General features: G+C 40.6%; 8 protein-coding genes and 2 pseudogenes across 30 annotated transcripts; 4 read left to right on the forward strand and 6 right to left on the reverse strand.

The window, feature by feature from the left end:
- The first annotated feature begins 156783 nt into the window (after positions 1-156783).
- LOC125166900 (uncharacterized) lies at positions 156784-156871 on the forward strand (annotated as a pseudogene).
- A 3946-nt stretch (positions 156872-160817) lies between these two features.
- FAXC (failed axon connections homolog, metaxin like GST domain containing) lies at positions 160818-262007 on the reverse strand. 8 transcript variants are annotated; one of them, XR_007152106.1, is made up of 7 exons: positions 240389-240727; positions 234506-234641; positions 220069-220265; positions 211311-211534; positions 178276-178392; positions 168070-169613; positions 160818-164315 (listed from the first exon to the last, which is right to left on the reverse strand). XR_007152106.1 is itself a non-coding variant. In XM_047858358.1 (7 exons), the coding sequence occupies exons 2-7, from the start codon at positions 259409-259411 to the stop codon at positions 169324-169326; spliced, it is 1026 nt and encodes a 341-aa protein (XP_047714314.1). In that variant the 5' UTR covers positions 259412-259445; positions 261912-262007; the 3' UTR covers positions 160818-169323. The 8 variants fall into 8 exon arrangements, 5 of the variants coding, with proteins under 5 accessions (XP_047714314.1, XP_047714311.1, XP_047714313.1 ...); XR_007152105.1 differs by having other exon boundaries at positions 167552-169613; XR_007152104.1 differs by having other exon boundaries at positions 167276-169613.
- A 34-nt stretch (positions 262008-262041) lies between these two features.
- On the reverse strand, positions 262042-288412 carry COQ3 (coenzyme Q3, methyltransferase). 2 transcript variants are annotated; one of them, XM_047858360.1, is made up of 7 exons: positions 288193-288412; positions 282242-282368; positions 279829-279981; positions 275567-275666; positions 274343-274585; positions 264190-264349; positions 262042-262992 (listed from the first exon to the last, which is right to left on the reverse strand). In XM_047858360.1, exons 1-7 carry the CDS (start codon positions 288299-288301, stop codon positions 262772-262774), a joined length of 1113 nt encoding a protein of 370 aa, XP_047714316.1. In that variant the 5' UTR covers positions 288302-288412; the 3' UTR covers positions 262042-262771. The 2 variants fall into 2 exon arrangements, with proteins under 2 accessions (XP_047714316.1, XP_047714317.1); XM_047858361.1 differs by lacking the exon at positions 288193-288412 and adding an exon at positions 287992-288102.
- Positions 288413-290556: 2144 nt separating this feature from the next.
- Positions 290557-317304, reverse strand: PNISR (PNN interacting serine and arginine rich protein). 6 transcript variants are annotated; one of them, XM_047858338.1, is made up of 13 exons: positions 317209-317302; positions 310121-310200; positions 307919-308038; positions 306250-306438; positions 304641-304864; positions 302982-303153; positions 301249-301439; positions 298688-298825; positions 297410-297509; positions 296611-296664; positions 295379-295549; positions 293049-294135; positions 290557-292807 (listed from the first exon to the last, which is right to left on the reverse strand). In XM_047858338.1, the coding sequence occupies exons 3-13, from the start codon at positions 308004-308006 to the stop codon at positions 292777-292779; spliced, it is 2445 nt and encodes an 814-aa protein (XP_047714294.1). In that variant the 5' UTR covers positions 308007-308038; positions 310121-310200; positions 317209-317302; the 3' UTR covers positions 290557-292776. The 6 variants fall into 6 exon arrangements, with proteins under 6 accessions (XP_047714294.1, XP_047714296.1, XP_047714295.1 ...); XM_047858340.1 differs by having other exon boundaries at positions 307919-308034; positions 317209-317294; XM_047858339.1 differs by lacking the exon at positions 310121-310200 and having other exon boundaries at positions 317209-317304.
- Positions 317305-321985: 4681 nt separating this feature from the next.
- On the reverse strand, positions 321986-399931 carry USP45 (ubiquitin specific peptidase 45). Of its 9 annotated transcripts, none has more exons than XM_047858348.1 (18): positions 399895-399931; positions 394887-394996; positions 389740-389909; positions 387757-387860; positions 383717-383817; positions 368374-368516; positions 367915-368010; positions 363676-363806; positions 354908-354995; positions 339327-339408; positions 336840-336931; positions 335557-335613; positions 334950-335093; positions 331814-332474; positions 330083-330180; positions 328359-328445; positions 326228-326381; positions 321986-325631 (listed from the first exon to the last, which is right to left on the reverse strand). In XM_047858348.1, the coding sequence occupies exons 2-18, from the start codon at positions 394984-394986 to the stop codon at positions 325501-325503; spliced, it is 2439 nt and encodes an 812-aa protein (XP_047714304.1). In that variant the 5' UTR covers positions 394987-394996; positions 399895-399931; the 3' UTR covers positions 321986-325500. The 9 variants fall into 9 exon arrangements, with proteins under 9 accessions (XP_047714304.1, XP_047714301.1, XP_047714302.1 ...); XM_047858345.1 differs by having other exon boundaries at positions 389740-389912; XM_047858346.1 differs by lacking the exon at positions 399895-399931 and adding an exon at positions 399173-399849.
- Positions 399932-402861: 2930 nt separating this feature from the next.
- On the forward strand, positions 402862-412501 carry TSTD3 (thiosulfate sulfurtransferase like domain containing 3). The gene is made up of 5 exons (XM_047860372.1): positions 402862-402945; positions 403643-403874; positions 411399-411572; positions 411682-411841; positions 412126-412501. Exons 1-5 carry the CDS (start codon positions 402862-402864, stop codon positions 412196-412198), a joined length of 723 nt encoding a protein of 240 aa, XP_047716328.1. The 3' UTR covers positions 412199-412501.
- A 5526-nt stretch (positions 412502-418027) lies between these two features.
- On the reverse strand, positions 418028-447385 carry CCNC (cyclin C). Of its 2 annotated transcripts, XM_047858239.1 has the most exons (13): positions 447078-447385; positions 439686-439792; positions 438469-438553; positions 438017-438086; positions 434155-434206; positions 427728-427783; positions 426806-426841; positions 426040-426131; positions 425376-425443; positions 421721-421800; positions 420699-420817; positions 419810-419904; positions 418028-419267 (listed from the first exon to the last, which is right to left on the reverse strand). In XM_047858239.1, the coding sequence occupies exons 1-12, from the start codon at positions 447107-447109 to the stop codon at positions 419853-419855; spliced, it is 849 nt and encodes a 282-aa protein (XP_047714195.1). In that variant the 5' UTR covers positions 447110-447385; the 3' UTR covers positions 418028-419267; positions 419810-419852. The 2 variants fall into 2 exon arrangements, with proteins under 2 accessions (XP_047714195.1, XP_047714194.1); XM_047858238.1 differs by lacking the exon at positions 419810-419904.
- Positions 447386-485300: 37915 nt separating this feature from the next.
- Positions 485301-492654, forward strand: PRDM13 (PR/SET domain 13). Its single transcript, XM_047860790.1, has 4 exons — positions 485301-485444; positions 486958-487089; positions 487391-487511; positions 490904-492654. The coding sequence occupies exons 1-4, from the start codon at positions 485301-485303 to the stop codon at positions 492652-492654; spliced, it is 2148 nt and encodes a 715-aa protein (XP_047716746.1).
- A 44571-nt stretch (positions 492655-537225) lies between these two features.
- On the reverse strand, positions 537226-537712 carry LOC125166634 (ATP synthase subunit f, mitochondrial-like). Its single transcript, XM_047860572.1, has 2 exons — positions 537549-537712; positions 537226-537331 (listed from the first exon to the last, which is right to left on the reverse strand). Exons 1-2 carry the CDS (start codon positions 537710-537712, stop codon positions 537226-537228), a joined length of 270 nt encoding a protein of 89 aa, XP_047716528.1.
- A 16916-nt stretch (positions 537713-554628) lies between these two features.
- Positions 554629-554918, forward strand: LOC125166543 (60S ribosomal protein L37-like; annotated as a pseudogene).
- Positions 554919-576716: the final 21798 nt, after the last annotated feature.

Below are 576716 nucleotides of genomic sequence, written 5' to 3' on the forward strand. Positions count from 1 at the left end.
GATGGCTCAGAGCCTGGAGCCTGCTTCCGATGCTTCCGATTCTGTGTCTCCCTCTCTCTCTGCTCCTTCCCCACTCGTGCTCTGTCTCTCTCTCTCTCTCTCTCTCTCTCTCTCTCAAATAATAAAAATAAACATTAAAAAAATTTTTTTTAAAAAGAATCTTCCCTATGCCAACCCTTCTCCTCTTTCCCTACTAATACCCTAAAAGAGAAAGCAAAACTGCACATTACTACTGAAAACAACTTTGAGAACACAAAGGACTGGTTAGTTTCAACCACATTTGATGTGCCATCCAGACTGTTCTGAATCAGGAACTTGGAATTGATCAAGTGTGGGGAGGTCAGGGTGGGTCAATGTCCGGATGGGGCCTTGCGTAAGAGACTATAGGATAAGGACAAGGGAGGCTGACAGCCCCTGGGCTGCATGACCAGCACTAGTGAGGAAAGGAGAGAGAAGAATGGTAAAGGTGATTCATGGTAACTTTTGCTGTGTTAACAAATTACTCCAGAACTTAGTGGCTGAAAATAACCATTTTATTTTGCTTGTGATACTGTGGGTCATAAAATTAGTGAGGGCTCAGTTGTGCAGGTCTTCCTACAGCTAGAAGTATAGATATAGGAGTCACGGACATAAAGCTTGCGGTTGAGATCATGGTGGAGTTTTGGATTTTTCAGAGAGAATGTGCAGAGAAAAGAAAAGGACCAAGGACAGCCCTCTGAGGACACTAGCCTTTTCAGAGTCAGCCAAGGAAGGTTTGTCTTAATCACTGACTTATACACATTCCTTTCATATAAAATACTCCTTGGAAAAGGATGTCCATGGCTACTGAGAAAATAGATGACCAAAAATTCTACTTTCCTTCTTAGTTCTTCCTTAGAGTCCCTCTTGTGGTTGCCATCAGATGTTACCCGGGGCTGTGTCATCAGAAGGCTCAACTGGACTGGTTATCGATACACGATTTTGAAGTGAAATGGATAACAAAAGACATCAGCATTTTGTATCCATACTACCAGTCAGAATAAGCTAGTTTTGCTGCAGTAACAAATAACCTCACTGTCTCAATGGTCTGAACAACAGAAGTTTATTTCTTCCTCCTATAATATGTCTATGGCAGACTGCTGTGGGCTCAATTCCACATTATCATGATTTCCGTCTATGATCCAGCTGATGGAGCAGTCCCTACCTGGAATATCACCAGTCGCCGTGGCAGAGGGAAAAGAGAACAAGGCAAAGCACCCAGTGACTCTTAAAGCTGCTACATGGAGGTAACATATATTACTTCCATTCACATTTTGTTGGCTGAAAATGTACCTCAACCATGCTTGCGCTCAAGGCCAGGGAGGAACAATCTTACAACATGCCCCAAATGAGAGGGAGAACCAAATACAGGCAGTCACCACATAAATAAAATGGGCACTCGCCACAAAAAAAAAAAAAAAAGTTTGATTTTAGATGGAAGATCAAGGGAGTGATGAATCACTGGGTTCCACTGCACAATCCAATACTACACTGTATGTGAACTAACTTGAATTTAAATAAATGAATTAATTTTTTTTTTTTAAAGACGATCAGGGGAGACTTCCTGGAGTAACCAGGAAAGGTAGCATTTGTGTTATACATAAAAGGTGGGAAGGATTTAAATAAATGAAGATGGAGCAAAGAGGGAAGAGAGAAAAAAACACTAAGCAATAATGTAGGAGAGAGTCTCACTTAGCCAGAATACAGGGTGTTAGCTCATTCTAAAAAACTTTACATGGGAGAAAAAGATGAATTTGCTTACACCAAACATGTAAGATCAATAAGCTTGAGAGTAAAATGATATGCTAAGTTATAGAATGGATAATAGGGTAGCATGATAGACCATGAAACTAGGTTCACTGAGTAAATGAAAGAATAATCCCTGAGGATGAGATTTAAGAAATAACTTTTTGCTCAAATCACAGAGACAGGAAGTTTCCTATAGGAATTAGAAGATAAAAAAGGGTACCTGGCAAGAGCAGGCACAAGGTGCCTATTCAGAAATAAAAAGGGTGCATATTCACAAGTAAATTTTCAGTCTTCTGTCATGAAAAAAAAAAAGAACAGACTGTATGGGTTTTGGGTTTAGATGCTGCTAATATCCTCTTGATTACTTGGGTAGGAAAAGTTATTAACATTAGAAATATCTTCCTTTGTCAGGATCGTCACGTAGCAGGTAACTGATAGTTTCATTGCTATGCTGAAAACCAATTTGGATTTAAAGCTATCAATGCTTAACTCTCAAATACCAGTTAATATTCTCATTTCTGTAAGCCCCTGGAAGGCAGGGCCTGCATCCAACTTAAACTGATGTCTTCACTGTAAGCATAGTAAAGGTGTTCGATAAAATGTGTTGAGTTACATCATCTATAGGAAAGAATAGAATATTATAGAGAATTGCTTCATTTGGGTGGTTCACACTTTTGTATCAAGGCAAATATTTTGCTTAGGTAAGATTTTTGCCCACATTAAAGCTTTCATGAGCAGAAATGTGTGGTTTGAATACTGATGTGGTAAATCACAATTTTCTTTAAAACCTTATTCTACGCCAGGCTCCCTTCTTCTCCCTGTGTTTTTGTAGTATTGTCAACTTCCCACCCTGGTGAGCTGAAAGGAACAACTTAGTAAGGAACACCAACTACCTTCTAAAAGTGTCCGGCCAAGGGGCGCCTGGGTGGCTCAGTCGGTTGGGCGGCCGACTTCAGCTCAGGTCATGATCTTGCGGTCCGTGAGTTCGAGCCCCGCGTCGGGCTCTGTGCTGACAGCTCGGAGCCTGGAGCCTGTTTCAGATTCTGTGTCTCCCTCTCTCTGACCCTCCCCCGTTCATGCTCTGTCTCTCTCTGTCTCAAAAATAAATAAACATTAAAAAAAATTAAAAAAAAAAAAAGTGTCCGGCCAAGAGCACTCCTGAAACAATGAGCTTCTGGCTTTTTCTCTCAGCCTCAGCGAACTCCCTGAGTTTGAGCTTTTTCTCTCAGCCTCAGCAAACTCAATATACTCCTCCAAAACTAAGAAGGGAAAAAGGAGGAAAATACAAAGGAAGAAAGCTCTTTAGGTGTTGACTACTAATATAGCTCCTCCAAGCGTTCCCTAGATTATAATCCTTTTGTACCGTATACCTTAGTTCCTTCCAGAAGTCTAGGTTGCCAAATATCAGTATGTCTCAGATCACCAGAGACGCCTTCAGCTCCTGCCTACTGGGTGGCCAGGCTGGGATCAAGTTTACCTTTCTAAACATGTGTACGGTAGCTTTTGGTGATCTAGCAATTGTATTTACGTCCCTGACGTTTGGCAAGATCCCTTCCTGAGGAGGTTAAATTATGTATAAAGGCTGTCAGGCCAGTAGGCTATGAAATTATTTCTTGGTGAGTTATAGATTGAATATAGTGTATAAAGGGAAAATAGCTATTGCCCTTTCACAGCAACAGACACTTATAAAGCCCCTCCATCTTTTGAGGGACTGGGCATGGGTGCCTACAATCAACTAGGGAATGAATGAGAGGTAGTGAATACCCATGTTCTGACTAGAGCCTGCTGAATAGGGAGCATGTGTCTCTGCACTAGAGGGACCAGGTAGCTAGGTGTTGGGTAAAAGGACCTTAGTGCAGATCGATGCACTCCACACAATCTAGTTGAGTATGAGCTGTACCATAGCTGGGACAGATCAGGGTTCAGTGAAGGATTTTTACCAGATAGATCATATTAAGAAAACAAAAATCATTGACCCACTAGACGTTTTATTAAGTTAGTTTTGTCTCCTAGAAAAATCTCCATATTATTCTATTTCATTGATGTATCACAATGGCAAAATGGCGTTCCTTGGGCCTCAGTTTTGACTGAGGCACTAACGCAACAGGCCCTAACGTGAGTATGAGAGAGTCACCATACACAGGGACATAAAAGAGCCAGGGCTGGAAAGAAGGGGGAAGAGAACTCTGTGAAGAGGTTTATTTGGAGCAAACTGTTATCTGTGACCTGCGAGTAGTGCGAGGATCCTCAGTGGGGGTATGACTCCTTCATCTCCTGCCCGGTGAGGGCGTTCTCTGCAATGGAGCCAGTGAAAGCCATGCCCAACACACCTAAGAACACTACAGGTGGAGGGAACAGCTCCCTGGGTCGGTATGTACCTACAGTATCAGTGTTTCCTCTGACCAGAAGGAGGCCACAAGGGAGCAAGATTATTCTGGGTGCTAGACTCCAACAGGGAGAAACAGGAGATGATCCACCACTGTCCAGGAGCCCGGGAAGAGGCACATGCATTAAGAGAACCTACATTACATTAAGAGGACTGTAGGTGAGAGGCCCCCAGTGATGCGACCCTCTGAAGAACCAGGAAACCACCTCAAAGGAAGAACCCTATTCCTTCACTTCACCTTCCCCCAGTTTTGAGCCTAATAGAGATGAAAATCAGCTAGCAAGGGGGAAATGAAATAAATCAACTAGCATCTTAGCATGGGGATGGTGGTTTAGGGCAGAACTCTACCTTTAAGTTTGTGTATGTATGTATGTATGTATGTATGTATGTATTTAGAGAGGGGAGAGGGCAGGGAGGGGTAGAGAAAGACAGAGAGACAGAATCCCAAGCAAACTCTGCGCTGTCAGTGCAGAGCCTGATGCAAGGATCAAACTCACGAAATCGTGAGATCATGACCTGCACTGAAACCAAGTCAGACACTTAACTGACTGAGCCACCCAGGAACCCCAGAAGTCTACCTTTTAAAGCAATGGTTTAACATTTGGGGAGAAAGTCTAATTTCTGAATTGAGACTATTTTTAGCTTAAAACGATCAGATACCCATCTTTTACCTAAGAATAATCATAAAAGGGGGCGCCTGGGTGGCTCAGTCGGTTGAGCATCATACTTCCGCTCAGGTCACAATCTCACAGCTCATGAGTTGGAACCCCACATCGGGCTCTGTGCTGACAGCTCAGAGCCTGGAGCCTGCTTCTGCTTCTGTGTCTCCCTCTCTCTCTGCCCCTAACCCACTCGCATTCTGTCTCTGTCTCTCTCAAAAATAAATAAACATTAAAAAAAATTTTTTTTAAAGAATAATCATAAAAGTCACAGGATCTTCCATCCAGGGGCAGAGAAAGATTCTCCTCACTGCCTAAATTTCAAAGGAGCAGGAGAAGCAGACCCAGAATAGTGTTTTATCATATCCTGGGAGCCCTGTACTCAACAGCATAGCACTCACATTTATAATCACCTTCTGAGCCCTGACCTTGACATCACTATGTCTAGTTACAAATGTATAAAAACTGCCTCCAAGGACACCTGGGTGGCTCAGTTGGTTGAGCCTTGGATTCCTCCTGATTTCAGCTTAGGTCATGATCTCACAGTTCATGAGTTCAAGCCCTGCATCACACTGAGCACTGGTGACAGTGCAGAGCTTGTTTAGGATTCTCTCTCTCTCCCTCTCCCTTTCCCTCTCTCTCTCTCTCTCTCTCTCTCTCTCTCTCTCTCTCTCTGCCCCTCCCGGACTCTCCCCCCACCCTCTCTTTCTCTTTCTCTCAAAATAAATAAAACAAAATAAAAAAAACCCTGCCACCATCTTTCTTGTGATGTGAAAATCTACAATTTTCTAAGAGAGAAGATTCAATCTACCCGTCTCAATCCTTTGAAATGTTTGCAAGTAATAAGGGAAGGGGTACTTTCCAGAGATCTTATTTCCTCATCAGTGACTCCAAGTGCAGCCAACTCTTTCTCCCATGTTACTGGTCACGGAGGCTTAGGATTTTAAACTATGCTCCCTTAAAATAAAAAATACAGTATTCTGACCCATCCATAAAATTTGCTAGCTACTCTATTCTACCATAGCTATTAGCTGCCATCTCTTCAGATGTCAGGCTCCTAAAATTTCCTAGACAACCAAATTTCCTAGATTCTCATTCCCCTGTGAACAGGAACCTTCAGAAAGTAAGTGGCAGGGGTGTGAACGTGGGCTATTATTCTGGCAGAGCTGAAGATGAGAGGGGGACGATGGCCCTGATTGCAATGTTACCTGAAGTGGGCTGCACCATGCTAACGGGCAATGGGATCTTGGACTGTCAAAGTGACTTTTTTATTAACAACAAAAAAAATGATTAAATATAATTCTTTATCTTCAAAGTGGTCCTTTTGAAAAATCGTGATATTTCTACAAAAGATGACAATCTGCCAACACAGAATAACTTGTGAATGCAAATATTGCTTCACTTCATTGTTCCTGGTTTTCTTCAGAAGCTACATAATCTTACTTTCTAAAAAATGGAGGCTGCAAAGTTAATAGAATTCAAAAGGACTACCTTTCAATCTGAAAAGTTATAAAGATGTGAGTTCTCCAAGTCTTTAAGGAAATCCAATTATAGGTCTCTTTTTATTATTATTATTATTCAAGCAAAGACCAAAAGAGGAGCTTTTCTTTCCCGGTGTCATTTGCTCAGCAGGAACTCACCTTGACGTTGGAGCTGATTTCCCTGCATTTCTCATTAAGAAGTTACTACCAGATATCCAAACTGAGACAGAAACAATGTTTAAGCTGTCCCAGGCTGCTCTGCACACATGCAGTATGTACTTTTCACGCTTGTTTCTCTGTGGCTTTCAGGGATGGGACTAGGGTGAAGCCAGTGAAGAGCCTAGGACACAAAATTTACAGAGGAACTCAATCTCAGGGTCCTGCAAGCATAGGGTAAGAACAAGCGCGTCCTTAAATTTTACACCCTAGGCATCTCACTCCTTCACCCTGGTCCTGGCCCTTATGAACCTTTCATTTCTAAGTAATCCCCGATCATTAAATAAGAAAATGAAAATAAATTTTTAAGTCTACTTAAATGTGTACTGAGTTGCTTTGGAGACTTAAAAAGAACACTGATTTAATATTTAATCTTCATACAAACAGGGAGCTGAGTGAAGTAGGCATTGACTGATAAAGCCTTTCTGTGAATTACACACACACACACACACACACACACACACACACACACACACACAGCCATCCCAGAGAGAGAGCAGGATTCTTTGAGGTATTCAAAACACAAAGGTATCTGAAAACATTCATCTCTGTGCTAGGAGAGAGGTTCTTATTAGTTCTGTCCAAACTATCTAGTATATTTAATATATTGACATGACCATGATAATCCTGACTATAATTGACCTTTTCTCCTTCATCTTATCATCCTACTAATTAAACTGTTTTACCACACAACATTTTTCTATAGTGATCCATTTTCCCTTGCCCAGGTTTTGGTTATGATCTGCTTCTATCAATTTTTACAATGGGGTTATTTCTATAAATTTATGAGAATACAAAGTTCTGCCTTTAAGCCTACATGAGACTGTTTATCTAACTCTTGGTTTTGCTTCAACTCAGTGCTTAAAGACCGTACCGGCTGCAAGCAGCTGTAAAGACCAGTGAGCACCAATCAAAAGGGGGAAGAACAGGTCCTAGGAAATTTTCCTTGACCAGCAGAAACATCTATTGCATGTGTTATTTGATCCCTTGTGGGTTTTTTAACGTTAGCAGTAACAGCAATGTAACGTGACCATTGACAGTTGAAGACTGTGGGGCTCATGGAGTAAGTATAAAAATGACTGGCATTTTCTGCTATTTATCCCAAGAGTCTTAACCGTCTCCCCCCACCCCCGCCCCATTCATACCGATCATATTTGTCCCCTTCCATCAAGTGGGGCTAAAGTCATGAACTTGTGTCTCTCTGAAATCAAATTCCCAATGATCAAGAAGCCACTCTGTGACACCTCTGAATGGCTAAAGCAAACTATCCCACTTGACTTGGACAAGAAGAAAGCCAGAGCACTCCAATTGTTGTACAAGAATTTAACATCACACACACAAAAAAAGGATTGCTGATTTCCCTTTTCTCATGGCTTCAGATCACAGGACATACCCGGGTTTCCAACAGGCCCCATCACCCATAAATCAAAATGTGTGTATTTCTCTCTAATGAGCTAATTTAACATCCTATACACGATCAAGAAATTTGGTGCCTATGTCTATCAGGTAATTGCGAAAACAAACAAACCCCAAAAGCTCAATAGCAGTTGATTTCTTGTTCATTTAATAGCTCCATGTAGAGTTTCTGATGGATGGGCAGGTTTCTTCATGCGGTGCATCAGGGATCTGGGTTTCATCCATCCTAGGTTTCTGCCATTCTCTAGGACTGTGTGGTCTTTTGCATCCAATCATAAGGGCAGACAGAGACTGTGGTGAAGGCACACTCTGTGCTTAATATTTTGGGCCAAGAAATGATGTACCTCACTTCCACTAGTATTTCACCAACGTGAATAGACAGATGATCCCACCAAGAGGCTAGGCAATGGGCAAAGATGTCCACGATTGAGCAACCACTTTCCAGTAACAACTCCATGATTGGGGACCAAGCATTTTGGTGAACATCTCTCTTTTCCAGAGTGTTCAACCAAACAGAAATTTTCAGGCACCATGACATGCACTGATCATATTTTTCAAATTGAAGCAGATTCTCTCAATACCAAAGCTATGCCATGACTATGAGTTACTGAAGGAAGCTTCCTAAAATTCCCCACTCTTTGAAGTTTTGAGGATACTCTTTAAAAATTTTTTTTCAACGTTTTTTATTTATTTTTGGGACAGAGAGAGACAGAGCATGAACGGGGGAGGGGCAGAGAGAGAGGGAGACACAGAATCGGAAACAGGCTCCAGGCTCCGAGCCATCAGCCCAGAGCCCGACGCGGGGCTCGAACTTCACGGACCGCGAGATCCTGACCTGGCTGAAGTCGGACGCTTAACCGACTGCGCCACCCAGGCGCCCCGAGGATACTCTTTAACACAACAAAGAAATTGTGCACTAAATGTTACTCAATATCTCAAAGAGTTAAAGAGCTTTTCAAATATCTCACGCACAGAGAAAATAAAATGTGCATCGAAGCATCAATTTGATAGCGACACTTTTTTCATTTGTGGTCTATAACTTTTGCCTGTATTGTGTCCTATTCTCATTTTTATCTTTAAAAATGCCTGTATTTGATCATTGTGTATAGAAGCTTCCATTCTTGAGAAGAAAAGCATACCAGGTTTCAATTAATAAGTCAGTCAGTTCCCTCTACTGCCTGTCTGCTCCTTATTGGATCCATAGGTCCATGATGTGTCAAGGATAGCAAGAACCTTGGACTCAATCCAGCCCCAAACTCCTCATTTTACAGATGAGCGAACATGCTAGCTAACATTATTGATTCTCCCTCTTTGAATAAGTTTTCCCTTCATTTTCCAACCCTCCGTCATTTCTTTTTGCCATTGCAGATGCCAGGCCATTACCTGAACTAGCTTCCCTGTGACTCATATACCCTTGTCTGTGTTTACTCATGAAGTTAAAGGGCTTTTGTTATCCAAACAATTCCTTAAGTAATGTGGCAGGCACTATGTGACCCATCTCAATGTTATTAATAAAAGCGATCTACTGATATTTCTTTTTAACTCTTGGCATTGCTCTTCTTTGATGGATACTAGTCAGTCAATATAAAATAAGGCTTACTCATTCTCTTTCTTCAGAGACAAAAACTTTGAGAGAAATACTCTACACAACACCCTTCCCTTCTTTTGTTACGTCTTGCCACTGACAGGAATTATACTTTAGTTAGTCATAAAAGAGTCACTTTTCGGGGCGCTTGGGTGGCGCAGTCGGTTAAGCGTCCGACTTCAGCCAGGTCAGGATCTCGCGGTCCGTGAAGTTCGAGCCCCGCGTCGGGCTCTGGGCTGATGGCTCGGAGCCTGGAGCCTGTTTCCGATTCTGTGTCTCCCTCTCTCTCTGCCCCTCCCCCGTTCATGCTCTGTCTCTCTCTGTCCCCCCAAAAATAAATAAACGTTGAAAAAAAATTAAAAAAAAAAGAGTCACTTTTCCTCATCAGTCTGCTCCCCCAAGTTCTCACTGACCTTCCTGTACAATAACCGCAGAACCAAATTGCTATTCAAAGTTAAAGATGGCAAGTATATCTCAGTGAGGCCGGAAAATAAATAAACAAATGAGCAAATGAATGAATGAATGCTAAAGAGACTCACACTAGTTAAGTTCAGCCAGGATATTTCTTAGTTGTATGTTTTGCAGGGCTGGACATAGAGAGCCACACCTCCACATCCTAGGGTTTTTATCTCCTTGTAGCAGACTATATTTCATGAAATGTCTATTTGGCCTACAAATACTTTTTTCGATCATGGTATCCAGTTATTCACAGAAATGTGACACATCATCATCAGAATATTAGACGCCACCATCTCTAGAAACCCTTGCTGAGCTCCATTTCCACGTGCACATACAGTCACCAAGTAAGTAAAGCTCTCTTCCTTTGCATTTCCTTAGCAGCTCCTATTGATATCTGTTTAATACCTTGCACAGTGTATCGTTCTAATCTATTTTGTTCTCTTTTTGGTTTGGAGAGTAGACACTAAACCATTGGACGTAGTGAAATATGGAAATTCTCAATAAGTATTAGTTAAGTGAATACATAGGAAACACTTAACATGGTTTCGGTTAACCTGGTCACGCAAATCAACGCAGGCTCCTATGCCTCAGACCTGAAAATGATAAAATAGACAACAGGAAGATGTCTTTTTAAGTGAAACGAACAGTAAAATTGTAACCAGATCAGTGGAGCCAATGGTGACTATTTTCAGGCTGTTGATGATCCCTGGGCTCAAAGGTATAAATATAAGATGGTATTCATTCATTCACCAAATACTGGCTGCATGCCTACTGCTTCCTAGGGACTGCAAATAGGAGGAAGAAGGGGACCAGTTTGCTGAGAGATTAAAAAAAAAAACCAACAACATGGGTGAATTTTAAGTTCCTCATTAACCGGCCATTTAAAGATCCCTTTTTCATGGTTTTCTCATTGTGTTGCCAAAGTAACACAACTCCTGAGGAACTCCTTCCGCTCCGTTCTTCTTTATACCAGCCCGTTACTAACATTAACCTGAGCCTTACTATGTACAAATCTCTGCATGAAGCACTTTATCGTCACATTCAATTCTAGGAACAACCCAGTTTGAATATGAGGCTGGAGACTGAGGTGAAGTCACTTTCCTTCCCCGTGGCCATCCCCATGCAGAACTGAGCTCCAACCCCAGGCAGTGAACCAAATCACTATACCCCCACATGTGGTTTCCACACAGCCTTCCTCCGCCTTCCTTTCACAGAAGACATTCACTCTCCACAGCATGTCTTTGACAAAGCCTGGTTCAGGGTCAAGATTTGGTCCTCATGTCTTCCCACTGGCACCTCCCTGACCACTCTCTTCGGTCTCCCACAGCTCTACCTTCGAATGTCCCGACGTGCTCTGCACGGCGCCAGTCTCCTGCTCTACGTCTGAAAAGGGACACAAACAATTTAAGAAGAACCGGACAGTTCTGTGGAGCGTGCCACAGTGAGGGTGACGGGCTGGGCACACTGGGCCCACAGAAAGCCCATGAGATTGCAGTGCCCTTCGAGGCCTTCGGGGCATTGGCAGTAAGACCCATAATTCTGAAGGAATTAAACTCCCCCAGTGAAGAGATGGATACTTCACTTGACCCGCAGTCTTCCCTTTGACCACAGACCATTGACTCTGACAGGCTTCAGAAGAAACTTTCTCCAGCCTGTCTCATCAAAGGGAAGCCTGCTACTGTGCAGAGAGGCTTTGAGGTTTGAAGAGGAGAAAGAATATAAAGTGAGGAACTGAGGGGTCTCAAAGGACATCTCTCCCAACAAAAAGCAAAAGAACGCGAGTATAAAAGACCCATGATTTCTCTAACAGTACGTAAAAAATACAGGTTGCTAGTTTGTCATATCGTAAACGTTTTCCCCACTGACTCTGAAGCCATCGTGAGCTGAACCAAATCTGAATTAAAAGAGGCTTCAAAGGAAGCTTAACAGTTGGTCACAAGGGGTAAATTTCCCTGTACTGCAAAAGAGAAGGCTCCCCGGAGGGTGCTAAGTGGTAGGGTCCCTTCAGTAGCTTAATACAGTAGAAAATCATAACTCTTCACAGACCAGGGCTGGATGCCACGGCCACCTTCACCAACTTGCTCAAAGTCGCAGTAAAACAAGAATGCAAACCCACAGCTGTCATCTCTGATGACGGATTTACTGACTTCGGATGGCCGCTTCTCTTTTTAATACTTTCCTCCCTCAGCCAGGATGCGGATGACAGAGACACACGCTGCCGAGGCTCAGAAAACTTCCCACAACTGCTGCACTTCTGAATAAAGAGTCACCTTCTCAGAGAATGGGACACCTTTGAACAAGTGCACATTTGCAGACAAAGCAAGAGGAGAATGTTCAGGCTCCCCTGGGGGGTTGCTCATCCCCCCCCCCCCCCGGCACCCCCAGCTACCTGTCTGCTCTGGAGACCTGGCAGGAGGGTGAGTTACTTCCCCGGAAGGGAAGAGGAAATCCAATGCCCACACTGTCCCCATTCACTGGGACTTCTGACTCCCCATCAGGGAAATTGTATGTGTGTATTTAATAAACACTTCAAAAGTGCCATGTGCCAGGCACTATCCTAAATGCCTTACAACTATCGATTCCCCTGCTCATGACAACCATCCCATTATCCCAACAGGCAAGTTTGATAACTTGCCCCAAATCACATGAATGGCAAGCAGATGGTACCCAACCCAGGCTCCGGCCCCAGAGCCCAAGCGCTTCCCCACCTTGCCCTGCTGCTTCACCACGAACTCTCTTTTTCCTACGCAAACAAACTTCACGTCCCTGCTCCGTAAGATCTTCCTCTAGGTTTGATATTCCCAGCAGGGTTCATAAGTTACCAGTGCTTCAAGGTGCAATTTTACAGCCTAGCCTGAGATGACTGGGGAAAGGGAGAAAGGACAGGAGGCAGGGGACCACTGCGATTATACTCCCATGGGTAGTTAACTGGGCAGCTTTGTTTTCCTTTGCTATTTTTCCAGTTGCTATCAGAAAACCAGGAGCTTCCGATTCATCTGCCGCTTGAGGCGGTGTCTGCTACCCTCTCCATTTGCAGGCTCCCCCCCCAGCTCTTTTACGTCCCCCCACTGGTTGTTACTTGGTTCCTCTGCTTCTGGAATGTCTCTGGACGCTGTTTCATTATGTAGAGTCAGGCAAAAGACAGGCGGATGTGTGTGAAGCCGCGATGAAGCTGGCACCAGGGCTGCGGTGTCTGTGGTAGTTTATTACCGCTGCCAGCAGAAGAGAAATCTGATCCTGGCAGATGCAGCCTGCTGTGAATCAATATTTTACAGGTAGTATACTTTGAAGAGATGACATCAAGACAGAATCAAAAGAGAGGAGGGGGCGAGAGAGAGAGAAAGAAAGAAAAGGCGCAAGTAGGAGCAGGGAATTTATCCTGACATCCTTTGACAGTCTTTCCCACAAGGAGTGAGAAGAACAAGCGCCAGCAAGGGGAGCCGACACGGACGTGGGGGAAGACGGACTCCTTGACAAAAGCCATTACTCCCCACTTGCCTTCACCGCACACGCTATCACAAAAGGGGAAATGCAGCTGTGATACCCTTTGGACCAAAGGAAGCCTGTTCTTAAGCACAGGCTGAGAAACACCCAAAGGCACAACAGGAAACAGACCTCTTCCCTAGTGCAGTGACGGGGGGGACTCAGAAAACACTAAGTGGAGAGGGGAACGTGCCCTCCGCGTGCCTGTCTTGGTCTGTGTGTTCCAGATGTCCTTGGGGATCTCTGGAAAGCATTCTAGAGCCTTGATGAGGGGGATAAAAATATGAGGTGGGTGACAGGAGCCTGCCAGGCCTTTAAGGATCCCAGGGATCTAAGCCAGAGAGAGAGAGAGAGAGAGAGCACTCCCCCTCCAGAGCCCCTGAAGGCAGAGGCACTGACAGGCACCCAGACAGCATTGGGAGGGATGCAGTTCTGCTGAGGATACAGAAGCACTGTGTCTACCTGTGGCCTAGAAGAGTGGGAGGGTGGCTTCTCAAGGGGGAAGAATTCACAAAATAACAATCGAGCTCCTTTTCTGGACAAGACATTGGGAGTGTAAGAGAGACTCAGAAACTAACAACCCTCAGCCCCAGCCCTCAAAGGGGAATTAGACATATACATATTCTGCTCTACTACAAAGTCAACCGATGAGTGCCCAAGAAATAGATCAATGATGTGCTGTAAGACTTCAGAAAAAAAAGGAGATTTCTGATAGCCTAGACCTGTAGCCTTTTAAGATCCAAAGAGATCGGGCACCTGGGCGGCTCAGTCGGTTGAGTGTCCGACTTCGGCTCAGGTCATGCTCTCATAGCTCGTGAGTTCAAGCCCTCGTTGGGCTCTGTGCTGACAGCTCGGATCCTGGAGCCTGCTTCTGATTCTGTGTCTCCCTCTGTCTCTGCCCCTAACCCACTCGCATTCTGTCTCTGTCTCTCTCAAAAATAAATAAACATTAAAAAAAAATGTTTTTAAGATACGAAGAGAGCCTTGGCTTCAGGGATGAGGAATGCTGACTTTAGACCTGACAGTGGGATCAGGGAGAGGTCCAGACGGTCGTGGCAGAACTGGCAGGGTGAGCAGGATCTGAGTGAGATGGTTGGATTTCAACAGGGCAAGGATGCATCCCCGGCACAGGAAATTATTTAGGCCAGCATTTCCCAAATTATGTCCCAAAGAACACAGGGCATGCATGAGAGATATTATATGAAATAGCTTCTTTGAGAAACAAGTTTTGGAATTCCCAGCTTACATGAGATAAAAGGTAACACAGGGTTAAAATGTTAGAGGCAGTTTTAGGGGGAAGAAGGAGGTGACCAGTAGTTAAAATCTACAGCAGTTAGACTGAACTTTTTTCCCCCTGTTCCTCAAAATTTTATTGTGAAAACTTTCAAAGACACCTAAAAGTTCTAAGAATTTTACAGTGAAAACACACTATCTCCACCACTGAGATTCTTCCGTTAATGAACTTTTTAAAAGACAGATTTGATCATTTCACATTCCTGCTCGAAATCCTTCCATGGGTTCCCACTGCCCTTGGGATTAAGGCCCATGTTCTCCAGATAGTTATCTTATGCCCCTCTGTGGCATTACTTTAAGCTTGTCCTTGCCCTCTGTGGATTCATCCATGGGCTTTTATTCTAGGCCCTTAAATGAACCACGTTTTTTCTAGTGTCTAGGCCTTCTTATGTATGTATGGTTTCTTCTTCTTAGCTAATTCCTAAAAATTCTTTAGGGCTCAGCTTAATGAGAACCCTGAGCAGGTGACCATGTGCTCCCAGTGAAACTTGCTCCCTCCACAACCCTCATGTGCCATTAGGGCTGACCTTCAGGATCTATCACAGTGTCTCACACGCAGAGAGCTCAGTAACATGGGGTTGAAGATGAAGGAGCCAGGTCATGGAGGGCCTTGAATTCCCAGGGAGAGAGACTAGACATCATCAGTAGGCAATGAGTGGACATGGGGAACTTGGGGGAGGGAAGACAGGCTTGAAGCTGTTTCTCAAGATTACTCGGCAGGGACATGAGGTGGTTTGGAGCACGAAGAGTCTGGTAATATGAAAACACATTAGGAGAACATTGCAAGAGCCTGGCTAGAAATAATGAGTTCACTCCAGCTGGTTTTTAAGGAATATGGATAGAAATGAGAGGCTGGAAGAGAGAGAGTCTATGGAAATAGACTTTCTAGGACTCCACAAGAGATGCGACATAAAAGGAGAAGGGAAGCAAAGGTGACTCCAGGTTCAGAACCCACATGACTGGAAGGATGGTGATACTTTCACAGAATGGGATCAGGAGAAGGAGCTGAGGGTGAGGGGAAGAGACAGAGAGGTGAAAGAAACTTTGACTTTAACTTTCAGATACTTTGACTTTAACTTTTAAGTGCTGTGGAAACATCCAGGTGGATTTGGACCTTCCTGGAATCCCACTAGCCAAGGCCTGGGAATCACATTCAGCCATCATCCCCCTCCTAACAGTCTCTCAGGCTGGTCCTCTCCTCCCTCTCCACCACTTGACTGCTGGCTTTATGCAGGCCCTATCACCCCTCATCTGAATTCCATGCATGCTGGTGGTTAATTTCTGTGTCAACCTGACTGGACCACAGGGTGGCCAGATTTTGGCCAAACATTATTCTGGGTGTGTCTGTGAGGGTGTTTCTCAATGAGATTAACATTTGAATCAGTAGACTGAGTAAAGCAGACACTCTCTCCAATGTGGGTGGGCCTCATCCAATCAGTTGAAGGCTTGAAAGGAACAAAACATTTGACCTCCCCAACAATAAATGGAAACTCCTCCTGCCTAACTGCTGTGAGCATGGAAATTCGTCTTATCTGGCCTTTTCAGGCTAGAAAGCCAAACTAACGTTGACTCTTCTCGGGTCTCGACCTTGCAGGTTTTTTGAATTAGAACTTAAACCATTGGTTCTTCTAGCTCTTGGGCCTTCAGACTCAGACTGGAACTACACATTGGCTCTCCTGAATATCCAACTTGTATACTGCTTATCTTGGGATTTCTCAGCCTTCACAATCACAGGAGCCAATTTCTTATAATTTCTCTCTCAGATAGATAGATAGACAGACAGAGATATATCTATACATAGATATATATCCCATTGGTTCTTTTTCTCTGGAGAATTCTAAGACATGCACTCTTCCTCTCCCTGGTGACCCATCTCTTAGCCTTCCGCTCCTACTATACTACGCTTCCTGGACAAATTACTCTTCTTAAATTAGCTCACTTCCAACTATGCTATTCCTTGGTGAGCTTGGATTTAAAAGGTAAGAGGATGCTGAAGAAATCAATTAAGAGTACCAACAATATTAGAGAGAGAGAGTTATAAGAAAAAAAGAGGTGATGAGTAGTTAAGTATCATGAAGCATTGAGGAGAATAAGAACTACAATGCAGCCAGAGTTCCACAATGAACCATACTAGTGACTTTTGAAGGATGCATTTCTACACATTGCTGGGTTAATCTGGCCAAGAAGTGTAGGGCAAGGAAGGTAGAAGGTCTAGAACAGAGCCTCTCAAGCTCTCCGTGGGGAAGATTCAGATTGGTCCCCCACTCTGACCCCCAATCAATTGCAGCCTAATATTCTGAAAAATACAATAAAAACCAATTACTTAAAAATGATTATATGCTTGGACATCATGGCAATGTCAGACTGCTATCAAAATTTTTAAATACTTCTTTTCAGTTTCTAAATGTAGCCCATTGTGGACGTGTACCAACAGCTCACACAGAGTGGCATCTGTCCACATACCACGTTTTGAGTAGCAATAGTCTACAGCTGTACTGTCCTATCCAATACAGTAGCCATTAGCCACATGTGGCTACTGAGCATGTGAAATGTGGCTAGTCTGGATGGAAACATGCCCCAGATTTCAAAGGCTTAGCAGGAAAAAAAAAATGTAAAATATCTCCTTAATACTTTTGATATTGATTACATGTTGAGATACTATCTTGTTCCTATTGGGTTAAATATAATGAATTATTAGATTTAATTTCACCTGTTTTTTTATGTGACTACCAGAGAATTTTACATTACTTATATGGCTTATATTGCATTTTTTGGACACTGGTCTAGATGGCAAACACTTCTACGATCAAGTTTCCTTAAATGTGCATCCATGGGAAATACACCAGGTAACTTATTTTTCCACAGAATCGAACCACAACGCATCCCTGTTTTACCTATTAGTTATATGGTTGTATCTTAGTTGTTCCTTACAAATATTTGCTTCCAGGATGAGCTGCACTGAACTGAGGACACAGACAGAGGCTTGAGGGGACAGCTGTCCCAATACAGGATAAGGCTCATTTTTTGCATGCATGAAAAATAACAACGGCAAAGGGTAGGAAACAACAGTGGGCAGAGGGGAGAGGAGGAGATGGGTCATTGGAGGATTAGGTGAGCTTCCCTGTAAATGTCAACAACATCTCAGCATGTTGACATGGCTTACTAAAACCCTAGTGGGGAATTGTGGTATAAGATACTTTGTTAGTCTAAATCATGGAACTAAATATTCTCTTCACAGCAGCCCTCAGCTCTCATATGAAAGAAGAAAAGGAGCCCTTGGAAAAAGTGAACAATGAGATCCCATTTAGGAATAATTTGCATCTTTGAGAATACCATCCCAATTGAAAGACTCTCTTCTTGACAGATTCACTGGGTTTCCGTATCTGAAGAACACTTTGACTTGACTGATAGACTTTGGCTTCACTATGGGTTGAGGAGGGAGGACAGGATACAATGTTAAATTTATCCAACAGTAGTTTTGTGCTCCTTAAGCAAATAAGCAAACAAACATTCGGCCACAACTCTTTTTAAAGATTTTCTAATAAATTAAAGAATAATAAAAAGTCATTCTTTTTTTTTTTTTTTTTTTTAAATTTTTTTTTTTCAACGTTTATTTATTTTTGGGACAGAGAGAGAGACAGAGCATGAACGGGGGAGGGGCAGAGAGAGAGGGAGACACAGAATCGGAAACAGGCTCCAGGCTCTGAGCCATCAGCCCAGAGCCCGACGCGGGGCTCGAACTCACGGACCGCGAGATCGTGACCTGGCTGAAGTCGGACGCTTAACCGACTGCGCCACCCAGGCGCCCCGAATAAAAAGTCATTCTTGCCAATTAAAGCTATTCAGGGTCACATATTTTTCTTTCCTGTAATGCCAAGAGTAATCAGTTGGTTTCACCCTGTTCATCCCTTTCTCTTTCCGTTTCCGTTTTCTGTTATTAACACATACAGCAGGTTTTCACTACGGCAAACTATTTGCTGTCTTGAGAATAACTCCTTTTCCACCCTCATCATGACTAGCAGGTGGTTTGACTAGAGATCATCAGGCAAATTATCTCCATGCCACCACGTCAACCTCTCCCCTTTCAGAGGTACTTTCCTCACTCAGGCAGGGGGGTGAACATGGAGTGAGGGAAGCAAACAGCTTTAAGAACTCTCTGCCAGGGGCGCCTGGGTGGCTCAGTCGGTTAAGCGTCCGACTTCAGCTCAGGTCATGATCTCACAGTCTGTGAGTTAGAGCCCCGCATCGGGCTCTGCGCTGACAGCTCAGAGCCTGGAGCCTGCTTCTGCTTCTGTGTCTCCCTCTCTCTCTGCCCCTCCCCCTCTCTCTGTCAAAAATAAATAAACATTAAAAAAAAAAAAAAAAAGAACTCTCTGCCAGTTTCCTAACCGCCTAAGGCCAGTACTGCGGTCACAATCTTTGGCTTACCCATTTAATTCTTAAACTTGGCATACAATGCCAGCAAAAGGTACATTGGGAAGGTCATTTTATGATGTTCTCTTTAGACCCACAGAATGGATGGACTTAACCTACTTGATTGTAACAGAAAGGGCAGGACGGATTGAATGTCTCTCATGTTATCTGGGAAAAAACTAGAAAATATGATAACAGTGTGTGATACCCAAATACTGGAAACCTAGGGTGACCACCCACCCCAGTTTATGTCTGTTTCCATAGTATAATTGTTCACAGAGCCCCCCTTCATTCTCAAAAGTGCCCCTATTTGGAAAATAAAGTATATGGCCACCCTACATAACCTGCAGAAAAGATGAGCAAAGCAACTGGGCATGAGACCCACTCGGTCCCATGCCTCACTTCCATCCATCATACTCATAAAAGCTGTGTATGCTAACCGAATGCTGCATAACCATAATTATGATTTCCATCGGGAAGTGACCATTGATTAGGAAATGGAGTTCTTTTTATTGGAGTAGTGTAGGGCTAGCCAGAGGTTAATGGGGACAAAAACAGGCTGGCCTAGAATCCTTGATAGATTAATACTAATTTGCATGGTGAAGGTTAAGTGCTGTGTGGGCTGCCAAAGGAAATGCAAGTGTCTCAGAATAATTGTGGATAAACAGGAAGGTCGGAACAGGAACAGGGGCAACCTGTGTTCCCCTCCAGCTCATGTCCTCAGGGGTGAAATGGTCGCCTCTCTGGGGGCAGAGCTCCTCAGTCCTTGATAGCTCACCTAATGTTGATAGCCTAGGAGGATTCACAGGAAATCGTGAAACACTTGTTTTTATAGTACAATCATCCTTGCCATGGCCCACGACCAGGATGGGAGTTTAAATATCTAACACAAGACATAGACGAGTCAAATGGATGCTCACTGGCAACGGCCAGTACGACTGTGCCATTGTGTACCAGCCGAGAATCACTGCTGCCAACGAAGCCCAACAAGGTCTGACCCGACCCTTTGCTTACCACACTCCCTCGCTCGCTGTGCTTCAGCTACGTTGGCCCCTTTCCAACTTCTCAGATAAGTCAAACTCTTGCCCACCTCTGAGCATTTTCCTATTTTCACTGCCTGGTATATTCTTTCTCCAGATCCTGAAAGGGCTGAGTTCTTCCCTTCTGCCATGTGCAAGTGCAGACGGCAATTCCTTAAAATGGTCTTCCAGACACCTCTATTTATTTACGATTTTTTTAATGTTTACTTATTTACTTTTGAGAGAGAGAGAGAGAGAGAGCACAAGCGGGGGAGGGACAGACAGAGAGAAAGGGAGACACAGAATCCGAAGCAGACTCCAGGCTCTGACCTGTCAGCACAGAGCCGGACGCGGGGCTCCAACTCACAAACCGTGAGGTCATGACCTGAGCCGAAGTCAGATGCTTAACCGACTGAGCCACCCAGGCATCTCCAGACAACACTATTTAAAGAACCATTCTCCTGGGATATTCTCTGCCAAGTCTCTCATTTACTTCCCTCACTATGAGTCATAAGGTGAAATTATCCTGTTCACTTGTTTTCTTGGTCATTGTTTGTCTCCACCACAAGAACAGTAGCTCTTATTGTTGGCCATTATATCATTGTGGCAGTGTTTGGCACATAATATTTGTTGAATGAGGAAAAAAGAAATGAATGAATGAATGAATGAATGATGTCTATGGAAGAATAAGCACAATGATAGCCAATGGGGGACAGTTGCCTGAAAGCTACCTTATCAATCTGAACCTCACGGAGCCAAAAAGCCCTGAGCAAAGAAGAAATAGCATGGCTGAAGGACCTCCTTACTGGATTACCCAGCATAAGTCCAGGGTTGAGAAGTGAAAGAGGGGCCAACTTCTTCCCAAGATGCTCTGACCATGGATTATGAAGTACACAAAGTCCAGCAAAATGTGGCTACTGTCCCCAGCTATCTAACGTTCACTCCACTCCCACAAGCAGAGTAAAATGTTGGGAAGGAGAGGGTCGAGTCAATTACCAGGGAATTCATGGGAAAAAAACTTGTGGAAGAAAGGAGGGGAAGGGTGGGGTTTGAAGGAGGCTGAGAGCAATGAAGAGGGCAATACTCTGAAGAAATCAGAGTTGTGGTCCATTCTAACACATTTCCTGCCCCACCCCACCTCCACTCAACACTGCATTGTCTAAAACCTGAGGAAGTCACTTGATTCCTCAAGTCTTAGTTTTCTCATATGGAGAATGATGATGGGGGTTACTTCTCCAGATCCTATGAAGAATAAGCGCTTTGCAGGTGAAAAGGCCTGGGAACCCTAACCAACAAGCGGGGCAATGTGGTGGCCTCGAGTAGCACAAGCGATAACACAGAAAACTTCCATCATCGTCATCATCATCATTTCTATGACACAGCGACAAATGCTCCAAGGTCCAGGGTAGCATGACAATCACCATTATTACAAATAGCACATGACTTCTGTGATGTAGTTGTGCTCAGGTACAAAAGGTATTATTTGATTTGATCATAGAATTATAAACTGAATTATTTCTCATATAGGAGATATTATTAGTGAACCAATGGCTTTCCCAACACATTTAACATTTAGCTTTTTTTAAAATTTGTGTAATGAAGGGGCGCCTGGGTGGCGCAGTCGGTTAAGCGTCCGACTTCAGCCAGGTCACGATCTCGCGGTCCGTGAGTTCGAGCCCCGCATCGGGCTCTGGGCTGATGGCTCAGAGCCTGGAGCCTGTTTCCGATTCTGTGTCTCCCTCTCTCTCTGCCCCTCCCCCGTTCATGCTCTGTCTCTCTCTGTCCCAAAAATAAATAAACGTTGAAAAAAATAAAATTAAATTAAAAAAAATTTGTGTAATGAAAAATAAAACAATATCTTTTCCCCCAAATGTTACACATCCTTCATCTACTTATGTGCCCCTAGAAGAATTCTTGATGTGCCTTCAGATGTGCTTGTTCGTGAATTAACATGTAATAGAGCAAATAAAATTTCCAATATCTTGACCTGGAATCTTAATTGTTTGGGACCCAAGGCCTACTTACATGCTAAAGTCACCATATGACAGTTATAAACTTGTGAGTGACAAACAGTTGTCACTGATACCCTGGAGTAAACATAAACCATTGACAGTTTGGCTGTGGTCCAAGTGCTCTGGTGTGGGTTTGATCAGTGAATTCACATTGTGCACATAAGCATGGCCCCATGGCCGAGCACCCCCAAACCCTCTTAGTGGGTGCCCGTAAGCTTGCCTCTGCAGGTTCACACAGCTTACACTAGATCTTGATCAGAATCGCCAGTACCTTCCCTCTTAGGGATTTTCCTCATTGTGCTACATTTATGCTCAGCCTGCAAGGCTTTGCATTTGAGTATTTTGTTGCAGGGCTCTCTGTAGGTAACTTTAACCACGGGTTGGCCCACTCCTTGTCTATTGCACTGGGTTGTTTCCACTCCCAAGCCCTGCGGGTGATAGCTGGGTCTACCAGCACTGGAACATACAACCTTTGCCTGAGTGAGTAGCGGATGCTTTCCCTGAGTCTGTATGACAACTTTTTCCCCTTCTGCTCATAGGAAACTTTGCATTTGCAGTCCTTCTATAGGACACAGGGGACCTGTTAATAAGGACAATTCTCAAAAACTGTTCATCTGTGCTCACTGGGATAAACAAGCAAAAAGCAGGCAGAACATGGGACCCCTCTTGACTTAACCCAGGGCCAAACCAAAGCTTGTAATACCACATATTTATTCTAACTATCTTAACACTTCAACATCATTATATAGCTTTCTCAGATTAAACTGAGGTTGTTTTTGTTTCCTGTCTGTTGATATTTTATTTTAAAATTTAAACCTAGCTAACATGCTTGTTTAAAAGTTTTCATTTTATAATAAATAGTAAGTAATCCATTTGATATCTCACTCCAGTTATTTTATTTTGTAACTATTATTAATGCCTATTTTTCTACTTGTAAAACTAAAAATATATACCCATATAGAAAGTTTAGAGAACACTGAAAATCTAAAATAAAAATCATGCAGAAACCCACGCACTGAAATTGCATTTCGATGTATTTTCTTCCCTTTTTTTCTCTCTCCATTCATTTTAATGTACATAAACAAACTGGATCAGAATCAAATGAATTGGATTCTGCATTGTAGAATCCACCCACTGCATTGTAATTCTTTTATTGGAAAAGGGGCCACAAGAAAGCGTAGCTCCATTCACAAGGCCCTGCCTCTGGACCATGTAAAGGATGTCACCTCTCATAATAAACACACTTGGAGCACCTTCTGTGTGCTTAGCACTCCGCTGTGTGCAGGGAACAGAGATAAATGGCACAGTGCCTGCGCGGTCACCTGTGGGAGGCAGAGAAGTAAATGGAAACAACATGGTATGTAGAGCCCATGACAGAGGGAAGTTCAGAAGGCAGGGATAAGAAAAACTTTCTGGAGGGGACGGCACTGGACTTGAGTCTCAAAGGACTAGGAGAATGATGAGTGCAGAAGCGTAGCATTAGACAGATGGGCAGATTCAGGAAACTGCCAGTGCTTCTAAGCAGCTGGGGCAACTGGATGATCAACTGGAGACGGTCAACTCAGTAACTCCCTTTTAAGGTTTAGAGAAGCCAAATTTCTTTTGCGTGCATTACTCTGTGTCAAATGCAAGATATTTGCATCAAGACAACATTGATCTTCTGTACATGAAGCTATGACCTATGGACTTTCTCCAAGTCCCCCCATGGACTTGAATCAATCAGTTTTAAGATGGCCAATGTCCAGTTTGATTGAAGACGTTTACGAAACGCCAGCTTAGAAAGAAAGCAATCCTGATCAGGCTTCTTTTTCTTCTCTCTCTCTTTTTTTCCATTGAAATCTATTGGTCTAATCATCTACAGAGCTAATACCTACCTAGTGAAAAAGCACAGATTTCTAAATTATCCACTTTAATACAAAGTCATGTAGCAGGAAGAGAATGAATAGTGTGCACATCCTCTAGCATACGTGTGGATATATTCTCTTATTTATGTCTGTTCAGTTCTCTTATCCACCAGCCTTCTGGTCAGAGACCAGAATGTTGAATGCTAAAACCGCTAACAAAAGCAGTAATGGATGACTAACAGGACGTGTTAGACCAGGGATGCCAAACAGGTTTCACTTCACCTGCCAGATCCTGCTGATTGGTAGTGACTCTCTACCAGTCAAGGGTCAGAAAACTTTTTCCACAAAGGGCAAGATAGTAGCTGTTTTAGGTTTTACATGCCATATGGTCTTTATGGCAACTATTCAACTCTGCAGTTATAGTACAAAAGCAATCACACATAATACATACACAAATGTGCATCGCTGAGTCCCAATAAAACTTTATTTACAAAAACAAGTAGGGGGCCAGATTTGGTCTGATGATTCCTGGCCTAGAGCACTGAATGGAAAAGGATCTAAGGTTGCATCTCAGCTATGGGATAAGGGTGGGGACATAAACTTGTAATCTCCATGTTTTATTAACTCCACCTAGGAGCTGAAACTTGGAAATGAGACAGCTGAGTCCTAATTCTGGCTCTTTCTCTAATTCACCAGATAATTTCAAGGCAATTGTTTAACCTCTTACATTGGTTAGTGTTCTTGGCTGCAAACAACAGAATCCAGTCTGACTAGTTTGAGGCTCAAGTCATAAACCACACAGCAGGATAAACATGGTAACTAAGGATCTAGGGGCGCCAGCCCAGGCCCCTAGAGAACCAAATGCCTTCACCGTGGTGTTGGCCAAGGGATCCGCTCTCCCGGACAACACCTCATGTTGCTCACATCTGTGTCCAAGCCTCAGTGTCCTGTGCATTTGAATAACAAGTCTAAGTCATATATCTGCTCCTCAGCTGAAGAGAACAGTTGGAAATACAGGGATTCTGTCTTGAGAGAACAATACTCACGGGATGGGAAACCATCCAAACTTAGAAAGGGTGCATAGAAGGTGGTCAGCCATGGCCGACAGAAGTCCACTCTATCTCCCAATCTGGATTTCTTCCCCCACAAAATTGGCAAGCCTGTTGTAACAAACTGCTAAATATGGTCATTTATAGGTCATTTATGTTTATAGTTAAACATTTAACAATGTTTAACTCCTGATGTAAGAGAAAGTACTTTGCTTTGACATAATTGGTTATTCTTAAACTTCCCAGGGTTCCAACCTGATGTGCAAGCCGCTGTTGAAATACATAGTAAATATATGGCTTAACATCTACATTTACCCCTGATTTTGACTTGTGCTTCATTACTTTCTTTTCACCCCACTTCTAAAGTAGCTTCCCCATACACTAAGGGGTACAGGACATCAGGGAAAACACAACTACTCTTCCTAACGACAACACAAATAACAAGGACCTTCCCAGTCATACTTTTACTAGATCAGAAAAACAACCAGTGGCATTTTGCAATTTTTTAAATCTCTCTTTCTCTTTCTTTCCTTTCCTTTCCTTTTTTTCTTAACGTGAAGTGGGCCAGAGGCCCTGGCACCATGTGTGTCCCCTCTGCAGTCCTGGCAAGTGTCCTTTATACCTTGACAGCTTTATCACCTACAGTCAGCCTTTTCCGTAAGCCAGGCAGGCACATTATTGGAAGCCGGTGTGTCGGCTCCTTCTGTGCCTTTATTGCTGTTCTCATCTTTGTCTACAAAGGAGGAGGCTCTTTTATGGTTGTAGGGATAATTGATTCACTAGACTTTCCTCGGGTCTTTCAAAAAGCTTCTCACCTTATAACTTACTACGATTGTAGGCTTCTCTTGCAATTCAAGCAGTCAGGTAATTGTCCAGACTTGGTAAAAAGCGCCCCTTCTCTCACTTCTTAACGTGGGGCTTCTCTGAACTGTTCCCTGCGCTGAGGAATCGCCGCTCCTACCATCAGTTGTTATAATTTCTGTAATTAAAATCCTTCTTCTAGTCTCACCAAACTTTCATGTAGAACACATTTCCTCTAATTCAGATCTCAGCTGCTGACACTTTTTTATTTTGAAAAAACCTTTTTTTTTTTTTACATTTATTTATTTTTGAGAGACAGAGACAGAGCGCAAGTCGGGGAGGGTCAGAGGAGAGGGAGACACAGAATCCGAAGCAGGCTCCAGGCTCTGAGCTGTCAGCACAGAGCCCGAAGCAGGGCTTGAACTCACAAACTGTGAGATCATGACCTGAGCCGAAGTCCGACACTTAACCGACGGAGCCACCCAGGTGCCCTGACACTTTTTTATTTTATAGAGAGAGAGAGACAGACAAAGCATGAGCAGGGGACAGGGACAGAGGGAGAAAGAGAGAGAGAAAGCAAATCCCAAGTGGGCTCCATGCTCAACACAGAGCCCAACATGGGGCTCGATCCCACGACCCTGGGATCATGAACCCAGCCATAATCAAAAGTCAGACACTCAGTTGACTGAGCCACCCAGGCATGCCTGCTAACACTTTTTAAGTAAAGAAATATGCAAAATACTTATTTGCTCCATACAATCAACTTTCCTTACCAAATTACAGAATTATAGAGAAATCGCTCCACTTATTTTAAGACATAGCAAAATTTATTCCAAATCATAGGTGTCTTGTTGTACCTCCAGCAACAAGCCAGGCCTGTCACATAGGGCTCAATAAATACTTGTTGAAATGAGAAATAATGGAAATGCTAAATTCTAAATGGCTATATACATCGTCCCAGATTGTTCTTCTGATATTTTATATTCTATGGCACAAATACCCATGGTGTCCAATATTAGATAAAATACCAGTCACAGTAATGGAAGCAGAAATTGCCATGAATCCTTTTCTTAAAACAAGAGAAACCGTTAATTGTTTGGTCAGAATATTTGTAGATTCGGTAAGTATACCATATACATTTTATTTGCTATAAAGGACTGAAACCAAGAGAGGGTCAGGAATCCTTTGGCCTGTCTTTACCACCCTGCCTCAAGCTAAGGCAGGTAGATAGTAAATCACTCTCTTGGCATGGTTTTTGAGTCACGGAATACAGGATATGGATTGTTCTTTTCATTTTACATTTTGCAGAACAATATCTATAATACCTGAGTTATTAGTGGAAGTTTATAAATGGTTTCAGAGGTTCATAGATAAGCTAATGCACAACGTGTTGTTTATACCTGCAACATATGCCATCAGGGAAAGAGTCCATAGTGTGAATCATGTTCTCAAATAAGTTAGTGACCAAAAAAGCTCTGACCTAAATGTAATGAAATATAGCTCTACTAGGGTTTCTGTCTGTTTGAAGCGACCCAGCCTAAGGTAGTTTGAAAGGAACTGGTAGTGGATGGCATTTCCAGCTTTTCTGGGATTTCTATTAATTTGGTAGCTTACAAGCATCATAGACTCAAGATGCGAACTGACTGGAACTTTCACCAAAAAATGTGCTCCTGAAGGCAAGATGCAAGAAATTATGAATCCAGGTCAGCCGGACCAAAATGACCGGTCTAAGATGAGATTTCATCTATACCTAAAAACTCTGCCAAAAATGCCAACGTTTCCCAGGCGGTCCCTGCACTACCCAAGCGGTGGGATTTTAAAAATAGAAAGCATCAAGAAAGTCAACAGCTGAAGGCATAGTTTGGCATGTACGAAGCCTGGGTTTCAGTCCACACTGATGGTGCCGACTGGATTTGTTACAGGATCTGCTGGAAATCAGTGGATTCTCCAAGGACAGAGGAAAAAGGACATGCTAATGTAAAAAGCCAAGTAATACAGGAGAGTGGAATGTCCGGGGAGAAAAAAAAAAGCCAATATATCCATACTTAGAAATGGTAGTCCTTTTTGAGTAAATATAAATAAAGGCTCCTCTCATCTTACAGGCACACTGAACTCTTTCCTGTTTCCAGACGGTGAAAGTTTGTCTCTGCAACCCATGTGTGTTGCAGACATGAACTTCATCTTACTCTTTTCAGCTTGGATCACTGTACTCTCTCCCCCGAGGCAGAGAAAATGTGTATAGGACTTTTTTCCCCTGTCCCTCGCTGACATACGGCTTCCAAAGAAGGCGCTAGCTTTGGCTGCGATTGAAACATATCTTTTCCATGTCCATGATCCCAGCCAAGATGGACTCCTTATGAAATATCTTATCTATAAAGGTTGGGGGAGCTCAGAACCAGCTTTCCAAACTTTTGTTTTAATCTAAAATAGCACGGAGGAAATAGCCCATGGTTTTTTTTACCACCTATCAGGATAGAGGTACAACATGGTTTCCTCAAATAGAGTACATTTTTTTTTTTTTAAATAAAAGGAGGGAAAGACTTGTCTCTTCCCAAACAAACACAGGCAGCTAAGCACAAAATCAGTGTCTCTTTTAGCAAAAAACCTAGTGGTCACACTGGAAGGTGGAGAGCAAGTTCTGAAGAGAGTGAGATACAGAACAGGAATTTTTTGATTTGTAAAGTGGAAGGCAAGTGTGAAGAAAATTTGGGAATGTAGACCAGTAGGGTCTTAACCAGAAAAATGAAAACTGAAGTAACTACTATTTGGAAAATTAGCCCAAACAAAGTATTTCCTGACTAAAATGAGGTTTTATACTTTCAATTGCCCAGAAAATTGCCTTGAATTTCCGTCTCGTGCTACAAGTATAGATATGGGCAAAGCTATTTACTGATGAGGGATAAGGGAACAAATGAATCGAGAGCGATATGAGGGTGGGAAAGTTTCTAGCAGCTTTAAACAATCATTCTGCATAACTTAACACCGAGAGTATAATTTTATAAGTGGACTATTTCTATAGCATCCATAAAACTCAGGGAAAAAAAAAATAACGGTGAGTATTAAAAAATAAAGCTAACCAGGTATCATTTCATTTTACATAAAATAGAGATTGCATTCCCAGCTGGCCTGAAGTTAAGACAGCTATTTCCATTTACTATGCCCCTTAAAGCAGTTTTAAAAGTATCAGCCTCTCTGCTCAATTGTAAAATGCCTGCTAGTTTTTGAAGGAGTGCTTTGGAGGGTGAGAAAGATTCAACTCTAAAATGGCTAAGAGACAGTTTTATGAATCTCACTGTGTCTACAAGATGAAGTATTCAGGCCATTATCATGTGCTTATATTTCCAGGATGTGAACAGACAGCTCCTGACTCGGTATTGATGACTGCTTACTATGCTGGCACCTTTTGTGCCGCACAATAGGTAACACGTCTGCAAAACCGCTCTCAGAAGCAGGAAAGGCAGCTGTTAAAATTACACTCTTCCTGCATGAAAACCACCCCCCAGTTGTGAGCCTTGTAAGTACTGCTAAGGAGTCATCTTACCTGATCTCTGTTGATGAGCTTCATATATATGTGTGGTCTTCTGAAAATATCATCGAGGCGTGTTGCCGGTCTTATATTATTAGCAAGAAATTCTACCTCTTGTGAAGCAACATTATGGCTTAGAGGCCCCCTAATTCCTACCTATTAGGCAACCAGTCTCCCATTGGGTTGGAAAAGGCTGAAATTTGCATGCATATAGAGTTTAACCAGAAACATTCATCTCAGGAGAAGAGGACATCTCAAGGTGGCAAAAATCCAAAGTTTCCCATTGTTACTTAGTTTGCCTCTTCTTGTACAAAGCCCTTCTGTCTCCCTAGCCCCCTACCCAGCAGCCCACCAGAACCATGAGGATCAGCCCTGATTGTGCTAAACATTCCCCTGCAGGAACCGAACACCACTCATTTCACCGAAGGAAGAACAGTCAGAGCAGGTTTTCTGTAATGACAGCAAGGCCCTTGGTTAAACGCAAGGGTCCAGCGGAAACCGTCATGGAAATTTCTGCCTGTTACCTAGGAGGCTGGGTGCTCAGACAGCAACATTCATGAAATGGTGGCCCAGTCTCTCACATTTGTTCATTAGAAATCTGTATTTGTTTTCTGGGGCTGCTGTAACACATTGTCACAAATTGGGTAGCTTCTAACAACAGAAATTTATTCTCTCACAGTTTCAGAGGCCGGAAGTCAGAAACCAAGGCTCTAGCGGAGAATCCATTCTTAGCCGATTCCAGTTTCTGCTGGCTATCTTCTACCGCTTCTTGCCTTCCGGCCACACCTTTCCAACCTCTGCCTCTGTGATCATAGCGCCTCTTCTGTCCTTTTTAGCCCCCATTGCCTCTCTCTTCTAAGGACATTTGTGGTGGCATTGTAGGACTCACTCAGATAATCCAAGATAATCTCCTCGTCTCAAGATTTCTTAACAATGACATCTGCAAGAACCAATTTTCCAAATAAGGTAATGTTCACAAATTCTAGGGATTTGGATTTGGTAACAGTACCGAGGACCCTAATTCTCGAGTAGCCAAAGATTTTGAGAATCGGTGCAATTGCTGACTGATGCAAGGTTTTTGGTCTATTTCACAATTTTTTCTAATCTAGGCCAAGAACTTTGGCCTTTCTGGGTGCACTGGTCCCAGAGGACTTGAATAAGTCTGGTTCTGCCTTGCCTTCCCTTTAGTCCTGCCACTTCCCTTCACCCTCTCTCCCATGTCCTTCTCTTTACCCAACACACCAACATTGCTGCTGTTACAAAGAAGCGGGCCCTGTAAAATGTTTCATCTCTATTGTACGTGTCTCGTCTTAAAGTGAGTAGGCAAGAAAACGAAGCATCGTCTACAGAATCCTTATGCTACAGTGACTTACTTTTGCTATCAATCGGGCTACCTTTAGGACCAAAAACTTCTCCTGCATGTCATATCTGTCTCCTATTTGTTTATCTTCTTCCTTCTTTATTCTCAGATAGACCAGGCTAAGAGAATGCGGTCGCCCTGCTGTTGGAGCCCATTGCTCTGCCAAATCCCAGCAAAGGTGAGGATTGATAGATATTGGGGTTGGGGAAAAATGTAAGGCTACATCTCCTCTCACCCCAAAAAATTCCCTGGCAAGGAGTAAACACAAAAGGATATTGTCCAAATTTGGCAGTGTCTCTACAGCTGGGTCCACCTTAAATATGAATTCAGGGTTGAGCCTTGCTTTTCAACACTCGCACTACAATAAAGAAAAAAGGAAATGCAGCTCAACAGCACTGCATTAGAAACGTGCATAGCTTAGGTGAATTTAACTTAATGCACCAGGCTGCCCGGAGAGAAAAGGAGAGAATATTTAGATCATGGGGATGTTTCCATCTGCTTCCACTCAGTGAGCCTATGCCCCAATTAGCATGATATGGGAGACACTAATTTCTATTTCCTCAGTCAGTTTCATCTCAGTATCCTAGTCCCTCTCAAAGCACGAGTACTTGCTACAGTGTGCATAATTCTAGAATTGAAAGATATATATCGTCATGCCACATGACCCTTAAAGACAATCCAGCAACTTCATCATAAATGTATATATAATATTTGCACGATTACATACATACTGTTGTATTTTTTGCTGTGTAGGGATGTTTTTAATTATTTTCAAGAGTAATTTTGACAACTCGTGATTTTTTACTGACTTGATAAACTCTGCTCATTACAACTCAACTATGACAAAAGAAGTAAAGCCATTAAATAGCTAGAAGCAGAAGATACCATAGATAGTATCACACATTTAAGTGCTTTTTATGAAAATATTTGTAACTCCGGCTATAGAAGTAGTTTTGGAGTTTGCTCTATCCAGAATATGGCCTGTATCAATCAGAATAACAGGCTGTTATGCTGCAGTAATATACAACCCCAAAGTCCCTTGGAAAACGTTTGTCTCTGCACACGCTACACGTCTATTGTGGATCAGCTATGGTCCTTCTCTGTGCCATGTTCATCAGGGGCCTAGGCCGACCACACATTGACAGTAGTTGTGGCAAAGAGAAAAGAGACAGCAAACAGTGCCCTTTCTTTTAAAATTTCTGCCCGGAAGTGGCAGACGTCACTTCCACTCACACTGCATTGGGCAGAGCAAGTCATATGATCACTCTTGAGTTCAATAGGTCAGGGATGTGTAACTCTCCTGCAGAGAGAGGAGAATGGAATACTTAGCAAACTTCCAAATATTACCTTCCATATTTCTCCCAATGACCACCCAACCAACAGTTAAAACCTTAACACCTCTCGAAGAAGCCCATTCTACTTTCAATCAGTTCTAAGTACTAGAGAGTTCTTCCTTAGGTTGGTTACAAATCTGTCTCCTTGGAGCTGTCACCCATTGGTCCTCTTTTTGTGCTTTGTCGATGAGGACAAATTTAGTTATTTTCCATGGGACAGCTCCTCAAAGATCAGAAACATCCAGGCCCTTCAACAATCTCTCATGCAATATGACATTCCATCTTTTCTCAATCATTTTATTTTTTCAACTCTCTATTCTGATAATAAATCTCCTTAGTATTCCTTTGTCTTGTAGAACTTTTGACACATTTTGGCTAGGAGCGATGTGTTTTTGACATCAAATTCACTTCACTGGGTTCATTCAAATGCCTATCACAAAGCCTGTGGTCTCTCTCTCAATGTCCAATGAACAAGATTCAGCAGGAAGATACACGGTTATGGCACCCTAGGTATCCGTGTTCCCTGGCACTGTTTGTACCTCATTAGTAAACATTTTCTTGAAATTATCTTGGATACTCATTAAATATTATCAGCTACTTAGAACAAAGGATAATTATGAGTTTAATGAAGCGTGCACCAGCTTGCTCAAGTCTAACGTTTGTTTCTCTGCTGGGACCCCATTTTACTTTGCACTTATCCTTCAGCAAAGCTACTCTACAAAGTCACTTTGGCAATAAGAAGTATTTAATTAGATTAATGAATTTTTATCGCCTCTCCTAGGGATTAGGCTTGTTAAATCCTGGCGACCAAAGAACAACAGATTTTTTATTACTGAATGTTTAGGGATGCACTGGTTGTGCTGCCGTGGCGGTCCTCATAAGTCAGCCTGCTCTGGGCAGTTGTACCTGGCATCCCTTGGTAGGCCAGGGATATTTGGCAGACAACCTACGCCTTCAGTTAAATCACAGAAATCAAAATGCAAATGAAATCATGTGCACCCCAAAGAGGGCTTTCGGCAGCTGTCTATCTGTCAGAGGCTGCTGACTTATCGTACCCTGACAAAATGTGCCCCTCTTCCTCACTTTGCAGGTGTTTGAGAGGAAAGCGAAGACCCTATAACCAGTACGTCGTCTTCATGAGAGCATGGGTATCCACTGATATTTTTCCTAAGTCGTTGGTGTCATGTTTAATAAGAAGGCAGGAAGGGTGAAGTTTTTTTCAGAAGAGTTGTGTTCTAAAGCCGTTAAGCAATATACATATGTAAAACAATTTGGTGTCTTTCATAACGAATCCTTTGAATGACGGTAACATCATTCATCTAGAAACTTCAAAGCACTTTTTTTTTAAAAAAAAGATCAACCGTGTTTCTCCCCGATCGCATTCCTATGAGGCACTTTTCAAGCATTGGCACCCCCACTTAATGAATGGAAAAACTGAGGCACAAGAGTACAGAATTGGCCAAAGTTGTAAAATAAGTCAGTATCACAGCAAAAGAGCAGTCTCGTGATGACAAGAATGATGGTCTTTCAGAAGTATGTAAATCCAAATGCAATCATAGGATTCTCTCTCACAGTCTTACAGTGACGCCTTGAGAAAAGAGAAAAGAATCCAAAAGGGGCCTAAAAGGAGATCAGAGACTTCGGGGGGGTGACAATTTTTGATCAGCGTGGAGAGGGGAGAACAGAGACATGGAATGTCGAAAGTAGGCTTCATGGAAGTTCAGAGGGAAATTCAACCAAAATGTAAACAAGGAGCACATGACTACATTTAGCCAATTTGTAAACATTTAGTGTTTATTACACAACAGATGCTGTGACCATATAATTTAGCACACAAATTGGGACAGTTTTGAGAGAGAAGAAGGTGCCATTAATAATACACTAATTGTGCCTTTCTCAGTGCTTTGCGGTTAGCCTAGAAATCAAAGTTTTACAGTCTTTTCAATAAGTATTCTCATTTAAACACTGTCCAAGTGTTACACAAACCTCACGTCTCGATGAAGGAACTGGCAGAGGAGTAAAACAAGGAGCAGAAGAAACGGTTTTCAGTAACTACAAAAATGTGAACCAGGTTTACATTACAGCCTGTTCTCTCCTAAGATCAGCCTTCTTTCCTAACACATCAGGTAGAAGAAACACTGCCTGTGAATAGATTGTACAAGGCTCATTTATAATCTAATTTTTCTTTCCGATTATTTTTTTTAAGCCCGTACTCTCTCTCTGCTGCCCATGTGCAGCTGGCCTGACTAAAGCAGTCACAAAGAAGGCAGCATTTAGGGACTATACGTACCTGCAGACACAGACATTTATCACCACATTGTCGGGAGTTTCCTTCCTCACAGGGAGAGTTGGACTGGATGCCCCTATGAAGGAGAAGTCCCCTTCCACCACTCACCCTAGTAAGGTGACTGATGGAAACGGTAGCATGGAGGGGGAATCTTCTGGAATGTTTCCAGAATAAGGGCCCACACCTGCCTCTAGACAAGTTGTGTTCGATAGAATTTTCTGAGATGATGGAAATGTTCTATATCTGCATAGTTCGATACAGCAGCTACTCACTCACCACAGGTGGCTATTGAGCATCGGAATGCATCTGGTGTGACCGAGAAGCTGAGTGTTTAATGTTATGACATTTTAATGAACCTTAGAGTCACGTGTGGCTAGTGGCTATCGTGTTCAACAACACAAATGTAGACACTCAGGTTTGTATGCAGACCACTTTGTTTTCTGGGAATCAACAGACATGGCACTTGTTCAAGTTTCTAACACCTAAGCACAGTTTTGCCCATTGGAAACCATCTTGTCTTTAACTAGAATAAGGGCCAAATCTTATTTGGAGTTCAGCCTGCCAAGAAGGGAGCCCAAGTGGGGAACCTTCCCATCGTTATGATGACACCTGATCAGAACAATGATCTAGCAGTGGAGACTCTGGGGCCAACATCACAACCTTAAAGGACGGCCTCCAAAGAGGGGAAATAATGCAGCGCACACAGACCTGCAAAGTACAACTGTGTGGATCTGCCAAAGCATGGAATGCTCATGCAGGAGACTAAATGCTATCGTTCCATTCTTTTATCTGCAGTTAAGACACAGTTTAAAATAGCTGAGTGGTTGCCTTTGTGCTAATATCATTTAATGTTATGTTTGAATGGCAGGTCTGATTCATCAAGGAAGCAAGATCTGTCCTGGTTTGGATGGCTCCTCTTCCAGTGAAGACAGCTAAGTGACTACAGATTGAGAGCTCTTTTTTGCTCCTTCTATAAACAACTCTGGTGTCAGACTACCCCCTGCTGGACAGATAAGGAAGGAAAGTTAGGCACCATAAAAAAGGACCACCACCCTCCTACTTCCTCCATGAATGTTCTATTTCACTCACGGTTCAGGAAACTATGAGTTTGGATAAAATCGCAAGGCATTTGCCTTGGTCACACCCTTTCATATCTTCTAGATCTCGATGGGGCATGACACTGAAGAGGTGACCCCACCAAAGGTAAACATGGACTTGTTTCTGAACCTTTTTATAGAAGGCTTACCATTCATTACAGGGTCTACGGCTTTGGAAAGGAATAGCACGTGTTTTATGAAAAATCAAAGCTGGATAAATTGTAGAGAAGTTCAAATTAAAGCAGTTCACACACCCATACACACACAAAAATCAATTCAACACATGGACATCAGTTGGTTAGCCATCTGACATAACCTCCTCCAGTCACCAAACCATGCAATGAATACAGTTCTTGGGACTTTCTGGCACTAACCCATATTTGCAACGTCAATACAAATACTTTGCCATTAGGGCATATTAAAAGGACAAATGTTCTTTGCTGTGAAGGTGCTTCCTAAAGTCCACAGTAAAACCGACTGAATTTCAGCACACCTCTGACCTACAGAGTCATGATAGGCACTAGATCCATTACAAATTCAGAAATAAGCATTGAATTTGACTTTTGAAACTATTTAAATCTTATTTGACTCTTCTATCTTTGAGAATTACGGTATTTTCTTTTTTTTTTTTATTTTTTTTTCAACGTTTATTTATTTTTGGGACAGAGAGAGACAGAGCATGAACAGGGGAGGGGCAGAGAGAGAGGGAGACACAGAATCGGAAACAGGCTCCAGGCTCTGAGCCATCCACCCAGAGCCCGACGCGGGGCTCGAACTCACGGACCGCGAGATCGTGACCTGGCTGAAGTCGGACGCTCAACAGACTGCGCCACCCAGGCGCCCCAGAGAATTACGGTATTTTCTTATCTGTTTTCCCCATTTCCAAAATGGAATAAGATATGAAATTAAATATAAACTCACGTAAGTTAGAAATAATTCATCTTATTACATCCTTCCCGCAGTGAAGCCACAGCTAGGATTTCATCAAAATAATCAAATAGCACGTAACAGCACAGATGTGCCTGATGCCACTCAGCTTCATTTAAATAGATCCTGCCCCTGGCCCTTAGTGATAACTCAGACGGCACTGACCCTAGGGGTAAGGACAGGTTACTCTGAGAGAGAGCAGTGGTCTGGATACTGTTACAGTGAATCTATCACTAATTAATAAAAATGGGATGAACTTCCCCTTTTATTATTTTCCTTGACTTCATGACAATGATACTTTGACAAGATCCTGGACCACAACTACTGAAACCTTAGCCTCATTTACACCAAATGCAGTTTCTGAGAAAATGACACATTGCTAACGCCATGGCAGCCCAGTCATTAAATCTGCCACAGGGTCTGGACAGGACGAACCAGAAATGAAGTAATGCTATTACGCGTAATACTGGCCATGTGCTAATGGGCACCCACCAGTGATGACTAAACCTGATCTTCGCAGAACAGTGCAGCCACGGACGGTACTGTTACGGAGGTGATTTATCTCATCTCAGGGCCCTGCACTCATCGAAGCAGGGAGCAGGAGAGAGTCAAAGGAAAACAGATTGTAACAGGAAGGCAAGCGAGGAAACCAGCGCTAACTTCACAGCCCGTCCTTCTCCGAAGACTAAAAGTCACCATAGATGAATAATCATGTTCTAACACTAACAAACTTGGGAAATTCAGAACTTCACCAAGGGTGGCTCTCTCCAAGTTGTTCTGGCCCCTCTCAGCTCTCGTCTTGTTTGGACCTCCATAGATGGGTCCTGTTGCCCGACCGGAGGACCACTCACACACACTTAGCACGCACACACACCCATGTGTGTCAAGTGCTTTTGTGATCCTGTTCATCTGACAGAGTCCCATAGGAGATTTTGAAACTATAAGCGAGAAGATTCCTTAAGCATGTAAAAGTAATTTTTGGACACAGTCATTTTGTCCCTTGGTTATAAACTCACTAACAGGTAAGAAACTAAGAAAGCCTACAGCAACTGGGTGGGGAAAATGCAGAAAGCAACCTCTCCTGCATTCAGAAATGGGGTCCTCTGCCAATGTCAGCACAGGGAGATGGGGGGGGGGGGATGAAGTGAATGAGGTGAATCTTTTCCTTTCTTCCACCTGGATCTCCTTCTGCATGAAGCGGGAACAGGAATATCTGCTTTCCTGACAAAAGGATTTTGCTAATGCTTGAAAACGGCCTTGCTGGTACAAAGTGATAGGTGGCCCAGGAGTGCACTGTGGGAGAATGGGAGAAGCATCCAGAAGAAAAAATATGGCATTAATCTCTTTAAGATCTAGGGGTGATAGCAAAAAGAGATAAATTTTTAAGGTATTTCAGTAGAAGTTCTCAAGATAGATTTAAATTCATGAAATGAATAGATCACAAGCTAACCAATCTATTATCCCAGCTACCTTGATGATTGATGGAGATCAATCAGGTTTTAGCCAGAGCACTTAATTGTTTTTTGTTGTTGTTGTTTTTTTTTTTCCAAGACTGGTTTCAAATCACGATCCTCGGAGCCCCAGCTCAATTCACCCACTCTTTACTAAACTGCCTCTCTGGCAATGACAACTAGCATATCTTGCACATTTAGTGTGTGCCAGTCACCACGCTAGCACTTTCCATGCATTAACACATTCAGTGCCTGGGACAGCCTTGCAAGGTAGGGTTTGTCATTATTCTGTTTGTAGATGGGGAAATGAGGAATTGGGCCAAGGTCACACAGCAAATAGAGGCAGAGCCAGGACTGACACTCAGCGAAATCCAGTTATCAATAACGTACAGATAGTGTATGTTCTGACATTCAGAGCCGTGGTACTTAAGAAATAGGCGTGTCCATTTCCAAACCCCCAAAAGGAATGGGCAGTCAGTCTACACATGTGAACCATCCTAACAGCCAACGTAAATCTGATCCGTTTGCTTTTACTCACCTATATCTGGAATAACAACAAATTAACAAGCTGAATATCCTTGCTCCTACCCGTAGCTGAATGTGTCTGCATGCTGTATGATACCATGTACATTAACAAAGGTGTCTTAATGTCTCATACCCATCCATGACAAAGTCTGTCCTTGAAGTTTGATTTAGTATTGCTGGTTTCTGATTTAATACCAAAAATAATTTCAACTCAATAAATCTGTTTAGAGAGGAAGACTGAGAAAAAGAGACAGGTTATGAGGGTGTCTTCATGTTCTGATGTTATAGATACAAGTTTAATCAGACCAAGTTTTCACTCAATTCACTGAAATGTACCCACTGTCAATGGGTTCATCTTTTTCTCTGTGACAGGGATGATGTTAATTTCTCCTGAGTCACGTGTGAAGTGACCAGGGGAAGAAATACAATAAATCCACCCAGAAATTGGATCTGCAAAGGTACCTGGTAATGGAATGGAAATACCACAGAATCTGCTTAGAGCTAAGGTTTGGGCAACATCTATTCTGCTTGGCACTGAGAAGAATTTTTTTTAAAGAGAGGAAAGGGGAGAAGGATAAAGTGGAATCTAATTTTGAGAAATAAGGATTAAAGGTTCCATTATTCATGCTGTTTTCACTGTATATATTGAGTTAACAACGTGTGATTTTACTGGATGAAAATGTGGGCCACATGCAAGGAGAGTGTGGTACAGATCAATCCCCACAGTGACAGTAATGAGTGAGGGTTAGTGTCTTGTCGGCGTGGGGCTATAAACAGTCCTGGGTTTTGAGCTGGTATAATAAGTGGAATTGTTCCTAGACTTACTGGGGAGCACAGATAGTTTCTGCCACAGGAAAAGCAACCCCTCCTCCAGAGGCAGAGAGGCTCAGTACTGCTATCTCCCTGCTTATCTTGCGGTAATGTGCGGATTGCAAGCCCCAAGTGCAAGCTCCTGGCAGGGGGCGGGGCTGCAAGCTCCTTGGGGTTGGCTGCCTGCCTTCCTTCAGTTATTTACTCTTTCTACACACTGTTTTGTCAATACTTGAGAGGTAGATGTTTCACCGCCCCAACCCCCCACCACAGACCCCTTCCTTTCCCAAGGGTTAAGGGTCAAGGGAAAAAAAAAAACAAAAACAGTTAACAAGTAAAGGAAACCCTGAGAGGCTCAAATGTGGATCAATCCATTGTGATGGGACAAGGAGTAGACAAAAACAGGCAATAAACTTACTTCTGAGTTCTGTAATGAGTCACAATCTAAGATACCCCCACCAAGCCCAAGGTGAGGCTGCTAGAGACTGGCCGAGGACAAGGGAAGAGAGGTAGAGCATTTGTCTAAAGGTCCTAACGTGCCAACTGGCCAGGAAAAATGGGGGCTTCACCTCAACGCGATTTGGTGTCCTGGATTAAAAAACAGAGCAAGAAAGGGACTTTTCACTTTCAAAGCTATTATTGGCTATTAACTACACACATGCTAAAATTTAATGACCTTTTAAGCGCCTATTATTTACCATTAGAAAGCCTGCACATCACCATTAGGATGGAGATCAGATCAGGCAAGAATCAGGTATGGATCCTAAATCTAGGGGAAATGTCCACACAGAGCAAGGCATTTGGCATGGTTTTAAAGGGCTCAACCACAGACTGCTTATTAGTTGCAAGGGGAGATTCAGTAGTTATATAAAGGGACAGACCAGAAGCTATTTTGACTGGATGGTCAAAATTAACATCACCAATCAATGGGAGGTATTGTTTGACTGTGGATGTGCCACAACATCACCTATGGAGCATTCCAGCGAAGAATGCATAGCCTTCATCAACAAACTATGAGGTAACATCTGGCAAAATGAGAAATGTCCTCTTTTTTTAAAAAAAAAAAATTTTTTTCGACGTTTATTTATTTTTGGGACAGAGAGAGACAGAGCATGAACGGGGGAGGGGCAGAGAGAGAGGGAGACACAGAATCGGAAACAGGCTCCAGGCTCTGAGCCATCAGCCCAGAGCCTGATGTGGGGCTCGAACTCACGGACCGCGAGATCGTGACCCGGCTGAAGTCGGACACTTAACCGACTGCGCCACCCAGGCGCCCTGAGAAATGTCCTCTTAAGAAAAGATATAGAGGCCTACCTGCATTCTTTAAAAATTTCAATGTCAGAAAAGGAAAAAAAAAAAAAAAACCTGTGGAAATGTTCTAGATTAAAAGAGGCTAAAGAGATACGACAACCAATTGCAATACACGACCCTATACTGGATTCTGTATTGAGGGAGGAAACGCTCTAAAGGCCACTATTGAGCCAATTAACAAAATTAAAATATGGGCACTAGCTTAGACAAAAGGATCGTGTCAACATTAAATTTCCTGAAGCTGATAGGTGTGCTGTGGTTATTTAAGAAAACATCCTTGTGCTAGGAATGCACGCAGAAGTATTTAGGGATAAAGGACCATAATATATGTAAATTACCTTTAAATGGTTCAGAAAAAAAAAATAGTCTGAGTATATATACATTTACATATATCCTATTACAGGGTATAAATATATGTACATGTAAAGAGAGAGCACAAATAATGCAGCAACGGGGGTAAAATGTTAACAATGAGTAAATACGAGTGAAGACTTCATGGTGTTTTTTGTACTATTCTAATTCTTGCAAGTTTTTTGTAGGTTTGAAATTATTTCCAGATAAAAAGGGTTGTGTGTGTGTGTGTGTGTTTAGAAATGTTTAAGCCTTCAAGTCAGTCCTGCAACTTCCTGACTTATTTCATTTGAATAGATGCTCAAACGGGAGGATGTGACACAGCGATGCATTTTACCCAATTGCCTCGGTCTCTGTTCTACCGAAAGCAACATATCCAGTACTCAAAATCTTACCCAATCTCACACCAATAAAAGGAGTATTGATGGCAGTCATGCACTATACTGACAAATTTTCATGCATAAAAGAAAATCAATAAAACAAAACTGCATGCTATCTTAAGCTATATACACTTCAACACTGGGATTCTCAAGCAATTTTACATTTGGAAATTTCCAATTATGGTCACATATGTCTTACTCTAGTATCCCAACACAGAAATAAAGTAGAGAAGGGAAGTATTATCCCTGAAAAGCACCCCCTTGTCACCAACATGGTAGCTTTTTCCAGCTCTGTATCTAATGTTTACAATGGTGGAATTTGGTTAATCTGTTGCAGGCACCCATTCACTAGCAATTCGAACTGTGAAGAAAGGGCACCAGGAAGAAAGAAGATGAGCTTTAAGGGACCCAGCTGAAGCTCCCCCCACCCCGAGAGTTTACCAGAGTTCCTCCTCCTCCTCCTCCTCCTCATGGGTCTTGAACCCCAGCCGTCCACACCTGCATGAGACTGCTGTGTGTTTTGCTCAGCCTCTAGTCTCCTAGTCACCACTTTGCAGTAAGCAAATACCTGACATTCAATGTCAGGTCCACCTCTCTGGACTTGCTCTCTCCACAGGATCTTGGTCCCTCAAGACCTTGCTGCCTCCATGGTTCTGCAGTACCTTCAAATGAATGATTATTAACATTTGTCCACCTCTCCTAATTATTCTTACCAGAAGAGTTAGGCTAAAATAAGACATGCTGCCATTGCTGGATGCCATTGCTTAGCCAGAGAGAAATTTGAATCTTGTTAGAGCAGTTGTGAACAACAACAAAAAAAAAGCAAAAAAAAAAAAAAAAAAAAAAATACAAAAAACAAAAAACCCAAAGATGGGAAAGCTGTGACTTTTATAGACATGGAAGAAAACTTGGCCTTAACAGCAACAACAACAAACTTGGTGGAATGTAGTCCATTATTCAAAGTGTGACCACAGAGCTTTCTTCCTCACACTTTTCCTCCTCTAAACACTGGGATGATGCTTTTTGCCCCTATTTAACGGTGCACCCCCAGGGAGAGGAAGAGCATCCTAGTGAGTTAAGGCAGTTTTTCCAACCACACAATGTAAATAATAAAAATAGACATTTCATAGTATAGGAGGGTAGGAAATAGCATTTATTGAGCACTCACTACATGGTAGGCCCTGTGGCAGCACTTCACTTTTAATCCTTATAGAAGGCACCATTATTATCTCCATTTTTACAGAGGAAGAAGTTGAGAAAGTAACTTATCCCAAAGCATACAACTAAAGAGTGGCAGAGCTAAGATATGAACCTGAGCAGTCAGCTGGGGGTTTGATCAAGCAAAGCACTCTTTAAACATCGCACTGCTCGGCTGGGTAGCTGGAGCCAAAAAAGCTGAGATGAGTACTCATATCTTGTAAAGGTGAAATCCTTACACTTCAGTCTCTGTCAGCTGGTCCCCTTCACAGTGGCCCTACCTGTGTGTTGGCATTTGGCCTCAACTTCCACTTGCTGCAGGATGACAGCACCTGGCCATTGCCTCTCTCTTCTACCTCCCCGCAAAAAAGGGAAGGAAGTGACATCTGACTCTTCCCGTGCACCAGATGCTGGGATTGGCCCTTCACACCCTTTATCTCATTTAATCGGCACCACATCCCCGTGAGGTTGGTTTTATTATCACTCACTATTTAATGGTTGAGGAAATAAGGGGCCAAATAGTGCAACAGCTTGCTTCTGTCTCCCTCCACAGCCTATAATCTTTTCACTGAATTGTGCTGATTGCACTTTGGGTCTGAAAGAAAGGGTTAGGTTTCACTAAGGAGTATCACCGAGGTACTCTAAAATCAGTCACTCAAAAAATAAGAGGCCAGGTCTTTTACTGGCAATGGATTCTCATGGGAAAACCCTTTTCAATGAAAGCTTTTCTTTTGTAAATTACCATCTCCCGAAAAATAATGAATTCTGCCAAACCTACCACAGAATAGTTAGACCTAAAATTCATCAAAGAAAAGGCTTCATTTCGAGTTTTCAGCAAACGATTGAAAACCAAAGATTGGTATGAGACATACTACATCAGATTGGCTACAAGAATAACACATTTAAGGAGTCTGAACTCCAGCTAACGACCGGGCGTGAATTATTCCTTTCCCCCAAGCTTCCCGAGTAGCCCCAATGAAAAGGTAGGTGTGAGGGGCAGCCTGGATTTGTTCGGCAGCTGGCAGATGTCAGGACTTCCCTCTCAGGAGGTTGAGAGGAGCCTGAACAAATGTAAAGAAACGGGAATTAAACTCTTTTCATGCCTGGTTATAATGAGCGATGTCTAGGGACTCTTTGACAAGGAAATTAAAAATCTTCTACGTTTCATGGCTTAGCGAAAAGAACACTAACTTTCAAATCAAGGGCTGGCTCAACCTCTTACCAGCTGTGTGACCTTGAACAATTGACTTAACCTCTCTGTTTCCATACCTTCCGTGGTATTACTGTCACTATGAGGACGCAGGTAAAAGGGCCAGGCACCCTCACCTGACACACAGAAGTCACGGAGTAAATGTTGGACTGCACCTTCCCTTTCTTGAGCTAACCTAGCAGAACAGCAGCCCTGGAGTCCTTAAAGCAGGAACTCCCAAACTTTAGCGTGCAGAGAATCACCCAGGACACTCTCTGAGACGAACATTCCCTCCCTCTGGTGCAGGAGGTCAGAGGTGAGACTGGGACACCCACAGACCCACTACTAGCTGGGTTCCTGAGACCCTCACTTTGAGGAACACTGCCCAAGGCCTTTCTCACATTGCCCTGCTGGGGACAAAACCACACTTGAACTGTACCTCTTTAAGTTAAACACACGAACCAACACGTTCTCCTTTCCTTGTGTATCTGTCTGCACTGGTCAGGTTGCCCAGCGGTGCCCGCTTGCTTCATCCCGGAGTGTTTCCTATGACATTCGGGCACACCGGCTGGCAGAGCGTACTGCCAGTTCCATAGCACCCTCCCTGTCCGGCCAGATTTATGCCATCAGCTGCTTCCAAAAACCTAAATCATGCCTTAGACGCGCTGTGTAAAAGGGACCTTGAGGCAGAAAAAGTTAAGTAGGAAGTGGAATCACTCTGTGGCAATTAAAGCCTTTTGAAATGACTTTCATTTCTCTCCAGTATTTTAAAGAACTACTCTTACCCACCTCAATGCCTGTGATGCTTTTCTGATATTGCTATTTAGGAAATACACATATAGGTATCAATGAATGCCTAGGGTTATCTGGTCATCAAGTTCTATAAAAAAAAAAAAATCTGTACTTCATTCTGGCCAAAGAGTTTTGTTTATTTGCTTTACAAAAACAGCTGGTAAATTAACATAGTCAACCTCCTTTACTTGCTCTGTCTTCCACTCCCTGCTAAGTGGTAAGAATGAAAATAAACAGTAGTGAGTCCACAACACGCACAGGAAGACAGGACGAGGAAGTGGGGAGTCAGGGAGAGAATGTCAGAGTATAGATTCCTCCTTATTACAGAGGCAACACGTAGGGTGTTTCTGTGTGTGTGCAACTGCTGAACAGTTACGGATCCTACTTATATTTCCAGATCTTCATCTTGACTGGGGATTAAATCAATACGTTGAAGCCAGAAGCACAAACCGAAAGTGACCATGTAAAACCTTGGCCGTGGATGCAATCGCTCCAACCGTTCACTTGTCAGCAATCGAGCAATGCACTAACATTGTTGGTTGTTCTTAAGTTAATTCCACCTGATCAATTGGTTAAGTGGGTCAGCTGCTACTTGATGACTAACCCAGGACTCTAATCAGCTCGATGACAAGGAAATGCAGTGACCCTGACAAGATCCAAACAAAATGAAACCGCCCTTGTAAGACTCACCTAAGTCACATAGAGAGGGTCCATCTCATAATAACTGAGAATTTTTCTTCCTCTTTCTCCTCCTCCCCCTCCCTCCCCTCCCTCTCATATTCACACATGCTACATTTCCAACCGCAATCCCTCTCGTTCCCAAATGCCAAAATCGACGCCAACTACTTCTCTTTTGTTCAGCCCCAGTGCCTTCTCATATCCATCCCTGAAATAATACCCTAAAGCGATCACTTGTTGCTGCAGGACAAAGGCAAGCATGGAAAAGAATATAAAATGAGGGCTGTGAGTTCTCTGAAAATCTCAGATGCCTGCTGAACTAAGCCATCTATGTATTTTAGTCAAGCAGAGAGCTCCCCCTAATGACCGGCTCAGGAAGGGAAAAACAAGGAGAGCCTGAGGTTTCATACCGTCCTGCATTTCCGTAGATGGAAAACAGAACAGGCCATTTGTCAAATGCTAATCTTGTTCAAAAAAGTCTTGCCCATCTTATACCCCTTCAGCCCTCACCCACAAGTTTCCCTACCATTGCCAGCAGCCTCTATGTTAGAGTCCCACCTGTCAAGGCCACCTGGTGGGGTGCCCCGTCCCCCAGTAAAGCACATGCCTGTGGCACAGTGAAGGTCTTTCACACGGAACCTGGCTTAGATAGCGTCCCCTCGTCGTGAGTGCCAGGCTGTCATGGTGCACTCTTGGGAGCTGTTTGAAAAATTATATTTCTGGTCCTGAATTAAAGGATTGCATTTCTCCTGAAGGCCAGCTGTTGGCTGACTTCGGTGCCAAGAAGACACTCTTCGAAGTGTCCTCCTGTGTTTCTTTAAATCGTTACTCATCCTCTGGCTGAGAGGCAGCCAGCAAGTCTCACTGGGGATTTGTCTGCTCACTGATAGGGCAGGACCCTGATATCTGCTCTGCTCAGGAGCACCTTGAGAACCAAAGAACACACAGAGTCCTCTGAACAGCAAACGACAGCAGCTTCCACATCAAAGGAAAATGAGTGTCATTTTACTGAAGCTAACAGAAGACTCCAAGACATTCAGGGTCTCATCCCAGCTAGAATAAATGAGGATGTGGCCCCCAGCCAACATTCTTCTGCCCCTCATCCTCCTTCAGACCTGATTCCAGTCGGGTCTGTAAGACCCAAGTTCTGCCCCAGGGCCCCCATACCCCATGCCCCAAATATTGGGTATTAGCCGTAGACCTCTTCTCCACTCCAGCCCTCAGTCAGAACATTCAGATCAGCCACCTGCTCCCAGAACTGCCATTAGGACACAACGTGACTAATGCGCTAATCTGGAGGTGGCAAACTGGAGGCTGGTGAGCCTGGCCAAATCAGGGTGGTCAGAGAGTCTTTATAAAGACCATGCAGTGTTTTCAAAAATTCAGAATTAATGATCAGCCCTTAAAAATCAAGATACTCTGGGGACACCTGCGTGGCTCAGTTGATAAGGTGTTTGACTCTTGGTTTCGGCTCAGGTCATGGTCTCATAGTTCATGAGATCGAACCCCCACATCGGGCTCTGCACTGACAGCACGGAGACTATTTGGGATTCATTCTCTCTCTCTCTCTCTCTTTCTCTCTCTGCCTCTCCCCAGTGCTCGCTCTCTCTCTCTCTCTCTCTCAAAATAAATAAATAAACTTAAAAAAAAATCAGGATACTCATATATTAATTCTTCTACAAATAAGGCAAACCAGCTGCCTAGACTCTGTCTCTAGATACACACTTACAGGGTCTGAGCCGCAGCTGGCCCAAAGAGGAGCCTGAATCTTACCACTCCTGTCCAACTCCCTACTCACCTCCCCCCCACGCCCACCCCCACCCCACAGGCAGCCACCCTCCCTCCCTCCCTCTGAGCTACTGGCCTGGCCCCTGAGGCACTGTGTTTGCAACCATGAATTAATCAGATATATAACACATTAACACAGATTAGTTTATTTGGCACCTCTCCCAGGTAACATCTTAACCCAGTTAAAATGCCTGTCTACAGAAGATTCCTAAGAAGTGATTCTAATGAAATCTGATAATGGGAAGGTCAATGGGGGAAAATATTCTAGCTTCAGAAAGCTTTTCAGCACCTTCTAATTTCTCAGTGACAGTTGGGTGCTTGCCACATTTTCAGCATAGGACCCACTCTGATTTGTCCAAATTAGTTCCGTGTAGAAATAAAAATAGAGATCATGCAGTAACCTTAAATCCTTTTTAAAACAGACGGCATAAATAGATCTAAAATTTTGAGATGGGCCTGAAATTAGGATAATTTATTTGTGTTTTTTCTGTGTTTTCTTTTCTTTCTGATTGCTTTGTAAAGGAATCTGTGCCCATAAGTCAAAGATTTTGTCTTCACACAAATGTGTTGTTTTCAGCTAAGAAAAAAAAAAAAAAAAAAAAAAATCCAGGCAGGCCTGGAGTCATTACAATGACAATCACAAGGTTCAAATGCAGACAGTCAATGCAAATTTTTCAAAGTAGAACTTTGAAAATCATTTTGGAAAAGAAACCGCAAGCTTACTGCTTTATGTTGAGCTTTTTAAAGTAAGAGTTTGGTTGGATGGGTTTACCTAGTCGATAGAGACAGAAGTAAGTAAATAGAAGTATAGGTAGTATAATACTATATAGAAAAAACAAGACCTACGTCAAAATGTAAATGCTCTGAGGATAGAGTCTACCAAATTTTCATTGTCTCCCTATAAGTCTCTAGCCCAGAACTCAACACCCCAGAGCCCAGAACTCAACACCCCAGGAGCACTCTTAAATATTTGATGCCTGACTGTGTCCACGAAGCCACACTTCTCAGCCTATTATACTACAGCATGCTCTATTTTACCTGAAGGACTTTTCCAATTAGAATGTTGTAATCAGAAGTTAATCAGGCAGAACATTCATAATACTGTCTATAATTTTACCAGAAAAAAAATATATTTATTCTAGATATTAGATTCTTTTTTAGCCTCTCTACGTTTTACAGCTTTATAGCACTGGGTTTTTTAAATTTAAGACAAAATTTTAAAACATAATTATAAAAATGCTATAAAATAATTTTCATAGAAATTACCAGAAAGGTATTCTTGATTTTTAAAAAATACCATTTTTGAATCCTCAACTTTGGTAAGACCTTCATTGACCTAAGCACTCAATTTATCAGATAATATTTTTGTAATTTTATCAAAAATAAGCAACAATAAAAATTGTTCATCGGAAATGTAATTTTTAAACAGGATGAATAATTCAACCTCTACATCTTTCAAGACAGCTATGGGACTACATAATAAGCAATCATGATTAAAACAGAAACAGTGACAGATAATAAAATCCCAGACAATACCAGAAACTTTGAGTTTATCTATTCTAACACCCTTCATTTCATAGGTGAGGAAATGGAGGCAGTGAGTGCTGAGGTGAATTGTCTAAAAAGTTCCACTTTTTCTTACAAGCAAAACCAGGTAACTTCTGGTCTGGCGTGCTCTCCATCATTCCAGACATTAGCAGGTGAAGATCCAGCCACATGGAATATTCTGCATTTAAATTAAGGCGACCAGGAGAATTCATAAACACACCCCTCCCAGTAGTGGATTCTAGACTTTTTAAGTCTTTCTGATAAGAATTCACTGACTATAGGGGCCTCTGGGCAGCTCAGTCGGTTAAGCGTCCGACTTCGGCTCAGGTCATGATCTCTCGGTTTACGAGTTTGAGCCCCGCACTGGGCTCGGTGCTGACAGCCTGGAGCCTGCTTCAGCTTCTGTGTCTCCCTCTCTCTCTCTCTGCCCCTTCCCCACTCACACTCTGTTTCTCTCTCTCTCAAAAATAAACATTAAAGAAAAAAAAAAAGAATTGACTGCCTATACTAAATGGCCTTTTAGAAACCTGAGCGCTTGTTTATACAACCAGCATTTATTGCACACTTACCAGCAAGCAGAGGGCCCCAGGCTAGGCTCAGAAAGAAAGACAAAGAAATGGAAATTCTTCCCTGCCTTCCAGAAGCTTCCAATCTCTTAGAGGAGACAAGAAAGAAATGAGTGAAATAGTTAAAGAAAATGCAGAGTCACAACGAATCACTGGTAGGGCTAAGCGTCACAGGATTAGCCAAAAAGCAAGACCAGATATGGGTAGGAAGCACCAACAGATACCCTTCGTGGAAGCTGATGCTTGAACTAAGCTTTGTTAAACCATTAAGGGAAAGGAGAGCAGAGGAGGGAAGACAAGGAGAGGGGAGGGAAAAGCAGGCCTTCAAAAGACAGCCCCACTACAGTAAAGTACTTTGACTAATCTGCTTTTCTCCTTAGTCATGGCTATAAGCAATTGCAGGTTCTGAAAAGCACAAAATCACCTTCTAACCTTGACCCCTAGAAGTTTCTGATTTCTGGCATTCATGACTCTCCTTCCCCCTGTGCATGCCCAAAAAAGAAGCACCTTCTGATCAGCCTTTTGCACCATGCCTCTGTATTACCCCTTGGCAGGGCATGGAACTAAGAAAAGACTAGTATGTTTCTGTAGTCACAGATCCATATTCGTGTTCCTGGTAACGGAGATAACTATCCAGTTATCCCTGGGGGGAGAGGGGAGGGTTGATTTGCAGAGAATCGCCTCCCTAGAAAGTAGAGTCGGTCACTCTGCACTGACACAAGATCTGGAACTTCCACCCTGGCATCAGGAAAACTTGGAGCCAGCTCTACAGACCCTGGCAAAGGGAAAAAAACCATGTAGCTAACCATGCCACGGGCACTGTGCATATACAGCTCACTTAATCCCCAAAGCAACACGGCAAAGTGGATGTATGATCATGCTTGGTTATCACTTATAGAAACAAAGGGGGCTGCAATGACCTGCAGAAGTTAGTGTTAAGGCTGGAATGTGAAGTCAGGTGGGCCCGAGCACTTTGCACAGGCATCTCTGCCTCCCTAGAGGTCACTAAGTGGAAAAGGGAAGCAAGACCCAGACATATTCCTTTTTTTCAGAGTTGGACCCAAGGGAATCCTGGCAAATTGCGAACTCTTGAAGGTGAGGGCCAAGTCCCTGCTCTATCCCCTGCGGCAACTCGGGACAGTGCCTTCTTGACCATCTGCCAATCTCAGTAGTTATTTAAAATACTGAATCAGCTCCAAAACTTTGCTTTGCAGTATACTTATCTTATCTATACTAACCTGCCAGCTTGTCTTTCTCTCTCTCTTTCTCTCTCTCTCTCTCTCTCTTTTTTTTTTTACTGGAATGACACAATGGTGGTAACTTGCTAAAATTTGACTTCAAGACCATTGTCAGAAAGGGTCATATCTGGTGTCGTGTATGCTGTAAGTAAGTGACGCCCAGCAGTTTCTGGTGTGGTAAAGGTCAGTGGTAGAATGAGGGGCACTTTGGCCATTGGTAGAGTCTGTTCTGATTGAAATTCTTTCCTTGGAATGGATCACTGTATTCAATATGGATTCCAGTTCAAGCTTTCTCGCCCTGCCCAATAATCATCAGGCAGGTCAACAGGCACCAACGTGTGCCCTGAGATTAAATCAATACCCTAGAAATGTGGGCACTGACGTTAGGACAAGCTTGTCCTGCTTACTTTTAGATTATCTTTTTCCTTTCTCCCAAATTTATCACAAAGGAAATGAAATCCAAGTACCATGAAAGAGATAATAATATTGTACCAGATTAAAAAATGATGACAAACTAGTTACAGCTTAACTTTCCACATGGATAGTAGTACATGCAACAACTTATTAAAGCCATAATGCTGAAGTTTGGCCCGAAGTTGCGCTCCCTTTAACGTTTCTTATATTCTGCTCATAAAATCTCTGAAGACTGAGAGACCCCATGTAGGTACAGTTACTGCTATTTCAGATAAACCTGTAATAAAGTTAATCAGGCACACATTTAACAACATACATGTGGTAATTGTTATGGCCGTGCATAGTAATTGGATATTAAGACTAAATGGTTCACATGAATTATAGAAAAATGGAAAAGTCACATTACCCCCTCCTCGATACCCCTGGTTCCCAAATGCCTGTACAGACTACCTATTTCCAAGTCCTCTGGATGACTTTTTGAAATTATAAATTCCTGACCTCCGTCCCCCCCAGAGAGTCAGATTCAATACTTTTGTTATAGAAGGAAGCTTTGCACCACAGCCAGGGTCTCAAGTTCAAATGCTTTCCCAAGCAAGGCAAGTAAATTTGTGTATCGGATAACACAAACGTCTTTAACAGAAGTAAGTATGTATATAAGGAAAAAAAATGTTTTATACAAATGCATTTACTTTGAGAATTTTTTAATACCGTTAACTGCTTCTGTCATCCCTTCCCTACCTGGAACCCCTGGAAAACACATCTGTGTACTAAACTGAGGCTGACAGTTTGCAACCTCTGTAGACTATACCGTACTTCCCATATCTTAAGGGTTTACTTGTGCTGTCACAACGAAGCAGAAATGGTAGACAGAAGTATACCTTCCTACATTACAGTTAATCCTAAGTCACTGTTTACTACACGCATCCATTCATTTCATTCACTAAATCCTTACCGGGCATCTAGCATGTTTCAACTGCTTATCTCAGCCCTGGAAATACAAAACTGAATAAGACAAGTAGCTCGCAGTGTGGAGGGATATGTTTCAAAATGATTCTGATGGTCAGACTGCATGAAAATACTCCTTTAAATCCAGGTGTAAAACTGATTTCTCCCTGTCCAAGTGCTGGGGGAACAGATCTCTAGCAGAATCTGTTTTGAAGTATTCCTCCCCCCATCTCCCACATCCCAATATCAGCCTAGAGGACAGGCCCTCATCAGAAGCTCTGCAACTCTCTGAAGCAGACGTTACCTCATGCTACATGGCTTCCTTGTTCACAGTGGCTCCGAGAGAAATGAGGCTTCCAGGACATTCCATCCTGCAGGCCGTTTGGTGATGTATTTGAAATGATCCATTTCTGGGGCTCTCTAATGAGTGACATTTATAGGGTGTCCTTCCCCTCCTTGAATCAAAAGACACTGAGATTTCTTTTTACCTCACACTCCCCCAGCCCGTGCTTAGTGTTTCTATGGCCAAAATGTTGAGCAAGTCGTTCAATTCCATTTCTGCACTCACTCTTTCGCTACTGAAATGCAAACTCCCCTGGGTAATTCCAGGCAGTTTCTTTACCCAGAGATCATCTCTGGCCACAGAACAGCTCAGCTGCAACCCGCGTTGTGTGCGCTGCATAATACTGTAACATTTTCAGAGTCAGGGAAGATTTATTCAGTGATCAACAGCTTCAGCATCCTGAATCACTCCAGAGACAGTCTGTTAAAGAGGGGACCTTGAGGGAGCTGAAAATGTAAGCAAGAAGTGAAATAATCCTCTCTTTCCCTCTTAACCCTTTAAGCCCTGATAAGGAAATCGCATTGGTTGTTTATATACATAGGGGAAAATTCTAGAAGTAAATCCCTCAAAATATTCAGAGTACTTATGTGTAGAAGGTGGAATTAAAGGTGATTGTTATCATTTTCTTGTTGCTAATCTATATTTTCTACAACAAACCTTAACTTTATAGTAAGAAAAATATTTTAAGACACATATTTATATACTATTCTTCAAAAAGGCCGGGGCGCCTGGGTGGCGCAGTCGGTTAAGCGTCCGACTTCAGCCAGGTCACGATCTCGCAGTCCGTGAGTTCGAGCCCCGCGTCAGGCTCTGGGCTGATGGCTCGGAGCCTGGAGCCTGTTTCCGATTCTGTGTCTCCCTCTCTCTCTGCCCCTCCCCCGTTCATGCTCTGTCTCTCTCTGTCCCAAAAATAAATAAAAACGTTAAAAAAAAAAAATTAAAAAAAAAAAAAAAAAAAAAAGATCTTTCAAGGGGAAACAAAAAAGACATCATTAGCTATCTCAGGAACTAGGTCAGAACTGGGAAGACTAGCACACTATTCACCAAAAAAGCCAGAGTGGTTAAACATAACCAGAAAGCAAAGGCTTACCAAGCTTTTAATATTTGAAGTCAATACAAGTCAGGAGTTGCTAATCATTTTTATTTAACACTACCCACTAGACCAAAGCTGTTCAACTTATCCCAGTTTTCTTAGAAATTCAGAATTGAAGATATCCTGAGAGTGAGAAAAACTAGAGTGTCATGTACACAACTCTCTAAAACCCTTCAAAGTGAATATTCAGTCTTCCATGCGAACTCTACAGGAGAAATGGGCAAAATGGCCTTGTTGCTAATTGAATGAAAACCAAAGAGGCAGATCGTGGAATGCTCTACCTATCCTACCTAGTCTCTCCACTTTTAGAATACCAATGGTTTCATGGCTGAAGGAGAAATCAAGTTACGACTTGAATGATCTTTGAACTCAAGATCAAGGTGAGATATCTCTCTTAGAAGTGCAGACACATCTTCCGTCCCATTCTTGCCGTCATGCTGTATCCGTGTGTACGACTAGTTGGATAGAATTCAGTTTGTTAAGGAAAACAAATTTATTTGGTAAGCCAGCTTGGGGCATTTGCTTACCTGATGGTAGGGCTTTTAACTTGCCATTTGACCCCACATACACACAGCCAAAACCAAAATGCCTCACATACACACAGCCAAAACCAAAATACACACCAGGGGAAACACTAATAGACCGGGTAGGCAGACAGCAAGCAGAAGACATTCTGAACAAAGATCACCCATTTGACTAAAAGGAGAGGGCTGGATTTCAGATGGTAACAAACCCTCTGAGCAAACAGATACCATCACACAACCTGCATATGTAAAACCACTAGATAAAAGCACCCATGTCAGGAAACAATCTCTCACAAATTATGGATTTTGCTCAACCTTTTAATATGAAGAATGATATTTGTTACTTTAAGTTAAAAAAAAAAGTCTCACTATGTCAATTATACTTCAGTTAAAAAAAAAAAAAAGAAGCTTACTATAAGAAAACACTGAGCCTGGATCCCTATCAGTAAACACAGTAAGAACTAAATTTAAACCTATTTATGAAAATTCAAATTAATTGTTTTCACTGAAGTAATAACTAACTTTAATTATATAGAATAAAAAGCACTCTGTTTAATTAACTCGCTATTCGGTTCTTACCAGGCGGACATTAGCCAGTGTTTGGTCCTTAATTATGATATATACAATCAACTCACCCAGACAGTTTAAAACAGGGAAGTCAAAGTTTTTTTTTTTTCTGTCAGTAATTGTGAGAAAGAAAAATAAAAGTAAGAGTTGAAAATTTTTAAAAATCAGGCAAGGCAAGACAAAGGGAGAGACACCCATTTCCATAGAATTATTGTGCTTTGACAGAATATACAATTTTCTCGGGGCAATTTTCTCTTTAACCATCCCATGAACCCTCCTTCCTGTGATGGACGAACAATGCAGTATCTCCTGATCTCAACAGCTGCACCAAGGACGATGCTCAGAATCAATGTGCCCTCTGAAATAGGATGAAATGAAGATTTTAAAGCTAGATACTTACATGTACATGGTTTTAGATTTTTTAAATACCTTTAAAGGTATGTTTCACCAATGTTATCAGATTCAATGTTATTTTCTGTTTTTCTAATCATATCCCATAATGAATATGAGCACCAATTCAGGATTAATTTAAAATAAAGAAAAAAGAAAGAAAGAAAAGGGAAAAAAAAAAAACCAGAAAGAGGGAATAGAGGTGTTGCTTAAGAAAAATGCACACAGAGACCAGGCTTTCCCCTGGACAGTAGGAGACAATCACTGATGAGAATGAGCTCTCCTCTTTCTCCGTCTCCATCTCCCTGTCTCTGTCTCTCCCTCCATGCACATGTACACAAAACAACTGAGAGATGTCACCATGAACAATCCCAAGGATATGCATTCATTCATTTCTAAATGCTATATAATTTCATCTTAAGGACAATTAAGTATGTATTCGCACTAATGAATATATGCTTTTGTTTGAAGTGTACAAGCCAGTGAAGCTCTGCAGAGGTTTGCCACCGAATGTACTTCAAATTCTATCAGATCAGATCAAATTTATCCCTGGAAAGACACTCTTGATTTTCTAGATCTTCCTGACAAATTTCCTACTTAATCAGGATGTTAATGAGCCATTTTTCTTGTTTGTTTCTTAATTCCTGATCCAAACAAGTTATTTTGGACACACGTATTTCATACATACACTAAGCTGTGATTCTAACTTGTGTATAAGCATGTTAATAAATAATGCATTGTCTTGTCAACTTTAGCAAATATGTGTTAGGTTACAATATTTCCTCTTCTTTCCATCAGTCCATTTGGCAACCATTTCATCTAGCAGCAACACACAGCAGTGTGAAACTACTCCAAGCATTGTCCTTAACCAAGATGCACCGCGGCATTTCACTGCTAGGGTGGCAGCATTGGGTGACCTGTGGCATAGCCCTCAGTGAAGTGAAAACCATTTCACTAGCTGTCTTTTCAACTGTGACAGGCCTTAGTCAAAAAACCAGAGAGTGTGACCTGCCAATCACAGGAGCGAGAGGCCCGGGGGCCATATGTCACACGATTCTACAGCCCCTTCTGACTTTCGATGTAAGAAATTCCCAATCAGCAGGCTCCTGTCACCCATGAGCTGCAAACACAAGAGTTTTTCCATCTACCCTTGTAACTTGTTTGGTCATGGACTTGGGTGACTTCAATGTGAAAATTATTTCCCTGGTGGTATCTGTCATTGGTTGAGGTATGTGATTGTTGGTCTGCTAGATCCACAATTCCCCAGAAAAGGTCATTGATCCAAATCTTGGAGAGTAACAGAATCCGTGTGTGGCCCTGGTGGAGTTTTGCCCATCACCGCACCCTAGGAAATGTGGCCCTGGAGCAGGGACCATATTTCTCCTTGAATGGAAACTACTCTGTTGAGTTGCTAAGCCCCCACACAGAGCACCAGTGTCTCATCCTCACCACACTAGCTGCCAGCTCCAAGCCTCAAATGGGAAAATGAGGTAAATAAAATAGCACTGTACACATGTTACACACGTTGTCATTGCTTTTATGATCAGACTCTACTTTTGCAAACTCGAACCTGGTATCCATTTTGCGAACTGGCCTACAGGATGAAGGGGCTTGGGTTTAGAGATAACTATGGTCTTGGTAGCCAAAGGGATTTGGAAATAGGTCCTCCCACACCTATCATCCCATTCCTCATATTCACCCCTCAATCTGATTCAACACAGTCTGTTAGGACTGCCTGGGAGGCTTGTCAAAGCACAGATTGTTGGGCCCCGCCTAAGGAGTTTCTGATTCAGGGCATCCAGAGTCAGGCCTGAGAGCTGCATTTCTAATAAGTTCCTAAGTGATGCCAGCATTGTTTGTCCAGATTCTTTGCGAATCATGGTTATAAAGAACACTTCATTTAGAGTATCAAAAAGGTATAGGAGAAGTAAAAATAAATGAGTTCTAAGGAGAAAATGTGGGAAAAGAGGGGATCCCAAATGGTTGTATTAAAGACGTACCAGCCTGTCCTATATACAGATCATCTGGTTTTCCTCTCATTTACAGGTGAGTTAACTTCGGCTCTTGGTGATTAGGTCATTTACCCAGTACCATGGGGCTGGTCCATCAATAACACAACTAGAGGTAAAATCCAGGTCTCTTCTAGTCCAGCTCTGTGCTTTCTGGTGCAATATATTGCCAGCAGTTAGGGTCCCCACTATTTTTGACAAGGAAGGACGGTTCGCACTTCATCTCTTCAAGGAAAAGTGCTCAGGTAACCCACTCTAGCCACAGGAATCAAAATGGGAGGGCAGGAGAGGAAGCATCGGGAAATAAAACACCATCCGGCCGCACACAAACAGGTTTTCAAGGAACAGCAAATTTACTCACCAGGTTGGGTGACTTAGTAGTTGACCTGGCATTGATTTTGAACTTTCTGTTTAGGATCTTGACTTCACTATCCAGGAGGTTCTGGAGTAGCCCCATTCCCTGCTTGATTTTTGACAGTAGCGGCTTTCAGCACATTCCAGTTTCGCTTGTATCTGGCAGAGACTATGCCTGTACTTGCCCTAGAAGCATGGGCCAGCTCCCAGGACAAAATGGAAAATGTCCACTCTCTTTTTAGGAACATCTCCACATTAGAACTGTCTGGTAACTGACCAGCTGCCACCCAGTGCGGTTTAATCCTCTCTATTCTGGCCAGAGAGCATAGACTCTTTCCTCTTGGGTATGTGGTGAAGATTCTGAAGAGGAAGGAGCTTCAGTTTCAGTGTAACCAAAAGCATGTGAACGGATAGCCAGCATCTTCAGCCCTCGCTGTGGGAGAAAGAAATGTACACGACTTTGTTTTGAATCTGAAAACCCTCAGAAGACATGAGGCTATTCCCCATATTGTTAATCCTAGTCCCGTGCCTTAGACATCATAGGCCCTTGATAAGTGTATGTTGACTTGGTTGAATTTTAATGACACATCCTTTTGGGAGAGCTAACATAACCCAGGGCCATCTGAAAGAGGAGAGAGCAAGAGCCCACAGACATTACATGAAGATGTAGTGAATTCAGACTACTGAGTAAATTCCTTTCTGGTACCATACATGGCAACGTTTCAAGTATTATAAAATAATATCCATTCCATATTAGTAGGGAGGCAATTCTAGAAAGATCTAGAAATAAGGTTTCCTACCCATCTCCAATTTCGTCACAACTCTTAGGCCCAGTAATGAAAACAATAATGCTGTCGTACTTTTGTTTGGTTAGCATAGATTTGGTTAGTACAGATTTGTCTCACTGGGCATTCCCCAGCAGAAGTACTGAACTCTAACCTTTCTTTCAATTCACCTATTGGTCTTAGGAAAGACAGGAAGATAAGAATAGGAGCAGAGATGTGCTGGTAAATGTTGAACAACCAGCCCTCTGGGGAAGGATTGCCCTGATTTGCAATGTTTGCCAATTTCTGTGGTGTAAATACTTCACCGCAGTCGATTTCAACCTGACAGCAACTGAACAACTGACTTGCAAAATTCCTGACAAAAATGAGCTCTCATGAGCTGCTACAGGCCAGCACCCGCACACCATTAGATAGGGAAGAAATTACATGTGGCAAAATTATCTCATACTAAATTAAACTGACAGGATCTTCCCCATCCTGTAGGAAAAAGAAAGACAGACTAGCCAGATAGGTAAATAGATCAATAACATGCAGAATCAATTAAAATGATACGATCTTGGAGTGACTGGAGACATAAGTGCCTGGCAATTAGTTCACAAAAACTAAAGAGAATCCTCAGTTTTCTGCTGTAGGAGCATAATATTGGAACGTATGTCTAAAGGTCGGGGTTTCAGACTGCTGATCCCATGATCCTACAAATTCCTTGAGTACACTACCTTAAATTACCAAGCACAGCATGATTCCATGACCTATGCTACCAAATGCTAAAGGAACAGTGGGGTGTGACAAAAAGCACTCACTTAGGCTTGCAAAGCCCCAAATATAGTCCTTGTTCCTCTGCTGAATGACTTTGGGAAAATCATGTAACTTTTTATGTTTCAGTTTGCTTCATCTATAAAAAATAATCCCCTAAAGTCCCTTATGACTCTGAAATGCTAGGCCTCTAAGTGGAATTGTTAAAAATCACTGCAGCTATTTTGAGTTTAAAACTATGCTTACTGCGGAGCACCTGGGTGGCTCAGTCAATTAAGGGGTTAAGCGTCAGATGCTTGGTTTCGGCTCAGGTCATGATTTCACGGTTCCGTTCATTCGTGGGTTTGAGCCCCATATTGGGCTCCATGCAGAAATGGCAGAGCCTGCTTGGGATTCTCTCTCCCGCCCCCCCCCCCCCCGCCCCTCCCCAGCTCACTCTCTGTCTCTCTCAAAATAAATAAACTTAAAAAAAAAAAAAAAAACTATGCAAGCTGCAAAATACTGGTAGAAATAAAAGCACAAACACAATCGTCATTAGGGTTTTAGCACGGGAGCTAAGCAGACCACTCTGGCAGAATTGTTGGTGAGAACCAATGTCAGGGGCAGTACCAGAAAAGCACCCGGTGTCAGCTCCTTGTCTTTTAATAATTTCAGTAATGGAGGACTGGAATTTGCCTCTGACCTTCTCCACACCCACCCCACCGCAGCTTCTGTTAACCACCTGAGCCGCAGACCACAAAAACACCACCTCCCCGGAGCCCACGGGGTGCACCTAGGATGGCCTTGCCATTGAAGGTCCACACAGGCTCCTTATCAATGCAGGTGAGTGTCTTCCTTGGCATGAAGCACCAATTTTACAAGATGATCTGAAACATCCCTTCTATCGCTCCAACTGGAAATTAAAATGATTAAGGATTCAGTTCTGTGCCTATTGAAAAGAACACTGTTCTACTCATTCCTGAACCTAATGTGAAGTCTTGCAGAGACTTCTGACTAATAAATTGTGTGTGTGTGTGTGTGTGTGTGTGTGTGTGTGTGTGAGAGAGAGAGAGAGAGAGGGATTGAATAAGCCTGTGAGCTGATGTGTATGTGGATATAATTCACAGAAAAGTGACCAACAAATGATTTTAAAAGAGGATTTGGTTTTGTCGGAATTCTAGCTTGCTCCAAACATTCAAAATAGCAGCTTTAATCTAGAGCTCCTCGGGTATTACTAATTTGTGAATTAAAACTATAATTATTGAAGACGGATGTAATATCTTCGCCCCCTGATTCAACATCAAACAATCAAATCTCAAATTTATACTTTGAAAACAATGAGAATAAACACCATATCAAGCATAATTACCAAGATTATGCTCTAACAGGCTCCGTCAAACCCCAAAATGAGACTGTATACAAAAACACATGACTGAGGGCATAGGGAGGGAGGAGACATAGCCTCTGAATAAAAGGGAAGATCGCAAACTAAAAAGTCAACTTTTGGAACTATTTGCAGTTGTTTGATTTGCCTGGAACCGAGGGGGGAAAAAAATCTAGCTTTGAGTCTTTGTGATTATTAATTCTTCGAAGCAAAAAGAACTTTATTTAAATCAGGCCCTTAGGTTGGCCGAGTGTGCGGAAGCCTCGCTCAGCCTGCAGATGTCTGTCTGAGCTGCCACATGGCAAGAACTGGCTCTGGGGGTCTCGGGAGCCCAGCACAAGACCCAGAACTTCTGATTTGGGTGCAGGTTCCAAAACTCGCCGTCCCTTTCCAGTTCATTACAAACGCCTATTGTTTGCCATATTTATCTGCCATCACTGCTGTTTGTTAGCAAATGGAAAGAGAACTGCCAGGACTAAATTTCAGCCTGCCCGCAGAATAGTGCAAAGGCGCTACCGGAATTGCACGACAGATGGTCTTTGAATGATATACAGAACCTCTGCCCTTGGGCCCGCTTTGGAGGAGCTGTTTTGGATTGTTGCTCGCAAGAGTGGGAGGTTGTTGTGTGATATGTGATTATTCCATAATAATTTTAATTATTTTGCCTGTTTTCAAACAATAGTCTCAGCCTTTTTTAATTTTTACACTCACTGAGTTGTGACACGAGCATTCTTTTCTCTATGTTAGCAGGGATTAAAATCAAGCCCTGTATCCCTTCCCGTTTTTCAAATAATCCATGTTTAAATAAATTACCTCGGTCTGGAAAACCAAGTTACGTGGCGTCCTCCTGGCGCGCACACGGGCAAGGAAAAAAATTCCTCATCGTGGTGTCTGGTTTGCGATTGTCTCGGAAACAAGTTTCAAGAAAAGCCTGCTCTTTGCCTCTTTGGAGCGGGGCTCAGGCGAAGGGAGCTTCATTTACATGCATGTGGGGATCCCATCGGATCTGCTCAAAGGTACAGTCCGAGGCAGTCAGACGGCATCCGATGTGCATGTAAATGAAGCTCCCCAAGTGGGGTGTAGGCTTCTGGAGATGCGGAAAACATGCCATCTCGGCCTCATCCAAATCCAATAGAAACTTCCGAATGTTTTTCTAAAGCAGCAGGAGCCAACGAGAAGCAGATGCTAAACTTTCAAGGCATCCGAATACATTTCTCTTTCCCAGATAGATGCATTGGCTGAGCACTGCCGGCCGAGGTGTGGGGTTAGAACCCAGCGTTTTCGTTTCTCGGCCCAGCAGGCCAGCAGATACCAACCTGCATGTCCCAGGGGTCCCAGCAGCGGCCCCCAGCTTTCACCTAAAGGAGAACACCACTCTGGCAAATGCCAAGCCTGCCAGAGACTGTATAAAAGGATAAAATCTACAGTGAGTCTGAACCACGGGAGAATCTGGGAGTGAGTTAATATTCATAAGATGGCCTTTTTGCCGCACATAAGAACGTGTACCTCTGCCTGGAGTTTGTTGCCTATGATATTCTCCCCTACAGCTAAATTCTGTGTCCCCAGTGAAGCTGTGGTTCCAGTCCCACAACTGAGAGCCAAATCAGGCTCTGGATAATTTCCAAGCCGACTAGTCTGGCACCTTGGTAATAAGAAAGAAATCCTGCCTCTCCTTGGTCTCCAGCTAAGTGATATAGTTACCTTGAAAACAGGCATCTCTGGTGAGTGGGGTTACTAGAAAAGCGAAGAAACAAAACTCTGACCCTGCTATTTGATAGAGAAATCCCCCATGGAGTCTTAAGTGCTTCCCAACAACTGTGGTTTTAATCCAATAACAGCCGCTCCTCTAACAGAGAGAAACCCAACTCACACAGCAGTTAATACCCAAATGAAATTCAGATAACTCCCACTGTGTTGACAAAAAGGATTGGAGAAACGTCCTCTGCTCCTTCCCAAGAAAGACGTGCCTGTGGTGAGATTCAGCCAGCCCACCCTCCCGGGGAAGAGCCACGGCCGCTTTCTCCCCAGCAAGGCTGGTGTGCAGAGATTTCTGGTTCTTCAGAGCACAGATTCGCAGAGAAAACATATAAATTAATGTTTGGCTCCTCAAGGAGCCACCACTACTCGTCTTGCAAGGCAAAGAGGATCACGTAAGGAGGACTTGTCCAGCTTGCCAAGGTGTGGGTGCTTTTGTAAGAATGCCGTGGCTGAAATTTTCACTGAGGCGTGTGATCAAAACTAACAGCTCTAATGATATCCTGCACAATGTAGATCTATGCTCTCCGTCTATTTGATGTAGTGAAAGCCCACTTTAAACATATTTATATGTTATTAGAATCAGTCACTGAGTTCCCATATAGGTCAGGCCCTGTGCAAGGAAACTTAATGCATGATCTCTAACCCTTACAACAACCAGGTAGGTATTCATTATCCTCATTAAATAATGCAAAATGAGGAAAAAGAGTCCCGTGTTGATTAAATGACTTAGCAGAGGTAACATAATAAGTAGCCAAGTCAGGATTTGAATCCCTGTTTGTTTAATTCCAAGGACCATATTCTTTTCATTGATGTATGCATGTATGGGGAGGGGGTTACATTCACATATGGCATATAGCCTTGTAAAAATGAATGCAAATTTCAGCATATTTTGGATTACTGATGGAGGAAACTATGTATGTGCTTGGTATCTGGTGTGAATTCTCAAAAAATACTTGTTAACTGGAGTATTCCTTTATAGACATACAATTGGCAAGGAAGCTTTAGTCTTAAGCATATAGACTTTACCTGCTACCTCCTTTGGTCATTTCACATGATGTTTACCTTGACTGGACCTAAATTCTGGAAAGTTTCCCTGGTCCGGTCAAAAGGATTCAGCCAACCCAGGTTCCAGGTGAGAGCAACTACCGGTACCTATTCCTGAGATGAATTCAACAACTATCTAATAAGCACCCACAACCAACTCAATTCTTCTGACAAAGACATATGGTAAATAAATAAATAAAATAAAAATAACCTCCCTTAAGCATGGAAAGTTCTGATAATCTCACTGACAAAAATATACTTTATGTACTGAGTATACAACAGCAAATGGAGCAAATGATTCTATATTTTGTAGAATTCCACATTCAACCAACTACATTTTGTGTTTTGTAAATAAATGTTCCTGTGTTTTGGTATCTTAATTCACATGGTTTAGAAAACAATGTCATTTTATTTATTTATTTTTTTAACATTTTTATTTTTTTTTTCAACGTTTTTTATTTACCTTTGGGACAGAGAGAGACAGAGCATGAACGGGGGAGGGGCAGAGAGAGAGGGAGACACAGAATCGGAAACAGGCTCCAGGCTCTGAGCCATCAGCCCAGAGCCTGACGCGGGGCTCGAACTCACGGACCGCAAGATCGTGACCTGGCTGAAGTCGGACGCTTAACCGACTGTGCCACCCAGGCGCCCCAACAATGTCATTTTAATACAAACATGCATAAGAAATAACAGTTATTTGCTGCTTCAAGACGACCACTGGAAGTTTCCACTCAAGATAAAAAAATAAATGGCCTGGGTCAATAGCAAGACGACTATCACTGAAATAAATATATATTTAAAAGAACAGCTATATTCAAATGTAAGCCATTTTGCCACATTTCCTAAGAGCTCCTTTTTTAGCATTAGCAGTCAAAAGAGTGGCATCCTATCGGGACCCTAAGACCTCGATGGATGGCAAACTTAACAGTGAAAAGATTGCACAAAGTGCTTTTATTCTGATCCACACGTGAATTAGGCTCAAGCATAAAGGAAAAATAAATGGGAATTAGAGGGCAACTCACAGAGGCATTCCAATTGGGGAGAAAATACCACCATTAAGTCTCAAATGCAATTTACAAATACAGCATTTGAATTTTCTAATTGTTTCTACAAAAATGAGGCTAATGGAATTACATTGGAACCAACCATTTAATCATACACAATTTTGCTGACCAATGTCTCTGTACATCCAGTCCTGAACTCCTGCTCACATCTGTAACCTTGCCAAACCTTGAGTCCAAAAAGAGAAATCTCTTTTTATTTTGTATTTTGTTTTCCACCACGGGTAGGAATGGAAGAGGTTGGTGATTCCAAGTCCTCCATGTTTCATGGTCAAATAGGATCAATTTGATACAGCTGCCAGGGACATAAGAAGCAGAAAGGGGGCCCTAGAGATTATCTGTGCCAGCAGTTTTCCAATCAACCAGAACCACTTAGAATCTACTCACTAGATTGTCTACCGCTCTCACCTCCAAGGACCTGATAATGCCCTCTGCAGGGAACAGGACAAAGGAAGTCTCCACAGAATAAGCTGCCAGCCAAGTGATGTTAAGTATCCCTGAAACAGGTATAAATTATTATTTTCTACCAGGTACCCATGAATACACACTTTTATATGGTAATTTAAAAATTTTGCAATAGGTGATGCAATAGACCTCCCAAAGGCTTTTACCTAAGACTAAATACGTGTGTCCTGTCTGTTTTCAAAGTTCTATACATACAACGCTCCTAAGAGTGAAGCGTTCAGTTCAGTCTGATGAAGTGAGTCATTCATTCATTCACTCATTCATCCATTCCAGTATTTGTTAAATTTCAGGTATGCCAAGCGGTGGTTATTCAGTCAAAAAAGCATACTGTCTATTGAAGAGACAAACACGATAACAATTACAGGGCAAAATGAGAATCGGTATGTAACAATATTTCCCCCAGTTTGACTACACTACAGCCTCTTTCAGCATTTTCTTTTTCTTTTTCTTAATTTTTTTATGATTTATTTTTGAGACAGAGAGAGAAAGAGAGACAGATTGCGAGCAGGAGAGAGGCAGAGAGAGAGGGAGACACAGAATCCAAAGCAGGCTCCGGGCTCTGAGCTGCCAGCACAGAGCCTGACGCGGGGCTCAAACTCATGAACCGTGAGATCATGACCTGAGCTGTGAGATCATGACGTGAACGGAAGTCAGATGCTTAACCAATTGAACCACCCAGGTGCCCCAGGCAATTCCTCTTTTGTCAGGCACAGCTGACAGCACCACTCTTCTTCTGGGAACCAGAGTCCCCCTGTGGCTCTCTACCAGAACTCTCCTGTGGCCGTGGCAGGGCACGCTGCTCTGCCATACCTCTATCACCCTCACGCCTTCTTCCTCTTCCAAAATCTTCTTCAGAGCAAGACCAGCCTACACCCTATGGCAGAGTAGAAGGATACAACCCTCTCTTATCTGTGCTTTACCACGTCACGGATCCTAAAGAAATGTTACAGAATGTAGTGCGGTGGCACTTGTAGTCCTTCCTTACATACCCATGGGACTCAGACCCATTGGAATGAGACCAGGAGACAAATCCAAGCCTCCCAAGAGACCCCTTGAACTACTTGGAAATGCCTTGAGCCGGGCACCCTGTGGGCTCTGCAAAATCACCAGAGCTTCTTGAAAATTGAGAGAAGACAGAACTTGGGATTTCCTTTCCCAGGTTTCTTAGCCTTAACGTTAACACACTTTTTGTGGGGTCTCTCCGACCACATCACAGACATGTCTTGACACACGTGACTCCTTCTTCAGCTCCAGTGAGGGCAGCACCAGTAGAGATGCATAGGAAGTGTTGTTGGAGCCCAGAAAAGGCGGCTGGGTCTGTGAAATGTCACTGAGGCGATAAGATTTGGAAAATGAGTTGGGCTTTATTAGGTTGTCATTGTGCATGGAGGAGGAGAAAATGTCAAGGACACAGAGAAATGGCCAATTCAAAGGCTTTGAGGAGTGAAGACAGTACTGTGTTTAGGCAAATACAGATTTGCTTGCTGAAGCACAATATCCGGTGCGGGGAGGGGAGAGGCAAAGGATGACACTGGAAGGTAATAAGGGGTTTGATCATAAGAGGTCTTACATATAAAGTGAAATAAAAGAATAAATAAAAGAATTTGTTTTATCCTGGTTTTGTTTTGTTTTTGAGAGCGGTTGTTTTGTTTGATTTGCAAACCCCCGAGGAACGGAGCTGTTTGATTATTCGATCATATTTATCCATTGGAAAGATCACCATGCTAATAGTATAGAGGATGGATTTGAGGCTAGACAGACCAGAACAAGAAGAGACAAGAAGATCTCTATGGAAGAGGCTGTAACATTCAGGAGGCGGTAATGAGATGTTGTGGAGGCAGAATACTGAGTAAACTCCTCCTCCTAGATGTGGGTGGGGCCTGAAGATTTAATGGATTTCAGTTTTATGGAATGGCAAAGGGGAAGGAACTGTGTAGATGTGAATAATGTCCCTAATCAGTTGTGAATTAATCAAAAGGGAGATCCTGGATGGACCAAACCTAATCAGGTGAGCCCTTAAAAGAGTATTTAGAAGTCAGAGACTAAAACTGGCAGGGAGGGTCTCCTGCTGGCCTTGAAGAAACAAGCTACTCTGTCTGGGGGCGCCTGGGTGGCTCAGTCGGTTAAGCATCCAACTTCGACTTTGGCTCAGGTTATGATCTCGCAGTTCATGAGTTTGAGCCCCAAGTCGAGCTCTGTGCTGACAGCTCAGAGCCTGGAGCCTGCTTTGGATTCTGTGTCTCCCTCTCTCTCTGCCCCTCCCCTGCTCACACTCTCTCTTAAAAATAAATAAAAATTTAAAAAAGAAAAGAAAAGAAACAGACTACTCTATTATGAGTGGGTCTACAAGAGGGTCACATGGTGAGGACCTGCAGGGGTGTGCCTGGAATCCTGACCTATATAAACCATGAGATAATAAATGTGAGTTGTCTTAAGCATCTAAATTTGAGGTAATTTGTTATGCAGCAATATAAAAAGTACAGGTATAGCTAGCAGGGGACAAATGAGTAGTATATTCAGGAGAGAGAACTGACAGAAAGTGGAGTTTGCATAGATGGGGATGAAAGCAGGACTCTAAAGTGGCCTGGGACGGTAGATAAACAGATTCGTTGTGAACATGGTGGGCTTGCTATGTCTGCGGGGCATTCAGGTGGCCATGTGTAAAATGCAGTAGGATATAAGGGCCTAATGCCAAAGTTAAGCCAAGGTTCAATCCCTGCTAAACAAGCCAAACTCCAGTGCCCAAATCTGAGGGTCCAAACAGAAAGCAGAAGCCAAGGGCTGGAGCCAAAGTGGGCAGAGTAACCAAGGCAGCCACATTCTAACGAGCATGCAGGCTGGAAGCAGGCAGATGGGAAAGGGGCCTGAGGAAGTTGCCTGCAGGTCTCACAGGGACTCCACATGCTTACATAACCGCTCCAGAGGATTTTGTTCTGTGTTGTTGTTGTTGTTGCTGCTGCTGCTGGTGCTGTTGTTGTTGTATTTAAGAAGCAAATCAAATCAGGCAGGCCCATGGTTAGCGTGTGATCACCAGGGAAAATGCAAGGAGAAAGGAAAAAAGACGACTAAGGACAAAGCTCTAGGATGTATGCATGTTCAGAGAACAGGAAGGGGACGAGGAGTTTGCTGTGGACCAACAAAGAAAGGCCTGACAGGTAGAAGAATGAGAACCGGGTTGCTTCTGTAAACCCCTGGAAACATGAACTTTCTAGTGGACATGCTCACTAGGCTTGAATGCCAACATACACAAGGCAGGCTGAGAACACCCAGGAGATAAGGCAGTTACAAGATGAGTGGAATTTATGTTAGCAAAACTTTCAAGTTGAGTCCCAGTGGCTACTCTATAGCAACTGCTTTACTTTTCTCATCAGGAAAAGGAGAGATCAATGAGGGTGAAATACCTGCCTTGCTTTTCTTACGGGGTGAGGAATTCTCTCCTTCCTTCCATTCTGCTTTCTAGAGGCTTGAATGTACAGAGGTCAATGCTTTTCACTTTCATGGGCATTGGGAGACTGGATATCAACCTCAGTTAGGACACCAAATTTGCCCTGAACTGCTTTGTTGGGTCCCCATTACTGCAAGCTAATTCCTTTCCGAAAGGAGGAGTTTGGAAACAGCAATGCTTGCTGATCATCTCTAATCCCCAAGAGGTACAGGAAATTGAAATGCAGAAGAAGGGGAACCTCTCTTCTCTTTAAAGACACATTGTCACTTTGTGCATTTGGCATTTGCTTTATCAGAACACAGCTGAGAACTAAGAAAGAAACATAAGAGACCTCTGAGCAGCCACCATCTACACTACAGAGCCCACCATCATTAATGAACTCTACCGAAAGGGATTTCCTGGGGCCCTTACTCAGGGTCTCACCTTCCTCTTCAGAAATTCTAACAGACTTGGTGATATGGTTTCTTTAATTTTTTTATGTTTATTCATTTTTGAAAGACAGAGAGAGACACGGCACAAGCAGGGGCGGGGAGGAGAGAGAGGGGGACACAGAATCTGAAGCAGGCTCCAGGCTCTGAGCTGTCAGTGCAGAGCCTGTCGCGGGGCTCGAACTCACGAACCACGAGATCATGACCTGAGCCGAAGTCGGAAGCTCAACCGACTGAGCCACCCAGGCATCCCTGCGATGTGGTTTCTAAATGCACAGCCCAATAAGAGCAGCAAATTGAAAGAAGAGGAGAACTAGAAGAGACACATCAATAACAGTAACGAGTGACAGCTGATGGCTTAACAGCATGGATGGAAACAGGGGAAAAATAACTAGAGAAGGCAAACGAAAGAAGTAAAAATCACAGCAGTTTAGGATCATTTAGTGTGGAATAAAAACATTCTACATACTACAACAGACCCCTGAGGGCACTAGAGCTCAGCATGATGGCCTAAGCCATCATTAGAAAAAAGTTAAATTACATTTGGTATAGTCTAAAAAGGCAGAGACATTCGTAATATACAATAAGAGGAGACTTATGGCTCGATCCATTTATTCTTTAAAAAGCAGGTCTTCAGGGGCAGCTATGTGCCAGGCAGTGAGCCAGGCACAGAGACATAAGGGAGAAAGAATGAGATGATGCCAGTCTTGAGTCATCTGGGAGTCTCAGTTATCTGGGAGGCTCAGCTACTCAGAGAGACACATTCCCTGAAGGTATCTTTGGGAGAGCACTTAGAGAGAGCATTTATTAAAATATCAGGGCTCTTGGAAAACCTAAATGATTCACACTTCTCTCATTGGCAAAAGCAGGTCTATGATTGATTACCTTCATTGAAAAACAAGAAGAAAGGTTAACTGTAATTCTCCCAGCAATGGCAACCTACTCACTGGTTGTATATTTTTAAAAAACAAAACAAAACATAACAAGTTTAGGAGATGTGACCATTTTTAAAGTAGCTTTTGTGCACTTAGAGTATATAAAATTTGTTTTGAGGCATCAGTGGAAGCCCCAAAAGTGTTAAAGTTAAAATGAAGAGGTAGCTTAGATCCAGGGGGAAAGCGTGGCTCTTCGTGATCAATATCTTATACCATTTTGACAATACCCCAGAATGAATTCTAAACCGGTGTTTCCAAACTGTAGGTAGACCAGTTGTGCCAGAATCCCAGATTTCTGGGCCTTAACACAGATCTGTTGGGATGGAATCTCTGGGATGGCATCCATAGTTTTCAAGGGGTGCCTGGGTGGCTCAATCAGTTAAGTGACCGAGTCTTGGTTTTGGCTCAGGTCACGATCTCATGGTTTGTGAGTTCGAGCCCCACATCGGGCTCCATGCTGACAGTGTGGAGCCTGCTTGGGACTCTCTCACTCCCTCTCTCTCTCTGCCCCTCCCCCACTTGTTCTCTGTCTCTCTCTCTCTCTAAAAAATAAATAATAAAAAAAAATGTTTTGATAAATAAATAGATGAAAACCTCTCTAGGTGATGCTAACAATCAGAACCACTTAGAGCTCTAAAATCCCATCATTTTCCATGCATTTTATGTCAAATAAGTGAAAGATTAATTTGCCCATAAATACTATAGCCCAAATTTAGTGAAAAGAAAACCCCAAATTTTCCATTTCAAAATTTAATCTTATAATGAAAGAGGAAAAACATTAGCAAGAGAAATTAAAACCCTTGGTGTTTTTTCATAATTTTGAGGTCTACAGATTAGAAAAACGAGGAATTAAGCTAAAAAATTTTCAAACACACTTCTATTTTGGCTACATCATCTTTATGTCATCATGCATGAGCCCTCAGGGTATTAATAATAAAGGCGCAGGAAATCTGAAACTTTTGTTGTAAAAAAAAGAATATCAAATAAACTTGTCAGTCTTTAGAAATAATGCCAAGTCTCTCTCCTCTCTCTCTCCCATGTGGTGTTTAAGTTTCTGCTTATGCAAACCCAAATATAACGTAAGGATGAAAGAGGAAAATTGTTGAAGCCACAAATAGTCTCATTAAATGGGGTTTAGGGACCCTGTGGAATGTAATAGGTTAGGGAGAGTGACATTATATGTAATTAAGATGTTTAGGATTTATTTCAGCCCCCAGGGGACAGATGCAAAATATATAGCTATGAGTAACAATGGTTAAACAACAATTATCCAACTTCTTGGAACCCAAGAAGTTTGGTGGGTTTTCATTTTGTTTTGTTTCGTTTTTAACGCTAAGTGACTGTTCCTTGGAAAACTTTAAGAATAAGTTAAGCAAAAGGAAGGTTACTTGACTTAGAACCAAAGCTTAACCTCCCAGCTGGAAGGCCAGGTGATTCCAAGTATGCTTTCTGCCTCTCTCACTAAGAGGAAGTCTTTGTGCTCTCCTTTCTCATCAGGAACAAACTGAAAGACTTTCAGACCTAGGAAGTTGTGGTGACCAGGGAGTGCACACAGATTTTTGGCAGGCCTGAGAATCTTGTCTGTCCTTTCCTTGTTCGGTATAAATTCAGTGTAAGATATCCCTGGGCATTTGGCGTGAGGAACAAATTGGCAAACCAGCGTGTACCCTCTATACGCAGGGCATTGTGTTAGGAGCCGCGGGGAATGGTTATTTTAACACTATACAAGCAAGGCTTCTGTCCTCAAGGAAATTAAAATATAGCTGGGGAAAAAAATCCACAAACATCAATTAGGGAATTGTATGCCATAATTCATGATTAAGTAATAAATTAATGTCATAGCTGTTTAGAGAAGGGAAATTAAAATGAGAATAATTGGGAACGACTTCATGGAATTCATGCACATGGGCTTTGAAGGATGCTACCAGACCTAGCCTCAAATGGATACACAAGGGGAAGAACTGGCACTCATACGTGAATTGCACGTGAGAAAAATGACCTGACTGTATTTTCCTTTCTTTTTATATTTCCTTATTAATAAGGAAAAGGAGTATCTTTGCCCATGTCCATGACTTAGAAATGTTTCTAAAATGAGGTTGCCGATTTAACACATTTGGTGTTCGTATTCTCTAGACAATCTTCAGTTCTTTCTAAGTTTCAGGAAGGAGCAAATTTGAAATAGTAAGTAGGAGAAACATGAGGGGGGCAGGGGGGTGCTGCTGTAATTAAACAAGCTGGAAACAGAGAGGAGTATCTACTAATAATGATGGACAAGGAACACTGAAGCCTCAGCAAGCTAGGCCCCTCTAAAGTTGAGAAAATACAACTGTACTCTTCCCATTCACCCACTCCTATAGCTCCAGAATGCCTCAAAGCTCCTGGGCGTGTATCTTCTCTTCTTATCCCAGTCTCTTTTTAAGAAAGAAAAGAAAAAGAAAGAAAAGAAAGAAAAGGAGGAAAAAGGAAAGGAAGGGAAAGGAAAGAGGGAAGGAAGGAAGGAAGGAAGGAAGGAAGGAAGGAAGGAAGGAAGAAGGGAAAAGGAAAGAAGGGAAGAAGAGAAGCAAAGAGAAATTAAATGGGGAAAATAAAAGGATAAGGGTGGTCATTTTTTCATTCATTCATTCATTTTTTCAAGAAAAAAATTTTTGAAGACCTGTTACTTTAGGTATTAGACAGTGGTGAACAGAAGAGACAAAGTTGCTACAATTTTGGAGCTCTGTGCATATGGAAAAAAAAATTCTTGACCTAATGATTTTGGAAAAAAACGAGGTAAACAAAGCTTTGGATGTACCTCAGCTCCAGCTCTCCATGAGTCAGGGAAAGTCAACCTGGATTAAAAAAATTCCTACCCCACAGGAAAAATTCACCTGTTGGACACTGAGTCTAGATGCATAGCCTATCTCTGCTGTTTCCTTCAGGATCTGGCCTCTTTTCCTTTGGTTAGCAATCTACTTCTCTTCTGCTTTAGGGAGCTGGCCTTCCTTGCCTCTTTCTCTTACCTTGGCAAGGCTCTCTCGTCCTTGATTCTCCCATTTTGTTTGTTTTCCCCAAACTCCAAAAGGTCACGCACCTAGGCAATTGTGACATCCAAATGTGAATTATGTGATTCCTTCCTCCAGACCAAGGGCTGAGGAGTTAAGAACAAAGGTTCTTGTTTGCCTCTCAGGGGCTGACACTGCTCACTCCTGGCCCCGGGCCCTTTAGGGGCCAAAAACATGTCTTCTGGTTTTCAAGCTTGTTCTTTTAAAAGGGAAACCTAAAACCCTTTTCTTTCCTGTAATGAATTATTCTAGTTTTGCTCTGAGACCACGGCTCCTGTTTTATTTTCAGTTGTCTTTTTCCATAACTCCTTTTAGAAATAAAAATGGGAAACGTTATCTAGCCCCCAGGAAGAAATATGTACATACATTCAAAAAGCAGTTTCATGCAACCTTAATAACCTGAATTCTATTTCCCTTTCTGTACATGATGGATGAAATTACTTTGATTATGCTGGCTTTCCAATTACTCATTCATGCCAAGAAAGCTAGCCCTTGAAACCTAGTCACCTTGTTTATTTCTTTCCCACCTTGCCCTTCACAATCAGAAAATCAAAGAGCACTGGAGCCGAAAGGAGCTTCCGTGATCCCCAAAGGAAGGATTAAACTTAAAAGTCATACATATTGATTGACCTGAGTTTTCTAAAATTACACCTAAGTAACTATTTCAATACCAATTTTTAAGCTGTAAAAACTGATTTAGAGTTACAGGGTTTTGAGTCATATGAAAGGCTTGGTAAATATATAACTTGGTTGCCAAAGGGTTTCTATTTTATAAGTCAGGAAAAGATTTATTCCCTTGTAGTCACTTGATTCCTTAATCCAAATCAGTGGTTTTCAAATTGTGCTCCTTGGAGTCCTAGAGTCTACCACCCCAAAAAGTGAAAGAGGACCGATTTTGGAGCCTCCACACCCCCTTCCCCAGGTTTGGCCAGAGACCCTCATTTTTCTCTCTTGGGGCTGGGTTCTCAACCACAAAGTTATGTGAATAAAGCTTCCTGCTACTATCCATAAGGGGGGGGGGGGGGGGGGAGGGGAGTTTAAGAAAAAAATGACCTTAAAGAAAATGGTACACAAATAAAATACAAAACGTCAACCAAATCATCGTTTTCTCACAAACACAGACTGGGGCAAACAACTGTTCCCAGAATCAGGCTGACCTTCTGGAATATAATTCCCACAGACTGCATCTTCTCCATCCAGCACCAGGGTTCACCAGGAGCCAACTCAAAAGCCATAAGCACTTCTGGCAACTTTGATGGAACTCTTTTAACCTGCTTGTCGTTTATAGTTGCCAGCTGACTTACTCATTCAACACTTAATGAAGGACTCAACGATGAGCACGTGATGCCTGGAAGCAACAAATTTTAGTCTAGCGGGGAGGCAGACAAGCAAACAAATTATACTATGTAAAAACAGGATGACCATTATTTTAATGGAGGACGTACAAAGTGTAGTGGGAGCCTGGAAGAGCCACACCCTAGAAGATTCAAGGAAGGGCTTACCAAGAAGCCTCAGCATGTTCCAGGTCAAAGCACAAAGTGTGAAGGGTGACGGAGGGAAGTCTTGGCTGGACGGACAAGCAAGTTCCACATCATGAAGTATCCTGCCCTATGGAGGACTTCGAAGTCTATCCCGTAGGAAACGCGGAACCAACAATCCATTCACCTAGCATTATTGAACAATGGATAAGGTCCTCATTTGCTCAGTAGTTTGGTTTTCTTCCTTTAGCCCATTCATATATTTAACAAGTATTTCTTCAGTACCAATTCTGGGCCAATCACTGCTCCCGCCACAAAGAAACCTTGACGTCATCTAAATCCTCTGAGGCTCCAGATCCGATACCCACCACCCCGGCTCAGCTTTTCAGGGTAAGCAACCCTTGGATATTGGCTCCAAATGCCCAGGCATTCCCTGAACAAATACTGCTGCCCATGATTGCAACTGGCATCTGGTATGGGAATTTTCCACCAAGAATCAGCAATGGAATCTTTTTTAAACTGCAGAAATAGATAACACAAGTAAGGAAAAGAGTTAAAAAGGAGGCTCTTAAAAACATTTAAAATAGCTGCTCAGCATTGAAAATCAGCTTAAGGGATGGCAAATGCAAATGTGAGCCCAGACAGGCCCAGCTCAGTTTTGCAAATCCTTTGGTAATGAAAATAGATCCGCACTTTAATTTTTCAAACCATAAACCTCCCCGAAGCAAGTAAGAAAAGAGAAGAAACAGAAGGGAAATGTTCTACAAAGAAAGTGGATTTTGGATCTGACGATTTGAGGGAACTCAGTCAGGACGAGACTCCCAACAACTGTGAAGTAGTCTCAGCCCGTGCTGGTACCTGAGGTCCCATTCTGCACTGTCTGGTAAGGTTGGAAGCGTCCCTTTCCAAAGTCCCTGGCTGTCCAGGGTAATGTCATCTCCCTCCCACCCCCAACCACCACATCAAGCCCTGCTGTCTGGAAAGGAGACCGTACCTTCATGCACACTAAGGTATCAATGATTGATAGCAGCTTTCAAATGCCATTTCTCCTATAGGGTATTTGCATTTTAGCAGGGTACAAAACCTCACGCTGAAGGGGAACTCCCATGAATGTGAATACACACAAACAGTTTGCAGTGATGTTTTGCTACTTCTCCACAGACTCGAACGTTACCTGGCAGGAACGTGGTAGCTGCTTGATTATTTAACAAGGAAGAAATTGAGACTTACAAACCAAGGATTTCATACCTAGAGTACTTTCTTGGTGGAAAATAAAATGAGGGGCAGGACACATGGCTCCTCCAGTATTAGACTCCTGCAGACTTCCCCAGCATGCCCTCAGGTGGCTTCATAGTAAGTGCTGACATGCTGCCTGTGGACCCTTCTCCCTGCATTCCAAAGGGTCAAGGACATGCTCTGCTGGCACAGCATCTCAGCAGCCACTCTGCCGTCCACTGAGCCCTCTCTGACAACGTCTTGAACTCAGCCTCGGGGCAATGGCAGGGTAAGGGGGTGGGTTCTTCCTCAGGTGCTCTACCTCCACCCCGGAAGAGGAATGAAAGCTGTTCCTTAAATCTGCTATTCCTGTGTTTTTTAGGCTGCTTTAACATCTCATGAGCGAATCCTTTATTGCTTCCATCCTTTATTAAAATTAGTAATTCTTTAGGTGCACCTGGGTGGCTGGGTCAGTTGAGCGTGCAACTCTTGGTTTCAGCTCAGGTCATGATCCCAGGGTCATGAGATCAAGCCCCACATCGATCCATGCTCAGCGTGGACCCTGCCAGGTATTCTCTCTCTCCCCTTCTCCTCTTCCCTTCTTGCTCTCTCTCTCTCCAAATAAAAATAATTTTTTAAATTAAATTAAATTAAATTAATAATTCTTTATATTAAGCTTTCCCTGTTCAAATTAAGTAAATAAAGCAAAGTGTTTTTTCTTTTGCTGTGACCTTGGTAAGTTACCAAATTCTTCTCCCCTCCCCCAGCTCCCCTTCCATATTCAACCTACAGAAAACATTATTGCTTCTGCCAAATGATTCAGATAAAGCCAGATCACCTACTTTTGAAGCCCTTGTATAATTTTCCGACATAGAAGATCACCAAAAGGCACTGCTTCAAGGTAATATTTCTGAGTGTGTTACCTTTCTGGTGGCTTATGTATATACCTAAGTGGATTCAAATATCTTAAATTTCCAGGAGTGGTGGGGAGGGTATAAATTTACTCACTGGCTCAGTTCTTGGCCTATCTTATATTGTAGAAAATCTAGGGAAACAGTCCATGGAGTAGGAAAAGAAAATAAAACAAAAAGCCTACATTTATCCACCTAATACCTGCTGAAGAACTCAGGAAATGAAGACAGAAAAACAAAGTGTCCTGAGTGATGGAGAAAAGCATGATGAAAAGGCTTATATAGAAATTTAGAGATTTAGAAACTTTCAAGGAGATCCTAATAAGGAGTACTGTAAATGATAAATTTAATCTCTCTTTAATCCTTCAAGAGATACAAGCGAAGATTGACATTACTTTTTGTCATGGTTGCCAGAGGATTTCTTAAAATTCAAGGCAAGCCACATGGGTTCCTGTCATACTCAACAGTCTATCCAAGGTTGTTCTAACACTTTAAAATGCTTATTCTTTCAAATAACCCTACAAAAGCACCCTGAAATTCTGTTTCTGAATCTGCAAATTAAATTTCCTAATGGTGATCATATTCAGCCCTCATAAACTGAGCACAAATACCCATAATCCCTCTGAAGATGAAGCCTGCTTTCCACCAATGTATCTCTGCACACAGTCAAGGATTGGTGTTTACCATTCTTATGTATCAGCCCACAAACCCATCTCTAGAGTGCTGATGGGGTTCCTTCAACATGGCAAATGCTTTCTCAACTAATTAGTTTTCTAAACTAATGCTTTCTCAACTAAAGATTACAACCATACAACAAAAACCACCCTATGTGTAAACACTAGTGAATCATCCCTGCATGGCAGATCCTGCCATTGACCCAGGTTTACTTCAAACTAGTTCAATGAAAATGCAGTGAACCAGTATACATCAACTCTACCAAAAACAGTAATGGAGGGGTGCCTGGGTGGCTCAGTCAGTTGAGCATGCGACTCTTGATTTCAGCTCAGGTCACGGCCCCAGGATCCCAGGGTCATGGGATCAAGCCTCACACTGGTCTCCACACTGAGCATGGAGCCTACTTGGGATTCTCCCTCTCTCTCACCCTCTGCCCCTCTCCCCTGCTCACACTCTCTCTATATATAAAATAATTAAAAAGAACAATAATGGAATTTGTCCTACTTAGGTTGTCTCTAAAACCAGATGGGGAGTGAAACACACACCTTTTACTTTTTGTCTTTCCATATTTGTTTCCTAGCCTGATACCCAAGTAGGTGTTCTGCCCATGACCTCCAAAAGGGACCATCCACTCCCGCTTTACTTCCATTAACTCTCAATCTCCACATGGCCTTAGCTTTGATCTAATTAGAACTCTTTCACCCTGGTTCCCCCAATATTGGTTTCTCTAGTCCATATCACATCTTTATGGATCATCTACAGCCTGTTTTCATTGAGCCACCTCTACTGTATCATATTTGGACTAGCTTTAGAAGTAGATCATCCCTCCTACCATTCTACCTATCAATGACTAGTAATTTGTTTTGTTTCTTATAATCCCATTAACCCATGTTTTGTTTTGTTTTGTTTTGTTCCATTTTCCACCCCTAGCATATAGCCAGGCCATTATTGTCAATTCCCTGCTATGTTTATCATTTTAAACCAAAAGCTCTTATTTTATGCTACCATTATGATTCATTCATTTCTTCAAAGCTCCTTCACCAAATAATATTTGAGATTATTTCTCTGATAATATCTGAGATTATTTCTACCAAACGTCTGCCTTTCTTCAAATCAGAGGAAACCACAGTAGCAGTTAAGGATGGAATGCAGGGAAAGCTTTGAGAATAAGTCAATGCATTTTATGACCCTAAGTCAGAGATCCCTGTGGTAACCGCTACTGATTGGCTGATGCAACATCTATACCCAGTTTCCTACTCTTTTGGTCTTTTTCACTATAGAACATGGAATGATTAAGTATGCCCATTCCTAGGCTCCCGTACAAGTAGGGATAGGCAGGTATGTCCAGTAAGATATAGCAGAAGTCTGCTGAGGTGAGAAAAGCTTTTGGTTTCCCAATAAAAGAGGCAAATATGGCTGTCCTTGCCCCATCCACCCATCTTTCTGCTTTGAAGGTGAGTGCAATACCTGATGCTGGAGCAGCCATTTTGTGACTGTGAGACAAGGAGTATAGTGGAAAGTTTGCCCTGACATTGTTAAGACGCTGAGCCAGCGCTAGCAGCTGCCTGTCTCTCTGGCCCTTTGTTAAATGAGCCACTATAAACTGGGTTTTCTGTCACACACAGACGAAAGCAGTCCTACTTAACATACCAGGGCCACCAAGCATCTTTGCCGAGCTACCTTTAGAAATATCTTCATCTCGGGGCGCCTGGGTGGCGCAGTCGGTTAAGCGTCCGACTTCAGCCAGGTCACGATCTCGCGGTCCATGAGTTCGAGCCCCGCGTTGGGCTCTGGGCTGATGGCTCAGAGCCTGGAGCCTGTTTCCGATTCTGTGTCTCCCTCTCTCTCTGCCCCTCCCCCGTTCATGCTCTGTCTCTCTCTGTCCCAAAAATAAATAAACGTTGAAAAAAAAAAAATTTAGAAATATCTTCATCTCTAGCAACCCAAGTATCCAACAATATATGAATGGATAAAAAAGATGTGGTATATATATATATATATATATATATATATATACACATACATACACAACAGCATATTACTCAGCCATAAAAATAAATTAAATCTTGCCATTTGCACCAATGTGGATGCATCTAGAGGGTATAATGCTAAGTGAAACAAGTCAGTGAGAGAAAGACAAATACCAAACGATTTAACTCATATGTGGAATTTAAGAAACAAAACAAATGAGCAAAGAAAAAAAGAGACAAAAAAAGACTCTTAAATACAGAGAACAAATTGGTGGTTACCAGAGGGGGGGGGGTGAAAACAGGTAAAAAGGATTAAGAATACACTTACCATGATGAGCACTGAGTAATGTATAGAATTGTTGAATCACTGCATTATACACCTGAAACTAATATAACACTGAACATTAATTATATTGGAAATAAGTAAACAGATAAATAAATAAACAAATAAATAAATAAAAATTTTTTCATCCCTTTCCCACTTTGTGAAAGAGCCTTTATTTAATCATCTTTGTTTTTCTGAAAAGTAAATTATCCTTTGTTTCTTTTCAGCATAATACCACAAAGGAATAAATTTTTAGATTTTGTATGCTTATGAACTTAGTAATATCTGTCACAATCTGATATTATGTTACATAATTACTATTATTATAATATATTTATTATTAATAAACACACCAAAATTGTTGCCAATATGTTGATTAATTTTACTATGCCACAAACATCTTTTACTCAATAAGAGTAATATCATATTGCACATGTTGCTTATATTTTATTAATAATACATCATTATGTTATCATAGTATATATTATATTGTCCATTTGTTGTCTTCCTTCCTCACTACAGTGAAGACAGTGCCTAGAACAGCCCCTGGTGCCAAGTAGCTATGTAGTAAGTATATGTCTAATAAATAAAGGAATCTTACCAAAAAAAAGTCCTTACTTAAAATTAGCCTGTTTCAAGCAAAAAAATTTCCAATGAGTGTGTTATTAAGAGGTCAGTTTAAATGAAGAGTTCATCCTGACATCCTACAGAGGCATCCTTTTAAATGCTGGTAATTGGTTTTAAAAATAAATTACATTATTTTGTTATTTAAATTCCCCATCGGCAATTAGACTTCTGTCTTTAAAATGGGAGTCTGGGAAGATAAGTCACTTTAGTAGACTCCTGTCTTGGCCATGGTCCTTCTTAAACACCCTGTCTGGGGCACAGAGTCAAAACACAAGGAATTCTCCTCAGCCTGAGGGATCAGGAGCAAGATGCTGACCCACACTTTTGCCCAAAGTTAGTTTCCAAACCCCATTCAGAGCTCGTTTTACGACTAGCATCATCTTAAAATGTGTACCCTCTGTTTTACTCTATGCTGCATAATTTAAAGAAACAAAATCTTCATGAAAAAAAAAAAGTTTAATCCTCTCTGCTGAAAAACAAAAAAGAGTATCTGGTAGCATGTGATCTGAGAACATGTCAGTTAACATTAAAAATGACCCATGCTTCTCTTAAAAGTCCTTCCCACCTCTGGAAACTGAGCTGATCTTTCGACATGAATTCTGCCCCATTCTAGAAGCTATGTACACAGGAAGGATTATGGCTCTTTCATAAGAGAAGAATTCTTCACAGCCAATACTGGATCAGTGACTGGGATCTGCCTGCTACATTCACATCAGCTATCACTCTTATCCAGATTTGCCCAATAGGGCACTGCTGACTACTTTCCAGAAGCCTGAAGTCTTCACTCAGTGCGCACAGGAAAAGCAGAGTGAAGCATGACAAGCTCTGAGCTACTCACCTGTCACCCAGAAGGACAAGCCCACCCCTGCAGGCTCCACTGTGGAACTCTGCTCAGTGGACTTAAAAGCCAGGGTCCAGCCAATTCGACCTGAATGCAGAAAGGTGCTCCCAAAGGGCTTAGTTAAAGGCCTGGAATTTGTTATCTATTGCTGTAGAACAAATTACAACAAACTGAGCAACTCAAAACACCACACATTTATTATCTCATGGTTTTGGTGGGTGGGGAATTGGGGTACAGCTTAGCTGGGTCCTCTACTTCAACATTTCCTGGGAGACTGCAATCAAGGTATCAGCCAGAGATGCAGGCCTATCTGAAGGCTTGACTGGGGAAGGATCTGCTTCTAAGCTCACACCATTGTTGGCAAGCTTTAGCGCCTTCTGGGCTGTTGGACTGAGGGCCTCAGTTCCTCACTGGCTATCAGCCAGAAGCCACCCTCAGTTCCTTGCCATGTGGCTTTTCCATAGGGCAGGTCACAATATGACAGCATGCCTCATCAAAGACAGCAAGGGAGAGCTCCTCAAGCCATTTATCTCCTTTTCAGGCTTCAGTTTTCATCTTCTCTTCCCCCACGTTCAATCAGAAAGTACATCCCACTAATTCTGTCAATAAAGCATCTCTCAAATCTGTCTTCTCTCCACTCCAAATGCGAAGATTCAAGCACTCTTCTTCTCTCCACAGAACTGCTTCAATCGCTTTCTAATTGGTCTCTCTGGCCCAGTGGTGTGCTACTAAAGGTTTAACAACTGACTCTCTAGGGGGTGAATAAAGCCCTGATTTGTGGAATCTGCTGATTTCCCTGGTAGACATCCTCCCATCCTGGCTCATTTCAAGCTACTCAAGAGACATCATTGATGGCAGTGTGGGAATAGATGCTCTGTAGCACACGACTCTGTTTCCACCACACAGATACAGCAGATGTAAACGACCCCAAGAGCATCAATATTAGTAAAAGGTAGTAAAATAAGCTCTATGTACTTATTGGTTTTGTTTTTAATATAATTTAATTGTAACTTTATATAATTTAATATGTAATAACGTCCGCATTCAACAACCTACTCAGAAAATTCCTGAGAACCTAACAATTGACTCTCACAACATATCAACGTACCCATTCCAGCACATCATGGCCCTCTCCCTACTGTTTGCACTCAGCTTGTCTCTCAAAGCACAGTAGACTGACAATTCAACACAAATTTGACCATGTAGTGACCTGCTCTTCTTGGTGGTTTCTCATCACCTGACCACACCTAAGGCTCTGATGGTCATATTCTGACCACACCTATGGCTTCAACTACATTTTAGGTCAAATGATAATAATAACAGTAACAGAACCTAACAGTCATTGGTCCTTACTCGGTGCTAAGTACTTGGGATACATGCACTGTGTCGTTTAATCTGTGTAAAAATCATATGAGTTAGCTACGCTTAGTGTCCTCATTTTACAGATGAAAAAACTCAGTGACTTAAAAAGTTGTAATAGAGTTGGTCTAATAATAAAGCCCAGACTCTTAGGACTAAGATAGTCGCATCAAGAATTCAACACTCTCCATATGCACTATGTTCTTCGCATCCCCTTCCCTTTGCACATGTGTTTTTCCCTTCTGTCTAGAGTGCCACATCAACACTCACCCCAGTGCCACATCACTCTGCCCTTATCTACCTAAGGAGCTGATACTCTATGTAGCACTTTAAACTGGGTAGTAAGTAAAACTAAGAGACTCAAGAGGATACAGCCAATGATGAAATTCAAATCAGTGCCGATTTGAGGCAATAAAACTTTACCAGTGGGGGATAAAACTTATTTTATCCAAGTGCCAAGTCATAAAGGAAATAGCTAAGGTGTCTTAGAATTGAAACAGCCCACATCCATTTAGTTAAAATGGGATCTAGCTAACTGCCACTTCTTAAGCTACCATGAAGTTAGCTAGAATTAAAAAAAAAAAACAGAAAGAGGGGGGGAAGAAAGAAAGAAAGAAAGAAAGAAAGAAAGAAAGAAAGAGAGAAAGAAAGAAAGAAAGAGAAAGAGAGACAAAACTCATAATACCAACCAAAGATAGACACATAAGCTATAGAGAGCTTATTGCCAGGATCTGTGTGGCATGGAGAAGTCTAGAGTAGTATTGCCCAAGCCCATTCCTCCCAAATCTTTTTCTCCCATTCTGAGATAGCAAATTACAGAAAACAAGGCAGGAAGGAATTGGAGAGAAAAAAAGGGCAGAGAGCCTGTTGGTCCTGCAAAGCATCCTGGGAAGCTTATTCCATATATGTAAATGAGGTAGGTTGGGCCAGAGAGAGATTTCTGAGTGAGGTGATGTTGGAGAGGTTGGATGTTTTTGTTTATTTCTTCCTTTCAGTTCATGAAGGAAAACAGAAATGGAAAGTGAAAATGGCCCCACTACTGTATATTAGAGCTGCCTAAGATAAGAATTTGGAGAAACTGGGAACTAGGCTAGAAAAGGAGCATATCAACTTTCCCCATAGCTATGACTTTTAAAAGGCTGTTAGCAGTACACATGGGAATAACAAAATCCATGTGTCTGTTAATAAACACTGAGGCTGGATTATTCTCTCCTCATCAAAGCATGAGTAAGGAGAAACACAAGTGGTTGACAATTAGATCCACCCTAAAAATTGTAAGTTTCCCCAACAAAATACTATAACAATTCAGTTAGAAGCAACAAAGAGCAAAAATGTAATTTTTTAAAAATCTGAGCTGAAAAAACCTAAATGTACAAATTAAAAAGGATCAAAACATATTATTCAAAATAAATGATTACACCTCAACACATCCCTGCAATCTTTAAAGTACGGGAGACAAGGAAAATGAATCCTTTAAAAAGGAAGATACGGAATATCTCTAGTATGACACCATTTATACAAATGAGGAAAACACACACATTCACAGCAATACTGTATATTATTCATGGAGGTATAAGTATGTATATACAATTACAAAGAAATGGCTTGAAAATTATATTTCAAATTCTTAATAGTGGCTGTCCTTGAGTGGCCGTGGAGGGGGCTAGTGAATGGGCTGGGAAGTGGGGTGCTGGTTCAAGGCCACTTTGGCTTTATCTCCAATGTTTTGTTAAAAAGGGGGAGGGAGGAAAGACAGAAAAGAAGCAAGTGAGACAGAATACAAATAGTTGTTCATTCTGGGTATTGAGAGCATTAACGTTTGTTTTATCCTTTGTACTTTTTGGCATCTTTTAAACTTCTCTAAATAGAAGAAGGAGGGGGAGGAGAAATCCTACAAGCAACCAAACTGGGAAGGGGGAATTCCTACAAAGAAAAAAATAAAATCAATCGGAGCTCAGATGTCTCCTCCATACACTAAATCCAAAAAAAATAGTTTTGACAAAAACAGAAACAACAACAAAAAAAAAAACCCTAAAATTGTATACCCAGCCAAGTTGTCATTCAAGTGTGAAGAGAATAGAAAAATATCCTCGGGCATACTGGGCCCAGAAAACATACCAAATTCTTCCCCTTCTTGAAAAAATAGTTGAATACTTACTCTACTAGAGTGATAAATCAGAAGAAAGACCTGGGAGCTGAAGTATAAAAAGATTATCAGTAAATATTGTAAACAGCCAAGGGCAAAAATAATATATATATATGGACACAAAATCAAATACGTATCTCTAGAAAATTTATTTAAGGAGGAGATGTGAAAAGCAAAAGAGCCATGATTTAACAACAGTAATCTGGATCCCCAAAGAAACAAGAGGGTGGGAAGCTGGAAGCAGCACAGAGTGGAGAAACAGTAACAGCGTGCTAAAGAGCCCATCTTACGTGGTAGTGGAGCAAGACAAAAGGTAACTTGAATTCTTGGATCCTGAATGAAATGTGGACTGAGGGAAGTTTTTGAAAAACAAAGAGGCATAATACCCTCCAGTTCCATCCACGTTGCTGCAAATGGCCAGATTTCATTCTTTCTCATTGTCAAGTAGTATTCCATTGTATGTAAACCACATCTTCTTTATCCATTCGTCAGTTGATGGACATTTAGGCTCTTTCCATAATTTGGCTATTGTTGAAAGTGCAACGTGGATGGAACTGGAGGGTATAATGCTAAGTAAAATAAGTCAGGCAGAGAAAGACAGATACCATATGTTTTAACTCATATGTGGATCCTGAGGAACTTAACAGAAGACCATGGGGGAGAGAAAAGGGGGGAAAAAAGTTACAGAGGGAGGGAGGCAAACCTTAAGAGACTCTTAAATCCTGAGGGTTGATGGGCGGTGGGGGAGAGGGGAAAGTGGGTGACGGGCATTGAGGAGGGCACATGTTGGGATGAGCATTGGGTATTGTATGGAAACGAATTTGACAATGAATTATATTTAATATAAAAAAAGAAAGAAAAACAAAGAGGCATGCAATATGAAATTTCAAGTAGGATGTGAGCCATACACATCACTGAAGAAGGAGGAAACAAACAAGATTTTGTCCCCCACACAGCAAACTCCTGAAAACAAAGTAATAATAATAATGACCTAAAAGCTATAAGCCCAGACCAAGATGATACAAGCAAGGACAAACATATTAGTAATTGGGAACATAAAAATTAAAGCAATGAATTATCATTTTTAATGGTCACATTGGCCAAATTTTAAGAGCTTATTAATATCCCATATGGACAAGTTTGTGGGGAAGTGGGCACTCAAGACTGATAGAAGGAATATCAGCTGGAACAGATTCAATGGAGACTCATTGCCAGTGTATATCAAATGTTGACGTGAGTATATATACTGCAGAAATGATACATCGTGACAATAGCATATATGCCAAACTCATAGTGACAATGATCTATATGTATACTTTCTAGGATGGCACTGTTTATGGTAGCATTAAAAGAATGGAACTAACTTAAATGGCCATCGGTAGCATGATGGGAAATAAATTGTGTTATAACCATTTAATCAGTTAGTACCCAACAGTTAAAACAATGAAATGGACCTATATGATACGACACAGAAAAATCTCTAAGACATTATCAATAAGTGGCTGGAGGAGATAATGTACAGAACAGTATTACAAGATATAAAGATGTACGCATTTTATTTTGTTCCTAACTCCGTATTAGTGTATATGTATGTTTATGTAAATATATAGAAAAATATCTGGAAAACATAGATAAGACTTTTTTAATAGACACCTCTGAGAGGAAGGTAGCCTTTCCCTCCTTATTCTATACACTCCATACAGTTTACATTTTTATGCAGCAAATGTATCTCGCGAGTAACTGTTTTTGTTCTGTTTTGTTCTCTTCCTAGGCCTTACTCCAATGTCAACTCTGTAATCTTCCCCTGATTTCCTGTGCCTTTCTTCCATGATTTAAATGTAGGCTACATTAATCACCACATTCACACGTGTACTGTTATTTAGTAAATAATTGTAAACATATGTCTTCTCCCACATAGAAGGGCCCCCTGTCTTACTTGTCTCTGAATTCCCTGCAGCCAGTACAGCATCTAGCACAGAGAGGGCTCTCTTTGTTTAATCAAATGAATAGTGATTTTAACCGATCAATCAAAACAATACAGGAGTGAGACGGTTAAGCTCTCCAAACTCTATGGCTAGGTGATCTATGCCATATCTGATTCCATGGCCTGTAGTTTAATCAAGGTAAGCTCAGAACTCTTCTTGAAGAAGTAGTAATTAAGAGTAAGGATTCAAATCTCTTCTCCTCCACTTACCAACTGGCAACCCTGGACCCGTCACTTACCTCTCTGCAATTTAGTTTCCTCTTCCGTGACATGGGACTAATAACAGCTCCTTCTTTATAGAGCTGTTGTAAACATAAATGACTTAACACTGTATTAATTATGACTGTTGCTATTATTAACAAAAGACATGTCTAAAGAACAGCAGGGAAGGAAATAAAAATTATTAACAAAATTGTTAAGGCATTGGCGTTAACAGATGCTATCCCATGGGGTACAAGAGAAGGGAGAAACACTCACCATATCTTTATACACTCGCCTCATATTAGCATGAGCCAAGGATCAGCCACCCCTAAATGCTGAAGAGACCTCCAGCCCAACCTCCACCTGCCCAGCCCCCATCCTGTCTCCCTGCCTCCTTTCCCTAGCCCCACCTCTTGAACCCCAACTGTATATTCCACCCTTCCTAGCCCTGGAGTTAATTCTGTACCAACTGATGGGGGAAATTCAATAAGCCCTTGGCCAATTCTGCACTACTGAAATTTTGAAATCCTGGCGGGAAAAGTATAAGCACTTCTCTATTATAAAAGATACAAATGTTTGAAGGAAACACTTAATAACTACCTTGCACCAAATGAAACTTTCTTGAAAGCTGATCTTAGAGGATGGGGGTGATTCAGAGAAGTGAAAGATACGGGGTCTTTTTTACAAATGACTATAGTAAGGACAGAATCATTGTGGAAGCATCACATCACGGCAGGTCCATCTGATCCTGTGCCCACCCCCTGAATTGCTTCCATATTCTGTCTGTGCCATACTTCCTCTCCTCCCCTCTGCAGCCTGAAGAAATTAATGAAATCTAAATGTGGTTCTATGGTAAAAAAAAAAAAAAAAAAAAAAAAGTACATTGATCAATCTTGGAATCTCACAGAGGCTCAGAAGCAAAATAATAATAACAATTCCTTGGATTTCTAAAGCAAGCCACAGAGAGGGGAAGCTGAGACAGGACTAAGCAGAAGAGAGGCAGCTGCAGGTGTCTTTGTGGCTGGAGAGGGCTGGGATGCTGCCCCCTGCCAGGTAGACGGAGGCCTGGCTGCTCTGAGGGAGGTAGGCTGCCCCCATCACAAGGGTCACTCCTCGCTCAGAAGAAAACTGTTCAATATTTGGGCAGTGGGGCAGGGAGCCCGTTCTATAAATTGTGGGAAGCCCTATTTCTGAGCTCATGTCTCTGGCCAGAGAGATATCTGCAGGATTTCCTCTCCTGAGGAAACCGAGCTGAAGAACTCATTTGGAAAGCCTATTCCCTGTGTTTTAGAAATGCTCTCCACAGATCTGAACTAATGGGGGTTTCCACCTCAACCTGCCACAAGCCACATTTCTAAGGGCGACAGTTTTTATAATACCCTTTTCTTTCACTGGTTCCTGGTAAGGTTTTTATCACAAGGCTGAGGCAAAATCTGAGGCCATATAGTACAGGTGCCAGCAAAGGCTCTTCTGGGAGAAATGGACGAACCAACTGGCCCCTAGGATTGCTATCGGGGGCTTTAGGTCTAGATCATGATTTAGGGTGACATAATCTGACCATCTGAATCTCTATAATAAGGGGTCTCGTTTCATACAATTTAAGCAGACTCTTATCAAGAGAAACAAGCCTGAGCAACAAAGAGAGGAGGAGGAGGCAGACAGGCCACAGGACCCAAGGCGAGTGCATTCAGGTGCTTGTGAAGCTGACAACCCATGTGAATGTGTGTGACCATGAAAACTTTGAATTAGCTGCCAGACAGAGTAAGTGCCCTAAAACCAAGATAAATTTTCAAATGCTTTTATTCTGAATATTTATTCATAGGTCAAGCCTCATTTTTCATTCCATTAATGCATTCATATTGCACCTGTTTTCCTCTCCCTTAGGTGCTTTACATATCCAAATGAACAAATATCGATTCACTCCAGGTTCCTTCGCTGTCTCCTAACTCTCGGCCTCTGACACTCCCTTTCCCTCCCTCCTACGCTGCTCTGAATCTAGTTGCATCCTGCTGTCTTGGTCCTTCTGGATCTCCGATCCCCGGTCCCACGCTCCCCAGCCTCAGCCTCCCCCGCGTGTCCCCTTTTGTTTATCCCAAAAGATGCAGGGCTGAAAGTAATTTTTCTTTGATTTAAAATCTGAGCATAAGAAAAGCTTTATTAATTGTCAGCCCCTGGTTCTAAAGAGAAGGCAGTGAAAAGAGTTCATTAATGCCAAGTATGGTTTTTATATCAAGATTCTTTAAACAACCTTATGTCATTGAACCAGAGTCCACCGCTCAGCCTTACTGGTTTAAAAAAAAAAAAAAAATTCTCCCCTTGTATTTAGCATAACAAGCTAATCACCAGATAAATTCCACCGAACAAGGGATCAGAGGGACTTGAGGACAATCTTCCCTTTTAAAAGGCTGCAGTTGGAAACCTGACATGATTCAGCTCCACCGAAAGCTTCTCCACTACCCTGGAAAAGCAACCCACAACCTGTCTCCAGATTATTGCATGGTATTTATTTCTATTAACTTTTGATTGATATGTAAATACATCAATGTACACAAATTGTAAGCGTATACGTAGTGAGTTTTAAAAAACCGAAACCCCTGTGTTTTTAGCACCGAGATCAAGATAGAAGATGTTACTAATATCTCAGAAGCCTCCTGCATGGCTCTTTCCAGTCATTAACTGTCAAATATAACTATAATTCTGACTTCTATCACTGCAGATAATTCACTATAGGTGATATTCACTGTAGATAATATCACTTCTAATTCACTGTAGGTGAATTTTACCTTGTTTTGTTCATATAAATGGAATCATACCATATGTGCTCTTTATTGTCTGGCTTCTTCTGCTAAGATATTTATGTCCATGAGATGCTTCTATGTTGTAGTGAGTATCATTAATTCATTCTTTTTCATTGAGGCTAGTATTCCATTATATGACTATAACTATATTTATCCATTCCACTGATGGTGGACATCTGGGTGTTTCTAGTTTGGGTGATTACGACTAATGCTGCTATAAACATTCTTGTATATGCCTTTTGGTACATACATTTATGAATTTCTGTTGGATTTATATCCAGGAATGGAATTGCTGCATCATAGGATATGTATATATTCAACTTTAGAAGTTAGTGCCAGTTTTCCAAACTGATTTTACCAATTTACACTCCACCAACAATACCTAAGACTTCTAGTCCTCCACATTGTCTAGACACTTAATATTTTGCTAATTTGTAAAATTGTAAGCATGGTTGATAATAGCTCGTTGTGGTATTAATTTGCATTTCTTTACTGGCTATCAATGTTGAACATCTTTTTGTATGTTTATTAGCTCTTGAAAAGTGCTGGTTTGAGCCTTTTGTCCACATGTAATAGGATTTTCTCCTCTTACTGATTTGTAAGATTTGTTTTATAAATTCTAGATGCTTCCCCTTTGTCTGATATTTGTGATGTAAATATCCTCTTCTGTTGCTTGCCATTTCACTCTCCTTAATGGTATGAAAAAAGATTCTTGATTTTGATGAAGTAGGCTAATCAAACTTTTATTTTATGGTTAGTTTTTTGTGTGTCCTATTTAAGAAATCTTTACATATTCCCAGGTCTTAAATACATTCTCTAAGGTTATCTTCTAGAATATTTGTTTTGTGGTAAAGTTTATGATTCACCAAGAATTGATATTTGTGTATAGTCTGTGATAGGGACAAAGTCCATTTTTTCCATATTTCTATCCAATTAATCCAGCAGCCTTTCACTCTGTACGGCTGTGGTAACTTTGTCATAAATCAGGTGGCCCGGAATATATGTAGGTCTGTTTCTGGACTTTCCATTCTATTCCTTTAGTCAATTTGTCTATCCTTAAGCCAACAAAATAGTGCTGATTACTGTGGCTTTATAAGAAGTCTTGATATCTGAAGTCTATATCCTCCAACTTTGTTCTTCAAGATTTTCTTCATTATTCTTAACTCTTTGCATTTACATATAAATTTTAGAATCTGTCAATTTCCATTAAAAAACTGCTAGAATTTTTATTGAGATGGCCTTGGATCTATAGACCAGTTTGGCATCTTTTCTTTTTTTTTTCTTTTTTTTTAAACTTTTTTTTTTTTTTTAACGTTTATGTATTTTGGAGACAGAGAGAGACAGAGCATGAACGGGGGAGGGTCAGAGAGAGAGGGAGACACAGAATCTGAAACAGGCTCCAGGCTGTGAGCAGTCAGCACAGAGCCTGATGCGGGGCTTGAACTCACGGACCACGAGATCATGACCTGAGCCGAAGTCGGATGCTTAACCGACTGAGCCACCCAGGCGCCCCTGGCATCTCTTCAATATTGAGCCTTGAACATGTTGTAGTCCTCCATTTATTTAGGTTTTTAATTTGTCAGTAATATTTTATAGTTTTCTGTGTAGAGCCTTGCATTTATTACAGTCTTCCTGACTATTTAATTTTTGGTGCTAGTACAAATGGCATCTTTTTGAAAATTTATTTTAGAATTTGGTGTGGTTGATATATGTATATATAGTTGCAATCGATTTATATATGGACTTTGCTATCTACAGTGGACTTGCTGTATCAACCATTATTAATTCTAATAGTTCATCTGTAGATTCTTTTGGAACTTCTACATGCACAATCCTGTCATTTGTGGGGAAAAAAAAGTTTATTTATTCCTGTAAAATACTTCTGTCTTTTGTTTTATTTTCTTATCTCATTGCGCTGGCTAGAATTCCAATACAATGATGAATAAAGTGTCAATAGAAGACATCCTTGCTTCATTCCTGGCATCGGAGGAAATATTTTCATTATTTAACCATTAAGAGTAATGTTTGCTGTTGGTTTGGGGTTTGGGTCTTTTTTTTTTTAATACTTTTTCATAATTAAGAAAGTTACCTTTTATTCCTAGTTTGCTAAGGATGCTGTCCTAAGTTGGTCGTAAATTTTATCAAATCAGTTTTTTTAATTTCTTGAATTGATCATATTTTTTCTCCTCACTCTGTAAAATTTCTACTTAACTCCATTACGATCAGAGAACACACTCAGTATGATTGTGATTTTTTTTTTGGAATTTGTTGAGACATGCATTCTGGCCCAGTACCTACACTATTTTGGCAAACATTGCACATCTACTTGAGAAGAAAGTGTGTATTTTCAGGTTCAGTCCTGTGGTTCTATATATACAGCTAGGGAAATTTTGTGGATCGTGCTATTCACATTTTCTATATGCTTACTAATCTTTGTTGTCTGGAAACCAATTACAAAAAAATAATTACAAAATCACCAAATGTTTGGAAATTAAGCAATACAATATTAATCAACCCACAGTATTTGACTCAGCCCAGCCTAATGAATACACTTGCTACAAGGTTTCTGTTTAGACTCTATGGCTTGCTCTGCAATTGGCAAATGCCCCATGTGAGGAAGTTAATAGTATATATAGGGCTCACCTCAATGCATATTCTTTCTCTTTGGAATTTTGACCTACCAAGTCCTGACTACCTTGATTTCCCTTTTTTGCCTTCAAACAAGTGTTTTACAGTAGCCCTTATCAGGATGGTTAGTCTGATACTAGCTACTCAATCTTAATCGAAGCAGGAGTGGTAATTACTTTTTAATAGGCTATAAGGAATACAAAGAACTAATTGGATTCATTAAATTATTTGGTTAATTAGACTAATAACTACCTTGAACTTCCATAGCACCATTCTTCCAAGGATTTCAAAGCATTTCTACGTATTAAGAAAGGACTATTACTAGTTCCCTCCAGCTCTGATTTGTAAATTTAAAATTAAAGTAATGGAATAAAATAATGTAAGTTCCTAGGTAGGTAGGTATCCAATGAAATTAGATAAAAACAAGTATTAAACATGCTGATTGCCAGAACCATTGAAGTGGTTTTAAATCTCAGGAAATAGACTTCCCATAACTGCAACATAATTCATATTAAGTATGTCACCCCCCCCATAACCTCTGCTCTAAAGAGATATGGAAAATACGAAGTATATGCAAAGAGTTGGTTTGGACACTTCATCAAACTGAGTAAATAAATTGGTATCAAGGCCACTCAAATTATGTTTTAAAAAACATAATTACAGTAAAATAATTTTCTATAAGATTTACAAGACAAGAAATACTGAAGTGTAATTCAGCATTTGGTTTCTCATGTAAGTGGAACCATAACAATATTACAATATCACAAACCATATTCTGGTTTTTCTTTCAGGCTTACTGTAACAGTAGCCTTTGAAGTAGTATTTTGTTCTATACAGTTGGAGTTTTTTTCTGTGCCTTCTCTCCAGAATTGGTATTAAAACTGGATTTCTTACAGATTCTTTCCAGAGAAGCATATTCAGCATATAAAAGACATTCAAAGATTAGGAGGAAAAAGTGAATGAGGAGACAAGTTACTAAATTAGCGAGTAAGAGCCTGTAGACCTGAACTCTAAATCATAGTAAATAGTTACAAATGAATCATGAAGCACCCAATAGATACCCAATAAATATTTGATGACATTGATTTCTTGCATCCTACAATGAGCTTGTTGCGGGGCTTTGATAGTAATTGGGTACCTCATCTTAATACCTCGACACAATGGAGTTTAGGATAATCCATCATTGTGCTTCTCTAAGGCTCCAAATAACAAGCACAAGCGGGATGAGAACAGGTTGACCTCACAAGGCCCCTTGAAGCCCTGTGATTTGAGAGTTAATAAGAAATGGAGCCTGGCATTTTTGTAGCTAATTTCTGTCCAGAATTAAAAGTATCTCAGATAGAATGGCTGGACTTACTACTTTTTCTTGGAAGACAAGAAAGAAACAAATATGGCGATGCCTATTTTACAAATCAGCAAGCACAGAGAAGTCAAATAATGACAAAGGTCACATAACATGCCCACCCTGGCTAGGAACAATGCCTGGGTATCCCCTACCAATCTAAGGAGGTTTGGGTTAGTATTGACTTCCGGTTTATTGTTACTCCCTACGCTGCTTACTTCATAGACCAAGTCCTAACTAGACTTTCTAATGGCAGTACCATTCTTATGTTTGTAAATTAACCACATCCAGTGTAATTCTTTTTTTTAATTTACTGGGGTATAATTGATATAAAATATTATATGAGTTTCAACTGTTCAACATAGTGATTTGACATTTATATACATTGCAAAATGCTCACCACAACAAGTCTAGTTACCATCTGTCACCTTACAGAGTTAATACAATGGTTTTGACTATTATCCCAATGCTGTACATTATATCCCCATGATTTACTGATAACTAGAAGACCAATGTATTTATTTTGAGAAAGAAAAAGAAAGCGCACACGCACGCACGAGTTGGGGAGGGGGAGAGAGTGGGAGAGACAGAATTCCACGCTCACAGTGTGTGGGATCCATCTCACAAACCATGAGATTATGACCTGAGCCAAAATCAAGAGTCAGACGTTTAACTGACTGAGCCACCGAGGTGCCCCTAGAAAATTCTATTTCTTAATCCTCTTCACCCATTTCTTCCCCCCAACCTTCTTTCCCTCTGGCAACCACGAATTTGTTCTCTGTATCTATGGTTTTTTGTTTGCTTTGATTTTTAGATTCCACATGTAAATGAAATCATGTGATATTTGTCTTTCTGTGAGTTATTCCCTTAGCCTAATAAACTCAAGATCCATCCACGTTGTCACAAATGGCAAGATTTCACTCTTTTATGGTTGAATAGTATTCCACATCTTTATTCATTCAACCATCTATGGACAGTTAGGTTGTTTTCATATCTTGGCTTTGTAAACAATGCTGCAGTGAACATAAGGTTGCATATATCCTTTCAAATTAGTTTTTATTTTCTTTGGATAGATTCCCACTACCCAGTAGTGGAATTTGCTGGATCATATGAGAGCTCTGTTTTAGGGGCTTTTTTGTTTTTTTGGTTTTTTGGGTTTTTTTGTGTTTTTTTTTTAAGGAAACTCCATACTGTTTTTCACAATGGCTGTACCAGTTTACATTCTCACCAACAGTACACAAGGGTTTCCTTTTCTCCGCATCCTCACCAACACTTGTTATGTCTTATCTTTTTGATAATAGCCATTCTAACTGGTATCATTATAGTTTTGATTTGCATTTTCCTGATGATGAGTGATGTTGAGCATCTTTTCATATGTTTCTTAGCCATTTGTATGTCTTCTGTGGGGAAAAAAATGTCTATACATACCCTTTGCCTATTTTTTAACTGTATGTTTGGATTTTTGCTATTGAGTTGTGTGAGTTGTTTATATATTTTGTATATTAACCCCTTGTTGGAGATATGTTTTGCAAATATCTTCTCCCATTTAGTAGGTTGCCTTTGTATTTTGTGGATTTTTTTTTTCATTGTGCAGAAGCTTTTTAGTTTGGTGTAATCCCATTTTTTAATTTTTGCTTTTGTTTCCCTCGCCTTTGGAGTCAGATCCAAAAAAACATAAGCAAGACCAATGTCAAGGAGCTTACTGCCTGTTTTCTTCTAGGAGTTTTATGGTTTTAGATCTTACTGGCAAGTCTTTAATCCATTACAGGGTGATTTTTATATATAATGTGAGATAGTGGTCCAGTTTTATTCTTTTGCATGTAGCTGTCAGTTTTCCCAACACCGTTTACTGAAGAGATTGTCCTTTCTCCACTGTGTATTCTTGCTTCCTTTGTCATAAGTTGACCATATATGCATGTTTTTGTATCTGAGCTCTCTATTCTGTGATTTATGTGTCTGCATTTATGTCAATATCATACCGTTTTGATTACTGTAGCTTTGTAGTATGGTTTGAGATCAGAGAGCATGATATCTCTGGCTTTGTTCTACTTTCTCAACATTGTTTTGTCTATTTGAGGTCTTTGTGTTCCCATACACATTTTAAAATTATTTGTTCTAGTTCTGTGAGTAATGTCATTGGAATTTTGATAGGGATGACATGGAGTCTGTAGATTGCTTTGGGGAATATGGACATTTCAACAATATTAATTCTTCCAAATCATGACCACAGAATATCTTTCCATTTATTTGTGTCTTCTTCAATTTCTCTCACCAGTATCTTACAGTTTTCAGGATATATGTCTTTCACCTCCTTGGTTAAAGTTATTATTAGGTATTTTATCCTTTTTGATATAATCATAAATGGGTTTGTTTTCTTAATTTCTTGTCATAGTTTATTAGTATATAGAAATGCAACAGATTTTTGTATATTAATTTTTTACCCTGCAAATTTAGTGAATTCATTTATTGGTTCTAACAGTTTTTTAGTGAAGTCTTTAGGGTCTTGTATATATAGTATCATGTCATCTGCAAATAGTGAGCACTTCTTTGTTTCCAGTTTGTTTTGTTTCAAATTGGAAACAGTTCACCTAATTGCTGTGGCTAGGACTTCCAATACTATGTTAAATAAAACTGAGGATAGCAGGCATCCTTATCTTGTTTTTGAAAAGCTGCAAGCTTTTCACCATAATGTATGATATTAGCTGTGGGTTTGTCATACATGGCCTTTATTATGATGAGGTACATTCACTCTATACCCACTTTGTTAAGAGCTTTTATCACAAATGGATGTTGAATTTTGTCAAATGATTTTTCTGCATCTATTGAGATGATCATATTGTTAATGTGGTTTTACTGATTTGCTGATGTTGAACCGTCCTTGCATCCCTAGAATAAATCCCACTTGATCATGGAGTATGATCCTTTAAATGTATTGTTGAATTTGGTTTGCTAATATTTTGTTGAGGATTTTTATCTGTATGTTCATCAGGGATATTGGCTTGTAATTGTGTGTGTGTGTGTGTGTGTGTGTGTGTGTGTGTGTGTGTGTGGTGTCCTGGTCTGGCTTTCATATAATTCTAGCCTTGTAAAATGAGGGGTAGGTTCAATTTTTTGGAATAGTTTGAGTAGGCTAGGTTTTGACTCCTCTTTGAACATTTGGTAGAATTCACCAGCAAAGCTGGTTAGTCCCAGACTTTTATTTGTTGGGAAGTTTTTCACTGCTGATTCAATCAGCCTACTCAGGTTTTTAATTTTTTCAGTCTTGGATTCAATCTTGGAAGATTGTAAATTTCTAGGAATTTATCCATATTTTCTAGGTTGTCCAATTTATTAGTGTATAGATGTTCATAGTAGTCTCGTATGATCCTTTGTATTTCTTGGATATCAGATGTACCTTCTCTTTCATTTCTTATTTATTTATTTGAGACCCTCTTTTTTTTTTTGATGACTCTAGCTAAAGATTTGTCAATTTTATCTGTTCAAAGTAACAGTTCTTAGTTTCATTGTCTTTTTAGTCTCTATTTCATTTATTTCCACTCTGATTTTTATTCTTTCCTTCTACTAACCTTGGGTTTCATTTGTTTTTCTTTTTTTAGTTCCTTTAGATATAAGGTTAATTGTTTGAGATTTCTTTTATTTCTTGAAGTAGGCCTATATCGTTCTAAACTTCCCCTTTAAAACTGCTTTTGCTGCATCCGACAAATTTTGGTGCCATATTTCTGTTTTCATTTGTCTTTAGAGGTTTTTAAAATGTGTTTATTTACTTTTAAGAGAGAAAGACAGAGCGTGAGTGGGGGAGGGCAGAGAGAGAGGGAGATACAGAATCCAATGCAGGCTCCAGGCTCTGAGCTGTCCGCACAGAGCCCGACGCCAGGCTGCAACTCACAAACCGTGAGATCATGACCTGAGTCGAAGTCAGATGTTTAACTGACTAAGCCACCCAGAGGCCCCTAGGGTTTTCTTTCTTTTTCTTTTTTTTTTAATTTCTCTTTTGATTTCTTCTATGACCCAGTTGTTCAGTAGCATGTTGTGTAAGCTCCACATATTTGTAGCTCTTCCAGTTTTATTCTTGTAATTAATTTCTATTTACATACTATTGTGGTTGGGAAAGATGTTTGATATGATTTTAATCTTCTTGAATTTATTGAAACTTTTTTTATGGCCTAACATATGATCTATCCTGGACAATGTTCCATGTTCACTTGAGAAGAGTGTGTATCCTGTTGCTTTGGATGGAATGTTCTGTATATATCTATTAAGTTCACCTGGTCTAATGTGTTATTAAGGCCAATGCTTCCTTATTGGTTCTAATAGGATATCTATTTATTGATATAAATGGAGTGTTAAGGTTTCCTACCATCATTGTATTGCTGTCAATTTCTCCTGTTAGGTCTGTTAATATTTGCTTTATATATCCTAGTGCTCCTATGTTGAATGCATATTTATTTATAAATATTATATATTTTTGCTGGATTGACTCTTATCATTATGTAGTGCATAATGTCATTATCTTTTATTACAGTCTTTGTTTTAAAGTCTATTTTGTCTGACATGAGTATAGCTACACCAGCTTTCTTTTTGTTTCCATTTACATGGAATATCTTTTTCCATCCCTTCACTTTCAATCTGTGAGGGGATTCTGAGTGAGTCTCTTGTAGGCAGTGCATAGATGGGTCTTGTTTTTTTATCCATTCAGCTACTCTGTGTCTTTTGATTGGAGAATTTGGTCCACATATATTTAAAGTAATTATTGATAGGTATATATTTATTACCATTTTGTTCACTGTTTTCTGGTTGCTTTTGTCATTCCTCTCTGTTTTTTTCCTCTTCTCTTTTTCTCTTCCATTGTGGTTTGATGATTTTCTTTAGTGTTATGTATAGATTTCTTCTTCATTTTCTTTTGTTTATTTACCATAAGCTTTTGCTTTGTGGTTACTGTGAGGTTCACATTGATCATCCTGTGTATATAACAGTCTCTTTTAAATTCATATTAAACACATACCCAAACTCTAAATTTTTAGTGTCCCTCCACATTTTATGTATTTGATGTCACTTTTTATATCTTTTTATTTCATGTGTCCCTTAATTATTATACTTTTAATTCATTTTATTAGTATTTTTTAACTTCTTAGTAGCATTGTAAGTAATTAATCCACTAACTTTATTATACTTACCTTTTCACTGAGATTTTTACTCACATTTATTTTCTTGTTATTGATTAGTGCCAGTTCTTTTCAGTTTAAAAAAGTCCCTTTAATATTTTTTGTAAAGCTAGTTAGTAGTGATGAACTTCTTTAGCTATTGCTTGTCTAGAAAACTCTATCTCTCCTTCATATCTGAATGATAACTTTGCCAGGTAAACTTTTCTTGGTTACAAGTGTTTTCCTTTCAGCACTTCGAATATGTCATGCCACTACCTTCAGACTTGTAATATTTCTACCGAGAAATGTGCTGATAGCCTTATGGGATTTCTCTTCTATGTAACAATTTGTTGTCCTCTTGCTGCCTTTTAAGATTTTCTCTTTATCTTTAACTTTTGACATTTTAATTATAGTTAAATGCTTAGCTGTCTTTTGTTTCATATTCTTTGGAACTCTCTGTGCCTCCTGGGCCAGGATGTCTATTTCCTTCCCCAAGTTAGGGAAGTTTGCAGCCATTATTTCTGCAGATGTGTTTTCTGGCCCTTTCTCTCTCTCTTCTTCTGGGCCCCCTATAATGTGAATGTTATTCTTTTTTTTTTTTTAATTTTTTAATGTTTTATTATTTATTTTTGAGAGAGAGAGTGTGAGTGGGGGAGGGGCAGAGAGAGGGGGAGACATAGAATCCAAAACAGGCTCCAGACTCTGAGCTGTCAACACAGAGCCTGATGCGGGTCTCAAACTCACAAGCTGTGAGATCATGACCTGAGCTGAAATTGGACACTTAACCGACAAAGCCACCCAGGTGCCCTGTGAATGTTATTCCACTTGATGTTGTCCCAAAGGTCCCTTAAGTTACTGTATTTCTTAAAATTCTTTTTTCATTTTGCTACTCTGTCTGGGTAAACTTAATTGCTTTATCTTCCAGGTTACAAATCTATTTTTCTGCTTCATACAGGCTGCTGTTGAACCTTCCTAGTTTATTTTTCAGTTGTTATTGTATCCTTTGGCTCTGTAATTTTTGTTTTTACTTTCTTATGTTTTCTACTTTTGGTTGAAATTCTCACTGTGCTTATCCATTCTTCTCCCAAGTTCAGTGAGCATCTTTAGGACCATTACTTTGAATTCTTTATGAGGTAGATTACTTATCTCTGTATCCTTAATGTCTTTTTCTGAGGCTTTGTCTTATTTTTGAATTTGGGATGTATTTCCCTATTTTCTCATTTTGCTTGACCCTCTGTATTTGCCTCTACATATCAGGCAAAATAGCTACACTACCTCTCTCAGTCTTGAAAAAGTGGCCTGTGTACATGATGATCCTTCTCATTTAACCCATCCCTAGCTCTCAGTTGTCTCTCAAACCTTTGCAATTGTCTAAACTGCTTGATTTATTCTTGTTGAATGTGTTCCAAGACTTCTCAGTGATCCAAGATGAGGAATCTCATTTAGCACCTACTTTCAGGCTATGTGGAAGCCAGACCGACAGGCAGCAGCTTTTAAAGTATGCAAATATGTATAATCCTGTGGGATCACAATTGTAATCCCTCATGGCATCCAGACCAGGAGATCTGGAGATGTCTCCTGAGCAAGTAGCAAAAATTGGGGCTCCAGACGAGTGTATAAGCTCCTTTCTGGGAAATCTTCAACCTGTAGCAAGGCCAAGGGCGTGCACACGAATGGTGTCTCCCTGTTTACATTCCCTAGGAGTGCCTTCTTAGTCTCTAGATATGTAGGAAACCTGAAATATGTCCCTCAAACTGAAGTTCCAGGCTAAATAAATAGGTCCTTTTCACAAGAACACTAGGGCTGGGTTTTAGTGCCCTGGGATGGTGGCCTGCCAAGAGCTTCTTTCTGATTATTAAAGTCCCATGGAATTCTGGTACACTAGCCTTCTTGGCCATGGGGACAGGAGATCAAGAGGTGTCCCCTGTGTGGATCACATGCCTCCACTGGCTTTAACGAGGCAGCTGGAGAGTGTAGGGGGCAGGGCACTCTTGCCAACTTCAGACAAGCAGTGGAAAAATGTCTTGTCCTGTGCATGCCCACAGGCGTCAGCAATGCAGCAAGAGAATGCCTTGTCTGTGCACGTGCCCCAGCTTTAGGCTAAGAGCAGGAGAATGCTGTGACAGCTTGTAGTCACCAGCCCCAGCCAGGGCATGGGGGAGCACTTGCAAGAGCCTGTGCTCTCTGGTCTCAGCCAGTGCTGCAGCTGCTGGCTCCACCCATCCCAGCAAGGTGGTGGGAAGATGCCACATTGGAGCCTGCCCGCCTGCCCATCCCAGCCCGTTATATGGAAAGTGCAACGATGGTGTCTACCCGCCTCTCTGATTACCCTCCCTAGCTCCTCTAGCCAATCCCCCCAGATTGGTAAAGGTACGTCCCTCACGAACAATACAGGCACTTTTCAAACTGCTGTTTCCTCACCGGATCCTGGGTCAAGCAGGACCAAATGTGAGCCCTTCAAGAGGGGTCTCTGTTTCTCTTAGCACCTGGGGACACCCAGATGTCAGCCCCACTGGTTTTCCAAGCCAGGTGTTCTGGCGGCTCAGCTTTCCGGTGCAGATCCCCAGGGCTGGGGTGCTCCATGTGGAGCAGCAATCCCTTGCTCCTCTGGGAGAAGCACTTGTCTGATAAGATCCCTCCCTATTGTACGTTGCTGTGCTGGGGGGTGAGGTTTTCTGCCTCTTCTTGTCTCCACATTGTCCTTTTATCCTTTGTTGTGGAGAGCAGTTTATCGAGTTTTCAGATCTTTTTCAGAGGGAAATGATCCCTGGGTAGCTGTGGATTCAGTGTGTCTGTGAGAAGAGGTGAGTTCAGGATCTTCCTGCACCACCGTCTTGGAGCCCCCCTGACACATCTAGTATAACGCTTCTAACACAGCTCACCTGTTCGGTCCCATTTAGGAATGAGCAATACAGCAAAATTATCTAAGTGAGGAAGAGGGGGAGAATTGGAGACTCAATTCATTCTCACGTGTACAAAGAAAGGTTCCCACCTTGCTGAATGCTTCTGGCAGGTTATCATCCTTCATGATGAAAGCACAAGAGAAGACAGGTAAGGAGGGCATTTAGCACAATAGTAAGATTAGAAAAATAGTAGTTGAGACCCTAAACAACCTCATACTTCATGAAGCTTAAAAAACCCAAAAGGAGAAGTTTCAGAAATAATATGAACATCACTTGAGTGTTTACAATGAATAAGTCAAATATTTACCATTTCTTCACCCACAACCATGATGAAAAGGTCTATGGAAGATGTTGTAAACAAACTCCTACTTTTTAGCTAAAGACAGATAAGTCTCTAAATTTATTAACTCTGTTTCTGCCTTTGGCTGGCTGTATGCAATATGCTCAACTTCCTTTAAAACCTTGAGACCTATTCACCAGCCTTGGGGTAAAAGGGAAATTGAGGTAGCAGCAACCAAGCTGCCAGAAGGAACAGTTCAAATGTTTCCCAATATCCAGTCAACACCTGGCAAGCATCTAGTGGTTGGAAGAGTTAAGTGTGCCCCCCAGGAATAGATGTGAAAAAATGGATAAGGTGAACAAACACATCCAGTATTCAAATGTTTCTTGCTTTATTTTGGTTTGCTGATGTGAACAGACTGCCGCCTCTTTCTGATTCTCCAGCCCTTTCCGATCAGAAGGGTGTCAGAAAGCACAGTGGCGACTGCCCCCCAAGAGGGCCGGTGGGTGAGGCTGGGAAGGAAAGGAGACCTGCTCACTCCAGCTACTGCCTCAAGCTGTTCAGACCACCCCCCCCCAAGTCCCTCCCCCCAACCCCTGGAGAATTTCCGACCTCCTCCTACAGCCCCCTGCTGAGAGTTAGACTTCTAGGTACCTCTTCCTGTTTTTGTGTTCAACTTGCTCATTCCCTCCAAAAACGACTTTGCTCTAGATTAAACTGCTCACCTCCCTCTACCATTTCTCAGGTTGCATTCAGAATCAGAAAATCCAAGAAATATATTCACAGATGTTCCCTTGTTTATTTGTTGACTCTGTGTAATTTGTTTGCCCTAATTTGTTTTTGTCTACCTTGGGACTTCCCTTTTTAATTTCCCTTTCTCTGTTTACCCCTCTTTGTGGAGCAGCGGTCTGTTAAGCTGTGAGAGGCACACGCCAAATTAAAAAAAAAAAATGCACTGCAGATTGTTTTAAGCATGGGCTGCCCCTTTGGGCCTGAAGGCCTTGCTTGAAGCCTGCACCTGCTCCTCCTCCTGAGACACAGGGCTCCTGATCTTTATCCCTTGCCTTTAAGCTGCCTGATTCCTATTATCCAAAGTCAAACAGCGTTCTCTACATTCACGCCTCCAGCACTTGGCATGAAATTAATAAGCCTGGCTGATATATTTCCCTGGAAGCCTGCCACTCTTTAACAGTGGTGTTAGATTAAAAATTTTGGCATGGTTAATGAACAGGGGAAAGCTGAAGCCAAAAGTTTCATGCAGCAATGCAAAGATTTGGGGGTTATGAAAAGAATACCAACTTTCCTCATATTTTCTGAATGCCATCCTAATTACAGGGTTAGATAACAAACACAACTAGACAGTCAGCACTAGAAGAAAGAGTGCATTCTCAGGCTGTACTCATATTTAGATTTTATCATCTGTCCTTTCAATCACATGGCCTTGTGTTAGACTGGGTTATCTAAAATTGTAATAATAGCTATTTGTGCTCTAAACAGGCTTCTCTCATGCCAGGTCACTATTTTCCTCATTAAAGGAGCACTGTGAATGATTTCAGGCCACAGACTGATCTTCCTGAAGTGAAAGTCAATCCAGTGAAAGGAGATTATTTGGAGTTTACTGAAGACCAGTGTCTCGTTGTTGGAATTCCAGTACTCATTGTTTAAGTCTGTAGCCACAGTCCCTGAGTCGTAAAAACACTGCCTCCCCATTGCAGAAAAGGTGGATACTTGCTACCCACCCCTTTGTTCCCCACCCTTCTCTCAGCGCAGCACCCATCCATAAAGGTTAGCCTCACTCAGAATATTTAAGACCGAGTGGGACTCATGACTCATCCCACTGGCTAAGGATTTCGCAAAAGGGTTACAAGGGTTTGGCAAAACCCAGGCAAAGTCTTGTATCCAACACAGGGTCATCTCAGTGCAGAAAGGAGCATGAACACAGAGACATGAGTACTCTGCTCCTGGTTACCCACCTCTACTTCTGAGATGGGAATACCATGCAACCAGAAGCCTGGAAGCATGAAAGGAAAAGGAAAGGAAAGGAAGCACAAAGTGGTGGGAGGCAGGAAAGGAAGAAGGAGAAAGAGGAAAATTATCTCTGCTTCGTGAAAGCACAAATATGCTCCACAACTCTGTTCTATCCCCTGAAGAATGGCTAGCACAGGTACATGCCATCCCCCTTTGGAAAGCCTTGGCTTTGAATTCCATGGTCCAGCAAAGGCAAGATCTCGGGTGCTATAGAGCTCCTAATTCTTTGGTCCAATTTGGAAAACCTGAGCAAAGAACTCAGAAAGGGATACTCGGCTGATCAACACAAGATTTGTTTTTTATGTACTCAAAAGTGTCAGATAAAATCAAACTAAACCTGTCTATGATCCATGGGTAATATAAATCCAAGAGACTGTTATTTTTAGGTTTTACATTAGTTTTCCTGGTCGCTGGAACAGTTGTAAGAAAAAGCATCATGTCAAAGTCACCAGTATCACTCAAAACATTTATTTACAACTGAAAAAAAAACCACCCAAAGATAGATGAATGGAAATCATGTCACCTCCACTTGTATTGGCCAATGTGACAGCCATTTTGGCACAGATACCCTGTCTAATCAATGACTTGAAGGAGAAACTTAAATGGAATAAATACCCCTCCCTAGACTAAAAATAGAAGTATGACTAACACTCTTCCCTTAGGTTACTGAGAGGCAAAAGGCTTTTACAGCACGTGAGGGTTTCATCAGGAGACAAGAGTTGGTTGACCCTTGGTAGAGTCAAATCAATTTCATAGCAACCCATTACAACAGGAGTCTACTGTATTCATTATTGCAGGATACTTCAAAGCTTTTTTTCAATATAAAGAAAGCATAAAGAGATCAAAGCTCCTGGACCACACATAATGCAGTTGAAAGTTGTCCCAACATGTTCTCTGCCTGCGAGACAAATAAGTTAAATATATTTGCAAATGTCAACTTCGTCCCTTTTAATGCCTCTTAAATCAGGTCAGTGAGTCTGTTTTGGAAACAGAAGTAGGATGACTCACATATACTTGCTTGGCTCATTACTTGAGCTTAGACAACAAAGCAACTCAATTTTAAGCACTCTGGAGTTGCCCCCCTATGGTCCACATCCTTAGGACATTGTTATACTCAGACCATTTATATTTACAGCCCTGTGCCTTTGTTTGAGGACAGTTTGCCACTATTGTACACACACATCATTTTCAAGAAACCTGGGAGAAGTAAACTCATTTTAAAAAATATATTTAGATTTTCTGGCCCTAAGACTAAATGCTGGTTTGTTCCTGTGGCTGTGCTGAGAGTTGGGTCTCTCAAACTAAACTTGTCCTAAATACTAGATTCCTTTCAAAGTAGGATGGACTTTTGCAGTAGGTGATCTTCCGTCTGATTTTGGTTTTGTTTTTTTTTTTAACACTTATTCATTTTTGAGAGTGAGAGAGATGGATCATGAGTGGAGGAGGGGCAGGGAGAGTGGGAGACACAGAATCCGAAGCAGGTTCCTGGCTCTGAGCTGTCAGCACAGGCCCCGACGCAGAGCTCGAACTCACGGACTGCGAGATCATAACCTGAGCTGAAGTTGGACGCTCAATCAACTGAGCCACCCAGGCGCCTCATCTTCTGTCTGATTTTAAAGACACGTTCCAGTTCCAGTGTCCCAACATATTCATTTTATCTTTGACCCTCTGAACTCACATTGCCCCCTGCTAATACCTCTCTTGGGAAACAGCCTAATCTCCCTTGTAATAAAATCAGGGCCTGGTACTTGTCTCAGTTCCTCGGCTCAAGGGTAAGTACTTCAAGGCAGATCTCATGTCCTTCTCTCAACCCTCCTGAGCATATGTATCCTCATGCTCGCTTATATAGAGGAGATATGTATCCTCATACTGGTTTATATAAAAAAAAAAAAAAAAAAAAACCCTAAAGTTAATTTGCATTAGATAAACAAATGAGTACATGTTTATAATCAGCCCAGTGCTATGAAGACAAAACCTCTTTTTATGATTCTTCATGTTCAGAACAGCAAAAACCTCCAGAAACAACTGCTTTGGCTGAACAAGAACATGAAGATTCCAAGTGGACAGTAGATTAAAAGAGGGACCACAAGGGGCACCTGGGTGGCGCAGTCGGTTAAGCGTCCGTCTTCAGCCAGGTCACGATCTCACGGTCCGTGAGTTCGAGCCCCGCATCAGGCTCTGGGCTGATGGCTCAGAGCCTGGAGCCTGTTTCCGATTCTGTGTCTCCCTCTCTCTCTGCCCCTCCCCCGTTCATGCTCTGTCTCTCTCTGTCCCAAAAATAAATAAAAACGTTGAGAAAAAAATTAAAAAAAAAAAAAAGAGGGACCACAAAAGAACTACATGTAAGTAGAAAATTGCTTCAAGTCTCCAAGTATCATTCCTGTGTCTTTCTTATCTCCTCATCATCCCAGTTGGCCCAGTTCAGAAATATCCTGCAGCATCTTCACAGGTGCCTCATGCCTGGCAACGATAGGTTTCCACCAGATAATCAGCATATACCAACCAAGAGAAAAACACAACATTGAGCTCGGTGGGAGCTCAGCCAATATTCCTACTGGCTTCCAGGTTGAGGGACAGACATCTTGGGCATTGTATTAGTTTCCTGTTGCTGTTGTAACAAATTACCACAAATTTTAGAGGCTTAAGATGACACACATTTATTATCTTACGGTTCTGGATTTCAGGGCTTTCAAAAGGGTCTCGTTGGGCTAAAGTCAAGGTGTCAGCAGGGATGCATTCCTTCGGGAGACCCCAAGGGAGAATTCGCTTCTTTGTTTTTCCCAGCTTCTAGAGGTCACCTGCAATCCTTGACTCATGGTCCCATTTCTTCATCTTCAAAGCCAACAACATCAGGCTGACTCCTCACATTCTTCTCGGTTCTCTCCCTTCTGCCTCCCTCTTCCATGTATAAGGGTTTCTTATGCCTATACTGAGTCCACCTGGATAAGTCAGTATACTCTTCCCAATCTCAAAGTCAGCTCATCAGCAATCTTAACTCCACCTTCAACCTTAATTCCCTTGGCCATGTAACCTAACATACTCACACGTTCCAGGGATTGGGACTTGGACAGCTTTTTGGGCCATTATCTTGCCCACCACAGGCTTGCATAGCAGGAAAAGCAAAGCCCCAAAGTTCTGAGAGATGCTGGCCCAGAATGGAGCAGGAAAGGATCACATGCTAGAGAACATTCCCTATAGAGCCCTATCAAAGGGCCAGCACCACGCTCCATCCCCGGAAGCCCACTAGAGCACCCTGCCTCAAGTGTGGCCTCATTTCTCCTTTCAGGAAAGAGTGGGAAGTGATGGACTAATCTAGGCTAAAGGACTTCCCATGTCTTACCATGACATAGGAGCTCCCTGAGAAAGGGCAACACTTGACACAGGCTAAAGCTTCAGACTTTATTTGGGAAGCCATTTGGATGATTTCTCAAAACGCATCATGTACTCACTCCTCTAGCCACCTTTGCAATTAGGCTGACCTTATACCAAGGCAACTACAGATTATCCCACGTAAGGATGAGAATGAGACAAACCACAAGATCCAACATCCATATGTGCTCACACACATGTGCATACACACACACACACACACACACACACACACACACACACACACACAACTTTCTTATATTGTTCTTAGACATCCAAAGGATCTTTTTCTCAATTTGAAAGTCCCATAGGAAAAGAGTAACTTTTCCATTATAATTTGCTGCTGCCACCCCCTTAGGGGTGTCTGCACGGGTCGCTTAATGCCCTGAGATGAGCAGGGGTGAGATTTTTTATAGGGTAGTGTTTATCTTCACCATATGTTTTCTACTATTGACTGAGAGTGTTAATTGGTGTTTCAGGAATCAGGAGGGGGAAGATCAAGGGCATCTAGGGAGAACGCATCATCTAGTGTCCCCCTACCCTCAATTAGTAGGTTAACACATGTCTAAATGCTCATAATTTGTGCTGATCTACTGCTTAGCCAGCAAGTGGGTCCCACTTGGAATGTGCTGTATGTCAGCCTCACAATTTCCCTGTCTACGACTTTACTTAGGAAAAAGGAGGGAGATTTTCTTTACGAATATGCTTCCCCTGCAAAACAAAAGTGAGCGTGACCACCCCAAGCTTCATAAGGAGTTGAAGGTTTAGGTGGCTCCTGGATGTCCTGACTCCATCCCCTCCTCCCAGGAAGATCCCCCACCATCCTGCCCGAGCCTCATTTCCCCTCCTTGCCTCATATTCCCACCTGCCTTCCTGGGCACACGGACAGTAATCCCTTGCCACGTCTACCACTGCCCTTCCCCCTCTTCCCTTATAGACCCAGTCCCATGTCTCCAGAAAGCCCCCAGAATGCTTTCGGAGTATTCAACCTCACTACAAATAAAGACATTCAACTTAAAACTGCACAGAAAGATGGACTCTCAAAATGAAAAAGATTCTACAGCTGATGGCGCTCAGTGTAATCAGGTTGCTGACAGCGTGAGTAAGCAGGCAGCGCTGTTTGGAGTATTTGGAACAACTTAGCTGGAGGGCAACTTGGACACAATTGTGATGAGTCCTTTAACTGTTCATGTGCTTTGACTCAGTAATTCCTCTTTGGGAACCCCTATTAAGGACATGGAAAAACTTATGTACAATGTTTTTATCACTAAGTTACTTGAAATTGAAAAAAGATCTTGGAAACGATGTGCTACAACCTGAGTGTTCGTGTCTTCCCAAAATTTGTATGTTGAAATCCTAACCCGTAAAAGTGACAGTATTAGGTGGGGCCTGAGCTAATGGGATTGGTGCCCTTATAAGAGGCTCCAGACAGATCCCTAACCACCTTCTACCAGGTGAAGCTACAGCAAGAAGTCTGAAGCCCAGAAGAGGACCCTTCCCTGCCCAGCAGGCATCCTGATCTCAGAGTCCATCCTCCAGGACTGTGGCAATAAAACTCTGCTGCTTATAGGCCACCCATTCTGTAGCATTTTGTTAGAGCAGCACTAATAGCCTAAGACACAATGAATCCTAACGATAGAAAGGTAGTTGTATAGGGGTGCCTGGGTGCCTCAGTCATTTAAGCATCCAACTTCAGCTCAGTCATGATCTCACAGTTCATGAGTTCGAGCCCCATGCCGGGCTCTGTGCTGACAGCATGGAGCCGGAGACTGCTTGGGATTCTATGTCTCCCTCTCTCCCTGCTCCTCCCCCCTCATGCTCTGTCTCTCGCTCTCTCCCAGTCTCTCTCTCAAAAATAAATAAACATAAAATTTCAAAAAGAAAGGTAGTTGTATAAATGATGCACTCATTAAAAATCATGTTTTGGCAAAATATTTAGAGACAGAAAATGGTGGAAATACAATTTTAAATAAAACAGCAGGAGACACTATCATCCCCAAATTTGCTTTATACATTGAATTATTTGCCTGAATGTCGCCCTAATATTCCTTATTACTCCTTCTCTTCTTGATGTGGCATTAATTACCTCAGGGAGAGATGACACAGTATAAAGTAGAAAACATGGGAGTCAGTTGTTGACTCAAATGCCTCAGCATTTACACAAAGTAGTTGGAAAGATGTAATGTGAAGAAGAGCAGAGCCTCCCCCACACATCCTATCCCAAGATTGGATAAAGATCCCCTTGCCTGGATAGAGGAAGGGTTGGAGGAGATGTCACGAAGTAAAGTGCCTATTCATAGTGTGTGTGTATATGTGTGTGTGTGTGTGTGTGTGTGTGTGTGTGTGTGTGTGTATGCTGGGGGAAGGCGTGAAGTATGATGCTAGGCTGGAAAAACTGAAAGCAAAGAGAACCTAGCCCCTTCCTGACCAGAGCCCTGGGATAAGAGCAGACTGATGCAGAGTCCCCTGTGCCCAGAGAAGAAATGGCCACGAGCCAGGTCTAGGCTGATAGGTCCTTCAACACACAGCCAGTTCCTGGGAAAGTGTGGGAGCCTCAGAACGAACCAGCAAATTAACGTTCAGGAGTAGCACAGAAGAGGCAGGCCCCCTGATGGCCATGTGAAATCTCTGACAGCACGGGTGGCACCGAAACAGCCAAACAATCCCTAGGTGATCATGAAGGGAGGGAAGTGGCCGAGAGACAGAGGCCCAGCCTCAGAGGACCAGTGCACACCCTCCCTCAAAGCTCTAGCATTGCACCGGCCCTTTCATTCCTTCACCAAAGACCAGAAACAGAGTTCCCTCCCATTTTGCACGCCATGGTCAATGACTCCACCAGACAGTCGTGTTTTAAACTTCTGACCTATATGCAATTAGTTATCAAAACCCGTGTCCAGCCAAGCCTGTCCACTGTGACTGCCCTCCTCAGACAAATCCCTCCTCCAGCACCATGACTGGACCCCTGGGCACGGGCGAAGGATCTCCCTCCATCCAGGCTCTTTCCTCATCATTTTGTCCCCCATGATGCCAGTGGAGTCATCCTCTTGGAAGAGTCATCCCACCAGCCCTGCTTGGAAGCCTCCAGCAGATCCTCAGCCTAGAATCCAGGCTTCCCGTGGCCCCGACACCCATGATAAGCAGACCTGCCCAACGAATCCCCCGTACCTTCCCATTCTCTGCAACAGAAATCCCACTTCAGGTTCTATTTTCTTGCCTGATTCATTTTTATGTTCCAAACTAGCCCCTCTTCAAATCCCATGTCAAGTCCTATTTCCTCTAGCAGCACTTCCCCATCCTTTTCGTTGCCATAGATCTGTCCTTTCTTCGATTCCTATAGCACTTATTATATACACCATCCCTTCAAACTCCTGACTACTCATGGCCTCATTATTGTGTAACTGAAGCACATTGTGTCTCTATGGCTCAACCACCCAACTAGGCCAAGCTCCTGGGGGGACTAGAGCAGGTCTTCTCCACAAGCTGCCCAGTGATGAGAGCAAAGTGCTCTTTAATGCATTTGTCGAACATCAATTTCTTTTCTAGTCCTTCATTACCAGCTTTGTGCAGCAGAGGGGAAAACAGAGCAGACTGCAGAGAGGGGCAATGGGCAGTGTGAGGACCTAGGAAAGGATTCCAAACAGAGGCGGGAGTGTTCACTCTGGAGCACCACATTTGAAGGAATTCATTTAGCCCGTATTTGAGACTACATTGGTAGGACTTAAATGCCTAGACAATGTCAACACCACCAATGTGCATTTTAGATCTGAGATGAAGAGAGAAGCAAGGTTTTAAAGGAAAGAATATGAGAGTAGGACTTCTTTATTGAAGTGATTTACACACAATTTACCAAATGATGACACAAAGCCAAGGCCACAGAGTAGCTGTGTGTGTGTGTGTGTGTGTGTGTGTGTGTGTGTGTGTGTGCGCGCGCACGCATACACATTCATGGCCAAGAGAGCTAAGAACTGGCCCATCATATTTTATATGAAAGTGTTTAAATAGTATATGCTAAGACCAAGAAAGAAAGGTATATCTGCCATATCAGAAAAATAGATGAGGGATAGAAACAGGAAATTCACGCACGCACACACACACACACACACACACACACACACACACACAAGTTCAGTAAACATAAGGAAAAAAAATTCCACCTCATTAGTAATCAATCAAAAGCCTTTCTCCTTGACTCTGTCCTTACAGTCCAGGGCCATCACAAGTACGAATTTCAACAAACAAATCCGAATGAAGTTTGCTTTGCATCTACTATGTCAGATGCCGAGCGGCAATGGAAAACCATCTATAAGTTCAAGAAAGAGATTGGAGGGGGCGGCGGGGAGAGGGGAAAATGGGTGATGGACGCTGAGGAGGGCCCTTTTGGGGTGAGCACTCGGTGTTGTATGTAAGCGATGAACCATGGGAATCTACCCCAAAAACCAAGAGCACACTTTACACACTGTATGTTAGCCAATTTGACAATTATACTAAAAAATAAAATAACAATTTAATACAAAAAAGTTCAAGCAAGAGGCGACATGATCCTCTCCATCAACCCATTACTGTGGATGGTGACTGTGGAAGGGGACACGGGACAAGCCATCCTAATCGTCTGTGCTAAGAAACGAGGAGAGCCAGGATTAGGACAGTGGTAGTGGAGGGGACAAGATTTGCTTCAAACCCGAATCATTCTCTTTTCCCCTCTAACCTATTTTTTCTTTTTCTCATTTGAATTCGCCATATCTCCCAATATTACAAGTATGGCAGAAAGGGTGTTCTCAGGAAAATCTAAAAGCGGGCTTTTCCTTTTCACCAAAGTGTTGACTTCTAAACCTTGGAGGTTGTGTACAAATGTGCTCAGATTCAGGAGTGAAAACGAGCCATTTACTTTTGCTGCCTAAGTTAAGTGAACCGGAGATCAGAAGACAAATACTCCCCAGATGAAAAGTCAATTCGCTTCAAAGAATTATTTTCTTTTTAATAAATCATAAAGCCTGACTGTAAGTCACATCGCACATAGCCAGTGCTCTGTGACTGATATTTGATAATGATGGTGACGGTGGTCATCTGATCAACAGCAAGTTGCTATTCGTTACACAAATGAAGAGAAAGACATCCAGGGCAGGGGGCCGATCTCAGATCTTCAACTACAAAGACACTGCATTTTAAGATATTCTGTTTTACTTGGTTTTTCTTTCTTTCTCTCTCCCCATCAAGTAAAACAAATGCTAGGTGTTATTTTATGAGAAGCCTTAAATCTTCTCATAAGGAAATAAGGAGCAGAAGTTCAGCTCCCGAGAGCTCCCGCTCACCTTAAATGCTTTCTTCCGCTGCTGGAGAACATGACTGGAATCAAAAGGCCCGATTGACGTCTGTGGAGATGGGCTCTCGGCTCCTGGCGATTTCCAAAAGGACAATGTCAACCTCCTAAGGTGGGATTTGGCTGTGAAAGAGCAATGTATTCTGTTAAAGACGCACATATTCGTGCCTTGGCTGGAAGTGAATCCCAGCCTGTTGTTTTCATTTGGAAAGGGTATATTTGGTGATATAGAATAATGCAGCACACGGAATCAACTCAGCTGGGAAATATTCTGGAGACCTGCTCAGGCCTCAGTTTATGGAATTGAAGAGAACCTGGAACGTTCTGCAATCCACTCCTCATGAACAGCACACACCTGGCCAATTCGGGGAAAGCCGAAATCAGCTGACTCAATTGTTCAGCATCAGGGAGACGTAACCGAGGTGTTGGAAGGTAGATACACTCCAGGGCCCTGGGTTGACCAGGAGTTTGCTATTGTTTGCTATTTTTCAGCAGTATGTGAGGCTAGAGAAGCTCCGTTAGAGCTTTCAAAACTGTTTTTTGGTCCTCGTGTTCCAAAGGGCATTCACTACGGCTCTAATGTTATCCTGTTCGATTTCAACAACTCAGGTATGAGCCCTCACAGGTGCCGGGTACTGCACTAGGCACAGCAGCGATGAAGATCACCAGGACAGGAGTCCTCCTCCATGGAGCTCAGCACAAAGAGACCACAGTTTTACTCTTGGGGGCCACCTTCCAGTCTAGACATCTGTTTATGATTCTTTTGTTCAGAGAGGGAGACAAAAAAAAAAGTCCTAAATCTCCCCCAAATCGTATTTTATAACTGAGAGCATAAAGTGAAGGTTTCTTTTTTAAAGTCCACTCCCCTCTAGCAAAGGCAACACTCAAGGCATTTGCAAGTGAGGAGGGAGATAAATTTATCATGAAAAGCATAAGATTGGGGCACCTGGGTGTTTCATTCGGTTAAGCGTCCGACTTTGGCTCAGATAATGATCTTGCGGTTCGTGAGTTTGAGCCCCACGTTGGGCTTTGTGCTGACAGCTCAGAGCTGATTCTGTGTCTCCCTCTTTCTCTGCCCCTCCCCTGCTTGTTCTCTATCTCTGTCTCTCAAAAATAAATAAATGTAAAAAAAAATTTTTTTTAATTAAAAAAAAAAGGATAAGATTAACCAGGGGAAAGTTATTCGAAAATATGTTAAAAGATCTTATGACAAAGGCCTGATTGGCTTCAGGTGCCTGTTTGCCAGACTATAGAGTTAGCTGCAACCATTTGTAACATTTGGTGAGGTGGAGCTTCCGGGACCCACTGTAAGATCTCAGCAGCAGAAGGTTTCTGTACAGGGGTGCCTGGGTGGCTCAGTTGGTTGAGTGTCTGACCTTGGCTCAGGTCGTGATCTCACAGTTTGTGGGTTCGAGCCCTGTATCAGGCTCTGTGTTGACAGCTCGGAGCCTGGAGCCTGCTTTGGATTCTGTGTCTCCCTCTCTCTCTGCCCCTTCCCTGCTGGCTCTCTCTCTCTCTCTCTCAAAAATAAATAAACATTAAAAAGAAAAAAAAAAGAACGTCTCTGCACAAACGTGTCCAAGTTTTTTGGGTGACTTTTTGAGTTTCAAGAATTGTCCTATTGAACCTTCCCTTCCCTGAACCCTCATCCAGGGAAATGAAATCATGAGAAAAATGACTCTTCCTGCCAAGAGTAGCTAGAGAAAGAGACCACATGCAAAGGTCATAAATGTCCAATGTAATCCCTGACACATCCTTCCTCAAGACTCCCAGAACATCTGCCTTCCTACTTGTAGCTCTGGCCATATCAATCTGTAGTCACTTGTGTATGTACAAGCGACTTATCTCCACCTTCTAGAATGTGAACTTCTCTGAGGCATAGGCTTTGTGGAATTCACCTTTGTAAATGCCCTCAGAAGAGGACCAGAGGAGCTAATGGCTGGAGGGGTTCTGCCCAGTCTTGACACTGTCCCAGGAACCTTGAGGGGTCTATAGAAAGAGATTCCAGGGGCGCCTGGGTGGCTCAGTCGGTTAAACGTCCGACTTCGACTCAGGTCATGATCTCACAGTCCATGAGTTCTAGCCCCGCGTCTGGCTCTGTGCTGACAGCTCAGAGCCTGGAGCCCATTTCAGATTCTGTGTCTCCCTCTCTCTCTGACCCTCCCCTGTTCATGCTCTGTCTCTCTCTGTCTCAAAAATAAATAAACGTTAAAAAAAAGAAAAAAAAAGAGATTCCACACCCTTCCCTGAGGAAGAACCTCAAGAAGGGGTGTGAGCCATGGTCCCTGAGCAAGAGAAGTGTATGGCCTATAAGGGACAGGCCTCCTGTGAGACAACCCCATCACTAAGAGCAGGTACGTAACTCTCAGAGTCTAGTGCAAAATGAAAAGGCACTTGTTCAAAAATTCAAAAATTATTAGGAATTTCAAGACAGTGACAGTTGAAACCAAATGTAGGGCCCTGTGCAACTATACAGGTCCCATGCCCATGAAGCCAGCCCTGCTTGTCACCTTCTCTGCTTCACCCCACAAATTCCATCTGGTTGTACTACCGCTCATGCCTGATCGACTCTGACTCCAGTGTCTTTGGCTAAAGAGAGGAAATGGGGTCAATATTCATGACACATTAATGACCTAGACAGAATTGTAGTAATAGAAAGAGCTGTCCTTGGGTTCTTGGAGGACCATATTTAGCCAGTGACAAAAATACTAAGTACTATTTTCTACCAGATGTCTAGAGACATACAAAGCATTAGCTCATTTAATCCTCAGAACAGCTTGATAAGATAGGCACTATTCATATCTCCATTTTATAGGAAAGGAATCTAAGGCTTTAGAGGATTAAGTAATTGTTTAGAGGTCACACAGGAAGTTGGTGGCATGACTCACATGCAGGTCTTCTGGAGACAAAGTCCATAGTCAATATACTTACAACCCCTTAGCCCCCAGTCTGCCCTGAAGGGCTCCGATTCAACAGTGGGAGAGAATGCACCTGGAGAGTTGCTTGAGACACCAATAAAGACATCATCACCTCCTCCAGGAAGCCTTCCTGGATGTCCTGCCTCCTTGATTAATCCCTTCCTTCTCTACTCCCTCTACACTATGTATTTACCCCTATTGTACTATTATTAACCCCTCAACTGATAATCATTTGCATGTTTTTCCCTATTCAACAGTGAGTCCTTTGAAGGTAAAAATTATGTCTTCTTGATTTGTTCTCTCAGCTCTTGATACAATGCCTGACTGATAATAGGTGCTTTATAAACATGATTTAATTAGTGGAAGGGGGGGGGGGGGGAAGAGTGGAATGGTGTGTCTTAGATTTATCATCTTTTCCATACATTCCAGAATCCTTTAGGTTAAAAGGGCTCTAGGGAATAGTGGTTTGAAAAAAAATTTTTGCAGGGGCACCTGGGTGGTCGGTTAAGTGTCTGACTTTGGCTCAGGCCATGATCTCATGGTTTGTGAGTTCGAGTCCCGTGTCCAGCTTTCCGCTGTCACCTGGAACTTGCTTCAGATCCCCTGTCTCCTTCGTTGTCTGCCCCTTCACCACTTGTGCTCTCTCTCTCCCCCTCAAAAATAAACAAACATTTAAAAAGAAAAAAAAGAAAAAAAATGTGATTCAGAGGCTGTGACCCTCTTACCTGTTGAAAAGTGGAAATTTAACTCATTTCTGTCCTTGAAAAGTGGATGCTTCTCCATCTCTGCACCTTCTGTTTCTTTCTGAGCTGCAAAACAGGGCGAGCAAGGGTACTCCCAGAAAGAATAAGATAGATCCAATGACCTTTTCAACAGTCTTTTAGTCTTTCGAGTATAAATGTTCATTTTAATCCTCAAAAGCAATCATTTTAGGATGTTTGCCTAACGACTGCTTTTAAGGGGCAGCTCCTTCATACAGCAGCCCTGTGCAGTTTGCAGTACGGAGAGACCTGGGTCAATATGACTCCCTGCTCTGTGATCCCTGAGTTCTTACCTCCCAGTAACTAATTCTCAGAATCAGTGTTGTCCTGAGCCCTCTTCTGCCAGGACTGGCTTGCTCTGGTAGCATCTTGGTACATTTTCATGTAAGCTTTAATTAAACCTTGTCTGTTAAGGTGTCAGTGACCCTTGGTAGCTAAAAGGTAACACGTAAAAGTTAATTTCCTAAGGTCCTAGGGCACAAAACCCTGACAATGTGCAGGAGATACACATGTGAACTCATTTCAAAAGAAGCATGTCTGAGGGGTGCCTGGGTGGCTCAGTGGGTTAAGCGTCTGATTTCGGCTCAGGTTATGATCTCACGGTTTGTGAGTTTGAGCCCCCGCGTCTGTCTCTGTGCTGAGAGGTCAGAGCCTGGAGCCTGCTTCAGATTCTGTCTCCCTCTCTCCTGCTCCTCCTCCACTTATTCTCTCTCTGTCTCTCTCTCTCTCAAAAATAAAGACTAAGAAGTTTTTTGAAAAGTGTGTTTGAAATGGACTGTTGGGAGTGAATAGAGTTTGTTTTTTTTTAATGTCTTTAATCAATGAGAAAATGTTTATAAAAGTTAAGATAAACCAACTCAAGTCTTGACTTACTGTTACATTGGGAATATGTGAGGCTTCTGGGGAAAGCAGTCATACGGGAGGGGGTGCCAAACAAGCCAGTTTGGACTATGGAATCCTAGAACTGGACACCGGCTAAGAGGCCTATAGTTATTAACACAATCCCCACAGCTGCTCTAGTCTCCTGCTGTTGCTGTAACGAACTGTTGCAAATTGGGTGACTTAAAACAACACAAGTATATTACCTTACTGTTATGCCCAGAATTCGTGATCCCCAAAGACCACCAGGGAGCCGAGTACGATGCAAAAGCAAAAGAGCCTTTATTCGAGCTAGCTCGAGCTCAGTCCCCTACCTGCACCGACGCAGCAGTGAGATACCGGCGAGAGAGAGCGAGTTTCAAAAGCACAAAGGTTTTATAGGGGTCTAGGGGCAGCCGATTGGCTGGGGAAGGGTCGTGGCCTCGGCCGATTGGCTGGAGAAGGGTCAGAGTCCTGTTATGCAGGTCGCTGGGCGTGTTTTGATCAGGAAGTTACTCAAGGGGAGGAGGCGTGGTCTAGGTGAAGGACACAGAACAAGATGGAGTGGGCCGGTGTAGGCCCGCCCTTTCACTTACAACTCTGTAGGTCAGAAGTCAGACCCGGGTCTCTGTGAGTTAAAACCAAAGTGCCTGAGGGGCGCCTGGGTGGCTCAGTCGGTTGAGCGCCTTCAGTTGAGCGTCCTTCAGCTCAGGTCATGACCTCATGGTTCATGAGTTCGAGCCCCGCGTCAGGCTCTGTACTGACAGCTCAGAGCCTGCAACCTGCTTCAGATTCTGTGTCTCCCTCTCTCTGCCCCTCCCCCACTTGTGCTCTGTCTCTGTCTCTCTGTCAAGTTAATAAACATTAAAAAATGTATATTAAAAAAAAAAAAACCAAGATGTCTGTAAGGCTGCATTGCTTCCTGGAGCTCTAGGGGAGAATCCATCTCCCTGCCTTTTCCAGCTTCTAGAGGCCACCTGCGTTCCTTAGCTTGACGCCCCCTTTCTCCGTCTTCCAGGCAGCAATGTTGCATCTTTCTGACCATTTTTCTGTAGTCACATCACCCTCTGACCATAGTATGGAAAGCTTCTTCACTCTTAAGAATCCATGTATGTTGATTGGACGCACCCAGTCTCCCCATACCTCCTCCTACATAAGGCTGCACTGACCTTTGGTTCTATACATCAGTGGAGACATAAGCTTCCCTCAGCTTGACCGTCTAATGACCTTCCAGTGGAAATGGTTCCTGTGCCCCTGCCCATCTGCATGGCCACCTCAACTTCTTGTGCCAACACCAACCGAAGCCCCACGGCAACCACAGGTACATACATCCACCTCCAACTCAAGGTGGTCAATGGCATTAAGCAACAACTAAGTTTACATGCATGAGCCTGGAAGAGATGGAATGTTTTTTTCTGGTTGCCTCATTTTTTTATGTATATATAAGCCTTTTAAGTTCATTCCACTGTCCAAAATAAGAAACAGTATTTAGAATGTCAACATCGTTATTTTCACTGGAACTTTGTGGTAGTAAAATATACAAATGTAACCCATAATATTTGATTAATGGACATGTATACCAAGAGAGAACTGTAACACTATCTTTACATCAAAATGCATTTCCCTCAGCATAATAGACAGGTTACAGAAACACACATAGTCCTTTGTTGCTCTGCTGAAATATGAGTCTTTTAAAAAGGATATGTAGACAAATTAATTAATAAAGTAATAGAAAGTGTAGCTGTCAATGTTATAAACACAGCTATAACAGAAGAGAGTTCTCACTTATGTGTAATAAAAATTGTAAAAATTTATTTTCTCTCCTGAACAAAGCATATTTGGCTTTCAAATGTTTGCCTTCCCCTCATGGTTCCCAACCTCCCAACGAAAATAAAAGTGTTAAAGGTCCCTGTGTATGCAGAATTCCTTTTTGTCTGTTATCAAGCATACTACATTTAAATTACAGGCTTTTTAACACTGAAAACTGCAGTCTTTAATGCCTTTTCTGAGGTGTGTGGGATGCTCCCCAGAGACTCTCTCTCTCTCTCTCTCTCTCTCTCTCTCTCTCTCTTTTTAAAGTTTATTTGTTTATTTTGAAAGAGAGAGCGTGCACGAGTGCATGGGGAGGGGCAGAGAGAGAATATCCCAAGCAGGCTCTGTGCTGTCAGCACGGAGACTGGTGTGGGGCTCCATCTCACAAACCATGAGGTCACGACCTGAGCCAAAACCAAGAGTTGGACACGTAACTGACGGAGCCACGCAGGCGCCCCTCCTTTTTTTTTTTTTTTTTAAACTAGGTATTCCTCTCTGCTTCCTTTCGGCAGGGAGGAATGTACAAGACCTTCTCTGTCCAATAGATTACTTCTGAGTTTTTCCACTTTGGGACACTCCCAGGTCCAATCAGAGGGACTGCCTCAGGTGACAGAGATGGACTTGGAGCATCGGCTTTCTCAGAGAGCCCGAGTCAAGGTGGGGGGGGGGGGGATGGCAGGGGGGTGCGCTGCACCCAAAGCCTGGCACCTCGAAAGGCCGGGAGAAGAATCTCAGTAAGGGCTCCCGGCCTGGAGCCACTTGTGACAAGTGACTGGAACCTGTGTGCTCCCACTGTGTCTCTGCAGTGTTCAAAACACAGGCCCATCAAGTCATAGTTTATTAGCGATGAGGGTAAAATACTAGAGACTTTAAGAATACTGTCTAGCTTACTAGCCTTTCAGGGTGTAATGGAAATGAGAAAGAAATGGAAAAGGAAGAGAAAGGAGAGGAGGGCAGGAATAGAGTGGACATGTTTTGAGCATCTCCTGTGAACCAGGGGCCTTCCATACCTTGTCTCTTATAATCCTAATAGTCCGCAGCCATCATTATTGTCCCTGATAGCAGGGAAAGGGGACTGCAGCTGGGCATGTTTATCAACTTGCATGTGGTCCAGGACTAATAAGCATCAGAGAAGGTCTGTCTTTTCCTGCCATCCCTCTATGATTCCAGCTCCCAAGTCCACTCCTTGCAAGTGGTTACACTGGGAGGTCACTTAATGCATATTAGGGCCCTTGCCCTCACCCCTCCTTTTGGGTGAGGTCTTGTCCTAGCACACCAAGCAATTCCCTTGACATGGCACATGGGTGTCACTTCTTCTGCCACCAGACCCTGGGTATCAACACAGTCCACCAGCATGAAAACACTTCAAGCAGCAGAGAGCCTGAATCGGGGCCTCATTGTCTCCTCAACACTCCCACAACCCAAAGAATTTTCTGGGCTCCCCCCTCCCATCCATCCCAGTGGAGTCCAGCCAAGCCCCAGGCCCCCAGGGGTTTCTCCAGGCTGAGATCAGGCCCTAGGGCACTATCTGAGGGGTTTTAAGGCTTCCCCTCAGTGGTTCAGAGTAGTCTGAATTTTATAGGCTGCAACTTGAGTTGGTTTCCTACCATCCATGGGCAGCTGACAGCTGTCAGGGAGGCAGGTCTCCCTCTTGCCGCCGGCCAGTCCTGAGGCTCATTCACTGAGACAGGGACAGAGCCCAGACTGACAGACCGCTTTGGCTGTTTCAGTGAGGCCCCAGCAAACTGGGTTTGGCTGCCAACAGCAGAACACGCAGGTTTCTCGAACACCCCTGGATCAGGTTACCATGAAATGGACATGAATCTGGTAAAAGACATTGGCCCCTACTGCCGATTGCTTTGTTTCAGCCAAACACGCTTTTCTCTCATTCTAGTAACGTCTTTTGAGCTCCTCCCATGTGCAAAGTCTGGGGATACAGAGCATCTGGAATGTGTTCTGCCCACACCTGCGCTGATAAAGCATAACGTGCCGTTTGTACATTCATTCGTTCATCATTTACTTATTCACTTATTCAGTGGATAGATACTCTGAAAAATACTGTTAGGGAATGTGGAAAATGAAAGAAGCACTTGCCAGGTATCCTGCCCTCAAAAAGGTTATACTTTAACAGAGGAGATAAATCACAGATACAACTCTCTAAGATGAGGTAAAATACAACAGATGCAACGTAAAAAGGACAAGTGGAGTGGGCATGTGTCTCAGGAATAGAAAGAAATTACTGGCATTTGGAGTATCAGGGAAGTTGTCTGGAGTTTGTTTCCCCAAAGGCAGATCCTGAGACAAGGATCTGAGTGCAAGTAGCTTATTTGGGAGAAAGAGGATTTCGGGAGGCACAAGTCAGCGAAGGGAGGAAAACCAAAAAGAGGTACTTTACTGAGTAGGCTACAGCTATGAGCTCCCCATGGGGAAGCCCTGGGAGAACACTGAACATGCCTCAGAATCACCATGGTGAGGGATGAGGTGTGTTCATCCCCCAACTTGCATCTCTACTTTGGGCTCACTCCTGGATGTTAACTTCTTTTGCCTGGCACTCTAAACCCAAATATGTGACCAGAGAGTACTCTCCAGAGTTGGGGGGTGGGGGGTGGGGGCAGGGAGTCCCAGTGTTTACAGTACCTGCCTGTGGATCCTCCAGGTGGGGTAAGAGAATGTGGGTGGGTACCCAGCATATGCTATGCAAGTCTTCATGGAGAGTCAGTACTTGAGCCGGTCTGTCTTAGTCCATTTGAGCCGCTATAACAGTTATACCACAAACTGAGTGCCTTATAAACAACAAACATTTATTTATCACAATTCTGCAGGCTGAGAAGTCCAAGATCAAGGTTGTCTGTAGATTTGATGTCTGGTGAGAGTCCACTTCCTGGCTCATTGGCAGCCATCTTTTTGCTGTGTCCTCACATGGGAAGGACAAGGGAGCTCCATCAGACCTCTTTCAGGAGGGCACTAATTCCATTCATGAGGGCTCCACCCTTGACCTATTCATCTCCCAAAGATCCCACCTCACAATACTGTCATGTTGAGCATTATGTTTCCACGTATGCAGTTGGGGATGACACAAATATTCAGCCCATAGCAGAGTCTTGAAAGAAAGATAGGATTTGGCTTGTGGAGATGCTATAAGATCAATATGCAGGATGGATGGTTTGAAATAATTTTTTAAATATGGATGACATTTTAAAGATTCAATCCCTGCTTGAAGAACCTTATTCTATCTCAGTGACGAACTACTTGACTTGACCAAGAGACCAGCTCAAATGGAATCTACTTGGTCTTTGTGTCTGTGGGTGGCCTCCAATATTGGTTGTGAAATGCTCCTGCTCCTCAGCTACAGTTATCTTTATGATCCACAAAAAATGCTTCAACTACGTCAGTGGCATGGCTCTCAGCATTGGTAAATAAGTACTTCAAAGCAATGAAAAGAGGTTGAATTTTATAGCCGAACAGTAAATAACCTGCCTCATCTCTTATATTTTAGAAATTCTCTTCCCTGGGTGTATCACCTTTCTACTGAGGACTTGCCTCTGCCTCTTGACTGCTCTGGAAGCAGATCATCTCCCAACAGCCCAAGCACACACAGGGACATTCAGCTCTCTGTAGAGGAGAACGCTCGCACTGAGAATCACCAGGGCCTGAAAGCCAAGGACTCAGATACAGCACCACCTGCTGTCCAGGAACTGCCTGTCCCCACGACTGCTGTTCCGCTGCATGACCCAAGACACAGAGACAAGTGGGTGAGTCCGAGAAATGCTTCGAATTCTGGTCTTAGGAATTTAGGTTTTAGGTCCACAGCAAAATTAGGCAAGTTCTTCTCCTTCGGGGTCAGAGCACCACACATTTTCTGACACCTTAAGGAAAATCAAACTTTTTTTTTTAATGGCTTTACTAGAAACAGAAGTATCTGAGTTCCTTAGTTCATGAAACTAACATGTCCTTAAAAGAAACGTGAAGATGAATTTCCCAAAGTTAAATCTTATTTTTAATTCAACATGGGAGCTTCCTCTTTAAACACATTTTTACTATGTAAGTAAGAAACCATTCGTAGTCCGAATTTTAACTTCCCTCACATCCAAACCAGCCCCACCATCTTATATATCTGCTTCCTAAACCTCGATGGTCTTGGGCTCTCTTAATTTGCAGCACATTCAATTAAAACTGTTGTTTTTCAGGAAACTTTTGAAGGTGATGGGTGTGTTTATTACCTTGATTTGTGCTGAGGGCAACAAGTTGTATACATTAGATACGTGCAGTTTTTTGTATATCAATTATACCTCAATAAAGCTGTAAAATAAAATAAATATAAATAAGTGAAATTTAGTTAATTAAAATAGAATAAAATAAAAGAATGTTGTTTGTCACTTGGCTCAGCTCCACAACTCTTTACTGAAGGCCTGCTGGGAGGAGGGAAGCCCTAGGCTGAGACAGAGAGGCAGAGGGGAATATGGTTCACTTCCTGTAGGCTGCCATCAGTAGTTGGCATCATTCTTTTATTTTCACTGAATGTCACAGTGGGCATTATCTCAGGACTATAGAAAAGCTAGATATTTTTTTTACTAAAAAAATTTTAAAAAATTTTTTTAATGTTTATTTATTTTTGAAAGAGAGAGAGAGTTGGGGGGGGGGTGGGTTGGGCAGAGAGAGAGGGAGACATAGAATCTGAAGCAGGTTCCAGGCTCTGAGCTGTCAGCACAGAGCCCAATGCGGGGCTCGAACCCACAAACCGCGAGATCATGACCTGAGCCAAAGTCGGACGCTCAACCAACTGAGCCACCCAGGCGCCCCTTTAAAAAAATTTTTTTAATGTTTATTTATTTTTGAGAGAGAGAGAGTGTGAGCAGGGGAGGGGTAGAGAGAGAGGGAGACAGAATCTGAAGCAGACTCCAGGCTCCGAGCTGTCAGCACAGAGCCCCATGCAGAGCTCGAACCCCACAAACCATGAGATCATGACCTAAGCTGAAGTCCAGTGTTTAACCGACTGAGCCACCCAGATGCCCCGAAAAGCTGGAATTTTTTAATGCAGTGCTGAAAGGGTTACAATGATAGTAATTCTACAAACTAATGAAAAAAATATTGACCTCAATAAATCTTTTTAGATTATTTGCAAAGTGTCTAAAACCATAAGAATAGGCCCCTACTCATTTTCCTTAACTGAAATTAGAAGGCAATGTGTCAGATGAACAATAATCTTTACATTTTTATTGTCTCTCTCTATAGACATTTATAATTTTATTTATTTGCAAGAATTCCTGCCACATCTTGGAATTCTTTCCACAAGTCCAACTTCTGTTGGACAATCCTCATTCTTTTCTAATCATCTCAGACATAATCAGTCTTATCAAAGTCCTTGACCTCACACAGGGAAGTCATTAGAAAAGAATTTAGGAAACCCAGCAGGAACGCTTTCCTCAAACCCCTTCAACAGTGTGAGACCCAGGCTGGCTCTGGGCCTCAGCACAACAGGTCACCCCAGTTGGGCTACTTGTTCTCCATTTGCAAGCCCAGCCCCATTCCTGGTTCTAATTCCCAGATGGGCCAAAAGAGATCTAAGAAAGTCCCTTTGCACGTCTACTCTGTTCTGAATGCATTATACAATTTATTCAACGTATTTAATTGTTGCACCTCCCCCCCCTCCCCCGCCGAGCTAGGTGGTGTTAGCTCTACTTGAAGGTAGAACAGACCTGGAGGCTTTTACCAACAGCACAAGCCAGTCAGCAGTGAGGCCAGGATCGAACTGAGGCCTGTCTAGCTCCAAAGCCTATGCCCCTCCAGCTGTACCACATGGCCAGTGCTAGACCCCTTCCATGCTCTTGTGCTGCATGTTCTAAGCATCCGGCATCTCTAAACCCTCACCCTCTGACACCCTGCTACCCACTGACTGGCTACTCACTGGAAATTCAGAACACTGAATAACTCTTTCTGCTGGGATCTGCCTCTCCGTTGGGGCCCCCAGCTACCTTTGTCTTGGATCCCCATTGCTGACTGCATGGCTGGGCTGGGCCAGGCCATGTCCCTGTTCCTTGGACTCTGTGCTGCTCTGGCCCGACCAGTCCTCTCGTGGCCTCTGCCGCTGACCGGGAGCTATTCCCAGCCTCTATCCAGTTCCCCTCAGTCTGCCCCATCTGCATGTGAGCGTGTGACCCTGGGCGGTATGAGTCTCAAACAAGGACAGGAGGGGCGCCTGGGTGGCTCAGTGGGTTAAGCGTCTGACTTCGGCTCAGGTCATGATCTCACGGTTTGTGAGTTCGAGCCCTGTATCAGGTTTTGTGCTGACAGCTAGGAGCCTGGGAACTGCTTCAGATTCCGTGTCTCCCTCTTGCTCTGCACCTCCCCCCCTCAAATAAATAAACACTTTAAAAAATTAAAAAAAAAAAAAAAAAGGACAGGAAACACTAGGGCACCAGAGATGTCAGGTTAACAGCCTCTGTGATAGCACCATGTCAAAAGGCTAAGCAAAAGCCAACCTCCAAAAAAGTGAACAGGCTTTTGCCCAGAGCTTTCTGGATTTCTAGCCTCAGACTCAAGTATTCAACTTTGTTCCAACTTTGCTTAGAATTTCACTGACCACAGACAGCCAGGGCCAGACTGGCAGTGAGGAGAACTAGAGAACGAAAGCAATTTTCTTGAGTAGCAGCCAGCAGGCTTTGCAAGTGAGGCCCCACACCAGGCTGCTCCCTGCTGACACTCAGGCATGGGCCAGGGGGGTGGGGAAGCGCACCGACTCTCAATGGAAACCACATGCTGCAGGTCCTACCCCAATTTAGAAGATGCTTCTGTTCAAAGCTGACTCATTCCGTCTCAGAAGCACTCTGGCCTCGGCTTGTCTCAAGCCGTGGCTATAGAATAAAGCGATCTGTTGAACTGAGGCAATTCTCTAAATACCTCAGAGCATCCCACAGTCTTGTCTTTAAGACCCAGATAAGGAAGACCAAAGCAGGATGTTCCTTTTCGAGCATGATCAGAAATCACACATTTTCTCGTGTATCAAGGACAGCAAAGCCCATGATTCACACAAAAAGTGGTTCAGAATGATTTTCTCCAAGTTGAAGAAGATAATGAGGACGATCATATGGTCCCTACTATAGCCGTGAGCACCCTCTAAGTACAATGTTTCCTCAGTCCTAATGTGCTTAATTTTCTTTTCTTATTGCTAATAATATATATTTATAGTAAAGAATTTAAAAAGTACAGAAAAGCACAAAAACCTGAAATCAATCATTATCCAGTAATTCGGAGATAACTGCTATTAGCATTTTAGTGAATATATTCCAGTCTTTTATATTATACGCATACACATTTCTCTCTTCTGTTTTTGTGTTTTTACAAAAATGGAAACATATTATATATGCTATTTGTATCCTGTTTATTTCTCTTAATGATCTATCTGAAATATTTTCCTATGACATTAATTTTTCTTCTATAAAATAATTATAAGGGTTACATAGTATTTACTGTCACATATTTAAGTTGTTTCTAATTTTCTCTGTTACGAATAACATCAGTAGTAAAAGTTCTTCTGGGTAATTCTCCTTGTGCATCTCTACTTATTAGTTTCTTAAGATAAATTCCTTAAAGTAGACAAAGTCAGGAAATATGAATGTTTTTAAGCTTTCGATTTATATTCACAAGTTGCCAAACAAAAGTTGTACACATTTGTAGAATACACCCTATTCCTTTTTTTTTTTTTTTTAATATGCCCTGTCCCATATATCTTTGTCAATTGTGGACATTTCCCTTTTTTTGGCCAATTTAATATATGAAATTGAGAGCACTCTGTTTTGTTTTAATGTTTGTTTATTTTTGAGAGGGAGAGAGCCCGCTCATGGGGGAGGGACAGAGAAAGGAAGACAGAGGATCTGAAGCCACCTCTGCCCTGACAGCAGAAAGCCTGTCACAGGGCTCGAACTCATGAGCCATGAGCTCATGACCCGAGCCAAAGTTGGTTGCTTAACCGACTGAGCCACCCAGGCTCCCCAAAGAGCCTGCTGTTCTAATTGGCATTTGTTTACTAGTGAGATTGAATATTTTATTATATGCTCTTTGGACATTCACTTAAGTATGTATAACTTTTATCTATTTTTTTATATTGTAGTATTTATTTTTATTTATTTTGAAGAGCTCTTTATGCACTAAAAATATCCATCTTTGGTCTAGCATATTGTCACCAGTATTTCCCAGAGGCTATCTATCATTTGCTTCTTAATATCACTTAGGGAATTTTTTGTATTAGTTACAATTTATTTATTAGTTACAATTTAATTTGGAAAGTGTTCCAAGAAGGAGGTAAGAACCCTAACATCCACTGGTGGGGACAACTCCACCATGTCATCCATGCTGAAAGCTATCTGAACAACACTCCCGGTATGCACAGGGGCATGCAGTCATCCTGGGTTGTCTGTAGAGATTGCAAACAAACAAACGAAAAGGAGCTGAGACTTAGACTGAGATCCTACCTGAGTTGATTTCTGACCAACGATACAGGACATGGTGCAGCAAACTTTTTCTGTAAAAGGCCAGACAGTAAATATTTTAGGCTTTGCAGGCCATACAGTCTCTGTCACCACCATTCTTTTCTGCCACTGGAGCATGAAAGCAGCCGTAGACAATAAACAAATGAGTGCTTTTGTCCAAGTGAAACTTTATTTACAAAAACACGACAATCTGACTTTCATGTAATTTTCACGTATCACAGATATTTTTCTTTCAAGTTTTTTCAACCTTTTGCAAATCTAAACACCATTCTTAGCTTACAAGCCATGCAAAAACAAGCAGTGGCCCGTGAGCATTCGTCTGCCAACCCCTAATGCGGGATGAATATCTGGTTCATACGGATCTTCTAGAGAAGCCTGAGATAAAGGACATGTTTTGATTTGTGAGAAGAGATGTGTAGCACTTCCAAGTAGGATCTTTAAAACGCATCACATGACTGCACCATATTATCTTTTTCTCACTCCTAGCAATGTCCCTGCGGTGAGTCTGGATCCCAGAGGGAAAATATATGGAGCAGGACCATAGTCAACATGCAATGAACATGGAACGTGATTGAGAAATAAACCTTTGCTGATACAAGCCACCAAGATTTGGGGATCGCTTTATTACTGCAAATACCTTAGTGTGTGCTGACTGATACATACCTGAAAAGATTAATTTGTATTTGTATTTACAGGCATTTGAGTTTAAAAGTCTGTTTTAAGCTATTTGAGCTTAAGTTTCTTCATCTATAAATTTGCAGTACTATTTACACTAGCAGGTTGTCGGGAGATAAGATATGTGAAAAATGCTTTATAAATCACAAAGCACTATGGGAAGGTTGTTATTATTTTTATTATCAAAAAGCCACAAAATAAGGGGCGCCTGGAAGGCTCAGTCGGTTAAGCATCTGATTTTGGCTCAGGTCATGAACTCACAGTTTGTGAGTTTGAGTCCCGCATCAGGCTCTGTGCTGACAGCTCAGAGCCTGGAGCCTGCTTCAGATTCTGTGTCTACCTCTCTCTCTGCCTCTCTCTCTACCTCTCCCCCACTCACACTCTGTCTCTCTCCCTCTCTCTCAAAAATAAATAAACACTTTTTAAAAAGCTATAAAATAAGACAGATTTTACAGAGTTCTACTACAGAAGTAAAAGGGACTCTACCATAGAATCAGGGAGGGACTCAAGGTAATTCCAATCACAGAATTTTTTTTTAAGAGAAAGTGACATTTGAATAAGACGTTGAAAGATCAGCAAGATTCTAGTGGAAACGTGCACATAGACAGGCGGGGACAGCTCTACCTTAGCACAGTCTTGAATTCACTGTGTCTCTACCCTTGTTCTAGGTCCTAAGACTGGTCTCTGTTCATTAAATTTTGAGAAGGAAAAAAAGAAGTTACATGACAGGTAAACAGTGTGTAATAGAAGAATGTTCATTCTGAATGCTAGACTTTGGGGTTCAGAAGCCAATCTAGGTGTGAACGGCTAGTATGATCTTCTGCTTGGGTCTATAACAGAGATTAGTGGTTAAGACCTCAGCCTCAGTTTCTTAGCCTCTGAAATGGGGATAATAACAGTACCTACTTCATAGTATTGTTCCAAAACTAAAATGGATATGTATGTTTGTTTAGCTATATAAGCTCTCTCTCACATATGTATGAATATGTATACATATATATACTATATATATTCATTAGAACAGGGAACCTGGCAAATAATAAATTCTAGGTATGTGTCCGGTATTATTTTATTTGGGGGGGGGGGGTAATATTTCAGCATCCCTGTTGAAGAGTTTCATGTCCTTTGGATATGGCTAAACAGTCATATTTAATTCATTCTTTGGATTTTATAGACTAAAAATAAGAATGATTCTCATTTCCCCCAACAGCTAGAGACCTGTTTCCTAACTGTATCCCAAACAGAAAGAAGGCATCGGGTGGAATAAAAGGTCCACAATCTGGGCTCCAGTAAGCACCTCCTCAAGAACGAAGCTTGTTTCTTCCATGGCCTTCCCCTGGCATCCAGGAACTGAGAATCTTGCCCATTAGAGCACCAGAAACAGTGATTAAGATGGACATCCTCTGAAACAAATCGGAAACTTTTTCTAAAGGGGAAAAAGGCTGAACTTCCACAGTATAAATATTACTAGATGGCCTCGGGCTCAGATGCCATTCACAAACTCCTCAAGCTGCGCTCTCGCAATTTCTGACATTTAACAGAGCCCCTGGAGAGAGCTTCAGTCCTGCCTTCGCTCTAGAGCCAAATATTAGCCTCCTTGTGTTAATGAGGCTGAGTCAGGGAAGAGTAAGAAGGGAGATCATTTGAGTGATTTTGCTTGTTAACTTTCAGGCCTGTCCTCTCTCCCGTGCTCCAGAGAGAATGCTGAAAGCTTTCAGGATGAGGACTCAGTGTCCCCCTTCACCAGGCACCAATGCTCAGCCATAACAAAACTCATCGCCCCAAGTGTCCTGGGCTGCCGGAACCCCAAACCCCAGGTCACAGCTGGGAGGGGAAGAGGACAGGATGACACGCAGGGAAGAGGCAGGCACAGTGGATGGCACAGGGCCACTGGCCTAACCAAGGCCTGCCCCCTCTAGCCCCTCTCGTGCGAGCACCTAAACAGGTGTGGCTCTGATATAAGCATGCAGGCCTCCAGCAAAGGGAGGCTTTGTACTGTTATACAATGTAGGCGGCCAAGGTCCATTTCTGGGTGGGAGGCTATTCATTCGAATCAGCCCCATACCTCCTTCTACACCACAGCAGCCCTGACCTCCTCTTGAGTAGAGCAGCTATGCTCCCTAGGCCTAAGGTTGTCAGATTCAGTAAAGGTGAATAATATTTTTTTAAATTTATTGTAATGTTTATTTCTAAGAGAGATGGAGAAAGAGTGCAAGCGGGGAAGAGGCAGACACAGAATCCGAAGAAGGCTCCAGGCTCTGAGCTGTCAGCACAGGGCCTGATGCGGGGCTTGAACTCACAAACCGTGAGATCATGACCTGAGCCGGAAGTCAGACACCCAACCGACTGAGCCACCTAGGCACCCCAAAAGTAAATAATTTTTAACATAAATATGTGCCGTGCAATATTTGAGATACACTAAAAAAAAATTCTTCTTTGTTCATTTGAAATTCAAATTTGAGGGGCGCCTGGGTGGCGCAGTTGGTTAAGCGTCCGACTTCAGCCAGGTCACGATCTCACGGTCCGTGAGTTCGAGCCCCGCGTCAGGCTCTGGGCTGATGGCTCAGAGCCTGGAGCCTGTTTCCGATTCCGTGTTTCCCTTTCTCTCTGCCCCTCCCCCGTTCATGCTCTGTCTCTCTCTGTCCCAAAAAGAAAAAAAAAGAAAAAAAGAAAAAAAGAAATTCAAATTTGACTGGGTATCCTACATTTTATCTGGCAACCCTATCAAGGCCTCAGTTTCCCCATCTAAATGGACTATTAAGCCAGATCACTGATTTTCAAGCTTCTTTAAGGACAAAGTTCTTCTGTCAAAAGAACCCTTCCCCAGATGCACAATAAGAGAAATAGGTAAGAACAGAGCTGCCGTGGTTGGTGTGGAGGTGGGCAGCCAGAGCCCTCCTCCCACCTGTCCCTGAACTCAGATCTGCACTGGCTTCTGTTTCAAAACCAAGAGAGTCTGTCATCTTCCCCCTCCCCTCTCTGACCCTCTGTTTCCACCAGCCCGGGTTTCCAGGGGCCTTCACAAACAAAGATCTTGCAAAATTTCGGGCCACTAGTGTCTGTTTGCCCCGGCACTAGAATCCTTCACATGTTCACGGTGGTGGGAGGTAAGAGGCTCATCTTCAGATCTTTAGGTCATAATTCCAGGCTCACACACCCATGAGACACGGGCTCAGCCCCTGCTCTTAGACTCATGCCATGGCGACATAGCACTTCAGAGACTGTGCGTGCTGTGAGGGTGTCCCAGCCAGGCTGTGCACGGCAATGGGGAAAGCTGGGCTCCGACACCTGTACTGCCACTGTTCAGCTGGGTGACCTTGAGACTTAGCCTCTCTGAATATCAGTTTCATGGTAATAGAGTTATCCACATAATAATTAGGTAAGATAATGTATATAAAAGAGCTTCGTGAATGAAGACCTATTTCCTCCACAAAAGAATACAATATTGTATGATTCCATAGACATAAAACTAAAAAATACAAGCTGGTCCATAGGAACAAAAAGCAGATGAGAGGTTGCCCAGGGAGGAGGTGCCAGAGAGGGACTCCCAAGAAGCATAAGAGGACATTTGGGGGTGATGGATATGTTCAGTATCTTGATTGTTGTGGTGTCGTGGTTGGATATACAGGTCAAAGCTTATGAAATGTATAGTCTTTAAATATATGCAGTTTACTGAATGTAATTTATATATTAATAAAGCTATGTCAAAATAAATAAGCACTAAATATTGAAAAAGTAATATACGAATGTTATTATCATCATTGTCATGCTTACTTTTCTGCTGGCTTTGAGATTCCTCCAGGGTTGGAGGAATGTCATTTTCTCCCTACAGCCAAGGGCATTTCTAACAAAAAGTTTTCAAGTTTGTGTGACCTTGTATATGCCCAAGGCTTATGGAATGTTATCACTTCAGAGGAGCAACGGACTCTGAATGTCATCTAGGCCAACCTTGTTTCAAACGTACCCGTTACTCTTCTTGCACCCCCGCATCCAAGTCCTGTTGGTTCTCTCTCCTGCCCATCTCCCGTGTCTCTCCCCATTTCTCTACCTCCACTGTGCTCACCTGGTCCAGACACTACCCTGCCTTGCTAGACCATGGCAACAGCCTCCTGCTAAATTACACACTCTAGTCTTGCTCATTTCCTACCCATTACCTACACTTCAGCTGGAGGGGTCTTTTAAAATGCAAATATAGGGGCGCCTGGATGGCTCAGTGGGGTAAGCATCCAACTCTTGGTTTCAGCTCAAGTCACGACCTCACGGGTTCGTGAGTTAGAGCCCCGCTTCGGGCTTGCACTGACAATGCGGAGCCTGCTTAGGATTCTTTCTCTCCCTCATTCTCTTCCCACTGCCCCCCCCCCCACCTCATGCTGTCTCTGTCTCTCTCAAAATAAATAAATAAACTTAAAAAATAATAATACATAAAAATAAATAAATAAAATGCATTATAATCGTGTCACTTTGCTGCTTAAAACCTTTCCCCGTGCCTTTAGAAAAAGACTCAAACTGTCTACATGGCCCACAAGGCCTACAGGATCTGGCCCCTGCCTAAATGTCTGGCCACAACCTGTACCACTCTTGTTTTGTCTGTGCCAGCCAAACTGGGTTTCTTTAAATGGGTCCTTCTCAGTTCAAGTCCTCCCCATGTTTCCCATAAGCTACTTCTCCTGCCTGGAATATTCTCTGTCTTTGCTCCTATAGCCAACTTATCCTTTGGGTTTCAATAGGAATGTCACTTTCTCAAACAAGCTTAATTAATTCTCCAGACAAGCCCTGGTCCCCCTATTTTAAATACCAATGCATCCTATTTTCCTTTTGGTAATCAATTGTTCAATATCCATTGTCCTTCCTGAAGGAAAAGGACAGGAATCATATCTACCTTAATCACTTGTACATCTTTACTACTGAACATAGTGGCTTACACATTGTAGGTTCTCAACAAATTGTTTCTGAATGAATTAACAAATGCAGAAATGTCTGCTACAGTCATGTACTATTCTGTTGTGACTCATGTGCAAACCTTCAAAATCCTTAAAATGTTACCATATTAGGGGCGCCTGGGTGGCGCAGTCGGTTAAGCGTCCAACTTCAGCCAGGTCATGATCTCGCGGTCCGTGAGTTCGAGCCCCGCGTCAGGCTCTGGGCTGATGGCTCAGAGCCTGGAGCCTGTTTCCAGTTCTTTGTCTCCCTCTCTCTCTGCCCCTCCCCCGTTCATGCTCTGTCTCTCTCTGTCCCAAAAATAAATAAACGTTGAAAAAAAAATTTTTTTTAAATGTTACCATATTAACCCAAATTTGCGTGAAATTATAGAAGTGATCATTGGCCCTATAAGCCAGGATCACCTTGTGGCAAGACTTGAAGAAAAATTGAAGAACTTGGTCAATAGTGATTATGATTATAACACGAAAATATATTTTATCTCTTGGATTGGCAGAAATTAAGAAAACAGACACGCCTCTTGTTGATGAAGTTGTAGGGAAGCAAGCCCTCTCAATCACTGTCAGAGGGAATATAAACTCATACAACTTTTTGATGAGTCACTTGACATCATATATTTATATTTGAAATGAATATACCCCTTGTTATGGACTGAATGCTTGTGTTCTCCCAAAAGTCCTATTTTGAAATCCTAACCTCTAATGTGACTGTATTAGGAGGAGGGGCTTTGAGGTGATTACAGTAGGTGATTAGGTCATAAGGATGGAGCCCTTATGAATGGGATTAGTGCTTTTTACATAAAGGAGGCTCCAGAAAGATCCCTAGATCCCTTCCACCATATGAGGATACAATGAAAAATCTGCAACCCAGAAGAGGGCCCTCCCCAGACCATGCTGACACCTGATCTTGGACTTCCAGCCCCCCAGAACTATAAGCAGTAAATTTCTGTTCTTTATATTATTTCATTATAACAGCTCAACAGTAGATAGAATTTTACAAAACAAATATTGGGGAAGAAAGCCTAGAAGATATCTACTAAATTGGAGATTATGTAAAACCTTCCCTCTTTTACATCATAAATTTGTGTATTGTTTTAATTTTTACACCAACATATATTACTTTGGGAATCAGGTAAGTCAATACAGTTTTGTTTTGTTTGTTTGTTTGTTTGTTTGTTTGTTTGTTTGTTTGTGTTCTTTTTTAAATATTTATTTATTCTTGAAAGAGAGAGAGAGAGTACCCAAGTTGGGGAGGGACAGAGAGAGGGGACAGAGGACCCAAAGCAAGTTCTGTGCTAACAGTAGAAAGCCCAACGTGGGACTTGAACTCACAAACCATGAGATCATGACCTGAGCTGAAGTCAGACTCTTAACAGACTGAGCCACCCAGGTGTGTCCCCAGTTTTATTTTTTTTATTTAGAGATTTCTTTCATCCAATTTCTTTGTCTTACTATTGAAGAAACTGGAGCCCAGAGAGGCAAGGAATGATTTCTGTCTTCCACATTTACTTTTTTGTCTGTCCAGCTTTTTCTTTGGGTAGCTTCCCTTCTGTCTGATGGAATTTTCAAACCCAGAAATGGGCACATGGTTCTGGCTGGCCAATCAGAATATACATCGCCCAGGACATGGAGTTTGACTCATGGGTGGAAATATGACATAAACACAATCAATTAGAATCATTTTCAGGAATTGGTGTGGATATGGAGGGAAGAAGATTTCACGTCTTTCACCCTAGATTATTATTCATGAAAAATATTAAACAGTAATTTTAAAAATCTGTTGCATGTTTATGGTTTTTAATGACAGGAAAAATACCAAGATTGAGTGCAAAGGTAATGTTTATTTTACCTCTTCCATTTTACTACATCTAACATAGCTCAGAAATGTTTCACTAAAACTATCTCTAATTTGGGAAGGAAACTGACACAAGATAGCCAAGAGTTAGATTTGTGGAAGAGAACTACAGTGGCAAATTATTATTATTTAGTTGAAATAATATCAGTACATGCAATATACATCATTGAACACATTTTCAGTCATATCAAATATCCCTCACATCCTAGCTACTAGAGTCCCCATGAATTGTTTACACAAAATCTTCGAACAAGTAGCCCCAGAATGATGCCCTTGAGGCAAACAACTGAGCGAGATGACAAGAGTGTATGTCGAATTACGTGAAGCGACCCCACAGGCAATTTTGGTTCTTCCAGACCAGTTACCCGAAGTCAGGCACACAGGAGCTCCCACATAACTAACTGAGGATATTTCCTCTTTAAAATGAATATTCAGTGTGTCCCTTGAGATGCACTCATAACCAACGGGGAATATTTCTGTCCTGCTTCCTGCCTTCTGCATCAGTGACTGACATACAACTCATCACCTTACTATGTTTCTCTGGCAAGAACTCCATGTTTCACCAGGCAATCTTAACCTTTAATTCTGCTCTTGAGAAGTAGATTAAAGATGTCATTAGTAAGGTAAAGATTTAGGAAGTATTGTTTACTTGGTTTACTGTAGAAACTCTCCAAGAGTTATACTTAGAAGCAGTTCGGTGCAGTGGGAAAAGCTTGTGTTTTAGAGTAACAGAAACCAGAGTTCAAATCCTAGCTGAGCCTCTTTTGAGATATTTAGCCTGACCACACCTCAGTTTCCTCACAATATAATGCTCAAATACCCCTTTGCTGGGTGGTGATGAATTTGAGCCCTGTGCAGTGCCTGGCACACTATGGAAGTAATCAATTGTGAATGAATCACCTTACAATGCTTCGTCAAGTGCCTTTCCGTGCCATTCAGTGCTTCCCAAATTTTAAAGTTCACGGTGAAGTATTTTGGGATCTTGATAAAATGCAGATCAAGTCTGGAATGGGGCCCAAGGGTTCTGCCTGGCTCCCAGGTGATACCAATACTGCTGGGATGCAGACCAAGACCTGAGTAGATTTTACACCACGGGCTCCCAAAGCTGACCCTGGAACCTTGCCAAGACACTTTTAAAAATACTAATGACTGGGTCCCACTCCCAGAGATTCTCACTTAATTGGTCTAGGGTGTGGCCTGGGCATTGGGATTTGTAAAAGCTCCCTTGGTAATTCTGAGGAGCACCCAAGTTTGAAAACCACTCTATGACCAATGGTAATTGTAAATTTGACAATTGTAAGTATTTGTAATTGTAAGTATGACCAATGGTAATTGTAAATTTGCTGAGGATCCAGATGATGGTGGTCACATTTAGGTAACATGTACTATAACACTTTTCTATAACAAATAATGTATATCATGGTGTAATAAAGAGCAGAGCGAGCCATATAACTTAGCAGGTAGGTCTTAGCTAAACAAGTTGCCAAAAGAGCAGAAGAGGGTAAACCATTCAGAGTCTATGCGGACTTCAGAGTTTTCTAGACTTGAAATTAAACTACTTTAAATGAATTATATGCAATGCTCTAAAGAAGAGGGATTTTTTTAAGGGTGCCTCATCAGATGAATTCCAGTGCGTGGCACAAATAGGGAGGTTTCTGTCCTGTCTTATTAACTAAAATGTTTGGGTTTCTTTTCACTGTGCATTCTCCTTTCCAACAGAGAGCGGGAGCATAAGACACATGATACAATAGGGAAAATGTCGAGGCCACGTTTTCAAACATAATCATCCAAATGTGAAGGGACACGCAGTTCAGAGGAAACAGAGTAAGTTGATATAGCAAGGAGAGAAGAGAGCAGGTGACGCAATCTGATGTGACGCTGACATGCCAGATCAAAGACTCTGACGGGTGAGAAACATTTCATTTGGGAATCAAGTGAATTGTTATCAAGTTAACAGAGAGAAGGAGGACTGTGGAGATAATAGAACTGGCTTTCAGCCACCACATCTAAGGACTTTGCCCAGAGGAACTATTCAAGTACTTGTTCAGAACACACGGTCTGGAAGCTTAAATGAAAGTGCCCAGGATTCCAGTGGGGTCTGCTTGCTTTAAATGTCTCCACCCTAATCCCCGGGACCTCCGACCTGCCAGAAAATGTCACCCATCGTCCAACAATCTTCCTCAGAAAGGACCAATCTCCTCACCTGAGATCTTTATGTATTCTACCAGTTCACTGAGTTTAGCACTTAATTTGCATGTTAGCACTTGCTATTGGACTAATTTGTTATACACGCCACTAATTTTTGTAACTTAAAAAAAAAAATTCCTTCACCACGTTTTCAGACTGTTAAGTGTCTTTTCCTGCTCCTTCAAACCAACTAATTTTGTTATGTCTCCTTAATTTCTTAACTCTTTTCTACCATTTGACTGTTTTGCAGAACAAATCTACCACTTCAAAGAAAATAATGTTAAACGATTGATTTGCAAAGCTGAACAATAATTACCTTTGAGGAGTCTGAAGAGAGAGCAGTGAATGGCTTTCTCTCTGATCTTGCTCTCTGAGGTTGCCTGAGTTAGGCAAGACACTCCTTTTCACCTTGTTTTTTTTCTGTGTTTTCCACAACTTTTTCCATAAGTGTCTTTAAAATATGAGAGATTTTGACAAAACGGTATAAAATTTCTCAGAAGGACACATTAAAATTTATCAAGGTGAACGTAGGAGTGGAATTAATATGAACTAATTGCACAACTTAGAAGGAGTTTGAACATACCTGAAATAAGAGAATCATGTTTACATTGACCAGAGTCTGACTCTTAGTAAACTTCAAGGAATTCCACAGAGTTAGTAATAATTGAATTCAAAATGTTAAACTAAATATGTTTATACGGTGATCAGAATCATAAAGAAAGAATGAAAAAGCTGAATTGAAGACCCTGTCATGAATGGTCAAATAAGAAATCTCACTAAAGTGGGGCACCTGGGTGGTTCAGTCAGGTTGAGCGTCCAGCTTCGACTCAGGTCATGATCTCACAGTTTATGAGTTCAAGCCCCACGTCAGTCTCTATGCTGACAGCTCGGAGCCTGGATGGAGCCTGCTTCACATTCTGTGTCTCCCCATCTCTCAGCCCCTCCCCTGCTCATGCTCTGTCTCTGTCTCTCAATAATAAATAAATTTAAAAAAACTTTTTTTAAGAAATCTCAATAAAGTATAACTAGACAGAGCAGCTGGAGGGGCCTGACATCAGGGAAGAATGTCCCATGACTGAATCCCTATAATGGAATTGAAGGATAGACCTAGTTATAAGCACTGGAAGGAAATATGGCCCGCTGGGTGCAATGTGTTCTTTAAAGAGTATAGTTACAGAAGATGAGGGGCACATGGGTGGTTCAGTCAGTTAAGCATCTGACTTCAGCTCAGGTCATGATCTCACGGTTCATAAGTTCAAGCCCCACATCGGGCTCTCTGCTGTTAACTCAGAGCCCACTTCAGATCCTCTGTCCTCCTCTCCCTCTGCCCCTCTCCTCTCTCTCTCTCTCTCTCTCTCATCCTCTCTCTCTCTCTTTCTCTTGCATGATCACAGAAAATGAGGCCTGGCACACAGTAGACACTCAGTAACTCCTAGATGGATGGAGGAAGGAATGAGTGGATGGATGGATGGATGAGTGAGTGCATGGGTGGTTGGGTGGGTGGGTGGAAGGATGGATGGATGGGCATTTAGTCAGAGTCTGTAAAGAGATAGTATGCTACCAATAAAGGTACCCAATTAGGGGACATGAGGAACACAAAAGAAACTCAGCAGCTCCAACAGGCAGGCAGCACCAGAGCTATCCATCAGCAGGTAGAAGGTATTTAGGGAGAAAGAACAGGGAGGCATCTAATAAGAGAAGAGCTCACATCCTGGAGAAACCAAAACAAATGGCAGATTGTCGACACAATAATTTGTAAGAGGCAAATAACACAAAAACTAAACTCTCCAATGAAAAAGCAACAACTACCAGACAGAAGATCAATTCTCAGACCTAGGGCACAGAGTGACACGTTGTCTCTGGACCAGCATACAACTTCAGGTTATCAGAATTGGTCATGGCTGCACTCGCACCAAAGGCCACTCATGCTGAAACATGAAACTCATTAAATCTCTCCTACCTGGAAATGGGATTCGTCCTAGGGCCCAGGGCAGAGCTGAGACTACAGATGTGTTCAGGAAGATCCAGCCTGGGGGAGAGGAGCCAACAGAGGCTGGAAATTAAACAACCTGGGAAGCAAACAGGACCCTAATGACTCCAGTAAGAAGAAAGGAGAACTGAGATCAGGTTCCAGAAAAACGCGAACACCAACATCTCATGGGCAATTCCAACAAGCACCACAACCATCTGGAAACATATCCACCAGACAAATAGCTCTATAGTTGAGAAGCTTGAACCCTCATGTGGTCCCACTTCTATGTGCTCCAATTACGTCAGTAACCTAGTGACATTAGTAACCTAATAACACAAGTGCCACCAGCCATCAACATTCCCTGACTCCCTTCCATGCAAAAAGGCCCTGTCCCAGGCCTCTGTCAGAAAAGAGAATTCCTGTGATTTAGAATAAACTGCTGACAGGAATGCTAAGACTGAGCAAGGATTATGTGAAAGGTATCCAAGGATTTCTCTTTTCCAAACTCGAGACATAGGCCATTCACTCAAGTAGCAGGGATTTCTGCCATCCATTGAAAGCAATGGGAAATGGTCCATTGGGCTCACAGGAATTCGGCTTGCTGAAATCAAGAAGCCAGAATGTACAGAAGGCATTTGCCTTTCCACTCAATAGTCCTCTTATACCCTCATCCAAGTTGGTCTCAGAGCCTGGGCCTCTCTCCAGCCACAAAGACAGAGCAGAAAAGCTGAAAGTCTGAGTCGGCGCCCCAGGATGTGAGCAATTTGCTCAGAGGGAAAGGAACGCCTTCTCCTACTCCTCCAGCCTGCGGTTTCAAGACACCTTCCCCACATCAGTATTCTAAAGGGGTCCTCCAGACGCAGTGGCATTGAGGCTGAGCGGTTGTTTTGGTTTTAGTCCATTCCATATTTTTAGCCCTCAGCATTGCCTCCAGCCACTTGCACTTGCTTAAGAGGATCATTTGCTACTGATGTTTGCTCGGAGCATCAGCAAGATGTGATGGTGCTGCCTTTGCTTAGCAAATAATCCCAGTTTCAAAGGAGGGAGACAAGCTGCCTTGCAAACCCAGAGCCGCTATGGAGAATTCCAGAAGGAAGACTCGACTTTTCAGAACCAGGGTCTGTGGTGCCTCACCTCACGGCTCCGTGAGGCACCGTGCAGCAGCACACTGCCCCCCCCCCCCGGGGCACACTGTAGATGTGACAAAGGAAAGGAAGGGCCTCCCCCAAAGTCTGGATCCCTGTATTGAAAACAAAGTGAAAAAACTTTCTGAATTCTGAATGCTAATGAGATAGAAGCCACTGACCCAGAATTCAAGAATAGGAGAGTGCCCCTTACACTTATGCAAGATTCTTGTATCTTCCACCCCATAGCATCCTTGGTGCTGGCAATGATGCCAAAGACAGCTGGCCCCAGGCTGTCTCCTCCATTCCTGCCCTCCTGCCATTCACCAAGCAAAGAAGACTGGGTCTTCTTTGGATGGGCCATTCGTGTCTCCTTCCTGTGAAAAAATGGGCCTAGAGGATCCAGATGGGGCAACTCTATTCCATGCATCTCCACTCTCATTCTGTGCGGTCTTTTCTTAGCTTAAACCACTAACATCATTCTCTTTCTCTGCTCCTTCCCCCTCTTCAAATCTTGCCCTCCTTGCATTCCCCCAGGGGAAAAGCAGGGTTGGGTGGGTGGCGGGGAAGGCTCCCAGGCAGGACAAAGAAGCTGAAAGGATAGAGGAGGCTGGAGGTGGAGACCAATCCAATTGCTATTTTGTCACTGTTAAAGCTAGCCATATTGACAAGACCTTCCGTTGTCGTCCTGGCAGAAAGTTGAAGATCTCTCTTCTCCAGGCTGTAGCTTTCTCTGTTGGGAAATGGGGATGATCATGCCTATCTTGCAGGGCTACTGAAGAAATGAAATGAGATGATGAGTACACGGAGCCCAGCCAGTAAGCGTACAATAAATAGTAGCAGTTACCATTGATTTTCTCCCCAACAGGGCATGCACATCGGCGCTGTGTACGCCATTCTCCGTAACTGGCTACCACAACCACCCCACGCAGTTCAACTCAGCCAGATGAGGCAGATGTAGCATTACTTCAACCTGACTGCCTTCAGCTGTGGCCCCTGGAGCTGTGGCCCTGTTTCTTATCACGGCCGGGTGAGCCCCAGAGGACAAACTAAGCTTTGCCTTTGGAGAGGACTAACTTGAAGCTGAAATGAAAATTAAAGTTCCTTTTAGAGTTCAGAACATCCAGATATCTGTCCTTTCCATCTTATAACGCTGCTCAGTATTTGCAATTACAGGCTGGCTTCAAGGAGCCACGCTGTAATTTGAAGGACAGGCTGTATCAATATTTTTGATCCACCTGAACCCATGTAAGTGCCTAAGAAGCTCCCGAACCCTGTAAGATTTACAGACCAATTTTCTCAACCAAAGTGGTTTGCATAGGCTTTGGATAAGAATCTGAAATCGTGTTTCCTTATCTAAACTGGACCACTTTAAAAGAAGAAGATACAGGATCAGCTTTCTAGGGAGTGGTTTGTGGCAATACAAGACCAAGGAAAACAATTATCTGGAAAATGAATGTCACAAATCAACAGTTCCTATACAGGAAAGACACGAGACCACATTTCACAGAGCTTGGGAGAGTACACGTGAAATAACTACTATGACAGAAAAATCACTAATTGAACTCAAGTGGTATTATTTATCTGGACCCAGGTCACTATCTCCCACGTTATAACAGAAGAGATGTGATAAGAAGAGATATTGTCTACCTGAACAGTAACTTGGGGTGGTTGGAGGTCATAAATCGGCACAGGTATTAACCTCCCATTACAGTCTATAACAGCCCGCACCATGGAAGTGATAATGGTGGCCATACACCCATCCATCTCAGATAGAATAGAGACACGGAACTCCATGTAGCTACAGTGGAGGCCAGTGGTTTCTCGGGTATAATATCCCCTGTAGTCCATCAGTATTGAGTGCCCCTATGACCAACAGCGTTTTATTGGGAGCCTAAAAGCATATTCTTAGAAGTAGAAGTATGGTAACTTCAAATGGTTACCATACTGAACTGAAAAAAGTTAAAGTCTTGCCATGCAGGAAAAATGAAAACAAATAATAACCTTAAATAGGAAATGGTCTTTCAATAGATTTTTCAAGCATTTCTCATCTTTTTGACCATCTGAGGTCTTGATATCTTCAAATGGATTTGGGGCTATCATAGCATCTGTCCATAATCTCTCAGCAGTACCAAAATTAGCAAATTCCCTATTGCCCCCCAGGAATGAATCCCTGAGGCCATTTGACAGGTAATACGAGAAAAATCGAATCCCAATATACTGGGGAGTGCGGAGCAAGGAATATTTAAGACAATATCTGAATTCGGGGCGCCTGGGTGGCGCAGTCGGTTAAGCATCCGACTTCAGCCAGGTCACGATCTCGCGGTCCGTGAGTTCGAGCCCCGCGTCAGGCTCTGGGCTGATGGCTCGGAGCCTGGAGCCTGTTTCCGATTCTGTGTCTCCCTCTCTCTCTGCCCCTCCCCCGTTCATGCTCTGTCTCTCTCTGTCCCAAAAATAAATAAACGTTGAAAAAAAAATTTTTTTTTAAATAAAAGAAAAGAAAAGAAAAGAAAATATCTGAATTCAACTTGCTGGTGTTATACGAAATAAAAAGACAAAACCCGAGACAGTGCTCTCCCATTCACTCCCACACAGCTTTCTTCCAGAAGGGCGTTGCCTCATGATGTCTCACAGTCCTGCTACAGAAGTGTTCCTAAGGTTAGAGCTGTCCACAGAAAAGTGATTCCATTAGCAGGATCCTCTAGCAACACCTCCAAACTTCACCTCCTTTTCTCCATCCTGAAAACTTTTCTGATTTTTCTTCTCTGCATCGATCCTTCTTGGCAGCATCAGCAAGAGCTGGGAACTTGTTCGAAATGCAGACTTTCGGACCCCACCCCACACGACTAAATAAGAATTTGCTTTTTACCAGGGCTTCCTCCCCATTTCCCTGCACACACAACTTGGAGAAGGCTGAGCCACGCTACATCCTCCCTATTCCTACACTCACTTGGCCCTCCTGAGTTCTCTCCCTTTTTACGAGCATCCCTGAAGATTTTCTTAGTGATCCTGTCCTGATTTCAGTCTCAAGTATTTCCCTTGGGGCTATTTTGTCCTCTCATAGAATATGAAGCTGTGTGTAGGAAGACATTACGTTTTCTTTTGTCTCTTGTGCTTGTCATTATCCATGCTTGCCCAGGTTTGCCCTGTCTCATTCCTTATACTGGTGGCTCGGTGAAAACCAATTAACCGCTTGTCTACTCAGGAAGAGCCTGTGTCCGGTGCTATGGTTACAAGGGTAGGTGAGAGGCCCTGTCCTCTAGGAGATGCAGTCTAAATGGGGACAGCTAGACTCTCTCTTCTCATTCACCCCAGTGGAGGCTCTGCTGTGAGCTCTCCGAGGGCACCAACATTTGAGAAAAGGGCTTCACCAGCCAAAACACAGCAAAAATGACAAAAAAAAAAAAAAAAGATAGCTATTAGAGGTAAGATCTCATTGTCAATTAGGAAAGGTGCCTAAGTTTCCTTTCTGTACTTAGATTAGATGGTCAATGCCCGAAGCAAAGAGACACCAAATACCCTTTTCACCCACTACACTTTCCTATTTCTTCTTAATAAAACATTTGCCAGTGGACACAGACCCATTTGGCATCTTTATCAAAGCAAGAATAGAGAAGCCATTCACACCCTAAAATCCTTGGGGTCAGATGTATCTCTTAGTCTATGTTCACCCATATCACTACACAAAGTGTGAACATATGTGGTAGACTAAAGACAGCAGAAAGTGCTTTGTAACTCCCTCCATAAAAGTGTCATTTATTAACCACCCCTTGCATCTATACTGGCCCTCTAACTAACATTTCTAATGATTAGATATGACACTAGGCCAGTTCCAGGCCTAAGCCTTGAGAAAGCCAGAAACTTCCATCTTTGTTCTTTTGGGATCCCTGAGTAACCATGTAGCTAATCTGTCTACCCTGGTGGAGAATCTCCATGAACAGGTGAGGCTCTGAGACTATGGAGAGAGAGGGAGGCTCAGTCCTACCAGCTCCCAAGTCTGGCTTCAGATGACTCCAGTTCCATTTACCATCTGGCGACAGTCACATGAGAGACTCCAAGTGACACATGCAGAACTGCTCAGCTGAGTCCAGTCAACCTACAGAACCAAATGAGAGCTAATAAATTGGCCTTTGTCTCAAGCTCCTAAATTTGGGGGGAGGGGGGTTGTTATACAACAATAAATAACCAAAACAATGTATTTCTGGTAAATCAGGAATGATCTTGGGATCTCAAGATGCTAGCCCTGCCTATTAGTAATCTACTTCCTGTGAAAAAAAATAAGCAACACGTCCACGCGCCCCACCAACAGTTGAATGATGTCTCAGTTGTGGTCCCAGTGCATGTGGGAAACTCCTGTAATACCCAGACCAACAGATGAGGATTGATAAAGGACAGGGAGGTCGGGGTCCAGCTATACTTACTTCAGAGTGAGGTACTGACTGTTTTCAGGTATGGCCAACCAGACCCTCAAGCAGCTGAGATAACCTGCCACCTTCCCCCCCTAAACTATAAACTTTGCCACTTTCATTAACATCTGAACTCCCAGGCTTCAGAAGAGAAGGAAAGGCTCTACCAGAAACTGGTCAGGCTTCTTGTAGAAGTGCCAAGATCTGATCAGGGATCATGCATGAGGAACGTCTACAGATGTTTGCAGTGAAAACACTTGGCTCTGTCAGAATCAAAAAGCCCCAGCAACTGTTTCCTGATCATCAAGTGCGCCCAGCCTTCAGGTCACAACCATCCACTCACTTTCCAATGCTCGATGGGAAGCAATGCACCCGAGACCTGAATCACTATGCAACCAGTAGTCATTAGTCCCAGAGAGCGGCCGAGTGAGTGCAGAGCGGAGGACCATCCGAGGCCGGCCAACCTGAGACCTGAGAGGCTGGACAAAGAAAGCAGCCATGTGCAGCCGATCGGCTGCACCGTCCACAGAGTTCATCATGAAGTGGTGAAATTCGAAAGCTCTACAAGAGGCCTGTGAGGTCCCAGCCTCAATCTCACACCGGACACATGAGAACCAGTGGGGGTGGTTTAACGGAATCACTGGCTGTAAAATAGTCAGCACCTAATGTATGGTTGGCAGTGCCCTGGGAAAAGACACATATAAAAACCTGCATCAAGATATAATCAACTAAAATTAGGGGAGTAATTAAAGTAATTAGGGCATATTTATATGAAACTTAATCTTGCCATTACAAATTACATTGAGGCAGAATATTGACGGTACGGTAAACGCTCATGCGCCTGCCTGCCTGGATGATCTTGGACACTCACCTTCCCTCGCCTCCATTTCCTCATCTATTAAGGGAAATAACAACACCATGCTTCATTAATTTCGAGATGCATGTTTTCTCACATTTTAACATCTCTGAAAAAAAAACCCATCATTTAAAGGGACGTACAACTAGTTGGTAGTGTTTTTTTTTCTTTCTTTCTTAGTGTACATAAAATGATGGTGCATCTTAGAACCCACAGCATCTTAGACTGGATGAAGAGGTAGGGCCCTACTGCATTAGCTTGTTGCAAGGATTAAAAGCGTTAATAATGGTCAAAATGTAAAACTGCCTTACGAGGGGCCAGTGCTTGAAAAAAATGTTATTGTCACTGTTACCAAAGGGGAGCTTTTTTCGCATGTAAGTACCCACCTCCACAGGAACAGTCAACTGTCTGCTGGAGAGGGGTGTGCAACACCCCTGATCCCTACCTAAACAAGTGTACCCTTCTCTTCATTTGGCTGCCTGGACTTCACATCACCTATCCCTTCCTGTCCACAAGGGCTGGGCTTCTCAACTCTGGCTGCACACAGGACTCACCTGGGGAGCTTTTTTAAATGTCAGTGCCTATGACATCACCCCCGTCCACACACCTACACACACACACACACACACACACACACACACACACACACCTTTAACTGGCCTGGGATAGGACCCTGGCCATTGGGATTTTTAAAAGCTCTCCAGGGGCGCCTGGGTGGCTCAGTCGGTTGAGCGTCCGACTTCGGCTCAGGTCACGATCTCGCGGTTCATGGATTCGACCCCCACATCGGACTCTGTGCTGATGGCTCAGAGCCTGGTTTCGGATTCTGTGTCTCCCTCTCACTCTGCCCCTCCCCTGCTCACACCCTGTCTCTCTCTCTCTCTCTCTCTCAAAAATAAATAAACATTAAAAAAAAAAAAACCTTTAAAAGCCCTCCAGATGATTCTGATGTGCACTCAAGTGGAAAACCACCACATTAAATTACAAGGTCTTTGAGACTAAAGGCCTTTCTAGGAAGAAAACCAATGGGCACCCCAGTTAGGGTACTGGAGTCAGTCACATGTAGGTTCGAATTCCTGTTCCTCCCCTGGGCTAGCTAAGTGACAAACTGCTTAACTTCTCACAGCCTCGATTCCTTTATCTATAAACTTGGAATAATACCTACCTCATAGGGTTGTTTAGGGGATTCATTAAACATCATAATATCAGCTGGGCATACACAAATGTGTATAAATAAATAAGTTGTTGTTATTAGCGTCATTTGAGCACCTACCCAGTGGAGGTGCTTAATAAATATTTGTTGGTTTGGACCCGGAGACCACAGAAAGCCCCTCTCATGAGAAAGAAGGGCAGAGAGAAGGAGGTGATCAAAGGATGCCGGGTTAGGCCATCTCACAACTGAACCGAGGCCTGTCTGAGTCTCACCCTGCGGGCACACGGGAATAATCACACTCCATTCACCAACAGGGCAGTATTCCTCATGATGAACAATGAGGGAAAGTCCTCTGGCCTGGAGACATCTCTACCTGTTCAGTCTCCTGTTTGGGCACATTGGCAACTGACCAGCATCTGATAATTTGGGCCGAAGCACAAACTGAGGAATCTTTCACAACAAGGAGGTTGAAACAAGAAAAATACCAAATGCAGGTCTGTGTTGTTCCTTTCCTCAGGAACAAATCCTGACCTTGAATGCTGAGCAGAGAGGAAGGCCAGGTCCCACAGGCCTCCCCATCCTGCCTGCTCAGGCCAGGAGACCACCAGCCGGGACTTGCCACACTCCAGCAATAAGCCGTACTAACAAGGGTACATGAGAATTGTGCAAAAGCTGCACAGGGAAATGAACCCCGGGCCCCATTCCTCCCGTCAGCATCAAATTTTTATTTCTTGACTAAATAGAAGCTCTGTGGCACAGAAACAAAACTGGAATGGAAATCATTTGCTGCCCTCTTGTGGGTGACTTGGTATCCTTTCCGCCTGGTTTCTGAGATTAGAGACCTGTAAAAGCAGGGGGTGGGGGGATAAATATGATGTCCTAAAGCCCTGCTCACCTCTTCAAAGGACTGGAAAAACTGCACGTCTGCCTGGTCCCCAACCATCCTGCATGCCCAGAAATCGGCCTAGTTCTGGATGGGGCCTTGGGTACCCATAGGAAGTCTGGGTATATCCTTAGCTTTGGAGGAAAAGGGGAAGGAAGAGAAACAAAAACAAAACAAAACAAACAAACAGAAAAGCTCTGATTCGTCATGGTGTATAATTTTCCTATGGTACCGATCTGGATCTGGACTCTTGGCCTAACCCTAGGCCAGTCAAGGCGGCTAGGGGTTGGGACAGATAGCAGAATGAGGTATTCCACGACCGATTTCTGAGGGTTACATCTTCTCTAGAGTAGCTGAGATCAGAGGCTTAGGCCTGTCATGAAATCCTGAACTAGATCAACCAAACCAGGCTCCAGGGAACAGGAGGGGAGGTGAATTCACACTGTAGTCTGGGTGGGAAGTAGACACCATGCCCCCGCCGCAGCCCAAGTCCCACCCCAAGTGGGCCAAACAAGACCTTAGCCCTTCAGGAGCTAAAAGGATTTCTTTGTTTTGTTTTTAGGAATGTTGAAAGATATCTTCCCTAGCTTGGAATATATCCAAAATGTGTGTTGAAGTCACAGTCTCTCTGGAGACTATCCTGTGCTAATGAAAGATTTAAGATTTCCCTGTTAGCCACCACGTAATTTGCAACTTAACTAGTGACAGATAAATGAACTAGGATGGATTTTTTTTAATTATTACCTTCTTAATATATACATGAAATTTCAGAAACCTTACAGAAATGCAGCATTCTAACAATCTAAGGAAAGAAGGGGACCTTAATAAAACAGTGTTTATGGGCTAGCTGGCTGCCTCAGTCAGTAGAGCTTGCAATTCTTGATCTCAGGGTCATGAGTTCAAGCCCCAGGTTGGACACGCAGCTTACTTTAGAAAAAAAATAATAACGTAAGTTTTAACAGTATTTTATGTGCCATTATCTTTTTATTGATATGTCACAATACAATGGCTACTAACACTATTACTGGAGCATTCCTTCTGATCCCAGGAGTATACGCATTAGAAGAGCCTATTTTTTGAGCTTCCTCCAAACCAAAATCATCATTGTTTTCATTTTAAGGCTAGTTGATACAAAAATCAATGAATTTATTTTTTCCTTATTTGATTGTCATAGAATTGCATAAATATAGCTTCATAGTAATAATTCCTCCGTTGGAGGAATCATTAAACACATATCTAATTGTATCACTCACCTACCTAGAACTGCTTACGGCCCCACACGTTCTAAAGTTGCACTGTCTAATATGATGGCCACTAACTGTGTGTGTCTATTAAAATTTACATTTTGGGGCGCCTGGGTGGCACAGCCGGTTAAGCGTCTGACTTCAGCCAGGTCACAATCTCGCAGTCTGTGAGTTTGAGCCCCGCGTCGGGCTCTGGGCTGATGGCTCAGAGCCTGGAGCCTGTTTCCGATTCTGAGTCTCCCTCTCTCTCTGCCCCTCCCCCATTCATGCTCTGTCTCTCTCTGTCCCAAAAATAAATAAACGTTGAAAAAAAAATTTTTAAAAAAAATTTACATTTTAATTCACTAAAATCAAAATCCCTCCATTGCACTGGTCACATTTCAAGCGCTCAATAGCTAAAAAGAAAAAAAAAAACAACTCGAGGGCTCAGGAGCTACATGTGGCTGCCATATTGGACAGCATAAATATCAGACGTGTCCAAAATCACAGACAGTGATCAGTAGTTTTGAACAGCATTTTTCTATAGGATGGCTAAAAGCCTTTGGCAAGACAAACAAAGCTCTTAACACCCTAGTCCTATCTGCCTTCCTACTCTCCTGTCTGGCTTCTTTCTCCAAACTTCCCTAATACGTAGTCCCCTAACCCATCGCTTACACTAGTCTCTCCAGGATGGCTCTCCTGTCCTTCCCACCTCCACTACATCAGTGAATTACTACTTTTCCTTTAAGACGCAAGTTAATCATGAGCTCCTCCCTGCAGTTTCCCATGATCCACTTTGCAACTCCCCACCACTATAAAGTCAATTGGCCCTTTGAGTAATTCCGTAACTGTTTAATAGTTTTATAACATATTCGTCACTTATTAATTGTTCTCAATAATATATTTTACTGACCTATACAATATTTGATTATAAAACAGTTTCTTATCTAATACTAATTTCATCTTTAGAAGTTTTATGAAATAATTATTTTTAACACTAAATGTGAACCTGGATCCCACCCTAGTTTGAAATGCAGTTCTCAAAAAACACCCCTGTAGCTTCAGGGCCAGGGTGATCTGAAAGAATGAGGATTGAACCAGGAAACAGAAAACCTGAGTCAAATCCGCAGAGGAAGCCCTAAGTACCTGTGTGATCTTAGACAAGGCAACTAACCTCTCAGTTTTCTCATTTATCAAATGCAGATTTTGGCATGCTGATCTCTGAGAACTCTCTGAGTCCTTCCAGGACCTGTGTCTAAGGAGGGAGCCAATGGGAAAATGGAGGACAAAGCAGAGCAGTGCAATTGGGGGGGTGGGGGGGGGGCGCCGGATCAGAACTTCCCACTCTTCATTATGAAGCTATGGGAAACTAAATCTAAATTTCTGCCTATTCTTCATACATCCATACCAAGATGGGTAACTCCAAGGACTACTGCCTCATTCACACCACCAAAGCCACCATGTTCTCAGAGCCACATCAAGAGTCATCACCTGATAGCGACATACCTACAGCTGGGCCCTCAGACGTGCTGTGTTTATGATTCACTTTCAAATACTAGAATTACTGGGGAGGACTCAACACTAAACAAGTCAGATACCACTATTCCCCCCAAATGAATACATGGCAGTCTCCTGAGATGTTCAGACCTCGGCTCAACCGTCATCTTCTTAGAACGGCTTTCCCAGACCACGCGCCAGGCCAGTTGTCCTTCTTAACACTACCCCATTTTGTGTTCTTTATAACATTTACTGTTATCCTGTTTCCTTGTCTATTACATGCCCATACACACACTAAATGATAAGCCCCACCAGAGCAAGACTATATCTGCCTTATTCACCATGGTTTTCCTAACCCTGTAGTAATGACTCACACATGGTAAACACATAATAAGCATTTGATGACCATTTGCTGAGCGAATGAGGTCAGCAAAATTATGGCACAATCACCCCTACAGTAAGACTCCATTTGGTAGCGTCTTTAAACCTGCCACTATTCCCACGTTTGCCCTCCAGCACTACAGAGCTGTTTGTAAAAGTCTTTTTACTGTCCTGACCTTGCTGTGTTATACACTAATGAAGCTCCATTCTCATATATTCCAGTGAGCACACTCTCTTCCTTTGGCACTCTCTTTATACTTTGCTGTCCCCTTAGTAGGCCTCAGTGGGGCTTACCAGCCTATACTGTTCCCTCTTTGCTAGGAAGTCAAGGGCACAGGAGCTGGGTCCTGATGGCTCTGTGTATATGGAACAAAATTTTGTACCTCTGACTCCATGACTCAGAGCATAGTGAGTCAACCAAGAGTGGGGGGGTCCAGGGACCAAGACAGCTCCAGGGACCTCAATGGTACCCAAGTGGGATCAATTAGATGTTTTTCATGAAGACTTTTGAAAGATAGAATGAAAAAACCCAGAGACCAGGAGTCACCAATCTCTAGAAGACATCGCGAACACTTACCTGTAGAATTGCCCATTCTGAGATTTGGTTGTCCCATTCTTCCTTTAACTCTGTGAGATATAATGGTTTTTCTAGTTGATTTCCATTGCTTATAATCAAATGAACCTTAACTGATACAGGCAAAGGAGTACTCCATTCCACTCTGTATCAAGTGACTCTGTCACCAACATCCTATCTGGCAGATATCACTGTCGTTAGAAATAAATTAATTGTAGTTACAAATAAACTTACACCTTGATTGAAGTTGGCTGTTCAGCAGGAAGCTGCCGGCACACTGTAAAACGTGGGAATGTGGATGAAGTCTACCAATCCAGAAAGAACCGAGGTTGCTGGGGAAAATTGTACAAAACCAAAATGATCAAATTTGATGGGAATAGCGACTAAGACTTAATGTTATAATCATCTACATAATCAGATATGAGGAGCTGGAAAGATCTGGCTTGTTGGCTGTGTAAATGGAGAAGACATGAGGGTTTCAGCTGAGTCTAATCTCCCAATAAGCTAACATGATGAGCACTAATAAACTGATCAAATTTCCAGATCTTGATAGGTAATGATGACACTGCAGTCTGTGTGGATTAAATATTGTTTGAAGTATTGTGTCTAAATCTGTTGCCATTCTCTAAGGGTGACATTGACTAGAGATCACCAAGGGGAGGGCTCTAAAGCGGTAAGAGATAAAGCATAACCCATGTGAGAGGAGGAACCATTAACACAATCAGGGGTGTTTGGTTTACAGAAGATAAGGCTTAAAAGTGCAGTTCCTTCATCACAAATTTAAAGACCAAACACAGGAAAGGAAACCTTCATTGAAACTCAGTAGACAGAAGTAGGAACAGTGGAAGAAAATGGAAGGGAATCAGAATTTAATCTAAAGTATAGCTTTCTATCAGAATGTTCCAACAACAGAATAACACGTCTAACCAAGAAGTAGGCTACCTTCCCTGGAAATATTCTCCACCAGGCTAACTCTAGATATTTTAGAATGTGCTCCTGCATTGGTTAGATGAGTGGCACGGATGACATCCCAGGCCCTTTCGATACTGAAATGTGATGCTTCCCAGGCAGATGCTATCACTCACTGGCTGGCTTGAGAGAGGAAGTTAATTCCTCTTGGGCTTTTTAGCCTCATCTATGAGAAGGAGGAGACTAAATTAGATGGTCTCAAGGTCCCTCAAATTGCAAAACTCTGTAACTTACAACAGAGAGGGAATAGAACGGCTGAGGAGGGAAGGTAGGCTCGCAGGGTAGGAAAGATGAGAGAGAGGAGAGAGGACAGGCTGATGTTTACAACAGGAGAGAAAAGAAGGAATCAAAAATTGGAAGGAGAAGGAGGAAAAGAAAATGGAGAGTTTCTGCCTTTCCCCAGCCCCTCTTCAGTCTATTTAATAGCTCCAGCTCCACCTTCGTCATTGTTCAGCTATCTTGATAAATTTCAGCTGGCGTTAACATAAAGCATGTGGTTAATATCATAGTTTTAACTTCCAATTCAATTTTATTACTGAAAGAGTCTTTTTTTCCAAACAAGGATTTCTCTGAGACCCACTGCATTTTCCTTTTATATTCATCACATATTAAAGGTTTCCAGGAGCCCCTAAATTTCCCATTTATGCTGATGCTCCCATTTGGTATGCTGAGGGTACTTCATCGCCATTCGTTATGAATGAGCTACAACAGTATTGCAACAGCGCTCAGCAAACAGCTCCTGACTTTCAGGTGTCATTACATGCAAGTTAAACTAAATGGATGAATTTTTAGCAGGAATAATGTAGTTCATGTTGACATTATTCACAGCTTTCCCAAGAAGACAGGTATTAATCAGACAACACTCGTGTAGGTCTCAGTATATAAATATTTGGGCGTCTGGCTAAACAGTGCCCTAACCTTTAAAAGGCATATAGACCTTATGCTTTAAATAGGATCATCAGTATAAAGGGCAATTTAGGACAAATAAAAGGAAGAATTTCTTTGCACAGGAGTATGGATGTATATGGAACCCATTATCTCAAGAGTTTAAACAGCATACAAATAAAAATAGGCCCCCAAGAAGGATCTCAATAACTCAGTAATCACAAAGTTCTGTGAATTCTTCCTTCAAAATCATTCATGCATCTGTATCTTCCCCTCTACTTCCACTGTCTTTACCTTGGACAACATACATTTACTGAGGCCTAGAGGAAAATTTTTTAAATATGGAAACTCAGGTGTCATCTCTGGAAGTTTATAATCTAGAATGTAAGATGTGGTATCCAACACGAGATAAATAGAAAAGCATATAGGCACATGCTAGGTGTGCTCAATGGACCGACAAACAGTGATTACTTCAGAAATTTAAAAGAAGGAACCATTTCTCAAAGCAGGAAGACTTCCTGGAGAAGGATGAATCTGATATGGCCATAAGGCATGGAATAGAAACACACAAGCCATTAAAGATGAAAACTCTATAGACCAAGACATGAAGGTAGCCAAGGATATGACACAATTTTGAATAATGCAGCTTTTTAGGTGGAGAATACAGTTCATATCAAAAAGCTTCACATAGAGGAGCACAAAAATAATAATTTAGGAACCAGATATTGGAAGCCTTTGACAATCAAGCTACTGAGTTGAGATTATTCTGTAGGGGGGTAAGGAATCATCAGAGCAAGAAATTCTGACAAGAAGCAATAAGGACCCAAGTTGAGAAGTTGAGAGCAACAATGTGAATAAAAAGGAAGGAACACTCTGTTCTATAAGACACTCTATTCTTCCCTTCTAAAACCCAATGCTGCTGGATTAATCTTCCTTTATCGTTTTGCTGATCTTCCTTCCACTTGAAAGTCCCCGTTGCATCCCACACCAAGTCCAAACTCCTCCTTTTGGCATCCACCATGCTCTAGTGTCTTTCATAGACCTGGTTACAAACCCATTTGCCACTTACTCTCACCAGGACCCCTCCACCGCATTCAACTAGTCAGGGGCACCACTATGGCACCCAGCACATAACACCCAGACTTTAAAAGCATCGATTTCTACTATTTTTATAAGTCTTAGATTAACCTTCATCTAATACATAGGCATAATTAAAACACAAATCATTTCAACTTCCCCAAATCACAATTTGGGAATAAACCTCTATGAAAAATTTATCCTTCATTCCTGGCTTTAGATGAGAAATTTTAATAACTAATCTTTCCCATCAAATTCCACCAGCTTTCCATAGGCCAAGGGCTCCTACTAGTCACCAACCCAGGCCCCCTGACAGCCCCCCTTGCCCACTTGCCAGATACTTTTCACATATACATAATTTATATTCTCATATATATTTAGCCCCTCCAAATCACTAGCACAGAACAAAGCACAAGGTGAGCAATAGATACCCATAGATTGATTATATGATTAATTTTTATATATGGATGTTAATTTCATTCTAAGTTACTGAAAGAAAAGGACACTTGGAAATATTCCTGTATACCAAGGGGATAGATCGCTTCAGAGTTCCTCAGGATCTGAGAGCAAGATCAACCAGTTCACTGGACTAACAGAGAATATTTCATTCTCTTATTTTGCAGTGATTCTCTTATTTTGCAGGAGCCCATGAGAAGGAACAGGAAAGGTGCAGCTGCTTGGAGCACAGCCATTGTGATAAAAGCCTCCTACATCCAGCCTGAGGAGAGACACCAAAGTCCTGCCCATTTAGGTGAGGACATCGGTGGCTTATGACTAGCAAGCCCACATAAAAATTATTTGATTCTCTTTCACAGGTATATGCCATGTTTTACAGGACGTAAAATTGGGAGCATACCCTCACTTTCTACTGAGGCCCCAGGACAGTAGGCTCCAACGAATCCCACTCTGCAGTGGAGTCTCAAACCACGTAAGCAGGTCTAGCAGAGGTGGGGGAAGGGTGGGAGTAGTTTCCAATCACCCTTGGGGTTTGGTAGAGAGCTCAACATTTTAGTGGAGAGGTCTACATTTTAGCATGAAGAGAGACAGAGATAATGGCACCATCTTCAAGGCACTCTGCTCAAGACACTTTTGGCAAAGCGGTAGAGTTCCAACCAAGGGGAGATGAATTTGCCTGTCATGGGAACTGCCAGATGAAAGATTCCCAGTACCAGGGAGGTCTCCAAAATTTCTGTGAAAGTGCCCACCACAGAGGCATCTTTACACATCTACAAATATCTGCAACCATTTTGGTGGCAGTCAAGTTAGACATGTTTTCCTCTGCGTTCCTCTGCTCTAACCCTAGAATGGTCAGAAGTTATGGCTAGCTTATGGGGTGGGAAAGGGGTCAGGAGGTACAGGTCGACAGAAGACACAAAATAAAAGTACCATGCTCTCTTCTGGTGGAGATTCGAGCAAAGCAAGGGAGCAGCTTCAGTGTTGAATGCAATTCAGAGTTTTGATTATTACACAACTACACACATCCATAACAGAACTGCACCTGTTTTGAGAGACTAAAGAGACCCCCAACTTTTCACCATGCAAGAGTAAGCAGATAAACAATGACACTTGCCTAAAATTTCACCCAGTGTTAGGGGGGCAACTAGTCCTACTGTGGCTAACTTTGCAAAGCCAGTTAAAAAAAAAAAACAATAAGCTGCTTTATAACTGTACCTGACATGTCTGCTTTTAAAGTACTAGCTGCATATGTATAAGACCATCTATAGGAAAGAGAGCTAACAACAATAGCTATTCAATTACAATGAATTCAAATTCCTCATATCAGGGAAGGCTTGAAGCAGGAGAGGAAAAAAGTAAAGAAGAAGGCTTATCTCCTACCTACCAGGGATTTTTTTCCCTCTATTTTTGTGTGCAGAGATCAGGTTAAGTCCATACGTGCTAATACTTGAGCAAAGAAAGCACCACTAACATCACTCTGCTTCCTATAGGATTCAAAAGCTGGTAGCTAAAAGGAATAAACTTCCACGACCCCATAAGAAAGCCAGTTTTATTGGATGTAGTCTCATTAATAAGTTAAATACATTATAATACAGAAAAACAACATAAGACAAAGAGGAGGTGAATGTACCTCACACTCGAGAGGTGCATACAAAAGATTTTGTTGGGCAGCATAAGACTGCAAGGGTGGAGAAAAACGCAGTATACCAACCATGGGCAGGATTTGGGATTCAGATCCATGGTCTGTGTGTCAAGGAAATGGGAGCTATTTGAATTACGGGGCTATAATTCCATCGAGAGATCCTGAGGACTGCATAAACCACTTGAGCTTACAAAAATTACTACCCCATATTTCAGTCACTTGTGGTTTGTTCTATGAGTAATTTACTGGCTGCCTCTGCACAGTATGTCATTGCAAACTTCAAACTTTGGATATTTCTTAGCAATTTGATTTGTCTTTTACCCGAGGATGTGTCCATTCCTGTAACCAGTCTTTATTGAGCATTTACTATGTGTATCATGCTGTGGAAGAGGTGGAACGTGCGGTTCCCTTTGGGCCTCCACCTACTGCACACGAATCTTAAAGTTATCCAACACCCGAAATTGGACACTCTACAACCACTGGAGAGCCCTGCCTGGGGAATAAATACCCAGCAACAGCAAGTAAAGCAAATGTTTGCTAAGGATGGAACCGCAAGCGTTTGTGGGCGGTGCTCCATCCTAAGAGTGTCCCAAAGCTGATATGCACTCATAGGAAAAGCTTCGGGACAGTGACTTGCAAAAGCTGCTTTTAAGGAGAAGGGGTTGATCTAGCTGATGCTAAGACATAGGGCACATCCACCCAGTCAGCCCACACCACCTGCCTCTGAGCAGCTGGTGTAATGCCCTGTCCTTCCCTGCCACAGATGTGTTCCACGTCCACTTTAACTCTTTAAAGACACCTCTCTGCCTCCTTTATCCCTTCAGCACTAATGTCATCTACCTGTCTGAGATGCTAATGGTGGAGAGAGGGTCCTTGACAGTGGGGGTTGTCTCAGAAAGATGAGGATCCAGCCGTACTGGTGCTCCTTACGCCTATTACAACTCAGATCACACGGTCTGTGGACCACCATTTTTAAACCTCCAGATTCCTGAAAGCCTTGTTAGCCAAAGAAAGACACTGTTTCCTCCTTTCTGTGCTGGGAAGAGGGCCCCTCGGGAAGTGTCATGACTTGGAAAAGTGTGTTACCTTCAGGACTGCGAGAGCAGGGGAACAGTGGAGAGAGGCACAGTGGGCTCCATCTCTTGCATTCCTGGGCCGGAAGGACTCTCCCCACCACAGGGTCCAAGCCATCTTATTTGTCCCTCTCTTGGGGTATTTATCAGCATTTATCTTTTGCCAGAGTTTTTATGTGTTCATGTCTCACCTACCGCTGAGGGTAGCGTCAGTGTCTGATTTATCATTCTATCCCCCACCACGTCAGGAGATGAAAGAGAACACCTTTCTCCTTGGCTGTCTCTCCTTGGGGAAAGTCTGGCAAAAGGAAGCACTCAGCAGAGAAAACAAAAAAATCAACTACAGTCAACCATTTATTATCAGTGTAAAGAGACACAAGATGCCAGTAAAAAATTTTTTTGACACAGCATCATTCCTTCAGTGGTGGAATGACAGGTAAAACAAAGTGGCAATTTCATATCTTGGTAGATCTGGAGTTTGGTGTGTGAAGATGGGAAGGGCAGCGGTGGGAAATACGGCGGGTGAGGGAGGCGGGTTCCAGGTCACGGAGAGCCATTTGTGCCCGTACTTCGTCCTGAACGCTACAGAAGCAACACGGACAGTTTCCCTTTTTGAGTAGCTTGACGGCATTGGCTTCGGCGGCACACGTACTAAAATTGGAAGGATACAGAGAAGACAAGCACGGCCCCTGCACAAGGATGATGCCCAAATTCTCGACTCGCCTGGCAGCAAGGTGGAGAATGGGTACGGGGGAAGCAGACCAGAAGGAAGGAACCTAGTGCGAGGCCGCAGCCCCAGAAGTTCAGGCCGAGCTGAGGAAGGAGATGCATTTAAACTGTTTTCAGGAAGCAGAAGCCACAGGACTGGGTGAACTACAGGGGTCTTGCTTAGACATTCGGTGGCTTGGAAACACTGAGAAATGGTAGACTGGGAGAAAGAGAGTTGACAGCTCACATCTGGACACGTGGAGACACCCACAGGCAGCATCCCACGGGCATATGTGTACGTGGGTCTGGAGAATGAGGAGCAAGGTCTGGGGTGAGAGGTGGAGACGTGTGCAGCATCTGCTTATAGGCAGTGGAGAACAATGTGCGCGGTGAGCTCCTCTGGACAGCAGGCAGTAGGCACCCTAAGAATCCTGCCTTTTTCAGTCATTCGCCCAGGAATCCCCTCTGTGAGGAGTCAAGGTGAATGAGGTGTGTGGGGCCAATGGCCGTGACCACCAGAAGCAAAGCGAATTGACCAGGGAAACCAGACAGCTCCCCACAGAGAACCAAAGTCTGTCTGAACATGGATCAGGGACCTGATGACAGGGTCTGTGTGTGTTCTGTAAGAAGGCAAACCCTGCAGGGCTGGCTGGGAATGATTCAGGAGAAGTGAGTTAAGTCAAGCCATTTCTGGTTCAACACAAGCACCCTGCATCTTCACAGCCTTGTACTCGAGAGGTTGTGTGGTCTGGGGGTGCAAATGCTAGAATGGTGTAGAGCTAGTGGGGCACAGCGGTGTCACAGCCAGGCTCTTAAACACAGACCGTGCACTTGAACCCCAGCTCCGCTGTTCACTTGGCAGAGATCCGGGGTTAAGTTACTTAAACCCCTCTTTGCTTCAGTTCCTCGTCTATAAACTACAGATGGTGATGATGGTGACGCCGAGGAGGAAGGTGGTGGTGATAATGATGGTAGTGGTGGTGGCGGTCATTATGATGGCGGCAGTGGTGACAGTGACAGTACCTATCTCACCGGGCTGCTGTGAAGGTTAAATGAGTTGCTGCACATAGGTTGCCAAGAACACAGTGCTTGGCACATAGTAAGTGATCTGTAAATGTCAGCTATTGCTGGCTGATTTGGTCACTAAATTCCTCTTTCCAACACTATGAGAATCAACAAAGCAGGAGGTGGAATCGGTGTTTATTGGTATTAAGTGGTATTCAGCCATCGGGAACAATGAAAGGAGGCTTGAGCGAGGAGGGGCTTGAAGATTAAACTCAAGACCCCTCATCTTATATACGAGGACACCAGGGGACATGGTCAAGGAGTTACTGAGAGACTAACCCTAGAGACAGTGGAACATTCAAATGCAGGGTGCTAAAGACTTTTGTTTCAAGTTACTTATTTTGAGAGAGAAACAGAGCACACAGCAGGAGAGGGGCAGAGGGAGAGGGAGAGAGAGAATCCCAAGCAGGCTTCATGCTGTCAGCTCAAAGCCCAAGGCGGGGCTCAAATTCACAAACCGCGAGATCATGACCTAAGCCCAAATCGAGAGTCCAACACTTAACTGACTGAACCGCCCGGGCGCCCCAGGTGCTAAAGATTTTTACTCTCTCTCTCCAGCCCATTTGCTTCCACTTTTACCCCCTTCACAAGTTCCAGCCCTGCACCCCCTACTGGTTCCTCACATTCAGCGAGGCTAAAATCAAACACAGCTTTTCCCCAGACCCGTGTCCCTTTTCCGCATTTCCTACACCTGGCAGCCCCCAGCTCCCAGCAAGACCTCATTACCTTGGCCCTCTCCTTCCCTGCATCCAAGACTCGGCATGTCCTTGTGCTCTGTGGCTGGCATCTCCCCCTCCCCACTCACCCTGCGCCCCCTGCCCCACTTCTGACTTCTCTGGGAACCACTGAGATTGCCCAGCTGCTCTGTTGCGGCCTCCTCTCTGAGGTGTCCTGTGTCCAGGTTGTCATCAGATAAACCTGAATTAAATATCCTCTCTTCATGTGAGTCCCCTGCTCAGAAAACCTCCTCACCCTTATAGGGATGACTTCCACACAGTGTGGCCCAGGCTGCCTGCCCACTTACCTCCCATCTTACACTTGTACCACTGGTGAATCTGGACTATTTGACATCCCTGAGCAGCCCTAAGATTTCCACTATTTGCCTTTAAATGCACCAGCTAGTTGGAGGGAGATCTGTGAGGGTGGAGAAGGAAGCAGCAGCACACAATAAACGTGTGGATACAGTAGGGCTGGGGAAGGGGTCCGGGGCTGCTCCCTGCCACCCACAGCCCTTCCCTCAACTCTCCTCCTCCCTTTCGAGGCTCCCTGTGATGCTGTTTCAATCAGGGTTTACCTGGATACATGTTGAGCATGAGTCACTTAGGGTGTCCGCCCATCCTGGGTAAGGTGAACCTTCCAACTCTAACAGGCCCTCAACTGGAGAGGACCCCTAAGCCTTCACAATGAGTGCACCACCATGAAAACAGACCAGGTACCTCTTGGACACACAAGGCAGCCACACTGTGAGGGAAGACGCTGGTTCTCTTCCCTTCGTTTTCCAGAGTTTGCTTTCATCCACAGCATAAGCGACTTTAACCTTGGTAGGTTTCAAAAGAAAAGTCTGTTGCTAATGGGAACGAGCCCAGCTGGGAAGTGTTTAATGGGTGCTGACAGTGGCATCCTGTGCAAACAAAATAGGCGGCCCCTGAGAGAGCCAGGACACCAACTGCTCTGCCTCTCCTCTAAAAGGAAAGGACAAAAATATGAAAAATCAAGTCATGGAATATTCAGGACAACTGGCAACGAGATACTTCTCTTAACACTTCTGAGCACAGCATGTTGGAAAGGCAAACACCCCCCTTCCTTCTGATGCCTCTGAAAGCAAGGAGAGCAAGCTTCCCTAGTGGGACAGACACCAGGCTTGAGTCCAAAGCCCCCATACAAGTTCTAGAAGGGTCCGGAGCTCATTTAAGTTGAAGTGGATACACATTGTCTCAAAGCATTTTCAATTATGGGCCTATGTAATAAGGGTCTATGTTAATAAGCAGTGCTAAATGGTTGGGATTTATTAGTCAAGAGAGAATGGGGGTCTGAAAGCCAAACTGTTACCTCTAGAATGTGGGATTAGGGGGTTCTCTCATCTTCCACTTAATAGATAGTCCCATGGTTTGGGAAGTTTGGGATTTTAGATGTTACCTTATTGCAATCTGCCCTAAATGCTAAGAAGCTAATATTTGGATAATAGTTGCTCAAATTTCTAGATAGGATTTCAAACACCCTAAATGTCTCCATCAATCCTGACATGCCTTTAGATCCAGCTGTCTTTCATGGTTCATCGCCAGGCACATATGGACAGAACACTAGGAAGTAAGATTTGTATTTCTAAAACCTCACTGCAAATCAATGACTTGAGCATGTCTTAGCCACTGTACCCTAATTTACCCCCCAAGCCTCTTTCCTCATCTACAAAACGGACATCACAATTACTTCACTGGAGAGGTACAAAAACTAATTTAGACACTATTAACAGAAGGGGAAGAAGTTGCTCTATCATCAGGCCTCATACCCACAGCAAAGGTCTTAGCGTGTGTCCTGCTCCCCTCCCCCTTTTCTCCTATTAGTGGGTATCACTCCCCAAAAGCTCTGAGGGGCACACTGGGCAAGAACTAAAAGGCAGGAGAGGGTAGGAGAGCATATTCAAAGACCTGTTTTCTACTTAAAAAACATTCCGTTGAATTTCTATCTGAAAATTATATGCCTAAAAAATTAATTACCTCTGCTTTAATTATACAAGAACCTTACAAGAAAAATATCTTCCCGATCATCTAAGAGACTACCACTTAACAGTATGTTCGATGCAAAGATTTCAGATTTTCCTCATGAGTGTAAAGTTAAAACATTCAAATCTGCAAAGAGAGAAGCAAATTGGAATAAAGACATTCACAGCAAGCTATTTCATAACCATTAGTTATCATTTACACATCAAATACATACAGCATGAAGACCAAATGTACAGAATTTCCACATTTATATACAGTAATCAACATAGTGCACAATTCAAATCTATCTTACAATCAAGTATACAAGTTTAAATATGGCTTTATAAACTACTAACAATAACTGTGCTAAAGTAACTCATAGGTCCAGAAATAAACACTGGAATGCCACCTCGACATTGAGGCCCTTGTTCAGCAAGATGCTATTCATTGTGTTTGCAAAACAGGTGGTGCAGGTAAATGCTTCCGGGCAGTGTCCATCCATCAGCCCCCAAGCAGCTGAAATGTGGGTTCAAATTATACCAACATTGGTCCTTCCCATCTCGGATCTCTGAAAATAAATCTGTGCACCTTCCACACATTTGGTGACATTGGATTATAAACAAACAGAAGAGAGATTTATAATCAGTGAGATGTTGGTTACCAGGAATTATCAAAACATGCTTTTCCGATTGGTATTGAAATTCTGAAGCAATGCATCCCGTATTTGCATTATTTGCTTTTTCCCCTCCTATCTTTTCTTATTTTGCTTAAGTCCATGTACTGTGAAATCTTTCAGAAATTTTCAAAACATTCTAGATCATGTGGTCCCAAAAACAGAATTAAAATAGCTCTTGTAAAGGGGACATCTATTTATTCACCATTCTCTTCCCCAACCCCAAATGCCCATTTTAAGTAAAAATACATACATACCTACATACATACATACATACATACATACATACATACATACATTCGTTGACCTAAAATCATGCGCCCATGCCTATTTTACATCCACTTTGCCACAAATGTTACATACACATTCTTTAATCAGTTGCAGCTTTCTAGGTGCTGCCTGTAAGTACTCCTTGCCCCATTCCCTAAACTCTACTGAATCCAGAACAACAGCCTTTGAAAATTTCTATGTTTGCCATGGTTTTTAATGTACACATCAGTACTGCAGTATGAGCACTCTGTGTGTGTGTGTGTGTGTGTGTGTGTGTGTTTATAAATAAATATGCTAAAGGGCATGCTCAGAAAGTTTTACTGATGAGGTGAATGAGCACAAAGGTTTGGAGACCACTACCTAAATACGAATGATTTGGGGTGTCTCCACTTAAAGGGCATCTATAAAACAAATATACATTACTTTGTACATTTTATATTCATGAGATGGAAACCATATGCCACGAACCCTTTTGAGAGAATAGAAGGAAGTTTCAGAATCAAAGGAACTGAGCAGAGGCCATCGCTATCAGCTGCTCTCCCATTTCCCAGGCTTGGCTTCAGATGGCACAATCCCAGCACTTGAGCATATAAATTAAGACAAAGATCAACATTATTTCAGTGCTTCCTGCACCAGTCTTTCATACATCCACAAACAATCCTTCCCTACAAATTGCATTTGTTTTTGATTTGTAAACCTGGATTTTGTATTATGTTACTGACGCCACCCCTTAGACAACTTGCGAGGTGCCTGACACGTCTCCAACACAGCCGTACCACGTGCTGCCTGAAGAGGCCACCTTTGTCACCCTTTCCTTCTCTCCTCCCACTCAGTGAAATCTTAGCATCACCAAATGAAGGATTCAGACCTTCCTCTTCCCAGCCATCATTACCCTTTGAGTCGTGAGACACACTGCCTGATGCACATTCCTGGGGAAAACACATGTTTACAATAAGCATGATCCCATGAGACTGATCACATGAGGTAATCATTTTGACAGGAGTAACACAAACATGTCACCCCTACTGAAGCAGAGATTCCTTGAAAATTTGATACTGTTTTTAATCTTATTGCTGCAAAAGAATTCAGATACAATTTGTTTAAGGTAAAAATACAATCATCTGGACATGGTTTGTGTTTGAATAAGCCAAATGCGATCTCTTGTGGAGAGACAGAAGCAAATATAACAGAACACTTTCAATTCTGAACAACTGTTAAAGGGAAAAGTCCACAGATTGTTGTTTGGGGTTTGTTTTGTTTTTTAAGAGGAGGGGGATGGTAAATATCCAAAGCAGTTCTCTTTCCTAGCCCTCCACTGAACAACTGTACTCCCTCTGCTACCTGTTCAGTCACAGCTAATTAACATGGCAATTCAGCAGCTGACTCCTATTGGTTTTAAAGACATAGGTAGGTGTATAAAATACTAAAGAAAGACCAAAGGTTTAAATATTATTGATAAATGAAAGTTACTCTATTCCAGAGCCATAAAGTAAAAAAAAAAAAAAAAAAAAATTGCTTGCTATGGGGAGGGAGGGAGGTGAATGGTCATATGTAGCAATACTACTTTTTATAAAATTAACCAGTATCATAAATATGTATTGCTCTACAATTAGTGGATTGTTTCAAAATATAAAGTTGTAATTAGGGACAACCAGAATTTTTTAAACTTCATGAAGGCCATCACGTTCATTGATGTCATTATTTAATTGTGTACAGAACACCAAAGTACTGTATCAATCTTTTACTCTAACTTGTTTCTTCCACTAAAATGATCAGGAGTGTGGGTGCTGGCTAGACCACATTCATAAGTTACTTTATTACTGCGATGGGACCCTTTATCTATCTACACGTTTTACAATTTGGGGCAATAATCTTCTTGAAATTTGAGCATCACCACTTTGTCATAATCTAGCCAACAACAGAAACTTCAGAGAGCCTTGCTGTGGGGACAGGTTCCCTGCCTTAGCAGGAGCCAGCATGGTTAAGGAGGTCCCATTGTCAGCCCCAAAAGAGCTGAGTCACTTTCCTTTAAGCAGTTTTTTAGTTTCCTCTGTAACCATCTCTAAGGAGCAAGGCCAGTAAGTTATCCATTCCAGTTATCTTATCCTAAACATTAAGGAACTGTAAATATCTTTTTTTTTTAATGTATATTTTTGAGAAACAGAGAGTGAGCAGGGGAGGGGCATAGAGTGAGGGAGACACAGACTCCAAAGCAGGCTCCAGGCTCTGAGCAGTCAGCACAGAGCCTGACCCAGGGCTTGAACTCAGGAACAGCGAAATCATGACCTGAGCTGACATTGGATGCTTAACCGACTGAGCCACACAGGCACCGCCGGAACTTTAAATGTCTTTAGGATATCCTTTAAATTCAGGGACTAAAAACTCAAGTTTCTGGTAAGGAATTCAAATGAAGAAACTATTCATCATCTGTTGACATTTACTCCTGGTACTAGCAAAAGAACTCTGGGAAAGAGGGACCTCCTGCCCCACCCACCAAGGGGATCCTTTCAAACTTCACCCAGTTTCACCACTGGAAGCAATTGAAAAAGGGTCAAGCACTCCACAATCACACATTAATTGATGGCTGGACCTATTAAAGATGTGTTGCCAGAGTTCAGCATTCAGACTTGGAAGTATTTGTCATCGAATGTATTTTCACTGGTTCTTGTTCAACTTAAACAGCACTGCACATAAAGGAGAACAAAGGATCCTGGATCATAGTCAGGAGCAATAAAAATAACTTCACCCTGTAAAAAAACAAAAAGAAGAAGAAGAAGACGACGACGACAAAGAAGAACCTGAGTAGTTACCTATCAACAAAGGCACCATCCTTTTATTGAAAATACACTCAACAGTTACCCTACGAACGAATTAATGAATGATGAATACAGGAAAACTTGACTGTGCCGATCTTTTTCCTATAAGGAAAAATCCAGCCTCTTCTCTCCTACCTTAATAACCCTAGGCCAAAGCCTACTCATGCAGAAGTGGTGGGTTTGAGGCCTGAAATGAAGCTTACCTGGCCCTGAATTAATTTTGATAAACCAACTTTTTGGATGGTTAACAGATAACCAAGAACAATAACAATAAAACCTTGTCAGTTTCAAAATGCCAAGCCTGTCAAAACAAAGATATTCTCTCAATTAACGTAAGACAGCTCTTCTTCCTTCCTTCCCTGTCACTCAACACACACCCAACACGGATAATAACAGAGATTGCTTTTGCATGCACATCCCATACCAATTTTCTACTCTCTGCATATGTCAAAGGCAAGAAAGAATGAACACTAACAACAGTAGCTTTTAAAGACTCTTTAGAAGGCTTCTTCCACTGGGGTCCATGAGCCCCCTAAAGAATCCATGGATGATTTCAGGTCTCTAAACCCGAAGTTACATGTAAAATTTTGTATATTTGCATATATGTATTTTTCTGGTAATAAGGTATAGGACTTTCATTAGATTATCAAAGGAATCCCTGACACAGCACTACTTTCTAGTGTGTGACCTGCTTTCTAGGCATACCTTTCCCATGCAGCCAGCAGGGAAGCCAACGATGTGTGCTGTTTCTAGAGGAAGGGGAGATTATAATGAGCTGGGAAGTCTTCTTGCAGAACTGATGAAGTTGGGCCTTGGGAGGTGGGCATGAGTTGGGCCAGTGGAGAGGAAGGGCAGGGCTTTCAGGAGGGAGGCTAGCAGAAGCAGAAGCAGAGTGGGGACATGAGGCATGTTTAGGCAATGGCAAGGAGACCAACCAGGATGCACTGGATGGCTCATATGGAGAAGCCCTGGGAGACGTCCCAGGAAACAGATGAAGGAAGAGCTGAGAATACCAGGGCCCAGAGAGTGACCCTCATCCTGAGGCAATATGGCACCCCATCAGGGCCAGAAATTCTTTTAAAAATTAATGGTGTAGGGTGGAATGGATCAGGGAAGTGACCAAGCATTTAGAAGAAGCCATTGCATTAGTCTGGGCAAAAGCGGATGCCCTAAAATCAGGGTGCCATGTCTGTTCTGTTCACCCTCTAGATCTCCTGTGGATCTCAGGGCCAGGAACAGGATAGGTGCTCAGTAAATACGCAAGGAGTGATAATATGGCATGGATTCTTTAAAAGATAAAAAACAAAGAATATGGACTCTTGGTGACTTGGTATCATTCAGAGTCTAGCAGTGCCTTGCACAGAGTAAATTCTTGAATTGGTCTGGACTGGGCTGAACAGACATGGAGAGCAAGAGAGGAAGATTCCAAGCACTCTTTGAGAGAGGCTGGGGATGTGCTGATGGATACATGGACTGATTTCTCAGGGAATGTGGGTTTTAAAAAGAAACAAAGTCAAAGTAACATAACGGCAAGAACCATCTAAGGCAAGGTGAAAGACTTCAGTTCAGGTCTTGCCTACAAATGAATATGCATGTGATATAGAGCCAATAAGAACCTCAGAGGCTCTCTTGTAAGGGGCTTTCTACAACTAATCCATTACCCAGCTATATACATTCTTATGATTTTATGTTTTCTCTTAAATAACCTAGGCAAGACCCATGAAGTTAAAATTCCTAGCTCTTCCCTTCCTTGAACTCTAACTATTTCAAGCAAACGTATCCTAATACCTAATGCCACAGTATACACAGGTCGGGCTCACTGGAGAGCCAGACTACAGCTATGATTCAAGTTCTTGGGTCTGTGGTCAGTCACCAGGGTAGCTAGCTCATGGCCTCAACAATAGCATCACTGTTCACAATTCATTATGCCACAACAACAAAATGGTCAACTCTGACAATATAGCTTACCTCTGCCTAGCTGACATAGGCAGATTAAATCACACTGCTGCTGCTCCTTAATCCTGATGAGTGGGGACGAGGGGCAAAGGGAAGTGGATAGAGGGGCAGAATTTATTTTTACACTGAGAGGTAAAAAATAAAACAAACACACAAACAAAAAAACCGGACAGCTAGTGGGGCTTCTGTCCAACCAAAAAACATCTGTTAACATTAAAGATCACACCTCCTTAAGTCACTTTCCAAGAAAAAAAGAAACACAACTTGAATAAGTAAGCCAGATGACCAAAATGTCCCCTAATTTCTTGTTATATTTTCTTTTAAGTAGCACCTGTTCACCATATTGGAGAACACTTCAAATCTAGGGAACTTAGGAACAAACCAGGTAAAATTAAAGCCCTTCCAATAAAGACTACCTAGGTCATCCACCCGACAGTGATTTTGTCTTGGTCATTTTGTTTCCATAACCCACATTGGGAAGGTAAAACCTGGGTATATTTCAGTGTTCCAAATCAAGTTACACCTTCGGAATGTTGAGTGCCCGGTCATTAGCTGGCAGGCTAGTACCCAAGACTCCAAGTGGTAATGTCCATTTAAGCCTCTGTGAGAGGCACCTGGAAAGAATGACTTATTTTACAACTTCACGATGAACACTGGCTCTCTATGTACTTGCCCTGCAAGCAATGCACAGTAAAACGATATGTGACTCTGCACAGCCATAACTTAAATCATTCTTGACGCGAGGACACAACACCCTTTGTGCTATACAGTGAGAATAAATTGCAGGCAAGATTGCAAACACAACTTTTTCCAGCTATGGATGGGGATAGGTCAACTTGGTCTTTGTGTGGCCGGGTCCACAGCCTAGCTGGTTATGACATTCACATTTGCAAGCCAGAAGTTTCCCTAGTCACACAGAACTACCACCAGCTGACCTTGGAACACACGTGTTAGAGACAGGCGAGGTGAAGAGTCCTCCCAAGTGTCGCTGGAGATACGACACGCTCATCCATTCATATCTTCTCCCCAACATTTTCATTAGGCACCAAACGGTCCTCTCAAAGATGAATGCTTTTAATAAGAAACTAACGACTGAGTTTCCTGTGCAATGAGAATCTCTAACTGAGGGTATCTCAGCATCTGTCCCCAGTTACACAGGTCCTACACTGTGGCTCCAATGGTAAACAGCCTCAGCAATTCTCCCCCTTTACCTCTTTGTGAATCCGCAGCATTTTAGGATTGTTTTGCAAAAGCCATATTCAAAGAGAGTCTTTTTCAAGCAAATACACGAACTTCTCAGCAGAAATTGCTGTCTCTTTTGAAAAATGCCTCTTTGGCCCCACCATGAATAACCATTACCCAGTGAGTCCGTTGAGATCAGAAGCAAAGCAGCTCTGCTTGCGGTTGTAAATCGTAACACCAACTCTCCTAGCCCAAATCCATGGCCGTCACCCCAGCATCTTCACCCCGTATTTCACTGGAAAATGTTCTAAGTCAACAAAAAGGATGTCTTCAGAGATAGAGCGCTTTAGTAAATACAGTAACCCCAAGGGTCCATGTGCTCTACAGGGACAGAGAGGGAGCACAGGGCAGCTACGGGAGATCCTTAAGAAACATTAAGATTTGTCCCCAGCATTGCCTTCCTCTCATGGGGCAATGGCTGAGAACGCCAGAAAAGTTGCATTAGTAAAACTGCATAGAGTCTACACTGCACAAAGTGCTTTGATACCTGTCACGTGATCCTCTTCAGACTTCATCTTTTCGATACGTCTTGCAAGATTTGTTTTCAAAAAGACATTACACGTTGGCAAGCATCTGCTTAGAAACATCAGTCAAATCCTTTCCCCTTCACCTCTACGAAACCCATCATATTCCTGAGCTTTATTCCCTTCAAATAAATCAAACACAGGCAACTTAACACTCGGGAGTCTACAAAGGACAACATTCCAGCGTGCGGTCAGGCAACGGAAGAAAGACGTCTGCAAATACACAGAACTGAAGACTGTGTGTAGCTGTCGATGCTCTGTGAAAGCATTTTCAACGGTCTTTCAGTAAAAGATTTCCATTCAGGCAAGATCACAAAGAAGAATGGTGACAGAATCCTAACTGCGCCTTTGCGTGTGTTTTCGTCTGCTCGGCTTTGGCGAGTGACTGTGGCTGCTGTTGGCTGGATATGGAATTCCTCTGCCCTCAAATGTTCATACGCAGGAAGCACAATAAAGAATAAAATGTTGTGTTTATGTCACACCTCTTCCAAGAGGTGCTACCACATGAATCCTCACAACACCCCTGTGAGGTAGGTAGGTGGAGAGTATCGTTATCCCCACCTTACAGGTGGGGGAAATGAGGCACACAAGAATTAAGGGACTCGCCCGAAATCACACAGCTAGTCACTGGCAGGACTGAGAATAAATCTTATACTGATTAGCACCTAGCACAGTGCTTTGCACATAGTAGGTGTTCACTGAATATCTATGGATTTTTATTTGAATTATCTCAACATACAATATACACACATAAAATACAAGCAGCCACCATAGGATATTTGTCTCTTGGGCATTTCCCCCGATGATTTCTCTCATTACTTGGAACCCCGGTGGGTAAAGGACGTTCGAGAATCCGTCTCACAAATAAGCCCTCGGGTTGAAGACGATCTACATAGACACAATCCGCAGACAATCTGCTCTTGCCCCTGCTCTGCCACACAGTGTTAGTTTTCTAATGAAAACAAAAATGGATTTCAGGAACCATGCTGACTTTTTTTTTTTTTTCCTTTTTGCCTGTTTGTTTTAAACGGAGCCATCCGAATGGTTCTGTGTCTCGTCTGTACAAAAAGAAATAAGGCTGCTATCGTCCAGTTAGCTCGTGAGAACTGTGTCGAGCACGAAGATCTCCTCCCAGCTCAGATGGATTTCCACCTGGGAAATAGGACCAACCCCAGGGAGTGGCCGCTCCGGCAGAAGAGGGTCAGCAAGGCTGAATGTCACTTGCACTGTTCGTGGTCTGTGTAGTCCTCCATGTCCACGTCAGAATCAAAGAGCGAGTGTCCGGTGAAATCCGTGTCTGGGGTTCTGGAAAAACTATTCTCTGCTCCCTCATCTTCAAAGGTCTCTGTCCTTGAGTAAAAGCTGAAATCCAGCAGGGGCGTGTGGGTTTTGCTCCCTTCGCTGCTCTCCTCGGACTCATAGATGGTGTTGTCATCATCATGGTGCCACTCAGGCCAGAATTTCCTCCTTATCCTCTCACAGTACATGGCAAGGTTGATGAGCTCACCTGCGGGGTGGTAAGGAAAGCCAGGGTTAATTCTCAAAGGCAGCAATCTGCCAGCAGCTTGGCCTTCTGCGGGGTTGGGAAGAACGCGGTGGGGTAGACCTTAACAGTGTTTTTCCAAAGACGGACTATCAGATATTTAGATTTTCACGCACAGAAGAAGAAAGGCGAGTGGAAAAAGTTAAGTGTGAGTGGGCTGGGTGAATGAAGTGTGAGTGGGCAGGGAGTCGTAGGGTGATGGTGGGGGTGGGGGTGGCGGTGGTAATTTATCCAGAATGGCAGCTCAACTACCATCATTGGGCGTTGTTAAGCATTTTAGTATTTTGTGTTTGCTTATCAAGAGAACTGGAACTTCCACTGGTTCATATTTAAATTAAGTTATGCCCCATGTAAATCCACCAACTGTCAGCGAGGTCAGCCAGCCAGAAGTAATTCCTCATTCCACAAATATTGGTGGTGCTATTAAGGGCTGGGTTCTATGCCACGTCGTTGAAGAAAGTTATGTTAAGATGCAAATTTTGCCCTAAATGATCCTAAATAAAATGGATAATTCAGAATTGTATACGGATGAGTGTGCCCCCCCCCCCAGGCACATTTAGTAAAACAGATTTTTTTTTTTAAATAAAATTGAACGACTATACTTATAATTAGGTTCCCAACTCAGTTACTGGGCTACTTCTTTTTCCTGTGAATCAAAGGAACACTTCTGTTAAGTTGCTAAAATTGTCCCAGCATTTGTCTGAAACGTGACACAGAACTGACTTTCATTTCCAAATTCCAAATGAAAAATAAAGAGGGTGAGTTTTTGCCTTTGATCCACCAGATGGCACTATTGCTTACGAATACATGATCTGGCACTCCCTTACCGGACTTCATTGCCCTAAGAATATTCCTTGGATTTTTTTTTTTTTAAGTTATATAAATATCTACTTATTATAGAGGTAACCCAGGTTTTATTGAAGAATATTAGAAAATACCAACACACAGAAAACAAAAGAATTACCAATAATCACATTCATCATATTAACATTTCCGTTTATATCCTTGGATATACATTTACATATATTTACATTTGCTATTTAGCATTTTACTATATATTGTCCCTTATGCTACTTTTTTCCACTTAACAACATATAATGAAAAACTGTCAATTTCACACTATCACCTTGATAACTGCACAGCAGTTCATTATTCAGATGTACCATAGTTTCATTTTGTTTTTACCACACCCCCTTCAAGGCCATTTAGGTTGTTTCTACATTAACAGGTCTACTGACTATAGTCTTTAACTACTCTATTTTATTTTCTATCAAAGAAGATAATACATTCTCATTTTGGAAGATTAGAAGTCTGTATATAGAAACGCCATAAAGAAGAAAACAAAAGCCCCCTATAATCTCGTCAATCCAAGGTAATCACAGTAGCGTTTTGATGTAATTTCTTTCAGTATGTTTTCTATTTATTGTCATTATTAATGTTTCCTGTTACTTCGTATGATGTTGTTATATGCATTTTCCCATGAAAATTTTTCAAAACTTGATCGCTGTTCTGCTTACATAAGCACATCTCCTGTAAAATATAACGAAGCAAATCCCCCTACTTCACAGATCCTATCAAGCAGCGAGCCAGTACTGGTTGCAGGTCACCATTTTCAGTTGTCTCAGATCATAACAGTTCAACTCATATCATATATGCGCCCATTCTGATTGCCCCTTCCTCGAAGAGTTTACACACACGCCCCGGAGCCAGAAGCCAAGGAGCCACAGGATTGCTCCTTAAAAAGATGCATGCCAAACCTTCACTTAGATCCTCCCTCAGGAAAGCAGTCATGAAACACCTCAGCAGGTATGGCTCCCAGTCACTGGTAACCAAGAATCGGATAAAGATGTGGAGGCGGCACCAAGGTTTGGTGGGAGGTGGTAATCAGAGATGGATTATGGTCACTTCATAGCAGGGTCTGGGGCCAGCCGTGTTTGCCTCAATCATGTCCATTCCCTATGAGCTGTTTAGGGAGCAGCTAGAAAGTCAGAATCTATTCCCAATAGCCACAGGATCTACACCATATATGATTCTATCCACTTCTTTTGTGGCTGTTTTTTCTACTACCTGTTTCTTCACTTTTCTTCCAGGAGAGCCGCCCTGCCTTTGTACTATGTGACATTAATACCACTTCAGTGTGCAATAATAAAAAGTAATAATAGCAAACATACAAATAGCCCTTACTGTGTACCGGGCACTGTTTGAAGTGCTTTTATGCATCTGTTGAATTAGTCCTCGCAACAATCCTATGAGGCAGGAACTATTATGATCCCCATCTGTCATGAGAACACTGAAGCAACAGAGAGGTTAATTAACTTGCCTAAGGTCACACAGTAAGAAAGTGGCAGAGCCAAGATTTAAATACCAGCAGTCTCCAGACTCCATGCCCTTCACCACCAACCACCTCTCTCTCTCTCTCTCTCTCCCTCTCTCTCTCTCTCTCTCTCTCTCCCCCTCTCCCCCGCCCCCCCCCCCCCACTGGTGATCTCACAGCCTGACTTGAGAATTCATAGATGCACACTCCCTGTCACAGATTATTTTTCTCAAATTCTCTCCGGGGTACTAAGAATTATGAGGGGATAGGTGCTGCCCCTCAAAGATAATGAGTTGTCAAGAAGTGATCATTATATCATGCAGCCCAGAAAGAGTTTGCTTTGATAAGCAAAAACTAGGAGCTCACATACCCATCCTCATTTCCTGCCACTGATAAAAAAGAGTAGAACGAAGAATGAAATTTTATGTTTGACTTTGCCAATTCTGTCTGGCTTTGCCAATTCCTTCTGTGCCTAGATCCTCCATCAGCGGACTCAACATGTCCCAGCCAAAAGAACAGAAAAAAGTTGGCAGTAGAAAATGGCTTTGTGTGTGTGTGCGAGATATTCCTTTGTCAACACAAATGCCTATGCTGAGGATGTAAACTTTGTGAAATAATGGAAAAACTGACTTTTTTAAAGTGTACTCAATAATCAGGTAACAATTTCATCCACCAAACTGGTAAAAATTAAGATTTGATAACATCCAATGTGAAGGGTCAGGCATTGTAAGCACATGTCTGGTGGAATTATAAGATTGCTATAACCTTTTTTGGAAAGTAATCTGATGTCATCTATTGAAATTTTAAATGTACCTGTTGGCCCAAAACTCCACTTTTAGTTCTCTATTCTACTAAAATAAAAGCACTAGTATTATAAACATATATGTATACCAACGTCGACAGCATTATGTCAGTAAAAAAGAAAGAAAAGAAATATGGAAACAGCCTGAATGTCCATCAATAGGGACTGATTGAATAAATCATGGTGTATCAATTCTATATAATATTTTGCAGATGTTAAAAAGACACGATATTCTATTAAGTGAAAAAAGCAGGGCGCACCTGGGTGGCTCAGTCGGTTAAACACCTGACTTTGGCTCAGGTCATGATCTCACAGTTCACGGGTTTGAGCCCTGCATTGGGCTCTATGCTGACAGCTCAGAGCCTGGAGCCTGCTTCAGATTCTGTGTGTCCCTCTTTCTCTACCCCTCCCGTGCTTGCATTCTCTCTCTCTCTCTCCCTTTCTCTCTCAAAAATAAATAAACATTAAAAAACAATTTAAAAAAAAAAAAAAAGCAAGTTACAAAGTAATGTGTATAATGAAATTCTACTGTTTGGTTTAAAAGTACTGGGGTGCCTGGGTGGCGCAGTCGGTTAAGCGTCCGACTTCAGCCAGGTCACGATCTTGCGGTCCGTGAGTTCGAGCCCCGCGTCAGGCTCTGGGCTGATGGCTCAGAGCCTGGAGCCTGTTTCCGATTCTGTGTCTCCCTCTCTCTCTGCCCCTCCCCCGTTCATGCTCTGTCTCTCTCTCTCAAAGATAAACATTTAAAAATATTTAGGGGCGCCTGGGTGGGCAGTCGGTTAAGCGTCCGACTTCAGCCAGGTCACGATCTCGCGGTCTGTGAGTTCCAGCCCCGCGTCAGGCTCTGGGCTGATGGCTCAGAGCCTGGAGCCTGTTTCCGATTCTGTGTCTCCCTCTCTCTCTGCCCCTCCCCCATTCATGCTCTGTCTCTCTCTGTCCCAAAAATAAAATAAACGTTGAAAAAAAAATTTAAAAAAAATATTTAATAAAAAAAATTTTTTTAAGTTCAAAACAAACTTGAATGCTGTGATGAGGACACCACCTTCCCCTCATCTCCTTGAAGCTAAAGGATACAAATTCGTAGATCTCAAAGTACAAATACCCACAAAAGTCATCTGAGCCATCCCCTTCCTGAGACCAAACCTCTTGCTGAACACTTCCAGACGGAGAACAGTAAGTGTGTGTGTGTGTGGGGGGGGGGGGGGGGGGGGGGGATAGACTCAGCTATTTCTCAAGGATATCCAGCATTTCTTCCATCTTTCAATTAATCAAATAAGAAGCAAAAAGTCACCCAACAGTAACAAATGACTGCTGGTAAAAGAGCTAATGAATAAAGTGTTTCTCAGCACAAGAAGGTTGTGGTTCTCACACATCCAGAAAAATAGCATCGTGCTGTGGGCCTGCTACATGCTACAAGGCAGGCAGACAGGTCGCAGAACTCCTTCCCTTCTGGCACTTCTGTCCACTTTTCCAGCCTCTGTAGTGCTCCATGTCTGTTTCAAAGAGTGCCCAGATCCAAGTGCAATTCCCTAATAAGGACACTCTGAACAAAATGTCAAATGGGACTCTACAGGAGGAATTTGCTGAGAGTAAAACTGAGATTCTTTACTGGAAAAATGGCAAAAATTTCAAAATAAATTCTACACAATCTTAATTGGGGAACAAAATTCGAGGTATTTTCAGACGGTACTCACAGGAATATAAACTGCTACAGTCTTTCTAGAAAGCAGTTTAGCCATACAGACCAAGGGCTTATACCTTTTGAGACAGAAGTTCCCCAACTACAAATTTAGCTTAAAGAAATAACCAGAGGGGCGCCTGGGTGGCGCAGTCGGTTAAGCGTCCGACTTCAGCCAGGTCACGATCTCGCGGTCCGGGAGTTCGAGCCCCGCGTCGGGCTCTGGGCTGATGGCTCAGAGCCTGGAGCCTGTTTCCGATTCTGTGTCTCCCTCTCTCTCTGCCCCTCCCCCGTTCATGCTCTGTCTCTCTCTGTCCCAAAAATAAATAAACGTTGAAAAAAAATTTTTTTTAATTAAAAAAATAAAAATAAAAAAATAAAAAATAAAAAGCAATAACCAGAGATAAGCAAGAATATATATTCATACAATAGTCACTTTGGATTATTGGTAAACAAGTATGTGAAATAACCCATGAGACCAGAAAAAGATTAATCACATAAATTACAGTGTAGCCATAGGATACAGGATATTATGCAACTACTAAACATATTGTTTTAAGGTACATTGAATGACAAGAGAAATGAAGACACAGCTAATTAAAATTTATAGGTTTATAACTGTATCAATACCGTGATCCTGATTTTGAAAAATACATACATACATGTATTTGATGAAAGATGAGGATACATACCACAATATTAACAGTTGTCTGTGGGTGACAGGGACACAAGTTATTTTTTTTTTAACTTTTCTATTTATTCTAGATTCTCTCCAGCAAGGAAATAATATTTCATATATCTACATCTATATATATGCAAACACATACTTATGTATATTTTGAGAACTGTTGAATATTCAAAGTCTGTCCTCCTACTCACCTAAATTAAGGCAAGTTTCTCCCTACTTTAGATGGCTCCAGAAGCAGCCTCTGTGGCTCCCTACTGTAATTAATATCTAGGACCAAAAGCTAATATTTATGCATATATACACTCACACATTCACACATGTAGCAAGGCCAAAAGTGCCCTGGCTGTTCCAAAGCTAGGCAGAAAACTGCCTGATCTAAGCCATTCACGTTCCTGGATTTGAGCCAGTTCTAAATCATACAGGTTCTTAGTTGTTTCTGCTTCTCCTTCCTCTTGTTACTTCTTGGGAAAGTCTCCACCACAGAAAGAACAAAGGCAGAGAAAGAAGTTGAGACCAAAATATTAGTCTATTAGCAGCTCCAATCAGAAGATTTAGAAGGGCATGAAATCAATGACCAAAATGAGATTTAAAGACCCTCTGTGGACTTTTTTTTAATGTTTATTCATTTTTGAGAGAGACAGACACCGAGCATGAGCAGAGTAGGGGCAGAGAGAGAGGGAGACACAGAATTTGAAGCAGGCTCTAGGCTCTGAGCTGTCAGCACAGAGCCGGATGCAGGGCTCGAACCCACAAACTATGAGATCATGACCTGAGCTGAAGTTGAATGCTTAACCAGACTCCCAGGTGCCCCTAGAGACCCTCTGTGGACTTTAATGACTCATGCTATACCAGTCCCCAGGGAGAATTGGAAGCTGCTACCTTGTTTAAGAATCAAAGTACATGAAACTGTGTGCCAAAGTCCCTCACAGACGATGGTGTCAGATTCCCCCAAATGTGTGGGTCTTGGGTGGGACTCAAAATCAATCCTCTAATCTTCCAATCCTCCAAAAAGGCTGGCCATTTCTTTAAAAATAACATTAAATGTTTCAAGTCCTTCCAGGAAGTAAAAGAGAAAAGGGCCAAGTCATAAATAATTCAACATAAAGATGCTTCATTCCTACAAGAAGGGATTCTATAGAATTTGAGAGTTCTACTGATAGTGAATACCTAAATGCTCTGACTAAATACCAGATGACCTCAGTCGTGTGCGCGCGCGCGCGTGTGTGTGTGTGTGTGTGTGCGCGCGTGCACGCTTGGGTACAAATGTAAGTCTATGTGTACAAGTGTATGGGATGTGTGTGTATAAAAGTATGTGAGCAGAGGTGGTGATGTGTGTACATAGGTGTGTAAGAGTGGTGTGCTAGGGAAATGGAGAGAGGGAGCAGGAAGTAATAGGAACAGAAAGTAGATATAAAACAAACCTCTAAATTAACTAAAGGGAACCAATATATTTTAGGTGACCTTGGAAAATCTGATTAAAATAAAGGGAAACTATTTAAATACTATAAGTATCATAAGTTCCAACACATCACAAGACAAGGAATATCTCCATGTTGATCATTTAGGAAATTAAGTATCAGTCCATACTATTCCTACCCTCACTCAGCTGAAGTTCTGGAAAACCTTCAGTCAATGCTTCCTCCATTTCAACCACGTTTGGTAATGTATCTAAAGCCTCACCACCACCAATATGAGGATCTGGAGAATGACTCCTGCTGTCCATGCCCTGGTCTGGGCTTCTGGGCCTCACATGAATAGACACACACACACACACACACACACACACACACACACACACACACGCACACACAGAACTTCAGCCTTCACCAACCTTCCTATCCACTCACCTATGACCACCACACACGAGTGTTTACCTGCCTTAGTTTCTTATATGATTCTGCCTTGCTTGGTTCCAACCATCCATCCACCCAACATTAAAAGCATTCTATATACTATTCACTGGTGATCTCATCTATACCCCCAACCTACTCAGTTGGGGTATAAATACCTTGGTCAACTCTGTCACACCCTTTCCCAAACCCAAATATCGGACTTTGATCCCCACATCCCCGGGCCCGAGGCACTTAAGTGGAGATGACGCCAAACAGCTCCCATCTACCAACATAGGGGAAGACTCCCAGATGGCCCAGCTGCCATGTGCATCCCCCCACTTCAGTCTGCACCGCCCTCCCCACATACACATCAAGATCTGGTCCCTTGACATCAAACCACGTTGAGCTCACTTTCCCTGCTCCCTTGCTAAAGTGAATTTTACTCCTGGCTTAACACCCCTACCTTCACCTCCACACATATATTCATCCTCTAGGCTGGTCCCATTCATCCTCACTTCCAACTCCAACTATAAGTTAACTCTGGTAGGCCTTACAGCCAAGATCACACAACAGAGACACAAGGCTGTGTTTCTCTGGCTAAAATGTACTACTACTAGGGCTGTGGCTACTACTAACTACTACTATTAATAATAATAACAATATTTTGCATAGAACCAAGCTTACAAAACATTGGTTAACATTGCCTCCATTTTTACCGCTTGAACTTACTAGCTCTACTGTTCTCAATGGATCATCTACAGACACCCACTGGAAGGGGAGAAAAGAATGTTTTGAAGTCAAATGACACAGAAACATATGTTCCTATACCTACATGTGAAATATGTGAGACCAGTTCAGACTCAAAAGGAGCCTCGAGATGGGCAGTGAGCCCCATCAGCCCCACCCCACCATGGTTACTGCAGCACTGGATATACCAGAAAGTGGTGAGCCACCACTGTCCAAAGGAAATTAAGGAAGACCAACAAGACAAGTGCATGAGGTGGAATGCAAGCCCTGTTTCAACAAGTGTTAAGTCCACTATGTAAGGAGCTGAAAGAAAAGCCCTGGTGTAAAACACGGTACGATTTGTATCAACCTTGTTGACGCAAGATGGCAGGTAAGAAGCCCAGCGTCTCCTCAACCCCTACATATCCTAAGCACAATAAACTGACCCTGGCCCTGGACACGACAGCCTGATGTCTCCATCAAGCACAGTCAAGTTCACAGGCAATGGCCTAGAATTCTCTGTTGTGTTACCCCTGCCTTCACCCCACAGCGACTCCCAAGACCTGAAGAGGTTTGTAGGGCTTGCCTTTGATCAGCCGCTCAGGTCTTGTCCCAGGTAAGGTCCACATTGCCTGTGCCAAGTGTCCAAAGACAGTGGCATCGAGAGTAGAAAGCTTGGGCCCCATGATGTACTTCTTATCACCTGCAACAGACAGAGCACAGAGGTCACTGGGCTGGCCCACACTGCCCTACACAGTCACCATGGCATTCAGCACATATGAATTATAGGTTCATTTAACTGCGTGTCAAAAGCTTTGCAGAGTCAAAATGCATGCACCCCCTTTCTCTTAAAAAAATTAGAAACAAAACAAATTGAATAATTTTATATGTCAACCCATACAATAGCAAAACAGGGAAGTAACTGGGAACATATCAAGAGAAGCAGATGAGGGAGGAGGTTCATGGGCAAAAGGGAGATCTGATCACCCCCAGCCCTCTGGAGCCACCTTCTTGTCTCAAACGCTAGAACTGAAAGCCTGAGATGCTTGAGAACACCTGGAAGTTTGCTTACATGGTCTCAAAAGTAACTCAAACCAAGAACACCAACCTCAGCACTTGCTTTTTTAGATTAATACATTTCCTCAGGAAAAACAAGAAGCCTAAAATAAGTTACTTAGGAAGTTTGGAGGCGAGGTTGTCCATGCTGCCCCACGGTCTCAGCAACGCTCTCGCCACTGAGCACCAGCCTCCGCGGGAAACGCTACATAAACAGAAGCCATGAAGTTACAGGTCCAGCCCTGGGATCAGGCTCACATACGATGGTGTTTCGCACTGCTGCTCCCATCTCTCCTTTTCCATCACTACTGAACTAGTTCAGTCCTCGCCACATGGACTATCACACATGACCTGTTAAAATGGCCCCCGGACGTCTCCTCAGGTGCTGTGGCATACAGAGGCAGCACAGGTGGTTTATATCCTGGCAACATCATTATTCACTGTGGTAGGCTGGTCAGTACTTAACCTCTCAATGCCTCAGTTTGCCCACCTGGAAAATGGGGATATTACCAGTGCCCATCCCTTAGGGGTATTGTGAGGCTGAATGGCATCATGCACTGTATCTATGTACCTCACACATTAGCTTCCATGACAGCAGCCCCTCTGTTTCTCCAGCCCATTCCATATCCCACCTGAACTTAAGTCACCATGACAAGACTTTTCACCATGTCACTCCCTTTCACAAATACCTTCAATAGGCTGTAAAATGGGTTATGAAATAAAGCCCGAACTCAGAATTCCAGGCTCAGGATGCTCTGCCTCCAACCCATGTTCCAGCTTTGTCTGTCACTCCTCCCTTATTCTAGCACACCTGGGGAACACCTGCCATTCCCAAGCACGCTTCGTGCTTCCCAAGGCTACACTTTTGCCCATGCTGTGCCCACCCCTTTCCCTGCCCCCTACAACCTGTATGTGCCCCCTACTTCTCTCCATTTGGTAAATTCTATCCATCCTTCAAGGTCCAGCACCAGCCTCCTTTCAAAGCTTTCTCTATTCTTTCTGGTGGTAATGGGAGCTTTCAGTTCACACAGCTCTGTGTTCAAATCTCGCTATTACACACATGACCTTATAGGACTTTAAGGCCTTTTGCGCCTATTGACTTCAATTTATGAACCACAAAATGGGAGGAATTGCTGGTTGTTTAGACGAATAAATGAGGTGACCTGAGGAGAGCACACAGAAGATAGTTCTTCGGGCGCTTGGGTGGCTCAGTCAGTTAAGTGTCTCTCTTTTTTTTCTTTTTTTTTTTCTTGAATGTTTATTTTGAGAGAGAGCACACATGTGCCAGCAGGAGAGGGGCAGACAGAGAGGGAGAGAGAGAGTCCCAAGCTGGCTTGTGCTGTCAGCGCAGAGCCTGAAGCAGGGCTCCATTTCATGAACCGTGAGATCATGACCTGAGCCAAATCAAGTTGGATGTTTAACCAACTGAGACACCCAGGCACCCCTAGCATCCTACTCTTGATTTTGGTTCAAGTCATGATCCGAAGTCGTGAGATGGAGCCCCACATTGGGTTCTGTGCTGAGTGTGCAGCCTGCTTAAGATTCTGCTTCTGGGGCGCCTGGGTGGCTCAGTCGGTTGAGCGTCCGACTTCAGCTCAGGTCACAATCCCATGGTTTGTGAGTTCGAACCCCATGTCAGGCTCTGTGCTGACAACTCAGAGCCTGGAGCCTGCTCTGGATTCTCTCTCTCTCTCTCTCTCTCTCTCTCTCTCTCTCTATCTCTGCCCCTTCCCCACTAGTGCTCTGTCTCTCAAAAATAAATAAATGTAAAAAAAAATTTTTTTAAGATTCTCTCTCTCTCCTTCTGCCCCTCTCCCCCACTCACATGCTTGCTCTCTAAAATAAAAAAAAAAAAAAATTAAAAAAAGAAGATAGGGTCTTGCCTCTTCTCGCCCTGCCTCTTGAGTAGCATTTTTTTTCCATACTGTGCTCTGTGCTGGTGGGTTTTTATCTTTCCAACTATATGGTAAGTTCTTTGAAAGTAGGAAAAACTTCTTATTTTTATGAAACAAACTCAAATACAATGTTTACTACATGCCAGCATGGTTCTAGATGCTATACTCCAAAAATATCCACCCACTTCACTGTTCTTGAGCAGCAAGCTGACAACACTAAGTATCCAATGACAGTAAACAAATTGGGAAGAGAAATGGCTGGAGGTGCGAATGTGACTTAACAGGCCAACATGGCATAAGTAAAGCTGGAGGCTAATGCTACTGAGCTACCGTGATATGTAAATGTATCCAATCCAACACTTTGTACACCTGACACAATGTTTCATGTCAATTACATCTCAATTTTAAAAGGAAGTTAAGGGGCGCCTGGGTGGCGCAGTCAGTTAAGCGTCCGACTTCAGCCAGGTCACGATCTCGCGGTCCGTGAGTTCGAGCCCCGCGTCAGGCTCTGGACTGATGGCTCAGAGCCTGGAGCCTGTTTCCGATTCTGTGTCTCCCTCTCTCTCTGCCCCTCCCCCGTTCATGCTCTGTCTCTCTCTGTCCCAAAAATGAATAAACGTTGAAAAAAAAAATTTAAAAATAAAAGGAAGTTAAAAACAACAACACAAGGACCAAGGAAAGCCCTACAATTTGCTGAACATGCCCAAATTGTCTTTTCTGGTGACAACGAGCAAGCTGTTCAGGCCAGAGCCCTCAGGGGTTTCCATTGCCAACCAACGTCTCCCTTATTTGGGTCTTACCCTGGGATCTAAAAGCCCACTACCTGTATGCTGGGAACACACGGAAAAAATATTGTCTGGGCAAAAATAACAAAGCAAACCTGGGTAAATCATTTGTTCTCAAGAGTGTCAGTTATTTCTTAAATGGCGCTCCCTGCTGGCTCCATGCCTTGGCATTAGTGCTGGCATGAGAGACGCAGGTTGGCCAAAGCACCCTGCCCCAGAGCTCTCATGCCACTGTGCAGGGGCAAGAGAGGTGTGCCAGCCAATGGTCCCTCCAGGATTGTGCCAGGGCTCAGCCCATTCAAGGCCCTAACATAAGAAAACTTTTCTTCCCTCCAGAAAGAAGAAAAACAAGATAGAGGACAACTACAGTAGCTTCCTGATCAAAAGAAAGAAAAGAAACTGTGGATCCCCTCAGTTTGATTAAAAAAGAGAGAGAGAGAGTCTAAGGGAAATGCCAGAATGAAGTCAGTAAATTGTGATGGCTGTTGTAAAATCCAAACACTCTGGGGGCAAGAGGCAAAAATGCAGATAAATAAACAAAAAAAACTGGGGGGGCACCTGGGTGGCTCAGTCAGTTAGGCATCCAAGTCTTGATCTCAGCTCGTCATGATCTCATGGTTCGTGAGTTCAAGCCCCTCATCAGGCTCTGTGGTGACAGTGTGGAGCCTGGAGCCTGGTTGGAATTGTCTCTGTCCTTCTCTCCACCCCTCACCTGTTTGTGCTCTCTCTCTCTCTCAAAATAGATAAATAAACTTAAAAAAAAAAAAAAAAAAAAAAAAAACCTTGGGAAACCTAAAAACAGAGCACATGGGACCTTGATAAAAACAAAAAATTAATAAAAAAAATATAATCATTTGAGGGCGCCTGGGTGGCTCAGTTAAGCATCTGACTTCAGCTCAGGTCATGATCTCATGGTTTGTGTGTTCAAACCCTGTGTCAGGCTCTGTGCTAACAGCTCAGAGCCTGGAGCCTGCTTCTGATTCTGTGTCTCTGTCTCTCTCTGCCCCTCTCCTGTTTGTTCTCTGTTTCTCTCTCTCAAAAATAAACATTAAAAATTAAAAGAGTTTATATACATATAAAATCATTTGAATCCGTACATCAAGTTGTACATATAGTATTCAGCCCAAATTTCCCATTTAGTGTCAGAGCATTAAAACTAAAAGTTCACAGAGTTAGTAATAGAACCAGACTAATAAGGCTGGCATCAGATCTTTTTTTTTTTTTTTTAACATTTATTCACTTTTGAGAGACAGAGCATGAGTGAGGGAGGAGCAGAGAGAGAGGGAGACACAGAATCCGAAGCAGGCTCCAGGCTCTAAGCTGTCAGCACAGAGCCCAACGCGGGGCCCAAACTCACTGACGGCGAGATCATGACCTGAGCTGAAGTCAGACATCCAACCGACTGAGCCACCCAGGTGCCCCTGACATTCAGATCTTCTGATCTCTGGCCTCATACTCTTTGCTCCCTGCAACATGCCTCATATACACAGATCATAGTCTCAGGGATGTTCCTTCTGGAACAGAAGGAGGGTTGAGCTGTGATCATTTACAAAAAAAAAAAAAAGGCTTTAGTTAGGAATACAGAATATAGAAAAACCAAAAAAGGAAAGAAAAGAAGTCTAGGATTTTTAAAGGTGCCTCCAAAAAAAATGGATGGAGTTTAGCATTTGTGGAAAATGCTGACTGACAGATACAACATTACAAGTGTATGCACACACACACACGTTATAAATTTAGAGAATATTAAAATATACTCTGCTATTAAAAAGTCCTCAAGTACCAAATGGCAGGAAGCTTTTTAAAACCTTTTTATTTTGAGGGGCACCTGGGTGGCTCAATCGGTTAAGCATCCAACCTTGGCTCAGGTCATGATCTTGTGGTTTGTGAGTTCAAGCCCCATGTCGGGCTCTGTACTCACAGTACGGAGCCTGCCTGGGATTCTCTCTCTCCTTCTCTATGCCCCTCGCCCATTTGCTCTTTCTCTAAAAATAAATAAATAAACTTTTAAAAAAAATACTTAAACACGTTTTTATTTTGAAATGATTTTAGACTTACGGAAAAGTTACAAAAACAGAGTTCCTGTTTACCTCTTAATCAGCTTCTGCTTATATCAACATCTTATATAACCACAGCACATTTATCAAAACTAAGAAATTGGGGCGCCTGGGTGGCGCAGTCGGTTAAGCGTCCGACTTCAGCCAGGTCACGATCTCGCGGTCCGTGAGTTCGAGCCCCGAGTCGGGCTCTGGGCTGATGGCTCGGAGCCTGGAGCCTGTTTCCGATTCTGTGTCTCCCTCTCTCTCTGCCCCTCCCCCGTTCATGCTCTGTCTCTCTCTGTCCCAAAAAAATAAAAAACGTTGAAAAAAATTAAAAAAAAAAAAAAGAGGGGCGCCTGGGTGGCGCAGTCGGTTAAGCGTCCGACTTCAGCCAGGTCACGATCTCGCGGTCTGTGAGTTCGAGCCCCGCGTCGGGCTCTGGGCTGATGGCTCGGAGCCTGGAGCCTGTTTCCGATTCTGTGTCTCCCTCTCTCTCTGCCCCTCCCCCGTTCATGCTCTGTCTCTCTCTGTCCCAAAAATAAATAAAAAACATTGAAAAAAAATTAAAAAAAAAAAACTAAGAAATTAACACGAATACAGAACGATTAACTGCACTATAGACTCCATTCAAATTTTATTAGTTTTCCAACTAACGTCGCCTTGTGTTCCAGGAGCCAGTCTAGGATCCCACACTACATTTAGGTGTCCTGTATCCTTAACTCCTCCAAACTGAAACTTCCTCACTCTCCTTGTCTTTCGTAACCTCAACATTTTTAAAGAATACTCGTCAGTTATTTTGCACCATGTTCATCAATTTGAGTTTGTCTAAGGTTTTTTATGATTAGACTGGGTCATGCAGGGATGCCTGGGTGACTCAGTCAGTTAAGCATCTGACTTAGTTTCCGTTCGGGTCATGATCTCACAGTTGATGGCTGCAAGCCCCATGTCAGCACAGAGACTGCTTGGGATTCTCTCTCTGCCTCTCTTTCTTCCTTTCTTTCTCTCTCTCTCACCATCTCTCTTAAAAATAAATAAACAAATTTTAAAAAGCAGGTTAGGTCATACATTTTTGGCGAGAATTCCATGGAAGTAATAATGTACCCTTCTGTGATAGGTAATTTTATGTGTCAACATGACTAGGCCACGGAGTGCTAAATTATTTGGTCAAACATTATTTTGGACATTTTTGTGGGGGTGTTTTGGATGAGGTTAATATTTAAGTGGAGACTGAGTATAGCAAATTACCTTCTCAAATATGGGTGGGCCTCATCCAATCAGTTGAAGAATAAACAAAAGTTCTGACTCTCCCCAGAGTAAGAGAGAATTCCTTCTGCCTGACTGCCTTCAAATGGGGATGTGGGCTTTTTTCCTGACTTTGGACTCAAATTGAAACATTGGCTTATCCTGGGTCTTGAGACTGCTGACGTTTGGATTGGAACCACTCCAACAGCAATCCCGGGTCTCTAGCTTGCCGACTCACCCAGCTTATCTTGTGACATCAGCCTCTATAACTGCATGAGCCAATGCCTTATGCTAAAACCTTACACTAAATACACATATACCAAATATATTTATTTATTTACATACAGCTTATTGGTCTGTTTCTCTGAAGAACCCTCGACTAATATGCCTTCTCAGGGCATCATAATAGAGGGTCCATAATGTCTGTGTGTCTTATCATTGGTAAGGTTAACCTTGACTATGTGGCAAAGATGGCACCTGTGAGATTTCTTCACTGTAGTGGTACTATTTTTCCTTTTGCAATTAAGAATCTTGGGAGAGCTATTTTGAAACTATATAAATAGCATGTTTCTCTGCAAACTTTGGCCCACTGATTTCAGCATTACTACTATGACGTTTGCCTCATCAGGATTTTCTGTTTCTCTCACTCCTTCTACCTGTATTGATTAGTATTTTACTATTCCCTACATCCCCCATCTACTAATGTATTCAATTATTTATTTATGTAAGTATGTATTCATCAATACTTATCTTATTCTATGGCTTATAATCCAGTACTTTCATTATATATTTTATTGCTCAAATTGCTCTAGTTGTGGCCTTTTGGACGTTGGCAGGAAGTAATTTTAAGAGGGAAATTGAATTTAGATTTGACTCTGCTTAGAGACAAAGAGGCCGAGCTAAGGTCTCAAGACTTCAGCACTACCAGCTTTCACCAAGCAGTTCCAGATCTTGCAGCCAGACATTGCAAAAACAAAACACTAAGGGCAGTTTTGAAGGGTACTAAAGGAACAGGCTTGGGGGATGAGGCAACTCGAGCTTTATCTTCAGTAGGTAAACTACCCCCACCAGCTTCTGTAGGGAGGGACAGAAGCAGCTAAGAGATATCTGAGCACCCACAACTCCCTGCCAGCCTCCAGGCTGGGAGCATGGACCAGAACCACTGGTGAGGGCAAATGAAGGCTGAACATATCAGAAACCCTGGGAGGTGAGGGGTATCAGACTCCCTGAGGGATACTCTACCAGAGGCCAGTCTCCAAGCACCTGGAACACCTCTCCCTTGCAGAGCACTCCTGACTATAAGGGTGAGCCCCCGTCACAAAAGAGTGTGGAGTATATCCAGCAAATGACAGCAGGGTGACTTCAGGTGCTCAGGGTGATTTCACAGAACTCCATGCCCTGATCTTCCAGTGGTCTTCTTGAGAGACCAGTGAAGAAATACAAGTACAGGGACCAAACAGCCAGAGGGGAGGAGCCATGGAGAAGAAAAGCCCACAGCAGGGGCAAAAGGAATTGGCTCCACTGAGGGCTAGGGAATGCTAGCTGGTCCTGGGTGTTTCTAGAATCTGATCTTACCTTTCTTGAGTGGTTTGGGCAGCTCCTCCCCATGACAAACACCATGATGCAGATGCAGTAACCATTGGGGCACCCAAGGATGACCAGAAATTGAGTGGGGGTGCTAAGTTAAGAATAACAAAAATATTCTGGGACCCTAGAGGATATTTGCTCTTTGTACCTCAGACTTGAGCTGTGATTGGACTTTATCAAGATCACTGGTCAAAATCTTGCGATCCCATTAATATAAGGCTGCTTATCCTGACGTCTAAGCCTGACCTCTGGCTCTTTCCACAGTATCTTCCACTTCTCCTGTCATAGACAGCAACACAGGGCTGACCAGGAGACACCAGAACACAACAAAGATGAGAATATATGGAAGAAGACTGAGCATGTTGGCCAGGTCCCGCACCCCCATTAGGACGGACTGAGATGATGGGTAGAAATGAGGGGGAAGGGTGAATATGGAGAAAAAAGCCACAGAGTTGTCCAGGGAGAACTAAACCAACATGGAGTCTGAGAAGAATGGTCAGAATCCAAGCCTGAAGATTCAGACCAAACTGAGAGAACAAGCTGTAGAGCTGAAGCAAGCTAGGTTTGGTGAGCAGGGGAATCAAGGGAAGAGGAGAAAAGCAGAGAACTTTTCTAAGTGGGTCTTAAAAGTCTCACTTAGAGGTAGGACCACATAATGGCGCAACTAAGAAACAACTCCGGGTCCTAGGCTGTTTGCCTGCTGCCTGGCTCTCAGCCTCCACCTTGGGGAGAACGGGTGAGAGCTGACAGCTGCTAACTTTCCTGAGTCCCCAGCTGGGCACACCAAGGTCTAGCTAGTATGCATGCTCTACTTCAGTCAAACATGCTGAGTGTTCATCCTATTCCCCCAGCCTCAAACAACTTCTTATCTGACCTAAGTCTTCCCATCAGACTCAGATCAGGTCCTCCCTCTTCTACTCGGTGAAGACCACCCTCACTGTTGTGGTCCCACAGAGTACCTCTCATTTCCCACTCTTTTGCTAAATCCCAGAGGTATAACGGCTTAGAGCAAAGCTACACAAAGAATAATCTGAGACCATGAGCATCACAAATTCTCACATCCCATCTACTGAATTAGAATGTCTGGGAGTGAGACTAGAAAAATCTGTGCTTCAATAAGCTTTCAGGTCAGCCAAAATCACCTGGAGGGCCTGCAGAGCTTGGGCCACACTTTGAATGACACTGTTCTAGGTGATTCTTATCATGCTAGAGTTTGAGAAGTATTGGTCTGGACGAGATCAGTGATCTTCAACTCAAGTACACATCATAATCACCTGGAGGCCTTTTAAAAAACACTCATTGATGCCCTTACCCCCACACCAGGAGTTTCTGATTCAGTAGGTATGGACTGGGACTCAAGAATCCGCATTTCTAACAGATCTCAGGTAATGCTGATGTTGCTGCTCCAGGGACCACACTTCGAGAACCACTGATCTAGCTCTCTCATCAGGTAATTCATACATGCCATCTCATAGTCTTATTTACGTGCATGTCCTGTCTCCTCACGTAGTTGTTAAGCTGTTTGAGGACATATAACCCTCTGGTTTACTTTTCTGTCCACCAGGTACCTATCACAATAGAAACTGTCAATTAGATGATAATAGCTGTAATTATGTTTGATCTCTGCCCTTTCTTAGAATGGAGAGCTATTGTAAGGATTAAAAGATAAAATAATGTGAAAGTACTTTGCAAACTAGAAGTGCTATTTTTTTTTAATGTTTATTCATTTTTGAGAGACAGAGTGTGAGTGGGGGAGGGGCAAAGAGAGAGGGGGACATAGAATCCAAAGTAGGCTCCAGGCTCTGAGCTGTCAGCACAGGGCCCAACGTGGGGCTCGAACTCACAAACCGTGAGATCATGACCTGAGCCGGAGTTGGACACCCAACTGACTGAGCCACCCAAGCGCCCCTAGAAGTGCTATTTTTTTATTTAAATTTTTGTTAATGTTTATTCATTTTTTTTTTATAATTTTTTTTTTCTCAACGTTTTTATTTATTTTTGGGACAGAGAGAGACAGAGCATGAACGGGGGAGGGGCAGAGAGAGAGGGAGACACAGAATCGGAAACAGGCTCCAGGCTCCGAGCCATCAGCCCAGAGCCTGACGCAGGGCTCGAACTCACGGACCGCGAGATCGTGACCTGGCTGAAGTCGGACGCTTAACCGACTGCGCCACCCAGGCGCCCCAATATTTATTCATTTTTGAGAGACAGAGGGAAACAGAGCATGAGTGGGAGGAGGGGCAGAGAGAGATGGAGAAGCAGGCTCCAGGCTCTGAGCTGTCAGCACAGAGACCGACACAGGGCTTGAACTCACAGACCGCAAGATCATGACCGGAGGTGAAGCCAGACACTTAACTGACTGAGGTACCCAGGCACCCCTAGAACTGCTATTTTAACCCCAGTAGTCACAACAAGTCCTGCCTGTGGACAGAACCAGTCCAACATCTATCCCAGTGTAGAAATCCCTTCTCCCACTTTCCCACCACCTATTTCCCAACCCAATCCTGCTGGGGACTTCTCCATCACTTCTCGGGCAGGACAGACTATTCTATGGTTAGACAGTTCCAAACACTGGACAAAAATATGACTCCTTAGAACTTCCATCATTCATCCCAGCTCTTTCCTTTGGAATCACAACAGAAATTATGGCCATATTTACTCTACCCATTCCTAGGAAAATAAATCTCCACTAACATATTTCCAAGTAAAAGCTGACCACCTGCACATGTATCAGTATGGAATAGTGGGTAGTAAGTTTACTTCAGGGCATTGGAAACAGCTACAGAAATGAACCTCTGACTCATGCCTGTTCCCTCCCTTACTAATTTTGCTCCCGTTTTCCACTGGTCATGACCAACTCTGCTTCTGCCATTTAGCTTAAGACAAAGAGCTCTGCGGGGCACCTGCGGGGCTCAGTCAGTTAAGCGTCTGACTTCGACTCAGGTCATGGTCTTGCCATTCCCAAGTTCGAGCCCCGTGTCAGGCTCTGTGCTGACAGCTCAGAGCCTGGAGCCTGTTTCAGATACTGTCTCTCCCTCTCTCTCTGCCCCTCCCCTGCTTGCACTCTTTCTCTCTCTTAAAAATAAACATTAAAAAAGTTAAAAAGAGAGAGAGAGAAAGGGCTTTGCTAGAAAATATAAGTTCAAGAGAGAAATTAAAGTCAAAAAAATTTCAAGCATGCATTTTTCTGTTAGTCTAAGAAATAAAGAGAAATTGTGAATTTCCTTCTACTTGAGCACTGATATGACTTATAAGCAGATAATTCCAGTGAAGTCAATGTGGACACCACCAACATCTCTATTGTCCTTCTCTCACCTTTAATTAGGAATTTGAGGAAAATTGAGAAATAAAAATTACTGAATACTTTCCCCAAAGATAGCACATGTCACAGAATCTTGCCAGCCAACTTTCCAGAAGACACATTAAGCTCTTTTTCCGCATATGAATCGCCAACAGAGCAAAGCTACAAGGAAAAATAAAATCTACTTTCTGTTCTCTCTTACACTCCTGACCAGACCCTCTTTGTTGGGCTACTTCCTTTAAAGAGCTCTTGTCCATATTCCCAGCATGCTCTAAAACTGCTGTGTATGTGATTCTTTCCATTGCGGAGGAGAAAGGAGTTGCTATCTTATATGTGAAGTTATTAATCAAGGAGAACACCAGAGGAAGCACCTAAATTTAACGCCTCCTCAGATTTAATTCTAGAAAGCAACTAGCTAGCCCTGCAATTTTCTGTAAGATTCTCTGAAAGAACACCCAAAAAGAATTTTTCTCAGCTTGTATGAACTGTCTTGACCGAGTCCCCACTGACCAAAACCAATCATCTCGCCTCTCCCTCCCCATCGCCTCTTTGATGATGTCCCTCCCGGCTCTTCAGATTCTCTATGGATGAGACCAGGAAGTATATACCATCCCCACTATAAGGAACGAGTTGCATTTGTTCTTCTATACTTCAGTCCTCATGATGTGTCCTCATAATGTGTTCATAATGTGTCCGACCTTATGAACGTCACACACCCAAAGCCTCCATGGGCATATAACTGTAACTTTAGAAAACTTGGAGAAAGGATTTGCACCAAGTGGAAAAACTTCACACATGGGAAATCTAGATTAGGAAAGTACTCCTCAGAATGAGGCAAATGCCTGCTAAGACTCACGTATTATTATAATTTAATATCATTAAACAGTAGCTCCTGGAAATCACAAAGAACTACAACTAACCTCTCAAATGATGACATAATGTTACTGACTCACTGATGATTGGCCTTATTCATCTCTCTTCTTCTTCTTTTTTTTTTTTAATTTTAGAGATGGGGAGACAGAGAGCGAGAGGGAGAGACAGGCAGAGGGAGGGAGGGAGGGAGGGAGAGGGAGAGAGGGAGGGAGAGAGAGAGAGAGAGAGAGAGAGAGAGAGAGAGAGAGAGAGAGAGAATGCTAAGCAGGCTCCATGCTCAGCACAGAGCCCAAGGTGGGGCTCGATCCCACGACCCTGGGATTATGACCTCAGCTGAAATCAAAAGTTGGATACTCAACCAACTAAGCCACCCACGTACCCCTATTCATCTCTCTTCTTAAAGTTGCTACAATACTGTTGCTTCTGAGTCTGACTACACATTGGACTGAAATCTGAAGGGTTTAAAAATCACATGGGTCTCCCCAATCTCACCTCACCATCCCAAGTACACCACCTTTTTTTTTCTTTTTTAAGTTTTTTTATTTATTTTGAGAGAAAAAGAGAGAGAGAGCACAATCAGAGAAGGGGCAGAGAAAGATGGAGAGAGAATCCCAAGCAGGCTCTGCACTGTCACCACAGAGCCCAATGCAGGGCTTGAACTCATAAACCGTAAGATCATGACCTGAGCTAAAACCAAGCGTGAGACGCTTAACCAACTGAGACACCCAGGCTCCCCCACCAAGTACACCTTCTGAGGGTAAAGAATACATATCACTCAACTCAAACTACATCCCAGGAGAGGCTTTCCCCTTAATTTCATTTCTGTCTCGGCTGCCCTGTATTCGGGCAAAGGAACCTGCTGTTCCATCTCTGTATTCAATAAGGACTATCTGGTAGCCCCCACATTCTGGTTTGGTTAGTGAAACAACACATCAGACAGAACTCAATGTCACACTGAATTTAAGTTCAAATCCTTTTATAAGGAACTTACCCTTTTAAGAAGACTGACTAGTAGTGGATTCCCATGGGAGGTTTTGTGTTTGGCCATCAAGGCCATGCAAGCAGTCTCCAGAGCCCTCAAGGACTTTTATTCATTTTATAGATCTCAGGTTTCACCTTAGTCAGAACCCAGGATCCTCAACCACTTTCGAACATTGAAGCAAGCACCAAAAACTGGTAAAGATCTTTCACCACCAGAACTGTTTAGGGCCTGCCCAGAGTGATGGATCTTACTCAGATTCACTCAATGGGCACAGGTCCCTTAGGATAAAATCAAAGCTATCGATTTTATCTTTAAACATGGAAATCCTATATGTTCTTAAATGCTATGCCCATGACCATGCTAAATATCACGTCAGAGTTCTGTGTGAAGCTTCTTCTTAAGTGCAGGACGGAATTCTTATCCTACTTTATAGGAAACCTTATTACTCCTGTACTGAATGCTTTTGTCCATGTATCCTGACCATTACACGGTTTAAAACACACCACATTACTCTCTCCCCAGTGCAGACTGCTTTCTCCAAGATCGCTGAATCCTGAGACAGAAACCTCCCACGTGCCAAGCTCTATTGCTTTGGAAAAGATACAGATTTCTTCAGAGCCAAGATAAAAATAACCTTTAAGAATCAGAATGGGTAATCATAATAGTATCTTGAGAGACGAGAAGATAAGATTCTACTTCTGAAAGATGTAAAACCTTTTACTGAAAAACTTGAGGCAAATGAGATCTGATGCCTGCCACCCACCACAGCAGGATAAGCACTCTTCGGTCTGCTGACAGCCTGGCATCACTCTTCACAACTCAGCAGTCACTAAGTCTCCTGCCGGGATTAACAGGACAGGAGCCATGTAGGTGTATTTCTTATTGCCGAATAACAAAGCACCCAAAACTCAGCAGCTTAAAACAACAAACATTTATTGCCTCACGGTTTCTGCAGGTCCAGAATCCAGGCAGCCTTAGCTGGGTGCCTCAGGCTCAGGGTTTCTCACAGGCTATAATGAAGAAGTTGGCCAGGGTTGCAGTTAACTCAAGACTTGACTCAGGGAGGCTGTTTCCAAACTCATTCACAGGCCTCGGGTACTTGCTGGCTCTTGGCCAGAGATATGCATTCCCTGCCACATGGACGTCTCCATAGAGCAGCTCACAACAGTGCTGGCTTCCGTCAAAGCAAGCAAGTGACAGCAAGAACAAGAGAGAGGAGATGCCCAAAATGGAAGCCACAGTCTTTTTATAACCTCACCTTGGAAAGGATATCCCATTGCTTCTGCCATATTCTATTTGTTGGAACCAAATCAATAAATCTAGCTTACACTCAAGGGGAGGGGATTATACAAAAGGATGAACACCAGGAGGCAGGAATCACTGGGGGCCATCTTGGAGGCTGCCTACTACAGGAGGAATCTATCAGGGCTACATTCAAAAGCATTTGGAAGTTTAATGTCATGATATCTGTAGTTTACTCTAAAATACTAGCACACACACACACACACACACACACACACACACACACACACAAATAGTGAAAACAAATATAGCAAAATGTTAACAATCATTAAATCAAGATGGTGATTATAAAGCTATTCATTGGACTGCTATTCTACTTTTCTGTGTCTGGAAAATTTCCTAATTAAAAAAAATCAAAACCACCTGACCTTGTTCAGTACTAATGGATCAAGGAGGAAAATTGTATCAACTAGACTAAATCTTACAACATTATAACATTTGGCAGAAAACCTCAATGTTTAAACAGACTATACTAAACCACCCTCATCTAACAGGTTACTGAACTGAACTACTTGGGGTTTATTTGGTACCCAGATGCTCTGACAGTCTCATCAGAATGGTTCCTTGTGACTCTGTCTAGATTGTGAAATCAATGAAGAAAGAAATCACACTAGATGATGAGCACTACTTGAGTGCTAACACGGTACCCCCAGTACCCAGCCCCATGCCTCACACCTAGTAGGTACTCAGTAAACATATCAAATCTTTTAGACCAAAGTTATCCCTCCCATACGTGATGGCATAGAACTCTTGGATCTAGAACTCCGGGGCACAACCAAAGGCTTGTATAGGTGCTTGAGCTAATAGTTCATGAAGAACTATTTGGCCCTGTCCTAGACAGCTACAGCTCACTGTTCCATGGAGGCAAGATGGCCTTCTAACCAGGTAACACAATGAGTCAGGACCTTAAGTTCTCATGAGAGAACATCAAAGCCTGGGCCACCTGGTTTCTAATGCAAGGAGAACTGTCTTAAACCAATAACATGGAAGAGCTCTACCTCTGGTAGTCACCAAAAGAATTAAATATAAAAGAGCTGACTCAGGGCTAGCTAAAACTTTCCCTCAACTTCTGCCCCCAAAACTATCTTATATTAAACGGTGGGTCTATGAGGTGCCTGTGCTATGGCTATAGGGTAAGTTATAAAAACCTTTAGGCTCTCTAACCTCCAAGTCTATAATACCTTATATCAGAAAAAAATATATAGGAACTACATTAAAGTAGGTCTCCAGAAATTCAATGCTAGACCTAGAGCTTTCGCTAAGGAAAACTTTTATAAATGTTTACATTCAAAAACACTATCTAGGGGTGCCTGGGTGGCTCAGTCGGTTGAGCATCCAACTTCGGCCCAGGTCATGATCCCACGCTTTGTGGGTTCAAGTCCCGTGTCGGGCTCTGTGCTGACAGCTCGGAGACTGGAGCCTGCTTCGATTCTGTGTTTCCTTCTCTCTCTGCCCCTCCCCCACTCTGTCTCTCTGTCTCCCCAAAATAAGTAAACATTAAAAAAAAATTAAAAAACAAAACAAAACACTGTCTATAAGGGCCACCTGACTGGTTCAGTCCATAGAGCATGTGACTCTGGATCTCAGATCTTATTTATTTGGAGAGAAAGAGAGCAGGGGAGAGGAAGAGAGAGAAGGAGACAGAAAGAATCCCAAGCAGGGTCTACACTGTCAGCACTGTGAACTCACAAACTGTGAGATCATAACCTGAGCCAAGACCAAGAGTCAGAAGCTTAACCAACTGAGCCACCCAGGTACCCCTCAAGTTTCCCTTCTTACCTTGGTGGCCAAAAAAACTTAAACTGTGCCCGATTCCAGGAATACACTCATTCCAAGTACATGATTTTTTCACTCAGTTTCTGAAAGTTTTGTATTATGGTTCCATATGTTATATTCCCCTCCCTTACATGTGGATTGCCTCAAATTCCTTTTGGAAGTTAGTATTCATTCAGCACACAGTTACTGAGTGCCTACTATTTTCCAGACCTTCTGTTAGGTATGAGGGTTAGAGGGAAGCCAGTCAGTCAATTCCTTCAAAATAATAAATAATGTTCTCAGGCAAGGTTTGGGGAAAGTTGGGGTAGGGGGGTGGGAGGCACAGAAAGAGGCCAGACAAGTACAATATGGTACTCCATGATGGAAGTCATTACAAAATGAAACAGGAAAGAAGAGCAACATACAATGTAGGCAGCCCCATGGGGCTGGAGGAGGTTGAGAACATCAAGAAAGTATCCAAGTAGAAATAAAACTTACACACCTGTGGAATTAAGCAAGGCAAGGGAGACCGCCTATGTGAAGACATGAAACTGCCCAACAGCACAGTGTGCTTCAGGAATCCAAGGGTAATTTGCTGTGGTAGAAAGCAATGTGCATGAGAGGGAGAAGTAGGAAATGAGGATTGAGATATGAGCAGAATTCAAGTTGTAAAGAAAAGGAGTTTGGATGTTAGTCTAAAAGACTGAGAGCCTACAGTTCAGATTTACATCTTAAACAGTTAGATTAAACATGCTAAGAGCCTACATCTTAAACACGCTAAGAGCCTACATCTTAGATTAAACACGCTAGCAGAATTAAAAAGCAGACCTGGAGATTGGGACATCAGCTAAGAAGCTGTGGCAAAATCTAAGCAAGAGACATTGGGTGCCCCTCCTATAGCGATGGGGCGGAAAGGAAGTCGGAGATGAAGGCATTTGGTGAGCACCCTGGTGATGAGGTAGGTGTATCCATTCCTTCGGAGAGCAAGCACTGATAGAGCCCTCAGCTCTAGAGACCAACTCCTGGGTCCAAGCCTGACCCCACCCCACCACTTATTAGCTATGTGCTCTTAGGTCAGTTAGTAAACCACTCCATACCTCAGTTTCCTCACTTACAAACCAGGCATAATACTACTGATAATAATAACAATGTACCTACCCTCATATACCTTTGGTGAGGATGAATGAGAATAGTTCCTGTCTCATTTAATTCTCACCAAAATCATATGAGAATAGGTATTGTTATTATATTACTGTGAGGATACACACACACACATATACATACACCTATATGTACGTGTCATATATTTATAGTAGATATTTCATATCATATATGATAAGTATAATGTTAAAGATTATTATATAATCAATGTATAATATGCATTATGTATGTTATTATGAAAGTAGGGGTTACCATATGAGGGTATTATATATTGTATTACTATTTGCTTACACACACTGGCAATGCTCCACAAATATCAGCTCTTGTCAATATTATTTTGGTTATATGCAAGACAGCTCTGGAGACTTGGGAAACAGGGACTAACAGAACAGACAAGGTCACTGGTCTTGTGGAGTTTACATCACATGGAGTGACGATAAACAAGCCAATCAATAAGTGATAAGTGCCACGCAGAGAATAAAAGTAAGGTGACATGACAGCGGGTGGCTGACAGCTACACTAAACAGTTCTGTGAGTCAGGGAAGGCCTCTCTGTGGAGGTGATATTTACCCAGAGATATGAATGTCCAGGAGGATCTAGCAATGCAAAGATCTTGAGGGCAAGAATTTTAGGCACAAGGAACAGCTAAGACAAATGCCCTAGATGGGAAACAAGCTTGGTGGGTTTATGAAGCAGAGAGAAGACCAGTGCAGCTGGCATATAACGGACAAGTAGGATTAAGAAGTGAGACTGGAGGGGCACCTGGGTGGCTCAGTCGGTTAAGTGGCCGACTTTGGCTCAGGTCATGATCTCGCGGTCCGTGAGTTCGAGCCCCGCGTCGGGCTCTGTGCTGACCGCTCAGAGCCTGGAGCCTGTTTCAGATTCTGTGTCTCCCTCTCTCTGACCCTCCCCTGTTCATGCTCTGTCTCTCCCTGTCTCAAAAATAAAAATAAAATGTTAAAAAAAAATTAAAAAAAAAAAAAAAAAGAAGTGAGACTGGAAAGCAGGCAGGGCTCTGGCAATATAGGGATTTGAAAGCCAGGTAGAAGATAATGGAAAAGGAGAAATCTAGAATGACTTTTTAGCATCTGACCTGAATAACTGAATGGATGCTGATCCCATTCTCAGAGAAGTCACAGGTTTGGTGGGAGGGTAAGGAGTTCTTTGGGGATGTGAATTTCAGATGGCTGTGGGACACCTACGTGAAGATAACAGCTGGACTCAGGAGATGACCAGAATGAGGGGAAGGGAATCTGAGGAACCACTGTAGGGGCCAATGGCAGGCTGTCCCCAAAATGTGCCACTTTGGCATATTATTTTACATAAAAGTTACTTAAGAGAAGCCTGTGCAAGGACACTCAGACCATCTTCCACCCCCTGAAAGCAGGAAATAAATCTCCCATGTGAAAGGTGTCCTCCCTGTACCAGGAGACAAGGGACAATCTTACCACCAGAAACTGGAAATTTAGAGCCGAGAAGGCCATATAAACAACCTGTGTTACCTTTACTAATTTATTACTGCAGCCCAAATACTGTTTAGAATTCCCTACTAACTGAAGCTCCCAAAGTTTTCTTTTTTCTATCAATTCCTCATAGATCTATTGTCTCTTTGTCCAAAAAATATATAATCTGCCTGCCTTGGTCATTTCTTTAGGTCTCAATCTCATTATGGGGCCTCTGCATGTGTGTGATAAAACTGTTTTTTTTCCTCCTGTTAATATATCTCAAGTAAATTTAATTTTTAGTCCAGCTGGAAGACCTTAAAAGATAGAAAAGAATTTTTCACTCCCTTCACCATCAGTATTTAAGGAACTTGCAAAGCAAAAGTAGAAAAGAAAGGTCAGACAGATCCAGTAAGTAAGATAAAGGCTAAAAAGTGTTCTGCAAAGACTTCTGGCTTCTCCCAGACCATTTGGGTTCAAATCTAAGCTCTGCCATTTACTAACTGGGTGTCCCTGGGCAGGGGACTTCTTTGTGCCTAAATTTCTTCATGGGAAGGATCACTGTGAGCACTAAGGAGTTCATACAAAGTAAGTGCCCGCATTGGGTTGGTAGGTTATAGCCAATTAGGACACGGCCTGAAACAGCAAGATACTAATGCCTCCTCAGGGGATGCCCAGAAATCTGTGACTTGAAAATGGAGGATGAAGCCTCCAGAGAAAGAGAAAGCCTGAATCCTTTGTTCTTCAACACATCCAAGAAACCTCATTTCCATTAGCCTTACAGCAGGAGACACTCCTCAGAGTCTCTCCCTCAGGTAGACATTTCCTACTTCCAAATGAAGCCTGAAATAAGGCTTTTATGCAGATCTGGTGAACAGGCAGGTTGCCATTTATCCTTCCAAGAGCACCTGAGGGCAGGGTAGGGCAGGGGGCTAGGAGTCTGGATACAGTGGTGCAAAGAGTGAATGGGAGGTGAGTATGACAATCGCTGCTTTTCGGATAAGCTTTGTGAAGGGAAGTCAAGGGATCGGACAGAAGGGAGAGACTTCTATGTAAGTAGGAGGAGACTGTAAAGAAACACAGGGTGAAGAGAGGAAAGAGAGAATTTGAACTCAGACTCCTAAAGAGGGAAGGATGGGAGGGGGCGGGACTCCTCAGAATGACGAGGCTGAAGCTGACCAGGCTGACTGGGGCACTGCAGGATGGGAAAGGCAGAAGAGAGCTGGGCGAGGGGATGAGAACAGCGTCCATCATGGATCTTGGGCTAGGCTGAGTGACAGTGAAGTGAATAGGGGAAGGGGGGGCTAACAAAATGCAGGGGTGGGGGGGAGAAGGTAAAGGAGAAAGGAGCCTGAGGCTGAGAGACAGTCAGTGATCAAGTGTGGAAGTGAGGTGGCTACTCAGGGTGCGCCGACAGGCTCTGAGGCCCTGGTCAGAAGTCAACAGCGCCAGGTGCCCTCTGAGTCCGGAGCTGGCCCAGGGGAGAAGGCAGGCAGCTCTGTGGAAGGAGGAGAGATTGCTGCAGGGTTCGGGGTGGAGGCTGGGAGGTGTTGGACAAAGGCCCACACAAGCGCTGTGGATGCCTACGGTGGGGTCAGGACTGAAACCTTGGTCAGGATAACCTTGGGTCTGGCCGTCCATCTGCATAAATCTTTAAGATTCCAAGTGAGATGGAGAAAATACTTGCCTCAAACATCACTGAGCATAGATCTGTGAGATATAAATAGATCAGTTACATTTTAAAGGAAACCTCAAGTTCGATAGAAAAATGGACAAAGGATTGGAACAGCGAATTCACGTAAGAAACAAGAAAATTAAAAGGAATAAAAGATTCTTGGAGGTGATTAAAGAATCAGAGCACAAAGTAACCTTAAGGTAACAGTCTATAATGAATAAAGTGGTCAGCTTTTTTTTTTTTTTTTTTTTTTAGTCATCAGACCTGTTACTCATAAGCCTTCAGTGAAACTGGTACCTCTATCTTTTATTGGTTACTTTGCAAATCTGTGCTTGTCTTTTGGAAAACACCATGGCAATGCCTAGGAACAGACCTAATGATGTTCATAACCTTTCACCCAGTAATTTCACACCTCTGAGTCTACTACTCCAAAGTAAAGTATATTTAATTTTAGCATTTGCTTTAAAAAATTAACAGAATACAGGGGCGCCTGGGTGGCGCAGTCAGTTAAGCGTCCGACTTCAGCCAGGTCACGATCTCGCAGTCCATGAGTTCGAGCCCCGCGTCGGGCTCTGGGCTGATGGCTCAGAGCCTGGAGCCTGTTTCCGATTCTGTGTCTCCCTCTCTCTCTGCCCCTCCCCCGTTCATGCTCTGTCTCTCTCTGTGCCAAAAATAAAATAAAACGTTGAAAAAAAAATAAAAAATTAACAGAATACAAAGATATGTGTACATCACATAGATTTCCTAAGAATTTGCATGTGGAAGATAGAGGAAGATAGAAAATTGTTACTGAGTTATGTAACAGAATGATGGTATCTAAAATTTTTTCCATTGTTTTAAATGTTGTTTAGTCTTTTTTTTTATTTATTTTTGAGAGAGAGAGAGAGAGAGAGAGAGAGAGAGAGAGAGAGAGGGAATCCCAAGCAGACCCCACACTGTCAGCACAGAACCTGATGCAGGGACTGATCTCAGGATCGATCAGTCATGACCTGAGCCAAAATCAAGAGTCAAATGCTCAGCCGACTGAGCCACCCAGGCAACCCTACTGATTAGTCTTTTTAATACAAACTGAAAATTTTAAATAAAAATGATGTATTACCATATATCAGGTCATCATTTATCTATAATTCCTCCCCGGGTTAGGCAGTCTACCCAGTGAATTTTATCCAGGCAACTCACCCCACCAGAACACAAATGCAGAGGGGCTTCCATATCTGGCAACAGGAAAGGATGCATACTGGCAAAGACTTTAAAAGTGTATTATCTACACGGTGCTATCTTGTGAATTTTTCATTCTTTTATTCTAATCATTCAGGAATTGGAATCCTGAAATTTTAAACATAAAGTCAAAGACACACTTCTCTCAGAGGAAGAAATAGCTAGAACGTTCCCAGGGTAAAGTAGAGACCAGATCACTTCTGTCAGAATTATACCAACCAATCTGTGTTGCTAAATAAGCCGCAAAGATTTCTAAAAACTCGGTACTCATTAGCATTTGATTTTAGTCTGCTAAAAGTCATTTTTTTGGTTGTTTTCATGAATAGCCAATATATTTGGACCCACTGAGTTAGCAACAATGAAAATGCAAAAGAAACAAGCCACAGTCTGGCCCCAACTGCCTACTCCCCATGAGGGCACAAACACCTTGAGCAGGGCCTGGCCCCACCAGCCCCTATTTAAGGATACCCCAGCCCCCTGGCCATGCATTCCTTCCTCCTCCCTCTGGAAGTCCAGACATCCTGAAAACAAGCATTGATGCCCATTAGTGGCCTGCAAGCAATTTAGAGTTATTGAAGAATATGTATAGACCTGTCAGAGTAAATCACTTCCACTTCAGGAGGTGAGTACAGGACTCCAGCAGGAACTTGCAAAAAAGCTTAGGCACTCCCTGGAACCCAATCAATAGAGGTAAAAACAGAATTTATGATTTTCAACTCAAATTATTACTATCCCTGCATGTGATTTTAACAAGCCACCAATGCAAACATACGGAAGTTGTACTAGAGCCAAAGAAAAGCGTTACTGTTATCTGAGCAGCCTGAGACCTACTCCTTCGCCTCTCTGACCCTCACTGGGCTTTCTCATCTGTAAAATAAGTAGCTCCCAGGGGTGTGGTAAGATACTACATCTTGAAGATGCTGTTAAAAATTTTAAATGTATCTATGGGGCACCTGGGAGGCTGAGTCAGTTAAGCATCCAACTCTCGACTTTGGCTCAGGTCATGATCTCAGTTTGTAGGTTCGAGCCCACCTTCAGGCTCTGCGCTGACAGAGCAGAGCCTGCTTGGGATTCTCTCTCTCTGCCCCTACCCCACTCTCACACAAGTGCATGTGCACACTCTCTCAAAAATAAATAAACATTTAAAAATATTTTTAATGTATCTAAATGTCTAAAATTTATCCACACAAAAAATCAGCCTACTAGATTTTCGGCATGGAAAGAAGGAAAGACTGTGCGAGGCACCATACGCACACCCTACTGAATGAAGTAGGCTCAGTTTGTTCTGAATTTCCTCCCTTTTGATAGCTGCCCAAAGCAAGGCCCAGGCCCCTCTTGGGGCCTCTACCCACCCAGTCCCTCCTCCCAGCACCCAGGTCGGCCTTTCTAACCTCCCTGGCTGCCCAAGATTAGATTACAGACACATTTTAGTCACTTGCTGAGTTTAAAAAACACCTTTCCCCAGACCCCCTCCCAGAGATCTGAATTATTTGGCCTGTGCAGCTGTGTTTTATAAGGTCCTGACGTGATTCTAATGCATAATCAGTGCTGAGAACCACTATCATGCTGAGTAGGCGACAGTAATTTGGAAAGGGTTTGGAAACTGCATTAGGAAACACTAATGCTTTGAGGTTCCAAAACATTCCCTTTAGTGTCTATTATTTTCTTCTTTTATCTGTGTTTCATCTTTCTAGCTAGATTGACAGACATAATTACTTTTTTCTTTTTAAAGCTTTTATTTAACTTTATTTATTTCAGGAGACAGAGCACGCAAGGGAGGGGTAGAGGAAGAGGGAGAATCCCTCTTAGCATGGAGCCCAGTGTGGGCCTCAAACCTACAAACAGTGAGATCATGACCTGAGCCAAAAACAAGAGTCGGACTAACCAACTGAGCCACCCAGGCACCCCAGGCATAATTACTTCTATGTCTTTATTCCTCTGGCCTCAACATATGCTACATGTGTTTGTGTGTGATATATAACCTAATGCTTCTCATCTTTTTCTCATACCTGGTCCAGAAGGCTTCTCCAACCCATCACCTTCACTGGGAGGTATCATGTGTGGCTGCTGTGTCGCAGGTGGCTCCCAGCCTAGGCCTAAATGCCTAATGTGAATGGAGTATTGTTTGCATAATATAATTAAACAGGGTAGGAAGAGCAGCTATTAAAATAGCCTATTCCCAAGCTCACTTAAAAACAAAATTTCCCTGTTCATAAACCTTTGAGTAAAAATAACTTCCAAAGAAGTGGAGGTTTATTGAAAACCAACCACTGTTTATAAAGTAGATTTAATAGCAAGACATATAAACACAGATCATTTAAGGGACCAGACCTTCAGAAGGCAGGAGAGACAGCCAACCATAAATCACACACAGTCCAAGAGATCAACCAAAACTTGAGTGATCTCTATTTTGGCCTCTGCCTTGTTTTGTAGCTTGGAAAGTCACCTCTGCTCTCCCTTGTTTTGTAGCTTGGAAAGTCACCTCTGTTCTCCTCTCTAGAGAACCAATATAAAATCATGAAACCATCAGAACCAGAAGGACCCCCCCCCCCCCCCCCCAGAGACCATCTCTAGTTAGAGATCTCACCGCCTATAAAAAGACTCCTCAGCTATCCTGATGGTGGTCAGCAAGCTCACCTTGGAATAATTCCAAAGAACAGCCCTACCACATCACAAGACAAGCCCTTCCAATTCAGGACAGGTCGTTTTAAAGAGCCGCCTCACCCTGACTTGTAATCTGTGGTCGTTCCCCCACGTACACACTCCACCTTCTCCTCTGTCCTCCTCCCCTCTCCCCAAACATGTCCATCATCTGCTGCAACACCTAAGTCACTACCCATTTCCAATATTTGAAAAAAGCTGCTATATGACCCGTACATCTTGGCTTCTGCAGACCATCCTTCCCCAGGATCCTCAAATTCCTTGCCTGAAATTATTTTGAGACTAACCACCTTCCTAACCACCCTTCTCTGGATACACCCTAGTTTGACCAAGTTCCTTTAAAAGATGGATCCCAGGGGCACCTAGGTGGTTCAGTCGGTGAAGCGTCAGACTCTTGATTTCGGCTCAGGTCATGATCTCACAGTTCGTGAGCTGGAGCCCTGCAGACAAGACCTGCTTGGGATTCGGAAAAAAAAAAAAAAAAAGATGGATCCCAGAACTTAACATTGAAACTCTCTGTTCAACGAACACTTGTTGAATGCCTAGTGGGTGCCAGGCACTCAGGCCCTAGAAACAGAAATAAAAACACCAGTGAAGCTGAGGAGACAGTCAAACCAAATCATTAAAACATTAAAAGAAGGTGCAGGGAGTGCTCTGAGGAGGAAAGCACCAAGTGCCTGGAAGCAAGGAACAGATGTGCCCGACACACTGAGAGAAAGACCCAGAAAGGTTTCCTTAAGGAAACAACTTTTAAGCTGAAACACTGGGTGGCATTTAAAAGGCTAGGTTTTTATTGGCTTCTTTGACAGTCCATCATACCTGCGGCATACTGAGAATGAAATCCACAAAAATCCTGAAGTCTCTTTTTCACACGTTTCTCTCCACCCTATATTTGTGGAATTCAATTTGGTGACCTAAGTACAGAATTTGACATTTATCCCTATTAGACTTCCCGTTAAGGTTCAAAGCTTTGATTCCTGGGGTTTTTTTTTATTATTATTTAATAAATAAATATGTGAAATGGTATGACTTTTGAAACTGTGGGACTCAACTCCAGAAAGTAGGTACTAGTTTTTATTTCTATCAGAATATGTCAGCGCCTCCTTCCCACCCCTGCCAACATGCCACATTAAAAAACAAAACAAAACAAAACAAAACAGGGGCGCCTGGGTGGCTCAGTCGGTTAAGCGTCTGACTTCAGCTCACCTCATGATCTCACATTTCCTGAGTTTGAGCCCCATGTCAGGCTCTGTGCTGCTAACAGCTTGAAGCCCGGAGCCTGCTTCGGATTCTTGGGCTCCCTCTCTCTCTGCCCCTCCCCTGCTCATTCTCTGTCTCTCGAAAATAAACAAACATTAAAAAAAACTAACAGAAAAAATAAAAACTTTGCCAATTTGATTGACAGGGCGGTGCCTCATTTGTTAACTTAAATTGTTCTGATTACCAGAGGTTGAATGCTCTTCATGTATTCATCATTTGTATTGTTTTTACAAATTCTCTTTTTATGTCTTCTACCCAGTTTTCTCCTTCAAATATTCACTTTTCTTACTGATTTGTACAACTTCTTCAAATAGTAACATTAATTCCTTGTCACATGTTGCAAACATTTTTCCAGGTTTTCATTTCAATTTTAACTTTGTTTATTGACATCCAAGAGGTTTTATTTTGCTCAAGAAACCTAGCGATTCAACTTTTCTTTTGTTACTTTTCCCTTTGGTACCATATTTAGAAATACTTTCCCAAGTTCAAGATTATATTAAAGTTTCCCATATTTTATCCTGACGCCTTGATGGTTTCACTTTTTGCATTTAAATGCTTAATCTCTTTGGAATTTATTCAGGTGCATGAAATAAAGGCAGGGGTACCGTGCTTATTTTGTTCCACATGGTTAGCCAGCTGTCCCAACACCATTTACTGAATTAATTTGTGTTTTTTTACCAATTCAAAAGGGCGCCTTTATTATATGCTTTGTCTCCACTTGTGTCCACCTCACACGCATCTGAGACTCAGCATACCCACACCTGAAATTCACGACCTTTCCCTTTTCTCCAGCGTTCTCCAACTCTGAATGGTTATTTGTTCACTAAGTTTTCACGTCAAGAACATGGTTACTCCTTACCCCTGCCCTCTCCATCACCATCTCTCTCCCCTCCCACACACATATCAAGTCCCCAAATTGTAGTCAACCCTGTCTCTAGAATATAGCTCTAATCCATCATTTTATGTCCAACTCTACACCATAGCTGTAATCCACAATGCCATCTTATTTTTCCTGGACCTCAACAGCCTCCTCACTGGGCCCCCAAATAAATCCACTCTTGGTTCCTCTGGCACATTAAATATAAATAAGGTCAAGCCACCTCCCTACTTTCAACTTGTGTTAGAACACAACCCAAGATTATGTAAGTGATATGAGGACCATGTGATCTAGCTCCTTCCTACCTCTACCTCATGCCACACTTTGGTTCTCACACAGTTTCTAACACACCAGCCATCTTTTCACTCCTTGAAGGCTCCCAGCTGCTCTTCGTGTCAGAGCCTTCACATGTGAAGTCCCTTCTGTATTCCATGCTAGCCTCCCATCCCACCCCGTTCCTGCTCCTCACACACATGCCTGCCTAACTCTGGCTTATCTTTCAGAGTCCAGCTGAAGTATCACCTCCTCAAAGAATCCTTGAGGAGGGGCGCCCTGGTGGCTCAGTTAAGCATCCAGCTTTGGCTCAGGTCATTATCTTGGGGTTTGCGGGTTTGAGTCCCACATCAGGTCCTGTGCTGACAGTACAGAGCCTGTTTGGGATTCTCTCTCTCTGTTCCTCCTCTGCTCATGCTCTCGCTCTCCCTCTCAAAATAAATTTTTTAAAACTTACAAAAAAAAAAAGAAATATAAAAGAGGCAGAAGGTGGGGTTTTGATGAGTTTTATGTCATTTTTATAACATCAAGTGCAATACCAGGCACATAGAATTGTACGATAGAGAAAAAAATACTTGCAATATATTAGGTGAGGAAAAGACGGTTGGAAAATTATGTGCGTGTATGTGTGTGTTTTCAAAAATACATATACGTGACTCAAAATTACACACATATATACTGGAAAGACATGCACCAAAATGACAACTGTGGTTAGCAGTAAGTATGAAGATTACAGTGACGTAGTTTCCTTCTCAGTGTTCTTCTGAACCTTCCCAACTTTCTACAATTACTACTAAATTTAAAACTCAGAGGAAAGGTTTTTTTAGACTTGTTTCCCCAAAAACAGTGCTTTTTTTTAATATATGAAATTTATTATCAAATTGGTTTCCATACAACATCCAGTGCTCATCCCAAAAGATGCCCTCTTCAATGCCTATCACCTACCCTTCCCTCCCTCCCACCCAACCCTCAGTTTGTTCTCAGTTTTTAAGAGTCTCCTATGCTTTGGCTCTCTCCCACTCTAACCTCATTTTTTTTTCCTTCCCCTCCCCCATGGGTTTCTGTTAAGTTTATCAGGATCCACATAAGAGTGAAAACATATGATATCTGTCTTTCTCCAAAACCAGTGCTCTTAATGGAGTTGTGTTACATACAAAATCTGTGGCAGTGATAATGATAATAGCTAATACTTATTTAGCATTTTTATGTGCCAAACGCTATAGAAAGTACATTACATAAATGCTTATTGAGTCCTTGTACTCTATGATGAAGGCATTGTCCTGACCCCCCTTCTGTAGATGAAAAAGTTCAAGTTGTTCATGGGAAGTCACACAGCTGCTAAGTGTGTGGAGTCCAAGATGCAAACCCCGGGGATCTGACTCCAGAAATCCTTCTCTCATAAACTACTTCCCAAAAACCTAACCTTTCTGCTCTTGATTTTTACATCTTCCATGCTTTGTTAATTCTCACCCTTTGGGGAGGGGATAGAAACAGACAATATATGCACTTCTTGCATGAGATGAAAATCAGGCATCCACTACATGTGGCATCTCTGCTTCAAACACACCCACCTTCCCAAAGGGAACATGGGAACAAGCAGAACCGAATGGAGATTAGCACTGACCACTAGGCAATCCTCCCCCCATTACTGGCTCTCACAGCACCACAAGCCTCTCTTTCCAGCCCTCATCACAGTTGCGTTTTACGCTTGCTTGTTACTTGACTGCTTACTATGTGCCAGCTGCAATTCTGAGCATTTACATGTGCTTCTTTTCACCATTATGGTCCCCATTTTATACATAAGGAAACTAAAGCCTAGAGAAGTTAAGAAACTGGCCCAAGGTCACAAAGCTAAGAGGCGATGGAGGTAAGGTTTGACCTCTGGCTCTAGAGGCATTGCTCTCAAATGAATGAATGAAGGTATGTTCTCCATTTTCTAAAAAACCCTCTATCTCTTATTAGGATGGCTTAATTTTATTTCTGTAGGTCCTGAATATTTCTCATATATCATATTTCTAGTATTTTCATTTTTTATTATTGTAAATGGAAATTTTAAATATTTTCTAATTGGTTATTTGAGATATCAAAATGTTTATATGCTTATTACTTTGTAAACGTTTTACCATTTTATTTTATTTCATCGTGGTAAGTGTACTCTTTAATCCCTATTCCCTATTTCCCCCATACCCCTACCCACTTCCCCTCTGATAACCATCAGTTTGTTCTCTTCAATTAAGAGTATGTTTCTTGGTCTGTCTCTCTCTCTTTTTATTTCTTTTGCTCGTTTGTTTTGTTTCTTAAATTCCACATGAGTGAGATCATATGGTATTCATCTTTTTCTGACTGACATTTCACTTAACACAATACTCTCTAGCTCTATCTATGTTGTTGCAAATGGCAAGATTTCATTCTTTTTGTGGCTGAATAATGTTCCATTATATTATGGAACCTTCTTTATCCATTCATCTACTGATGGACACTTGGGCTGCTTCCATAGTTTAGTTATTATAAATAATGCTGCAATAAACATAGGGGTGCATGTATCCCTTTGAATTAGTGCTTTTGCATATTTTGGATAAATACCCAGCAGTGCAGTTCCTAGATCACAGGCTAGTTCTATTTTAATTTTTTTGAGGAACCTCCATACCGATTTCCACTATGGCTACACCAATTTGCATTCCCACCGACAGTGCAAGAGTTCCCCTTTCTCCACATCCTCACCAATGCTTATTGTTTCCTGTGTTGCTAATTTTAGCCATTCCGACAGGTGTGAGGTGATATCTCATTATAGTTTTCATTTGTATTTCCCTGATGATGAGTGATGTGGAGCATCTTTTCATGTGTCTGTTAGCCATCTGTATACCTGTAACTTTGTAAACTTGTCGAACTCTTTCCATTAACTGTAATTTTAATTGATTCTCCATTATTTTAGCTATATAATCTCTTCATTTCTATAAATAAAAATTGTCTCCTCCTTCCCAACATGAAGACATCATCTTTTCTCAACTAATTTTTATTGTTTAAATTTAATTTTTTATTTTTATTTGAATTTAATCAATTTTTAAAATTACATCCATAGATATGTACTGACTATATTTTAGTCTCTCTCTACCACCTACCCCCTCAGGCCCAAGCCATTCACTATGACACCAACAGAGCCACTTTTCTAAATCACAAATATGGCTCTTTCTCTCTTATACTCGGAAGTCTGTACCACCTCCATGTTTTCTGTATGATAAAGTCTCTCAGCATCATTATTACTTTTTATAAGATGACCCCAAACTACTTTTTAATCTTCATTTAGACCATGATTCCAAAATCCCCCTCATTCATGATCCCTTTTCTCATGATTTCCCCAAATGGTCCTTCCTTATTTTCTTCCTTGGGACAACCATTTACTTTCTGGGGCCAACATGACTGCCACCTCTACTCTGGCATCCCAAGCTTCCCTGTCATTTCATCCCTGCTCTTGCCATGTCTTCAGAGCACCACACACAGACCTCTGTCATGGGACTTGTCACAGCCTAACTTGAACATGGGTACTTATTTAGAGCAGAGGTCAGCAAATTTTCATGGAGCATCAGATGGTAAATATTTTATGCCTTCTGGGCCATATTTGATCTCTGTTGCATTTTTTCCTCCCTCACATTTTAATAGTAAAAACGAGTCTTAGCTCAGAGACGATTAAATAAATAAATAAACAGGCCACCAGCTATGGGCCGTAATTTGCTTATTTCTAGTTATAAGTTCATCTCTCCTAGTTATAAGTTCATCTCTCCCACTGAACAGGTATCAGCTATCTGAGAGACGGGACAATCTCTTACTCATTTTTGTATTCCCCACATAGAAGGAACTCCTGCCACATAGAAGGCGTTCAATCCTTGAAGTCAATTGAACTGAAACATCAATAATTAATTTCTCCTGATGAGTCAAATACATCCCTGGACAATTTCCCCAAATCTTGAACTACCTTAACAAAAGTCATTATGCATTTTCAGTCTCTTAGGCATCTTAAAAGTCAGCTATATCCTCAGGGGAGGGGGGAGGTAATGCTTTTTGCCTCGTTTAGTAAGAAAAACTCTGATGTTCAGCCAAAGAGCCTCTCCCTCCCCAAAGGCAGCAAAAGTGCTTCTCCTATAGAGACTAGGCTGCTCCCGGGGCCCCCACACAGAACAGAACTCCAGCAAACTCCTTCTTTTCAAGTAACTGAATCAATTTCTCATTTCAGGAAATCATCTAGACTTGATGCTGTCTGGAGTACTTGCCAGGTACCCACCCTAGCCATCAACAATAGATCTACCTCCCATCTCACCATAATTGGGGAAGAAGGATTTTGCTAACTCATTAAGTGCCAGAGAAACGTAGATAGTTACCATTACTCTTTTTATTTTATTTTTGAAAGAGAGAGAAAGAGACAGAGCATGAACAGGGGAGGGGCAGAGACAGGGGGAGACACAGAATCCAAAGCAGGCTCCAGGCTCTGAGCTGTCAGCACAGAGCCCAACGAGGGGCTCGAACCCTTGAACTGTGAGATCATGACCTAAGCCAAAGTCGGACACTTAACCGACTGAGCCACCCAGGTGCCCCTGATTATTATTCTTATTGCTATCACCTGCTCCCCTGGTTCTCCCAACCAGACAAAGTTCTCCAGAAACTGATGATCACCACCTCCCTGGTTAAGAAACCAACACTGTTAAGTTTTTCTTGAAGAGCAGCACTTTATTGGCATAATCTCTGTCTTAACTTTGAGAGCTCAATGCCTGGCTTGCTGGGGCTCCCACAGCATGAGCTAGAAAGGAAGCTGAGAACAGGGAGAGCCATTACTAAGGAGAAAATGGCCCACTGCATGTCTGCTCTGTGAGGCTGAGAGTCCAGTACTGTTTCCACGGGAACAAGGCAAACTTGAGGCTAATCGCTTCATACCTACAACAGGCAAGCCCCTCTGGGCCCAGAAAAGCAAAGAACCAGAAGATACAGGCAGCGTCAGTCTTCAACCCAGGCAGTGCTTTTGAACGTCTGTGTAGAGCAGGAGCCAACAGCAACCCCCCCACAAGACAAAGGTGGCAGAGAGCTGGCCGTGCTGTTGGGATTCTCCCCCTGCAGGCCAGGGTTCAAGGGAGGACTCCAGGTCTTATGAACATCTGGAGTGCAGAGCAGGGAAGGAGCCAGAGTGAGTCACCCTGTAGGGGGCAGGTTATACCCAGCAAAGGCCCCAGTTCCTGAAGCACCAGATGGGTTTCAACAAAACAAGCCCCAAACCCCACCTCCTAGAGGAGATGAGGAACCCAATGTGCTCTAGAATGGAGGGGGCCAAAAGACAGTTAATAAAAACCCACGTCCCCCAGGCAAAATAAGCAGTCGCATAAGACTAGGTCCCATGACTAGTCACACAGAGGGCTTGGCTCCCGATATGCACTAGTTGTCTCCAGGAGAAACCATCATTTCACACACAGGAGCTTCTGAATTCAAATGACCGTGTTTACTAGCTGACATAGTTAAGACTCAAGCTCTGCCCAGTACAGAATCGCATCGGCCCAGCCACCTCCAGTGTCCAGCGAGGTGACAAAGGACACATAACTCCACTCTCGGTAGCCTCAGCTGCCCAGACCTACGCTGCTCCGGGCTTCTCTCTGAGGGGCTTCCCCAGCACAGTTCAATCCACTGTGCGCAGTGAACGCAAACTCAGAAGAGTTACCACATGCTGGTAAGAGGAGGCCTGAGATTACAAACGCGAAACGTGAAAAAGGACTCGGGGCACGTGCACGAACCTGCGCCACCGGCCTTTCTAGTAGCTTGAGGTCCCCCGGATACACAGTCGACGCTTCAAGCACGCGTGCTTACAAGCAGCCCTTTCACCCTGGCCTGTGTACACGTGAACGAGCTTCCCTGCCCAGAACCGCCCACCGCTCACAACACGCGCTGAGACGCCAGCGGCGTTTCCGGCCAGGCAGCCATGCCGCGCCACGTGCTACGTTCTCTGCTCGCGGGGGTCCCCCGGGGTCCCCCCACCCCCCGCACGAGACTGTCTCGCCCTAGCGACTGGGAAGAGAGACACTCGCTCCTGGAAATGAGGCGATCTGGTTAAATGGGGGGGGGGGGGGGGGTACTGCAGCCTCCAGGTGGAAGCAAAGAAACCAACCAACCAAAATAAAACTTTAAATCAGTACGCTAACAGTGCTTTACTAATCATGCAAAAAGCAAGGATAGAAAACATAGAATATAGAAGGTATGGTACGTTACCCAAGAGCCCTGCCAAGGACCGCATGTCCTTCTCCATCAGCATGTAAATCTCCTCCTCCGAGAAGCGGCCAATGCCGTGGCCGTGCATCTCGCGCTTCACAATTCCTTTCGTTATGTGGCACACGACCCACCTCAGCAGGTTACTGAAGGGACCGCCACCACTAAGAGAGAGCATCTTCCGGGTCTCATTGAGATTGTCCACCCACTGGCAATAAGCTAACGTCCTGGAATTGTGTGGAAACAGGTTACTACCGGGCATTAGATACATGTCAGCTCCACAGAGTCCATTTCCAGGGAGTGCGTCAGAAGTTCGCACGCTCCGGAGGAAATGAGTCAGCGCAGCTTTTACAAAGAGCAGCGTGCATGGCAGATATTACCACAGTTTCTGGTCAGGGCCTAGACCTCGGGTCTGGAAGAGAAACTAAAACAAACCCAGGTAACGATGCCATGCTACAATGCCACCAAACCTCTCTTGGCACCCGCCCTCAGATCCACGCCCCTCACCCCCCCCCCCCCCCCCGGCCCCCAACACCTCCCAAGGCAGCTTCTGCTTCCTCTGAGGCAACCCCTCAGAAAATACTAGAAACCCACTACAACAGGCTTTTAGGTGCGTACCTACGGGGACCCCAGGAAGGAGGCACAGTGACTGCGGTGCTGGCTTCACTCTCTTTCTTGATCTAAGTAATGGATATGCAGGTATATGCTCTGTGGTAATTAATTAAGCTGCACTTTTGTAATTTGGTGCAATTTGGGAGTGCATTTTATATTCTACAGAGTCAAAGAGTTTTTTTAAAAAGGAAAACTTTTGCCTTTTTGACAGAGGGTTAGGGAGTAGGTAGACCTGTCCATGTTTATTATAAACTATATAAGTTATAAATATTACGTATAGGATTTGCTCTGCAGAAAGTCAACTCTGCTTCAGTTTGTTTCTCCAGGGCTCTTAAAGCGAATACAAACACCAAAGGAACTTAGTTGAGTTGTTTTTCCCATCTGGGTGATGCTCGTGGCCAAACGCTCCCGTCCAGGAGTTCCCATGTTCTGTGCCCAGACAGCTAAGCAGCTACCCGCTGTCGGTGCGGTGTGCTGGCTGCAATACTCAGGCCGACACTGATTTTGTTCTTGGAACTTGTGCAATTGCAGGACTGTTTCTACGGCTAATAAAGCTGGTAGATAGAAATTAAAACGGTTTCCTGCTGAAGGCTGAGAAAAGTATAGCTGTGAGAATAGAGACATAAGATACTTTAGTTTTTCCCCATAATGAGCAATAAAAGATGTACTGGTAGTCATCTCTACTCCTAGTGTTAGTTGACAGAGCAATGATGGCCACTTTGGAAAAATATGTTTGCAGGGAGAACACAAGGAATCGTAATAAATTATAGCTACTTTTCTACCTCGTCTTTTTAAAAGAAAAACAGAGTCCCTGAAATGTTGATCATTTTATATAATTCTATTCTTTCCCATCTTCTTTTCTCTACAAAAGGAAGAAAGATTTCTGTAAAAAACTTTAAGCATTCCTGATTTTTACTGGAAAAGTCCTACAGCCAATTTCAACATACCCTTTGTACTGTAACCGTAACTCTTCTTTAGTACCTTTTTAAAAGTGCTTAGAAATCTTGTTAGAAAGCTTTGGGTACTTCTTTTTGTAAATTTCTCAAAATAAAGTATTGAGTCAGGGAATGGATTTTGCTGAAAACAGGAAAAAGTACATTGCAATGGTAAGTAACGAATATGTACAGTCAGAGCAGTCAATGGATCCTTTGACATAAAAGAATCTCACATTTACTCTAGTACACTCTTTATAAAACATGAAAACTAAATGCTTTCCTATTTGTTCTTCTTTTTACACCTGCAGTTATTAAGGTATACATTCTCACATTCCATTAGAATAACTCAGCACTTCAATTCTAATTGTACAAATTGAAATGCAATAAAAGGGCTATGGCATCCTTGATTATTTTGCAAGTCCGTGATCTGAGAATAAAACTAAATTATCCCAATAAGTGTGACCAGGTAATAGCATCCAGGAAGCATCTAAACAGTAAAAATGAGGAATATGGTGGCTCTACACTGACGGGTTGATCTGGAAAAAAAAAAAGTACCTTCTTTGTAGACAAATTACACAGGTTTTATGATAAGCATAACTGGTCCTGAAGGATGAGCAGAAGCTCACCAGGCAGAGCAGAGGGAGAGGGAGAGAAGGAGTGTGTGTGAAGAGCACTGGCCAGGGGATACAGGAGGCCTGGGGAAGCCTGTAAGAGTAGAGGCTGGAAGGGTGGGCCAGGACCAGATATGGACAGGCCTGAGACAAAGGGTGCTGAACTTTATTTTGGAAGCAAAGTTTATCCACCGAAAATTTTAAGCAGACAAGAAACGTAATCGATGTGTTGATGGAAGTGGAGAAACCACCGGCAGGAAGGCTGCTTAGAAGACTATGGCAAGACCCAAGAACTAGACCAATGGCAGGGGTGGTGGGCAGGTGTGGGGGGTGTACAGGGAATGCAGAGGAGAAACCCTGAGACATGAGAAAAAGAGTCTGTTGACCAATGGATTAGGTAAAAGGAGAGATTAGGTATTTTCTTTCAGGCTGATGGTTTGAGAGGATGATAATGCCATTAACCTTTATAGGCAGGCACACATCAGGTACAGATTTAGGTGATGAAAGATGCATTAAGCTGTTGCATTTGAAGGTCCCATGGAACCCCCAAGTGAGAATATCCAGAGGTTGAGAACTCAGGAGACAGGTTTGGATTCAAGATAGAGAATTTGTGGGTGAGGGGTTATCAGTGAGAGTTCTAAAGCCGTCAGAGGAAAAGGGGTCACCTAAGGAAGTTTCTAGGGTAAGGAGTGGTAATAGGGCATCCACAGTTCAAGGACCGAGATAGAAGGTGAAAACGCCAGGCTGGAAAAACGCCAGCTTGGTGAGAAGTAGAGACACTGCTTTCTTGGAGATGGAGAGAAGGGAAGTGTCGCAAGACGTGAGGGGCTGCAGAGAGGTTCAGAGTTCCTGCCTAGTGACTTCACTTTCCTCCATAGAGCAGGAAATGGGGGCATGGGCACAGGATGAGGATGCAGCGATGGAGAGAGAGCTTTGGATGACTACTGGGTTCGAGTAGCAGATGGGGTTGGAAGAGGCAGCCGTTCTAGGTCACACAGCTAAGCTGGTAGGAAACCCTACCAATGCAATGGTGTAAGGTTCTCTTCCTGCCTTAGCGTGTTGAATGCAGGGCACAGTAAAATGAACAATGGGTTGATCTGGAAGTCTATAGCTAGAGGTAACCCGAGAAACTGGTCTTCCTCTGTTCTCTTTCCCACCCTGCTCTTGGTTTCTTTCCTCATTCACTCCCTGTGCTCAATACTGTAGGCCAGTGTCAGGGAAGAGAAGCAGAGGGCCAGGCAGGCTCTATAAGGGTCAACCCCTGTGAAGTGGGTACAAACTTTGAATACCAAAGAAAATGGGTAACTCATGGATTCCTGAATCAATCACTGCAGGCAACAGACCTCATTTACACATGCTTCCATGTTATTACAACCAAGAATCCACCTCCTCCCATAACCAAGCTTCTGGCAAACTATTGACACTTGATGGAAACCACTCTCCTCCAAATCAACGATACCTCCTTCTTGCAAAATCCAAATAAAGACTCTTTCTATATTTATCTTTCTTGAGCTTTCTGCAACATCTGGCACTATCGGTGTCTTTCATAGAAGAGCCCTCCCTCAGCTTATGTCGGTCTCTACTGCGTTTCCTGCCCCCTCGTGCATATTCCTGAGATTTTCATCGCTATTCCTCCTACCTCTTACTCCACACTTGTGGAGTGATCTAATTCACACCCCGATTTCAAACTGATGACTCCCAAACCCATACCCAGCCCAGACCTTTGTCCTGACACCCAGGGATCCATGTGAGGCGTCCTCAGGAGCTGCAAACCCACATTTCCAAAATCAGACTCATCAGCTTCCTTCCCTTCAAATCTGCTTCTCCTCGCCCAAACCTGAAAGAATCCCAGGTGTTGTTCCTCACTGCTCTCTGTCCCTCACTCCTGACAGCCAGTCCCCCCTGTGAATTTGCCCTTTTCTCCAACTCAATTAGCACATCATTCAGCACAGGTCTCCTGACGTCCCTTCAAGGCCCTTCAGAAACCCAATTGCCCCAAGGCAGCCACAGTGAGCTCCTAAAACACAAATCTAGTCATATCAGGCTGCTTCTCAGAGTCCTTCATGAACTCCCCATTCCTGAGCTTGCACACCAGCCCTGCTCCCACAGTCTGACCCAGGCCTGGTCTGGCCATTCTCTGGCCTCATCCTGTTGCAGATGCTGCTACTCTGCCTGGATATCCTAATCTTCCCCTGCCACCCAGCCCCTTCACCCACCACTCTGACTGTCCCTAGCTTCTGTTGTGACACCGTGTCCTCTGGGAAGCCTTCCCCTCATCACTCCAGCAGGTGCTGGCTGCCTTTCCTCAGTTCTTCAAATTCTACCCCAGCACCAACCATTAGGATGGCTCAACATCTCCCCCAGCCTAAGAGTCACCTGAGGACAGAGATAGCATCTGATCACCTTGCTTCCCCACCACCCCCTCCAGCATGGAGCCCGGCCACAAGTAGTCATTCATTAAGTTTACTGAAAGAATTCACTATTGATTGAAATGTAAAAAAACTTCACTTCTGAGCCAGCTACTGCCAAGTAGTGTTTCTATGGGGTGACAATATTTAAACAGAAAGATGGAAAAAGAGAAATGCCTTTGAAGAATGAAGAGGGGGCTGACATGTTTCCTTCTGAGCTCTGCGTCACTCTCTACTGGGAAGAAGCCCACTGCACAAGGATTCATGAATCATTAGCTGGAGAGGGCAGGGAGGGCCAATGTGGAAACTAGACTAGGCTGAACAATTAAAATAATTCATCATTCTGAGAACCTCTTTCAGGAAGTTGATACTCATTTTCTTTATCACAACTGATATATCTGATCTCTTCTGCAAAATGGGGTCAAGGTTTTTTTTGAAGATTGATTAGCTTAGTTGGAACAGAAGAATAAACACTGTTCAACACTTTTTAAAGGAGCTCAAGAGGCCAGGAAAGAAGAACTGACCCTGCTGTTTCCATGAAGATATCTCTCGTTATAACCTAACATGAGGCCTTGCCCATAGCAGAAACGATATTAACCTGTGGGAAACTACACACCATGGCAAACTACCGTTTGATGAGTGAGTCTTTGCATGTGCCCTTCCTGACCATGAGGATGCCTTTCTCCATGTCCTGCTACATCCCTGTCATCTTTTGCTTGTCTTCTGCATGCATGAGGGTGCAGGAGCATACGACTGGCTTCTGTGGTTTCATCGAGTTGCATAGGCACTAGACTCTAAGCCCCTCCAAACAGGACCTCTCGCTACATCTAAAATGGGGGTAAGGGGAACAGGGAAGAGGGGGACACATCAACCCAGTTGTAATCAGAGAGAGAGACTCCTGGCTTTTAGACAAGATCTCGGGTAAGTCATTTTCGTAAGGATCCTACCTCCCCCAATCAGTGAAACTATACCAAAAGCCAAACTCAGAATTTAAAAATCATGGCCAACCTAGAAGAAAAACTGAAATCCCTGTTCTAATGCCTCTATTTTAATGGGTCAAAGTGGGATGACTAGATGGCTTGACCACAGTGCCCTGCACACTTCCCTGTGGGTCTGGAAGACTCTTAACACACTAGTGTCTCATACAAAAGCAGCTGCAGTGTCTGTTACCAAAACTCAATGCCATTCCACTGATTTGACCACGTGTCTCTCATACTTCCCTTTATACCAACTTCCTTGCGTTGGATCTAACGTAAGCATCCAGTGGAACGAAGAGGATAAAAACCTGTCTTCTTCATGTCCAGTAATAGTTTTATAATGCAAGTTGGACATGCTTGTATGGATTTCAAGTGCAAGAAAGCCCACTTTTATAGCAGAGTGTGCTTACTTGAGCAACACTGAAGCAGAGCCTCAGAATTATGTGATGGTATTTACATAACAATGCCAGCTTGCCATTGTCTTTGCTTTTCAGAACATCATACCTGGAGTACTTTTATAGTTTCAGACCAAAATAAACGTATCTGAAAACTTCAGATAGTTTGAATCAATTGGGTCAAACAATTGATTTCCTCCCCTCCACCGCTGTAAATACAGACACAGCCTTGGAGCTTGCTGAGTGTCAGGATTTATCAAGTTCTCATGAAAAGCTCATACTTGCAGTATTGTCCTACATTCTATGGGCCATTCCTTAGGCCGGCCCTGGTTTCTACGGGTGCACATCTTGTGTGTGGCCCTCAGACAAGACAGGGGAAGGAGAGGAGCCTGAGGAAGAATGTCCACAGACTCTCTGCCTCAGGCATGTTCTTACCGGAGCGACAGGGGTCTCTTCTCCATTGGGATTTAGAGCTCATAGGAAAGCCCGTTTGAGGTCTCCTCAAGGCGAGAACATGGCTAAAGATTAAGAGACCTTATGAAACAGAGGAAGGCTTGTTTTTCCTTCTGCTGCTAGGGACCAAAGGGGATTGAAGGAATTAGGCATTTGTCTTTGCAAGTTCACTGGATATTTGTATCTCAGTCAAGACCTGACCTTCCACCTTCACTATTTCTTCCTCAAATTAACCTTTGAGGAGGCACACAGGAGAAATAGTAGCTAACCTCCTCCCTCCCCCCCCAAAAAAACATACACTGTAATTAAAGAGTGGATTAGAAAAGCAAAAGTATCCTTAGAAGAGTCTACGTATGACCTAAGCAACTCCCCAAGCACTTGGGTGTTTATGGTCCATAAAATTCAGATTCGTCCCCACCAGGGTACCACCTCCCAGCCCACACCCAACCCTCCCCTACAGGGAGAGAGCTGCCTCCCGTCAAGTATTAGCTGGCACCTGTGCAGGGAGAGAAGGGGAGGGAAGAGCAGAAGGTGAACTTCTACCGGGGAGCAAACATATAAAACATCTGCACACCCAGAGCAAAAAGCAGTGACAGGTGGTACTTGGGAATCTTGCTGGATCAAAGGCTTTCTAACTGGAATATACACTTTATGAACCACTACAAAAATCAAACGGTTGTAGCAAAAGTACCAATAAAAATGTAAGGTGACTTTCAGCCTCTTTTCAGGCAGCTCACAAAGCGACAGCTCTCCGCATTAATGGGACGTCAATCAAATGAGATGCTCTGGGGGCTGCATCAAAAGAGGGCACAGAGGGTCAGGGTGGCCCTGTGCTGTTTCTTCATTTCCCTCAACTGCTGCAAAGTGGGGACCAGAACCTGGCAAGCAAGTGACACGGGCTCTGTGCCACAGGCTTTTCCCTGAGGCTAAGCACATCTCGTGGAGTCATCCATTTGGCCCATCCTGCAACCCCTGCACTCTTTAAGAGGGGAAGCCCAACGGTTCTTCACAGGTTTCAAAAGGAAAACACCTGGGTTCATTCCGGGAGAGGAGTCTATGATGACTTCCATGCTAATCGGCACCCCTGCCTCCACTCTCTGCCTGGTTCCCCCTTGCTCCCACCCCTTTCACCTCCGCAGGAGAGGGGAAGAGAAGTGGTTGTTTCGGGTCTGCCCTGGAATCAACCGGGCAGGAACTGCAAGCAGAAAGAGGAAAAGAGAAGTAGAGAGTCACTTAAAATCCAAGCCAGGGGACAGCAAGTTTCCATTTAGAAGGAGAGCTGAATTGATGAAATAGGAAGGTAATGGGGAAGAACTTCTCTAATCAGCTCCACGCTGAGTGTATCTCTCAGTGGAGGACGTAAAAACTACTGCGTGAGCAAGTGACCCAGGAGTAACAATTAATGCCAAAAAAAAAGTGGGCTTCATGATTCTTAATTAAACCTTTGGAACAAGGTAAGTTTACAGAAATCAGAGAGAAAACTTCTCTTATCCACTGGAGTGTACAGAAAGGTACAAAAACTCCAGAAAATGGATGAAGGGAAAAGAAAAAAAAAACCCGCATGACCATGACTTTGTAAACCAAGAGGAACCGCATCTATTTCACTCACGTGTCATAGCCAGCACAATGCCACATGCAGAACACAGACAACTCATCAACACAGACAAGGAAGACAACCTAGGAGCCAGCCAGTCGGGGCAAAGACACCCAGAGAGCAGTACTGCAGTTTATTTCTGGAACACGAGAGAAGCTCTTGTCGTCTCAGGAAAACTGGCAATAATTTTACAAAGCTTGAATAATTTACTTCACCTGAGACTTCTATCCTGACTTAGTCTTCTGTTCCCTCCTCTGGGTATCTAATGTAACTTTGTTTTAATTCGGCAGTTTGTGGTAGTAAAGGGCAGAATCCATTGAAATCCCTTCCTCACCTCAGTGAGATCAGGGGGCAGCAAACCACAGCTAGGAAGATTTTACGTTTTTAAATGGGGGGGGGGGGGTCCAAAAGAATAACATTTCGTATTAAATGAAATTTCAAATGTCAGTGTTTTCACTGCTTTAGCGAAACAGAGTCACGTTAGTCATTTCCACGTCGTCCATGACTTGCATTATAGTGACAGAGTTTAAGCAGCTGCAATAGAGCCACGGCCTGCTCAGCCTAAAAGAGGTGCTAGCTGGGCCTCTACAGAAAATGTCTACCCCTGGTCTAGAGACCTAGACACTTAATGGTCACAGCTTTGACCCCAAGTCAGTCAGAATGTAGAGAACTTTGAAAAGGCTGGGGAGTATCTGAGAAGTGCAACAGAACCTGGGCTTCCTCCAAAGGCTGGGGACAGGCCCTGGGCTCTCACCCAGCACGCCCGGGGGACTCACCAGTAGAAGTGCTCCTCCACCATCTTGGTCACTGCTCTGGAGATGGCTCTTTCATGAGGGCCAAGGTTTTTGTTTAAATTCACTCCAAGTTTCTCTTCCAGAAAGTCAATTATGAATTCTGTGCCAGAAACTTTCTCATGATTATATTCAATCCAAGGCATTTTCCCTTGAGCAGAGAGTTTTCCACCAAAATAATTCTGGGCAGAGTAAATTTGAAAAAGAGAAAAGCAATGTTTTGTTTAAATTTCACTGTATGATTAACAGAAACAAACATTCCAACCCTATATTGGTTGGAATATATATTGGTCTAGTGATTAGACCGTTTAAGTAAATGAACTCAGCACATAAACTCTTTAAGGCAATAAATAGTTACTCTTGGAGGAAAAAAAAAAAAAAAAAGGATTTACCTCACATGAAGATACTACTTTACTCCCACAGATTTTATCCAGGGCATATATTGTTACAAAAAAGACCAGAGAGCAGAGGTAGTGTTGAAATGATCCTGGTAACAGTTGTCCAGTTACAATGCATGAACAATCCACAAATGCCAAAACAAGTAAATAAACCATAATGAAGCTGGCACTGACCAGGCTGGTAACCAAAGACCTCATCTGAAACCCAGCAGCTCAGGCCTGAAGAATGCTTAATACCACTACACTGCAAACAAGTGGTCCCAGAAATTATAACACTTGGGTATAACAATGTGTATCCAATTTACTCGACTCAACTCCTGTGCGGGTGAAAATGTAGATTCCTGGGTCCCAGCCCAGACCTCTGCAGCAGAATCCTGGGAAGGGGGCCCAGAAATCTGTGTTTGTGATAAGCTCCCCTTTGATTCACACCCATGCTAGAATCTTACAGCATCTGGCAGGATGTAGTCCCAGATAGGGGTGACGTGGGCAGGGGGGGAGGCAGAGGGAGTCATACACTTTATGAACACTGGGAATTACAGTGACATTTGCTGCCCGCCATATAAAAAGTCAAGATCTTAACCATGCTGGTGGAGAGGATTCTGTGGTAATGATTGCATTTATTCTATCAGTTTTGTCAGTAAATCTGATCTGGGTCATTTAAGACCTCAAAGTTAATTTTTAAATCTGAATCAATTTTTTGGTTGTCTACACAGCCTAAATTAATCAGATTATTACAAACTCTTCCTCATACTTCATGCAAGTCGATAGTTCAGATACTATTGGCTAATAGCAATGTTAGCTCCTGCAGAGGAACAGAACTCTCAAAACACTGTGCGTGGGAAAGTAAAGTGCTATAACCACTTTGAAACCATTTGACAATTTCTTTAGAAGTTAAATATACACCGGCCATATGATCTAGCCATGTCACTCCTAGGTAGTTACCCAAAAGAAAAGAAAGCATATACCCATGCAAATGGGTGTACGTAAATGTTCATAGAAGATTGATTTGTACTTCAAAACAAAAACAAAAACCAGAAATGCCCTTGAGAAGTACATGAATAAACAAATTCTGGTATGTTCTTACAATGGAACATCACTCAGCAATGAAGAGGAATGAACTATTGATACACTCAATAACACAGATGAATCTCAAAACAATGTTGCTACGTGAGATAAGCCAGACAAAGAAAGAGTACTTGCTGTAGGATTCCACTCATATACAACAAACCCCAAATAAAACAAACTCATCTATAGTGACAGAAAGCCAACCCATATTTGCTAGGGATGATGGGAGACAGGCAGGGACAGGATTACAAAGGAGCACAGAAATCTGAGGGGTAAGGGATACTTGCTATCCTGACTATAGTGATGTTCACTTGAGTATTTACATGTCAAGATTTACCAAGTTATACATTTTAAACATGGGCAACTTATTATGTGTCCATTATATCTCAATAAAGCTTTTTCTTCAAAAAGATAGCATGAGACAAATTTTAAATGTATCAACCCTCTACATCTTTAAACTTTTCTCTGAAATAGAGGTCAGCAAACGTTTTCTGTGAAAGACCAGCCAGTACATTTCAGGCAGGCCATGGGGGCCTCTGTCACAACTCAACTTCACAGTTGTAGCATAAAAGCAGCCACAAACAATATAGAAACAAACGAGTGTGGCAGTAAAGGGTTGTTTGGGGGCAATGAAGTTTTCATTTCCTTTTTGACTTTTTTCAACTACTTAAAAATATAAAAGTCCTTCCTAGCTCACAGGCCCGATTTGATCCACAAACCTATAACCTGCTGACCTCTGCTCAAGGGGTATCCAGTAACCCTCATCGCATCCTCGAGAAACAAAATAATCTTAAATTACCATTTGCATCAAGCCCTGGACAAGTAGATACCTCCTTGCAAAGATGACAGAAAACTCTGCCAGGGCCCCACTCAAGAAGACACCTGGTCAAATCCTCCTTTTGGGCTCAAAACCAAAATTTACTGAGAAATGAAAAAACTACCATTTTTTGTGGGAAACCATTGGGTTTAACAATGGTAACTATCATTCTAGTTCTCACCCAAATCACAGCAAGGTTTGCGCATGAATTTCCCCAAAAACCAAACCATATATCTCACCACAAGGGACAAAAACATAGAATGTTGCCAGTTTTCTAAGTCAAGACTCTCTGTGTCTAGAAATTTCGCTTGCCAATTGCACATGGTGTATACTAAGCATACCTGAAGACTATGTTGGCCTCCAGCAAGATAACAGGGTTACAGCTGGATATCATGGCCCGTAAAGGCAATTATCTATTTAAGCCCACAGAACTGAGCTTAGACTATGCTTGAAGGTCCTGGGCTTCTCAAACCTTTGAGGTAATATCACTTTTCTGCAGAGTTGAGCAGGTACTAGTTAAATGTTGCCACTCTTGTCTTTGGTAGAGAATAATGGGGACTTTAACTGGTCCCTGTCTCTTGGTATGCTGTATCTCATAGCTTATTCTAAAGAAATTCATTCTGTGCCTAACCTAGAAAAGGGAGTTATTGGGGCTGCTGTTAGCCATATGTTTTTGTTGTGATTTGGAAAACAGAACATCCTTGGGTAAATAGAGTCTACGCCAGGGTTCACAGCTTGGCAAGCAGAAGTGGGTCCAGATGTCGCCCCTACTCCCTAGCCAGGCTCTGTTGTGCAGCGAACAACCTGCACAACAATACATGGCAACCCTAGACATTTCCCTTGATGTTGACCAGGAGAAATGTCACATACCTCTAAAAGTTGCTATTACATCAGACATACTCATGTGTACACTAAAGATCTAGATTTACCATATAACATAGCACCTCTTTCAGATCACCCTTGATAGCACCCATATCCTCCTAACACAGCCCCTTCAGGATTCTTGTCATTTGCAGATGGATTCTATCCTGCACACTGACACCAGAGGAAACTGCAATGCAAACAGCAGAGAGAGAAATTTCTGTGCTGCTCAAAATTATCCAGTGGTTTTACATGGGGCTATTCTAACCCTTTCCACATAGCAGTCTAGGCCTATGCCCTCTAGCTGCTGCCCACCTGCCCAGCCCCCTTGCTATCAACCCCTCCGGTTTCCTGAATTTCAAACTGCCCACACCCGTGTCAAGGTCTTTGCCACCCCTCTGACTCTGCACACTCTTTACCTTTTACAGGGATCCTTTTCCCCAACCTCTGCCAAGTCGTATCTATCCTAAAATATTTAGTTCAAATTTCACCTTGTTGGTGAACTATTTCTCCCAGGTGCAACCATCATCTCCTTTCCTCCATGCTTCTGTCATGCAGCGTACGTTCCCCTCTTCTTATAATATTACTGCTTGTACCTCTGCCTTTCCTTCTGAACCAGCCCCTCTCTGAGTATTTGGTACATTTTTATCTAGATCGCTTTTAAAAACTGGATTAGCAAAAATTAGTGGCTGACTCTTACGGAAATGAAAGTTCTAGTAGGTCATTATCATCAAAAATTTTATTTTTAGAAACAGAAAAAGCATTTGACAAAATTTAACATCGATTCATGGTAAAAAGTCTCAACAAAGTGGGTATAGAGGGAACACACCTCAACAGAATAAAGACCATATATGAAAAACACACAGCTAACATCATAGTCAATGGTGAAAAGCTGAAAGCTTTTCCTCTAAGATCAGGAACAAGGCAAGGATGCCCACTCTTGTCACTTTTATCCAACATAGTACTGGAAATCCTAGCTGTAGCAATCAGCCAAGGAAAATAAATCAAAGGCATCCAAATTGTTAAGAAATAAACTGTCACTATTTGTGGATGACATGATACTAAATATGGAAAACCCTAAAGACTCCATCAAAAATCTATTCAAATAAATTCAGTAAAGTTGCAGAATACAAAATTAATATACAGAAATCTGTTGCATCTCTATACATTAACAATGAACTAGCAGAAAGAGAAATTAAGAAAACAATCCCATTTACAATTGCATCAAAAAGAAAAAAATACCTAGGAATAAATTTAACCAAGGAGGTAAAAGACCAATACTCTGAAAACTAGAAGACACTGAGGAAAGAAACTGAAAGGCAACACAAATGAATAGAAAGATATCATCTTGCTCATTGATTAGAAGAATTAATACTGTTAAAATGTCCACTCTACCCATAGCAATCTACAGATTCAATGCAATTCCTATCAAAATACCATTAATATTTATCAAAGAACTAGAATGAATAATCCTAAAATTTGCGTAGAACCACAGAAGACCCTGAATACCAAAGCAATCTTGAGAAAGAAGAACAAAGGCATCACACTCCCTGATTTCAAACTATACTACAAAGCTACAGTAATCAAAACACTATGGGTACTGGCACAAAAACAGACACATAGATCAAGATCAACAGAACAGAATAGAGAGCCCGGAAATAAAACCCATGCTTATACCGTTAATTACATGAGAAAGGAGGCAAGAATATATGAAGGAAAAAAGACAGTCTCTTCAATAAATGGCACTGGAAACCTAGAGACCTACATGCAAAAGAATGAAACTGGACAGCTTTCTTACATGATACACAAAAACAAACTCAAAATAGATTAAATATCTAAATGTAAGACCTGAGACTATAAGACTTCTAAAAGAAAACACAGGCAGTAATCTCTTGGACATCAGCCTTAGCAATATTTTTCTGGATCTGTTTCCTCAGGCAAGGGAAACAAAGGCAAAAATAAGCAACTGAGAGTACATCAAACTAAGAAGCTTTTGCACAGCAAAGGAAACCATCAACAAAACAAAAGGGCAACCTACCGAATGGGAAAAAATACTTGCAAATGATATATCCAATAAGGAGTCATATATAAATATATAAAGAACTCCTACAATTCAACACTAAAAAAATTTTTAAAAACTGATTTTAAAAAGGTCAGAGGACCTGTACAGGCATTTTTCCAAAGAAGACGCTTACATGGCCAACAGATGCATGAAAAGATGCACAACATCACTAATCATCAGGAAAATACGAATCAAAACCACAATGAGACATGACCAGTCAGAATGGCTAGTATCAAAAAGTCAAGAAACAACAGATGTTGGCGAGAACATAGAAAAAAGGAAACCTTCATGTACCGTGGGCAGGAATGTCAATTTGTGCAACCACTATGCCAAACAGTTTGGAGGTTCCTCCAAATTAAAGACAGAACATACAATCCAGTGATTCCACTACTAGGTATTTACCCGTAGAAAACAAAAACACTAATTTGAAAAGACATAGGCTCCTCTAGGTTTACTGCAGCATTATTTACAATAGCCAAGGTATGGAAGCAACCTAAGGGTCCATCAATAGGTAAATGGATAAAGAAGATGTGGGATAGATACACCAATAGATAGATAGATACATAGAGAGACAGACTGAGAGACAGTGGAATATTACTCAGCCATAAAAAAGAATGAAATTTGCCCTTTGAACAATATTGATGGACCTACAGGGTATTATGCCAAGTGAAATAAGTCAGACAGAAAAGACAAATACCATATCATTTCACTTATCGGTGGAATCTAAAAAACTAACCCAAACACACAAATCAGAAACAGACTCATAAAAACAGAAAACAAACTGGTGATTGCCAGGGGGAAGGGATGTAGGGGTCAGGCAAAGTAGGTAAAGGGGATTAAGAAGCACAAACTTCCAGTTCTAAAATAAATAAATCATAGTGATGAAAAAGTACAGCATGGGGAATATAGTCAATAGTATTGTAGTAACTTTGTATGGTAACAGACAGTAACTACACCTGCTGTGGGATTTTATGACGTGTAGAATTGTCAATCACTAGGCTGTACGCCTGAAACTAACGTAACGTTGTATGTCAACTATACTCCAATAAAAATAAAAATAACAAAATACCAGCTAAGAAGAAATGTATTTTGCTTACTAGATAAAAAAGCAGAAAATAATACTTTAGAAACACTATGATCATATCTAATTAAAAATGAGATGAATTCTATTTTTTCAAAAAACATTTAAAAGAGAAACACAAAAATGTCTAAAGTAACCGGCAAGACTATGAGATGCAGATGATCTTTCCATGAATTTCAATTCTTCAGAATGTGGTTTTGTTACTTTTACAATAAAAGTGTTTATTTTAAAAAGAATACTTAACTTTCTTTAACTTCCTTAAATATATTAAAGAACTCCTGGTCTGTTTTATTCAAGCAATTGGAGTCTGACTGGGCCCATTGAGGGGAGTTTCTGAAAGTAATTCTGAGAAGAAAAATGAAGAGGTAAAACCTCTGTATTATTTCTGAGCTGAAGTTTCCCCCTGTAAGTCTGCCCGGGGTGAGATTAATCTATACTTACACTACATTATTAGCAAAGCAGTGAAAACCATAGGCTTTGGGTTTAAAAGTCTGGTTCCATCATTTATTCAGTGTGACCCTGGTCCCTCTCTGAGTCTCCCTTAATCATCCCTGGGCCTCAATTTCCTCAACTACACAATGGGGATATCAAGAATCATAGGAGTAAATGAGAAAATGCACAATGAAGTGTTTGACAAGTGCCTTCATCAGACATATTAACATCACCATCACCATTTGGAAATGCAGAATGTGAAACCTTAAAAGAAATCCCAAAGTCTTGGGACACTGACTTGCTGCATTAGCCATGGTACCCCAACTTTTCAGCTAAATATATATCCATTACATTCACTGCACCCCTGGAGCCATCTTGAAAGGTCTCCCACTGGCTAAATTTCAGATATTTGAGAAATTCTGTGGATTATACCACATTGGAAAAAAAAAGTCCATGCATCCACTGTTATGAAATAATAAGAAATATATACGTTGGTCTCTGCTCCCAGTTCTCAGAACTGAGCTCCTAAAAGCCTTATAAAAATTCATAAATGATAAAAGCACTAGGACAAGAGCTCCTAGAAGCATCTTTCGTGTTAATGAGGTGACTCTGGGTGGGCTCCTTGGATGGCTTTTAGATGGTGGCAGGTCACCAAAAAGACCAAACCTTTTGATTAGAAGCCAGGAATTTTCAGCCCCACCCCCTCCTCCATCCTCTCTGGGACTGGAAATAGAGTTAATAATTGATCACGTCTATGTGAGGAAGCCATAAAATCCCAAAAGCATGGGGTTCAGAGAGCTTCCAGTGGGCAAAAACACCCATAGAGGGAGGGTGACCCACCCCAACTCCACAAGGACAGAAGCTTCTACACTGGGACCCTCCCACACCTCACCCTAAGTATGACTTCATCTGGCTGTTCATTTGTTGTTGTTGCTGTTGTTTTTAATGTTTGTTTATTTATTTATTTCTGAGAGAGGGAGACAGAGAATCCCACGCTGCTGGCACAGAGCCCAATGTGGGGCTTGATCTCACGAAACCCGGGATCATGATCCAAGACGAAATCAAGAGTCAGACACTAATCAGACTTAGCCACCCAGGCACCTCAATTCACTCGTATCTTTTACCGTATTCTTTAATAAACTGATAAACAGAAGTGTTTCCCTGAGTTCTGTAGAAGGGGAGGGATACAGTCTGTGAGACTGAGCCTTTAAAGTGTGGGATCTGACAGTGCATCCAGGTAGAGTATCAGAATTGAATTAGATTGTAGGACACCCAGAGGGTGTCACAGAGAGTTGCCTGGTGTGGGGGAAGAACCTCCTCACATCTGTCAGAAGTGTCAGAAATGAAGGGTTTTATGTTAGTAGTAAAGGAGACTCACAAGAAACACACGATAGGGAAAAACTGGGTTTTCCCCTGTGTAAGAAGGAAAAAACTTGAGTACTTCTCCTTACAACTATGTATTGTAGCTTTGTAAACAAAATATCCTTTTTTTTTATGTTTTTCTTTATTTTGAGAGAGAGAGCATGCAAGCAGGGGAGGGGCAGAGAGAGAGGGAGGAAGAGAATCCCAAGCAGGCTCTACGCTGTTTCACAGAGCCTGATGCGGGCATGACCTGAGCTGACATTGAGGTCAGATGCTTAACCAACTGAGCCACCCAGGTGTCCCAATGTCCTTATTTTTTGGAGATGCCTACTGAAGTACTGAAGAGCGAAGTGTCATGATGCCTGCAGCTTACTTTCAAATGGTTCATAAAAAATTGTTCACAAAGGTATACATAAAGAGAAATAAAGCAAAAATAGGCAGTAACTGGTGAATCTAGGTGAAGGTCATATGGGTATTATAGTACTATTCTTTTAGCTTGTCTTTAGAAAATTTCAAAACAAAAAGATGGTGGGGGAAAACAGACAGGATCAGCAAGTAAACAGAACCATCAAAAGTTATGGGGCGCCTGGGTGGCGCAGTCGGTTAAGCGTCCGACTTCAGCCAGGTCACGATCTCGCGGTCCGTGAGTTCGAGCCCCGCGTCGGGCTCTGGGCTGATGGCTCAGAGCCTGGAGCCTGCTTCCGATTCTGTGTCTCCCTCTCTCTCTGCCCCTCCCCCGTTCATGCTATGTCCCTCTCTGTCTCAAAAATAAATAAATGTTAAAAAATAAAAATAAATAAAAAATAAAAAGTTAGGGCTGAAAGCCAAAGCAGAGAGTTCCTAAGGAGCCATTTTCTTTCTTTTTCTTTCTCCTATTTAAAAAGAAGCATTGTGTGAAATACATGCTTCCTCTACGACCAGTTATGGCAAATGATGTAGGTGTCCTTATCCATGTCCCGAGAAATGTACGGAAGGGAGACCAAAGTATCAGTGATGGTAACCTCCAACCTCCAGGATGGCAGGTGACTTTCATTTTCCACTTACACTTTTGTGTAAGTATTGTTTGAAATTCTTATCAGGACTATATGGCATCTACGTGTAATCAGAACAACACCGGTAAAGCTATTTTCATTTTGAAAAAAAAATTAACCATATCTGCAGGACCCCAATATGAATCTGTAATTATTACAAAATGAAAAGTTTTTGAAATTGACCTACCAATATTTATAACCTGATTTTTAGAAGATAATAACTGTGGCCAATAGATCAGGCTTTAAAAAAAAAAAAAGGCCTTGTGAGTTCCTACTAATGGTCATCAAATATTTATTCCAGTCCCTCTTAGGTTACAAAATAAAGAAGCTTCAACTATAAAGTCGTGCTCTTAGGAATATGGCATCTTAACCTTTTTTTTCTTTTTTTTAAGGCACAGAGCAAAGAAGGGGCAGAGAGTAGAGCTCTCTGGATCTCTGACAAAAAGCCTCTGCACAGACGAGTCCAGGTGCTGAGCCCTCCAGCACCTCCCAGGTACCACTTACATGAGCACAAACCCTCACTGATGGCACACAGGTCCCCAGGCGCCTGGGACAGGCACGGAGCATCCCTTTCTAAACCACAGAACCATTTTTCTGTTACCTAAATCTCCGCCCGAACCGACCATCCCCTCCATTTATTTTCCATAGAGACCTCACAGAAGAAACAGCACACCTACACCTTTCTTTAAAAGAAAAAAAAAAAAAATACACACACACACACACACACACACACACACACACACACACAGGAAATAATAATTTTGCAAGGGGGCAAGCTGTCACCTCCTCAAAGGCCTCTGTAACAGCTTCAGGCTTCATGGTGAGATGTGTGCCTGCTGCTCCAGACACACTAACTAAAAGCAGCTGCAACACGAACAAAGGTAGTTAGGCTACTGGTAAGGACAGGGCCACAGCAGTCAGTACCTGCAGGTGTGAAGACAAGAAGGGAAAGGGGAGCACGCCCTGGCAGCTGCCACAGCCCTGCAAACAGCAGAACCGCTTCATCAATAGCGGGGGCGGGGGCGAGGTGGGGGGGGGGGGGGGCGGCGCGCAAGAGACCCAGGAGCCACGAGAGGCTACCGAGCACAACGTTTGGTATTGGCACCCTGACTGCCCCAAAGCTGCCAAGGCTGATGGATATGATTTAGTCAAGAGTGATGATGGGACAGAGACAGGCAGCTGCTGGGTAGCAGTTCCTTCCTTCAGTGTGAGCCCCTCAGTGACATATGCTTTCCAGTGCCAACTGCCAACACCAAGCTGAACAGTGATCTTTGAACTCTGATCCACCGCCTTTAGATGGTTCAAGATTTGTCTGTCTTCAGTGCTATTTTATCCTCTATTCCTGCTTTGAAAGTCCTGAATGATCTCTCTGTTCCTCTCTCCAGACTCAGCCCTTGCATTCCAGTTCCCAGTCATAAAGAACTTCCTTCTGTCCCCCAAATACCACATGCCCTCCCAGGGCCCCTCACCCGAAGCCCAGGTCAGGTGCCGCTCCGACACACCCCCAGTGGGGCCGCCAAGCCAAGAGGATGCCACACCTCTCATCCCAGCCCCGCCTTAGGAGAATCACTACCACCCCACCCCTTCTCTTCTGTAGAGAAACTGGCTCAGAAAGCAGAGGCCTGGGGGCGTCAGCAGTTGGAGGGGTAACGTCACTATCAGGGAAGCCAAAAGCTTGGCTCCCTCTGTTACCGGCTAAGGAGACCACCTCCTCCCAATGCTGCTACTTTGTAAGACCAGTAGGAGGCATCTGGAGGAGTGGTTTGGGGATGCCTGGGGCTCACCTCCTTACTTTTCCTACATCCCCTCAGAGGCTAAGCTTTCGCCCTTGCCCCCTACAAATTCCCAGGCAGGGAAGCTGACATCTCTGGTAAAAGGAAATCGCAAACAAAAATAGACACCTGAGGCATACAACCACTATAACAGAAGAACAACAGACTGAATAAATACAACATGACGCAGGATTCTGGGGACAGACCAAACAGTTTTAATTGGCATAATAAATGTCATCTAAGGTATAAGAGAAGAAGTTGTAATACAAACACAGGGGAAGTATTACGAAGAAAAATAAAAGTGGGCTTCAATAGATAAATAGTATGACAGATACAAGAAGAGAACAGAGTGGTACAATGGCTCAGAAAGGTGAATTCACCCAGAAGGAAGAAGAATGAAGGAGTATGTTCAAAAATACAGAAAATAAAGGCAGAGATTTCAGTATCTGGATAATAAGGCACAAGAAAGAAGGGTAGAGGTGCCTGGGTGGCTCATTCGGTGAAGCATCTGACTCCTGATCAGCTCAGGTCATGATCTCACCATTCGTGAGATCGAGCCTCGTGTTACGCTCTGTGCAGACAGCATGGAACCTGCTTGGGATTCTCTCTCCTTCTCTCTCTGCCCCTCCCTTGCTCTCTCTCACACTCTCACTTTCTCTCTCTCAAATAAACTTAAAAGAAAAAAACTTACAAAAAAGAAGGATAAAACCAATTAAAAAAGGAAGAAGAATTTGAAGAAGATTAGTAATTCCCCAGAATTAAAAAAAAAGATTAAGGACTTCAGACTAAAAGAGTTTAGAAAGGACCAAACAAGATGCATAAAGACCCACACCAAGGCACATCATAGTGAAATTTAAGTATGTCAAGATTAAATGCAAATTCTAAAAGCTTCCAGAGAGAAAGAGAAAAAGAATCAGACTGACATCATATTTTTCAATAGCAATATCAATGCAGAAAGACAAAGGAATAATACTTCTACAGCCCTGAAGGAAAAGAACTTTGAACGTATCTGTGTCAAATGTGAGGGCATAATGAAGACGTCGTCAGGCACACAGAGCCACTAGAAGTTCACTGCATAATAAGCCTCACGGGAGGCTCAATTTGAAAATATCAAGGACTTGCTCTAATAAAAAGAAATAATCCTGGCAGAGAAGATATATGGGAAATAAGGCTGGTCAGAAACTTAGTAAGGTTTATTGCTGAAAAAGAGCCAGGATTTCCAAAATCCCAGAATTAAAACATTAGACAACAACACACTTGGGATCAGGGCTGGGAAAAGAGAGACCCAAGAGTCATGTGAACCTGTAACACACTCGTATCATCAGAGGACCAACACAGCATTTGAGAAATGGGGAGAAATAAGTACTCAAATTTGGATCTTCAGAGAAACCACCAGAACGACATAAATAGAATTTGCTTTAAATGACAAAGTTTTTCTTTTATCTATCCGTTACAAAGCAGGAAATGAGAAAAAAAAAAGTATGATAAGGAGAAAAATACTAAATAATATGTTAGAGGGGTACCTGGGTGGCTCAATTGGTTACATGTCCAACTCCTGATTTTGGCTCAAGTCACGACCCTATGGCTCATGAGTTTGAACCCTGCGTTGGGCTCTGCTCTAACTGCACAGAACCTGCTTAGGATTCTCTCTCTCTCCCTCTCTCTCTGCCTCTCTTTCTCTCTCTCCCTCTCTCTCTCAAAATAAATAAATAAACTTTAAGTAAGATGTTAGAAATAAATCATAGTAAGAGAATAATTACAAGCATAAATGGAAAAACTCACCGGTTAAGGAGTCTTAGATGGGCTATAAGTAATACATTGCCCATGAAAGACAATACACAAAAAATAAAGAAGATGGGGAAGGATATCCCAAGCAATTATGAACAAAAAGAAAGCTAGAGAATCAATCTCAATATCTGATAATAAAAAATTCAAGATTACAAAAAGAGGGGAAGGGCGCCTGGGTGGCTCAGTCGGTTAAGCGACCGACTTCAGCTCAGGTTATGATCTCACGGTTCGTGAGTTTGAGCCCCACATCAGGCTCTGTGCTGACAGCTCAGAGCCTGGAGCCTGCTTCAGATTCTGTGTCTCGCTCTCTCTCTGCCCCTCCCCTGCTCATGCTCTGTCTCTCTCTGTCTCAAAAATAAATAAAAACATTAAAAAAAAAGTTTTTTTTAAAGGGGGGACTCAGCTGAGTGCTACATACTGGGAAAAGAAACAAGAGAGTATAAATGTGTTCTTTCATATGATGTGTACCTAAACATATAACCTCTTGCATAAAGCAAGAAGTGAGAGAATGGCAGGAAGAAAAGATAAATCAACAAATACCGTTGGATATTTTAACCCACTCCTTTTGGAAACTGCTAGAACAGGCTAAAAAAAATAAGCAGAGATATACAAGATCTAAAAAATACACTAAACACACTCAAGCAAGTAAATCTAGGGAGCTCTTCACCCAAACAGAGAATATGTAATTATTTTCAACATTTATAAAAACCAGCCACACATTAGGCTACAGCCTCAGCAAATTCCAAAGAATCACGATCACAGAGACTATCTGCTCTGATCATAAAGTTAAAAAACAATAACAAAAACCAAAGCATTAAAATATTGTATGTGGCTAGATCTTAGCTGAAAAAGAAAAAGGGAAAATTTTTCTTAAAATATATAGAATTGAATGACAACAAAAATACAACCTGTAAAATTTGTGAGACACAACTCACAGAAAAATGTAAACCTTTAACTGCGTTCCTCTGTTCATTCTTTAACGCTGAAATGAGCAAATGTTTCGCTGAAAGTCATCTGAACACAACATGGAGCCCATGGAAAAGCTCTCACAAAATCCACAACTATCTCCCTGGTGGCCTGCTGAGTGCTCTGCCCCCCAGGATTCATGAGAGACAAAATATAATGCCGTCAAACAGAAATCTAAAGGAAAAAACCACGTGGGGAAAAGGTGGGCACCCACCTTTATTAGTAGCTGCCCAGGAGGCCTATCTAAGCTTAACCAAAGCCTACTCTATGTCAGAAAAGCAATACAATGACCCTGAACCCTACAAAAGTCCATACCCTTTGGATCCCTCATTAAATTGAATGTAAAAATCAACTGACGCTAGAATCAAGTCTCTCCTAAGTATCTAGTAAGGACTGGGCCCTGCTAATTTCACACCCACCCTTTCAGCACCAAGAGCAAGTCCTTCCCACGGTGTGAGATTAGGAACTCCCCCTCTGACATGACAGTCATGAACATAAAACATGTTTAGGGGCTGCTGGGTGGCTCAGTCAGTGGAGTGCCCGACTTCTGCTCAGGTCATGATCTCACGGTTCGTGGGTTCGAGCCCTGCATTGGGCTCTGTGTTGACAGCTCGGAGCCTGGAGCCTGCTTTGGATTCTGCGTCTCCCTCTCTCTCTGCCCCTCCCCCGCTCATTCTTGCTCTCTCTCTCTCTCTCTCTCTCTCTCTCTCTCTCAAAAAAAAAAAAAAAAAAAATTAAAGTAAACTTAAAAAAATTTAAAAAAAAAGATACATTTGTTCACAAGTACCTGATAGGGTAAGTCAGCCATCCTTAAGTAAGTTTCCATTTTCAAACAGAAAGGAGACAAACTGGGGACACCATTGTTAGGTCTTGCAAACTGATGCAAAATAATAGCATCTTTGGAGTCAATCTCTTGCTGTTTCCTGCCAAAACCAAAACAGAAATAAAGAACAATCCACATGTTATACATACAATTCCCTTAGTTCCTCAGAGGTCCCTGGTGGGTTGTAGCTCCTCAATGAACAAGCAGATCTCTTTGTCATAGGGGCTTACCTCACCCAGAAGCATTTAAGTAGAAGCTTAGCCAAAACACGAGAGAACCTTACAAACTATCACCATGATCCCAAGGACTTAGTTAGTAACTATATATCAACCTCCTTCTGATGATAACTATACCCTATGAGCAGGAAGAGTGCTTTCTATAACAGGCCCACCTCTTCTCCAGCTGGCTATGTTTACCTGCCAGGGACAAACAAGTTGGATTGGTAAAAATGATTCTGTGTGCTTACTAGGTGTCAAGCATTGTTCTAAGGGGTTCACAGGTATTATTTCACTTAATTTTCACAATAACTTTATGAGGGAGGTACTACTATTATCCGTGTTTTATAGATGAGGACACTGAGGCAGAAAGGATTAACTTGCCCAAGGTCACATTGCTAGATGCCAGAACCTGGACTGAACCAGGCAATCAGAGTCTATGTTCTTGACCCCTAGACTATATGATGAAACTGTCCATAGAACCCAAGAATAACAGCACAGATTTACTCTGCTATGAACCAGTCTGTAGGGAATCCGAGACCTTGAATATTCTGGTCCCTCCTCCAAACTATGTGTGCCCTCACCTGGCCTCTCACCTGTGTGATACCAAGGAACCTGGCCTCTGAGCTCTCTTTCACCTTCTCCAGTTCCCCAGGGTCCCCACTCTCACCACAGGCATAGATCTTAATACACCTGCCTCTTCCCTTCCTCCAGCCTCAGCCACATGTCTATCTTTTCCTTGGCTACTTTTTTCAGTGGGAGGATTTCCCTGGTACAGCTTTTCAACAGACACAGTATATTAGAGAAAACGTTAGATTCCAAGGGTGGACACCTGGGTACAAATCCAAGCCCTGCTTCCTACTGGCCATGTTACCCTAGGCCTCTCTTCCTCTCACACATGGAAAGTGCACACAGTATCAGTTCTGCACCAATTATCATGAGGATTACATTTAAAAAATCTGTAAACATTGGTCAAGCTCTCAAACACTGTAGAGGAGTCATAGAATCTATTCTCATTCAGAGTTTTAATCCCCTTGAACTACAATATCTCCTTAAACTACAACATCTTCCACACAGCTTCCCTCTTACGCCACCCTCAGGAACCTTTTGCAATTCCCTCCCTTCTTTCCCTCCACCCATGCACTTCCCAGTCAGATAAGCCTGTTCCTTCTCCTTGGCCTTCCCTGGGCCTCTGCTTCCCTCACATCACTCCCAGTCTAATCCCACACCCACTTCCACCCAAGCAAGAGACAAGCTCTTTGTATCATCATCCATGGATGCTCACTTAACTATAGTATCTGCGTTCAGCGAAACAAACTCTTTTGGAGAAGTTTACTGGCAAAGCGTCCATTCCACTTAAAGAGTTGAGAATGACTCAGTTTGAAAATCCTGGTCAGGTCAAAAGAATAAAAATATTTGCTGTTTTCTGGCAATATTTGCTGTATAAAACAAAGATTTTCATCTAGATGAAAGGCAGGGGAGGTCAGATACTAAAATCAAGGAGCCACTTAGACTATTCCTAGAGAGCGTGAACTAGATTTGACAATTAGCTGATTTTGTCCAGGCGAATAATTCAAGTCACAGGGTGGTATTTTCATGTAAATTAGCCAGGCAAAATTTAAGAATTGTTAAGAGGGGAGATAAATATAAAATCTTCTGGTCCACTGGCCAGAAACATCTAATTCTAATGGTTAACTTGGGCCATCTCATAATAAGAATGGATGTGACAAGCATATGGCGATGACTTTGTATACATCATGCATATTATTTTATTTCATGTTGACAGTAACACCACCGAGTGGATATTGTTAGGGTTTAAATTTAGTGTATCATACAGTAGGTAAAGAAACTGAAGCTTAACAGAGGTTAAATAACTTGTCCAAGGAATATCATTTTAAGATCAGGTCATTAATAGCTCCAGATCCCAAGGTCTTAGTTTTTTTTTTTAATGTTTATTTTTGAGAGAGAGACATAGAGCGTGAGCAGGGGAAGGACAGAGAAAGGGAGACACAGAATCTGAAGCAGGCTCCAGGCTCTGAACTGTCAGCACAGAGCCCAACATGGGGTTCGAACTCACGAACCACAAGATCATGACCTGGGCTGAAAGTGGAAGCCGAACCGACTGAGCCACCCAGGCACCCCTCCAGATCCCAAGGTCTTAAGCAGTACACTGAAATGGGCAATTTCTTAGTTAATTTGACCAAAACAGCCAGTTTGACTCAGGTCGCTCAAGCCTGGAACTTTCTAATAAAAGTTATAATAGCTAATGATGGCCAACTTTTACAGAATGCTTTCTGACATGTCAAACTCTGTTCTAAGCATTTCACATTCAACTCAATTAACTCTATAAGAAAGGCTACTGTTATTATCCCCATTTTACAGATGAGAAAACCATGTAGCCCAGAAGCTTACTCTCATATTCAAGGTTACATGGTTAAAAGCAAAGTTAGTTTGAACCCACTCTGGCTCCAGAGCCCTTCTTCCACACAGCAGGAACTACTCTCTAACTTAGGATCAGAGGAGCAGGTATTTTATAAAACACCTACATAGCTGTATTTTCTAAAGTGGCCTTATAATGAGACCTGTATAAGAGGTCATCTACAGGAGCCTGGGTGGCTCAGTCGGTTAAGCATCCGACTCTTGACTGTGGCTCAGGTCATGATCTCACAGTTTCGTGAGTTAGAGCCCTGTGTGGGGAGTTTGTCTCTCTCTCTCTCCGCTCCTCTCCACTGCTTGCGCTCACAAATAAATAAACAAACAAGCTTTAAAAAATAGATAAAATACAATATCTTAAAAAAGAAAGAATACCCACAGAGCAGCAAAACTAGCCCCTCCTCCCAACATGAAGGCTGTCACAGATGACAATGCCTCTGTGTACAGCTGATGAGCGGTTTGTGTATGGAGGTCAGGTGTTGGTGGACCTGTGGGCTGCTGTCATTCCCTAAGTTCTCTAGGGCAGGCTGAGCCCAAGTGCCCAACGTGCAAATGAGCTACCAACAACGAAATCATCACTTAGTCATTCACTTTACACACAACACATTTCCAAATGGATTGAATTTAAGATAACTGCTAGGCTATCCCCACTCAAGGAAATAAAGTAGAGGGTTGAGGCAATATTTGTTTTAAAATACTGCAGCGGGAAAAGCATGCACAAAATCCAAACTACTCCTTTGGTTTTATACTCATGAATTTAACTCCCTAAATAATTCTCACTGGCCAGCTTTCCTTTAGACACTGGAGACCTGGCCATACACTGGGGTTAAGTCCATGCAGCAGAAAATTCAAGTGGTCACGACTTTACCGTTGCCCATGACCTCAGACATTGTGATCTTTTCCAGGTGTATTTTCCATCCTGCATATTCCGGATTGTTTGGTTTTGCTTAAACTGAGACAACTGAAACTTAAAGTTCATCCTAAATGGAAGTTTCTGTCTTGTGACCTCCGATGGTCAGTTCCAGACCTTGCTCGGTCTTTCCCCCCTATCTTTTTGTGCCACTAGAGGCTGTCAAAAACTCTGGTCCCCGCCACAGGCCTCGCTTGCCTGAGCAATGCCCCAGTTCTCTACATTTCTCCTCCTCTTCCTCCATCCAAGTTTATTTCACATCGGTACTTTCTAGGAGCCAGTGGTAAAAAAGTACAGACTCCACAGACACACATTCCCAGGTCTGGATTCTACTACTCTTACTGTGTGATCTTGGGCAAGTGTTTTAACCTCCCTCAGCTGTACTCTCCTTATCTACGAAATGGGAATCAAACATCCAACGAGAGCTGTGAGGGATAAATAAGTGCAAGGAAAGCACTTCTATGAAGAGTCCCTACTAAGGGATCAAAAACAGGCAGCCATTTTTATTATGTGCATAATAACAGGGTTGTCTACCCCGTTATAACATATTTCCTACCCAGGGTTTAAACATTTGTCAAGAAACAAAAGTGAATCAACCAAGGATTAAACACGCCTCAATCTAAGTAAGTATCCAAGTAGTCCACTAAGTGGGGAAGGACACTTCTGTGGGCAGAAAGTCTTCCTTGTCCAGCAACCACACCAGCGTGGCCTGCTCTCAGGATGAGCTCTGGGCTACTCCCTATTTCTGCAAGGTCATTAAAGCAAGGTTTAGAGCTGGTTCTATGAAGCTATGCCTTCACCCCCTCCACAAAGTGTTAAACAGGTGAGAAGTCACACAGTTCTGGATCCCGAAAAGGCTTTGGGCTGGAAGATAACTGAGAAACAACTGGGTTACTGTTTAAAGTACTGCACAAATGTTTTAGTTGTTCATACAGCTTGCCTCCTAACTTGGAATAGAGTTCTAAAACTAGTAGGAAATGATCTAGAGAAATAATCCACTTACAATTTTTTTACTTGGTTCAACTAGATGATTCAAGGCACTGTACTGAGAGAATTCAATGTATATAATACGTTCAAGATAAAACTTCGCAATTATAGCTAAATAATAGTGAAAGCCAGTACTTCCCTCAGACCTAAATGATTTCCCACCCTCTCAAAGACTAGAAATATTCAAAATACCCACGTTAGCCTGTCACCATGCCCAGGAATCCCCACAGGCCTGTTAAAGGTCACCTGTCACTGTCTTTGTTTATAGCCTATTGTGTAGGATTCCCCCGCTGGAAAAGGGCAGTGTGAACACATTTCTCGCTATTTAAAAAATACTGGCCGAAGGATTTTCTGAGCTACTGAGAACCGCTTGCTTCTGGCCTTCTCCCGGGGACAGAGGGCTCAAACGCATGGAAATTTTAACCATAAATCGATGTATCCACAAGCCAAAGGACCATCCCAGGAGCCTATATTATTACCCTACTCAAAGATCTCATGTCGTTCTGGATGTACCAACAGTAGGGGCCTCCATTTCCTGGTATTTCCGAGTCAGTCCTGTAAACATTCTGCGGCAGGAGATGAAACTGTTTACGGCACTGGGTGACTCCCGTGTTCCTGTCAAACACGCCCATGTGCTAGTGCTGTCCTCGGATCTTCTACTGTTCACACAACAATGGCACTGAAACCGGAATATGGTGCTTAGCGTTAAATACCTGATCAGCAGATAACCAGGTTAAGGCTGCATCAAACCTGCACACCACTACAATTGACCATGCCTCTTTAACAGGGACCCGGAGGTCTCTGGAAGCTTTTGCAATTTCAGCCTTTTGATGATGTTGACAGATGGGGAAGTATAGTGGAGAACTAGTAAAAGATAAGGTTAGTGGTTAACATTCCAGCATTATTACCTATAAACAAATAAGGCATTTCATAAAAGTGTAACTTAATATTTCTACAAGGCCTAGTTCTATTGTTGCAAACATTGCACTTAGGATCTTACTAAGGGCATTTCATAACAGACTATTTTGCTCCACAACAACCCAGAGAATTTTTGCTTTTAGCGCCGAAGGATTGGGAGACCAATGTTTTTCCCTCCCAGTACCGGGTTAATTCTCCCGTTAACTCCGAACTGCCCCTCAGGGCAGGTGACCACGGACTGCCTCTAGGGAAAGGTAAGGGCAGGATTCTTGGGCATTTTGGGCGGCGTGACCGAGAGGCTGGCACGGTCCCCCCTCGCGTCAGCCCTGCCCTGGCCAGGTGCCCCTCTCGGCGCCCCTGCGCGGGGCCCTCTCTACGGCTCACCTAATGACCAGGAGTTCGTGGAGCAGATACGCAGCTGCGGCCAGCAAAGCTCCCCCGGTCAAGTAAAGTGTTTTCTTCCACCAGGGATCGGAGCCCAGCCCTGCCATGATCCCACCGTAATCCTGCAAAGGGAAAGCGATGATGTCCCCATAAAAGGAGAAGGGCTCCTCGGACCCGGCCCACCAGCCGAAGAAGGAGACGCTCTGGTTCCAGCTCAGATCCACCACGCACGGCCTGGACGAGGCAAAGCCAACCCCCCAGTGCATGCTGCGCGGCTGGCTGCGGGCGCCCCTCCCAGGGCCCGCGCCGCCCGCATGGGAAGAGGCCGGCGCGGCCCGGCGCGGGCTCAGCGGCGCGCTGGGGGCGCGGGCGGCGCGGGCGGAGGCGACCGAGGCGGCGGCGGCGGTGGCGGCGGCGGCGGCGGCGAAGGAGCAGGAAGGACGAGGGCCGCGGGCGGCGGGCCTGGCCGGCGGGGCCCCGGGGCCCTAGGCGGCAGCGGCGGCCGCCGGCTCCCCCCGCAGCGGCCTCTCCGCGCCGCTCTTTGTGTCGGCGCCTGGAGAAGGCCGCATGATGTCATTGCTCCCCGGGGCAGGGAAACAGAGGCGGGATAAAGTCACCTACCCCGCGCCCTGCCCCCGCCCCGCATCTCCGCGGTCCGGCGGCCTCCGCCCCGGCCGGAGCTGCAGGGCTGGGCGCGCCCGGCGGGCTCCGCGCCTCCAGGCGGCACGGCCGGGAACGGCTCGGCGTTCGAGGGTAGGGCTGCGGAGGTGCCTGGAAATGCGGCTCCGCCGGGAGGAAGCTGCAGTCAGGGACCGGATCTCGGTCCCCCCCAAGCCCCGGCCCGCCCTCCGCCGTCGCTCCAGCCCCTCCCGCAGGCCGGAGAGCCGGGAGCGCGCGGGACTCACCTGAGGCCGCGCCGAGTGGCAGGCAGGAGACGCCACCCGGCGGGGGCTGGGAACGAGCGCCCGGATTAAGGTCGGGAATTAAGATTGTTCTGGCCATCAGGAAGGCGCTGTGTATTTGCATAATTTATAAAAACACTCTTATTACAGGGCACAGTTACCTAGGCTTTGGCCATGTGCTCACGGAGAGGAGAGCTTGTCTGGTTTGACAAGTAACAGCAACAATGCACCCTAGAGAGATTTCCCCTCTGGCAGACCCAGCTCAAGTCTTTCCCCCTTTGAAGTCATTATGGGGAGAACCCGCAGAGGTGGGGTGTTTTGGTTTGTTTTCCTTTTCTTTTCGGTGCAGAAAATCTCGCAAACTCTGTGTGTGTGTGTGTGTGTGTGTGTGTGTGTGTGTGTGTGTGTGTGTCTGTGTGTGTGTTTTCAATTTTCTTCCATTAACTTCATGGTTAATTTCATTTTTAAAAGTTCGTAAATCTAGGGGCACCTGGGTGGCTCAGTCAATGCAGCGTGGGACTCTTGGGCTCAGGTCAAGATCTCACAGTTTGCGGGTTTGAGCCCTGCATCAGGCTCTGAGTTGACAGGGTGGAGCCTGCTTGGGATTCTCTCTCTCCCTGTCTCTGTGCGCTTCCTCTCTCTCTCTCTCTCTCTCTCTCTCTCTCTCTCTCTCTCCCTTTCAAAATAAATAAACTTAAAAAGATCATAAGTCCAAACAATAGGGTCATGTTTCATGGTTTTATGATATACACATGAATTTTAGCAAGAGCATGGATAGCTTAAAATTGTTTGGAGGAACTGAAAAAGAAATTCAAGTCGGGGATTTATCTATCACTCCCAAGGTGAAAGGATGGATGTGGGAATCCTCCAAGCTTTTTCCTGAGAGGGCGGACACTGGAGTGAAGGAAAGCTCCCCCTTCCCTTCTACTTCCGCTGCCACATCAGCCCTTTAGAAGAGCAGGGAATGCTGTCATATTCCTAAAACATGGACTTTTTGCCAGCCTGAAGGAGATATGGGAGGTACTAAACAGGATTGGGGAGGGGTCCCATACAGCAGTGTGTAGGTACCCCTGACCTCTCCGGAAGAAGGAGTGTGTGTACTCAGAAGTGGAACTCCTTTGAGCAGGTTGTGGGAGTGAAACCCAAGGGCCTGCTGGAGTGACACAGGTGGTCACCAGATTCCTCCAGGGAGAAGGACCAGAAGGCTTCGGGGCCTCGTTCACAAGAAGCAGAGTGGGTAGGTTCGGGATCAGAGCAGAAATGCTCTGTGCCCAGATGAGACAAGGAGCTGACACCAGCCATTCTTCATTCTTCTTCTGTGACCTTCCACAGAGCACTCAGCCTTTGCTCCCATTAAATGTTGACCCAATATTTAAAAAGTAACCGTTTGTTTTTCGGTACTGAGCTCTATGACTGAGTGTCTAGGTTCAGTCATGGGGATGAGCATAAGTTACCTTCAGTGAAGCCTTCATGGAAGGCAAAAGAGAGAATCAATACTGGCAAAATCTGTGTCTGGGAAACAAGTTAGAAACCAGACTAAGCTGAATGGTCTGATCCCAAGAGCCACTTACTGCATTTTACTGTCACAGCTCTTCTGGTAGGCCAACCTACCCCACTCACTCTTGGTGGCCTGTGGACATTCCTGGACTTGTCAGATCCTCTTTGAACATTATGTGGCCTTTGGTTCAAGTGTGGTTTACATTTTCAGAGACACCATGAGGTGAACTATTTTTAGATGCATGTGTAAATAAATTCTGTGAGAAAAACTAGAATATAATCTTAATCTGATGCAGATTAAAAGTTAGCTTTTAGACCTGTGACAGAGAAGAAAGATTATTAAAACTCAGCTTGTATAAAAGTGAAAGGAGGCAGGGGCGCCTGGGTGGCACAAAGTGGTGGGCTCTTGATCTTGGCTCAGGTCGTGATATCACAGTTCTTGAGTTCGAGCCCTGAATCAGGCTCTCCCATGATGGCGACTCAGAGCTTGCCTTGGATTCTATCTCTCCTTCTCTCTGCCCCTGCCCCACGTGTGCGTGTCTGTTTGTCTGTGGGGGTGTGTGCAAGCACACACGCATACACACGCACATGCTCTCTCTTTCTGTCTCAAAATAAATAAACTTTAAAAAAATTTTAAGGGGCGCCTGGGTGGCTCCGTCGGTTAAGCGTCCGACTTCGGCTCAGGTCATGATCTCAAGGCTTGTGGGTTTAAGCCCTGCATCGGGCTCTGTGCTGACAACTCGGAGCCTGGAGCCTGCTTCGGATTCTGTGTCTCCACTCTCTCTGCCCCTCCCCCATTCATGCTCTGTCCCTCTTTGTCTCTCAAAAATGAATAAACGTTAAAAAAAATTTTTTAACGTTAATTTATATTTGAGAGAGCATAAGCGGGGGAAGAGACAGACAGAGGGAGACACAATCTGAAGCAGGCTCCAGGCTCCAAGCTGTCAGCACGGAGCCTGACTCGGGGCTCAACGCGGGGCTCGAACTTGTGAACTGTGAGATATGACCTGAGCCGAAGTTGGACACTAAAACGACTGAGCCAGCCAGGTACCCCTAAAAAAATTTTTTTTTTTAATTCTCTAAGGTGAAAGGAGGCAGGAATCTCTGAGGAGTCAATAGATACAAGAGGTGGACAGAAGTTTGGTATGAGAACGTGAGAACAAGGCTCTGAGGAAAAGGAAAGCATCTATAGCTGTGAAGGCACAGCAGCCATGCAAGCCTTAGCCAAACTTTGTGCAAGATCAGACTGAGTCCTACATGGAAAAGCTGCTCCACAAAGGGGTGCAATCCAGCCACAAAGAGAAGGAAGGGAGGCAGGGACTCAGCCCCAGAGCAGTGGTGGTGGTGTAACTAACAGCCAGAGGGGAACTGAACAGGACTGGGTTAACAGAGGAGCTGAGGAGATGGACTCTTCAAAGAATGGCCCCTCAGAACCCCCTGTGTAGAGCCAGATCCCAGGCTGAATCCCCAGGGGCTGTGTAGGAACCGTGCCCTACAGGGTGAAGGTATAGGGAACTAAATATGTCTGCCTTCCAGCTCCCCTCCTAGGACTCCTTCAGCTACAGAAATGGTATGAAGACCGTGGGAGCCAGATGGACATCTTCACTCCACCCCTTCCGCAACCGCCATCAATTCTGACTGCCTTGGTGTCATAACCATGGATATAAGCTCCACGCTAGAGGGATCTTATTATTTTTCTTTCTCAAGGGCTTTGTTTCACTAATTCTAATTGAGGTTTTACAAGACAGGAAAAGGGAAGGGACTAATACTTATTGAACACCCGTCTGTCGATATTTTTTTCAGTAACTTTTCAAAACAACCTGTATTAGATAAGTATTGCCAATCCATTTACAAATGAGAAAAGTGAGGCAAAGAGACATAAATTAACAAGTTCAATTCCCACAGCTAGGTAATGATACAGCCAAGATTCAAACCCAGTGTCTCACACCAGGAGCTCTTTGAGCTTCCTACCACTTGGGGTATTTCTCAAGTGCCAGGGCTGGTGCCCTGTCCATGGCAATCCTTCTTTACACCATTCTGTTCTGAACTATGTCTAAATCCGATGGTTCTAAAGCCTCAATGCCTACCAGTTATACTGTCACCTTTTGAGAAAGGTGGATTCAGACAGCTCCTTATGCCAATATTGCTATGCCTATGTTATGCTTCGCCATGACAATATGACAAGGGACAAGTAAATCAGTGCTTCCCGAACTTGTATATGTATCAGCTGGAGCTCTGCCATTATGATCAAATAAGAAACAATTGATCGGTTCTTCTCCAACATTAGTGTGCAAACATTAGCTTGCATATGAAATACATGGCATCTTTTTAACATACAAATTATTTTTTTAATGTTTATTTTATTTATTTTGAGAGAGAGAGAGGAAGCAGGGGAGGGGCAGATAAAAAGAGAGACTCCCAAGCAGGCTCCACACTTCATCAAAGAGCCCAACGGGGTCTCAATCTTATGAACCATGAAATCATGACCTGAGCTGAAATCAAGCGTCTGCCACTTAACCAACTAAGCCACCCAGGTGTCCCTTAACATACAAATTCTAACTCAGTAGTTCTGGTGTGAGGTCTGAAATTCTGTATTTTTAACAATCTTCCTGGTAAGACTAAACCATACTTTGATTAACAGTGGTCTAGACCAGGGGCGCTTGGGTGGCTCAGTGGGTTAAGCGTCAGACTTCAGCTCAGGTCATGATCTTGGACTCCGTGAGTTCAAGTCCCGTGTCCGGCTTGGTGCTGACAGTTCAGAGCCTGGGGCCTGCTTTGGATTCTGTGTCTCCCCCTCTCTCTCTCTGCCCCTCCCCCACTCACGCTTTGTCTCTCTCACTCTCAAAAATGAATAAATGTTAAAAAAAAAAAAAATAGCGGTCTAGACCACTGGCTTATGAGGAGGATCCAAGAGTCTGCCCAAAAGGGACCACCCCAACCCATGTTCTTTTTTTTTTTCAATTGGCAAGTGTTTATTTTTGGTTTTAATATTAGTTTAATAGGACTTCCAAAGCAGTTTAATAGGACTTCCAAAGCAAAAATATTGAATTTTATATCATTCCTTTGGATTTCATATCTTTTACATGTTCTTTTTTTTTTTCTGTGATTGGCTTTATTTCACTTTGCATAATGTCCTCAAGGTTCATCCATGTTGTAGCATGTGACAGGGTTTCTTTCTTTTTTTTTTTAATATGTAATTTATTGTCAAATTGGTTAAAAACCGAGAACAAACTGAGGGTTGATGGAGGGTGGTGGGAGGGAGTGGAGGGTGGGTGATGGGTATTGAGGAGGGCACCTGTTGGGATGATGCATGTTCTTAATCAACTCAATCAAGCCACAGTTCACGATGAGTTTGGACACCAGACATACATATAAAAGGGTGTATGCAGCAGAATCAGACATGGGGAGAAAATGAATCAAGACTCAAGAAGAGCAATTAGAAGAGAAAGTAATACACATTCCTTGTGAGAGGTCCTAGCCTAAGTGCTATAAGGTGACAGAAGAAGTCACGGGGCAGGAGAGTTGGGGGTGGGGGGAAGTGGTAGGGGAGAAAAGGGGGAGAACACAGGATCCTAGGAGATTAGTGTTAGCAGAGCACCTTTTTCAGGTGCCAACACAAAGAGCACAAACAAATGAATACAATGTTTTTATAAATTTCATTGACACTTGAAAAAATTTTCATGTAAGTATGATACTTTATGTTTCAAAATATAGTTTAAAAGATTTAAGGCCTTGCTGCTGGGGTAATAAGTGGATGTGATGTTGGTACTATTGCTGGTCTTACATAATAAAGTTTAAGATGCCACTTTATTAAAATATCTCTAAAATATTAAAAATTAAAATGTTATTCAAAAAATAAACAATTGAATTGATAATGTTTCCCTAGATTTTATTGTAAAGCTTCTGCTTTCTTGGCTTGACTTGTGGAGAAGAGATCTAATACCACCCTACCCAGATACCCTGAATCTTCACCAACATTAAAGCTGAAAGCCAGTATATCACCATAAGGTGACTTTGCCTGTCTACTTTCTGATTGGCTGGATGTGAGCATCTTCTAAATCTTTATGTAACTATTAGAAAACATTTTCTGCAAAATGGAGTTGATGCTGAGAAAAGATATGCAAATAATAACTAGGCTCAGATGAGTGATGGGCAATTGAGAAGGTGGGTCACAAGAAGGGTTTGGAGGGCCCCTGGGCGGCTCAGTTGGTTAAGCATCTGACTTTGGCTCAGGTCATGATCTCACAGTTCATTAGTTCAAGTCCCCCATCAGCTGAGCTCGAGCCCTGTTTCAGGCAAACACAAGCCCCACTTCAGATGAGCTCCACTTCTCTCTCTCTCTCTCTCTCTCTCTGTCTGCCTCTTGTGGGATTCTCTCTCTCTCTCCCTCTCTCTCTGCCCTTTACTCACTTCCAGCACTTTCTCTCTCTTTCTCAAAAAAGATGAAAGAAAGAAGAAAGAAAAAAAGAAAGAAAAGAAAAGAAAAAAGAAACAAAGGAGGAAACAAGGAAAGAAAGAAGGAAAGAGTTTAGAGATTTTGAGCTGGGGCAGTGCATTCGTTTGCTAGGTCTGTCATTACAAAGTACCATACCCTGGGTGGCTTAAACAACAGAAATTTATTTCCTCATAGTTCTAAAGGCTAGAAGTCCATGATCATGGTGCTGGTGGGGTTGATTTCTTCTGATGGCCATATTCTCCCTGTGTCTTTATATGGTCTTTCCTCTGTATGTCTGTGTCCTAATTTCCTCTTCTTATAAAAACACTAGGCATATTGGATTAGGTCTACCCTAATGACCTCACGTTACTTTAATTACCTCTTTGAAGATCTATCTCCAAATACAGCCGCATTTTGAGGTACTTCAACATATGGATTTTAAGGGAACAGAATTCAGCCCATAACAGCCCGTAGAATGCTCAAATGGAGATGTCTCCAACTGTGAGGTTTAGAAAAGAGATTTGGGCCCAAGATCGAAATGTCTGGGGGTCATTAAAGGCAAAAAGAGTAGATATGAGAATGTGAAGTTCAATGCTGTGTGAGAGGAGAGAGGGCCAAGGATAGAACCCTGAAAACAACACATCTAGTGATGGCCTAAGGAAGACAGACCCATCCAGGACATTGAGAAGGAGAAAGGGCCAGGAAGGAAGCCAGATGGGTGTTGGGGCTGCAAAAACCAAGGTGTCTCAAGAAAGTATGAAGTGGGATCAGTAGTGTTACATGTTCCCAAAAAGTAGAGTAAAATAAATTTAGCCAGAAGCACTAACATTACTGATCTTGGTGGCCAAGCACATTCAAGTGTCAAGGGAATAGAAGCTAGGTTTGAAAAATGAAGGAATGATGGGGCACCTGCGTGGCTCAGTCAGTTAAGCGTCCAACTTTGGTTCAGGTCATGATCTCACGGTTCATGGGTTTGAGCCCTGCACTGGGCTTGGTGCTGACAGCTCAGAGCCTGGAGCCTGCTTCAGATGCTGTGTCTCCCTCTCTCTCTGTGCCCCTCCCCCACTCACACTTGGTCTCCCTCTGTCTCTCAAAAATGAATAAATGTTAAAAAAATTAAAAAGAAAAAAAAAGGAAAAATGAAGGGAAGCAGGTAAGTGTAGGTAACACCTGTCATGAATTTGGCTGTGAAAGCGGAAAGCAAAGGTGATCGTTGGAGGGGGAAATAAATATTTCTCCATTCTTTAAGAGATTATGTAATTTATTTTTAATATAAATACGCAAACAGTGCAAAATTCAACAGCTATAAAGAAGAATGCAATGAAAGGTAGATCTCTCTGCCAGGACTCTCCCCTTGCCTCCAGATGTGCTCTCTTCTCCACCCTGCTCCTCGCCCCAGAGGCTGGACTTCATGAAGGACATCAATGATTTCCTTGCACTGTGGCTTTTGGTTGTATGCACAGAAACGTCCTTCATACGGTTTGCCCCATGACAGAGGTTGGAAGGCAGGAGGAGAGTAGGGAAGCTGTGAGTAAGCCATAGTGTCTTCTCCTGTAGTCACCATAGGGCCGTGGTTCCTATCACGCAGGTCCCTCTACACTGCCACCTTCTGTGGGTTTCAGGAAAGTCCACACACCTTCAGCAGGAGCCATGGTAATGACTTCTGCTGCTGCCTTCCCTGGGGTGCAGTTTTGTAAATAGTCCTTTTTTTGCCCCTCTTCAAAATACCCACTTTAAGTGTGCTTTCAGTTGTTTGCTAGGATTCTTTTCTCTTTTTTTAATGTTTATTTATTTTTGAGAGAGAGAGAGAGAGTGAGGCAGAGCAAGGGCAGAGAGAGAGAGAGACAGAGGATCCCGAAGTGTGCTGGGGCTTGAACTGAGAGATGATGGAACTGAGAGATCATGAGCCGAAGTCAGACGCTTAATCAGCTGAGCCACTCAGGGGCCCCTCTTGCTGGGATTCTAAGACACACAGTCGCCCTCCTAACTTTGTTCTTGTTACCCAGTTCCCCTCCCCAGACACAAATATAGCCATCACCTTCTGTGTTTATTCCTAGAGACATTCCATGCATTACAAAAGCATTTTCTATACATACATGTACCTATATATATGCATATATTGTTTTAAATTATTTTTACACAAATTTGTATCATTAACTGCCTCTCCTGCACATTACTTTCTTTTCCTTTTTATCTTAAATATGGAACTTCTAAGCTTCCTGATTCTTTTTTTCTATAGTTGCACAGAATATAGTGGTTATACATGCACATACACACACACTTCTGCATACGTTTATATTTCTAGAAGTGGAATTTCTGGGTCAAAGGAGCCATGCATTATAATTATGATATATATTGCCATATTGCCCTGCATAGAGGGCAATTTAAACTCTCAATAGTTTTGAAACTGTTTCCTCATATGTCCCCTTACCACACATTTTCTTAAATCCTTCGATCATTCCTAATTTGGTAGGTGAGAAAAGTGTCTCATTTGGTTTAAAAAAATTATTTTAATGTTTATTTATTTTTGAGAGAGACAGAGTGTGAGCAGGGGAGGGACAGAGACAGAGGGAGACACAGAATCCAAAGCAGCTCCAGGCTCTGAGCTGTCAGCGCAGAGCCCAACGCAGGGCTTGAACTCACGAACCGTGAGATCATGATCTGAGCTGGAGTCAGATGCCTAACCGAGCCACCCAGGTGCCCCTCATTTTGGCTTTAAATTTACGTTTCTCTTGTTATGTGTGAGGTTGGGTGCATTTCTTTAAAATACATTTGTACTGACTTTTCAGTGAACTCTTCATTTTTTACTGGGTTATAAGAACTTTTTAATTGGTTTATATGAGCTTCTAATTGGAAAAAAAAAACTATGAATTGATTTGCAAATATTTTCCCAGCTTGTTATTTTTCCTTTTTTTTTTTTTTTTCTTCTATGGCTTCTTGGTTTTCTATCATAGTTTTAGACAGGCTTCCTCCTCAGACTGGGATGTTTCAGTCCACAATTTCAGATACTATTAGGTGACTTCAAGTGCTGGGGGTGTCCATGAAGGTAGAAGCCTCTAGAGACAAGGTTCTGTTGCTGCTGAGGTAGGACACAAACCATCCACATAAACATTGAAGTTTCTCAGAAAAATGGGAGAACATGGGAAGGGGAAGGAAAAAAAAAAGATGCTGTGATTGAAGGGAGTGACCAGAAGTGGGGAATGGCAGCAGAGTAGTGAGGACAGGACAGCTAGACTTGAGGCTTGGAGACACAAGAGCTTTGTGACACAGAGTAATAAGCCATGAGTAAAGAGGACACAAACTCCCATCTCTCAACTCTGAGAACGGGAAACTTCCTCTCAAAATGGCTCCAGATGAAATCAAGTCCTCAGAGGTCAAAGTAGGAGGTAAAGAAAACTTCGATGAAGGCTTGAGAAATAGGGCAATTGGTAAATCATGAAAGGTGGCTTAGAGGTTGCAGCAGGAAGTGTAGAAGAGGGGAGGTTGAGTCAGACAAGAAGAACTCAAGAAACAGTCTTGAGTAGAGATTATAGAAAAGATTCGGTATGGGGTGTCTAAATCCTGGGCAGTGACTGTGGTTAGCAGGGACCCTTACTGGGCTACAAGAATGAATGTTAAAAATGTCTGTCCCCAGCAGGTCCCTGGAGCAGTAACACCTGGGCTGGAACGGGTCAGTTTGTCATCTCGGGAGCACAGAGAGATTTGCCTCTAGAAGGGTTAAGTTTCAGCCTCCTTTGGTTGGTTCTCAGGGAAAGTTCTGGATCCTAAACTGATGGGTCTGTGGGTGCTCAAGTAAATAAACAGTGGCCTGCAAGGGTAAAGGCCTGTCACTAGGAGGTGGGTCTGCGTGCCTCCTTGTGGTACGTGTGAGGGTGGGGTGGCTGAGGGCAGAGAGGTGAGCTGCTTGGGGGTCACACTGCATCGAAGCCCTTCCCTTAAGCTCTTTGATAATGTAGTTGAGTGTTTCTCATCCATTCATCCATCCACCTAGCCATCTACCTATTAATCTATTTATCTCTATTAAAAATCAGCAATCTTTTTTATGAGTCGGAATTCTTTAAATATTGCAGAAATCTGATTGTTCATTAATTCAGACTGGCCCTCCATCATGCCATCCGGACAAACTAAGTCTAAAAAACAGAATCCCAGAACATCTCTTTGATTCAATATCAAAGAATGACCAAAAATGGGGCACCTGGCTGGCTCAGTCAGTAGAGCACACGACTCTTGATCTAGGAGTTGTGAGCTCCAGCCCCACATTGGGCATACAGCCTACTAAACAAACAAACAAACAAAAAGAGGCAATTTAAATATCCCAGTTTTTGCCTTTCACAACTTTTGACAGTCTTCATGTTCACTTTTACAGGTACAGGCAAAAGATGGAGTGACCATATTTTTCTTTTCCTGACATACTCTGCCAAGTAAAGACTATGTTTCCCACTGCAGTATTTTACTACAGTAAATTTTAACCTTTTTGTGTGGCCATAAATTCTTTTGAGACTCTGATGAGGGCTATAGAAATATCCTCGGCAGAAAATTCCATGCACACAAACACAAATGTTTGTCTGTTTTTTAAGTAGGCTCCATGCCCAACTGGGGTCGAACTCATGACCCAAAGATCTAAACTTGTATGATCTACCAACTGAGCCAACCAGGTGCCACCCCCCTGCCCTCGTCACACACACAATTTTGTGCCCTATTTCAAGTGGTTCCTGGAACCTCAGAAGCCTGACTGTAGGCCTCAGACACCACAGGGACTGTCTTAGAGTTAGGAAAATAAATGGAGATCTCACATGATATCAGTGAGCTCTATGTCCATTAGGTTCTGTCAACAAGAAACGAAAACTCAAATCTAACAAAATGGAAACATCTGGTATCCATATTTACCTTGTAACTCTTCACCCGCACCCCCCCCCCCCCCCACCCCCTCAGCTCTGCCGCATCATCTTGAGAACATATTTTCTTTCTTTGGGTCCAACTGGTGCCTTTTAGCTCCTAAACAGTGGCTCATTTATAAGTGCTCATCCTTTTCTTGCTGGGACACAAAGGCTTTATTGATCTCACAATAAATTCTTTGCTTGATTTTCATGCAAATCTTCAGTGTCAGGATTTTTTTTTTTTTTTTTTTGATACAGAGAAGGCTTGCACGGCATTTCCATCTCATTAATTATAATCAACTAAGAATCTCCTTTCTAATAAAGTCACATTGTTAAGTTAATAAAAGCAATTACGTGTTGGTTGTACTTCCTTCCATTTGGTCTTATTTCCATCTTTATTTCTACATCCATATTTTCTTAGGATTCTCAGATTTTGGACTTATTTCTGTAAGCCTATAATGATACAAATATGTTTTATGGAATTGCAGGGACCGCACCAGTCCAAGTTTGAAAAGTATTTCCAGTAAGCATAACTTGCCCCTGTGCCTGGTTACCAGCAGTCTCCCTTAATCTCTACCTGATGCCTCTCAATGTTGTTCCAGGTCAACAGTAGCATGGAAACCCTCTCGAGTGTCCCTAGTATACATCATAAAGACATTCCAAACAGTGTCCAACACTGTGACTTTTTGCTTGACTAAGATATTTTTGATATGTAGTATTTTAATACTTTTCTTCCATTTATCATTAATACAGTAGCAAAACCTGTAGCTATAATATAGAAAGTAAGGATATAATTTTATTCTGGGTCTTTAAAGCATTTTATCAAGTTGCAATTAGTAGCATTTTGTAGTTATAGTCACAGAAATGTAACAAAGCTCTAAGAGAACTAAGGCAAATAGCCCAGACTACAGACCTTGTGAAGCTCTGTTTGACTGAAATGCTTGAAGATGTTACCTTGCCTACAGACAATTCAGATATGTGATAATAAGCCAGTTGTGTGTGGTCATACTACTACTATGACCATAGAATGTCACAGATATCAGGGACAAGTATAAAAGTAGTGAAGGTCACAGGCTCAGGAATCAGACTGCCTGGGTTCAGATCCTAGTTGCATCTTGATAGTTGTGTAATGCTGAACACAGTTTAATAGCCCTGTGAAACTGGAGTGGACAGCAGTCCCTACCTCACGGGACTGCTGTGAAGTTTAAATGAGGTAATACACAAAGAGGCCTTCACACAAGGTCTGGTGTTCCATAAAAGCAAAAGATTACAATAAGTGGCCAATATTACTTATGGATCCTTTTTTTTTGGGGGGGAGGACAGAGAGAGACAGAGCATGAACGGGGGAGGGGCAGAGAGAGAGGGAGACACAGAATCGGAAACAGGCTCCAGGCTCCGAGCCATCAGCCCAGAGCCTGACGCGGGGCTCGAACTCACGGACCGCGAGATCGTGACCTGGCTGAAGTCGGAAGCTTAACCGACTGCGCCACCCAGGCGCCCCTGGATCCTTTTTAAAAAACAGTATGAGCTGGGGCGCCTGGGTGGCGCAGTCGGTTAAGCGTCTGACTTCAGCCAGGTCACGATCTCGCGGTCCGTGAGTTCGAGCCCCGCGTCAGGCTCTGGGCTGATGGCTCGGAGCCTGGAGCCTGTTTCCGATTCTGTGTCTCCCTCTCTCTCTGCCCCTCCCCCGTTCATGCTCTGTCTCTCTCTGTCCCAAAAATAAATAAACGTTGAAAAAAAAAAATTAAAAAAAAAAAAAAAAACCAGTATGAGACAGGATTCACATTAGTTGATGAAGAATTTCTTTGCTAGACCAATTCAGTATCACAATATTCATTAACATTTTCTCTATTTTGAAACTTCCAAAATGACAGAAAAATTGATGGACTAGTACAATGACTATATGTACACCCTTCATCAAAATTCACCATTTGGTAACGTTACTACATATACTTTCTCTGTGTTTATATACAAGCACATACACACTCCCAGAAACCTAAATAAATATAGCTTTTCCCAAACTCCTGAAAGGTACTTAACCTGTCTTTATTCACTGTTCTCATTTTCTCCTTATCCTTTTCTAACAATATGGCCTGTTTTCATTTTTAAACCCTTTGGGTTTTTAAAAATTTTTTTAATGTTTATTTATTTTTGAGAGAGAGAGAGAGAGAGAGATTGTGAGTGGGGGAGGGGCAGAGACAGAGGGAGACACAGAATCTGAAGAGGCTCCAGGCTCTGAGCTGTCAGCGTAGAGCCCAACATGGGGCTCAAACTCATGGGTTGTGAGATCACGACCTGAGCCAAAGTCAGACACTTAACTGACTGAGCCACCCAAGCACCCCTTCATTTTTAAATCCTTTGGATGAGAGTTGCAGATATCTTGTTTTTCAGAACCTATATATCCAACTACTATACGCAGTTCCTAAGAATAAGGACACTGTCTTTCAAAAACACAATGTTATCACACATAAGAAAGTTCATAATGGGGGCACCTGGGTGGTTCAGTCGGTGTCCGACTGTTGATTTTGGCTCAGGTCATGATCCTAGGGTCCAGGGTCACGGGATCAAGCCCTGCATCAGGCTCCACACTGAGCATGGAGCCTACTTAAGATTATCTCTCTCTCTCTCTCTCTCTCTCTGTCTCTCTCTCTCTCTCCCCCTCTGCCCCTTCCCCTGTCCGCACATGCTCTCTCTCTAAAAAAAAAAAAAAAAGGAAGAAAAAAAAAAACAGTTCATAGTAATTCCATAAAGTTATCTCAGATCTAGTCTATGTTCAAATTTATGCAATTGTCTCAAAAATATTTTATAGGTGATTTGTGATTGCTGTTCTATTCAAAATCCAATCAAAGTTCTTGCATTGCACTGATCACTTTCAATCTACACCCCAGCACGGGTCAGGTAACTTGTAGAATGTCTCACATTTTGGATTTGACTTTTCCCTTATGGACAGTTTCTTTTAGCTTGTTCCCAGTGCCCCTGTAGTCCTGACTCCCTGTGCCTAAAGTCGGCCACTCTTGTAAGGATCCCTAAATCACTGCTTTCCTTTGCAAGGGATCTTCCCTTCAATAAATATTTGTTTAGGTTATTTACTCCCACCCACTAAATGGTAATACTGACTCTAGGTTCGGATGTTATGGTAAGGCAAACTATAATAAACTAAGATTTGATTTAGCTGTGATAGAAAACGCAAGCAGCGGTAGTTTTGTTTTTTTTTTTTTAACGTTTATTTATTTTTGAGACAGAGAGAGACAGAGCATGAACGGGGGAGGGTCAGAGAGAGAGAGGGAGACACAGAATCTGAAACAGGCTCCAGGTTCTGAGCTGTCAGCACAGAGCCCGACACGGGGCTTGAACTCAAGAACTGCGAGATCATGACCTGAGCCATCGGACGCTTAACCGACTGAGCCACCCAGGTGCCCCTTGCAGGCGTAGTTTAAACAAGCTGATATTCATTCATTCTCTCTCTCCCCTTTCCTCTCTTGTTCCCTTCCTCCCTACCTCCACTCTCTCTTTTCATCAAAGTCTGGAGGAGGACAGCCTCAGGCTGATACAGTAATGCACTTATCAGGCTCCTCTGACTTGGTGCTCCAGCTCTGGGTCTGAGCTGATTGTTCCAACTCAAGCCACCATGTCTCCTTTCAGCCAGCTGGAGGGAGGAAAGGCAAGAAAAAGTGCACTCTCTCTACTGACACTTCGTGGAAGTTCACATACCATTTCCACTAACATCTCATTGGCCATAATTAAGTTATATGGCCACATCTAGCTTCAGGGAAGGTCAAGAAATGTAGCTAAAATAAGGGGTCCTGTTGCTACAGAGGGAAGAAGAGATTTAGGGGACACTCACTAGCCTTGGCCAACTCTATTAACAGAGGCAGGTGGTCAAGAGGCAGGTGGTCAAGAGGCACCACTGAGAGGGGTGCCTGGTGGCTCAGTCGGTTAAGCATCCAACTTCAGATCAGGTCGTGATCTCACAGTTCATGGGTTCAAGCCCCATATCGGGCTCTGTGCTGACAGCTCAGATCCCGGATCCTGCTTCAGATTCTGTGTCTCCCTCTCTCTCTGCTCCTCTCCTGTTCGTGCTCTGTCTCTCTCTCTCTCTCTCTCAAAAATAAATAAACATCAAAAAAATTAAAATAAAAAAGAGGGTCACTGAGAAATCATCACAGGGAAGAAAAAAGGGAGACTCTTCAGGCATTGGAAATGAAAACAGACCATATTCTTAGAAAAAGATAAGGGAAATTGAGACTAAAAAGAGAGGCAGATTAAATACAGAACCTCAAGAAAAACTGTATTTATTTATTTGGGTTTTTGTGAAGGTAGTAGCAGCCCCAAGGTAAAGTAAATGTGCATAGCTTATCATTTAAAAATAACCAGTAATAACCTGTTAGATTATCCAAATTATTTGACTTCATTGAAATTTCACTGAAATATATTACCAGCATTTCATTCACTCATTTTCCCATTCAACAAACAAATATCAAGGTCCAGGCACTGAGCTAGGTCAGGGCATATAACAGTGAAACAAGACAATGGTCCAGCCCACATAGTGTGTATATGAAACAGAATTTAATCAACTATTTACACAAATAAATCTAAGTCTATAATTATGTTAAGTGCTACAAAAAAAAGGGAAAATGGTATAATGTTAAAAGAGGTATCTGCCCTAGTCAGGAATGTTCCCAGAGGAGGTGATGCTTCCAAGAGGAGGTGATGCTTGGGCTGAGGCCTGAAGAAGTACAATGAACTAAGGTGGGGGAGGCAGGACGCTGGTTAGGGAGTTTGAATGTGCTTGAGCGGAGGGAGAACTGAGCGGAATGTAACCACACCGAGACTTGAGACAAAGAGTGAAACGCTACTCTGGCTGGCTACCTTTCTTATAAGCAAGACAGGAAGTAAGAAAATATGCATGTATCTGTTTATTTGTGTAAAACATGTATGTACACGCATATGTGACAAACCAAAAAATAATGCACTTGGGTACCTGCCGTAAGTGGGACTGAAGTGGAAAGAATGAGATGTATGAGGTATGGGAGTAGAAAGGACAGGGGGGAGTAACAGTTCTCGGAGTAGAACTGCTTGTATAGTTCTGACTTTTAGAGACATGTTAATGGCACATACCCTAAAAGTAAATAATTTAAGTCAGCCAGGATGTTGGGGAGGGAGAACCCAAAAAGTAATACAAATAGCAACACATGAACCTAACTGAATACATATGATTAGAAACTGATTACAATGAACAACATAACCAGACCGAGGTGGATGGGGAAGAAAAGAACTAACTCAATGTAACTTTAGAAAATAGTATTTTAACTATATATACTAAGGTTAAATTAAATTTGTTTCTTGGGGTGCCTGGGTGGCTCAGTTGGTTGAGCAGCCAACTCGATTTTGGCTCAGGTCATGATTCCAGGGTCATGGGATCAAGCCCTGTGTCAGACTCTGTGCTGAGATTCTCTCTCTCTTCCTCTACTTGAGATTCTTTCTGTCTTCCTCTACCTCTCTCCCCCACTTACGAGTACTCTCACTGTCTAAAATTAAAATAATAATAAATTGTTCTCATAGGAGTATGAGTTAGCAATTGTGAAATGATGAGTAATTCTAGGATTGAGAAAATAAGTAAAATAAAGAAAGAAGAAATTCTAGAATAAATCCTGTGATGTTGGACTGACATCAGAGGTATCAGAATGAATTCACAGTCATACACACACGGGGGGCTCCTGGGAGTGGGGAGAGAAACAAGTATAGATGTGTGCAGGAATATATATTCATATACCTAGCTCTGTCTGCCGAGGGGATCTAGAAGCAATGACACCCAGTAATATAAGGACACTTAGTGCTCAGATCTTGGTTTCTAAATACTATTCTCCAGGAAAAGGAATTGGGACTCCTTGAATGCCAGGGCTAGATCAGGACAAATACAAGTTGAGCCTGGAGTACCTGTGACACCAGACATGGAAAGTGCTTGAAAAATTGCAGGGACATGAAAGGATATGAGAAGGGTTTCCAATGGCCAAATCTGGGACAATTTAAGTAATGACAATGATAGCAATAGGTTATAACCCATATAAGACAATGTCCATGAGTCCATACTAATAAAAACAAATAATTAAATCAATGAGGAAATGGGGGAGAAGGGACAGTTCTTTCTTTCAGAATTCCATTAATAAGTGTAGATGATGAAAATTACCACTAAACAAACACCACAGTCATAAGTGTTTCAAGAATCATCAATGGATCATAAAACTAGTGGGCAGAAGCATGAAAAATAGAGTATGTACATATTCTCAAAGTATCTCACAATAAGGTGAGATACATCATACAGGGAAAAAATATAACTTATGGTGAAGAAATCTGCTAGACACCACCTTAGCTGAATGATCAAGCTTAACATCACCAGTAACAAGACATATTGACATCATGTGTCTCCTGACAGGATGCCCTGAGAAAGGCACATCATTTCGGTGATGTTCTTGCCAAAAACACATTACCTGAATTTAATTGTGAAGAAAAATCAGAAAAACAAACAAGTTGAGGTACATTTTAAACAAATGTCCAGTGCTATGTCAGTCTCAAAGTCATGAATGACAAAGACAGAAAGAGGAACTGTCCCAAATTAAAGAAGACTCAGACATGACAATTTAATGCAATGTGGGATCTTGTTTCCCCCTAAAAAAGACACTAATGGGACAATTAATAAAACTTCAATAAGATTTGTAGATTAGGTTGTAATCTACAAATTAGAAATGTGTCAAAGTTAATTTTCTGGGTTTATTGTATTTTGGTCAAAGATAACATTTGGGAAGCTGAATGAAGGGTATATCGGAACACTTTGAATTATTTTTGGAAATTTTTTTGTAAGTCTCAAATTATAATTATTTTTAAACTTTTTAAAAAAGTTTTATTTATTAAGAAAGAGAGAGAAAGAGAAAGCAGGGGAGGGACAGGGAGAGAGAGAGAGAATCCCAAGCAGGCTCTGCACTGTCAGCACAGAGCCTGATGCAGGGCTCAAACTCATGAACCGTGAGATCATGACCTGAGCTGAAGATGCCTAACCGGCTCAACCACCCAGGCGCCCCTTTAATTATTTTTAAATGCAAAGTTTAAGATAATTCGAAAGAACTATAACGGACTCTTCTGTTACTGAAATCCAGCATATACTTGTCAAAAAATAAACAATGAAGCTTGAGAGGCAGGCAGGGCCAGATCATGTCTGGACTTGGTAGCCATGTTGAGGGATTTAGGTCTTTTACCTTAGGAGCAATGAAAAACCACTGAAGGGTTTTAAGAAGAGGCTGGCATTGAGTTCGTTCATCAGTGAGGGCCCAAACAGGAAACAGATGGCACATCTGAAATAAGATAATTTGAGGAAGATTTATTTACAGAAGACTATAAAAGTGTGGGTATAGGGAGCCATCCAACTAAAGCCAACAGGTGGGTAGAGCAAAAAGAGGGAACTCAAGCTGATAAGGAGCAGTTAGTCAAAGAGGGTGAAGTCCTGAAAATAAAGGAGAAAGGTAAAAGAAGGGAGGTAATCAACAAAGTCAATGAGTAAAAGCTGAAACGTGGTCTCTAGGTATAGTCACCTGGTCAATTTGTGACTGTGGTGAGAACAGTTTCAATTAAACAATAATGGAGGAAGGCAGACCAGAGTAAACTGAGAAGTTACAGAATGAGGAAATGGAGACAACTCTTTTGATATGTGTGGCTGTGTTGGGGAGGGGAAGGAAACATAGGACAGACATCATTCCGTAAGCTTTCCAATTATCCATTGTGAAATCAACTGGAACAGTGGGAACACCTTGAACAAATTTTCTAAAGCAAGATACCTACAAAGAATGGCTCTCTGTGGAGTCTGAAGCTTATCTACAAAATGACTCTGTTAACAAATCATAATCAAACAAAATGTTCAACCTTAGTACCCAAATGGCATCCCTCCCGTTTTCCAAATCCAAACACGTTCATCAAAAAATAGAAAGTCTCTTAAGATCACAGGTTGCAACGATATTGATGTTTTCATTTGAGAGCACTCAGGCATGATTTAGGGGACAAAGTGATAGCATTTCTAGCGCCGCAAGCAAACGTCCAGACATAAATTAAAAGATTTAAAGAAGATTCTTTTGTTATGTTTTGTCCTCAGGAAAAATATAGACCACACAAATACAGCAATGTTTTATATCCCTGCATAGTACCTATTTTCCCCAGAACATAGTAACTTTGGGAAAAATCAAAGCTTTAGTAACAACTGCCATTGCTTTTTATTCTAGTCTCTTAACCACGTTAGTTTCTAGAATCCTGACTCTAGAAGGCTCTTTCAGGTTCCAAAGGGGTTTAGCATGTATGTGCTGGGTGCTGGATCCCACTGCTCCTTGTGCAAGTTTTGGGAAAAGCGACACTACTAGACCTCTCTTTTGTCACCACCTGTCTTGCCATGTTCCTGCCATCGTTCGTAGCTACTTCTAAGTGCTGAAAGTTTCGTTCTCCTAGTGCTTGTAGCATTTTGAGCCAACCTTAAATGGTCTAATAGTTTTGATCATTGTAGTCTCACTGAGCAATCTGACTCCCTCCAGGACCACAGGTGGTCCATGGTCCAGGTGACTTCCTAGCTTCCCACAGTTGTTCCCTTCACCCCAAACTAAGACTGCCTGCCAATTCACCTTCTTACTCTCTCAGCCTTGTTCTTTTTCATTCTAAGACAGGGTTACAGTCTCTTTTGCTGGACTCTGAGTCATAAAGTCTCCATCATTTTTTCTTGCAAGACATTCTCATGAACCCAGAGTTCCTCAGGGAAGGTTTGCAGATTAAACTCCCCAGCATAGCCTAATTGCTAGATTACTGCTTTTCAAAAGGTGGTAGTTCTCAAAATTAAAAATTTGCAGCTGGGCAATCCTCACTCTACAAATATACATTTTAAAAAACTGTAGTATCTTTTTGAGCCCATTTCTCCTGAAATTTGGTTGAAATTGGCCTGAAAGATCAAATTAGGTTATACACGGAGGGCATGAAATTTTCATCGCTTCATTCCACTGGAAGTCAAGTGAAACACCGAAGTAGCTGATACTGAATCATCCTGAATTTCTAGCACTTAACAGTGTATTTTTAATAACTGAAAGTTAGTGTTTTCTTTCCTCTAAAATAAATATATTTGTTTGGGGGACTGCTTTTTAATCAATTTCAGTGCATGGTTCTTAGATTAATCTTTTATACCAACACTTTTTTTTTTCTAAGAGAAAGAACAAGGAAGCTTTGTTTTTGTAATAAAACTACTAGAATTCAGACTAAGAATCTAACTTTACATGGAGGTCAATGGAAGCTCCTAATTTTTAGCACCCTAGTTACACAATAGCATTTGTGTGGGGCACCTGGGTGGCTTAGTCGGTTAAGCATCTGACTTCGGCTCAGGTCACGATCTCGAGGTTTGTGAGTTCGAGCCCCATGTCAGACTCTGTGCTGACAGCTCAGAGCCTGAAGCCTGCTTCAGACTCTGTGTGTGTGTCTCTCTCTGCTGCTCCCCTACTCACTCTATCTCTCCCCCTCTCTCTCAAAAATAAATAAATATTTTTTTAATTAAAAAAATCTTATGGTAAGTAAATACCTGATTTCATTAAAAAAATTTCACAGTAGCAAGTGAAATTAAATTTCCTCTTTTAATTCTTTAAATTTCAGTTTTCTCCCCTAAAATACTTTTGAGAATAAGCAAATGATATGCCAAGATGGCTGCGAAGTGTTTGCCTGGAGAGCTCAATCTAACAGTGACAAAGGAAGATAGAAAACATGAGCTTAAAGGTAAAAATGCTAGGAAGTTAAAAGCTTACCTTCTACCTGGGTCACATGAATTCAGTCCATGTTTGTCACACTGGGTCAACAGCCTCTATGAATGTCCTTATATAGCATCGGGACTTTCAGAAAAAGCCAGAGACTCTCAAATTTCAAGAGGCATAAAAATATATTTCAAGTCAGTCCCTTTAATTATAAAAATGTTAGCCAAAGAAGAAAATATCCATGACTGAATTTTTAATTGAGTCTTAAAAAGTCCTTTCTACTTAAAAAAAAAAAGTCACAATAAAACATTTATGGAACTGTATAGAAGAAGTATGTCCAACATAATCCAAATTTCTTGATTTTAATGTTTGAATTCAAATCCAGCATACATTTAACTATCCATTTGCTTTCCAACAAACTAAAATTTAAAGGAAAAAATACATTTTCTCTTCCCAAATATAAGTGGCATAAAACTATATTTGGTTTCTTAAGTCAGAAGCATAAATGCCTTTAGCTAAAAACCCAATAAAGAACACAGATAATGCAGACTCCTTTAAATTAAAACACATTACAGCATGTTTATATATATATATGTGCATATATGCTGGATGAGTATATATAATTTGTAAAATGAAGTAAAATATGCACATTCTATTTATATAACCAAGGCTGAGGAATTTAAACGCCTAGATTATACAATACCTTGACAAAACTTTTTTTTTTTTACCATATATCATAAAATAATCCCTTGAAAGTAGCTACTAGATGAAACAACAAAAACTTTTATCTAAGGTTTAGCCCTTTTTATGGACTTTCTTTTCTTCATGATCCTCTCACAAAAGGGAAATTATATATTTTTTCCAAATGTGAACACCAGACTTTCAAGCCACAATATGCAGAACTTAGAAACCATTCATTTCTTCAACTCCTCCTGAGCACCTGCGTTGGTGGAGTCTTGGCCTCTAAGCTCCTCTGTTTCCCCCTTGAAAACAAACTCATCAGGCACTGGGTGATCCTGTACCCCGGATTTCACAGCATGAGCTGCATAGTTAAGACTGGTGTTTTCACTCCAATGCCAGTAACCTGAGAATGGGTTGTAGAGCATTCCTGCCACACTTTGAACTGACAGACCATCTGAAAATAAATAAATAAATAAATAAATAAATAAATAAATAAATAAATAAAATCAGAAAGAATAGATTTAATAAGTATTTATCTTCCAAATGCCAAGACTCTAATGCAACTCTGTATTTAAAAAGGATTCCTGACTCAACGGGAAAAAATACGCACAGATCATTCCTTACTGTAACACAGAACATAAAACTCTAAAGCAGACTGCTTGGGTTCAAATCCCAGCCTAGCACCTATTAGATGGTGATGCTGAGCAAGTCACTTAACCTTTCTGAATCTCGGTCTTCTCACATGGACAGAACATATATTCATAGAGCTGTTGGAATTAGATGAGGTATGTGTATAAAGTAGCACAGTGCTCGGAATTTGGTAAGTACTTAATAAACATAAGCTGTTATTAGAAAACATCTGCCAAAAGTGATTGTTCCTATAAAGCATCTTAAAATACTTTTTCCTCCTCTGTTTTCAACAATACACTTACAGAAATCTTTAGAACTTCCTACATCACAGTGGACTGATAATAATCCAAGTAAAATCGATTTTGATATACTGTTATGTGAAAACAAAACCCGAGACATACATGAGTTTAAGTACTCAAATGGGATACCAAATGCCAACTAAATATTCTTACTTGACAGGAATTCCACATGTAAATCACAAGCTCACAATGTGCAAAGCAGAGCTAAGCACTGCAAGGCGTACAAAAAGGACAGTCTTGCCTCATAGGCCACACAGGGGCTTAAAAATACCCAAAGAACCGTAATATAAGGCATGCTGTAAGTATCAAAAAATACTCAAAATGTGACCAAGAAGTTCAAAGTATATCTGAGTATGGAAGAACCAGAAAAAATAACATATAAGATAAGCTGATACACACAGGGCCTCAACAGGACAAACTAAGGATGTGTAAGTAATAGACATTTGTACCTGATCCTTCAACAACTGAGGACTAAGCAAGCCAAAAAGTATTCATTGATCATCTGTGATTTGCTTGGCCTTCGGTTAGGTGTGCCCAGTAAGACAGAAGTGGTATCTAATACTTAATCCTACTTCAAGGACTTTATGATCTGGTTAAGAGATGAAACCACCATCCAAGGAATAGTGGCCCATTTAATTAAGGGCTAGGTTGTATGATTAATAATTATAGTACATGAAAAGTTCAGTAAGGCCTTGAAAACTGGAAAAATTCTCAATACTTACTTGATTCCAGAATGCTCTCTAGCTTTTCAGGTGATACAAACTTCTCCCATGTATGAGTACCTTTTGGTACAATACCTGCAATTTGCTCTGCAAAAACAATTCCCAAGGCATAGGACAGCTGTGTTTTGTTGATTGTGGTAATGAATAAAGAACCACCAGGCTAAAAAAAAAAAAAAAAAGTATGGACAGAAGTAACATTTTAGATGTCAGGAGTATCATTTAGGTAAAGGCTTGGCTTCCTCCACCTCCTCCTTCCTTCCAAATAATTTAAGTGCAGTTAAGATACATAAGTATAAAGTGTAAGTTACCAAAATACTTTTCTTTTTTCTTTTGGGAAACTCATTATTAAAGGCAGTCTACTACAGATGTACTGACTGGGTTTATGCAACAGTGCTTACAACTTCTTAAAATCACACTCCTGTGACATGTTTATAGTATATACTTTCTTTTATACGTATCAAATATTTTTATAATAAAAATATAGAAATGAGATCAGGCTACTCTTCCTTGTTACATGTCCACATTTACGGACTAACATATGTCAACACTGTTTTCTCTTTGGGTCCTGAGTCCGTCTAACTTGTTTGGTGCAGCATACAGCCCCGCTCTCGTGCAGGTAACGCCAAGGGTCCTCTGACAAAAATGCTAGTGATTGGGGCGCCTGGGTGGCGCAGTCGGTTAAGCGTCCGACTTCAGCCAGGTCACGATCTCTCGGTCTGTGAGTTCGAGCCCCGCGTCGGGCTCTGGGCTGATGGCTCAGAGCCTGGAGCCTGTTTCCGATTCTGTGTCTCCCTCTCTCTCTGCCCCTCCCCCGTTCATGCTCTGTCTCTCTCTGTCCCAAAAATAAATAAACGTTGAAAAAAAAAATTAAAAAAAAAAATGTTAGTGATTAAGGTTCGAGAGTTTTTTGTTTTGTTTTGATTTTATTAGTGTAAAGAATACAAAGAGATCAATATAAGCACTTAGATGAATACAAACCATTTATGAGACTATTTAGTCTGCCATTTTTTAGCGGCTGTATATGGTGTTTCCTATATTTATTCCCACAAATGGCAAACAGTAATGTCTCCTCCCTATTTTACATATTCTCATTAGTCCGATGGGGATAAAGTCACAAAGGTTCCTTGCAAAATAATTATCTATACATATGTGTGCATACAGATATATAAAGAAAGAGAAAATATCTCAAATACCACCCCAAAACCAAAAAAAAGATGAGACCCTGAAATATTGCAATGTGCCTTTATATTAAAAACTGAAATGTAAGATATTAGATATATAAGATACTATTGTAACTTTTCTATCTAAAACTCTAATATTCTAAAATATCTTATTAAGAATCACTTATATATGGGGCTCCTGGGTGGCTCAGTTGGTTGAGCGTCTGACTTTGGCTCAGGTCATGCTCTCATGGCTCACGAGTTTAAGCCCTGCATCTGGCTCTGTGCTGACAGCTTGGAGCCTGCTTCAGATTCTGTCTGTCTCTCTCTCTCCCTCTGTCCCTCCCCTGCTTGTGCTCTGTATTTCTCTCTCTCTTTCTCAAAATAAATAAACATTAAAAAAAGCTTAAAAAAAAAAAAAGAATCACTTATATGTTAGGATGCCTGGGTGGCTCAGTTGGTTAAGCGTCCGACTCTTGATTTCACTTCAGATCATGATCTCATGGTTCGTGGGATTGAGCCCCACATCTGTGCTTACAGCACAGAGCCTGCTTGAGATTCTCTTTCTCCCTCTCTCTCTGCCCCTCCCCCATTTGCCCTCTCCAAAAATAAATAAATTTTAAACAACAACAACAAAGAATCACTTACATGTCAATTGTATCTCAGTAAAGCCATGGAAAAAAATCACTTATGAATATCTAGTCTGTGTCCTACAAAATCTTATTCTAAGGAAAAAGGGGTAAGCAATGGTCATTTTTTAAATAGGCTTTTTATTAATGCAAAAATTAGTTTTAAATTCCACAATGCCAGCATTCCTATTACATGTCAAAGAATCTCCATTCACATATACTGACTGGTATATAACACAAAAAATAAGGAGTGTTGCTTGGAAGATAGAAGATAAGCCTAATAAAACTCATTCAAGAGGAAACACCAAGAAACTATAACAGATTGAAGGAGACTAAGGAGACGCAGCAACTAATTGCAATGCAGAATCCTGGATTGGATCCTGAAGAGAAAAATGGCATTACCAGAAACACTAATGAAATTTAACAAGGTATGGGGGTGCATGGGTGGCTCAGTGTGTTGAGTGTCAGACTTCGACTCAGGTCATGATATCACAGTTCAAGCATTCGAGCCCCGTGTCAGGCTCTGTGCTGACAGCTCAGAACCTGGAGCCTGCTTCTGATCTGTGGCTCCCTCTCTCTGCCCCACCCCTGCTCACGCTCTGTCTCTCGAAAATGAATAAACATTAAAAAAAATTTTTTTAACAAGGTCTGCAGTGCAGTTAATAGTGTGAATGTTAATTCCTCAGCTTTGAGAAATAGGGCTAGGACTATGGTGAGGCAGGTGATGTGCCTAAGGAACAAAATCGAAGGAAGCACTCACTTTCTGGAGTGGGCAAGTGCAGGGCTGGCATGTAGGCATGGATGTCTCCTTCAGCTTTGTGCCCCTAGTTCCTGTCCTTACTATGAAATGTTAACAGAAGAAACTGGGGGACAGATATATGGGAACATTCTGTACGATCTTTGTAATCTTCTCTAAAACCAAACTTATTTAAAAAGGAGTATTTCTAAAAAGCTCTAATTACGTAAGAGCTAAGCATTTCGTTCTTTTAGATCTTGACCTTTAGGGTGTTACCTCTACATTAACAACAGAGTTAGAATAACAACAACAACAGCAACAATACTTTAGGAGATTTATTTTTAAAAAATTTGGAACCACCTTGAGAGGACTATGTCTGTGGCAAATTATGTAAATGTAACAATGTAATGAGAAGAACCAGACTTGGAATCAAAAAATTAAGTGACATTAAGCCCCACTTAAGTGCCTAGTGAACTTTGACATAAAGCCCAAGTGACCTCTGGATTCTTGAGGTAAGATGGTAGACTTGGAGGATCCTGAGCTCATCTCTTCCCACAAACACACTAAGGCAACAACTACATTAATGCACTTCATTCTGAAGCCTGGCAAAACAGCTCTTCCACAGCTAAAGCTATAGAGAAAAAGCCACATTGAGAAGGGTAGGAGGGGCAGAGATGTGGTAGGGAACGAAACCCTTGGCACGGTAACATATAAATTGGAAGGGATATCACAGGCTCAGAGGTCTACCTTGAGAAGCAAGGGGATCAAGTCCCACCTTGGACACTCCTAGCCCCAGGGACCCACACTGACAAGATGAACCCCCATAATGTCTAGCTTTGAAATTCAGAGGGGTTTAACTCTGGGAGAGGCAAAAGTCTATAGGAAACCAAGACTATTCTTAAAGGGCTAGCACAATACCTCAGCCGGGCCAACATCCAGCACATAGACAGCAGTTTGAGAAGTACCAATGTTATACATGAAGGAGATTTATTGACTAATTTTAGGACATGTGCTGGAAAGGCAGGAATCCGCAGGAGCTTTCTTCAGCAATGGAAGTACTGGTAGGTGCCATTTTCCTTACCTTTCTTCAGCCCAGCTGGCCTGATACTTGTGGGAGCCAGTTCTGACACTCTCCATCTATCTTGCTAACACCACTCACCCTGCCCTGGCATTCCCCTGTGGACCTATCTGCCCTGGAAGGTGACCCTCCAAAGTGACTCCCACCCTGCCACACCCAAAGCTACTGCCCCACCACACCTAGTGGCACCACTCCTACCCTGGGGAGTGGATGGGCAGCCCCACATACCAGCATGTGGGCAGAAACTGCAGCTGAGCCACTCAGCCAGCGTGGCTGGGAAACTGCCCTGTATGCCAGTGTACCTGCAGAAGTCACAGCTGGTCACTGCAGACAGCTAGGCTGAGGATCAACCCTGCCTACCAGAACTTGCAGAGTTATAGCCCAGTCACAACACGAGAGCGCACAAAGCCCATACAGGGGACACCCAGACAGTCCCAAACAAGATAAACCCAAGGATATCCACACCAAGATACATAATAATTAAAATGTCAAAAAATGAAGACATGCCAGAAGGGAGTGGCATAATATATTCAAAGAGATGAAAAGAAAAAACCTACAATTAAGAACACTCTACCTGGCAAGTTTAATATTCAGAATTGAAAGATAGATAAAGAGTTTCCCAAACAAAAGTTAAAAGAAGTTCATCATCCCTAAACTGGCCTTCTAAGAAATGTTAAAGGGATATCTTTATGCAGAAAAGAAAAGGCCATAACTAGAAGTAAGAAAATTTTAAAAGGTAAAAAATTTCACTAGTAAAAGCAAATATATATATAGTAAAAGTAGTAGATTAAGCATTATAAAAGCTAGTGTAAAGGTTAAAAGACAAAAGTAGTGGGGCGCCTGGGTGGCTTGGTCGGTTAAGCGTCGGACTTCGGCTCAGGTCATGATCTCACGGGTTGTGAGTTGGAGCCCCTCGTCGGGCTCTGTGCTGACAGCTCAGAGCCTGGAGCCTGTTTCAGATTCTGTGTCTCCCTCTCTCTCTGCCCCTCCCCTGTTCATGCTCTGTCTCTCTCTGTCTCAAAAATAAACGTTTTAAAAAAATTAAAAAAAAAAGACAAAAGTAATAAAATCAATTATATCTACAAAACTTAGTTAAGAAATACACAATATAAAAATATGCAAAATAAGGTGTCATAAAATGTAGAGGGGGTAGTAAAAATGTAGTGCTTTTAGAATGTGTTCAAACTTAAGTGAGCATCAACTTAAAATAGACTTCTATATATGTAGAATGTTATATATGAACCTTCTAGTAATCAAAAACCAAAAACCTATAAGAGACACATGAAAAATAAAGAGAAAGGAATCCAAGCATAGCATTAAAGACAGTCATCAACCACAAGGATAGAAAGCAAGAGAAGAACAGAGAACTAATTAAAAAAAAAAAAAACAAAACCTCAGAATACAATTAACATAATGTCATACCTATCAGTAATTACTTTAAATGTAAATGAACTAAATGTTCCAGTCAAAAGACACAGAGTGATGAATGGATAAAAACACAAAACTTATCTATTTGCTGCTTCTAAGAGACTGGCTTCAGACCTAAAGAGCATAAAGACCGAAAGTGAAGGGGTGGAAAAAGATAATCCATGCAAATGGAAGCAAAGAAAAAGAAAGCTGTAGCAATATATACATCAGACAATAGACTTTAGAACAAAGACTATAACAAGAGACAAAGGGCACTAATAATGATAAAGGAATCAATCTAACAAGAAAATATAACAATTGTAAATATATACACAACCAACAAGAGAGGACCTAAACACATAAAGCAAATATTAACAGACATAAATGGTTAAATTGCCAGTAATATAATAGTAAGAGACTTTAAAACCCATCCCACATACATCAATAGATAAGAGCATCCAGACAGAAAATCAATAAAGAAACAGCTCTTTTGATTTATACATTAGACCAGATAGACTTAATAGGGAGATACAGAACATTCATGTAAAAATAGCAGAATAGGGGCACCTGGGGTGGCTCAGGCAGTTGAGCGTCCAACTTTGGTCCAGGTCACGATCTTGTGGTTCATGAGTTCAAGCCCCGCATCAAGCTCTGTGCTGACAGCTCAGAGTCTGGAGCCTGCTTTGGATTCTGTGTCTCCTTCTCTCTCCGCCCCTCCCCTGCCCATGCTCTCTCTCTCTCTCTCTCTCTCTCTCTCTCTTTTTCTCTCTCAAAAATAAATTTAAAAAAAACATTAAAAAAAATTTTAATAGCAGAATATACATTCTTTTCAAGTGCACATGGAACATCCTCCAGGATAGATCTCCTCAGGCCACAAAACAAAAATCAATCAATTTAAGAAGACTGAAATCATATCATCTTTTTTGACCACAACAGAAATAAACTAAAAACACTGGAAAAAACACAAACACATAGAGGTTAAACAATATGCAACAAAACAACCCATGGGTCAACAAAAAAATCAGGGAGTAAACTTAAAAAAATACCTGGAGAGATATGAAAGTGGAAACAAAATGGTTCAAAATCTTTGGGACACAGCAAAAGCTGTTCTAAGAGGGAAGTTTATGGCAATGACTGACTCTAAAGAAACAAGAAAAATCTTAAATAAAACAATCTAACCTTACACCTAAAGGAACCAGGAAAAGAATAAACAAAGCCCCAAGTTAATAGAAGGAAGAAAATAATAAAGATCAAAGCATAAAAACATGAAATAGAGACAAAAAAAAAAAAAAGAAAAAGAAAATATCAATGAAACTTAAAGCTGGTTCTTTGAAAACACAAACAAAATTGATACACTTTTAGCCAGACTCATCAAGAAAAAAAGAGAGGATTCAAATAAATAAAATCAGAATGAAAGAAAAAAAGTTATAACTGGCACTACAAAAATGCAAAGGATTATAAGAACAACTATGAAAAATTCAATGCCAACTAACTGGACAACCTAGTAGAAATGGGTAAATACCTAGAAGCACACAATCTTCCCAGCCTGAGTCAGGAAGAAATAGAAAATCTGAACTGATCAATTACCAGTAACAAAATTGAATCAGTAATTTAAAAACTCCCAAGAAACAAAAGTCCGAGACCAGATAGCTTCATAAGTGAATTTTACCAAATATTTAAAGAGTTAAAGCCTATCCTTTTCAAAACTATTCCAAAAAATAGAAGAGGAATAAATGCTTCCAAATTTCTTGTATAGGGGCAGCATGACCCTGATACCAAAACCAGACAAAAACACTGCAAGGAAAGAAAATTAAAGACCAACATCCTAATAACCAAATTCAATAATACTTTAAAAGGATCACTCACCATGATCAAGTGGCATTTATTTCAGAGATGCAAGAATGGTTCACTATGTGCAAATGAACAAACATAATACAAGACATTAACAAAATGAAGAATGAAAATCATACGACCATCTCAATAGATGCACAAAAAGCATTTGACAAAATTTAGCATGTTTATGATAAAAATGTTCAACAAAGTGGGTATAGAGAGAACATATCTCAACAGAATAAATCCATATGTGAAAAACCCACAGCTAACATCACATTCAATGATGAAAAGCTGAAAGCTTTTCCTCTAACATAAGGAACAAGGCAAGGATGTCCACTCTTGTCACTTTTATCCAACGTAGTACTGGAAATCCTAGCTGTAGCAATCAGCCAAGGTAAAGAAATAAAAGGCATTCCAATTGGTAAGGAAGAAGTAAAACTGTTACTATTTGCAGATGACATGTTATATATAGAAAACCCTAGACTCCACTAAAAACTACTAGAGCTAACAAATGAATTCAGTAAAGTTACAGGATATAAAATTAATTTAGAGAAATTGGTTGCATTTCTATACACTAATAATGAACTAGCAGAAAGAGAAATCAACCTCATTTACAACAGGTTCAAAAAAGAATAAAATACCTAGGAATTAATTTAACCAAGGAGCGAAAGACCTAAACTCTGAAAATTATAAGACAATGATGAAAGAAACTAAAGACAACACAAATAAATGGAAAGATACACCATGCTTACGGATGGGAAGAATTAATATTGTTAAAATGTCTACATTACACAAAGCAATCTATAGATTCAATGCAATCTCTACCAAATTCCAAAAGTATTGGTTAAAGAACTAGAAGAAATAATCCTAAAATTTGTATGAAACCTCAAAAGACCCCAAATCTTGAGAAAGAATGAAGCTGGAGGTACACAACCCAAGATTTCAAACTATACCACAAACTACAGTAATTAAAATAATATGGTACTGGCACAAAAATATATCAACAGAACAGAATGGAGAACTCAAAAATAAATCCAAGCTTATATGGTCAATTAACCTACAACAAAGGAGGCAAGAACATACAATGGAAAATGGTGCTAGGAAAACTTGACAGCTATATGCAAAAGAGTGAAACTGGACCATGTTCTTACACCATACATAAAAATAAACTCAAAATGGATTAAAGGCCTAAATCTAAGACCTGAAGCCATAAAACTCCTAAAAGAAAACATACGCAGCATGTTAAATAAAGAAAACATATGCAGCATGTTAAATAAAGCATCAGCTTTAGCAATATTTCTCTGGATTTGTTTTCTCAGGCAAGGGAAAGGAAAGCAAAAATAAACAATTGTGATTACATTAAACTAAAAAAAAAAAAAAAGCTTTTGCACAGCAAAGAAAACCATCAACAAAATAAAAAGGCAACATACTAAATGGGAGATGTTTGCAAATGATATAATTGATAAGGAGTTAATATCCAAAATATATAAAGAACTGTTACAACTCAACACCAAAAAAATCAATCCGATTGAAAAACAGGTAGAAGACGTGGATAGGCATTTTTCCAAAGAAATATAGATGACCAACATGAAAAAGTGCTCAACATCACTAATCATCAGGGAAATGCAAATCAAAACTCTAATTAGATATCATCTCACACCTGTAGGAATGACTAGTACCAAAAAGACAAGAAATAACAAGTGTTGATGAGAATATGGAGAGAAAAGAAACACTGTGCACTGGTGGTGGGAATGTTAATTAGTACAGCCACTATGAAAAACAATATGGAGGTTCTTTCAAAAAATTAAAATAGAAATACCATAGAATCTAGCAATTCCACTTCTGGATATTTACCTGAAGAAAACAAACACGAATTTGAAACACATATGCACCCCTATATTTACTGCAGCATTATTTACAATAGCCAAGATATGGAAGCAATGTAGGTGTCCATCAATACATGAATGGATAAAGAATACATTGTATACCATCAAGTATTACTCACGATAAAAAAAAAAAAATAAGATCTTGCTATTTGCAACAACACGGATAGACATAGAGGGAATTATGCTAAGTAAAATAAGTCAGACAGATAAAGACAAACACTATATGATTTAACTTACCTGTGAAATCTAAAAAACAAAACAAATGAACAAAAACTAGAAACATACTCATAAATACAGAGAACTGGGGATTGCCAGAAGAGAGACGGGTGGGAGACAGGCAAAATAGGTGAAGGGGATTCAGAGATATAAATTTCCAGTCATAGAACAAGTAAGTCATGAAGATGAAAAGTACAGCATAGAGAAACAGTAATACTATAATAACTTTTTATGGTGACAGATGGGAAGTACACTTATTGTGGTGAGCATTTCATCATGTATATAATTGCAAATCAATATGTTATATGCCTGAAACTAATACAATATTGTTATGTCAACTATACCTAAATTAAAAAAAAACCCAAAAGACCAAGTAAACTCTGATATCTCTCAAATATTGATCTCCTTTAGTCCAAGTTGGTCACACCAGTACCAATACCAGTACCTGCTTACTGGTCACACCAGTACCAGTACCTGATTACCTTCCTCATCTGGTTGTAGGGAAAATCAATGAAATCATATATATGAAGTATTCTTTTATAAGCTAAAAACTGTTATATATATCACATACAGAGATACTTAAGAAATGCTAAGTCAACTTACACTACTCATGGTTTTTATTGATTTTTAAGTATTAATCCAAATCAATTTCTTAATAATTGTCATTCAATATCTTATTTTTTTATTTTATTTTATTTAAGTTTATTTATTTTTCACAGAGAGAGAGAGTGCAAGCGTGAGCTAGGGAGGGGCAGAGAGAGAGGGAGACACAGAATCGGAAGCAGGCTCCAGGCTCTGAGCTGTCTGTCAGCACAGAGCCTGACGCGGGGCTCGAACTCTCGAACCGTGAGATGATGACCTGAGCTGAAGTCGGACGCTTAACTGACTGAGCCACCCAGGCACCCCTCATTCAATATCTATCAGGTATTTAATCCGGATTATACCAATGGAAAACTACCACTTTAAACCTATTGTTTATAATATAATGTTCAGCACCAACACTTCCCAAGATTCTTGGATATCAAGATACTGTATCTGGAAAACCCTGGTATTGAGTGCAAGCTGAGAAGCAGAAGTAACTGCCAGCAGAGATGCTATCCCCTAATCTTAGCTTCCTGGTTTCAAGTATTATGAAATATTTATTGCTATGAATACATACACACACTCAAAAAACAAACAAACAAACAAGTAAACCCAGTAAGTCTTACTTTTAACACTTGACAGCAGCACTGTATAAATGTTTCTAGATCAATCACATGCTCTACAACTTCAGAAGCTACAACAGCATCAAATGCTTCTGTTGTCTCTTCCACAATCTCTTCCAGGGAACATGCTCTGTACTCTATTCTCTTATCTAGGATTGGATCAAATGATTTATGGTGCTGTGCTGTCTTAATGTTCTCATCCACAGGATCGATTCCAGTAACTGAAGCTCCAAGCCGCCCTAGAGGCTAATTGGATAAAAAACTGTTATCCTCAGGAAGAAAACAGAACACATGTTGGCAATAAAAAGCTTATCAAAAAGGAAACAAGATTAATCATGAGGGAATAATTATTGGAGACTGTTTATGGGTACATGGAAGTTCATTAGACCATTTTCTCTAGTTTGTACACATTTGACAATTACCATAATAAGAAGCTTAAGAGTGAATAATAATCACAGCAAAAAAACCTATGAAGAATTATTTGAGAATAGCGGGGAGCCGGGGGAAAAGTTCTATTTTAACTCATTTTATTTTAGTAGGCTCCACACCCAATGTGGGGCTCGAACTCACAACCCTGAGATTAAGAGTTGTATGCTCTATCGATTAAGCCAGCCAGGCACCCCTCTATAGATACAATTACAAGCACATAATACAGTATTAACATATTTAAAGTGCACAAAAAGTTATTGTGTTGATAGCAGACAACAAAATAGAGCTGCCTGTCATAAATATAAGTTAAAGCAAATATTTTTTAAAGGGAGTGAATGAGTATTCTTCCAAGTACTCTAAAGCACTTGAGAAGAGGAGAGAACCCCACAAACAGGCAATACTCTTAGGTTTTGATACTGAAATAAATGCAAAGGAATAGCTTATCATTGCATTTAAACCAGTGGAAACTGCCTAATCTCTTAGAAGAGACAAAAAAATTATCAAAGCTATTTGAATGACCAGTGTCCAATTTTGTGCAAAAACAAACAACAAAAAAACAACCAAAAAAATCCTCACTATAATTTTCTGAAATTTTTATATATATTTTTTAAGAGAGTAAAAAGCATGTATTAATGTTACAATGGTAATGTTACAATGGTAAAAATATTAAGAACATTATGCATTTTGTTTTTTTTTAACAAACAATACTATTTATTAAACAAATAAATGAGTCAGAAGCCTACTTTTTCTCAAAATCTTTCCCAGTTAAAAATGGCAGGAAAGTTGTAAATTACTTACTTCAGTTAATAATCCACCACCACAGCCAACATCAAGAATCTTCATCCCAGACAAAGGTTTGCCTGGCTGGTGATCAGCAACTGTTTTTAAAAGATTGTCTCTTTTTTTAAAATCCAAAACATATAAAAGAAAGTTATTAATTTTGTCAATAAAATCTTAAAAAAATTTTTTTTAATGTTTATTTATTTTTGAGAGAGGGACGCAGATAGAGTGCGAGCCGGGGAAGGGCAGAGAGAGCAGGAGACACAGAATTGGAAGCAGGCAGCACAGAGCCCAACACAGGGCTCAATTCATGAACTGTGAGATCATGACGCCCGCTGAAGTCTGACGCTTAACCCACTGAGCCACCTACGCAGCCCTGTCAATAAAATCCTAAAAGTGTACAATTTTCAAGGAAACACTAAACTCTTATTTTAAATGGATTATTGATTTTGGGGGGTAAAAAGACCTTTTATTTTCAGCATTAAATTACTTTTTTAATTATCAAAAGCAGTAATAATTATGAGTTGTTACTTTAGTAGTAATCTAAAGGAAAACTAAAAAAAAAAAAGTTTTTAGTTTTTATCTGCTTGAAATATGTCAACTGGGGCATCGAGGACCTACACTGTCAGTACTAACTAGACCCATTTCATGTCAGCAACAAATAGGCTATTTTATAGGGCTTAGACGTAACATACTGGTGATCTGTATTTTCAGATTTTACCTATAGTCCCTTCTAAATTGATTCTCTTTTGATCTTCTAAGTTAGTAATGTTTTCATGATCATGTAAATAGGCATCCAAATCAAGTTAACTTAATTCTAAAATAATCATAGTAATACTTTACCACATTCAAAAACAGAAGCACACACACATACACCCATAAATATATACCTAACATACTGTAAACTAGACTTTTAAGTTGGACTATATATGAATTTTATTTATACTTTAATGAGGATACCTTAGAATATCTTTTTTGTCTTTTCTTTTCTTTTTTTTTTTTTTTTTAAGAAGGCTCAATGTAGGGCTTGAATTTACAACTCTGATATTAAGAGTTGCATGCTCTACTGAGCCAGCCAGGTGCCCCAGGATCTTTTATTGCTATTAACACTGACTGACTTATAAGAATAACCTACATACTGGTTAAGTAGATAATATCAGAATGTTATACAGAGAGGATCAATTTCAAATGAAGTCCAACCCATTCTTCACAGATGGGCTAAAATGACTCCTTTATATTGTAATTTAGATCATATCACTCCCCTTCAATGGCTTCCAATTATGCTCAGAATAAAATCTACATTTCTAACCATAACTTATACTTCCTTGGATAATCTGTTTTAGTGTGATGTCTAAATACAGACAAAGAATACAGTTATTCTGAAACGGAATGTGCATCAGAATCACCTGAAAGGGTTGCTAAAACACAGACTGCCAACCCCCCAGGGCAGGAGGGCCAGGGCAAGACCTGAGGATTTTGTATTCCTCACAAGTTCCCAGGTAATACTTATGTTGCTAGTCCAGGGCCCACACCTTTAGAACCGTGGATCTAGCCTAACAAAATGATATTTCTACCTTTTTCTTAGTGTTTCAGTGATGCACTAATTCAGGGGTAATAGAAAGGTGATAATATATCCCTTTTGCTTCACTGAGTCTGGATGAACCAGCAAAAAACAATGAAGAAGTTCCTTAATGGCAATCTGAGTCAGACATTCTGTGTCTATAACAGTGCCTTGCTCATACTGGGTGCTCAAAAAATTTTTTAAAAATTTTTAAGTTTATTTATTTATTTTGAGAGAGAAAGAGAGGGTGGGAGGAGCGGGACAGAGAGAGAGGGAGAGAGGTTGAGAATCCCAAGCAGGCTCTGCACTGTCGGCACAGAGCCCAATGCGGGGCTGGAGCCTGCAAATAGTGAGATCATGGCCTGAGCCAAAACCAAGAGTCTGATGATTAACTGACGGAGCCACCCAGGTGCCCCTAATAAATAAATAAATGGACAAAAAACCAAATTAACAATTCCTTGATAAATGGAGTCTGATTAACCCTTGTCTTTATCTCCCACAGAAAACTAAGTTTCTGAAGAACATGGATTATGTTTCAAATGATGAGTATCTTAGTAGAGTCCCCCAAGCTTTGTACAAGATAAGTTCTCAGTAAATATTTGTTGAATTGAATTGTCACAGTAGTATATTCCCTTTATCAAGACTGCCTAGGGGCGCCTGGGTGGCTCATTCAGTTAAAAGTCTGACTTTGGCTCAGGTCATGATCTAGCCATCTGTGAGTTCAAGCCTGGCTTCAGGCTCTGTGCTGACAGCTCAGAGCCTGGAGACTGCTGCGGATTCTGTGCCCCCCCCCCCGGCCCCCGCCTTTGCCCCTCCACCACTCATGCTCTGTTTCGCTGTCTCTCAAAAATAAATAAATGTTAAAAAAAAAATTTTTTTAAAAGACTGTCTATGGCACAAAAACAGACACATAGACCAATGGAATAGAATAGAAACCCCAGAACTAGACCCACAAACGTATGGCCAACTCATCTTTGACAAAGCAGGAAAGAACATCCAATGGAAAAAAGACAGTCTCTTTAACAAATGGTGCTGGGAGAACTGGTCAGCAACATGCAGAAGGTTGAAACTAGACCACTTTCTCACACCATTCACAAAAATAAACTCAAAATGGATAAAGGACCTGAATGTGAGACAGGAAACCATCAAAACCTTACAGGAGAAAGCAGGAAAAGCCCTCTCTGACCTCAGCCGTAGCAATCTCTTACTCGACACATCCCCAAAGGCAAGGGAATTAAAAGCAAAAGTGAATTACTGGGACCTTATGAAGATAAAAAGCTTCTGCACAGCAAAGGAAACAACCAACAAAACTAAAAGGCAACCAACGGAATGGGAAAAGATATTTGCAAATGACATATCGGACAAAGGGCTAGTATCCAAAATCTATAAAGAGCTCACCAAACTCCACACCCGAAAAACAAATAACCCAGTGAAGAAATGGGCAGAAAACATGAATAGACACTTCTCTAAAGAAGACATCCGGATGGCCAACAGGCACATGAAAAGATGTTCAGCGTCGCTCCTTATCAGGGAAATACAAATCCAAACCACACTCAGGTATCACCTCACGCCAGTCAGAGTGGCCAAAATGAACAAATCACAAGACTATAGATGCTGGAGAGGATGTGGAGAAACGGGAACCCTCTTGCACTGTTGGTGGGAATGCAAATTGGTGCAGCCGCTCTGGAAAACAGTGTGGAGGTTCCTCAGAAAATTAAAAATAGACCTACCCTATGACCCAGCAATAGCACTGCTAGGAATTTATCCAAGGGATACAGGAGTACTGATGCATAGGGGCACTTGTACCCCAATGTTTATAGCAGCACTCTCAACAATAGCCAAATTATGGAAAGAGCCTAAATGTCCATCAACTGATGAATGGATAAAGAAATTGTGGTTTATATACACAATGGAATATTACGTGGCAATGAGAAAAAATGAAATATGGCCTTTTGTAGCAACGTGGATGGAACTGGAGAGTGTGATGCTAAGTGAAATAAGCCACACAGAGAAAGACAGATACCATATGGTTTCACTCTTATGTGGATCCTGAGAAACTTAACAGAAACCCATGGGGGAGGGGAAGGAAAAAAAAAAAAAAAAAAAAGAGGTTAGAGTGGGAGAGAGCCAAAGCATGGGAGACTGTTAAAAACTGAGAACAAACTGAGGGTTGATGGGGGGTGGGAGGGAGGGGAGGGTGGGTGATGGGTATTGAGGAGGGCACCTTTTGGGATGAGCACTGGGTGTTGTATGGAAACCAATTTGACAATAAATTTCATATATTAAAAAAATAAAATAAAGTAAAATAAAATAAAATAAATAAATAAATTTTAAAAAAGACTGTCTAAACATCAAAGTTAGTATAAAATGACCTTGATACCATAGGATCCTAGTTCCTTTTCATAAGGATTTAATTCTAATTAACCTGAAATTGTCCAAAATGCTGCAAGTTAACTAATAAAATTTTAGGTAATGTTATTAGATTTTAGGTAATGTTATTAGAAAATTAATGACTTCAAACAATGGACAATGAAAAGAATGTCTCCCTCCAATTTCCAAAGCAAACTTAAAATGGAGCATTTTGAACCTAAGAGAAACCAAGAGAAAAATAAACTAAGATACATATTTTAAAAATATGTATTTTATTTTAAAAATAAAATAAGATACATTATTGAAAAGAATTATATTTTAAAAGACTGAAGAGTTTCTGGAACATTACCTAATAAATGGCACCCTCAGGTCATTCATAGAATGAAGAGGTGCATATATTCCTTGTTCATCCCACCACCTGTGAGCCAGGGCCAGGAATGTTTTTACCTCACTGCTGTCTACAGTGGTCCGAGAAGTACTGTATAGTCTTGTCCAAGGGTACCTAAGAGGTCAAAATACAGAGCCAGGCAAAAATAGACATTTAAAACAATGTAACAGGGGATATATTATGTAGGCAGATATTCTAATTTATAATTTATTAGATTTTAAATACACGTGTTGCTCATTTTTGATGCTTTAAAACCAAGGTTTCTTATAATCACACTACAAAAAAATATATACATATTTATAAACACACACATATATACACATATATATTTATACACATATATATTCACAGATGAAACAAAGTTAATTTGCTTTCAAAGTAAATTACAACAAAAATGGAATGCTACAAAACGTGGCCTTCTAGGTCACATCTAACAGCAATGATGATAATAATAATATAAATAGGAATAGTAGTAATAGAAGTAGAAATAGTAATAGCAGTCATTTATTGTGCACTTACTAAATGCCAGGTACTATTTAAGAACTCCACATATGTCATATGTCATCTTATTTAACTGTCCTGGTAACTCTGTAAGGTAGATACTATTATTACCCCTATTACACAGAAAAGAAAAGGGAGGCTCAGAGAGATTAAGTCAGAGTAGAGCCAGGATCTGAACCCAAGCACCCCCATCTTTCTTCATTTCTAGTGCTATCACCCTAGTCCAAGCTACTATCATCTCTTGCTTGAACTATTTATTGTCCTAGCTGTCTGCTAGGAAGCTGCCTGCTTCCTACCTCACCCGCCCCCCCCCCCACCCCCACCAACCTGTTCTCTACAATGCATCCAGAGTGTACTGAAATATAAATACAATCATGCTATTTTTCCACTTAAAATGTTTCCATGGTTTCCCAGTGACATGAGGAAAAAAACTCAAAATCCTTAGCACAGTCCACAATGCTCTGAATTATTTGGTCCCCAATTTCTTCCCTCCCCAAACCCACTTTCCACTACTCTACTCATCCTCCCCATTCCAGCCGCATGGGCCTTCTCTCATTTCTTTGCAGGGACCCTACTTGCTCCATCCTCAGATACTTTGTATATGTTATTCTCTCTGCCTGGACCATTCTTCTCACATTCCCTTCCCTCCTCTGCATACCTAATTAATTCCTTTTCATCCTTCAGATCTTAGTTTAGATGTAATGCTATCTAAGAAGTCTTCCCTGACTCTCAAAACTGGGTCATATTTTAACTTCCATATAACTTTGTATTTCTTCATGGAGCTATGTGACAATTTGATTATGTCTCCTCACTAAGCACTACGAGGGCAAGACATGGACTGTCTCACTTACGATTTTATTCCTAGAGATTAGCACAGTTCCTAGAACACAGCTGGTACTCAGGAAACATCTGTCAAATGAATAATCTAATAAAAAAGGCCCAGGAAAGTATAGAATTCACCTAATTTTTTTTTAATAAAATGGGGTCACACAGGGACTAAATAGGGATCAGATACTCTACCATATTCCATGTCAAAGTATATAATAGGAAAACACTCCAGAAGTTCTTAGGTAAGAAAGAATAAGGTTGTTACATTAGAATAAGTAATGCCTTCCTTTCAAATTTTTACCATGTTTTTCTTTGCTACATAGAGAACATTCTATACTGATTACTTATGATCCTTTTAAGAGTTAAATATCATGCTTCTTTAATACTGTCTTATGAATATTACCCTCTTTTTTCCATGCTTCATGAAATAATCAATGTCTAATTTATAATAGGTAACAGCATGTGGTTGGTCAGTTGACTACCAATGATTTCACATACACCCAATTTCAAAGGAGCTAGCTTATTTACAAGTAGACCATGCACTTGGGAAACACAGTTCATATCTTAACGCTATGCAGTATTTTTCACAAGGTTAGAAATTGCTTTATAAAATACAAATACAGAAAGACATCCTTTGATTCAGTCTTACCACCTAGAAACTGTATAATTACCCACTTGATCTTATTTATGTTGTACCCAAATCCTTCATGATTTGAAGCACTGCATTATTTCTATCTTGTCACAAATGAGGAAGTAAAAAGTACGTCTCTAGGTAATACAGTCTTACATTAAAAATAAAAGCCATATTTAAATATGGATGAAAGGTATGCACTAGATGCATACTGTATTACAACTTTTCCATAGATTTGAAATTTTCCAAATTTAAAAGTTGTTGGAAAAATGAGAATATTTAAATAAATAAAAGATACCTTAATCGAACCATATACACTATTTCATACTAACAGTGTTTATTAAACACAATCAATACTAAACTATTATTGTACGTAATTATGTAAATTTTTGCCACAGGAATGAATAAACTTACCTGTAAATTTTTATTCTATTCAAGCAGGCAAAAGTCATTCTATAGGATTTGAACCACATGATTCTGTATTCACTGAAAACCCATGGTTTAGTCTGTGGAGTCCAACAGAACTGATTCTCTGAATAAACTGAAAATAAAAATTATTAAATAAGCTCTATGCCCAACGGGGGCTCAAACTCACAATCTCAAGATCAAGAGTCACAAGCTTTACCAACTCAGCCAGCCAGGCACCCCTGAAGATAAAAATTAAGTGTCTAGAGAAAGCATTTCACAGTATAAATCCCTGATGGGCAGGGATTACACAATTGATAAACACAACTGATTACAATTGATAAACAAAAGGGTTTTCCCCTTAATTTGGGGTTTTATTCTAAAACATAAAATAAAGTCTTGCATTCTGCCATCTAACTCTAATCAGAAATTTCTGAAATGTAAATTATCAAAAAAAGTAATGCATATGTAAAAGTTTTTCATGCCATTCGTTTCTGCACCAGCATTATGCTGCACAATTATAAAAACTCATATTCAAAACTGTGACCTTTTAAAACAAGGATAAAAAAAAATAAAATAAAATAAAACAAGGATAATATGAATTCAGAGATTTGTCAAAACTAGCTCAAATTCTGTCACGTTAGCTACATGAAATGGATTCATACATAGGCTGAATACCCTTTACAAAGAAAACACTGTGTGTGTGTGTGTGTGTGTGTGTGTGTGTGTGTACACATATCATCCTAAAATAATCACTCATACAGTCTATATGTTCAAACTTACATAGAGACCTGCTTTATGAACTAGTAACTCTGCTGCGAACATAACAGTTGTTCAATAAACATTTAGACAAAATAGACCTTAGAGCAAATTACTAGGGACATTATAAAGTTCACTCAAATGATTTTTTGACAATGGTGCAAAAGCAGTTCAATGGAGAAAATAGTCTTTTCAATAAATGGGGTTGAAACAACTGGATATCATAGACCAAAAAAGAAAATTTAAACCTAAATCTCACTTCTTATACAAAAATGAACTTAAAATGCATCATTGATCTAAATGTAAAACCGTAATACTTTTAAAAGAAACTATTGAAGATCTTCATGATTTAGGATTAGGCAGAGAGTTCTTACATCTGACACCAAAAGCCCAATCCATAATAGAAAATACTGATTAAACTGGACTTAAAATTTAAAACTTTTGCCTTGCAAAAGACTCTGTTAAGAGAAACAAAAGACAAATCACAGACGGGGAGAAAATATTTGCAAAACACATACCCCACAAAGAACTTGTATCTGGAATATGTAAGGATAGTCTCTAAACTCAACAGTAAAACCCAACTCTCATAAAACAAACAAGAACAACAACAAACGAAGGAATCCAATTATATAATGGGTGTGGGTATACAAAGTGGGTATAGAAAGACACGAAGAGACATTTCATCAAAGAGAAGATACAGATGCAAATAAGCACATGAAGAGACATGAAGTATCAATCGCCATTAGAGGAATACAAATGAAGGCTACTACATGCCTATCATGTTGGCTAAAACTTAATCACCCTCGTATAACCAAGGCTGCACTGGGATATGAAGCAACTAGATCTCTTACATATTTCTAGTGGGAATGTAAAATGATATACTGTGGAAAGCAGTTTAGCACTTTAACCTATTCAAGTTAAACATACACTTGTCATACAAACCAACAATTCCATTCTTGGACATTTATCCTGGAGAAGTGAAAACTTATGTCCACACAAAAACCTGTATGTAAATGTTCACAGCAGCTTTATTCATAATAGCTAAAAACTGGAAACACCAAAATATCCTAGGATAGGTGAATTGCTAAACAAACCGTGTTATACCCATATCATGAAATACAAATCAGAAATCAAATCTGATACAAGAACTTGGGATAGATTTCAAGGGTATTTATTCAATGGGTGGGTGGGGGGGCAATTTCAGAAGGTACATACTGTGTGATTCCATTTATACAACACTCTTGAAATGGTAAAATTATAGTAATGGAGAACAGATTAATGATTGCCAAGGGTTAAGGTCAGGGTAGGGTCTGACTACAAAGGAGTAGTATTAGATTTCTTTGTGATTATGAACAGTTCCATATTCTGATTGTAGTGATTACACAAATCTATATATGTGGTAACATACACACACACACACACACACACACACACACACACACACACACACACACAAGTGCATGTAAATGTGGTAAAATCCAAATCAGGTCTATGGTTTAATAATAGTATCATACTAATGTCAATTTTATGGCTTTTACAATGTATTGTGGTTAGGTAAGATATTATCACTGAAGAATTGAATGAAGGGCATATTGAAATTCTCCTACTATTTTTGCAACTTCTTGTCTTAGATTATTTCACAATAAAAAATAATTTTAAAATTAAAAAGCACAAAAGGGTATACTACAAAGTACTTCGCCTACCTTGCTTTTTCCACCTATCATGGTATCTTGGAGATTTCATAACAGAGCATAAAGAACTTCCTTTCTTCTTTTTTTTTTTTTAAACATTTATTTTTGAGAGGGAGAGAGTGTGCACTAGTGGAGGAGGGCAGAGAGACGGGAGGACAGAGGATGTGAAGTAAAGCAGGATCTGTGCTGAAACAGAGAGCCTGATGTGGGGCTCAAACTCATGAACTGTAAGATCATGACCTGAGCCAAAGTCAGAGGCTTAACCAAGTGACCCCCCCCAGGCACCCCTCTCTTTCTTTTAGAGCTGCATAGTAATCCATTATATGGTTACTTCATAGTTTATTTAAGCAGTTCCCTATTAATGCATATTTATTCAGATTATTTACAAGTTTTTGCTATTTCCAAAACAGAAGACTGAATTCCACAGATGGGGCGCCTGGGTGGCTCAGTCGGTTGAGCATCCAACTTCGGCTCAGGTCATGATCTTGCGGTTTGTGGGTTCGAGCCTCGCGTTGGGCTCTGTGCTGACAGCTCAGAGCCTGGAGCCTACTTCGGATTCTGTGTCTCCCTCTCTCTCTCTGCCCCCCCCCCCCGCCCCCACTCACACTCTGTCTCTCTCTCCTTCAAAAATAAACATTAAAAAAAATTTTTTTTTAAAAAGATTGAATTCCACAGGTAATTTCATATATTTTAGAGAGTACTTGTAGGTAAAATCCCAAGAATCACTGTGTTAAATGGCATGTGCATTTATAAATTTGTAATTGCCACTCATAGATGTTGAACCAGTTTGCAACCCCATGGGTAATATCAGTTTCTAGCGCTGGCTTCCTTCCCCACACCAACAGCCCATGCAATGTATTATCAAATGTTTTCCTTTGTTAATCCAATAGGCGAAAAAGGTATCCCAGTGTTATTTGAATTTATCATGAATGAGGTATAATCTCCCTTCTTAATTTAACAGTGCTATATCTGAATGTTTGTGTTCTCCCCAAATTCATTTGTTGAAATCCTAACCCCTAAAGTGATATTAGGAGATGGGGCCTTTGGGAGGTGATGAGGGCTCATAATGGAGTCTTCATACAAGACCCCAGAAAGCAAGCTTGCCCCTCCTACCATGTGAGGACACAGGAAGAAGGCTCCATCTAAGCACCAGGAAATGAGCTTTTACCAGACACCAAATCTTGGAGTTCCCGGTCTCCAGAACTGTGAGAAATAAATTTCTGTTGTTTATAAATCATCTAGTCTGTGGTATTTTGTTATAGTAATCAAATGGACGAAGACAAATGGTCATTTATATTTCACGGCTTGTCTTATCATAGTCTCTGAATATTTTTCTCCTGAGCTTTTATGGTTTTTTTGTTTTTGTTTTTTTTAATTTTGTTTTTTAATAGGATCTTCACAGTCTGGAACAAGGTCATTTCACCATTGTCAAAAAAAAAAAGTTTGTGCTTCTAGGCCTTTCCTCATGTTATTCTCTCCCACCATTTCTATCCGTACTACCTTTTAAGACCCAGTTCAAATACCACCTCCTTTATGACTTTGGGTAGATAAATGAAATACTGTATTAGAGAATTATGTAAACTGTGATATGCATATAAGAATATATAAGGTATGACTACGTAACTGAGCATCAGAGATTTTAACACAGTACCTGCTCTGTACTCAGTGATGACCCCTACCTCCCCTTCACCTCCCCTATTTCTGTAAAACTAGCCCCTTGGTCATCAGTATTGCCAGAATTCTCAAGAGCTATAAAAACCACCACATCACACCTAAAAGAAACTGAGTTTGTATTAATAATTAGAATCCTACCAATTCATTCTCTACTTTGAATCTGTGATCCTTCTGGTACTTGAGATTTTAAAGAAATGGAGGAAAACTTCATTTAATTCATTCAAAACATCATTTACCCAAAGCCTATAACATACTACACCGACAGTGTAAGACCTCTATTCTGCCAATATCTTAGTTCCAGTAATCATCACTTATTATCTGGATTACTCTTAAGGTCTCCTTGAGCCTAGTCTTGTCTGCCACCATCTCACTTTCTACCCATCTGCCAAGTGTTCTTTCTTAAACACAAGTCTAATTATATTGCTCTTTCAGTAATTTCCCACTGTCCTCAAGATAAAGTCAATCTCAGGAGGTTTACATGGCCTTTCATTGACTTGTCATGGCCTGAAAAGTCTGTCTCATCCCTTGCCACTCTCCACCCTCACCTCCAGCCCTCCTTTTCAAGGAACACTTTGCAGTTTCCCAGAAATCTCAAGATACTCAAGATGGTCTTTTGCCACTCCAACGACTTCTAAAATTGCCCAATTCCCTCAAGATAGCTTCCTAAATACCTTATTTAAAAAGTTTCCCTGATCCCAAATATGTATTAGATGCTCCTTTTATGTTCAGTCCCCAAATCTTAAAATATTTGTAATGTATTTTTCTGAAATTCTGATTATAAAAGATGTTTACTGAAAAAATATATTCTGACAACATATAATGATAAAATGATAGATTACCACTTCCACCACAGATCACTAATTTTGATGTAGCTCTATTCTCTCTATATATAGTTCCATTTATATATCTCTAAGTTTATAATACATACTGATTCGTAACTTAATTTTCTTAACGCTATATCCTAATCATTTGTCCAAGTGGACACACATTGATTTACATCAATTTTATTGGCTGCACCATTTTTCATTGTATTGGAGCACCAACTTATCAGGTCTATTGGTGGGCCTGGAAGTTTCCCGTTTCGCCCATTATATCCTAATCTTAGTTTTATTCTAACATTACTTAGAGACCTCAGAGGTATCATTCATTAAAAAAAAAAAAGAAAAAAAATTCCCAGTGCATGGCACACAGTATGTGTTAAGTGAGTTTCAGGTAAAGGGTAATAAACTTGACTTTCTGGTTAACACTGGAAGTTAAATAATCAAACGGTCTTCTACAATCATCAGTTTCAGTACGTTATTTTCTTGATCATACTTGCCAATAAGGTTTGCTGAATTAACCAAAAAAAGTAATATGGCTGCCTTAAATTCTTTCTAAAAAAAAAGGCAAGATACGTGCAAACAAAACAAAATACAACGCTATCAAGAATTATGAGACAGTAGAGCTGGTGTCTTCCCGCTGCGGCAAAGGAAGAAAACAAACGACCTTCAGACTCCAGCCAGCACGGAATGGTCGCCGGCTCCGGAGGCAAGGGCTCAACCAAAATGAAAACAAAGGTCACTGGCCACATGGCGGCGGCCCGGGGGCTGCGCCCTCTTTGGCCAGAACCACTAGTCCTCAGATAGTTTTCCCAACCTGTAGGAAGGGCTGGGCGAGAGCCCAGGCCGGACGTTCAACGGAAAGCGCAGGACCGAAAGTAGCTCAGCGGTGTGACCCTGCACGGGGCTCAGCGACAACCCGCCGCCCTCTCCCGCGCCTGCGCAGAACAGCCTGCCCGCCCGGTGGGTTATGTGTGAGGGACCTCCACCCGGCCGACGGGGTTAAAGTGACACTCACCTGCTGACGTGATTAAGCGAGTACTCTCAGTCTGTGTGCCCCGGTACCTGGATATAACCACTCCTAAAAAACGATTCCCCGAGCAGCTTAGCTTGCGGCCTCCCCACATCGTGCGTGAAAGGATCCACCTCTTTTCCGGTCCCTCCCGCAAAAGATCCGCAACAGAAAGGTTCCGACCCACTCTCGCACTGTCTGGTGCCACTCTAAAACCATGGTTGCATTAATGGGTGTTACATATACGTAGGACGATAGTTCCTCTTCACGCTCAACATACAAATTGTGCACGCAATATAGTAAAACATTATGTAGTAATTATATAATAAAATAGTAAATGTTTCTATTATAAAAGAACTTCAAGTTTCTATTATGCCTATTTCTATATGACCACCTCAAACCTCATGGCCAAAGTAGTCATAGATGACACTACTTTGTACTATGTAAACTAGCTTTTATTCCCGTACAGCTTTATTTCATATTTAACAGAGGTCTCCCAAAGACATTTAGACGATTGTGTGCCACTGACCCTTAGAATCACAAAAGCATGGAAGCATTTCTTTCCTAAGGGTGTAGAATTGCTTCCCCTTTCAAGGCCCTCAAATGTCACAGAGGGCTATAAGTCTAAATTGAAAATAGTTTCAAGCGACCTGACAATATTCTGGACAGGGAATACGTTATATAGTAGGGCTATTAATCACCCGAGCTAGGCAAACTTCATTGAAAGCTAAAACGGTGAGCAGTAACACTTTACTTCCAAATGTACAAAAGCTCTTCCTCGAGTAAGAGCAATGACACATTTCCAAGGCAAAAAAAAAAAAAAAAAAAAAAATCATCGTACATTTTCAACAGGCAGGGTCAATTTGCTAAAGGGTTCCTTGAATTAGTGAAATTTACTCAGAAATTTGCTCAGTAATAGTCTTTCACTTAAGGCTTCTTAATAAAATATTGACCTCCTCCTAAGAGTGGCTGCAGATTTCTCAGTTATGTCCTCTTCAGAGTTCCTCTCTCAGGACACATGACCATCTCTCCAAATGACAGCACAAAGCTCTGGCACAAAAGAACATTTAGCATGTGTTATACTTGTTGGAATGACAGATACAAGGAAAAAGCAAAGTGCAAGTATGATTTTAAAAGTTTTAAAAGCTTTATTTAAATATGCTTTATTTGAATGTACCACTTCCTTGGGCTTCAGGCCCTTCCCCACTACCTTTTCAATTCAACAACAAAGGCAATCAGTGATTTGCCTTTAATACTGACAGGAAACAAAAACCTCTTGAATACCCACCAGTTTGGTCCAGGTAAGCAAAACTAGCTCATAGTACTTTTCTCTGCAAATACCGAAAAGCCTTTTCCAATGACACTTCAACCAGAGTTGTGCTGGAAAGACTAGCTTGTAATGTGGTGTGTGGGCATTGCTGGAGGTATTTCCCAGACCACTGCTATGGTGTCTCACCCATGTGTTGTAAACCAGCATCTACAATTTATTTTACCATAAAAACTGAAAATTTACTTAATATTTTGAAATTCCATTTTATAAAAACTTCTCTCTTCCAAATTAAGTGTGAAGTACTACTCCTTTACATCTAATAACTTTATCCCTTTGAAATAATATGCATCAGCTCAAGAGTTTAACTGGTAAATATTCATATTTACACATAAATTGGTAACTCAGGATAATTTCCTCTTTACTTACATTACCATAATCAGAGTGTGGCAGATTTAATCTTTGTATATTTACAAGAAAACTCTAGAGCACATCTGGCAAATCTTTATGGTATAAAATGTAACTCCTCACACATGAGTTATAAGGGTTAATAAAAAGCCTATTTTCTCATTCAGGATTAGACATTACAGCCAAATTCCACTTAAAACTGAAAAACTTTTAAGAGCTAGAAGTATTCAAGACCTTAAAAATAATCTAATCCCCCCCTTCTACAGTTGAAGAAACTGAAGCCCATTGTGTTTAAATGATTTGTCCAAAATAAATTAAGCAGCAGAGTCAGAACAATTCAACGGATCTAATAATATTTCCATCAAACCATGATTAGTACATTTTAGAAACTTCAACAAATGAAAATAGACTTTAATGTATATAAGAGAAGAAAAATCCGTTAAAATGTAAACGTTTCCAAGACAATATTACAGGAACTTTGGACCTCATACAATTCCTTTTTAAAAATTCCCACATAAAAGAAGAAACCTCACCTACTGATTAATTATACTTCATTTGTTTCTTTGAAGAAACAATGACTTAGACACTAAACAAAAAAAAAAAAGAGACTATGTTTGGGAAGTTCACCTATTGTGTATTATACCATTAGAAACAGATGCTAAAACAAGACATTTTACAATGGCAGAAAACATATACACTGTGATTCCACACCAGTCTTTATTTATATTTTGGGGCCTTCATGAAACAAATCTTGTAATTACCTCTTCCAAGTTACATTTTATTCACTTGATGGTGTGGTTTACCCCGTTCCACAAAAACAAGTATGATTAATACACTAGAAATACTTTAAGAGAACCTCAAGACAGTTTTATTAACCAATTCAGACCAATGATTGTCTCAAAAATTGAAACTGATTTTGTGGTGGTGTCATTTTAGATTTCATAACCAAATTATGTATCTAGTTAACTTATGTGTGTTAGCATTCATATCCCAAATCACGGAAGCCCTATTTTATAAAATCTTACCACTAAGGTAAACATACTTCATTATATGTCAGTGAAGTGATGAATTCCCTAAATTATCCATAAAAATCTGAAAAACCTAAGTATCTAATTATAACACTGATGTATCTGTCTACTAATAATCACATATATCATTAGTGTGTTTTAAAAAATATCTACAGATTTAAATAAGAAGCTTGCATATTATGGCAGAGTAATAAAACTGTCAAATACTATTTTTGGCTCTAATCATTTATCTTGCCCAAAAATGTGCATATCATAGCCAACAGAACTTTTCTGTAGAATTTTATTTTGAAAATATTATTTCACCTGAAGATTGATCTAAAAAACATTTTAAGATATGAAAATGTTATACAACTTATCTATTACAAATTAATCTGATAATTAATTCTGCAATTAGGTACACTGTGTTAGCTCACCTACATAAAAAATATTGCACATTTTCATTTTGTCTCCACATGTGACTGATGTCTAAACTATATAGAATTCCAAACTATTTAAAAGTTATTCTGTGAAATATCAACTTTATAAATATCAGAACTAAATGCACTGTAAAACAACCATTTTGGTAAACATGCATTTATTCACAGTTGATTTATTTCCTCTAGATAAATGCATAACTGCTCAAAATTATTTAAGAACCTATGTAGAGGTACAAGAGCACACTTACAAATCTATTTCTACCTTCATTTTGAAGAAACACTGATCATGGCAAAACTCTGGCTTATTTTAAAATGAACTATTGCTGGTAAGAAGGCATACTTTAAAACTTTCCTGTGACCTGCACCTGCTCTTTTCTTTTTAAATTAAAATTTAAAAGCATTTGTTTTCAGAGAAGTATCTGACAATTGTTGCAAAACTGAATAATCACATAAAACAGACCCTGAAAGCAGTTGAGCATTTAAATGCCTGCAGAGCCTCATTTTACTTGTAAGTTATGACTGTCTTAAATAGCTAGACCACTCACTGATCATAATTGTTAAGAAACTGACAAAACCAGACCATTTTAATGTTATGAAATTGACACAAACCTGCATAATACAGCATTCCTCCACTGAGTTGAGGTCATATTTTAAAAATATAAATAAATATATTGGATTGTGAGTCTTATTTCTGTAGTAACCCAGTGTTTAAAATATGCTTCTAAAACAGAAGTGGATAACTGTAGAATAGAGTTCCAGACTTGACTATGAGGGTCAAACACAACTGTTTCTTATGTGCACTGGCTTGATTGATTCCAGCAATTTCACTGTACAGAAGTAAACCATACTTTATACACAGAGATATATTACTCAAAAATCCTCAAAATAGGAAGAAAAGTTTAGAAACCTGTCAAATGTTTCCAAATGAAAAGTAAAGATCTATTTTTGGCCCTCTTCCACACCCTTAAAAGTTGGAATTTGACAAAAAAATCCATGGGTACAGTTTACAAACTTTGACAAACTATTAAGTTAAAACCATTTTCTTTGGGGGAGATGAGAGGAAGTACCTTTAAAACCTGTTATACAAAATTCCAGCTGCCTTTTTATAAAAGTACGTTCCTTAGATTAAAATCATAAAATTAAGGTGCAAGAGGTTAACAAAAATGAACTGAAGAGCTTTATTGACATCACAGTACATTCAAGAATAATTTTAAGAACATTACAGCTGAAAGAGAATGGCATGTTTATAGTCTTATTAAGCACTATTTTTTGAAAAAAATGTAATACAAAGAAATCCTATTAAGTAACTTGGAGCAGCATTTGGAAAAAGTACACCTATTTACAGATTAAAAAAAAAAAAAAAAAAGATTCTGGTTTCACCTACACAGCCACAATGTGCCTCTATAATGAGACAAGCCCTTAAAACTCATGGAATTTTTTAAACATCATGGCATCCTTGCCACATCATTCCTCAGCGTTTACGACGGGGAGGGGTTGTTGATCTGGAAAAAAAAAAGGGAAAAGACAAATTTAAAAATAAAAATGTATTTTAAACTAAAGAATCTGCAATTTTTAAATAAATATTATTATATAGGATTTCTAAAGTTACTTAAGACTATGATCATTTATCAAGTACCAAACTGAGTTTATTAAAGAGAGAGAGAGAAAGGACACTTTCAACTTTGAATAAATTCAGTCAAATTTTTTTAAAAATCAGACAAAATACTTTAAAAAGTATACTACCTTGATCGGGACTTAGACTTGTGTTTGCGGCTTGCCTTCTTACCAGACCTTTGAGATTTCTCCATGGATCGCGATCGACTATGTTTAGGCTTCTTAGCCTTCTTTTCTTTGCTACTTCCTGGAGATTCAGAACTGCTCCTTCCACTAGAATCAGAGCCTGAATGTTTTTTACTATCTTTGGTAGTACTTTTCTTACTATCCTGTCTAGAATCATGTCGGATGATTTTAACAGATATAGAACCACTCCTAGAGAATGTTCTTTCGCTTTCTCGTTTCCTTTTTAACCTATCATCCTGACTACTGAACTTAAAATCTTTTTCTTCCCTTTTTTGTTTCTCTTTTCTCTTATCCTGTTCACGTTCCCTTTCTTTGTCTTTCTTTTTCCTATCTTTATCTATACTTCGGCTCCTCTCCTTTTTTCTCTCCTGTTCTTTAGCCTCACCTTTATGCTTATGACTGCTCCCACTAAGATTTCCACGTTGATCGTCAATTTTACGCCTATCTCGACTCCTACTGCGACTGGACCGATTAGTTCGCCTATCCCTTGAGCGACTTCTACTTCTACGTCTCTCTCGAGAAGGACTCCGATTTCTTCGTCTTTCTCTCTCAATGCTATTTCTATTAGATCTTCTCCTATCTCTAATCTTGACTCTAGCCCTATTGCTCTCTATTTTAATTCTGCGAGAGTAACTTCTACTTCTACTCCGTCTAGCTTTAATTGTTGGAGATCTACTCCTGCTATGTCTCTTTTTCCTTTTAGGAGAAGAAGACCGAGAAGAAGTGCGACTACTACCTGAGCTAGAACTGTATGAAGAGCTAGAGACACTACTACTAGTACTACTAGTTCTGCTATTGCTACTGGAACTACCACTACTAGAACTTCCTGATCTACTCCTTCCTTGTTTCTCTTTTTCTTTATGCTCTTTTTTTGGTTCTAAAACTGACGTAGTTTCATTTGGAGTTCTTTTCTTTTCATTAACCACATCACCGTCTGCTTCTCTTGCTTCTAGTAGTGATAAACTATTTTGCTCTTTATGGATAAATTCATTCATCTCTTTTGTAACCCTTTCTGTTTGTTGCTTTTCTTCTGAAAGAGAAAAAGAAAAAATACTATGAAAAGTCAAATGTATGACCAAAAAATCCCTAAACTATCAAATTTCAAATTATCAAATGGTAACAGTAGAACAGCATTGTTTAACAGAAACAGAATACAAGCCACGTAAGTATTCAAACTTTTCTAGTGGCTACATTAAGAAAATAAAAACAGATGAACTTAATTTCAATAGTTTATTAACCCAAAATATTAAAAATATCATTTCAAATATATATACATACATATGTATATTATATATATGTATATAAAATCTTTCAAATCTAGTCTATTTTATACCTATAGCATACTTAAACTTGGTATATTTCAAGTGTTCAATAGCCACCTATAGGGTTATCTATGCTCCTGGACAATACAAGAAAAGAGTGTCAAAGTGGAAAGATACATGTGAAGCAACTGGAAAAGATTTCCTTTTTGTCTCAAAAGGCAACTTAAAGGTTAAGTAATTTACAGGAAATTTTCGACTGCTAACTCTTAATAATTTCCTTGTCCAAGTATGATTTTTCCAAAAAATTCAAAACACTCTTTCAGTATTCCTAATGCCATTATGTAAACTATAAAAAACTACAGTCATGGATAGTATTTTACATTTGAAAACTTCTATAAAGGGGTGCCTGGGTGGCTCAGTTGGTTGAGCTTCCATCTTTGGCTCAGGTCAGGATCTTGCAGCTCATGGGTTCGAGCCCCACGTCAGGCTCTGTGCTGACAGCTCAGAGCCTGGAGCCTGTTTCATATTCTGTGTCTCCCTCTCTGTCTGCCCCTCCCGGGCTCACGCTCTGTCTTTCAAAAATAAATAAATGTTTAAAAAAAAAACTTTCTGTAGAAAGTCCTCTATTTCCTTAAATATGCTAGCTACGCATTAAATATTCTAACTACAAATTACTTTTCAATAGTTTTACAAATACATTTCCATTTCAAAAGTCTTCTTTTTCATTTTGAAAACTTTAGAAAGAAAAAATACATTAAATGACAACTTATAGCTATTGAAATTAATGTCTTACAAAACAAGACAAAGTTCACCTTTTACATATTTTGAATACCACGATTAATTTTAAGTTTCATAAAAACTGCAAATAAGCCAAAAACCTTAGTTTTAGTCACATCACATGTTATCTATATTCTAACCTCAAGTCTACCCTCGATATTGTTAGGTTGGTTAAAAAATAAAAAGAAATACAAATAAAACTGGACAAAAATTAAGTGAGTCTAAAAGATATACCTTCCATCTGTTTATCATGTAACAGCTGCTGTTCTTTTTCTTTTCTCCAAAAAGCTTCCTGTTTTTGCCGGATTCGGTGCCGTAACTCCTCATCATCAGTGTCAGATGACTCAGAGCCTCTGTCACTCCTCTCATCTTCACTGTCTCCTGATCCATAACCACCCAGTCCACCTGTGTACATAAAGTTCAGTCTATCATATGGAAAAATTATTCTAGACACTAAAAAATTTTTAAGGTCTGAGAAGAAAGCTAATTTTTTTCATTGCCTTTTCTTGGAAGAATATGCTTATTCGGGGTGGGGAGGAGTGTAATTCCAATTCGTAAGGGAGTTCGTAGAACCCTCATGAAAATTGACAGTATCTCATTCTTTCTGAAATATTTGTATTTCTCACCATAAAGGAACCATGATAACAGTTCTGTTTTACTGTCCATACTAACCAACAAAACCATTTAACAGGGCACTAATAGAGCCTCACTAAAGCACAGTCAATTCAACTACCAATGATCCTGAAAATATTTCTAAAATTAATTCTTTCATTGTTCAAAGCTCAGAAATCCCAGGTAGTATGCAAAGTATTTTTTCCCTAAAGAAATTAGAATACTGTAATTCTCACTGGTACAGAAATGGTAATGTGCTAAAACTACTCCCCACCCTGAAGTGATCTAAATAGTAATTAATCATTAACAAAATCACATGGGCATTTGGCTCTACCCATTTCTGTTGATCCCCACAAAGATTAATTTGAAATGATGTGGAAAAGGCAAGTTCAAGCTTTTATATACTTGAGAATATATCATGCAAAGAGCAAATTACGAACACATCATTACTATTACACTATTATAAGATAAACTCTTTCCTCTATGTTAAAACTCAACTTGCTACAACACAATCTAAATGAAAGTCCCCTATTAACAGCATTAGTGGATAGGTTCTTCCCTAAGGCATGTATGCAATCATTTTGAAAGTGAGCTTAAATATAATCAGGGCTAAGTAATGAACTATTACAACTCGCCCCAATAAACTATGAATTAGTCACATTTATAATAATTCCTGTGAATGCTTTAGTCAAAAAAAAAAAAAAAAAGGCAAACCTTTAGAGACCGAAATAACCCTAAAATCTAGGTTTATAAACTGAGTAGGAATAGTACAGTTTCAAAACAGAACATGTAGAGAGACATGGTAAGTGTGATTTTCCCTTTAAGGCCCTCTCACAAATAAGGAAAACACTTACCGAGTCCAGTGAGGGAAGCCAGTGCACTGGACTGTGCCAGCTGTTTTGCAGGAGCTTTGTATCACATCAACAACAGGAACAACATGTTAACACAAATAGCCACGATTTCATAGTCATGAGAGTCTATGGTATTGTTAAATCTACTACTATTGCTGCTTTTTGGGGAGAGAAGAAACATTAAAAACATAACATTCATTTTAAACCAGTAGCATGTCTGGCCTTGAAATTATAATGCTGAAGTGAGCTGAAATTGTTTTATAATGATGAAAAATACTGACCAGTACATCAGTATTTTTATTTTTGAGGTATGGTCCGTAATTTAAATTTTGCTTTCAGTATATTTTTTAAGTGTTACCAAGAATATGGGGGGTGGGGATGGGTGAATCTCTTGCTTCTGTAAGAATTTTAAGTGGTAAACTGTGAAAACTGAAGGGTCACAATTCAATTCATTAGTGAAACTAAACTACACTGTAAGTTATACACCAAATACTACGGTATCTATAAAAAAAAAATCAGGTGAAATAAATTGAACATCAAGAATTTTCCACTATACATTTCATCAAAAAATAGCATAATTGCTCATTTGTGCTCAAGCAAGTTGGATAAAAGGAAAAATACTTCTACAGTTTTAATATGATGTCCTACAAATCTAACCTTTCCCAGAGAGTTAAAAACATGCAAGAAGAAAATATTTCAAATATCTGCTAGAATTCAGCAGGGACAACCAAAAAAAGTCCAAAATAGCCACCAAAACCAAAATATTCCCAGAAAAACAAAACCAAGAACACCCACAATATACCTTTCGTTGCTTTCCGGTGTGCATCTTTGGCTACGTAATAAATTTCTTCATCTGTGACATCCAGTAGAATTTCAGTCAGAAGCATTTTTGTCAGCAACATCTACAGAAGGATATTTTATATATTTATATATATTGTTCCTAATTTAATTTTTATAGTTACTAATGCTGTTTGATATTTTCAAAAACAATTAACAGGCAAAGCCATTTTATAAAACATTTTAAACAAGAGATCATATCATTCCAAGGAACTGAATATCTTGAAAATTACTCTAAAATACAAAAACTTTGAAAATTTCAAAATCATGAAATAAAGTATGAATTTCCCTATATAATAAAGAAATTGAATTCTAATTCTATACACAAAATATTTTTAAAAGGCCCCTATCAATAAAAATTTCCATAGATGCTTTAAGTTGAAAGGAGGACGCCTTCATTTAATAACAGTATTAGTAAGCAGCACAACACTAGTTAAATTACCTAGGAACTTACGTTAACCCTCGGCTCAAGGTGAAATTTAAAGGGAAGGAAAAGATAGCTATTCCACTCTGTTAGATCAAGTCCTTTTTTTCTTGACTACTGAAATATAGAGTACAAGTGACTTGAAATAAAAGCTGGATTCTAGCACTAGTTTGGCTACCAGCAAGTGTTTGAAATGTACACCAACTATTAGTTCTTCAGCCTCTCAGGGCTCCAGATTACTCATCTGCTAACGAAAGTACACTATATCAGCATCTTCTACACACATTCCAAAGATCACTGGTCTTTAAATAGAAGAAATGCAACATATATTCCCAATCTCAGAAAATGACAGTACACGTTATAGATATTTAAGGCTTTAAGTCTTTCAATGAAGAAATATGTTTAACTGTATTCAACTCAGTACTTCCTAAACTTATTTTTCTATGAAGTCTTTTAATGTTTCTAAGTATTCAAAAGACATACCTTAGAAAATAATAAATCAATAAATGCTCTCTTGGGTCTCATATAGTAAAGCACTGTTTATTTACAACACCGGTATTAGGAAACATGCTTAATAACTGCTGCATAAGCAGCGATTTCCTATTATAAATTTTAGACATTATTACCTAGCATCTCTATATATCAATATACATTTTGCAACTGTTTCATGAGTTCACAGTTTAAATGTTTAAAACAGTCAACTAATAGTTTAGAAATTCTAAACAAAACAAATCCTGTAACAAAATGTTCTATGTCAATTATACTTCAGTAAAAAATATTTTTTTAATCCTGTACATGGTAAGAAATTTAACATTCTACCATTTGATACTCTTTCTCTTCTTCAGTCATCTCTGGTTCACTGTGCTCTTCCTGAGGAACTGGAGATGGACTTCTGGTGACTTTTCCACTACTTGCAGCCTCAACATTTTCAGTGTCTTCATCTTCCTCATCACTATCCTAGAAGAAGTAATAGTATGGGTAGCCCAAATTCATGCTTATAATGTAAAATCATTATCTTACACATTCTATTTTAAAACCATAAAGTCTATGAAACAGGTATATAAAAATAAAATCTCTCTCTAAATTACATTATAAATTTGTACTATAGATTTCATTTAGTAGTATAAAGTGTCACCTGAAAGGAAATATAAGATTACAAGATAGCTTAGGAATATCAATTATTTTTCAAAAATTTTTAAAAGCTTATTTATTTATTTTTGAAAGCAAGAGAGCAAGAGAGAGAAGCACCGAGAGAGAGAGACAGGGAGGGAGGGATGGGGGAGGGAGAAGGAGGGGGCAGAGACAGCGAGAGAGCAACAGCAAAAGAGAGAGAGAGAGAGAGAGAGAGAGAGAGAGAGAGAATGAATCCCAAGCAGGCTCCACACCATTTGTGCAGAGCCCAACCCAGGGCTCAATCCCACAACCTGAGCCAAAATCAAGAATCGGATGCTTAACTGACTGAGCCACCCAGGCACCCCTCAATTTTTTTGCCTTAGTCAATTTTGACTTATTTTATAAATAACCAAAATTAATATCATACCAAGACTGACCCAATTAATATCCATTGTCTATCATGGTCTTGAAATAAGTAGCTTATAGAACTTTGGATAAATAAACCACGTTTATATTATTCAATGTTACTTTTATATAGCTACAAATTTAAGCTTGTTTACCTAAAATCATGTCACTTAAAATTAAAGATCTGTGTCAGTTTCCAGATCTTAGCTGGCCTTGAAACTTAGCAAAATGTGTTTTGCTACAAAATGGACAGATAAGAAATGAGATGTAGGAAATGCATCATTTCCTACTTCAGATGTAGGAAATGCCAGAGTTCGTCTCTGCTTCTGGCTATAGGTTTTCAGTATCCAGATGGCACACCTTAAAAAGGGGCTTCTTCAGGCAAAGAAGTATCCTAGAGTTACCCTTAAAAATCCTACTAAGTAAAAGATAAGGTGATCATTGAAACACTACTATGGAAAGACTATCTGAACCAGGGTAAGAATACATGTAACACAAGCCCAAAAGCATTTGGGAGAAGAGGGAAGATAATCTCCAAACATTTTTTTTGACACCTAAACCTATCAAATCTGGAAATCCACTATTTCATGTTAAAAGTTAATAATTACATTTAAAAAAAAAAGGCAAACTATTATGACAGTCTTTTGGTTCTTATCTTCATAATACCCACAACAAAAACACATCTTTGGCATGGTGCTTTTGTGAAACACTGAAAGTATTATAGCATTTATGAAATTTAAGCTAAACCAATGTCTACTTGAATCTAGTTACCCTGCTGTCCCCTTGTGATTTATTTCTGAAGCATAAAATGGCCTTGGGAGACACCGATTTCCAGAGTTGCATACCAGCCAGTACTATGGCTATCATGTCAGCTGAGAGCACATTACTGCTAAATTAAAAAATTCCTAAGCCACTCACACCACCTAACTGATGAAGGTTTAAAGATTTAACTTAATTACTTTCAGCGTGCATGTCAGAAATTATGAAAGTTATTCATCTTCTGGTATAAACATATACTTAAATATTCAAAAAAGGCAGATTTCCTTCTCCCTTGCCATTTTAACTTAGTTTCATTTTATAATCCACCACTAGGGAATCAGCTGCGCTGCAACGAGAATATGGATTTGTTTCTCAAGGTAAGACCTATCGAGCAGCCTAATGAGTAATTTCTCTCTGGAAAGAAATGTTTTATAAACCCACTGCCCCCTTTTTCTCCTTACTCTACCCTCAATAACAACATCTATAAAAACATAATCCTTGGGGCGCCTGGGTGGCACAGTCGGTTAAGCGTCCGACTTCAGCCAGGTCACGATCTTGCGGTCTGTGAGTTCGAACCCCGCGTCAGGCTCTGGGCTGATGGCTCAGAGCCTGGAGCCTGTTTCCGATTCTGTGTCTCCCTCTCTCTCTGCCCCTCCCCCGTTCATGCTCTGTCTCTCTCTGTCCCAAAAATAAATAAAAACGTTGAAAAAAAAAAAATTTAAAAAAAAAACATAATCCTCAGGGCACCTGGGTGGCTCAGTTGGTTAAGCGTCTGACTTCAGCTCAGGTCATGATCTCGTGGTCTGTGAGTGTGAGCCCCGTGTCAGGCTCTGTGCTGACAGCTCAAAGCCTGGAGCCTGTTTCTGACTCTGTGTCTCCCTCTCTCTCTGCCCCTACCCCGCTCATGCTGTCTCTCTCTCTCTCTCTCAAAAATAAACAAAAAAAAATTAAAAAACAAAAACCATGATCCTCAAAATATTTACTAAAAGTAATCTCAAGAATATTATTCTAATACTTTTTTATAACTAAATTACTTGTTTATTTCAATAATTTTCACATTCAAATCACATGGGAGTTCCATGTCAAGTGACTCTAACACTTACAAATTTACTTCTCTGAGGTAAACGAGGGCCATCTCCTCCTTCAGCATCTTCTGTGGCCTTCTTTTCTTTTTTGGACAATTGTGAACGTTGTTGTTCCATTCTTTCTTTCTCCAACTTCTTCTGCTTTTCACGTTCCATTTTTTCAAGACCTTCTCGAATCCAAGCTGGAAGAGTCCTGCGTTTTACTGCATCTGTTTCACATGGAAAACAATATTTATGAGTTAGTTTAATAAAAATCATAAATGTATGAGTTCCTTATTCTTGAATTTCTACCAACTTTGTGAGTAAATGAAATAAAAGAATTTTGGTGCCATTTGAGTGCTTATAACTATCATTCTTCAGTAAGACAGTGATAAGGCAACCCAGTAACCATTATGCTTCTCTTTAAGATCATTTTTAAGAGCAGCAGTGAATATGGTCTTTTTTGTTTTTTAAAGTAGGCTCCACGCCCCACGTGGGGCTTAAACTCACAACCGCGAGATCGAGAGTCACATATTCTACCAACTGAGCCAGCCAGGCCCTTTGTGAACATTGTCTTAATGTTTATGACAAGCCAGGACACTACGAAAGCACATTAAACAATCATCTCACTTAATTCTTAAAAAAAAAAAAAAAAAAAATCACTACTATTATTCAATCTCTTTTACAAATAAGAAACCTCAAGTTCAAAAAGCTTAATGATGTATTCAAAATTAAAAAGCCAGTAGTAGTGATGTGGGCTAATTCCAAGCCAAACTTTTATACTACACTGCTTCTTAAAATATAAAAACAGAACAGAGTCAAACAAAAGCACAAGTCTATTTTTCACAGTGAGAATTCATATGAAGAACTATGATTCCGTAAGTTAAAAAAGAAGTTAGAATCTTCCTATCATGTCTACTTTGTGATAAAAAGGAAAGACTTAAATGTTCTGGTATATTAAGTATTGGATTTGGATTTCTAGATACAAAGTTTAAGTTTACAACATGTCATTAGACATAAATTAGTTATACTATATTAAAAATTTAAATCTTCAAGGGTGCCTGGATGGCTCATTCGGTACAATGTACGACTCTTGATCTTGTGGTTGTGAGTTTAAGCCCCACATTTAAGCACTAGGCGTCCAACTCCTGATTTCGGCTCAGATCACAATCTCATCTCATGGTTGTGGGATCAAGCCCCATGTCAGGCTCCGTGCTGGGCATGGAGCCTGGTTAAGATTCTCTCCGTCTCTCCCTCTCCCAGGCTCACATTCTCTCTCTCTCATAAAAAGAAAAAAAAAAGAAAAAGGAAAAAAATTATATCTTCTGCCAAAATATTTCTGGCAAGTGAAATAACCAAAGGAAAATTAATCTGGCAGCAGCATATCAGATTAACTGAGAGTGGAAAGAGACCAGAGACAGAGAACAATTAAGAGGTTTTAAAAGGGGGAACTGTTCATATACTGGCATAATGTACCAAATTGCCAACACTGAAGAAAATATCAAAAAGCAACAGCTATGATAAATTTATTATTCATCACAAAATCTGTAGTTTCAGATAATGGTTTATTTTTAAAAAATTATTCAGAACTTTTCATATTTTAGACCATCAACTTTTTTGTAATGTTAAGGGTTATGACTATAAAATGATAGGATTTTAAACTATCAATTCCTAACATATCAGAAGTGTCAGAACAATTTAAGAAAACAAGATATCCTTTATACATGATCAAGAAATCATGCCAATTGTGGTCACTAAACTTAAATAGCTACCAATTTGTGGAGGCTCCTGCTTCACAGGAAGTGCAATAGGTGAACGCTGCCGATCCCTGAATGATGATGGCCTTTCTCTTCGATTCTGGGGAGGTGCTGGAGGTCCTGGAGGTCCTGGTTGCCAATAAGGAGGATGAAATCCACCTTGCGGTGGACCAAAAGCAGCCCCATGCTGAAAGAGTATTGCAGTTTATTTTTCTTCACATTAATACAATATACTCTCTGGGACACACGTGTGTTATGAACTGGGACAGTAGAAATCCATGTGTGCAGCAAATCCAAGAATTCCATGGTTCTAATATCCACCGATATTTCTGTAGCCCCAAGAACCTAGGCTTACTTTTCTTAAGAAAGATAAAGATGTTCTGCCTATGTAAATGCAAAGAGTCATCTAAAATTCAGCTAATACACTATTTTCAATAAATATAGAAAAAGATATATATATGACCTTTTATAAAATAATCCTTCTACTACCATGAACTCAAATGTCAGTTTTTGTATAACTAGAAAATACAGGATGTTTTTTTTAATCAATTCCAACTTATTTCTTATGAACTTTAGTTGTTTCTATAATCTTGCAAGAAATATCTATTTTAAACAAAATAAAAGTTATGGAATCATTAAATATTTTTTTGCAATTTTCCTATTTTCAGAGGCTTTTCTAATAAGCCCATTGCCAACAGAACTCTGTCTTGTTAGCATGGGGGTTTATCAAGATAATGGGGTGTAAGTAGAAGCTCCCTGCAACTACATTTCTTCAAAACCAAAACCAAACAAACACTGTCATATCTGTATACCAAGTACGAGTATACACAATAAGTATCTGAATACATATGAATGAGGATTACTGTCTCAAGGTGCATACTGTTTACAATTTATGTCCATTATTAATACAAGTAGTGAAATAATGTCTGAGTTTTTTCAAAATTTTAAATCATGATAGCTCAGTTTATAAGGTAACAACTACAATCAGTTCTTTCAAAATGATTATCTAGCACTATAATTTGAGGGTGGACCCTTGGCAGAGTGATTAGAGAAAATAAAGCCCCACATAACGATACTATTTCCCATAGAGTTCTATGTCCCTAGGAATGAATTAGATGCTACAAAGGAAATTATGTACAATTTCATTAACATGTCATGTCAGAATGGAAAAAAAATGACAACACTAGAAAAAGTCATAATTCTATATAGCAGAAGGAAAAAGTCATAATTCTATATAGCAGAAGGAACTGCATTTAGGAAGATGATCTATGTTCTTCATGTATTTTATTCATGTCTTATCCATGATCTATTATTGACAAATAATGTATTCAACTACTGTGCATTTTCTAAACTTTATTCAACATTTAAATATACCATTTTGAAATTATAAATTAGAAAACAAAACATCATATAGCTATTGCACTTACACATTTTTTTATCCAAATTTTTCCCTAACGATCCTTTATATCATTCTCCTAAACATATCAGACACCAGAAAAAAAAAATCTAATGATTTTAATACTCAAAAACTGAGAATTTTTCTGAGACATAATATGTGCTTATCTGTACAAGACTGAAAAGTGAAACACAGATCTTAGGTACTCTTGATGAGACACTTCCAAAGAATGGATTACGTGCACATCTACAATATTAAAGCAACAAAATATCTTTCACCTGATAGTCAAACTGGTTCACTGGCCCCACTGCAAAATTATCGGGTGGTCCACCAAAGTTGTGATTGTTCTGGTTAAATATATGCCTGTTGTCAGGGGCAAATTCCCCACTGTCCTGACTGTTGCTGTCTTCGGAAGGAGGAACAATGTCCATTGGGCCTGGTGTTGGTGGCATCCATGGCTGATCTGGAGGGGGGTGTGGGGGCTGCTGATGCATTCCCCATTCTATTTAGGATTTAGGCATAAAAACATTCAACAGGGGGTTATAACAACATCACAAATTTTTAAGATCTCAAGAAAGATTTTTCAGCAAAGAAACAGATTTAAAAATTTATGACTTCTTGGGTCAAATTCCTCTTGTATATCTTAAAAATAAGCAATTAATTAAACTAGTAAATAATTCAAATGAACTAACTCCACTCTAATTCATATCCTAAACATATAGAATTCAAATGCCCAAAATTATTTTTAATAATGTAACAAAATCCAAAGCATTTTTTTTTGTTGACTTTTTCTATTTCTGTCCAGTAACAATACCATAAAAAATAACACCTTGAGATTTTATATATAATATCTTTCTTGCATGAACACATTTATCCTCACAACATCCCTGTGAGGTAGGGAGAAATCAGGTATTATCTTTGCCAATTTCAGGAGGGAAAACTGAGGCACACAGAGGTTAATCACCTGCCCAGGTCACAAAGAAAACCAGTAGAATAAAGTTGGGGAGTGGGAATGCCAGGGTGAGTCATTTATGAACTAGAACTTGGGAACCAAAACATTTTCAAACTTGGGGAAATTTGGTGTAGCTTCAAGAAAACTAGAAACAAACTACCTCAGAGTATCAAAGATTAGAATATTCATTATTCTTTTAAAAGTGATGTTAGAGGATTACTTCCTGAGTTTTCCATTCTTACACTGAGAAACAATAATAAGTATTAATAGGGAAAGGGAGATCAAAACTTCACCATCAGCATACTCAAATGTAAGATTCCTCTATAAATATTTTCAAGTGACTATTCAAAATAATAACACAAGACATGGAAAACTGAATTAGCATCAAGAAATCTAAATCATACTGTGAAGTAAAAAAGCAAATGAACAAACAAAAAAATAAAACATATAAAAACTTATGGAAGATTTTCACTATCTGGAAAAAAAAAAAAGGAAAGAAAAAGATGGGTGGATGGTAGGGGCAGAGTATATTTGACAGACTAATTTGTCACTTAGTGACACAATATTTCTTTAATTAGAGGCTAGACATGTTTTGCTCTGCCAGTGCTGCTTCTGAAAAGGCCAGAGGTTGCAACAGAGAGACATAGAATGCTCTCTTCCCTAGATGCCAAGTGAGGTTTCCAGTGTTCCCAGCCCCTGTCAGCCTAGGAATGAAGAACCAAGAAAAGAATCAAACTGAGTGCCACAATGCTAGCAGATTGAGTACAGAATAATTTTAACCACAAAATTTCAAGGTCAAATCTAAATGAAACTGCCTATTCTTTAAGGAGCATCAATTTCAAGAAGTCATAAAACTAAGCAAATCAAACAATTTATTTAATCCTCATTTTATTTTAAAAATAGTCCTAAAATCCAGATAACATGAAACAACAAACCTGGTTGCCACATTCTGTTAAAGTTTGAATCCCCTTGAAAACTCCCATGATTGTTTGGACCAGATTCCATTGTAGACATATCTTGTCCATTTGGCATCATTCCTGGTGGTTGTTCTACCATACTTTGCTGCCCTGAAGCTTCTCTTTGAGCAATCCAAGCTTGAGCCAATGCAGCCCAGTCAATCTGACCTAACATAATTGAACACAGCAGAAGTTACCATTCAGAATGTAAGACCTAAAAGAATAGTGCCTCTATGTAAAACTAGCATCTCAGTTGTTCCTTACTAGAGTTTTTAAATATTACAGATTTTAAATATTAAATTGGTTATGGCTGAAAGGATGCTTAGAAAACAACCCACATTCAGGTTACAAAATAATAGAAGACTTCTGGAAAACAATGCCACAAAATCACTCTTAACTGGCTTCTAATATTAACTCATAAGAAATTTATCCCCTGTACCTTAGTTTACGGAGTCTTTTAAAAGTCTTCTTTCCTTCGTTTTGTTTTTTTTTTTAATTACTATAAAAACAAATGATCAAACTCACGAATTTCTTCCTCAAACATATCCTATCCAGGCCCACAATGGATCCTGTAGACTTAGGATGAATACAACTATCTATCTCTGCTCATCCTCACAGTCACCCTTTAGCTAAGGCTCCCTTCTCTAGTCAAAATACATCTTCTTAGCAACTTCTTAGCCATTCTTTACTCAAAATGTATTGCCTCACTATCTTAAAGGTCCTCTTCCTTCTCCAATATCTATGCTTAACATTTTAAGATCTAATATTATTAATAAAGGAAACAAAGTAGAATAAGACAGTTTTTCACATTGCAGTAAAGATTAAATAGGTAGTCTCATACATTTTGGTGGAAACATAGGCTGACATAAACCATGTGGACCTGAACCTGGGCAGTGTGTATCCAAAACTTTTCAAATGTGCTGACAGTGGTATAACAAACCTAGTTCCTGGATTTTTTTTCTTCAGAAAATAAGTGGACATTTAACAATGCAATGATATGTATACAAAATTATGATAATTATTTCAAAAAGTACAAAGTTACAATCAATCATCCAAAAGTGATTTACTAATTTACAGTATTATAACAGAATGTTATGTAGCTATTAAAAAAAGAAATAGACTCAGATTAACCCAGTAAAGGCAGGACAGTGGAAGAGGTCTTATCAATGAAGCAAAACTGGCCATGAATTAACAACTATGAAAGCTAAGTAATAAAAAGGGGCTCCCTCACTCTTTTCCACACCCATATATGCTTGAAATATTCCATAATAAAAAGAAAAATTTAAATGATATATATAGCATACCTTCAGTTGACTATGAGCTACATAATGAACAACAGAAGTATGCTTTACTTAAGCAACACATTTAAGGAAGATTTTCCTCTTTCTTTAGAAAAATAAGAACTAAATCAGTTTTAAAAATGTAAAATCTTCATAAAGCTTTCTACTCTTTGAGGAAGTCTTCTAAAGAAAAATTCATTCCCTAATATGTATGCTATGGCAGTATTATTTATGAGACAAGATTATATTTTGGTCATAAAACGATCCAATAAACCAATTCCAATTCCATTTGCCTTAATCCCATCATCTATCTCCCACTCATCTCTATCTCCCCTTTCCCAATTTCCAAATTCAACTGATTTCCTTACTTGGATCTTGCTGGTGCTGGAACGACTGCATCCACTGTTGTTGGTTCAAGGGCCATTGCTGCCAAGGCTGTCCTCCTTGATCCCACATCCTGACTTTTTAAAATATATTTGATTTTCTATCTTCAACAAAATAAACAATTTAAAAATGAGAATCACAGTTAATTTTAAAAGCTCACACATCAGAAATTATTATATGATGATACATTTATGTGATCAGAGCTCTAAAATTCTGGTCAGTAGTTTACCAAAGGGAAGTGGAATTTTTAGATTGGCAAGCAAGAGTATAAAATTTAAATTTTTTTTTTTAATTTTTTTTTTTAACATTTATTTATTTTTGAGACAGAGACAGAGAGAGCATGAACAGGGGAGGGTCAGAAGAAGAGGGAGACATAGAATCTGAAACAGGCTCCAGGCTCTGAGCTGTCAGCACAGAGCTTGACACAGGGCTCGAACCCACAGACCGCGAGATCATGACCTAAGCCGAAGTCGGACGCTTAACCGACTGAGCCACCCAGGCGCCCCAAGAGTATAAAATTTAATGTTAATGGTGGCAAGCATGGCTCTAATCAACTCAGCTCAACAAGATGGGAAAAATATCTATTTTTTCCCAATACAGACCTCTGGAAATACAGTTATTTATTTTAAAGATTATACGAAGGGCCGCCTGGGTGGCTTAGTTGGTTAAGTGTCTGACTCTTGGTTTCGGCTCAGGTCGTGATCTCAGTCTGTAGGATCAAGCCCTGCATATGGCGCTGCACTGACAGGGGGGGCCTGCTTGGGATTCTCTCTCCCCCACTCTGCCCTCCTCCACACACCCAGACGCTCTTTCTCTCAAAAAATAAATAAATAAAACATAAAAAAATAATAAAGATTATAAGAAAAAAAGTGATTTAATCTCTTCCCAACCAAAACTCCCTAAAATGGGTAACCAAACAGCTCTAGCTGTTGAAGGAAAACTCTTCCTTATAATTAGAGCTAATGAACACAGAAGTAGAATAAATTCAGAAAATTACTATATTGCCAAACCTAATGAAACAACTGATTCAGGAAATCTGACAAGTTGATGGGAAGTCACAAATTCAAAGGTTGCTCAAATACCACCCCTACAGACTATTAGTTGCCTCTTCATGAGACACAATATTATATCCCCAAATCACTCTGAATATTTTCTCCAAAAATGTTTAACGGAGTCCAACTGAGCTTTTGGATCTAATTCTACTATAAAGAAATTAAAAGGAACAAAAGAATGACATAAACAGTATCAAAAGAAACAACTTGACAAATCCAGAAAGTCAGATAGGTCTACAAGAGCAAATTTCTTAACATTTAAATACCATGGAAAAGAAAGGGAGAGCACATATGTGTTAATAACTGTTAAATCTACGTGATGTGTGGGGTGGGGGGTGGGGGGCATCACACTAGTCTACTAGTCTACTTTTCTCTAAACTAATTTAAAAACTTTCATAATAAAAAGTTTAAAATTCCTGCAAGTCTAATACAGCTGTACTTTATCCAACACTGACATACAACCCCTTTTAAGAACCATTGATATGCATGGCAAACAGGATGTGTTTCTTCATTTTTGTACCCTAAGGCTTAGCATAGAGGCATTAAATAAATTTTTACTAACTGAATTTTTCTAGAATGACCCTTTCCTCTATTCTAAAAACAAAACAAAAGCAAGCCTTAGCACTGCGGGATCAAAAAAAAAACTAAGAAAGCCAGATAAGAAGGAAGTAAGAGACACCCACTCAAATAGGACAACTAGCTGTTACAATTCAGTCTCTTAAAAGAGTTTGCAGCATTCACACAATGTCATATAGTTCTATCAATGTCAGATCCTGACCTTTCAAGTAAAGAACACTGTAAATTAGAAAAGATGCATTCCTTTGTTACCTTGATTTCCTTACAGTCAAGTGCACTTGACTTCTAGTCACCGAATACAGTCTATAATAATGGCATCATTAGAATATGCTAAATAGCACCACACCTGAGGCCAACAACAGACTTGAGTATCAATTCCAAGCTGCATATGCTTCTTTTTCTAATCTCTTCAGATTTTCTTTCCTCTTTTTCAACTATACCTTTAAACATTTTAAAAGCTAAATGACTTATTAGAATCCTTTACAACTTTAATTAAAAGGTAACAAATAAATAAAGAGGAACCCCCCAGAAGAAATACCAACTGCTATTTTGACTAACCTCAGAGGTTCACCTTCTGTTTAAAATTTGGGTTGATTCAGACTACAGCTTGGAAGCATAGCAGCAAGATTACTTATGCCCTGAGGGGGGAAAAAAAAAGAGTATATGTTTACTCTTAGATTATGAAGAGTTACTAGAATTAATAAAATTCTAGAGATGCAACATAAAAGTGTGATCATCTCTAAATTAATTTGGAGCTTTTCCTCCCATTAACTTTATAATGAGAAACTACCATTTAAAGTTAAGGGAAATAGGTACATCACAAATGACAAAGCAAAGCTTTTTAAAATTTTTTCCCTTTCAAATAAATATCTTTTTATTTACTTGAACAATTCATTAGTATAAAATAATGTCAAACAATTTAGGGACTGTCATATATGTTGAGAAAAAAGGAAACATTTGAAAAGCTCTCATTCACCTGACATTAACTTAAATGGCACAAGTAACAAGATGCATTAATTTAGGTTTTTCTATAGAATTCTAAGTTTAAAATTAACACCAGCAAGGTGAAAACAATTTGTCCCTCAAATGTTTTCATTTTATTCCCATTAGATCAACAGCTTTTTAAAGTTGATAGAAAGTCAAATCTATTCACCTTTTTATCTCCCACAAGGGACAGGACAGCCTTTTGCATACATCAGTCTCTAAATACCAACTGCAAAAATGAATAGTCTCTAGCTCCTTCTAATACAGCAAAGCTGTTGTATTTATGAGAACCAAAAAGCTGTTGTAAGCATGGCTTGCTGTGTTTTCCAAAGCTGTAAATGGTATATCAAAACTCAATGCACAGATTTTTCTGTCATAGGTTATAAACTCATACAATGTAGGCATCATAACTAGCTCTATATACTCACTACTAGAGTTGCAAATAGATGTGCCCTTAAACCACTTTCATGATGAAAATGATCCGTACTGACTCCCAACCATCATTTCCAATACACAGATTTACTTCTCTAGAAATCAAAGTTGCTTTCACTTACTCATGTTTAATGGTTGTCATAAACAACTTTTCAGTTCTCCTTTTAAGGCCAGTAACCTGGATTTCAGAGCACAAGCTCTTTTCATGATGCCCACCTAAACCACTCACCAGCTGTATGAACATGGGCAAATTAACCACTAATTCTTGGTTTTCACATCTGTAAAATGGAGGACATAAATAAGTGTTCACCTCATTGAGGATTAAATGAGAAACACATGAAAACTCAGCAAGGGTGCCTGGGTGGCTCAGTTGGTTAAGTGTCCGACTTTGGCTCAGGTCATGATCTTGCGGTTCAGGGGTTTGAGCCCCGCATCAGACTCTGCTGACAGCTCAGAGCCTGGAGCCTGCTTCAGATTGTGTCTCCCCCTCTCTCTGTCCCGCCCCACCTAGTGCTTGCTCGCTCGTGCTCTCTGTCTCAAAAATAAACAAATATTAAAGAAAACTCAGCAAAGCAGTCTTCAAAAAGTAGAGCTTAATACCACCATCAACACTTTCTCAGTATCTCAGTATCATTTCTGAGAGCACTCCTCAAGTTTACAATTGGGGGCAGGCAAAGGGGTTGGCAACCAAGCCAAGCCATTTCTACTCAACTCTTTTTTTCTTGTTTGAAAGTAACCTGAGGTATCTTCGGAAAAAAATTTTTTTTCAAAAAAAATCTTCTTGTCCCTCCCTCTCACAATATCATTGACTGAAGCTTTAAAAAAGAGAAAAAGGAACTTCAGGAGTTTTCCCATGCACAAAAAGTTTTTACTTGCATATTTTCAAGAGTTTGATTTGTATTACTTGTAGCCATTTGTATTTGTTAAAACCAGCCACTTCTACTTTTACTATGTTTTCCAAAGCTTCTTGCCCCCAAAGATTTTATGGAAGCTACTATTCAAATACAGTGTTTGAGGGGCGCCTGGGTGGCGCAGTCGGTTAAGCGTCCGACTTCAGCCAGGTCAAGATCTCGCGGTCCGGGAGTTCGAGCCCCGCGTCAGGCTCTGGGCTGATGGCTCAGAGCCTGGAGCCTGTTTCCGATTCTGTGTCTCCCTCTCTCTCTGCCCCTCCCCCGTTCATGCTCTGTCTCTCTCTGTCCCAAAAATAAATAAACGTTGAAAAAAAAAAAAAATTAAAAAAAAACAAAAAAAAAAACCCAAATACAGTGTTTGATACACTTAGGCTTAGAAAAATACAGAGATGTGAAATTGTGAGAAGCAGAACAGCATAAAAATACAGCAAAGAAAGTGACAATAAAAGTCAAGGAATTAAGAAGTTAGGAGGTATTTGATAAAATGCTTCAATGAAATCTTCAGTTGAAAAACTTGGCTACAGAAGATGAGTATTGAACGAGGGGGTGGGTAAAACACCAAAAGGTTAGTTGTTTTGGAAGACAATTTAGCATTACCGTATTTTATCAAAATACCAGCAATTCCACGACTTAAACCATGGATGAGTATACTCACCATGTAACCCCAGCCCCTGCAGCATGTTTGTAACAGTGAACATCTGCTTTTACTGTCACTCAAAGGGCAATGGGTGAAATACAAGAGAACCATACAGTGGACTGCTATTCAGCCATTATGAGTAAGATAGACTTTTATATGCTGACATATATTGATACACAAATTATATTAAGCAGTGAAACAAATTATGTGATACAACATGAATAATGATGCTGCTTGAGGTTTTTTCTTATTAAGAATGAAATTTAGTATAGAAAATCCCTAAATTACAAAAATGCTTAAAAACTAGTAGGCTCTGGGAAGTGAAAATAGATCAGGAAATTCTGATTGTCTTATATCTGTGTTCTTTGAATTATTTTACCATAGTGTGTGTTTTTAAAAATACATATATAGATTTTTAAAAGATACAAAAAAAAAAAAAATCAAAGGAAGCTGATCAGCACAGTCCATAATGACAGCTATATATAGGCAATAAGCACTACACATGTACTAGAACTGTGAGACTTTGGGCAAATTACCTGACCTCTGTCTCATTTTCTTATGAAGGATTTGGGAGTAAATTTCTATAATCTAGTCCAAAAAGGGTTTCTCCAGTCATGAGAATAAAATTTAGAGTTACACTGAATTTTGTAAAGGGACAGATTTTAAGAAAAGACTTAGTATACTCAAATATCTAATATAAACTTTTATATATGTTTCAGCATCTGGCACAATGCTTGATAAAGGGTTTCATTAATTATCTGATTAAAGAACAAGATTATAAGTGATTTGATGGCAAGGATTTAGAAACCCCACACTTTCTTCATCTTCACCATAAAATCTTCTTTACTAACTAATCAACATAACAAATGAAAAATCTAGAAAACATAAAGAATATGAAGGCACATATGGCAATAATAAAAAAAGATGTCCTATACTTTCAGTATGGTTCAATGAAACAACACTGCCTTATACCATTAAAAATGACATTTACAGATTGGTTTAACAATGATTTGGAAAATACTGATAACTGTTAAAGATGAGTGATAAGTACACTAGAGTTCACTACACTCTACTTTTGCACTGTTTGAAGATTTCCATGATGATAACCTAAAGATGATGCGGTGTACATGTTATAGAGACTTACAATGAATTTTCACTGTTTTTTTTTTTTTTCATGGCTTGTACAAGATCTTTTGAGGGCAGAGTCTTACAATTACATGAATTCTCCATAGTGCTTTGCCCATATTAAGTTGTGAAATTACTTTACTCATTCACTGAAATTCCTTATCAAGTAAAAACACTAATATTCAAGGATGAAAAGAACATTCTAACACTGCTACTCTGATCTGATAACATCAAAAGCCAATTCCAATTTATTTGCCCTTCCTTTAGCCTTAATTTTAAAGATCCTTGGGCTCAACTTCTCAGATTTGGAAAATATGATTATTGATCTCAGGCTGCAAGCCTTTCCCTTCATGGGGCTAAATTACCTGCTATTTCCTTGTCAACAATTGGGATTTAGGAAAAACAGAAAGATCAATAACAACGGTTTGCCATCAGAGCATCCAAGTTATCACATATGGCTGGAAAAATCTAGTTTATGACCATGACCAGTGTTACAGATTGAAAGATTATGTTTTAGTCCTATCCTCACTCCCATAAACTATCAATGTGACCTTATCTGGAAATAGGATGGCTGCAGATGTATTCAAGATGTGAGATCATACTGGCTTAAAGTAGGTCCTAATCCAATGACTGGTGTTTTTATTAGAGACACAGATACACACAGAGAACACCATGCGACCACAGAAGCGGAGACTGAAGTGATGTGTCTATAGCCAAGGAAAGCCTAGGATTGCTGAGAACCACTACAAGCTAGGATGAGGCAAGGAAGGATCTTCCCCTAAAGCAGGGTTGGAGAGTTGAGGGTGGAGCGAGCAAGCAAGCATGGCCCTGTAGAAAACTTTATTTCAGACTTCCAGCCCAGAGAACTGTGAAAGAATAAATTTCTGTTGTTTTAGGTCACTCAGTTTATGATAATTTATTACAGTATCCCTAAGAAACTAATACAACCTGAAATGGCCATCGTTTATCTTTTCCATTTCTTAGATGACTCTATATTAGAACACTTGTTGCTCTGAGATTCTTAAAATTACTTGTTTAAGTGACAGTCATTACTATTTGCAAAAGTCCTCTCATAAACTAACAGATGAATGAGAATGAAAATGTAGTATCTGTTTTAAAGTACTTAAGCATCAATTGCAAAATCAAAGAGATATAGAAACACATCTATCCTTTAGTGCATATGGTAAAATGTTTCTCAGATCACACATACAGTTTAGAAACCACAAAATGCAACAATCCTTTTCTCCCCTGCCACGTCACTGCACATCAGATGACTGACCTCAATGCCAAAAAGAATTCATCTGTTCAATTCAGGTTAGGTGGAAATGGCCCTAGCAGAGGCTAACCTTGTAATCATTTGAAATTTAGTAAAACAAATTTTGCTATTTGATGGGACATGCATTTTAGGATATACTGAAATGCTCTGCCACTTGCAGATCAAAAGAGGCACTCAAAAAAATTGGAGAATTGGATAGTTTGGTTATAGATACCAAAAAAAAAAAAAAAAAAAAAAAAAAAGGATGGAGGCATGTCATAGTAGACAATTAAAAGAGCTCCCAATGTCCAAAACTGAAACAATCTGAGCAACAAAATAAAGTAACAATGGATTTTAAGACAACTTATGACACAAATATCTATGTGTCCACACTGATATAAACAAATGATTAAATACGCAGGGACAGACAAATCTCTCATGCAGAAGCATTCCAACTAAATTATGTGGATACTACATCCTAAAAAGGAGGGAGAACATCGCTCTCCACTCCTCAAGTACAGATTGTGCAAAAGGACTTCCTTCCAATGAGTACAGTATGGAAAGGAGGGGGTTGTTAGGGGAGAGCAACTTTACAGTGGAGAAACTTGACAAACACCACCTCAAGCAGGTGACTGAGGTGATTTTTCACATTCATATTACATACCCTTGATAGGATGTGATGAAAAAGGCACTGCTCCTCTGTAATCTTCCTTTCCAAAACCCCTAACATCAGTCTGATCATGAGAAAAACATCAAATTCCAACCGCAGGGAACTCTATTATATACCTGACCAGTGAGCCTCAAAACTGTCCAAGTTACGGTACCAGTTTGCTAGGGCTGCCATAACAAAGTACCATAGACTGGGTAGCTTAAAGAACAGAAATTTATTTCCTCATCCTCCCGGAGACTAGAAATCCAAGATGGAAATGTCAGCAGGGTTGATTTATTTCGAAGGCCTCTCTCTCTGGCTTAGAGTTGGCTGTCTTCTCTCTATGTCTTTATATGGTCTTCCCTCTGTGTCCTAACCTCGTCTTATAAGATCACCAGTCATAACAGATTAGGACCTACCCTAATGACTTCATTTTACTTTTTTAAAGACCCTATCTCCACAAATGGCTATATCTGAGATACTGAGGTTAGGACTTCAATATATGAACTTCGGAGGGACACAATTCAACCTGTTACAGTCATCAAAAACTAAGAAAGCCTGAGAAACTATCACAACTAAAAGAAGGCTGAGGACACATGACAACTAAATGTCATATGGTATCCTAAATGGAATCATGAGCCAGAAAAAAACATTAGGTTAAAACTTAGGAAATACAAAGAAACTACAATAAAAATAATAATGTTAATAATAATGTGTCAATATTGGTCCATTAATTCTAACAAATGCATCATACTGATGCATATTAATAATAAAGAAACTGTATTAGGCGGGGGTGTTTTTATAGGAATTCAGTACTATCTGCTCAATTTTTCTGTAAATCAAAAACTTTTAAAAAATAAAATCTGTTCATTTTTTTTAAAAAAATATGGTCTCATGAACATCTCCAGAGAACCGATTTACTATTACTATCCCTACAGCCCTACGACAGTCCTACAGGTGAATCTTTACTGTTCAAATTTATTTTTATTTTTGCTTTGCAGCACTCAAGTCACACATTCCAAGTTTATTTTGCTCTTCTATAAATTAACCACCAACAACCAAACTCTCGAGTGCTCATGATGTTCAGATGACAATAATATCCACCACAATACAACTGAAATGTTGGATACTACTCTTTCCCTCTTGAAGCTTAACACACAAAGTCCTTAGCTGGATAAAAACAAGAAAAATACAAACTAGGGAACCTAACTGGAGTTAGCAGGACGCATGTGCCCTGACCGCGCCTGCGTAGTCGGAACTGCACAGCGCAAAAGGTCCAGGTCCGGGCCCCAGCCTCCTCCGCCCCCTTGCACCCCCCTCCCCATAAGGGGGTTCCCACTGCGCACGCGCAGTGCTTAACGGCCGGTCAGGAGCCCAACAATTAGTCCCTTCTGATCCGAGAGAAAACTCTCAGAGTTATAGGAATCAGTCGTGAGCATTCTCTTTAATAACAACATTTCCTCTTCACTGAGAGCACCGATCCGATTCACCAAATCGGGCGGACACCGCCTCTTTAAGTAGATGAGGTTCCAGCAGTCGCGCCAAGCAGCGTACGCAGCTTACGTGTTTAAGTTAATCTACCTTCGCCACGGAAACCAAGAAGGCTGTGATGGCCTGGCAAGTCCCCACGCCTAATTGTTTCCCACCACTTACCCACTCTGGTTCCGGAACCCCGTTGTCGCCACAGTTCCTGTAATACCTCTCCAAACCTTTCGATGCTTCTACTTCTTCACGAACAAGACAAGATGGCGCCTGATTGGTTGCACCCGGAAGTGAATAATAATAACATCCGCTTGTCATCTGAAGCCATGTTGTCCCCCATCCTGGTCTTTCAGCACGTGACTATACCCCGTTAATTTGTCTCGGTGCCATTTTTGTTTTGGGCAAAACCACCGGGACTTCTTAGTCAACATCGTGCAAGTGTCTGAACATTCCTGTAGGTTACCTCTTAATTGAGACAGGCTCAACTCATTTTCATCTTTACACTGGGCATACAGCCAGGAGCTTACGTTTTCAGTACAGAACGCCCTCAATTTTTTTTTTTTTTTACTTTAGCAACGGATCCTCTTTCAAGGGGCAGTATATTCTCCCAGCAACGTTTTCGCTTCGGAAAAGGGAGGCTGAATTCGCTGCGCTACTTTCACACTACGGCGGGGCGTCAGGGTCAAACTGAACCAACTACGGCGTGTTGCTCGGCCGTAGAGAGCGGCACTTCAGGCTGGCCAGGCTGTGGTCGGAAGTTCTGGAGTTCTCCAGACTTCGGTATTTACAGAACGTCTCTGAGGGTTCCGCTTCGGACAGACCGGCCGTTAGTGAAGTGCCCAGTCTGGATGGTAGCGACTGCAGAGACCTTAACTGAACCCGTGGTGGCTGGTCTTTGTTAACCTCAAAACTTCGCGCCCCCTTCTGGCGACACTGGCTGAGCTATACGTCTCCCAGCTAGTCCCGATATTTTCCTTCTTTACCCGTGACCCTTAGGGAAAAGTGGGGCTATTCGTTTCTGTCCTGTTAGTCATTTCTCTGGACTACAAGATGGCCTCCCGTAAGGATTTCTGCAAGGCATTTCCTCGAATAGAATACTTTGCACGATGTTTTAATAGGAACGACGTTAAAGTATCAAAAGTATCAATTTCCAGGCTAGGAGCTACAAATCACAAGGAAAACGAAAGTATTACGAAGATACAGTATTTACTTCTCAACTAAATCTTGGAAAGTGCCTTTCTAGAGAGTAACTAGAAACTTTTGCCGGACTCAAGAGTGAACCAAGTTGTTTCATAGGGAATTGTGCAAGCAAAAAAAAAAAAAAAAAAAAAAAAAGGAAATTGCAAGAGAAATAAATTTATGTACATATAGATGGGTAAAGAAGATAAATATAGATGTGAAATATACATACTGTTTATATGAAACTCAGTCTTCCTTAATAGAACACTTGAAACCTAGATACTCCTGGATCAGCAGAAGGAAGTCCTCAATAGCTAAAGATATGCTGGTCCTCGAATCCACGTGGCCTTTGAAATAAAATTTTATCTTGGAAGAAACGCTTACAAATAATTACTTGGCAACACCATGATGTGAGTGCATGAAGATACTACAGGAAGCAAAAGAAAAGCTCCATTCTTTTAGCCCTTTTCCCCAACTTCCACTTAGCACAAAAAAGACTACACACACTACGGATTTTTTAAATCTCTTAAGAAAAAAAGACATGTTACCAGTGGCTATCACTGCTTTTGCTCTGATTTTATTACCCAGATTTTTTGCATAGGGCCTGATACTCAAGTTTGTTTCTTTGAGAAATGTTCTAATCAGAGAAACTTCTCTCTGAAACCTCATTGCCCTACTTAAAGTTTCATATGTTCTTAACTTCCTGTAATCTATTTCTCTAGTTAAAAGTTGAAGCAATTTTCTGGTATGGTTCCTCCCACCCCCATCTCTGCTAATCAGCCAGTCAGCATACTGCTTATCATACAAGAATTCTTACATTTGTCAAATGAGCGAATATTTTGAACAACCCCAATATAGGTCAATCATTTTGGAAACCCATTGCCAAATAAAGATAATTATTAAATATCTCATATTTTTTTCCTTGTGCCAACTTAAGACATTCTCGGCAATCACTTTTGGCCAAACCAGGAAAGGAGTTTCATAGTCCCATTTCCCTTTCTCTCACCACTATTTGGGATTTCCCTGTAATGTTATGACCTGAAGGAGATAACACACATATATATATATATATGTATTCCAACACCAAACTTTCTCGGAATGTATTTTTGTGGTTAAAGTGTCTGAGGGGTGCTTGGGTGGTTCAGTCGGTTGAGCATCTGACGACAGCTCAGGTCATGATCTCAAGGTACCGTTTGTGAGTTGGAGCAGTGTCAGAATCAGTGCTGAGAGTTCAGAGCCTGGAGTCTTCTTCAGATCCTGTGTCTCCCTCTCTCTGCCCATCCCCTGCTCATGCTCTGTGTCTCCCTCTCAAAAATAAACATTAAAAATTTTTTTATAAAAAAAAGTGTCTGAGCAGCTGTCATGTATATGATCTGCTTCAGTCTGGTCATTCTGCACCTTGATCAGAAAGTGCTGAAGCAGCCACCATCTTGCCAGTCCTGGCAATCTGCTATTTATGACTAACAGATTAGCAGACATTGTAAATTACTTTTTAAATTAATTTTCCCTGTTTGCACTATATGAAGTAGAAAATTCAAAGGGAGGATATGTTCACGTTAGTACTTTGTATTAGTACTTGTGGAATCAAGTTAGCCTTAAGGTTAAGTGGAAAAGTTAAATGAGATGTGGAAAAGATACAGAATTAGGAAGTATTCCTATCATTCAAGATATGAATCTTTAAGTTCTTTAAGATTCTTTAAGAATCTTTAACTTAACATTTTAAGTTCCATATAGCATCCATCTTAACATTTAAGAATAAAATTATTTAAAGCTATGGTATATACATATAATAGACTATTACTTAGCTTTAGAAAGGAATGGAACTCTGATATATATTACCACACTGGTGAACTCTGAAAAGATTATGCTAAGTGAAACAAGACAGCCCTTGGGAGACTTACTCTTTCTTACTTATCCTACCCATCCCTCTTTTCAATTAGGCAGGGTCATGTGACTACTTCTGGCCAATGGGCTGTGAGTGACACATCCAAGATGAATTTAACGGCTGGTGCAAGAATTTTAATGCTCTCTTCCCCTGCTAGAGTGGAGAGACCTGGTGTTAAAATGATAGAACCACCTGATAAAAGCCTGGATTACAAAACTACCAGTTAGAGGGGAGCCTGGGTGGCTCAGTCGGTTAAGCGTCCAACTTCACTTCAGGTCATGATCTTGCAGCTCATGAGTTTGCTTTCCATTGGGCTCTGGCTGACAGCTTGGAGCCTGGAGCCTGCTTCTTGTTCTGTGTCTCCTTCTTTCTCTCTGCCCCTCCCCTGCTCACGCTCTGTCTCTCTCTCAAAAATAAACATTAAAAAAGTTTTTTTTTAAATCACCAGTTGGAAAATAGTTGCCTGTGCAGATTGCCCAGATTCATGGAGGACTTTGGGTGAGGAAGAAATAAACTCTTCTTGTGTTAAGTCATTGGGATGTGGAGTTATTTGTTACTGCAGCAAAATCTACACTATCCTGATACATATTGGAACACAAACATTTTGGATAATTCTGCTTGAGTGCAACTTAAAAAATGTATGAAAATAGCTTCAGGGAGGTCCATGAAACTCTGAAATTACATACAAAAATCTTCAGTATATATTTTTCTGAGATAACTGTCAAGATTTCCCTTCCTAGCCCCTACACTGCCATTAGCAAGAATGATGACAGGCCCCAGAATTAAAACCTTCCTTCTCGCCCTACTCATAGCTTCCCTTTGAGACTATCAGGACTAATATCATAACACATTTTATCCCTAGAACATCTTTCATCCACAGACCTTAACTTCCATATGACTCTGTAGGTAATGTTACTTTTCTCCATATCATTGATTATTTGATATATCTTTTCTTTATTCTTTTACTTCCTGGGGTACCTGGGTGGCTCAGTGGTTTAGCCACCAACTCGTGATTTGGGCTCAGATCATGATCTCATGGTTGTGGGATCGAGCCCCATTGGGCTCTGTGCTGACAGCACAGGGCCTGCTTGGGATCTCTCTGCCCTTCCCCGCCCCCTCAAAATAAACTTTAAAATGTCTATTTCCTTACTTCTTAGATTTCTGTCTCTTGTGTTCAGTGCTGTATTTCCAAATGCGTACCACACAGAAGGTATTCAAAAATTAATCAAATTATTGAGCAAATGAAAGATGGTCTATTGCTTTCATCATAATCTCAAAGAGTTTCATAACCCAAAAATGTTTAAATTCAAAATAGGCAAACAAAATATATCCTAATAAATTTTCCTGTCTAAATAATCCAAACATTTTGAGAAACCTATGAAAGGATCAAGACCCACCCTTGGTAAATATTGAAATTAGAGTGAAAGTGACCTATAATAAGATTTTGTTCTGAAATAATTTCTAAAATAGGAAGGATATTTTTTTTAATTTTAATATTTATTTTTGACAGAGAGAGAGAGAGAGAGAGAGAGAGAGAGAGAGAGAGACGGAGCATGAGCGGGGGAGGGGCAGAGAGAGAGGGAGACACAGAATCTGAAACAGGCTCCAGGCTCTGAGCTGTCAGTACAGAGTCCAACACGGGGCTCGAACTCACAAGCTGTGAGATCATGACCTGAGCTGAAGTCGGACGCTCAACTGACTGAGCCACCCAGGCGTCCCATAGGAAGGATATTTTGAATATAGCTAAGTTAGCAAATACACTGCTGATAAATAAAATATTATCGATAACGTGCACTGCAAAAACTCCAGGACCAATTGTGAAACATAAAGAATTTAACATTTATTATGCATTTTTATAAAGTAACATCAAAATAATGCTCAATAAGTTACATAGTTATTTTCTAAAAACACCGCAAAAAAAAGTATAGATAAAACACTAGGAATGCTATATAACCAGCATTACTCAAAATTAAAAATATAGCCAACTATCTTTTAAACAAATTTGAATTGATTTCTACATGAACCAAAATATTTTCATATCTAAAAATAGTCTTTCTTAATGCACTAGATAATATCTAAAGGCTCAATTTTATTGCACATAACGTATTTAGTTTAGGCTTATTTGATCAGGTAACGTGCAGACAAGTCATGAATATGAATTTAGAAAAAGTAGGCAGAATGTTATTTTGTACTAGAAAAATTAGATGAAGGTGATACATTCTACAGCTTAATCTTCAGGAAATTTTATTCAGCTATTGTTTAAAATTACTGGCTAACTTCATCACACATGTGAGCTAAGAGCTGTCATATTTGGTAAGTTTTGTTGGAACATTCAAAACAAGAAAACAGGAATCAACTACTCTTAGGACTGACACCAACTACTATTCTTCCTGCCACCCAGAAAGGTGGGTTTTCACATTAAACCCACATTAAAGGTGGGTTTTGTTTTAAAACAAAACATTAAATAACAAAATCTTAAATACAGACATATATTTGGTTATGTCAAAAATATTCACATAATTGGCACATAATCAAAATTTTACCATTTTAAGCAGGAAAAACCAGGGGAAACTGGGGTTAGACATACCCTGTAAACTATTTTCTAAATAGAGCTAATGAAATTTCTGTTTTACATCTGACACTCATTTGGCCAAACACTATGGTAGTTGTTTTGAGACTCTGTAAACATTTCTCACTTATTTGTATGGTGTCCTGAGGTCATCTAGAAACTATTGTCATTACAGTAGCTTTACAATTCAGTAACCCTGCAGATGTGCATTCAGAATCTTCAGAATAAACATGTAGGCCCATGTGTAACTTAACATACTTTCTCTATTACAAATCTGTCTTTAGGAAATTCTTAGGTATCAAAATAAAATTTATTTGGTTACCAGCAGACCCTGAAAAATATTCATAAACTCTAGGCCATAAAAAAATAGGTTTCAGACTTAGCGCTTTTACCATGAAATGAAAATAAAGTATCGTCTTTGCATGTCACTTCTGGAATAATATCTAAAACATACAGAGGCCTCTCCATTTTAAAACGTTAAAATAGTGTCAGCACAGTGCCTGATCCATAGCAGGTGTTCAAAAAATACCTACTTAATGATTAAATGTGAAGTTAAGCATAAAAACTACTATAGCACCTGAGTACCCAGGTAATATTCTGAAGCTACAATGTATCTCAATGAAAAGTCAGTCTTTACTGGTACTCAGAATAAAGCTCAATAGGTCTCCTCTTTGATAAATACAGCACTGGTGCATTTCCTGGCATCCTATTAACGAAAAGAGGACAAGGCACTTTCCCTGATTCTTGCCCTCGGCTATCATTTACCATCTCTGACTCGGCTATGTAAGGGATGAAACCAACAAGCAACAAAAAAGAATGCTCTTGTTTCTTTCCTATCCTTTTCTCTTCCTTTTTATCTTTCTTTCTCTCCTTTTCTCTTGTCTATCTCTCTATCAATGAAACAAGAAGCTAGTGACCACCTAATGGAAAACATATGCCTCATAATGGTATCTTTACTTTTGGGGGAAGGGATAGTAATTGTCATTACCAGTATGGCTAACTTGAATAAAGAGATTTAACACATATTTTCCACAAAAAAATTCACTGCTCTGGTACTGAAAACTTCAATGCTAATGGATTACGATTAAACATAAAACTCTGTTTAATTTAGACAGTATAAACTGATTTTTACAGGACACAACCTGAGTTTGCAGATTAATTCATAAAGCTATATTTCTCCATCATTTCAAGTTAAAAATCAAGAAAATACTACTACTGGAATTTCAATGCCCAAAAAATAGAATTTGTGCAATGACATTTTTAAGCTCTGAGTTTTGTATATTATTACCATCTTTAACACTAATCACAGTTCCACTCATTTACATATGAAAAGGCAGCACCGGTGAACTTGATAATGTTCTATATACTTAAATGTTAAGAAGGGGCAGAGGCTTGGTTAAATATTTCCACACATAATCTACAGCTACTATTCCTATCCTTCCTTCCCAAGAGGAGAGTGAACTAGAACTAGGCACTTAGCCAGTAGCTGCCTGTAGTATGATTTGTTGGCACTAATAATTAGGATGCTTGAACCATGCAGTTATGTATTTTGATTCAGTAATGTCAGACCCGAGTGGCCATTACTTTTTAAAATCTTAAGTCTAATAAGTAACAGTAATATTTTCATGCCAAGTTTTGACAGCTTAATAACTTGTATTCTGGGGTGGAGGGTGAACTACCACATTTTTGCTATTATTTATTTAAAATCTGAAATGCCAACTTTATACCCCATTACAACAAAAGCTAACCTCACTTGAATTTATTAATGATGCTTGTTGAAGACAAAGAAAAGTGATCTCAAACCCAAAACCACGATTAATACTTACTGACCTACAGAACTAGAAAATGTATTATATTCCCCTGTCAAGTATAATGACAATATAATTCTCTATCATTTGCAAATATAATTTGGTAATTTATATTTCAAAAGCATCCAATGATCCCATATGGATTAAAAACTTCTATTTACCAATTCTGCATGTTACAATGATCAATTACATTTTGACCTTGGCTAATTATATGCAAATTTTCCTTAACTCCATCATGAATAGGCTGCAAATAATATGTTGATATCTTTCAATATTTTCAATAAGCGAATCAAGAATTTATTTGTAAACCCCTATTACTGAAGCTACACTGGGATCTTTAAATGGTTGAACCACATAAAATAAGACAAGGTCACTATGCCTACTGTGTAAGTGTATGTTATAGCAATGTTTCCCACATAGTGGTATACATACACGGCTAGACAGCCCTGAGGTGATTTTCAGTGGAGTGCTACATGAATGAACAATTTTTCTTCAGTAGTGATGTATTTATTTGAATGCTTATTAGAAAAAACAAAACTAGCACATAGAATGTGGAATACACTCAAAACAAGGCTATGTTTAAAAATGTAACGCTAAATAATAAGGTTAAAAATAACCAGTAAACAGTACATACAGATGAAATGGTATGTGACTAACATTTGGTAAACACTGTTCTAAGGAACAATTTGATTGGCCAGCATTATTTCTGAATTCTCAGAGTAATAAGCCACATTAAAAGGGGGTTTCCTCTAATACTGCAGATTCTGGGTTTTTTCCAGGACAAATTTTTCTTTAAAAACATGTGTTCACATTTATTTTAAGAATATACATATGAAAGCAATGAGTAAATTTAATTTACTTTAAAAGGATTTGCCAGAAATGGTAAAAATCTCCAAGGGCATTTGAGGGACATGCTAATCCTACAGAAAAGACTACAAAGGCACATTGCATATTATGTTATCATTGCAGCATTTGAACAAAAGTGATCTAAATAATCATTACCATTAATTATTAACAAATAATTATAATATTCTTTCATAAAAAAGAAGGTATGCTTGTGCACTAAGTGCTCTTGATTCTGGAACCACTTGCACGTAAGTGTCACTAACATGGACCCATTGGTCTGCCGATTCACTGTCAGGTTCTTTCAAATCTAACGAAACAAAAAGAAGTATCATTTTACAATAAGTATGTTTTTGCTCTACATTCTAAACAACAACACATTCATCACACAAACTGTATTTACCTAACGCTAGATCTTATTGTGTACGTTTCTTCTTGTGTTAAACATCTTCCAAAATGAACTTTCAAAGCATTAATATAGTATCACTTCACTTTAAATATCTAGTGAAATATTAAACTTTTAGATATTTATGTGCTCAAGGAAAAGAATCATTCTCACTGAAATAGAAAGAAAGAAAAAACAAAACAAAACAAAGAAAGTTTGCTGATCCATAAGCAAAGCCTGCGAATTTTCAACCCCAACTCTATTCTGGGGACCTGGTAGGTCTTCAAAATCTTTTGGTGTTGTGTTGTGTTGTGTTAAATAAAATGCCACTACACACAATGACTTAACACCCTGAAGAAGGGTACAGTCTTAGGATATTTAAAGTTCTGTAAGATTATCTAAGTACTGTTAAAGATATTCCTCACCTAACTTTAACAAAGCGAATCCACTGGAGGTAATCCATGAAACAAAGAATAAAATTCATTTGTTTTTAAGAACAACGTAAACTTAGGATGGCATACCAGGTACATTTTTCTTTCCAGTGATATGCTCCAATAATTTCCTGGAGGGTGCTCTCACTTTCACATAAGCCGTGTAGTGACCTCCTCTCATTGAGCCACTGTGTTCCACTACGCCATAGAGACCATAGAGAACTTTATCTCCCACATTTACATTCTTTTAGACAAAGAAAAAACTGAAATTAGTAATATCTAGTGAAATATTATAAAAAGGAAAATTAAGTCAAACGTATATCCTGCTTAAACTAAGGAAAATGCATTGTTAAAACTACAAAGAGATATGTTTCCACATATATTAGATTGGCAAAATGCAAAAGTCTGACAACATTCTCTGTTGGCTGGGCTGTGAGGAAAAGAGCTCTCATACACATTGCATGTGGAACGCAAAGGGGTACAACCTCTATGCAGATGTATTTCCTGTAATCTAGTGAAATCACAAAGGCATTACTCTTGGATTTATCAGTCCTCTTAAAGGTTTCTATCTCACAAGCACGTAGGAAAAACATAAAAAGGTATGTTACGGACTAATCATTATTTTGACTATTAACTGCAGGAATATTTGTAATACCAAAAAACTGGAAGAGCACCTGGATGGCTCAGTCGGTTAAGCACCCAACTTGATTTCAGCTCAGGTCATGATCTCACTGTTTTGGGATCAAGCCCCATGTTGGGCTCCATGCTAGCTCAGCATGGAGGCTGCTTAAGATTCTCTCTCTCCCTCTGCCCCTCTCCCCTGCTCACTCGCTCTCTAAAAAGATATTTGCCTTTAAAACAAAACAAAACAAAACCGGAGCCATGAGGATATAATGCACAGTACAGGGCATATAGTTAATAACACGATAACAACTTTGTACGGTGACAGAAGGTAGCTAGATTTATTGTGATCACTTTGTGAAGTTGAACCACTAAATTATATACCTGAAAATAATGTAATATTGTATGTCAACTACACTTCGATTAAAAATAAACTGGGGGACTCCTGGGTGGCTCAGTCAGTTAAGCATCGGACTCTTGATTTCACCTCAGGTCATGATCTCACAGTTGGTGAGATCGAGCCTGGCCTTGGGCTCGGGCTCACTGACAGTGTGAAGCCTGCTTGGGATTCTCTCCTCTCTTTCTGCCCCTCCCCTTGCTCTCTCTTTCAAACAAAGACTTAAAAAAATAAAAGTAAACTAGAATAAACCCAAATAAATGGGTCCCCATTAAATTGGGGACCGGCTGAATAAATTATGATGCAGTGACACAACAGAGTGCTACGTTGCTTGAAAAATGCAATGCAGACTATCTCAAAAAACTGCTATGAAATAATCTCCGGGATATGTTAATAAGGTAGAAAAGGGCACTTGGGTGGGTCAGTTAAGCGTCTGACTTCAGCTCAGGTCATGATCTCACAGTTTCTGAGTTCGAGCCCCGCATCAGGCTCTGTACTGACAGCTCAGAGCCTGGAGCCTGCTTCAGATTATGTGTCTTCCTCTCTCTCTCTGCCCCTTTCCTGCTCATGCTGTATCTCTCTCTGTCTCTGTTTCTCTCTCAAAAAATAAATAAATGTTAAAGCTAGGCCCCAGACTATTTGGGAATACTCATTAAAAATAATAATAATACGGTAGAGAAAAGGACACATATCATAAGCTATGATTATTTAAGACTGAAGGTGCACATATACATACCTATCTGCTTATATTTTTAAAAATTACGGAAGAATAAATAATTTTTAAATGGTTACCTATAAAGAGAGGGAAGAAACAAGCGGAATGAACATGGAGAAAGGCTATCCTTGTTTGAATTTACCTTGTTTTATACATTGATCTGACTTTGGAATTATGTATTTTATGTAATGATTAAAAAAATTTTTTTTAATTTAAGTTAAAATTTAAAAGCAATCCCTAAAATGAAAATTTAAAAATTCAACAAGTGAATAATATATTCCAGTTGGCAGCATAATCATTTAGAGAGAAACCACCAGAGTCACGTCAAACGAGGAGCCAACTTGAAGTGGCTTTCAGTAGCCAATTATGGAACAATTAAACTAATACATTAGGCCAGGAATAAAAAAGGAGGAAGGGAGGAAAGAATGGCCTAATAATTTTAAGCATATTATTTGCAAGTCAATTAAACATCTTAATAACATACTAACCTTACAAGTAGCAGAACAGAATGGTGCCAAATCAAGAATAAGTGGAAAATCGACATGTCTGTTTACTTTTCGAAGATTCAAGCCAGCCTTAAAAAGACCAAAAGAACAATTTTTTAATGCAACAAACTTAATTCATCTACATCACTATTTGTTAATAAAACCAAAAGAGGAATGCTAGAAGTCAGTTTTTTTAATAGCTATGAAAACTTGACTAATGAATAGCCCAAGACCTATAGATCAGTTTTGGACTAGTCACTAGTCTATAAATACTTCCTTTTAAGGGCATGAATTCTTTCTGTAAGTTCCTAAATTGAGATGCAAATACCAAATATAAAATAACTGTGGTATATCATGAAATTAGCGTCTAAGATCTGACATGCCTCTATCTTGCTCACACAGAGTAACTGCACATAGATACTCTTCATTAAAGGCATTCTGATACAATGAGACATGATACACCTGCTTGTGTTCTCCATGGACATTTCATTTCCCCCGAGTTTCTACAATCCTGGCTGTAGAAAATCAAGAATTTAATCTTTCAGTGGATATAGATGGGGGTGTAGAGAAAAATCTCTTCCTGCCCACCTGTAGACCACCTGAAATGTTGCAGATACATAATCAAAGCTCCTAATCTTTTCCCTTGAGATTTTTTTCATGGGTTTCATACTTAGAAAATCGTCCACCCAGGGGTCAGGTTAATATTCATTTAAGTTTTCTTCTGGTCTTCTGATGATTTGTTTTATGCAGTTAAATATTTATCTAAAAATAGTATTGATATATGGTATAGAGGGAAGCTTTATATTTTTATTTCAGCTATTTTCCCTAAATCCGTTATTGAATAATCCACCCCCCGGGGTGCCCGGCTGGCTCAGTCGGAAGAGCATGTGACTCTTAATTTCCGGGTCGTGAGTTCGAGCCCCATACTGGGTGTAGAGATTACTTACAAATAAACTTAAAAGAAATAATCCACCTGCTTCCCAACTGATTTGAGATTCTTCCTTTACCATAACAAAAAAGCTTTAAATAGTACTCATGTTTTATTTGACAATTTTGACCATACCGTTTTAATTACCATAGTTTCATTTTTAAATTGATATCAAAAAAACTACCCATTCTAACTTTTCCTAAACTGTTTTGCATTTTAACTTATTTATTCTTTCAGAGAAACTTTAAAATCATTATATCAAATGCAAAACAAAACAAGACAAGGCATTGGATTAAAACTTACAGAGAAAAACCTGACACATTAAAACATTCAGGCTCCCTCTCACTATAGAGTCCCTACAGAGGTGAGATCTGCCTTGCAGTCCTTTTTGCATTTAGTCCAAGCCCACTCACCCCTACCATTAGGATCATGAGAGTTCAGAGAGCTATGTGTACGTGGCTATTTCCCTGCTTCTAATGATTCTTAATAAATCCTATTTTTCATTCTCTCCCTCTCTCTCTCTCTCTCTCTCTCTCTCTCTCTCTCTCACACACACACACACACACACACTCCCTTAGCTTCCTACCACATAAACTGCCAAATACAGTATTATGAATTAAACAATTTTAATTAGAAAAGTCTTGTAAACTATTATCACTGAAAAAGCAGGTAAATCCCATATGACAAATTTTGAACTAAATAAATTACTGTCTAATCCTTGATAACAATTTACATGATGTAGAAGGGCTCTGCGAAACATATGATAAAATTACTACAGCGCTACTATAGGGTCTTTTACCTGATGGAATCTTTTAAGATGGAGAATTAGGTTTGCTGGAATAGCAGAAATGAGCAATTGCTTCCTGGCATTAGTATAAACCCCTTCTGCTTTCTTTTCTGTATAAAATATAATAATTTATTTATAAAATTCCATTCTATACATCATGTACCATATAATATAGTAAACATTTATAAAAGAGCATCCTACCATAATTTTGAAAACATGAAAAAAGAAATTAGACTCTGGTTACAGCATATCTCCATATTCCTTTCCAGAACTCCACTGAAACAAAAGGGATTTTTTTTTAAAAGCACACACTTACAAGGACAAAAGATAGGGGAAGAGACACTTGCAACAAAATTTGGGGAGCTGGGAAGCAGATGGACTAGTAGTGACTTATGTCAAAGCCCTCCAGCCAAAGACCACCAAAAACACACCTAGAGTTTAAAAAAAAAAAAAAAAAGGGGGTCATTACTCATTGCAGAAAAAGGAGATCACATATCACGGGAACCACAGGGCATTTCAGTAAGAGGTTGTTAGACAGTACTTGGGATAGGATTTGAATACGGCCAACAGCATATTTAACGTGGATTAACGTAAATTGGTACTTCTTCCTTCTCCCATCTAGACATTTCTTTAATTATTAGTGTATTAAGCATGTCTTTATTCTTATACTTTGACACCTGGGGCCTTGCTGACACCAGAGGGAAGGATTCCGACAGAGCTAGAGAATTCCTAGACATAATCAACAATGTAAGTGTACCTTTCATACAAACCAATCCAAAGCCCATACCCAACCACCTCCTTTATTGGGCTCTGATACTCTAGGCCACTATCCACCTGGCCTAATCACACTAGGGCCAAGTACTACATAAGTGGAGACAGCCCCAATGCCCCAGAGCCCACTGAAATTATTGAAAACTAGTCAATCAGTTCTAAGCCTATAGATCCTACCTTGCTGATTCCAATACCCTCCCTGGAAACTACAATAAAGGCTGTTGTCCATGTCTTCCCTCGCTCCTTCTGCCTCCTGACCACCCTGCTCCTTCCCCATGGGGCCTGCCTGCCACAGCTTAGTGTGCTCGCTCCTCTTCAGAACTGTACGTAACAAACTATCTCTTCAGTTGCAACTGTCTCCGGATCTGTTGGCCTCACCATCCCTGAGTAATTATAAAACCTGCATTTTGAAACAGACTAGTCACTAAGAATCAGAGTATTCTCTCCATTTAATCATGGCTAGAGATGCACTAAAAAATTATTTGACAAGTCTTTTTCCACTTTTCTCTCATCAACTAAACACATCTATTGCTAGCTTTGTAACAGACAATTACTTAAAATCATCAAATTCATATCTTATGATAGGACTCCATACTAGATTGGTGTGATTTGTAAAGCACATTAATCTCACTAGTGATACAACTGTCTGTTCTAGGGAAATTTTTTCTGGAAAGATTTCAGAGAGCCAGTCCCCTGAAATGAGATTCTATGGATTTGCATTTTCAAGGCAGAGATGGGTACTTCCTGTCCAATTTATTTCAACAAAAATCTATTTAGAAGTCCAGTCACAGTCTTCAGTGCTGAGGTACGACTATGAAAAAGACAATCCCCGCCTCCAAGAAACTTAAGTATGGAGACAAGTTTCTTAGTTTCCTTTATTTGGGATCTATAACCCACCTTTATTTGGGATGATAGTCACTGACTATCATATAACCCATGAATACTAAGAAAAACAAAAACCTAAATATTTACCTGCAGAAATGGTTTCCTTTTGGTACTTCTGTTTCTTTTCAGTACAATTCTCACATAGAAGCTTGTTATTCCCCATTAGTAATTCCATAGATGTAAACTGGTAGAGACAGGACTGAACTGAGCATTCTTTAGAAGTAGTTATATAGCTCTGAGAAAGGGAAAGAAAAGCCTTTTGGGGGCTAGGAGACAACACATATTTCTCCTGTGATGAACACAAATTATTTGGAACATCTGGTGGCTTATTTTCTCTGTCAAGATCTCTATCTCCAGTTACAGTGCTGCTCAAATACAGTTCAGAAATAGCTTCAGCCACTCCCTCGTCACCACTGCCAGTCTCCTTGGTGAGTGGCCGCTGGGGAGGGGGTCCATTTTTGTGCGCACAGCATCCACTTCTAGACCTCAACAGGACAGCCTGCTGAGAAGTACTTTCCGATTCTGAAGCCTCACTGTCAGCATCAGCACTACTTTCGGAAGGGCTGGCTTCTTTTTCGCTGCCATCAGTAGGGCTTTCGGCCAGAGCTGCCTCAGTACTCACGACGCCTGCACACACTGAGGAATCTCCACTCATCCCAGGGTTTTCATATTCTCGGCATATGACGGCCACTCTATCTTCTCCAGATGGTAATTTTCTTACACATTTTCTGCCGTGAACTAGTTGATTCTGTAAGTTGACAGTGTTTTCAGAGAAAAGAATCTTGTGACCTTACTGAAAATAAATGCCAGTAAGTCTTATTTATGCCTTCCGCAATTATCAGATACTTTTTCTCGTACCTCTGAAATCCATTTCCTAAATCTACCTGAACTACAATCGACAAAAGATACAATAACAAATCGTTCTAATTTAGAAATGCATATCCTTATACGAGAAGCCCACAATAGCAGTTACTTATCTGTGGAGAAAGAAACAGAACTTTTGTAGAACAGGGCTGTGAGGGAGGCTTTTTTATTATAAACCTTTGTATATACTCTCTGTAGTCTTGCCACTTCAAGAGTCTTCTAACAGAAAAACCTAAATGTGATAATATATCAATTTGCCGAGTTAGTACAAATCATATTGCATTAAAAAAAGTTTTTTAAAAAAATGAAGCGCATGGGGCGCCTGGGTGGCGCAGTCGGTTAAGCGTCCAACTTCAGCCAGGTCACGATCTTGCGGTCCGTGAGTTCGAGCCCCGTGTCAGGCTCTGGGCTGATGGCTCAGAGCCTGGAGCCTGTTTCCGATTCTGTGTCTCCCTCTCTCTCTGCCCCTCCCCCGTTCATGCTCTGTCTCTCTCTGTCCCAAAAATAAATAAACGTTGAAAAAAAAAATTAAAAAAAAAAATGAAGCACAAATTTAGATTGATTTCTTTATATTTTTATGAGGTAGGGGAGCCTGAGTGGCTCAGTCAGTTAAACATCAAGACTTTGGCTCAAGTCATGACCTTGTAGTTTGTGAGTTTAAGCCCCATGTCGGGCTCTCTACTGTCATCATGGAGCATGCTTCAGATCCTCTAACCCCCCTCTCTCTGTCCCTCCCCTGCTCACACTATCTCAAAAATAAATAAAAAGCATGTAATAATAAATAAATTGTTAGGAGATAATTCAACAACCAGATATGTTCCTGGTAAAATAGAGGATCTAGACAATGGTGATTGGTGACTGGTGACATCAAAGATTACACTTCAAACGTAATGTGCATCTTCTTTTTTTTAAATATATTTTTTAATTTTTTTAATGTTTATTCATTTTCGAGAGAGAGAGCGTGAGCAGTGGAGGGGCAGGGAGAGAGGGAGACACAGAATCCAAAGCAGGCTCCAGGCTCTGAGCTGTCAGCACAGGGCCTGATGCAGGGCTTGAACACACGAACTGTGAGATCATGACAGCTGAGCTGAAGTTGGAGGCTTAACCAACTGAGCCACTCAGGCAACCTATATGTTCATCTTCTTGATGGAAGGATACACCACCAGTTAAATTTTTTCTTGCCAAAAATCAAATAAACAATAAAACTTGAGCCTAATTAGGCCTTTAGATAAAAATGCCTTAGAGAGGAAATAAAGGAAACAGAGGAACCTGTTAAAACCATGGGAATGCAATAGCAAAACAAATTACTATTGAATGTGGGAATGTGAGAAACTGCTAAAAAAGAAAAAAGAAAAAAAAAAAAGACCCGATTTCTTCCACAAATATATTGCAAAGCAAGGGAAAAAAGAAGGGGGAAATCTATAATTAAAAGGGACCTCAGAGACATGCGATTAAGAGATGGCAATCAACTGCAATCTATATTTTTTTAGATCCTAAATTAAAGCACACCTTAAAAAGCAAAAACAAAATGAAGTATTTTATGAGACAACTGCAGACATTTAAATAATGACTGGATGTTGGTACTATTAAGAAATTACTGGGGCGCCTGGGTGGCACAGTCGGTTAAGCCTCCGACTTCAGCCAGGTCACCATCTCGCGGTCCGGGAGTTCGAGCCCCACGTCAGGCTCTGGGCTGATGGCTCGGAGCTTGGAGCCTGTTTCCGATTCTGTGTCTCCCTCTCTCTCTGCCCCTCCCCCATTCATGCTCTGTCTCTCTTTGTCCCCAAAATAAATAAAAAACGTTGAAAAAAAAATAAAAAAAAAATAAATTACTAATATTTTTAGATACGATAATGTACTGCAAGTACATCTTTAAAAATAGTATTCATGTTTTTTTAAGTTTATTTATTTATTTTTGAGACAGATACAGAGAGTGAGCAGGGAAGGGGCAAAGAGAAAGGGAGAGAGAGAATCCCAAGCAGGCTCTGCACTGTCAGCATGGAACCCAATGTGGGGCTCAAACTCACAAACTGAGAGATCATGACCAGAGCCAAAACCATGAGTCAGATGCCTCCCCGACTGAGGCACCCAGGCCCCCCCCCCAAGATAGTATTCATCTTTTAGAGATATACATTGAAGTATACACTATATGGGTATTATTTCAAAATAATTGGAGATGGAGAGGGTGAAAATGTGGTATATATGCAGACATGATTAGCCATGATTTGAGAACTATGAATCTGGGAAATAGGTACATGGAAGTTTATTATACTATCTTGTCTACTTTTGTATATTTTTGAAACTGTTCTTATGGAAAAGTTTTCAAAAATAGATGTCTCATAAATGCATATAATCCTACCTTATCTTTAGATGAAGACTGGTTCTTGGTGGCTCTGGGTTGCTGAACATTTTCTATAGTAACAGTGTCACTGTACTGACCAGTATCTGTTGCTTGTAAACTTCTACATTTATTCATTCTTCCCAAAAGTACAGGTTTTGAAACCTATATAGATGCCATGTACATAACACAAAACTTCTTTAGCAAATAAAGTCTGGATATCAACTACGTTTTAAAGTTTCTAACTCATTTGAAATAATTTCCTTAACATTAATTCTCAAAATATAAAACATATTGGTTTGAATTCTTTGAGAATAAGAACTATATATCATATTTCATGCATAAATACACAAACCTTAGTATCAAATATACTATGTGAACTCCATTATTGTATATAAAAAATGACTCTCAGATAATGTGATAATATGCTCAACAAATGTCTTTTTTTTTTCTTTTAAAGATTTTATCTTTAAATAAACTCTACAACCAATGTGGGGCTTGAAGTCACAACCCCAAGATCAAGGGTCACATGCCCTACGGCCAGTCACGTGCCCCAACAAATGTCTAAATATATGAATGAATACATGCTCTCTACCAAAGACTCATTAGTAAGTTGTTTTCTCCTTACCCTTTCTTCTATTATAGGAAGTGAAATATCAATAAAAGGATCTTTCACTGTGGAGATCTTAAAAAGAAAACATATTGAGACATTCGGTTAGAATTCTAATACAGACAATGTAGTTTTATAAAGTCTTTAAAGACTCAAACTTCCCAGGCAATATAATTTCAAGTTAAAAAACATCCCTGAAATAAACTTTGATTTAATTGGGTATAGCAGCACATATTGTTAGTCAAAACAAGATACCCCAACACTTCAATAAATGCAATTCAGTTGAATTTTATAATATTGCCAATATGACTAACCTATAATATTTAAAGTAACTTCAAAGTAAACTGTGTTTAATAAAACTGATTAACTAAAGATATACACATATTTTTGGTGAAATTGTGCCATAACACAAATCAAATACAAACATTTAAAAGAAAAAAAATTAAGCCATGAAGAAAAAAGCCAGAGAGCTTGACTGCATTTTGTAGATTTTTTAGGATAATTCTGTTTAAAAACACTCTCTAGTTTGTGATAGAGAAATCAACTTCTATGTTGAATATACTAGAAATGTAAGTAATATCATGTTGACAAATTCTGTGCTTCAATATGACAGGTTAGAAGGAGATGTAACATATAATACTGATTTTATAAGACTAGAGAGAAAAGAAAAGTACCCCATTATTTGAGACAGGAAAACTATTTTATGATCAAAATGTAACAAAGTTTACACCTAACATACTCTAAACCATATGCTTTCAGAAATATTTGTTATCAAGTAATTGAAAACCCATAAAAACTTTTATGTGTTTAAAGTTGTTGTTAAAGTACAGATGGCATTCAAAATAAAAATGATCATTAAATTCAAATATGAGCACTTACTTTTAAAAAAACTTCAACAAGTTATATAAATGTAAATTTTAAATAAAATGTGGTACATCTCCCTGTTACGTTATTGCATTATTTCTATTAGAATTACGGTTTAGGGTAATGCACAGTTATATAACATAGTTACTCCCTTCCCAGAAGTTTCTCTTTCATTGTAATGCAAACAAGTAGCTAACGCGTTCCAAGACATTCAAACAGGCTAAAAGGTTTATCAAGAGGAAAAATAACACTTAAAAAAAATTATAAATTATGTTCCTTTCTGGGAGTGAAGGATATATTGTAAAGACTTTCAAAAACTGTTATGTAGTCATCTGTCACAAATAAAAATAAATGCTGATGATTATATGTGAAAGAGAACAATAAAAATTATATGATTGTAATCTATTCCATGTTGAAGTGAATTCCAAAGCACCTACATTTGCACATTCTTCACACATGACTGTGCTAGTTAATTCACCAATAAAGATCCGATCTATGAAGTTCATTTTCACACCTTCTCTTCCATATGCTGCAAAAATAATACTTTTTAATGCAAAAAATGTCAACCACCAACCTAACAATGTAACATGCTTTTTTTCTGTTGATTCAAAAGACATCTGAATAAGACAGATGACCAGCATCACATTAGTAATATATTTACTGTATGATGTTATAATGACTTTCTCCTTTACAATTCTATAGAGAAAAATTTGACTATCATAGAGTAGTCTCCAAGAAATAATAAACTATTGTTAAATTTGAGGCAAAACAAGTAAAGCAATAACCAGTGTTCATACCATACCTCAACTGTTCCCATTAAGCCCTTTAAAGCCTCTGCCTAACATAGAGGTAGACAGAGGATGAGAAAGAAGATTATGCATTCAGGGTTACAAACGCCTGGACCATAACTATGGAAACGATACAGTAGACAAGTAAACACAGCATAGTGTAAAGAATTAACCTCGGCAATTAATAACTGTTATATATATAAACTGCTCAGTTATATATAAAAAAAGATAAAATTATTCCATTTGGGAAATATTCATAAATCAAAGAAAATTATGCCTATGATTTCCTTCAAAATAATCAGGGGTTGGGAGAACATAGATAAAACATAATATACCACACATTCAATATAGTTTAAGAGGGAGGGTGATGGGTATATGAGGTTTCATCATACTATTCTCTCTACTTTAATAGAAGTTTGAAACTCTCCATAGTTAATCATGATGAAAAAATATATTAACAAGCCTCACTCCTCTTTCAAACTTCTATCCTTTTTGGATGTCTAACTTCAAATTTCATACAAACGTTTAAAATCATTTTAAAACATTATTTGAAGCACTGAATGACAGAGTCAACTTATAGCTAGATATATCAATAAACATTTATTAATATGATAACCATTTAGAAGTTATGGTAAACTAAGATGATTCATTAAGAAAACTGTACAAAGGGGGCACCTGGGTGGCTTCGTCAGTTAAGTGTCTGACTTCAGCTTAGGTCATGATCTCACAGTTCGTGAGCTAAGCCCTCAATCAGTCTCTCTGCTCTCAGCACAGAGCCTGCTTCAGATCTTCTGTCTCCCTCTCTCTACCCCTACCCCGCTCGGGCTCTCTTTCTCTCAAAAATAAATAAAACCATTTAAAAAAGAAAGAAAGAAAAAATTGTACAGGGGATTGAAAATGGAGGGGCGCCTGGGTGGCTTGGTCGGTTAAGCGTCCGACTTCGGCTCAGGTCATGATCTCGCGGTCCGTGAGTTCGATCCTCGCGTCGGGCTCTGTGCTGACAGCTCAGAGCCTGGAGCCTGTTTCAGATTCTGTGTCTCCCTCTCTCTCTACCCCTCCCCTGTTCATGCTCTGTATCTCTCTGTCTCAAAAATAAATAAATGTTTAAAAAAAATTAAAAAAAAAAAAAGAAAATGGAAAAGATTATACAAATGGAAAGAAAAACTGAGCAGTTATTCTCAACATGCACTAGATGGCACTATCTCAAACAAACAAACAAACAAAACCAAAGCATACTTGAGAATCCACGTTAAAAAATCTTGAACCTTCCACGTGAAACTAATGTAACATTGTGTGTCAACTATACTTCAATTAAAAAACAAATCTTGAACCCTAACTGCACACAGTTTGGGCATGTACAATCACAATGTGTGTATGTTTATGAATTATAGACATGCACTATGTACAAATACTACTACAAAAAATAGAAGTTAGAATAGAGAATAAACAAAATACAAATAATGTTTTTCAACATCTTCTAAAAATGATGACTTCATAATACAATTAGTTAATATCTGAAGGCAGAATATACAGTTAGGACAAATTGCTTGTAACATGACATATAAGCCCACACTTAAATACTGATAATTAAATGATTAGCTTTGGTTAGATAATCACTGGTTTTGCTAATACTTTGGCTGATGAAGTGTCGACACTAGAAGTAAAGTGGACTTGTATGCTTGAGTTAGTATTCTCTTCAGTAAATGGATTCCTTGCAGGAATCTTTGGGACACTTATGCATTTTGACAGTTAAAACTATGTAGTATCTACAAATCCACTTAATGCAAGCATAGGTCAACTGCAAAATGATACAATATGATGAAAGTGAACTTCCAAGTGAGATTGCTACTTTCAACCACCTTTCCAGTCTCCCTTAGGATACCTCAAATAAGGTCATCAGTGCCCATCTATACATCTGATCATTAGTTTTAGTTTTTAAAGTTCACATGGATGCATTGTAACATTTTCTTTCTATGACCCACTAGACTATCTCACAGACACTGGAGTAAGTACACTCTCTTCTAAGGCCACTACTTTATAGAATTACTTCACATAATGCTCAGTTCTCTTTCCCCTAAAAAGAAACTTAAATTTTTCTTCAGGGAGAAAGTTTTAACAGTAAAAAAATTGACATACCTTTGACCTTTTTTTTAGTATCATCATCAGCAGTTTTAGTAGTTGGGTTGTTAAATGCTTTTAGGATGCCAGCTTGTATTCTCTATAAAACAAATAAGAATTTAATAATCTATACTTAAACATACTCTTATAGGTTAGGAGTAAGTTTTCCCTCTTTTCCCTTCTTTTTCCCACTCCACCACTCCATACCTAAAATGATGTATCATTTTAATCAGGACAAAAGTAACAAAGAGACTACATGAAATTTCTTATCTATCGAAGAAACTCTTAACATATAAGAAGCTATTAAACTGGTCACTATGACATTCATGTATATTATTTTATTTATATACATATATGAGCAAAGTCCAGAACATCAAATAGTCTCCACAGCAAAATTACCTCAGATCTTGATTAGTTATCATTTTATTTGAATTCAGTTGTCAATAACGATTATTAGTATTAAAGTCTTTAGCAGCTCTTAGGAAATGGCAACATTTATGTTTCCGTATCTCTGTGTATGTTTAAGGAAAGATCCAATGTCACAGAGAACTCTCAGAATGAAATAAAACCAGATTCCAAGAATAAAGATTTATTTGAGCTAATAAATTATCTTTTACGCTAATTATGTCCCTACTCAGCATATGAATTTAATCTTCTCTAATTCACATTTTAAAAGTATGGGGAGGGGCGCCTGAGTGGCTCAGGTGGTTAAGTGTCCGACTTCGGCTCAGGTCATGATCTCATGGTTTGTGGGTTTGAGCCCTGCCTTGGACTCTGTGCTGACAGCTTGGAGCCTAGGGCCTGCTTTGGATTCTGTGTCTCCCTTTCTCTCTGCCCCTCCCCTGCTCACGCTCTGTTTCTTTCTCTCTCTCAAAAATAATTAAACATTAAAAAAAAAAATTAAAAGTACGATGAGAGGAAAGCTGGTTAATTATCCTTCAGAAGATTTTTTTTTTTTTTTTTAAGTAAAGTCTTAATCATAGGTTTTCATATTTGAAGCCACTGTTTGACCTGGACTTCCTGGCGTGAAAATGATACCTAATTCTGCTATTTAAAAAATCATTATATCAAAGAGAAACAAAATTCAAACTGCAGACTTACCAGAGAATAAAAATATTACATACCAGAATCCAGATACTTTCCACTGTTCAGAAGAAAATTCACAGACTTAAATACTTAAATCAATTAAAAAGAATAACAAATGGATTAAGCAGCCAACTCACAAATTTGGAAAAAACTGAACACCTTTTAAATACAGAAAGGAGAGTGGCACAGTCGGTTGAGCGTCCAACTCTTGGCCTCGGCTCAGGTCATGATCTCATGGTTTGTGCTATTGAGCCCCACATCAGGCTCCACATTGACAGCATGAAGCTGCTTGGGATTCTCTCTTCCTCTGTCTCCACCCCTCCCCTGCTTGTGTGCGCACTCTCTCAGTCTCTGTCTCAGAGTAAATAAATAAACTTAAAAAAAAAAAAGGAAAAAAAACACACACACACCACCACCAAACGAGAGCATAAGCAAGAAAGACAACAAACCTCACAGGCAACAACAGGGCCAACACATAAGAGAGGCAAGAGAGGGGTGCCTGGGGGACTCAGTTGGTTAAGCAGCAGACTCGTGATTTTGTCTCACATCATTATCTTACTGTTTGTAGGATGGAGCCCCATGACAGGCTCCGTGCTGATGGCTCTGAGACTGGGATTCTCTCTCTGCCATTCTACCCCGCTTGCACTCACTCTCTCTCTCTCTCACCCAAAATAAATAAACAAACAAGAGAGGCAAGAGAATTCACAGGAGCACAGTTAGACAGAATTCTAGAATTATGCTTATACATCAAGTGTGGAAGACAACAAATCCAAACAGGAGCCATGAGACTTAGGAAGACAGACATATTGTCAACATCAAGATCCCCTCGGCTATTGCACCATGCTTCAAGTCTGAGAACAGAATACATGGGGAATGAGCTGCGAATGTCCTTATTCTCCACCCCGTGCTGTGCTGTGGATCAGCAGAGGATACACACTAACCCCAGGGTTGTTCTGCTCTGACCTATTCCTGAGAGCAAAGAGGTGGGCCATGACGAACTCAGACACAGAAAATACAGAGCAGCCTCTAACCTTTCTGGAAGACATCTAGCACCTGGTCTCTCCTATATCTCTGCCAGTTGCTTTGACTTTGACAAGCGTGGCTCAGAATATATTCATGATCTTGCCCACTGACTTCCCCAGAAAGAGCTCTTAGAAATTCTGGGAAGCCAAAGTCAAACTAAGTTCCAAACTCTCTCTCTCAATCCCACTTCTTTTGGCAGCCTTCATCCAATAATGGCAATAGGTTTGTGCTTGCTACCCAGTTATGCAAAGCTAAGCTATCTATTGTTCAAGCGTACAAAGGTAGCTGTCAAAATTATAAGAAAAGGCAGTGAAATGATTACCATAAAAGTAAAAAAAGTGGTTACCTCTGATGCGGAAGCCATGTTTGAAAACAAGGAACAGGTAGCTTCTACGGTACTAAAAAACATTCTGGTTTTTAAAACTCTGGGTGTGGTGGTGAGGAGGAGTGCTAATGGTAAATGAATTTTCTTTCAATTATGTTTTAAACTGTATATACATCTGTGTACATTCTTCTGTATGTAGGATACATTTCATGGTAAGCTTTTAACACCTTCCCCCAATTATTGTGAAACTGAGTTTTGTTTATTAACTGGCCTATGAAGAGAATTTTGTATTCTCTTCAAGTATATTTTAAAAGTTGATGCAAGATTCAACAACTTAAATATATACAAAGTAGGGAATAAAAGTAAACATACAGCAATCCATACATCATACTATCTTGAAATATACATGAAGAAAATCAAAAGAAAACATGTGTCCCAGAAGCTATAAATAGAGATAAGCTCCAATCCAGACTCAATACATTTGAAAATTGATGTAATTCAGATATTATCTGAGCTAACGTTGACTTTTATACCTTCAAAAAAGAATTTTTTGAACTAAAATAAGCAAATTGTGTGAATTCCATTCTCAGGAGGATGGACTTAAATAAATTTCAATGAATACCATGTTCACCTATAAAAAGCCTCTCTAGGGGCGCCTGGGTGGCTCAGTCGGTTAAGCGGCTGACTTCAGCTCAGGTCATGATCTCGCGGTCCGTGAGTTCGAGCCCCGCGTCGGGCTCTGTGCTGACAGCTCAGAGCCTGGAGCCTGTTTCAGATTCTGTGTCTCCCTCTCTCTGACCCTCCCCTGTTCATGCTCTGTCTCTTTCTGTCTCAAAAATAAATAAATGTTAAAAAAAAAAATTAAAAAGCCTCTCTAGCTAGTAAAGATAAAGCTAACTCAAATTATGTCTATAAATTTATTTTATAATTTCAATATTTTAGTAATTCAAATATGACTTTCAATATGATTTAATGAGCCTTTACCATTTTCTAAAATGTAAGCTCTAACATCAAACTCTTAAAAAATAAAAACAATGAGGTTGTTTACATTATTAACTTTTAAATAATTAGACATTTGCTTTTTATTGTATCTTAGCCACAAATTTATATTCTCTAAACTGTTAAAGGAGTTAATTAATAAGCAATTCATCAAGTTGAATAAAACAAATGGGTTTAGGTCCATTTACAGCCTCTCATTGTTAAAAGTTGTGCTTTGAACCACTTAGGATTAAAAAAAAAAAAAAAAAAAAAAAGACTTTGGCCAGGGCACTGCTAACAACTGCAGCACAATAATCAATTAGCAATGTCAAGGTTCAACCATTTCAAATCTCCACCATAAACGTCTTTCAAAAATAAGAATGCAAAACACTCATAGTTTAAGTCAGCGGAGATATTCTGCCTTTAAAATAATCCTAGCCAGGGGCGCCTGGGTGGCGCAGTCGGTTAAGCGTCCGACTTCAGCCAGGTCACGATCTCGCGGTCCGTGAGTTCGAGCCCCGCGTCGGGCTCTGGGCTGATGGCTCAGAGCCTGGAGACTGTTTCTGATTCTGTGTCTCCCTCTCTCTCTGCCCCTCCCCCATTCATGCTCTGTCTCTCTCTGTCCCAAAAATAAATAAACGTTGAAAAAAAAAAAATAAATAAAATTAAAAAAAAAAAAATCCTAGCCAATAATGTATTAGCGGTATATCTTTGAGAATAAAAACGTAATAGCATTAATTTGGTGATAGCTCAAATTCAAGCAAGTGAAGAAGCATGTATTTCTAAGTGGAAAAGACTGCCTATAAAAGAAGTTCTTGTAGTAAATTTGCTTTTATTTGTTTTGCCCATGAAAAATTTAAATTTTTGCACCAATGACCCCCTTTAGCACTCTATTTGGCAGGAGCATGTTATATCTCTCAACTTCAGAGTCATAAGAAAAAAAAAAACTTTAATGAAACATGCTGAAAGGAGGTCAGTAGTTTTTAATCATTACTAAAAGATTCTGGTGGCAGACATAATGCTGTAGCCTTTCTTCAATCAAAAAACACACGGCAGTGATGAACTACCACAGTGGCACGACAAACACCTGGGGGGTTCCCAGGCCAGACAATGCAGCTCCCGCTCGGGTACTCACTGTAAGCGACTGGCACGACTGTCCTTGCTTACAGGACTGAATAAATCCACAGACATGACATTTTAATTCTGCCATGCCATCTGAAACCCTCAAATAGAGGAAGGAAGATAAGAGCTTTCAAAAAGCAACGTTTCCCACTGTACTGCCAGTCTTTAAGATATTGTGAATCCCGATGCACCATTATGACAGAACAATAACTTAATTATAGCAAAGAATGCCATCAATAGAAGTGAAATAAAAAAATAACAGGGATAGATTTTATACCTTTATTTGTAATATCAACAGACAAACAATGTAGAGAGCTGATTTTTAATTCCATTTACAATGATCCACGACCATGTAGTAAACATATCCTTGCAAATCATAGTGGAAAAAAAAATCATTTTAGAAATTGATAGTCTGAATTAATGTTAAAGTAACTCCTATACATCTGTAGGTTCAGAAGCATCAATATGCATTTATCATTCATGATACAAATTTCTGTCTGTCTCTCTCCCCACCTTGCTACCTTCTATCAACTCCTTCAACAAGAATGTCCATATACCATAGTTACTGAATCACATTTAATACTACTTCAAATGGTGAAATAATTATGGTTAAATTTTAAATAGCAAGCTTAGGAGTGCCTGGGTGGCTTAGTCAGTTAAGCGTCTGACTCTTGATTTTGGCTCAGGTCCTCACAGTTTGTGAGTTCAAGCCCCACACTGCGCTCTGTGCCGGCAGCACAGAGCCTGCTTAAGATTCTCTCTCTCTCTCTCTCTCTCTCTCTCTCTCTCTCTGCCCCCTCCCTTACTCATGCACTCTCTGTCTCTCAAAAATAATAAACTTTAAAAAATTAAAAATAAATGAATAAATAGCAAGGCTAAAAATGTATTATTTATACTGGTCACTGATGATTAAGCATTACAACTATGCTTTAATAAGCAGTACTGTATAGAATTAGAATTTGTTTGGTAGTCAGAAAGACTTAAGTTCGAATCTGCCCATTCTTGGCATCAGTTTCTAAATCTAAGAAAATATGATGAAGTATCAGCTCAGGAGCATTGTGCTAATGTCCTCAAAACTTAATTGCAAATCTCTTAATTGATTTTTTTAAAACAAATTATAGGTAAAACACAATGTATTATCCTATCAATTTATCAGTTCAAATTATAACATATTCAAAATAACTGTAAATCTCCAAGAAACAAGGTAGTGTAACTTATTTAAGAAACTGTTTTTTTCCCCAATTCAAATTCTCAACAGAAATTATCCATTTCAAGGATAAGTACAGACAACTTATTTAACAAACAAATCACTGGGCACCTACTGTGTGCAAGGAACATGGGATACAGAGATATATACAGTATCATTCCTTGAGGAGATCACAATCTCAGAGAGGTGACAAAAAACATAACTCTAAATAGAAGACAATAGGGCTCATAATCAAAACACATAAAGTAGATCCAGGAGGGGGAGATGGTGTGGAGTAGGTGGACCCGAGGCTCACCTTAGCCCACGAACACAACTAGATAACTATCAAATCATCCTACATGCCCCAGAAATCAACCGGAAGACTGGCAGAACGAACTCCACAACCAAAGGTAGAGAAGAGGCCATAGTGAAGAAGGTAGAAGTGCAGAGACCTGGTTTAGGAGAGAAACAAATCATGGCCACTGCAGTGGGAAGGTAGCTGTAGTCCCAGAGAAGGGGGAGAGACTAGCGCACAGGGGAGCACATGGGGAAAACGAATCCTCATAGCAAATGGCTTGGAAAGCATGAAAGCCCGAATTTTGTGAATTCTGGCAACAAGTGGGGCTTAAAACCTAAAAATTTTTTTTTTTTTCAACGTTTATTTATTTTTGGGACAGAGAGAGACAGAGCATGAACGGGGGAGGGGCAGAGAGAGAAGGAGACACAGAATCGGAAACAGGCTCCAGGCTCTGAGCCATCAGCTCAGAGCCCGACGCGGGGCTCGAACTCACGGACCGCGAGATCGTGACCTGGCTGAAGTCGGACGCCTAACCGACTGCGCCACCCAGGCGCCCCAAAACCTAAAATTTTAAAGGTCAGAAGACTTGGTTGGGATAGAGCTGAGAGGTCACTAAGCTGCTCTTGGAGAGAAAGGCAGACATCACATGGACATACAGCGAAACAGCGATCTGAAGAGCACCTGGGCACACAGTGGGGAGGTTATTTGCTCATCTCCAAATGCATCCTAGAGAGACAGCATTCACAGAGAGACCCCTCCAGGGACAAAGGAACTGGCAGGTACAATTTCCTCCCCCACTTCTCAGCAAAGGTTAAGAGCCACCTGCAGGAGCCAGGATAGCACTGACACTCACTACCTAACTTGCTCACACCAACCCCTGCTTCCCCATGCTCTGTTGGAACTGCCCTTCTCAGTCACATTTGCCTTACTCCCAGGGCCATGGGCCCCCTTTCCCAGAAGACCAGCCCAATGCCTGCCCACACATAGTTCTCCATGTGGGATTTTTGCAGGGCCTCAATTCTGGCAGCGGTGGCGACAGGTCTCAGCCCTGGTCTCTGACCAGAGCACACCTAGTTAAAACTCACCACATTCGAAAGACACCTGGCTGGCTCAGTTGGAAGGGCATGTGACTCCCGATCTTGGGGTTTTAAGTTTGGGCCCCACATTGGGTATAAAGATTACTAAAAAAATAAACTATTAAAAAAAACTTGCCACATTTCAGATCAGAGACCAAACACTGCCCACAACAGACACAGAGCACCTCTGCAGATGACTGGCCTGAAGGATAAAGCGGCCAGGACCCAACAGTAGACTGCATGCGGCACACACTGGAGATGTTCACTAAAGTGTCAGGCCCTAGGGAACAGGGGACATTATGGGGCAGGGCACTGCCAGACTGCCTCTTCATTAGGCCATTAAACAGGGAACACAGCTTATTTTCTTAACACAGAGAAAACAGGCCCAGAGACTCAGACAAAATGAGAAGATAGAGAAATTTGTACCAATGAAAGAACAGGACAAGGCCATGGCCAGAGATCAAAGTAAAACAGACATAAGTAACATGCCTGATGGGAGTATTTAAAGCAATGATCATAAGGATATTCACTGGACTTGAGTAAAGAGTGGAAGACATCAGTGAGACCCCCTAATACAGAGATTAAAAAGAACCAATCAGAGATGAACAGTGCAATAAACGAGATTAGAAATAGACTTGATGCAAAGTACAGCAGGCTGGAAGAAGCAAAAGAATGAATTAATGACCTAGAAGACAGAGTAATGGAAAGTAATCAAGCTGAACAAAAGAGGAGAAAAAAAGAATTATGCAAAATAAGAGATTTGGGGAACTCAGTGACTCCATCTAATGTCATAACATTCGTATTACAGGAGTCGCAGAAGAAGGAGAGAGAGAAAAGAGGGCAGAATATTTATTTGAAGAAATAATAGCTAAAAACTTCCCTAATCTGGGGAATCCAGATCCAAGAAGTAGAGAAGCTCCAAAAAACGAACAAAAGCAGGCCAACACCAAGACATACTGTAATTAAATTGGCAAAATATAGTGATAAAGAAAAAATTTTAAAAGCAGCAGGATGAAAAGAAGACCTTTACATACAAGGGAAACCCCACAAGGCCATCAGGAGATTTTTTTTAGCAGACACTTTCCAAGCCAGAAGGGAGTAGTGTGATATATTCAAGATGCTGAGTGGGACAAAATCTGCAGCCAAGTATACTATATCCAGCAAGGCTATCATTCAGAATAGAAGAAGAGATAAAGAGCCTCCCAGACAAATAAAAACTAAAGGAGTTTGTGACCAATAAACCAGCTTTGCAAGAAATATTAAAGTGAGCTCTCTGAGTGGAAAGGAGAGACCAAAAGTGACACTATGAAGGTAGCAAACACAAAAGCAGTAAAAATGAGTATTTCTGTAAAAAGTCAGTCAAGGAACTCATAAAATAAAAGGATGTAAAATATGACATCATATACCTAAAATGTGGAGAGAAAAGGAGTAAAGAATGAGTTCAAACTTAAACTACCACGTATTTCATATAGACTGCTATACACAGAAGATATAATATACAAACCTAAGTGAATCAAAAACCACTAATAAATATGCAAAGAATAAGGAGAAAGAAATCATATCACTAAATAAATACATCACTAAAGAAAACCAGCAAACCATAAAAAAGAGAAAGACAAAGGATCAGAGAAAATCTTCACAAACAACCACAAAACAAGTAATACAATGGGAATAAATACATATCTATCAATAATTACTTTGAACGTAAGTGCACTAAACACTCCAATCAAAAGACATAGGATGATAGGACGGATATAAAAAACAAGACCCATCTATACACTACCTATAGGAGACTCATTTCAGACCAAAAGACACCTACAGATTCAAAGTGAGGAGATGGACAACAATAGCCAAATTATGGAAAGAGCCTAAATGTCCATCAACTGAAGAATGGATAAAGAAATTGTGGTTTATATACACAATGGAATATTACGTGGCAATGAGAAAAAATGAAATATGGCCTTTTGTAGCAACGTGGATGGAACTGGAGAGTGTGATGCTAAGTGAAATAAGCCATACAGAGAAAGACAGATGCCATATGGTTTCACTCTTATGTGGATCCTGAGAAACTTAACAGGAACCCATGGGGGAGGGAAAGGAAAAAAAAAAAAAAAGAGGTTAGAATGGGAGAGAGCCAAAGCATAAGAGACTGTTAAAAACTGAGAACAAACTGAGGGTTGATGGGGGGTGGGAGGGAGGAGAGGGTGGGTGATGGGTATTGAGGAGGGCACCTTTTGGGATGAGCACTGGGTGTTGCATGGAAACCAATTTGTCAATAAATTTCATTAAAAAAAAAAAAAAAAAAAAAAAAAAACAAAAAACAAAGTGAGGAGATGGAGAAACATTTATCATGCAAATGGATGTCAAAAGAAAGCCAGAGTAGCAATACTTAAATTGGACAAAATAGACTTTAAAACAGAGACTATGACAAGAGACAAAGAAGCACACTATCTAGTCATAAAGGGGACAATCCAATAAGAAAATATAACAATTATAAATACTTATGCACCCACATGAAAGCACCCACACACATAAAACAGTTAATAACAGGGATGCCTGGGTGGCTCAGTCACTTAAGGATCCAACTTCAGCTCAGATCATGATCTCACAGTTCATGAGTTCAAGCCCTGCATCAGGCTTTGTGCTGAAAGCTCAGAGCTTGGAGCCTGCTTCAGATTCTGTCTCACCCTCTCCCTCTGTCCCTCTCCTGCTCAGACTGTCTCTGTCTCTCAAAAAGAAGTAAAGGTTAAAAAATTAAAAACAAAAACAAAAACAACAGTTAATAACAAACATACAGGAACTAATTGGTAACAACACAATAATAGTAGGGGACTTTAACACCCCACTTATATCAACAGACAGATCATCAAAACAAAAAAATCAACAAGGAAACAATGGCTTTGAATGACACACTGAGCCAGATGGATTTAACCAACATATTCAGAACATTCCATCCTAAAACAGCAGAATACACATTCTTTTCAGGTGCTCATGGAACACTCTCCAGAACAGATCATGTATTAGGCCAAAAAACAAGTCTCAACTAATTCAAGAGGATCAAAGTCATACCATGCATCTTTTCTAACCATAACACTATGAAACTAGAAATCAACCACAAGAAAAATCTGGAAAGACCACAAATACCTGAAGGTTAAATGCCCTGCTACTAAACTAAATCAGAAAATAAAAGAAGAAATAAAAAAGTACATAGAAACAAATAAAAAAGAAATCACAACAGTCAAACTATTGGGATTCAGCAAAAGCAGTTCTAAGAGGGAAGTTTACAGCAATATAGGCTTACCTCAAGAAGCAAGAAAAATCTCAAATAAGCAACCTAACCGTTTACCCAAAGGAGCTAGGAAAAGAACAACAAACTAAAACCACTAGAAGGAAAGAATAAGGATTAGAGCAGAAATAAAACTATAAAAACAAAAGAACAGATCAACGAAACCTAGAGCTAGATCTTCAAAAATAAAATAAAATAAAATTGACAAACCTCTAGCCAAACTTATCAAGAAAATAGAAAAGGACTCAAATAAATAAAATTATAAATGAGAGAGAAGTAACAACCAACACCATAGAAATACAATTATAAAAGATTATGTAAAACTAAATGCCAAAAAATTGGTCAACCTAGAAGAAATGAATAAATTCCTAGAAACATACGCTAAGTGAAATTAGTCAGAGAAAGACAAATATCATATGACTTCACTCATATGAGGACTTTAAGGTAAAAAACAGGTGAACATAAGGGAAGGGAAGCAAAAAATAATATAAAAACAAGGAGGAGTACAAAACATAAGAGACTCTTAAATACGGAGAACAGAGAGTTACTGGAGGGGTTGTAGGAAGGGGGATGGGCTAAATGGGTAAGGGGCATTAAGAAATCTACTCCTGAAATCATTGCTGCACTATATGCTAACTAATTTGGATGTAAATTAAATAAAATGGTAAAAAAAAAAAATTCCCAGAAACATATAAACTACCAAACTGAAACAGGGAGGAATTGAAAATTTAGACAGAAAACCAGCAAAGAAATTGAATCAGTAATCAAAAAATCCCAACAAAAGTTCATGACCAGATGACTTCCCAGGCAAATTGTGCCAAACATTTAAAGAGTTAATACCTCTTTTTCTCAAACTATTCCAAAAGACAGAAAAGGAAGGAAAATTTCCAAATTCATTCTATGAAGCCAGCATTACCCTAATACCAAACCCAGACAAAGACACCACAAAAAAAACAGAACTACAAGTCAATATCTCTGATGAACATACATGCAAAAATTCTCAACAAAATATTAGCAAACCGAATCTAACAATACATTAAAAAAAATCATTCATCATGATCAAGTGGGATTTATTCTGGGTTGCAAGGGTGGTTCAATATTCACAAATCAGTCAACATGATACATCAGATCAACAAGCAAAGGATAGGAAACATATAATCATTTCAATGGATGCAGAAAAAGCCTTTGACAAAATACGACATCCATTCATGACAAAAAACCCTCAACAAAGTAGGTTTAGAGGGAATATACCTCAACCTCAAAAAGGCCATATATGAAAAACCCAGAGCTAATATCATCCTTAATGGGGAAAAACTGAGAGCTTTTTCCCTAAGGTCGGGAACAAGACAAGGATGTCCACTGTCACCATTTTTATTCAACATGGTACTGGAAGTCCTAGTCACAGCAATCAGACAACAAAAAGAAATAAAGGGCATCCAAATTGGTAAGGCAGAAGTAAAACTCTATTTTCAGATGACACATTATATACAAAAAATCCTAAAGACTCAATCAAAAAAACTTGCTAGAACTGATAAATGAATTCAGTAAAGTCTCAGGATACAAAATCAATATAGAGAAATCTATTACATTTCTATACATCAATAATGAGGCAGCAGAAACAGAAATTAAGCAAACAATCCCATTTACAATTGCACCAAAAATAAGATAACCTAAAAATAAACTTAACCAAAGAGGTAAAAGACCCGTACTCTGAAAACTATAAAACACTAATGAAAGAAACTGACAATGACACAAAGAAATGGAAAAACGGGCACCTGGGTGGCTCAGTTGGTTGAACATCTGACTTCAGCTCAGGTCATGATCTCACACAGTTTGTGACTTCGAGGCCCCACATTGGGCTTGCTGCTGTCAGCACAGAGCCCGCTTCAGATCCTCTGCCCTTCTCTTTCTCTGCCCCTCCCCCACTCACATTCTCTCTCAAAAATGAATAAGCATTTTTAAAAAAAGAGAAAGAAATGGAAAGACATTCCATGCTCACGGATAGGAAGAGTAAATATTGTTAAAATGTCTACTCTACACAAAGCAATCTACATATTTAATACAATCCCTATCAAAATACCAACATTATCACAGAACTACAACAAACAAGGCTAAAATTTTTATGGAACTACAAAAGGCCCCGAAGAGCCAAAGCAATTTTAAAAAAGAAAACCAAAGCTGGAGGCATCACAATTCCAGACTTCAAGCTGTTTTACAAAGCTATAATCATCAAGACAGTATGGTACTGGCACAAAAATATAGGCACACAGATCAGTGGAACAGAATAGAAAGCCCAGAAATGAACCCACAATTATACAGTCAATTAAACCTCAACAAAGCAGGAGAGAATATCCAAGAGGAAAAAGACTGTCTCTTCAACAAATAGTGTTGGAAAAGTTGTTCAGTTATGTGCAAAAGAATGAAACTGGACCACTTTGTTACACCATACACAAAAATGAATTCAAAATGGATTAAAGACCTACATGTGAAATCTGAAACTACAAAAATCTCAGAAGAGAACACAGGTGGTAACTTTTTTGACACCGGCCATAGCAACTTCTTTCTAGATATATCTCCTGAGGCAAGAGAAACAAAAACAAAAACAAAAATAAACTATTGGAATTACATAAAAATAAAAAGCTTCTGCACAGTAAAGGAAACAATCAACAAAACTAAAAGGTAACCTCCAGAATGGGAGATGGTATTTGGAAATGACATATCCAGTAAAGGATTAGTATCCAAAATGTATAAAGAACTGATATAACTCAACACCAAAAAACCCAAATAATCCAATTACCAAATGGGCAAAAGACACAGACATTTCTCCAAAGACTTCATACACATGGCCAACAGACACATGAAGAGATGCTCATCAGCATTCATCATTAGGGAAACGCAAATCAAAACTACAATGAGATCACCTCACACTTGTCAGAATGGGTAAAATAAAAAATACAAGAAACAACAGCTATTAGCGAGAATGTGGAGAAAAAGGAACCCTTGTGTACTGTTGGGAATGCAAACTGGTGCAGCCACTCTGGATGAGGTTCCTCAAAAAGTTAAAAATACCCTATGATCCAGCAATTGCACTGCTGGGTCTTTACCCAAAGAATACAAAATTCACACTAATTCAAATAGATACACATACCCCTATGTTTGCAGTATTATTTATAATAGCCAAATTACAGAAGCAGCCCAAGTGTCCATTAATGAATGAATGAATGAATAAAAATGTGGTACACTTCTAAAATGAAATACTATTCCACTATAGAAAAGAATGAAATCTTGCCACTTGTAACAACATGGATGGAACTAGAGAGGGAACTAAGCAAAGTAAGTCAGAGAAGGAAAAATACCATATGATTTTACTTACGTGTGAAATTCAAGAAACAAAATGAGGAAAGGGGAAATAAAAAGAGAGAAAACAAGAAACAGAGCCTTAACTACAGAGAACTGATGATTACCAGAGGGGAAGTGAGTGGCGGGGTGGGTGAGACAGGTGATGGGGATTAGGGAGCTCACTTGCTGTGTTGAGCACCAGATGATGTATGGAATTGTTGAATCACTGTACTGTACATCTGAAACTAATGTAACACTGTAGAACTAACTGGAATTAAAACACAAACTTAAATATATATAATGCAGATATATGTAACTTAAATATATACATATATCAAGTAGAGAGATGGCAGAAAAGGACTGACACCTTCAAAAGCTGAATTTAACTAATGTAACATAGAGGTCAATAAATAGCCAATTAAGAACAGACCTATAATAAACACTGTAGCAGGAGGGAGTGATTAACTCATTAAGGTAAAAGAAAATAACAGAACCCTATTTATTTACTGAAAACTAGAATACCACAATACTACAAGTCGAGGTGAGATTTTATTTTTCATTCTTTTAAGTTTATTTATTTGAGAGAGTCAGAGAGAGACAACAAGTGGGGGAGAGGCAGAGAGAGAGGGAGGGGGATCTGAAGCAGGCTCCGTGCTGTCAGCATGGAGCCCAACTTGCGGCTCAATCCCACGAACCGTGAAATCATGACCTGAGCCAAGATAGAGAGTCCTATGCTTAACTGACTAAGCCACCCGGGCACCCCTCAAGATAAGATTTTACAAAACAAAAAGAGGAGGATCCACCTTGCCTAGTACCACAGTAACAGCTATCACAAGCATAGGAGTACTTCATTTTCACATGGTTGCTCTGCTACGTATTAACATAAATTAAGAAGTATATTTACCTTGAATGGAAAACAGGATTTCACCTATTGTGACAATTATGATTGAGATACCATGCCTGCAGCGGTAGGTTGAGAATGATTCCGAGCCTGAATCCAGACTCAGCAGAACCGTTATGAATGATTAATAATGTCCTGCTATGAGTGATAGAGGAAAAATGAAGGATATGTGCTGTGTACTTGACAGCTTTAATATCTTGCATTTTCTCTGAAAACTTGTATCCCATTCATAGGTCCCCACCAAAAAAGTTGAATTTAACTCATTTAATATTACAGGCAACTACCACCCAATCGATAAAGGGACAGGATGACAATGAACACTGTTTGGGGAAATCTATCCAGGCCATGAGCCACTCTTTCTTTTCTCAGAAACATTCCCTGATCCAGGAGGCTTGGATCCCATTCCCCTAGTTACCAGTGACACATCCCTGAGTGGATCCTAATCCAACATGAGGTAACAGAGTTTCTCTTCAGAGTTGGGATTCACAAACATCCAGTTTTGGTTTTATATACGTGGAACTGCAACATGTGCAAAATATGAAGGTCATGTGCTATCATTCAGAGACAGAAGCTGAGAAACTACTCAGTTTGCAGGAAAATGAATAAAGAAAATCTACAGAGCCAGGGAAATGAGGAGAATATTATCTGGATTCTTGAGAACCTTCCTGTCCCTATATCCCTACCCATACCTCCTGTCACCTAGATTCTTAGCTTCCCTTTTCCTTATTTAAACTAGCTTGAATTTATTTGTTATTTACAGTCAAAGGGTATCAACTAATAAAGGATAAGGGGGGTGCAAAAGGATAAAAGAAAATAATCTTTTAGAAGAACTGGCCAAAATAAATAAATAAAGGAATAGAATAGTTAGAAAAAATCAAATTACTTCTCAATCCATATTAAAATTATGGTAAAAATTAACTCCTTCAATTTCTTACCCTCTTCTTAAAGAGTATATGTAATCAATTTAAAGAAATCTGACCTTTGTTTCTTCTGTTCTCACCGCATCCAGCAGATAATGCAGTAGCTCCTGACTGTCCTGTTGCTGGAAACCTTTAAATCGAGGGGCCCTATGATTTAAAAACAAAACAGGAAAGAAAAAAGATAATTTCATCAACAATATATTACTATCATCAAAAATAATTTTTTTGAATGTTTACATGATTAATGTATTTGAGAGAGAGTGTGTGTGTGCGCATGTGTGTGCATGCAGGGCCCCTCTGGAGGGGCAGAGAGAAAGAAGGAAGAGAATCCCAAGCAGGCTCCATGCTGTCAGCCCAGAGCCCAACGCATGACTCAATCTCACAAACCTCAATTGCTTAACCAACTGAGCCTCCCAAGTGCCCCTCATCTAAAATCATTTTTAAATAACATATATTCAAAGATTCAATATAGTCCTTTTACCACTAGGTAAAAAGAGCAGATATGATCACTGCTCCAATTAAGATGAGATCATCAGTACAAAGAAAATAATATAGTTATCAGGGCATCTGGGTGGTTCAGCTGGTTAAGCATCTGACTCTTGATTTCGGCTCAGGTCATAATCTCATGGTTCTTGGGATCAAGCCCCACATGGCGCTCTACACTGATAGCATGGAACCTGCTTGGGATTCTCTCTCTCCCTCTCTCTGCCTCTCTCTCTCTCTTGAAATAAATAAATAAAATAAAAAAGAATAATATGGCTGTCATTTATCAAGTGACTACTACATGCAAGCATAGTACATATGTTAAGCTTTACATAGATCAATCCTCAAACAAGCTTGGGATGCACTATTTTCTCCAGTTTATACATGGGGGAATCAGAGGGATTATTCAAATAATTTGCAAGGTCACACAGCAAGCAAAAATATAGTACTCAAACCCAACCCACTGTGATCTATTATCTTCCTACCCTGAATAACCAAATGAAAAACAAGAAGTTATTTATATTTAAATAAAGAACAATAATCTGATATCTCTGTGAATGTATTTTTTTTAAGGATTTAACAACTAAATTTCCTCGTATTAATTAAAGGTTCAGGTGCTGTACATGGACACATCAACACAGCAAATATTTAGTTGATTTCATTAACTTTAAAAAACAGTATTTTCTGCAATAAATTCCAATACCAAAATGAAATGAAAATAAGTGCTAAATTTAGATAGTGCTCTGATCTAAGATGAAGAAAGAATTTTGTCAAAGTAATATAAAATAGTAAGAATATCTTATTGTAGTACAAGTTTACAATGTTCTCCTTGTGGTATGTCCAACATATCTCATTTGATATGCACAACAGTGCTGTTAAGAAATCAGTTAAGATGAACTGTTTTACACTTGAGAAAACTGAAGAACAATCTGTGTGCCACTGACGTAAATCCAAGTCTTTTGATTCTTGAGTCCAGTACTTCAAGCATTATTCTTTATTATCTCATAATAAACATTCATTCTAGTAATGCACTAATGAGAGTCCCTGGTGCTAAAAAGCTATCTGAACTAGCAGTGAATCTAGCCTATAATAGGAACCGTAATTTCATTTATTCACTCTTGTTAAGTAGTAGCAAAAGCAAAAGGATGCTGAGAACTTTGATTTACTGCCCTTGTGGGCTTCCCTTTCTGCATTTGGTGGATATAGATCACCTTCTAGATCAGAGAAGAGGACAGAAACCAAGATGGACACATTTCTCACCCCTATCTGGGCTTCCATGGCTGGAATCCATGTAAGGCAGAAACTGCATGACATGACATTTGTGCTGTAGGCATCAAGGAAGTTCAGTGAAGTGGAAGAAGATTGCAAGGGGCAAACGGGAATCCTTCAGGGATCCTCATCTGCCATGTTGCAGGTAGGAGGAACAGTGTGTGGCTTTCAAAGCAGATGCACAGGAAGGAAATTGTTCCTGAACAAAGGAGAAACTTTCTCTACCACGTCTCTGCCTACAGCTCCATCTCAACTATCCACAGACCAGTTACTGCCTTCTAAACCATTCAAGAAAATTAATGACAAATCACTAAATTCTAATCCTGGAACCAATACGACATATATGTTAACTAACTTGAAAATAAATAAACAAACAAACCTAGATTTTTTTTTTCTTTCTTCTTCTACCTAGGACTGGGTCAAAAATTCTAAGAGGACTTAAAGAATCTGTAATACCCAAAGCAATCTATATATTCAATGAAATGCCTATCAAAATAACACCAACATTCTTCACAGAGCTAGAACAAACAATCCTAAAATTTGTATGGAACCACAAAAGACTCTGAATAGCCAAAGCAATCCTGAAAAAGAAAACCAAAGCTGGAGGTATCACAATTCCAGACTTCAAGCTGTATTCCAAAGCTGTAATCATCAAGACAGTATGATACTGACACAGGAACAGACACATAGATCAATGGAACAGAATAGAGAACCCAGAAATGAACCCACAAATATGTGGTTGGTCAACCTTACCAAGAGCCTGAAAGGAAGCTCTTAGACAAATACTAACTAAGGCTACAAGAGAACACATACTAAGCCTAGAGACCTGAAACCAGGCCAAACCTTCTATTGACTCTTTTCACCTCCCCCAGATGAGGGCAGCAGAGTAACTGTAAGCCAATACAAGACCTCAATCTCCAAGGCCAGCCCAGAGTTCAGAGGTAAGGCTATCTTAAAATTTGACATTTTTAGGCAGAGAAGAGAGGGATATGAGGAAAAGAGGCTATGGAAGGGAGAGGATGTGAAAAAGGCAGCAGGGGAAACAAGGAAGGGTGGAGGAAATGGAAGAAAGCAAAGGGGGGAAAAATGGGAAAAAACAAACAAAAAATTCTACTCCCAAGAAGCCTGCAAACCAATATCATAAAACACAAAGAAATCTGATGTTAAAAAATCAACAACTGAAATGCATTTACTTCACTCCAAATAAATTTTATAAAACTTATCCAAAGATGTTACAATATGTTGAGAATGTACAAAAAGATAAAGGCATGCCAATAAAAGCCTAGATATTAGGTAAAAAAGAAAAACTTTTTTTTTTTTACGTTTATTTATTTTTGAGAGAGAAAGAGAGCACAAGTGGGGCAGGGCAGAGAGAGAGGGAGACACAGAATCTGAAGTAGGCTCCAGGCTCTGAGCTGTCATCACAGAGCCTGATGTGGGGCTGGAACTCATGAACCATGAGATCATGACCTGAGCTGAAGTCAGACGCGTAACTGACTAAGCCACCCCGGCGCGCCAAAAAAAAAAACTTTTTTAAGGGATATGTAGATATTGATAAGATAGCCAATTGAAAATATTAGAAGAAAATAAAACTACAGATATAAAAATCAATAGATAGGATAAATTCTATACACAGTTGAAGGGCAAACTAGTAAATTAGAAGATAATAGTATTTTGAGAATTTGGTGGCACTCCTTAATGTACATGACATACCATAGAGTATCACAAAACTACAAATATGTATATGTATGTATATGTGTATACACATATATTTGCAGTGTGTGTGTATATACATATATGTGTATACACATATACATACACATGCATATTTGTATATATATATATATACACACACACACACACATATATACACACACACATACATATATATTTCCTCATGGACAAAACCCAAAGAAAGCTCAGCACATCAATATTAGTTACCAACATAAAAGAGTGAAGGAGTAAACAAAGCAAAAGATGGGCATAAATGAGTATAAAGAAAAGATCACTCTAGAGCATCTTTGAACCTTTTAAGGAAGAATGCATGTAGAAACTGGTGAAATCCAAGAAAGATTTGTAGGAGAGTTGACAGTATTGTGTTAATGTCAATTTCCTGGTTTTGACAATGCACTGTTGTTTAAGTTATTATTGATAGTGGAAGCGAAATAAAGGGTACACAGTAACTCTGTACTCTTATTTCAACTTCTTGTGATCCTTAAAACTACTGCAAAATAACAAGAATTGGGGTGGGTGGGGAATCCAGAAGAAAGTTGAAGAATTTGCTCCCAACATTCACAAGTGGTAGAAATGTCTGATAATCACTCTTACAATAGAAACTACAAGAGACTGGTTCAACTTTCAAAAATCAAGTAATGTATACACACAATGTAGATGAATCTCAAAATAATTATAGCAAGAAGCCAGACAAAAAAGAGTACACACTGTATATAGGAATCTAAAACATGCAAACGAATCTACAGTGACAAGAACAGGTAAGTGGTACAGAGGGGAGGGGTTTAGGCGAGACAGTCCAGAGAGAGGGATCACAAAAGGGCCCAAGAAAACTTTTAGGGGTGATGCATACATTCATCACACTGATTGTGGCAATGGTGTCACAAGTATGTAGATATACATTATATGTATGTATATACATACATATATATATATATATATATATATATATATATATAGTATCTCAAAACTTATCCAATGGTATGCTTTAAATATGTACAGCTTAATGTATGTCAAATATACAAACTATTCAGAACACCCATTAATACGATTCACTGTTTCAACAGATTTTTAAAAACCCATATGATTATTTCAATAGATGCAGGAAAAGCATTTAATAAAATCTAATACCCATTCTTTTTTCTTAAAAGAAAAAAACATTTATTATCTCATGGTTTCTCTGGGCCAGGAATCAAAGTATACCAATGGTAATACATAATGTTTATTTATTTAAATAATAAAGTTTTGTTGTTTTTTAAGGAAAAATTGGGTATTGGGAGTTTATCAAATACTGTTATTCTTTTTTTTTTTTTTTTTTAATTTTTTTTTTCAACGTTTATTTATTTTTGGGACAGAGAGAGACAGAGCATGAACAGGGGAGGGGCAGAGAGAGAGGGAGACAAGAATCGGAAACAGGCTCCAGGCTCTGAGCCATTAGCCCAGAGCCCGACGTGGGGCTCGAACTCACGGACCGCGAGTTCGTGACCTGGCTGAAGTCGGACGCTTAACCGACTGCGCCACCCAGGCGCCCCTCAAATACTGTTATTCTTGATGAGAATCCTCAGAAAAAACTAGGAATGGGAATTTCCTTAACTTGATGAAAGGCATCTAGGAAAAACCTACAGCTGCTATCACACTTATGTGTGAAAGACTGAATGTTCCTCCCCTAATATCAGACACAAAGCAAAGATGCATATTTCACCACTCCAACATTGTACTGGAGGTCCTTGCCAGCTATATAAAGAAAAAGGTCTAAAAGGATACAAATTTTAAAGGAAGAAATAAAATGGTCTTTATTTACCAATGACATTATTGTCTACATAGGAAATCCCAAAAGATCTACATGAAGCTATTATAACCAGTAAATGAATTAAACAAAGCAGCAAGAAACAAGATCAATATACAAAAACCAAGTATATTTCTGTATATTAGAAACGTACAACTGGAAATTGAAATTTCTTTAAAGTACCAATTTACAATAAATAGTATTTAAAAACATGAAATTCTAAAGGTAAATCTAACAACATTGTGTAGCATTTGTAAGCTGAAAATCACAAAACTTGATGAGAAAAATCAAATACCTAAATAACTGAAAAGATATGTCATAATCATGCTTTGGAACGCAACATGGTTAAGATGTCCATTCTAAACGGATCTCCAAATGCAATCCCAATTAACAAACTGATTGTAAAATTCATGTGAAAAAGCAAAGGACCTGAAATAGTTAAAAAAAAAAAAAAAAAGTAAAGTTTGAACTCTCATTCTCCAATTCCAAGACTTACTATAAAGTTACAGTAATTGACACAGTGGAGGACTGGGGTAAGAATAGACATGCAGATCAATGGAACAGAACAAAGTCCCAAAACAGACTCAACATACATGGCTCAAATCTTCACCAGGTTTTTAAAAATTACTTTTCTTAATATGTATCTCTTAAAAAAAATTTTTTTTTACATTTATTGATTTTTGAGAGACACAGCGAGATAGAGTGTGAGTGGGGGAGGGGCAGAGAGAGAAGGAGACACAGAATCTGAAGCAGGCTCTGGGCTCTGAGCAAGTGTTCAGCACAGAGCCTGATGCAGGGCTCAAACCCACGAACCACGAGATCATGACCTGAGCCGAAGTCGGATGCTCAACCTACTGAGCCACCCAATATACATCTCTTTTTAAAGTAAACATAAAAAACAAAAGGCAATTTTTAATGTTTTCAAATGATGTTTGATCCAGTAATTCTATATATCCTACTGATGTACTCTCACAAGTGCAGCACACACACACGTAAAATCAAGTAAGTCATACCCACATGCACTAAAATGGAAAAATGTAAAAAATGTATTAAGCAAAACAAGTTGCAAACAATCTGTGTATATGTCTGTGTATGCATAATCACTTTTGAAAAAAATAAGATAAATACTACTTTGAATGTCTATCCATGAACACCTATTATTTAAACATTTTTTAAAATTTATAAATCTTTATAAAACAAAAAAAAAATGCAAAACAGTTATTTTTGGAGATCCAAAAACAAATTTCTAATTGACATAAATTCCTAAAAACTTTTGAACTCTGTGAGGCACCAAAGTCTCTGAGACTTTTATGGGACTTTCTGTTCTTCAGGTTTTGAAAAACAGCATTTGCCTACTAAATTAAACACATAATAAACCCTCTATGTTTTTGACCACATTCAAAATACCACGGCACAGTATGCTAAGTGAAATAAGCCAGTCACAGAAAAACAAATAGTGTGATTCCATTTATATGAAGAACCTAAAATAGTCAAATTCATAAAATGAAAGAGCACAATGTTGTCTACTAGGGCCTGGAGTGAAGGAAAAATAGGAATAATCAATAGGCATAAAGTTTTAGTCAAGCAAGATGGACAAGCTCTAAAGATCTCCTGTCCAGCATTGCACTTACAGTCAACAATATTTTGTACACTTAAATTTTTTTAATGTTTATTTATTTCTTAATATTTTTTATGTTTGTTTATTTTTTGAGAAAGAGAGACAGAGAGACAGACAGAGTGCAAGCAGGGGAGGGACAGAGAGAGGGAGACACAGAATCTGAAGCAGGCTCCAGGATCTAAGCTGTCAGCTGTCAGCACAGCCCCCAACATGGGGCTTGAACTCACAAACCACAAAATCATGACCTGAGCCGAAGTTGGATGCTTGATTGACTAAGTCACCCAGGTGCCCCTGTATACTTAAAAATTTTAAGATGGTAGGGGTGCCTGGGTAGCTCAGTAGGTTAAGTCTCCAACTCTTGGTTTCAAAGCAGGTCATGATCTCAGTTGGTGGGATCAAACCCCAAGTTGGGCTCTGTGCTGTTGGCACAGAGCCTGCTTAAGATTCTCTCCCCCACACCTCTCTCTCTCTCAAAATAAATAAATAACTTCAAGAGAAAAAAAGAAAAAATTTAAGAAGGTAGAGCTCATGGTAAGTGTTCTTTTCACAATTATTTTTGAAAAAATTAACCTTGGTACAATTCTATGAGATAAAATACAATATAATGCCATGGCACAAGTAACTAGCTTAAATTAAAATGAAATTTTGAAGCCTAGAGATATAAAAAAAAAATGTTAAGTTCCCATTTAAAGAATTTTGTTTCTACCTATTTTAGTAATTGTGGACTGGACTAGCTCATGAACTCCATGACAGGATCTATTTTTAATATGTTATACACTGTGTATCCCTAGAATCTAGCAAGTAACTGACACAAATAAGTTCTCAATTTTTTAAAAAAAATTGTTTTTTAACGTTTTATTTATTTTTGAGACAGGGAGAGACAGAGCATGAATGCGGGACGGTCAGAGAGAGAGGGAGACACAGAATCTGAAACAGGCTCCAGGTTCTGAGCAGTAAGCAGAGAGCCCGACGCAAGACTCGAACTCATGAACAGTGAGATTGTGACCTGAGCCGAAGTCGGACGCTTAACCGACTGAGCCACCCAGGCGCCTCAGTTCTCAATTTTTTCAGATGAAGGAATAAGTGAAAGCATTAAAGTTGCATCAGGTCCTTTATGGTATGTATGTATTTCCACGTACCCAAGGATTTTGTTTTTGAACATACAGTACTATCTTGAGAAATTCACTTAAACTCTATTTGCCTTGAAGCTCATTTCTAAAACTAAGGAAAGGGGCACCTGGGTTGCTCAGTCAGTTAAGCGTCTGACTCTTGATTTTGGCTCAGGTGGTCATCTCACGGTTCATGAGATCAAGCCCTATTTCAGGCTCTGCGCTGACAGCCTGGAGCCTGCTTGGGATTCTCTCTCTCCCTCTCTCTGCCTCTCTCTCTCAAAATAATAAACATTTTTTAAAAAATGATAAAAATAAGGAAGGCACCTGGCTGACTCAGTTGGTAGAGCATGCAAGTCCTGATCTTGGGGTCATGAGCTTGAGCCCCATATTGCAGGTTGAGTATACTTAAAATGATAATAAAATAAAAGTAAAAATAAGAAAACTAGGTTCAGATGACCTATTATGGCACCTTTTAGATTTTACAATTCTATAGTTTTCTTACTCTTTGTTCTTACATCATGGGCTTCTGAATCAGGACAGACCTCTTTTTGAATCCTGGCTTTGTCACTATACAACTAAGTAAGCTACTCAACTTCTGTGAGTCTCAGTTTCCTTATTTATAAAATGGGGATAAACAAGCACTTCTTCAGACTATTATGAGATATAATTTACATAAAGCACACAGCTGCAATTAAACAAATATTAGTTCTTAATCTCTTGAGAGTCTAGACAATAGTGTTATAGTAAGAGTGAAACTACCCATATTAAGTGATACATTAGAATTTTATAACTCATAATTATTTATATCAAAAATTTAGATGCACCCACTTCTGACAAAGCTGATTAAAAAGAACTTTAGGAGAAAGTGGTCCTTTTTCAGTCTCCTTCATGCTATGAAGAAACAGGAACAGGGCTGAGGTCAATGGTCCAGGGCTTGAAAGTTCCACCATTAATGGGTCCTTTAAAAACATGATCAACTCTTTGTCAGAAATATGCAATTTTAAACTTAAATATTATTAAAAACTAAGAGTTATACTTTGTTTAAATGATGACAACTAAATTGCCTCAAGTGCATTAAGAAACTTTATTCCCACACATGTAAAATGAATTTTTAAAAAAATGGGATAATGGAATTAAGTGTCTTACCTTGAAAAACACAGGTATTCTCATATCCTCTGCTCTTTACTTAATGAAAGTATTAGTTTAAGAGTTAAATCACCAATATTTAGTTGCTTATAAATGTCCCTTAATGTGCTTTCTTAAAAGTGAAATTACTTATCTACTTGATATGTATTTATTTCCAATCATAAATTATATTTAATAAATTATATTTATCAAATATAATGATAAATTATATTTATTAGCAAACTCCATAGCTTTCTTTTCCCAAAATATTTTATGAATAAAATAAGGAATGGGAAATTATGTCACAAAATTAGTACACCATTCCCTCTCTTTTAAAATGGAGAGAAAAAGCTTGACAAAAGCAGCTAAAATTGTGTGAGGGAGAAACCCATTTTATTCTAAAATGTTTCCCCCACCAAGTTTTGCTTTCTAAAATGTTATCTTCACCAGTAATCCTCTCTCCTTACAAACAATGAATTAAAAGCAAATGCCAAATATTATCTTGGGACATTATAGAAAGTGATCTTCTAATACAACTACCAAATATGTTGCCTCATTCGTGTATTTATGAAATACATGTTACATATATATTTCATACCAACTACCCTTAAAAAAAATCTATCATCTGGGGCACCTGGGTGGCTCAGTGGGTTGAGCATCTGACTTCAGCTCAGGTCATGATCTCACGGTTCATAGGTTCAAGCCCTGCATCAGGCTCTGTGATGACAGCTTGGAGCCTAGATCCTGCTTCATATTCTGTGTCTCCCTCTCTCGCTGCCCCTCTCCCTCCCGCCTCTCAAAAATAAACATTAAAAAAAAAATTTTTTTTTTTTAAATCTACCATCTGACTAAAACCACAGAAAGGACAGGCTATAATTTTTCCATAGTCTCTGAGTATCAAAAGTGCTCTCTGCCATGTTGAAGACATAAACAGACATTTCTCCAAAGAAGACATCCAGATGGCCAACAGACACATGAAAAGATGCTCAACATCACTCATCATCAGGGAAATGCAAATCAAAACTACAATGAGATATTAACTCACACATGTCAGAATGGCTAAAATCAAAAATAAAAGAAAAAACTGCTGGTGAGGATGTGGAGAAAAAGAAACGCTTGTGCACTGTTAGTGGAAATACAAACTAGTGCAGGCGCTCTGGAAGACAGTATGGAGGTTCCTCAAGAAGTTAAAAATAGAACTACCATATGATCCAGTAATCACTCAACTGGGTATTTACCTAAAGAATACAAAAACACTGGGATGCCAGGGTGGCTCAGTCTGTTAAGTATCTGACTTCAGCTCAGGCCTTGATCTCACTGTTGATGGGTTTGAGCCCCACATCAGGCTCTGTGCTGACAGCTCGGAGCCTGAAGCCTGCTTTGGATTCTGTGCCTCCCTCTCTGCCCCTCTCCCTGCTCGTGCTCGCTCACTCTCTCTCTCGCTCTCGCTCTCTCAAAAATAAATAAAAACATTAAAAAAAAAATTTAGGGGCTCATGGGTGGCTCAGTTGGTTGAGCGTCCGACTTCAGCTCAGGTCATGATCTCATGGTCTGTGCGTTTGAGCCCCATGTCGGGCTCTGTGCTGACAGCTCAGAGCCTGGAGCCTGCTTCAGATTCTGTGTCCCCCTCTCTCTCCGCCTCACCCCTGCTTGTGCTCTGTCTCTGTCTTTCAAAAATGAACAAATATATTTAAAAAATTTTTAAAAAGAATATAAAAACACTAATTCAAAGGGATACACATACCCCTATGTTTATTGAAGCATTATTTACAATAGTCAAATTATAGAAGCAGCCTAAGTATACATCAACTGATGAATGGATAAAGAATATGTAGTATACTTATACAATGGAATGTTATTCTGCCATAAAAAAGAATGAAATCCTACCATTTGCAAACAACATGGATGGACCTTGTGGGCATACTAATTGAAATAGGTCAGACAGAGAAAGACAAATACCATATGAACTTACTTACATGTAGAATTTAAAACAAAACACCCCAAAACAAACAAACAAACAAACAAACATGCTCATAGACACAAAGAAGAGATTGGTGGCTGCCAGAGCCAGGGAGTGAGGGGGTAGGTAAAATGGGTGAATGAGGTCAAAAGGTACAAACTTTCAGATATTAATAAACAAAAAAGAACACCTATGAAAAACCTACAGTTAACTTCATTCCTAATGTTATTGAAAGAATATTTTCCCCCTAATTTGGGGATTTTAGGCAAGGATGCCTGCTTTCATCATTTCTAGTCCACGTTATTAGAGGTTCAAGCCAGCACAATAAGGTAAGGAAAAGAAACAAAAGGCATACAGTTTACAAAGGGCAAAGTAAAACTGGTGATTCAAAGAGCAGTGATCTACGCTGACAGCCCTCCAGCTCAGGTCAACTGTATGTCCTATGTATCTAAGCTCTAAGATTGAAACTCTCCTCTTAGAATAATGCAAACCTAAAGTGATCAGTTATAGTATCTAACTGCCCTATAATAATCTTGAGACACAGTTCTACATGTAAAATACTTAACATTCAATCATATTTAATAGGAAATCTTTTCAAGTGACTAAGTATCAACTTCCATTTAATGGTTTTCACTATCTCACTCAACTTTAGAAGAGTATAGGACCTACCATAAAGATTTTAAGGGGTTGAACAGGCAGTAAGTTTACAGGCTGGTCTTTCAACAAAGAAATACAATATCGTCTTTCAAATCTGCCTCCTTGGGGAAAAGAAAAATCTAAGATTACTACACTGAGCTAAGAATTTTTAAAACTCCCCTTTCTTAAGTGTTCTCAAAAGCCAGATCATGAGCTATATATACACTGTCTTCCTCCAATACACACACACACACACACACACACACACACACACACACACACACACACAATTTCTAACTAAAAACATTATTACTAGTGTCAGCTCCCTCAAGCCAAAGACCACCAGGAACACACTGGTAGTTGAACAAGAGGGGTTTATTACTTGTTGCATTTGGGGACAACATACACGATGGGAAACCATGGGGTGTCTCAATAAAAGGGTGTTGGAAAGAACTGATAGAGGATTTGAGTTTTGGATAAGTAATTTAGGGGAGAGTCTAAGGAAGCAGAAGTCTGCTCTCAGTTGAATGCTGTCAGAAAGTGGGGGTAATTCTATCACTGGGTATCTTGATAAATCTTATCTTTGAGTTAGGATAACCTAAATTCTAGTCTCTTTGGGAGACAAAATCAAGGATAAAGCTATAACTAGTAAAGAAGTAGCAGTCTCTCACTTTGGTCAAAGAAGATGTTTGGGATTTTTCTCAGTGGTAGACGAACTTTGCTTTTGTCTGTGTTTAGATAAAATTATGAAGTAGCCTTGCTTTGTCTTAGTTTGTCAGTCTCAGAGCAACCTAGCCTGAGGTTGGCATTCTGTGAGACCATTTGAACAATATGGCCTAACTGTAGGTGCCACGCCAGCTTCTGAATGTTAAGTGCTGTTTTTTGTTTGTTTGTTTGTTTTTTCCTTTCTCACTAGCTTAAAAACCCATTTTCAGACTAGGCTCCTAAAAACCTTTAGATGTTCACCATTAAAACCAAATCTACCTTTAAAGAATTAAAATGCTATATTTAAGGAAATGTTACCAGTAATTACAAAACAGGAGTCCTACACATTTTGCTCAACAAAACAAACGCCTTTTGTTTTTTCCAGTATATTTGTTTGAAAGCTGCCTTAATATTTTTGTATTGTTTGACCCATGATACGTTTGAACCCTAACAGATCTTGAAGGTATAACTTTAGAATTTTAAAATCTGATTATTTCACAAAATGCTTTTGAATGATTTTTTCAAAATATTTTTTCAAAACATCATTTCAGTTAACATTTGCAGAAATACTAAAGGTAGATTTTGACACCATCAGTGGCTCATCTAAAAAGAGCTATTATCCAGGTAGTCATTCTTCTTACCAGGTGAGAGTCTGAGGAAGGAAAAATCTTGAGTTTTGTACCATTTTCTTTGCTCTCATTCATCAGTTCTGAAAGAATATAAGATTGTGCCAAGTTCTAAAAGAAAACAAAAGTAAAGTCTTCTGATTCAGTTGTAATATGCCTCTGATTCTATGGAATACTCTCTTAAGCTCTCAAACGTCATCTAACATAGCAAAAAAATGTTTAAGTTTACAAAAAAAAAGTTCACATTTAATAAATGTCAGTATTACTGATTAAATCACAGTAAAACACAGAGAAGGCCTTCCAGAAGCACTGTGTGAAAAGGGGGCATACGTACGTTATGCAGCAATGGTTAAAGATGGCCGAAAACAGAAAAATCTCCAGGGGAACATTTAGCTGTCATTTGCTAGTTTACAGGTGTGCCAATAAATATAAATTAATCGTTTACATTTTACAAAGTTTCCTGATGGCTCTTACCTGCATGACTGCATTGAAAAAGCAAGTATTTCCTAAATTTGTAATTCCTTTCACAGGTGTTACACTGTTGCCTTTTCTTCCTTTCTTTTTTTCACCTGCTTCATATTTTTCTTCACAAAGCTTTAAGATTCTAGAGAATGCACCTAAGTTAGAGAAAACATAACTGACATAAGATATAAAATTCAATAACCATCATTTAAAATAATTTAAATATATTACTTAAAATTAAGTAACATTTCCCCTTGAATCACTGTCCCTGAAGTGATGTCAGGGACAAATAAATGTCTCCAGTTGGTATCCTCCTACTAAATAATTTTTCATTTTGACATACACATCTGTACCTCATACCATAATGAAGAATGAATTCCAGATGAATTAAAAATTAAAAAAGAATAAAGTAAAAAAAATAAGGAGAGAACATCCAGATCTTGGTTCCTAAATACCATTCCCCACAAAAAGAAATGAAGACTCCTTGGGGTGCCTGGGTGGCTCAGTCAGTTAAGTGTCTGACTTCGGCTCAGGTCATAATCTCAACAGCTTGTAGGTTTGAGCCCCACATCAGGCTCCGGGCTGACAGCTCAGAGACTGGAGCCTGCTTCAGATACTATGTCTCTCTCTGTTCTTCTCTCACTCATGCTCTGTCTCTCTCTCTCTCAAAAATAAATAGACGTTGAAAAAAATAATAAAGAAATCAAGACTCCTGATTCTAAACAGTCTTTTTTTTTTTTAACGTTTATTTATTTTTGAGACAGAGAGAGACAGAGCATGAATGGGGAAGGGGCAGAGAGAGAGGGAGACACAGAATCGGAAGCAGGCTCCAGGCTCTGAGCCATCAGCCCAGAGCCTGATGCGGGGCTCGAACTCACGGACCGTGAGATCGTGACCTGAGCTGAAGTCAGACGCTTAACCGACTGAGCCACCCACGCGCCCCCAAGACTCCTGATTCTAAACCGGGGGCAGCAAAGTAACAAAATAAACCTATAACATTTTTATTGTGCCAGAAAATAAGGAAGTGTTCAAAAAAACTGATGAGTATGTCAAAATACACACCATTTTGAGTAAGTTCCCACTGGTCCAATCTGGGAAAATTTGAATATCAAAATAAAGAAGGGTACTAATAGTTTATTATTCACTGGGCAAAATGAGAATGGATCTGAATGGATAATAGGTTTTTTAAATGGGAGGAAAAGAGAAAAACTTTTCCTTACAAGAGAACGCCAACTAATAGAAGAAATGATGGAACTGGAAAATCATCAGATGGTGGCATTTTTTTATATTCTTGCAACTTTTCTGTAAGTTTGAAATTGTCAAAATAAAAAGTTTAAAAAATTAATAACTATATTATAAAAAAGTAAAACACCAGGGACCAGGGCCCTGTGGCCAGCCCAAATGCCATGAGCAAGGGTCCTGTGCCCCTGGCCTATGGGCCTCTTCCCTGCCCCCTCAGTTTGCCATTTTTGGAGTTTTTCATTATTACTAAACTGATGGGACTTTTGTGTTTTTATAGTGACTCTGTGGTGCAGCTCTTTAAGAAAGCTAGGACATGCCTTAGATGCAAAACAAAACAAAACAAAAAAAACACCTATATGTTTGGCATATAAGTGCATGTTTTGGGCTCACTGATTTGTATAATTAATACAGATTTGAACATTATAATATCAATTCATGTTTAAAAACAATATGAAAATGAATAATTTCTAACATTTATTAACTGACATGATTGATCATACATTTTAACAGCACATTACTTTCTGAATCAAAATATAATTTGAAGTTTGATGGGAAATTGCCAAGTTCTCCAATCTTTTGGTTTTAACTAAAATATTATTTTAAATGCCTTTCAACTTTCAGATTTTGTAGTTCTTCGCAATTATACATTTTATTCATCTAATACTGATATAGTGTCTTGCATTGCTAATTAACTTTTAAATATTTGGCTATCTCCCCAGATGGGTGGGGATCAGAAAACGTCTCTATTCTTTCTTCCACAGGGCTGTGATGTTGGCGAGAACATCCATAATAAAAATTTAATGTAAATGAAAAATGTACCAGATTAAACAGGAGATCCAGTAGAATCTTGGCCCTCTAAGCTTCTGATGAGTTTTTTTAAATTTCTTTACTGTTTATTATTTTTGAGAGAGAAACAGAGAGACACAGAGCAAGCAGAGAAGGGGCAGAGAGAGAGGGAGACACAGAATCGGAAGCGGGCTCCAGGCTCCTAGCTCTCAGCACAGAGCCCGACACGGGGCTCGAACTCACAGACCACGAGATCGTGACCTGAGCTGTAGTTGGCCGCCCAACCGACTGAGCCACCCTGGCACCCCAGCTTCTGATGAGTTCTTAAGAGTAAGTTAAGACATCCCCTCCCATGCTACCCTTCTATATGACAGCACTGACGGAGATGAACAGATGCTGGAGGTAGCTCTGTGTTCAGGGACAGAAGCAGGCAGCAAACACCATAAAGAGAAACTTTAATCTTGGGTAAGGGCAGACTGATGTCATGCACACCCTGTTGGTTCAAATAAGGTTTGACTTGGCACCTGTGACTTTTGCCAAAAAAAGGCATCAATCGAGGGGGGTTATTAACACATTTTCTTTCTTTTTTTTTTAATATTTATTTTTTGAGAGAGAGACAGACAGACAGAACATGAATTGGGGAGGGGCAGAGAGAGGGAGACACAGATTCCAAAACAGGCTCCTGGCTCTGAGCTGTCAGTAGAGTCTGACACGGGCTCAAACTCACGAACCGCAAGATCATGCCCTAAGCCAAAGTCAGATGCTCAACCAGCTGAGCTACCCAGGTGCCCCAACACCTTTTCTTATAATGTTTTCAGATTAAATGCAGAGCTGCTATCTGCAAAGTACCCAGCAAGGTAAGCACTATGTAAGTGTGTGAAGACAGACCAGAGAATTGTTATTTGTGCCAAAATCCAGATCTTCGTAAGCTATTCTTCATGTCCGTTGTTTATACGTCCTCACTTTTAATCATTTCCTATAACTTCCTGGTTTTTTCCCCCCTTCAAGTTTATCTCTTATTTCTAACTGGATTTTCTGAATTGCTAATATGAACTTGCCTTTTATGTTGACTGTGGTTCTCCTATCTTTTTGGCTTTTCTTAATTGTATTCTTTCAGCTAATTCTTTGCTTAAAATTTATTTATTTATTTTGAGAGAGAGAGAGAAAGCGAGAGTGGGGGAGGGGTACAGAGAGAGAGAGAGAGAGAGAGAGAGAGAGAATCCCAGGCAGGCTCCACACTGTCAGCACAGAGCCCAATGCAGGGCTTGAACCCACAAACCATGAGATCATGACCTGAGTCAAAGTCAGACACTTAACCAACTGAGTCACCCAGGCGCCACTGTGGCTTTTCTTTTTAACATGTGGTAACATCTTATCACAACCCTAGAATTCTGGGTTAACACAGAAAAGAACTAGCAAGATAGATCTCTTCTCCTGTCTTCCATATATTAAAACATGTGATAAGAATTAAATCCCATACTAAAGCTTGGGGGCAAAGGCTGGTACAATCAATGGAGAAGTCACTGACATGCAGAGGCCAGCCAATGGAGAAAAGGAAAAGCAGGAAAAAAAGCAAAGACAATATTCCAAACTGCAAGCAAATGTGAAAGCAAATGAATAAAGCCAGTCAGTGGTTAAGAAGCACTACACAAGGGGTGCCTGGGTGCCTCAGTCAGCTAAGCATCTGACTTAGGTTCAGGTCATGATCTCACGGTCCGTGGGTTCGAGCCCTGCACTGGGGTCTATGCTGACAGCTCAGAGCCTGGAGCCTGCTTCAGATTCTGTGTCTCCCTCTCTCTCTCTCTCTGTCCCTCCCCTGCTCACGCGCACTCTCTCAAAAATAAACATTAAAAAAAAAAAAAAAAAAAAAAAAAGGAAGCACTACGCAAACAAGAGGAGGCCCCATATGGATCCCGGCTGGGTTTGGGAATAAGAGCAGTCTACCTCTTAATTATACTGAGATCCCAAGCAGAGCCTAAAGCAGGTTTCAGCTCTCATTAACAGCAATTGCCACTAGATGGCTTCATAGTGATTGTTAAGAGATTAAAAATGATAGAGTAATTAAATCCAAGCATTAGTCCATCTTTTTGGGCAAGGTTGTTACTCTGATTTTACATTTACAAAACTCAGTCTCCAACATGTTAAGTAATTTGCCCAAAGTCTTAAAGACAATCTTTTGACTATGAATCTATTGTCATTTTACCACCTAATTTCTCTTCAGTGATTCATGCACAATGAGAATTATAAAAGATTGGGAGGCAAGAGTCTTACATGTTTAGGGGTATGTAACCCCGAAAAAATGACTCCTCAAAAGCACTTCTTATACTTGACATTGCCATAATGTTTTTTTGCTAATTAACATGAAAAAATGTTGGGGAAAGTAAACTATATAGATTATATTAACCATACAACATATATACATATACACATATATGTTTTTGTATTTTACAGTATTTATCATTCACTTGGAATAAATGTTTTATTTTTCCAGAAATAAATTTTATTCTTACAAGAACAGCATTTTTTAAAACTGTAACATGCAAATCTCTGTACCACATTTACCCATCAGTTTTCAAAACATCTGGGATAGCATCCTAAAGTAAACAATGTTCATAAGACCATCTGGACAAAACTGCGGGCAAGAAAAAAAAGCATAAACATATGGAAAAACAGATTTTACCCTTCCCTTCAGCAGTAAGGGATGACAAATGTCGAACCTAGATATATCCACGCTTCACTGTGCGATGCTTTTCAGCACCACCTGGCTCTCCATGCACAGCCACCAAATATGGACAGCACTGCCAGAAAGAATATATCCACAGGGCAATGGCAATAAAAATAGTTTATTTCATGGTTAAATAGCCACTTCACACAAGTGGCAAGGGTCTGTTTATTGACTTTTACATCCAAGTCTGTGAGAACATACTCAAAATTAATTATGCTATTAGGCTTAAATATTAAATAGATCAGATCATTTAACTAGAAAATAAAATGACATATTCTAACAACTATTTAAATGCGTTTTAAAGTACAAGTTTTTAATTTTTCTAAGTAGTACATTTATAAAATTTAACAATTCAAATTCAATTGATTTATTAAATTTCCATTGTGTGTCAGGTACTATAGGAACCACTATCTGTAACTGTTTATATTTAATTGCTTACGATTTATGAGTAAAAAGACTGATACACAGTGAACAGCATAGGGATATTAAACCTTTTATTCATTAACAACATCTTAACAAAACTTTTAGAAACTAAGTATATTACTTCCAATACATTGCTTTTTATTAAAACACACATACCTGTTTGTATGTCAAGTTATTGAGAGATTGATTCAGATACCATTTTTTTAAACTAGAATCTTAAACTCTCAGCTGACAGTTTCTTTGCAAATGTACATGTATATTTAGTTTCTAAAAGTTTTGCTGAGATGTTATCATGAACATCTTTGATTTCGGCTCAGGTCATGATCTCACGGTTCGAGGTCAAGCACGGAGACTGCTTGGCATTCTCCCTCTCTCTCTGCCCTTCCCCCAATTGCACAATAAGTATCTTACCTTACTTATCTCCTTTATATTACCAGCACTGTCATCAGATACTGCATTTATGTAATAAAATATAGACCCCAGAATGCAAAGAACATTCTGGGAAGGCTTCAGGCATTCTAGATAAAATTTTTAAAGCTCTTTTATATCTCGGTAGTTTCCCTTTAAGTCTATAACCTGAGTACTCAAAGAGTTGCTGGTTAACTAACTGAATAGACCTGGTAGGTTCTATACATATCTCAGATCTTGCAAGATAGAAAACCAGCAAAGAAAGAAGATATATTTTTTCAACAACTTGGCTAAGGCTAAGAGTATCTAAAAAGTAATCCTAAGTACCTCAAATATTCCTACCATAAAAGTGACTCCAATACAAAGATACTATGATTATCTTTTTTAAAACCAAACTTAAAAATATTAAATCAGACATATATAAAAAAGTAATGTATAAGAAATTGTAGGTGAATATCTTTATAATCTTGGAGTTCAGAAAACTTTCAAAGCATGGCCCAAAAGGCTAAAAAATCTTCACAGGAAAGACTGATGGAACTGGTAATGATGACATTAAAAACTTCACTACTGAAAAAAAAAAGAAAAAAAGACACCTGAAAACTATAAACAAAGTTAAATACAGAAAGATGGGTATTCTTGTCAACTATACCCTTTGTATAATCTTTCTGTAGGGCAGTTTAGCAACAAAGACCAAAATTCAAGGTGTTTCTAAACTGGCCAGAAATTTCAACAAATTAACCTACAAAAATAAACAGGAAGTACACAGAGATGCAGCTTTCGTGGGAGAAAATTGAAAACAGTGAATAGTAAATTTGTTGCCAAGCAATATTAAACATCTACCTTTTCTCAAAGTTAAAAATATTTGTGAACTGCCTTGGTTAAACCAAAAGGGGAACACTGGCGATTCCCTAGTTTCCTGTGGGCACAGGGAAAGTAAACTTATTTTACAGTTTGCTTATTTAAAGACAGAGTTTGAGAGCATTATTTCCTCTGGTAATTGTCCCCACTGCAGAGATGAAGATGAAATTGAGGCACACGGTTAGTGATACAAGATTCAAACCCAGGTAGTCTGGCTTCAGAATTCACAAACTTAACCATTACGACCTACCGTCTAGATAATAACAGATGATAAGGTTAATAAGTGTGATAATTTAAGACACTACTGAAATGCTAGTGGTGATATGAAAGAAAAAGCCACTACTCTTTTAGCAAAAGCTGGATGTAATCAATTGCTGGATGTCTTTGGTGTGAATGTATATCTTTATTAAAGTTTACAGCAGCTTTTCTCAAAGGGTTCCTCGAAAGAATTAAGCCCTAATACCCTAGGCACCCACTTCATGCAACTAACTTCTCCCTATGTATTTGCAAGGTTACAGTCAGCTAGTTAGTGCCATCTTTTGGGAGAACTGAGAAAACAGTCACTCAAACAATTTTCTGTGTTCTGTAGTTTGGATGGAGAACTGTGGATTCAAATCCCTATGGGCAGGGATGCCAAAGTGGCTCAGTCGGTTAAGCGTCCTACTCTTGATTTTGGCTCAGGTTATGATCTTACAGTTCGTAGGTTCAAGCCCTGCATCAGGCTCTGTGCTGACAGCTCAGAGCCTGGAGCCTGCTTCAGATTCTGCGTCTCCCTCTCTCTGCCCCTGCCCCACTCACACTCTGTATCTCTCTCAAAAAACATTTTTTAAAAAGTTAAAAAAAATCCCTATGCCTAATGTTGTTTTTTAAACACCCAACATCCTTTTGTCCCTAACCCCTTTTACATGTGGAAATAACTATTTTTAGTACTTATTTTTGAAAATGCAAATAAATTAGGTGTATGTCACTTTATAGCAAAACAAAATCTATTACTATTATATTCAAATTGTTAGGCACAATATTATTTATCCCCAGATACTTATTTCAGATCCCAAATATGCCATTTACTTTCTTATTTCAAAAAAAGATACAGCAAACTTATTCCTAGTAAAACCAAAAGAACCAACATAACTTGTGGCTTTTTATTCCAAAAGCCTAAGCTTAATTAATTTAATAGAATATATTTTAGGCTTTCTCTAGGCTCTCTAAAAATAGCATCTCAACAGTATTAAAAATTATGGGCCCAATTTATTAAGAATGTGGGATTGTCAATCATCCATCTAGTTCACAAAAAGCAAACCAATATTAAATACTATTTCACCAGGAATACATATATTCAGTAAGTGTTTGCAGAATATTTACATTACATTTACAAGACTATCAAAGTGACAAATTTCATCAGCCTTCGGAGAACAGTGGCCCACTTTTTAGTAATACATATTTCTCAGTGGGTCTCACAAAAAAGCTTTCTTGCTTTTTTTTCAGTCTTGTGTTATACATGACCTTTTTATTATATGGGGATTTTATTTGTTGTTTTTAGTTTTCTGGTATGTGTTTGAGGGGGAAGTGTGGACGGATTTTTTTTTTTTTTTTTAAGCAAATCCTAGCATCAGATGTGAAATCTACACAGCTGTAAGTATTCTTCTGGGAACCTGCACTGGGGTTTCCTCAGCTGCTTAATGCAATTACCTAAGCCAGTCATGTAGTATTAATGTAATTTGCCTATTTCTGCAGCTGCAAAGTTTAATCTTTAAAGAGTAAAAAGAAAAAACTTGCTGCCCCACTATTCCTCTGCCTTGGAAGCAAATAATAATTACTTCACCTGTCCTCAAAATTCCACTAACTCCTAGTTAACCATTAGCCTTAAAAACCTTTAGTTGGGACACCCGGGTGGCTTAGTTGGTTAAGCACCCAACTTCAGTTCAGGCCATGATCTCATGGTTCATGGGTTTGAGCCCCACATTGGGCTGAGCTGACAGTATGGAACCTGCTTGGGATTCTCTCTCTCTTTCCCTCTCTCTAACCCTCCCCCAGCCCCATTTGTGCTTTCTCTCTCAAAAATAAATACATAAACCTTAAAAAAGAAAAAAAAAATATTGGGACGCCTGGATAGCTCAGTTGGTTAAGCATCCAGCTCTTGATTTCAGCTCAGGTCATGACCTCACAGATTCGTGGGGTCCTCTGCCCCTCTCAAAATAAATAAACAAACTTAAAAAAAAATCTTTAGTTCCATCATAATTAGTTCCATTATAATTTGATACTGCCACATGTATGAGTAAGTAGGTATACATACAAAGGCATTCCTATCTATCTCCTTATTACAGTTAAGTGACTCTTCTAAAACACAAAACTTCTTCATTTAAAATCTATTAGTGGTTGCTCACTGCCTACAGGATAAACTCTAAACTTACACGGCCCTTCAATATCTGTTCCTGCTTACCTCTAGTCTCACCCTCTCATCATCCTCCAATATCACAAAATTCAACCTTGCAGCTCCATTGAATTCCCTGAACATATCAAGCTCCCTCACCAATGAGCTATTTCCTCTGCCTGGAACACACACTCCTTTCCCCTGTGCCTAGCTCATTTCTACATATCCTTTAGCTCTTGGCTTAGAAGGCTCTTCCTCTAAATAAAACCATCCTGGCTCCTACAGTCTACCTTAGATACTACTCCAAAGTGTCCTCATAGTCCCCTGCACTTGCTGTATCACAGCCCTACTTAAACAAGCAATTATTAGGCAATTACACGTGATTTGTCAATATCTCTCACTTGACCAAAAAATCAATAATGGCAGAAACAGAAATAAATCTGTTTTGGGGCGCCTGGGTGCTCAGTCGGTGAAGTGCCCCACTCTTGGCTTTGGCTCAGGTCATGATCTCATAGTTCATGAGTTCAAGCCCCATGTCAGGCTCCATGCTGATGGTGCAGAGCCTGTTTGGGATTCTCTCTCTCCCTTTCCCTCTGCCTCTCTGAGACTCACATGCACCTGCTCTCCCTCTCTTTCTCTCAAATAAACATTAAAAAAAAAGATTTGTAAAAATGTTAAATAATGCCACTTACTAAGTTTGTGTTCTTTTAAAAATAGTTATATTTCCTAAAAACATATAATTTGTGTTAACAGGTCATGGAAATTCTTGCTATTTTCAGTGATTTAATAAATACTGTAATTTTTTATTTTAATTTCCCATATGATATTGATAGATATAACCTACCTGATCAAAGCACTTTAATCCCTCAATAATTTTTAAGAGTCTAAAGGGCTACTGAGATCAAAAGCTAAGATTTACTGAACTAGCAGTGTTTAGAAATGGATGGGGCACTCGCTTTGATTCTCTGAGTAAAGAAGCTAAGTTAGATCTATTAGACATGAAATTGCTCAGGCTTTGCATAACTTAACAACATGTGTAAGTACAGGTACAGGCTTTTCTCTCAGCTGTTATTTTTCTTAGAGCAGAATATAAAAAGGATCTTTTTAAAGAAAATTTTTAATATTTATTTATTTTTGAGAGAGAGAGCACAAGTGAGACATAGAATCTGAAGCAGGTTCCAGGCTCTGAGCTATCAGCACAGAACCCGAAGCAGGCCTTGAACTCAAGAACCACGAGATCATGACCTGAGCCGAAGTTGGACGCTTAACAGATTGAGCCACCCAGGTGCCCCAAAAAGAATCTTTTATTTATTTTTTTTTTAAAAAAGAATCTTTTAAAATCATTCTTATCCTCCCACCTGAAATACAATATAGTTTCATATTCTTTTAAAATTACTGTATGCAGACATTTTTATATTTCTACAGTCTTCACAATTATTTAACATAGCCGCATAATCATATCTAGCATTCCTACAAACCTCAATAACAACTTTCATGTCTGATTTTTAATGTACTTTATAAAAACATACTTAAACCTTATGCAACAAAAAATACTGCAGATTACTATCCCAAATAAACTTACTTCCAGAATGCCAACGAATCTTATTTTAAATCAAACTTACCTGAGAGATACTGTAGCTTGAAACACAAAGATAATGACATTTTGACCTAGAACTTCTGGAAACCCTGACCTCAGAAGTATGTCTCTCCCTAACTGTGAAGGTTCCACACTCTCTCAAATTCCCTCAATAACCTGTTTCCATTATTCCAGGTGCTACCCATGGTTCCATAAACACAATTAAAGGCTACACCTGTGCTTCCCACCACCGGTAATGATTGCTGCTCTCATCTCTACCTAACTAAAATTCTACCTTGGAGGGTCAGCTTGAAAGCCAGCTCATTCACGATTCTTTCTCAGTTCCTTTCAATTGAACATTGCAACCCTTTTGGAATATCTGAAAGCCTTTGCTTGAACTTCAGTCAAAATACAACTCTGTTCTGCTTATCTTTATTCTTTAGGACAGGAACTGTCTTATCAATCTCTATTCCCTGAAACACCATGGAAAAGAGGCAGGTGCTGTTGAGGAAAATGAGGCTCAGATGAATAGTAACCTGCCAGTGACTGAAAGAGTCAAATCTGAATGCCAGATCCCCCACCCCTGACAAAGCCCATGTTCTTTCTACCATATCATTCCATGCTCCCTTCCTTATATCCTTTTTGATAATAAATATTCAAGAAATCTGTAAAATTAAATGAAATTAGACTGGCTTTTTCTTCATCTCAAGGAAACTCTAAGGTTAAAAAAAAAAAAAAATCCAGAGAAAATAATCCCTGCAATTGTACTTTGGCTGCCCCGGCATCATATCCCTACGTATCTTATGGCCAGAAAAAAACACATAAAATGTGTGGCTTTCAGGAGACAGCATTAAGACCCACATCTATTCCTGAAATGTTAAATGTCTATCATCGTCATATTTTGCCGGTTCTTTATTTGAGCAGAATCACAGCTACAACTAGTATGCCTGGGACAAAGATTTCAATAAATGTCTGTTGAATAAATAAATGAGTGAAAAAAATAACCATTGCTTCAGCTGTCCAGGCACCTGTGTTTACCTCCTCCAGTTCCTTCACCAATTTCTCCACCATTGTTGTCTCAGAGCAATAGCTAACAAAAACAATTACATATTGAGCTGCAGAACATACAGCCGAACAACTAGTATATTTTAATACAAATTTTCAGTTTCTGAATGCCACCTACTAAGCAATTCAATTGTGGGCCAAAGGCATTTCAAACTTCTCATGTCCATTCACCCAGTCACCCAAAATCCTGAGGTGTATACTGATTTTTCCCACTCTCCCTCACTCACATCGAATCCACCCACTTTCCATCAGTGCCTCTACCGGTTTCTCACCTGAGAAACCTCCTTGACCTTCGTAATGATCTCCTCACCTCCACTTTTAACTCCAACAGTCCATACAGCAATCAGAGTAATGTTATTAAAAGACATTGAAATGACTGTTACTCCCCTGCTTAAAACACTTTAGTAGCTTCCGTTACACTTCCAATAAAATAAAAATTCTTTACCATTGAATTCCTTACAGTATAAAGTATAAAACCCAGCATGTAGTACCCACTTAATATTTCTGAATGAAGGGGCACCTGGGTGGCTCAGTGGGTTAAACATCCAACTTTGGCTCAGGTCATGATCTTGCGGTTCATGAGTTTGAGCCCCACGTAGGGCTCTGTGCTGACGGCTCAGAGCCTGGAGCCTGCTTCAGATTCTGTGTCTCCCTCTCTCTCTCAAAAATAAATAAACATTAAAATAAATGTTTTTTTAATTTCTGAAGACACTGTTTCCCTATAGACTCATTTATATTAACATGTGGGGTTTTGTTAGAAGAATGTGGAAGATTTTTTATTTTTACCACAAAACTCTATTCCTCTTCTTAACTGCATGTCAGGATTAGTACCAGAGAGCAGCACCTTGTAGGTTAACAGTAGTCATCAGACTGAGCTAATTCAGCTCCATGGAGTAGAAAACCATACTTAGAAAGCATGCCAATAAATGTCTTAACTGGAGTAACAAACTTTTATCTGTACATCACTTTTATTTTTTTAATTTACATCCAAATTAGCTAGCACTTAGTGCAGCAATGATTTCAGGAGACTCCTTAATGCCCCTTACCCATTTAGCCCATCCCCCCTCCCAAAACCCCTCCAGTAACCCTCTGTTAGTTCTCCATATTTAAGAGTCTTTTATGTTTTGTCCCCGCCCCCCCCGTATTTTTATATTATTTTTCCTTCTCTTCCCTTATGTTCATCTGTTCTGTGTCTTACAGTCCTCATGAGTGAAGTCATATGATTTTTGTCTTTCTCTAATTTCACTTAGCATAATACCCTCCAGTTCCATCCACGCAGTTGCAAATGGCAAGATTTCATTCTTTTTGATTGCCGAGTAATACTCCATTGTATATATATACCACATCTTCTTTATCCATTCATCCATCGATGGACATGTGGGGTCTTTCCATACTTTGACTATTGTTGATAGTGCTGCTATAAACATGGGGATGCCTGTGTCCCTTCGAAACAGCACACCTGTATCCCTTGGATAAATGCCTAGTAGTGCAATTGCTAGGTCACAAGGTAGTTCTACTTTTAGTTTTTTGAGGAACCTCCATCCTGTTTTCCAGAGTGGCTGCACCAGCTTGCATTCCCACCAGCAATGCAAAAGCGATCCTCTTTCTCCGCATCCTCGCTAACATCTTGTTGCCTGAGTTGTTTTAATGTTAGCCATTCTGCAGGTGTGAGGTGGTATCTCATTTTGGTTTTGATTTTTATTTCCCTGAAGATGAGTGATGTTGAGCATTTTTTCATGTGTTGGTTGGCCATCTCGATGTCTTCTTTGGAGAAGTGTCTATTCAATGTCTTTGCCCATATCTTCACTAGATTATTTGTTTCTTGGGTGTTGAGTTTGATAAGTTCTTTACAGATTTTGGATACTAACCCTTTATCTGATATGTCATTTGCAAGTATCTTCTTCCATTCTGTTGGTTGCCATTTAGTCTTGTTGATGGTTTCTTTATATTAACATGTATTATATATTATTTGTATGTCAGGTAACAACATATGTAGTTAACAAAGTATATTAATATATAATACATTACTACTGTATAATAAAGGATTTGTCTGCCTTTTGGCCTCCAGCTTCCTGAAAAGTACTCTCTAAATCCTTGGATTTCCAGAGGGACGGGAGTGTCTTTCTTATTCTTGGTGAGCTCCTAGACAGCTTATGCTAATAAGATTACTCAGGATGGCAGCTAGCCATGCCAGAAAGACCAATGTGTGATTAGAGGATAGGGGTACTGGAGACTGAGTTCAAGCATGTGGCCAATGATTCAATTGATGCCTAGTCCATGAAGCACCAATAAAAACTCTGGACCACCACAGCTCCAGATAATTTCCCTGGTTAACAATACTCTGTGTGTATGGTTACACATTGATGTGCCGGGAAGGTGATGTGTCCTGACTCCACAGGAAGAAAATACAAGAGATTCATGTTCGGGACTTTCCCAGTACTTGCTCTATGTGTCTCTTCTTTTAGCTGTCCTGATTTGTATCTTTTTTCTATCATAATAAAACTAACTTTAAGTATACACTTTCCTGAGTTCTCTGAGTCATTCTAGGAAATTACTGAGCCTCAGAGGGATCATGGGAACCCCTAAATTTATAGCCAGTTTGTCAGAAATGTGAATGGCTTGAGAACCTCTGGGCTTGAGGATGGTGTCTGAAGTGAGGGCAATCATGTGGGGGGACTAAGCCCTTAATCTGTAGGGTCAGCCAACTCCAGGGAGTTGGTGTCAGAACTACACTACAATTACATAACAAATGTCACCTCACAAATATGTGTTGGGCACTATGCAAGCATTTCTACACACATTATTCTAAATTTTTATAAAACATTATCTCTAAGCCTCACAATAACCCCACACAATAGAGTTACCATCCTAATTTTTTTAATGTTTATTTTTTGAGAGATACAGAGTGTGAGTGGAGAAGGGGCAGAGAGAGGGGGAGACACAGAATCAGAAGCAGGCTCTAGGCTCTGAGCTGTCAGCACAGGGCCTGATGTAGGGCTTGAACTCATGAGCTGTGAGATTATGACCCGAGCCGAAGTTGGACGCCCAACCAAATGAGCCACCCAGGCACCCAATCATCCTAATTTTTAAAAGTAAACTAAGCAGTAAAAGACACATGGACAATAAGTAACTTAAGTGGAGCCTGAATTCAAACTCAGCACTGTTTCACTCAGAAGCCCACAATCTAGTCACTACCCTCTCTGGCCTCTCATATCAGTCATGTAAATATAACACAAGATAACATCACAAGAGTGCTACTTAGGAACGCATGGCACTTGTGCTATGAGGTCCAAGTAAAATCTAGGGTACTATTTATGAATTTATGAACTCTTTATATGAAAAGCTCACATAAAGTCAATATAAATATATATTTAAAAATTTTTATATTTATTTTTGGGAGAGTGCAAGTGGGGGAGGGGCAGAAAGAGGGGGACAGAGGATCCAAAGTGGGCTCTGTGCTAAAAGGTTGACAGCAGTGAGCCTGATGCAAGGCTCAAACTTACAAACCTCAAGATCATGACCTGAGACGAAGTCGGATGCTCAACCAACTAAGCCACCCAGGTGCCCTTAAATTATTTTATTATTTTTTTTTAATGTTTATTTATTTTGAGAGAGAGAGAAAGAGAGAGAGCGCACACACTTGTGCATGGGGGGGGGGGGGGGGGTATTTTCTTTCTTTATTTGAGAGAGGAAGAGAGAATCCCAAGCAGGTTCAGCACTGTCAGTGCGGAGCCTGATGCGGGGCTCAATCTCACAAACCATGAGATCATGACCTGAGCCAGATTCAAGAGTCAGACACTTAACCAACTGAGCCACCCAGGCACCCCAAGTAAATCTATTTTAAAGTAAATATAAAATATCATACTTTAATAAAAATTTCTTTAGCAATTGCTTAACTTACTTGTTTGTGTTTTAGAAACATGTTTCTGGAGAAAATCAACTGTTTGAGCCAAAACCTTCTTATTACAGTGTGTTGATAATTTTTCATCACATTCGTAACACCTGAAAAAATATAAAATGTAAGCAAATATTATGAAAGCATCTTCAATAATGTTGCACACTAGGTAATAAAGTTGATATTTATCGAGTCTTATACTTAAATGAAGGAGGGGCAAAAAAGTATACCTAGGGTGAGACATTAGGGAAGTCTAGAGAAATAAACAGGAGACAGTTCAGGCACAGCCTTATTCAAATTAAAGTTCTGGTAGTTTATCCTAAGTGTAATGGAAAGTCATGAGGAGTTTTGTAAGCAGGGAAGTGACGTGATCCCATTCACATTTCACAAACAGCACTCTGACTAATGTCAGATGGAGGGAATAGGGAATAGAAGCAGGCCAAGGTAGAAGCAGTGGATTTGGATAAAAATGAACAGATTTAATTTACACATATTTCAGGAAGGAACAGAGAAGTATCCGAATAACTGCCATGGAAAGGGGGAAATGGATGAGGGCATGTCAGTGATTCTCAAACAGAAGCAATTTTGCCCCCCAGCCCCCCAGAGGACATTTGGTAATATTCTGAGACATTTTTGGTTGTCACAACTGGGGAAGTGCTACTGGCATCCACTGGGTAGAGAATGCTAAACATTCTACGACATACAGGATGGTCCTGTCACAACAAAGAATTATCAGCCAAAATGACAACAGTATGGAGACTGAGAAATTCTGGTCCAGAGGAAACAAGACTTACTGTGAGTTGAGAATGTTTAAAGCTGGGTGATGGGTACAGAGGATTTCATTATACCATTTTGTCTACTTTCGTTAAAGAATTAAAAAAACAAAATAACAGGGGCGCCTGGGTGGCGCAGTCGGTTAAGCGTCCGACTTCAGCCAGGTCACGACCTCGCGGTCCGTGAGTTCGAGCCCCGCGTCAGGCTCTGGGCTGATGGCTCAGCCTGGAGCCTGTTTCCGATTCTGTGTCTCCCTCTCTCTCTGCCCCTCCCCCGTTCATGCTCTGTCTCTCTCTGTCCCAAAAATAAATAAACGTTGAAAAAAAAATTAAAAAAAAAAAATAACATAGAAAAGAAAGTAACTGCTAGGCTTCTGGCTTGAATACTTAAGTGATGAAGTTTCCATTTACAGAGATGGGGAAGACTGGGTAAGAGTTTTATTGTGTTTGGGCTTCGTTCAAAAGACAGAGCTCTCAAAGAGATTTTCTTTTTTTTTATTTTTTTATACTGTTTTTTTTTTTTCAAAGAGATTTTCAAAAGCACATTCATTTTTAGAAAACTGTCCTCCACTAAGTTTACTCATTAGTGCATACAGTTTTAAGAAAGGTTTTTTCTATATACTATCATTACCTGCTTCCTTTATCTTCATAAGATCTAATGGTCAAACAAGAAAATATATTTGAACCTATTGAAAATGTTTTTTTTTTAAAGTGTTTTCTAAACATGTTATACCAACACCACTTTATATATTCACAATATTCTTAAATTATTGGTGGTCCTGGGATCACGGCTATAAACTAGGTAGGGGTTCCTTTTCTAAATAGCACTCAAAATGCAGTCAAATATTTACTCATACTCAAAATACAAACATTACTCTATCACTTGCATACAGATATACAGATAAATCTGTGAAGGAAACAAGTCACAGAAAACCTTCCCAAAATATCTTTTCTAATAGACCATGATGGAATCCAAACAATGTAGTTACAGTTACCAGGCTTACACTACAATATGTGCTCAAATTTTACTTATGTAACTATTGCCTAAAATAATAAAAATTGCTCATTTGCAAGGTGCCTGTATGGCTCAGTCAATTGAGCATCTGACTGACTCTTGATTTCAGCTCAGGTCATGATCTGAGTGGTGGGATCGAGCCCTGTGTCAGTTCCATGCTGAGCATGGAGCCTGCTTAAGGTTCATTCTCTCTCTCTCTCTCTCTCTCTCTCTCTCTCTCTCTCTGCCCCACTCCCCTGCTCACTCTTTCTCTCTAAATTAAAAAAAAAACCTGAAATGTCAAGGAATTTTTACTGACATTGCTATTTAATTTTTACGTGTTATAAAATATATTGTAACTTTAAGGTACAAAAAGGAAATGTAAAGAAAAACCACATAATGGCAGTGAATTTGGAGAAAAGAGGACAGCTCACCATAAACTAGTTCTACTTGCTTCCATCAGAAATAACTAAAATGCTTCACATGCATGTTCTAATTCCTCACAACAACCAAAATGTATTATCATTTTAAAAATAAATAGTTTTAGGGGCGCCTGGGTGGCTCACACAGTTAGGCATCTGACTTCGGCTTAGGTCATGATCTCATGGCTCATGCATTCAAGCCCCACATCGGGATCTGTGGTGACAGCTCAGAACCTGGAGCCTGCTTCCAAGTCTATGTCTCCCTCTCTCTCTGCCCCTCCACTGCTTGCCCTCTGTCTCTCAAAAATGAATAAAAGTTAAAAAAAAATTTTTTTAAAAAGGAAAATAATTTTACAGACTCCCCAAATGCGACTTAAGTTATTTTCATTATAATATAAATCCAACATTCCACTCACAAAACCCAATAAATTGATCACCCTTATAATTCTATTTACCTATGAAAGCAAAATTACACAATTAAGCATAAAAAATTATAAAATCAATAAAGTTAAAACTAACAACATTATGCTAGGTAAGGTGTTTATTTTCCCCCTGAAATTACATCACGATTCACACCATCTTTATGGTCCTAAGAGCTATAACACAAGTTCTGACATAGACTCACTTGAAATGAGCCTATTCTACCAGGTGCCACTCAATTCCCCCTCCACCTTCCTCTATTCCTATGGTCCTGGAACCGGGCTCCCCAGACCAGCAGCACTGGCAATACCTAGGAACTTGTTAGAAGTGTAAATTCTTAGGTGCTACCCAAGAACTACGAAAGCAGAATCTTTAGGTCTGGGACCCAGCAATCTATTTCAACAAGACCTTCCTGGTGATTCCGATGCACCCCATAGTTTGAGACCACTGCTCTGTTCAGATTACAGAGAAGTATCTGCTAAGCTGCCACATATGGCAGCCTCTTCCTCTCCCTTGGCTCCACTGCATTGTTTACATAGCACACCGCCTCTGTGCCTTCCTCATTCTCCCCAGTGTTGTTACTTGGGGCCAACAACAGCAAAAACACAGATGGGGCAAGCACCTGACCCGTGCCCTGGATTAAAAAAGGTGATTAACTCTTCTATAAGCCGAAACATCCTTGTATTACCTTTAGGTCCCTGAAATGAAAACACAAAGTTAAAACAGTTTTGTGTTAAAGAAAACTTGAAAACTTGAAAACTTCCGGAAATTCATTCAAGGAGAACTTGAAAACTTTTGTAGGAGTCTGAAGATTCCAATTAGAAGATTTTTGTTGCAAAACATATAGAAAGCTTTTCAATACAGTATCCATTTATGCCACTGTAGTAGTGTGTTATGCTGGTAAGAAACTAGGGAATCAAAACACTTGTTTTAGTGCCTGGATTTTTACTTTGTAACCAGAAAAAAGTAAATGATACTTGGTGTAACATGAGTATCATTTTTATGCAACATGGGGGAACTGGATTTGGTTCCCAGCAGGGTTAAGTAGTAAAATCACTGGAGTTTCTACAAACTACATATGCCCAGGCTTTCCCTTTCCCTGCAGGGAATCACCAAACCACTTGACCGCCTGAAGTACCTTCCTTCTCAAGAACTCTAGAATTCTGTATTAGCAAGTTCATTACGAAAAATCAGCTAGGAAGGATGTTTCTTTACCCTACCAAGAAAATGCTAAAGAAAAGTAAAGGGATGACTAAATTTTTTCTTATTTAAATTTTATATTCATGGGTAATGTTAATTTTCTTACAGTATTCTATAGATTGTGTTCAGGCTAAAAAGCATCAGCTGGTACAACAACTTTAAATATTTTACCTTGTAAAGCTTGGAGAGAAGATATTTTTTGTAGTGGACACAAGTAGTGACAAAAAACTAACTTACCATATAATCCATGTGTTCAGACTAATTGTAATACAATGAGATTCTGTTCTCTGATTCTTGTAGTGCTTCACTGAATGATGGCTTTCTGAGTTTCTACCGCATCCCTAAAGATGAACAGAATGCTATTTGTACAATTTACATTTACATTTCTTTCAAATTAATCAAAACCTAAATCATACTCAAACGTATACTGAAAAAGTTTTGTTTTTAATTTCAAGCAGGAAGGACAAGTTTCAGAAAGGAATATAGATTCTCATTAAATTTAATTTCTTGCAAAGAGACTAACTTGCTTTTTGTTATATAGTATTTACCGGAAACAATCATGACGCAGGTGAATTTCCCTATTATTTAAAAATGCATATACTCTCTGCCTTTTACACAGTGGGGCACCAAGCATCCCCGCAGACCAGTGCCCCCTCCTATACACACATTTTCTAGTACTGTCCACACCTCCACCCAAACCCACGACAACTCATGAGACTCAGACCAAAATCATAGTAATTTCCCTCACCAGGCAAGTAAAGAAATAAGATCCAATTCTGGTCAATGAGACATGAGGGGCAGTCTGCTGGATGTTTCTGGCAAAGTTTTATATATTAAAAAACAAAACAAACAGGAAAGGGATATCCTTTTTGCCCTTTCTGGCCTTTGGGGATTGCTCTGTGATACATAACACATGAAACATCTTTGGCCATAAAAAGTCATGAATTGAGATTGACACAGAAGAAAAATGGAAGAAATCTCAGTTTTCAGTGCTCTTTCCATTGAATGAACTAACCCTGAAGTGGTCCTCTTATGGACTGTCTATGAGAGATAATAAGGAATTCTCTTATTTTAGTAAAATTATATACATCTTAAATATGTTATTCAAAAATTATTAATGATAGGGGCACCTAGGTGACTTCAGCTTAAGTCATGATCTCATGGTTTGTGAGTTTGAGCCCCACATTAGGCTCTCTGTTGTCAGCACGGAGCCTGCTTCAGATCCTCTGACTCTCTCTCTGCCCCTCCCCCACTTGTTCTCGTTTTCTCTCTCTCTCAAAAATAAACAAACATTTAAAAAATTATTACAGGGGCAGCTGGGTGGCTCAGTCGGTTAAATGTCCGACTTCGGCTCAGGTCATGATCTCACGGTTTGTGGGTTTGAGCCCCGCGTCGGGCTCTGTGCTGACAGCTCAGAGCCTGGAGCTTACTTTGGATTCTGTGTGTGTGTGTCTCTCTCTCTACCCCTCACCTGCTTGCACTCTGTCTCTGTCTCTCAAAATAAATAAATATTAAAAAATAATAAATAAAAAATTACTACAGTATTTATTAATAGCTTCTAAGCTGTTAAGATAATCTGTTTTAATGGTTTTTTTGTTTGTTTGTTTGTTTGTTTGTTTATTTTTGAGAGAGACAGAGACAGAATGTGAGTGGGTTAGGGGCAGAGAGAGAGGGAGACACAGAATCCGAAGCAGAGAGAGGGAGACACAGAATCCGAAGCAGGCTCCAGGCTCTGAGCTGTCAGCACAGAGCCTGACGCAGGGCTCGAACTCACGAGCTATGAGATCATGACCTGAGCCGAAGTCAGCCGCTCAACTGACTGAGCCACCTGGGTGCCCCAAGATGTTTTTTTGTTGTTGTTGTTGTTGTTTTTTAAGAATCATTTCATAGAAAAAAATTAATTTAGAAAGATGTAAAAAAAACTTGGATTCGTTTCATAAGTAAATACAAACAGGTAAAGACAGGTCCAGGCCTGAGAACTACTGTGAGTAGGTTGGCTTCCCTTTCAAAGTATTTCTAAATCACACATGATCACTTTCTGAAGATAACATACCTTTTACTTTACCTTAACAAAGTTTCTAAGTTCAGCCTTGGAAAGGTCTATCCAAACATGGAATAAACTTACCTTAAGTTCTAAACATTACCAATAGTCCAACTCATAATAAGCATTTAATAAAAATATTTAAGACTAAAGTCACAGATAAAAATCACTTTTCTCACCTGAAAACCACACTTGAGGCACAACCAAATGTCAGAGGAAAGTACTGGCTGCCCATCACAGAATCTTCTTTCCCTTAAACAGTCGGAGCAAACTGACCACACATTCTCAGCTATTGCTTTCTTCACATGATTCACACTGATGGCAAGACTTACATGTGGGCAAGTGAAACCTACTGAATAAGACATAACAAAATCTGAACAGTTTCTTTGCGAAACCAAAGTGCTATCATCATTTAGCAAAAATCAATAGCATGAAAACGCTGTAACTAAAAAGCAAAGAGATTAAAAAAACCAAGTAACTTAAAAGGATACATACTGCATGGCTCCATTTATAAAGCACTTGTGAAATAACATAATTATAGAGTTGGAAAACAGATTTGTGGCTGCCAGGAACTATGGGTGGAGGACAGGTTACCTATTATCAGGTAACACTTGGGATGGTGATAGTACAGCCAGGAATCTCAATTGTGGTAGTTACAAAACTACACATGTAATTAGACTGCATATAGAGTTATACACACTCAAATACACACATATGAGGCCTTGTAGATCTGGTGAAATCAGAAGAAGCTCTAAGGATTGTAGTGACGTCATCTTCCTGGTTTTAATACCATACTGTCGAAATAAGATTAAATCAGGAAAGGTTGGGTGAAGAATGAATGGGACCCCCTTGTGTATTTCTCTGTACCTTCCTATTAATTTAAAATCAGGTCAAAAATAGGGGCGCCCAGGTGGCTCAGTCAGTTAAGTGTCCAACTTCGGCTCAGGTCATGATCTCACGGTTTGTGAGTTCGAGCCCTGCATCGGGCTATGTGCTGACAGCTCAGAGCCTGGAGCCTACTTTGGATTCTGTGTCTCCCTCTCTCTCTGCCCCTCCCCCTCTCACACTCTGTCTCTCCATCTCTCAAAAATAAATAAATGTTACAGCGCCTGGGTGGTTCAGTCGGTTGAGCATCCGACTTCGGCTCAGGTCATGATCTCATGGTCTGTGAGTTCGAGCCCTGCATCGGACTCTATGCTGACCATTCAGAGCCTGGAGCCTGCTTTGGATTCTGTGTGTCCCTCTCTCTCTGTCCCTCCCCCACTCATGGTCTGTCTCTCTCTCTCTCTCTCTATCAAAAATAAACATTAAAAAAATTTTTTTAATAAATAAATGTTAAAAAAATAAAGTAAAATTAGGCCAAAAGTAAAAAGTTTAATAAATAAAGGAGATAATTTGCTGAGCAGCTGTGTTAATAAGGATTTTGAATATATTTTCTTCTCATTAAGATACACACATAAAATCTTTCCACAGAGCCTACCTCTGCTCTGATGCTATTTTCATCCCTGTTGGGAGAAAGGAGAGAGAGAAGAACAAACAATGGAATCATTTACAGGTACAAGAATTGTCCTTAATAAATTTTTTTTATATTTTTTTTTAACGTTTATTTATTTTTGAGACAGATAGAGACAGAGAATGAACAGGGGAGGGGCAGAGAGAGAGGGAGACACAGAATCTGAAACAGGCTCCAGGCTCTGAGCTGCCAGCACAAACCCCAGCGCGGGGCTTGAACTCACGGACCATGAGATCATGACCTGAGCCGAAGTCGTACGCTTAACCGACCAAGCCACCCAGGCGCCCCTTAATGAATATTTTCAAATAGCAAATGACTTTGCATAGCCCTTAATTATCCTTTATAACAGAGTCCCACTGTGTGCACCGTGAGGAGACAAATGGCCAAAATGACCTAATATGTTTTTATTTCTTCAGATAACCATAGTCTTCTCGCAAGGACACAATGACACTTCCATTTCTCCAACTTCAACTATCCCAAACACCAAAACTACAACTATCTGCCAAAACCAAACAACGAAGGAAAGACTGAGTAACTTGAAGAGGGAAACAGGAGTATGTGCATTTCCACTTTCTCCACTTCCCTTCCTAAACGCCCAGCACTCCTTGCCCCTATTAGTTAACTAGAGAGAGGCTAAGCGTTAGTCCCATTCATCCTGAAGGCTAAGAATGTGACTCCTGACAAGTGATTTGTTGTAAAATATAATTTACTTTCAGCATAAGTAATGTGTAAATCTGATAAAAGATTAAGCCTTCTCATTGTACACCAAGAGCAAGTTACAAGAATAGACACAAAAGGAGTGACTCTGAAGTCCTGTATTTGAAAAGGACACATGCCATTAACGAAAGGGGTGTTCTGGGGAAGACTGATAGATGACCACACAAGAACAGGACCTAGACATGGTTTACCAAATATCACTGCTTTGAGTTTTTATATTTTAAAATTCTAAGTGGAAAAATCATTCCATACACTTTCTATATCATCTCTGGGGTGGGATCTGGCCAGGGGACAACTTAACTAGTCTCTGATTCTATAAATCAGACTTATAAAACTGAAATTGTTAATGAATTCAGAAATAAGTAAATTCATTATAAAAAGGTTCCAGGCCTCTAAATGAATTCTATTAGCTTTTAAATGCCTCAACCATAGATACTTTTTATAAAGAAATCTGAAAGTTTGAAGTTTTTCTACAAGACTAACCAGTGTTTAAACAGTATTTATAGGGGCATCTGGTGCCTCAGTCAGAGAAGCAGCCAGCTCTTGATTTCCACTCAGGTCATGATCTCACAGTCATGGCTCTGCACAGACAGAATGGAGCCTGCTTCGGATTCTCTCCCTCTCTCTCTGTCCTCCTCCCACTCATACTCACCCTCTCTTTCTCTCTCAAAATAAATAAACATTTAATAAATAAGTAAATAGTATTCATAATCTCTTGTGGGGGGAAACATAAAAAAATTTTTTTTCTGTGCTAATAAGGAGATTTCCTCAGTTTTCTGTAATTTAATTATACAATTGTCTAAATTTGATTTGCCAAACAAGTCCTCTAGGGATTCCTGAAGAAAATCTACAAATGTATTGAAGTCTATCGTTGTCCCACATTAACAAATCAGAAACAACAAGTAAAATCTCCATGTTTTTCATCTTAAGTATTAATAAAAACTCCACAAGGAGGTCTTCCAGTTTGTAAATGATGGTCTAAAATCAACACTTTCCCATTCTCTTCCCAGAACCACCCAAGGTCAACAAGAACACGAAACAAAAAAACCAAGTTCATTTTCAGAAAAACCAGGAGACAACTGAGGCCCAGAAATCCCAAATAGGAGTGTATACAGAAGGAAGCAGAGAGAACACTGCAGCTGTAGACTCCACAGAGAACGACGTGTGCTTCACAGACAAGAACAAAACCGAAATCTCTGTGCTGCAACCACACTGGCAGGAGCTCCCCAGTATCCAGTTTTGTTTTAAGAAGCAAAAGGTGGCAACGTCTCATTCACTAAGTGAGAAACAAAAGAACAAGCCATGTTTGCCAGAAATAGTCTTCTCTCTAAGGCAAGGGAGAAGGGATATTTTGGATTCTGAAATAACCCAGGGCGGTATAATCCTGTTGGGTGGGAAGAAGGTTCAATGTGCTCAGACTCAAAACTACAGTTGGTCTCGACAGTGCTTTGGCCTTCCTTCTTACACGAATATTCCAAAACTAAATGGCCCAAGAAAAGTGACCCTCCTTCAAAGAATGAAAGAAATGAGAAATCAAAGCCACAAATTCTATGCCAATATAATAAAAAGGAAAAACAAGTGGCACAGAAATAATTGCCATGAAATAAAAATACAAAACAGAAGCAAAATGCTCCAGCACAAGGTGGCAAAACAGTAGGAAGTGACCAGCAGGGTTCAGGAAAGAAATGGAAGAAAAAAAAATAAACCACAAAAATGACGGCGAAAGTAAAAAGGGCATAAGGTGAAACAGACACTGCAGAAAACACTGTAAAGATAAACATGAAAACAGCAAGCAAAATGAAAAGGAAACAGGAGTTTTAGAAGATTTGAGGAAAAAGAAACTAGAAGACAGGCAAGGAAGAGTTAACGTAAGAATACTCAAAATCCCTGAAAAAAAAATCACATCCACAGAATAAAACAAATGCTTAAAGATATAATTTAGTCTTCCCTCAATTTAGCAATCTAGCTGTCCTCAAACACTTTCCAAGTTAAAACCACGTAAACAGGAAATAAAAGGGGTGTCTGGGGGGCTCAGTGAGATGAGCATCTGACTTTGGCTCAGGTCATGATCTCACAGCTCGTGAGTTTGAGCCCCGCATCGGGCTCTGTGCTGACAGCTCAGAGCCTGGAGCCTGCTTAGGATTCGGTGTCTCCCTCTCTCTGCCCTCCCCTGCTTGCACTCTGTCTCTCTGTCTCTGTCTCTGTCTCTCTCTCTCTCTCTCTCTCAAAACTAAATAAACATTAAAAAAAAAAAAGAAAAAAAATTTTAAACAACTTTTTTTTTTCAACGTTTATTTATTTTTGGGACAGAGAGAGACAGAGCATGAACGGGGAAGGGGCAGAGAGAGGGAGTCACAGAATCGGAAACAGGCTCCAGGCTCTGAGCCATCAGCCCAGAGCCCGACGCAGGGCTCGAACTCACGGACCGCGAGATCGTGACCTGGCTGAAGTCGGACGCTTAACCGACTGCGCCACCCAGGCGCCCCTAAACAACTTTTTAAATGGAGAGCTGAACTAGTAAGAAAGTATGAATCCTCAGAGGCCAAAACGGAGGTCATGAAGCTGAAGAGAAAACCAAGTCCAAGGCGAGCAGCTCCCAGAGACGCCTCCCGGCCTTGAAGGCTTGGTTTTAACAGGCCATGAAGAACAGGAAACAAAAAGATGCCAATTCTAGGTTACTTTATAAACTAAACAAAAATGTCAATAAAAATATCAACAGGATGTTCTGGAACTAGACAAGCTGATTTTAAAGTTTATGTAGAAAATAGTGAAAATAGGGTGGGGGGCTCAGTCAGTTAAGCGTCTGACTTCGGCTCAGGTCATGATCTCACGACTCTTGAGTTTGAGCCCCGTGTCGGGCTCTGTGCTGACAGCTCGGTGCCTGGAGCCTGCTTCGGATTCTGTGTCTCCCTCCCTCTCTCTGCTCCTGCCCCACTCATGCTCTGCCTCTCAGTCTTTCAAAAATAAATACATGTTAAAAAAAAATTTTTTTTTAAAAGAAAGAAAATAGTGAAAATAAAGGGCAAAGGATTTAATTAAAAACAAATATGGTTATTTTCCGCAACACTATTAAGGATGCCAGATATCACAATTTACCAGCAATGTCGTCTGAAGAGTCTTCATCACGAGGTATAGCAGGCCTTTTACTTCTTTTTGCTTTCTCGGGTAAAGCTTTGGAAGGTTCTTTCACCCGCATCTGTTAGTTACTGAAAAGATGGGGGGGGGGGGGGGGGATGAACATACTTTAACCCTCAAAATGAAAATTTTAGCTACTGTACCTTATGTATATTAAAACTGAAATGACTTCTATTTTAGTTGGGCCTAGGAAATCAACAGAGGGAGAAGAAAACATCAGGTGAAACCAAAGAAATCTTTATTAAACCAATATACAAATGCACATGACATTTGACTTTTACCAACTACTCCCTGGAAAAATGATGCTCAGGTGAATGAAAAAACTAAAGTTCTGATCAAGGAAGTAAGTGCTGCTTCTAGACCATGTGCTCCCCTTGCCATTTTCCCATCCCACTAGCTAGGAAATAGTAAAAGCTGGAAAAGCACAGACCAGGGATGGAAACCGTGTGCCAGCCCTACCTGCACTATATGACCTAGCACTGAAGTGAGAGAGAAATAAATTGTTTAACGCTACTGCATTTTTTTTCTCCACTTTTTTATCATGAAAAAATTTACACTTCCACAAAAGTTAAAAGAACAATATAATAAGCACCCATATATTTACTATCTAGATTCCACCCGGAGAACATTTTGCCATATTTGTTTTATCTAAACATCAGCGCGTATAGAGAGAGACATATATACACATATGTGGTATGTTTGTTTTTGCTCAACTATTTTAAAGGAAGTCGCAAAGAACATGTCTCTTTTAAGAACATTTTTCCATATAATCTCATCATCATCATATCTAAGAAAATGAACAGTAATCCCCTATTCTGATATTCCACCATATTCTAACCTCTTCAGCTGAAGCATCTTCCATACTGTTTTTTTTTTTTTAATCAATCAATATTCAGTCAAGATTTGCACTCTGTATTGGTTCTGTCCTGTTGATTGTTAGTATCTTTTAATCTACAACTGTTCTTCCCATCTTATACTTTCCTAAACACTAGCTTTTTTAAGAGATCAGGGCAGTGCATATGAGCCACCTTAAAGATGTTGTTAAAATGAGGATTTCAGTTCAGCAAGTCTGGTACAGGACCTGAGGTTTTGCCTAACAAACTCTCAGTTGGAAGGATTGCTGGGAGTCCATTGCTACACTTTCAATAGCAACATCGTATAAAGTACCACACTTAATTTGTCTCTTCATGGTGTCACTTACCTCTGTCCCTTACATTTCTTAAAACCCCAAAGTTAATTCTAAAAATTTTAGATAAAAAGAAGCATTTTTTAAAACCACTGTACTTGGAGTCTCTGTTAAAGTAGCTTAGCCTAAATGCTACCTAATATCTGTTCCATGGCTAAGCTATACTGTAATTTTCATAACTGTTTCCTTGCTTTTATTGATCAAGGTGGAAGAATCTTTCAACTCAATAATAAGTTCTGAATCTTGATTTAGTTCTACCATATTCCACAAAAGGGAGTTTTGGGGTTTACCATTTTAAGAGCCATTTCTTCAACCCCAGGGGTCATCACTCTTGAAATGAGTTGCAACAAATCATGGCCTTCAGGGTTGGAGATCTACAAAGACTCTGAGTTCCCTGACCATTTCTTTTCTTTTTCTTCCAACTAGTCTCCACACCCAACATGGGGCTTCATGATCGTGAGTTGAAGAGTCAGATGCTCTACTGACAGAGCAAGCCAGGAATCCCGACCGTTTCATTTCTGACTGCCTTTTCCCTCCAAACTTCCTCATCCACTTACCCCTACAGTTCCACCTTGCAAAATCACTAATTCAGGTATTCCCTTCCCTAATCACAACTGAAGTTCCTCCAGCTTGCCTGATCAGCCACTCCTTATTCACTTTTTTTTTAATTTTTTTTTTTCAACGTTTATTTATTTTTGGGACAGAGAGAGACAGAGCATGAACGGGGGAGGGTCAGAGAGAGAGGGAGACACAGAATCGGAAACAGGCTCCAGGCTCTGAGCCATCAGCCCAGAGCCCGACGCGGGGCTCGAACTCACGGACCGCGAGATCGTGACCTGGCTGAAGTCGGACGCTTAACTGACTGCGCCATCCAGGTGCCCCCCTTATTCACTTTTAATGTGCAGGTTGACAACAGGCTGCCTCTCACCAAGCACTTCCATGATCACTACAGCAAGGCACAGAGATGGGGAAGTGGCAAATGGAGTGCTGGCTCTTAAAGCTTCAGAGAGGGGGGCCTGGGTGGCTGGATCGGTGGGTTAAACATCTGACTTCAGCTCAGGTCATGATCTCATGGCTCATGAGTTTGAGCCCCGTGTAGGGCTCTGTGCTGATAGCTCAGAGCCTGAAGCCTGCTTCAGATTGTGTCTCCCTTTCTCTCTCTGCCCCTCCCCCACTTGTGCTGTCTCTCTCTCAATCTCTCAAAAATAAATAAACATTAAAAAAAAAAAAGCTTCACTGGGAAATGACATATGTCGCATCTGGTCATATTTTACCAGCACAAGCAAGTCATAGGGCCACATTTAACTTCAAGTAGACATGGGGCATATGGGGGTGGGAGGTGGACGTGTACAAAGAGTGCAACCTTACTTACCATGTACATAGGAAGAACAAAGTATGAAAGCACAGCCTTAAGGACTACCGTATCACTCCTCTAACACAAATTCAAACCTAAATGAACCCAATTAACTACTTTCTCCACGTCTCCATCCAAACAGGCTGGAGAAAATCTTGTAAGAAAGCAGACTGGGTTGCTAAATTCATAACACAGTCTCAATCTCAAATGGATTAAGACATGCCATTATCCACTACACTTTCTGGAAAACGTACTTACCTACTCCTCACACAGTCATCTGAAACCTTTCTCACTCTCCCAAACCTCTCACTCCTCCATCTACTTACTTCTCAAAATAGTATCTAGTCTTCTACTTAACTGAGGGGGAAAAAAAGACAATCAGATGGCAAATCTGATCTTTCCACCCCCAAGCCTACAGTTACCTCCAAATATTTCAACTTGATGTCCTCAAAATATAGGCATAAGTAATAGAATCTAGGAAAAATGGCCATGAGAGACTTGTCACACCTTTTCCCCAACTGCACAGATAAACTCTAGATAGGCAATGGCACATAATGCTGGCAGAACAACAAAAAAATCAGGTGTTTGACCTATAATCTGCAAAAGGTCTGTAAAAGACACTCAAACTTGGCAAGTAGAGTTAAGTTCCAGTGATTTTTATGACATATGGAATATATCTAAACAGAATTACTTCTGGACAGCAACCCACTATTTAGCAATCACTTATCTGGATAGCTTTCCTTTTCAGTCCCCTTTAAGGCAAAAAGAAATAAAATTAAAGTTCAATGACTAGACCTTCAAGTTCTTTCTACCACCAATATTGGATCTGGGGAGTTCCAAGCCCACCCTCACATTTGGGGATTCACTTGAAGGACTCACAGGACTCAGCATGTAGTTGTACTCATAACTAATTTTTATTACAGCAATGTCGTATGGACTACAGCCTGGATCATAATGCAAAAAGACACAAGTGGGGGCGCCTGGGTGGCGCAGTCGGTTAAGCGTCCGGCTTCAGCCAGGTCACGATCTCGAGGTCCATGAGTTCGAGCCCCGCGTCGGGCTCTGAGCTGATGGCTCAGAGCCTGGAGCCTGTTTCCGATTCTGTGTCTCCCTCTCTCTCTGCCCCTCCCCCGTTCATGCTCTGTCTCTCTCTGTCCCAAAAATAAATAAACGTTGAAAAAAAAAATTTTTTTTTTTAAAAAGACACAAGTGAAGTTTGCAGGAATCCACGTGCAGGCTTATGTTCTCTCCCTCCCCGAAAGGGTCAAACAGAGCACTCTTTACCCCAAAAAGGAAAATCTAGCAATGTCTGTGCAATGTTTCTGTCAGGGAACCCCTAACAGACTCACAGGCCAGGGGGGTTTTATGGGGGCTGGTAACTCCGGCTTAACTACATAGTTCTCTCCCAGATGCCAAACAAGTTGTAGCCTTGCAAAGCGGACCTTTCTAAGGATAGCAGCCTCAGGGTCGGTGTGTTAACTCTTTTCAGCACAAATAAGCTCTGGCCATTTTTCTCACGTGGTTTCTCAAACAAAACTTTTCAGTTTTCAACTTCAGTATTACTCTAACATCCGTCTTTTCTCTGCTGTAGGCTGTGCAACTTATTTAGAGATGTTTGCATTTTTTTATAAAAAGATGCTATACAAACAAAAGCCCATATTCTCAAAGAAAAAACAAGAGAAAAAGAAAAAAATCATTTTTCCCTACCCTTGGACTCTCTCTCGGGCAGTTGTTTTCAGCGTGGGAAGGACACACTGTCCTTTTAGTTATCAGGCTCCAAAACATGAACAGCACGTGCATACTTTTGCTGTGCATCAGGCTCGGCTCTAAGCACTTCAAAGATGCTATCACACTTGATTCTCAACAATCACCTTTTGAGAGAGGTTACTATTACTTCCCTCATTTTACCCTTGAGGAAACAGACACACAGAAGTTAAGTGACTTGCAGAGGTCCGGGAGCCAGCGAATGGTGGAGACTCGGACCCCGGCAGCTCGTCTCCAGGGCTCCTAATACTCTGCGATGCTTCCAAAACCCCGCGGTGAGCCTTGCTTTCTCCGGTTCCTACCCAAAGCATCCCAACTTTCTCAAGACAAAACGCGTAGTGAGGCGAGAGCGCGGGAGGGAGGCGGGAAAAGGGTGTCTGGCCGAGCCTCGGTCGCGATCGCGCGGAGACGCGGGCCCCTCCCCGCGGCCCCCCTCCCGCCCAAACAACCCCGGCTCCTCCAGCCGCCGCCCAGCCGGGCCGCACTCACGCGGCCCTCGGCGACCGCCTGGAACCCCCCTCACCCCCCCGCCCCGAGATCGCGAAGTGGGGGGGGTGGAGGCGCAGGACGCCTCTCTCCCAGGCCCGTCCTGCCACAAGAGGCTGGAGGCGAGGAAGCGACGACCGAGAAACTGCGGCAACCCCAGCGCCGCAGTCCGGACTCACCACGCCGGGCCGAGACGCCGCGTCTACAACCTCAAGAGACTGCGCCTGCGCAGCCGACCTCCCCGCCGGCAGGGGCGTGGCCTCGTGCGCCCGCCCCACAGCAGGGCGGGTTCCAGGCCGCGCTTCTGGCGGTCAGGCATCGGGAGTGGGGCGTGGACAGGGCGGGGTCGGCTCGCGTCGCGCCTGCGTTCTCTAACTCTGCAGAGTGCTACAGGCCAGGCTAATCTTAGAATAATAGCAACTGGCTCCTTGTTGCGTCCCGAGTGTCCGGGAGTGCGCCCCTCAGGCCTTCCCCGAGTCGGGGACTTAGGTCCCACTTGTTGCTGAGGGCCTAACGGGATAACCTCCGTCTTCCCTCCATCACCCTCTTCTGTACGATAAAGTCACATCTAACATTTGTCATATGTTATCTTGCATTTTTTCATTATTTTTGGCTTACCTGTCGTTACTTACTACACAGAAATTTTCTTGACCTACACCTATACTTCTCCGAAGCTCGATTATCCGTTAAAGTGGTCTGGACGTTGCATCTGTTTAGTTAAAAGTAGTTGGTTTGAAAATATTTTGTCCGAATGATAATGCAAACATCAACACTAGTTATGGGTAAGCTCTACAAGCTTTGTAATCTCCCACAACTCTTCAGCCAGGAGACAGGTGTGGCCTTAGGGATAGAACCTTGGATTAAGTGTCAAAAGATACCAGAGATAAGCCGAAAAATTTTTGATTTTCCCTTAAAAACGCTCATTCATTTCTTACGAAATAGCATTATTTCTATGTAAAGAACTTGGCAAGGAAAGTTACTAGATGTTTTACATTGTATGTATGGAAACCTCTCATTCAACAAATATAACTATAAATCTGCCCGTTACTGTGCTAGGTATAGGGATACATAATCATGTTTTGGAATAGGGGAAAAAATATTCTTTAGGGAATATTTGCTTTAGAGAAAAAAAATATTCCTCAAGTAAGAATAGGTCGTATTGTAGTGTAATTGTGAAGTCAAAATTGTCTACACTCAAACATTTTTATTTATTTTAACTTCATATTTAAAACAGAACATGGAGGAAAAGATATGCAAACTTGAGCAAATCTAATTTCCATATCACACTGCACTGCAGTAAATGGGATTTTTAAAAATGTATCATATACTGGAATCCAATTTACAGTTTAAAAGGGGGGGGGGAGTGAATTAGAACAAGAAATTTAGGAATTATGCAAACACTGTAATTTTTCTCGGAAATGACAAAATTCCAAAGCTATCTTGATTTCTAACAGTCTATGTTCTATTTTACAACTTGATTTTTTTCACTTGACAGTATGTCTTGGGCATAACCCCACATTAGCCTCATTCTTTTGACTGCTTGCTAACAACTCCCGTGAATGGATGTGTCATTTTATCCCCAGATTCCTGTTAATGTACCTTTATCTTTGCCTACTTGTGCAAATATCTTCAGTAAACTGTTAGCAGTGGAAATGCTGAGTCAACAGATACTCATTTTAAGTTTTGATAGAAACTCTTTCCAAAAAAGTCGCATGAAAAACAATACATTTCCTAATTCTTCATTTGATTTGTCAAATATGTGGAGGCTTGATGTGGACTTAGAAAGAAATGGGGGAAATCCCCTCCTTTCCAAATGCCTTTCACTTGCATTATGCCAAGAAATAAAATGAGTTGAGAATTAATGATTCATATCAACTCAGCAGAACCAACTATTTTTTTCTCCCTTTCATCCCACTTTAAGCCTTCCTAACTCTGAAAGAAGAGCTTGGACACTTGTCCAAGGAATAATGATCAAGACTCTTTTGACAAGACTTTTTGCTATAAGAACTCTTAAATAAACTAAATTTGGCACTGTGCTGGTATTGGAGGAGCTATTCATCTTTTCAGAAAAAAAATCCTGCAGAAAAATATTTCTCAAATAATTAGTCATAAACATTGGAAAAAGAATTGTTTAGTAATATGTGCTCTTGCAAAAGCATAAATCAAATTGGATGTGATTTATTGAAACCAAGTACATTGTTTCATTGTTTCCATACCTGTGTTCACACTACCTTTGGTTTATGAAGTATTCAGGACAGCTTAGGAATGTCATGGGGAGTGGGTGAATCTATGATATATAATGACATCTTAGTTCAAAGTTAGTCCACAATATAGATTATATAGAAACTATGTCTAAACTCCAAATGATTTGGAAAAACATAATTGTATGTGATGGCACTGGTGTAGAAATTTGAAGTGCTTTTATTAATTATTAAATTGTTGAAACTGAATAATTTTAAAGTGCTTAATGAAATTATTCTTAGATACTTTAGTAATACTATTTAGAAATTAATTTTTTAATTTTCCATTGTAAATTAATTTGCAGTTAAGTATAGCTTTCATTATGTTTGGGAATCAAATTGAGAATAAATTAAAAATGAGGTAATGAACCAAGTTGACAATAAATTTAAAAACACGGTCATAATAGGGGCCCCTGGGTGGCTCAGTAGGTTAGGTGTCTGACTTTGGCTCCGATCATCATCTCATAGTTCATGAGTTTGAGCCCCACATCCAGCTCTGTGCTGACAGCTCGGAGCCTGGAACCTGCTTCAGATTCTATGTCTCCCTCTCTCTCTGCCCCTCCCCTGCTCACCCTCTCTCTCTCAAAAATGAATAAATGTTAAAAAAAAATTTTTTTAAACACAGTGATGATAAATTCTATGTGGGAAGATGCATAACACCCCCTGCCCCCAAAGGTGTTCTAGTTCCTAGAACCTGTGATCATGTTACCTCACAAGGCAAGAGGACTTTGCAAATGTGATTAAATTGAGGATCTTGAGATAGGGAAATTATCCTGGATCATCTGAGTAAACCCAAAATCATCACAAACGTCTTTTAAAAAAGGGTAAGAGGAAGAATAATGGATGTGACAACACAAGCAGAGTCAGAGTTAGAGATTTGAAGATGCTAACCAGCTGGCTTTGAAGATGGGGAAGGGATGCATGCAGCTTCTAGTGGATGAAAAAGGCAAGAAAAGAAATTCTCCCCAAGAGCCTTTGGAAGCAACACAGGTTTGTGGACACCTCAGTTTTAGCCAAGTAAGAGTACTGACATACAGAACTGTACACAAATTTATATTGTTTGAAGCCAGTAAATTTGTGGTAATTCGTTACAGTGGCAACTGAAAACACATATTACATATTAGTTGGACCTACCTCTGGCAAAGCTATCGTCAAATACAAATATCAAAGTTGTAGAGGAAAGATGACAGCATGCGATTATCTTAATATTGACATCAGTTGAACCGGCTATTGGATTTAAGAGCAATTCTTAGGAAAGCATCCATGTAGTTTAAATTAATCTGCAAGAATCTGGATATAAAGTAAGTTGGAAATTTTTACTTTAAATCTTTAAATTTTATCTTTGGTGTATTTTCTACTTTCCACTTTTAAACGTTGTCTCTCCTTTAAAAAAATAATAATCAAGGGACGCCTGGGTGGCTCAGTCGGTTAAACCTCCGACTTGGGCTCAGGTCATGATCTCACGGCTTGGGTGAGCTCTGTGCTGACAGCTCAGAGCCTGGAACCTGCTTGGGATTCTGTGTCTCCCTCTCTCTCTCTCTCTCTCTGCCCCTCCTCTGCTCACAGTTGCTCTCTCTCTCTCAAAAATAAATAAATATTTTTAAAAGGTTTAAAAAATAAAAAAGTAAAAAGTAATCATCAAAACAAACAAACAAACAAAAGCCCAGCTCTCAGTTTCTTGAGTTAGGGCCCGGTTCCCTCAGCGATCACTTCCCGTGGCTCTCCTCGGCTCGGCCAGCGCCTGGCGGAGGGGGGCGCTCAAGAGCCCGGCGCGGTCGCCGGGAGGACCAGTGGGGGAGAAGCCGGAGGAGGAAGTGATCCGGAGCCCGGTGGGCGCGAGCGGGAGATGGTGGTGCCGGGGCCGCTGCTCGGGAGTGCACGCCGTGCGATCCTCGGGTCGGCGCAGTCTGTGCTCTGGGGTGAGCTCTGTGGTCCATGGGGAAAGGGACAGCGCCTAACCTCGGGCCCCGGGGGAGGAATGGCATTGGTGGGGGTGCTCGCTTCTTGAAGGAAGCACCCCCTGCTAGTTCTCGTTCCTTCAGATTCCGGGCTACTTGGGTCTGGGGCTGCTCTTGGGGGACGCAGGGAGGGAGGTCAGCGTTACTCCAGGAAGCTTGCGTGGGGAGGCATTTTGGAAGATACTGGTGTTTGAGCAATGAAGGTCAGTGCGCGGCTCAGAGGAGCGAGCGAGGCCCGCTTCTGCCCCAGACAAACTAACCACGAGCCCAGCTTTGCGAGTTACACTTGTTACCCACTAGAAGCCGCGCCCATTGCTTGAATTAGAACGCGTTAGAGCCATTAAGGTACCACCAGGACAGAACAAGCCGGAGAAACGAAGGTGGTTATGGAGGTGTTGGGTGTACTCCTCAAAGCCGACTTCCTGTCCTTCAGCACAAACTTTTATTTGTGGACACAGCTACGGAGACTGTGGCATAACCCTGTGTCCCCAGTTCTTCCTCCCAGTTATTCCACTTTAACTGTTGGTATGTCCTCAGTAGCTTAAAATGTGCTTTTCTATGCAAATGTTTTATTTATTGAGCACCTACTAAGGCAGGCCTCCTGCGAGGGATATCGCCTCTTCAGTTCACTTCATTTTGTGGAGAGACAGACACAAGTAAACACCATATACAACCCGGTGAGACTGCAACGGCAAAAGCCATGATTCTACCCGAGTTGGAGAAGGTGTTACAGAAAAGGTGCCTTTTCGTCTAAAATTGTAGTAATACATAATGATATTCTCATTGTTTTCAAACAGACACAGCACCATGTAAGTTCTTCTTTGTGCACCCTCCCATATTCCATTCTCCTCTGCAAGTGAGGCTTGGTACACATCCTTCTAAATAAACACTTTCCTGTAAGCCTACATAAATGTACACCTAAAAATACTACATATGTAATACACAGGTGTTGCTCTTTTTTAATTTATGTCCCAGAACTCCTCTTCCTGCAATCTCACTCCCCAGGAATAGTTTAGTATTTTCTTCCAGATGCTTTTCTGGACGTTTATAAAACACAAGTATATGTATACAGATGTCAAAGGGGGAAGCTTTTTCATTTAACAGTATGGACATCTAAGTCACCGTTTCCTTGTAAGTGCTGCATGATAGGCTTCATAATTTAACCATTTCCTGAATGAACATTTAGGTTTCTTCCGATTTCAGGATGTGTTTCTAATCTTCCTTCCTTTTTTTTTTTTTTTTTAATGTTTATTTATTTTGAGAGAGAGGAGGAGAGAGGCTCTGCGCTGACGGGGCTCTGTCCCATGAATTCTGAGATCATGACCTGAGCCAAAATCAAAAGTGGGATGCTTAACCAACTGAGCCACCCAGGTGTCCCGTGTTTCTAATCTTTCAACCAAGACTTTCCCAAGAGAATGCTGTCAATCCTTCTTAATGATTTGAGGCTGCTAATATGAGTGCTTGTCACTTAATCAGTGACCCCCATTACACTGAAAATGACTTTTGTCTCCTACGTTTCCATGAGATCAAAAACTTGCTGGCTACCTTTATTCTCTGAAGCCATCCCCTCCAGTATTATTCTGGTGGTTTTATTGTTCTTTTCTTCCTTTTTGTTTCTGTTTAGACTCAGGTTTGAAGCAGGATCCCAAATGGGACCTACTAAGTCATGTGTACTGCCACTGAGTACTGGGCTAACACACCTTTGTGGTGGCACAAAGTGAGTGAACTTTCACCTACACAGTCTTGCCCTATCTATTCCCAGGGTGCTGACCTCTGGAAGATTCTAAGTAGCTTTCCTGGTAATAGCCAGGTTGCATAAACGCCTTTACTTGGTATCCTAGTCCTTGGGCTACAAAGAACAACAGAAAACACGGAGGTGCCCTAGTTAATACGAATCAGCTGCCAGCAGCAGATGTCTTAAATAAGGAGGGAGTTTGAGGAAGGTGACAGCTGAGAGGACTTGGCTCGCTGGCCTATTTAAGGGGGAAATACTGTGATAGAGGAGTAAAAGGTTGAAAAGACAAGTAACTTTAAGAAGCTGAAAGTCAGTACCTAGGGTGTTCCCCTTTCCTGTTAAAATCACTTCATGAAATAAAATGCATTGCCTTACCAGAAATTTCCATTGTACCATTTTACTCACTAGGATGGTTGTTCACTTGCTTTCAGCATTTTGCTGTGAGTGGTTCAAAAAACTGAAAATATTTATTAAAGTGATTACATTAGAAGTTATAAAATGTTCACACTAAATCCAAATACCCATTTGAAAAGGAAGCACACCAGATGTTCTTTCTAATGTTTTCTCTCTAAAGTAACAATCATCATTTCTTTCTTGGTTGCATGTTGTCTGTATTGTCCATTGCACAGTCCCTAGAAAAAATTGTCAATATTCAACAGATATTGACATTGGTTTTCTAAGGTGTCAAGATCCAGAAGAATATAGGTGAACTAGGGAATTTATTTTATGGCTGTGGCAAGAATGAATTGCTATTATTATGATTGTTATTATTAAGCAAAAGCTCTTATGTTTCCTTCTTTTTTAAAAGTTTATTTATTTATTAGAGAGAACAAATGGGGGAGGGGCAGAGAGAGGGAGAGACAGAGTCCCAAGCAGGCTCTTTGCTTGAACCCATGAACCATGATGGGAGATCATGGCCTGAGCCAAGATTGAGTCAGATGCTTAACCAACTGAGCCACCTAGGTTCCCCTTTTATGTTTCAAATAGTTATATTTTTCACATCAAAACTTTATTTGGAATTATAAAAAGACTGCCAAACTTAATTAGAAAGTAAGGGGTAATCGTAGACTTTTTTTTTTTTTTTTTTTTTTTTTTTTTGGCAGGGGTGGGGGATACAGAGAGAGAGAGAGAGAGAGAGAGAGAAGTAGGGAGAGAATCCCAAGTACTGTCCACACAGAACCTGATTTAGGGCTCAATCCCACAAACTATGAGATCATGACCTGAGCTGAAATGAATAGCCAGACACTTAACTGACTAAGCAGCCAGGTGCCCCAGTGGTAGACTGTTTCTTTTCTTCCTTTGTTTTTGTTTTTTTAAATGTTTGTTTAGTTTTAAGAGAGAGACAGAGCACAAGCAGGGAAGAGGCAGAGAGAGAGGGAGACACAGAATCCAAAGCAGACTCCAGGCTCTGAGCTGTCAGCACAGAGCCCGATGCAGGGCTCAAACCCACATACTAAAAGATCACGATCTGAGCCAAAGTCAGATACTTAACCAACTGAGCCACCTAGGTGCCCCAGTGGTAGACTCTTTCTGAGTGAAATTTATTATTTTAAAGTATAACATATAGTACACAACCATGCTACACTATAACATAGAAAAGGTAAATTTATGAAAAAAATTATGAATTTATAAATTTAGAACCCAAATCATGGATATGATTTCTTTTTTTTAAATGTTTATTTATTAAAGTTTATTTATTTTGAGAGAGACAGAGAGCAGAGCGGGGGGGGGGGGAGGGGGGGCAGAGAAAGAGGTAGAGAGAAGAGAGAGTCCCCAAGCGGGCTCCACTCTGTTAGTGCAGAGCCCGATGTGGGGCTGAACTCACGAAACTGTGAGATCATGACCTGAGCTGACCACTTAACTGAATGAGCCACCCAGATGCCCCTATGTATATTTTTTCTATGTATAATTTCTTTATTTTATTAAAAACAATTTTTTTATGTTTATTTTTGAGAGACAGACAGAGTGTGAGTGGGAGAGAGGCAGAGAGAGAGGGAGACACGGAATCTGAAGCAGGCTCCAGGCTCCAGGCTCTGAGCTGTCAGCACAGACAGCCCGACACGGGGCTCAAACTCGCAAACTGAGAGATCATGACCTGAGCCGAAGTCGGACACTTAACCAGTTGAGCCACCCAGGCACTCCTATATATAATTTCTTTAACCATATAATTAAATCACATTAAGCTAATTGAAATTAAATAATTTAATGAATAATTCTAGAATTTAGAGATGTAAAGAAATAACTAAATTTCTTAAGCTTTTTATTTGGAAAAAAAAAAAAAAGCTCATTCCTATAGGTTTCTCCTTACTAAAAAGACCTGACAATTGTATTATAAAAACTAACTTCTAAACATGTATACAGTATGAATTAGACCATTCTGAATTTTACTAGATCCTCAATTGGTATAGTGTAATATGATGTGATTTTAAATATTTTTAGGGCATCATATTTCAAACTGAAATTTGGGTTGGCAGGTTGTTTGTTTGTTTTTTTTTTTTTTTTTGAGCTGTAAGCGTTTGAAAAACAGCAGATGCAGAGAGAGGCCTTCTCTGAACTCCCCTTACCTGTCTTTCAAAAGGAACTCAATTGTCGCAAGTCCTCTCCCCAGGAGTTTCATCAACCAGGGAAGATTGACTCATCACAGGAAAGGAGACTAGAACTCAACAGCACACCCAGGCAAGCATTATCACAAACTGTCTTACCTCCAATCTATTCTTCTAAGGGTCCATTCATCTTCCCTAAAAATCATTTACTTCCCCCTAAGAGGCCTACATTCCCTGTCCCTTTTCCCTATTAAGATGAGAATTCTTATTTTTTAATTAAAAAAATAATTTTTTAAATGTTTACCTTTTTTACCTGTGCCCATTTCTCTCTCCACCGCACCCCCCCCCCTCCACCATTCCCTGCCTCAGGCGACCACCAATCTGTTCTCTATCTATGAGCTTGGGTTTTGAGGGTTTTTTGTTTCCACGTATGAGATCACATGGTATTTGTTTATCTGTCACTGTCTGACTTAGTTAGTGTGTATCCTCAAGGTCCATCCATGTTGTCTCAAATGGCAAGAGTTCATTATTTTCTATGGCTGAATAATATTCCTGTGTGTGTGTGTGCGCGCGCGCGCCACAGTTTCTTTATTCATTTATCCATCAGTGGACACTTAGGTTGTTTCTATAGTTTGGCTGTTGGAAATAATGCTGTAATGAACATGGGGTGCAGATATCTTTACAAGGTAGCATCTTCATTTTCTTCAGATAAATACCCAGAAGTGGAATTGCTGGATCATATAGTAGCTCTATTTTTTATTTTTCTGAGGAAAGTCCATACTCTTTTCCAATTGACATTCCCACCAACAGTGCACAAGGGTTCCCTTTTCTCCACATCCTCTCCAACACTTATTTCTTGTCTTTTTGATAATAGCCATTCTAACAGGAGTGAGGTGATATCTCATTATGGTTTCAATTTGCATTTCCCTGATGATTAATGATGTTGAGCATCTTTTCATGTGTCTGTTGGCCATCTGTATGCCTTCTCTGGAAGAATGTTCAGATCTTCTATTCATTGTGTTTTTGTATATCATATATCGAACTATAGTATAAATCATATGTATATAATGTGTTTCTATTAGTACTTCTAAGATATTACTTTTTAGGTTGAAATTTAAATTTACATGTAAGAAATAAGGGAATAGCCTGCTTAAAATTTCTTCCTGATGTCTAGCTAGTTGCTGTACGTATTTATTGAATAAAATTTCCCCATTAATCTGAAATATCACTGTTACCAAATACTGAATTCTTACAGATGGTATACTGTATGTCTCCTTCAAGACTTAGACCTTTAAACCTTTTCCTATGCCAGTGTATACTATTTAAACCAATTTTGGGGCACCTGGGTAGCTCAGTCGGTTAAGCATCTGACTTCGGCTCAGGTCATGATCTCACGGTTCGTTGGGCTCTGTGCTGACAGCTCAGAGCCTGGAGCCTGCTTTGAATTTTGTGTCTCCTCCTCTCTCTGCCCCTCCCCTGCTCACAATCATTCTCTCTCTCTCTCTCTCTCTCTCAAAAATAAATAATAAAATATGTAATTTATATATCTTTATAATATATGCAATGTTTAAAACAACATTTGAAGCATTATTATTTACCTTTCTTATAAGTGGTCATTTTGTTGTGTAAAATGATTATTAAAATTTTGTTTTTATTTATTGAAAAAATCTTTTGGGTTTTCTTTCATGTTTAAAAAAAAACCAGTTTGGAACTATAGAAAAGTTGCAAAAGTAGAACAGAGTTCCCTTCATTCTTCAACTTCCCCTAATGTAAGCATCTTACGTGATACGATTATTGAAATCAGGAAAGGAATACTGACATAATACTATTAACTAATCCACAGACCTTATTTCACCAGTTTTGGGGCACCTGGATGGCTCAGTCCAACTCTTGATTTTGACTCAGGTAAAAAACTAACAGTTTGTGGGTTTGAGCCCCACATTGGGCTCCATGCTGATAGTGCAGAGCCTACTTGGATTCTCCCTCTCGCTCTCCCTCTGCCCCTCTCAACTCACATTCTCTCTCACTCTCTCAAAATAAATTTTAAATTTCACCAGTTTCCCCACTGATGCCTTTTGTAGTCCAGATCCAATCCAGAATTCTACATTGTATTACATTGTCATGACTCCTTAGTTGGCTTCAGTTGGCTGACAGTTCCCCCACTCTTTGTTTTCATAACTTTGATACTTTTTAAGAGTACTAGTTACTTTGTAGATTGAATTTGTCTGAGATGGTCTTCTGATTTGATTCAGGGTGTGCATTTTTGGCAAAAATACTAAGGAAGTGATGTTGTGCTGTTCTTCGAGCAACCTTAGAGACTGCATGCTGTCAATATTTATCACTAATGATCTTTGAATAATTGGTTAAAGTGGCATCTTTTAGGTGTCTCCTTTTGTAATTAGTATCTCCTGGAGGAGATACTATCCTGTTTCTCATACTTTCACCCCCTAACTCTAGCATCTATCAATGACTCTTGCTGAAATAATTACTGGGGTGTTAACCTAATGGTGACTTTCTCTGTCATTCATTCTACATTTATCAATTGAAATAATCCCTTCTCCCCAATTATTTATTCAATTATATACTTATATCACTATGGACCCATAGATTTATTTTATGAGTTATTACTCAGTACCATATTATGTTACCAATTATTTTTTGTTTTTATTTAAGTAATCTTTACACCCAACATGGGGCTTGAACAAGAGTCACGTGCTTTTCTGAGCCAGCCAGACACCCTATCAATTATTTAACAGAAACAGTGCCTTTAAGTACTTACAAGTGTAATTTCAAATGTAACGTCCCCACATCTAACATATGGCTTGTTATTTTCACTTGTAAGGGGAAATTAAATTTTTCTTCACATTGTATTTTTGGATTATGGTTGACTTACAAACTATTTGCACAATTCTGTTACCAAATGCTGAATGTGTATTTACAAGCTCTACCTAATTAAGGGCTTGGAGAGAGTAGAATATGGAGCCGGCACAAGGCCAGCCATTAAGCATGGAGGGCAAGAGGGTATGGCTACATCCTGTGGCTCCATCAGGCTGTGTGCAAAATACACTGAACGCAAAATTCAGCGAAGGAGAAACATCAACCATCGTTAGCTGACTGGAACCAGGGGGAAAATTTCCTTTGAACTGCTTTCCAGGTATTAATAGCAACGTTACTTTGAAGGTGCCTAAATTATTTTATTCTTTCCAGGTTTGAAGTCAATAAAAGGAAGCTGCCACAATTTTTGTACTGCTGTTTTCAAAGATGTCACTTACAAGGAACTTAAAAGTCTCTTGAATTCCAGACAAATTACGTTAATTGATGTTAGAGAGAGATGGGAAATTGTTGAGTATGGGAAAATTCCCGGGTCTGTCAATATACCATGTAAGTGACCTGTTGATACCATGTAAGTTGATTCATTACAAAAGTATATATAGATTCGGTAATTTACCGTATCTAAAATTTAACTGAAATTCTTAACATTTTCTTCCAGTGGATGAGGTAGGTGAAGCTCTACAGATGAACCCAAAAGACTTCAAAGAGAAGTACAATGAAGTAAAACCATCCAAATCTGACAGCCTAGTGTTTTCTTGTTTAGCCGGAGTGAGAAGCAAGAAGGCTGTGGACACAGCAGTATCTCTGGGCTTTAACAGGTACATAGATGGAGTATAAAAATGTATTCAAGAATGTGTACTGCGATGTTTCATATGTATGACGTTTTTACTGGTCTACTGAAAAAATTTTTATAATCACTGTGTTAGCGGTAGCAGGATAGTGACTAAGAGCCTCTGTATTTTCATCCTACTCAGAAGTCTTTTAAATAGTTTTAAAGTCTAGAGTAGTCCTTGTATCTCTAAATCTCTAAAGTTCTTATCGGCTTTGTGTTTATAAAGCAGGAGAAAATGTTTACAGCATTAACTTTGCTATGTGTTTTCAGTGTTCAACATTATGCTGGAGGATGGAAGGAATGGGCGACTTATGAATTTTCAGAAAAGAAAAAAGGAAATTGAATTCTGGAATACAAGCTGGCTCTTTCCTTTTGTACATGCAGCACAGGATAGTAGAATGAACAAAATAATAATCTAGTCCTGGCATCACTGGTTAATGGGAAGGGGATTTTGTGTAAGTCAATTCTGTGTTGAATCTTTTTCTTAACTGTAAACTGTAAATTGAGAATGCCTTGCCTATTTCCTTGAGGATTGAAATAATGTATGTAACTTGCCATAGAAACATAAGGGTTGGATTCTAAAAAAAATAAATAAAATAAATAAAAAAAATGTTTATTTATGAGAGAGGGAGGGAGAGAGAGCATGAGCAGGGGGCGGGGTTGCAGAGAGAGAGGGAGACATAGAATCTGAAGCAAGCTCCAGGCTCTGAGCTGTCAGCACAGAGCCTGACGTGGGGCTCAAACCCACGAGCTGTGAGATCATGACCTGAGCTGAAGTCAGACGCTTAACTGACTGAGCCACCCAGGTGCCCCTGGTATCCTAGAAATTAATTTGTAAATAGTTTAGTGAACTAGTTTAGTTTACTATAGTACAATACTACTCTCAAAGCCCAAGTTACTTGTAGTACCTAATCATAATGTAGGACCATTTGTGTTAGCATGGCTTCTATTCATTAAAGAGTCTATGAGCTAGACAAGTTTTTTTTTTTTTATGATTACAACATATTTTAGTTTGTAAATTTTCCCATTTTAGAAAATTCATAAAATTGTCTTAATATGATATACAAAATTTCTGATAGATAAACCTTTCACTCATGATGAATAGTTACTGAATATTGAATAATATAAAGCAGCTAGTAAGCATTTCTTGAACACCTTTTCTTGGTTGAGACCCTATGCTAAATATTCCAAATGCTAAAAAGATAATAAAATAGATGCGATTCTTCTCTGAAGATGTTTGATTTCTAGCAGAGGTCTATAAAAGTAAAAACAAACAAACAAACAGACTTTGTCTTAAAACACCAAGAATCTGAGCTCTAGAAAAGTAGGTAAAATATGAATAATGAAAATACATTAACACCCCCCAAAGACTTACGGCAATGTTGTAACCAGTATGGTAGCAATATAACTTGCGACTTAAATTAATTAATATGACCTATAAAAATAGAAATCATAGCGATTGCTTCTGTAGAGGGAAGATTAACTGGAAAAAGCAAGGAGGGAAATTTCTAGGATGATGGAAACGATTTATATCTTGATTGAAGTGTTGGTACATGGAGTAATACATTTATCAAAACTCATTGAACACTTGAAAACATATATTTTCTGTAATTATATCTCAATTAAAAATAATGAAAATATGAAAAAAATTTAAATGTAAATAACTGTTACTAGCATGAATATATGCCTTTGGAATGTCAACTCCTATGTTTGTTAGTGCACTAGTGGTAAAACAACTTTGTGCTTTCTTCCATCTGTGCCTCTTCAGACCCAAATATGTTCAGTCTCATTTATGTAGTCATTGAGGTCATGTAAGGCCTAGGAAGCAACTATAAGGACTTGGTTTGATATTATTAAGCCATTGGAAAATCTGGGGTAGGAATGATGTGACCACCTCGAACTTCTATTTCTGATAATGTCAGTCTATTTCTAGCAGGAACTAGAAGAGGTGGAAAATAAACACACACACAGGCACGTTCCAATATTGGTTCATCCTCTATAGCTTTCCTTTTCCCTGGAGTATAGCTCTTCAAAGCCTCACTGCTTTAGTAGTTCCTTCATGCCTTTAAACAAATCTTATTTATTGATCTATATAAACAAATATTACTAGGACAAACATATGAAGGTGGGAAGATTTGAAGAGAGAGAATCTCTCGGAGAGAAGGGAAACTGTGGTTGAAGTACGGGGCCCATCCAGGAATAAGAACCTGGGTAAAGACCCTGGGTAAATACACCAGATGTTTAGTTGGAACCCCTGGGAAACTATACCTTAAGAGTAAAGGTGAACCAGAAATTGTCCAACCCTCATAAAAATGCAAGACCAGCTTCGAATCCACTAAGTCACTGAATGAATTAAGGTGATCTTAGGAGCCTACCAGAAGTAAATCCCCTCTTAGAGAAAGACATCATTAGCTAGCTAGAGCAAAGGGTTGGCAGCAATGAATTTTTTAGGTTTGTGGGCCATAAGGTCTTTGTTGCAACTGTTCAACTCTGCTACTGTAGCACAAAGCAACCACAGACAACACATAAAGGAATGAGTGTGGCTGTATCCTAACAAAACTATGGCCACTTAGGCTCAAATTTTCTATTTCATGTGTTGCCAAATATTCTTCTTTTCATTATTTTCAACGACTTAAAAATATGGCAAACATTCTTAGCTCAATGGCCAGACAAAACTAGATGGCAGGTGAGATTTGGCACATGAAACATAGTTTATAGACCACTGAGCCAGTGCCATAAATATTCTCTACATTTCTTTATATTCAATGTTCGGAATTCTATAACATTTATTTTTTTTTCCAACGTTTTATTTATTTTTGGGACAGAGAGAGACAGAGCATGAACAGGGGAGGGTCAGAGAGAGAGGGAGACACAGAATCGGAAACAGGCTCCAGGCTCTGAGCCATCAGCCCAGAGCCCGACGCGGGGCTCGAACTCACGGACCGCGAGATCGTGACCTGGCTGAAGTCGGACGCTTAACCGACTGAGCCACCCAGGTGCCCCTATAACATTTATTAGAAATGGCAGTAAATAATACTCTGGTTTCTCTTCAGATCGCATAAATCTTTCGCCTTTTACTAAAGAAATGGCAGTAAATAGGACCTCACAATTGAAAAATAAAAAAAATTAAAAACAAATCTACATATAATTGACATGTTGGCATTTTCAGACAGACTTTAAATTGTTTTCAATGTTATTTTTGAGAGAGAGAGAGAGCAGAGGAGAGGCAGACACAGGATCTGAAGTAGACTCCAGGCTCTGAGCTGTCAGCCCAGGGCCCCATGTGGGGCTCGAACCCATGAACTGTGAAATCATGACCTGAGCCGAAGTCAGATGCTTAACCAACTGAGCCACCTGGGCACCCCCTGTCCCTAGACTTTAAAATACCTATGCTTTGTATTTTCAATAACTTAGATGACAAAAATTATTAATGGAAGTAATAAGTAGTTGGAAACTACAAAAAAGTATCAAACAGAAATTCTAGAATTTAAGAATAACTGAAATTAAAAACCCAGTAGATGGGCTTAACAGATTAGACACAGCTGATGAGGATTAATAAAAATAAAAAAAAAAAAACATTAAAACAAAGGCAAAGAAAAAGAAGTGTATTCCTCATATCTTGGATACCTAAACAAAGATAAAGGACTCAGGGAAGAATGTCTCCCTATGAGTGACTTAGGGAGTAAATGAATTATAAATGATTCTGGTGACAAATTAATAAAATGTACAAAGTAAATTGAGCAAATTACAACGAAGGCATTACTAACCTTTCAGAAAGCCCAAAATATTCTAAAAGAAATGTAACCATAGTACACTACAGAACACATTACACATATATACTTGATATACACTGAGTATGAATTTAACAAAAATTACACAATTAAATTGGGAAGACAATGGGAGTAGAAGTCTTAATGTAGAACCAGGTTGGTGAGGAAGTGGAAGCAAGAGAATAGACGGAGGTGTGTGAGAAAGTGAAATCTTCATTTTCCATAGGAAAGTTAGGAAGTTAATAGATAATTTTAATATTGGGAAAAAAATCAAAATAAAAAGCTGGAGGGTAAACATAGGAAGCAGTAAGGTAATTAAGAACATGGTGGGGGGGGGGGGCATCGGGCAGCTACCCAGGTTTTAAGAATTAGAACCTGGGGCACCTGGGTGGCTCAGTAGGTTAAGCACCAGACTTTGGCTTAAGTCATGATCTCATGGTTCACAGGTTCGAGCCCCACATTGGGCTCTCTGCTGTCAGCACAGAGCCCACTTTGGATCCTCTGCCCCCCACCCCTCTGCCCCTTCCCCAATTGTGTATGCTCTCTCTCTCTCAAAAAAAAAAAAAAAAAGAGAGAGAGAGAGAACCTAATCTGGGGTGCTTGGGTAGCTCAGTTGGTTAAGCATCCAACTCTTGCTTTCAGCTCGTGAATTTGAGCCCTGCATCAGGCTCTGCACTAACAGTGTGGGGGCTACTTGGGATTCTCTCTCTCTCTCTCTCTCTCTCTCAAAATAAATAAACATTTTTAAAATTAAAAATAAAATAATTAGAACCTAATCCAAGCTCTTGTCACTCTTGACCTGTGACATTTCTCATCTCTACAATAATTGTTCTGAGAATTAAATGACTTCATCATGTAGAAACCCAAGAACATTCTTGTCACCTAAGTGCCCAATAAAAGCTATAAGCTTGTTACTTGTAAATGTGGAAGTTAACACAACAGCAAAGAAATAACTAAAAGTTGCTCTGGGGGGCAGGAATGCTCAAGCAGTAGGGAGAATGGGTCAGGAGTCTTAACATTTCCCTTGTCTTACAGTGCACAGTCCAACAGAATTAAAGCCATTATGTGATTTTGAATTGTCTTACATTTTAAAAAGAGGTGAATTTAATTTTAATTGTGTTTTATTTGGTCCTGTCATTTAAAATGTTAGATATTTTACATTCTTTTGTATTATGTATTGAATCTAACATGTATTTTTACATTTACAGCACATCTCAGTTCTGACTAGCCACATATTCAGTGTTCAACAGCCACATGTAGCTAGTGGCTGTCACACTGGACAGTGCAGCCTACAGCTCTTTTTTTAACAACTTATCATCAGTAGGTGATAAGTCACAGAAAGCAACAACCAGCCATGATATGCTGTCTGTGGAAGACACCTTTAACAGTAGTCTACCCTCTCGAAAAAAAATTTTTTTGAACTTAATCAAGCCTTTACATTCAACTGCCAATTTATAGAAAATACAGAAAAAGGAGCATGTTAAATGGCACTTCAAAGATACATTTAGTAAGATCCATATGGTGGGAAACCCTCAGTAGATAACCAAACCAAAAAGGGGAATTTAAAAAATAAGACAAGAGGAATCCATGAATTTTAAAAGACTTAAAGGATTTATCAATCATTTGCAATGTCTAGTGCTGATCCTGACCAGAATTATTTATTTTTCATGGTATTTGTAACTGAAAATATGAACAATGAATATTTGGTAGTACAATATTATTTTAACTAATTCTCTAGGCATAAAATTTTTTTCTAAGAGCCATTATCTTTAGGAATACACACTGAAATAATTATAGAGGAAATATGGTATCTTGCATTTGCTTCAAAATAATATGCATGTTGTGGGAAGTTGACGCAAATTTAGGTGAAATGAAATTGGCCATGAACTGGTCATTATTGAAACTGGGTAATAAATACATGGAGGTTCATTACAGAATTTTATTTACTCTTGTATATGTTGCTTTAAATTTTCTATAATAAGAGGGTGAAAACAAAACAAGTCATATGTACTAACTTTCAAAATAAAAATTTTAAAAGAATATAGGTAGGCTTAAAAAAAAACTTAAGTCAGTGGTTGTGATATATAATCACTACGCTCTTCCAACTCAAACCCAACCTTAATTCCTTCAGACCTGAGGAGAGCATTTTTCCTTATTTCTTATTCTGCCCGTAAGCCCGTAAGCCCTACGTTTATCATTGGTACTGACTTTACAGTCCCACTTTACCACTTTACCCCAACTTATCTGATCCTCTCCACAAGGAAGCAAAACTCTACAGTCTAAGAGCCATTTGAATTACCCACTTGACAAACTATAGAAGACTTTAAAACTTGTCTAAAGGAAGAAGGACACTTGGAAAACATAGGCAGATTCAAAATGATAAATTCAAGACATTAGTCATATAACTGGAGAACATTACTTTTATTCTTGAAGTTTCATACTAGGAAGTCAACACTTAATTTAATAATCCATTGTTCACAATTGATTTATAAAAAAACTTAATCCTTAAATTGTACATCAGTATCCTATGACTTCAAATTTCATCACTCTCCTTCAAATCTGAAGAAAATGATTAAGTTCCACAGACAGCACAGTCCCACTGACATAACAATTTGTCCAAGTCCTACACTCATGAGAATTAAGAATGGCCAGTATCAAACTGGCCTGAAACCTGATTGTGTTCCTGGCTCAGGATACCTGTAGTAAATTTGTAAATCCACACTAAGACACAAAAATAAACTAGGGAGTGTATGTCATATAAAAACTTTTCACAGTAGAGTAAAAATTAACATTAAAATGTTACCAAATTTCAACCATATCATGGTGTTTTATCCAATTAACTTTCAAAATGCCTGATTAACTGTGAATCAAATGCAAATAAGGTCATGTAGGATTTTTTTTTTTTTAAGTTTGCCCAGCATTTCAAAATGGTTATGGAATTAATATAACTTTTAAAATGTCAAAGTATGCTATACATATTGCACTTTTCTGCTAGGCTGGGCTAGTATCTTCCATGGCAAGATACTAAAACTACGAATAAAATACACTTTTAAATCAATAGGTACTTGATTAATTTCCCTGAAATTATCAATATCGTTACCAAAATCTTCCAGGATTTTGTAAGATTTGATTCCTTAAATACAGTTTTAAAGTTTAACTTAAGGAGGGAAAAAAACCCTCATATATTTGACTTTTTATGTCTTTTTTTTGGTCCTTCAATGACCAAAGAGAATTTTAGACAAATTATGCTTCATGTTTCCTGGCTTAATAAAAAGCTATAATTTCTATTATCCAAATTAAGAAAAATTATACTAATCAAAAGTTATTAATTTTGAAATGTCTATGTATGTCTGTCTGTAGGTCCCCTTAGAACCTTTCCAAACTTTTATAATCAAGAGATTTCAATCAATTATGTACTAGAATCAAATCAGGTAAGGTAAAACTTATTTTGCAAAAATAAAATCACTTCCCAATATGCTTGACAGAAACAAGCTATTCATTTTCATTTGTGTTCCATTGAAGACATAACTGAAATCTGTCCAATGGTTTATTTCCAACTGGTCCACTACGGAATTCTTCGGAATGTTTTAAGATTGGCTGTAGCTAGAGTTCTGACTTCCATTTGGACCCTGCTCTCCTTCACTGTTCAAGTGGGGAAGAAAGAGATTTTATACCAATTAAAAGACTCATTTTCAACACCCTGATAAGCCAACTAATTTTTAAAGTTAGTTACTCTATGGTAAAACTCTACAAAACAAAGACACTCCTGATTGTCTGACACAGATTGCAAAATTAAAATACAGAAGACTAACATTTGGTTTTATGTTTTTATTCTTCCATAACTTGGTGCCCTCACACATTACAAGTATTCTGGAAGTTAGCGTCCACATAGATTCAAAACATTTAAATAAGGGTATGGGATTTCACTGTCATTACAGGTATCACTCAACATAGAGATTAGAGCTTTTTCTGAACAAATTTCCTGTAAAATTAAATCTTATATATAAAATCTTATTCCTACCAAATATGAAAATCAAGAAGTGTTCTTCTGAAAAAATGACTGTCCAAAGGCGTAATAAAATCACATGTAAATACAGCAAACTTTTATTTATGAGTCAGAAAATAAAAATGGCAATTTCCTGGAAAATGCTGAATACTTAAAAATAACTAAAACTGAAAAATACCAGTAACTGTGGCAATAGGATTATTGCCTTATCTTGTCCATCATCATCTTGCAGCTTCAGGCCCTGCCACTAGTGGAGAATCACTCAGGGAATTTCTGCAAAAAATGCATCCAAAGGTAGCTGTTTGAATGAATGCCTTAAACAGCTCCTTGCGTAAGTTAATTTTTTCCAAATGGTAACATTAACTTATCAGATCTACAAATCTATCTTGATACATTCTATAACTTATTTTTCTTGATAAATGATTAAGATGGGTAGCATTGCTTTATTTCCCTTCACCTTTTTTCCTACTCTAAATGATCTGATGTGAGAGCTGAGAACCACTGAATTAAATGAATAGATCCCATAAAAAACACCAACCAAAAAAAAAAAAAAGAAAAAACAAAAAACTCTTAGTACAAGTGATTCATATTTAGCAAAATTATGGTACTATATGCCACGGTTCTTCAAGTCCCTCAAAAGCCAAAATTCTTTATTTCTTTACAATATCAGGTCACTATGGAAATTTATGAAACAGGGTAATAGCCAATAGTGGAGGGTGAGGGGGAAAGGCAGAGTTGAAATGACATGGGATACTACAGAATTCTTTATTCCTGAATTTCAGATGAACTAGTTCTGCTTGAATTTATGTGCAGTATATAGCAATATGTTGAGGGATACCTGTAAGAGACCTGCCATTGCATTAGGAAGTTAACAGAGGATCAGATTAATGTATTTTTTTAAATGAGACACTGTCAATCTATCAAGTCAGATTGAAAAAAAGTTATATGTATCATGAAGTTTTGGAAGAAATTTCATGAAAACAATACAACATAATCTATGGAAAAATATGAAAATGTGTATGAAATACATAATGAAATGAAATCCATAATTAAAGTCTATAAAGTACCTGTTTGGAGGAGGTTTTGGTTTCGGCATCTTACTAAGAATAGTTGCCATCTCTTTTCTCTCATCAAAATTCTTCCACTGCTCATACAGTTTCAAAATAACCCTGATTATTTCCAAAATCTAGAAGGAAATATTGAAAAGTGCTCAGTAGCAGTACCAAGCAACATGTACTATGTAAAGAACACACATCCTGAGGAAACAGTGAAGACAGAATCTCTGTCCTTAAGTATTCGGGTTAGATTAGACAATCCTGATAAATGTGAAAGCAGTATTTTTACCACACTGCTCTGTAGGCTTCTCCTTCAACCCTCTCATCTTTTAATATGCATACCTTGTCCATCCTTATCCATCTCTGCAGTTGGTTTCCTTCTATCTGCTAATATCTTAAACCAAAACAAAACAGTGAGGAAACTGGAACAGAGGTCTAAATCATGATAGAGTATGCCACTACAGAGTACATTCCTGTAACACCAATTGTTTCAAACAATTCGGTGGGAGGTGGTGCACCAAAGTCGTCGTTTTGTTTCGACGTTAATTACATATGAGTTAAGGTGCTCAAAAACTGGCAGCTACAAAATCCATCGTATCCATTTCCCAATTAGCCCTTTCTTTCTCATCTGAGTAGACCTCACTTGGATTGATCTAATGCTATCAACATTGCAGCAGAAAAGGTAGAAAAAAAGGGCAAAACCCACTTTGTCAGGAGGCAGGCTGTGTTACAAAAGTTTACAGTGGTATTTAGCGGTCTCCAGGTAGCTTTTACAATAATCCTAGAAATGAGGGGTAGCTTTGCAACTAAGAAAACCAAAAGTTTACCATTCTGTTTAAGTGTAAACCCAAAAGACAAATATAACCTAAATAGTCAATATCAATTCTTCTCACCAAACATGTTTCTTAATATTTTTACCAAAAATCATCTTAGCCTGGTGGACAGCATACGATTTTAGACTCATGTTAAGTAAATATCACATTAACTTTAAAATGTTCAAGCTTATATTCAATTAAAGGAATTTTAAAGACTACCTTCTCCATATCCACAGAAAGTTCAGCAAACCACTGTCTGGCATCTTTCTGCTGTACAACACAGGCTACATGTAGACAAGCTGGAAAGAAAATGAGAGAAAGGCCCATGTTTAACTGCAAACATGAAATGTAGGGACTTAGGGCTAAAGGTAAGATTTTCACTTAAAATATTCATTTGCATTTTCCAATATTCCTTATAAAAATGACATAAACTCATCTAAAAGTTACCAGTGACCATCCCATCAATTTAATATAACACAAACAGAAAAAATTAATAGACTGTATTAAGGTTCTTGATATCTCCTGCTCCTTACTGTGTGCCAGCCATGGTATACTTGTTTGTGAGTCAGGGCATGTTAGGAAAAAATCCAGTGAAGAAACTAGAGCAGGGAAATGATCCCTGAACAGTGGTGAGTGGTAAAAATACACCCAAAGTCAGTTTGACATGTTAAAGAGAAAAACAACAAAAACAACAATAATATGCTGATATATTTCAATAAATTATGTTTTAATATTTCAATTAAAAGCAGTGCTGCCTCTGTTTTAAGTTATTAGATAGGATCAAGTCAGGTGAACACCAGGCACCCAGGTATAGAACTCAGTGTTATAATCAAATAGAGCCTAGAAAAAAATGTAATGCATCATATACAATATAATTACAGTTGACCTTCAAACAACATGGGGCTTAGGGGCACTAACCCCCTCTGCAGTTAAAAAATCTGCATGAAGGGGCACCTGGGTGGCTCAGTCGGTTGAGCATCTGACTTCGGTGCAGGTCATGATCTCACGGGTTTGGGAGTTTGAGCCCCATATGAGGTTCGCTGCTGTCAACTTGTCAGTGAAGAACCCACTTAGGATCCTCTGTCCCCTTCTCACCAGCCCTCCGTGGCTTGCACTCTCCCAAAAATAAATAAATATTTAAAAAAAAAATTGCATGTAACTTTTGACTCCCGCAAAACTTAACTACTAATAACCTACTATTGACTGGAAGCCTTACTAATAAATAGTCGATTAACACATATTTTGTATATGTATTACGTACTTTGTTCTTAAATAAACTAAGCTAGAAAAAAAATGTTAAGACAATTATAAGGAAAATAGATTTACAGTTCTATAAAACAAAACCAAACCTGTGTATAAGTAGACCTATACAATTCAAATCCATGTTGTTCAAGGGTCAACTACATATACACATTACATACAATATAACCTAACAAAGAGAGTAAAAGAGCCCAACACAACAATCTACATCACAATTTTCCCTGATATAATTCCTACCAGCAGCTTGGCTACCCTGAGACACCAGCTTCTTGAGTTATATTCCCTGGTTTAGTTACCCATATGACTTTGCTAAAGATGTCAATTTAGGCAATCAGTGACTCAAATGGGAACTGACATAGTGGTTGCCCCAAGTCAAACGAAGCTGTAAAGTGGGGTGTAGGTCCTGGAGAGACTGAGAGGCCAAGGGACTGAAATTACAGTAACAGGTAACTGAAATACAGTGGAAAATGCCATAACAGAGCATACACAGAGTAAATCAGAACCAGAGAAGACATCCTAAACCCGGACTGAGGTGATATAGGGAGTTTGGGAATGGGGAGGGTGTCACTAAAGACATCTGAGCCAAGTCTTAAAAAAAAGGTGAGAGTGGGAGCAGAGAATGGTATGTATAGGTTAAAAGAAGCTGTGTATTTTATCCAGAAACTGGGAGGAGAACTGAAAGATTTGAAAAAGCTCTTCCTGGGGCGCCTGGGTGGCTCAGTTGGTTAAATGTCTGACTTTGGCTTAGGTCATGATCTCACAGTTCACGAGTCCAAGTCCTGTGTCTGGCTCTGTGCTGATAGCTCAGAGCCTAGAGCCTGCTTCAGATTCTGTGTCTCCCTTTCTCTCTGCCCTTCCCCCACTCATGCTCCCTCACATGCACACTCTTTCTCAAAAATAAATAAAACATTAAAAAATAATAAAAATAATAAAATAAAAAGCTCTTCCTAGCTCAGGGTTTCTCAACCTTGGTGCTACTGACACTGTGGGCTGGATACTTGAGACTGCCTGTACATTGTAGGATGCTTAGCAACATCTCTGGCTTCTACACACTAGATGCCAGTAGTATCCGCCCCAGTGGTTATTTTGTAATAACCAAAACCATCTCCAAACATTGCCATACATCCCCTGGGGAGCAAAATTATCTCTGGTTGAGAACCACCAGCCTATCTCAACTGTGGTAGACAGACTGGCTCTCTGAGAACAGGGATACTAGATGCCAATTAACCAGTAAGGAGACTGCTGTGGTCACCTGAACAGAAGTGAGAAGATGGCTATGAGATTACCAAAAGGACAACTGAGAGGAAGGCACAACAGGTATTGGTTACCAACTAGATGTAGTATCGAGGGAGATGAAAGAGTCTAACGGTCAGGTTTCCAATTAAGGTAACTAACTACTGCTATTTACCAAGCTAGCAAAGACATTAAAAGGAACATCTTCTTAGATAAAGTGATAGGTTCAGTCCTGGTCATGAGTCTGAGGTGCCAGTGAGACGCCAAGTGGAGCTATCTAAAAGGTAGATAGATATAAAGAACTACTCAGGAGCAAGGCCTTGGTTAAACAAGGAGTTGAAACGTTTCAACCCATAAGAAATAGTAGAAACCATGGGGCCCAGTGAGACTACTCAGGAAGAACAAAGATAGCAGGGGTGCAAAATTGCAGGACATGGCCTGCTATTCCTTGCTTCTTACCCATGTGTTCCTTTCCAATGAACCCAGATTCCACTTCAGAATCCTTCCAAACACAATGGTTTCAGAGAACCTCCAGGACTACAAAAGTATAATAACCTATTTGCCACCCCCAATGTAAGAAGGCTGAGAAATATTAACATTTAAGGAATAACTGAAAAAAGAGAAACTTATGAAAGTAAGGTGGTGAGAAAATAGGGGGAAAATCAAGAAGACAGAATCATGGAAATCAATAGGAAAAAGAAACTATTAAGTGCTTAATACATGGCAGGCATTACAGGTGCTCTACAAGATATTTAGTTCTTGCAACTATTAGTTCATTTAGTTCTTGCAACAATTCTGTATGCAGTTAGAATCCCCAACATTTTGCAATTAAGAAAACAAACTCAGGTTAAATACTTTTCCCACAATTGTAAAGTAAGCAAAGTTTAAATTTAGGACTATGTAACTCCAAAGATTGTGTTCTATCCCATTACACTGCCTTCTACAGATAGATAAAATGGTAGCTAACTTATTCTTCCAGCAAAGCATTGACTACAGAGCTCCTTTACTGAACCTCTAAGGACTTAGTTGGGCTTAGGAAATAAAAGGCCCAGTTATTCTATGTAAGTTACAAGTAATATTAATAGGCTTAATTCTGAACTTTTCTTCCTGAACAAACAAAAATGTTCTATTCAGACACTGGTCAAAATTATTTTAAATGATTAAAAAAAAAAAAAAACTTACCAAAAGAGTGGGGTGAGAGGGACAATAATCCTGATTTATGAAAGTTGCATTTCATATTATTGAAAGTTCACATGCAAGGATTAGTCTATTACTTCATGAAATGTAACAACATAAAGTATAATAGCGTGAAATTTCTTTTGAGATGACCTAAATATGCTTGTAACAATTTAACTAATAAAGGTACACCATGCTTACATACCTAAAGCTATCATGAAAGGAGGATACAGTAGGCAAAGATCCGTTCTGTAGGTATCATTCACTATCCTCCTATAGAAATGTAAATCATATTATTACTGAAATCAGAACTATCTTATATGATTGCACATCTCCCCCCAGAGAGGACCAGATTTCCCATCTTTGTACATACTTATATCTTTAATAGTACTGAAGTACAAATACAAAGGTGAAAAATATCAAGGAAAATGACCATAAGCATATTTTAATGAATAAAATTACAGCTAAATAGATTCTAAAACTTAAAACCCTACAATAAATTACAACATAAGGATTTTTCCAATTTTTCAAAAATTAGAAAATCAAAGAGGAAACCAGAAATATAATTAACTAATACGTATGTTGAATACCAACAGAAGTATTCTATTTGAAAAATAATGTCTTAATTTTTATGTACTCTGTTTTTCATAAGAATCAAATTTTAATGGAAATATTAATCAAATAAAGATCCTTACAAATTTAGCATTTATATCAATATAGTTAAAATTCAACAAGGAGATTATTTCGTTCAACATACAATATCTTGGGACACCAGCTTAATTACTTTAAAAACACTAAACTTCATATTCAGTTGTCAACCTTCCTAGCTAATAACACATTACACTATGAATAACTTCTGTTCTAATTACCATGCAAGGGGAAGCAACATGTCTTCTTGGCCCATGTCCTGCACATACTGGAGCAAAGGTCTATAAGGATGATACACTATCAAGCAACAATCCTAGAAACAGTTTAAAAAATGTGTATGTATAAAAACAGATATATTACAACACAAAAACTTATCATTACCCAACTGATTTGTAATTGTGTATTTCAAAATGTATTTCTCTAACTCATGCTTGCTTCCCTCTTATTCTGTTAAGCAAGCAGTATGGCAGCCCTAAACTCTACTATAATAGTGAAGGCAGTGCTCTCTCTGGAATATACCTTGGTAAATCGGTTGGCAGTCAGTCAGCATCCATTCCCTTAGAGACTCAAAGTGTCACATCTGCAACACACTGAAACCTCTTATTAGCCTATAAATCCATAATTCCCAACTGGAGGAGAATTCTGCCAAAGACATAATCTATCTTTAAATAACACCACACACATACACAAAATGTGCAAATAATTTACAGTGGCTTAATGTCCTGACTAGTTTGCTTGTAATCCTTTTATTATAGTTACTATAGAACAGAAAAATTTTCCCATCCTAAGTGGGCTATACAAATTATTTTACAGGCTTCTGAGAGGATATAGGTGATGATGCTACTAGGTACTATGATTTTACCATCATGTATCACTTGGATGGTTTTAAAATGCACCTTCCTACAAATCATTTCTTTAAATAATTTCTGACTTCACTAAATTTGAACATGTTTTATTCTATTAATCACAAGGAAGTAATATACTTACCATTAGTTCTAAAAGATAGAATTCACATTCTAATATCTGTTTTAAAAATAAAAAGATTATAAATGTCAATGTGAAACAAATCAGTATACTTAGTCTAACAATTTATATGCATTACAGTAATACCACAAATTTTTACTAAAATTTTTTAAATCAAGCACATAGCAGCTTATATGAAAATGAACATATGCAACAAAAATTACCTTTTTAATATACTACAATGAATGGAATTATGATTATATCCTTATAAGGAAAAGCCAGTTCCATATAAGGGTATCTATTTTTTTTAATTTAAAATATCCTGTGTAAACTTCAGATTTTCCAATACACTTCACAAATGCAAAATGCAAAAATGCAATTATCTCCACTTAAGTGTTACTTAATATATTACAAATCAATAAAAGGAAAGAATACTGAAAATGAAACAAAAAAATCTAATTTACATAGAATGAAGAAATCCCTTGCAAAGCAGAAAAAGGACATGCCTCTTAAAAATGTTAATAGAAATTCATCTTCTAAACTAATGTAAAGTTTCAAATATAGTTTTCATACTGTTCCATTATAGTAGTTCCCAGCCCTAGATGCACACTAGTATCACCTGAGAGATTTTAGAAAATACCAGTCCTCAGGCCTCAAGCATGAAAATTCTGTTTTAGTTGGTCTCTGGAGAGGCCCTGATATCAGCATTATGAAAAAGTTCCCAAAGCGATTTAATGAGCATCCAGGGTAGATAACCACTGCTATTACATACTTTTTTTTTTTTTTTTTTTTGGTAGAAGTAATTTAGCTTTAATTTTAGATTTAATGTTTATATTCTTGTAGTACTCGAGACTGCCACTTACAGGTTTCAGTTTATTCTAACATAAAATGGAGCTAGTTTATATACAGCTTTGACAAGTAGTTTTATTTTATATAATATACTTACATGGTTCATCCTATAAGGGAATTCCTTTGGAAAGGCATATGAAAATCTAGTTTTTACTGCAGAAAACAAAAAATGACTTAGAAAATGAAAGACTGAATTAAACCAATATTTCTTTAACAAGTGTAGAATATTAGAAGAAGGGGTAAATCATTTTTAGTAAGAGCTCTTAGAGATGCTTAGGGACCCAGATATTTGTTTTGTTTTCAGGCGAGGGGAAGAACTAAGTGGCAGGAAGGCCTAGGCCCCCATCTATATTACAATTAGAGAACTTCAAATATACCTAATGTATTACTCTCCTCCTCTCCTGCTCACGCTCTCTCAAAAATAAGTAAACATTAAAAAAATTTTTTTTAATCTTTTCAGCTCTAGACTGATATTGTTCTGTTTTTCAGTAATTTAGCTTAGAAGGGATACAAGTTATATATATGTTCAAATATATATGTATTTCTAAATATACATAAAAGTTAAAAGGATACCATAACCAAAGAATGTTAACAGTGGTCATCTGATTTAAGAATTTTTATTAATCTGTATTGTCTGTAATAGGTACTTCTTTATCAAAAGATATATTTTAATAAAACCATAAGTGTATGTGAAAAGTTCCTACGACTTTTTCATACCACATACAAACACACACGTACAGTTACAACTCTCCTTTGTCACTAAGAAAATACAAATGAAGAAACTATTAACTATCAATCCTCTATCTCCTCAAAATGATATGAGTGTATACATTTAAGTACTACTATTTGAGAAAATTGTATCCAAGTCATTATGATGCAACATTTCATTAAATCAAGTGATTACCGACAGGCTCTAGAGGATCTGTTCTGTGATCCCTTCCACTTGTACAAAGCCCAAGACCTCACAGAGATTTAAATTTTTTTTCATTTATTCTATGTACTTTATTTTCAAAAAGTTTTATTTTGTAAACTGGGTATCCTAACTAATTTAGATAGGTAACATCTGCCAAGATTTGAACCCTAAACCATTTAAAATTGATATTAGGAAATGTATACTCAAGCTTTCCTTTCCTTCCTCCTTTAATTTATTTGAAAACATACCAATTATTTATTTCTGAGTTTTACAAATCCTTCTGATGTAAACAAGATGTAAAGTGTACAAATAAAACAGGTATTTATTTACATAATGGTCACTAATCAACAAGGTAAAGTTATCTCTGTACATTAAATAAATCTACATCCCTAACTCGTAGACCTTGACACCTAACTTACTAAGATTTACCTGATACTGTCAACTTCTCTCCTACTCCATGATAAAGTTGCTCTGCATTTTGGTTTTCTACCTCCTAATCCTTTTCTAACTTGGAGGAAAATGCACCCCTCCTTTCTATCGCTACCTCTACCACTTGCACATTTGCTTCCCATCTACTCAATTGACAATTCACATTTGTTTTGCACCTTTAACCAGTCCTCCTCCAATAAATCTGTCCTATCACTTACTAGTATGCTCAAATTTCTCTTAAAAACAAAAGTACATACAACCTTTATCAAATTATATTCCTTTGCTTTCTTAGACTATTTTTTGGAACATTTTTTAAGTTTACAGAACTGAAGAGATAATAGTTACCACATCATCCATGTTACAGGCTGAATGTTTGTGTCCCCCCAAATTCATATCCTGAAGCCCTAACCCCCGTGTGATGGTATTTGGAGGTGGCACTTTAGGGAGTTAATTAGGTTTAGATGAGGTCACGAGGGTGGGGTCCCCATGAAAGGATTAGTTTTTGGTGTTTTTTTTTTTTTTTAGGATTAGTATTCTTATAAGAAGAACAGTAACCTGTCACATGAGAACACAATGAGAAGGCAGTTGTCTGCTTGCCAGGAAACAAATGGCTGATCAAGGAAATGATCAAGGCAGACACTCTGTTTGATCTTGGACTCTCCAGCTTCCAGAACTGTGAGAAATAAACACCTACTGTTTAAGTGACCCAATCTATGCTATTTTGTTCGAGAAGCTTGAGCAGACTAAGACAACCGCTCACCCACCCAGTTTCCCTTGTTATTAACATTTTATATTATATTAGTATGGTATATTGTTATAAATAATGAATCAATAGATAATTATTAACTGAAGTCCATAGTTTATTCAGATCTCCTAGTTTTTTCCTAATGTCCTTTTTTCCGTTCCAGGCTCTCATCCAGGAGCCAACTTTACATTTACTTGTCATGTCTCCTTAGATTCCATTTGGCTGTGGCAGTTTTCCAGACTTTCCCTGTTTTGATGACTTTAGCAGTTTTTGAGAGTACTGTGTATATATATATATATATATATATATATACACACACATACATATATATGTATGTATATGTATGTATATATATATATACACACATATACATATACATATATATATATTATATATATTATATATATATATATATTTTTTTTTTTTTAAGTATTATTTTGTTGCTTGACCCTCTACTGGAATTTGTCTGATGTTTATTTGATGTTTAAACTGGTGTTGTGGGATTTTGGAAGGAAGGACAGAAAGTGCCATTTCATTCTATCACATCAAAGGTACATAATCCTAGTGATTTATCACTGCTGACACTAATCTCAATCACCTGGCAAAGGAAGTGTTTGTTGGGTTTCTCTTATTTCCCCCTGCCCTTTTCACAATGTACACATTAGAAGGAAGTCACTATCGGGATGCCTGGGTGGCTTAGTCAGTTAAGCGTCCTACTCCTGATCTCTGCTCAGGTCATGATCTCACAGTTTCATGAGAGGTTCGTGAGATCAAGTCCCACAACAGACTCTGCACTGACGACACAGAGCTGCCTGGGATTCTCTCTCCCTCTCTCTGTCCCTTCCCCACTTCCATGTGCTCTCTCAAAATAAATTTTAAAAACTTAAAAAAAAAAAAAAAAGGAACTCTTTATGCACAACCAACAGCTAAGAAGTGGAAATTTATGCTTTCCCTATTTGAGGGTGTAGTTAGGTACATAAATTATATGAAATTCTTCCATATTAGAGATTTGTCTCTTCTCTTTTATTCAATCATTTATTTATATCAGTATGGACCCGCAGATATTTATTTTATACTTTGGGTTATAATCTAATACTACTTTTTAAAAAACATTTTCTGGCACAAATTCTTCTAGCTTCAGTTGGGTTCCATGTCCCTCTGACACATCCCCATTAAAGGTAGGTTTTGTTTTGGGTTTTTTTGCACTTCCTTACTTTTTGGCACTATAAGATGCTCCAGGTCTATCTTGTTTATTTCCTGTCCCAATCATTTCTCCTAGGAGCCCTAGTTCCTTTTAATGGAGAATAGTATTAGAAACAAAGATCTGGGCACTAGGTGAACTCCCTGAACCTGGGATGTCATTGCTTATAGACTCTCTTAACTGACAAAGCCTACACACACACACACACACAAGTCCACATATCTATAAATATTTATGTGTATTTATGTTAAGGTAAACATGAGTTCATACTGAGGTCTCTGATCACCACACGGATCATTCTAATCTCCTCTCTTTGCTTATATGTATATTCCCACTCCAGCAATGAGAAACCTGGCTCTAAATATCTGCCATCCATTTACCACGGATGTATCTATCTAGTGGAATTGTTTAATTCCAGATACAAGTAAAGCAGTATCAGAATTGTTAACTTGTACCCACCTTAAGTATCAAATCTATCAACTAGAGTACAGTGCTTACATGCAGTTCCTTTCGCCTTTAGTCTTACAGACTATACTTCTCCCCAAAGTTACTTTGGTCAGCACGTCCCCACACCCCCTTCACTGAGGTTGTTTCATGTATCTGTAATATAGATTCTCTTCTCAGCACCTACTTGCTTAATTCTTTGCAATCTGGCGTCAACCCCCACCCCATAATGTCTAATGACAGCTACATTCTCTCTCAAAGATCACAAACCCAAAGGTCTGGTTCCAAAGGTGTGGTTTTTTTCTTTGGTACACAACTTCCATGCAGCACAAGACACTATACAACTCTATCTTTCTTAAAATTTATCATCCCAGATTTCTATCACTGGCCTCACATTTCTAAAATGTTCCACTGATACATTTACATTTAGAATGTCCAAGATTAAAATTTAACTCTTTTCAGAACCCCCTTATTCTCCTCTTATGGTAGCACCTTCACATTCCCAGTGACCAGGCATAATAATATCTCATCATTTTTTTTAACTTTATTTATTTAGAGAGAGACTGAGAGTGGGCTGGGGGGGGAGGGGCAGAGAGAGAGAGAGAGGGAGAGAAAGAATCACAAGCAGGCTCTATGCTGTCAGTTTGGAGCCCAAAGCAGGGCTTGATCTCCCCAACCATAAGATTATGACCTGAGCCAAAATCAAGAGTTGGACATTTAACCAAACGAGCCACCTAGGCACCCTTCAAAAGTCGTTTTTGACTCTTCTTAAATCCTTGCTTTTTAAAGTCCTGCTGACTCTGTAATGCAAATCTAGCTTGCTTGTTATCCTTGATGGGGGCCAAAACATCATTAAAAATTTTTTTTCTTAATGTTTATTTTTGAGAGAGAGAGAGAGAGAGAGAGAGCACACACACATGAGAGCAAGACGAGGGGAGGGACAGAGAGAGAAGGGGACAGAGGACCTGAAGTGGGCTCTGCACTGATGGCTCGAACTCACATGAGACCATGTGAGACCATGACCTGAGCTGAAGTTGGACACTTAACTGACTGAGCCACCCAGGCACCTCCCAAAACATCATTTTAGGCCTTCACTAGTACCTACCTGGATGACTTCAATAACTTCAAAATAATTTTTTTCTACTTTATTCTTGTTGGCTTTTATTTCTCACGGCACCCTGTGGTGATGGCACTCATTACAGTTTGCAGTTTTATATGTATTTTAAAGGGATATTTTTTGTTGTTTTAAAGTTGTGGTAAAATATACATTACATAAAATTTATCATCTTTAGCCATTTTTAAATATGCAGTTCAGTAATATTAAATACATTCAAAATGTTGTGCAACCATCACCACAATCCATCTCTAGAACTCTTTCATCTTGCAAAACTGAAAACTCCATACTCATTCAACAATAATTCCTCATTTCCCCCTCCCTCCAGCCCCAAAACAGCTACTATTCTACTTTCTATCTCTATTAATTATTCATAATATTAAATGGAATCATACAGTATTTATCTTTTTGTGACAGGTCTATTTCCCTTGTCATAATGTTCTCAAGGTTCATCTGTGTTTGTTTAAGATTTCATTTTTAAGTAATCTCTACACCAAATATGGGGCTCGAACTTATAACCCTGAGATAAAGAGTCACATGCTCTACCTACTGAGCCAGCCAAGTGCCCCAAGGCTCATCCATGTTGTGGCATGTGAAAAACCTCAAAATCTGACTACTTCAGCTCACATTCTCCTCCAGTTCATCTTACATTATTTTACCAGATTCACCTTCCTAACACACAATTCTGGCATCATCCTCATGTTGAGAAATAAAGCCTTCAATTTTACTTTCTGTTGACAGTATCGCCATCAATGCGATATATCTGGTATATTAAATTCTATGCAAAATTGATTATTACTCTTCTCCCTTAAAAGAGTAAAATATGACATGGAAAAGACTGAATTAGATTATGACACTTGTCTCAAAAAGGGAATGACCCAAAAATATGAAAATTAGTCTGGTTCACAAACTTAAAAACACAAAAAACCTTCTGCCTCTTCTGTGTAAGAGCACAGAAGTGAAAGAAAACTCTGTATTATCTTTTATTAGGTGGTGTCTTTGTGCTTAACCTATGAAGATGGAGCACAGCATAATGTTAATACCTTATGTACAATATTTTAAAATCACTGGTCTACAGTGTTATTTCCTTTAATGTCATGACTCAGAGGCAGCTAAACCCCATCTTTTTAGAAAAAGAACGAAGGCCAAAAGGTAAAGCAATTTGTTCAAGGTTATATAGCTGCTGTTTAGACAGAACTAGGGCTGGCTACTATAGTCAGAATTTTTTTTCCTATACCATGTTTTTAAAGATGGAGGGAAAATAAATAATTCCTATCAAAGACATACACTACAATTACTAAAGAGTTTACTTCATCCACAAGAATGACACAACAGCTAGTCATTACAAAGCTATAAAATATAATAAAACTGGAAAATAAGTTTTTTTCTTAACCCTTATTATTTAAAGAGTCATTGAGTTAATGTTTTTGGATCAATAGTTACTACCCATTTTTAGTATTAAAAGTAATGTCTTAGAAATAATACCGTAGATGGTTTTTAAAATGTTTGTATTTTCACTTTATTTTTAGCCAAATATACTAGCCATAAATGTGACTGCAGGAGATTTAACAAACCCAACCAATCTCTCACAGGTCTCATAAACTGAAAAACATTTTTGTTCTATGGAGCTTTTTTAAAGAAGTATATCCTTAAAGCAGGATATACTTTTTTCACTTACATACAGAAGTAGCAGCAGAAATCAATCTTGTATTTGAGACTACTCCAAATTCCTAGAGAAATAAAAGTGGATGAGATCAGGCATATAGTAACCCAATGAACCTAAGGGTATATGGGGTATATTAAAAACAAAGTATTTCCCATGTACCTCCCCCATGTCTATAGTCTGTTCACCTTGAGGCATGAAGTACTTAAATCTCTCAATGTATTACCTTTCCTTAATATTGCTGCAATAAGACCAATGTTTAAATAATTTTGTAACTTAACATCATTGAGAGGTACCAAATTAGAAACCAAGCCTTAAAGCAAGAATGCCAGCTTTCTGCACTCAAATTAGTTCCTAAAAACATTTTTTAGATTCTACACTTAATTGCAAGAAAAATATTAAGTATGCTTCCTATTCAATTGAACTCGGACTAACAAACAGGTACTTCATGCTATTTAGTAATAAAACAGTTGAATCTGTAAAGAAGATAAACTTTAACATCATCAAATAATTCAAAAGACCACAGAAACCATTATTCTTTTTGGAACAGGAAAACAAGAATGATGTAGTAGAATACTTCTAGTATCAGTTCCCATTTCCTCTTTGAATTTAATATGCCACCATTGTAAAAAGAACTGAAATTTATGAGGTGATCCACTTATATTGTCTCATTTAATTTGATTAACCTCATAAGATTACTGATTACTATAGCCTTCACTTCATTTCAAAACAAAAAAATCAAGAATCGGTTCCTTATTCAAGGAAGGGAACTAAACTCCAGGGGCCTGGGTGGCTCAGTCAGTTAAGCATCCAATAACACTTGATTTTGGCTCTGGTCATGATCTTGGGGTTCCTGAGATCCACCTCTGCTTGGGATTCTCTCTCTCCGTCCCTCCCCTACTCATGCACACTCTCTCTGTCAAAATAAATAAATAAACTTTAAAAAGGGGGGTGGGGGGCTAAACTAAATGGAGTCTATTTAAATACCTTCAATGTACATCTGTATCTGGGGGCAGGGGTGGGTGGGTATGTATAAGTGTGTGTGTGTGTGTGTGTGTGTGTGTGTGTGTGTGTGTGTATTTGCATTTAAACCTCAAATCATAATCACCGAAAACTAAAAAGTAAATGCCTGAGGGGCGCCTGGGTGGCTCAGTCGGTTGAGCATCCAACTTCGGCTCAGGTCATGATCTCGAAGTTCATTAGTTTGAGCCCCGCGTCGGGCTCTGTGCTGACAGCTCAGAGCTAGGAGCCTGCTTCGGATTCTGTGTCTCCCCCTCTCTCTGCCCCTTGCCCACTCATACTCTGTCTCTCTCTGTCTCTCAAAAATGAATAAACGTTAAAAAAAAAAAAAGTAAATGCCTGAGACATCTCAAGAGTCATTTCTATACAATTCCCATACAACTGGACAAAACACAGAAAGATCTGGTCACAGTTAAAGATTAAAAAACATAATGCTATAACCAAATATGAAGTGATACATTTTTTCCCAGGAATAATTCTTTTTTTTTTTTTTTTTTAAGTAATCTCTACACTCAATGTAGGGGCTCGAACTCATGACCCCAAGATCAAGAGTCCTATACTCTATCAATTGAGCTAGCCAGGTACCCTGATCAAGGAACAATTCTTCATCCAAAATTCTTAGAGTAAAAACTTTCATATAGTAAATCAAATAACAAAAGATATTTAATAAATAAAACAAATTAAAATTCCCACAATAATCTACAATAGAAGTTCATAAAGACTTTGCTTAGATTTTCCAGACTGGTTATGCTTCAGAGACATCAAATTACATGGTAATATTTGGAAAAACCACCCCATAATATGGGCTTTTTATAAACACTTCCTTTTCCACCAGGGGCACCTGGGTGGTTTAGTCAGTTGAGCGGCCAACTTCAGCTCTGGTCATGATCTCATAGTTTGTGAGTTCGAGCCCCACATTGGGCTCACTCTTGTCAGCAAAGAGCCAGCTTTGGATCCTCTATCTCCCTCTCTGCCCCTCCCCAACTTGTGTGCTCTCTCTCTCTCAAAAATAAATAAACATTATGGGTGCCTGGGTAGCTGGGACAGTTCAGTGTCCAACTTCAGCTCAGGTCATGATCTCGCAGTTCTTGAATTTGAGCCCTGTGTCAGGCTTTGTGCTGACAGCTCAGAGCCTGGAGCCTGCTTTAGATTCTGTGTCTTCCTCTCTCTCTGCCCCTCCCCTGCTCACACTCTGTCTCTCTCTCTCTCTCTCTCTCTCTCTCTCAAAGATAAATAAACATTAAAAAAATAAAAAAAATAGTTTATAAAAAAAAAACAACTTCCTTTTCCATTAGAGAATTTAGTAATAACAGGACTAGTTCTGCCTCTTTAGACTACCACTTATAATTAGGAAACCATAAACCTCTAGAAGGTCTTTCTTAATATTATTTCTAATGGTGTCAACTCTCATTACTTTAGGTAATAGTTGGGAAAGGTATCTTGAATAATCCTAAATAATGACCAAAACAAAACTAAATCAACATGAGTACCAAAAGGAATATAAACCTACAAGGCTTAAATTACATTCAGTTTTCAAGAATACAGTTATGATTCTAAAGACATCTCAGAAACATAATACAAAGTTTCATAACATTAAAGATGACATGTATTACAATGATAATCAGTCGGTATCTCCTAGTACTGTTCAGATTTTAACTGTGCTCTCTCAAAAATACTGAAAAGGTAAATAAAATGAGCAGAGATTTGGTTTCAGCTCCAAGTTCCCATCTCTCTTCTCTCTCTCTCACCTAATTACCCTCAATGCCCTAACAATTCCTTACTGGAATCTGTATCACTAGAGCCACACCCAATCCTTACCTTTCCTCCTGCTTTCCCTGTGGCTTGGCAGGCAGTCACTATTAGGAGGCAGGGAGGGAAGACAGTAGGACAAAGGAAGCATATGGAGGAGGGACACAGGAGAAGGTACTATAACTCAGTTAATAGTAGAGAAGCTGTCCCCAGCTTGTCGCACGTATGGACTACTACTTAGTGCCAAAAGGTAAATGTCTTAGAAGATACAGAACAAAGCAATTAAAAGCATGGAATCAGTAGCCAGACTCCCAGGGTTCAATACTGGCAGGGCTGGGGCACCTGGGTGGCTCAGTCGGTTGAGCGTCTGACTTCGGCTCAGGTCATGATCTCACAGTTCATGAGTTTCAGCCCCGCGCTGGGTTCTGTGCTGACAGCTCAGAGCCTGGAGCCTGCTTCAGATTCTGTGTCTCCCTGTCTCTCTGCCCCTCTCCTGCTCATGCTCTGTCTCTCAAAAAATGAATAAACGTTAAAAAAAAAAAACAAAAAAACAAATACTACTTCTCCCGTGTATGACTTCTACAATCTTAGGCCAATTTCTTAATCTCTATGTACCTCAGTTTCCTCATTTATAAATTAAGGATATTACACTACCCCATTGTTTGTTATGAGGATTAAGTCAGTTATGGTTGTAAAAGAACTTAGAATAGCACTTGGTATATATAGTAAGTGCTACATAAGTGTTTGTTAAATGAATATATAAAGACATGTATATCTTGGGGCACCTGGGTGACTCAGTTAAGCCAGTTAAGCGTCTGACTCTCGGTTTTTGTCTCAGGTCATGATCTCAGTTTGTGAGTTCAAGCCCCACATTGGGCTCTGTGCTGACACCGCAGAGCCTGCTTGGGATTCTCTCTCTCCTTCTCTCTCTACCCCTCCCTGCTCACCCTCTCCATCTCTCTCTCAAAAATAAATAAACTTAAAAAAAATAAAAATAGTCATGTATCTTTGACTTTGTATGAATTTCAGTATTTTGCCATTATTTTGATATAGATTAACCAATGCACATGGACTATACTTTGATGAAGAACAGAAAACTATTTCATACCTCTACTTTGGATGCCAAAAACACACATGTAGGAGCCATTAATACAGGATCTATACTTTTCAGAGAATACCTAAAAATATGATAAGATAGAGTTAAATGTCATTCATATAAAAACACACTGGAGGGGCACCTGGGTGGCTCAGTTGGTTAAGCGTCTGACTTCAGCTCAGGTCATGATCTCACGGTTCATGAGTTTGAGCCCTGATTCAGGCTCCGTGCTGACAGCTCAGAGCCTGGAGCCTGCTTCAGATTCCCTCTCTCTCTGCCCCTCCCCCATTCGTACTCTCTCTCTCAAAAATAAACAAACATTTTTTAAAAATTAACAAAAAAACACACTGGAAAAAAATGAAGATAACTCTACGATAAACACATGATTTAGTTACACTAAGGTTCATCAACATTACATAAGAGTTTCAAGTAGGTATAACATATTCCCAAAATAAAAGTCCTACCTGGCATAGAATCTCTTGAAATAGACTGTAGCAGTGGCAATAACTTGTTGTCTTAATTTAAGATGTTCACCTAATGCTTGAATAACTAGAAGAAAAATAAAGTTTTAAATGTATCTTCTGATATCATAATATTGACATTGAATAATAACTTCCATGTGATTAAATCATGACTATATTAATTTTTAACAAAAAGAAAAACCTACATATGCTATAAAACTCTATTTGGATCACAATGGACTAGTACTAGGATTTGCAAATCTGTTAAAAAATATATAGATATGCATAAAAAACAATAAAAAATAGAAATTGCCCCAGAGCAAACACTATTCTTACATTAAGAAGGCTAAATGACAGGTATTTCCCTCTGAATGATAGGTATCTCAATGCTTTTCATAGTATCTTTAGAATATAAAAAGAAAACATTAAACAGCTATCAAATTCACTATAACTACCACTTTATAAAGTTTATTAAAAAGTCCATAATGAATCCTTAAAACAACAGAGACAGGTTTGCAGAACAGTGCACTGAGGGTTAGAAAAATCATGTAACAAAGCTACCATGTGACAGAGCAAGGATCTTCTGACCCTAAATCCCCTTCCCTCCAAAGCAAACTTGTAAGATAAGAATGACCAATATAGGATCTCAATCCAAAGACTCCATTTATTCCCAAAATATTTGCTTTAGCCAATCCTAAATTGGGCTTAATAATGCATTATAAAGACTTAGGGCAATCAATGAACACTTTCAAACTGTTTTGAGTATCTCTGATATGTAAGATTCACAAGACTTTATTTAGATCACTTAAAAAGAAAGATAAGTGAATATAAGTTATAAAAAGAATACATGTATAAATAAAAATGTTAAGTACGGGGTGCCTGGTGGCTCAGTGGGTTAAGCATCCGACCTGGGCTTGGGTCATGATCTCACTGTTCGTGAGTCCAGGCCCCACATCCGGCTCTGTGCTGACAGCTCGGAGCCTGGAGCCTGCTTCAGATTCTGTGTCTCCTTCTGTCTCTGTTCCTCCCCTGCTTGTACTCTTGTCTCTCTCTCTCTCTCTGTCTCTCAAAAATAAAGATTAAAAAAATTTTTTTTTAATTAAAAAAAAGTAGAAATGTTAAGTATGGACTAAAACAACTCATCACAAATTACTATACAAAAGTTTGAATTCAGAAGTGACCAACTATACTATTTCAGTCATTTTTTTTTAAATGTTTACCATTTGTAAAAAATATTTGTAATTTCCAATACTCTTCTTCTGAGAGAAACTTTAAGTCCTTCTGGCGTTCCTTCAACAGATCTTGTTTATCCAAAATCCATTGCAAACTAAAAGAAACAAAGATGTTAAAACACGCTACAGAGAATCAACTAATAAAGTCACAAAAAAAATTCTAAGATTGAACAAGTTATAAACATTCTGAGAAATACAAAGTGCAAGAAGTAACTCAGAAGATAGTATTTTTCACATTTCTTGAAATTCCAACACTGAGAATTATCTCATTGGGGCACCTGGGTGGCTCAGTTGGTTAAGCATTTGACTCCTGATTTGGGCTCAGGTCATGAGCTCATGGTTTGTGGGTGAACCCTGAAACAGGCTCTGTGCTGACAGTTCAGAGCCTGCTTGAGATTCTCTCTCTCTCTCCCCCTCTCTCTCTGCCCCTCCCATAATCTCTAGCTCTCTCTCTTTCTCCTCCACTGAAAATAAATTAAAGAAAAGAGAATTATCTCACTAATGAATGTAAATATGTTCTGAAAAAAATTCCACTCTAATTTTCTCAGTCTCTCTCGTTCTCTACCGTATACTACATTTCATTGGTTTTAAGACTCTGATATCAAAAGAGATCTTACAGTCAGTGATGCCTTAGGCTTTTAACTGCTAGAACATTTATTTTTTCTTAGTGATACATAAAATAATGGTCAAGTTATTTGACACCAAATGATGATACCTTAGATTTGAAGTATCTTTTCTCAGTTGTTCATGAGTAACTGGAGTATTTAATTTCCCTACTTCACAAATTCCAATCATGTTAAAAGCTGTTTCAGGATTTATTACACTAATAGCCTCCTCCATCTGCCTAGTCAAGTCTACTATTTTTAACCAGACATATGAAATTGATATGACCCATAAAACTATTCTGCAACTTGCTTTTGTCATTCAGTATGTACTGAAAGTCTTTTTATGTCAACAGATTTGTTATTCAGCATCCTTTTAAATTGCTGCACAACTTTATGGATGTATTATTATTTATTAATTCCTATTAATAGGCAGATAGGTTATAATTTTTCACTATTAAAAATAATGCTTTAGGGGCGCCTGGGTGGCGCAGTCGGTTAAGCGTCCGACTTCAGCCAGGTCACGATCTCGCGGTCCGGGAGTTCGAGCCCCGCGTCGGGCTCTGGGCTGATGGCTCAGAGCCTGGAGCCTGTTTCCAGTTCTGTGTCTCCCTCTCTCTGCCCCTCCCCCGTTCATGCTCTGTCTCTCTCTGTCCCCAAAAAAATAAATAAACGTTGAAAAAAAAAATTAAAAAAAAAAATAATGCTTTAATGACTAGCTTTGTAATTCACCCTGTATATTTAGTTAATATTTAAAATAGTTTCCTAGAAATAGAACTAATTGGTCAGTTTTACTGATAACTTTGTTATACATTGTCAGTTTGCAGTCCATATGTGACACCAATTTCCCATGAAAAGTACATGATGGTGGGTGCCTGAGTGGGTCAGTTGGCTGATCATCTGACTTCAGCCTAGGTCAGGATCTCAGGACTCCTGAGTTCAAGCCTCATGTCGGCACAGAGCCTGCTTGGAATTCTCGGTCTTCTTCTCTCCCTGCCCCCCCCCCCCCAATAAATAAATAAATTTAAAATCTTAAAAAATAAAAAAAGTACATGAGGGTGTCTTAAAATATTTACACCCCCCCCTCCCCATGAGTTACTGCCAAGCTTTTAAACACTTTACAACTGAAAGGCAAAGTAGCATCTTACTGTTTGGCTGGGGGGGGGGGGGGGGGCGGCGGAATGGGGGTTGTTTGTTTTTAGTTTACTTCTGAGGTTAAACATTTTCCAGGGCCTATTGGCCAAATATAGTCCTTCTTTTGTATACTGTAACTCTTTTCTTTTTTTAAGTTTATTTTTTATTTATTTTGAAAGGGAGATAGAGAGCAAGCAGGGGAGGGGCAGAGAGACAGGGAGACAGAATCTCAAGGAGGCTCTAAGAGGCCAGCACAAAGCTTGACACAGGGATTGAAATCAGGAACTGTGAGGTCATGATCTGAGTCAAAGACAAGAGTTGGGCTCTTAACCAACTGAGCCTCCCAGGCGCCCCTGTACATTGTAATCCTAATATGACAATTTTTCTAATGGGATGGTCTTTTTCACAATTTAGAGATTTTTCTCATATAATTTGCATATTATAGATAATAAATCATTTGTCAAATACACTAAACCTTTCCCAAGTTTAGCATGATCTCTTAATATTTGTTTGTAATACAGAAATATGGATCACTTATTAAAACCAACCCATATTTTACTTTGATTTTATGTTTGTCACAAGTGAAAAGGCCTCCCCTGACACAAAATGATTAAAAAAAAAAAAAAAAATCACCCGTATTTTCTAATATGGCTTTTTTCTTTCAATATGTGATCCACCTGGAATATATTTTGTACAAGGTAGAAAACAGAGATCCAGCTAAATGTTTTGTCAAATGGTTACTCAAATGTTGACTAAAGTATTTCTTGATGTATAATTCTATTATTTGGGATCATCTTTGTAATTTCCTTTTTTTCTTTTCTTATTCCTATGCCATGCTATTTTAAAACATAAAACTAAACAATTAAAATCTGGTACAGAAAATACTCCCCTGCTACTATTCTTCAGAAAATTGCTTGATATTCTATTACAATTATTATTCTGAGACCTGAACTTTTATTTTTTTTTTTTTTAAATTTTTTTTTTTCAACGTTTATTTATTTTTGGGACAGAGAGAGACAGAGCATGAACGGGGGAGGGGCAGAGAGAGAGGGAGACACAGAATCAGAAACAGGCTCCAGGCTCTGAGCCATCAGCCCAGAGCCCGACGCAGGGCTCGAACTCACAGACCGAACTCACAGACCGCAAGATCGTGACCTGGCTGAAGTCGGACGCTTAACCGACTGCGCCACCCAGGCGCCCCTGAGACCTGAACTTTTAAAAACATTGTTATCAAGTCCCAAAAGGAACTTTTTTTTTTTTTTTTTTTTTTTTTTTTTTTAAATTTTTTTCAACGTTTATTCATTTTTGGGACAGAGAGAGACAGAGCATGAACGGGGGAGGGGCAGAGAGAGAGGGAGACACAGAATCAGAAACAGGCTCCAGGCTCTGAGCCATCAGCCCAGAGCCCGACGCGGGGCTCGAACTCACAGACCGCGAGATCGTGACCTGGCTGAAGTCGGACGCTTAACCGACTGCGCCACCCAGGCGCCCCCCAAAAGGAACTTTTAAAGGAAATCCATTCAAAATTGTTTGGGCTTGCATTAATGAGATCAATAGCGGAAGAAATGCTATTTTTACAAGGTTAGAATTCAAACTCCATTTATTAAAATCTTTGTTCCACTACAAAATTTAAAAATTTCTTCCTATAGGTCCTGTACGTTTGTTTACTCCTGTGTATTTCATATTTTCTGTTGCTACTGTAATTATATTTTTCTATCATTCATTTATTTTTAAAATATGTTTATTTTAATGTTTATTTCTGAGAATGCAAAGGGGAGGGGCAGAAAGAGGGGGACAGAGGATCTGAAGGCAACTCTCTGCAGAGAGCTGACAGGTTGACAGCAGTGAGTCTGATGTGGGGCTCGAACTCAGGAACTCCGAAATCATGACCTGAGCTGAAGCTGGGTGCTCAACCTACTGAGCCATGTTCCCCCATCATTTATTTAAAAGAAAGCTTTCCATTTTTACATTATGTAACTGGTTACCTCATTAAACCTTTATTTATAATAATTTCTCAATTAACTGAATTTTCTTAAATTTTATTGCTGTATACTGGTAATTTTGTCATTTTTTACATCTGATTCTATTAACTGCATTGAGTAGCATTTTCAGAACAATGTTAAACAGGCCCCCTAATTTTCCTGTTTTACCATTAAATATCTCTTGTTGATGCTTTGATGTTCTTACCCTGTTAAGAAAGCATACTATTTGTTTTGGTCAAGAACAGATGTTGAATTTTAAAAGAGGTCTTGACGCTTTCACTGTTTATGAACAGATTTCCAAATGTTGACTATATTTCTATAGTAAAATCATTATCATTTTTTATATTTCTAATGTAATGTTAGACTCTACTTGGGAATACTTTATGATGTTTGCATCGATATTCAAAAGTCAGACTGTTTTTAGTGCTACCTTTGCTAGATTTTATCAGTGTTATTGTAACTTCACATAAAAAGAACTGGAAAGCTTTCTGTGTGAACTGGAATAATTTCAATAGCAGATCTTCTTGAAAATGGGAAAACATTTACCCATGAAATAACGTGGGCCTGGAGCATGTTTTAAGGAGTAGCTCTCTGGTAACTTTCTTAATTTGTTTTGGCTTTCAAACTTATTCCCATGGAGATAACCCAAAGGTACATCTGGATTTATTTACTTTTCTCATTCCTAATTTTGTATTTTTGTGTCATATCTTCTTCCCTTGCTTCAACTAGTAGCAGTTTAGTCTACTGTTTTGATTTTCCCTTCTAAGGAACCAACTCTTATAATTTCTGACTACTTTTTTCCTTTCAAGATGTTAATATCGGGGGCGTCTGGACGGCTCAGTTGGCTAAACATCTGACTTTGGTTCAGGTCATGATCTAGCAGTTTGTGGGTTTGAGCCTCGCATCAGGTTCACTGCTGTCAGCACAGAGCCTGCTTGGGATCCTCTGTCCCCTTCTCTCTCTGCCACTCCCCTGTGCGCTCTCTCTCAAAATTAAATAAATATAAAAAAAATAAAATGTTAATATCAGTATTACCTTTAAGTCTTTCCTTTTTTCCCCTCGGATTTATTTCACTGTTTCCTTTTTAATATTCTTAAGTAGAATATTTTGATTTATTTTTATTCTTTCTCAGTTTTTCAGGATGTTAGTTTATAACTTTGACTTTGGCTACATCCCAAAAGTATGGACATATATTGATCTCATTAAGTTATTTCCTTGATATTATGTAACGGTATTTTCAGTTTCCTCTGATACAATAACATCCAGAATTGATTTTGTACTTTTGTATTTCTGTTATCTGTTCATTAATTCATTCAGTCAACCAGCTAATATTTAGTGGCATTCTCTTTTTTTCTTTTAATTTTTTTTAACGTTTATTTTTGAGACAGAGACAGAGCATGAACGGGGGAGGGGCAGAGAGAGAGGGAGACACAGAATGGGAAGCAGGCTCCAGGCTCGGAGCCTCAGCCCAGAGCCCGACGCGGGGCTCGAACTCACGGACCGTGAGATCGTGACCTGAGTCGAAGTCGGACGCTTAACCAACTGAGCCACCCAGGCGCCCCAATGCCATTCTCCTTTTAATGCAGTAAGGGCAAAGAATGTGTTGTGTTCAACTTCCTAGAAAATACTGTGATTCATCCTGTTCTAGTATTATTAATTTCATCCTCACAGTCAGTGTTTTTAGAAAGATAATCTTCACAATCAAATATCTTAAGTTTTCTTCACAGCACATAGTATGGAGGATAAACCAAGAACACTTATAATACCAACTTTCATAAAACGTAAGATTACATTGTTCATATCACTCACCATTATTTCATGTGCTACTAAGAAAAAAAAAATTGCCATGCTCATTTTAGAAATGTTAAGATGTTCGTCTTCAAAAAATCACCTAAAACAATGGTTTTTGTAATCTTTTTGTTGGTTTGTTTTTCCAGAATTGATTGCCTTGTCTTTCTTCATTGTAACCTTTTGCAGACGAGGCACTTCGTAATTCTCAAGAGATCTGAGTAGCCCTTTCCTGCAGGACTACTTGAATTGGGAGACAAGGACATTTCCAAAAAAGCACACTTAACATTTTAACAATTTTATTATTTCAAAAGTGAAGAAACAATTGTTAGAGATCCTACCCCCTAAATGTTGTCATTACACCAACAATAAGTGAAAGCATAATTAACACTTATCAAAAGGTGGGCAGGGGTGCCTGGGTGGCTCAGTCTGTTAAGCCTCTGACTTTGGCTCAGGTGATGATCTTGGGGTTCAGGAGTTCGACCCACATCAAGCTCTGTGCTGACAGCTCCAAGCCTGGAGCCTACTTCAGATTCTGTCTCCCTCTCTCTCGGCCCCTCCCCCTCTTGAGCTCTATCTCTCTCAAAAAACTAAATAAATATTCTTTTTAAAAAGGTGGGCAGATCTTTTTTTTTTTCAGTTGAGAAAAATTTGACTGTAGCTTTTGATAATCAACAGCTAGCTCCCTGTTAATTCTCTCTCACTTTCTTTCAAAGTTTATCAAAATACTACTCTTCTCCACTAATTAAATTTTCTGTATTTTAATTTTGCCCAAGCAAATATGGCAGTGAGCAAAACTGCAAAATACAAATATGATCAGAGGTAGAGCTTCCACACAATTTCATCTCCACAGAATCACTTCATAGCAAGAGGTAACCTGCTTTCCTGAAAAAAGGTTTCCAAAACCATTTTTGTTTTCGCACAAAGGACTAAAAAAAGAATGAATAGGAATTCATCTTTTTTCACAAAATCAAAATTTAAATTACAATTACTAATCCTCTCTTAGCATTAATATATATATATAGATGTATACACACACACACACACTAAAATATAATAGCACCAGCTTCTGTTCATCTTTCAACCGTACAGTGGAAAACCTAATCAATTAGTCCCATCACTCACCTTTCTGCCTACTTAAATGTATTTAGGGGAAAATATTTTTAATATTACTCTAGTTCTTCCATGGTCACTAGCAAAAACAAAACCGAATTCATGAAATATGTTAAAGAAATTAGCAGTCACTGGGAAATACGTGTTTACAACAAAATATAAGGCACAGACTAATGGATACATCTTGAGAGCACCTGCCCTACACCTCACCAACATACAACTCCATCTAGGCATAAGGTAATGGCAGGAACTGGTTAGAGAGCAGAAACAAGCCTGACTCTCTCCACAGAATATTAAATCCACTCAAGACAGAAGGTGAATGACAAAAGACTACAATGCCGATTCCCCGAAGAGTGTCCAGGCAAAAGCGAACCATAACTGTCCTGAAGAGCCCGCCTCACAGTCCCGAACTATGCCACACTTCCCATACCTGTGCCCATCCCATCCCAACCCACCCCTCTTCCAGGCCTAGCTTATCCAAGAATCCGAAGTTACACTCCTTCCTTCCTCTGAGACCGAACCTCCTTAGCCCCCGCCCTTTCCCGCTCACAGACCACCGCCCCCCAACCAAATGCTGCCAGGGGGCGGGGAGAGGGGAGTCGCCAGAGAAAAGCGCGTCCCGCTTCCAGCCGCTGCCGCCTCCCGGGAGACCCCACGGCGCTCGGGACAGGGGCCGGGATCCAGGCCAAGGGGAGTCGCAGGCCCGGTCCTCACCGACTCCCAAGAAGAAGCCCTGGGCGAGAAGACGGAAGATCACTTACTAATGGGAGCTCTGCCAAAAGTTCCCTGCCATGGAACACAGCTTGCCCTGAAAAAAAAGCACCAGCCGGCGGAGCGGCCCGCGGAGCGACCATAGACCCAGCCCGCCCGGTAACTGCGCTCCTGGATCTGATCGGCTCGGCACCGCTCCGCGGCGGCTACGGTGAGAGGAAGAGGATGGCACTCTAATCTCCTTGAGGCCGGCCGGCAACACTCTACACTGTAAACCCGTTCCTATGGATAAAAGTTCCGGCTCGCCCCGCCGTAGCCGTAGCGGATGAAGCCGGTGGGGAGCAGACGGCCTGTGGGCGCAGAAGGGGCGGGAACTGGTGCTCACAGAAGACTCGCGGCGGTCGGAAGGCTCTCGCGAGAGCTTTCTACCAGTTCCGGCCTGGAACCCGCGAGCTGTTTTCTCTGAGCAACTTCCATTCACTGAGCGGGGATTAGAGAGGGCAAGTAGGCTGGTTTGGGATTTTGTTATTTCATTTTACAGGCCTCCACGATGGCACTTAATTAAGATATAAGATTTCCTGACTTCAGTTCTTTGACCTGCTGTTGGAAAGAGGAATAAAGATTATTTTGTCCTCAAGAAATAAATAATAAATAAATAAATAAATAAATAAATAAATAAATAAATAAAAATAAAGATTATCCTCAAGGACCCACCAAAATTTAATGGCATTAAGCCGAATACGTTCTTAATGGAGTCCTTTTGGACTGGATTGCAAACTTCTGGAGCAGCAGTGCTTTTCAAAGCCAGAGACAGTGAAAAACATTTTTCCTTTATTATATATATGCATGTGGTGTATTCATATATATGTACCAAATAGAAACATACAGCCCAAAATGCAATAATTTAATTTTACAAGATGAAATAATCTGTATTTCTCATTCTTTATGTTGTGACATTGCATTTAATATTAAAGCTTATTTTTATAAATAATTGAATACACCTAAAAGTTGTTCACAGAAGACCAGTGTTGTGAGTAGCTTAAGACATTATTTTCCAACTAAGTGAAATAAGTCAGAGAAAGATACCATATGATTTCATTTCGTGTACAATTTAAGAAACAGAAAAAAGAGACAAAAAACCAGACTCTTAAATATAGAGAACTAACAGGTGATTCCAGAGAGGAGTGAGTGGGGGAGGTTTAAGAGTACACATATCAGTGATGAGCACTGAGTGATGTACAGAATTGTTGAATCATTATATTGTAAATCTGAACTAACAGAATACTGTATGTTAATTATATTTGAACAAAAATAATTGTAAAGGTAAAATTAGAGAAAAACTACTCTTTAAGCTTATTTAGTTATTATTTATTTATTAATGGGGGGGGGGGTCCGCAAGAGAGGGAGAGAGAGAATCCCAAGCAGACTTGGCACTGGCAGCACAAAGCCCCACGTATGGCTCAATACCACTAAACTGTGAGATGGCGACCTGAGCCGAAATCTAGAATTGGATGCCTAACCAACTGAGCCACCCAGGTGCCCCAAGAAAAACTATTTTTTAAAAAAGATAGTATTTTTCACATTATGGGTGGAGACGAAATAGGGGGTGGTGACATTGTAAGTTAGATAAACATTTTCCTGAATGGAATAAAATATCAGGTATGTCAGAAATAGCAAGTAGTATTATAACAGAATTTTAAATTTTGATTAAATTATGTGTATGTGTATGGTCAGAATGTCAAACGCATGTCAGTAGCTTAACATAAAAATATTTTATATGTCACATATCACTACCATAAAGTCTGATATGGATTATATTGACTTTGGTAGTTGTCCTCCAGATCTTCAAGGATCTGGGATATTTTCATCTTTCAACTACTCTATCTTGGTTCTTTGCTTCTGGGCTTCAAATCTTTCTAGAGAAAGTTCAGAGGACTCTCACTGACTGAATCAGTGTTAAGAGACTTGAACCAGAAACAATACAGTCACTTCTTTTCGTGACCCATTGACCAGAATAGGCACACGCCTCTAACTTAACTGCAAGGGAGGCTGAAAAATGTAGGGTATCATGTAGCATATTTGATGAACACTAACATGGACTACACTGCAGATCACAGTCAAAAAAGTTTATAAAGTGGTAGCTTAAGAAACACCAGGCCATAGGAGCACCTGGATGGCTCAGTTCGTTGAACGTCTGACTTCGGCTCAGGCCATGATCTCACAGTTCGTGAGTTTGAGCTCCACACTGGGCTCACTGCTGTCAGCCTGTTAGGACAGTCTACTTCAGATCCTCTGTCCCCCTCTCTCTGCTCCTCCCCAACTTGTGCTCTCCCAAAAAATAAAGAAAAAAAATACCAGGCCATAGGCTACTTCACAAGGTTCAGAATTTCTTCAACTCTCTGAGAAGTTTTTGATAGTTTGATACCTTTCGGAAGATAAGGACACTGTGATAAATTAGTATCGTTAAATGTTTTGTTCTATGTGCCTCTATTACACTTTGTTTCTACCACTAGACCAGTACTGTTTCATATCTAATTCTGCATTCTTCCTATAAAACTGTGAGCTCCTTCATCTTTGTATCCCTGTTCAAGGTATAACACAAGGTAGGCACAGCAGTACTGATATTTGAAACTGACTAAACTGGGTGAGGGCAGGGAGGAGGGGTGCTTAAAGAAAAAGAATGTAACCTTATGGACACAAAATTAGGTTCTAAAGTGAGTATTTACAATGCAAAAGAGAAATCAAACAAATGAATAAGGCCTTGGAGATTCAGGTCATTTCTTCTGTGAACTCGTAGGCAATTTACAAAACAACAACAACAACAACAAAACCTAAATAGAAATGCTTTCTGTGTGCAACCTGGTTTCTGCCTCCCAACCAGAATAACATTCCCAGCAGCTCCGGTGCTCCCAGTGGCTGTGCAAGTCAGGGACCTGAATAAAGCTCAGATTTCATTTGTTTCAGGGCAAATCATCTCTGAAGGTAGCCTGTAAATGGAGGTTGAATTGAATTGACTTGAACCAAATGCTAACTTATTTAATAGTATCTCTGGTGAAATAGAGCAATTTACAAAAGTTATTAAAATACCTAGCTGTCCCAGCTTACCTGGATGCAAAAGATGATGAGACACGTAGGTTTGCTTAATTTTACTGACAGGTTTTTTTTTTTTTTAACTTTTCTTTATAATTTTGGTATTGTTTCTCAGTCCTCACTACTCACCTAATTTAATAACCTACTTAATTTGATCACTTACTGGAATCATTCAGTCTTGTCCCTTCTAATTTTTTATTTACCTTGTAGTTTTCAAATAAGGATATGATCAATAGTCTTGATGCTAATATTGATTCTCCTGTGATAAAAAAAAAGTATTTATCCTTTTTCCTACAATGCCTTTTCCAGAAGTATGAGTGGTATTTCTCAGAAACTTGAGCCTAGAAATGTAGTAGTTTTCTCAAGCTCACTTAGCTGGTTACTGGCAAAACAGCAGGAATCTAGTTATTTTGATTCCCTGTGCAGTGAGCTTTTCACTCAACCATACAGTTCCAATAAAACTGTAATAACTAAACTACTATAAATACAATATTCCAGGTTTGTAGTAGAAGTTTCTCTTTCTAAACACTATTATTGGAGACCATCTTCTCACTTTTAATTAAACTTTTATTGTAACTTGTCTTGATACTAATAGTCTTTATTGTGAAAATATGCTTTCCTCTATCTAGTCATTCACTGTGTTTCCCTTTATTTTAATTTCTGGAACCCATATTTGTGTAAGATGACTAAACCTCTAACTTATATAAAGCTTACCAGTTAAGAACTCAGTCTCTACGTCTGGGTGGCTCAGTTGGTTAAGTGTCTGACTCCTGATTTCAGCTCAGGTCATGATCTCATAGTTTGTGGGATCGAGCCCCAAGCTGGGCTCTGTGCTGATAATGCAGAGCCTGCTTGGGGTTTTTTCTCCCTCTCTCTCTGCCCCTCTCCCGCTTGCGCTTTCTCTCTCTCTCTCTCAAAATAAATAAAAAAACAAACTTAAAAAAAAAAAAAGAACTCAGTCCCTAAACTAGACTGATCAAGTTCCAGTAATAGCTCTGGCATTTACTAGTTGTGTAACTATCTTAGTCAGCTTAGACTGCTGTAACAGAATACCACACACTGGGTGGCTTAAGCAACAGATATTTATTTCTCACAGTCCAAGATCAAGGTGCCAGCAGATTTGGTTCCTGTAGAGAACTGTCTTTCTGACTTGCAGATGGGTACCCTCTCATTGAGTCCTCACCTGGCAGAGAGAGAGAGAGAGAGAGAATAAGGATCATCCTATCATCAGGGCCTCACCCTTATGATCTCATCTAAACCTAATTAACTCCCAAAGGCCCCACCTCTAAATACCCCTGGGTATCAGAACTTCCACATATGAATTTACGTTCAGTCTATGCCAATAACCTTGGTCAAGCTACTTAATCACACTGAATCTCAGTTTCTTCTTCTGTAAAATAGGGATAATCAGAGTTACTAAATCATAGAGTTCTGGTGAGGTTTAAATGAACCCTAAGTGGGGGATGCCTGGGTGGCTCGGTAGGTTGAGTGGCCGACTTCAGCTCAGGTCATCATCTCACAGTTTGTAAGTTCGAGCCCCACATCGGGCTCTGTGCTGACAGCTCAAAGCCTGGAGCCTGCTTCAGATTCTGTGTCTCCCTCTCTCTCTGACCCTCACCCACTCACACTTTGGGGTCTCTCTCTCTCTCTCTCAAAAATAAATAAACACTTAAAAAGAAATGAACCTTAAATGAAATTAGAATAGTGCCTAGTACATGGTATTAACAATAACTCTTACCATTTAGCTTTTATTATTTAAAAGAAGTTTAGGGGGCGCCTGGATGGCGCAGTCGGTTGAGGGTCCGACTTCAGCCAGGTCACGATCTCGTGGTCCGGGAGTTCGAGCCCCGCGTCGGGCTCTGGGCTGATGGCTCAGGGCCTGGAGCCTGTTTCCGATTCTGTGTCTCCCTCTCTCTGCCCCTCCCCCGTTCATGCTCTGTCTCTCTCTGTCCCAAAAATAAATAAACGTTGAAAAAAAATTAAAAAAAAAATAAATAAATAAATAAAAGAAGTTTAGATTCCACAATTTGGACTATAAAGAACTCTGTTTTCAGCTAGAATAAAAATAGTAGTACCTTGATACAAAGAGGTACTCTACCTCTTAGTACTAGCCTTTGACATTTTAACCCCTCTGCACTCCACAGGTAACAATAATCAAATATGTTGATTTACAAAGTGCCAGTTTATTTATGCCATGAGGCATTTTTCTTCCCTGTATACTTCTAGGTCTGGAGTTCCAAAATAGTTTAGGGATTCCAGAATTCACTTTCCTGTTTCTACTTAGTCTAGAATGGCCTTTGAGAGAACACAGTGTATATCATTAAGAAACCTGACAGCCCGAGCCTACTTATTCTTATTGTATGAAGATTCCCAGGACCCAAAAATGGCCCATTTCTTAAATTAATTTTGTAAATATTTATTTATTTATTTATTTATTTATTTATTTATTTATTGAGAAAGAGAGAGAGAGAGAGAGCGCACGACCAGGGGAGGGGCAGAGAGAGACAGAGGGAGACAAAGAATCCGAAGCAGCTCCAGGCCCTGTGCTGTCAGCACAGAGCCCATTGCAGGGCAGAGCTTGAATCCACAAACCACAAGATCATGACCTGAGCCAAAGATGGACACTTAACCAACTGAGCCAGCCAGGCACCCCAAGAATGGCCCATTTCTAAGAAGATTCCCCAGAAGAAAAAAATTCCAAATAATTGGTAAATACCTTAAATCCAGTCAAGGTGATCCACCTGGGAAATGTCTGAATAGTGATTGCAACTAAAGGTTAACACTAAGTAATTATGTGATTTTGCTTAAACAAGAAAGTAAGAAAGGAAAACATATAGAATATATAAATGGAAGTCAGAAAGGTCAGATTGACAGAGTGTATATGTGAGTTTCCTATGGCTGCTGTAACAAAATACTATGAACTTAGTGGCTTAAAACAACACACACAATTTTTTTATCTTACAGTTCTGGAGCTCAGAAGACCTAAATGTGCGTGTCTCACTGAACTAAATTAAAGGTATCATCAGGGCTGTGTTCCTTTGTAAAAGCTCTAGAGGAGAATCTGTTTTTCTTGCCTTTTCCAGTTTCCAGAGGCTGCCCCCTTTCATTTTCTCTTCTTTTTTTTTTTTTTAATTTTGAAGGTTTATTTATTTATTTTGAGAGAGAGACAGAGAGTGTCTCCACAGAGAGTGGAGGAGAGACAGAGAGACACAAAATCCGAAGTAGGCTCCATGCTCTGAGCTGTCAACACAGAGCCTAATTTGGGGCTTGAACCCTTGAACTGTAAGATTATATGACCTGAGCCAAAGTCAGACACTTAATTGACTGAGCCACCCATGCACCCCATCATTCTAAAAGCTAATAATGCCAATTAACTCTCACAAACCATCACCCTCACATTGACTCTTCTGCCTCCCTTTTCTGTACATAATGGAGGCCAGGTTTTTCACTGTGGGAGAAAGAAGTTATAACTCATCGAGGAAAAAAATAACTCTATGGTAATGATTAGAATGAGAGATTACAGAATTAGCTCTGCTTATATATATATATATATATATATATATATATATATACACACACACACACACACACACACAGGTATGGAAGTAATTATACATAAGTTCGTATATATTTGTATACATATGCATAGCTCCACCTGCTGAGAGGAATTGGATGCACTGAAATCCAATTGCAATGAGCATACTCACACCCAAATCCTGGTTTGTAAATACTGCTCTCTAACAAAAGGAACCTAGGATCCTTGGAGAAATGGCTAATTCTAAGACTAAGCAGAGAAAATACAAGGTAGTCCTGACTCATACTACCAGCAAGGGAGGAAGGAAGTACTCAAAACATACAGAAATTTTAGGAATGTGTCAAAAAAACACAAGTCAGGGGTGCCTAGGTGGCTCAGTCAGTTAAGTGTCCAACTCTGTTTTGGCTCAGGTCATGATCTCATGGGTCCATGATATCAAGCCCTGCATCAGGCTCCGTGATGATAGCACAGATCCTGCTTGGGATTCTCTCTCTCCCCCCTCTCTCTGCCCCTCCCCTGTTTGTGCACGTCTGTGCTCTCTAAATAAATAACTAAATAAATAAACAAACAAACATTAAACAAAAAAACAGGAGTTGACGTGAAAGAGAGCCCAATAGCCTAAGCTGAAACAATGCGAGCAACAAAACAAAATAATGTAATAACATAACCCACATAACAAAATATATATACCTGAATCCATACTGGTAGAAACATATAATTGAATAAATAAATGGATAAAAAGAGATAAAATTTTTAACTGAAGAATCCCAAACAATATATGTAAATATTATCCCCATCATAAGATGGAACTTAGTCCCTGTCCCCTTGAATATGAGCTGAACGTAGTGGCTTGCTTCCAAAGTAACTTCCAAAGTTACTTATACAGTAACTTTATAATGGAAATACCTGGCAAACACTACTTTAACTAAATATTAAAATTAACAATAGCAGTGATCAATCACAATGATAGTATATATTCCTGACAATGTTATGAGAAGAACACTTTACATCTGTGGACTTCCTTCCAATGGCCCATAACCCCATAACCAGAGAGAACTAAGGAGACTTGATGACTAAATGTAATGTGGTATCCTGGGTGGGAGTCTAGAACAGAAAAAGAGCATTGGGGGGCGCCTGGGTGGCTCAGTCGGTTAGGCGTCCGACTTCGGCTCAGGTCATGATCTCACGGTCTGTGGGTTTGAGCCCCGCGTCGGGCTCTGTGCTAACATCTCAGAGCCTGGAGCCTGCTTCAGATTCTGTGTCTCCCTCTCTCTCTGACCCTCCCCTGTTCATGCTCTGTCTCTCTCTGTCTCAAAAATAATAAACATTAAAAAAAAGAAAAGAAAAGAAAAAGAGCATTGGTGGGAAAAATCTGAAGAAAGTGTGGAACTTAATTAATAGTAATAGTTAATAAACTAAGTAATGAACTTAGTTAATAGTAATTTTGCAATACTAATAGCAATATTAACCTCTTAATTTTGACAAATGTACCACAGGTATATGAGAAGCTAATATAAGGGAGAATGGGGTAAAGGATATACAGGAACTTTCTGTACTCTCTTGGCAATTTTTCCATAAATTTAAATTATTCGAAAAAGGTTAATTGTAAAAATTATATATATTCTAAATTACAAGGCTGTGAGACATGGGCTGGAGCAGAATCTCACTCAACTGAATCTAAGGGCAGTGCTGGCTCCCATTTGCCTTGCATGTGGTTGGGTTAGGCATAGGAATGTGACAATCCTGGGCAACAGAGGAAAACTCCACTGAGAACTTCTGGGAAAGGACTTCCTTGGTCTTAAACTGTAGCATTTGGAGGGGAAAAAAATCAGTCCTTTTTCTGCTGCTGCTGATTGTAGCTGTACATCAATGGTTTGTAACTGGGAGTTATTTTGACCTTCGTGGAACCATTTGGGATTGTCTGGAGACATTTTTCTTGTCACAACTGTGGGGAGGGCATTCTAGGCATCTATCGGGTAGAGGCCATGGATGTAACTAAACATTCTACAATACAGAGGACAGCCCCCCACAACAATGAATTAGCCAGCCCCAAATCCCCATAGTGCCAAGGTTGAGAAACATTATCATATTTTTCTTTTCTTCTTGTCTCTCTTTCTGATGTGATAGGAGGAGGAATATCAAGGATTATAGCACATAATGAAAGGCTTTAAATGGTCTTATGGGACTATTTATTTAACAAGAGGTGATTAGTTGGCAACACTGGAGGCAAGAAAATCAGGTATCCATGGTCAGTAAGAGAATTGTCTTGGATTAGATGACTTACAAGTTTAATTTGAAAGTCATAGTTCAGTCCAATTGTAATAGAAAATACTTGATTTTGGTGGGTTAATGCTCTACTACTATCTCTCCTTACAAATGATAAATTTAGTAATGTTAGAAACCTTTTATTATGCGTTCTCCTCTAAACTCACATTATCAACTATGGAAATCCTTATTCAGTTACTGGGTGATCAATTCCTGATTTTCTATCTATATGACATCAAATTATCATAGTCAATAACAGTTACATGTACATATTTTATTTAGTCCTGTTAACAAGCCTATTAAGTAGATACTATGCTCTTTTTATGGATGACAAAATTTAGGCTGAAAGGTTAAGTAAGGAGCCCAGGCCTATGTAGATAGCATGTGGAGCCAAGATGAAATACCAATCTGTGTATTTGGTCACACTGATACTGCCAAGAAGGAACAAACCAGCTTTGTGTCAATATCAAATAGATTAAGGACTAGCAACTATCACACTCCCAAAATGCCCTCTCACTGTACTGAGCATTTAATTACTAGCAACCCCTCAATAAATATGTATTAATAACATTTTTAAAAAATGTACTTGCTGAAATATAAATATATTGTTTAGCAATGGCACGCAGAGCACTGAGCTAAGCATTGAACCGAGATGCTAACAAGGGTTCTTCTTTAACTAACCACATAGCTTTGGACAAATCACTTAATTTATCTGAGGCTCAGCTTTAAAATCAGAATAAGAATACCTGCTGGGCCTACTTCCCAATGTTGGGACCATATACGGAGTTCTTTGGAAAATGTGATTTGTTGAGTAAGTGAAAAGCTTTACAGTCTCAAATTCAAATTCAAAGAAGCCCCGCAGCACCTGGGTGGCGCTGTTGGTTAAGCTTCCAACTCTTGATCTCTGTTCAGGTGATGATCTCAGAGTTTGTGAGTTCAAGCCCCAAATGAGGCTCTGCACTGATGGTGTGGAGCCTGCTTGAGATTCTGTCTCTCCTTCTCTCTGCCCCTCCCCAGCTTGTGCTCTCTCTCAAAATAAACAAATAAACTTAAAAACAAAAAAGAAGTCCATTAGATAGGGAACCACTCTTTTGGAAAAAACCAGCTCAACCCCACCATACAGACTTGATTATGGTGTAAATCTACCCAACATTCCACCATAAGTTTGGCTAATAGCTTCATTCTTGCACTGTTTCACTCCGAACCTGTTTTTCTGACTTTTTCACTTGATTCCATCACCCCTTCACCCAAACTAATCAACTTCTTTTCCAAAGCCATCTTCTAGAACTGAGGAGAAGAAAAGTATGTTGCCCAGAGGTTAGACTCTTGGGGACATTCTGTTTAAAGAACACAGGATGGGGCGCCTGGGTGGCGCAGTCGGTTAAGCGTCCGACTTCGGCCAGGTCACGATCTCGCGGTCCGTGAGTTCGAGCCCCGCGTCGGGCTCTGGGCTGATGGCTCAGAGCCTGGAGCCTGTTTCTGATTCTGTGTCTCCCTCTCTCTCTGCCTCTCGCCCGTTCATGCTCTGTCTCTCTCTGTCCCAAAAATAAATAAACGTTGAAAAAAAATTAAAAAAAATAAATAAAGAACACAGGAAACTTCTGTCCCTTTTTGTTACCCCAGGCTGTATTAATCATATTTCTTATTTTCTCTATATAATCATGTTTTGATATCTTAAAAAATCTTTCTGGCTCGGGAGAGACTATCTTTACCAGAGCTAACCCCAATTCTTAGAGATTGCAAAGTTTCCAGCTCATAGCATGTCTTTAAAATGCAAACTAGGGGCACCTGGGTGGCTCAGTCGGTTAGGCGTCCGACTCAGGTCATGATCTCACGGTCCGTGAGTTCGAGTTCCGCATCAGGCTCTGTGCTGACCGCTTGCTCAGAGCCTGGAGCCTGCTTCAGATTCTGTGTCTCCTTCTTTCTCTGCCCCTGCCCTGCTCATGCTTTGTCTCACTCTGTTTCTCAAAAATAAATAAATGTAAAAAAAAATTTTTTTTTTAATGCAAACTAACCAATCCAAGGGCTGTCTGCTCAGATCATGATCTCCAAAGTCTACGAGTTCAAGCCCTGCATCAGGCTTTATGCTGACCGCTCAGAACCTACTTCAGATTCTGTCTTCCACTTTCTCTGACCTTCTTCCATTCACCCTCTGTCTTTCTCTCTCTCTCTCTCTCTCTCTCTCTCTCTCAAAAAATAAACATTAAAATATTTTTTTTTTAATGCAAACTAACCAATCCAGATCCACACCTAAGAATAGCTCAGAATGCCCCAGGAGGCAATATTCCTCTGCCTTCATCATCCCAGGGCCAAGTGCCAGGCAACTAGAGACCACCCATATAGCCCCAAACCCAAGAAAATTATTCAAACTAGCCAGTCTTAAACTGTTCACCCTGCCCTGCCTTACCTTTCCCACAGGAACCCAAATAAAGACTCTGACCTAAATATACTTCTTGCTCCAGCCTCTGCTTCCTGACCCAAACCTCATGTTCCTCCTATAGCTTTGTGTGGCGAGCTACGCCTCTTGTTTCTAGGGGAACTGCGAATAACATTTATTTTCTTTCAATGCCATTGACCTCTCTGTGTCATTACTCAGTCACCTTTTACAGTAAGATCTAGGCACAGAACACAGGCCCAGAAGATCTTTTCAAAGCCAGAGGCTAAAGTAGTTTAAGAGGAAGTGGAGTAATTAGTATTATCAAGGCTTCCACTTCAGGGTGTGGTTGTCAGGGTGAGGATGTACTTATTTTGTGATTCTAATTCCTTTAATTATCAGTCGTTAAGCTATGTTAAAATATTCATAAGACAAACTCACAATGCTTTTTGGTAAGGGATAATGGGGCATAATGTTAATCCTACCATTCTTTTTGGGTTTTTTTTAATATTTATTTTTGAGGCAGGGGAGGAGCAGAGAGAGAGGGAGACACAGAATCTGAAGCAGGCTCCAGGCTCCGAGCTGTCAGCACAGAGCCTGATGTGGGGCTCAAACTCATGAACCATGAGATCATGACCTGAGCTGAAGTCTGACACTTAACCAACTGAGGCACCCAGGTGCCCCTCTTTTTGTTTTTAGTCATTGAACTCCTTTCTCCTCATTCCCCCTTTTCATCTAATTTATTGTCTTTGTCTTAATATGTCCTGGGAGTAGGATGGCAGATCACATTTAGACCTTAAAGACAGATGCTCCCTCCCTAGTATATATAATACACTGACCATTTTAGTCCATTCAGAATGTTTAACAAAATGCCATAAACTGGGGCGGCTTGATAACAGTAAACATATATTTCTCACAGTTCTGGAGGCTGGGAAGTCCAAGATCGTGACACAGACTGATGTCTGGTGAGAGCCCACCTCCTGGTTCACAGACACAGTCTTTTCTTTGTGTCTTTATAACATGGCAGAAAGGGAAAGGATCTTTCCGGGGTCTCTTTTGAGAGCACTAATCCCATTTCTGAGACTGAGGGGGCTACTGTCATGACCCAAGCACCTCCTTAAGTCCCCACCTCCTAATACCATCACACTGGACGTTAGGTTTCAACATATTAATTTTGGGAGGACTCAAACATTCAGACCAGAGCACTTAATGCCATAAGAAAGTAGGTAGTTTGCCTGGAGAAGGCAGAGTCGATCTCTGCAGGAGATCCCTCCCATCACCACTTACCTTATTCCTTTCTCCCTGGAGACACAAGAAAGAGGGAGGGGATGGTTCTAGTTCTATCTCCCCGACCCTGTTTTCCTTTCCTGTCCTTTCTGAGGTGACCTATGGAAAGGTGGCCCAGAGCTGCCATTTTTGCTACAGCTCTTCTTGATTCCTGATTCTTCATTCATTCAGCTAACTGTGAATATAGGCGTGCTGAGGCCAGATGCCTTGTTTGTGTGGTTCAAGTAAGTCAGTATCGGTGCCCGGCACATGGTGGGCACTCAACACTTGTTAAATGAATGAACCATTATTTTACTGAGCGCTTCTGTGCGCGGGTTACAGCTCTAGGAGCTGGGAATAGGAAGGTAACGAACACACCGCGCTTCCTTCGGAGGCCGACACTAGTGAACAAAACCAGATGCGAAGTGCTCTGCCTAACAGAGGGAACTCTGGACTGAGACTAGCGCAGGGCGGCGCTGGGTGGCGTGCGCGACTGCAGGGTCTGTCTCCGCCCGGTTCACGCTCCTCTGGTGCCCGCAGCGCGCACCGATCTGCAGTGCCAGGAACAGACCCAGGAGAGGCTTAAACGCCAGATGATTCCTCCCGAAGGACTAGCCCCGGGCGTTCCGCTCTGGCCTCCCGACGCCTCCCGGTGCTCCAGGGTTCGGCGGCACACACCTGTCGACCGCGTCGGCCCAGCTGAGGCTCAGGCCTGCAGGACTCCAGGGAGCGATGCCCTTCCCCCGCCTCCACCAGGCTGCGGACCAGAACAGCAGCGGGGCTTCAAAAAAACAAAACAAAACAAATCCTCCAAACAAAAACAAAAACAGTTAAAAATATCCAAAGTTCTTCCTCGCGACCTCACCCACTCCGCTCTGGATGAGGCCAGAACTCGGCTTTGAAGCCGGGAAAGTGCCCGAAGCGCTGCCTAGAGGGCGGCTGGGGCACTGCGCAGGCCTGCGCCGCTTCCCGCGGGCGGTGCTGCAGCGTCCTCCCGGAGGTGCTTTCACTTCGGTCCGAAGGGGCGAACAGCCGCTGTGGTGCTTCCTCTCTAAGCCTCAGGTTTTAGCTGGAGCCAGAGAAACCCGCCGTGCCCGGGCGCCAGTCTCACGGACGGAATTCCAAAGAGAAGTTGGAGTTCTTGTATCTTACACCCTAACTAGTGGCGAGAGACCCCGAAGAGGGGGCGCGGCTGAAACACTGGTTCTGGCCGAGGAAGCAGCAGCAGCCCAGCACGCAGGGCGGTGTGTGAGTCTCCTCCTCCCTGAGCCAGCCTTGCCAACCTGCCCGGCCTCGGAAGCCCAGGGAACATACTAGTTTTCACTGAAGCAAAGAGTTCTGAAGCCCTATTACCTGTGCCTGACGTCTCCAAACACCGCCAGCACTAACATTGTGTGCGAGTTCGGGGGGCGGGGGGGAGGGGGGGTGGAGGGCTAGCAAAGGAAGAATTAATCTCTCACCAGGTTTTTTGCATCTGTACCCTCCTGTCACTTGTGTCTTACTTAAGGATGTTAGACTTCACCAGGTATTTCAACTGCCAATTCCAACATTTTCACCTGCAGAAGTTTCGTAAAGACAAAAGTCTTCCTTCTTGATAAGCATGCCTTCTTTGTGTTTCATAATATACAAAATCAAATGGCTCACCATGGACACAGGAAAACAATCACTACCGTTTACAGCCACAGCCATCGATTTTCTGTATTTACCCTTAGGGTATGAATACTTGTATTGAGTGCAGGTTACTCATCTGTGGTTGTAACTCTTTGACTAAGTGGAATTAATTTACACATTCAAACCTTTTTCTTAAAAAAGAAACAATAATTATGATGAAAATATTCCTTGGAGTCTCTCTGGTATTGCTCGAGGAAGTTAACTGACGCGCACCAAGTCCTTGATCTTGGTCTATTTTTTTCCCCTAGCACCAAAACCTGCGTCTGACACTAAATGAACCTAGGACCGCTAAAGTGAACTGGCCAACTTTTTCCTGTGTGTGATATTTATTTGCAATGATCACCAAGCTTTGCGGACCTTTCAAACGCTGTCTACAGTTACCTTGCAGTGTTCCTGAAAACGCGGGGGGAGATCATATGTGAAGGGCCTGGAAGGGCCTAGAATAATGCTTCTCAAGCACTAGCACAGCTGCCCCATAATAAGCACTCATTACGTCTTCATGGAAAGCATGAATGATGCATGAACATAGGGTGCTCACGCCGAGAGGTCTGCTCCTCAAACTTTAACAAACGAATGTGACTTCTGGATTCTCCTGTTATCATTTAAGTCTTTATTAGTAAAATGCATTTAATGAAATTATTTTAAAGGGCTTCTTGCCTTGGGAGTCTGACGCCAGCCTGGTACAGTGGTGAAGGCACTGGCTTGCTCTGGTTTCGGCACCCCGGATCCCCCCACCCCCGACTCAACGTTCGTGGAGATTTGGGAGCCGCGGGACACAAGGGCCCGGCTCCACGCACTCTACCCTCTACAAGTGAGCGGCGCTCCAGTCAAGGGAGCGAGGGGGCGGGGGCGGGTACCGAGGGCGGAGGCGCGGAGCGGGTACCGAGTGCCAGTAGCAAGTGGTAGTGCCAGGCAGGGGACGGGCGGGGTCCACCGAGGACTCCCTTCAGCGGAGGCTTCGGTGGCCGTGCGCGGCTTTCTATGAGTGCGTCCCGGCGACGCAAGCCGACCACTAAGGAGGCATTAGAGCAGCCTGAATGTCCACCGGGACGAGGCAAAGGTCTTGCGCGGAGGTCTGGGGCGAGCCTTTCCTCTCCACCTCCGTGGGAAATCAGCCTGACCGCCGGGTGCGTCCAACCGTGGAAGGAAAGGAGAGGGATCCGAGAAGGCCCGGGCGCTCCTCCTCTCCGCGCGCCGGGCGTAGGGGCAGAGGCGAGGCCTCGAGCTCTATAGCTCCGGAGTTCGGCTGTCCCGGGGCAGGGGCTCTGGTCGCCGAAGCGGCTTCCCCGAGCCGGGTGTGGTACCGTCCTAATCCCCAGCCCAAGGGTTGGGACGTCCCTTTTAGGCGGCAGGGGGAGGGTCTTGGCCAGACCCGCAAAGGTTCCTAGGGGGCTTGCTCACCATCCACCTGCGTTTGTGCCGACGCCGGACGCCACGCAGTTTTGCGAAGAGGCTGAAGAAGCAAATGGAACGCCTGGAGTCACACTTCATTCCTTTCTCACATCTGTGTGTGTGTCAAAGGAAGCTCTGTGTGCAACTTTTCTGCACCTGAGCGTCACTTGGAGGCAATGAAGTATAAACTTATGCCCTGGGAAATCATTTCTTGTAGATGACTCTTTTGATCATTGGAGAACTCGGCTACTTGCATTGCTCCAGAAAGAGGAACCTTTTTGAGATCCTAGCATTCATTGTAATGAATTGTATTGTATATCTAGAATGTACAATAGATTGTTGGAATTTATTTTCCAAAAAGAAAGTAGAGTTGTAATGTTATTACAAATTTCTAACCAGTTTTTAAAAGGCCAAACAACGCTGGGGCGCCTGGGTGGCTCAGTCGGTTAAACGTGTCACTCTTGATTTTGGCTCAGGTCATGATCTCACAGTTGGTGGGATCGAGCCCCATGTGGGGCTCTGTGCTGACAGTGTTGAGCCTGCTTGGGATTCTCTCTCTCTCTCCTTTTCTCTCTGCACTCCCCCCCTCCCCCAAATCTCTCAAAACAAATAGATAAACCAAATAAAAAGGCCAAACAATGCTGAAAGGTAAAGTTGCAAGCACAGGAGGGAAAATATTAGAAAAATTAGTGGAAACAACTATTGAAAACTGGTTCCTCTTTTTTATTCTCTTCCAGCAATTGTCTTTCTCTTATTTCAACGCCCAATTTTGCAAGAGGAGAAAGCAAAGCAAAATACCCATATCTCATACCTAGGTTACAAATATTGTTGTCGAATTATTCAAATGAACACCCAAAGTTTCTTTATTCTTTGAACTACCTAGGCTTACAAAGTTGGGCAGAAACTTTCTTTGGGACAGGACTTTCCAATAGTTGAAACACTGGTTCCTTTATATATATAAATATATATATTTTGTTAGGAATAAGTTTGTAATGCTGAGAGCGAAAGGCCTTCTCTTCCAACTAATACCATTTTTATACAAATATCTTGTTTTAAAATGAATATTTCAGCTTACCAGATCTCAATATCCTTAGTCTTGGATTTATTTGGTAACATGAGAAAAGGACATATTCTTTTTTTAATGTTTATTTATTTTGAGAGAGAGAGAGCATGCATGCATACAAGCTCGAATGAGGGAGGGGCTGAGAGAGAGAGAAAGGGAGAGTGAGAGAGAGAATCTCAAACAGGCTCTGCACTGTCAGTGCAGAGTCCCATGTGGGGCTTGGTCCCACCACCTGTGAGCGCATGACCTGAGCCAAAGAGTCAGATGCCTAATCAACTGAGCAACTCAGGCAACCCCAAAAAAGGGACATGTTCTTAATTTTAATTTTCTCCCATGTTTATCGCCTTTAGTGCCAAGAATGAAAAGCCATAGGTTAGAGCCTTGAGGAAATTACAACCATCCTTAGTTCACAAGTTATTTCCAACTTGGAAGAGCATGTAACTTTCTTTCTGATATCAAACAATATTTACTTTTCTTTTCCAAGTGTTATCTGCCAGCCTTCCATTCTAATAATAGGAAGACTTGAGAATTAGTTCACCATTATATAGATATTATGAAAACAAGTAGGATGGTTTTTGTGGCCAATACACCATTGAATTTATTTTATTTTCCTTTTTAATTATTAATTAATTATCAATTATTTAAAGTTTTTACTTAACATTTTAAAAAATTTATTTTTGAGAGACAGAGAATGAGCAGGGGAGGAGCAGAGAGAGAGGGAGACACAGAATCCCAAGCAGGCTCCAGGCTCTGAGTTGTCAGCACAGAGCCCAATGTGGGGCTCAAACCCACGAGACATGAGATCATGACCTGAGCTGAAGTCAGACGCTTAACTGACTGAGCCACCCATGTGTCCCTGAATTTATTTTGTTTTCCTTGTGAATATTATGTGGAGTTTAGTTATTTCTCCATTGTCATCATCTTTATCATCTAAAGCAATCAAAATTAGAATTTTGATGGTAATGCCATCCAGCATTTAAACAATATCAATAATTTAAAAAATTGCTTTAGTGGCTTTCTGGGAGCTTAAGCCTTGAGTGAATAGCTATGGTTCCTTAAAATGGAATAAATTTCAAGAAAGTATGGCCTATGTCTTTAGTGTTGTCATTATTATATAAAAATTTTGTCACTTTTTATAACTTTAAATATTTCAGTTGCCTTTAAATTGCTTTGTCCTTAAACATACCAAAGTTTTGAGAGTTTACCCATAGGCTATACCTACAGAGGGATATCATTGGGAAGAATAACTTGTCCTGAATTTATGCTTGTGTTTTGATGACTTTAAAGTGACTTTGTGGGATTTTCCCTATTTTTTGCTATAATTTATTTGTTATAATTAGTCAGGAAGTATCTCTCTGTTTTTGGATCATAAAATACTGAGGCCAAGGAAGCTCAAATATGATCAGAGTAGAGGAATGAAGAGGGAAACTGAAATAAGAATCTATATCTCTTGATGTTCACCTGGTCCAGTATCAGTAAGTATCAAGTTAAGTTGTCCCATGGAATTTATTTTAATCTGAGCAACCTAGAAGAGTCATATTTACTTCATTTGACTTACACCTTACCTACATATGTTTGTATTTTTACTGGAGCCTCTTGATGTCCCTTTGGTGCTGAGATACTTGGATCATGAGATACAATACAAATGACTTTTAGGAGTTGTCTATTAACTAGGTTATGTTGGCATTTGGTAGGGCTGTGTTAAAAGTGTTCAGCCACGCTTGGGAGGGAAAAAAAATGGTTGTCCAGAGGAGGTGATCAATCCAGATTATAACTAATCTTGGTTTCAGACTAGTCTTGGTTTCAGACTCCAACATTGAGACTCTTTAGATGAATGCCACCTAAAAGCTTGTTAAGATCCTGCTCACTTATATTGACTGGGACTCCAGTGCTGCTCACATGAGAACTTCTGCCATGCTGGGTGTGACACCTGCAAGTCAGCCTTCTTGCCTCTAATGGAGGAGTGCTAGACAGGCCAATCCCTCTGGCTTCCAAGAGGAGGCATTAGAAGACCAAGATGAGGGGCCCTTGGGTGGCTCAGTTGGTTATGCACCAGACTTCAGCTCAGGTCATGATCTCACCATCCGTGAGTTCAAGCCCTGCGTCAGGCTCTGTGCTGACAGCTTAGAGACTGGAGCCTGCTTTGGATCCTGTGTCTCCCTCTCTCTCTCTCTGTCCCTTCTGTCACACTCACACTCCGTCTCTCTCTCTCTCAAAAAAAAAAAAAAAAAAAGAAAGAAAGAAAGAAAGAAAAGAAAAGAAAAGAAAAGAAAAAATTAAAAACATAAGAAAATAAAAGTAAAGAAGACCAAGATGAAAAGGAGACATTGCTTCTCTCACCTCACTTTTTAAGGACACTGGAGGATGCATGTGAGGTGGAAAGGCCAACTGCCCCTCTCACTGGTTGAATGGCTTTGGCAAGTGTGATTACCTTCCATGTCCCAGCTTCCTCTTATCAAATGGAGAGGTTTGGACTAGATGATTGTTAAGGCCTTTCAGTTTTGTGATTTGATGAGAGATGAGGGATAGAATTAGGGATTGAATTGTTGAGCTGGTCTCCCAATATGCCAGAAGTTTTCAGGGATATGTTGTTATCAAGCATACTGCTTTAACTCTCAATTAACTCAGTAATTGTCCCTTTCTCTCCTTTGCACCATCAATATTTTCCTCTTGTGTGAATCATTACCATCATCAGACAAACCTGCTCTAATATCGACCAACCTTTAAAACTCCAAATTTGACCTCATATCCTCCTAAACTTACCACCCTTTATTATCTGGCTCCCTTTATAGCAAAACTCATTTAAAAGGTAGCTTATGGTCACTGTCCCTACTTCCTGTTTCCCATTCTCTTTTGAATCCCACTTATCAGATTTTCATCTCCATCAGTCCCATGGAAACTTCTGCCAAAGTCAGCATTGACCACCATGTTACCACTTCTTAATGATCAACTCTTAAATCCTCATCTTGACCTTTCAGCAGCATATGACAGAGATTGTCATTCCTTTTTTTTTTTCCCTAGAAACCTCACTTGACTTCCAGGATACTACTCCTTTAGTTCTCCTTTTACTTTACTGGTTGTTTCCTTTGTCCTCTCTGCCAGTTCCTCCTTACCTGTCTGACTTCTAAAAGCCGGAGTGCCTTAAGGCTCAGTCCTTGGATTTTTTCATCTCTATCTGCACTCATTCATTTAACAATCTCATCCATTATCATGACTTTGAGTATATACTTTATGCTAATGACTTCCTAATTTATATCTCCAGCCTGACGGCTCCTCTAAAGGCTAAATTTATATATTCTAACTTCCCACTTATGGTCTTCTCCACTTGAATGTCTAATGGACACCTCAAATTTAACATGAACTCTTGTGTTCCTCCCCAGATTTGCTGCTCCTTTAGTGTTTTTCATCTTAGCAAATGACAAATCCATATTAACAGTTGGCTTATTCCAAAAACCTAGACGCCATCTTTGATTCCTCTTTCTCTCATACTCCAGCCCGATCCATCAGGAAATATTGGTGCCTCTGCTTTAGAAACATCTCCAGAAGTTTTGCCTCTTCTCATCAACACCACCACCTTGGTCCACACTACTATCTCTCTCCTGGACATTGTTATAGTCTCCTAATTAATCTTTGCTTCTATATTTGTCCCTTTTTTTTAAATTTTTTTTTTAATGTTTATTTATTTTTGAGACAGAGAGAGACAGAGCATGATCGGGGGAGGGTCAGAGAGAGGGAGACACAGAATCCGAAACAGGCTCCGGGCTCTGAGCTGTCAGCACAGAGCCCAATGCGGGGCTTGAACTCACTGACCGCGAGATCATGACCTGAGCCGAAGTCGGCCGCTTAACCGACTGAGCCACCCAGGCGCCCCTATATTTGTCCCTTTTAACTTATTGTCCATATTGTACCCAGTATGATCCTTCTAAAGTAAAATTCGAATTGTTACACATGTTCAAAACTCTGTAATGATTTCTCATGTTACTAAAGTAAAATCCATAGTTCTTGACATGACTCAGAAAGCTCTATATGAACAGGCCCAATTATTTTCTCTCTAATCTCATTTCCTACCCCTCTTTCTCTCACACACTCTTTTCTAGTCATACTTGCTATACCTGGAATTTACTAGGCACACTTCTACCTTGGGACCTTTGCACCCGGCCCAGATACCTCATATGGACTTCTCCTACACTTCTTTTGAGTCTCAACATCATCTTATCAGAGACCCTTCCTAGCTGTGCCATATAAATTAACACCTTCCTTCATCTGTATCTTATTATTTACCTTGCTTTTTTCTTTTTGTAGCATTTTTCATCTCATATTTATGTATCTAAAGGAAGAAGTGTTCTAAAGTTGGTTAATTTCAATGGCTCAAAATGGCTCAAGGACAAATCTCTGGCCTCCTTAGCATTTTGGTTTCTATACTCAGGTTTATTCCCTCATGATTGGTTATTGCTATTCTAAGAGTGTCATCCTCACACAACATTCAAAGACAGAAATAATTGGGATTCTTTCCTTTTAGACACTTCTTTTGAAGATCAGGATAAGCCTTTCCTACGTATCTCCAGAAAATTTACCCTCATGTCTTTTTGGCTGCTATTGTCTCGCATATCCATTCCTAAAGCAGTCACAAACAAGAAAGGAACTGCCATGATTGATGTAAACTAATTCACTTCCTGGGATTTAGAGGGTTTTAGCATTCCCTAAAACACTTAATTTTTTTTAAGTTTATTCATTTTGAGAGAAAGAGAGAGAGAGCATGGACATGTGCATGAGCAGGAGGTGGAGAGAGAGAGAGAGAGAGAGAGAGAGAGAGAGAATCCCAAAGAGGCTCTGTGCTCTCAGCTTAGAGCCCTACATGGGGCCTCGATTCCCTGAACCATGAGATCATGACCTGATCTGAAATCAAGAGTCAGATGCTTAACCGACTGAGGCACCCGGGCACACACCACCACCTCTTTAAAGTTTATTAACCATTTTTATACACAAATAAAAATCAGGGTTCTATTAGCAAGAAAGAAGTTGGGACAATGGCTGTTAGGTAGACATCTTAATAGTGTTTTCCACACTTGTGATCAATCAAAACTCCCATTTTGTTGGCCATCTTCTATCTAAATAAGTTGCTCTCACATGTCTAGGCAGATGATCATTTGAATCAAGGAAGTTCCTTCCATTTATATCTGTTGTATTTAATTATATGCACTTATAGGAAGTATTATCTATTGTCTATTGCCAAATAATGAACTGCTCTGAAACTTAGTGGCATAGAATAACTATTTATTTGCTTACTATTCTGCATTTGGTCTGGGCTTACCTGTATGAATCTTTTGCTGGTATCACTTCTGTAATCTTTTGGTAAGCAGCTGGGGGCTGGGCCGCTCTCTCTCTCTCTCTCTCTCTCTCTCTCTCTCTCCATGTGATCTTTTACTTTTATGGAGATGAGATCAGGCTTCTTCACATGGTAATCGACAGTGTGTCAAAAAGGGCAAGCCCAAAGTGCAAATACTTATCAAGTTTCTGCTGGTGTCACATGTGCTGATATCCCATTGAGCAGACCAAGTCACATAAGTCCAGAATCTATGTGAGAGGACACTACACATGAGCATGGATACCAGCAGGTTTGATTAAATGGGGATGATTATGTAACAGTTTACCACAGGAGGAAACTTGAAAAGAAAAGTTACTGGAAGAATTGTGGAAAATCAAAAAGCTGTTCGTTTTGGAATGTTACACAACTTCTCCAAGATGTGACTGAGATATTTAAAAACAAACAAACAAACAAACAAACAAAACAAACAAAAATCAAGTTGGCAGGATAAAACTTTTACTATGTACAATTTGTTATATATTTTAAAATTAATAAGTTAATTATCTAAAACTGAATTCAAGTATGGATGAAGGCAACAGAATCAGGTACAGGAAAGAAATGAAACATATTCCTAAATGTTTTTCTTGTACAAAGTAACAAAGCTTTGTCCTGATTTATTCTCTATTGATTTTATTTTACCCAGCATCCCTGGGTTGTAAAAACAAAAGTCAAGTTGTTATTTAAAAAGAACCAGAGAGGCGCCTGGGTGGCGCAGTCGGTTAAGCGTCCGACTTCAGCCAGGTCACGATCTCGCGGTCCGTGAGTTCGAGCCCTGCGTCGGGCTCTGGGCTGATGGCTCAGAGCCTGGAGCCTGTTTCCGATTCTGTGTCTCCCTCTCTCTCTGCCCCTCCCCTGTTCATGCTCTGTCTCTCTCTGTCCCAAAAATAAATAAACGTTGAAAAAAAAAAATAAAAAGAACCAGAAACTTGTCTTCAACCTGTCAACTTAATTACTTGGCTACGTATCCTAAAAACACATGTCCTTCCTCCTCTGGGGTAAGAATGGAGTAAGTAGCTTCTAATTGCTGCTCATTTGTTAAACCACTCTTTTTTTGTGGCTAGTTGGCACTGAAATGTCTGTTAAGTCATCAGAGAAGAGAACACAGTTTGCTGAATTATATTTTTCCTTATGAAATCTTGAATCCAGATACTGTCCCAGTAGTATCTGGATTCTCTCCCCAATGCTTGCAATCATGCTAATCCACAAATCATTCCATCTTTCTCTGTTGTTCAGTTGTAAAGAATTCTAACAGCATCTTACTTTTCTTCCCTTCTCTTCCTTTTCCTCTCTCCTGCCCCTGTATTACCTCCTTCTCTCTACCCAGTTCGTTTTTATTATTCCTTTCTCTCAACTCCACTATCCACATGACTTAAAATTAAGCAGCTGAAATTAAATAAAGCCCTCTGTTGTCACCACCAGTGCTAAAATTGAAAAACATATTGTTATGGCCTTTGGTTTGATCTTGGAAACCAGTAAGAGTGTCTCCTTCATGTTTAGTGATGGGAACCTCCTTTTTCTTCCTGCACTTAACACAGTTTTGCATTTGTTACTTTTCCCTGAGAAGAATAAAATATGCCACATAGTTGTTTAATATTAGGAATAGTAAGTTCGTCAGTTATGAAAAATAAGAAACTGAAGAAGATAGATGCTATGTGAATAATTTAATGCCTTTTATTAAGGGCTACTCTACTAAAATATACTTAAACCTTGGGTCAACTGATAATGTCTACAACTTAGACCACAGACCACAAATCCATGAACACACAGCAGTGTTGTACTGGATTCAAAGAATGTCTTTCTTTCTTTCTTTGCTTCTTTTACATAATTTATTGTCAAGTTAGCTAATATATAGTGTATACAGTGTACTCTTGGCTTCGGGAGTAGATTCCCATGATTCATTACTTACATACAACACCCAGTGCTCATCCCAATGCACATCACCCATTTTCCCCGCTCCCTGCCTCCCCTCAGTTTGTTCTCTGTATTTAAGAGTCTTTTATGGTTTGCCTCCCTCTCTCTCTGTAATTGTTTTTTTTTTCCTTCACTTCCCCCCTGGTCTTCTGTTTTGTTTCTCAATATGAATGAAATCATATGATATTTGTCATTCTTTGACTGACTTATTTCACTTAGCATAATACTCTCCAGTTCCATCCATGTTGTTGCAAATGGCAAGATTTCATTCTTTCTCATTGCCAAGTAGTATTCCTTTGTGTATATAAACCACATCTTCTTTATCCATTCATCAGTTGATGGACATTTAGGCTCTTTCCATAATTTGGCTATTGTTGAAAGTGCTGCTATAAACATTGGGGTACATGTGCCCCTATGACTCAGCACTCCTGTATCCTTTGGATAGATTCCTAGTAGTGCTAATGCTGGGTCATAGGGTAATTCTATTTTTAATTTTTTGAGGACCCTCTTTACTGTTTTCCAGAGTGGCTATACCAGTTTACATTCCCACCAACAGTGCAAGAGGGTTACCTTTTCTACACATCCTTGCCAACATCTGTTGTTTCCTGAGTTGTTAATTTTAGCCACTCTGGCTGGTGTGAGGTGGTATATCAATGTAGTTTTATCTGCTTTGTTATTTTTATTTATTTTTTAATTTTTAAAAATGTTTTATTTATTCTTGAGAGAGAGAGACAGATAGAGCATGAGTGAGGGAGGGGCAGAGCGAGAGAGGGACACAGAATCTGAAGCAGGCTCCAGGCCCTGAGCTGTCAGCACAGAGCAGACACAAGGCTCGAACTCACAAACTGTGAATTCATGACCTGAGCCCAAGTTGGACATTCAACCGACTGAGCCACCCAGGTGCTCCTCAGTGTAGTTTTGATTTGTATTTATCTGATGATGAGCGATGTTGAACATCTTTTCATGTATCTGTTAGCCATTTGGATGTCTTCTTGTTAGCCATTTGGATGTCTTCTTTGGAAAAGTGCCTATTCATGTTTACTTCCCGTTTCTTCACTGGATTATTTGTTTGGTAAGTTATTTATAGATTTTTGATACTAACCCTTTATCTGATATGTCATTTGCAAGGACATCTTTATTTATTTATTTTTAAATTTTTTTTTCAACGTTTATTTATTTTTGGGACAGAGAGAGACAGAGCATGAATGGGGGAGGGGCAGAGAGAGAGGGAGACACAGAATCGGAAACAGGCTCCAGGCTCTGAGCCATCAGCCCAGAGCCTGACGCGGGGCTCAAACTCACGGACCGCGAGATCGTGACCTGGCTGAAGTCGGACGCTTAACCGACTGCGCCACCCAGGCGCCCCTATTTATTTATTTTTAAATATTTATTCATTATTTTTGAGAGAGACAGACAGACAGACATTGTGAGCAGGGAGGGGCAGAGAGAGAGGAAGACACAGAATTTGAAGAAGGCTCCAGGCTCTGAGCTGTCAGCACAGAGACCAATGTGGGGCTTGAGCTCACAGACTGTGAGATCATGACCTGAGCCAAAGTCAGACACTTAACTGATTGAGCCATCCAGGCGCCCTCAAGGACATCTTTATTAAAAAAAAAAAAAAAAAAAATCAGGGCTCCTAGGTGGCTCATTAGGTTAAGCATCCACTTTGGCTCAGGTCATGATCTCGCAGTTCATGAGTTTGAGCTACAAATGGGCTTTCTGCTGTCAGTGCAGAGCCTGCTTCAAATCCTCTGTCCCCCTCTCTCTCTTCTGCTCCCCGGCTCGTGCTGTCTTTCACTCTCTCAAAATAAATAAATACAAATAAAAATTAAATTAAATGGTAGTTTTCAGGAGAATGGTTCCTGTTTTAGTAACAACTTGAAATTTTGTTTTAATTTCCAAGTATTTTAGATAAAATAAAATTGGTGGTATCTCAATTTAAAAGGTTTATTTATTTATAAACCTTCCCAATATAAAAGTTAACATAAATTGTAAGGAAATCTAAAAAGTCAATTTATTGATAACATACAAACAAAGCCAAAGCCCAAAAGGAAACAAAGCAATATCTTCCATCTGTTAGTAGTACTACTTAGGAATTGCTTTTAGCTGTGAGTAATAAGACCCTCATACTCAAAATAGCAGTCCAAAGACACCTGGTTTATTTTTACCTGAAAGAAGTCCAGACATAGGTAAGCCAGGGTTGGTGTGGTGGTTCCATGAAGTCATCTGGTATCCTGCTTCCTTGTATCTTTCTGTTTTCGCATCCTCACCCCACGGCTTCCATATACAGGAAGTGTTTCATGGACCAAGATGGCTTCTGTAGTACCAGCCATTGTGTCTGCATTCAGACATGATAAAAACCAAAAGGGGCCTAAGTTGTCTTCTTAGCTTCAGAAAACATTCTGCTTAAATCACATTAACCAGAACTTACCCAACCACATCTAGTTACAAAGAGGCTGGAACACACAGTCTTTGTTCCAGAGCATTGTAAACAGCTGTAATGTAATGTAGTCAGGGTTCTGTTAGAGAATTGGGAGAATGGATATGTGGGAAGTAAACAGAAGACTTCGCTACAGTGACTAAGGCAATGTGGAGAAATTATATCATGGTTGGTTTGTTTGTTTTTGTTTTTGTTTTTTGCCACAAGAATATATGAAGACCCTTCAACTGACCACCTTATACCTTCAACTATTAACTACCTACCTTGTGGCTTTATCTTTCGCCTGTTTGTAAGTCAGAAGCTCACTTTCTCGTGTTTCTTTTTGCATCCAGGACATAGCAATGTGGCTTATGCTTTAAATCAGATGCTACAACTCAAGATTTTGATTTGGAATTAAGTAATATGAAAAAACAAATGCCTGTGTGGAATTCATTTTTATGATGGTAGTAGCAGAGATATCAAATTTCCTGAGCAGTGGCAGAGGTCCATGCTCAGAGTTGCAATGCAATCTGTGGAGTCTGTGTCCTGTGCAGTGGCTGTGGTATCTCCAGGGGAGCCACCTGTTGTCTAGTGTAGGCAGTTTTCTGGGAGGGTGTGTAGCCTCCAAGTCAGTCTTTCTGCCATTTGCTTAGAATCAGAACCACCTAATATCTTTTTCTGATTCAACCTTTAAAAGAGGGTTTCTGATGTTAGTACCTGGATTAGTTTGCTAGGGTGCCTTAACAAAGTACCACAAACTAGATGCTTAAGCAACAGAAATGTATTGTCTCACAAAGTGTTGGCAGAGTTGGTTTCTTCTGAACAACCTTGGATCTAAGGAAGGATCCATTGTAGGCCTATCCTTGGCTTGTAGATGGCTATCCTCATGTTCATGTTTTCCCTACATTCATATCTATCTCCAAATTTCCTCTTCTTGTAATGATGCCAGTCATATTGGGTTAGGGCCCAACCTAATGACCTCATTTTAACTTGATTACCTCTTTGGTAGGGAAGTCTCTATCTCTAAATAAGGTCACATTCTGAGGTACTTGGGGTTAAGATTTCAACGTATGAATTTGGGAGGTATGCAATTCAACCCATAATACATAAGAATTGCCACTGATGCACAAGTGTCTCGGGACATCAAATTAGGGGTGCAGTATCTCAAACTCAGTAGTAATGCAGAGGACTTACCCTTTCCCCACTGCCTTCTATCTTTCCTTTTGGTTTCAAAAACAGAAATGCAAGACTACAAGGGTAAAAGATGAATGTAGAATAACTTCCACCACTGATTTTTTTAAAAAGAAGGTATTTGTCAGGAGTGCTGATGCATAGGGGCACTTGTAACCCAATGCTTATAGCAGCAATTTCAACAACAGCCAAAATATGGAAAGAGCCTAAATGTCCATCAACTGATGAATGGATAAAGAAATTGGAATTTCTTGGCTATTGGAATACTACTTGGCAATGAGAAAGAATGAAATATGGCCTTTTGTAGCAACGTGGATGGACTGGAGAGTGTTATGCTAAGTGAAGTAAGTCATAGGAAGAAAGACAGATACCGTATGTTTTCACTCTTATTTGGAATCTGAGAGACTTAACAGAAGACTGTGGGGGAGGGGAAGGAAAAAAAAGTTAGAGAGTGAGAGAGCCAAACCATAAGAGACTCTTAAAAACTGAGAATAGGGGCGCCTAGGTGGCTCAGTCGGTTGGGCGTCCAACTTCGGCTCAGGTCATGATCTCACCGTCCGTGAGTTCGAGCCCCACGTCGGGCTCTGTGCTGTCAGTTCAGAGCCTGGAGCCTGTTTCAGATTCTGTGTCTCCCTCTCTCTCTGCCCCTCCCCCACTCACGATCTGTCTCTATCAAAAAAATGAATAAACATTAAAAAATTTTATTAAAAAAAAACAACTGAGAATAAACTGAGGGTTGATGGGGGGTGGGAGTGGAGGGTGGGTGATGGGCATTGAGGAGGGCACCTGTTGGGATGAGCACTGGGTGTTGTATGGAAACCAATTTAACAATAAATTTTATATAAAAAAGGAAATAAAAAAGGAAGGTATTTGTATAAATAAAATGAATTTAAGCTTTTTATACTTGACTTAAGCACAGACCACATTTGGTGGTTTCTGTTCCAATTAAGAAGAGGAAGAAGAGTTTTATTCAATGCCACAGGATTCATAGTTTTGATTGTGACAGCTTTGGACCTGCCTGTGGGTTCCTTGGGCCTGTTGGGGCATCCCTATGGGTGTAAGAATTCCAGATGGCCTTTTAGATTGAAAACTCTACAGCTCAGCACATTCTCTCTGGCTCATCTCTGCTATAACTTCTTAAAAGATCATGGAACCAAAGAACCTATTTTTTTCCCCACAGATTTCAGTGGAATATTGTCGATGTATACATACCCACCACCTGCTCCAGATCTCTTCTCTCCTACTGTATTTTTTTAAAAAATCCTCTTTTTAAATAACGTTTTATTTTGGAAGTTTTCCAGCACATAGAAAGTAGAGAGAAGAGTATAATGAACCTCCATGTACCAGTCACTTGAATTAAACAATTATCAGCTTATGGCCAATTTTATTTCACCTATATCCAGTGGCTCTCAATTGGGGGTGATTTTGCCCCCCTAAAGAATTTGACAATATCAGCTGTCATAATTAGAGGAGGGATACTACCGGTACCTAGTGGATAGAGCCCAGGGATGCTGCTAAATATCTTGTAATGCACAGGACATCTCCCACAACAAAGACTCATCCAGTCCAAAATGTCAATAGTGCTTAATAGTGCAGTGTACCCACTGCATCCCATCTTAGAATCATTTTAAGCACATCTCAGACTTCACATTTAATCTGTAAATATTTTAGCATGTACCTTTGAAAAATATGGATATAAAAATAAACATACTACAATTATTCCACTAAAAATTAATATTAATTCCTAGTATCCTTAAATATATAGTCATAGATATTTCTTAAATATCTAGTGCTAGAGATAATCAAGGAGGAATCTGCAATGTCTTTTATGGCTTAGTCTCAAAAATCACACACTGTCACTTCTGCTATACTCTATTTGTTACAAACAGCTCCCTAAATGTGACCCACACCCAGGTTCAAAGAATCTGTGGACATATTTTAAAACCACCACATCCCTTAAGTCTCTTTGAATCTTCTGGTTCCTCCTCCTTCTCTTCCCTGAACTTGCAACCTATTTGTTAGGTATAAAAACAGGTCATTTGTTCAGTAGAGGGTTCCACAGATATTTACTGTGTCATTCATTCATTCATTCTGGTTGTATGCCTATGGATTGTTTATCAAGTTCGTCTGTCCTATTTCCTATTATCAGAGCAACAGATTCAGGTTTAATTTTGTTTGTTTGCTTGCTTGTTTTGGCACAACTATTTCATAGGCAGTGCTGCATACTTCATTCAGAGGCACAAAATATGTAGTTGACTTGCTTTTTGGGATGCTACCTATCAATGATGATTATTACCTGTATCGATTATTTCACTAAGTGCCGCCAAACAATAACATTTGTATTTTTAAACTCCTTCTTCGTTTATTAGCTGGATTATGTCTATCAAGCAAGGCTTGCCTCATCAATTATTTGTTGCCCTGAGGTACACACAAGTGTATCTTATGTGACTATGTGGCTTCTGGTGTCAAGAAGTCCTGCTTCATTTACTATGTGATGTACAATTTCCAGCCTTGGGATACATAGTGCCTGATAGGGCCCAGAAAGTGGTAGCATAAGTATTATCATAAAAATATTAATAACTATTATTAATAATTAATCACTAATATTAATAACTAAGAAATTAATTATTACAGAGTGCATTTCTGAGTATATCCCATGCCCTAAGTGCTATGTCAAGCACTTTGCATCAACATCTCATAATTTTCTCAACAACTCTGTGATGTAGGTCTTCTTATTCCTCATTTTTACAGATGAGGATATTGAAGAATAAAAATGTTACCCTTGTTCAAGGTCATATGGCCAATAAGTCTCAGAGGCAAGATATGAATCCAGGCGGTCTGACTCCAGGGCCCACTCTCAACCACTGGGACATTCCATGATCACTTAATGATCCTCATAGAGAACAACAGAGATGTTAAACCTTCTGAATGCAGCGTGGTCAAGTGAAAACGGCCTGGGCTTTGAATTCAGATGTGGGAAGAGGGGCTTCTGGATGGCTCAGTTGGTTAAGTGTCCGGCTTGGGCTCAGGTCATGGTCTCGTGGTTCACGGGTTTGAGCCCCACATCAGGCTCTGCACTGACAGTGTGGAGGCTGCTTGGGATTCTCTGTCTCTCTGCCCCTCCCCCATTTGAGCTTTCTCTCTCTCTCTCTCTCTCAAAATTAAATAAACAACAAAAAAAAGAAGGGTGTGGGAATAATTTTATATCTATTATTTATCATGTGACCCTAAGCAAGCATCTTAACTTCTGAACATTTCTCATTGTAAAAGGTAATGAAATCTACTTCATAGTGTCATTATGATGATTAAACCTAACAATTTGTTTTCTGTTGGGTATTTAAAAAATGATAAAAAATGTATGCTGCTCAAAAATTAAAAGACAAATCACCCAATTAAAAACTGGGCAAAGAATTTGAATAAATAGTTCTCCAAAGAAGATATACAAATGGCAAGATGCACATAAAAGGATGCTTGAGCAGTATTCAGTTAGTCCTTAGGGAAATGCAAATCAAAACTACAATGAGGTACCACTTGACCCCTGCCAGGCTGGACATAATTTAAAAAGACAAATAATGAAACATGTTGAAGGATATGGAGAAACTAGAACACGCATGTACTGCTGGTAGGACTGTAAAATTGTGCAGCTGCTTTGGAAACCAGTTTGATAGTTACTCAAAAAAATTAAACATAGAGTTATATGATCCAGCAATCCCACTCATAGGTATATATGCAAAAGAACTAAAACATATACACACAAAAACTTGTATGCAAATGTTCATAATGGCATTATACATAGTAGCAAAGAAGAAGAAACAACCCAAAGGCCTATCTACTGATGAATGGGTAAGTAAAATGTGATGTATCTCTACCATAGAATATTATTCATCCATGAAAAGGAACATACTGGTACATGCTATAACATGACTGAACCTTAAAAAATTATGCTAAGAAAGAATCCAGTCATAATAGACCACATATTGTGTGGTTCCTTTTATATGAAATGTGCAAAATAAGCAAACCTTTGCAGACAGAAAGTACATTGGGGGTTGCTTAGAACCGGAAAGTTTGGGAACAAATGGAGAGTGATAGCTAATGGTTATGGGCTTTCTTTTGGGGAGAAGGGATGAAAATGCTCTAAGATTAGATTGTGTTGATTGTTGTACAACCCTGTGAATATAACTTAAAGAAACTGAACTGTACCTTTTAAATGATTGAATTGTATGGTATATGAATTATATTTCAATAAACCTGATTAAGAAAGAAAAATAGTGTGCATGCGCATAAAGATTCATCTTTTGTAATCTTTCCTAATTTTTATGTTTTGATTATGCATGTATTTGAAAGGCTATCTGAATGTGAACTCCTACTATAAAATGAAGATATATAAAATTCAAACATACTTTCAGGAAACCATAATGTATCATCACTTAGTTATGGACATGAATAACATGAGTGATGGCATCGCATTTTTAAAAGCTTTATTTATTTATTTATTTTGAGAGATGAGTGGGGAGAGAGAGAGAGAGAGCATTTGTGCACGCACACCAGCAGGTGAGGGAGAAACAGAGAAAGAGGGAGAGAGAGAATTCCAAGCAGGTTCTGCACTGTCAGCATGGAGCCCCAGGAGGAGCCCTATCTCACTGACCGTGAGATCATGACCTGAGCTGAAATCAAGAGCTGGACACTCAACCGACTAAGCCACCCAGGTACCCTGGCATTGGATTTTAAATCAGATAAATACATAATTGGTGGTGATATTAGGTGAATACACGGTATACTACTAGTGAACTTAACTGTTATTCAGAGATGTTGGTTATGAATCTGAATTTGGTTTTAGTTCTGACATAAGCTGGATATTTTTATTGTTTCCTATTGCTATCATAATGACCATACAATGAATTTCCTTTGCTCACAGGTTGTCTTAGGGGCAATAAAGTTACCTGCCAGGACAGCTTCCTCCCATTATGTACCACCTTCCAAAAGAGTTGAAAACTGGGTCATTGGTTAAAGGAAAATTCTGTGCCTCCAAAACACAGATTTAAAAACTCTTTCTTCACGAGGTGGAACAGCCTGAAGAGGAAGGTTTTTAGGTCTGTTGAGGAATTGAAAGAGAGAAAAAATGTTTGGCTCATCACTGTCTCTCTGTCACGTGATCATCTTCTCTGCCCAGAACCTCCTTTGTAGAAGTTGGAGAACCTATCTTCCCACCAGGGCTCAGGTAGGCGGGTGGGGACCTGGATTGGGTGGTGTCAACAGGTATCACTAGAGATAACTGGATTTGGGAGCCTAACTCTGAGTAGAGATCTAGTACGAAAGCCACTATTATGCTTTCTTCAGATCCACACATCACCTTCCTTTTCTTTTTTTCCTCTTTTTCCTTTGCCCCATGCATGTTTTTAAAGTGAATTAAATCTCCAAAGTAACTTTACTTGGAAATTCATTCTTATGTTATCAAATCCAAAACAACAGCAAAAGGTATGCAGTAAAAATTCTCTGCCCATCCCAAGCTTAGACACTGGGAGTCTCTCACCCCTCCAGGGAACCCATGTTTCCAGGTGGATTTAAACAAATTAAGAGATAAACAAGGAAACCTAGATAATTTTGGAAATATCTGTTCTCTCCCTCACCGTTCTTTTGTTCAGTATTCATCTGTCATTTCTGGCTTCTCTGCTCTCAGGGGCTGAAAGAAGTTGTCACTGCTCTCTGCGTAGACAATTGTCTCAGCCTGAGCTCCAGGCTATTTCTAGCTTCTATAAGGCCTTGTACCTTCAGCTCAGAAAGCCAACAGCCACTTCGTAGTGAAGATTTACAAGAGACCATGTATCTACATACACAGTCTGAACTTAGGTGAATACTTATCATTCTGCTTGTGTTTTATCATAGGGGGTATATATTTCACATACACTTTCACACATCAGGAAATATTTTCATTGACTGATTTGAGTGTGACGTTCTCTTTAACATAAAAACAACCCCCGTACTTTTGTTTCTTTTGACTTCTTTTTTTTCTAATTCAAATACCAAATTGTTCTCGTGATTGCCCCAAGAGAGGGTATGTTCTTTAGGGGTGGGGATGGGAGGCAGAGATAAAGACGAAGAAAGCCAAACTCTTCAAGAAGGGGGTGGGGGGGAGGGAAGGAAAGGAAAAAAAAAAAAAACCCGTCTGGGAATCTCAAGAACATCTTTATTTCGCCTTTTAACACCCCGCCTTTCTGATTAAAGAGTTCAGACCAGCTCCCCCGCCTCCGTTCAATTATCCCCCAGCATCTTTTCTCAGAAGCTGTCACCACCACTTGCTGAACCACAGCCCCATCGTGAGCCATTAGCCCGGTTCTGTTCCGTTTTGCTTTTCTTTCCTCAGTTTCTCCCTGCAAGCTTTATAAATCTCCCCTGGAAGAGGAGTGTCCAAGCGGGTGGAAGTCTGAGCACAATGCAACCTGAGAATTTCTGTCACTCTCTGCATATGCTCCTAAGTGCTTTAATCCCAATTAGGGGCGGCTGACACACGGTCCTATTCATTCCCATCAGCTCTTGAATACATTTGCCTAGAAATGAACTTCACAAATAGAGGCTCTCCTAAATGTGCCCAACAGCAAGGAAAATCGAATTGAGTGCGGGCTCATTCGGCAGCGGCCGGCAGAGGAGCGTTGAATGTGGAGGTGCCCCGAGACATTGCAATTCAGCAACACGCTCGCTGACTTTTCTTTGCACCATGTCAACCGAAAGAACCAAGAAATAAGTTGGGGGAACTCCGGTTAAAAGGCAACTTGAGAGGCACTCTGAATACTTTTATTGAGCCGCTTCCAATGAAGGACTTAAAAAACAACAAAAAAGGCACCACAAAACCCACCAGCAGCGTCCGGGCTGCGTCCTGGCCGCACGTTTGGAACCTACCGGCCGCGGCGCACTCACCGGCCTCGCAATTAAGGGGAAAATGGCCCCGTCGCCTGCGTGTCATCTGGTGGCGTTCCCAGAGCCCGTCGCCGCCGCCCTATTCAGACCCGGCCTTAATGTCCCACCCGCGCCTCGGGGGCCGCGCAGCTGGTCCGCGCTGACCCGCCGTCCTGGCCGGGGCGGACACCCTCGGGGGCCGCGGCCCTGGTCACCTCAGGCCCCAACTCCGCCGAGTCTCGCTCCCTCCCCTGCGTCTTCGCCAGCGATCCCTGACCTCGCGCAGCTCCCTCCATCCTGGGGTTCGATACTCTGCCGGGGTTGGAGGGGGGTGGGGTTGGTGACTCCTCAAACACGCGGGTCCCCAAGACAGAGGGTCTTCGGATGCAGCCAACTCGGCCCTCCCCACCCCCCTCGTCCCCCGGGGACCCGAAGCTCTGCGCCCCGGCGACCCGCAGCTCTGCAGAAGGATATTCCGGAAGGAGCCGCTCAACTCGGCACCTACGGCCCGCGGGGCCCCTTTTTCTAGGCGGAGCCCAGCCGGGTCACACGTGCTCGGCGCCGGCAGCATTTCCAGCCCGGCACTCGGACGCCGCGCTGCGCGCGCGGGGACCGCCCCCCTAACGCTGCCGGGTCTGGAGCGGCGCCGGGAGCGGAGCTGCTAGCTCTCCGCAGCCAGCAGCTCCGGCTGGCTCGCAGCACCCAGGCCTCGTTAGGGGCAACCTGTTACGGGGCGGGAGTGGTGCCCGTGCAGTTCCGCGGTGGGCAGCGAGCAGGGCCGCCCCCAAACCCGCCTCGCCCCGCACCTCGGTACAGGGGGGATTTCTCCTTAACGGGGCCCCTGGACGCCCATTTTAAGTCCATAAAAAAGCCGAGTGGAATGTTTTGATTGAGTCTCAACATTGTCTTTGAATAAGGCTGAGACCATGTAATTAATGTGTCTTTTTAATAAGGGACAATACGGCCGTTCAAGCTATTTAATTTCATTTAATTTTCCATCCCATTTGCTGCACAGCCCGCTTTTACTTTTAACACCCAGCCTTTCACGGCCCATCTTGCTCCACTGGGCACATTAGATTGGTTTCACCCTTGCTTTTTAGGGGAGAAAAAATAAAAGAAAATGTGTTCCTTTCCTCCTTTGTGGACAATTTATTTCACTTGGGGAACTTCAACTCTGAGCCACAGGACAGAATAAAACTCGGCGAGCTGGTGTGAATGCCTCTGGCGCAGTCCCTTTCTTCTCGAGGGGCTGGGAACCAGCCACAATTGGCTATATTAATAAATAACTTTCCTCACAGTCGGCCTTTACATGGTCCTATTGATAAAATTGTTCGCGTGTCGTTCACGCTTTTTCACTCATTAAGGAGGGCCGGGGAGGAGCCCCGAACCCAGGCCCGGAGCTCGCCCCTTCCCGCTCATGGTGCTGGTAATTTAAACTGGGTGTCATCCCGGAGTCGCCAGGCCAGAGGTTAGAGGGACATGTTCATGGCTTAAATTTATTGCCCTCGACTTCGGAGCGGCTTCCTCTCCTCCTCCCCTCCCCCGGCTTTTGCCATTCATGGGCCGCCTGATCAAAGGCTCCCTCTCCCTCGCCGGCAGCCTTCGAAGCCCTAAGAGGGGCAATTGGAGGATTAAGAGGAAAGATCGGTGGTAGCTCCCTCAGGAAGTGGTTCTGGTCACGGCGTCGCGGCGCGGCCAGAGGGGCCGCAGCGTGCGGCCGCGAGGACCTGCCAGGTGTGTCTCTGTTCTCCGCCTCAGCAGCCGCGCCTACACAGGCTTTGGTGTTAGCCCTGAGACCCGCCGTCCATGTGTCACCGCACCATTTGACTTGAGATGCTTAGACCTGAGACCCTTGACCGGGCCTGGATCCCCCGTTATGCTAACCTCGAGTTTTGGAGCGCCATTCGCTCTACCCACAGATCACTGCTGTTACCTTTCGTAACACACCCCAGTGAACTGTGGAGTGGAAGCTGAGTACATCATCATTCCCATATTATGGATTAGAAGAATGACGTTCTGAAGTGATTCACCGAAGTCTCCCTGAGTCTTGAATGCCAGAGCACAGACTGAAGGACCCCAAGTTTCCTGACAGTGTCCAGTACGGCCAACGCAGGTCTCCGTCGAGGGCTGCTACGGGGCTTTCTTGAGGGCCTGGTGGGACAAACCGCTGAGTTACAGGTGTCGCCACCTTGCGTCGGGCCGTCGTTGTTAACCACAGTCACCTCTGCCAGGGACCTCAGAACCACACCTTCCGCGGGCAGAGGCGGGTGGAGAATTCGGTGTAGTGGCTGTTGGGAGTCCTCCGCTCGAGTGTACGGTGTTTGGGCTTCCAACACAGGCGGGAAAACCACCGCCTCTCGGGCCTCTCCTGAATACCGCGATGGCCCGCATCCTGGTCCATAGGATTTGGGGAGCGGCGCCCAGGATGGGCAGCGCGTGGCAGGCGCAGGCAGAATTGTCACAAACATCTGAGGAGCTCAATCACTCCGCTATGTTATGAAAAGAAATGTCTCCGCACAAATCAGAGACTTCCCTTAAAAAAAAAAAAGAAAAAGAAAAAGAAAAAAGACTGAGGAGCATTCTGGTACTCTGGTTTAACATTCCGGAGCACGCGCGTTCTCCTAGTTCACGAGTTGGGCTAAAGGCAGGTGTTGCTAATGCCCGCCTCATCCTCTTTCCCGCAACCTTTGATAGACTGCCTCTTTTTTTTTTTTTCTTTTTAAAGTTAGCCCCAAGGATTCCCTCCCGTTTTAAAATGTAAAAGCAAATCCGGGCTTGAGTCGGTCGGTTGGCATGTGAGGGGGACCTGATAAGAAAGACCCAGTCTTGAGCATCCCTCTTCAACCCTCTGGTGAGGACAAGGCACAGGATTGCCGGCAAAGCCAGGGCCCCGAGGCCGCTTCCCTTTCCCAGAGAAAGTGCGGGTCCGGGGTGCACCCGAGGACGGTGATGTACAACTTCCTACGTCTACCAAAACTAGTCAGGACGCTTCATATTTCGGGGCGAAACTGGACAGAAGGAACGAAAAAGCTGTTCTAAATAGACGACTGGCCTGGACCCAATCCCCTGAAATGGTAATATGGTCGTTATTTAAAAAGTGTAGGTATTTTCTGGTGTTTTCCCATCAAGTACCTGCCTAATTTCTGTATGGCACACGCCAGAAATCAATAGAAGTTAACAAGTCCTCCAAACAGTCCCCATCTCTTTGTTTAATCTCCTTTACAATAAAGCCAAGGGGAGAGAATTAAAAATCTTTGAAGTAGACCAAGGCTCAAAGGAATCAGCCAAGTAGACTTAAAGTAGTCACTTATTTCCCAAAACTGGTTTGTCGGCGAACAATAAAAGGAAGTAAAATTTATGGAGAAATTATACAGTGGATTTGTCACTTAAAATATCGTAACTGTCTCGAGGACAATACCCCATGCTGAGGATTAATGGTCCCGCCGGACCTTTGATTCACCAGCGCCTTTTCTTCGCCCTTGACAAATTGGATTTTTAGGAATGGGAAGGTCGCCTGGACCATTGTGCGCCAGCCATTCAGAGGCCTCGATTATGCAGAGGGCTGAGGGAACTACTCCATGTGACCCTCTCGGGTGGGACTCTGCAGCTGCTGCGCAGAGCAACTCTCTCACCAAACTCCGCGCCCTTGCGCTCGCGGTGCCAAAAGGCGCCCGCCCTGATTGAAAAGGCGCAGTGCATGCCCGCCCGCGTCACTGCGCGGGCGGAGGACGCACGTCGGGGTGCGGCTCTCTGGCTCGAGCGCCGCTCGGGCTCTGTCACCCGAGCCCTGTGCTGCACCCAGCGCGCCCACGCGCCTGCCTGGCGGCGGCGGCGGCAGCAATGCACGGAACAGCCCGCGCTCCGGCCACCAGCGTGAGCGCCGACTGCTGCATCCCGGCCGGCCTGCGCCTGGGGCCCGTGCCTGGAACCTTCAAGCTGGGCAAGTACCTGTCAGACCGCAGGGAACCCGGGCCCAAGAAAAAGGTATTAGCCATTCCGACCTCCGCCTCCAGGCATTCGCCTCCCTTTGCCCTGGCCCTGGCAGGGGTAGATAGGGCAAGCGGAGGAAAGGGGCGATTGAGTCGTTACCTGCCAATGCTGCCAGGTGGCCCGGGGACTCCAGTAACTCCTCGCAAGTCGCATTAACTGAGAGCTGGACGTGGGCCGAACTGTGGGGAAAGGACGTGGCTGAGAGGGGACAGCGCCGGGGCGGGGTGCATGGGGCTGTTTACGTGAGGGGACCACTCAGAATCCGCGGTTTCCCTGAAGCTCCCGAGTCTCGTTCGGAGAGGATTGTGTGTGTGTTGAGGGGGGAGCCGGGTCTCCCCGCAAATGCGCCCTTTCTCTGTTACACAGCGCGCAGGGCGTTGAAGACTTTTCTTACCTTCTTCCCTTCAACGCGCTAATTTAAGGCTTAAATTCGCCTTAAAATAATTTAATCTCATGTGCTCCGAAAAAAACAATCTTTGGGAAACTGTCAGTTCTTAGGATGCACCCCCATCCTCACCCCAGCGGATGTCTTCTGGGGGTTTGGGGTAGATGGAGAGCGAGCGATCCAGGTAGTGGCTCCGCCTGGGGCCCCGACTGAGGGCGAGGAGTGCCCACCCGCCTGGGGCACCGGGTCCGCGCGTCTGCAGCCAGGCTTTGAGAGTCCAGGCTCGCAACTGGGAGGCGTCGGGGCCGACCCGCCAGTTCTAACTCTCCGAACTTCGTATAGACCTCCGAGCAGAGTCGGGTTTTAAAGGCTCCCTTCCGCCCTGAGGCGTCCCAGCCGGCAAAGGTTCTCCAACAGCTACCGGGAAAAGAAGGCAGGAGTCCGGTGGGGGGTGGCGGGGGAGGGGGGGGAGGACCTTAGCTTTGCCTAGTCGCTGCCTTGAGCTTTCTTGTAAGAAATTGCTCCCGCGCAGGGCCAGCGGGACCCGCATGTGACTCCCTACGCGATCACCCTCTTCCCCGCGGTCTAAAGTCTTCTTTACACGCGCTTTAATTGCTTTTAAATAGCCGGCCATGCTGCGGCCGCGTTGTTCGTTCACACACTTTCGCTGCCGGACTCCTAGGCACCTCCGCATCTTGGTGCTGTGTAGTGAGCCTGGGGAGGCACGAGAGGGAGGTGAAGGAAACTCTGGGTTCTGGGGCTGACGTCTCTTTTATATTAACGACCGCTCTCAGAACCGCAAGAATAGGAACTGAGCGGGGGCGGGGGTGCGGGACATCTTGGTACAAGACCACCCCCCAGCCTCTCACGGAGGGTGCTTTCGCTCTTGGTGTTGCCAAGGTGGGACGAGAGAGGGGACTGTTATAGTAGCCAGCCTCCTGTCTTCCTCCCTTCCTTAAGCAAGGGTCCTAGGAATTACCTTCCTCCCAGCAGCCCACAGAGGTCTGGCCAAAGCGAACGCAACCATTTTGTCAGAGTCGGGTGGGGTGTTGGATAAACTTTCCCTCTGGATTGTGGGCCTGGCCGTGGCGCGAGGAAGAACGACCACTGCTTGTGTTGCAGGTGCGCATGGTGAGAGGGGAGCTGGTGGACGAGTCGGGGGGCTCCCCTCTGGAATGGATAGGGTTAATCCGGGCAGCCAGGAACCCCCAGGAACAGACTCTCGAAGCTATTGCAGACTTACCCGGAGGACAGGTACTGTGGGCTTCCCCCACCACTGCCAATTCTACCTACCTAACCGTTACTGAGGTGGCTATCAATATTAAGAACAAAGCGCTTTAGCTGGAGGTCTCATTTAAACGTCTCAACAACCCTCTAAGGCATACACTATTATTTCCCCCGTTTGAAGAATGAGGGAAGTGAGGTTCAGAGAGGTCCAATAGTTTTTTTCAGGGTCACACAGAGTCAGAGCGGGGACTTGAACCTTTCCTTTTAGTTGCTTTTAGACCGATTACCCAGGAAATGACAGCAAGCTGTCCCGTTCCTTTTGTCCCAGATCTTCTATCGAGCTCTTCGAGACGTCCAGCCAGGGGAGGAGCTGACCGTGTGGTATTCCAACTCCTTGGCTCAGTGGTTCGACATCCCCACAATTGCAACTCCGACGCACGACGAGAAAGGTACCGAGCCCGAGAGGGCCTCCGGGCCAGCGCGGGTGGGTGACAGTCCAGCCCTTCTCCGTTCTTTGGACGCGACCCCAGGGCCTTTCTCTCGAGCTATGTAAAACTGAATTCATGCTCCCTGTCTGTGTGAGCAGAGAGACGACGTCACCACTACCACCTTACAATCAACAGTAAATGATAATAGCGACAATAATCTGTCTCGCGACGACACCGAAAAAATACTTTATGAACATGGGGGCTATCCTTTCCTATTGCATACCCAGAGACAATTATTTACTCAATTAGGAATCCATAAAGAAACCTTAACATATTATTGATCACATCATGAGCTCCAAAAAGCATAACTCAAACCTGGAACGTTTTTAGAAGGTGGAAGGGCTTCTCTTCACTGGTTTGAAGAACAGTATTTCCACGGGATTTTAGAAGCATTACGGTACTTACAGCTGGTCTGTTGGCAGGTACTGAAGCCCTTCCATTTAAATGGTATTTATTCATTTCCCCCTCCCTACTTAAATTGAATCTGGGTTGTATCCCAGTTTCTTCTTAGATTTATTTGATCCCTTCCAAAGCCAAGAGTGGATTTATGCAAATAAGGGGCAGTAACTAAAGAGAAGAACATTTTCAAACCTCCCCTAGAACACTGAAGAACACTGTCTGTGAAAAAAAAATCTGGGTGGTGCTACAAGAGTTCAGATCTTGAGACCTCCCTTTTAATTCACAAAGCTTCCATGACTTTCTTTTTTCCTTGTCAATTGTTAAGGTTTGTAATTTCTCCTAAAGACACAGTTATATTTAAACTCAATATAATGAATGTTGTGAAATATTTTAACATGCTGTCCTCCCAAATTGCCTGCTCAAATCTCATCCGTCTAGAAATAGGGTTAAAGAAATTAATACAAATGTGAGAATTAAGAAACAATTCATGAATAAGACAGAATGAAGTTTATTTAGAATGATGAATCACTTCACTTCAAAGTATCACTGTCTTGTGGGTAGACTTGTGTGTACAGTATTCATAAAAGATTATCCTAAAGTAGCTTGTTCCTTATACTACATTATATTAAATTCTTTTGTCAACTTCTCCCACTAAAAGAGAAGCATGATAAAAGATCTGTAGTGGAGAACTGTAATCTGCCACTACAGGACAATTCCAACAGCTGCTGACCTTTAGGGGCCAGACATTTCTACACAGAACACCCCTCCTTAGGCACTCTCAAATCATACAAAAGCAACCTGTTTGAGTGGTGGCCCTCGTGTTTTCATTTCAGCCAATTAAGCTTATGAACAGATGTCAGAATAAACACCATTTTCCTTTTGGGAATGCATGGGCTATTCTGAACCCTGACTTCCCCACCTTTGATATACTTGAAATCTTGGCAACCTCAGGGTTACACCAAGATGAGGAGGCAAAGTCACTCATGAAGTGTGTTTGACACTTTTGGCATGACTTGGATTTCAGAGTCTGGAGAACATGTCAGTTGGTTAGAATAAATTGAAAAAGGAACATAATGAAACAGAGAATTTGCTTAACTCTTGAAAAGATGAAGAAATAAGTAGGGAAGGCTGCTATTCTTCCAACATTGAGTAACTCCAGTGGGTTTCAATTCCATAGTAATTTTAAGGAAAATATGGACCCTTTGTTTTAGGAAGGAAGCTTACTTGGCTTTTTGATTGACTAGAGTCATTCCAGGGCAGCCTTTGAAAATTCCTTCTTTAAAAAGGGGTAGAGAGGGAGGTTCTGAACTTAGGAGAAGGGAGGTTATTTAAGATGTTAAATCAGCATACCCAGCAAGAGAACCCAGGAAGTCTCTTCTTTTTTTCCAGATTTATTTTACAGGGATGTTCAATACAAGTTAACAGAAATACTGAAATGATTTTATTTAAGTTTTCCATGAACAATTAGGGTAGGCTCTCAGAAGTAATCCTCGCCCCCCACTCTGCTTTCTGCCCTACCTTGATGTCAGCTGGAATGAACTGACCCTTGCATTTTAGTTATCTAGAGGGACTACTTGCTTTATGCAAAGCTGAAAATAAAACACATGAAGGGAAGAAGATATAGGACTTTTTTCAGTTGTTTTTGTAGTAATGCTTTAGAAGTTTGAGCTGCTTGTGTGCAAGGGGGAGGGAATTTAATTTTTCCATTGAATTTAATAAGACAAATTTTGGGTACTTCCTTGTGGCTCAACTAACTTCTTTCTCACAGACATTCTTCAGTATTATCAAGCAACCATAACACCAAAAAAAGAAACCCAACTGCAAGATCGCTGTTTTCTGTCCAGATATAACAAGACCATTTTAAAGTGAAAATTAACTTCCACCATGTGATCACAATCTGTTTCATACCTGTGTCCCTCGATTGTGTTCCCAGACCTTGGCCAAATTAAAAACAACTAATGTTAATAATATTAAGCACAAGAAAAGGCTTGACAGCAAAAACATGTATATAGTTCCTCCTAGAGAATTGTATGCTTACTAAAAGCTGAGGATCTATATCATATCTATCTATATATTCATTTCATAAAAACTAAACTATCTTTTCCAAGGACTTTATTATTATGCCTGGACTGGTGCAGCTTTCTAGGAGTTAATTAATTACCAGGTGGAACAACTGAGAACATAATACGACATCATCCTTCAATTTTTAGACTATAAGGACATAGGGCGTTTTCTTTTTTTCTCATCAAATTAAATGGGGTTAAAGAGGAAATAAAGATACAAATAATTTTGAAGAATAGCAGATTATAGTCCCTATGTGGTCCTTCAGTTGGTCACGCTCCAGGAAAACCTCAGGCAAAATGTTTAAGGCTGGGAGGCAGTGGGAAGGGTGGGTAATGGACATAAAAGGCATTGTTGTATGAAAAGGAATGATTACATATGGCCCATACATACAAGATATTGTCTCGCCTGGTAATGAGGCGCTCACGACCATTAGATTGGTCTTTGTTCAGTTTATCCAAACTCCTTGACATACGCCACCTATTCTGCAAACGCCAACAGATGGGCCCGGGCACAGCACAGCCTCAACACTTGATTTAAAGCAACAGCTGCTCTCTCTGCTCGTTTCTTCCCCCGGCCAGCCTGCCTGAGCGCTGCCCTCCCAAGGAAGATTTGCTCGGATGGCCCGGAGGAAGTCTTCGTTGGAAAGGCCCAGGTCACCCCTTTGGCCTCTGAGTAATCCCAGAGGATGGAGATGGTGACAAAGTTGGCCATTTGGGGCTTCTCGGAGTCCTTGCTACAGTGGGGCCGCCGAACTAACTCACTCTCTGGGCCCCAAGAACACTCTTGCTCATACCTCTGGTCATAAATCTGGGCTTTGCCTTGGGTGCGCTTTCTTTCTCTTTCGCTTGTTCGCCTCTCACGGGGTCGCTTTCCCACTCTTTCTCGCCCAGGGGAGGAGCGCTACATTTGCTGGTACTGCTGGAGGACGTTTAGATACCCCAACAGCCTTAAGGCCCACCTACGTTTCCACTGCGTGCTCAGCAGCGGCGGGGGCCGAACCTACCTGCACCACGAGCACGCTGCTCGCCAAGGCGCTGCCCCGGCCGCAGATGGCCTTCCCTTCTCTCCGAAACCCCCAGCGCCCGACTTTGCCGCGGCCGCCCCGGCTGGCACTCTGCGGCCCCACTCGCAGGCCCCGCCGCCTCTCCAGGCCTGCGGAGCGCGGGAGAGTATCAAGCGCGAGGCCTCCTCTGCGCCCTCGGCCACGTCGCCACCCGCGGCCAAGTGGGGGCAGTCCAAGAAGAGCAAGGAGCAGCCGGACCGCGCCCTAGACATGAGCGGGGCCTCCCGGGGACACGGCCACTTCCTCGGCATCGTAGGCGGCTCCCCAGCTGGGGGCGGTGGCCTGGCCTTCTACCCCGGAGTGCGCTCGGCTTTCAAGCCTGCCGGCTTGGCCAGGGCGGCCGCGGCCGCGCATGGCGACCCCTACCGGGAGGAGGGCGGCGGCAAACCTGGGTCCGGCTTGGCCTTAGGCAGGTTGCTGGGCGGGGGCCGGGCGGGCGGACGCCCGGTAAGCGGGGAGAACCCCGCGGCGGGCGGCGCCGGCCACCACCATCACCACCATGCGCACCACCACCATCACCATTCCAAGTGCCTGCTCTCGGGGGACCCGCCGCCGCCGCCGCCTGGCCTACCCTGCTCGGGGGGCCTGCGCAGCTTCCCTCTGCTCCCCGGGGCCCCGGAAGAGGCGTCAGCCTTCAAGCATGTGGAACGAGCCCAGCCAGCGGCGCCTGCGCTGCCGGGAGCGCGTTTCGCCCAGTTGCCCTCTGCGACCGGGCTGCCCGTCGAGCGCTGCGCGCTGCCGGCCCTCGACGCGGGCGGGCTCAAAGCCTACCCGGGTGGCGAGTGCAGCCACCTACCTGCCGTCATGCCGGCTTTTACCGTCTACAACGGGGAGCTACTCTACGGCTCACCGGCCGCCGCCGCTTATTACCCGCTCAAACTGCACTTCGGCGGGCTGCTCAAGTATCCGGAGTCCATCTCCTACTTCAGCGGGCCTGCGGCGGCGGCAGCAGCAGCGGCAGCTGCCGCTCTAAGCCCTGCGGAGCTCGGCTCCCTGGCTAGCATCGACCGAGAGATCGCTATGCACACGCAGCAGCTGTCCGAGATGGCAGCCGGGAAAAGCCGAGGCCGCCTGGACGCGGGGACGCTGCCACCCGCCGTCGTGGCGGCGGGAGGCGCTGGGGGTGGCGGCAGCGTAGGTGGCGGCGCCGGCAAGTCCAAGACCGGCCACCTGTGTCTCTACTGCGGCAAGTTGTACTCGCGCAAGTACGGGCTCAAGATTCACATGCGGACGCACACCGGCTACAAGCCGCTCAAGTGCAAAGTGTGCCTGCGGCCCTTCGGCGACCCCAGCAATCTGAACAAGCACATCCGGCTGCACGCCGAGGGCAACACGCCCTACCGCTGCGAGTTCTGCGGCAAGGTGCTGGTGCGCCGCCGGGACCTGGAGCGCCACGTCAAGTCCCGCCACCCCGGCCAAAACCTGCTCGCCAAGGCGGGCGATGGCCCCGGCGCGGAGCCTGACTACCCGCCGGAGCCTGGGGAGCCCAAGAGCGACAACGACAGCGATGTGGACGTCTGCTTCACGGACGACCAGAGCGACCCTGAGGCTGGAGGCGGCGGCGAGCGCGACTCATAACGAGTCTTCTCGGGAAAGGGTGGATTTGGGAGGCGGGAACGGAGATAAGAAGTTGGGGAGGGGAGAGTGGTTTTCTTTTGGGAGAAGAGAGGAGCTCCTGGAGAGTGAACCGGTTGACAAAACCGTTTTTATTTTGGTTGGGCGCCAGATTTGGAACAGTGAGAGGTCCCAGGTCCTATAGTGAAATTCAGAGCTAAGGTTTAGAAGTGGCTCGAAGAAATCTGGCTTTTTGCGTAGCCGGAGCGAGTCGGGTCCCTGTGGACCCTTGGACTCCGCGGGTAGTCTCTCCCATGAACCACCCAGGAGGTCTGCTCTCAAGGTTTAGGATCGCATTAATGTGAACTTCACAGCGCCCTTGAGGGCGTCGATTTTAACTGCCATGTATTTTTAAATTGTTCTTTAATGTGGAGGAAATTGTGCCTTTTGAAACGATGGTGTGTGTGTGTGTGTGTGTGTGTGTGTGTGTGTGTGTGTGTGTTTACATTAGCATTTCACTAAATAGGCGAAACAGTAGTCAAAGTTCGGTAGACGTGACATCCATCCATCTATCCAAATATTTCCATTTCATCTGTTCTCGTGTCAAAGACTATGCCTTCCCGCATTGACTATATAGTGGTAGCAGGTGTGCAAATTGGTCAAGTTGCAATTATTTATAAAAGAGTAATGACAAATGTAAAATATCTAAAGCATGAATCTAAAAGCACGCAATATATAATTTTAAAGAAAATGTCTTATTTGGTAGAGTACAGATGTGATGTATGTTGTTTTACAATGAATGATGTACAGTGGATTCAGTATTTTGGTCTTGGTTCCAGTTTGTGCAATCTTTAATAAAAATAAAGATACACATGACAGTTTCTTCACTTAGCGATTTCAGCAGATCCTTTAAAGAAAGAGTTTAATTCGAAAACAATTTTCAAGAAGACTCCATAATAAAATGAATCACAGGACACTTGAAGACTTTGACTATTCATAAGGTAAATGTTAAGTAGTGTTGTAATAGGGAAATATACTATTTCCAATATGTGTACTTCACATGCTCCCAGATAGCGGGCAAAGTAACTGTTTTCTGAAATCATGTTAATTATGCTAAGAGTTTTCATGTTTAGGAAAGAAGCTAATGAGTTTCAAGAAAAAAATGCATATTCCTCATCAAAAAGAATTATGGAACTGTAGAATCACTGTTTCTTGCTATGTACCATTTTGACAGGGGTTTCCTTGGGAAGCAAACAAAGGAAAATTGCTCTGTGCTTTTTATGATTCATACACTTTAGTTTTCATTTAACAAATGCTAAAAGAGGATTGATATTATTGGAGGTGCTGATCTACTCGTCTGTGTAGTTTTCTTTTCTCCATGTACTCTTTCCAATAATCTCGTGCTGTTGATGTGTGTCCCATTTTACTGAAGAGAAAATATACACTTCAAGTTCACTGGGAGGCCCATAATGAGAAGTACAAAGTTAGAAGCAATGACTTCACTTATGGGTATAAAAAATTAATACTAGTGAATGGAAGACTATCGTAAAGAATATATTTCTGCGGGCTAAAATTGGAAAGCACCCTCTCCCCTTCCTATGCCACTCCCCAACCCCGTACTCAGGGGAGCATTTCACTGACGTTATGTAGAAGTGGAGGATGAGCCATCTCCTCAACTAAGGGCAGGTACCCAAAGAGCCCAGGTCTCTAGTACTCTTCCCAGAGGTTGGTGGGAAGATTCTTGTAGGGCACCAAAAGATCTGGATATGATCCTGATGATTTTAACTCAGTTAAAAATGACCTTTATTTTCTGAATCCTGAGTACGGCAGCAGTTCCCACACAGCTGTCTCCCAGTTGGGAACATGGCAGATGTCACTGGATGGCTGGGAGAGACTTTTTGTAATCCATCAGAGCAAGAGGCATGGGGGTGAGGTGGGGAGGACATCTGACTTTTATGGGGGCTGGGTCAGCAAAAAGATTTTTTCTATGAGAAAACTTATCCTGGGGATTACAGGTTTTTGGTGTCTGCTAACCAGAAGATGTTTTGCTTTGTAAAAGAAAACCCAAAGAGAAATAAAAAATATGTGTGAAGTAGCATGCATATATGGTGACAATGATACTACCATTTATTGAGAGCCTATTCTCTGCCAAATCCTTATGCTACTGCTATTTTCACTTCTTTCCTCCCCACAGAGGATGACCATGGGCTTGCCCCATGAGGTTCAGTGATGGTCCTGACAACAGAACTGGAAGCAAACCCACACAGCTGCCTATTCAGCTTGGGCTCTAGACATCCAGGGCTTCTCACTGCCTTCATAGTATCAGAGTCTTGCCTTTTGAAGCAATTATTGTTTGAAACAAAATCCACCCTTATAGAGAAATATTGGAAAACTTTCCTGAAAACAGACTGTGTGAGTCCTCAGGAGAAGTGAGAAAGGCTGCCCAGATTTAAAACAAAAAAAGTTTTATCAGGTGTAAAAGTTTTGTTTCCTTCTTTCATTTCCTAGCTCACTACTTAGTCCTATAACTCTTGTTTTCAAGACATAAAAACAGTTTGGTCAAAGAAATACATTTTAAATTGATAAAAATTTAATAAAATAGAAAACTCCCTAGCTTCCTTTTCCTCTTTGATATTGACTAGGTTATTCGATTAAATTCCAATACGAAAAATGAAAGTTGAATATAGACTTAAAATGTCCTTAATAGCAGGTCATTTGTAATTCTCCATAGGTTGCCTTACATAACCTGTATATTTGTCCATGGATGTGCACACTATCATATATTATTAATGTGGTTATTCATTTTAGTTGTGAAGTCAAATCAGTGATGTACAACATTACTACTACTTATTTAAGAAATTTTAAACACTTATTTATTTTTTGAGAGAGCATGAGCAGAGGATGGGCAGAGAGGGAGAGAGAGACACACACGGTATCTGAAGCAGTCTCCAGGCTCTGTCTGAGCTGTCAGCACAGAGCCCAATGCGGGGCTTGAACTCACGACCAGAGCATGACCTGAGCCCAAGTCCATGCTTCACTGAGCCACCCCTGCCGCCCCTAATACTACTTATTTAAATGGCTCAGTTGAGTTACTGTTTCTCAGATGACTTCTTTCAGTTTCCTATCTGTCTCCATTCCCACCCCCAACCCTCCTTCCTTCTCATCCTGATGACCACAAGTAACTATGAAGGGTCTACTGCCTCGATTTCCTCATCTGTAAAACAAGTTGAATTATGCAATAGGGAGGTTGTGAGGATTGAATGGGTTAATGCAGGTAAACTGCTTAGCATAAAGCCTGATGCATAGCAAGCTCTCAAACAATAGTGAAATAACCCTACCAACTCCGTGGTTTTATTTTGGAGACACCAACGAACGAGGTAAGTGTTGACGCCCTTTTACAAGTGTTAGCGCTGTTCTCCCCTTGGTTCACTTCCAGCCCCCGACAAACATGCCCAACTTCAGTAAGTAAAGGCCGTTCACACTTTTGCCAAAGAGAAAGTTCCTCAGACCCCTTATCAAGTCATCCTTCTATTTTAAGCTCAGACATCGACTCGTTCAAATGGTTCATAGCGATTAAGTGAACGGGAAGAACGCTCTCGTGCTTTCACTAATTTTTGAAACGCTGGGCTGCGCGGTGAGTTTACGCAGAAGCATGCCGCGGAGGTGAGCGCATGAACATCTCCCCTCCTGAGTCGGGTAGAGAACGGGGCACACAGTAAAAGCTGCAGTTCCTCAAAATTCTGCTCTGGGGAAAATTCATTTACTGGCTGGACTCTGCGGATGAGGTGAGTAGCCGTGGGTCTCCAGGTTAGAACCGCATGCAGTTCGGAGGAACCCCAGGAAAGCTGGGGCTGGTGTTGGTATTGGTGCTTGGGCCCCGGAGACGAGAGGGCGATGATTGGCTGCTCCGCTTTAGCCCGAGCGCTCCCATTGGCTCACCCCTTGGAGCCAGGGTTGCTATTGGTGGCGGGCAGGCCGCGCGCGAAGGTTTGGGCAGGAGCCGTCTCCCAGGATCCCGTGGCCCGCTGGCGGTGTCGTCTCCTGCGTGGGTGCTGCAGTGCCAGGTAGTGAGTGCGGCGCTCTTGTGACTCACGGCTTCTCTCTCCCTGGGAACAGAGGTTTTCGGGTTCTGAGTGGGGGCAGAGGTGTGGAGTCTCGCCGCTTTTAGGTGTAGTGTCCGGGAACCCTGGCTGGGGAAAGAGACGCGGGGACTCCTCCCGCCCCCGCCGCGGCGGACGGCAGGAGGCGGAGGGAGTTCCGGGCGCCTAACGAGTCATTTTTAAGTGCTGCTGCCCTGCTGTGGCGGGGAGTAGCGGCACCAGCGCTGCGGCGCCCTCGCCATCTGCTGCTTCCCCAAAGGGAAGGCGGCATAGGCGCTGGCGCCGTCGGGAGGTCAGACTTGACCCTTGGCCACCCAGGTGTGAGTTGTGAAGGGGAGGACTCAACAGACGGCGGGGCCAACGTGTTTAGTTCCAGAAGGAGCGTGGCGCTCGCTCTGGGCTGGGTGACCTTCCTACAAAAGATGAAAGGAGCGCTTCTGTCATCTGCGACTGTGGTTTAATTCAAATTAGGTGTAACCGGTTGTACGGCAGACAACTTGTTAATGCCTTTGGCTTGCGAACCGTCCCAGGGCCCTAAAAAAAGGGACCGACGTTGCGGCGGGGGGTGGGGGGGAGGGCTGTATGTACGCCTGTAAGCCCTTTAAGGACACTGATTTTATTTCAAGGATAATATGCTTTAATTGTTTAAGTTTTAACATTTCATGTAAGTACATAAAAACTAAACCAGAACGTATCAAAACTATGGAAGTGAGAGCATAAAAGACAGATTTTTGTAATTACAATTAAACAGATTCAGGAACATTTTCATGTAGAGTAAGGAAACTTTATTAAAAATGAAATACGTTAGATATCCAAATGTGAGTATTCTCTACCTTTTATTTTTCTCCCCCCTATTCACACACTCTTCTGCAATAGTTTGGTATTGTGGGAAGTGGCTGCAAACACATACTTCCTATTCTTAATGTTGGCAGTATAGTAATGTTCCTGTAAGTTGAGACTGACTGAAAATTCAACGTTCCATGGCGAGTTGTGTTTGAACGGGGAGACATTCAACTCCAGAGATTTGTGTAGAGAGCCTTAGGTGGAAATGTCTTATGCGACAGGAAATGTAGTGAAGAGAGATGCAATGCAATAGCAGATGGCTGTCCATAAGAACAGAGTGAAGGTCAAAGATAGTTTTGTTTTGTTTTGTTTTTTTTAATGCCTGACAACCGGCAGAAAGATAAGATTCTATACTTGACACTGAGCAGTCGATTCCTGAATTATCACCTTAAGGTAAATGGAGACATGACCAGGTCAGGTTTAAGCTCACTTGAGCGCATTGGACCGCGGCAGAACACATGTGTGAGATACAAAATGCTTTCAGGTATGCCAAGAGTCAACCCAATGAGAAATGAGTCAATGGAAGATGTCGCATTTTATAAGCTTATTTGTGATTTTCGGCAAGCTGGAGAAAGAAATGCCTTAGCAACCAAGAAGATGTAGAGAAAAGAAAATACATTAGGGGGTTTATAGGATAGGCTTTCCGAATTATTTAAAGCTAAATCACTGCAATGCAGTCTAGGTACTGTCTTTGCCATTTATAGGTGTTTGTACATATATTATGCCCTTCATTTCTTTCCCAAATCAGTTTATGTGTTATTGTCTTGAATTAGTAGTTTGGGACTTCATGATACTCATAATGGCCAATTTTCTCCTCATAAAGTGAGGGAAAAATAGCTTTGCCTTAAAGTTTCCTGGATAGCACTCATTTCATTAAACCTTCATTATCTCATGTGATCTTTGTAACAACCTATTTTACAGATAAGGGAAATAAGGTTTGTGTTGCACAGCTAGCTAGAAATATTGGCAGGATTCATCCCTAGGCCTGTTGACTCTTCGGCGTCATTCTCAACATGCTGTATGTCCTCTTTAAAGTACTGTCATCTGACTGACATAGGAAGTGTCCAGAAATTCAACTTGGAATCCTGTTGTTATAGGACAAAGATGAGGTGGGCTGAAAGATTAATGGGTTCCCAGGTTTTTCCAGCTGGAATCAGAGTTAAATTAGAGACCATGTTTGACCTGTTATGTACTCGAAATTATTTGAATTCTGGTAAATTCGTATAAGGTTGGGTTCAGTTTAGCCTGACTTAGTCTTATTAAACACAAAGACATGTGTATAGGGGTGAGTCTAAAGTGGTCCACCTGTGGTCCTGCGGACCCCAGGAATAAAGGTGTGATAGTTTGATTCTGTTGAGAACTTCAAGACTATTTGGATCCTGCCAGAGACTCACCCAATTCCCAAGTTAGGACCTAAAAATTTTCCAGGATCCTAGCATCCCTCGGGACTGATCACCAATGATATAGTTGTCAGTTTCCAAACTCTTTTCACATGTAGCAGGCTGGATTCCTGGGAGCCCGGGCCAGGCAGGCAAGGTCAGGGGTGGGGCTGGGTTGGCCTGAAACTGCTTTGCTCATGGTGCACCCAAGGGTGACCGAAAGAGAGAAATATGGGGCCCAAATCAAAATAGAATGCCAGGCACAACATCATCTGGAAAGAGCCAGGCTGAGGCAGAATCCCAGTAGTTATAAGGCAGCAGGAATGAAATCAAACTACAACAGGAGGGTTGGGATTGATAGAATGAAGGAGGTGGAGAAGGAATGAGACCTTCAGCAGCTGGAGCCTGGAGACAGGCATTTTTTAAAAAGTTAATTTTGTTTTTAAATAGGCGATATACTCACATGTTCAAAGATAACAACTGTATAAATAGGTTTATATTTAGGAGTCTTAAATTCTCATTTCTGTATACTCCTATCTACTCAGAGGTAATTGCTAGGGGTAGATTTATTTTGAAGCTCACTGGCACAAGTTTCTTCCAAGAGCTAATCCTAATTTTGTCTTGTTTTTCTTAAAGCAGTTTTCCCAAATCCTAGGAGTTTCAAAACTTACAAAATGTGGACCTGTACTTTGTAACCAGTCATTGTAGTTTCTTTTTGTTAAGTCTGGTGTTTCTTTTTGTTAAGTGTAAACACTCAAGAATGAATATACTTAAGCTGAAGATTTTTTTCCTGTATCTTCTGTTTTATTTTTTTAATTTAAAACGTTTTTAATTTTTAATTTTTTTTAGAGAGGTGGGGGGAGGGGGCAGAGAGAGAGAGAATCCCAAGTAGGCTCCATGCTCAGCATGGGGTCCCACATGGGCTTGATCCCAGGACCCTGGGATCATGACCTGAGCAGAAATCAAGAGTCAGACATTCAGCTGACGGAGCCACCCAGAGCCCCATGTTTTACTTTTTTTTTTTTTTTAATCATATAATCTGAAGGTCTTTCCAGAGCAGCCCAAAAAGAACTTCCTCCTTTTTTTTTCTTTTACAGCTGCATAGCATACACACATATGTTATTTAATTCTCCTGGTGATGGCACTTGGGTTATTTTCTATAAATAATGCTTCAATGAATAGCTTATGTTAAGTGAATTTTGTAGGTGTGGTGCAGGTATTTTGTAGATGAGGTGCAGGTGGGATTGGGGTCAGTGAAAACTCTGAGCTGGCCTGCATCATGTCAGAATGAGGCCAATGTCTAGAACATGGATGATTGGCTGACTGCTCAACTCATTTCTTTCCTCTGTGATTGCAAGGCTCAGTCACCCTTAGCTCTTGACCATATTCTGCAATAGGGAGGCAACACTGGGGGCCTCATCCCATGTTTTTGTTTTGTGGAGAATTTGGTAGAGAATCCTTGGGAGACCTGAGCTATAGAACTGTACTTCTCCATGTCAGACAACATGGAAATCCTAATGTTAGGCTAACATGGAAAATGTGTGTTTGCGTACACATGCATTTGAACTTTTAAAGTTCTCTTCTATGAACATTACCATCAAATTTTGATTTCCCTGTGATGTGTATTATTTAAAAGTACTTTAGTAATTTTTTTATCTCATGGTTTGTGAGATTGAGCCCCATATCTAGCTCTGCAATGACAGCATGGAGCCTGCTTGGGATTCTCTCTCTCTCTCTCTCTCTCTCTCTCTCTCTCTCTCTGCCCCTCCCCAGCTCGCACACTCTTCCTTAAAATAAATAAATAAACATTAAAAAAATTTTAAAGTACCTTCTGTAAAATCATCTTTGGGATTATAATTCAGAATTATAACTGGATGGCTGGGGTGTGGGTCTATGGTAGTAAGTAGTAGGTACAGAGCATAACCCACACCAGCTGTAGAACAGTAGCAAGCACTCCAGTAGGGAAACAAACGAATGCAAATGAGATGCACTTGGCCATGGAACAAAGATGAAAATGACATTCACTTGTAAATGAGGTTTCTGTGTTTGATGTAAACAGAATGACGTGTATTTTGCAGGAAGACCTCCCTGACCTTAGGATAGTTGTTGAATTCATTACATAGGGCTGCACATGTTTCTGACATTTTATTATTATTAGTGTATCTCATGACCTAACAATCGCTAGGCTTTTATTTAGAAGCATTTCCATGATTTTTTGTCCTAGGAAATCGTCTCAGAGGTAAGGTGAGATGCTCATTACCGACAACTCAAATGCTCTGGAATAAAACTTGAATCTGGCACCTTGCAGTCAGATAAGTGCACAGCTGATCTGATAAAGCTCAAGATCAAGAGAAAGAATATCAACTTCTCGGCTTTGCCTTCCGTTGCTAGCTGTAGGTCCCCAGTCTGGATATTTGCTTAAACACTAGACTTAGGTGATTGATATATAGCTTTGCTTTCTGAGCCTTATTCATCTTTCAATCCCCTTTAAAATTTCCTCTCTTCTCTGTAGCCTTCCCTGACTGTCCCAGTCCAAGGTGGTCTTTTCTTCTTCTGTACTTCCACAGTGATCTGTGATACTCATTAGTCACTTATTTTGTCTAACGCATATATTGGGTGTTGTCATTTGCTTAAAAAAAATCCCTGGCATGCTTTACATGGAGATATTAAAAAATATTCCAGAATTAATTGATTAAACACTCTGAATTTCTGATTCTTCTGAAAGTTATGGTGAAGCACTGAGGACCTGCTACATACCAGGCATTTCACTGGCTGAGGATGTGGGATGATTAATATAGTCTCAAGCTACTCATGGTCCATGGAGAGAGGCAAACACAGGAACAGAAACTGATGGCATGATGTGCTGCGTAGGGTGATGGAGATGAGCAAAGAAGAAGGACACCTCCTCAGTCAGAGAGAGGAGAGTGAGCATAGGGAGGAAGTTAAATAGGAAAACACTTCCCAGAGAAGGTGACACCTGCACTGTCTCAAAAGATGGGTAGGAATCATGTAGGTCAAGGGTAAAGAGAGACGGCAGGACATTTCCAGGAGACAGAATAGCACGAATGAAGAGACTGAGTAGAGAAGCAGCATGGATGTTTGAGAGAAATTCTAGGCAGGACAGTGTTGCTGGTGGGCAGAGTGGAAGGGAGGCAGTGTTGCTGAGAGTTGAGGAACCATCTGTGAGGAAGTGTGGTACAGTGGTTAAGAGCATATGGGCTTGGGAATTAGGCAGAGCCAAGTTTGTATCCCGCCTCTGCATCTTCCTAGCTGTGGAAACTTGGCGAAATTACTTAACCACTATATGCCTCGATGTACTCAGCTGTAAAATGGGAACAACAATGGCATTATATTTAAATTAAAAGGTTCTTGTGAGGGTTAATTGAAGTTATGTTTGCAAAGTGCGTAGCACAGAGTAAAACATTCAAAGCATGTTGGCTATTTTTTAAAGTTTATTCATTTGTTTTGAGCAGGAGTGAGAAAGAGCACAAACGAGCGGGGTAGGGGTAGAGTGGGGGTGGGAATCCCAAGTGGGCTCCACACCATCAGTGCAGAGCCTGACTCGGGGCTCCATCTCACCAATCGTGAGATCATGACCTGAACTGCAATCAAGAATCTGATGCTCAACCAACTTAGCCACCCAGGTGCCCCCTGGCTATTTGTTTTGAGAGCCTGGAGAGTTGTGCAGGGGCCATAAAGGGAGGGCCCCTGGAAAGCTAAGCTGGTACTAACAGGCAGTTTTTATTGTAAGAGGACTGTTCTGGAGGCAGGGAGACCAGTTAAGAGTCAGTTGCATTTAGCATTTCAGTTGACAGATGGTTAGGGACAGTAGTAATAGGGATGGAGAGGAGAAGGGAGGATAGAGTTAAATTTGAGGTAATTTCCATAGGATTTGGTGACCCGGTAGGGAAGTGTGAGCAAGAGGAAGGAGTTAAATGTATTAATGACAGGACAGTTACAACGTGTTCAGTAGTATCACATTGTCAATGGGCTGTTGGCAAATGCACTTCAAGTCAGGATGATCTTAGAGGTGTTCTGTTTTATTGAGAAATAGAACCTAAAAAAGAAAAAGAACATCAGACACATTTACATATATAAATAACACAAGCTTATGTTAGTCCCTCACAAAAACAAAACTAAAGATAATGATAGTCTAAGGAAAATACCAGTTTTGCCACTAATACAACATAATAGCAATATATCAGTAGTTCATGGGGCTATTGGCCACCTGGCTGGCTTAGTCAGTAGAGTATGGAACTCTTGATCTTGGGGTTGTGAGTTCAAGCCCCACATTGGGCATATAGATTACTTAAAAAATAAAAAATAAAAAAAATAGCTCATTAAGATTTGTGAGAAGTCTTCAAGATTTCAGTAACCAAATGGCAGATGGTAAGAATTAACCAAGTTGCTGGTAAACAAAGGTGTGCAAACATGTTCTTTCTCATAGAAATTAAAGATGTGCACGTTAAAATATCCTTAAATATAAAAACTAGATAAAAATTTAAGATAATGCCAGTAATATTCTGAAATCACTGCAAGTACAGTTTGCTGATGTCACTAAAACCATTTGTCCAGCAATGTGGAAGAATTTGCTAGGGCTATATATATAAATTTGTGTTCAGAGCTCACATTTCTGAGGATTTATTCTAGAGAAACAATTTAGCAAATTAACAAAAGCATAAAGTTATATGCACATGGGTTTTCACTGTGGCATTAAGTCTTAAAGAAAAGAAAGGAAATTAAGAGAAAGCAACCTAAGTACTAAAAATCAAGGCCTGGTTATTTAGGGAACATCAATATTATGGTATATTATGAAGCAATGTTAAAAATAATTACTAAGATAAAACAGTGGAAAAGTCTTTGTGAAAATATTAAGTGAGAAAAGTTGAATGAAAATGATTGTCCATTATAATTGTAAGTTACTTAAAAACATGTATTTGTTTAAAGACTGGAAAGTAACATGCAAAACATGAAAGTGGTTGTGCAGCACTTACACATATTCTTACATGCACTATGTTGCCTTTTTTAAGTGTTTATTTATTTTTGGGGGGGAGAGAGAGAGAGAGAGAGAGAGAGAGAGAGAGAGAAGGAGAGACAGACCTAGCACGAGTGGGGGAGGGGCAGAGAGAGCCAGAGACCCAGAATCCGAAGCAGGCTCCAGGCTTTGAGCTGTCAGCACAGAGCCCGACGCGGGGCTCGAACTCAGGGACCGTGAGATCATGACCTGAGCTGAAGTCGGCCGCTTAACTGACTGAGCCACCCAGGCACCCCTACATTGCGTTTTTAAAATAAATATAATTTATTGTCAAGTTGGTTTCCATATAACACCCAGTGCTCATCCCAACAAGTGCCCTCCTCAATGGCCATCACCCACTTTCCCCTCTCCCCCATTCACACTTTAGCAAGTGTAGTTCTCTGACATTAGTTAGTAATTGTTAACATTTTGTTATTTTTCATTACTTATGTATTTTGGAGTACATTATAGTTATCATGACATATTACCCTTTAATAATTTAGTGTGCATCAATAACATTTTCCTCCATGACCATAATCAAAGTTAATAATTCCTCATGTCCGGTTCACAGTCCATAGATTTTTCCAATTTACATTTTTCTTTTCAAAGCTGAAATAACTTGAGGAGTCTGCCCAGTCCAGTGAAATTGCTCCCTGTTGAGAGTGACCGGATCCCAGGCCCCTGGTGCCATGGCAGTGAGTCTCAGCCTTCTGGGTCTCTCGGCATGGAGCCCGAGGAGGAGGACAGCTGGCTCAGAGATGGTGGGCTCCATCTGCAAGTAGAGCTGTTTCTTTTTTCCTGTCCTCTGCTCCCGGGAGCTGAGGGCAGAGGCTTTTAGACCCTTGGAGCCAGCTGGCAAGGAGGAGTGGGAAACCAGCCAGCAGGTCTGTGCTTTGGGTGAGGAACTTTGGGTCGGTGTCTTTGTCATGCCAGTTGTGGAAGGTCCCAAGATTTCACACAAGCCTCCCCTCCTCTGCTTGGTGCTGCCAGTTCCTAAACACCTGGCTGAGATGCCGAATAAAGTTATCAAGGCTGTCCCATAACTTTTATAAAACGAAGAAACCCGCCCCCCCCCAAAAACAAAAAAGCACAAAAGTTTTACTATGGAAAATTTCTGGAATTTCCTAAAGTAGAGAGAATGATAAAAATGAGTCTCCTGATGTTTTACCAATCTTGTTTCATTTGCTTTTGCTTAAGTATTTTATGGGGTCTCCTGGGTGGCTCATCGGTTTAGTGTCCGACTTCAGCTCAGGTTATGATCTTAAGGCTCGTGGGTTCGAGCCCCACATTGGGCTCTGTGCTGACAGCTCTCCCTGTTTCCCTCTCTCTATGCTCCTCTCCCACTTGCGCTCTCTCTCTCTCCTTCAAAAGTAAATGGTTAAACAAAATAGGTATTTTGAATTCCAAGCATTTTATCAGTTCTTCTCTTTATACTTGACACAATTGACAGTTATTCCTTGATATCATCTAATACCCAGTCCATGTTGAAATTTCTCCAGTTGTCATAAAAATGTCTTTTTACAGTTACATTTGCTTGAATTGGGATCTAAACAAGGTCCACTGATTGTACTGATTTATGTTTCTAAAGTCCTTTCACATTTATAATAGTTCTCTTCCTTTCACCCTCTCCACCCACCACCACTTTTATTTGTCGAGGAAACCAGGTCATTTGTTCTTTATAATTTCCCACATTCTGGCTCTGCCTCCTGCATGATTGTTTCCTCAGTGTTATTCAACACATTCCTCTATTCCCCACCCCCTTTATTTTCTGTAAACTGACAGTTACATCTAGTGGATTGATTAGATTTGGGTTCAGTGTTTTTGTTTGGAGGAGGGGGCAAGAATACTTCATAGGTGATGCTATATCTTACTGTATCACATCAGGAGGCGTGTAATGTATGCATGTCCCATTTTTAGTGATACTAAGATTGCTTATTGGATTCAGATGTAGTCATCATCTCTTCAGTGAATGGTTTTGGCAGCCACTGATAAAATCTGCTTAGATCCATTCTTTTATTAGGGGTGCAAAATAATGGTTTTCTAATTCTACCATTCCTTCTGCGTTTGTTATTTCTTCTGTTATCTTTTAACCTTTAGGTCTCTGCAGCTGGTTGCATTAGCCAGTTCACTCCCACTTCCCTGAGGAGCAGGCTGTGGCTAAGTTCTTGGCACAGCTGTAACTTGCCTGCTCTAATTCTGCTGCCGCTTTGAGAAATAGCCTGGAACCAGGATTTCAGAGGGAGATTTGTCCCTTCCTCAGCCGAAAACTTCCGAGGTAATGACAGTGATAAACAGTGTCAGTTTTATGCCCTGGCATAGTTTTGATGTTTGTGTAGTATGATTTGAGAATAGCTGAAAGGTTGGCCTGATGAAAGTATTTCCATCTTTTCTGGCTATCGTGGGTGACACCCCCAACAGTGGTGTTCTCCCTTAAGGACCTTGTGCAGACTTATGAATTGTAACCAGGTTAAGATACGATGTTATCTGGGAGTGAGAATGGGAGAAGTGACGGCCAGCACATGAATGATCGTCTTAGAAGGAATTTTATCATATCACTGGCTGCTTACCACCTCTTGTCTCCGTAGTTGGGTCTGGAACATGTAGCTGGGAATAGAGCTTGAGGTTGTTAGCTTGGATGAGGTAAGGTAGTTTCCATTGGTACTGATAGTATGCATACTTGGGACTTTGTTCCGGTTTTATGTGGGGATTCCCAAGAATGCAGACTGTTGAGGGTGTAGAAGGCAGAGGAAGAAAATATTGAAAGATGTGAGAAATTACTGCTTTCTACTTCTATTGAGGATGACTCTGCTTAAGCCCTCAAAGTAGCTTAGAAAGTAAAAATAGGATTCTGCTTCTTATTCTTCACTACCATGTTAGCTGGGAAGCATGGAACAGTGGGATTCTGGTTCTAGGTGAATTTTTCATACAGGTCAGCAGTGATACAGAAGTTTAAAGGTAGAAATTAAGCAAGGTGGAAGGAAGGCTTAAAAATATGTGACAGATAGGAGAAATCACTTTTAAAGGTGAAAAATGGCAGACTGATCCCTTTTGCCATAGAAGAAGTTCAGTTTGGCATTTCAGAGAAGCAAACCATTTTCCCTTTTCCACCTACTCAACAACCAGTTCTAATAAGGAAGTTTCAGTATTTTTATCTTTATAATTTCAGAAACAGTAGCCCATTTATTCCTAATAATGTTACTGAAAAATACCAGTAATTATATAATGACTGCAGAAATCACATTTTTAAGTAAATGAAGAGGGAAATGATTTTTCTTATTATATGTCCTGAATTTATATGTAATTACCAGCTATAAAAGAACTCCCTGGTATGCCTAATAACCACCTTTTGTCCTTGTATGAAAAGTCGAGGTGTTTTTTTTTTTTTTTTTTTATTCAAGGTTTTGTTCTGCTCAGCCTATTTCTGACTGGTTGGGGAGATAGAGGCAGCTGTTTTATGACATGTCTCACAGGCCTTCCTCAGACCAGGGAGTGAATTGCTCTGGAAACCAGCTGGCCATGTTCTTTGCCTGTCAGACCCAGTGGAAGCAAACAGAATTTAGGCAAACAAGTGGAAATCCGCCAGTATAGGGAGAAGTGGCTCTTGATCAAAAAACATGGTCACTTTAAGCCAACAATTTCTAATTACTCGCAACTCTTCTGATTGGTAGATAATAACACACAATACATAAACACGTATGTTTTTTCCCCATTAACTTTGGCTTTGGTGGTTATTTACTCCTTTATGAAATGTTCTTTGAAAACAAGGCAGGAAATTGAAGAGAACAAAATAAAACAGAGCTTCCTTTCCCATTTAGCGACAGCACCGAGTGGTGATATGTGCACTGTCTATACATTGCAAGAGCAATAATAGAATAATAATTTTCCTTTTAATGAAAAATGAACACTTAGCTTTTTCTCCTTCCATAGATGTATTATCTATCTACAGCTAGGTAGCTAACATATTTTATTTTTGTATTTAATATGTTCAGATATCATATACCGTAGTATATTTCTTAAATTCTCTTAATATTTTCTAATGTTTCACATGAAATAATATTGACGTGTAGCATAATATATAGATGGCAATATTTTTGCAAATGTGAATACAGTATTATAATAATAAAAGGGGTGTGTACTTTCATTAATTTGTGGGTTATTTTGTTCATTCAGTAACTCATTCCTGAAACATTTGCTGAATGCCTGGTTCATGCCAGGCACTGTGTAATCATAAAAGCTACCAAGAGGGATGTTCAAAAGCTCACATGCGCTGCTGAGTGGAGAAGGCGTTGTGGAATGAGGCAAGAGTGGAATCAGAAAGGCTATCCAGGAGCTGTTAAAGAGTATACAGTTTGGGAGAGGACCCAGGCAGGTAAATAAGGATTTCAGAAGTATCCCATGGGAGTGCAAAAGAAGGAGTGACCTGTTTATAGCTCAGTGACGATGTTGATTTATTATCGAAGTAGGATAGAGGAGGCTTTCATTTGTTCCATGTGTGTGAGAAGGTAGGACACAGGGATCCCAGAGATTCAGCATGCTTGTGTAGACAGTGTTTGGGAGCCAGGACATGCACATATACAGCTGACTAAGCATGAAATGACTAGGTGACCGGAGAGAGTAGCCTTAGTTCTATTTGGTCTATGGTGACCTTGGATACATCATGATGTCACTGAGCCACCTCATCACTGGAGCAGGGGTAGGACTGGGTTTATAGGTGGGAAGATGAATGGGGTTGGTGAGGGTACAGGGGAACTGAGGCCTGGGTGAATGTTTGGTAATGCTGTTATTTCTGCTTAGAATATTGTTTCTTTCCTCAGTGTGGAGGAAAGGTCCAGCTCAAATGTCCTCTTTTTGGTGAAGATGTCCTGGATTTTCCTTGCAGTACTAACTGTATAATATTTATAACACATTGTATTTTTAAAAATTTTATTCAAAAAATTTTTAGTTATTTTGAGAGAGAGAGAGAGAGACAGAGACAGAGCGTGCATGCGCGAGTGGGGGAGTGGCTGAGGGAGAGAGAATTCCAAGCGGGCCCCATGCTCAGCATGGAGCCGGACGCAGGGCTTGATCTCATGACTATGAGATCATGACCTGAGCTGAAATCAAGAGTTGGACATCTAACAGTGAGCCAAGCAGGTGCCTCATAACACATTTTAAATCTTTGTTTATGAATCCATGAACTTTACTAAAATATGAGCTCTACAAAGACTGTAATTACATATTGTTTTCTTTTTAATCTGCAGTGCCACTCATAGCAATAGGAAGACTGTAGGCAATTAATACATATATTTTTTTAAACATTTATTTATTTTTGAGACAGAGAGACAGAGCATGAACGGGTGAGGGGCAGAGAGAGAGGGAGACACTGAATCTGAAGCAGGCTCCAGGCTCTGAGCTGTCAGCACAGAGCCCGACGCGGGGCTCGAACTCACGGACCACGAGATCATGACCTGAGCTGAAGTCGGCCGCTTAACCGACTGAGCCACCCAGGTGCCCCAATTAATATATATTTTTAAATGAAATTAATGAATCAGTGTGTTGTCATTCTGGCAAAGTTTTTCTATTGAGTGGTAACCCTTTTTGTTTTTGTTATTTCATTCATTTAACAAATAATTATAGCAAATAGTGTGCCAGACACTGTTCTAAGCCCTTTATACCTATTAACCACTTTGATCCTCATAATTATCCTATACATTAGGTAAGATTATTCTTTACTGATAAGAAAACATAGCAAGCCATACATTTATATTTGTTTCCAATCTATATTTCTTTTCAACAAACACTTTTGAGTCCCTGCCTTTTTGCCAGGCAACATTTTAGGTGCTAGGGAGTATAGTGGTGAGCAAAGTCCCTCCTCTCACAGAGCTTACATTCTGGAGGCAGAAGACAAACAGGAACAAATTCATGAGTGACCATGATACCAGGGCCAAGTGCTGTGCAGGTAAAATCGAGTGCTGTGACAGGGAGGGACTGGGGAGCTCCTGTGGATCAGATTGTCAGAGGGGCCTTTCTAAGGAAGTGACATTTAAGATGAGGTCTGAATGACCAGAGGAACCAGGCACTGGCTATCAAAGGGAAGTCCTCCAGGGCACAGGACAAAGCTAATGCAAATGCCTTATGCCTGCAATGAGTCTAGTTCTCTCAAGAAAGGGGCCAGTGTGATGAGGGGAAGAGTGGAATGAGCCAAGGCACCTGAAGCAGGGAGAGGTGAGGTTAGTCATAGCTCTGCAAGTGAAGGTAAGGACAGTGATTTTAGTTCTAACTGCAGTAGGAAGCCAGTAGGTTTTAGGCTGGGCAGTGAGGTTTATAAAAAGATTGTGTTGGCCATTGGGTGGGGAAGTTGTTGTGGAGTGGGGCAAAAGTGAAATCAGAAAAGCTATGTGGGAAGTGATGGGAGCATTTCAAGGGAGAGATGGTGGTGACTTGGACTCTAGTGTTACCAGTGAATGTGATGATGACAAGAGGTTGGATGCTGACATATGTTTTAGAGACAGGGCCTAAAGCACTTGCAGATGGATTTCATGCTGGAGGAAAGAGATGAATCAATGTTAACTTTTAGATTTTAGGTGTGCAAACTGGGGTGGCTGGTAGTACTTCGGCTGAATTGTGTAAGGTTTGGGGAGGAGCAGTTGGGGAAATAGGGAAGCAGGAGCTTTTCATGATTTTGATTTTCCCTGATGGGCTTAGCAACTGTACAAGTAAGAGAATGTGAGTGAGGGGTTATTCTAGTTCAAGAAGGAGTTTGAATAGGTTGTATACTTGGAGAGGAAGAAAGATTTGAGTGCCTCAGCATGATGCAGTCAGAGATTGCATGTACAGTCAGGTGGGACAGAGCTTGAAGGATGAGGGGATATTGGACTTTGAGATTTTAGATGTGAAACTTTTCTGGGTGATGATAAGATCTAAAATGTGGTCATGGGTGTGGACAGCTGAATAATGGAAGTAAACTCTTTAGGGTTTAAAATGTTAAAGAAGTGTGGTTTGAAAACTTTAAACATAAAGGATATTGAGGTCCCAAAGAAGGATGAAAGGATCCGAGACAGAGGGGGAAAAAAAGTAACCAGCTGCCATGATCATGGGAGGAGAGATCTGGAGATTGACAGATGACACTCATGAGGAGATTTAGAAGGTGGTACAGAAGCATAGCATGGCTTTCAGAGACTTGTGTGGCCGTGGAGTTGTCTGGATGCAAGAGAAGGTGGGAGAATGCTGTTGTTGGATCCCTCAGAAAAGGGAAGGGAGAGAGTTCTTCACTAGAACGAGCCCACAGGAGAGCTAGGTCTCGGGGTGGTGGGAAGTCTAGGTGCCAGTTAACTCTGGAGGTACGGGGGGGGGAACTCTTTGAAAGGCTTTTGAAAGGCTCAGGACTTGCTGATAAAGGAATGTGGGCTCAAAAGGAAAACTAGGAAAGACTGAGAGGTAGGAAGGCAGCAGAATAAGCTATGGGCCAAAGGTTGGAGAGGGGGAAGAGGACTTCAGGGAGGGGCTCAGAACAAGGCAGGAGAGGATACACTACCTGAGAGTCTGGCACTTGGGGCGGTAGAAGAGCCAAACAGTATCTGCATAAAACTATAAAACTTTGGGGCAAATTTGTTTGTTACAACTCGGTAGTGTTAAAATCGTAATCCCACACCACAGATTACATATTAGGTGTCTTTTCAATCTATCAGAGACATTGTAACCAATATAACCAATTTAGCATACCAGTAATGGGACAAACTGACTTGTGTCCCCTGATTAAATGCACTTAGAATGACCTAACAGCAACCACATGGTACTCCTGCCCAAAATGTTCAGTCTAAATCTGATCACGAGAAACAGGTCAATTTAAACTGAGGGGGTATTCTTCAAAATAACTGCCTTAGGTTCTTCCCAATGTCAATACTATGAAAGACTAAAAAGGACTAAAAAGCTGGAGACCTGTTTTAGATTAAAGGGCATTAAAGAGATAACAGTTAAAAGCAATGTGTGATCCTTGACTGGATCCTGGGTTGGAAACAAACACACATACCACAAAAATCCCCAAACTTACTTTGAAAGGACTAGGAGAATCTGAATATGGATTATTCATATAAAAAACCCCAATAGTGTTGGGTTATTGTTTAAGTGTGTTAATTGTATTAAGGTAATGAAGGAAGATGTCCTCTTCTTTAGGAGTTGCATGTTAAAGTGTTTAGGGGTGAAGTGTTGTAATGTATGCACTCGACTGTCACATGACTCAGCAATATCTATATACCTATAAAACCTATATCTTTTTATCACTCTATATTAATATTTCTCTATCTCTTTATATTTAGTGAGAGAGAAAGCAAATATCTAAATTGACAGATAAAACAAATGCTTTAAATTTGCAGATTGGATTTTAAGATGTGATCAAAGTGAAAAATATTCAACATTACATTAAACAAAAAGAATTATTAAATAGCATTTAAATAAAAGTCATTTTAAGAAATATATTAAAATCAGTCATACAGCAATATCAATTTATGATATTGGTGGTCTATTGCCAATCAATAACCAATCATCATGACCAACTTAATGCCTTATTTTACACACATGCCTTATTTTACATCCTGGAAGTCATCCAGATAGGCTCTGTTGGGCAGATAGAGAAGCATATATTTTATTATTTATTAAAATCAGTGCCAACTGTACATGGCAAATTACTGCCTTCACTGAAGAGGAAAAAGAGAAGTTCTTTACATGGACCTTTTTCATTTCTTTCATATATTTTTACCATTCATGGTATTTCTGGGGTGGGAGTCCACAGGCAATGTGGTGGGATTAAGGCCATAGAATGCATCATCCTGGCTCCTGACTTTCTGCCAGCCTTGCAAAGTGGGACAGCAACTAATTCACAAAATGTATGCTTGGTTTCTGCTCTTAACAAGAGGAGAGAGGGTTCTAGAGGCAGTTAGTGTAAATTGTGGCTAAGGGGAAAGTGGAGGAAAGTGGTATAAAACAGATGTCTCAAAACCTTTCTCTTCCCTTTCACCATTTCTTGAAGGTGTGAGATGGTGCCATCTATGAACAAGGAAGTGGGTCCTTTCAAACACCAGATATGCTGGTGCCATAATCTAGGATTTGCCAGCCTCCAGAACTATCTGTGAAATAGGAGGATCTGAAATGTGGATGCATTTTATAAATTAATGAAACAATGAAGTTTTTTATTTTTTATTTTATTTTTTGGCTAGTAGAATCTTTTTTATTCAGAAAGAGAACCAACAACAGCTCCCAAACAAAAAATTTTTCCAAGCACACACAGGTTGGGTATGGGTAAGGGGAGGTGTCTGTCCATCCAGCCCCGGCCCCCAGCCCATGTAGTTTTGGCAGCAATAAGAGGTGTGGGGTAATGGCCCCTCAAATGAAAATGTGGTATGTTGTGTCTGGGAAGAAGAGGGGTGCAAAAGCAGTGGGGAGTGGTGGGGGAAAGGGACAGACAAGGTTAGTGCTGGGAACACTGCAGGTGGGTGGGTGGCCATTTCATAATATTTCTTGTTGATCACACCACCATGCCACCATGGACACCTTTGCCCATCAGCAGGGCTAACGTTTTGGCAGTCATGGTGACTGTGATGTTCAAAGTGGGAGCTCTGCCCGTGCTCTTGGTATGAAGATCCATGGTAAATTCCTTGTCCTTCAACAGTGAGCCTGGGATAACAGAACATTTCTGGCCCCCAAGTGTCAGCCCATTCATAAAAACAAAAAGACTGGTCTTTGCCAACAAGGACACCAATGTTAGCTGGCATGATGTTGGCAAAGGTTTCCCCAGAGGTAGTGGCCCAGATAGAGGGGGAGTCCTTATAGCCCAATGTCCTGAAAAGTCAGGTCTGCCCTCAGGTTGTGGATATAGTGGTTCCACCTGCCATGGCGCTGCTTGAGGTGCCTTCTAGGGCTGGTGGTTGTGGGGGAGGCTGAGAGCTCGGAGCATACCCTGCCCTCAAGACCAACAATGAAGCTTTCTAAAGAAACAAAAATTTAGGTTGAGTGAATAATCTGTAAAGGATTAGGAAAATAATTTCATTTACGATATCATCAAACCTTCTCCCCTCAATACTAAGAATTAAACCTAACCAAAGAAGTGAAAGACTTGTGCACTGAAGACTAGATAACATTGATGAAAAACATTAAAGAAGGCACAAATATTTGGAAAGACAGCTGAATTAATGGATTAGAGGACTTAATATTGTTAAGATGTCAATACTACCCAAAGCCATTTCAGTGCAATCCCTGTCAAAATCCCAATGACAGTTTTTGCAGAAATAGAAAAATGCATCCTAAAATTCATAAGGAACTTCAAGGGAACCCTGAATACTCAAAAAATTTTGAAAAAGAACAAAGTTGGAGGTATCAGACTTCCTGGTTTCAAAACATACTATAAAAAGTTACTATACTTTTCAAAACAGTGTGGTACTGCCACACAGAGAGACAGACATATATACCAATGGAGAAGAATAGAGAGCCCAGAAATAAACCATTGCATATGTGATAAAATGATTTTCAACAAGGGTGCCAATCCTCTCAGTGGTGAAAGGACTGTCTCTTTAACAGTGTTGAATGGTGTTGTCTTTCAACAGATAGTGTTTGGCCAATTGGATATCCACATACAAAAGGAACAAGTTGGATGCTTATGTTACATCATATACAAAAATTAACTCAAAATGTATTAAAAACCTAAATTTAAGAATACAAAACTATAAAGCTAGAGAAGAACATAGGTGAAAATTTCTTGACTTTGGATTTGGGAATGATTTCTTAGAGATGACACAGAAAGTATGGGCAATAAAAACAAATATAGATAAATCAGATTACATCAAACCTAAAAACTGCTGTGCATCAAAGGACACTATCAACACTGTTAAAAGATAACCTACAGAATGAGAGAAAATATTTGCAAATCACATATCTGATGATATCACATTTCCTTTGATATCTAGAATATATGATGAACTCTTACAACATCAAAAACCAAATAAACTTATTAAGAAATGAGCGAAGGACTTGAATAGATATTTCTCTAAAGATGATGTACAAATAGCCAATAAACATCTGAAAGGATGTTCAACATTACTAATCTTTAGAGAAATGCAAATAAAAACCAACATGATCATCTTTTTTTTTTTTTTAATTTTTTTTTTCAACGTTTATTTATTTTTGGGACAGAAAGAGACAGAGCATGAACGGGGGAGGGGCAGAGAGAGAGGGAGACACAGAATCGGAAACAGGCTCCAGGCTCTGAGCCATCAGCCCAGAGCCCGACGCGGGGCCCGAACCCACGGACCGCGGGATCGTGACCTGGCTGAAGTCGGACGCTTAACCGACTGCGCCACCCAGGCGCCCCAACATGATCATCTTCTACACATTAAGATAGCTACCATCAAAAAGCTCAGAAAATAACAACCATTGGTGAGGATGTTCAGAAATTCAAACCCTGTTGCGATGTTGCTGGGATTATAAAATGGAACAACCACTTATGGAACCAGTTCTTCAAAAAATTGAAAAAGGAACTACCATATGACCTGGTAATTTAAATTCTAGCTACATAGCCAAAGTGACAGAAAGTAAAATCTCTAAGAGATATTTACAAACCCATGTTTATAGCAGCATTATTCACAACAGTAAAACGGTGGAAGGAAGACAAGTGTTAATCTTCAGATGATTGCATAAATAAAATATGGTATATTTACACAATGGAATATTATTCAGCCTTTAAAGGAAAGGAAGTATTGTAGCATGTGATAACATGGCTGAATGTTCAGGATAATATGTTAAGTAAGATAATAAGCGAGGCACAAACGGGAAAACCCTTTATGATTCCACATGTATGTGCTATGTAAAGTAGTCAAATTCATAGAAAAACAAAGTAAAGTGGTGGTTTCCAGTGGCTGGGGTAGGGAAAATGGGGAGTCATTGTTTAAAGGGTATGGAGTTCTGCTTTACAAGATGGAAAGGTTCTGGAGGATCTATTGCATAACAATGAGAACATACATCACCCTCCTGAACAGTCCAGTAAAAACTGGTTATATAGTAAATTTCATTTAATGGTTTTTTTTTTTTAAACAACAACAACAAAAAAACCCATGTTAAAACAATACTGAACAAACCCCTATCTCTTTCTGGGTATTATGTTCTTGGGATCTGGACCCACCTTGTACTAGAGTACCTCCTTGAATACTATATTATCAATTGTAGTTCAGGGGACCACATGTAATTTTTCTTTTCTTTATTTTAAGAAAATCTTCTCTCCCTTTATTGATAAAAAAATATTCATCTGCTTTTGAGATAGAATATTTAAAAAGAAGGCCCAATTTTCTGTGGATTGTATGGAGGTGGAGGAAATTAAGAAATATTAGGAAGTCCAGTCTGGCTACAGATTTCTGGGTTAGCAGGTTCAAAAAAAAGCCAGTTTATAAAATATCAGTTGCCTATGACATCAAGAAAAGAAAAGACAATATATGTGGACATAGATATTTTCATACTCTTAAAAACTTTGTAACACAATTTCTTATGATTGTCCTTTAAAGCTGCTAAATAATATGCATATCTTCCAAAAATGAATTTTCTTGATTTACTTTATTGATTCAGTTGATGATTAAAGAGCTGTTTTTGTGCTATTCACTCCTCATATTTGATATAACCCGATCCAACATATCTTCAAAAAATGTTTTTAAAAAGCTTACTCTTTTAAATCAGAAAAGAAGTACTTATTGCAGAAATATCAGAAAGTTCAAATTGGTAAAAAGAAGACACATTAACACATTTACTTACCTGATGAAAACAATGTCAGTGCTTTGGTCTATTATATCCCAGACTCTGCTCTGTCATGTATATGGACATATGTGGTTTTTATACAAGTGAAACTTTACCTTACATGATTTTGTAATCTACCTCTTTTTTTTTCACTTAACAAAATATCACTGATATTTTTGAGTCCTAGCAATTCTTTCAGCAAGAACTATAAGCTTTCTTTCCTAAGCAAGGGTAGATAGATCCTGTAGTTGTGACATTTGGACATCTTAAATTGATCTGTGACCATAATTCATTTATTACCAAAGACTTGTTTTTAGTGGTGTTTAATCTTACCAATTTCAAATGTTTCTGGCAGGAGTGAATAAGGTCCTTTTGGTCTTATACGATTCAGTGTATTCCTTTCTTTTCTATGCCTAGAAAGCATTTTACAAATTTGGGCTCTGCTATGGACATTTCTGAGAAGTTGTAGCAGTTTTACTGTTCCTTACAATCCCTATATCTCATCAGATCACACTACACAATCTTGTTAGGAGAAAGGATGGTGGGGAAGGACCAAAAGGGCCAGGCTGAAAGATAAAACCACCAAATAGCTTTACAGAGATGTCAGTTGAGCATACACATGGGAACGTCAGGCAATGGAAGTGACATTCCAAATGACATGTCTTTTTTCCCTCTCCACACACTAAAAATGCACGTATTAATTGACAGCAGATAAAAGGTGAAAGAATACAATGCATAGTAACTCATGTTAAAGCTTACAGGTAAAAGACTGAATTCTTGTGTGAAATAATGGCTTTCTACTTAATAAACTGGAGTTGTTCCAAGGACGTCTTTTCATTTATGGAGCAGGTGCAGATGAAGTTTTGAGAAACTTATGCAGTATTTTTAAAAAATAAAACATTTAATTAACAAGCTTGAAAACAGTGGAGCACTTGAGGTGGGAATAAAACAATTGTTTTATATCAAACAGTACAAATCCAATTTGTGAATACAACTATATTGAAAAGCTTTAAAATATTAATAAATTGCTGTGGGCTTTAAAAAAGAAGTTTTAATTTTCTTTCAAGGTTTCCCCTTGAGACAAGTTCTAAACCAGAAAAGATGTTCAAATGAATGCAAAAAAGAGTATATTCTTTTCGAAGGTCCAAAAGCTTATTTAAAAGAAGCAAGATGAAAAGGAGTTAGAATATTTATATGCATTAAAAAATAAATCATATGCAAACACATCTGTATATGTGGATCTTGTTTGTTGAGGTTGTTTGGAATTCCATTTGCTATCATGACTCTTTAATAACTTGTTAGGATTTAAACACAATGGATTAGAAAAAATAATGTAATATTAAAGATATATGTTGTTTTCTAAGGGACAAAAGCATAAGGGGATCTGTGAAAGTTATGTAATAAAAAGAATCTGGAGAAAGGTACCATTTCTTTTTAAATTAAAAATTTTTTTAATGTTTATTTATTTCTGAGACAGAGAGGGACAGAGCATGAGTGGGGGAGGGTCAGAGAGAGAGGGAGACACAGAATCCGAAGCAGGCTCCAGGCTCTGAGCTGTCAGCACAGAGCCTGACACCGGGCTCGAACTCACAAACTGTGAGATCATGACCTGAGCCGAAGTTGTTCGCTCAACTGACTGAGCCACCCAGGTGCCCTGAAAGGTACCATTTCAAGAGAAGACTCTACATTAAATTTTCCATAAAGTAATCCTTTCTGACTCCAGCCTTTGTGTCAGTGTCTCTGGTAACAGGACAGACTGCTGGTCATATTTGATCTTGCTCCCTGGGTGTTTGGTAGGCTCTCAGGTATTGGTTCTTTAGTGACTCTGGGTCAGATTAGGTGCCCTGGAAAGGAAGCTGGGTAAATCCTTGTGATGACAGCCAGACCTTTTGGTGAAGTGTCCAGAATTGACAGGCTACCAGTGCTCTTTCCCTTTGTGTTTTTTGTTTGGAAAAATACAGCAAATAAAAATCACTGAACAGGTTCTGGGAAAGTCTGCCTGCACAGTCCTGAAGCTACCAGAAGAAAATTAAAGGTGTATAAGTTAATGTTTTCTAAGGCACTCACAGAGAAAGGGAGAACAGTGGTCACCATTTATAGAATCCTGGATATTCTGTAGTCCACAAACCTTTTGAATAGTTGTTATCACTCCTCATATTAACCAAATCGGTTAAAAGCAGATAATGGCTTAATAAGAGATGATCCTCTGATTTTCCTTTTAAGAAAACTAAGAATCAGATTCTATTTGCTTAATTTTCCATGAATTGAAATGATAATACTTGGACTTAGAGTGTATTAATTTGTTTTTATTTAGAAAAATAAAAAACCATCAAAGAGGAAAAAACAAGACAATGGATTAAAAATGGAGAAACTAAGCTGTTGCACACATACTGTATTAAACATTGTGTGCTATTATGTTAGTTAACTCTTATGCTTAAAAAGTGCTCCATTTTCTCAAATGTATGTTCCTATTCTTCTCTAAACGAGTGCCTTACTAAGCTGCTCAGTTTCTCTTCCCTTGTATTTCACACAAGGTTTAAATCTTTTGATCTTTCTGTAGCCTTTGCTTTTTGATCCCTTGATTTTCTTCATTCAACCTGTTTGCTTAATTATTTAACCTTCTTAATTCTCATCCTCTTTACTCTCAATCAACCTTTCATCTTTTTAGGTGTCCTAGCTCATCTTACTCTTCTCACTAAACTTTTATCTTGTGAAACATTTTTTTTCTTTTTTAGAGAGAGAAAGAGAGAGTGAGTGAGGGTGCAAGCTAGGAGTGGGGGAAGAGCAGAGAAAGCGAGCGAGAGAGAGACACAGAGAGAGAGAGAGAGAATCTTAAGCTCAGTGTGGAGCCAGACATGGAACTCCATCCCACAATCTTAGGATCATGACCTGAGCCGAAATCAAGAGTCAGATGATGCTCAACTGACTGAGCCACCCAGGTGCCCTTGTGAAACCTTTCACACATTGAAGAGGCCACAGATTTGAGGATAATTTCTACTTACCTAAAAAAAAAAAAGTTACAATATTTATATTTCCTTTTCATATATTATCATGGGAATGAAATAAAAATATTGTCATGTTTACGGTTTCATGTATTATTGTTAAGTCCTTGCTAGGATATTATTCACTGTATAGAAGAACCATAGAGAATTTTAGAAATTACAGTAACTCTTAACCAGAAATGAAGAAGATGACTTTATCAGCCAATCTCCTCATAAATCCTCCACCAGCAGGATTTTATTTGATAATGTTTGAAAAACTGATAGAGGTATACATGTGACATCTGGCAGAACTTTCATCCCCAGGGTTGATTTGGCTGAATTTCTCCAGGACAAGGGCTCCATTGAAGAGGACAGTATTCAAAGATAGAGAAGAACAGCAGTATATATGTGAAGCACACATATATGTGAATATTAGAAAATGATTTTGAGACAGAAAATAGAATACCCTAGTAAATATACATAACCTTGAGGAATTACTTAACCTCTCTCAACCCCAGTTTCCTTACCTACAAAATGGGAAAGGTGGTAATAGTATCTATTTCCTAAAGGTGTTGTGGGAAATTAATGAGTTGTTAAATATTGGTCAAATATGTAGACAAATGGAAGCTATTGTTAAATATAAAAATATTTATAAGATTACCATATCTTTTTAAATACAGTAGGCAGAAAGGATTTTTTTTCCGTTTTTATGGTTAAGAGTTATAATGTATAAATAACTGATACTCTTAGTCACTTCTTAAATAGGTAAGAATACATACTCATACTTAAAAAAAATTTAAATCTTTTAGTTAACGTAGTGTAATAATAATTTCAGAAATAGAATTTAGTGATTCATCACTTACATATAACACCCAGTGCCCATCCCAAGTGTCCTCCTTAATGCCCCTCACTCCTTTAGACCTCCCCCCACCCAACACCCTACCAGCAACCCTCAGTTTGTTCTCTGTATTTAAGAGTCTCTTATGGTTTGTCTCCCTCTCTGTTTTTATTTTAGTTTTGATTCCCTTTCCTTATGTTCATCTGTTTTGTACCTTAAATTCCACATATCAGTGAAATCATATATTTGTCTTTCTCTGACTTATTTTGCTTAGCATAATACACTCTAGTTCCATCCACGTTGTTGCAAATGGCAAGATTTCATTCCTTTTGATTGCTGAGTAGTACTCTATTGTTTGTATATACCACATTTTTTTTTTCTGAAATTTATTGACAAATTGGTTTCCATACAACACCCAGTGCTCATCCCAAAAGGTGCCCTCCTCAATACCCATCACCCACCCTCTCCTCCCTCCCACCCCCCATCAACCCTCAGTTTGTTCTCAGTTTTTAACAGTCTCTTATGCTTTGGCTCTCTCCCATTCTAACCTCTTTTTTTTTTTTTTTTCCTTCCCCTCCCCCATGGGTTCCTGTTAAGTTTCTCAGGATCCACATAAGAGTGAAACCATATGGTATCTGTCTTTCTCTGTATGGCTTATTTCACTTAGCATCACACTCTCCAGTTCCATCCACGTTGCTACAAAAGGCCATATTTCATTTTTTCTCATTGCCATGTAATATTCCATTGTGTATATAAACCACAATTTCTTTATCCATTCATCAGTGGATGGACATTTAGGCTCTTTCCATAATTTGGCTATTGTTGAGAGTGCTGCTATGAACATTGGGGTACAAGTGGCCCTATGCATCAGTGCTCCTGTATCCCTTGGATAAATTCCTAGCAGTGCTATTGCTGGGTCATAGGGTAGGTCTATTTTTAATTTTCTGAGGAACCTCCACACTGCTTTCCAGAGCGGCTGCACCAATTTGCATTCCCACCAACAGTGCAAGAGGGTTCCCGTTTCTCCACATCCTCTCCAGCATCTATAGTCTCCTGATTTGTTCATTTTGGCCACTCTGACTGGCGTGAGGTGATACCTGAGTGTGGTTTTGATTTGTATTTCCCTGATAAGGAGCGACGCTGAACATCTTTTCATGTGCCTGTTGGCCATCCGGATGTCTTCTTTAGAGAAGTGTCTATTCATGTTTTCTGCCCATTTCTTCACTGGGTTATTTGTTTTTCGGGTGTGGAGTTTGGTGAGCTCTTTATAGATTTTGGATACTAGCCCTTTGTCCGATATGTCATTTGCAAATATCTTTTCCCATTCCGTTGGTTGCCTTTTAGTTTTGTTGGTTGTTTCCTTTGCTGTGCAGAAGCTTTTTATCTTCATAAGGTCCCAGTAATTCACTTTTGCTTTTAATTCCCTTGCCTTTGGGGATGTGTCGAGTAAGAGATTGCTACGGCTGAGGTCAGAGAGGTCTTTTCCTGCTTTCTCCTCTAAGGTTTTGATGGTTTCCTATCTCACATTTAGGTCCTTTATCCATTTTGAGTTTATTTTTGTAAATGGTGTGAGAAAGTGGTCTAGTTTCAACCTTCTGCATGTTGCTGTCCAGTTATCCCAGCACCATTTGTTAAAGAGGCTGTCTTTTTTCCATTGGATGTTCTTTCCTGCTTTGCCAAAGATGAGTTGGCCATACGTTTGTGGGTCTCGTTCTGGGGTTTCTATTCTATTCCATTGGTCTATGTGTCTGTTTTGGTGCCAATACCATGCTGTCTTGATGATGACAGCTTTGTAGTAGAGGCTAAAGTCTGGGATTGTGATGCCTCCTGCTTTGGTCTTCTTCAAAATTCCTTTGGCTATTCGGGGCCTTTTGTGGTTCCATATGAATTTTAGGATTGCTTGTTCTAGTTTCGAGAAGAATGCTGGTGCAATTTTGATTGGGATTGCATTGAATGTGTAGATAGCTTTGGGTAGTATTGACATTTTGACAATATTTATTTTTCCAATCCATGAGCAGGGAATGTCTTTCCATTTCTTTAAATCTTCTTCAATTTCCTTCAGAAGCTTTCTATAGTTTTCAGCATACAGATCCTTTACATCTTTGGTTAGATTTATTCCTAGGTATTTTATGCTTCTTGGTGCAATTGTGAATGGGATCAGTTTCTTTATTTGTCTTTCTGTTGCTTCATTGTTAGTGTATAAGAATGCAACTGATTTCTGTACATTGATTTTGTATCCTGCAACTTTGCTGAATTCCTGTATCAGTTCTAGCAGACTTTTGGTGGAGTCTATCGGATTTTCCATGTATAATATCATGTCATCTGCAAAAAGCGAAAGCTTGACTTCATCTTTGCCAATTTTGATGCCTTTGATTTCCTTTTGTTGTCTGATTGCTGATGCTAGAACTTCCAGCACTATGTTAAACAGCAGCGGTGAGAGTGGGCATCCTTGTCGTGTTCCTGATCTCAGGGAAAAAGCTTTCAGTTTTTCCCCGTTGAGGATGATGTTAGCTGTGGGCTTTTCATAAATGGCTTTTATGATCTTTAAGTATGTTCCTTCTATCCTGACTTTCTCAAGGGTTTTTATTAAGAAAGGGTGCTGGATTTTGTCGAAGGCCTTTTCTGCATCGATTGACAGGATCATATGGTTCTTCTCTCTTTTTTTGTTAATGTGATGTATCACGTTGATTGATTTGCGAATGTTGAACCAGCCCTGCATCCCAGGAATGAATCCCACTTGATCATGGTGAATAATTCTTTTTATATGCCGTTGAATTCGATTTGCTAGTATCTTATTGAGAATTTTTGCATCCATATTCATCAGGGATATTGGCCTGTAGTTCTCTTTTTTTACTGGGTCTCTGTCTGGTTTAGGAATCAAAGTAATACTGGCTTCATAGAATGAGTCTGGAAGTTTTCCTTCCCTTTCTATTTCTTGGAATAGCTTGAGAAGGATAGGTATTATCTCTGCTTTAAACGTCTGGTAGAACTCCCCTGGGAAGCCATCTGGTCCTGGACTCTTATTTGTTGGGAGATTTTTGATAACCGATTCAATTTCTTCACTGGTTATGGGTCTGTTCAAGCTTTCTGTTTCCTCCTGATTGAGTTTTGGAAGAGTGTGGGTGTTCAGGAATTTGTCCATTTCTTCCAGGTTGTCCAATTTGTTGGCATATAAGTTTTCATAGTATTCCCTGATAATTGTTTGTATCTCTGAGGGATTGGTTGTGATAATTCCATTTTCATTCATGATTTTATCTATTTGGGTCATCTCCCTTTTCTTTTTGAGAAGCCTGGCTAGAGGTTTGTCAATTTTGTTTATTTTTTCAAAAAACCAACTCTTGGTTTCGTTGATCTGCTCTACAGTTTTTTTAGTTTCTATATTGTTTATTTCTGCTCTGATCTTTATTATTTCTCTTCTTCTGCTGGGCTTAGGCTGCCTTTGCTGTTCTGCTTCTAGTTCCTTTAGGTGTGCTGTTAGATTTTGTATTTGGGATTTTTCTTGTTTCTTGAGATAGGCCTGGATTGCAATGTATTTTCCTCTCAGGACTGCCTTTGCTGCGTCCCAAAGCGTTTGGATTGTTGTATTTTCATTTTCGTTTGTTTCCATATATTTTTTAATTTCTTCTCTAATTGCCTGGTTGACCCACTCATTCATTAGTAGGGTGTTCTTTAACCTCCATGCTTTTGGAGGTTTTCCAGACTTTTTTCGGTGGTTGATTTCAAGCTTCATAGCATTGTGGTCTGAAAGTAAGCATGGTATAATTTCAATTCTTGTAAACTTATGAAGGGCTGTTTTGTGACCCAGTATATGATCTATCTTGGAGAATGTTCCATGTGCACTCGAGAAGAAAGTATATTCTGTTGCTTTGGGATGCAGAGTTCTAAATATATCTGTCAAGTCCATCTGATCCAATGTCTCATTCAGGGCCCTTGTTTCTTTATTGACCGTGTGTCTAGATGATCTATCCATTTCTGTAAGTGGTGTATTAAAGTCCCCTGCAATTACCACATTCTTATCAATAAGGTTGCTTATGTTTATGAGTAATTGTTTTATATATTTGGGGGCTCCGGTATTCGGCGCATAGACATTTATAATTGTTAGCTCTTCCTGATGGATAGACCCTGTAACTATTATATCATGTCCTTCTTCATCTCTTGTTACAGCCTTTAATTTAAAGTCTATTTTGTCTGATATAAGTATGGCTACTCCAGCTTTCTTTTGGCTTCCAGTCGCATGATAAATAGTTCTCCATCCCCTCACTCTCAATCTAAAGGTGTCCTCAGGTCTAAAATGAGTCTCTTGTAGACAGCAAATAGATGGGTCTTGTTTTTTTATCCATTCTGATACCCTATGTCTTTTGGTTGGCGCATTTAATCCATTTACATTCAGTGTTATTATAGAAAGATACGGGTTTAGAGTCATTGTGATGTCTGTATGTTTTATGCTTATAGTGATGTCTCTGGGACTTTGTCTCACAGGGTCCCCCTTAGGATCTCTTGTAGGGCTGGTTTAGTGGTGACAAAGTCCTTCAGTTTTTGTTTGTTTGGGAAGACCTTTATCTCTCCTTCTATTCTAAATGACAGACTTGCTGGATAAAGGATTCTTGGCTGCATATTTTTTCTGTCTAGCACCCTGAAAATCTCGTGCCAATTCTTTCTGGCCTGCCAAGTTTCAAAAGAGAGATCAGTCACGAGTCTTATAGGTCTCCCTTTATATGTGAGGGCACGTTTACCCCTTGCTGCTTTCAGAATTTTCTCTTTATCCTTGTATTTTGCCAGTTTCACTATGATATGTCGTGCGGAAGATCGATTCAAGTTACGTCTGAAGGGAGTTCTCTGTGCCTCTTGGATTTCAATGCCTTTTTCCTTCCCCAGTTCAGGGAAGTTCTCAGCTATTATTTCTTCAAGTACCCCTTCAGCACCTTTCCCTCTCTCTTCCTCCTCTGGGATACCAATTATGCGTATATTATTTCTTTTTAGTGTATCACTTAATTCTCTAATTTTCCCCTCATACTCCTGGATTTTTTTATCTCTCTTTTTCTCAGCTTCCTCTTTTTCCATAACTTTATCTTCTAGTTCACCTATTCTCTCCTCTGCCTCTTCAAGCCGAGCTGTGGTGGTTTCCATTTTGTTATGCATTTCGTTAAAAGCGTTTTTCAGCTCCTCGTGACTGTTCCTTAGTCCCTTGATCTCTGTAGCAAGAGATTCTCTGCTGTCCTGTATACTGTTTTCAAGCCCAGCGATTAATTTTATGACTATTATTCTAAATTCACTTTCTGTTATATTATTTAAATCCTTTTTGATCAGCTCATTAGCTGTTGTTATTTCCTGGAGATTTTTCTGAGGGGAGTTCTTCCGCTTGGTCATTTTGGATAGTCCCTGGCGTGGTGAGGACCTGCAGGGCACTTCCCCTGTGCTGTGGTGTATACCTGGAGTTGGTGGGCGGGGCCGCAGTCAGACCTGATGTCTGCCCCCAGCCCACCGCTGGGGCCACAGTCAGACTGGTGTGTGCCTTCTCTTCCCCTCTCCTAGGGGCGGGATTCACTGTGGGGTGGTGTGGCTCGTCTGGGCTACTTGCACCCTGCCAGGCTTGTGATGCTGGGGATCTGGCGTATTAGCTGGGGTGGGTAGGCAAGGTGCTCGGGGGCAGGAGGGGCAGGCTTAGATCGCTTCTCCTTAGGTGATCCACTTCAGGAGGGGCCCTGTGGCAGCGGGAGGGAGTCAGATCCGCTGCCGGAGGTTTGGCTCCGCCGAAGCGCAGAGTTGGGTGTTTGCGCGGAGCGAGCAAGTTCCCTGGCAGGAACCGGTTCCCTTTGGGATTTCGGCTGGGGGATGGGCGGGGGAAATGGCGCTAGCGAGCGCCTTTGTTCCCCACCAAACTGAGCTCTGTTGTCAGGGGCCTCAGCAGCTCTCCCTCCCTTTGTCCTCCAGCCTTCCCGCTTTCCGAGCAGAGCTGTTAATTTATGACCTCCCAGACGCTAAGTCGCGCTTGCTGTCGGAACACAGTTGGCCCGGCCCCTCCCTTTGCAAGCCAGACTCGGGGGCTCTGCTTGGCCGGCGAGCCGCCCCTCCGCCCCGGCTCCCTCCCGCCAGTCCGTGGAGCGCGCACCGCCTCGCCGCCCTTCCTACCCTCTTCCGTGGGCCTCTCGTCTGCGTTTGGCTCCGGCGACTCTGTTCTGCTAATCCTCTGGCGGTTTTCTGGGTTATTTAGGCAGGTGTAGATGGAATCTAAGTGATCAGCAGGACGTGCGGTGAGCCCAGCGTCCTCCTAAGCCGCCATCTTGCCACAACTCTATACCACATCTTTAAAAAAAATTTTTTTTTTTAACATTTATTTATTTTGGAGAGACAGAGAGAGACAGAGCATGAACGGGGGAGGGGCAGAGAGCGAGAAGGAGACACAGAATCTGAAGCAGGCTGCAGGCTCTGAGCAAGCTGTCAGCACAGAGCCCAATGCGGGGCTCGAACCCACAAACTCTGAGATCATGACCTGAGCCAAAGTCGGATGCTCAACTGACTGAGCCACCCAGGCGCCCCTATACCACATCTTTTTAATCCATTCATCAGTTGATGGATATTTGGGCTCTTTCCATACTTTGGCTGTTGTCGATACTGCTGCTATAAACATTGGGGGTGCATGCGCCCCTTTGAATCAGCACTCCTGTATCCTTTGGATAAATTCCTAGTAGTGCAATTGCTGAGTCATAGTGTAGTTCTATTTTTAATTTTTTGAGGAACCTCCATACTGTTTTCCAGAGTGGCTGCACCAGCTTGCATTCCAGCAGTGCAAAAGGGTTCCTCTTTCTCCACATTCTTGCCAACATCTGTTGTTGCCTGAGTTGTTAATGTTAGCCACTCTGACAAGTATGAGGTGGTATCTCATTGATTTTGATTTGTATTTCCCTGATGATGAGTGATGTTGAACATTTTTTCATGTGTCAGTTGGCCATCTAGATGTCTTCTTTGGAGAAGTGTCTATTCATGTCTTTTGCCCATTTCTTCACTGGATTAATTGTTTTTTGGGTGTTGAGTTTGATAAGTTCTTAATAGATTTTGGATACTAACCCTTTATCTGATATGTCATTTGCAAATATCTTCTCCCATTCTGCCGGTTTCCTTTTAGTTTTGCTGATTGTTTTCTTCACTCTGCAGAAGGCTTTTACCTTGATGAGGTCCCAATAGTCATTTTTGCTTTTGTTTCCCTTGCCTTTGGAGACATGGCAGGTAAGAAGTTTCTGCAGCTGAGGTCAAAGAGGTTGTTGCCTGTTTTCTCCTCTAGATTTTGATGGCTTCCTGTTTTAAATTTAGGTCTTTCATCCATTTGGAGTTTATTTTTGTGTATGGTGAAAGAAAGTGGTCCAATTTCCTTCTTCTGCAGGTCGCTGTCCAGTTTTCCCGGCACCACTTGCTGAAGAGACTGTCTTTATTCCATTGGATATTCTTTCCTGCTTTGTAAAAATTAGTTGGCCATACGTTTGTGGGTCCATTTCTGGGTTCTCTATTCTGTTCCATTGATCTATGTGTCTGTTCCTGTGTGAGCACCATACTGTCTTGATGATTACAGCTTTGTAATACAGCTTAAATTCTGGCATTGTGGTGCCTCCAGCTTTTTTTTTTTGATTGTTTTTGTTTTTTTTTTTCAGGATTGCTTTGGCTATACAGGGTCTTTTGTGGTTCCATACAAATTTTAGGATAGTTTGTTCTAGCTCTGTGAAGAATGCTGTTGTTATTTTGATAGGGATTACATTGAATATGTAGATTGGTTTGGGTAGTATTGACATTTTAACAATATTTGTTCTTCCAATCCATGAACATGGAACGTTTTTCCATTTTTTTGTGTATGTCTTCTTCAATTTCTTTCATAAGTTTTTTATAGTTTTCAGGGTATAGATTTTTCACCTCTTTGGTTAGGTTTATTCCTAGGCATTTTATGGTTTTTGGTGCAATTGTAAATGAGATAGATTCCTTGATTTCTCCTTCTGCTGCTTCATTATTGGTGTATAGAAATGCAAATGATTTTTTACATTGATTTTATATCCTGTGACTTTGCTGAATTCATGTATCAGTTCTAGCATTTTTTTGGTGGGGTCTTTGGGTTTTCCACGTAGAGTATCATGTTATCTGTGAAGAGTGAGAGTTTGATTTTTTACTTGCTAATTTGGGTGCCTGTGTGTGTGTGTGTGTGTGTGTGTGTGTGTGTGTGTTGGCTGATTGCTGAGGTTAGGACTTCCAACGCTATGTTGAATAACATCGTGTTCCTGACCTTAGGGGGAAATTCCGCTCTCAATTTTCCCCCATTGAGGATGATATTAGTGGTGGGTCTTTTGTACATGGCCTTTATGACCTTGAGGTATGATCCTTCTATCCCTACTTTCTTGAGGATTTTTATCAAGAAAGGATGCTGTATTTTGTCAGATGCTTTTTTAGCATATGTTGAGAGGATCATGTGATTCTTATCCTTTCTTTTATTAACGTGATGTATCACGTACATTTGATTGCCGATCAATCAGTGTTGATTGCCGATATTGAATCAGCCCTGCATCCCAGGAATAAACCCTAGTTGATGGTGGTGAATAATTCTTTTAATGTATTGTTGGATCCAGTTAGCTAGTATCTTGTTGAGGATATTTGCATCCATGTTCGTTAGGGAAATTGGTCTATGGTTCTCCTTTTTACAAAGTCTTTGTCTGCTCTTGGAATCAAGGTAATGCTGACTTCATAGAATGAGTTTGGAAGTTTTCCTTCCATTTCTATTTTTTTGGAACAGCTTCAAAAGAATAGGTGTTAACGCTTCTTTAAATGTTTGGTAGAATTCTCTTGGAAAGCCATCTGGCCCTGGACTCTTGTTTGTTGGGAGATTTTTGCTTACTGATTCAATTTCTTTACTGGTTATGGTCTGTTCAAATTTTCTATTTCTTCCTGTTTCAGTTTTGATAGTTTATATGTTTCTAGGAATTCATCCATTTCTTCCAGATTGCCCCATTTGTTGGCATATAATTGCTTATAATATTCTCTTATTGTTTGTAGTTCTGCAGTTGGTTGTGGTCTCTTCTCTTTCATTTGTGATTTTATTTATTTGGGTCCTTTCCTTTTTCTTTTTGATCAGTCTGGCTAGGGGTTTATCGATTTTGTTAATTCTTTCAAAGAACCAGCTCTTGGTTTCATTGATCTGTTCTGTATTTTTTTATTATTATTTTGATATCATTGGTTTCTGCTCTAATCTTTATTATTTTCCTTCTTCTGCTGTTTTTGGGCTTTATTTACTGTTCTTTTTCCAGCTCTTTTAGGTGTAAGGTTGGGTTGTATTATTTGAGACCTTTCTTCCTTCTTTGTGAAGACCTGGACTGCTATATTTCCCTCTTATGACCACCTTTGCTACATCCCAGAGTATATACTTATACTTAAATGGCTTTTTTGATTTTTTTGTGTCCCTCTAGTTGTAGATTTTCTCTTGCTGCTTCCAATATGCTGCTATATGTTGCATATCATTCATTCACTCTAAAGACCAGTCCTATTTGATAGTCAAATATGTAATTTAAAATTTTTTTCATAGTTGCATCAAGCAAAATGAAGAGTCTGAGGTAATGATCTTTAATTGTTTTTTATTTAACCCAATACAGTATATAAAAATATCACTTCAACATGTAATCAGCATACAAATATTATGATGTATTTTACACTCATGTTTTCCTTTTAATCTTTGAAATCTGTTGTATATTTTACTCTTACTGCACATCTCAATTCCAATGCTAAATTTTAGTAGATGCTGGTTTTATTAGATACTTGTTCTTTACTTAAATTTCATAAAGTTTACAGTTGAAAATGTAGATTCACATATCCAAGTTGTTCCAAATATATTTAAAAGTTTCCAAGTAAACAGAGTATGCATTTTAAATGAAAATAAATTAAAATTAAATAAAATTAAAAACTCAATTTCTCAGTTGCACTAGCCACATTGCAAGTGCTCAGTAGCCACATGTGGTTGTGACCACCACTTTGGTCAACATTGCTAAAGATGCTTACTGAGTATCTATGATGTATATGAAGGCATTAGTCTAGAGACAGATTGCAAAACAATGTAATATCTCAAATGTAGGGGAATTGAAAGGAGTACAAAATATAGTGATGGTCTGAGAGTAGTTCTTTTCTTCTTCCTATAGAGTAATGTGACTTTGCTGCTAAAAAGACTTTTTATTTTTATTTATTTTTATTTTGCAAAGTTTATTGATTTATTTTGAGAGAGAGAGAGCCCAAGCAGGGGAGAGACAGAGAGAGAAGGAGAGAGAGAATCCCTGCACTGACAGTGTGGAGCCCGACGCAGGGCTCAAACCCATGAACCATGAGGTCATGACCTGAGTTGTGAAATCAATAGTCGGGTACTTAACCAATTGAGCCACCCAGGCACCCTTGAAAGGACTTTTAAAAAATTCCTTTTGAGTTAGTATCCATGATCAAGATGGCTGAAATTCCTGACAGTCTGATTTCTCAATAGTGAGACATTATTTTATATTTGTAAGTGTCACATATAAAAAGACTATGCATGAGTGTTATAATTGTATATGCTTTTATGATCCAGTAGAGTACTTTCCATTTAAACTGTGGCTTTAAACAAATAGTCCAATATTTGCCAATGCACCATCAGATTTTCTAATGTCAAAATGTATGCATTTGTCAATTATTTAAGCTGCCTATTCATATTGTTGTTAACTTCAGATTTCTATCTTATTTCATCCCTAGTTATTTCATTGAATAACTAGCTTATTCTCCTTATTTTCTGCTACTGAACCCAGTGTTGCACAGAAAAGTTGATTTGTTAATTAGTTTAATCGCCTCTTCTCATAATAGCGGGGTAAGATTGGCGGAGGAAGCTTGTTATCAATCTGTGCTACTGGTAAGCAGTAATTATAGATAATGATGCTTTTGTCTTGCTGCATTCTGAAGATTGTCTTGAAATCCTCCTCCCTGAATTAGCAAATGGTCTGTCATGTTGAATTCTCCTCTGGTTTCTTCCCATAACTCAGCCCCTACTCTCCCCCCAATGAAACAAAATTGCAGCTTGTTAGGTGGAAGCTTATTTGAAGTCTCAATTTTCTTGAGTATTCAGCCTCTTTGGGAAGTGCCAGGTGCTCCGTCATGGCCACAGCATTTGCCTTTGGCTTAAGGTTCCAACTCAACTGGCATCCTACAAGTCTTTGATTTTTTCTTTTTGCTTGAAGAGGCAGTGGTTGTCTTGACAGCAGGGCTAAAGCTCTGTCCTTGTACTTTGATACACATTGTGGTACAATCTAATAATCAAAGTCATTTGTTAAGAAACAGGGTGTTCACACTTTTCTCTGAAGAGATTGGAATAAACAGCAGATTTTCAGTGGATGTAAGCCAGAAATGGCAGCCACTACCACTTTAAAAATGTGCCTGGAATGCAGAGCCCAGAGTAGATTTTAACCAAGACCGTATCTTTATATTCGTGGGTATAAGGGACAACAAGGGACAGTTTTGACTCCCAGGGGATATTTGGCAACATCTGGGGATATTTGTCATTTTCATGATTGGAGATGGAGGGTGCTACTGGCATCTAGGAGGCAGAGGTCAGGGGTGCTGCTAACTACCCTACAATGCATAGGACAGTCCTCCACAATAAAGAATTGGCTGGATCAAAATATCAATAGTACCAAGGTTGAGAAACCCTGCTTTGTATGATTATGAAGGGACCACTGTGGCATATTTGATCCTCTCCCTCCTTGATGATTTATATGGTTTGGGGAATAGTTCATTCAGTAGAAAAATTGAAATTGCAAAAAGAGTGAATTTCCCATGCCCTGTTATGGGGACTCCTTATGGACAAGAGATAAGGAATAAAAATGGAAAAAAAACCCACTTTCATATAATTGAAGTAGAACACTGTTTATTTTCTATTTTTGCAGAAATGTAATGGAAGCAATATACTAAACTGACATGCTTCAGAGTCACCAACACATTCCCTAATAGAACCATATTCTTCCACCAGCAGGGAGAAATGTGATCCACAAATGCAATCAGATATATTTTGGTCAAAGGCTGCTTGTATTTTTCACTTCTTTTTTAAAAAATCTTTTAATTTTTATTTTTTTATTTTTCACTTCTTGAGATTAGATTCCTTTTTGGGAAAACCCTAATGTTGTAGTCTTGTATGACCCCATGTCCAGTCTAAGTCAGAGCAACTTGGAGAGAGGTTCAGGTATGAATTTATCTTATGAAAGTAAAGAGTTTGTTTGAAAAGACACAATTTCTAGGGGTGTCTTGGACTGAGGTGGATGTCTGGAGTTGTAGATGGGGATCTCCTTGAGGCTGATAGTCACCAACCTTTCTCATATATTCTGCTGAGCAGTGCTACTTATTCACAGCCTGGCATGTGAAAATGGGATGACATATTTAAAAATATTTATATATCTCCATAGATCAATTTCAGCAAACAATGGTAACTTCATAAAGAGACATTTCTAACAATCTGAGCTCTTTCTCTTGAGAGATGGGGAATTTTCTTTCCCTTGCTGCATAGTTTCTGGCTATATGATCACATGTGGATACTATTATTGCACTGAGTTGAAAATTGTGTTAGATGATTTCTGAGATCCTTTGTAAGCCTGTGGTTCTCTGACTCAGTGATTCTGTGAATTTATCTTTAAGAATTTACAATTACGCAGCCTCTCAATTACCAACTCCCCACTCCTCTGTGTATACTTCTCCTTAGTTTGGTCTCATTTATTGTTGTCTCCATAATCCTCCAAATGGAACCTCTGTGAATATCTTTCTGTCCCTTGCATATGCTGTGCTCTGTCAGTCTCCCACACCTGGAATGTCTTCTGTTCTTCCTTTAAGGCTTAGCTCACGTATTACCTTTCATGAAGCTCTTTCCTATTGTTGTAGTCTAAATTAAAGGAAACTGTAGTTTCCTTTTCTTATTTCTCCTATAACTGTAATCTAGGTTACAGAATATGGGGAAACACATTCATGTTTTCATAAAACTAGATATACCAGCAGAAGATAGAGGAACTTCTACAGTAACTTCTGTGGTTTCTGTGTTTTACTTCTTATGTATGAGCTCTTCACTTCTTTGTAAGTTATAATGAGGAGATTATTCAGTACTTGATTATAAATTGTCTCTCATAAATTTTTTGCATCTTTAAACTCTAAGTTTTCTGGAGCTTTGCATTTGCTTTTGTTCCCTTTTAGTGCCTCTTACAGTGCTAGGGTCATAGGTGGGCAATAAATGACTGCTAAATTAAATGAGAGACTGTGGAACCAGGTGACCTGGTAAGCATGGTGTGCCAGTGATTCTACAGAAGAAGGTTTTCTGCTAGCATAGTATACATCAGACTGCTTTTGAGATGTTCCATTCCCTTGTGTGAATGATTTGGGAGAAGGTTATGCTTTAGTTCTCTTTTTCATTGTCTTTTAAGAGCAGAATGAGCAGAATGGGAGCAATAGAGATGGAATAATAGAAATGGCTTAGAAAGAAAAGGAGGGAAAAAAGACAGGGCTGCCAATCTTTTCTGAATCATGGCAACTTTTACTCCCCATTTCTTTCTAAGAAATGGATGATAATCTCAAAATGTCAGCCTCTACCTAATTTTTCTTTTCTCTGCTTGGTATTTTCTCGAGCCAGAACCACTGATGCCACAAGCTGTATCTTAACCACTTAAACCTGTTTTTCTGGAGACAAGGAATGTATATCAACAAAGTTGGCTGTGCCATCTTGTGCAGCTTAAATCGAGCTATGCCATCCTAGATTTTGGATTCGGTGTCCACTTCGTGAATCATCTTTACTACTTCCAAAGTTAGCTGATCTTGCCAAGAGCTTGGTGTCCAGTGCTCAATCTTTGAGTGCCAATTTTGCCTTTTGGATGAATTTCTATCCTACTCAGTTTTGGTCATACTTTCCCATGAGTATCATGATTTCTTTTCTAGAATTGTAACTCAGCTCTAAATGTTAGCCTAGTGGCAGGGACACTGTTGTTCTTTGTTTTGTCTTGTAGATACCAGTTGTCCTTCAGGCCTGGAGGCCCCCTTTTTATCCTGACCTAGTTATTGTTTTTTCTGTGTGCAAGGAGAATCAACTGAGGTATTAGATGTCCATTTCTCTTTTCATAAGTGTTACCTGAAGTCTAGATTCCCACCTCTAAGAATCAGACATGGTGTTTCACTGGCCTGTTCAGTGGCTATGTCGATTTCCATGAATATGAGTTTTGAGTTAGGTCTATAGTCTTTTTCTTGACTCTGGTGACTCAATCATCTGTACATGGAACCTGACTTGAATTGTGCTTTACACACTTAATTTGGTGCAGGTGAGGTGGTCTGAATGACTTTTGTCATTTACTAGAGAAGTGGGACTTGTTGAGCCTATATTGTCCAAGATTACCTGGGATGTTAATAGATGTTATTTGAAAAGATGTTTCCATGGTCAAATGCTTTTGGGAAACACTGAATTAAACATAGTTAAATAGAGTGTTTAACTGAAATATGACTTTCTACGTGGAATGCTTGAATGAATGGCAGCATTTTCCAGTTTTTTTGACCATGGAACCATTTCTTTTGGGGACATCTCTTAATAGCTCAGGGAATACTAATGATCCTTGTAAAACCCATTTTAGTTTGGTCTGTTTCTTTAAAGAATAATTATAAATTTTGTGTAATAACACTATGTGGTCATTAGGCTTTATAGGCAGAGAGTAAAGCTAGTTCTGTGTAAATGCAATGGCAATTAAGAATAAATCACAGTTAAGCTTGTTCTATGAAAATAATTTCCATGTTAAGCAAAATACATATTTATACTTTAATAATCTATACATAAGCTAGAGAGAATAAGAATTTATTTTATAGCAGAAATGTGACCAAAAAAATCTCTAAGCTAGCTTAATGCCTTGAAAAAGATCAGAGGTTCTTTCTTTTTTTGATCTTTTTTGTTCTCTGATATAGAAATGAAAGTCTCAGATACTAAATATTTCTCTCTTAGAAGGTCCTAAAATGGGGCACCTGGCTGGTTTGGTCGGTAGAACATGTGACTTTTGATCTTGGGGTGGTGAGTTGCAGCCCAATGCTGGGAGCAGAATTTACTTAAATTAAAAAAAAAAAAAATGAAGGTCCTAGTCTACAAATCCAGAGATGTTATTCCTCTTAAAATACATACATGTGGCAAATGTGAATATCTTTCAAGGTACACAAAAATTAGAACTGCCAAACTTGGCAAATAAGAATACAGACACCTAGTTAAGCTTGAGATAAACAACAAATAATCTTTAGTATAAGTATGTTCCCTGCAATATTCTATCTGGAAACACCAATATAAATCTGCTTAAGAGGCCATTTATCCAGTGAGTTTTGTGGCAGAGAAGGAAAAACAAAACCCTCACATCTGGGTTTCCTCAAATCTATCACTCGTTCCCCAAAACAGGGATGGAGCTAAAACAGGAGTAAATCTATTCAGAAGCTTGTACTTAAAAAAAAGTTTTTTTAAATTTAATGTTTATTTATTTTTGAGAAAGAGAGTGTGAGTGGGGAGGGGCAGAGAGAGGGAGATGCAGAATCTGAAGCTGTCAGCACAGAGCCCTGCATGGGCCCAGGCCTACGAACCACGAGATCATGAGCCAAAGTCTGACACTTAACCAACTGAGCCACCCAGACACCCACAGAAGTTTGTACTTTTTTTTTTTTTTAACGTTTATTTATTTTTGAGACAGAGAGAGAGCATGAACGGGGGAGGGGCAGAGAGAGAGGGAGACAGAATTGGAAGCAGCCTTCAGGCTCTGAGCCATCAGCCCAGAGCCCTACGCGGGGCTCAAACTCACGGACCGCGAGATCGTGACCTGAGTTGAAGTCGGACGCTTAACCGACTGAGCCACCCAGGTGCCACTAGAAGTTTGTACTTTTTAAGGTCTAGAGAGGTTCAACCAGTTAATAATGTGTTTCCTTTCCCCAGTCACAGCATTATAAGCCTAAATGTGGCTCCTAAACAGCTATTGTACAGTCATTTGATACCCTGAAGTCCTCCAAAGACTGAATCTCTCAAACTCAGCCCCGCGATCCCCTCATGTAAACATGTTGGGCTGCTGGTCACCTCTTCCAAGCATTGGGGTTCCCTGGATAAAGGTCATAAATGAATTAAGAAGCATGTGAATTACCTTGTGTATAATAAATTGACACTCCAGGAGCGCCTGGGTGGTTCAGTTGGTTAAACATCTGACTTTGACTTAGGTCATGATCTTGTGGTATGAGCCCTGAGTCAGGCTCTGTGCTGCCAGCTCTGAGCCTGGAGCCTGCTTTGGATTCTGTGTGTCCCCCTCTCTCTCTGCTTCTCCTCGACTCACATGTGTGCGCGCACGTGCTCTCTCTCTCTCTCTCTCTCTCTCTCAAAAATAAACATTGAAAAAAAAATGAAGGTCCTAAAGCTAATCAGGAATGCTTCCTATGGAAGTGGTTTTAGTGCCCTAAATATCCATCTTTAATCTTTCCATTTACATTTATTCAGCACTTCTTTTTTAGAGATCTGCTCTATACCAGCTTTTCTAGCTTCTATTAGAGTTCTTATAGGTTTTTCTTTCCCAAGTACCAGTCTTCTTTTATTGGATGTTAATTCTTAATTAGGATATGAAAGGAATCAAAGGTACTGGGCAAAGGTCACGCTCAAGAATGCCATATGTGCCTCCACACTGGGCGCCCTTCAGTGGTACTTGCATAGCTGCTCATGTTTGAGTTCCTTATAAGAATAGTAGTTGAATAGCCCATAAGCTGCCAGCACCATAGAAATCCCAGCAATGCCCCCCTTTCTTCACGTTGACATACTTTAAAAAATGTTTATTTACTTATTTTGAGAGAGAGAGAGAGAGCTCATACACACATGAGGGGGAGAGGCAGAGAGCGTGAGAGAGAATCCCAAGCAGATTCCACACTGTAGGTGCAGAGGCCACTCTGGTTGGATCTCTTGATGGTGAGATCATGACCTGAGGTGAAATCAAGAGTCAGATGTTTAACCAACTGAGCCACCCAAGCTCTCTGGCATACAGGTACTTGTAATACCGATAGTAACCTCTTTGAATTTCTCCAGTGATGGCTTTAGGGGTGAAATCCCTCATCAGTATCCAGCTTGGCAGCTCTCCTAACTTCACATCCGTGAGCTTCGTCTCCTTCACTGGTAGAGATGACGCCATCTTGGAGTACTGGGTGTCCTCTATGCTGTGGCGCCCAAGGATTATATTATAGGTTTGCTATTAATCTAGATTTTTTTCTTCTTTAGAAAGGGACCGTATATATAATTTTCTTTGTAAATCTTTACTACATAGGTGAAAATTATAAAACATAACTAATATTTACTGTTAGTTTAAGCCGGTACTTTTCCATGGATAATGATTACTATGGACAAGCATGTGTCAGAAAAGAATATTGGGAAAATTAAATTCAGTTAAATAAAATACTTATCATCTGTTCCAAACACTGTGCTTGATGGGTGGGACACAGAGATTAATAGAGACAAGAAAAAGTAATTCCTTCTTCCCATCTTTTGAGGAAATCTGTAACCAAGTGAGAAGAGCCCCCCTTCCCACTGAAGTAAAAGAGGGGAAATAAATCCCAAAGGCTGAAAAACAGTTCAAAATATATCATTTGATTGTAATATAAAATAGCTGTCTTTTGTGTCTTTATTTAACCTTTATGGCAAAAATACTGCACATAGAAGAGCTTGATGACAATGTGAGTATATTAAATGTTATATTTCAAAGATGGAAATCAGTGCCTGTGTATAATATATTCTGTGTGTTTATTTGAGGTCAGACTTGTTAACAAATATGCAAAAGATTTGCTTGGGTAAGGTAAATAGAATTTAAAAAGTAATAGCATGTTAAACTATTTTCACATTTATTGTAAAGTTTGAGACCTGGGGAAATACAAGAGAGCCCAGCATTAAGCTTTTCAAATCATGTGCCTCCCACCTCTAACAAGACATGGGAGAATGAAGAGTTTGAACTACACTCTTTTTTTTTTTTATATATATATGAAATTTATTGTCAAATTGGTTTCCATACAACACCCAGTGCTCATCCCATAAGGTGCCCTCCTCAGTACCCATCACCCACCCTCTCCTCCCTCCCACCCCCCATCAACCCTCAGTTTGTTCTCAGTTTTTAACAGTCTCTTATGCTTTGGCTCTCTCCCACTCTAACCTCTTTTTTTTTTTTTCTTCCCCTCCCCCATGGGTTCCTGTTATGTTTCTCAGGATCCACATAAGAGTGAAACCATATGGTATCTGTCTTTCTCTGTATGGCTTATTTCACTTAGCATCACACTCTCCAGTTCCATCCACGTTGCTACAAAAGGCCATATTTCATTTTTTTTCATTGCCACGTAGTATTCCATTGTGTATATAAACCACAATTTCTTTATCCATTCATCAGTTGATGGACATTTAGGCTCTTTCCATAATTTGGCTATTGTTGAGAGTGCTGCTATGAACTTTGGGGTACAAGTGGCCCTATGCATCAGTTCTCCTGTATCCCTTGGATAAATTCCTAGCAGTGCTATTGCTGGGCCATAGGGTAGGTCTATTTTTAATTTTCTGAGGAAGCTCCACACTGCTTTCCAGAGCGGCTGCACCAATTTGCATTCTCACCAACAGTGCAAGAGGGTTCCCGTTTCTCCACATCCTCTCCAGCATCTATAGTCTCCTGATTTGTTCATTTTGGCCACTCTGAGTGGCGTGAGGTGATACCTGAGTGTGGTTTTGATTTGTATTTCCCTGATAAGGAGCGACGCTGAACATCTTTTCATGTGCCTGTTGGCCATCCGGATGTCTTCTTTAGAGAAGTGTCTATTCATGTTTTCTGCCAATTTCTACACTGGGTTATTTGTTTTTCGGGTGTGGAGTTTGGTGAGCTCTTTATAGATTTTGGATACTAGCCCTTTGTCCGATATGTCATTTGCAAATATCTTTTCCCATTCCGTTGGTTCCCTTTTAGTTTTGTTGGTTGTTTCCTTTGCTGTGCAGAAGCTTTTTATCTTCATAAGGTTCCAGTAATTCACTTTTGCTTTTAATTCCCTTGCCTTTGGGGATGTGTCGAGTAAGAGATTGCTACGGCTGAGGTCAGAGAGGTCTTTTCCTGCTTTCTCCTCTAAGGTTTTGATGGTTTCCTGTCTCACATTCAGGTCCTTTATCCATTTTGAGTTTATTTTTGTGAATGGTGTGAGAAAGTGGTCTAGTTTCAACCTTCTGCATGTTGCTGTCCAGTTCTCCCAGCACCATTTGTTAAAGAGACTGTCTTTTTTCCATTGGATGTTCTTTCCTGCTTTGTCAAAGATGAGTTGGCCATATGTTTGTGGGTCTAGTTCTGGGGTTTCTATTCTATTCCATTGGTCTATGTGTCTGTTTTTGTGCCAACACTCTTTTTCTTAATTTTTTTTTTATTTTTTAAAATTTACATCCAAATTAGTTAGCATATAGTGAAACAATGATTTCAGGAGTAGATTCCTTAATGCCCCTTACCCATTTAGCCCATCCCCCCTCCCCAAACCCCTCCAGTAACCCTCAGTTTGTTCTCCGTATTTATGAATCTCTTCTGTTTTGTCCCCCTCCCTGTTTTTATATTATTTTTGTTTCCCTTCCCTTATGTTCATCTGTTTTGTCTCGTAAAGCCCTCATATGATTTTTGTGAAGTCATATGATTTTTGTCTTTCTCTAATTTCACTTAGCATAATACCCTCCAGTTCCATCCGTGTAGTTGCAAATGGCAAGATTTCATTCTTTTTGATTGCCGAGTAATACTCCATTGTATATATATACCATATCCTCTTTATCCATTCATCCATCAGTGGACATTTGGGCTCTTTCCATACTTTGGCTTGTTGATAGTGCTGCTATAAACATTGGGGTGCATGTGTCCCTTCGAAACAGCACACCTGTATCTCGTGGATAAATGCCTAGTAGTGCAATTGCTGGGTCGTAGGGTAGTTCTATTTTTAGTTTTTTGCGGAATCTCCATAGTGTTTTGCAGAGTGGCTGCACCAGCTTGCATTCCCACCAATAATGCAAAAGAGATCCTCTTTCTCTGCATCCTTGCCAACATCTGTTGCCTGAGTTGTTAATGTTAGTGATTCTGACAGGTGTGAGGTGGTATCTCATTGTGGTTTTGATTTATATTTTCCTGATGATGAGTGATGTGGAGCATTTTTTTGAACTACACTCTTGAAGAAGTTTCCTGAAGCTCAGGAAGTTGCTCAGTTAGTGAAAGTTTGGACTGGAATTTCAGTGAGATCTTTATATTCTACTCTGTGAGAAAATACACACTTTTTATAACATAATTTTTCATAAATTTTTTGATGAGAAATTTTTTTTAAGTATTAAACATTTTTTTAAAGTGTTTATTTAGTTTTGAGAGCAAGAGCATGAGTGGGGGAGAGCAGAGACAGAGAGGGAGACACAGAATCTGAAGCAGGCTCCAGGCTCTGAGCTGACAGCACAGCCCCGACATGGGGCTTGAACTCATGAACCATGAGATCATGACCTGAGCCGAAGTTGGATGCCTACCTGAGCCACCCAGGTGCCCCTTCGTGAGCAATTCTAATGCCATGGATTTTGTTTGTTTGTTTCTCTTTGTTTAGAGAGTTTCTCATTAAGCCTTTGAGTTTTGTGTATAAGAGACTTTAGAACCAGCCAACATAAATTCCCAGATTCACTGCTTGCTGGCCATGGGAACTTGAGCAAGCCACTGAAGCTTCTCTGAGCCTCAGTTTCCTCATCTGTAGAACTGAGATAATAATACTTTCCCTACTTATTTCACAGGATTGTTGTAAGGATCAGTGATACAATATATATAAAAGTGTTTTATGAGCATGTTTGAAGTATTATTATTAATATAGAGTTTCTCTAATTTCTGTCCTAAATATCTCTTTCCTCTGTCCAGCCACTACTTTAGTCAAACCCTCTTTATTTCTACTCTGGATTGACTATTAAACTAACCTCTCAGCTTATGTTGTTTTAAACCTGGTTTCAGTCAAATCTATCCTTTAAGCTACTATCAGAATGATCTTTCTAAAATGCAAACTTCATCATCTATTGTAGTCCCTCAGTGGCTCACCAGTGCCTGAAGCATAAAGCTGAAATGTCTTAACCTGGTAGACCGAAGTCTTTGTGAATTTTTAAAAATTTTATTTCTAGTCACTGCCCCTATGGCTCTCCTCTGCTGCAGTCATATGTAACTTCTTGTAGCTGTGAGTAATTACCCAAACCTCTCTGTCTTTGCACATGCTGTCCCTCTGACAGGATGCAGTTCACACACCCTAGTCTAACTGTTGAGTTCTGACTTATCCTCCATGTCTCAGCTCAAGGTAAATCTTCTGGACATTCCCCTGTCCTCTGTGCCCTCCAGGAAGAGCTGGGTGATGCCACACTCTACCTGTCACATCATGTAATAACATTGTGTTCATTGGAATAATAATAGTATCTTCCTCATATGGCGATTCTGCATTAATATTTATAAACCTGTCAGTAAATAGCCATTATCATTAAGAATCAGAGCTATCATTCTTTGGGAGAAGAATGATATGGATGTACCAGAATCCTGTACAGAAAGCTGTTTCTTAGATTTGTTGCAACTAGAGCAGCATTCTGGAATTTGGGTTTCATCAGATGTCCGTGGTCAATAGAGTGGAGCACACACACCACACCAAAGGAAATTAATGTTCAACTTAAATACTAATGTGTACTTAGTTATATCTATTTTTATATTTCCTATAACAATAATGGAAACACTTCCCCTCAGATTACTTTGTTTTTCTTTTTCTTTTTCAAATGTCAGCATATAACTCTGTTTCAATTCTCCTTGGTCTCACTGAGGCTTATTTATTTCACCATCCACACCACTTGGGGGAATGTCAGGAGAGGAAAACAGAAAAGAGAGGGAAGCAGCAGGTTTTGTAGGTAATTACTACTTTTGTGATGCTGTGTGGCTGAGTGGCACATCTATTACTGTTTCCTCTAAACTCCCCCTGGATCCAAGGGGAGTTATTGTTGCAGGGAGCTACTAGGCTGACCACTTCTTAGTCCTTTCTTCTTTGCAAGATGTGAGGGGGCTGAGAATGATACTCAGATATAGATGTTTTCAGTATAATATGAATAAGGGACATCAATTATGATGAAAACAGATGTGCATACTTTTCAGTTTCTATTTATGAGGAAATATAGGCAGTACATCAAGAAGCCAAATAGATTATATATTTTGAGTTGTTATTAATAGATAAGAAATGTTATTCCTTATTAAAATTCTGTTAACTCTTAGAATTTAAATATTAATCATAGAACTCTGACATATGAAATTTAAGATATTAAGTTTCGTACTAATGAATGAGGAACTTGTCAGGGAAAATACATTCCAATTTCCTCCCGACTTTTTACTTTTAATGAAGAGAGCACCAATGGTCACTTTACAGATGTTTCATTGTCAAATGCATTTGTTTGGAGAACACGGCTTTTATCTCTGTGATGTCTGTCTACTGAGCACCTACTGCCCTGTTGGACACAATGTGTTTATTGTGTCGATGATTGTAAACATTTTTTCCTAATGTTGATAAGTTTTCAAATGGTAATTTTTATTTTTTACCTCCTGTTCTTAACAGGTAGAAGATGTCTCTCTTCGTTATAAGTTGGTGTATTAAAAATTGCCACAGCCTGTTCATGAAACAATTTTATTTATTCCATTGCTTTCAGTTACATAGACAAAAACAATCCAGCCATTTTCCTGAACTATGATGTACTTCTCTCCAAATATCACTTTTAGGCTTAACCAGAAATCTTGTCTTATTAGTTTTATTTAAAGCCATGTTATTTTGGTTCTTGGTCCAAAGATGTACTATATATTGGTAACATTAAATCATAAGCGTTTTCTTCAGTTGAATGACATAAGGGGAACCTGCTTGAAAAAAATATTCAAAGGGTTTACAATAAATCTTTTGTGCTTGAATATTACTGCTGAATAACCTTCACAATTGGTTTTGATTGTGGTGATTATTTTAAAATGTACACATATACCAAAACATCAAGTTGTATCCCTTAAATACCTGCAATTTTTATTTGTCAATTATACCTCAATAAGGATGGAAGAAAGTCTAATTAAAAAAAAAAAAAGGATTACATATGCCACACTCACAGTATGTATATACATATAGAGGTAGGCTGGCAAAAAAGAAAAAGAGAAAACTTTTCTTTTTGAATTTAAACATACGCTGAGAACGGGCTGTAATTACTCTGAAATGTGGTTGGTATGTGTCAGTCTATATTAGTGGACACTAGAGAGCAGGTTGACTTTCTCAGAGACATGTGATTTTAAGCAGAGCTTCTTAGTGGATAGAATATGGTGATTTTTAGTTCCTTTCCATGTCATAGATTTGGACTTAAGATCATATTGCTTAGAAAAACTTAGAAAGTTTTTGGGAAAACTCCACAAATCATTTTAAAACCTTTTAACAGGACAATATAGTTACATTATTCTCTCTTAGGTATCGGCTGGCAACTTATTTTATGGGAATAAGTGTATTTGGGAGCAGATTCTTGTTTTCATCAGACTATTGTCTTAACTTTAGGTTTAAAAAATCTTAAAATTTTTTTAACATTTGTTTATTTTTGAGAGAGAGAGAGAGACAGAGACAGAGACAGAGTATGAGTGGAGGAGGGACAGAGAGGGAGACGCAAAATCTGAAGCAGGCTCCAGGCTCTGAGCTATCAGCACAGAGCCTGATGCTGGGCTTGAAACCACAAACTGTCAGATCATGACTTGAACTGAAGTTGGACACAACTGAGCCACCCAGGCGCCCCTAGATTAAAAAAAAAAAATCTTTAAAATGAGCATAACACTATAACAATGCTATATTTTGTTTGAAAAACTGAAAAATTATACAAATATAATTAAAAACTTTATCATAGAAAATCTCAAACATGTACAAAAAATAGACAAAATTATATAATGAAGCCCCATGTATCCATCTCTTAGCTTCAACAATGATACTTTCATGGCCAATCTTATTCCATTTGTCTAAGTCATTTGGAAAGAAGTGTCTCTTTTCTGCTATCTTTCTTTCTTCAGTTGTTCGACAGTCATGATTTGATTAAAAAAAATTAATTGGTGAGACAATGTTAGAAAATATTTAGGAATTTTTCTGACCTTCTTGTTCCCATTTATTTTGAGTGACAGTTCAATTTAATGCTTTGTAAAAATATGGTTCAGCTGGATGGGTGTGGCTGAATCCATTCCTGAGGCTCTTCTGGTTGTCCTTTGCTTTGGTGATATCCAGTGGCTGATATCCAGCCGGTTTTCCAAGGGGCAGATTTAGGACTTAAGGTGGTGCTAAGACACAGCCTTACGAAAATCTTGGCTGTCCTTTCCCCAGCTGCCTGCTGCACGGAGAGTGAAGACTGGTAACCATGCAGCACATTTGACCCTCAGAAACAAATGTACTGACCTTCGAGGAGGAAGCATCAGAGCATTTTGCATCAAACCTCTTTTCAGACTTTTTGATGAAAATAATGAACGATAGCCGGCTTTGCTCTGAAGGAGACACTTCCTTCCTAAGTACAGTCCCTTTGTGTCTTTACTGTCTCTGTTGTGTGTGTACAATTGAAAGAATAGCTCAGGAGACCCTTTGCCCACATCTATTATGCTGTTATTCCATCTGTCTGTGGAAAACCAGAAAAAAACCGTGTTAGGTCTTGCCTTATGGCAAATTCTGATCCACAGTTGCTGTTTTCCCACACTTACTTAAGCTTCTTTGCACAGCTACTGGCACAAAGGCCTGAGGGCTTCCTTCTGAATGGGAGATACTTTTATAGTCCCAGCCCTCTGGCCTTGCCTCTGGCAGATACAAACAAACAAACAAAAGGCTACTTGGAGCGGACTTCCAACAGTAGAAACTGGTTCATGGCCAGAAGAGGAGAAGGCATATTCGAACTGCAAGTGTGTGCTTTTACTAGGCTGAAGATTGGCAACATTTTGTAATTTTTTGAGTCATATAGGTATTTTTATGTAATCTTTTGAAATGAATTAGCATTAAAGAGCCTCACTGGAGAAAGTGACTGATTTTTTTCATGCAGGCCTGTATCACAATGTAATGTGTTTGAAAATTGAGGAATGGCTCCAATAAATTTGGAGGAAGTATTTAAAAGGTGAATATTAGGCGGCATATTATCATGGTCCTTACAGATGTGAAAAAATACAGGTTGTCTTTGTTAGGGTCAGGCGTAAGACAGGGTAAAGATAGGAGTCAGAGGCTAAAAGATTTTAGCAGTCAAAGGCTTTATTTGGGAACTAAGGTCTCGGGCGAGGTTCGGTGACTCAGGGAGAGAGAGAGAGGAGTCAGGAAAGTCGCACACATGTGTGGTGGGGTGGGGTTTTTAAGCTGCAGCGGTTCCGGGTTTAGGTCCTGGTGGGCCTTTTCCTCCTCAGGTCGTGCTGTTGCTGGGTGATTGGTTGACTTCCAATTCTTTCTGGCAGCTACTAGGGGCTTTTCTTTGGGTTGCGCTGGCAAGATGGCCGTCCCCTCTACTGTGGTTCCAAGGACATCCTAACAGTCTTACAAACAATGTTTTATTTTAAGTTACACTGAATCAGGTTTTGGCTTCCACTGATGTGGTGTTATAACCATCTCACCTCGTGTATCAATGACCAGATTGAGCCTGGAGAATAACTTCATGGACTATTGAAGTTTTAGGAAAAATGGAACACATGTACGGCTCTGGGTTATCCATGACTTCTGGCTTCTTTTGGCTATCTATCTTCTACCCAAACCTAGATGGGCAGAACAGCTATTTTCAAGCTTGATAAAGAATAGAAGATTGGAATCAATGGTTGAATCTAAAACTTTTGGGAAACTGAGTTTACAAATTTTATCTGGTTTTAGAATAAATAGGAAACTATATGATGCAAGAATGTCCCCTACCCCAATAGATAATAGTTTTAAAGATACCCCATATTAGGGAAGATGAGAAAACTGGGAATTTAGTTATGAAAACAGAATTAATTGCATTTTACCAACATTTTGAATGGAGGAAATAAATAAATGTTATTGAGAATTTCCAGACTTTGAATTGAAATAGAATAGAATGGAATACAATAGAACAATTAGGTAAATCTCTGCATTCACACCTATATCCTTTCAGCTCAAGTAGCTTCTCTCAAAGTCAGAGGCATTTCCATAGGAAGGTGGGATTTCCCATCTGAAAGATTTCGAAAGCAAAGGAGAGGAGGCTTTCCCCTAGCCTCTTCACTGTGCCTGGCCTAGAGACAACCAGTTTTGGATTTAACTCCATACCAGTCCAGTAGCTGTCGCCTGTGTGTAGGGTCACTTGCCCTACAGTATGGGGCAATTTATGTGTAGTCACCAGTGGCTGCTTTTCTTACAAGGGATGTCTTTGTGAGGCAGCACTTGGAAAATCACACAGTCCACTGTAATTCATCTCCCAGTTTTACCTCCGGGTCCTGGTGGCCAGCTTTCCAAACTTGCACTACAATTTGGCTGTGATTTTTTCAGCGCTGCTGTTTTGCCTTCCTTCGTCTTTTCTTCCCAATGGAATTATATGCCCATAATTTTCAATTTTCCATAGGGCACTTTTGACCCATAATTTCAATTTAATTCCATTTAGAATAAAACTGGATGACTATTTAAAATTCTGGTACAGTCTTGCTTTCCTCTGATATTTCAATCTAGTCCAAAGATGGATGATGAGATAATAGATATTTGTCAAGATTTCCTTGGGGTTTTTTGACACGATAGTGTGTTCAACTTGCATTTCTTAATTTTCCATTCCTCCTGCACAAGGATGCAGGTCGCTGGACTACAGCTGATTCATCTTGGCAACTGACACTTCTTTGTGGGTTTCTGGGAAGCTGGGAGCAGACCTTGCCCAGGGTTATCATGTACTGTATGGGGACAGAGAGCTGTGAAGCTAGCTTATAGTTTTAGGAACCAATATCTACTTCTTCTATCATGGACTAGTAGCTACTGACCAACTGGTTCAGGAATATCCAGTCAGCATTCAAGAGATTTATCATAGGCATCCCAAAGTAGGTGTCATGAAAAAGGTTTTCAAATATGCTGGCAAAATGCTGCATAAGGCATTATTGTCTTCGAGATTTATAATGCATATTAACTTAAGACTCCAAGAAGTCCTGCAGTAAAGAAGCCTGTTTGTCTATATTTAATTCAGTGTTTCTGAAATTTATTTACAAGTTACCTTATTTATTAACATCTGCTGGAATTTCTAATTGAAGGAATAATTTTTTTGGGAATTTTGGGTTAGGCCATTTCTTTTTAATACATTTTTTATTTTATTTTATTATTTTATTTTTAAATGTTTTTATTTATTTTTGAAGTAGAGAGAGAGACACAGAGCATGAATGGAGGAGGAGCAGAGAGAGAGAGAGAGAGAGAGAGAGACATAGAATCTGAAACAGGCTCCAGGCTCTAAGCTGTCAGCACAGAGCCCGACATGGGGCTCGAACTCATGAACTGTGAGATCATGACCTGAGCTGAAGTTGGATGCTTAACCTACTGAGCCACCCAGGTGCCCCAATACATTTATTTTTTATATTACAATTTTTTAAATGTATTTTTGAGAGAAAGACAGAGCGTGAACGGGGGAGGGGCAGAGAAAGAGGGGGACACAGAATTTGAACTGTCAGCACAGAGCCTGATGCAGGGTCAGAACCCATAAACTGTGAGATCTTGACCTGAGCCAAAGTCAGACGCTCAACAGACTGAGCCACCCAGGCACCCCTATTTTTTTTTATTTTTAACTTAAAAAATTATTTATTTATTTATTTATTTGTTTGTTTGTTTTTAGAGAGCGAGCAGGGGAGAGAGACAATGGGGGAGAGATATAGAATCTTTTAATGCAGATTTTAGTGCAGAAGCAAGAATGTGACTACAGCAGTGAGTAAAGGTGGACAAACCGAAAATGGGATACTATTTACCTCTCTTGATAGACCGACCAGATCTTCCAAATGGAAGGTCACCCAGTTAGTAACAAAAAGCGATAAAACCAGGAAAATGTGCCTTAAAATTCAGATGTCACAGGGTTTTATTGTAGTCCATCCAGCCCAGGGGTCTTCCTTGGTAAGAACATGTTCTTTTTGACAAGTTAGTTATGTAATCTGAGTGACCATTTTTTCCGATACTAGCCTCTTATTATTTATGAATTTTTCTGAATTGGTTACATTTCAGTCTGTTTAATTTCTTAATGTGCTGGACTGAACTCATATCTTCAATGGGTAAAAGGATCAGGGCCGGCATGCTTGACTGGCTCAGTCGGTGGAGCATGAAACTCTTGATCTCAGGGTTGTGAGTTCAAACCCCATGCTGGATGTGGAGCCTACTTAAAAGTAATTAATTAATTAATTAATTAAAAAAAGAGTCAGGGCCATTGTCCTCTGTCCCTCTTCCTTGCTCCCTTCAGAATCTCATTGCCCATAAGGGGCCTTCAGAACCTCTTTGGCCTTACCCTGATTTACCACAACTTCACTGTTTGTTACTCATGCCCAGCCGCTTCTCCAGGTGAGCGTATTGTCCATGGATGTGCCCCTGCCTTACTATCTTTGCCTTTCCTAAGCAAGGGATATTGGTCTGATTGGTTCATTACACATTTATCAAGAGCTTACCCTTTGTCCAGCGTTGTGTTAGGAACTGAGGACATTAGAAGAATAAGACATTGTGTCCCTACACTTTCAGAGTTAATAATCTAGGGGACTACAGGCAAATAAATGGATCATTTCAATGTAATGTGGTATGTGATGATAAAGGTAGCACAGTGTTCTATGAGAGGTATAAGTAGGGTTGCCATATCCAGCATAGGGCAGTCAAGGAAGGCTTCCTGGAGGAAGTGACTTGTGACTTGAAGGACAAGAGTAAAGTAACAAATGAAGAGGGGGATGGTATTAAGGGTAGGTTTCCTAGGCAGAGGAAAGATTATGGATGAAGGCATGGAGGTATGAATTACAAGGACTTTGGTATTGCCAAATGTGAACTTTGAGGCCAAAAAAGGTCAGAGATGCATCTCTGTATTCAGTCTATGTATTCACACATAGACTCAACTCAGGCTGGATAACTTCCTAAAGGATGGCAAGAACAATTTATCTTTGTGAAGACCCAAAGGAAGCAAGGAGGAAAACATTTAAAAAGATCACAATACAGAAGGCTGAAGTGGCATGGGTGAGATTCTTTATTGCCTTGGGATTTTCCTGGTTTTAATTGCCCTCTCTCTCTCTCTCTGTGTGTGTGTGTGTGTGTGTGTGTGTGTGTGTGTGTGTGTGTGTGCATCTGTCTCTGTCTCTGTCTCTCTCTATATATAGTTGAAGAAGGTATAGTTTCTGGTGATGATTTGTTCTACTAGATTCTAAGCTAAGCAACACTGAGAATCATTGCCTTATAGCCAAATGCTGGACACAGGTGTCCTGATAATAAGCAATGAGGTTGAGGTTAATATGTCACTTACAGAGTGTAACTATTTATTCAGCAAATATCCTTTTTCATGGGCAGGCATCATCTTTGGGGCTGGGCATGTGTTGATAAGCAAAACAAGAGGTGATTCTTGTCCCCTTCTTCAGAGTTTCTTATCCAGTTAGGAAGAAAATAAATTGAAAAAGTAATGATAATTGTGGTATACACAATGGGGTTTTCTAACTAGTATATGAGTAAGAGTACGCTTAGCAATCTTATTTCCAAGTATAAGTGGGGTCTGAGCACTCATACACACAGAAGATGTCTGCAAGGAGTGTTATCCTTATCACTGGAGTAAAAGCTAATAACTCTGTGGTCATGCTCATTAGTTTTGGGATTTTCTAGTAAAATTTGGCATTAAAAGACTATCGCTGAGCAAAATCGGTCTTAGAAATGATCATGTTATGGGTTAAACCAAATTGCTAATGTGAAAACCAAGCATAACTCTTTTTACCAAAAGCCCAGGAATATTTTAACCAAGGGCTCCATCTGTCAGTAGGGGAACTGTGGTGTGGTGTGTAGGTGGTTAGGTAATGTCGCCAGAAGCTCACTGACTGCAGGTTGTGACAAATGGCTGACCCCTAGGGCCACCAACCCTGGCTGCCTGGTGCTCTGCTTGGCCCCTGCCGAGTGGCTCCTATTCTCTCACTTCTGACCAGACCACTCCTCTAGCCCGAGGCAGGTATTTTCATTATGATCCATAATAACATCGAATGGACTTTGTAATTGAATGAGCATCATACACTGGAGACTTTTGATGGGCTCAGCTCATCAGGATTTGAAGAGGGCTGTGTTGACGGAGAGTGGGTGGTGGGGGGCTGGGTCTGAAATGGCAGCCAAGGGACACTTGCTGGCTTGTGGACTCTGCTTCTGCAGCCATTTGCTAAAGCAAATCAGAAACAAAGGGTCTTATCAGTTTACGATGGCATAATTATAAATAAGAATTTGTGTTTGTAGTAGTAATGATGAGTGAAAACAGGAAAAAATATCCTAGTTGGAAATATCAGCTTTCTGTGTACACAATTTATAACAATAAACTGTCTTTGGATCTCAGGATTCTTCCTCATGATATGTCATGGACACCAAGATTTATCAGGAATGTAGTCAGTCTCTGCCTGGGCAGGGAGTACATGGTGTGAAGAGGAAAGAGTGAACCTACACGTCCTTAGCCTCTTCCCCTAAGTTAATTATTGCTCACATTTTCTGCTGGTCAAATACTTACCTTATTCACCGATGGCTGAGGAGACAATTTCTAGTGAGGTGGTTACAGGTAATATTGTGAACAATGAATATGGTTTAACGAGTTGTATAGTTGAGGGAGAGGGGAGAGAGAGAGAGAGTGGTTGAGTGTATGTGTACATATTGGGTGAGGTGAAGGAATTAGTCATTGTTTGGATAAATGTAGTTATATTCTCCAATGGACAGAGGGCTATGGCATGAATCATCCCAAATGGAGGAAGAAACTTTATTGAAAAAATTTTTTTTGTAGTTCCATCAATACGTAATGTCAGGACAAATAGCCTTATATTCAATATAGTAGGACACTGTGTATTTGACAACACAAAACATATATTAGTGGTGTAAGTGTCTAAGTCACTAAAAAAATACAAGGTAACTGTTTAGTGTTACCTGTTCAAGAAGAGGAGGAAGAAACTTTAAAAATTATATCTTGGGGCGCCTGGGTGGCGCAGTCGGTTAAGCGTCCGACTTCAGCCAGGTCACGATCTCGCGGTCCGTGAGTTCGAGTCCCGCGTCGGGCTCTGTGCTGACAGCTCAGAGCCTGGGCCTGTTTCAGATTCTGTGTCTCCCTCTCTCTGACCCTCCCCCGCTCATCTCTGTCTCTCTCTGTCTCAAAAATAAATAAACGTTAAAAAAAAATTATATCTGATATGTGGGTTGTAACGTGCATTTCAAATGTGCATATCTGGATTACCAGGAATTAACAACATTGTACTTGATTCATTCAGTGCTCTCTATACACATTTGTTAAATTGAGTGCCAGCAGAAAATTCATTTTCTGCCCACAGTCTAGCATAGGGACCAAAATGCGTGTGCAACAATGAGGAAACAATTACCTGGGAGATGGTATGAGTCAGGGTACGGAGATAGTTGGAGCCGGGATGAGGAACTTCCATGAAGAAGTGGAGGTTTGCTGGGGGAGTAATGCTTGCAGGAAATACCAGGTGTGGACTTGAGAATGATTGGCGGAAGGCTTTGAAGTTAGAAAGATCTTCAGGAAATAAGGCTCTTGGTTAATATAGAGTTTGAGGCACGGAGGAGCTGAACTCCATCAACAAGATGGGGACCAAGTTGGGCAGGTAGTAGCTTGTCCTTTCAACACTGATCCAGAGCTGCGATGGTGTGATCTGAACTGAAGTATGACTACAAAGTGAGACATCTTTCAGATGAAGGATTGGAAAAACATGACGAAGAAGACGTGAGGAGGATGGGAAAAATGTGAGTCAAAAACAACCCCCAGTTATAAATCAAGGGATCACAATTAGAATGGTTCAAAGATGTCCACAGAATAATAAAGCCCTGCATTTATGACTTGTGTTAGAAATTGCTAAGGGGGTTTCTCTGCAATTAATGAGAGGTTCAGATTATCATAAGAGAATGGAAGAAGCATGACTTGTGACATATGTTTTTAAGCCTGATTCTCCTTTCAACTTTGGATCTGTAATGGATGCCAGAAGAACTCTCCCTTTACTTAAAGGATTACTGCTTATACTGGTACTTTTTTTTTTTTTTTTTAATCACTGAAAATTTTTTTCTCAAGAGACACTGAATTGTAGAAACAAACTTCTGAGATTTCTCAGAGTGGTGTTTGGAAATGACAAGTGAACAAGTTCAATATTTAACCAAATGGTATGTATTTAGTATTCATATGGGTGGTTGTCCTTTGGGAGTCCCTGGTTGTGCTTTCCAGCCTGTGGAACTACTGAGATTTATGCTAGCTATTCAAAAACAAACTGTGCAAAGGATCTACAAGAACCTGTTTAGGATCAATCCTTAAGGTATGGGTCAGTCTTGGTCTCCAGCTTGTATCACAAGAGATTTGAGCTTTCTCTTCTGGTTTATATGATTGTCATATTATTAATTTATTGTTGAGTATCTGGGAATTAATTCCATCATGCATGAATTCCATTAATTTTGTAACACTCTATAAAACACATCATGCTTTCATTGTCATTCGTCTGGGGTTGCAGACAGAATGCACGGCATGGCCATACAAATGGTTACAACACTCACTGCGTGCATTTCAGTCTGGGTATTCCAGAACAGACAGAGAGCAGGTGGTGATTTTCTTATACAAAATTTAATAGTCAACTTTTGTACCTATTCTTACTGAAATGTCCACAATCATGGAACCCTTCTGATTCTCATTGCAATGTAAATTCATATATTGTAATATTTGTTTTCAAAATTTTATATGCTGGCTCACCATATGAACATGTTCTCATTGCCTCCTCAGGCCTTTGAGCAATTTGCAGTCTTTTGTTAGCAAATAAAGGCCCTCCGAGCCTCCTATTTTGAGCCCCAAGTTTACCAGCTGCTATCCACTACTGGGCCTCATTAGAGGCCTGCCGTTCTGCTGAGAACCACACCACATGCTCTACCCTCTCTTGTCTACATATTAGCCTGTTGCTGCTCCTTAAATTACCTGGTACAAAAGCTTGCTCTGTTTCTCTGCAGAGAGCTACCACTCCTATCCAGTTTGAAGAGGGTCTATGTCATGATCTCTCAAACTAATTAAGGTTTGTGAGCAGGCCACAGGTTGCTATAGAGGAACTTTCCTGAAGGCTGATATCTATGAAGATTTTTGAGGTGGGGGGGGGGGGGGTTGGGCAAAAGATTACTGCAGCTGTAGCTTATACTCAGAAGCCTGTTTTAAAAAAACAAAAATGATTCTTGTTTTAATCTAGGTGACATAATTCATTTTATATTTCAAAAGTTATTTCCTAAGGGAGCTAGAACATAATATTAATTAAAAACACTTGAAATGAGAGATTTAAATTATTTTCAGGGGATGGGGCTAGTAAATACACTGGAAAAGTATTTCCACAAAGATTTTTTGGAAATCATAGGTTGTCTCCAGTATTTATGTTAATTGGACAGTATTTATATTTAAAATTTTTTTTCTAATGTTTATTTTTGAGAGAGAGGTGGGGAGGGCTGGGAGAGAGGGAGACACAGAAACTGAAGCAGGCTCCAGGCTGTGAACAGTCAGCAAAGAGCCTGACTTGGGGCTCAAACTCAAGAGCCATGAGATCACGACCTGAGCCGAAGTCAGATGCTTAATCAACTGATCCACCCAGATGCCCCAATAGTATTTATATTTTTAAATGAAAATGTTACATCTTTCTAACTTTTAAGAGGATTTGTTTGCAATTTAGTGGTTTTAGAAATGGATTAGATAGTGTCAGTTTCCTTATGCTAAACAACCAGAGTAAGATTTCAAGAAATTTTAGGATTTCTGGGAAAATAATTTTGAAATTTTGGCTCCAAATTCAGAAAGAATAGTAAAATTACAAGTGTCCCACATTTCCAACACAATGAATTGACGAGCTCTTTGGTCTCCAATGCAGAAAACAAGATGACGAAGGGGTTGTCATTTGGAAAGTGTTGCAGTAAGATGCACACGTTGTGCTGCCACTGTGGCCCTAAGGCCTGCTACCTTCAGGAGTCTACCTGTGGTAAATGTGGTGATCCTGCCAAATGAAAGAAAAAGTATAGTTGAAGTGCCGAGGCTAAATAATGAAATACCCCTGGGACCGGTCCAACGAGGCACCAAGAATTTTGTACCTCAAATTCAGGCAAGGATTCTGTGAAGGAACAACACCTAAACCCAAGAGGGCAGTGGTTGCACTATCTAGTTCATCTTAAGGATTTCGATGATTAGTCACACAATACATGTTCTGGTTTAAAAAAAAAAAAAGAATTGATGAAAATCTGTGTCAGTGCAAAAGATAAATTACTGAGTGATTCTTCATTAAAAAAAAAGTACATTTTACCAAAAGGACGACTTTAAGTGGTAAACCCCTCTCATACATTCAAAAATAATTCAATTAAATAGAAATTCTGCTTGCACATTGATTGTTTTCAGTGGGAAGGTCTGAATTAGGTAAGGAGACATGGCTTACCAACCTCCTATACCTGTTGATGTGTCTTTCACAGAATGTCTTTTTTTTAAAATTTATTTTTAAATGTTCATTTATTTATTTTGAGAGAGAGAGAGAACTCAAACAGAGGAGAGACAAAGAGAGAGGGGGAGAGAGACAGAATCCCAAGCAGGCTCTGTGCTGCCAGTGCAGAGCCCAATGTGGGGCTTCAACTCTCAAACTGTGAAATCATGACCTGAGCCAAGATCAAGTGTTGGACATCTAACTGACTGAATCACCCAGGCTCCCCTCACAGAATTTCCTATCACTGCTTCTTCATTCTTTACTTCCTTCTCTTGTTTCTTCCCTTTGTCCTTTGTCTTTCCATATTTCTTGAGAGTCATATTTACTTGCTATAAATACCTCATATTTCCTCACCTGCTAATTTTTTACGGTAATTTTATTCTTGACCTTTTTCATCAACCTCTTCTCTCAGACTTCACCTCATGCCACCATTTTTTCTCTGTAACACCTTCCTGGTCAACCAGACAAATCTTTCTGGCCACTCTCTTAGCCACTATACTGGAATGAGAATACCCCGGCTACCCTACTGAGAGCATTGCAGGGAATCGTTTGAAAGAAATATGTGTACTTAAGTTGTGGGTATATATAGGAAGTAAATTTGTCTATGAAAACTTAATGAGGACACTAGCACTAAGCATTATGTCATGACATGGGGGAGATTTCTGGTTACTGAATCTATAGCTGACTTATGAAGAGTTCCTGAATCTAGTTAATTTGCATGAGTAAATGAGCAGGAGATTTTATCTGCCTACTGTTTTTAAGGCCTCAGAGAGATAATAAATGCTTTCGGATGACAAGGAAAGTAAAACATACTTAGGTTAATCAAATCATGGACGCATTTTTTATGGAAGCAAACACTTTTTAACAGTAACTGTTGGACAGGCTCAGGGATCATGGCAGCTTCAACAGTGACACCACTGTACACAGTATTTTAACAAGTGTTTGTGGATCGGAAATGAACTCAAAGGGGCATGTTTACAAGGTCTGTTGTGTCTTATGGCATGGATGAGAAGAGAGGGCCAGCCTCTCCCTGGAAGATGGCCATAATTACTAACTAAACAAATGTTTATTAAGTACTTAGCATGTGCCAGGCATTGTATCAGGTGCTGGAAGGACAAGAGCAAAAAGACAGACATGGTCCCTGTCCTCATGAAGCTCGTGGACTGGTGGGGGATAGAGACAAATAAACAGAAAACTGCTCAGTGTGTTAATTGGAGCTATGATGGCAGAGAGCAGAGTGTGCTGAGAGGGCAGATTGGTCCTGCAGGTAGTAGAAATCAGCCATGCGTGGGCTAGACTAGAGAAACAAGCCTGCGGTTTCTGGCCTTCACTCTCCTCCTGGGGATTTTGGGCCTGGAAACATCAACCTTCATCTGCAATTCTCCTAGAAACAACCATTGTGGTAGTATCTCAGGGGGCCACTGAGGGACTTTTGCTTTTTACCAAGCCCTAGGGTGATTTGATCTGTTCAGGGTGTGTGTGTGTGTGTGTGTGTGTGTGTGTGTGTGTGTGTGTGTACAACATGGATTTTGCTATACCATTTGAAAGTAGGTTGTAGATACTATTAGACTTTAGTATGTATCACCTAAGAATAAGGTTTATTTTCTACATAAATCATAATCACATTATCTCTAAAAATATTAACAGTAACTTAATAAAATTACACAGTATACAGTTCATATTAAAATTACCCAGTTATGCCAAGAATGACTTTTTTGGGGGGCTATTTTTCGCTCCTGAACAAGGATCCAAATAAAGTTTATGCATTACAATTAATTGCTATATCTTTCCAGTCTCTTTCTATCCCAGATGTAACCATTATCTTATTTTTTTAACCCATCAACTCTATATTTTTATACTTCTGCTATATATGTTATATATTTAAAGTAAAATATATTACTTTGTGTTTCAAATTTTACTTAAGAGGGGGGCGCCTGAGTGGCTCAGTTGGCTGAGTGTCTGGCTCTTGATTTCAGCTCAGGTCATGATCCCAGGGTTCTGGGATTTAGCCCCACATCAGGCTCTGTGCTAAGCATGGAGATTCTCTCCCTCTCTCTCTCTCTCTCTCTGCCCCCCTCTGTCTCTGTCTCTCCCTCTCCCTTACCTCTCTCTCTTCCTCTGCCCTTCTCCCCTGCTCATGCTTTCCCTCTCCCTAAAATTAATTATTTTTTACCTAAGAGGTATTGTACTGTATGTATTATTCAACAATTTTCTTTTAATTCGGCATGTACCATGTTAATACATGCAGATCTATTTCATTTATTTTTAACTGCTCTAAAGCACTGCAATTTATCCATTTTTCAAAATTGAAAAACATTTAAGGTAGTTTCTGTTTTTTTCATTAGCTATATTATCTTGCCTTTTATTTTAGCATTAAGTAGAGTTAATAAATTAGAAAGATGTTTTTGCAGATCGTTAACTTGTAAGTAAATCTTTCCTTTTGTTCAAGTCCTTCTGAGACTTCTTCTGCTGTGAACTTGGTTCCAGTTTTAGAACCCATTTTATGGGCAGCCCCAGTGTCAGATGGCAGCACACTTTCCTTTGCCTCCCAGGAACCACCATGATCACCTTGCTGCTGATATTGTAGACCAGGGGTTCTCAAATCTGCCAGCATATTAGAATTATCTCAGGAGATTAAAAATAGACTGATGCCTAGGTCTCACCCCCAGAGATTCTGATTTATTTGATCTGGGGTGTGGCCTGTGCAGCCATAGTTCAGAACTGTGGTTGATTATTGTGAGAATCACACAGGGTCCTTTTTTTAAAAAAAAAATTTTAATGCTTTATTTATTTTTGTGAGAAAGAGAGACAGCATGAGCAGGGGAGGGGCAGAGAGAGAGGGAGACACAGAATCCAAAGACAGGCTCCAGACTCTGAGCTGGCAGCACCAAGCCCAATGCGGGGCTCAAACTCACGAACTGAGAGATCATGACCTGAGCCAAAGTCGGATGTGTAACCGACTGAGCCACCCAGGCGCCCCTCACATGGGTGTTACTGCAAAAAATTGGACAGCTGGCTGTTATTTTGAGGTCCTTTGCATTATATATTTATCCTGATGGTGTTGACACTTAGAACCGAATGAAAGTTGCCTAAGATAAATGGCTGTATTTCCCCCAACCATTTCTTGTGATGAGAATTGTTAAGATCTACTCTCTTAGAAACTTTCAGAATACACATTACTTTGATACTAAGGAAAAGTTTGTCTTTCTGAGATGTTGCTATCTCCTGTGATTGGAGAATGAAAGCGATGTCATGGCTGTGATTCCCTTTTTGTCTTGGCTCTCAGGAATTTTTCTGGAAGGGAAAACATTCGTCTAGCCATATAACAGGAGAGACACTTTACCTACAGTATGTTATTTAATCATCTAAATAACTTTTGGATAGCATTTCCCCATTTTACATATAAGAGTATTGAGGTTCAGGGAAGTTAAGTAATTTGCTCAAATCTAGAAAGAGAGCATGTAGAAGAGTCTGGATTGGAAACCAAGCTTGCTTGACTAGTAAATGTGTAGCCTCTTTCTATGCTCCTGCTGACCCAGGAGGAAAGTTTGTAACAGTTTCTCACAGTGTCGTTTTCTCAAGCTGACAGGTGCCCCACTCAGATCCCAGATTCCTGATTTCCAAGACTATGGGCTCACAATCTGGACAGCACAAGGAGAAAAGCTGGGGAAGCTGGGGACAAGGACACCTGCTGCCACACTTCTGTTGGGGGTCCTCAGGCTCATCACCCCTAGAGATGCTGCAGAACCATTTTTCTGCTTCCTCCACCCATGCCACTGGGCTATGGCTCCCTCCAGTACTGCAGTCTTCAGGTCTTTTCCCTTCTGCCATGGCTCTATCCTTCTTCCAGTGCATATTGCATATTTCCATCCACATGTAGGTTTTTCCAAGATATTACCTGGTGGGATTGTTTTGGACTAGGAGTTTGGGAGGACTTGGTGAATACAGAGTGATTGGGGGTTGTTGGCTGAAGGAATGCCAGTGGTTTTATGAAAGGGGAATATGTAACTTATGTAATTTATTATGTAGTCCGATGAATTACGGACCAAGGACCCTTTTGTGTCAGTAAGTGATAATAGAAATCTAGAGATTAGTATATCTGAAAGCAGGGTGGTACAAGCTCTCACAAGTCTTGACATAAATGTATAAACTTGTGCAGAGCTGTTTTGGAAAAAAAATCTTTCTATATTTTAGCTGATGTGAGAAGGTAAAGCACAATGCAGGCGGGCCTGACAGACTTTGGTGGTTCGTTTAGAGCTGATGATGATGCCGGCTTAGCCAATATATTTGATTAGGTAAGACTTTGGAGGAAAGTAAGCTCTCATAAAGAACAAGGAAGGTGGGAGGCATGGAGTGTGTATGTCCCTGGAAATGTAACCTCATTTAAGGTGGCAAAACAATGCCCAATTAAGCCACCACAATTTTGTATCTCTTTGGCAAACTGATGGGGGAGGGAAAGAGAGGAAAGAGTGCTGTGATTTGTTTAGGTGCCTAGAATATTTGGAACAGGACAAACCAAACCACCTGTGAACAGAATGCCCTGCTTGTTCTGGCCAAACCCTTGAAAAAGATGTTGGCAGGGAATCCAGGTAGAGAGAACATGTGTGGGGGCCATTTGGGGGATTGTGGGGTGCCGGAGGGTAAGCTCTGTTGTTGTTCATGGCTGGAAGTTTCCTGTGTTTCTCCCTGTTAATGCAGATGGTACACAGAGGGGTTCGTGTTGTCTATTTGCAGCCTTGTATGCAGGCAAAGACATGTTTTCTCTGCACACATCCCTTCTCTGCACGGAATAAGGTGCCTCAAGCAAAGTCAGAAAGACATTGGTTATCCAAGCTTTGACAGGTTCATTGGGTTTGGCCAGGAAACTGTATACCCTAATTTGTGAGACTTTTCTTTGTAATCTTTCTCCATAGAAAAATCCTTATTTTCGGGGCACCTGGGTGGCTCAGTTGGTTAAGTGTTTGACTTCGGCTCAGGTCATGATCTTATGGTTTGTGAGTTTGAACCCCATATTGCGTTCTGTGCTGACAGTGCAGATCCTGCCTGGGATTCTCTCTCTCTCTCCCTCTCTCTCTGACTTTCCCCCGGTTGCATGCATACTCTCTCAAAATAAATAAACTTAAAAAAAAAAAAAAAAGAAAATCTTTATTTTCTTCTAAGAAGAATATCTTTTAGGCTTGGTTTGACTTCTTGGAGGGCTAGAACCTGTTAGGAGCCAATTGAAGTGAGGCATCCCACTAACCTTGACCTAATTCTTGGCTTTTCTTCAGGTCTAAGGAGGAAGCTTGACTTGTCAGACATATTCCCAGAATGTTAGCTCATCATATAGGATTGCTAAGTATAGCAGCTCTTATGAGCTGAATTGTGTCCCCTTCAAATTCATATGTTGAAGTTTTAACTCCTAGTATTTCAGAAGGTGACAGTATTTGGAGATAAGGCCTTCAAAGAGGTGATTAAATTAAAATTAGGGCATTAGGGCGAGCCGTAATCCAATCTGGCTGGTGTCCTTATAAGAAGAGGAAATTTGGGTACACAGACACCAGGGATATACCATACGCAGAGGTAAGACCATGTGAAGACACAGCAAGAGGTCAGCCATCTGCAAACCAGAGAGAGAGGCCTAAGGGGAAACCAAACTGGCAAACCCCTTGATCTTGATCATGCCTCTAGAATTTTAATGAAAGAAATTTCTCTTGTTTAAGCCATCCAGTCTATGGTACTTTGTTATGGCAGCCCTAACAAATGAATACAATAGCTTATGTTGATTTTTACCCGCCTTTGAAAAGGAGTCATATCCTTATAGGCTGCTGGCCAAATTCCATTTAGTACCTTGTCTTACCCAGTCTTGTCTTGCTACTATTACCTTAGTGAACTAGAGCAGCTAAATTGTTTAGTTTACTAATATATTGAATTAGGAAAGAATTTAAAAAATGTTTCATTGTAGAAAATGCCATATACAAAAATAGAATATTTGTATTAAAATGTTTTTAGTGTTTATTTATGTTTGAGAGAGAGAAAGAGAGAGAGAGAGAGAGACAGAGAGAGAGACAGAGAGAGACAGAGAGATGAGGGGAGAGAGAGACACACACAGAATCCAAAACAGGCTCCAGGCTCTGAACTGTCAGCACAAAGCTCCACGCAGGGCTTGAACTCATGAACTGGAAGATCATGACCTGAGCTGAAGTCAGATGCTTAACTGACTAAGCCATCCAGGCGCCCAGGTAGATGGAATATTGTAATTAATTCCCATATACTTACTGCCCAGACCCAATAACTTGCAAATCACAGCTAACTTGCTTTATCCACCCCAACATTCTTTCTTCTCAAATCTACCCTAAAGCAAATCCCAAACATGGTACCTCTTCTGGAGATATCTCAGTATGTATCTGCAGAAGACAAGCACTTCAAACAAACAAACAAACAAACAAACAAACCCAGATACCATTATCAACACCTAAACTTTTTTTAATGTTTATTCATTTTTGAGAAGAAGAGAGAGAGAGGGGGTTGCGGAGAGAGAGGGAAGGGGAGACAGAGATGGAGACACAGAGCTTGGAGCAGGCTCCATGCTGTCAGCACTCAGCACAGAGCTCGACATGGGGATCCTACTCATGAACTGTGAGATTATGACTGAGCTGAAGTTGGATGCTTAACTGACTGAGCCACCCAGGTGCCCCAACATCTAACATTTTAAAACAACAATTCCTTAATATTACAAACATCTCATTAGTATTTAAAATGCATTTCAAATGTCTTATAAATGTAACAATTTTTTTAAAAAAGTTTGTTTCTTTGAATCATGATACAAATAAGACCCATGCATTGCAATTAGTGGATATGTCTCTTAAGTCATTTTTAATCTACGTGTTTGCTTCCTGTAACATATTGGGTAAAGTATCTGAGATGTTTGTCCTGCACAGTTTTCCATGGTCTATATTTGCTGATTCTGTCTCGAAGGTATAATAGGATGTACTTTTCCTTCTGTATTTCTTGTAAATTTTGTAGTTAGACCTAGTGCCCTGATTGGATTCCATTTCAATTTTTTTTCCCTTTGACAACTTCATAGAGGTGGGCTTCTATTAGGGTGCACACGATGTTTGGTCATCTTTCTTTTTATAATGTTAATAACTGTGGATGATCATTAATCCATTACGGAGTGCAAAGTGGTGACACTGTGAATTATGAATTAATTCTGGAATGTTTTTTTGAAACTTTTGTGAATTAACTGGAATGTTTATGAAAAGAAGAACTTCCCCTTGTCTACTGTTTGGTACTCGGTGGTAAGGGAATCAGTATAAGAGAGGCAGGATAAATGTTTGATTCTTTTCCAATCAGTTTTCACAATAATAAAGTGATATCCCAGTGTCCTCTACAGGTGACTGATTGAAAGTATCATTAGGGATTTGTGATTCTAAACACATTGGATACATTTTAATCCATTACAATTATTATTCTTATTGATGTTCAGATTGTCCCATCTTTAGCCTGTGAGTCATTTTAGGTTGGGTCCTGAGTTCTCTTGACATGACCCTATTAGTCGTTAATAGTTTTTGTTCTATCTGGTAGGACAAGAGATTCCAGGCTTGTCTTATTTCCTGCCCTGGACCTGGAAGGAGTCCTGGATTCTTTGGGCTACTGTGTTGGTCATCACTTTTAGCACTCTAAGAGTATTCAATATTTCATCTCCAAGACATCAGGAACAGTAGCTTGTATTTGAACCCAGACATTATGAGGGTCATGCAGTCCACATTCTGAAGTTCCAAAAGCCCTGCTCCTGTGGTAGCGCATGGTGATGGATGCTCTCTCTCTTTTGTCTGTTGTTCCAGACAAAATCCCATTGAAAGAGTGACTCTAGTTACCTGGGTGGTCATCAACACAATCAATTTGTACTTATGTTTAGTTTTTTTCATTTCTTTTAGATAATTATTTGGTGATTTTGTATGCTGCCTAATCTAGTACAATATATATGTGACCATGTGGGAATAACTTCATCATCACATTTTATTTGTTTAATAGAGAAAGAGAGAGTGAGTGGGGGAGAGGGGCAAAGGGAGAGAGAGACTATTAAGCAGGCTGCATGCTCATGACCTTGGGGTCATGACATGAGCCGAAATCAAAAGTTGGACACTCACCCGTTGGAACCACCCAGATGCCCCTTATCATCACAGTTTAAATAGTTGGGTCTAATTATTTTTCAACCATGCTTCCATAGACATTTGAGATATGGTTGTTAAGATAAATGTTTCCAATTCCAGAAGTTTACTCTGTAATGGGGAAACAGATATTGATGACAATCACAATGCAAACTGGACACTTTCCTGTATAAAGGTACATAAAACTGTCAGATCACTAAGAAATGAACATCCAACACTGCCTAGGTCTGGGTCAAGGGAGGTTTGCTAAGGGAGTAACAGATGTGCTGTGTCTTAAGGGATGATTAAGAGCTTTCCAGAAGGAAAATCAGGGAAAGGACATTACCAGCATGTGTGATAGATGCTTTTGTTGCCTGCTCAATAACCATTCCCCTTCCTCTGTTCACCCATGAAAAAGGCTGGGAACATCAGGTAAGTACCTTCCCATATTTCCTTGCAGCTAAGAGTGACCACATGATCCAGTTCTGCCTGACGAGATGTAAGATCAAGTCTGCTGAGTTAGGGTGGGTGGTACTTCTGGAAAAGATAGATGGAGAAATGCCCAAGGTGGGGGTTCTTTCCTTTCCCTTATGCTTTGGAATATGCTATGTGAGTTCACAATCTGGACCTGAGGCAGCCATTCTGTGGCCATGAGGCTACAAGCCTGAGGACTGAAATACCTGCTGAGGATGTGGCACTGAGGAAGGAGTAAGCCACTTACTTACAGCTTTTTGTGTGTGTGTGAAAAGTGAAATGAGTTTATTGTTAATCCACTGTTGGTCAGGGATTCAGTTACTAACACACAGAAGCAGCTTAAGTGATTCAGTGAGGAAACTACATGTTGGTCACTGGATTTGTCAAATAAGTTGTATAATTTGAGGCATAAAGATAGAGACTGTTAAAATATATAAGGGCTATTTCATCTCAGGGTTTTGTTCTTGAAGAATATTTCTCTTCTATACTAAGTCAAGTGGTTTCATGTCAAATTTGTAGATATCTCAATCCTCCACTGTAGAAAATTTCATTTCCTGAAGCTGAAAACTTCCAACATGTCAAGATATTTCTGGGACAAACAGTTTTTGGAGTTTCTCAAGTAGAAAGGGGTAGGAATGTTGTCATCCTATATTGTATCACTTTGAAGGGTGAAAAAACTCTAAGGTTTACAACTGACATAGGATTTTCAATGAATATTGCTAGAGCTTTGTAACTGTTTCCCAGAAAAAAAAAAAAAAAAAGAAAACCTTTTCTTTTGCCTTACCCATAAGTGATAGGTAGTTTGTGTGGACTTGAACACTACTCCTTAGCTTTGCTAGTCACTGAGGATGTGGGTAGATTGCAAGTAAAAAATTTGAAAACCAAACGAAAGCAACTGGTAAGAGGGAAAATATGCAGCAATAAGTACAAACAATGCATATTGTTTATCTAATACAATATTTAATATATACAAGGTACTTGTTAAGCCATGTAATGCTCTGTGTATCATGACATATTTAAGAGAAAAGGATGGGAGAACTCAGCATTTAAGATATAGTCTATGGTTTTGTTTTCAGAAAAGATGTGGGGGAGACCTGTTTGTCTTGAACTCTCCAGGCCCTTGCATTTCGTTATGGCATTATTTTATTAATAACTGTCTTAACACTTGGGCTCTCTTTCTTGAGCTGTACAGTGGCACAGCTGTGTAAGAAGAGCAATTAGAGTTTAACAAAGAGATGCTAATTGTTTATAGATGCATCGGGAAGAAAGGATTTTCTAAGTTATTGTTGTGGTTGCTGAAGGCAGGCTGAGAGTGGTTGCATACATTGATAATACTTTTAGCTGATATCCCTAAGCTAAATGTACTGTCAATTACAATTGACTGCAAATTCTCTATACAATCCTGTTTTGCTACAATTTTCAGACATTTCTTTGCTGTATATACGGGATGATCAGCTTTTCATAGCTCAGACAGAGCAATGAAAATTTGGCCATTCTTAAGGGATGACGGGAAAATCTTACATCAGGCTTCCCTGAAGAAGTGAATTGTGTAATTACGTAGAGGGGTTTTCTTTGTTAGCCAATGATTGGGATAACATAGATGATGTGGAAATTTCAAGATCAAATCGGTCATTTCTTATGCAGAATTGTTCTCTTCTACCTATATTTGTCAGAGATATTCTTTATATTGAACAGAATGAAAGAATGGAGAAAAACTTGGGGTGTTTAATTCCTAAAAGGATGGTTATTCTGAGATGTAATTCTGAGAGATTTTGTTTTGTTTTGTTTTTTTCCAAAGTGGCTAATGGTCATTAGGGCCACTTTTAGCATTCACAGTTTTTCATGTGTGTTAAAAAAGGTGTAGGACGGGGCGCCTGGGTGGCGCAGTCGGTTAAGCGTCCGACTTCAGCCAGGTCACGATCTCGCGGTCCATGAGTTCGAGCCCCGCGTCAGGCTCTGGGCTGATGGCTCAGAGCCTGGAGCCTGTTTCCGATTCTGTGTCTCCCTCTCTCTCTGCCCCTCCCCCGTTCATGCTCTGTCTCTCTCTGTCCCAAAAATAAATAAACGTTGAAAAAAAAATTAAAAAAAAAAAAAAGGTGTAGGGACTCTTGGGTGGGTCAGTCAGTTGAGCTTCTGACTCTTGATTTCGGCTCATGTCATGGTCCCAGGATTGTGGGATGGAGCCCCGTGACGGGCTACGTGCTGAGCATGGGGCAAGCTTAAGATTTTCTTTCCCTCTCCCCTCTCTCTCCAGCTTGCGTGTGCTCTCTCTCTCTTTCTGAGCTCACAAGTTACGGAAAGGTACCTATTTAGAAGGATCATTAGAAAAAAGGTGCCACTATCAGCAATGACACAAGGCTTGCAACAGCAATGACACAAGGCTTGCAACAGAGTAAGTGCTTCAGCACTGACACAAGGCTTGCAACAGAGTAAGTGCTGGGCTTCAGAGTGCATCTGCACCCCTTGGGCTGCACACTTTTGTTGAAGATGCAGCGACACATCCATGTGGGCTGGCCTTGGTAACCCTGCAGACACTTCAATAAGATTATAAAGGGGTATGATTTTATTTACACTGACACAGCTATGTGATTTTACACTAAGATAACATTACAGATACTACATATGTCTTCAAGAAAATGGGCAGTTTTTGGTACAGGCATATAATTGGTAACACTTTATTCTTTCATTAAATTTTTTAAAAATTTCTTAAAATTTAATTCCAGCATAGTTAACATACAATGTTATATTAGTGTCTGTTATGCAACATGGTGATTCAACAATTCTATACCTTACTCAGTGCTCATCATGATACCTTTCAATTCTTTCATTCGTCTCCCCACCCATCTTCCCTCTGGTAACCATCAGTTTTCTATAGTTAAGAATCTGTTTTCTTGGTTTGCCTCTCTTTTTTTCTTTCTTTTTTTTTTTCTTAAATTCCACGTATGACTGAAATAATACGGCATTTGTCTTCCTCTGACTGATTTTTTTTTTTTTTTACTTAGCATTATGCCCTCTAGGTCCATCCATGTTGTTGCAAATGGCAAGATTTTATTCCTTTTTATGGTTATTCTATATTCTAAGTTATAATATAAAACTTCTTTATGCATTCATCTATGTATGGACAATGGACTGCTTCCATAATTGGCTATTGTAAGTAATGCTGAAATAAACATGGGGTGCATATATCTTTTTGAGTTAGTGTTGTCATATTTTTTTGGGTGAGTACCCACTAGTGGAATTACTGGATCATATCGTAATATTTTTAATTTTTTGAGGAACCTCCATATTGTCTTCCACAGTAGTTGCACCAGCTTGCATTCCCACTTACAGTGCAAAGGGTTCCTTTTTGGAAACATCCTTGCAAACACTTGTTGTTTCTTGAGTTTTTGATTTTAGCCATTCTGACAGGTTTGTGAAGTAATATTGCATTGTGGTTTTGATTTGCATTTATCTGATGAGTGATGTTGAGTGTCTTTTCCTGTGTCTGTTGGTCGTCTGGATGTCTTCTTTGGAGAAATATCTATTAATATCTTCTGCCCGTTTTAAAATTGGATTATTATTATTATTATTATTGTGTGTGTTGAGTTGTATGAATTCTTTACATATTTTGGATACTAGCTCTTTATCAGATATGTCATTTGCAAAAATTTCATCTCCCATTCAGTAGGTTGTCGTTTAGTTTTGTTGGCTGTTTCCTTTGCTAGGCAGAAGCTTTTAATTTTCATGTAGTTCCAATAGTTTATTTTTGCTTCTGTTTCCCTTGTCTTGGTAGACATGTCTAGAAAAATGTTGCGGTGGCCAATGTCAGAGAAAATACTGCCTGTGCTGTCTTGTAGGATTTTATAGTTTGAGGCTTCAAATTTATGTCCTCAATCCATTTTGAGTTTATTTTTGTGTAAGGTGTAAGACAGTAGTCCAGTTTCATTCTTTTGCATGTAGCTTTCCATTTTTTCCCAACCCCGTTTGTTGAAGAGACTGTCTTTTTCCCATTATATAGTCTTGCCTCCTTTGTCAAAGATTAATTGACCATGTAATTGTGGGCTTATTTCTGGGTTTTCTATTCTGTTCTATTGATCTGTGTGTCTATTTTTGCGCCAGTACCATAGTGTTTTCTTGGTTTTGTTTTTATTTATTTTTTTTTGCTGGTATTTTTTTTTTTTTAATACCAGTGTGGTAAACATGCAGTGTTCTATTAGTTTCAGGTGTACAGTACAGTGATTCAACAGTTCCACACATTACTCACTGCTCATTAAGATAAGTGTACTCTTTCTTAATCTCCTTCACCTGTTTCACCCATCCTCCGCCCACCTCCCTCTGGTAACCATCTGTTTGTTGTCTATAGTTAAGAGTCTGGTTTTTTTTTGGTTTATCTCTCTCTTTTCACTCCTTTGTTCACTGTTTTTTTTTCTTAAATTGCACATATAAGTGAAATCATATGGTATTTATCTTTCTCTGACTGGTTTATTTTGCTTAGCATTATACTCTCTAGCTCCATCCATGTTGTTGCAAATGGCAAGATTTCATTCTTTTTAATGGCTGAATAATATTCCATTGTGTGTGTGTGTGTGTGTGTGTGTGTGTGTGTACACACACACACACAAAGCCTTTTTTAGCTGTTTATCTATGGATGGACACTTGGGCTGCTTCCATAGTTTGGCTAGCGTAAATAATGCTGCATTTATACAGTATCCTACTTTGTCTCTTGTTACAGTCCTTGTTTTGTTTTATTTTTATTTTTTAAGGACGATTTATTTACTTTTTAAAATGGTTATTTATTTTGAGAGAGATGCAGGGGAAGGAGAGGCAGAGATAGAATCCCAAGCAAGCTCTGCACTGTCAGCACAGAGCCCCACATGAGGCTCAATCTCATGAACCGTGAGATCCTGACCTCAGCCGAAATCAAGAGTTGGATGCTCAACTGACTGAGCCACTCAGGTGTCCCTACCCTGACTTTCTTTTGATGTCCACTTGCATGATGAATGTTTCTCCATCCCCTCACTTTCAGTCTGTATGTGTGTTTAGGTGTGAAATGAATCTTCTGTAGGCAGCATATAGATGGGTCTTGTTTTTTTATCCATTCCATTACCCCATGTCTTTTGATTGGAGTGTTTAGTACATTTACGTTCAGAGTAATTATTGATAAGTATGTATTTATTGCCATTTTATTACTTGTTTTGTGGTTTTTGTAGTTCTCTGATTCTTCTCTTGCTCTCTTTCATGGTTTGCTGATGGTTTATTGATATACTTAGATTCCTTTCTCTTTATTTTTGCATATCTGTTACTGGTTTTTGATCTGTGGCTACCATTAGGTTTGTGTTTAATATCTGCTGCATATAGCAGTCTACTATTAAATCGATAGTCACACAAGTTTGAGCCTATTCTTTATTCCTCTTCCCTCTAGATTTCTGGTATATGGTGTGATACTTTACATCCTTTTATTTTGTGAATCCCTTGACTGATTTTTACAGATATACTTATTTCTAATGCTTTTGTGCTTCATATTTTTAAAACTCTTACTTATGATCTTTCCTTTCTATTCAAAGAATCCCCTTTAGCATTTCCTGTAGGGCTGGTTTAGTGGTCATGAACTCCTTTAGCTTTTGTTTGTCTGGGATACTCTATCTCTCCTTCTATTCTGAATGATAGCTTTGCTGGATAGAGTATTCTTGGCTGCAGATTTTTTCCTTTCAGCACTTTGAATATATCATGTTACTCTCTTATGGCCTGCAAAATTTCTGCTGAAAAATGCAGATAGTCTTATGGTATTTCCCTTTGTATCTAACTGTCTCCTTTTCTTTTGCTGTTTTTAAAATTCTCTATTATTATTTTGGCCATTTTAATTACTACGTGTCTTGGTGTGGACCTCCTTGGGTTGATTTTGGACCTGGATATTGGTTTCCATCCCCAGATTAGGGACGTTTTCAGCTAATATTTCTTTAAATAAATTTTCTTCCCCCTTTCTCTCTCTTCTTCTGGGATCCCTATACTGTGAATATTATTATGTTTGATGATGTTGCTGAATTCCTTGTCTATTTTCATTCATTCATTATTATTATTTCTCTATCCTGTTCAGCTTGATTGCTTTCCATTACTCTGTCCTCTTGGTCACTGATCCATTCTTCTGCTTCTTCTAGCCTACTATTTGTTCCATCTAGTGTATTTTTAAATTTCAGTTATTGTGTTTTTCAGCTCTGATTGTTTTTATTTCTTTCTCTCTGTTTTTAAATTTATTTCTTTTATGAGAGAGAGGGAGAGAGCCAGTGTGCAGGAGTGGGAGAGGGGGATAGAGGGAGAGAGAGAGAAGGAGAGAGAGAGAGGGAGAATATTAAGCAGGCTCCATGCTCAGTGTGAAGCCAGACACAGGGCTTGATCCCATGACCCTGGGATCATGCCCTGAGCCAAAATCAAGAGTTGGATGCTCAACTGACAGTGCACCCAGGTGCCCCTATTTTGTATCTCTTTGTTAAGTGTATCACTGAGGTCCTCCACTATTTTCTCTAGTCCAATGAGTATCTTCATGAACTTTAAATTCTCTATCAGGCATATTATCTCTGTTTTGCTTAGGTCTCTTGCTGTGGTTTTGTCCTGTCCTTTCATTTGGGACATATTCCTCTGTCTCCTCATTCTGTCCATGTCTGTTTCTCTGTGTTAGGAAAGTCAAGTATGTCTCCTGCTCTTGCAAGTCGTGGCCTTATGAAGAAGAGGTCCTGTAGTGCCCTGCAGTGCAGTGTCCCCTGTTTACCAGATACTGGCCCTTTAAGGGTGTCTCCTGTGTGAGTTGCATGCACCCTGCTGTTGTGGCTGAGCCATTTTTGGCTTTAGACCAGTTGTCTGCAATGGCTCTCTTTACCTTTGTGGGAAGTGTTTAGTCCCTGTACTGTTAGTGGACCAGTCTGGGGCTGCATTTGCCAGATATGCAGTAGCACCAAACTGCAGGATGATTTCCCTGTGTTGTCCCAAGAAGCTTTTGTTGGTGAGTGGGGCCTGTAGTCAGGCCCCCACCCCATTGCTGGTGCCTCAGTTGGACTGATGTGTGTGGTTATCTTCCTCTCTCTGCAGTGCTGCAGTCACTTTGGAGTGGTGCTGGCCACTGTCAGGGCTACGTGCACACTGCCAGACTTGGAGCACTGCTTCAGATTGGCCCTGGCCAAGGGTAAATTGGAGGTGGCAGGCCCACAGGAGAATGTAGGGGTAGGGAGCATGGGGCCAGTAAAACCCATACTGGTCCACTGTGGGAGAGGAACCTGCAGCTGCTGGGGACAGAGGCAGGCTGAATTGGAGGGGAAGGAAGTGCATGGGGGCAGGATGTGTGGTGTTAGCAAGATTTGTGTGGGCCTGCTTGTGGGAGGAGACCTGGAATGAAGGCCTGGCTGGAGGGGGCATATCGGAGAATGTGGGGGTGGGGGTACTGTTAGCAAGTTAGGTGGAGAGTGTTGGCACTGTGCTGGTTCCAGCAGGTGTCCCTGTATCTAGGCTGGGGAGCAGGGGAGGGAATTGGTACCCACCAGTTTATTTGTTCCTGAAGTATCCAACCACACCTGCCCCTCCAGCACTGGCTGAGATTAGTAAACGAATCCCCACCCATATACCCCAGGCATTTTTCGAACTGCTGTTTCTATGCTGTGTCTCTGTGGGTTGGTTTGTTATACCATCTCTTTAAAGTCAAGGACTCAGTTTCCTCTTACCCTCCAGCTCTCCCAGAGTCCAGCCCACTGATTCTTAAAATTCCAGGTGGTAAACCTCATTGATGGTAAGAATTCATGAAATTTGGCCCCTCTGGTTTTCAAAGCCAAATGTTATGGGCATTTGTCTTTCCTGTGCAGGCCCCCCATGCATGGCTGCCTGGTGTGAGGGTCTGTTTATTTCCCCTCTTGGTGCTTGCTGGTCCCTATCTCCCATGGGCAGTCCTGTGCTCTGTTCAGCTCCTGACCACATCTCAGCCTTTTCCTATACTCTCTGATATGCCCTTCTCTACATTTAGTGGTGGCGAGTCTGTTCTGCCAGGTTTCAGGGTTATTTACACTAATGTGGGTGTTACCTAGTTGTATCCACAGGATGAGGTGAGCCTAGTGTTTTCTTACTTCACCATCTTCCCCTATAAGACTTTATTCTTTTTATTCATTCATTCATTCATTCATTCATTCATTATTCATTCATTTATTTTTTAATTTACATGCAAGGTAGTTAGCATATAGTGCAACAATGATTTCAGGACCAGATTCTTTTTTTTTTTTATTTTTTATTAAAAAAAATTTTTTTTTCAACGTTTATTTATTTTTGGGACTGAGAGAGACAGAGCATGAACGGGGGAGGGGCAGAGAGAGAGGGAGACACAGAATCGGAAACAGGCTCCAGGCTCTGAGCCATCAGCCCAGAGCCTGATGCGGGGCTTGAACTCACGGACCGCGAGATCGTGACCTGGCTGAAGTCGGACGCTTAACCGACTGCGCCACCCAGGCACCCCAGGAGCAGATTCTTTAGTGCTCCTTACCCATTTAGCCCATCCCCCCTCCCACAACCCCTCCAGTAACCCTGTTTGTTCTCCATATTTAAGAGTCCCTTATGTTTTGTCCCCCTCCCTGTTTTTATATTATTTTTGCTTCCTTTCCCTTATGTTCATCTGTCTTGTATCTTAAATTCCTCATATGAGAGAAGTCATATGATATTTGTCTTTCTCTGACTAATTTTGCTTAGCATAATACCCTCTAGTTCCTTCCATGTAGTTGCAAATGGCAAGATTCCATTCTTTTTGATTGTTGAGTAATATTCTAGTGTGTGTGTGTGTGTGTGTGTGTGTGTGTGTGTACCACATCTGTATCCATTTATCTGTCGATAGACATTTGGGCTCTTTCCATACTTTGGCTATTGTTGATAGTGATGTTATAAATATTGGGGTGCATGTGCCCCTTGGAAACAGCACACCTGTATCCCTTGGATAAATACCTAGTAGTGCAATTGCTGGGTTGTAGGGTAGTTCTATTTTTAATTTTTTGAGGAACCTCCATACTATCTTCCAGAGGGGCTGCACTAGCTTGCATTCCCAATAAAATGCAAAAGAGATCCTCTTTCTCTGCATCCTCGCCAACATCTGTTGTTGCCTGAATTGTTAATGTTAGCCATTCTGCAGGTGTGAGGTGGTATCTCATGGTGGTTTTGATTTGTATTTCCCTGATGATGAGTGATGTTGAACATTTTTTCATGTGTCGGTTGGCCATCTGGATGTTTTCTTTGGAGAAGTTATAAGACTTTATTCTTAATTTATTATTATTTTTAAAGTCTATTTATTGTGTGTATGTGTGTGTGTGTGTGTGTGTGTGTGTGAGAGAGAGAGAGAGAGAGAGAGAGAGAGAGAGAGAGAGAGAGGAAGAGAGAGATAGACAATCTCAATCAGACTCTGATGTGGGGCTCGAGCCCACAAACCATGAGATCGTGACCTGAGCCAAAATCAGGAGTTGAACACTTAACTGACTAAGACACCCAGGCACCCCTTGGGCTTTATTCTTTAAAGCTGTATCGATATGGATACAGCTGTATAATTTCTCATATTTGCTTTAAGACTTGCCCCTTACAAATAAGCTTTATATTTTTAAGAAAAATGCAAGCAATCATCAAATAGTTCTTGTATATGGGTGTTGTACTAGGTGGAGAGTGTTAGGAGCATATAGGAATTAATTAATTTTGTATCATGATTTTCCTTAATTGTTACCCATAGCTCAAGATGCCTTGGTATCCAAATGACTCTTACAAAAATTTTAATACAGAGTGAGCTTGGAACTTCCCAGGATATTGTGAATTATTGTTAGTGGAACCTTATTAAAAATCGTACAAAAATTATTGCTTGTGGAAAGAAGATATTGAAACTAAAATCTCAGTATAGCAAAAACTTTCCACTAGACTCTTCTTGCTCCATGAACCTTCAGTAGAACAAAATTTTCCTATATCTCAAATTATGTATGTATGTCATAACTGAGTAGTAAAATTCTTTCTATATTCTGGCACAATTCATTTATCAGAATGTGTTTTGTAAACATTTGCTCCCATCCTGTGCCTTGTTTTTCATTGCAGTCTTTTTTAAAAAAATATAATTTATTGTTGAGGCACCTGGGTGGCTCAGTCAGTTCAGAGTCTGACTTCAGCTCAGATCATGATCTCCCTGGCCATGAGTTCAGGCCCCGCTTCGGGCTCTGTGTTGACAGCTCAGAGCCTGGATCCTGTTTCAGGTTCTGTGTCTCACTCTCTCTCTGCCCGTCCCCCGCTCACGCTCTGTCTCTGTCTCTGAAAAATGAATAAACCTTAAAAAAAATAAAAAATAAATCTTTGTCAAGTTAGCTAACATACAGTGTGTATAGTGTTCATTGCATTCTTTGATTTTACAGACTAAATATATGGCTTATTGCAAATAGAATCTGAAGAGCATGATATTAGCATTTGTTTTTAAAATGTTTTATTATGGAAATGTAAAAATATGCATGAATTTAGAGAGAATACAGTAACTTTGCCCTTAAATGTACAGTTTGATGTGTTTTGACAAATGTGTAGTCATATAATACATTTAAGATATGGAAAGTTTCCAGCATTTTCTTTGTGCTTTTTTATAAGTCAGTCCTCCCCCACTCCCCGCACCAGAGCTCTGTCAACTGATTTCTATTCTGTGATTTTGCTTTTTCCACAATGTTATATAAATGGAATCGAACAGTATGTATGTATCCTTGTAGTCTGGCTTCGTTCACTTGGCATAACACTTTTGAGAACCATTCATGTATCCAAAGTTTATTCCTTTTTATTATTGAGAAGTATTCCATTTCATGGATGTAGGACAATTTATTTATCCATTGCATAGTTGATAGATGTTTGGATTGTGTCTAGATTTTTGGCAATTATGAATAAAGCTTCTATAGAGATTTGCATAATGGTGTTTGTGTGGATATAAGTTTTCATTTTTGTTAGGTACATACCTTGGGTTCATATTACTGTTGGGTCATATGTTAAGTGTATGTTTAACTTTATTAGAAAATGTCAAATTGTTTTCTAAAGTGGCTGTACCATTTTGTATTTTCACCAATAATATATGAGAGTTCTAATCCCTCCACTTTGTTGCTGGCACTTGGTATTGTTAATTATTTCTAAAATTAAATTTTAGCTCATGTAATAGGTATAAAGTGGTATCTTTGGTAGTTTTAATTTGTATTTCCCTAATTACTAATGACAGTGAGCATTTCTCCCAAATACTTATTTACCACCTGTATTTCTACTTTGGTGAAGTATATGTTTTTGTCCTCTCCCCTTTTTAAAAATTGGATTGTTTGATTTTTTAATAATTAAATTCTAAGAATTCTTTATACATTCTGAACACAGTTCTTTTATCAGACATGTATTTTGCAATTATTTCTTCCACTCCATGGTTCATTTTTGCCTTGTCTTTATTTTTTTTAAGTTTATGTATTTATGTATTTATTTATTTATTTAGAGAGAGAGGGAGAGAAGGAGGAGCAGAGAGAGAGAGAGAGAGAGAGAGAGAGAGAGAGAGAGAGAGAGAAAGAGAGAGAGAATTCCAAGCAGGCTCTTCACTGGCAGCACAGAATTCCATACTGGGCTCAACTCATGATCCGTGAGATTATGAGCTGAGATGAAATCAAGAGTTGGGGGCTTACCTGACTGAGATACCCGGGTGGCGCCATTTTTGCCTTGTCTTATAAAGTATCTTTTGAGGAGCAGAAGTTTTCAATTATGACACAAACCAATTTATCATTTATAAAAATGGATTGTACATTTGGTGTCATATCTAAGAAATCTTTTCCTAATCTAAGGTCACATTTTTCTCCTATGTTTCCTTCTGAAAGTTTTATAATTTTAGGCTTACATTTAGGTCTGTGATCTATTTTAAGTTTCCTTTTGTATATGGTGTGAAGTAAGGGTCAAGGTTTATGTATGTGTTTTTTTGCAAATGGAAAACCCAATTAATTGTTTCAGCATTTTTTGTTAAAAAATAATTTACCCATTAAACTGCCTTGGCACCTTTATTGAAAGTCAATTGACTATGTATTTGTGAGCCTGTTTCTGGACTCTGTTGTGCTCCATTTTGCCAATGGCACACTGTCGTGATTACTGTAGCTTGATAAGTCTCGAGGTCAGATAGTTTGACTCTTGTAACTCAATTTTTATTAAAAAAATTTTTTTTTCTAACGTTTATTTATTATTGAGAGACAGAGAGAGACAGAGCATGAGCATGGGAGGCGCAGAAAGAGGAGAAGACACAGAATCCAAAGCTGGCTCCAGGCTCTGAGTTGTCAGCACAGAGCCCGATGCGGGGCTCGAACTCACAAACTGCGAGATCATGACCTAAGCCGAAGTTGGACGCTTAACCGACTGATCCACCCAGGCGCCCCGCTCAATTTTTGTTTTTTAAGAAATTATTTTGGATGTTCCTGCCTTCTTTTAGATTCCATTTTATCTCCACTATTGGTTTACTAATTATCTCTTTTTAAAAATAGTGGTTTCCCATGGCACATGGGTGGCTTGGTCAGTTGAGCGTCTGACTTCAACTCAGGTCATGATCTCGGGGTTCGTGGGTTCAAGCCCCACATTGGGCTCTCTGCTGTCAGTAGAGAGCCCGCTTGGGATCTTCTGTTCCCCTCTCTGCCCCTCCCCCACTCGCACTCTCTCAAAAATAAAGAAAACATTAAAAAATAGTGGTTTCCCTATGATTTACAATATGCATCTAACAGTCTATAAACTTATAAACAGTTAGTAAACTACCACCAAATAATTTAGTATAATTAAGTTAAAAGAAACTTTTAACAGTAAACTTTCTTCTCTCCCCTACTGTGTGCTCTTAATGTAATACATTTTACTTCTACAAATGTTATAAGAAAATTATGTTTCTGTTTTTTTAT

The sequence above is a fragment of the Prionailurus viverrinus genome, chromosome B2 (assembly GCF_022837055.1).
Source record: "Prionailurus viverrinus isolate Anna chromosome B2, UM_Priviv_1.0, whole genome shotgun sequence".
Classification (NCBI taxonomy): domain Eukaryota; kingdom Metazoa; phylum Chordata; class Mammalia; order Carnivora; family Felidae; genus Prionailurus; species Prionailurus viverrinus.

Bases quoted from the DNA above. Each gene is read 5' to 3' on its own strand.
- COQ3 (XM_047858360.1), bottom strand. From the start codon at position 288,301: ATGTGGGGAGGCCGCAAGCTAAGCTGCTCGGGGAATCGTTTTTTAGGA. The intron at 279,982-282,241 runs GTAAGTTTATTC...TTGACCTCTTAG, and splicing joins AATAGAATAAAAATTTACAG to GTACCCTTGGACAAGACTAT. The intron at 275,667-279,828 runs GTAATGTTCCAG...TTTTAAAAAAAG, and splicing joins CTGAGGGTGCCATTTATTAG to AGACAATCTTTTAAAAACAG.
- LOC125166634 (XM_047860572.1), bottom strand. From the start codon at position 537,712: ATGGCGTCATCTCTACCAGTGAAGGAGACGAAGCTCACGGATGTGAAG. The intron at 537,332-537,548 runs GTGGCTCAGTTG...GTCAACGTGAAG, and splicing joins CTGTATGCCAGAGAGCTTGG to AAAGGGGGGCATTGCTGGGA.
- FAXC (XM_047858354.1), bottom strand. From the start codon at position 240,654: ATGCACTGGGGGGTTGGCTTTGCCTCGTCCAGGCCGTGCGTGGTGGAT. The intron at 220,266-234,505 runs GTACTTGTGAAC...TACTCTGCCCAG, and splicing joins TGGCTGACTTACCCTATCAG to AATTATTTTGGTGGAAAACT. The intron at 169,614-178,275 runs GCAAGCCCTACA...ACCACCCCGCAG, and splicing joins ACCTGAGCGGCTGATCAAAG to GTGAGCTCATCAACCTTGCC.
- TSTD3 (XM_047860372.1), top strand. From the start codon at position 402,862: ATGGGGAAGGGATGCATGCAGCTTCTAGTGGATGAAAAAGGCAAGAAA. The intron at 402,946-403,642 runs GTTTGTGGACAC...TTCTTGAGTTAG, and splicing joins AGCCTTTGGAAGCAACACAG to GGCCCGGTTCCCTCAGCGAT. The intron at 411,842-412,125 runs GTACATAGATGG...ATGTGTTTTCAG, and splicing joins GTATCTCTGGGCTTTAACAG to TGTTCAACATTATGCTGGAG.
- PNISR (XM_047858339.1), bottom strand. From the start codon at position 308,006: ATGTGGGATCAAGGAGGACAGCCTTGGCAGCAATGGCCCTTGAACCAA. The intron at 303,154-304,640 runs GTGAAAGATATT...ATACTCTTTCAG, and splicing joins TGAACCAGTTTGACTATCAG to CATGGGGCTGCTTTTGGTCC. The intron at 296,665-297,409 runs GTATATTGTGGG...TGTGATACAAAG, and splicing joins ACACCGGAAAGCAACGAAAG to CTCCTGCAAAACAGCTGGCA.
- CCNC (XM_047858238.1), bottom strand. From the start codon at position 447,109: ATGGCAGGGAACTTTTGGCAGAGCTCCCATTA. The intron at 421,801-425,375 runs GTATGTAAGCAT...TTTTCTTTCCAG, and splicing joins TCCTTTCATGATAGCTTTAG to CTTGTCTACATGTAGCCTGT. The intron at 420,818-421,720 runs GTAGTCTTTAAA...ATTTCCTTCTAG, and splicing joins TTTCTGTGGATATGGAGAAG to ATTTTGGAAATAATCAGGGT.
- USP45 (XM_047858345.1), bottom strand. From the start codon at position 394,986: ATGCGGGTGAAAGAACCTTCCAAAGCTTTACCCGAGAAAGCAAAAAGA. The intron at 339,409-354,907 runs GTCAGATTTCTT...TTTGTTTTATAG, and splicing joins TGAGAACAGAAGAAACAAAG to AGAATACAAGCTGGCATCCT. The intron at 328,446-330,082 runs GTAAAAGACCCT...GGTCTTTTTAAG, and splicing joins ATCTTAAAAGATTCCATCAG to GCTGGCTTGAATCTTCGAAA.
- PRDM13 (XM_047860790.1), top strand. From the start codon at position 485,301: ATGCACGGAACAGCCCGCGCTCCGGCCACCAGCGTGAGCGCCGACTGC. The intron at 487,090-487,390 runs GTACTGTGGGCT...CTTTTGTCCCAG, and splicing joins CAGACTTACCCGGAGGACAG to ATCTTCTATCGAGCTCTTCG. The intron at 487,512-490,903 runs GTACCGAGCCCG...TTTCTCGCCCAG, and splicing joins TCCGACGCACGACGAGAAAG to GGGAGGAGCGCTACATTTGC.